The following is a 575,177-nucleotide window of genomic DNA, read 5'->3' on the forward strand; positions in this document are numbered from 1 at the left end:
GCTGCCTGCCCAAGATCCCATCCGTTGGATTAGACTCTACTTAGAAAGCAAGAAATTGTCAGGTAACCTATTTTTTGTTGTTGTTCAATTTCAGAATATGAGGAATTTGGCTTCTCTGAGTGTTTCTCGCCTCCTCCCTGAGAAACAGATGAGGCTGTTGAGGAGGAGGAGGAGGAGGGAAGGACTCCAGTCATATGCCAGGCTTGTTGGGGGGCCAAGAGGTCCTTCTGTAGGAGCCTGGGTACACGTGAAGGATGGAGCCTCTTATCCTTCCCCCTCTAACTCCATCCAGTCCCCTGGGAGGACCTGTTAAAATCCTGAAAAGGGAAATTCATTTCATGGACCTTACCCTGAGGTTCATGGCTTTGGGTTTTAATCAAAGTGTGGATATGAAATTGTTTTATCATTCAAGCCTGTTGACTGAATGTCGATGGAGAGCAGCTCCAACCAGAAAGGGACAGGTGTGTCTTCTGGGGTTCCATCTAACTCCTCGGGGTGCTTCAAACGGAAACAGCAACACAGGTAGAAATTAGCCAGAGAGGTCTGCAAGTCTCTCCCTGAGACAGGGTCTTTGCTGCGCACCCTGGGACCCAGGGCTCGTGGAGATCTGCAAAGGACCTCAGAGGGTCATCTTGTCCAGACTCCTTCCTTCAGAGAGGAGGACGCGGGCCCTGGGGCTGAAGTGACTTTGCCCAAGGTCGCAGAAAGCAAGTGTCAGAAGCAGGATTTGTAAAGATGATTTTATGCGGTTCTCTGTCTGCAGAAGGGGAAACAAATTAAGTGCAAGTGGGGTGGTTTCAGAGGCCAAAGCATTCTGGGAATCATGCCCCTGGCCTTTGGACTCCACCACAGAAGGATCCTGGTGCCTGGAGAGCACATGCTCTCTCCATCCCAAAACCTGCAGCTTTCACAGGGGTAACCTGGGAAGACGGGAGGGGGAGAGATGCGGGCAGAGCCCTTGAATGGGTTACCAAGGAACCTGTGTGCAGAGGGAAACTGACTTCTGCATCCCTAAGGACCAATTTCTTCCAGCCCTGGCGAGTGTGGAGAGCCTCTCTCTAACTCCCAAATGTCAGGGCAGCTGCAGCTCAGCATTCTAACTGAGGGCCGTGAGGAGGGCTAGCAGAAATGCAAAGCCAGCCACTTCACTACAGCCGGTGAGGCAGGGGGCGGGCATCCCGGGGTGCATGAGCGTGCCTGGTGGAGTCCCCCACAAGCTCCCTCCTAGATGCAGGTGTCAGCGGAGCGGCACAGCCCAGCTCTGGCATCAGCTTGTTGGTGGACAAAGGCATTTTGCACATGTGTATATATTTTTATTTACAGCCATGGGAAGCTGCAGGGGATCTCCTTCCAGGTTTATTTTGCTAGAAACCACTAGGGTCTGTGTTGATCATAGTGTCAGGCTGGGCCTTTGGGTACAATAAAAGTAGGGAGCTAGAATTTTTGCAGGTACCCTGCCCTCCATAAGAATTTCTCTTTCCTTTTCTCTTCTTTCTTTCCTACTGTTCCTTCCATTCTTTTTTCCCCCTCGATGCCTCTCTGCTGAATTCTGCACTGACATCAGCACTTCCAAAAACAACAAAGGAAAGTAGGTCGCTGGCAGGTCCCCCTTCATCTCAGCACTGTCCCTGACGCGTAGCAGAAGAGTCTAAGTCAGGGGTGCTGCCCTTCTGGAGGGGAGCAGACATCCTTGGCATTTTGTGCCAGGGAGCATGGCATTGACAAAAACCCGATTTTTAGGGATAGTATGTGTGTGCATGTGCATACATGTGCACCCTCAATACTGATGAGTTTGTCCAAGTGAAATTCTAGGAATTCTGTGCCCATGTGGATATGGCAAGGAAGCTACTGTGGTTCCTGGTGCCATGATGCAGAGTCTGTAGACATACTAGCACCCCCTTGCATGTACATTTCTATGGACATGTGTGTTCATGGACACACACACATACACACACATACACACACATCTGCCTCCAACATGCTGAACCACAGAACACCAGCACTAGATCCGGCAGATCTTTTTGGCATGCACACTTTCCCACTTCCCCTTCCCCCCTTTTTGTTGCAGAGGATGCATAGACACTAAAGTCCCTGCACTTAAACACACACGGGCACATGTACACGTTCCCTCTGCGCACTCTGCCAGGGCATCTCCCAGTTCTACTTGAAAGATTACCCAACACGCTAATTGGGACTCCTGCTATGATTAAAAAGAAATTTCAGATTAGAGCCGCCATGCTGTACAGCTCGGGAAGAAAATAGCTCTTTATAAGCACAGTGGGGATGGGCTTTAGTCGATTTTTTTTTCAACTTTGAAGAAACCAGCTCTTGCTGCAGTTTTTTGCCCACAAGGAGTCAAGTACAGACAATCCCTGATAGCTGTCCGAACCATAAAGAGGGGGATGCTTACAGGGAGCTAAAATTATCACTCCTCCCCCCCTTTCTTTTTAATACGATCATCATAATGGTTTACCTCTGCAGAGCTCAGACCCAGTCTGAATCAGTACCTACAACTTCCTGACCTCTGAGATGCCACCATCCAGCTTGGGCTGGCCATTGATGGGAAGGGGTGGCTGAGGGGTTTTAAGGCAGTGCTAGCCTCAGGAAGACTATCCCCCAAGATGATTTGGGGATGTGAGTAATGAGGCTCAGGCTGTGATTGTTAAGAGTCCGACATTGACATTGTGGCTTTTGAGAATGATTTCCTTGCAAAACTAAGATCGTAAGGCCGATGCTACTGTATTTCAGCATAATGGGTTTCCCTTGTAATACTGCTTATTTTAATGTATGTGTTACAAACGCTATTGGGAAAGGGGGCCATGATTCCATTTCACCAAAAAAACGTAAAGAATTCGTGCATACAGTAAGGAGTTGGGGGAGCCCTATTTCTCAATTACCATCTTCCTTCCTAGTGGCTCCACTTTTAAAGAAGTTACATCTGTTTTAAGGAAGCAGGAGAAAAATCTATTTCCCCCCTCCCCCAATTCCCCTCGCTCCTCCCAAAAAAATCCTTAAAGCCTAAGTGAGACTTGTAAAATCTTTGCTGTTTAACTGAAACCCTCCTGAAAGGGAATAATGTGACTTTACGTAAATAAAGACTTCTTAATATCAGCTTCGTTAAAAGACATAAGAAAAGCACATCAGTGTTTGCTGTTGGAAAAGGATAATCGTCTTTAAGGGTAATTGTCTAATTATTGCAGATAATTGTCTGCAAATAATGGAGAGGCAAAGTAAGAGAAAGAAGTGTAAAAAAGCTTTGGTTTTGCCTTTCTTTGTATCAGGCTCTGGCAGTATGGTGCAGTAGACAGAGCTGGAGCCTGGAAGACCCTACCTACCCTTGGTCAGCTGCAAAACTAAGGCACTATCCTGCTCTAGGGTGGGGAGTCTTCTCACCTGGAGTTCACTACATTAACGAAATCACAGATCCAGTCTTCTCTTCATTTTACTCCCAAAGCTTAGCGCGGTGCCTAGCATACAATAAGCGCTTAATACATAGTCTTTTTGTGTCTCAGACCTCTTTGCAGTCTGGCGAAGTCTATGAGCCCTTTCTCAGAATAATATTTGTAAATAATTGAAGGAAATGCTAAATTTCAATTAGAAGTTAGTGAAAATAAAGATGCCATTTCTTTTCTCATCCAAGTTCATGATCAACTGGGGTCCATGCCCCCTAAAGTAAGAATTTCTGTCTTAATAAATGCTCATTGATGGATTGAAAGGTCTGGGACTATTCCCCTGAGATCAATCAATTCCATCTACCTACTTGTAAAATGTTGGAGCTTGGAGGAGGCCAGGAGTGTCTGAGCCAGAGGGTCTATGACTTGAATTAGAGGACTTCCAAGCTACCACTTCATAGAGCCCAATTGGCTTTTGTTTAGAATGAAGATGAGGTGGAGAGATTTGGTTGATAATTATGTCCATGTCTCTCCCTAGTTTTCAGGGAAGATGAAGAAGTAGCATGATTGGTGAGTCATTGCTTTCTCCTCTAATCTCTAAGGACACACATGCTCCCAAGGCCATTTTGTGTGTTGGTGTGCATGCTGCTCATGGCATCCCCATTTGTTAAATTGTGTACAAAGTTTCTTCCAGGCTCTCCTTGGTTGGACTGATGGAAAAGTATAGTTCAAGCCCTTTCAGTGGGAGAGACTGAGGGTGGCCAAGGTTTTTTTCCATGGTGCTATTCTCAGAATTTTTACTTGACTTGGAGTTCTTAGAAATGAGGGTCCTGCTGAGTTACCCAGGATGCTAGAGTAAACCACCCTCTTCAGCTTGTCTGTTCTGTGCTTTGTTGTTCCTGGGGAGAAGAGCTAGAAAACTGGACTATTAGGAGAGGCAATGATCCCATGGTTTACTGGTTTGTCAAGGATGTTTGTATACATTGGCTTTGAGGTTGAGGCCTGGCCTCTCTCTACTACTGGAGAAATCGCCACCACTTAAAGGCTCTTTGAGCATCCCATTTCAGCTCTCCTTGGTAACAACATGGTTTCGTGGGAAATGCACTGGGTTTAGATTCCACAAAGGTAGGATTTGAATCTATAACCTTGGACAAGTCATTTCATCTCTTTTGGGCCTTGGCTCATTTGAGAAAATGAGAGATTGGGACTCAATGACCCCCACGGTACCTCCTATCTCTACATCCTATGTCCAGTTGGGAGAGAGCAAGAAAACTTTCTGTGGTATAGCTTTGTGGGGCCTCGGCCTCTAGAGTGGAGACTGATCAAGCTTTTGAGGGAGAAGAACAGTAACGTGACCCAACTGTATAATCACTCACATCTGCACATCGCTTAGACCTTTCAGCATCAGAGCTGGAAGGGACCTTGCAGACCATCTCTTCCAACCCTCACCCCCCGAAGGGGACACCCTGGTCCTTTGTTGGGCAGCCCAATGTAAGCCAATTTATCCTTGGAGCTGTTGCAACAGTTAAGTAGTTAGGTTAAGTGTTATAATGTCCATTTACAGATGAGGAAACAGGCTTAGCGATGGAATGACCTGCACCACATCATGTAGAGGTGGGGCTGGAATCCAGGGCTTCTATTTCCAAGAGAAGTGCTTTTCTCCCCCCCAAACTAGAGCATGGGTCCTTAGGGCCGCTAGGTGATACAGTGGATGGAGTGTCAGGCTTGGAGTTAGGAAGACCTGAATTCAAATCCGGCCTCAGATACTGAGCAAACCCTGCCTCAGTTTCCTCATCTGTTAAATGAGCTGAAGAAGGAAATGGCAAACTACTCTAGTATCTTTGCCAAGAAAACTCCAAACGGAGTCACAGAGAGTCGGACACAACTTTAAAACAATAAAAATGGGCTCTTAACCTTTTTAGTGTGATGGGCCACTTTGGCAATCTGATGAAGATTCTTCTTTCTATGAGTCTTTACTTGGAACAATGTTTTTAAATGCATAGAATGACAAATTATATTGAAGAAGAATTATCAAAATATATTTTTTTAAAGTGAGTTCATCAGCACCAGATTAATATTGCCTGTAAACAAGATCAATTTGCCTCTAAAGAATGGGGCAGTAATTCTGGAATTTCTAGGAGTGGAGGGAGATGGGGAAAGGAAAGAGCTGGGGCGGGGTGGCGACTTCCAATGACTACATTTTTTTACCTTAGTCACATGGATGAAGTTGGCAGTTGGCACCTTGGGCTGATGAGGACCCAAAGTTACCATGGCCGCATCAGGATCATATGTTTGATGTCCCATTACTCACGGGAGTCTTTGGGTAGTTCCGTGACTCTGGGCACATTGCTGTCTTCAACCCCTGTGGGATACTGGGGGCCATGAAGTGGCCAGTATTAGGCAGAAGTCTTGTCTCATACTGACTGGAGCAAGGACTAGGAAATTAGGCCAGCAAGAGAAGGGAGGCCAAGGGTGGAGATTCTCTAGGGGAGGTGTCCAGGAGGCCCTGGGGAGGTTCTGACTGGCATGCTGTCTGGCCTGATAAATCTTCTGGCCAGGGAGTGAGACATTGAAGTCACAGGAGCGATTACAGCTGAAGCCTCACACGTTGTCCCTGAGGGACTCCCGAAAGTCGATTTGCAGGCGAGGTGTTATGGTGAAAGAGGCCAGGGGAAGGAGGCCGGCAGGGAGCCACAGAATTCCTGAGAAAAGTGGTCACTTTGGACTCATAGGCTTGGGGGTCTGAGGGAGAGGAAATGTGGAAGCCTTATTGCCAAGAGCCCTGCTAAGTCTTCCACTTGGACCAGACATCTGTCTGTCTGCTTTCCTGTCATCTGAATTGTGTATGAGCTGGCCAGGTGGGGATGGCCCCCTCTCCTCATATACTCTAGTGAAATCAGAGGCCAGCACACCAAGAAGGCCTGCCTCTGGAAAGGGGCTTAGACTCTGGGACTGAGAACAGTCTGTACCTTAGACTTGCAAAGTGTGAGACTCTCACCGGGAGAGCTTTAAATACCACAGATGAAGCAGCGAGAAAGGAGACACTCCAGGCAGCAGAGGTGAGGGTCAGGGTCCCCAGAGCCTTGGAGGCTCAGGTGCTTGGCTAAAGAATAAAAACACCTTGGAGACCTCTGTGACCCTGAGCACTGGGGGAGAATGTCAATGGAGTAGGCCTGGGAGAGAGATGGCAGACCAGCTAGGTTTGGGTGGAATTAATGGCTTTTGGAGACCCTGGCCACAGGGCACAGTCTCCGTCCCAGGCTTCCTTTATTCCAGGATTAGGATAAATTCCCTTCAGGGCCAGTGCATAGAAGGTAGCTGCCGGTACTGAGGCCCAGGGATGAGGTGCAAGAGGGAAGGATGGATAAAATGGTGCTTCCCCCACTACCACCCCCCTCCTCCCGTTCCGACTGCCCTTGTAACCAGCAGGAAGGTCATTAGGAGTGGGAGGTGGGACCCCAAGGGCCTCTATCCAGGGCCGCAGACTCTCCTCTGGAAAGGCACCTTTGCTCTGTCTGGAGATCAAGACACATCTTTGTTGAACACACACACACACACACACACACATACACACACACAGTGTCACAATCCACTCAGGGGTGCTCAGAGAATGATTGGCAGACATGTTGCCTCGGTGACTTTTATATATGTGTTGTGTGATGGGTGAGGATGAGGACTTCTCTCTCTCTGTCTCTCTCTCTCTCTCTGTCTCCCCCCATCACTCTCTCTTTTCCTCCCTCTCTGTCTCTGTCTCTTTCTATCTTCCTGTCCCCTTGTGTCTCTCTTTGTCCCTTTACCTCACTTTCTGTATCTCTGGCTCTCTCTGTCTCCCTCCTCTCTTCTGTCTCTTTTTATCTATTCCTCTCTGTCTATCACCTTTGTTGTCTGAAGTGTCTGTTTCTTTACTCTGTATGTATTTGTAGGTACCTATTTATTTCCATCTTGTCTCCTCCATGAGAATATAAGCTTCTTGAGAACAGACACTATTTTTGCCTGCCTTTGTATCCCTTATATCTTTAGCAGCATACCTAATAGCATTTAATAAATGCTTCTTGACTGACTGTGTACATCTCTGCCTGTTCAATTGTTTGTGTCTCTTTTTTATACCACCAAAAGCCTGGTTTGGTGATTACCACCTGGAATTTTTCTAGCATCTACCTGACTCTAGTACAGTGATGCTTTATGTGGGGTCCAGACACCTCTGAGAGGCCTGCAGGTAAATTTTAAAGGGTCCATGAAATTGGTATATAGGAAAAAAAATACACCTTCATTTCAATGTAATTAATTTCCTTTGTAACTCTATGTATTGTTGTGAATGCATTTAAAAACATGGAGAGTCCATAGTCTTCACCAGACTGTGTGCTCAAGGGATCCATGACCCAAAAACAGTTAAACATCCTCAGCTTTAGTTAAGGAGGCTCTGTGTGTGTGTGTGTATGTGTGTGTGTGTGTGTGTTGCCACATCTCTTTGAAAGGGAAAGCTAACTTCCTTTTGCACATCTCCCCTCCCTCTAACACACACATACATACATATACACATGCGCATACACATACACACCAATATATACGTACATGTGCACACATATGTACATACATGCACATACATACATACACACACGAACATGCACACACACATCCTCTAATACTGGAGAGGTGACCCAGGGCTGTCTCTAGATGACTCTTGTACCTGTGCTATATGGGCATTCACATTTTCTTCTTCCTTAGCATCTGCCTCATGGGAAAAGACACTTACAGAGATTGAAGAGTTTAATATATCTCCCTCTCCCTCTCCCTTTACTGAGCTCTGAGAGGGCGGAAGCTGCAGCTGCAGCTGCCAAGGCCTGTGGCGTGCCTCTGGAGGGGGGGATGAGGGGGCACTGATTTCAGAGGTGCCACTCTCCAGTGGCACCTTGCAGAAGCCCCTTGGAATATGTGCCCATCTCCCTAAAATGAGATCGGAGGATGGCTCTGTCCTGCCTGCTTTTTTTTATTTTTAGATCTAATGAGGAGCAAACACTGGCCACATGGCTGAAAACTGGGCCTCCATAGGTGTCGGGGGAATGGGGGAGGTGGGGATTTATTTTCTTTGAAGGTAAGAGGCTTTTTAACCAGCAAAGTTGAATGCCTCTCAGATTCTCTACTGTTCGGGAACAAGGGCCCTCCTAATCTTAAACCCCTCACTCCTGCAGATCCTCCCCTGACCGGGTTGGCTTCCTGGCTGTGGTACATGCACTTCCTTTCCCTTCTCCACTCTGCTGTAAGAGGTGCCCCTGGGGCATCCTTGTCCCCCTTCACCAGGCGGCCTTTCTGGGAACATTAACTTCCCTTATTTCGCCAGAGTCAGGCAAGGACTCTGGGAGAGCAGGTGGGCACTGGGCTGCATCGATGATTTCTTCTGGGCTGTGCTATCGCAAGCAATAACTCTAGACGGATGGTGGCTTAGATTTGCTGTGAGTTATTTAACCAACAATAGATGTTCATGTATATATTTTTTAGAACTTGTATTTATTAACAACCTGGAAAGGAGGAGGATGGGAAGATTTATACAGAAGGAGTAGGGAGTTAAAAGGAACAATTAGAGGAGCAAAAAGAGATATTGAGCAAGGAATTGCAGAGGATATTTTAACACACAATCAAAGGTTCTTGAGATATTCTCTGAGCAGACAGAAGGTAAAAGGGAAAATTGGCCCATTACGAACTGATGGGAGGGAATTGGTGACATGGGATAGAGTAATGGCTGATTGGTTAAACAGCTATTTAGAGGCTGACTTTTCAAAGAGAAGGAAGATGGGGCTGGAGCTGGGGTTGGGGAAGAGCCAGACAGGGAGGAGAGAAACATAGGGAACAACCGGGTCCACTTCAGCCCAGAACCCACACTTACGGAAGACAGAGACAATCTCCTTGGTTCCAAATTTTGCTGTACCCTGAGGAGTGAGGAAAAGGGGAATGGGAGCCCTGTCATTTTCGTGCTAATGGTCCATGGGTGCACATACCTGGTCAGGGCTCTGTCTTTTCAGATTGGCATCCACTTTTTTTTTCTCAGTGTTAGTTCCTCATTAGGCTGAAGCAATAAAAAGCAGGTCAGAGACTGTCCTTCATTCTCATTTTAGAGAGATGGGCATATATTCCATGGGACTACCACAAGGTATTGTCTTCCATCACCACTGGAGAGCTGTGCACCTCTGAAATCAATGGCTCCCCCACATGGAGACCTCCGCCCCTCTCCAGAGGCACCCCACAGGCCTTGGCAGCTGCAGCTGCAGCTTCTGCCCTCTCAGAGACCCAGTAAAGAGAGGGAGAGAAGACTTTTAAACACAGATTCTTAGCCTTGTGTTTGTGTTATGGACTCCTTCTGGAATAATGTTTTTAAATATATAGAATACAATGAATGGGATTACAAAGGAAACCCATTGTATCAAAATATAGTTAACAAAAAAAAATTTTTTAACAAGTTCATGCACCTACTTCATAAGGTAATTTTGGTGAATGTCAATAATATATGTAAAGTATTTTGCAAATCTCAAAACACTGTAGAAATGCTATGTATGATTATTAGTATCAGAGTCAGGATTGGAACTCACATCTTCCTGACTCCGGATCCAGCGTGCTATTCACTCTCCCAACACTGCCTCTGGTATGACCAGCCCCCACTTGAACAAGCCTCTTCTCGACAATGTCTCCAAAACATGACTAATGAAATTTATTTGGCACATGCATATGTATTTGTAATGGCTCTTATTTTCTTGCCTTCTCAGAGAATTTGAACTGAAAATTAAATTACAAAAAAAACCAAGTTGGTGGACCCCAGGTTTAAGAACTCCTACTTTGGAGATTCTTAACTATGGCCTCACTGTGTCTGGTGGTAGGCTGAGAGGAAACAGCCACTTAACATAGATGAGCCAGCCTAGCATTCAATACTCCACAATGTTGCCAAAAGCTACCTTCCCAACCAGAGCTCCACTAGGTCTAGTATGTTCACCCTTTTTTTCTAGCCAGGCATATCTGTTCCCTGTTCCCTACCCTGAGCACACATGTTCCTCTCTCTTCATCTTCTTACATCTTTTCTCTTGCCTGGAACACAACCTTCAGCTTCCAACTCATGCCTCGCCTTCTTCTCAAACCCTGCGTTGGCCACCCAACCCCGACTGTGTTCACCCTCCTGAATACCTGGTTTGGTCCTTGTCAAGGCAATCTTGTATTATTACACATTTATTCAGGTCTTGTCTCCCCACCCAGACTGCAGGTCCCCCGTATCTTGTGCTCTTGAATCTCCCATAAAGTAATACTACCTTGCACTCAGCTCAGTGGAAGATACCCAAGTCACCTCATTGGCCAGTGGCAGTATTAGAGTGCTTTGCTCCTCCATGGTAAACAGCCTGGGGCAGAAGAGTAATCTAGGGGATTACTAGGAAAGGTGATGAGTTCTCTTTTAATCCCATTCTTGAGATCGGGAAGTCCCCCAGAGCTGGGGGTTGGAGGGTTGGCAGATGGGTGTCTTTGATGGGCAGGGAGAAGCTGGTACAGATAGAGAAGCAAAGTGAGGCAGAGAGTCGTTAGCAAACACATCCTCTACTTTGAGAAGCAGCAGGTGTCTGGGAATGGGCCTCCGGCCCGGATGGATTTCTGGGGAACAGTCCCAATTTGTTGGCACAGATGGAAGGCTCTGCCTAAACAGAAGATGGAAGTTTGATAGTGAAATGTTGGCAAGTACCAGAGGAGGGGGAGGGGGTAGCATGTGTGCTACTGGGCCAGCATATGGAAACTTGGTGAGGGGAGTCCTACATCTCAGGGCAAGGCACCCAGGTGGAAATAGGCCATGGTGGAGAGCAGGCAGACAGAGTTGGAGGGCTGCCTAAAAGAAGGAGGGCCATGCCACTCCTGACCCATGACTTTTTCGTACAGTCTGCTGAGAGAAGTGGGGTGTTGGGGGAAAGGGGGAAAAGAGGGAAAGATTCAGATAATAGAAGAGAATTTCCAGGGGAACGAGATGGAGGCTGGAACACCACAGCCAGGGTCTTTCATGATGGAGTGCCCAGGAGGATAAAGGCAGTCTCGAGGGTTCCAGAGAACTCAGACCGACAGAGGTACCCCAAGCTTATAGCCTATGAGTCCTGCCCCCTCCCCAGCAGCAAAGAAAAGGCCAGGATGAAGAGCAGAGCGGGCAGCAGCCTGGAGGAAGAATCCTCAAGTCTAGTGGGCAAAGGGGCCCTCACTTATCAACCAATTTGTCATCCTCCTTTGGGTTTGTTGGCAGCAGCGTCCTCTTACTGCTCAGAATGTAAGTTGTTGACTGACAAGTGATGTAATACACAGAGGAGTTGACTTTACTTCCTCTACCTCTTAGAGGAAAAGCTACTAAAAATATAACTCGAGTTCTGGGCCCCACTGCCTCTCCTCTAATAACATTCGGCCGCGAGAGTCTGCTGTGCCTGATGGAGCTGGGTCATTTATAAAACATTAGCATCCCTTGTACTGACATTTCACTTTTCATATTACAGGACTTACCAGGTCTTTTAAAAAAAATTAATAAAGTGCTTATAGCCTTCATTTTCCCACCGAGGGCTTTGATGTCCAAAGTTAGAAATGAAATAAGGAACGTAACAATATCCTCTGGTTGTAAGGGATGGCCAGACTGTTGCGTTGCCACCAATTAGAACAGGGGGACCCCTGGGGGGAGTGATTAAAGACTGTAGATTATTTGTCCTGGCTTCTTTGGGTCTTTGGAAGTCTCAAGTCTTATAACCAGAATTTGGCTGTCCAGATCTGAGACAGACTATTCCTTCCCTGCTTTTTGGGCATCTGTTCCTTTCTCTTAAGCCTTAAGAGTTGGGAGCACCTATCCATGCAACTGAGCTCCCTTGTCCTACCACCCCATTCGAGAAGATCCCTCCCTTCCTCCAGTTCCCCACACTCCTGGGCTTTCCTGTGGCGAGGCATGGCATTTCTAGGTCCCTAAAAGAGCCCCCTCTACCCCAGGACATGGCTCTCCCCTTCCAACCATGGAGACCCCCCTGGAGAGGATAAGCCTGAGTTACAATGCCAGTTGGTCCCAGGACTTCTGGGAACAGGCCAGAGGAACCAGGACCAGCCTGTTCAGCAGAGGGACAGCAGAAGCAGTGCCGACCCAGCTCAGGCAGCAAGTGGGGAGTGAATCATGTTCTGTGCGAGGGAAGATCTGGAGAACGAGTGGTTTTTCTGTCTTTTTTTTCTCCCCCCCTTCCTTCTCTTGTCATCCCTATGAGTCAACGTGCCCTGCTCCACACGTCTCCAATTCATCAGCAAACGTGCCATTTTCTCAGTGCTGTGCCCAGGTTCTGCAGGCCCCACACAAGCCCAGAGATCTGTCACTCCTTCAGGAATGTTGGGTTAGGAAATGAAAAACAGAGCTTTCTTGTCCAAGATAATTTTTTTTATTGTTTTTCTCTCCCTAATTGGATTCAGTGTTTCTTTCATCTTACAACCTCTCCGATGGGGAAATTTGTGTTTGCTGTTTGTGCAAAATGCAGAAAAAATATCAGCAACCTTCATGTTTTGGGGGGGGGGTAGGGTGAGGTGGGGTTGTGCTAAGGTTGGGGGGGGGGTGCTTCCAGCCAGTGTTGGGATCAAGGATAGGAATGGACTCTCATCCTACCTTCGATTTCCTTCCCCATCTTAATTCCTCTTAACAGCGACAGGTTTTTTCCATTTGGTATTTCTGATCTTAAAACCACCTTAGTGTGTTAATCAGGAGACATAGCTTTCAAGCAATGTAGTAAAGGCCCCCTCTTCTTGGGCTGTGTCCTGCAGGGACCCCTTGAATCTAGGTTAGTATCTGAGGTCCTTCTTACTGCTAATTCCTTCCCTCCAAGGAGGGAAGGTACTGGCCACTTACACTCACACTGTATGTATGGTTATTTGCCTGCTCTCCTCATTAGAATTGAGGGCAGGGACTGGCTTTGCCTTTCTTTGTACCCCAGCACTTAACACAGTAATGCTTGATGGTGATGTGTCCAATGTCCCTTAGGACACTGATGGTTTTCCTGCCCTCCTGCATAGTCCCCTTCTCTACCAGGGTTTTCTTGTGTTAAGGAAAGTCATCAATTGGGTTGGATTCGGTTGGGTTGGGTTTAACAACTGGGTATGAACCTCTTTGCTTCTGTCCTTTTGCCCCCCTCATAGGTGAATTCTAGGCTAACTACGCTGTCCACACCTGTTGGACTAACACTGTTTAAAACGGCTTCACTCTTCAGTTTATAAATAAAACGACCCTCTTCCTTTCCCCATTCTCACTCTGTTCATTCCCCAGGGGCCTGGTTCATTAGGAAGCCCACAAGCTGTTGGGTTTTCTTTCCCCTCCTTGGGCACAGAAGCTGCTCCAGGAGGTGTGAGGGGGTGTTGGGGGGAGGGGAGGTAGATGGGAATTCATTGCATATAAAAAGCGCTCTAAGCCACTAAGAACATTGGTCCCCTGAAGTGACTCTTGCCACCTTCTGGTTCCTCCACGATCACCCCCTAACCTTGGACTGGATCAGGGTCAGGTTTTGTAAGTATGGCTACCAAGTTTTTCTAGACCAAAAAAAAATTATTGAGATTTTCCCCCACTAAAAATTCACCAATACAATCCTTAGTTTCAGCAGGTATCATTTCCATATAGTTTATAAACATGATATAAGATGTACAGTTTGATAACTGAAGGGGGAAGACCTGTGCATTTATATATATATAGAAAGAGAGAGAATATATATATATAAGTGAACAGTTAGGAAACCCCACCTTCTGCAAGGGCCTCCTTTCTCCCAGGGAAGTCCTAAATTCCAGCCTCTCACAACCTCTCCTTTGGTAGTTGGCCCCCCAGGAGCCCAGCAATCAAGTGCTAATAGGCCAGCGTTGCCTGAGACACAGGAATGTGAGAGGCCTGAACTCCATGGGGCCCAAGGAGGAGGGGGAGGGTGGTCCCAGGATTGTACACGTGAGGGTCGTCCTCTGTGTGGACAGGCTCAGGACTTTCCCTTAGAGCCTTCTTGCTCCATCCCAGAAGCGTGGGGTCTTTCAAACCCCCTTAAAATTAACAGGATTTTGTAGGGAACACAGCTCCTGTCTGTGTGTTTGTCCAGTTGTTGCTAATGAAGGATTAGCTTGTGTCTTTTTTAAAATTTTTTTTAATCTCTTCCCTTGAGTTGGCAGTTTCAGTGGATGCTCAGACAGGGCCATTTGTGACAGCTGGGTTGGTAATGCCTCTAATCCCCTTCCACTGTGGGTGCTGTACAGTTTGGGCTTGATAATCCACCCGGCCATGGACAGAGACTGGCCAAAGCCTCCGCCATCCTTTCCCTGAAACTGGCAAATCCTCCATGTAGAAAAAAAGAAAAAAGAAATTCTGTCCCTTTGTAGATAGGTGGCAGTGCCCTGTGCCAACTGCCCTCCCAAGCTATCAGCGGAGGGTAACTGCCAGCACCAGGATCCACGCCAGGAGGGAGGCCCTGAGAGCGCTGCCCCTGGAGGCCTGCTGCACCCCGCTGGGTGAAAGGATGGGGGTCCTCCGGGCGCATTTACCTTTCTTTTTGGGGCGTGCTGTGGGCATCATGTCAAAGCTGAACTTGTGGTGGTAGTCGGGCACATAGTCCTGGACCTCATGGCCATTTTTCCGGGCCCCACCAGCCCCTGGTTTGGAGATCTGGTTCCGATTTCTGTAGTTGGTACAGTTCTTTCCGGACTTCTTGGAGCCCAGGCGGGAGCCAGGCTGGTGGCCATGTAAGCTGTGCTGGGACCCCTTGTCCTTGGGGCTACCATGGGGAGGGTGATGCTCCTTTCGAGCTGCCCGATCAGTGGTGGCGAGGGTGTGGGATTTGAGCTGGTGCAGAGACTCAGCTCCTGTACAGTTCCTGAATTCCTGGGCCTGGAGCAGCTTCAGATCTCGGCCCTGCATCGTCTCAGGGGTAGCACAGAGCACGCTGGAGCTGGACCCCCGAAACCTCCGCAGCCATTCCCACAGCGACCGGGCCCGGCAGCCACAGTCCCAGGGGTTGCCGTTGAGCCGGAGAAACTCCAGGGCCCCTAGGTAGGTGAGACAGTCCCCCTGAAGTTCAGAGAGGCTGTTGTTGAAAAGGAAAAGGGTGGTGAGTCTCTGGAGATCATGGAAGGCCCGGTGCTGCACCAGCTGCAGTTGGTTCTCATGGAGGAGCAGGCGGTCCAGATTGACCAGGCCCCGGAAGGTGTTCTGGTTGAGTTTCCAGAGTTTATTGCCATGGAGGAACAAGTGACTGAGGTTGACAAGGTCCACAAAAGTGTCATCCTGGAGAAACTCGATGTGATTGTCCTGCAGGTAGAGATACTGGAGGTTGTGGAGGCCACTGAAGATGCCTGCAGGCAGGGAGCTGAGCCCACACTTGTACAGGTAGAGGGCATGGAGTTTGACCAGGCCCTGGAAGGTCTCCGGGGCCAAGGTCCGAAGGTGGCGGTTGTCCCCCAGGTCCAGCTCCTCCAAGTGCACAAAGCCTTTGAAAGTGTCAGGGTCGATGGAGGTGATATTATTGGAATAGATCCAGAGGGTGACCATGGAAGGGCTGAAGTGCCCTGGGAGAAGGAAGCCAATCTGGTTATTCTGCAGGAAGACCCGCTCGCTGTCCTCGGGAATGCCCTCAGGGATGGCGGCAAAGTTATGCGCCTGGCAGCTGACAGTCATGGGCGCTGGGTAGCACACACAGTCCACAGGGCAACAGATGCCCACCTGGAGCTCCAGACCACAAAGTACCAGGAACAAGTTCACATAGTGACCTGTGCAGAGAGAGGAGAGCTAGGTCAGGGGGCTCCGGAGAGGGCAGGGGCGGGAGGAGGGGAGGCAGAGGTGCATTTAGGGTTAGGGGTAGTGTCTGGGGCACTTAAGGTTAGCATTAGAGTCCAAGGCATTTAGGGTTAGGGTTAGAGGCCCAATCATCCTTTCCTGAGAACCTTCACCTTTGTCTTCCACCCCAGCATTGACTCAATTACTTAGTGCACACCTGCCCGCGTTCAGGTCCATGGGTCCATTCTTCCTTTGCCTTCATTCCCAGAGCCCCTGAATGGGGTACAGGGTGGCATCAGAGATTTGAGCTAGAAGGGAACTTGGAGGTCTGATAGGTTGGACTGAGTGAGAGAGAATGAAGATATGGCCTTCCAAAGGGTGACCGTGGGCCAGCCATATGCCCACCCACCTCAAGGTGAAATGGGGAAAGCATGGGGGAAGGCTCTTGTGTTAAAGGCTCTTCAGCCTTTAGCCTTGTGGTAGGAGTCCCAGGGCTGTAGAATCTAAGAGGCAGAAGGAAGCTTGGTAATGGAATCCAAACATCCCTTAGCTGCTGGGGTGGTGAGGGGCACCAACTCTGAAGAGCCTAGGGTAGAGAATTTATCCTTTAATTATTCCCCTCTTCCTCTACCCCCACTCCCCACCCAAGGTCTCTGCATGGGGTCCCCTTTGTGACTGGGAAGAAGCGGGTCACACATAGTCTCAACCACTCTAGAGTGAGGTGATAAATAGACCAAGGCCCTTGGAGCTGAAGCTGCTGGTCCAGATGACTCCTAAGACTGGCAGGAAGTCCTCTTCCCCCACAGCTGACTCTCAGGCCCAAGGGCTCACCCTTGGCCACAAATATCTTGAGGGAAGAATGTCAAAGGACCAGAAAATATCGCAGGGGGAGGACCTTTCCTGGAACACCAGCCCCAGAAGATTAACTGCAGACGTGCAGGGGCACTTCTCGCTAGCAGGGATGGATGGTGGCTGACCCTCAGAAACAGCTGCTATCTCTCTGCTTCCCTGACTCCCCATCCTCCCCCAGTCCACTTTCCCCTCCTCATCCTAGCCTCTGTTTTCCTTTCCTGCATTCACCCCATGCTCCCTGACCCTCACTATCCCCACCCCACGCTCCATTTCCCCTGATGCTCAGCCTCCTTGCTGGCCCTGGCTGTGGTGAGCACTTGCCCTGGTCCAGAGCACTTCCTCTGTAGCTCTTTCTCTAATTGGGCATTAATTAGGCATTCGTTAATGGATCCTTAAAATAATTTATTTTCGGATGTGTCCAGTCTGTGGTCTGATAATAGCCCTACACCCATGATTAGACCAGCCTCATTACAAATGTTCATCATTACCTGCTACTTTCCAGGGTGGATCAGCCTTTATTGTAAGTGGAGATCTCCTCCCATTGCATTATTAATGAAGGAGGGCTCTTTCTCCTCACAGAATTTCCTTGTTAGGCAGCATTAGGGGGAAGGGGCGCATTTCAGAACCTTTGTCTCACCCTCCTCCACCCCCCACTCCAGCACAAATAATAACAGCAGATCACACTTAGATGGCTGGTCTGAGGGGACAAAAGCCTTTCTGTCAGCAGCCTGGGGAGCCAGCAAAGACAGTCTATCTATCTCGATTTCATAGATGAGGAAACTGATGAGAAACCCCCAGGGTTTATTTAGTCTTTGTAGCTGGCTGTGTCAGAACCTAACTTCTCCCTGACTAATTCCAACGTATCTGTTTACCGCTCATCTTGACTTAGCATGAGACAAATACCATGATTGGAATTTTGGTCCAGACCTGACATTTCATCAGTGTAGATGAAATTCCAGTATGGAAACCCTCTCCACCAATGCAGATTGGCAACCAAGCCATCTGTAACTTCATTATTCTATAGAGTTGGCTGGTACACCAAGAGGTTCTTTAGACTGTCCATGGACACCCATGCCAGCCCCTACTCCAAATGAACTGGTCATTCTCCCTCTATAGAACTGTACCATTGCCTGCCACACACTCCCTCCCTCCCCAATCACCATCTTTTGAGGTCCCTGAGCCTCCCTCAAGTCTCAACTCAAATTCTGCCCCCTAAAGGGTGGAGATTCCCCACCCTTCATGCTAATTAGTGTTCTCCCTTTGAAACTGCTTTATTTGTATCTGCTTTGTGTCTTTTTGTATCTGGGGGGTGAAGAGCTGGGCTTGGAGCCAGAAAGAACTTTGTTCAAGTCCAGGGTCAGATACATACTGACTGTGAAACCTGGGCCTCTCATAGTCCTTAGAGTAGGTGCTGACCTCTATTGGTGAAGGGAGTTTCCTCACTTGGGAGGTCTCTCCACTGGGGAACAGGTCTATCCCTTTATGTGTATGTGGTCCTTTTTGTCTGTCTCTCCAGTGCCTCCCACGCTTCTGGCAATTCTTTGGTGCCTAATAAATGTTGAATGAATGAATGAGTGAATGACTGCCTGGAGCACAGGTCTTCCCAATTCCAGATCTAGCTCCTCTGTACCCACCCCACAATGCCTCTCTCCAAGGTTTATGACATTTAAAATATGTGCATTTATAGAAGGAGATGGGAAGGAATCTCACCGAAACAGGGAACTCCCACTTCCAGTGAGAGTCAGCGCCTTCTCTGAGGCAAGCTAAGCAGTATGCTCAGGCTAGCACAGCGGGTTCAGATGGGAATAGGACCAGAGCACAGGTCTCCCTGGTTGGGGGAATGGGGCCTTTAAAGAAAGTCGCCATTAATGGGGTCTCTGCTTGTCTTCCCTCCATCGCTCCTTCTATCCTTCCATCCATTCCTTCTTCCTGCCCTTCTTTCTTCCTTCCCTCCCTCCCTCCTTCCCTCCCTCCCTTCTTCCCTCCCTCCCTCCTTCCTTCTTTCCCTCCCTTCTTCCCTCCCTCCCTCCTTCCTTCTTTCCCTCCCTCCCTCTTTCCCTCCCTTCTTCCCTCTCTCTTTCCCTCCCTCCTTCCCTCCCTTCATCCTTCCCTCCCTTGGCCGGCCTCCCTCCGCTGCGGGCCTCTCTGCTCCCGCTGCCGCCCCCCTCGTTTGCGGCCAGCATGCTCGTCAATAAGTGACAGCTCCCAGCTGTTGGGAGTTATGGGCTGCCGGAGAGTGACAGCTGCTTCCCGTCCCCCTCCCCCCACCCGCCTTCCCCCGCTCCAGCCACAGAACGTTTCCAGCCCATAAAAATCATCGCAGATCATTGGCTTTGTGCATAATCGGGTTAGAGCGGCCGGCTCGCAGCTTTGGGAAGCTCCAGACCCCCCGAGCCACCTGGGTCTGTCTGTGGGCCCTCGGGCTGGGAAAGAGGTAGGGGGAGGAAAGAGATCGAGTTGGGGAGGTGGGGACCCGGCAGGGCTACTCGGGCCCTCCCCCTCAATCCCTTTGGAACGAGGAGGGGCCTTGGCGATCACTTTATTCAACCCCCTCATTTTACAGCTAAGGAAACCGAGGCCCAGGGAGGGCCAGCCATTTACCCAAGCTCACACAGCCACTTAATAACAGAGACCGATTGGCACACACACACACACAGAGCTTGGCAAATCACAAAGCAGAGTCAGAATTGGAATCCATATCGCTTGACACCAAATCCGATGTTCCTGTCTCCTGGGACGCAGCTGAAAGTGAGTTTCAAGGTCATCTATTCCAAGCTCTGAATAAACTTCAATCCTCTTTACAAGATCTCCCCACGACTTGTCCCCCATGGCCTTTGCTTGGAGACCTCCAGTAATAGACAGTTAATTACACCTTGAGGCAGTCTATCCACTCTGGGACAACTCTGCCAATGAGGAAGCATTTACTGAGCTCAAGCCTCCTTCACAGCAAGCACAGTCAAATCAACCCAGCGAGTATCATGCCAGCGCCTCCGGTAGGGAGAGCACGGAGCTAGGCACGGAGGGGGGGAGGAGAGAAAAGATTAGATAAGATCTCTCTCTCCTCCGGTTCATAGTCTAATAAGCTCGGAAACTATTAGGGCTGGAAAGATCTTTGGAGATGGTCAAGCCCTTCGCTGCATAAAAGCCCCCTCTCCCCCCATCTGCCTTTGGATGAGGTGGGTCAACCCGCTTCCTTCTGGCCCCATCATCACCCCGTAACTTTCTGAACTAAACTGCGTCGCCTTCTCTAGTTTAGTTTCCCCGATTAGAATTCAAACTCCGAGAAGTCAAGGGTTGACTTCGATTTTATATTGAAATGCCCTGTGCTTAATAGAGGCTTGGTGCATGTGAACACGATACCTGCTTTTTCATTCGTTAGTCCATCTGTCCAATGAAACTTCCTTTTACAGAACAATCCATCAATTAACAAACACTTATTGCGTGTTTACTCCGTAGTGGACGCGGTTAGTACCGAGGACAAAGAAAAGCCCCAAAAGTCCCTGTCCTAGATGGGGAAGCTGGACAGAGCAGTAGGAGTTCAAATCTGGCCTCGGACACTTACTAGCTGTGTGACCTTGGGTAAGTCACTTAACCCTGTTTGCCTCAGTTTCCTCATCTGTCAAATAAGCTGGAGGAAAAAAATGGTAAAATATCCAGTATCCTTGCCAAGAAAATCCCAGATGTGAACAATGAATACTTTTCTAAAATGCTTTCCAAGCCTTAGAGTTTAGAAACTTTTTTTAAGGCTACTAACCTCCTGAAATGGATGGTGATAATCACTCCCATTTTGCAAATGAGGGAACTGAGACTCAGTTGAATGATCAGCCCAGGGTCAGCCAGAGAGTCATCTGGGGCCATGTTCATTTGTAGCTTCCAATCCAGGATAATTCCCTAGGGTCTGAGGTTCACCTTTCCTTTATTTATCCAAACCTACAGCCCTAAAGGCTGATTTGACTGGTCACTCATCTGTTCAAGCAGCATCAATGGTTCCCAGTTGCCTTTAAAGAATAGGATACAAATGCCTGTGCCTGGCATTTAAAGCCTTTCACAAGTTGGCTCCAAGCATCTTTCCAAGAGAATTTACATATTACTTTTCCTCCTACACTTAGTCTTTCAGCCAAATGGGCCTACCTACTGTTCCCTGTACAGAATAGTCCTTCTCTGGTCTCAGTGTCTTTGCACAGGCTGGGGCCCCAAGTCTGGTCATTTCTCCCTCTTCCAACCTCCAGCCCCATTTAGGCTCAACTCAAGGGCTACTTCTTCCAAGAAGTCATTCCTGATTCCCCCAGTTGAATGTCTCTCCCCAAATCTGTGTTTCTCTTATATAAATTGTGAATTTACCCATGAATATGTTGAATCACATCTATGGTAGGAACGTCTTCCAGGGAAGGTCTCTGCCATTTAGGTTGGGTAAGGGTTTATTTATTTTTTTCCCCCTAAAAGGCAGGAAAGCCTAATCTAAGACTTGATTGGTGCTGGTGCTAAGTCTCAAGCTGCTGACTCAACATCCCAGTATCCCTAAGGACTTAAAAGGCCAGCCCCAGAGAAGAATCAGGACTCCTTTAGACTTTGGAGGCTCTGATATCTTTTGTTAACTGTTAAGGGGGCTACAAGTATCTTATTTCATTCCAGTCTTCAACCTCGATTACAAGATTGGTCTGAGTCCAGGGATACTGATAATAATCACAACATCTAGCATTGATGCAGCACTTTGGCAAAGTGCCATACAGCTGTAACAACTCTGGAAGAGAGGTGCTATTATTATCCCCATTTTATGGATGAGGAAACTGGGGCAAATAGAGGTTAAGTGACTTGACCAGGGTCACACAGTTCGGGAGTGTCTGAGGTAGGATTTGAACTCAGGTCTTCCTGACTCCAGATCAGTAACAGGCACACAGGAATCATTTATTGAATCAACAGTGATTTGGAATCAGGAAGACCCAGGCCCCATCCTGCCTCTTATATTTGACTTTGCTTTTTGAGTTTCAGTTTCCTCTGAATACTTCTCAAAACAGATGTCACAGTATGAGTGGGATGTGGTCTGCCCCTCTCATTCTACAGCGAAGGAATCCGTGGTCTAGGAAAGTGATGATGAGTAGCCAAGCTGAGATTTGAACCCAGGTCCTCAGACTCCAGATTCCAGGCCTCATTACACTACATGAAACAGTATCTAATAAGGTAAAGCTCCAGTGAGATGATATCAAGAGCTCGGTAGACTTTGCAGCTCTCTGTAAACTCCAATTATTAGGAACCGTCAGCACTCACACTCTGTGGGCACAGCCTCTCTCCCAGAGCCTAGGGTCATCTCCAGCCCTGTGGCTGGGGAAGTGTCTCTCTCTCTCTCTCATCTCTGTCTCTCCTTTTCTTCTCTCTGTCTTGTCTCTTTACCTCTCTCTTCTCTTTTCTCTTTCTTTTCTCTCTCTCTGTCTCTTCTCTCTGTCTGTCTTTTTGTGTCTCTCCTCTGTCTTTCTCTTTTTGTCTTCTTCTCTGTCTCTTTTTGTCTCCTCTCTCTGTCTCTCTCTTCTTTCTCTCTGTCTCTGTGTCTTTTGTCTCTGTGTCACACACACACACACACACACACACACACACACACACACACTCCTTTATCTCCTGTCCTGGACACCAAGCTCATATCATCTATATCACCCATCCCTCTGTCCTCAGAATGCACAGATGGGATGGTATTTAACACAGGCCTTGAAGAATACAATGAATGGGAAGACGGGGGATGTCCTAGGTGGAGGGAAGGGCAGGAAGAAAGGACCAAGGAAATGAGGAGAATGGCAAAGAGTTTTGTCTTATCAGGGAAAATATGGAGGAGATTCCTGTGTGATGCAGGGGATTAGACGAGATGGCCTCTAAGGTCCATCATGACCCATTTTCTGGGATTCTGTAGCTTTGTCAGCTCCCAAATTGAGGATCATGAACGCAGCTCGGAGGCCATCTGGTGCACCCCCCCCATTATACAGGGGAAGAAATTAGGTTTATAGAGGTGATGACCCTTGCCCAGGGTCAGGGAGGTAAGTGGAAGAACCCAGGTTCAAACCCAGATGCTCTGGTTCCAAAGGCACTGTGCCAAGTTGTTTCCCATTGTGGATAACCACTCCTCATTGGTTGAAATCGGGGATATCAATCCCACCCTGACCTGACTCTCCTTCAACAAGACACATGGCCAGAGGGGATTGTGGGATCCTGAATTAAGAGCAAGAAGGATCCTGAGAGATGGAGTATATTTTACAGAAGGAAACTGAGACCCAGAGCGAGCCCCAAGTGACTTGTCCACGGGCAGGAAATCGCATATCTTCTGACCCCCAGTCCAACTGGATTTGTTTCCAGAGGGGTTGAGCTACCCTGGGCCAGCACCAGGAACCACAGGCACTTTAAAGTACATATTTTGTCTGCATCTTTCAACAGAAATATGTGGGCTGCAGTGGACAGAAACCTGAATTTGGAGTCAGAGGAGAAAGGTTCGAATTCCCATTGTCTCTTACCCACAAGTGACCTTGGAGAAACTCTTTCTGCATTTGAAGCTCCAGTTTCCTCATCCGTAAAATGAAGGGGTTGGACCACAAGGCCTCTGAGGTCTCGGCCAGCTTTAAATCCTATGATAAACAGAGGAGCTGTGGCGGTGTTGACCTGTCTGATTAGCGTGCAAACATTTTACCTGCTTTAAATCACTAACCTTGGAGAGGAGAGCTTACATGCTTCCCCTCCACTGCCCAAAGCAAAGAGTCCTCCCTCCCCCAGCATGTCCCACGTGGGCCTCCTCTCCTTGTTGCCCCCTTTGAATGAAGGGTATCCCTCCCACCCCTCTTGAGAACTTGCCCACCTATTTCTTACCTCCTCCTGCCCTGATCTCTGGGGGGTTCCTGCCCAAATGCCCCCTGCTCACCAAGATGGTGAGCTTATCTTAGACACTCCTTGTACCAAGATGGAGAGATAGACAGATGGACAGACAGAAAGATAGACAGACAGCTAGCTAGCTAGATGGACAGATAGACAGATAGCTAGATAGAGAGATAGATGGACAGACAGACATATAGATAGATGAATGAACAAATAAACAGATAGACAACTAGAAAGATAGACAGCTAGATAGAAGATAGATCTAGAGATAGAAATATATAGATATAGATATGGATAGTTAGAGAGAGATGGAGATGGATCTATATCCTAATGGGCAAAGGTGACAAGGAATCCTTGGACTTATCTGTGCATTGGAACAAGTGCCTTCAGGAGACAATTTGTTGCTCAGTTGTTTTTCAGTCATGTCCTACTCTCTATAACCCTATTTGGGGTTTTCTGCAAATAGGGTTAAGTGCCTTGCCCAGGGTCACACAGCTAGTTAAGTGTCTGGGGCCAGATTTGAACTTAGGTCTTCCTGCCTCTAGGCCTGATACTCTAGCTACTCCTCTACCAAGCTGAACCCAGAAGGCTTGGGTTCAAATTCTGCCCTCTTCCTCCCCTGTGTGACCTTGGACAACTTGCTCTATTTTCTTGGGGCCAAATTTCTACAATCTGTAAAATGAGGGGCTGGGATGGATAGTCTCAGAGGCCCCTTTTACCCCCAAATCTATGACCCTTCATCATTGTGGATAAAATAGAAAGATGTTGGCTACAATTGGGCAGGTTCAGGATTGGTTGAGTGCCTTGATCCAAAGAGTAGTTAATAATGTTTCAAAATCAGCTTGGAGGGAGGTTATTTAGGGGAGTGCCCCAGATATCTACCCCCCATCCCATCCTGTTCTATTCAAACTTCTTTTGTTAAGGGCATAGATGGGAGCATAGAAAGGGATGGGGCTAGAAGGGTACTGACCAATGGTAATGTCTCAGTCCCGGGAGTGTGCCCAATAGCTTCTGCTTCCTTCCACACCTAGTTGGGAGTTTAATAGCAATAAATGTAAAGCCCCTCACTTAGGTTCAAGAAATAAGCATCAAGTGAAGGTAGAGGAAACACAGAGAGACACCAACTCATGGGAAGATCTAGGTATGAGCAGAAGGTGAGTCCACCATGACTCCATAGCATAGATGGTGGGTCTAATTATGCTGTATTATGGCATCTGCTAATGCCATATAGGACTAACATTAAAAAGACATGATGCCCACTGTACCAGACCCAGGTGAGACTAAGTCTAGATACTGTGCTCAGTTCTAAACACTCTATTTTAGAAAAGAATTTGAAAACTGGAGCAAATCCAGAGAAAGGCAAACAGAATGATGAGCCCTGGGATTCGTTCTTAAGAGAATTGGTTGAAGGCTCTAGGAATGTTTAGCCTGGGTAATGATTTTCCAGGATTTGAAGGTCTGTGAGATGGAAGAGGGATTAGCTTTGTTCTGCTTGGCCCCAAAAGGCAGAACTGGCCACATGGGGTGCTGATTATGGAGACACACAGATTTTGGCTCCATATAAGGAAACCAATTGGAGCTATATCCAAAAGTTGAGGGCAGCATGGGGAGGTCTCACACTTGGATTCAGGGTTGTCATGGGGTAGGGGGGAGTTCTTGGTGAGGTATAGATTGTCTGGACAAGGTGGCCTCTGAGATGTGTGTGTGTGTGTGTGTGCGCATGCACGCGTGCGCATGTGCACATGCATTCACAGCCTATTGGAATCCCCTTTCATGGAGTACATCTTGTCCTCTTCCTCTAGTGACCAAAGACATACATCTGAGTCAAGGTCATGGCTGTAGTCTATGGACCAGGTAACTGATCAAAGCTCACTGGCCTGAAATAAAATTAGGTATGTGGTCTGGGTCGCTCTAGCACCAAGCTGATTTCATACTCTTGTATCAATCACCAGGACAGATGTCTGTCTGCCCACTCACTCCTGGGGTCAGCAGGGACACTGAGTTCCCTGTCCATCCCCTTCAGCTTTCTCTACTCACATCCATCTTTCCCCAAAGATTTCTGCCTGCCCTCCCTTTAGACCCCTTTTTCATCCTGCAAAATGAACATGATGAGGGGAGGACTGGGCACAGGATTTAAAGCTGGAAGAGTGAGATGATTCTGTCATGTTACAGAGGCAGAAACTGAGGCCCAGAGAGGCCACATGACCTTTTTTAAAAAACCAATTGGGGTTAAGTGACTTGCCAAGGGTCATACAGCCAGTATGAATCAGAGCCAGGATTTGAACCCAGGGCTTCCTGACTTTGAGGCCTGCTTGTTACCTGCTACGGCAAACTGCCTCTCAAGTTCAAATCTGTACAAAGATGGGGCACTGACAAGTGGAGGAACCGCATCGGCCACTCTCCATCCTCGGACCAGAAGGATGTGCTGCCCCTGAAGTAGCTGCTTCAGCCTCAGCCCCTGGGCCTATCCCAGGAAGCATCTTCCCTGACCAAGACATCCCTGCAGTCCTTTAACTAGACTATGGGACCTCAGAGGAAAGAGCAGGTTTGCCTGAAGAAGCTGCCACAGCCACCCTCATCCCCCACCACGCCAACAAACCCCAGACTCTACAAAAGTGGCAAAGGGAAGACAGAAAGATCTGGGTTTGAATCTTGCCTCTGGTGTGTATCATCAATGTGGCCCGACATTGGTGTTAAAGCTCTGTGTGATTTGGTTTCCCCGTCTTGAAAAACCATAGAGCAGGACTAGACAGGTGATTGTCTTGGACTTGGAATCAGGGAGATGTCAGTTTGGGTCCTGACTCTAACATGAGCTGGGCCACCCAGAGCCTCAGTTTCCCCATCTGTACAATGGGCCTCATGTAAAATGTTCTGCAAAGCCTTGAAGGGCGCAGAGATAGGAGCGAAGGCTCCTGTAAGGCTGGGGGACAGACGGGGTGCAGTTCTTTGGGGAAGCCCCTGAAGGAGGAGGAAAGCAGGATTCTTTCTGTTTCCCAGTCTGTTGTCATCTGCCCAGCCCTGGAGGCCCAGGCTTGGCTAGCAAGAAATGAGTAAGTATTTATTTAGCACTTTCTCTGTCTGACACCATGCTAACGTGCTAGCATGCTGGGGATACAGAGAGACAGGGAAATGGCACCCCCCACCCCCTGCAGGTTGGTGCTTTCTTCCTCAGAGGAAAACAAAATGTACATACGATAATAGCAAACGTTTACATAGCACTTTGAGGTTTGCAAAGTATTTTATAATTATTTTCTCTTTTGACCCTCATGGCAACCCGGGGGGGGGTGGCTTCTATGACTATTAGCCCCATTTTCTAGATGGGAAAAAAGAGGTTCAGTAATCTGCCCAGGGTAGAGGCCCCCAAAGCCATCTTGTCCAAACCCCTTATTTCACAGGTGAGGAAACTGAGGCACAGAGTTACCAAGGTAGTAATTGGCAGAGGAAGAATTTGAATCCAGGCTCTTTAACTCAGAATCTAGCACTGCTTCTATCATGCCAAGCTCCCGGAACTCTTCCCTGCAGATCCCCAGTTAACTCTGTCTCCCCAGGAGGCAGCCTCTGCTTTCCTAAAGCCTGAAGCACTTTTGTCATCTCCCCCCCAACCTTTTCATCATTTGAGCCTTCCACATGAAAGGCTTTTAAACAGGGAGTCTTTCATCAACTGGCAGAGAGAGAGAGAGAGAGAGAGAGAGAGAGAGAGAGAGAGAGAGAGAGAGAGAGAGAGAGGCAGGCCCTGCCCCCTCCTCCCCACCCTTAGTAGGGGCAGGGGAGGGGCTTCCCAGTCCCTCTACCTGCCAGGCAGGCCACCCTGGGGCCAACAGGCAGCTCCCCCTGAGTCCTATGTGAGCAGCCTGTGGACAAGGTCAGGTCTGTGACTCCCGGGGCAGGTCCTCATTCTAGCCCTCCGTTCTCCTTTATCTTGCACTGTTCTCTGCACATTTTCTATGTGTGATCCTTGTCTAACCAGAATCAATCAACATGCATTGATTAAAGTGCCTACTGTGTGCTATGCATTGGCGATACAAAGATGGAGTTTACATTCTATCAGGATATACATGTAAACAAAATAAATACAGAGTAAATAAAGGGTAATTTGGTGGAAGGAAATCGGGAAAAGCTCATGCGAGAGGTGGAGATGGAGAGCTTGAGCTCTGAAGGAGGCTGGGAATTCTCAGAGGGGAGATAAGGAAGGAGAGCATTCCTGTCATGAGGCCCAGCCTGTACAAAGACCTGGTGATGGGAAATGGAATATCATGTGTAAGAGACAAGAAGGCCAATCTGATTGGACCACAGGGAGTAATGTGTATTCAATTTAGAAAAGTTTCTGGAACCAGATTGTGACAGGTCTTAAGTGCCAAGTGGAGGAGGCTGGGGCCTGTACTCAATCCTCCTCTTGTGCCTCTGAGTGCCCAGTACAGTGGTGGGGCCAAGGGGAGCCCCAACAAATGACTGATTGACTGACCTTGTGGCCCAGTCAGTCATTAACTTTGAGCCTTCAAGATTCCAAATAAACCCAATTGTCTGCATTTAGCTAATTCACTCTCAGCAGCTGTTCTCTAAAGCTCCCTCCATCTCTGGTATCTCTGGTGTCTTCTATTACCTCTAGGATCCCATCCAAACTCCTGTGTTTGGCATGCAAAGCCCTTGGCAACCTCGATCCAATGTACCTTTGCAGACTTACTACATGTTAGTTCCCTTTCTCTAGACTTTGCTCCAGTCAAACTGTCCTTCTCTTTTTCCTGGAACACAACATTCCATTTCCCATCTCTGCACCTTTGCCCAGGCTGTCCTCCATGCCTAAAATGCCCTCCCTCCTCCCTCTGCCTCATAGAATCCCCGACTTCCTTGGGAGCTCAGCTCCAGTGCCACCTCCCTTTCCGCCCCCGTCCCCCTCAGCTACATTCTGATCTATTTTACAGGTATTTGTTGCTGTGTTTTCCCTATAGAATGTAAGGTACATTTTGTCTCTATCTCCCCAGCACTTAGCACAAGGTCTGGTACATAGCTGCTAATTAATGGATGCTCGATGATTGATTCCCCACCCTCCTACCCACAATCAATCAAAAAGCATTGATTAAGCACCTACTATGTGCTATGCACTTTTGGATACAAAGACACTGACCCTGCCCTTATAGAACTTAGATCTCCAGGGGAAATGCTGGAAGGGAACTTAGAGACCCTCATTTTACAGATGAGTAAACTGAGACCCAGTCAGGGGAAGTAAATTGCCTACAGTCCAGGTCCTCTGGCTGAAAATCTAAGTGTTGGATTTTGGGTTGCTTTTTTTTTTTAAAGCCCCCTTGCTCTAAGTTTCCTCACAATTTCCCACTTGAAAGCAGGAACCAGATATTCTGTGACTGAGGAGGGAGGCCGAGCTTTTGGCAGAGCGGGTGGAAGAAGGTTCCTATTTGCAGATCCCTTCTACTCCTTCTCCTCCCCAAGGCCCCTGGATGTGACTGGTGAGGCAGAGTGACTGAAGGAAGGGGGGAAACTCATGAATTAGGAGAGAAGAGGAAAGAAAAGAGACAAGATTTGGCTGTTGTTTAGTTGTATGTGACTCTTTGTGACCCCATTTGGGGTTTTCTTGGCAAAGATAATAGAGTGGTTGTCATTTCTTTCTCCAGATCATTTTAAGGTTGAGGAAACTGAGGCAAATAGGGTGAAGTGACTTGCCCAGGGTCACACAGCTCGTAAGTATTGGAGGCTGGATTTGAACTTGGGAAGATGGGTTTTCCTGATGTGAGGTAGCTAGGTGGAGGAGTAAATAAAGTGCCAGGGCCCAGACTCATGAAGAGTCCAATACAACTGAACAGATGGGGCCCAAAAGGGAAGAGAAAAGACTGGTAGGATGAGGGGAGTAGAAGGGATTAGGTATGGAAGGGAATGAAGGAGGATGGAGGAGAAACATGAGGGGTGGGTAGGAGGGATAACCATAGAGAAGTAAGTGGAAGATACCAGGGGAACAGAGAGAGGGGAAGAAATAAGGGTCAGAGAAATGAAATAAGGATGGAGGCAGGATGATCACATCCCAGGTAAGACACTCCTGGCTGTGTGACCTTGGGCAAATCAGTGTTCCCCTGCAACTTTTTAAGACTATAAACTACTTTGGGAAATTAAGTTTCATTTACCACCCTAACCTCCCAACATCGGGGCACATCAGGACCCTGCCATATTCTGGCCTTCTCCCCCACTCCTTAAGTTATTTCACTTGGGGGCTTAGCGTATGCCATTGGATCTGCCATCATTCCTGCTGAGCGTCAAGATGAAATCAACGCTGCACCTTGTCAGCCCTCCTCAGCACCCCGCTGTCCCTGGATCCCTTCCTTTCCTCTCCTCCCAGATCCTCTACCATAGAAGGGGTCTCCCCATCATTTCCCATCCAGGTTGCTTTCCTAGACTTCATTATCTCCATAAAGTCATCATTTTGCAAGATGAAATCAACTCAGAAACTCTCACCTCCTCAGACCATCTCCCTCCTCCAGGCTGGAGGACTTCATTATGCCCCTGCTGTGGGCAACAGTCCTCTTTCTCCTTATTTTTAGGTGTTCTCTTTTCTCATTGGATTGTGAGTTCCCTGAAGGTAAAGACTAACTCATGTTTTAGTGCTTACTATGGTGCCTGGTACTTAATTATGAAGTGTAGGCACTTAATAAATGTTCGTGGACTCGGACTCTGCCTAGGGATGTAGTGAGCTCCCCATCACAGCAAGTTTCTAAGCACAGACTGAATGACCACTTGTCAGGTATCTTGACATTCCTTCTTTGGGTATGAGTTGGTCAGGCTGGGCCCTGAGGTCCCTCCTGACTCTGAAATTCTGTGCATTCTGTGGCTAGTCCCTTTCCCTTTGTACCTCCCAGCCCCTGTCCTTCTCAAAGGTCCCTTCCCAGGCTGAGGATCAGTCTAGTTTCCATGGTCACTGCCTTCAATCATGGTATCCTCCAGGCTAATCTGTCTTAGCTCATCCTGTACTATGAACTCTAGTCAACCCAAGGCCCTGAGAACAGGCTGCTAACTCATTCTGGACCCCATGAATCATAGGTCAATCGTCCATCTTGGCCAGAGAAAAATGGAGTCCTCTTCTGCCTGTGGTCAAAGATAAGTGCAGGAAGAATTTTGGCCCTTTACTCTAACACTTGTTTTACAGGAGTGGAAACTGAGACCCAGAGAATGGAACAGAGTTGTGGGTAGTGAGTGACTGAGCTGGCATTGATTCAAAGCTAGGTCTTATTCAAATCCATTGATCTTTGTACTATCAGCGCCTGGGGGACGTAGATGAATCCATATGACCCATCCCCACCAGAGCTGAGACAACTCAGCTGGTGGTGAGTCAGGAATAGTAGCCTCTTTAAACCAGGAGAACAGCCAATTGTCAGTAGCCCCACGCCTTCTGCCAATCTTCACCTTCCTCTGACTCAGTGACTGGAACTTTGCTGATCAGTAGCCTATCGCTGATACCTCCTCATGGGCTCATGCATTACTCACTCCCAGCAGCATCACCACCACCACCCATGTACAGGCCATAGCTGGTACCCACCCCCGGCTCCATCACCATCAACACCATGAGATGCCATCCCCCATCTCGGTCTTTGCACAGGCTGGTCCCTATGCCTACAATCCATGCCCTCCTCATCTCCACCTCTTAGAGTCTCTGCCGCCCTTCAACCAAGCATCACTTCCTATCAGAGCCCTCTCCAGAGGCTCCAAGCCCTAGTCCTATCCAGAGTAGCCACCTCAACCCGTTTCAAGATTTGAAGAATACCTACAAAGTTCAGGCCCTCAAAGACCTTATGTTCAACTGTCCTCCAGTTTGGCAGGTATCAAACAAATTCTGGATTGGTATGTCCAACCCTGTAACCAGGCTTGACCTAAAGTGAGACCAGGAGAACATAGCTTCCTTAAGGATGGGGACTATTTCTGTTCATTTTATTTTTGGCTTAGCTTAGGGCATTTAATAAGTGCCCATTGCACTGAATTCAAACAAAAGACACAGGCCATAAAAAAGATGAATAAATGTACCTTCCTTCTTTACAGAAGTGGAGGGCTATGGGTGAAGAATGTTGCATATGTTGTCAGACTGTTTTCTTTCTTTTTCATGCTTTGCTATAGGCCCAATGGGGAGGGGAGGGAGAAGGGGTGCATTTAGCAATAATAAAAGATAGCCATAAAAAATTGGAAAAGCACAAAGGCAGTCAAGGTGGGGTCAAGGCTGGTGCTGACCTCCTTTCTTTTCTCCCATTACCAGCTGGTTTTTATGCTCTGAGGCCTCTCTCAGCACCCCACCCCCTCAGCTGGGACTGGGTTGACCCACTGGGTTAATGAAGGCTTTTTTTCTAAGCAGATCGATGCTAATAGAATAGATCTCAGTGGTGAGATGCTCTCTGCTAATCGGATCAGGGCCTGTCCAGTGCTCCCCAGCTCTTCACAGAGTGCCTGGCGCCGGGGCCCACTTGATACTTCCTACCTCAACACTCTCCAGTGGCAATGGCCCCGATCCCTCATGATCTCCCCTGCCCTCGATAAAGCCTCCCCAGAAAAGCTTCAGGGCTCTCTAGTTGCTCATTTTGGAGTTGACCCAGCCCCCAGAGCCTGAGAGAGGTCTGTGCAGGTGCAGGAAGGGAACATTTTTCAGCTTTGTCCCTTTGGTTCCCTCTGCCCTCTCCCTACCTGCCTCCAAAGGGAGGCCCTTGAAGTCAGTGTCCTCATTCAGCCTAGTAAGAAGTCAGCCCTGGTGTTACCTAACGAGTCTGGAGACATGGCTTTGCCATAACTTGCTGTGTGACCTTTGGAAAGTAGCTGCTTCTCTCTGGGCCCCAGTGTTATCCTATGTAAACTGTGGGTAGGATCAGCTAATTTATAGGTATCTCCCTGCGTGGATAATTCCATCTTTCTGTTTTGGAGTCAGGAAGACTTTGGTTTGAATCCTGCCTCTGACTTTTATTAGCTGCAAAATCCTACGCAAGGCACCTCTGGGGACTCAGTTTTCTCATCTGTAAAATGGAGACAAAAATACTGGTGGCTCTTGCCTCCCAAGATGATGGGAAGGCCCTAATGAGGTTAAAGTCTGTAAAGAGCTTTGTGAATTTCTAAAGGGCTAACAGAAAAGAGGAAATGTCAGAGGTGGGGAGCTATGGGTGTGTAATGCTGCATACTGTCTGATTTGGTTGGGGTGATGGTGAGTTTTGCTGAACTGAACCACCTTTTCCTTCTCTATCTTTTATTGCTTTTTATTCTTCGTTGTTGTTCAGTAGCCAAAACTTTGAGTTTATCAGCATAGGAGACTCCCTAATAAGGAAATCCCTCTACACGCAAAGGGAAGAGGAAGAGGAAGACACGGTGCTAAATGCTTTACAAAATCCTCACAATAACCTTGGGAGGGAAGTGCTGTCATGATTCTCATTTTACAGCTGAGGAAACAGAGGCTCAGTGACTTGTCCAGGGTCACCCCTCTAGGTTGACTCTGAACTTAGCTCTTCCTGACTGCAGGCCCCGACCATCAGCTGTCACTTTGAGGTAGAACAGGGATTCTTAACGTGGGACCCATGAACTTTTGGAAACACATTTTATTAACTGCACTTCAGCATAATTGCATTCTTTGGTAACTCTATGTATTTTATGCGTTTCAAACCATTCTGAGAAGAGGCCATAGGTCTCAGCAGACTGCCACAGGGGTCCATGACATACAAGCAAAGGTTAAGAACCTGGGTCTCTGAGACGTTAAGTGACTTGTCCAAGGTCTCACAACTAATGGGAACCAGTGGTGGGATTTGAACCCAGTTCTACCTGACTCCCAGGCCTTCCCTGATTTTCTTTTTTCATTCTTTGTTACAAGAGAAGACTCCCTGGGGAGGGGAAGAGGTGGGGATATATTCAGAAATGAAAGTGATGTCAATAAAAATTAAAAATAAAAAAGACTGTGTAATCTAAAAAAACCCACACTTTCAGAGGGCTATAGAAGTGTCAGGAATTATTATTCCTTGGCTGTGGGCAGAGGAGGGGCGAAGAGCTCCTAGGCCTAGTACACACCAAATAAATAATAGAAGGGAGGTTTTATTGGGATGTCTTGCAAATAGACCCAAAATATTCCTGTAATACCATGAAGCTCATTCCATATCTCCGACTCCCCCGCCTGGGCATCCCCTCATGCCTTTTCAGGACCAGTCACCATAGGGAAGCAGGACAAGCATGTGGCTGGGAGAAGGAAAGGGGGGCGTCTCAGCTATCTCAGGAAGCATCTGTCCTTCCTGAAGGCAGCGTGGAACACAGATTGGATCAGTGTGTCCCCTTCCTTATTCATTTCAGGTACCTCCCTCCATCTCTGCCTTAGTCTATTCCTGGCAGGTATGGTTGGGGGAAAAGGGGGGCAGCTCCCCCCTTCTCTGACATTGATTCCTATATCCCAAAATGTCTCCCTGGGCTTGTGCTGCTTCCTGAGGTGGGTGAAGGAGAACCCCTTCTTCTGGGTAAACACATGTATCAGCAGCAGCTGCGATATTTCCAGCATCTGTGATGTCGGTCCCCCTCCTCATCTGCAGCCTTGCTCTGGCTGCTCCTCTGACTCCCTCCCTTTGCCTTCCGACACGCTGAATTATGTATCCACTCCAGGCTCCTCCAGCACTCCCTGAGAACAGCTCTTAGTTGGAAGAGCTGTGGCCTCTTGGTACGATAACCTTTTGGGTCTCATTTAGAGCGTCCCTTGGCCTGTGAAGCACCCCCAACTAGAGACATCTTACTAATTATGCCACTTAAGCTACTGGAGTGGACCCCCATCAGGGCCAATGGAACCCAATGCCCTGGGTCTGTAATGCCCAGTCCAATGGAACCCACCCTTTGCCCTGTAATGCCCCCTTGAAATTTAATAGAATCATAGATCTTGGGCTAAAAGACTCTTTGGAGAATGTCTAGTCTAACCCCCTCTTTTACAGATGAGGAAACTGAGGCCTAGAGAAAGGAAGCAGTTTGACCAAGGTTGAACAGGTTCTAAGTACCCAAGATGGGATTTGAACTCAGACTCCAGAGGGAGTTCTCTTCTGCATTGGAGTGCTACTTCTTTTGTTGGCTTCTGCCCCAGGGTGTGGTGACTGGACTATACTGTCAGGAGTCTGAGACGTCAAGAAGCTGTGGAAAGGGAAGAGGCATGTAGCCTTTTCCCTCCGGATTCCATGATCACCCAGAGACGGGGAAGGACAGGGAGAACCAGGACAAACCAGTTAGTCAGTCTCAGCAGAGTCTGAAAATGACGTGCCCCTAGGCTTTGTCCACAGGAGGCTTTGAGCCTTCCCTGTAACAGTGCTGTGAGTTATTACAAGACAAATATCTATATACCACAGAGAGGGGAATTTTCTGGCATTAAAACTGTTGTTTAATCATTTTTCAGTCTGACTCTTTGTGACCCCATTTGGGTTTTTTGGGGGTTTTTTGGGGCAGAGATACTGGAGCCGTTTGTCATTTCGTTCTCTAGCTCATTTTACAAATGAGGAAACTGAGGTAAACAGGGTGAAGTGACTTGTCCAGAGTTACACAGCTAGAAAGTGTCTGAGGCTGGATTTGAACTCAAGAAAATGAGATGTGCATTATTAATGTCCCTCTCCAAGCATGGCTCTAAAAAGAAAATAGATCCCCTCTCCCACTATCAGACGTTTTCAGTATGATGGTTAGTTTTGTTCAACTTTTCTTTTTCCAATGGGGCAGCAAGGTAGCATAGCGGATAGAAGGCTGGGTCTGGAGCTAGGAAGACCTAAATTCAAATCCAGCCTCAAACACTTAGTAGCTGTGTGAACTTGGACAAGTCACTTAATCCTGTTGCCCTCAGTTTCCTCATCTGTCAAATGAGCTGGAGAAGGAAGTGTCAAGCCATTCCAGTATCTCTGCCAAGAAAACCCCAAATGGGGTCATGAAATGACTAAAGAACAACCCAGGAAGGGGAGGGGAGAGGAATAGGATGTGAAATGTAGCTGATATAAACAGAGAAGATATCTCTGTTTATAAACAATAAAATGTTTTTGTAGTGTCCCTCCCTGCAGCTTCCTGCCTTTTGCACCCTGGGCAGATCAATGCCCCTTTTCCCTACCCCCAATTACACCTCCCCTTCTTCCTTCTCTTTTCTGTATTCACATGGTTACACCCTAGTTCAGGCCCAGGACCACACTATAACCATTGCATCCTATTGCATTTTCCTGCCTCAAGGATCTCCCCAACTCCTATCCATTCTCTGCATGACCACCAAAGCGATTTTCCTAAAGTACAGGTTGTCACACTGTTACTCCCCTATTCAATAAATTTCAATAGCTCCCCACTGTCCTTAGGATCTGATAGAAACCCCTCTGCCCCTCCTTTAAGGCTCCAACTTTGTTAGACTTAACTCTCCTTCCCACATTGAGCCTTCATGATGGTCAGACTCAAGGCTCTGTGTGTCCTGTCCTCACTTCTTTGCACAAGTTTTTTCCAGTGCCAGAATTATTCTCCCCCCCGACTTCAAATACTGCCTTCTTCTACAAGAAGCTTGTTGATTCCCTCCTCCTAGTGTATCTCTATAGTGTATATTGTGTGTTCATATGTGTATGGAAAGAGAGAGAGAGAGAGAGAGAGAGAGAAGAAAAGAAAGGAGAGAGAAAAGGAGAGGAAAGAGAGGAGAGATGAGAAAGAGAATGAGAGAGAGGAGGGAGAGCGTATGTACCATATTCACTAATATGTTATCTCTTCCTACACAATGTAAACTCTTTGAGGGCACAGACTATTTCCTATTTGCTTTTGTGTGGCACGAGCTCCCCCTGGCATACAGCAGATGTTTAATAAATGCTTGTGAGAATTGGTTGGGACCTAGCATTCTTTATCTTTCACCACCCCTAACTCGCTGCTGACTGGCCTCCCCCATTCCTCCCTCTCGGCCTCCTCCAGGGCTCCGAGAGCCCATCGGTGAATCAGATAAAGAAGTCTGGGCTAATGTACCCATGGGAGAGGCCTCCTCAAAGGGACCTGGGCTTTGTGAAAGCAGGCTTTCTGGAGCTAGAGCACTTGTCTTTCCCAGGAGGAATTTGATAGGAAGCAGAATGGTGGTGGGGATGCCTTGGGGACAGGTGGGGTGGGGACTGTCCATCTCTGATAAAAAGCTCCAGGGCACACCCCCCCCCAAAGTGATGGATAGGTCCTGGTGGCATCTGTGAGTAGTCACCAAACTACAGAATGTCAGAGCTGGGGGAAACCTTAGAAAGCATCAAATCATGTGCTCATTTCACAGAGTAGCAAACTGAGACTCAGAAAAGCCAAGAAGAGCTCCAACAAGAACAAAGTCTGCTTTTTTCCTGGGGGCAGGGGGAAGAGGGGGCACTGGGGTTCTGGAGGGGATGGGGAGGCTTACAACACAGGCAGAGTTTTCCATTTTAAGCCCCTGTAGCGAGATGTCCCTTCCCCTAGAGCAACTGTAAATCTCCCGGCTACCCAAGGTTTCTAGGTTGAAATGTAAATGTGGGGTCTTGAAGATATTGAAGTCTTGTCAATGGAAATCCTTGGGGACTGCCCTGGACAGGGCTGGCTGTACCTTTAACAAGAAAATAGATGTATTGTGAATTGTGAATCTCTGAATGGGGATGGTGTAAAAGGAGATGAGACCCAGGAGGAAGGAGGTAGGGAGGGAAGGAGGGAGGGAAGAAGCTTTGACTGGGCCAGGTGGGTGGAAGATGCCCGGAGGTGACTAGTGGAGGATTGAAGAGTACTTTGGCAGAGAGCAAGGGGAGAGGCAGGCTGGGAGAGCAGAAGGAAGAAGATGTAGGCGGCTTGGATCAGAAGAGCTGGTCTGGGGACGTGGAGCTTCTGCAGGATGGAATGGAGGAAGGAGAGAGAATCAGCTGGAGTCTGTGGGCAGAGGCCAGGTGGACCCAGTCCCAGGGAGAGCTGTTCCAACCGGAAAGCTCACACTCCCCAGGAGGTCACTCTGGGCCTCATCTCCTGACTCCATGGTGGCCCTCGCAGGCTCCACAGCTATTCTCCCCCAGTTGCCAGCAGGGTATTCTCCATAAAGCCAAGGTCTGAGCAGGTCACTCCCCTGCTCAAGAAGTTCCACTGGCTCCCTCTTACCTCTAGGATCAAATACAAATGCCTCTGTTTGTCATTTAAAGGCTTTCACCACCTGGCTCTAGCCTGCCTTTCTGGGCTTCTAACACATGGCTTGCCTTCTCCATTGCCACCATCTCACCGAGCTGACCTACTTTCTGTTTCTCACACGCAGTCTCCCATTTCCCACCTCTGGGACTTTCCATGTTCCCTGCAGCTGAACCCGCCTGTATGTATTCTTTCCCCAATTAGAATATGAGCTCCTCTAGAACATGGACTGTCTTGGTTTTCTATTTATAGCCCTAATATTCAGCACAGTCTTTGGCACAGAGTAAGCATTTAATAAATGCTTTGTCCTTCCTTTCTTCCTCTCTCCTTCCCTTCCTTTTTTTCTTCCTTCCTTTTTTTCTTCCTTGTTTCTTATCTTCCTTCCTTTTTTCTTTCCTTCCTTCTTTTGTTTCTTTCTTCCTTCCTTTCTGTGTTCCTTTTCTTCACTTCCTTCCTTCCTTTCTTCTCATGCCTTTGAGCTCTATTCTGTGTTGCTTCAGAGGACAGAATTAGCCAGTGTGGTTGGAATTACAGGAGATATGTGGCTCTGTACAAGGAAGGACCTTCCAGCGGCCAGAGCTGTCCAACAATAGAATGGGCTGACCTCCATAAATAGAAGGACTCTCATGCTATGATCAGAGATCCAGAGTTGACAACACTTGAGACATCAAGTTCTGCCTTTTACATGTGAGGTCAAGAGAGGGGAAATCACTTGCCCAAAGTTACATGGGTAGTGAGTGGCAGAGGCTGGACTGGAACCCAGGACCCCTGACTCCAAATCTCTTCCTACTGAGTCACATGAATTGAACATTGCTAATGGAGTATCCCCTCTGGACTCTCTGCAACACCCATGGAAGACCTAGAAGGGTACATTTTGTGGTTTCTCTTTGTAGAAGGTGTTGCCAGGACGGAAGAATTCATCCCCAGGTGCCTGGTGATGAACCTCTGCAGACTTAGCTAGGCTGGTCCTTGGAGATCAGAAACTGACTGATTGAGGTGTGCCCTTCATAGACCATGGGCTCCAGCAGTCAGGGCTCAAGTCTCATTGACATTTTTCATCTCCCATAACCCCTAGCACAGTATTCTACACATAGCAGGTGCCTACTAGTAAACATTTGTTAACATATACATAATGGAAAGGACAATAACCACTAAAAACCTGAGCATAATTTAATTAAACTAATCAAGATCAATATCAACAATAAATAAGAAAATGCACTATTCTGTTCTTTGCAGAGGTGAGGGACTATGGGTACAAAACGCTATATACATCCTTTCGCAGAGTTGGTGTATTGATCAATTTCACTGACCTGAATGTCCTTTTTTTTCCTTTCTTACTCTTTGATAGAGGGGATGGTTCTCTGGGGAGGGATTGATGGAGACATATTTGTGGAACCATGGGGCAATGGTCCAGAAACAAAAAACTGCAAAATAAAAAGGCAAGACAGTATTCAAACAATGGGGTACAAACAAGATACATACAGAATAAATTGGGGGTAGTTTCAGAGGGAAGGCACTAAGATAAAGTAGGGCTGGGAAGAAAAAGTGGGAAGTTAGCAGAAGCCAGGAGGTGAAGATGAGGAAGAATTTTTCAAACTTGGAGAACAGTCAGTGAAAACACTCAGACTCAGGAGATGGAAAGTGTATCTTTTGACCCAACTACATCATAACTGGGGCAGCTAGATGGTGCTGTAGAGCACAGAGTGTCAAGCCTAGGGTAAGGAACACTCAGTATCTGAGTTCAAATTTGACCTCACTAGCTATGTGACCCTGAACAAGTCACATCACCCTATTTGCCTCAGTTTCCTTATCTGTCAAATGAGCTGGAGAAAGAAATGGCAAACTGCTGCCAAGAAAACCCCAAATGGGGTCACAAAGAGCCGGACAGGACTGAAAAATGACAGATGTCATAATTAGCTCTAGACCCTAAAGAGATCCAAGAAAGAAGGAAAGGACCCATAGGTACATACACATATACATGGATATGTACATGTTTATAAATACCTATATATACATATGTATATGGCACATATATATACATATACATATGTATATACACATACACAAACATACATATTTATGTGGTGGCAAAAAACTGGAAACTAAGGGAACACCCAACTAATGGGAATGGCCAACAAATTATGGTCTATGAATGTAATAGATACTGTTATGTTGTAAGAAAGGATTAAGCGGCTGGTTTCAGAGGAAATTGGGAAGAACTATGTGAAGTTAGCAGAAGCAGAACAATTTATGCAATAATGTCAACACTGTAAAGTCAAACTATTTGGAAAGACTTAAGAACTCTGATCAATGTAACGACCAAGCAGGATTTCAGGAGATTCATGAGGAGACGTGCTACTCACCTCCTCACAGAGAGGTGATCAAGTCAGAACTGCAGAGTGCAGGCATGCAGTTTTTGGACATGGCCAATGCAGGAATTAGTTTTTCTTGACTATCCATATTTGTCACAAGTATTTCATTTTCTTTCATTCTTTCAATCTTTCTTTCTTTCCTTCCTTCCTTCCTTCCTTCGTTCTTCCTTCCTTCCTTCTTTTTTTCTTTCTTCCTCTCTCTCTCTCATTCTCTCTCTCTTTCTCCAATAGTGAATGAGAGAAGAAAAAATAGATTTTTGTATTTTCGTTATAAAAAGAGAATTTTTTAAAAAGAGATTTAGGTGATCTAAAACCAAAAGTCATTGGGGAATGGCTAAATAATTCACGGCCCAGGGTTATAATGACATGCTACAATCCTAGGCAGCTGATGATGAAGCCTCTTGACAGGGAGGTGATGGATTCAAGACGCAAATGAAGAAATATGTTTTTGGATGCAAGGTGGGAATGTGGTTTGCTTGACTATGAATATTTGTTTCAGGGCTTTCTTCTTTTTTTTATTTCTTCTCTTCCTAATGCAGGGAGAGAAGGTGGGACATAGGGATGGGATCAAAGAAAATGAGAAAAAGAAAAGAGGATCTTTGAGCCATCTTTCAAAAAATACTGAGAAGAGAACAGAAAGAAGACCTGAAAGGAGCCCAGATTAGTGGGCCAGCTTTGAAAGTGATGGGGTGAATTTGTCCTATTACCTACTTAAATAAAATAGCAAGTTGTACAGAATGCAGACCTGCGGTTTCATGTACAATCCTATTTTTCTATTCTCTTGTGTACTTGGAAGACCTGAGTTCAAATATTGCCTCAGGCACTTTGCTGTGTGACCCTGGACAAGTCACTTAACTTAGCGTCAGGTTCCTCATCTGTAGAATAAGAATAATGACAACATTTACCTCCCAGGATCGTTGTGAGGATTAAGTGAGGCAACGTATGGTTTGCAAACCTAAAGGCACTATGTTAATGCTAGTTATTATTTTTAACATATGCAAATATCTGTTTTATTTAGTGTTTGTTAAATTGAATCTCCACATGAGGACATTCCTTCTGACAATGCAGGTCAACATTTTCTCTGCAGTTGATAGCCTTAAAGAGAGTTGTCTGCTGTCCAGCATGGAGGTGCTAGGTGACCAGCCCAGGCCAGCTCTTTATCCACCAAATAAACCAAAAAAATATCCATAATAACCACAATGTACATGGAGACACAAACAAAACAAACAAAACTGAATACTGTGAAAGTGTAAGAAAAGAAGTGGAGAAAGCACCAGCTTCCCTTCTTTATCTGGGGGGTGAGGCTGGGGGCTACAGCTTGGAAATATTACATTGGATTTGGCTGGTGCATTGGTAGTTTTATGAAACTGTTTTTTCCTTCTTTTTTTTTATTCTTTGTAATAAGGGATGACTCTCTAGGGGGGTATATCGGGAAATGTAGGTGATGTAAAAACACAAGCTATCAATAAAATTTGTTTCCAAGAAAGAAATATATAACACCCGAGAAAAACAAAAGACATCAATAAAATGCTTAAAAGAGAAATATTTGTTGAATTTAGGATTGTCTCTAAGGGTCTTTCCAATTCGAAACCTATGGGCCACTGATTGGGTGATGCCAGAAGAGGTGGGTCTGAGACCTGACCCCAGAAAGTCCCTCCTCACTCCTTCTGGGAGGGTCAGTTATAGCAGGGGGTCAACTCAGGGACATTGACCAGGAGAACCTTAGGGGCAAAGATCAGGGTCTGTCATAGCATCCATCTCCATTGCATAATTAGTAATAGTAACAATAATAGCTAGCATTTACATAGCACCTACAATGTTCCAGGCAGGCACTGTGCTAAGTGCTTTACAAATATTATCTCCTCTGATCTTCCCAACAATTCGGGGAGGTAGGTGCTACAATTATTTCCATTTTACAGTTGAGCAAACTGAGGCAGACCAGGGTTAAGTGACTTGCCCAGGGTCACATGCCTAGTAAGTGCCTGAAGCTGGATTTTAATTCAGGTCTTCCTGACTCTAGACTGTGGTTACCCACTGTATCACGCAGCTGCTTTTTTTCAGCTCAGCTTTCTCTCTGAGGTGGCAGATTCAATTCACTTCAAAGCAGCAACCATTTATGGAGCACTTACTATGTGGAAGGCATCGTCCTAGGTACTGGGAATATGGAACAGAAGCAAACAGGCCCTGCCTTTCACCTGGTGAGCCACGGTGTGGGTTGGGCACTTGACAGGCAGGTGCAATAGAATTTGAAGAGGAGACTGTCTTTGAAGACCCCACCAACAACCAGGAGGCTGTAAAGAAGAAAGTGGAAAGGAAGCCAGGGATTCTGAGAAGCAGTGGGGAGAAGGGAGCACATTCCATGTCTGAGTGTGAACAGAGAGGACATGGCCTGTAAGAGAAAGCTTAGGTAGGCTTGTCTGGTTGAAACATAGAGTGTGTGAAGCAAAGTAACAGAAAAGAAGTCTGGGGAGACGTCCATTAGACTATGAAAGACCAAGAAGAAAAGCTTCTATTTTTAACTGAGAGGAAATAGGGAGCCATTGAAGATTCTTGAGCAGAGAAGGGGAGCAGAGAAGGGGTATTGTCAGAGCTGTGCTTTAGAAAAATTATTCTGGTGGCTATGTGAAGGATGGGATTGAGAAGAGAGAGCCCAGAAATGAAAAGACTAGTCAGGAACAGTTAGAAAACAATTAGGAAGTAAATGCAATAATCCACATGTCAATGGAGGGGTGAAGGGTTAGGGGCAGGGCCAGGCTGCCTTCTCTTCATGAGATTGGTTATTGTGTTTTGAAAAGTGTTCAGTTTTGCAGCTCTGAACCCTTAGGTGGTGATTCTGATCACATCCTTCCCCAGCTCAAGACTCTTCCATAGCTCCCCATTGCATATAAAATCAAGTCCAGTCTCCTAAGCCTGACATTGAAGATCGTTATACAAACCCTGCATACCTTTTTCCTGGGAGGCTCACCATCACCCCCCACCCCATCCCCATCATCTCAGCCCACTCAAATCCTTCCTGTGCTTCAAGGTCCAACTCAGGTATGTCCTTCCCTACAAAGGCTTCCCTGATCCCCTCCTCTGATCTCTCAGAACACTTTTCCCAGTTTTCTGCATTCACATTCTCACTAGGTAGCAGAATTTTTTGTGTATGTCTCTTATCTGTCCTTCTAGACCTCCAGCTCTATTAGGATAAGCTCCAGGTTTTAATTGTTAGCTATTATTATTAATCATCTGATGGTGATAATAATAATCTTTGAGTAAGAAGTACAAGGTTGGAGAGGCATAGCTAGAAACTATTCATTTGGAAAAGATCTGGGACTGAAAGCTCACTATAAATCAACAGCCTACTGTTGTAGGCAAAATGCCACATTGAGCCACATTTAGGAAAAGGCCGGATGTCCAGGACCCGGGAAATGGTAGTGCCATGTCCTCTGCACGTCTGGAGCATGGCCTTTGGACTCTGTTCCTGCTCACAGCCTAGGATGGACATGAAGTTTGGGGTTCAGATCTGGGTAGTTCACTTTAGGAAGGATGATATTGAGCCAGAGAGGGTCCAGAGAGGCACCAGCATGGACTCTGGAGGCCCTTGGGATCATGCCATAGAAAGATCTTTCATAGGAGAAGATTGAGGGGCACATGGCAGCTGTCTTCAAGTATCTGAGAGGCTGTCAGATGGAAGAGGGATTAGGCTTGTACCACTTGGCTCCAGAGGGTTGAACCAGGAGCAAAAGGCAGAAGTTCTGAAGAAACAGATGTTAGGTCCATGTAAAGAAGAGGTTTAGTGCAGCTAGCTGGCACAGCGGATAGAGTGCCTGGCTTAGAGTCAGAAAGACCTGAGTTCAAATCTAGCCTTAGACACTTACTAGCTGGGTGACCATGGGCAAGTCACTTCACCCTGTTTGCCTCAGTTTCCTCATTTGTAAAATAAGCTGGAGAAGTAGATAGCAAACCACTCCAGTAGCTTTGCCAAGAAAACCCTCCAAAAGGGGTCACATAGAGTTAGACATGACCCCAAACAACTGAAAAACAAGGAAGAGTAGTCTAGTGTGGTGAAAAAGCAATGGATTTGGAGTCAGACAACTTGAGTTCAAATCTCAGCTGGGCCATTTACTAGTTGTGTGACTTTGGGCAATGAAAGAAAAAAAACCGTTTAAGTATTTAGAATGTGCAAAGTGCTACCATAAGCACTTGGGATACAAAGAGTAAAGCAAGACTGTCCCCAGGGAGACAGCACATCTGGTGATGTCATTTAACTTCTCTGGGGTTCTTCTGTATAATGAAGGGATTGAGCCTGATGCCTTCAAGGTCCCTTGTTACTCTAGGTCTATGCTAATCTATGATTAGACCTATCCCAAAATGAAATGAGCAGACTCAGGAAAGAAGGGAGCTATCCATTACTGGACGTCCTCAAGCATTATTAGATAACTAGTTGCTAAGTATGTTGTAACATTTATAATAATTAGCATTTATATAGCATTTTATGGATTGCAAGGTGCTTTCTGTGTATGTTATCTCAGTGAATTCTCACAATAACCCTGGGAGGTAGGTGCTCTTATCATTTTCACCTTATCAATAAGGAAACTGAGGCTGAGAGATGTGACAACTCAGGACCACACACCTAGTGTCTGAGTCAGGATTCACACTCAGGTCTTTCTGACTCCAAATCCTGCACTCACTAACCAGTTGACTCAGGAAATTCTAGTTCAGGCAGCGTTTGGACTAGAGACCTCTTCCAGTAGTGAGATTCATTGATTCCATGAACTGAGTGCAGGTGTCCCCTCCCCCATGCATTAATACACACACATACACACACACACACACACACACACACAAACACACCCCTCACACTGTAGTTGCATCAATATTTTACAGATCTGTTTGGGACCTCTGTCTCTCAACATAGATCAAAACCCATTTACTACTTAGTAGGCAATCTTTGAGAGCAGCAATAGTTAAAAAATTAATCACCCTGAAGAGAAGCCAGTAATGAGCCTCTTGAAACTTAGCCCTGCTGGTTCTCGGACAACAGATGTGATCTGCTGCCAGACCCTTACCTGAAGCTTTTCCAACTTGGTAGAACCTGCCAGGGCTTGCAATCTGAGGCATGGGGGAGGATTTTAGTGGAGGCCAAGGGAGGACTTTCTCCTCAGGGAATACCCAGATCACACTAGAATGAGGGAGATACTAATCAATCACTCAACCAACTAACAAGCATTTATTTGTCAGGTATCTCTGGGTCCTCAGGAACTGTGCTAGATACTGGGGAGACAAAGAAGAAGCAGCCCTTACCCTCAAGGACTTTACCATCTAATGTGTGAGGCATGATAGAAGTATAAAATATATACGGCACAAACATGAAGTGAATTGATACAAGGTTATTTGGGAGAGGGCACTCGGAGTTAGGGAATCATTCAGAGGCTGGTGCCTCCTGAAGGAGAAGAAGAATTCTATGAGTCAGAATTAATGAGGGACAAGCTGGCACAGGGATGGGTGCCATATTCGAGGAACAGAGGGAAGGTCAGTCAGGCTGGACTGCAGAGACATTGGGAAGGGGACTTATGGCTTGCTGTCTTCTGCTCTAGTTGGATCCCAGCTGGTGTAGTGGGCACCACAGTGGATGCCACATTTTAGGAAGATCACTGACAAATAGAAGCATAACTTTATTAAGAATATAGTAGGTACTTAAAAAATGTTGAAATCAAACTAAATGCTATGACTTTTTGCAGTAGCCAAAAACTGGAAACAAAGTTGGTGTCCATTGTGGTACCTGAATGTAATGGAACATGATTGTGTTGCAAGAAATGATGAATGTGAAGGATAGAGAGAAGTCTAAGAAGACTTGTATGAACAGTTGCAGAGTGAAGTAAGCATAGTCCAGAAAACTACATGCAATGACTGTAACAATAGTAATGGAAAGAACAAAATAGAGAAATGGAACACTTTGGCAAATGCAATGACCAAACTTCACCTTGAAGAAGAGTTGACAAAATATACCTCCCTCTTGTCTTTGTATCCACCATCAGATTCAGTAACACGTTGGTTGGTTTTACTGAATTCTTTTTTCTCTTTTTAAATCTTTGTAATAAGGAATGACTAGATGAGTGTGATATGGAGAGGGATGTATTCAGAAGTGAAAGTGATTTAACAACAATAGTATTAATAAAAGTAAATAAGGAAATGTTTGTTGAGTGGATGAATGAATGAGGGTCAAACCTGGGTATTGCTGGATCTTTGGTTTAGAAACCTTGGACAGCTCCCCAGCAGAAATTCTACGAATATTCAAAGCCCTTCCTCCATTCATTACTCCTTAATCTAAAAGTCATCTAGATAATCCACTGCCACAGATATTTTCCAGTGCCCAAAGAGACACAACCACTCAGAGCTTCAGTTTTCTCTTCTATAAAATGGGGGTAACACCTGCTTCATAGGGACATTGTAAGTAAAATGCTTTATAAAAACCTTAAACTAATGAATCAGTAAGCACTTATTAAGCGCCTACTCTACTCTAACTATAGAGGCAGCTGGAATTGGAGACAGGAAGAGATTAGTTCAAACCCTGCCTCAGGCACTTACTAGCTGCATGACTCTGGACAAGTTACTTTACTTTACTTCTACCTGCCTCAGTTTCCCCAACATGAAGATAATAATAACACCTATTTTATGGGCTAGTTGTGAGGATCCAATGAAACAACATAACTGAAGTGCTTTGCACACCTAACTGTATACTAGCTAGATATTATTATGTCCCAGGCACTGTGCTTAATAAATATGAATTATAATCACGTGCTCTTGGTGAAATCCATACTATTGTTTCCTCTACCATTCCAAAACCAATCAGAGAGCTTAGAAAACACAATTTTGTAATTCAAACAAACTGCTGAAAAAAGGGGGCAAGGGACAGTCTAACTTTTGCCTTTGTATCCTCAGGGTTTGGCACAGTGGCTGGTGCATAGCAGGCTCTTAATAAATGTTTTGTTGATTAAGTGATTGGGCCAAGCAAAGGCCTGGGCACAGACAAGTGGTGGCAAGGTGACCTTTGCCTCATTCCCAGCCAGAGCCCTCACTTCAATCCTGACTCCACCGTTGTCTACAGCTGAGCAAGCCATTTAATCTTTCATAGCCTCAATTTCCTTAATCTGTAAAATGTGGGTTATAATTGTACTTATCTCAGGGTTGTTGTGAGGATCAAATGAAACGAGATATGTAAAGGGCTTTACAAAGCTTAAAGCACTCTGTGTGTGTGTGTGTGTGTGTGTGTGTGTGTGTGTGTGTGTGTTATCGTTAGCAGGCTTTCTAGTCCAATCCACTCATTTACAAATGAGGAAACAAATGAGGTCACATAGATACAGCATAAATGCCAGAGCCAGAAAGGGTCAGAGTCAAGATTTGACCCAAGGTCTCCTGACTTTACGTCTGACATTTTCTGCTGCTTCATGAGTTACCTTTCTTTGGGTCAGTAGGAAGCTGGTGGAAGACCATCCTACTCTTGGACCCAAATGTCCACCTCTTTAACATTGAGTAAAACCCCTCCAGTCTACACATTATTCACGCCTCCTTCCTGTTTCCTTCCCCTTCCTGACTCTCATTCAGCTAGTCAACAAGTCCAGTCACTTGTTCCTTCATAATGTGCCTTATATTCATTCTTCCCTCCCCTCCCCTCCCCTCTCCTTGCAGACCTGCTTCCTCACAGCTCCTGCAAAAGCCTCCAAATTACTCTTCCCTCTTCTCAGTCACTTTCCTTCACTCCTAATCCCCAATAACGCACACCTTCGTCAGATTCATCTTTCCTAAACACTAGCATGTCAAACTTCTCCCAACTTGAAAACCTTCTAAAGCTCCTCAGGATGAGATCAGGGACTCCCTAGCTAGCATTTAAGGCCCTCTATAATCTGGCTCCACACTGTCTCTCCAATCTCACAAGATCCTTCACTAGAGGACAAATGGTCCCCAAAGCATGCATATGCAATCCTAGCCGGTGCCTTTGTTCAAATCCTATCCCTTGCCTAAAACAGCCTGCTAGGATCATAGATTAAGATCCAATGAAATAATATATGTAAAGTGTTTTTGCAAACCTCAAATCACCATGTAAATGTTAGCTGTTGTTATTAATATAGATTCAGGACTGGAAGGGACCCCTAGAGGTCATCTAGTCCAATCCTTTCATTTTACAGATGGGGAAACTGACCTCCAGAGAGACGAAGTGACTTTCCCAAGGTCACTCAGTTATCATAGAATCATACACTTTTAGAATTAGAAGGAACCTCAGCAGCCCTCTACTCCAACCTGTCCCCCAAAAAGAATCCCCACTAAACCCCCCATAAATGTATATCCAGCCTCTGTTTTAAAACCTTCAACAAGAGAGAAGCCACTACCAGGACAGCCCTCTATACCTTTGGATAGTTACAAAGTTTACAAAGTTTCTCTTCCCTCCATAACTTCCACCCCTTGTTCCCTGTTCCACTCACGGGGGCCAAGCAGAAGCAAGCTAAACCCTCTTCCATGGGTAAATGGGAATGAGCACAAAGTCAAGGATTCCAACCCAGGTCCTCTGAGACTACAAATCCAGTGCTATTTCTACTCAGTTATGGAATCCATCCACTCATCTAATGAATACTACTCATTCATTCTTTTTTTTTGGATGGGGGAAGAGGCAATGGAGTTAAGTGACTTGCCCAAGGTCTCACAGATGGTAAGTGTCTTAGGTTGGATTTCAGTTCATTCATTCTTAAAGGTCCAGTTTCAACCTCATCTCTTAATAACCTTTGGGGATTAGCCTGTCCTAGGGGCTCCCATGATACTTATCCTCTATACTACTTCTTATTTTGACACTTACCAGCTGAGTGACCCTGATCTAGTCACTTTACCTGTCTAAGATACAGTTTTCTGTAAAATGGAGATAAGAATCCTTGAACTACCTTGGGGTGGGAGGGGTGCTGTGAAGAACGTATTTGCTCTGACAAAACCTTAAGGCCCTATGCAAGATGTGAACTATGTTTAGTATTAGTGCGTTCAGTAGGTTACCATACCTTGTATTGTTATCTTTATGGAATACATACGTATACAGGTATATACTTTATGTATATGTATATATGTACAGGTACATAATACGTTATACATACGTAAGTATGTACAGGAATTTATTTTATGTATATGTACATCACATATGAGTAAATGATCAACCATTCAGAAGGTGAGAAGATGAATGATACGTCACCCTCCCTTCGTAGTCAGTCTTTGGGGTTTATCTCCAGGACAACCATAACATTCCCTTCACCTATGTATATACATATATACGTATATATATGTGTGTGTGTGTATATATACTATATGTACATGTATGTGTGTATACACATACACACATACATACAAATACATATCTACACACACATATTTTTTTATGCCTGTGTAGATTAAAAGTTCCTTGAAGGCAGGGGACTATTTTAATTATCTTTTTGTTTCTCTAGTGCTTAGCACAGTACCTTGCACATAATTGGTATTTACTAAATACCTGTGGAATTGAATGAACACTCCGCAGTTAGGATGTCAATCCTCTTCAGGAGGGTGCATGCCTGCGTACATGCATGTGTGTGTGTGTGTGTGTGTGTGTGTGTGTGTGTGTTGGGGGGGATCCTAGTCTAGCCCTCATCTTCTAATTCCAGATTCATGACTACACTCCTCTCCTCTTGAGGCAGCTAGGTGGGGAAATGGAGAGAAAACTGCAACTCAGGAAGACCGGAGTTCAGCTGCGGTCTCAGACACCTTGGCTTTGATTAATCAGTGCTCCCATCACCTAAGACTTCAGGGCATAGCTCTCCATCTGAGAGGTGGCCCGGTGCAGTTGATAGAAGAATGGACTTGGAATGTACAAGGTCATCTACCTCCCAGGATCATTATGGGGATCAAATCAAATCATGTTTAGAAAGAGACTTACAAACTTTGGAAGCACTATAGAAATGCTAGCTATTATTTTCTCTACATCGCACTTCAAGTTCTAGGGAGTTACCGCAGACACATCAAGGTTATATGACTTGCCCAGGGTCAATTGGGTAGTAAGTTAAAAAAGTAAGATTTGAACTCAGATCCTCTTGACTACATGTTGCCTCCATGCACCATGCAAAAGAGGGAGAATAATTCCCACCATACCTATTTCAAGGATGAATGGAGATGGCACACCCTTTACCATCCAAGACTGTAAGGACTTGTCATCTTCTACTTGAAATTAAACTGTCCTTCTCCCTGATTTTCTCACCCAACATTCCATCTCCTGCCACTGGACTTTTGCCCAGGCTGTTCCCCATGCCTGAAATGCCCTCCCTCCTCATTTCTGTCTCATAGAACCCCTAGCTCACTTCAAAGCTCAACTCAAGTGCCATTTTTTACGTGACTTCTTTCCTGATTCTAGCAACTGGTGCTTCTCCTCCCCCACAATATTTTATATATGCTAATAAGATAGGGCCTAGGCCTGTGGTAGGGAACTACCTGATAAAGAAACTCCCGCTCCCTTCCAATGCAGGTCCCTCCCTTTTTAGATTGTTGCCAGGGGCGCTGAGAGGTTATGAATTACAATAAATGTTCCAGGCTGGGTCTTGAATGGTTTTTCTTATACACATTTTGTCTCCCTGATAGAATGGATATTGAAATTCAAGTCAGAGATTTCCACTTTGTCTTTTTATCCCCTGCCCTTAGCCCAGACCCTGGCATATAGTAGGCACTTAATAAATGTTTGTTGAACCTAATATGGAAATAGGTTGTTCATGATTTCATATATATAATGCACATCATGTTACTTGCCTTCTCTGTGGGCAGGGAAGGGGCTGGAGGGAGGGAGAGAATTTGGAACTTAAAAATTGTTAAAATGAATGTTAAAAATAAGTAAAATTAACAAAATAAAAGCCCCCCAAATGATAGTTGGTTGATTGATTGATTGGCTGACATGATACATAGCCTACAAGAAATTAAAAACTCATCTCTTATGTTCAACTTCAAAGTCTCTCTGAATTTAGCTAAATTGGTCCTCAGATTAACAGACCCCACAGTCCATCACATATACAAGTTATCTCCCTTGATAGAATAGAAGCATCTTGAAGGCAGCATTATTTCAGGGTTTTGTTGTTGTTGTTCTTGTATCAATATCACCTAGCAGAGTGCTTAGCACATAGTAGGTGCTTCATAAATGCTTGGTGATTGAATGATTGATTTAAACCTTTCCAAAATCACAGGACCTTGCTTTCCACTGGCATCGTCTTCCAGAGATGTGGTCAGCCCCATGGCACCGTGAGGACATTCAGGCAGGGAATTGTTATAATTACAATCCCAGCATGCCTTTCCTCCCTCACTTCTCATTTTCTTCTTCTTTTAGCCTTGTTCTTATATTTTCCTTCTCAGCACTTAATGCTCAAGTGGCAGTCAGGGAAACAGAGAAGACAAACCCAGGAGGAAGAGGAAATTCTGTGTAATACCATCTTCCGTATCACAAAAACGTGTCTTAAGTGCCTGCCCCAGGGATTTGCTAAAGTTTGTTCGGCAGAGGTGGGGCTGAAGGTCAGATTAAATTGGACTAGGAGTCACCGGGGGATGCTTGTAAGAAGCTGCTGGATGGAAGAGAGCAGAGCAGGGGGAGCTGAGGCCTAGAGGATAATGTCGGGGCCACTTGGCTGCCGGACTCGGGGACGGGGATGGGCCGAGAATCCCCATGACTGCTGCAGGAACCTGGAAATAAACTCTGTTCCTTTTCCCCCCTTCCCCCCTCCCCAAATAATGACTTGGTATAAAAATGGAGATTGAATAAAATTGTCGGCAGTTTTCAAATTTCAAAACGGCATTAGTCAAAATATATCACATTTCAATGTGCTGATGTGCCACCCGCTCAAAATCTGATCACTTTTCAGCTGGAATTTATTGAAATATGAATCAGCTCAGGAGAAGCTAAGTAAAGAAAAAAAAGGTGCAGAAAATGAACCAGAATGAGAGCACCCCGAAAGCATCCCTGCAAAAATGCTGAAGGCCTGATCACAGGAGGGGTGAGATGGGGAGGATGCTCAAGCCCCTACTTGAGTGCAGGGGATAGAACACTGGGCATGGGGTCAAGAGGACTTGAGTTCAAATCCAGATTCAGTTACTTACTAGCCGTGTGACCCTAGGCAAGTCACTTATCACTTGCTGCCTCAGTTTCCCCATGTGTCAAATAGAGATAATAATAGTACCTACCCCCCAGGGCTGTTGTGAGAATCAAATGAGATAATATTTGTAAAGTGTCCTACAACCTTTAAAATGTTATATTAATACCAGTTATTATTTTCTTTCTTCCTGTGTCACTTAGCCTTTCCAGGCCTCACTTTACTTAACTGTAAAATGACTCAGTGATCTCCAAGGTCCCTTCTAACTTGAAATCTACTCATTTATGTTTGATCGGGCATCCCCAACGCTCATTTTTCCTATGCTTCCCCAACCCCCACCTTGCATCTCTCAGCTTCTTCCTTTTTAAGTTCTTAAAATGGAATTTCCAGTTTGATGAATCCTGCAGAGGCAGTCTAGAGGTTTAACAAACATGATTGACTCAGTATCCACTGAGGGCCTACTGTGTGCAAAATTCCAAACTGGGGTCTCCAGGGCCTGCAAAGCTGAATAAGGCCCACAGGTTGGTAGGGAAGATAGGCCAGGCACACAAGAGAAGGCAAATTGTGAAAAGTGTGTAAGAAGGAGAGATTAAGACTGTGCAAGGTCAACAGGTGAGCTCTCTTCTGGCTGGGGTTATCAGCATAGATTTGTGCTTGGAATCTTGGTAGAGGTCTCCTAGTCCAGCTCTTTGATTTTATAGAGGAGGAACAGAAAAGGGATCTGTCCGAAGCCACACAGGAGTAAGCAGCAGGGTGGGGATTTGAACTCAGGACCCCTGATTCTCTATCCAGTGTTCTTGCTGCTGCATGTCATTTCCTCTCCAGGAATAAGACCAATGGGAGCTGAGGCCCAGAATCCTAGCAATCCCTTACTGTGAGGCCTCGAATATAGAAAGGAGATGAAATCTAAAGTGGGCCCTGAAGGACAAGGAGGATTCCAACCAGTAGAGATGAAGGATGTGAACAAAGATGTCGAATGGGAAGGGACCTTCTAATCCAGTCTTCTCATTTTGCAAATGAGAAAACTGAGGCACAGCGAGGTTCCATCAGTACTAAACAGGAGACATGGGATTTGAACCCGGCTTCTCTAAATGCCAATCCAGGGCACTTTCCACTGCCCTAAATTGTCTTAGTACATGAATAAGCAAAAGCACAGAGGCTAGAAAGCCTGAGATGTGTGCTGAGAACCATCTTGTTCAGTCACTCTCTGTGACCTCACTGGGGGTTTTGGTGGCAAAGATCCTGGAGTGGTTGTCCATTTCCTTTTCCAGCTCATTTGACAGATAAGGAAACTGAGGCAAATGGGGTCACTCAGCTAGTAAGTGTCTGAGACTGGATTTGAACTCAGGAAGACGAGTCTTCTTGACTCCAAGTCTGGGACTCTGCACTATGGTGCCACCTCGCGGACAACATTTGTAGCCCAGTTTAATCAGAACTAGCATTGTGAGATTGGAAGAGCAGTTTAGAACCACATACAGGAGGACGTTGAATGCCAAACTAAGGACTGAATGAAGACTTTGCTGGTGGACAGGAGGGAGCTACTGAAGGTTTTATGAACAGGGCAATGAAATAAGATTAATCTATCTGGCATGGCACTCAGTCACAAGCATTTATTAAGCACTTACTGGGTGTCAGGCAATGTGCTAAGGGCCAGGAGAGCCAAAGAAAAGCAAAAAATGGTCCCTGCCCTCAAGGAGGGGGAAGACAACATGTCATGAATAGGGAGCAACAAAAACCTGGAAATGTAGCAGATGTCCCTGGCCTGGAGAATGGCTATACGAAATGCAATACCTGAATGTAAAGGGATAATCCCCTGCTATCAGAAAAGGTGAGGACATTATTCAGAGCTGTGAGGGGCATCTTGGCATGGTGCCTAGAGAGCTAGACTTCAGAGTAAGGGAGACCAGGCTTGAAGTCTGCTCTGCCACTGAATACCTAGGGGACCCCGCTGAGCCTCAGTTTCCTCATCTGTAAAAAAAGAGGGGAGTACACCAGATGGCATCTAAGGTTCCTTCTAAATCTGTGGAGAGAGCATTGTCTCTGGAGCCAAAGGACCAAGGTTCAAATCCCACCTCTTATGCTTACTGCCTGTTTGATCTTGAGCCAATCACTTGACCTTCACGGGACTCAGTTTCCTCATCCATAAAATGAGGGAATTGTACTAAGTGGCCCCTGAGGTTGCTTCTAGTTGTGATCATACCGCCTCCCCCCTCCAAAAAAAGAAAACAACAAGCCAGAGAGAAGAAGCAAGCAGAAAGACAGGAGATGAAACAGGAAAAGGCCGGGCAGAGGGAACAGAGAGCATCTCGGATGGGGTGAGCAAGGCTGTCAGTTGCAGCAGAAAGGTCACGCTGGATGAGGAGACACAGAGGATAATTGACGGAGTGAGTCCCAAGGGAGGCTGGAGAGGGTAGCATCAAGGTGGAGAGACAAGCCTTAGCAGGGGGGAGAGAGCTACGCCTTCCTCCGAGAAGGGGAGGAGCCGAGGGACAAAGGGAGAAGTCTGGAGCAGGGGAGGGGGGTGACAGGAGACGTCTCATCTTTTCAGCCAAGTAAAAGGTCAGTGAGAGATCAGGGAAGTTTCCTGCCTTTCTCTTGTCTGCTGGGGGTTTCTGATACATAGACTTTGGATCAGGAGGAATCAATCGATCAATTGAACAATCTCCAGGCATTTATTCAGCACCTACTGTGTGCCAGGCATGACAGGCTAGGCACTGGGTTTACAAAAATAAAAGTGAGAGTGCTGGACTTGAAGCACTTTACATTCTAATTGGGGGTGAGGAGGAAGGAGAAGTTAACACTCAATTTGTATATGGCGTGTTCTGATAAAATGTAAGCCATCTGAGGGCAGTCTATACTGGAGTGGGGAACCTGAGGCCACATGTGGGCCTCTAGGTCCTCAAGTGTGGCCCTTTGACTGAATCCAAACATCACACAGGGGAGGGGAACCTGCCTCTGGTCTATACCTTCTACTTCTCTACTACTCTTTCCCCCTTTTGGTCCAACAGAAAAGTCACAGCAGAACCATAAGATCATAGATTCAGAGCTGGGTGGGAGCTTGAGGTGAGGTCAGTTTAGATGTAGATGGCTAAATCTTAGATTTAGGACTCGAGAGATCCTTGATGAACAGAACACAGAGGGCCTGAGTTCATTCAAATCTTGCCCATTATCACTTACTATCTGTGTGACTTTGGGAAAGTCACTGTTTGGACCTCAGTGTCCTCATCTGTAAAATGGAGGACAGGGGAGAATGTCAGCCTAGATAGTCTCTAAGTTCTCATCTAGCTCTAAATCTATTATTCTACATGACCTGGATTCAAATCCTGCCCCTTGTCCCTCACTGCCCTTTGTAACATTGGGCAAGTCATTTAGCCTCTCTAGGCCTCAGTTTCCTCATCTGTAAAATGAAGGGGTTGGACTCATGGCCTCTGACATCCCTTCCAGCTCCATGACTGATTCTTCCTTTCATCTTGTTTGATTTTAATCCCTGCTTAAAGTAGTTATATTGATTTTTTTAATGAAGTGAATAAGCATTAATTTTGTTTTCAGAATTCCAAGCCACCCTCACAGGAGGTTTGCAGATGTAGAGTTGGGATCCGAGATCCCTGCTCCAACCTGAGGATGGCATCCCCCTTCTTGCCCTTCCGCCTTCTACCTCCTATTCATTCCTGCATATGCCTCCCGCTTCCTCTATGGCTTAGGAGCATCTGAGGCCCTGTTTTCTCCCTTTGTTTTTTCCCTAATTAAATCAAATACTCCGGAGCCAGACCTCCTCTGTAGACACAGCAAGCTCTGCCAGGCTCCCCAAGATGAGAGATGCTTGTCCCCAAAGCAACAAGGTAAAAGAAGGCTAAATCCAATTGTCCACCGAGGTTGTCATTAACCTGTCTGTGCACTTCAGGGGCCTTTCTAGCGCTCTCTCTGCTTTGTCAACAGGGATCATGGTTCCTCTCCTAGCCCAGCCACCCTGGTCCAGGGCCAAATGGAACTTGGTATGGGTACGACCCCTTGTCCATCCCTGTCCTCCTAGCTCCTCATTCCCATTCCCTAATTCCCCTCAGTGGAGCCTATTTCTTCTAAAGAAACAGCGTGGCATACTAAATAGAGTACTGTGTCTGGAATGGGAAAGATCTGGGTTCAAGTTCCATTAGCCATGTGACCAAGGGCAATGTTTTTTTTAAAATCAAGGTGATGTGACTTGCCCAAAGTCACATAGCTAATAAGTGTCTGAGGCTGGATTTGAACTCAGGTCCCTGCTGACTTTGTGTGTTCTGTCCACTTTGTCACCTAGCTGTTCCTACCATGGGCAGATAACAGGCATTTATGAACCACTATGTGCCAGGCTCTGTGCTAGGAATACAAAAAAAGGCAGAAATAGTCTCTGGGAGCTTACATTTTAATGAGGGAGAAAAACATACAAGGTGCATAAAAGATATCTACAGAGGAAAGAGAAGGCAACCTCAGAATGGAAGGCCTTGAGGCAAATCACTTAGCCTCCCTGGGCCTCAGTTTCCTCATCTGTAAAATGAGGGAGTAAGATTGGATGGCCTCTAAGATCTCTCTGAGCTCTAAATCTATGAGGCTCTGGGGCTGATAGGATGGCTTCAAGCCTCAGGATTTACTGGGGGAGTAGCGGGGCATCTGCTTTGGTCCCAGAAGATTTCACAGTGGCTTGACCTCCCCTAGATCATCACAGGCCCAGCCACTTGAGGATCCACATGCCCCAGAATCCGGTGAGCGAAAACCAAACAGATGGACTGTGAAATTCTCTCCTGCTCCAAGCTCACTCTCCATGACTCTCCTCTCTATCTCTCATATCAAAGAAGATTTAAAGCTGAAAAAGAAAACAGTATCATAATAACTTCACACTTACTGGGGGGGAATTATCCAGGCACCAGCTGAAACAGTCTCTTTAAATGTGTGTGTGTGTGTGTGCATGTGTGTGTGTGTGTGTGTGTGTGTGAGGGGGAGAGAGAGAGAGAGAGAGAGAGAGAGAGAGAGAGAGAGAGAGAGAGAGAGAGAGAGAGAGAGAGAGAGAGAGAGAGAGAGAGAGAGGCGGTGATTGGGAAGGGATGAGGCAGCTGTGTTTCCCCAGACCTCTGCTCAGGAGGATGCCCCCAAATATTGAATAGTGCACAGATTTGACCTTTGATCCTCTCCTCATGTGGAACAGGAAGCCGGGGCACATGTGATCCTGCCCCCTCATTCAAACCAAATTCTGGATGAATTCTGGTATTTGGGAAGACTGTGCCAAGGAGACCACCCAGCTGGGACCAGGCTTCCAGGTTCTGAGATCCCCCAGGGGCCTGAGCAAGCATTGGAGCAGGGAGTAGTGCATAGGCCCAAAGCTCAGGCAGAGGATCACAGGAATGGAGAAGGGAGTAGGGAGGATTGGAAAGGGAGGGAGGAGGAAGAAAGAAAAGAAACAGAAGAGGAAGGAGCGTATCATGGGCAAGCTACATGCCATCTCAGAGCTACAGAGGGCAGGGACCACAGAAGTCATTAAGTCCAACCCTCTGTTTTAGTTAGAGAAGTTAAAGGACTTATCCAAGATCATTATTAGACTATGGAGCTGGAAAGGACCACAGAGGCTGTTGAGCCCCACTGTCTAACTTTACAGATGGGGAAACTGAGGCCCAGAGAGATTAAGTGACTTAGGATCATAGGATCCTAGACCCAGAGCCAGAAAAGCCCTCAAAGACTACAGAGTCCAACCTCTTCATTTTACACATGCAGAAACTGAGGCCCAAGAGATCAAGTGACTTACAGGATCAGAAATCTAGAGCTGCAAAAGATGTCAGAGGCCACTGAGTACAACTCCCCTATTTTATAGTTGGAAAGCCGAGGCCCAGAGAGGTAATTATTTTGCTTAAGGTCACATTAGTAGTAAATGACAGCCAGGATTTGCATCCAGGCTCTCTGACTCCAAATTGCTTTGTTCTGATCAACACCACAGGCCCCCTGTGAAAACAGCTGCCTACCCCTGACTTTGTATTCCATTGGGAGTGTTTGGTACAGCTTAGTGAGGGGAAAAATAGAAGCAGCTTTGGAGTCAGAGGGCCTGGGGACAGACATCAACTCCCAGAGCCTCAGTTTCCTCAGATTGTAAAATGAGGGAGTTTTTCTAAAAGACCTCTCAGGTCCCTTCCAAGTCTCAATGTATGATTTTATGATCCTAAGCATAGATTATAGAAATACAGTGGGATGACTTCTACTAGACTAGACCCCAGAGAGGTCAAAGAAGAGCCGTATGTACAAAAATAGTTATGGTGGCTTGTTTGTCGGGGCAAAGCTGAGGGGGTGCTGTCCACTGAGGAACAGCCAAACAGATGATGGTATGTGAATGCGACAGAATTCTATTGAACTGCAATAAATGATGAAAGGAATGGAATCAGAGAAATGATGTGGACAAATGACAACACTGCAGAGACAAACAACTTTGAAAGACTTAAAAACTTTGATGATTGCAACGACCAACCATGATCCCAGAGGACCACTGATAAAACATGCTGCTCACCTCACAACAGATGGGAGATGGATTCAGGACTCAGAATGAAACACACTTTTTTGGACAAGCCAATATGGAAATTGGTTTTGTTTAATTCTGTGTACCTGTTCCACGGGTTTTGTTTTTCTTGTCAAATGAAGGTGGAGGATAGAAGGAGAGAAAATAAATAATTGCTAATATAGAAATAGAAGAAAATAGGGGAAAAGGAAATGAGTAGAATGTATGTAAAGGGTTTCTTAAACGTGAAGAGAGGTGGGCAAGAACCACCTCTCTTCCATGTAATCGAGTCCTCCATATAATCAAGAAATGCAGAGGAAGATGCCTTGGGATCAAGTAGAGGTCCAGCCAGGTTCAGAGGGTGGGGGAAAATGAATCAGGAGGTTATAGCAGGATCACTCCAGCGTGAAGGGGGGCAATACCCTTAACTAAACCTGATTCTACCCCTTCTGGCTCCCTCCTTTGAGTTCAAATTCAGCCTCAGACACTTACTAGCTGGATGACCCTAGGCAAGTCACTTAACCTTTGCCTGCCTCAGTGTCCTCAACTGTAAATGGGGATAATAATAGCATCCACTTTACAAAGTAGTTGTAAAGCTCAAATGAGATAATATCTGTAAAGTACTTGGCACACAGTAGGTGCTTGCTGACCACTTATGCCCTTCCTCTTCCTTTCCTTACCGTCAATTCGCTCCATCCCCACTACTATCACCACACCTTATCCATAGGGACCCACTGCTCCCCACTCCTTTCTCTGGGCTGTTTGAGGTATGGAAAGTACCCGTGGCTCCTTTGCTTGATAAATTCACAAGCTGCTTGAAGGCTTAAGGGTAATTTACTAAGAACTAAGGCAAAGGAGACATGGAAAACCACAGAGTATAGCTTTCTCAATTGGTCTGGATGTTAAACACAGTTACTCTAGTACAAGGTGGATTTGGGCTGGCACAGATTCCAGGCCTGGTGGGTGTGAAATTCGTAGCTGCCAGCAGAGAAGATGTGATCAATCCTGCCTGAGGCATTCCCTTACCCCATTTGTTCCCATTTTAATTTTACTCCTCTGTGATCCCACCATCCACCCTTGCCAGTCAGCAGCCCCCTAAGGGTGTGGCTTCTTTCTTTCTGTGTTCTTTCTCTCCATTGTCTCCAGACCTCCCTTAGCCCTGCATGGACCTTTCCTGCCTTCCTTGGTAAACCTGAACCAGAAGTGAAGTCTTTTAAAAAAAAAACTCTTACTAGAAATGTAGGGGGAAGAGGGAATTAAAGTAAATACAACAGACTTACAGAGTACAGAACTCCCTTCACACTGATTTACCCCCTTTCCTACCCTTATGGGAGGGAACTCAGAGTCCACCCCAGTTCTGCTGAGTTACAAAGCATGGGATCTGATCCTAAAACAGCCCTCATTGGCCCTTAGAACAGCTGTCAAGTCTGCCCACTCCCATTCACTGGCATATGGCCTGCCCTCCACTCTGTGCTGTCTTAAGAGCCCAACTGTCAGCTACCAGTCGTCCAGCCTAGTTAGTAGTCAGCTCCCACTTGTGTTTTTCAGTGAAATCTACTGATTTCCATAGGGTCACATGACCTAGAATTGGAAAGGGTCCCAGTGGTCAAATCTAAGCCTCTCACCTTATATAGAAAAGTGAGTCCCAGAGAAGTGAACAAATATCCCAATTAAATCCAGACAGTGAGTGACAGAGCCTAGACGCAAACCCAAGTCCTTGGAACTCAAATTCAATCTTATCTATCACACAGCCTTCCCATTGATTGTACTTGCCATTAGCGCCTGCCCCAAACTTCTGAGGTCCAGACATGGCTTGGTGCAGTGGCCCTAGAGTCAGGAAAACCTGGGTTAGAATCCTATCTCAGACACTTTCTGGTTCTATGACCTTGGGCAGATCATTTAACCTCTCTATGCCTCAGTTTCCTTATTCGTGAAGTGAAAGGTTGGAGTCAACGACTTCTAAGGTCCCTTCCAGTTCTAAAGCCATGATCTTAGAATCTTTTAAAGACTTCTTGCCCCAGACAAAAGATAGTCTTATTACCAAGATTCCAGCTGAAACACTTCACGTTAACAAACTCACTACCCACCCTCCACCCATTCTTTCTCCTTCAGAAAAAGCTGTCTCCTCACAAAGATCCTCTCTCTGACCAAGGAACACACAGTAGGCACTTAATAGATGCTTATTCTCTTCTATCCTTCCTTCTTCCTTTTTCTATAACCAGTTCCCTCCATGCCCACTCTGGGGTTAACAGGTCTAGATAAGTAAGTACATAAAGATAACTACAGGTGGAAGGGGCAGGAAGGAGAAAGGAATAAGCATTTATGAAACACCTACTATGTGTCAAAAACGTGCTAAGTACTTCACAAATGTTATCTCATCTGGTCCTTACAACAACCCTTCAAGATAGGTACTATTATTTTCTCCATTTTACAACTGAGGAAACTGAGGCAAATGGAGATTAAGTGATTTGCCCAGGGTTAAGGTAACTTTAGAGGGAAAAGCTCTAAGGCAATGTTGTGCTGGTAAATGTTTTAACAGCTAGCTGGAGGTGGGGGGAGGGAATATATTCTGGATATACTTTTAATTTTAATTTGCCATGTTAACATTTATTCCATCACCTTCTTAAGTCAAGAAAGTCAACAAAACAATAATTTGCAGAGTTTGCCTATTTCCAAGGTGTAAATGATCAGAATGAAAATTTTACAATCAGCTGTTTAACAATCAGTCAGTTAGAGCTGGCTCCAGCACTCCCCCCTCCCCCAATCTAAGACAGGTCACCTTCCTTCTCTGACCTTTCTCCTCTCTAAAATAAGGGAGTTATTTATGAATGGATGAAAAACCATTTATTAAGTACCATGAGTTAAGGGCTATACAAACCCAAATTCAAGATGGTTCCTACCCTCAAGGAACTCTACTTTAGTACATTCTAGGCAGTGGTGGTAATGGGGTACCTGAGTGTGCAGCCCGGCAGATAGCAAGAAGATGGCAAGGGTGGGGGTGGGGTCAGATGGGTTGGGAAGTGTAGTCTAGGGTCTGAGGCAAGCTAGATATAGTCAGTTGGGCACCACCATGCTAGCTGATTCACTCATCTACCAAGAAGAAAACCTGGCTTTGAGATGTGTAGATAAGGTCAGCCAGGACGTGATCTCAGCAAGGCTCAGCAGGGTGGATGGCAAGGCCACAGCAGGAGAGGACAGACAGATGAGATGTGAAGCATAGAGAAGGTGATTCCTACAATAGAAGTCTTAGTTGCAAAGCCCTCCTTTGCTACGGACTTCTTGTGTGACTTGTTTTCCTTCTCTGGGTCCAGGTTTCCTTATTTCTTTAACTGATTTTCATGTGTCTTGAGCCCTTTCAGCTTCCTGGTTTCCCTCCCCTGAACATCCTTCCTAAAACAGAACCAAACACAATGTTCCAGGGCTGGTCTCGTCAAGACAGAGTACAACAAAACCAGCATCTCCCCAATCCTGAATGTTCGATCTGTCTCCTGTGACAGCCTTCTCCTCAGGGTTTCTTTTTTCCTGAAGAATTAAGTCTCAGCCCATTCAGTGGTGATTTACAGACTGTCCTCCGAGCCTGGAACGCTCTCTCTCTATCTCTCTCTCTCATACCTCACGTCTAGGAAGCCTCTAGGAATCCCTTGCTCCTTTCAAGGCTCAGAGTAGGGGCCCAACCCCCCTCCAGAATTACCTTGTAGATATATATATATATTTTGTGTCTGCTTCTCTGTGTGAATGCTTTCTTCTCCAATAGAATGTGAACTCTTGACGGCTAGCCCGCTTTCATTTCTGTCTTTGCATTTCTAGAGCCTGGCACAGTACCTAGAACACTGGAGGTGATTAATAAATGACTTGTGATTGATTGACTGGTTTCTACCTTCCCAAATTTTATCCTATCATATTCCTACTGAGGAATATACTCCCTTAAACTGAATTAGTCCATGATACACTGGTAACAGGAATACATGCACATTTGGGCCACCATGTACACACACACACACACACACACACACACACATATGCACCAATGCAAATGATAGATAGATGATAGATAGATAGAGATGTATTTTATCATTTGCCTGAAACAGGGTACCAAGTATACCAAAAATAAAAGCCAAGTTCATGCCCCAGGTTGATAAATTTAGCCACTTTTTTGAGTCTGTATTGGGGCAGTGAGGCAGTTCGGTGGATAGAGCACTGGGCCTGGAGTCAGGAAGACTCATCTTCCTGAGTTCAAATCCAGCCTCAGACACATACTAGGTGTATGACCCTGGGCAAGTCACCTAACTCTGTTTGCCTTAGTTTCCTCATCTGTAAAATGAGCTGAAGAAGGAAATGCAAAACCACTCTAGTTTCTCTGTCAAGAAACACTAAATGGGATCACAGAGCTGGACATGATTGAAATGACTGAAGAGCTACAGTTAGAAAATAGCCCTTTCCATTCAGAGACATCACTTTAGGGGATTCCATGTCAGACTCTACCTGGGTACCAGAGGGCTCTCCAGGGAGCCCTTTCCTTCAACTTCTCTACTCATCCTTCCTTCACACTGATCTCCCCCCATTTCCATCCTTATGGGAGGGTACCCAGAGTCTGCTCCAACTCTTGGACCTGCTTCCCCCTTCCCTATGATGGTGGGCCTAGCCCACCCTCCCAAATATAACCACTTCCTTATCGCAAGATGGAGGATCACTAGATCTTACCATTTTCTCTGTCACGGTACCCTCTGTCTCATCAGGCATTGCTTTCTAAACTCCTGATATACCCTAAGGATCTCTAGGTCCCGTGATCTCCTCTGAAGCTATACCCTTAGTGTCACCAGGCCTTTCCATTAGAATGTGAAATTCACAGGAAAAGGGGCTGTCTCATTTTTCCTTTTGTATCCCCAGTACCTAGTACATAGTAAGTGTTTAATAAATGCTTTTTTTTTCAGGTACTATTCCCCACCTTCCCTTACTTCATGTAAAAATTTACTCATATTTACTTATCTGTGTATGAATTGTTTCCACCACCATGATCCCCCAGAAGAATGTAAATTCCTGAAGGCAGGACTCTTTTTTTTATATCCCTAGCCTAATCCCTTGCCTAATGTAGAGTAAGGACATTGTAGCTGTTTACTGGAATGAATGGAGAGATTGGAAAAGACAAATTCTTGGGCTTCTTCTAGTTTCCAAATCCTATGGGTAGAAAGCTTGGAACTTAGCTACGGCTTCATTTTGTAGTATAGGAACCAGTTTTCATGTTCTCATTTCATTATCTCCAGCACCTAATATAGGGCCTTCCACGTAGTAGGTACTTTTTGGATGAATGAATGGTATTTCAGAATCCTACTCCCTTCCTGACATGCAATATGCACTTATACACACTCTGAAAGTTTAAGGTATTATCGCTACCAACTTGGACACCCAGTCAGAAATAGACTCCCCCTTCTGCTCCTGTTTTGCAGCCCCAATTCCCTTTAGGCCTGCCCACTAGGTTCCTCTTTCCTGTTTTAGGAACATCTCCAGCCTTCATCTTCTTTGCAGATAATCTGACATGTCTCTAGTTCAGTGAATGCTGCATCCCACTGTCAACTAAGGGGATCAGCTAGGGCCCACCAGGGAAGGAGGGAGGGAACATTCCCCCCTAATTCCACTCCTCCCTTGCCTTTTGTTTTTAAACAGGCATGAAAACTACACTTGTATAACTCCCAGCAAAAGTAAGAAACGTATTTCCTCCTGGAGCAGGACAGAAATTTTTAGAAAGGAACAAGGAGGGAGGTACAGTCAACACCCTAGGCCACCTCTGCCTAAACTTAGACCAGGCTGACTCTTTCTTCAAGATCCAACTCAGTTTTGTGAAAATGAATGTTAAAAGTTAAATAAAAAATAAACAAATTAAAAAAAAAGTAAAAAAAAAAAAAGATCCAACTCAGGTACCACTTACATGGTACACAACAGTTGCTTAATAAATGCTTGATGACTGGTTGATATCTTGATCGCCCTTCTCAAGTTTCTCAAAGTCTTTTGTCTGAATCTCTCCTTTACCCTTATCACATCCTGCCTTGCACCGTACCTCTGCACACCACCCGCTCTTCATTTAAAAATAACAGTTCATAATAATAGTATTTAGCATCTATGTAGTGCCTTAAGGTTTGCAAAACATTTTACACATATGATCTCATTTGATCCTCACAACTCTGGAAGGCAGGTGCTATTATTATCTCCATTTTACAAATGAGAAAACTGAGGCAAACAAGGTTAAGCTACCTAGATAGTAAGCATCTAAGGCCAGATTTGAACTCAGGAAAGGGAGTCTTCCTGACTCCAGGGCTGCCACCTCTCTGCCCCTTTTCAATATTAAGTATCCAGCATGTGTGAGGTACTGTTCTAGGAGCTGAGATGGCAAAACAAAGATAAGACACAGTCCCTGTCTTCAAGGACCTTAGAATCTTGAAGTCACTAGGACTTGAAATAGGGAAGACCTGAATTTGAATCCTGCCTCAGATCCTTACTAACTGAAGTCACTTAACTTGTCTCAGCCTCAGTTTCCCCATTTGTAAATGGAGATAATAGCACCTACATCCCAAGGTTGTTGTGAGGATCAAACAAAATAACATATATAAAGGGCTTTGCAAACTTTCATACCCTCTATAAATGCTAGTACAGATATTATTATTCAAATCCTGGCTCAGACACTTATTAACTGTGTGACCCCGGGCAAGTCACTTTCAGTCTGTTTCCTCATCTGGAAAATAGAGATCATAATAGCACTTCCTTCCCGCACGAAGCCCAGTGCCCAGCGTATTTGTTGGCATTTAGTCATTCAATCGTGTCTGCCTCTTCATGATGCCGTGGACTGTAATACATCTATGAGATTTTCTTGGCAAAGACACTAGGTGGTTTGCCATTTCTTTCTCCAGTGAACTAAGGCAAACAGAGTTTAGGTGACTTGCCCGGGGTCACACAGGTAGTAAGTGTCTGAGGCTGGATTTTAGCTGAAGTCTTCCCGACTCCAGGCTCACTGCCCTGCACATTATATACTTAGTGGCCTAGACAATAACTCTTATTCATGCATCATTTTAAGGTTTCAAATCTCTCTCCTAGGAACAACCTTATGAAGTTGATTGTGTAAGAATCATCATGCCCATTTTACAGATGAGGAAATTGAGGTCAGATCTGAACCTGGACTTCTTGATTCCAGGTCCGGTGCTCTATCTACTAAGCGTCTAATTGTCACTAGAATACAGTACATGCTTAATAAGTGCTTATCGGCTGACTGACCTACCTCCTAGGGTTGTTGTGAGGATCTAATGAGATAATAAGCTAATGGGAGGCATTATATAAAAAGGTAGGATACACGGTAATAATAATAATAAATAATAGATAGCATTTATATAGTGCTTACTATGTGCCAGGCACCATGCTCAGCACTTTATAAATGTCGTCTTATTTGATCCTCACAACCCCGGGAGATAGATGCTATTATCATCACCTTCATTTTACAGATGAGGAAACTGAGGCAAATAGAAGTTAAGTGATTTGCCCAAGGTCACACAGCTAGTAAGTGCTTGAGGCTGAATTTGAATTCAGGTCTTCCACACTCTAAACGAGGTACTGTATCCACCTAGCCACTCAAATACTGTGTGATGAGGATAAAGGAGAGGTCCCGACAAAGAAGGACTTTGAGAAATCTGAAGAGGGGAAGACCATTTTTAGCCAGTCAGTGGATCAGGAAATCATTCAGTCATTGAGTATTAGCTAAGCACTTATCATGTACCATGAAGGTGGCATCCTACCCAAGTCTGGAAGGAAGAGAAGGATTCCAACAGGAAGTGATGTGGGGGAAGGGAGCACCTCCCAAGCAAACACAAGAAGGCAGCAAAGGCTCCATCAAGATTGGGGAAGAAGCAGGAGGCCGCTTGGCTGGAATGTCATGTGTATGGGGAGGGGAGGAGTGAGGAGGAGCCTAGGGAAGTCAAGAGCCAGGTAATGGAACTCCCTAAATGCCAGACTGCAGACTTAACATATTATCTCATAGACAGTGAGAAACAAGGAAAGGTTTCCAAATGGGAATGACATGGCCAGCCCTGTGCCGTAGGAAGATAAGTTGTGCCTTTATCCGCAGGATGCTCTGGAGAGGGCAGAGTCCAAGAGGGAATTTGTTACATAGTAGCCGGGGCAAGAGGAGCTCGGGACCTGAACTGGGGTGAGGCCCATGTGGATGGGGAAACAAAAGACATTAGGAGTGGGATCTGATTGGATGTGCCAGGTAAAGGAGAGAGAAAAGTCCAAGGGGTTTTAGGCCTGGGTGGGCCACAGGATGATGGCAGCAGCATCAGAAACAGGGAGGTGTTTGGAGGAAAGATGGCATTTCAGGATGTGTTCAGTTCAAGGGCCAATGGGACATACAAATGAAACATTCAGCAGGAATGGCTGAATTGTAGCTCAGGTAGGGGTCTGGACTATAGATGAGATCTGGGAATTGACTGAGGAGTTACTAATAATAGTAACAATTCTAACATTTATATAGCACTCAGTAAGTGTTAAGGCCTTTACAATCATTAATTCATTTTATCCCCAAAACAGCTGTGGAAGGTAGGTGCTATTATTGCCTCCATTTTACAGATGAGGAAACTGAGGCAAACAGAAGTGAGGTAACTTGCTCAGGGTCATATAGCTAATAAGTCTGAGGCTGGATTTGAACTCGTCTTCCTGACTCCAGGCCCAGTGCTCTGATGCCTAAAGGAGAGAGTATAGAGACAGAAGAGGACCGAGTCATGGGGGATGTCCACAAACAGGGAGTGGGAATGTGGAGGAAAAGCACTGGATTTAAAGTGAGAGGACATGGGGTCAAATCTCACTTCGGGGTAAGTTACTCAGCCACTCTGGGCCTCATTTTTCATATCTACAAAACAAAGGACCAGAATTCCCTTTCAGCGCTAAGTCTATGATCTTATTGAGAAAATGACAGGGAAAAGGAATGTTAAACAAATAGGAACCAGGAGTGTCACAAAAACTCAGGGCGGAGGGGAAAGTGAGAGTCAGCAGTGGCCTAGACAGGCTGATATCAAATAGTGTGACCCATTGCTTCCATGGCCCTTTCCCCACCTCTCACCAACTATGCCAAACTCCCCAAAATTTTGTAACCCCATTTCTCCATGACAGAGAATAATACCGTTTCAATAGTAACAATTCCAACCAATAGTAAGAGAAAGTATCATGTTATTAGAGAAAATGGGTTGTATGTTGCTATGAGAGATAGGGCCAGGGACAGATCTCACAGTCAAGGGCAGGATGGTCAGAACTCTTTGTCTACGTATGCCTGGCACCCAGTACAATGCCATGTATATAACAGACACTTAATAAATGCCTGTCAAGAATTCAAGCCCCTTGAGAGCGATGATTGTTTCTGTCTTTGTATACCTGGTGACAAGCACAGTGCCTGACACATAGCAGGTGTTGGATAAATGTTTGTTGACTGATTCAATTGGTTTTAATCAGGTCAGACTGGTTCTGACCAGGAGAGATGAACCATTGAAATGGAAAAGCTGCCTCATCCATTCAGTCTGGGGAATCAAGCTATGCTTAGGAATAGGAACTGGCAAATCAATCAGTCCACCAACATACATTTATTAAGTCCTACTATGTGCTATGAAGATGTAAAGACAAAAGTGAGACAGGTCCCTGCTCTCAAGGAGCTTATGTGGAAGAAAGTACACATAGTATGCACATAGGGTATATACAAGGTAAATACAGAGTAATTTTAGCGGTGATCAGGAAAGGAGGTTCATGTAGATGGCAGTGTTTGGGCTGAGCTCTGAAGAGCTGTATGGAGTCTAAGAAGCAGAGCTTGAGGGAGCACATACCGGACATGAGAAACAGCCTGTACAAAGGCATGGAGATGAGCAATGGATTGTAGTGGGTGAGAGATACAAGGCCATAAATAGTCATTTCTTCATTTGCCCCAGGTTGGTGGTGGCTGGGAATAAGGGGGGATAGGCAGGGGGTAGGAGAGGAGTGGATAGGGAGAAAGCAGTACTAGGAAACCATGAGCTCTCCAGGGTGCTGAAGGGGGTAGGAGATGCCCCCAGATGAAACACTCCTGCAGCTGCCAACTTGGGAAGAAGAAAGTTAAGGAAGAAAGCCCTCCCAGGATGGTACCATCAATGCCCTCTAAATTTCCCATTCTGGGCCAGGGCACCAGCTGTCCCATCCTAGCTACTGCTCTGCAGCTATGATTAGCTGGCATAATTATATATTTTGTTGTTGTTCAGTTGTCTGATTCTTTATGACCCCATTTGGGGTTTTCTTGGCAAAGATACTGGAGTGGTTTGCCATCTCCTCCAGCTCATCTTACAGATGAGGAAACTGAGGCAAACAGGATGAAGTGGCTTGCCCAAGGTCATGCAGCTAGTAAGTGTCTAAGGTCAGATTTGAACTCAGGTCTTCCTGGCTCCAGGCCCAGAGCTTTATCCACTGTGTCACCTGACTGCCTCACATGCTATATATTTAGTGACCTACATAATAACTCTTATTCATGAATCATTTTAAGGTTTTCAAAGTTCTATCCTAGGAACAATCTTATGAGGTAGGTTGTGTAAGAATCATTATCCCCATTTTACAGATGAGGAAACTGAGGCTCAAATGACTTAATCACATATCATGGCCAGGAAGTGTCAGATTCAAGACTCAAGACTGGGTTTTCTGACCTTTCTATTATGCTGTGAACCACTGATCCTTTCTGTTATTTTGGTGACATGTAATTTCCTCATAACTTGTCCCTTCCCTGTTTGTTGGGTTGGGTAGGCACCCATACCCTAAATGTGAAGGAATACCTTGGAAGAGAAAAGTGATGTGGTGTGTTTCCTGAGACAATAATAACATCTATTATTAATAGAGCACTTTAAGGTTTAAAAAGTACTTTGACCCTTTCATTTGGTTCTCACAACAACTCTATGAGGTAGGTGCTATTATTATCCCCATTTTACAGATAAGGAAGCTGAGGTTAAGTGACTTGCCAGGGATCACACAGCTTGAAAGGGTCTGAAGCTGGATTTGAACCTGGGTCTTTCTATACTCCAAGTCCAGTGCTCCATTAACTGTACCTCTCTTATAAAGAGACATGGGGGATGGCAACATTGATTAATCAAAGGCAAAGTTTCCCAAAGTCGAGAAAGAAGTAGGAGAGGGTAACAATTGGGTGGAGAACAGTGTCCGATAAACTCTTCTAGTGCTGGGCAGAGCTCATTGCTGTTAATGGATTTGGTGCTAAAAAGAACCTTAGAGGTCATCTTGTCCAACCCTCTCATTTTACAGATGAAGAAACTGAAATCCTTAAAAATGAAGTGACTTACCCAAGGTCACATGGGTATTAAGTGACAAACCTAAGATCTGAACCCAAGTCCATAGGCAATCCTCTTTCCACCATACTGTGCTGCCCCTCCAGCCCCCACCCCCACCCCCACTGCAGCCAACACTTAATTCCTACCAGTGATACTTGGGTTATGACCAAAGAACACTAATTACTCTTTGTTCCTTCAAGACTCAAGGACTACATGATGGTTTCCCACCCACCCAGCTGGGAAAACTTCTTGCCATGTAGATACTTTGTATGTGCCTGAATATGTATGTGTTTGTCTTCCAATGGAATGGAAGCTCCTTCAGAGCAGGAATTGATTCATTTTTGTCTTTGCATCTCTAGTTAGGACATCTTTTTGTGGTTGAGTCATTTCAGTCATGTCTGACTCTCTGTGACCCCATTTGGGGTTTTCTTGGCAGAGATCCTGGAGTGGTTTGCCATTTCCTTCTCCAATTCATCTTATAGATGAGGAAACTGAGGGAAACAGGGTTGAGTAACTTGCCTAGGGTCACAAGAAAATATTTGAAGCCAGAGTTTAACTCAAGTCCTCCTGATTTTATGCACTGTACCACCTACCTGCCCTATTAGGGCAGCTAGGAGGCACTAAATAAATGCTTGCTGATCTATTGACTGCCAGTCAGCCAAGACTGTTCCTAGGCTCTCCCAACTCCAGTGAATGCTGAGCAAGCTCCCTCAAGACAGAGGTTATTTCTAAGTATATGGTCTTTATCTCCAAAGCCTTGCACATAGCATTTGTGACCTAGACAAGATCTTTAACCAGGGATGGGGAACCTTCAGCCTCGAGGCCACATGTGACCTTCTAGGTCCTTGGACCCAGCCTTTTGACTGAATCCAAGTTTTACAGAACAAATCCTTACATTAAGGGAATTTGTTCTGTGAAGTCTGGATTCAATCAAAGGGCCACACTTAAGGACTTAGAAGGCCACATGTAGCCTTGAGGCCTTAACCATTCAGGGCCCTAGGTAATTCTCTAATGCCATAAGTTACAAAACATTGACCAATTTGAAACAGTCAAATCAAGTAGCCTGTCAACAAGAACTTATTAAGCTCTTCCTGTATGCCAGGCACATAGGCCAAAAAAATCCTTACTCTCAAGGAGCTCGTACTCCTTTGGGGGAGACAACATGACAACAACCATGTCCAAACAAGTAATAGACAGAATAAATTAGAGATAATCACAGGGGAAGGGAGCTACCATTAAAGGGGAGGATAAAAGGAGTTTCCTTCCTGAAGTTCCCTACAGAGATGAAATCATGGGTCTGGGCATTTTTATAAATTGAAAAAAAAAATGTTTGTTGAATTGAATTGAGCCTGCCAATCTAACCTTCGTTAAATGCTGTTTGGTCATGTCTTTTTCCTGCTCCAGACTCTGTAGTGTTTCTTTATTTCCATGGTAATAGAAAATTACCATGATACAATACTTGATATGGTAAACAGCAAGTCCAGACTCCTCTGCTCTGTCTGCCCTGAATAATGGGGTTATCCAGCCTTATTTCCTATTCTTTGCCCACTTGTTGTCCTTGCCAGGAGGCCCCTCCCTCTCTTCTATCTCTGTCCTCCCCTTTCAATGCCCTGTTCTGGTTCCATAAAACTTGCACTGACTACCCCATCTTCCAGCTGCATCACATGATCTGGACCTAACTACACTCAGTTGTTCCATGGCTGGAGAATCTTAAATGTCCAATTAGACTCTAGACTTCCTTAGGACAGGGATCACTTCTGTTTCTTCTTGGCAGCAGAACCTAGCCCTCTGGCATTGCAGAATCACACATTTGGAAGAAACCTCAAGGGATATCAAGATCAGCCTGCACCTCAATAATCAATCAAACATTTTATTAAGTTCTGACAGTGTGCCAAGCATTGTGCTAGGCACTAAAGATACATAGATTAAAAACAACCCCTGCCTTTATTCTATTGAGGGAGTCAATAGGTACCTGAACAGGTATGTAAAATATACTATTTTAAAATATATATTATATATTTTATAAAATATAATACATAATATAGTTTATAAAATATCATACATAATATAGTTTATTAAATATAATATATAAATATATTATAAATAAAATATAATATATCAAATATACTAAGTACATGAAAGGTAACCATAGTTGGAAGCTGGGGGATGGACCAGGGAAGGCTTCCTCCACTATGATATCCCAAAGAATGGCTGTCTGGCTTCTTCTCAAAGACATTAAATTATGGGGAATCCACCACCTCCGCAGGTAGCCTATCCCACTTTGGAATTCCAATAACAATTAGAAGGTTTTCCTTAATATTGAGCAGAAATTGTTCTGTGTCCTGCCTGAGCTGATCTCTGTTCCATAAGATGGCCCTTCATGCATGTGAAGGTAACTGTCATCTTCCCCTGCTACATCTTCTCCTCATTAAACGTCTCCAGGTTCACAGCCTCCTTCCCAGTCTTCTCAACATCCTGATTCACCTTCCTCTGGGAACACTCCATTAAGTTGGTGTCTTTCCTGAAGTTTGGCACTCGGAACAGAACACACCACTCCAGATGTAGTCTGGAGCAGAGCAAAACAGAGTGGGCCATTTCTTCCCTAGTTCTGAACAGGATGTTTTTCTTAATGCACCCTAAAATGCCATAAGCCTTTTCCGCTGCCTGGTCACATTATTGAGATCTAATGAATGTGCCATCAACTAAAACCTCTGTATCATTTTGGCAAAATTCATTTAAACTCAGCAAACACTTATTAGGTTCCAATTCTGTGCCCAGGACTTGGGGAATGAAGACAAAAATTAAGCAGGAGGGCACACAAATGTACCCACAGTATTTTGTGTTTGTATTCTAGGGAAAATAATATAAAGTAATTTCAGGAGAGAGAGGGAATTTAAAATGGAGGAGGATTAAGAAAGACCTCCCAGAGAAGGTGGCCCCTGACCTGGGGTCTTGAAGAAAGCTAACTAAGCATTCTAAGAGGTGGCAATGAGAAGGAGTTGCCTTACAGACATATGAGGGCAGCAAATAAAACATTTTATACTCAGGTCAGTTTGATTGGAACAAAGGGATTGAGTTCACCAGGAACTGGCACATTATGGTGACTTCATAAGTGCCTACTGATTGATTGATTGATCTCTAAAGCCTCTGATAAATAGTAGAGTGGAGCAAAGACTTCCAACTTCGATCGCCTATGACACAAATTGCTGGCTAGCTGATTCTCCTACGTCTTGTATTTAGGCAGTTTGTTTTTTGAACCCGAGCATATGACTTTACAAATGAGATTTAGCCAAATGTTCTTGTTCATCATGAGCTTTTTGTATCCTGACTCTGTTCTCCAACATTGGCCGTATCCCTCATAGCTCTGGGTCATTAAAAAATTAGGTAAGATTTCATCTAGGTCCTTTAAAGAAATTGGTATAGAGCCAAGGACAAATCCCGGAATACTCCACTAGAAATATCCCTCCAAAATGACATTGATCCATTGATCACCACTCTTCAGGCCCAGGCATTCAACCACATCCCGGTAACTAATCCATTTCTCCCATTTTATCTATAATGGTAATCATGACAGACTTTGTCAAATGGCTTTCCTAAGATATAGTATGTTTTTTAATCGTTCCCCTATATTATCTTAGTACTTTTGGTATATATAATAGACCAATTAGCAAAATATGTTTCAAAGAAATCCAGTCTTATTATTGTCAAAGTCTAGTAACTCTGTCCAAATAATAAAAAAATAAAGTTTAGATTTTCCAGCATGATTTGTTCTTGATAAGTCCCATGCTGTCTCTTACGGGTTACTGTTTCTAGATGCTCACAAATGATCTCCTTAAGAATACTTTTGAGACATTCAGTGACAGAAAGGCAGGCCCCATGTACACCCAAATACTTAAAGCAGCATTTTTTTGAAATAGCAAAGAACGGTAGCAAATGCCAACCTATTGGGAATGCCTAAAAAAATTGCTGTATGTGAACATAATGGAATATTACTGTGAATAAGATGAATACAGAGAAGCCAGAGAAGACTTAAATGAACTGATACAAAGAGAAGCAGAGCCAAGAAAATGACAATATCTACCACGATATAAATGGAAAGGACAACAACAAAATAATTAAAATGAGACGCTGCAAAATTATACTGTATAAGCTTAGCCCCAGAGAAGGGATACGAGAAGCTCCCGAAGTGGGGGCCTGTGGGTATGGGATATTGCATATAATTTCAATTTTTTTCAATATTTTGATTTGTCTTGTGGAATTTTTTTCTCCTCTTTTTTATTCTTATAGGGGATGATTCTCTTGGAGGAGTGAGGGACAGAGTAGGAAACATAAGCGATATAAAAGCAAATTATATCAATGCAAAATTTTAAAAATATCTCCTAGAATTTTTTCAATAATTGAAGCCAAGTTCATCAAGCTTGAATTCTCCACCCTCTTTCACTTCTTTTGAAAATCAGGACAATGCTGCTGGTTTTCAGTCATCTGGGGTTTTCTCTCTCAGACCTTCCTCTTATCTATGGTTTTTCAAAGGTCACCCACATCCCTCAGTAATCAATTTTGTCAGTAGCTTGGGAAGTAATCTAGCCAGACTTGGTGACTTCAACTCATCGGGAGGAGTTTGGTGATGTCAGCTCACAGGACCATAGAGTTAGCTCTGGAAGAGTCCCTAGAAATAATAGGATCCAACCCCTTCTTTACAGATGGGGCCTGTGGCTAAACAGTGGCAAAGGCAGGATATGAACCCAGGCCTTCCTGACTACAAATCCAGCACATTATTGACTCAACTATTCTGTTTCCCTTATCTTGATTTTCGACTGCCTGTTAACCAATTCTGCTCAGTTTTTATAGTCTGACAACTAGACTCTTTGGTAAAGAAAACAGAAGCAAAATTCGTATTAAATAGTTTTATCTTCTCTCTCTGTTATCCTTTTCCATTGTCCTATTCACACTGAATATCTGTCCTATCCTTTCTTTGATCGTCCCCTTAACCCCAAGTAACAAAGCTCTTTTGCATCTCCCATTAGCAAACATTGCCAGCCTTGGCTCCTTTAGGACACAGACCTGCATAGGGTATGGTCTGGGCCTTCCAGATCACCTGGCCCATGTTCTAAGTCCACTATGCACACTTCCCATCTCTCTATTGTATTTATTCCTAGAAATCATTTGCCCTCCTTTGACCATCTGTTATCATCTTTCTTTGGACAGTTCCCCACTGTTAACCTTAAAATGCTATATGAGTGTTAGTTATTATTATCATTAAACATGAGAGCTGTTTGAGTTTGTGTGATCGAAATTTGATTCTTGAACATCTCATCTTAGTCCAATTTTTCTTCACTTATTTATCCCACTTATTCTCTCCCCTCTAAGATTACTTTCTAACTACTCTGTTTTTATTGTATATGTAATGGCTTCTGTGTGGTCCCCCCCCCTTTGGGTGGGAGCTCCTTGAAGACAGGGGCTGGTTTTGCTTTCCTTTATTTCTTTTGGAAGCAATCGGGGCAAAGTGACTCACCCAGGGTCACACAGCTGGATATGAACTCAGGTTCTGACTCCAGGGCTGGTGCTCTATCCACTGCACCACCTAGCTGCCCCTACGTTTTTGCATTTTCTTTGCATCCCCAGTGCTCAACTCAATGTCTGGCACAGAATAAGCACTTACTATATACATGCTTGCTGATGGATTGAACTCTTTAAAATGCACTCTCCCAAAATCGAGGGTTTGCCCTGGACCATGCCAGGCTTCCTCCTCCTTATCTATTATTACCATCTCAAAGATGGAGTGTTCATTTCCTCCCAAGGTTCCTATCATTTTTACTTTAGCAACCGATTCTTATTTATTGGTCAGAATTAGGTCCAGGTGAAAGGTTTTCTTTGCTATTTTTTCCACCTTTTAAAGAATGAAATTATCATTAAGGTGAGTCAAGAACTTGACAACCATTCAATGACTACTTGCTAGTCAATTAATATATTTCTCTCTCTGCATATTTACTGTGCTACCATCCTCTTGGTACCAAGACTCACAGACTAAAATATGGAATGAAACCCAAGAATCTGTCCCTGGTCCAGATGGCGTCGGAATGGCTGCTGGACAAGTGAAGCCAACCTTGCGCCAAGAGGACAAGTCAGGAGCCTCATCCTTCAGAGGGTGGAAAGAGATTCGGTTCAGTTTGACAACGGGGTTCTAGGGACATCCCCTTGTTTGTCATGCCCACCAGAGGTAGCTTGTTGTCCTCTATTTCCTTTGGCTTAATCCTTAGGAAGGACCAGGTTTTAGGATAATTGATGTTGGCTGATTTCCCAATGAAAGATTGGAACAAACAAAACCACAAGAGAATACACATCCGTGGCTTTCCTGTCCAGTTCAGCTGAAGCAAATAGCTTTTGAAAGGATGATGACATACATGCTAGTAAACTGACCCCCTTACAACACCTCTCACCTGAGGCAAGTTTATTAGGCTAAAGGGCTACATATCTATCAGCCCAGGTGGAGTTAAGGAATGGGGAAGCAGAGGACTAGCCAGTGGGGCTGTCCCACAGATGGAAAGGGAGGTAGTGTGGGAAGCTGGCTCTGGAGTCAGAGGATGTGAGTTTCAATCCTGCCTCATGATATTTACTAGTAGTGTGACCTTGGGCAAGTGACTCAGGGTGTCAATTTCCTTATCTGTCAAATGAGAACATTGGACTAGCCACACTCTGGGATCTTTTTCAGGTCTATACCATGATCTTATGAAAGCCCCCCCACCCCTCATTTTTATTGGCCGTTTGAGCTCTCCACTTTCCTCCCACATTTAGATTTCTAAGTGATTTCCTTGGCAAAGGAGGAGGGCAATGCCAAAGCAGAATGGACTTCCCACCGTCATTCCTCCCAGGAAGGTCATACTTTCAGAAGCCCAGAGATGAATCACTTAGCTTCCCTAAATAGGCCAAGACCTTGTGTTATCCCCACCTCTCTCCCCAGCATTCCTAATGGCACATCCCTTAAACTAGACCTGAGAATTCTAAGATCAAGGACCAGATGAGTTCTCTAAGAATGTTGAAACAGAGTTCAAAGGTGTTTGGGGCTTCCTGAAAGGGGATCATAGATTTAGAGTTGTAAAGACCTTAGAGTCCTTTTCACATTTTATAGTTGAGGAAACTGAAATCCATAGAGGTGAAGGGACTTGGACAAGGTTATATAGGTAGTAAGAAACAGAGCTGGAATTTGAACCCAGATCCTCTGATTTCCATCAGAACTCTTTCCATTTGGGTATACATTCATTACTTCTTCTATCCTCAGTCCAAAGATCATGGTTCTTAGAGAAACAGAAGTAGGGGGAAGAAGGGGTACCTCTCCCTTGGAGACCTGACTACTTTGCAATTAAGCAGCAACTTGAATTGCAGAAGATACACTTGCCACCAAAGGCAGAAATTACCAGTCTTCTCTCAGTCCTTCTACGGCCCTCACCAATCAATCCATCAATAAGTATTTCCCTAGCATCCTTAGGCCACTTGACTGAGTAGATGGAGCATGAGCCTTGGAGTCAGGAAGACAGGTCCTTCTTCTGGCACATACTGGCTGTTTGATCCTGGGCAAGCCACTTACAGCTCTCCCACACAGCTCCTGAAAACTACATTGTAGAAAAGTCAAATGTAGGCTTTGGTGGAGAGTTTTTCACTGGGAGCTCCCCACTGTAATAAAAATTACAGGTCTAGTGACAAACAGAATGTGATGGGCATTATGGGATATACAGACAAAAACAAACCAGTTCCTGTCCTCAAGGGGCTTAGAGTCTATCAGGGGAAGCTTTATGTACAAATGTAAGTAGATACATATTATAGATAAAGTGGATACAAAGTAGTTTCTTGGGCTAGGCACTAAATAATTGCTGGCAGGATTGGGAAAGGCTTCATGGAAGAGGTGTCTTCTTGCGAAAGTCTAGGAAAAGGAGACAAAAGAAAAAAGCAGAGGGGGAAGAGGCCAGCTGCTAGGCCACTCTCTTTCTAAGAGAAGGGATTAAATTTCAAATCAGCCAAGGTTTCATGCCTCAGGCTTGAAGAAGGGGATGGGTGGGGCTGGACTGGAGCTGGCCTTTCTTCACATCCTCAGTTTAGCTTATTGCTTGGCACATAGTAGGCACTTAGTGAATGCCTGTTGACCCCCTCCCCAACCCACCCCCTGAATTGAAGTTGGGAGTGAGACTGGAGTAGATGGGGGAAGGCAGAAGGACTGGGTGAGGAGAAGAGAGAGGAGCTGGGCAAGGGTACGAAGTAGGGAAGGTGGAGAGATCTGGGATGAGGGTATTACTGGGGTGGGAGAAACTGAGAAAGAGAGAGAGCCTGGGGCTGAGAAAGGGGGCATGGTAGGGTATGAGGTGGAACTGGAGCAGGAGTTGGGGGTTGAGAATGGGGTAGGGGATGGAATTTGGGTGGAAGTGGGGCTGAGAAGGGGGAGGGCTGGGGACTGGGCAGAGGCTGAGAAGGAGGGAGGAGCTGAAGCTAGGGTAGTGGCTGACCTAGGGGAGGAAAGGGAGGGCCGGCCACCCAAAGCCAAGCATGTCTGCTTCTCCCTGCACCCCCACTCCATTTGCCGGCTGATTAAATCTCGAGCTGGTTCTCCTACCATCCTCTCTTGCCAGCATTTCCACCTCGCAGGTGTGCGAAATTTATTTGAGATAAAGAAACCCATTACCGGGAGACAGCAATCTTCAAAGACCACCTCGGAGCCCGGAGAGAAATAAAAACAGTAGCCCGTACAAATGTGCAATTAAGTTCCCAAATACTTGTGGGTCCTGAAAAAAGCCATCCCCGTGGAGAGCGAGTCTTTAAGGCAATTTCCTTGAACTCTATTCAGCTCTCACTCAAAATGCCTTTTAAAAATAACATATGATTTTCCTCCTTCTCCAAAGGCGCCCTTGTTCTTTGCCTTCTAGGTAGGAGTGAGGCAGCCAGCTCTGGAGTAAGAAATGTAGTCACTCATTCTGATAGGCGATGATGGACTGCCGTACCAGGGCGAGAAACAAACACCTCCTTCAAATGAGCCTGATGAGAGCGGGGAGCTTTGCTCCTGAGGGGTGGGGAGCTGTGGGGAGGCTCTGAGCTGGCCCCTGGGGGGCTGCAGGTCTAATGGAGCTCTCCCCTGAGCCAGCAGAGGCCCAAGGGGCTTCTGGGAGGGGGGATGGAGGGCACCGGCTCTGAGGAAGTCATCCTGCCCGAGGACAACCTCTCTGCCAGTCTGCAGAAAGCGGGGACAAGAGGTTTTAAGTCGCAACTTGGAGTTGGGGGGTGGGGAGGGAGGGGGAGGTGGGAGCAGCTGGTATTGAATGTTTGCTCAAGATGCTTGTGAGAACACTAGGTTCCTCTTCCTTAAAGGAGGTTCTGGCTGGAGAACAGAGAGGGAAGAGGCTGGGGTGGGGGGATGGCAAAGCTACTGCTTGCCCAGATGGCTCCCCCTCCCTGAGACCAGATCATGGGCACTGTCTAGGTCACAAACCTCAGCTTCCACTCCTTGACCCCAGCTGCCACCTCTGAGAAAGAGCTCACTTGAATCCACCGGATCCCAAAGAGACCTGTTGTATTCGTCCTTTGTTGCTGAAGAAGACCATGCCATCAGAGAAATGATGACATGACTCACACTTGACTTTGTTTTGAGTGAGGGAGGGCTGTGCAGGTCACCAGCCTCACTTCTCCTCCAGAGCCATCTGAATCCAGTGACCGGATATTCCCCAAGATGACTGGAAATGACCCAGGATGCACTGGGAGACCTTGGCCCCTTTAGGCAAAGGTCTTTGCAAGTACTCACTTAGGCTGAGGTAATGGCCATTCATTGAACAGGCCTCTTTAAGTAGTCGGGGCATGGCCCCTTCAAAGAGGCAACAAAAAGAAAGGCATCAAGCTGGGAGAGAAACAGCAACAGTTACTATTGACAATCACTCTGAAGCCAGGAGCATCCAGAAGAGAGCCTTTAGACTGGGGGCAGGGACTCCATGGTGTCTGAGCTTCAGAGTGCACTAAGTTTAAGGTTCAGGGAAGGGGAGGGGAGGGGAGGGGAGGGGAGGGGGGAAGGGGAGGGAAGGGGAGGGGAGGGGAGGGGAGGGAAGGGAAGGACAGACTCTGAGGTCCTAAGGGGTCACTGAGTCATTTTACAGAGGAGGAAACTGAGGTCCAAGGAGGTGGCCGGGCCAGTGGAAATAATCATTCATTCAACAAGCATTCATTAAGTACCTTTGATGTTCAAGAGCTGAGCTAGGTGCAAGAGATAACCAATAGTGCAAGGTCATTATCACTATTTTGGTGAGGAATGGGGGAGGAGCAGGAGGAGAGTCATGGGCTTTGTAGGCTCTGAGGTCTGCAGCTGGAAAAGACTTAAGAGGCCATGTAACCCTCATATTACAGATAAGGAAACTGAGGCACAGGAGTTTAAGTGACTTGCCCAAGGTCAACTGAAAGGCACAGTGGGAAAAAGTATTGGACCATCAAGAGGACTCAGATTTAAATCTGGCCTCAGTCACTTAATATCTGTGTGACCCTGGACAAGTCACTTAACCTCTATCTGCCTCAGTTTTCTCATTTGTAAATGGAGCTAAATAGTACCTACCTCCTGAGGTTGTTGTGAAGCTCAAATGAGATCATGTTTGGAAAGTAATTTATGAATCTTGTATACATATGCGTGTAAACATGTGTGTATATATGTGTGTATGTGTGTATATATGTGTATGTATCTATGCATGTGTAAATATGTGTGTACATGTATATTTGTCCGTATGTGTGTGCTATGTCATATGTATATAGTTGTAACTGTAAATGATAGAGCAGTGTTTAAACTCTGTCCCTCTGACTCCAGAGCCAGGGCTCTGTCTACTATAACACAGGTTTGACAAGGAAAGAAATTGAGAAGGGCATGCTAGTCAGAAGAATGACATCTGTTAGAGGTAGAAAGCAGCATCGTGGCACAGTGAACCATGGACTGACCTTTGAGCCCAGAAGATTCGGGTCAAACTTCTCCTCAGATTCATACTGGGTGAATTATCCTGGCCAAGTCACTTAACCTCTGGGGATACATTCAATTCCAGAGCAGGGGGTTGGGATCTGCATTGATAGAGGGAGTTTCCTCACCAGGAGTTCCCTCAACAATGAAACCACGGATTTTGTAAAAATAATAATAATAATAATAATTTATATTGGATGTTAAGGTTCAAAAATCATTTTATATGCATTAGCTCATTTGGTCCTCACAATAAATGTGGGGACTTAAGGGCTGTGAGTATTATTATCCCCATTTTACAGGTGAGAAAATTAAGGTTGAGAAAACTCAAGGGACTTCAGGGTCACACAACTAGGAAGTGTCTGAGGGAGGTATTTGAACTCAGATCTTTCAGGTTGTTTTTCTTTTATCCAGTCATTTTTCAGTCACGTCTGACTCTTTGTGACCCCATTTCAGGTTTTCTTGGCAGAGATACTGGAATGGTTTGCCATTTGCTTCTCCAGCTCATTTTACAGATGAGGAAACTGAGGCAAACAGGGTTAAGTGACTAGTCCAAGGTCACACAGCTAGTAAGTATCTGAGGCTGAATTTGAACTCAGGTTCTCCTGACTCCAGGCCCATTGCACTATCCACTGTGATACCTAGTTGCCCTCTTGAGGTATGGCTCACTATTAACCATGTCTCCTCCAGCTGGATTCACACCAATATCCTTTGACCCTAAATCCAGTATTTGGGGAAAGGAGAGCAGAAGTTGGGAGCAAGGCAAAGGTGGTCCTCAAACTGAGTGTCCTGAAGGAACAAAGAGATTCCAAGAGGCAGAAGTAAGGGCATTCTAGGCATGGGACTGTGGAGATGTGAAGGTAAAACATTATGTGTGAAAAATGACTAATGTCCCTATGGAGAGTAAAGCAATAAAGTAGAACAGAACCTGGAAAGGTAGAAAGAAGCCGGGATATGATGAACTTTAAATGCCCAGTAGAGGACTTTGTATTTGATCCCAGAGGTAAGAGGGAGTCACAGGAATTAATGGAGAAGAGTGACATGGTGAGATGGATACTTTAGGAAAATCACTGTGGCAGCTATATAGATGATGGTTAGGAGCAGACTTAGCAGCCTGCAAGACAGAGTGTTCAGCCCAGCTCATGGTGATTAGTGTGGCAGCTAGGTGACTCTGGGCCTAGAGTCAGGAGGATCTGAGTTCAAATCCAGCCTCAGACACTTACTAGCTGTGACCCCGGGCAAGTCACTTCACCCTATTGGCCTCAGTTTCCTCATCTGTAAAATGAACTGGAGAAGCAAATAGCAAACCACTTCTATATCTTTGTCAAGAAAACCCCAAATGGAGTCAGCAAGAACCAGAAACAACTGAATAATAAGGCAATGTGTGATTAGGGAACGTGCCCTGTTGGCGCTGTCTCTGCTTGGCCCAGTGGGAGCTGATTTTCTTCCCTCCAATGTTTCCTCTAGAAGGCCTGAGCAGGGAACTGCGATTGTGATGGAAAGCCTATCTCAGCCCCTGGGGATGGCAGTTCTGCACCAAGAAGGAGCCCCCGCTCCTGTGGGCTTCTCTCTGGGTCCACCATTTTGTCTCCAGTGGAAATCCCCGCCTCCCACAGTGATGGCTTTCCCAAAACTCCCCCAGCTAATGCTTAACGAGCAGGCACAGTCGCCTGGCACAGCTACCAGCCTCTGCCTGGGCACTGGGCACTGGGCACAAACAAATACCTCTTGGGCTCCCTGATTACTCCTGGTGGCTCATACCAAGAGAGGGGGAAGGTTTGTCCAAGCACAGATGGGGGTGGTTCTACAGAATTGAAAATTAAAAAAAAAAATCCTTCCTCCACAACTTTTAAGGCACGTCCTCACAACCGCTGAGAAAGGAAAACACCATCAGATTTTTTTGCATAGGTGTTACAACTTAGTCCCAGTTGCCTGGCAACCATGCAGGTATGTGATAGGGTAAGCGGCATCGCCATCGGGCCAACCAGAGCCAGAGAGGTCTGTTCCAGGTGGGAGACTGATGCTGGGGACCAACCTGGCCTGTCTCCTTCGTCCCTCAGTTCCACCAGCCAGCCCCCCTCCCTCCATCCTCCTTCCTTCCCTAACTGGGGAGAAGTCCTCCTGTGCTTTGCTGTGCTGCTCTATCTAGGTCTTTTTGGCTTCCCACTGAAATGAGCCATGCTGGGCCGAGCTTAATTTCACTATCACACTTTGTCCCCTGCCCCCCTTCCTGCCAACTCGCTATATTTTGACTTGCTGTGAAATCACTGACCAACAATATGTCGGCTGTAGGTCCCTCTCCAATGTCCCCCCCCCTCCGCCCCCCGCCCCGCAACCTTCCAGGCCCATTATCGACTCTGGGGGAAAACCTCCATCACGTGGAATCAGCCTGAGAAGGGTGGCGTTTGGCACTGCCCTCTGGGAAACTGAGGTTCCCTTGCTACCACCAAGATGCTGCCGGAGCCAGGAGTTGTAAATAAACCTCCTTATGTTCCCAGGGAAGGTGCTAATAAGACAGAGCATTCTGAAGAGCGCAGATTTCATCAGCAAACTTGGGTTTCTGGCCTCAGAGGAGAAGTAGCAGGTGTGGTGGGCAGGGCCTAACTCTGTGGCCAGCATTCTTCAGGGCTGAGCATCATTTGGGTACTGGGAAACCAGGCAGGGACAGCCTTTAATCTGATTTCCTGATGTCTTTCTTTGGCACAAGGTCCATTAGAAATGAAGATGAGAATGGGGCACAGGCTCCCACCCTGGTCACCAACCAACAAGAGGGGGGCTCCTTTAGATTAGATCTTGGTGAGCTGGTTTCCTGGGGGGAGTTTGGGGTGGGGTGAATGCTCAGCTGACTCAAAGAGCTTGGTTTACCATGATCACAAGCCGGAATGATTTTATTTCCCCCTTCTCTGCTTCTTTTTTCCTTAGAAGTTTGGTCCCAATCCACCATGTGGTAAGTTCATGGCTTAAACTCCAGGATCCTAGCCAAACTCACTCTTTTCAGATCAGGATCCCAGAAATTAAAAGACTAGGGAGGGAGGGGGAACAATGACAATCTGTCTTTGAGTCCTCAGAGTCCCTAGATCCCCCCTCCCCAAATGCTGCAGGTCCCCAAAGCATGCCTTTCTCTCCCACTAGTGGTGGGCAGGCCAGGAAGAGCTCTGCCAGAGAGGGAAAGTCATTGCTTGCTGTCCTCATTCCTATCTGGCCACACTCACTAAAAGGCAGTGACATTTACAGCAATTCCTACTAAAGCTGGACTGGAGGGGGGCGCGGGACTAGGGGTGTGAGGGAGAGTCTTGGCCAAATTTGAAGGCTTCTGCTTTTAGTCCTGTCTCACTCAGTAGGGTCTCTCCTGTAATGCTGTCTTTGGGGGGCCTCCCTCTGCCTCTCCACCAGAGCCGCCACTCCACTGTAATTCAGACGAGTGTAGGACTGAACTGTCTTTGCCCCTACACCAAGTGGAACAGAAGGGTATTTGAAGGGTGAGCCTCTGGAGGCACAAGGCCATGGGCTTTGGCTGGTTTTCTGGCCCCCTGCCTTAGCCTCCAAAAGGGAAGCTACTCAAGGAGTCCTGATTTGATTTGATTTTTGTGGTCACATAGGACCTCCCTCTGGAGAAAGGGTGGTGGGGATGTGGCTGGCTCTCTCTTGCTGGTTCGTTCATTCATTCATTCATTCATTCATTCATTCATTCATTCATTCTACTTCCCTCACTCTTCACGAGAGGTGTGAAAGTCTCATTCAGGGGAAGTACACAGAGATGGGGAAAAATCTGTGAAGCTCAGGCAAACAGCCATCCAGCCCTTTAGGGAAAGCTTGAGGGAATACGGGACGGAGATGTGCTGGCAGCACACGGACCAGTAAGCTGCCAGTGGCTGGACCTCACATCCAGCTGTTTCCTCTCTTGAAGCCCAGGGCCGGTTGGGGTACACCCATGAATCCATTTTCGCTAAAAACCTGTTAAATAAGCCCAGCTGGATCAGACACGGTTAAAAAAAAAAAAAGATTAATTAGTGGGTCTACTCTGCAATCTGGTTTGCCATTTAAATCCTTATCAAAGGCTTATGGGGATTTCACATTTGAATTGTAGGATTACAAGAGAGGGGGGTGAAGAGGGTTCATCGTCATATCTTTCACAATCCTGGTCTCCTTCCCTGCAACCTGGTCTTTGGAAAACAGTTAAGTAGCATTTATGAAACACCTACTATGTGCCAGGCATCATATTAGGTACTGGAGGATACAAAAACAAAAACTGGAAACCCTATTAGAGAAAAAATTGGGGCCACTGTCAGGATGCTTTCAAACTGGCTCACTCTATCCCTGTTGGGTAATTTTCATCCACTACACCTGTTCAAGGAATATCAAGGCACAAATAAGCCGACTGCCTTCCTGAAAACAAGCCTTTTTTAGATTCCTGAGAATGAATTTCTTCTAGAACTATGCATGTGACATGGGGTGGACTTAGCTAGGGTAGACAGGTTATGGCCTTTCCCTGGCCATGTCTAGTGGCTGGCAGCTGCCAGTGCTCTGAGGGAAGTGGGTTATGCTTAGGTTTTTGCTCAGGTTAAGAAAGAGCGGCATAAGTTGGTTCCTTCCTAGATGGTTGTTGGCACACAATTTCAAGGAAAAAGCACATTTCAAAGCTTTGGATGAATTCTACAAACACCCATTTTAGAAAATTACTCATTCCAAGATGGTGGCACTATATTAAACCAGAACCCAGACTTTTCAAACCAGAAGTGGGATTCAGGTTTAGACCTAGTCAAACCATACTGAACAGAGGAAGTAGGGAACTGGGCAGAGATTTTAGTTCAGGGCTCTCTGTGCCAACTTTACAACACCTTCTAGGGATCTGTCTTATTTTGTATATACCCCTAGAATTTCTTCCCTTTCCCAGGCAGCTAGGTGGTACAGTGGCTAGTGTTGGGTCTGGAGTCAGGAAGAACTCATTCAAATCTAGCCTCAGACACTTGTTGTGTGATTCTGAACAAGTCACTCAACCACTTTCTACCTCAATTTCCTCACCTGTAAAAATAGGGATAATAATAGCACCTAACTCCTAGGGTTGTTGTGAAGATCACATGAGATAATATTTGTAAAGTGTTTTGTAACCCTGAACATGCTATATAAATACTACCTCATTATTATTAATGGGCAGCTATAGGACGCTATAGTGCACAGAGCTCTGGGCTTGGAATTAGGAGCCTTTCTCCTGAGTTCAAATCCAGCCTCACTCAGACACTTACTGTGTGACCCTGGACAAATCACCTCACCCTGTTTACCTCAGTTTCTTCATCTGTCAAATGAGCTGGAGAAGGAAATGGCAAACCCCTCCAGTATCTTTTCCATGGAAACCCCAAGTGAGGTCACAGAGTCAAGCCCAACCAAAATGATTCAACATTATTATTAATAATTATATTGCATACTAATAAATAAATTATTAATATTAATATTGCATGAAACAAACATCTATAGTTCCTGCATACAGAGAGAGATTTTTCTTTCTCATTTTCCCTCTAATTTCTTCACAGAACTGGACGCACCAGGAGCAGAAGCAAAGAGGTGAGAGGAAATGCTTGGAAGGGAAATGGTGGAAAAAGCACGAAGCATTTCATTGAATGGGTGCTTTAAAAAAGACAGACCAGTCTCTGCTTGGAGAGAAGGCCACTGGGGACAGCCAGGAGAGACAGCTCGCTTGGTATCAGACAGCTTAATCCCTCTCTAGGGTGTCTGAGGGTCAATCTTCAGCTGCTGCCTCCATGCTCCTCTGGCTGGCCTCCAGCCCCTAAGACTGCAGTTTCCTTTCTCTCCAGCCTCCCTGGCCTCAGTCTGACTTTTAGGAGAATGGGGAGAGAACCTCAATGGGTCGCCCAGTCCAACTATCTCTACCAATTCCCTTTCTTCATACTTTTCTCCCCCAGGCGCTGAGAGTTCCTACTGAAATCTGGACTTGCAAGAACCTTGCCATGTGGTGCCTGAAGAGAGGTCAAGTAGGGTGGGTCAAGTAGGCAGGATTTCTTTGCAGGAGACTAGCCCCTGCCTAAAAGGAAAACAATGAACAAGCCATTTCACTTCTGCCCCTGCATCCCCAGAACCAATTGGAGAGGCCTCCCAGAAACTTCATATTAAGGAAAATGCCCAGGTCAGCCACGTCTTCATTCCTCTCCTGGCTCCACCTGAGACTTTCTGGACTTTACCCACCATGCCCCAGCAAGCCCTTGAGTGCTCCTCCTCCACCCCAGACATTTTAGCTTCCTTTTGTGTTTTATCTTTAGATAATTAGAACATCTAAATTCTAGACAAAGGCAAGCACTTTCTTTTTACTGGTATTTGGGAAGTGCCTGACACACAGTAAGTGCTTAATAAATGACTATGGACTTGATGTACAATCAGGAAGACTTTTCAAATCCTGCCTCACACACTTACTAGTAGTGTGACCCTGGGCAAGTCACTTCACCCTGTTTGCTTCAGTTTCCTCATTTGTCAAATGAGCTGGAGAAAGAAATGGCCAATCCCTCCAGTATTTTTGCCAAGAAAACCCCAAAGGAGGTCGGGAGTGTCAGACACAACTGAACAGCAACAACTCCAAAAGTTTATTCTGGAACTGGAAGGAAATAAGGGTCAAGAAACCTGGTCAGAAACCTGGAATTGGGGCAGGGATTGCTTCCCATATGGGTCACAGGACAGAGGTAGCCTGGTACAGTGAAAAAAACCCCAACACAAAACAGTGTAAAAATACTGCCTCCTATACTTATTACTACTGTGTGACCTTAGGACAGTCATTTAACTGGTGAGGCCTATTATCATCTCTGCAAAAAGAGAGGATTGGACTAAATGACCTTTAAAATCCCCTTCCCAAGTAGATCTATGATCCTAAGTCACTTAACCTCCCAGGCCTCTTTTTCCTCATCCGTAAAGCTGGGCTGGGTGGGTAATTGATTTAACCATCCTGTGACCCAGTCACTGGCTGGCCTGGATCTTAAGCCCAGATAGACTGAATAGAATGGGACTGCTATTTTCTCTCTGTAACTCTAAGCTGCCAAACAGTTTTCATAGAAAGATATCCTGGCTGGGAATTCTCTCTACTAATGATATCACAGTTCTGGGCCAAAAACAAACAAACATTCCAAGTTGTGGTACGATGCCAGAATTCAGTGGAATACTGTTAAATAGGTAATCTAGTCACCTAAAATAGATGGAGTCCAGAGCTCACTTCTCCCTTTTACCCCAACAGGGTAAAGGGCTGAGGAACTTGTGAGGATTGGTAGATTCTAAACTTCCTGAGGGCAGGAATTGTCAGTTTTCATCTTTGTATCACAAGCACCTTGACTGTAATAACTGAGGCTGAACCTTTGTTGAATGGAGAGAGGGTGGGAGGAGAGAAGGCGGAAAGACCAAAGGGAGAAAGAGAAAACCTAGGAAAATAGGAAGGAAGTGGTAAGAGGAAGAAGGAAAAAGGAAGGGGAAGGAACTAAAAGGAAGAGTTCTTAAATTTGCCCTTCCCACTATCTTAAATTCACAGAAGCAAAGAATATGAGAGCTGGAAGGGCCCTGAGAGCAGGGAATGTCAGAGCTGTGAGGGACCTTAGAACAGGGAATGGCATAGTTGGGAGGGCCCTGAGAACAGGGAGTGTCAGAGCTGGGTGGGGTCTTAGAGCACAGAATGGCTCTGGAGCTGGAGAGGACCTTAAAAGAATGTCATCACTGGGATGTTGAATTCCAACTTGTATCTCTGACATCTAGTCCCATGATCTTCATACTATTAACATGTTCAAAACAAAATTAATTCTCTTTTCCTCTTAAATCCATCCCTCCTCTTAATTTCTCTATTCAAGACATCCTTCTAGTCACTCAGAGGATCACAACCCCAGAGAAATCTGAGACTCTTCCCTCTCCCTCACCTCCCATATTCAGTTTCTAAGGTTTATTGAGTCTCAATATCTCTCATACTAGCAAGGAGATTGTAGCAATATATCACAATATATCTTTTACAATATATCACAATATATACACTATGATTAGGTGGGATTTATACCAAGAATGCAGGGCTGTTTCATTATTAGGAAAACTATCAGTATAATTGTCCACATCAATAACAAAACCAACGAAAATCACAGAAAAAGTTTTTGACAAAATACAGCACTCACTCCTTTTACAAAGAGAGCATAAGAAAAAATGGAGCTTTCCTTCAAAACAAACAGTATCTATCTAAAACCAAGTATTATCTATAATGGGATTAGCTAGACTCCTTTCCCATAAGATCAAGAGTGAAGTAAGAATGCCCATTATCACCACTACTATTCTATAACGTACTAGAAATGCTAGCTATAACAATAAGACAAGAAAAAGAAATTAAAGGAATCAGAATAGACAATGACAAAACAAAACTATCACTCTTTGCAGATGATAGGATGGTATACTTAGAGAATCCTAGAGAATCAACTAAAAAACTAGTCGAAATAATGAACAACTTTAGGAAAGCTGCAGAATAGAAAATAAATCTATGGAAATCATCAGCATTTCTATATATTACCAACAGAGTCCAGCAACACTATATAGAGAAATTCCATTTAAAATAACTGTAGATACCATAAAAAACTTTGGGAATCCACCTGCCAAGACAAACCCAAGAATTATATGAACACAATTATAAAACGCTTTTCATACAAATAAAGTCAGATCTACACAATAGGAAAAATATTAATTGCTGGGCAGGCCAAACCAATGTAGTAAACATGACAATTCTACCTAAATTAATTTACTTTGTGCCATATCAATCAAACTACCAAAGATTATTTTATAGAGCTAAAAAAAAGAACAAAATTCTTCTGGAAGTACAATAAGTCAAGAATATTGAGGGAATTAATGAAAGATAAATGTGAAGGAAGGTGGCCTAATAGTACCAGATCTCAAAGTATATTATAAAGCTATAATCATCAAAACAATCTGGTGCTGTCTAGGAAATAGAGCAGTGGATCAGTAGAATAAATTATGCACACGATACATAGCAGTAAATGACCATAGTTATCTAGTGTTTGATAAACCCAAAGACCCAAGCTTTTGGGATAAGAACTCACTATTTGACAAAAACTGCTGGGAAAATTGGAAAAGAATTTGGCACAAACTAGGTATAGACCACCATCTTACATGGTATACCAAGTTAAGGTCAAAATGGATACATAATTTAGACATAAAGGGTGATACCATAAGTAAATTGGGAGAGCATGAAATAGTTTTTCAGACCTGTCAGATCTATAGATAAGGGAAGAATTTATGACCAAATAAGAAATGTAAAATGGATGATTTTGATGATATTAATTTAAAAGGTCTTGCACAAACAAAACCAATGCAGTCAATATTAAAAGGAAAGCAGAAATTCGGGAAGCATTTTTTTTACCGTGTCTCTGAGAAAGGCTTCGTTTTTCGGATATATAGAGAACTGAGTCAAATTTATAAGACTATAAGTCATCCTCCAAGTGATAAATGCTCAAAGGAGATAACAGGCAGTTTTCAGAAGAAGAAATCAACACTATCTATAGTCATATAAAAGAATGCTCTACATCACTATTAAGTAGGGAAATGCAAATTTAAAAAAACTCAGAGATACCAGTTCATACCTATCAGATTGACTAAATATGACAAAAAAGGAAAGTGATAAATGTTAGAGGGGATAAGGAAAAATTAACACTAATGCATTGTTGGTGGAGTTGTGAATTGATCTGATCAACCTGAAAGCAATTTAGAACTATATTAAAAAAGCTATAAAACCGTGCATACCCATTGCCCCAGTAATAACACTACTAGGTCTGTATCCTAAAGAGAATTTTTAAAAAAGGAAAAAGATCTATCTGTACAAAAATATTTATAGCAGCTTTCTTTGTGGCAGCAAAGAGTTGGAAATTGAGGGGATGCCCATCAATTGGGGAATGACTGAACAAGTTGTGGTATATGAATGTGATGGAATATTATTATGCTATAAGAAATGACAAGCAGGATGTGTTCAGAAAAATCTGAAAAGACTTGTATGACCTGACGTAAAATGAAGTGAGCAGAACCAGCAGAACATTGTACACAGTAACAGCCACATTGTACAATGATCATCTATGAATGACCTAGCTATTCTCAGTAATGTGATGATCCAAGACAGTTCCAAAGGACTCATGATGAAAAATGCTATTCATCTCCAGAGAAAGAACTGATGATGTCTGTATGCAGATTGAAGCATGCTATTTTTCTTGTGTGTGTGGTTTTCTTTAATTGGTCTGTGTTTTCTTTTACAAAATAACTAATATGGAAATATGTTTTGTTTGATTGAACATATATAACCTATATCAAATTGCTCACCCTCTTGGGGTGGGGGGAGAACAATTTGGAACTCAAAATTTTTTTAAAAGAACGTTTAAAATTATTTTTACATGTAATTGGAAAAAATAAAATGCCATTAAAGAAACATGTATCATGCATGGTTTCCTTCTCTCCACTCACATAGTCATCACTCTGGGCAACTGCTTCTTAGTTTTCTATGTCAATAGCTTCCTAACTGGACATCCTACATCCAGTGCCTCTCAATACTGATCCCTCTCCTGCAGAACAGTCAAAGAGTTACTTCTAAAGCACAGCTCTGAGCAGGTCATTCCTCAGCTGAAGAAGCTTTCGTGGTTCCCTACTACCTCTAGGATAAAACTGAAACCTATCAGCTTGGTTTTTAGAGTCCTTCACAACCTATCCATAATCTCGCTGGCTGTCCCCCCTACCTGGCATTTTCTCCCTTTTTATTTCCTTCTCCTGACTCCGTTCAGGTCCCAACTAAAATCCTATCTCCTTCAAGAGTTTTTCTCAGTCCTCCTTAATCTTAATACCTTCTTCTTTATACTGATTATCTCTAAATTATATGTTACATATCTTAACAACAATAATAGTAGTAATAGTTAACGTTTATCTCATGCCTACTATGTTCCAGACACTGTGCTAAGCGCTTTACAAATAGTATCTCATTTGATTGTCACAACAACCCTGGGAAATAGGTGCTATCATTATCTCCATTTTACAATTTAGGAAACTGAGGCAAACAGAGGTCAAATGACTTGACCAGGGTCACATAGCTAGTAAGGGACTGAGGCCAGATTTGAACTCAAGTCTTCCTGCTTCTAGGTCCAAATCTCAATCTACTTCATCCCCTAGCTGCCCAATCCTGCTTGTATGTAATTATTTGCCTGTTGTCTCCCCTATTAGACTGTAAACTCCTTGAGAGCAGGAACCTTTTTTTCCTTTCTTTGCATATTCAGCATGTTGGTGCTTAATAAATGCTTATTTACTTGAATGATTATATAATACTACCCTTCATGTATTCTATATTTCAGCCAAACTAACCTATCTGCTCTTTTCCTGTACAAGGTAACCCATCTCTTACCTCCATACCTTTGCATAGGCTGTTCCCCACACCTGGACTGCTCGCCCTCTTCACTTATATTTCTTGAAACACACAGCTCCCTTCATTTCCTGTGCCACCCTAAAAAAGGCCTTTTCTTATTTTCCCAGTTGTTAGGGCCTCCTTCCCCATTCTGAAAGCACCAAGTCTTTATTTTGTATTTGACTTATCTGTGTACATATTGCTTCCCTCCATTTGCATATGAGCTCCTTGGGCTTAAGGGGATGCTTCATTTTGGGTCTTTGCATTCTCAGCCCCCAGCAGAGTGCTTGGCATTTAATGTTGCTGAGTCAGAGGCAGGTAGAGGGGTATGGTGGGGTAGAAAGTGGGATATGGAAGTCAGGAGGATCTCCGTTCAAGCTGTGACTGTGTGATCCTGGGCATGTCATTTGCTCTAGAATCAGAGGCTTAATCCATGGAAATTCCTTACCCCAACAAAATCACAGATCCAGTGTACAAACAAACAAACAAGCGAGTACTGAATGGCATTGAATTGGATGGGACCCTAGAGTCCAATCCTCAAAAGTGACAAAGAGGAGAAACTGAGGCCTAGAGCAGTCATGCCACTCTAGTCAGCATCAAATCTTCTACCCTCTGAATCTCCTGGTAGGTAGACCCCAGCCCAGAGGCTGTATCTTCTTTGTCACCCTCTCTCCATCCAATGAAGCCCTGGACTTGAATCTTTCCAACCCCTTGACAAGGCCCCTGGGAGCAATCGATGGCCCAATTGGATCACTTTTAGTCCCAATTCAAAGAGTTCTACTGCTCAGCTTTTGCATTCCAGTCGTAAGGGCCCAGATTAATCGTCTTGTGTTGCCTCTGTCACATGCAGGGATATATTTTCTTCTCGGAATTTACAAGTAGTTCCATCTGAGAAGTAAACAACCAGAGATAAAAATTACATTGTCACAGTGCAGGTGTGATAGATGTAAGTACCAAGTCATTCCAGTCGCCGAGGAGGTACTCAGATGACAGAATCCACTAAATGAGACCTGGAGGAGCCCCAGGTAACAGGAATGAGATGCTGATGGGATCAGGTCGGGCTGGGGCTGCAGGAACTCTGCGTTTTACATTTCATCACTCTAAATCACAGGCTTCCTCTGCCTGCCTCCTCCAAGCCAAGGCAAAGCAATGATTGGCAGGGATGCCGTCCTCTACCTCGCCAACTGCTGGGCACCAGAGACTCTGGTTTGCTGGGAGCAATGGAGTAGACCTTTGGCTTTCAGGGACCCCACTGGAAAGATGTCTTAAGATGCCTTTGACCTGGGCTCTGGGAGAAGATAATTCTCCCCACCAAGATGCCCACTGGGATAATTTTATGGGACTCTTCCACCAACTGAGAACCACCAGCCTTGCCGATGGACCAGAGGGAGAAAAGGTAGAGTGTATCAGTGTCAGTAGAAATGAAAACTCTGCTCTTAAGTGTTGGGCAGCTGGTTGTGTGTGTGGGTGCATGTGTCTGTGTGTGCACGTACGTGTGAATGTACACTTTCCATGATTATAGAAATCCCCGAGGTATTCTCATCTACATTTCTGATTTGAGCATAGCTGTTTTTGAAGCTGAGGCCATCATATCAAGAAAGGAGGTATCTGATAGCTCTTTCTCAGAGGGAAAGGGCTGTCCTCCCTTGGAATAAGAAATACCATCTGTAGCTTTGATGTCCCTTGGAAACTTGGTCCAGCATCCTGACCTCCTAGGAAGAGGTTCTGCCTGGAACAGGCCTTAGGGAAGCAAGAGAAGGAATACAGGTGATCCTCAGGCCCTTTTATGGCCCCCTAACCAGAGTTCAGCTGGGTCATAGGCCCTACAACCCAAGGTAGGCCAAAGCAGCTTTGTCCTAACTCCTGTGGAGCTAGGAGCCTGGGATGTGAGGACAGTTGTGGCTCAATTTGCCCTATAGTCCAAAATAGTCAAAGGGTATGATGCATTTCCCTGTTAGGCACAGGTGGTCCCCAAATCTGGAATGCCTTTGCCTTCTCTTTTGTATCTACTGGACTCCCTAACTTCCGTGACTGCTCAGTCCAGGAGACTCAGCCATGGCGGATGCTTGTTAATGGATCCTTGTTTGTTTTGTTTTCTTTGTTTTGACTGGACCTGTGATTCTATCCACATAGGGAGTCTCTGGTGAGGAAATCCCTCTGCTGAGACAGAAGACACCAGCTCAACAATGAGCAAACTTCATCTTATAGGGTTGGCTGGGGTATTGAAAGGTTAAGTGACTCACACAGACAGCTTGTCAGGAGAGAGGCCTAAACCCAGGCCTTTTCTGAGTTTGAGGCCCACTGTTTCCTCATAATAAAAGTTTACTGAATTCACTTCAGTTTGATTCAATTTATCAGCAAAAGAGCATGAGGGAAATAGTGGCTTCTCATGAACCTTAGTGGAGAAGTAGCCATTAGGTTGATCTTTTGAGTGGTAGGAAAAGCAATGAAACATAATGGAAAGGTGTTGGATCTGGAGGCAGCAGGTTACTAGGTTCAAATACTGTCCCCAACATGTATTGGAATCATGGACAAACTCACTTTGGACCTCTGTTTCCTCATCTGTACAATGGGGGTTTCAAATGCCTGCAGTTGTTAACGAAGTTCAAATACATAAAAGGCTTTGAATATCTTAAAGATGTCTTAAGGCATCAGTCAGCCAATAGCATTGTTAGGGAGCTCCATTCTTCATTGACTATGCCTTGGACCTTTAAAGTGAAGGATAACCTGCATCTAACCCAGTGACTCATAAAAATGTGTGGATGGTGACCCAGAAGCCCATCGTTAACCAGGAAGCTCCCTAATTGGCTGAGCATGAGTCTGGGAATTTACAAGAGACCAACGACAGTAGATGACCCTCCTGGACTAATCCCCAATTGGAGACAAAGGAGAGAAGGAAAGGGAGAGTTGGGGGAAAGACCAGAGAGTTCATGTACTGGGGAAGGAGTTCAGGAGCCAATGCCTTAGGGAGCAAAGATGGCAGACGGCCAGCAGGGCTAGGTCAGGAGTTTGATCCATGGCAGTATTTTCATAGACTATTTCTGGTGACCTTAATTTTGTATATCCTCCTAAACTGACATGCCATTTTGTCTTATTTCAAGCCCTTACCCCCTTCTGTTATTGCTGTAATAATCCCCTATCTTTCCCCTTCCTCTCCAAGTCAATTTTCACCAGCTACCAAATAAGTCTTAGAATCAGGGTTGTAGAACAGGAAAGGACCTCCCAGGCCAGCTAATCCAATCCTTTCATTTTATAGATGAGGAAACTGAGGTCTAGGGAGGCAGAGAGATTCACAGAATCACAGCCCTAGTACTCAAAGGGACTTAGGAGGCCATTGAGTCCAATCCAAATAATTTTACAGATGAGGAAAATGGAGGCACAGAGAGGTTAAATTCAATCAACAAACACTTACTGAATACATACTATGTGCCAGGCAAAAGTGCTGGAGCTACATAAAAAGGCAAAAACACAGTCCAAGCTGATGTTCTCATGGGGAGATAATGGACAAACAGTTACGTATATACAAAATGAATTCAGTAGGGATGGGAGGTCATCTCAGAAGGAAGGCACTGGGGGCTAGGGGCAGCCCATTCATTCTGAGTCAGGTAGGCTCAGAGAGCTCTCCTCTCTCTTTGTCTCTCTCTCTGTCTGTCTCTCTGTTTCTCTCTCTGTCTCTGTCTCTCAATTTGGAAAGCTCTAACTGGTGCCCATAAGCGATACCTTCTCTAACCAATTCTCTGCATATCTGCCTGCAGTAGAGTTAGAATGGGCCCTCCCTCATCCACAAAGAGGAGGCTGGTGACTCACTGTCAGCATGATCATACAATTGTCAGATGAGAAGCACACATTGAAACAGGGCTTCCTGGTTACCAAGCATTGTCTCCTTCAGCCCGGGGAGGGAGGGTGAGTGGAGGGGGGAAGGTGGTATCCAGGGAAGGTGAGGGTTGTCATCCTCCTTTGGGGAGGAGGAAACTAGGATTCAGAGGAGTGACTTGGCTGAGGCCCTGCAACAAATATGTAAAAGGGTCAATATTAAACAAGGGTCTCCCAACTCTTCCCATTATGTCATACTGATCTGAGGCCCTCCCTAGTTCCCCCTCCCCTCCACTACACTGGACTTATGCACTCTGTGTCTCCCTTTGCCTCTGTCTTTGTCTCTCTCTATCTCTGAATCTCTGCCTCTGTCTGTCTGTCTTTCTTTCTCTCTCTCCTGCCTCTGTCCGTCTCTGTCTCTTTTTGTTTCTCTATCTCTGAATCTATCTGTCTGCCTCTCCCTTCCCCACACACACACTTTCCCTCCTGTACCCAATGACACAGACCAGTCTCACTTCCCTTGTGCCACAAGGATGGCTTCCACGTGGCTGACCAGTGGATCCTAGGTCTCCAAACAGAGTTTGCTTACGATAACAATCATTCCCATTTCAACAGAACTTTTGGAAGGCTCATATTTTGCATGACTTATATGTATTGTATAACATGAGACCCAGGCACCAGAACTACTATGGGCTTCCATCCTCCAGTAGCTCTCTCCTCTCAGATCCACCAGAAGATTATCTGTTTTCTTACAGTGTAATCTAAAGAACCCTGAGGCCTTGCCATCGGTCCTGCTGCAGCATCCTAAGGAGCACTGGGTCTTTCCATCTGCCCAGCTGCCAAATGGTCTCTATGTATTATCTCCCCCAATCAGAAATGTGAGTTCTTTGAGAGCAGGGACTGTTTGTCTTTTCTATCTGTATTCCCATTATTTAGCTTAGGACAAGGATTTAATAAAGGCTTTTTCATTCCATTCTCTTGATAGAATAAACGTTTTAAAGGTAGCGACTGTTTGACTTTGTATCTCCAGTACCCTGCCTATAGTAGGTACTTTAAAAATGCTTGTTCATTGTTTATCACGCACTTTCCTTGCAATGATTCACCCCCTATGTTGTTGCCACTTTATAGATGAGGCTATTGAGACTCAGAGAAATGTTGTAACTCCTATAGGGTCAAACAGTTCATGACCAGCAGACTCAAGATTCCAATTCAGGCCTATTGACTCTCAAGCTCCCATAAAATGTCTCCTTGGAATTAAGAAATTGGCTTATGTAGGAATTAAACATTTGTGCCTTGGCCAATGAGAACCATCCTCCAACCAACTTGTTTTGATGATTCCTGTCTCTTCTCTATGATGAGGCATCCCTTTTCTCCTCCTTAGATTGGAGTTATTTATGTATTATGTAAAAATGTTGGCTTAAAAAAAACAAACCAAAGGCCTTCATTTAGGTTCCAAAAAAATCAATCTGTAAGGCACAGGAAGGAAGCAGTCAAAAGAACGCTGGGTATAGAATCAGAGGATTTGGATTGGCATTCTGGCTGTGCCTAATCTGTTTTCCCTAACCCTTCTGGGCTTTGGTTCCCTCATCTGTAAAATGAGGAGATTGGACTAGAATTGGTCCTTCTGGTTCTGGACTCATGATTCTACCCATACTTACTGCCTTGGTCAAACCCTTCTGGGCCTCATTTTCTCCAAAAAGAGTTGGATTGGGGGATGGGGGAGTTGGATTGTAGATGATCTTGACAATCCCTTCTAGTTCTAGATGGATGATTACTTGATCCTATAAGGATGGAGGATGTGTCTCACCAGCAGATAATCAGAGATCTCAGAGTTCAAAGGGAGGGCAGTGGCCATCCAACCAAGCTTACTGACCTCCAGAAAGGGGGAACTTACTACTTCCTCTAGCATCAAGAGCTCTCATTGTTAGGAATTTTTTTTTATTGACATCAAGCTGGAATTCTAACTCCTTGCAGCTTGTACCAATTAGGCTCAGTTTTACCCTCGGGGGCTAAGGAGAACAGGTCTAATCCCTCTTCCAATGACAGCCCTTGAAAAATTTAAACCCAACTACCACCCCCCTCCCCCTTCCCCAAGTCCTCTCTTCTCCAGTATAAACATCCTCTGGGTTCTTCCACTGTTCCTCAAACAGGGTAGTTTTAATCCCCATCACCCCCCACTTTCTTCCTGTGGACACTGGAGCTTATCAGTGTCTCTGGTAACACATGCTGCCCAGAAATGTACATGATGCTCCAGATGGGATCTGTCCAAGGTTGAGTACAAAGGGCCCACTATCTCCTCAACCCTGAGCACCATCCCTCTCCTAAGAAAGCCTAAAATTATAAGAGCCTATTTTGCTGTCATATCACACGGTTAACTCCTATTAAGCAGCCTGCTAAACCCTCCAGATCCTTGACCCAGAAATGCATATAAAATTTCCAGGCAGCCTTGGAGAGGGGGAAGTGTCCTGGATATGGTGTCAGAGGGCCCAGATTCAAATTCCAACTCAGGTACTTCCTTTTACCTCTCAGGGAGGCTTTGTAAAATGAGAGGAAGGACTGTGGTCACCAAGGCCCGTTCTGGCTTCTAAAATTCTATGATCCCAGTTCTGAAGCTTACTCCTTTTGGGACTATTGGCTGGGCTGATCGCTTCACCTCTCTACCTTGCCTGATTTTCTTGTTCTCTGAGAGGATGTGGCCTCCCAGGTTTCCTATAGGGCTACATCCCATACCATCCCTTCCAGTCAGGCCATGTTGCCATGTGTTCCACTGTTGCTTGCTTCTCTACACCTGGAGCAGCACCATGGACAGAAGACATCCCAATCATGCTCCATACAAGATAATTCATCCACAAAGTTTTGGAATGCCTGCCTTGGGGTGAGTTGTTTTGATTGGTGAGTAAGTGAAAGCTTACTTAGAGCATTCCATCTTTTTTTTTTTCTTTTTTTTTTTTTATTAAATTTTTAATTTTGGGTTACAAATTTTCTCCCCTTTTTCCCCCTCCCCCCCCCCCGACCCAAGTTTTCTAATTGCCCCTGTGACCTATCTGCTCTCTCCTCTATCCTCCCTCCCTGCCCTTGTCTCCGTCTTCTCTTTTGTCCTGTAGGGCTGGATAGCTTTCTTGACCCCTTAACCTGTGTTTCTTGTTACCCAGTGGTAAGAACATTACATTTGGTCCTAACACTTTGAGTTCCAACTTCTTTAGCTCCCTCCCTCTCTACCCCTTCCCCTTGGAAGACAGGCAGTCCAATATAGGCCATATCTGTTTAGTTTTGCATATGATTTCCATACTAGTTGTGTTGTATAAGACTAACTATATTTCCCTCCATCCTGTCCTGTCCCCCATTACTTCTATTTTCTTATGGTCCTTTCCCTCCCCGTGAGTGTCGACCTCGTATTGCATTCTCCTCCCCATGCCCTCCCCTCTATCCTCCCCCCCTTCCTGCTTGTGCCCCTGTCCCCCACTCTCCTGTATTATGAGATAGGTTTTCCTATCAGAATGAGTGTGCATTATATTCTTTCCTTTAGTGGAATGTGATGAGAGTAGATCTCATGTTTTTCTCTTGCCTCCCCTCTTTATCCCACCACTAATAAGTCTTTTGCTTGCCTCTTTTATGAGAGATAATTTGCCCCATATAACTTCTCCCTTTCTCCTCCCAATATTTCTCTCTCACTGCTTGATTTCATTTTTTTTTTTTAGTATATGATCCCATCCTCTTCAATTTACTCTGTGCACTCTGTCTCTATGTATGTGTACGTGTGTGCATGTGTGTGTGTGTGTACTCCCACCCAGTGCTCAGATACTGAAATGTTTCAAGAGTTATAAATATTGTCTTTCCATGTAGGAATGTAAACAGTTCAACTTTAGTAAGTCCCTTATGACTTCTCTTTGCTGTTCACCTTTTCATGGTTCTCTTCATTCTTGTGTTAGAAAGTCAAATTTTCTTTCCAGCTCTGGTCTTTTCATCAGGAAAATTTGAAAGTCTTCTATTTCATTGAAGGACCATTTTTTCTCCTGAAGTATTATACTCAGTTTTGCTGGGTAGGTGATTCTTGGCTTCAGTCCTAGTTCCTTTGACCTCCGGAATATCCTATTCCATTCCCTTCTATCCCTCAATGTAGAAGGTGCCAGATCCTGTACTATCCTGATTGTATTTCCACAATACTTGAATTGTTTCTTTCTAGCTGCTTGCAATATCTTCTCCTTCACCTGGGAACTCTGGAATTTGGCCACAATGCTCCTAGGAGTTTCTCTTTTTGGATCTCTAGAGCATTCCATCTTGCCAGATTACTCAGACCCAGGTCACCTGTCCCTCTAGTCATCTTACTATTCATTACCCTTTCCCCTCTTTCCCGTTATGCTCTGGACACAGTGATCAGATCAACACTACCACTGCTTTTGGAAAGGGCATGTCAATCACTGACCACCATTCTTGGGTCCTCTAGACCAAAACTCCCTTCCTTGGACACCATTCCCCTATAAGTATTGTCTCCTCCTAAGATCAACATCCAGAAAAATGGAGGCTGGGAGAGAGCATATCTGCTCACATTCTATGTTGGTTCTACCACATCTAAAGCGTTGGGATCAATTTTTGCAGACACAGATTTCAGGAGGGAAACTGACAAATTAGGGTGCATCCAGGATGGTTAAGGATCTGGAAACCCTGTCATCTGGGGATCTAGCAAAGAACCAGGAGTGGGAAAATAAGATCTGATATTCATCCAACAGGTTTTAAGATTTTAAAGCTAAGATTCATGCCCTTTTTTGTGTTTCAAGACCTTTTAGAAACTGTCTGGTGAAGGCTGTGGACCCCTCCTCAAAAAAGCATCTTAATTGAAGGAATCGTTATTCCAGTTAGAGTGAGGGAAAATAAGATGAGATTTTTTTTTTTTCAAGTACATAGACTTCCTGAAATCTATTTAAGACCCCTTGTCTTAAAGAGTTTCTTTATTTCATGTGAGGATCAGGGTAAGCCTGGGAGAGAAGTCCTGTAGGACTTCATTTTAGGGATAGTCTTTCATTTTAGGGATAAGGGTAAAAGCTGAAGTAACTCACCCAGGGTCACACAACTAATTGAGCAGGGGAGGCAAGATTTGAACCCAGACCTCTCCTGGCTCTAGGTCCAACATTCTTCCCATTATACCCAGGTATAATAGGCAGCTAGGTGGCACAATGCACAGGAAGGCACTGGAGTCAGGAAGACTTGAGTTAAAATCCGGCCTCTGACACTTACCAGCTGTGTGACCCTGGGCAAGTCACTTAATCTGTCTGATTCAGTTTCCTCAACTGTAAAATGGGGATAATAATAATAGCAACTACCTCTCAAGGTTGCTGTGAATATTAAATGAGATAATATTTTTGTAAAGCACTTTGCAAAGCTTGAGGTACTATGTAAATGTTAGCTGTTATCAGGATTATTATTATTAAATATTATACCTCCAAGGAAAAACAGGATGGTAAACAGGAAATCATCTGAAGGGCACTTTGTCCAGCCCTCCTCTGTACCCCATCACATTCTGTCTTGTCTAGTATTTAGGTGTTTCCATGCTGTGTCTTCTATTATCCTGTGAACTCCTTGAGAGGAAGGCGCTGTGTCATTTTTCATCCTTATATCCCCAGGGCCTAGCACAGAGTCTCAAATGGAGTTGATGCTTTATAAATGCTTGCTGATTTTTTTCAAGTGGAGAATAAAGATGTCGATTTTTAAGTAATGATCAGAAAATAGCACTGGGTCACTTGAGGGCCTTCAACCTGAGGCAGAGTGGGAGCAGTCCAGAAACGATGGGAAGCTTGGGAGAGAGGGAAGCCCAGGTTGAGGAAAGGAAGAAAATGGGGTAGGGGGAGAAACAGACTGATTGACCAGCAAAGAAGGGTTCTGACAGATGCCACCTACCAGGGCTAGAAAGCAAACAGACCAGAGCATAGAACTCGAGATTGTTGTTGTTTAGTCATGTGGTTCTTCTTGACCCCATTGGGGTTTTCTTAGCAAAGATACTGGAATGGTTTGCCATTTCCTTCTCCAATTCATTTTTACAAATGAGGAAGCTGAGACACACAGGGTTAAGTGACTTACCCAGGATCACACAGCTGGTAAGTTTCTAAGGTCAGATTTGAACTCAGGGTCTTCCTGACTTCAGGCCTGGTGCTCTATTCAGAGCACCAGCTAGCTGCCTCTAGGAATCAGAGGACCTGGGTTCAGATTCTGCCTTCAATACTATCTGTGTGATCTTGGGCAAAGCACTTAGTCTTCTCATCTGTAAAATGAGGGAGGGGTTTACCTCTGCATCTATAATCCCACAAACCATCTCTGAGTCTCAGTTTCCTCATATGTAAAATAAGGGAGTTTGGCTCAATGACATTTGAAGCCCCTTCTGGCTCTAGATCTATGATCTATGAATCTCCCTGGCCTCAGTTTCCTCATCAGTAAAATGAGGGGGCTGACTAGATGGCCTGTGAGGTCTCTTCCAGCTCAGGGTCTGTTTTCCTCTGATATTACTGTTGTGATAAAAAAAATAGTTGTCATTTCTATGGGCTTTGCAAAACCCAATATGCATATCATCACATTTGGGCCTTAACACGCTGAGAAGTAGGAATGTGTCATATTACTGTCCCCATTTTATAGATGAGTAAACTGAGCCTAAAAGAGATGAAGTGATTTGCCTATTGTGACTAGTAAGTGTCAGAGGCACTATTTTACATGATTCCTACTGACTTTAGTGCCTGCGTCTCAAAAATTATCTTACCTTTATTTCTTATATATGTAGAACATATTCTCCTGCTGCATTTTTGTCTTTGTACCCTCTGTATGACCTTGCGAAATCAATCAATCAAAGTGCATTTATTAAGTACTTACTGTGTGCCAGGCTCAGGGTAAAACAAAGATGCAACCAAAAGCATCTGCCCTCAAGGAGCTTATATTCTATTGAGGGAAACAATATATACATTTATGTATATGCATCATTTATATGAAATCAACAAAAGGAAATTTTGGGAGAGAGGGCATGAGTAGCTTGGGAGATCATGTAGAAAGTAGTCCTTGAGCTGAGTATTTAAGGAAACAAGACAGGCCCTGTAACATTTCTGGGCCTCAATTTCCCTGTCTGTAAAATGAGGGGATTGAATTAGGGAACCCCCTAAGATCCTTTCTAGCTGTTAACTTTTGACCTTGAGGTTCAAATCCTGCCTCAACTACTTATCTGTTATTTTCAGCAAGTCAGTTTTTCCTTCTAGGTCTCAGTTTCCTCATCTGTAAAATGGGAATAATAGCACATACTTCCTAAGGTTGTTGTGAGATAAAATGAGATCATACATTAGTAAAGTATTTTGCTAACTTCAAAGTGTGAAATGCTAGTTATTAATATTACTTGTTATTACAACTACTATTGATGATGATATGAGGGAGTTATATGAGACAGATCAAGGCATTAATCTTTTCGGTGCCAGTCAGTCTGATGAAGTCTATGAACCCTTCTCAGAACAATGTTATTAAAACATAAAATAAAAGACATAGGGTTACAGAGGAAACTAGATATACTGAAGCAGAGTTATTCATTTTTTTGAAAGTTCATGGCCATAATTTAAGAACTCTTGGACTAACTGATCCCTAAGGCACCTCCTTGCTGTAAATTCTAAGAACCTCCAACTGGGATAACCCCCGGGAGCAACCTGGGGTGTGGGATCTACATTAGGGAGATGGGCAAATTCCTTTGCCTCATTTGCCAGGCTGGCCTCAAAATGCTTTTTGGCTGTTTCTGAAGGTCAGTTTCACCTTCAAGAGAGAGAGAGAGATGTTTGGGGTCAGATTAGGACAAAGAGTTGCCACCATTGATGAGGAAGCATGTTTGATGGGCTTGGGTTTCAAGCAAGGAAAGCATCCTTGGACTAAGCAAGTGGAGAAACTGAATGGGAGGGGAGAACACTCATTTGGATGGATACCTTCTGGTCTGTTTACTCAAAATAAAAAGTCAGTTTTCTTACTTAAAAGTCACACCTCGTCTATCTCATTCCCAAATTCTCTCACCATCTGTAGAAAGCGTAGGGTTTGTACCACGTCTCATAATATCTGCTTGACTATAGCCCCAGCCAAAGATAGGGTGCTGAGAGAAGAGAGAACAATGGGGGGAGGACAAAAAACACAAAACTTGTACTCATAGGAGACAGCATAGTCTGCCTTTGGGTGGTGATGGTAAGAAAGGGCCAAAAGAAATGAAGAATTTCCAGAGGTATAAGAAGACATCTAAACTGATGCAGAGCAAAGAGGTAGAACCAAGAGACAGTATATACAAATGCTACAATCTTATAAATTAAGACAACCAGAAAAAAGTGGAGCATTAAGGTCCAATGCAATGATCAAGATTGGTTTCAGATGCCTGAGAAAAGACACTTCCTTTTGTTGATAGGTATTGCCTAAGGGTACCAAATGTTAGACATGCTTTGTCGGTTATAGACAGCTATCACTCACAATTGATGTATGGGAGGGTTATGTTTAACTTTGTTATTATTAGATGGGAAGAAAAAATGGGGAAGCAGGATATTGACATTCAAACAATAAATGATTATATTGTTTGAAACTAATTAATCAAATAGTTCTAAAAGAGAGATGGGAGAACTCCTGGGATGTTAGTCCATTCCCATCTCTAGCGACCTTCTAGTCTGAATGTAGAAGTCAAGGAATAATGGTCTATTCCTGGAAGGCTAGTGTCTCTGGGTTCTCTTCCTTCAAGGACTCTTCTTGCTACCCTACCCAATATAAGCAACCTCTCATCAAGTACTTTCAATTCTAAATCCATAACTCTACCATCCATTCATCCATCCACCCACCCACCCATCCATCCATCCATTCATTCCTCTTCTCTCCATACTATAATAGCTTCCTGATTGGTGCCTTCTGCTTCCATTTTCTTCTTTCTCCAATCCATTCTCCAAACAGTTACCAAAATAACCTTCCTAAGTCTGATCGTGTTGCTCCCTTGACCAAAAACCTTCCTTAGTATTTATTGTCTCTCGGAGAAAAGACAAAATCCCCAGCTTGTCATTTAAAAGTTTCCAAAATCCATCCCTAATCTACCTTTCTAACATCATTTTGCATTATTCCCCTTCACACAATCTAAATTCTAGCCAAACTGTAGTACTAACTGTTGACCTCTTGCCTCTAAGTATTTGGGCAGGCTGACTTATCCCCATGGCTGGAATGGTCTTGCTCCTTCCTCATTTCTGCCCCTATAGACTCCTTGTCTTCCTGATTCAAGGTTCAGCAAGGTACATTAGTTCTGTAAAGCTTTCTGAATTTTCCTAATCTCTTTCTGAAATTTCCTAATCTGTAAAGATGTTATTACCTTCATCTTTCTCCAATCTCCATGTATTCACTTTAAAAGTATCTCCCTTCACAACCCTCTTCCATGATAGAATGTTAAGTTCCTTGAGGACAGGGACTAATCTGTTTTTGTCTTAGTATTCTCAATGCTTATTTAGCATAGTGCCTAGCACAGAGGATCATAGCTCTAGAGCTTGATGGGACCCAGTCCAACCTCATTATTTTACAGATAAGGATACTGGGGCCCAAGGAAGTTATTTGACTTGCCCTAGGTCACATAAGCAGTAAGCTTCAGAAGTGGGATACGAACTCAGAGTCCTTAGACTCCAAAATCAATGCCCTTTCCCCTATACAACATGATCTCCCATATAGTAGGTGCCTAATACATGTTTGCTGAATTGAACTGAACTCTGATGGCTCAAATATCACCAGTCTTAGTTGGGTTTGTGGGAGAGCCATGGAGTAAACTATCAGTGGCCTAGAAGAATCCTGCCCCCACTCTAACACCACCTTGCTACCCCTTGGTAGGACAGAAAAATGCTCTTTCAAGGACCAGTGTCTCTGATGTGTGTGACTATTTCCCACAGGTTCAGAAAGCCTAGACTTAGGTTTTGAGGTTGCCAAGGACATTGGCCCTACAACCCAAGGTCCAGGGATCATTGATCCAGAGCTGAAAGGGACCTTTGAGATCCTCTAGTCAAATTCCCTCTATTACAGGTGAAGAACTGTAAAAGTTATATGACTTGCCCAGGGTTATAGAGCTAGTGGGTGTCAGAGGTGGGATACAAAGGACTTTTCTTACCCAGGGGTCCAGCACTCTGCCTATTTTCCTGAGCTACCTTTCATTTTGTCAAGCTGTCTCTTGAAACATGCTGGAGGGAAGGCACATGAGCCTGGATGCCAAGCAGACTCCATCAGCAGTCCCAAATGCTCAGTGGGCAGGGAAAGGCTATTTACTGAACACAGTTTCTGTGGTCAGCAGGTCCTGTAGGAAGTGTCTCTACAGAGTGAGCCTCCTCTGACCTGGGTGCCTTAACTCCTCCCAGGCCCAATCTGGAAACAAACTGACTTTTCCTTTGATGTGTAGAATATAAGTTTTGTGAGGGTTGGGACTGTTTTGTTTTTACCATTGTATAGCCCATAACAGACATCTAATCAGGCTTGTTGAACTGAATGCACTCAAGCTGAATTCCTGCTAGCTGACAGGATCCTAGTATTCCAGATTTAGAGCTTAAAAGGACCTCAACCCTTTCATTTTACAGAGGAGGAAACTGAGGCACAGGAAAGTTAGGTTACTGGACCAAAGTCAAATAGCTAGTAAGCCTCAGAGGTAGGATCCACTTGCAAATTGACATGGGGGAGTCTAGCCCTGATGAGCCTGCAACTAGACCTACAATTGTTTAAAGAGAAAACAATTGCCATCATTAGCAGGGGACCAACTGCACAATTGGCCAAAACCTTCTGCCCATTGAGCAAACCACAGCATGCTAACTGTCCATTCTTCAAGAAGCCGAAAAAAGACACATGAATCCAAATTTCAGAACATTTCCCACTGAGAGGCAACATTCCCATTCAGTGAAAACATTTGCTGGATCAGCTATCCCACTTAAAGGAACCTGTACCCCATTAAATTTGTGGCATTCAAGCTGGAAGAAACCCAGGGAAGAATTCTGAGAGGCCTCAGCCAGTGCCTGAGCACTGATCTTAGCCCAGGCTAACTGGCACAAAGCCAAACATATTGGGACTGGAGGAGAAAGGGGAGGAAGCAAATAGAAGAAAGGAAGGGAAAGAAAAAGTGGGAAGGAGGAAAAGGAAAAAAGAAGGGAAGGAAAAAGAAGAGAAAGAGGAGGAAGGGAAAAGGAGAAAAAGGAGGAAGAGGAAGAAGAGAAGAAAGAGGAAGAAGAGGAGAAAAGAAGGGAAGGAAAAAAGAGGAGAGGAGGAAGGAAAAGAGGGGGAAAGGAGGAAGAGAAGATTAAGAAGAAGAGAAAGAAGAACAGGAAGGTGAGGAGGAAGAGAAGGAGGAGAGAAAGATTAAGAGGAAGGGGAGGAGGAAGAGGAAGGGGAGGAGAAGGAAGAGGAGGGGAGAGCTAGGATCCCCTTGGTACTCTCCATGGCTGGCATCTGCCTTCACCTTGCTCTCTTTCCTCAGGCTGCCTTTCCACCAGCAAAGGTTCTGTCCATTTTCACTGAATGTGTCTTGAAGGCTGGGTTGCTGCTGTGTTCCTTGCTGGAGTCGAAGTTTTCTTTTTTATTGTTGCCAGTGTCTGAAATGGTCTGGAAATTGGTTTAAAAAAAAAAAGGACACCAGACACCAAGCGATAGCTCAAAAATCCTGGTGTGGATCGGGGCCAGGCAGCTCCGGTGTCCTGATCCCCGACTCCCTGTGGGCAAAGAGCTCAGTCCCTTTCTCTGGGTGACTCACTGAATCACTGAGCCCCTCTCATTGCCTGAGGACCCCCTATTTCCCTCTGGAACATAAGCCCCAAAGCAGGCATGCCACTGGCTGAGCCCTTCTGGAAGCATCTCCCTCCTCCTCGTCTTCCTTTTCCTTCTCAGGACTGGAGCCTGGACTGCTTTGCCTTATCAGCCTTGCTTTTCACAAGCACTTAAATTCATGAGAAAAGGAAAAAGTGAAATCAGATAGAAATGCAGGTCTGTTTGCTGTTTTCTCCAATGAAATGGTTCTGGGTAAACAGCAGACGCCTTTGATGAAATCCCAGCAGGCTTAAACAATAAAGCTGGTTACAAACTCAATCTGGTGGAGATATCAGATCTGAAATTGTTTCAAAAAACATGTCAACATTTTCTAATGCTCCTGTAAAACTTCTTGGGCTGCCAGCCATGGGGCCAGGGCCAGGCTATGGGCTCCTGGCCTGTCCCAGGCATCTTGGGGGACTCCTCTGCCATACATATCAGAACCCTGCCTCTCTGCTTCTCTCTGGTAGGGGCATCCTGACAGTCACAGAGCCCAGGGTGGGGCTGTAGGCTCCCAACCATCCCAAGATACCCAAGATCTCCATGGACATCATTGGATCTTTGAGTCAGAAGGTCCTCAAAGGTCACTTAGTTCAACCCTCTAACTTTATAGATAAGGAAACTGAGGTCCAAGATTGAAGGTCATATAGGCAAAGAATAGATTTGAACCCAGATCCTCCAGTTCTCAAGCCAGTGCTCCTCCCATTGGCTACATTGCCTCCCAACCTCTGGAACCCAGAGCCAGGTAGTCTTTCTGAAATGAGGCCCCGGGCTGGGTGGCAGCTTCCTAGACCATCGTGACCTTTTCTGACACAGATCCTAGGGCCTTGGCCTTTCAGCTGGAGAAGTGAAGAAAAGATTCACGGCCACCACCAACTGACATTGGCCAGTCCTTCCAAAACAATGGAATCAATCCTTGAAAGCCAGGGAGTAAAGGCTATATACTCTGCAGAAAGACAGTCCCAGCAGCCCCAGGGCCTTTGCCCTCCAGTTCCAAGGGACTCCCAACTCCCCAGTAAACAACCACATGTCCATGGCCCACATCCATCCAACCCCAGAGCCCTGGATCTCAGATCCCCCAACCCCTCCCCATCTTGGATGGAGCCAGTATGGGTGGGCAGGATCTCAAGGGGCCTAACTAGCTCCCAGAAGCAGCTTGGTTGCTGCAGGGCGGGGATGTGCTGCAGCTTGGAGGAAATGGCCACTGGAGGCCCAACTGGCTACAAATGCACAGTCACACCAAAGAGATGCTTCGATGCTTGTTCCCCTCCCTCTCTTCCCACTCTCCCCGCCCCCCTTTTCTCCTGGGACCACAGCTCACGTGTTCTCTCAGAGCAGAGAGGAGGAGAGAGAGAACAGCGCAGGGGGCTGGGCAGGGCCCTGACTGGAGCACTCTCTCCGTCTGTCTTCCCTCTCTTTTCTCTCTCCCTGTCTCTCTCTCTCTGTCTCTCCTCTCAGTCTCTCTCTATTTGTCTCTCTCTCCTGTCTCTCCTCTCTCTCCGTCTCTTTCTATTTGTCTCTCTCTCCTCTCTGTCTCTCCTCTCTCTGTCTCTCTCTGTCTCTTTTTGTCTCTCTATTTGTCTCTCTCTCCTCTCTGTCTCTCTCTCTCTCTGCCTGTCTCTCCCTTGCCCTCCCCTCCCCCTCCCTCTCATCTTTGTTGATTTTTTTCCTGTCTGTGTCTCTCTCTATCTCATGCTAGGCTCTCTGGCTAAACGGGGCGAAAATGATGGCCAGTGCAAACAGGGCCTCAGAGTGCTCTATGGGCTGCCACCAAAGGTCTAGTCTTCTCACCCCAAGACACAGCAGTGGACCCAATTCAGTCCCTTCTATGCAACCAGGCCAGTTGTTGAGTGGGGGGGGGGGGGGGGAGTACCCCCCTGCTCCATAATCTTTCTCCAAAGGTCGTCAAGATACTCTTCAAGGGTCTTCTGCTTGGTAACTGCCCATTTCCAGTAAGAGAGCCTGTCAGAGGGGAACTGGAGTCAGAGAAGCTAGGGAGGGGCACAGGGCCATGGGGAGGAGATGGGGAAGGAAACAGAAGTCAGGCACTGGAGGGACGGCCTGGGAAAGGCAGAGAGAGGAAAATGGAACATACCTCCCCCCCCCCAAAAAAGAGGGCATGGAGCAGGAGGGCAAGGCCCAGGCAGGCCGGACCCCTCGGCTAAGCGGCTTTTATCGATTCTTCCGGCTGCCCATGGCCCCTTCCTCCCGAGGAGCTCGCGCTGTTGGCTCAGGAGCCAGACGGCCCGGGAGAGGGGGGCAGGGCGGGGGAGAGCGGGCTCCTTGGCTCCCTGGACCCGATTAAATATTTATCATGTTTTGTTTTGCGTCCTTTCTCTCCTTTGGCCTGTAGTATTGATCAGGGAGCTTTGAGCAGAAGCCGGGGCAAGTTCCCACTTGGGACTGAGAGGGGAGGAGAGGAGGATTGTGAGCCCCTGGGGTTGGGGTGGGCAGAGAGGCGGGGAGGGGCTCCGAACTAGGCACCCCGAAAGGGTAGCCGCCTGCAGATGGAAGGCCTGTTGAAGCTAGCCTCTCGGGATGCTTGGACCCAGCCACCTCCCCCCCACGCCCCCCTCCCCCCCACCCCTCTCGTGGAGCCCTTCCGCACCGCTGAGAGACCCTGGGTTAGTCCCCTGCTCCCTCGGAGGGGACAGCTTCTTAACTCTGGCCACACTGGCACTACGACTATGGCCTTCGCCCCAGGCCCGGCCCCAGGGTTAGCGCAAAGGGTCCCGCGTCCTAGAGGGCCAGTTCGCCTCCTAGGGTGCCCTATAGAGCTAATGGGCTTCGGGAAGGGAGCCACCGCCCCTCTCCCGCCAACCTCCCAGCCGGCCTCCCGGCCTCCCCACGGCGCTCACCGGCCAGGATGAGCTGACTGAGCCCTCCCAGAGAGGTGGCCCTCCTTCCTCCCACCGCCGAAGGATCACCCCAAGCCCAACCCCTGGCAGGTGCCCTCCTCCCCTGGACCCATCGTGGGCCGCGCCTGGTGCCCGCACGGCTGCCCAGAGCGCACACACTAGCGCACGGACACACGCACGCAGCAGAGGCCGTTTGCAGGCGCTGGGGAAGGGAGGGCTGTAGGTAGCTAGCAGCAGTCCTGCTCCTATTTAAAGAGGCTTTGCTGGAAAAGCAACAAAAGCGGGAGCCAGCTAAAAATAGCCTCCTCCCTCCCCCTCGCTTCTTCTGCCCTCCGGCCTTCGGCGCTGCTCTTCTCCTGCCTCGGGCCCTGAGCCGCCTCTGGGCAGGGGGCTGGGCTGCCAGTGCGCCCTCCGCGCCCCGCTGCGCCGGTGGGCCGACCTCTCGCGTGCTGGTGGGCTTCGGGCCCGGCTGGTCTGCTAGGATACCCCCGTGTTAGGGGTGGGGGTAGGGGCGTAGAGGCAGCAGAGAGAGGCTGGAGCAAAGCTACGGGTAGGAGCCAGGCCCAGGGTGGCCTGCAGCCAGGTCAGGGTATCCGAAGGGTCTGGGCAGGGAGCTCAGCCTTGGCCAGATCTGCTGCTTAAGCCAAGCTGCTTAGAAACAGCCCAGGAGGCTCGTGCCCAGTTTCCGTAGGCAGCAGCCCGCAAGCCCGTGGCCCCCCACCTCTCCCCCAAAGATAATCCTGGGGGTAGATCAAGAGAGGCAGGAGAAAGCCAGGGAAGGTGAAGCTTAGAGCACCAGGCCTCCGGGAGCCCATCTAGGACTGACCGAAGCAGTTAGTGGAAATGGACTGGGAATCAGGACTCCTGGGTTCTCCTCTTGGACCTGTCAAATCTGGGTAAATCACTTACTCATCCCTGCCTCCTATGTTAAATCCTGCTGCGCTCAGCTGCGTGACCCATGTGCCAGTCAAAGATCTCCGGGTTCTTATCTCTTAAATGGGGGAGGGGCTGTGAGAATTCGCAGGCTGCCTCCTCTCCCAGGCTTGTGGTATATAAATACGGACCGCTCGACCTTCCCAGGGGCAATATTGCCTGGATCTGAACTCTCAGAATCATACACTTGGATCTGGAAGGACCCTCAGAGACCGCTGGTCCAACGCCTTCCTTGATGAAGTCGGGAAGATGCCTTCAAATCCTCGCTCTGACATTTACTAGCTATGAGACTGAGGGCGATTTCCTTAACCCCCCTCAGCCTGAGACATCTCCTTAGGCCTATAAATTGAAGATAGGCTGTGAAATCGCGTTACTGTTTCTAAGAGACTATCCCTACTCGCAGTCCTTTGGCCACTGGTGGAGGAAGGGAAGGGAAAGTGATGATAACTCACATTAGTAGGGTGCTTTCCTGAGCTTAGTCCTAGAATTACAGAAAACTGAGGCAGAGATACAAGCTCAGACTGCCCTACCATGGACCTAGCGTTCTTGTCACTGCATTAGCTGAATTCTTCTTAAGGTTTAGGGGGGCCTGGGCACCTACAGCCCATTCTTTGGGAGAATCCCCTCCAGCAGCTAATTGGTCAGGGGGGCTCTGTGCAGGGAAGGGGCTGAGTGGAGCTTTGTGTCTGAGGAAGCTTTGTGTTCAAGGAAGCAGCCTTGAACAGGCTCCTAGCATCCTGGCACTAAAGGGGGCTGGTGGCAAAGGGCCCCAGAAGAGACATCTCTTCCCTCCCCTTGGGCTGTCCTATCCTCCCCTCCCTGCCCCCTCAAACGCCTTGGCCTCAGCCTCTCTCACTAGCTACATTTCCCTCAGGTTCCTGACGGTCCCAAGGGGCCCCTCCCTAGACCTGAGAGAAGATCATTGGGTGGGGGACAGCCTCATTCTGCTGGAGGCGGGGGGATGCTCAGGAAGACCTACTTTCACGGCTTTAATCCTTTTTTGCTTAAAGGATTTTTTTTTTGCTCAGTGAAGATGAGGTCTGATCAGAGGAGAGACGCAGGGAGCTGACAAGCTGCGGAGGATTGGGGGGGAAGGGAGAAAGAAATACATATTTATTACCCTCAATTATTAAAAAATAGATAGCACCAGATCTTAGGTCCTGGCAGAGACATGAGCCATTTGTGTGAGGACTATTTTGTTGGTTTTTCCCCCCTTAATTCCATTGAAATTATAATGCACCCAGCTTGTTAGCAAAAACACCCCCAATAAATTCCTAGGGGAAGACAAGGCTGCATCAGTAGCAGAGCTGAGTGAGGCAGCAAGTAGGGACCCTCTCCAAAGGTCAACTAACTGGGAACCTGATAGGAGGGGGTAGATGAGCTGGACCTAGCCTGCGATGCTCCAGACCCAGAATGCAGAGGGAGGGCAGCAGCCACCAGAGGAGGGGCAAAAGGGTTGGGCTGGACACAAGCCCAGGGAGACCAGTACAGCCACAGCTTTGGTGTTGTCATTCCTCTGCTGCAAAGACCCTGCCCTCTGGCATGTTCTTCGGTCTATTTCTTTATCACACCCTCACTGTTCTCTTGGGTCAAAACCTCAGCCAATAGCAGGCTGTCCCCACGTGTTGCTGCTCCTTTCAAGGAAGCCTAAAAGGAGAAAACAATTCCAGCATGCTCCTCAGATTGAAAGCCAGAGTGGCAGATGGGGGCAAAGGGGCCTCAGCTGCCCCTGGGACTGCACCAATGGGCCCTTCTGTATAGGGAGGATCATCCTTCCCGTTTCCTCCTCCTGGGGTTGCAGTTACAGAATACATCATAAGTAAGGTTAATAGAAGCTTGTGGTCAGGTTGCAGATGGACTGAGCTGGGCTTAAATAATCGCTAAAAGGGCACGAGGCCTCCAACACTGATTCTAGTGGGAGGATCGAGGAGGAAAGAGCTCAGAATGGCCCTCCCCTCTCCTTCTGTCAGGATCCTGAGCCTGGGAGGAGCCCAGCAGAAGCTTGTAAGCATCGGGAGGAAGGGGGTCAAGAGAAAAGGCAGGACAGAAAAGAGGAAAGGGGGGCCCAATTAAAGAGAAAATAGTTCTCTATGGGTGAAACCCAAGCAATGACTGGGATTTCATTTCTTTAGAGCCCACAGGGGCCTCCTAGGTCACGTAGACCAATCTCCCTCATTTTACAGGGGCAGCCGGATGGCTCAGTAGATAGATAGAAAGACCTGAGTTCAAATCTGACCTCCAACACTTACTACCAATGTGACCCTGGGGAAATCACTTAACTTCTGTTTGTCTAGGAGCCAGCTAGTGGTTCAAAGGATAAAAGATAAAAGTTAAGACCTGAAGTTCAAATTCTATCTCAGCTAAACACTAGCTGTGTGACCTTGGGGAAGTCACTTTACATCTGTTTGCTTTAGTCCACTAGAGAAGGAAATGGCAAATCACTCGAGTATCCTTGCCAAAGACATCTCACATACAATTTGGTTCCTGGAGTCACAAAGAGTTGGACACAACTCAACCACCACCACCACCTCATTTTACAAATGAGGAAACTGAGGTTGATGACGGGAAATAATTTGTCTGGAGTCACGTGAGTATTGTGTTCTCTCTCTATGGAATTTAAGCTCTTTGAGGAAAGACTTTCTGTATTCCTAGCCCTACCACCTAGGAGAGTGTTTGGAACATAGAAGATCTTTAATAAATATTTCTTGACTGATTTATGCAGAATTAGAACTTCTGTCTTCAGAGCAAGTATCCTACCTGCTTTACTACAGGGGCTTCTAATCCTAAATGATTAGTGTGTAAAGTCAGAGACTTAAGAAATCATTTAGTCCAGACTCCTTATTTTACAGAGGGGGAAGCTGAGGCTCGGAAGGGGAGGACCATAGAGCAAGTTAGTGAGGGGTAGTAGCCAGACCAGTGTACTTTGTACCACGACAACTACTCTGGGGGTTGGAGAGGGGCACAAGGTCCTATAAGCAAGGACCAGAGGCCCTGGGAATTGCTCAGACAGAACTGAAGCAAGTTCCCTGTCTTGCCTTGTTTCACTAAGTAGTTTTGTTTCCTAATCCCATAGGCCATCAGCAGCTAGCTGGTGTTCAGTGGATAGTGTTTCACCTGGAAGCAGTAAGATCTGAGTTTGAATCTTCTTCTTAGAGACTCACTTGACTATTTACCTCTCTTAGCCTCAGTTTTCTTATTTGTAAAATGGGGATAACCTATCTCCTGGGGTTATTGTGACATTCAAATGAAAAAAAATTCATAAAGCAAATTTTAAAGGGCTGTATAAATGCTAGCTGGTAGTTAGGAAAATTGAAATCCCTCTGGCTGGGGGGAGGGGGGAAGGGGTGGGACCAAGGTTCTCATCTTCTTTTCTTGAGAGCTATACTCCCTGTGGGAGACAGGGCAAGGAGTAGGTCCAAGGTGCATTACATTGGGGTGGGGTGGAGACTAGATCAACTGTTAAGAAAGGAGATGGTGGGAGTGGAGAGAATGGGTTTTCTAAGGAGTCAGAAACCAACAGATTTCTCCTTCAGTCAATCTATCAGCAAGCCTATGTAAATAAATCACCTACTATGAGCTAAGCCCTAGGGGTACAATAAAGAATGAAATAATCTGAATGCACAGTGGGCTCATATTCTAATTGGGGAGACAACAAGATTAAGGAAAAATAGATACAGCATATGTATCATATCATATATATAATATGATATGATATACGATGTGATGTGATGTGATGCGATAGTTATACACACAAAAAGAAGTTCATTGGGAGGGAGGGCATTAGTAACTGAGGGATCCAGAAGGATTTCATGCAGAAGATGGTAACTGAGATATGTCTTAAAGGAAGAGAGGAAACCTACGGGGAAGAAGTAACAAGAAAGTGGTAGCCTTTAGACAGGAGTGGAGTTGGGGGTGTACTTGTAAATGTTTAACAATCTGCTCTCTGAGAAAAAAAATGTTCACATTAAGTTAAAATTTCATTATTAAGATTTTCTCCATCATTCTCTTAATGTGAGATAATTGACAAAACAAGAAATCAAGCTCTGAGCTATAGCTTTTGTGGGTGTCTGAGGTGGAAAGGCTCATGCTGAAAATTTAACAATTGGCTCACCAGTAAGAGCTGCTGCTCCAGCAAACCCTGTTTAGTGTACCTAATCACCTGTGTGTACATCTTATGCCTCAAGGTTTATGGGGGTAGAAGCGTAAAGAGGGGGCCGATGAATACACTTGGAGACCACAGACCAAAGAACAAACTCCAAGTCTTTGTTAGGGGGAGGGGAGAAGAGACACCCCGATACTGCTCAAGGAAGCTAAGAGTTACCAGGGACAAATCCAGGTGGGCAGGGAGCAGTGGATGCTAATCCAAGTCCCCTGATCTCTATCAACCACAGTTCCCAGATGTGGATGCAAATTCTAGTACTAACTGAGTGACCTTGGGCAAATCACTTATCGGAGACAGATCTCAGTTTCTTCAGCTGTTAAAATGGTGATGATAGTACTTCCCCTCCCCTCCAGGCAGTATGGTGTAGGGGATAGAGTGCTAGAATTGGCCTCGAGAAGACTAATTCAAATCCTGCTCAAAAAGCTTTACTAGCAGTGTACCCTTGGGTAAGTCACTTAATGTAAGTCTTAGTCTCCTTGTCTGTAAAATGGGAATTATAGTACCTGACCTCACAGGGCTATTTTGAAGATCAGATGAGCTAATGTACGCCAAGAGCTTCATAATTCCTAAAGGGCTACACAAATATTGGTTATTATTATAGACATTCCTCCTCCCCCATCTCCCTGAAAAGAGAGGGGGGAAGGGTGAGTGGATTCAGGGTTGGCAAAGGGCCAAACCTCACTGAATGCAGATGCCCCAGGTAAAGAGATAAATCGTTAGAGTGGATGGTCAGGAAATGAACTAAAAACTTAGCTTCTCAATGACTTTGAGAGTTCAAAAGTCAGCAACCAATTAGGGAATGCATGGTCAAGGATCAGTCAACAAGCATTGAATGAATAAATGAATGGAACATTTATTAAGCACCTACTATGTGCCTGGCAGTGCTGGTAGGGACTGTTCAATCAAACAATAAGCATCTATTAAGTTCCTACTACATACCAGACACTATGCAAGGCACTGGTACTAGGGTTACACAGACAAAAAAAGTGCCTTCTGGGAACTGACATGGGCAAGTGGTGACAATATATACATGTATAAATAAATACAAAATATGTAATAGTAAATACAAAGTAATGGAGGAGTATATTAGTAGCTGAAAGTATTAGGAAAGACTTCATATAGAAGGTGGCCCTTGAAGTGAATTAAGAAAGTGAGGGATTCAAGGAGTGGAAGATAAGGAGGGAAGAGCATTCCAGGCATGAGGTACAACCTATGCAAAGGTAGGGAGGTAGGATATTGAATATGATACACCAAGAACAAGAAGAAACCCAGTTTGGATGGAAGATAGAGTGATTAGCTGGAGTCTGCTTTCGAAGAGCTTTGAATGTCAGGCAGAAGTTTGTATTTGACTCTAGAGGCAAGAGGTGGCAGCCCTGCATGAACTTTGGGTCCTCGGTGTGGACCCACAGAGAGATTTGGGGAAGAGGATGCGTTCTAACTCTCCCTAAGTGAGGGGCTTCCTGGATTTCAGCAAGGAATCGTGCTAGATCTAGAACCAGCAGATACCAATGGGGTCTTCTAGACCAGGCTCCCCTCATTTTACAGGAATCTAGAGAGGTTAAGAGACTTGCCCAAGGCCACACAGACAGCAGCAGCATCAACAGAGCAGGGTTTCCATCTCAGGTCCCCACTTCCAAAACCAGCCAATTTCTACTGACGTCACTGGACAAAGGCCCTGGAGAGGAAAGTCTGTCCTAATCTCCGTATACATACACATACCCCCACACACGTCTTTCTTCAGTGGAATAAAAGTTCCCTGAGGGCAGGACTATTATTTATTTTTTTGGTTTTTGTTTTTAATTTTAGCCTTTGTATTCCAGTGCTTTGCACATGTGGGGAGTGTTGGGGGGATACTTTGATTTTGTTAGTATAGACAGAAGTAAGGAAATTCTGACCCACAGCAACTTAGCCCGAGGCACTGAGAAACTAAATGACCCTGACAGTCACACAGACAATATGGGTCAGAAATTAGACTTTAACTTTTCCTTACTCCAAGACTGACAAACTCTCTATCAACCATATCATGCTCCCTCCTACTACTTCATAGACAGATTTGGTGCTCGCTAACTGCTTACTGTTGAATTGGATGCTATCCCTTCTCAGATTGGTGAATGTCTTCCTGGAACTACCATTTCAGGAAAGGCTCAGGCCATCCATGCCCTTCTCTCTCCTGGTTCCTGACTCCCTGGTTATACTCCTGACTCCCTGGACTTTTCGTCTTATTCTCCCCCCTCTTCCAGATTTTAGGAGGAGAAGTAAACAAGCATTTAGTAATCGCATACTATATACATTGCCAAGCACCATGCTAAGCACTTTCACAAATATGATCTTCACAACTGCCCTGGGAGGTAGGTGGTATTATTATCACCCACATTTTACATATGAGGAAACATGAGCAAACAGAGATTAAGTGACTTGCCCAAGGTCACACAACTAGTCTAGAAATGGATTTGAACTCTGGTTTTTCGGACCCCAAGCTCAGCCACCTGGCTGCCTTTTATGTGCTTCATTGCAATGAAAGCTCTTTGAAGGGACTCCCTACCTTCTCCATTGCATTAAATTCTTAGGGCTTAGCACTTTGCCTGGCACATGGTAAAGGCTTACTAAATACTTTGTCTCTCTATCTAGGTGTGTGTTTACCCTTCATTGATGAAGAAGATCATGCCATCAGAGAAATGATGACATGACTTGCACTTGACTTTGTTTTGAGTGAGGGAGGGCTGTGCAGGTCACCAGCCTCACTTCTCCTCCACAACCATCTGAATCCAGTGACCAGATATTCATCAGGATGACTGGAGATGACCCAGGATGAGGCAATTGGGGTTAAGTGACTTGCCCAAAGTCACACAGCTAGTGAGTGTCAAGTGTCTGAGGTGAAATTTGAACTCAGGTCCTCCTGACTCCTGCAATGGTACTCTAGTAGACAAGTTAGAGAAATGTGACCCAAAAATGAATTGATGACAATCAGAAAGGAAGTCTCTAGTCTGGAGACTTGTCCTTGGCCCTGTTATAGTCAACATTTATATCAGTGACTTGGATGTACTCATCAAATACACAAATGACAAAAGTGTAGGAAGGAGAGCCAACAAATTGGGTGACAGAATCAGGATCCAAAAAGTCCTTGACAGGTAGAATGATGGACCAATCAAATAAGATGGAGTGGTTTATTTTCAGCCTAGGTGGCAGAGGAGGTACCATATTTGGACCCTGACCTCTCAGTTCCTACTGGGCTTTCCAGATTATCAGAAACGATCCACAGGAAGATGAAGTTAGGAAGAAACGAAGCAAATCCATACCAAAGGAGCCATGATCTTGAAAGAACAGGGGGTCGTCTTGGGGGAGGGAGAGCATGGGGAAAAGGGAAATGAAGCTAGAATGGGAGAAAAAAATCAAATGATATCATTACCCAAAAGAAGACCATTGAGAGAACATCAATAACTCTGCCCATATATATGCCAACTTTCTCATCTTTATAAAATCTTTATGAGAATGATCTACGTGCAAACTACAAAAAAATGGCATGTACTATCAGTTGCAATCACGCTATTAGATGGTTTCATTGTGTGTAAATGTTTTTAGGCAATGTACTTTGTAAGGAGGGGGTTGTGTATTTGTTGGGAAGTGTCTGTTGCGTCAAACCCAGAAAATATTGACAAATCATAAAGTAAGAAAGAAAAATGTTAGCTGGCAGGGAAGGAGGAGGAGACAGACAGACAGAGAGTGAGTGAGGGGAAAGAATGAGGGCAAGAGAAAGGGGAAGAGATACTGAGAGAGGGGAGAGAGAGACAGAGATAGAGATAGAGAGAGACACACACACAGAGACAGAGACAGAGAAAAACAGGGACAAAGAGACAGAGACAAGAGAGAGGGAGAAGCAGACAGAGGGAGAAAGAGAGGGAACTGGGGAAAGAGGGAGGAAGAGAGACAGATTGAGTTGGCTGGTTGCCTGTTGTCTTTCCTGCTCCAAGACAACAAAAATGACATTACTATGTTGAGGTCAAGGTACAGTGTGTCTGACTATACTGATCAGACCAACATAAGTTTAGAAGGCTCTACCACAGGTAGGGTAGAAATAGTCCATATGAACATTTGGAGTGGAAATGTCTCTAAATGTGCACATATACATTGAAGTTATCTTGTCTCAATCAAAAATAATTTATTATTCCTTATTATTTATCTTGAGTGATGTTATATGATATAAATATTATTTTTATTTACCATGAATGAAAACATAAGGTGGGAACAGGTGGGTCTCTGCAAAAAATCCTTTAGAGTAGAATACGTTCTTAGTGTTGTACAATTAACCAATGGTGCAGAGAATAAAAGATGCCACCATTTTATTGTTTGTCAATCACCAAAAAACCTTTGACTCAGTAGGGTAAAAGGTCGCCTTGTAGGCTCTCCTTCCATAAATATTCTCCTGTGCACATGTTAAAATCATCCAGGATTCTTTCATGAATTTGATCATGGAAATAACCATTCAAATAATCCTCCAATTATCATAGGCAGAGAACAAAGAATTGCATGCTTGCCAGAGTTGCTGAGGATGTCTTGTGCAAGGTCTCAGTAGAATCAGGATTCCCTACAGATAGTGAGGTGCTTTTGTTTGTAGAAGGCATTGTACTGATTTCAACAAGCTAGAAAACATTAAAGTCTCCCTCAATGAGGTCCATTATTATTCAAGAGATTGGCTTTCACAATCTACGTGGGAAAAACTAAATGGATGAAAAATATTTCTTGTCCAGACATACAGGTTGGTGGCCAGTCCAAGTCAATCAGTCAGCAAATATTTATTGTGAAATTACAATATGCCACATACTATGCTAAGACCTCAGGATAGAAAAAAGGCAAAAACATAGTCCCTGCCTGCAAGGAGCTCTCATTCTAAATGAAGAGACATCATGCAACTAACAGTACATACAATATATATACAGAGTAAATGGAAGGCAATTTCTGAGTGAAGGGATTGAGCAGGTGGTAACGGCTGCAAAAGGTAGGAATTGGACTGAATCCTGAAGGAAGCCAGAGATGCTGGAAGGTGGGAGACAGTCGGTACAAAGGTACATGGCTGAGAAATGGAGTTTGTATGTAAGCAAGAGTAAACAGGCTTGCATAACTGGATGGTGGAATTTGCAGAGGGGAATAACACGTAGGAAGAAAGGAAAAGTAGGAAAGTGCCAGGGTTAGATGCCAAACAGGATTTCATATTTGATGCTGGAGGCAATAGAAAGCATGTGGAATTTCTTAGGGGAAAGGTGGGGGAGGAGGAAGAGGGTGACATGGTCAAATCTTCATTTTAGGCCAATGACTTTGACAGCTGTGTGAAGGATGGCTTGGAATGGGGAGAGACTTGAGGCAGGAAGGCCAATTATTGTTATAGTCCAGACAGGAAGAAGTAATGAGCCCTTAGATAAGGGTGGTTGGTATCTATTAGTGGAGAGAAGGGGGCATATACAAGAGATAATTGCGAGGGGGGAAATGACAAGATTTGGCAACAGATTGAATCTGTGGGATGAATGAGAGTGAGGAATGGAGGATGACACTAAAGTTTTTAACCTGGGTGAATAGGAGGATGGTGGTACCCTAAAGAGTAACAGACAAATTTGGGAGGAAAGACAATGAGATCTGTTTTGGAAATGTTGAATTTTAAGATGGTAATTAATGATGCAGACCTGGGACTCGGGAGAGAGACTGAATATATAGACACTGTCCAATGAATTAGTACATACATGGGGAAAGATACTAGAGTTGGATGACCATGAGATGAATGGGAGGAGGAGAGGACAGAGGGCCTTTGGGAAATTGTACAGAGCTTTCAAATCACCTCAAACTACTCCCGAGTGCAAAGCCTCATCTCTGTAACATAAGTGTTTTCCTGGTAATGCTGCAGATTGCAATTCTTGGAAAACCCAAACCTTGGAGAAACCAGTTACCAGTGATCTCACCCTCTATTGTATAGTTGATTTTTTTCCATTCCATAATACAAGGCAAGGGAAACATGGCTAAATAATGGTTCTTGTTCAAGGGAACTTGAGGTTGGTGATGATGGCAGGCTTAACGTGGAGTCCTGGTGTGATTTGGTGAGAATGGTAGCCAGGAAGGTTCATGTGATCTGAAGACATACTTAGAGAAGGAATGAGGTCCAGAATGAGGAACAGGACAGTTCCACCATGTTCTATCCTCGTCAGTACGGGGAACACCGACAGACTGGAGTGTGTCTGGAGGCAGGGTACTAGTATGGCTTTGGGATTCCAAACTGTACCATGTGAGGGTCAGTCAATGAAAATGGCGGAATGTTTTGTGGGAAAGAGACGACTTTTTAAAAATTAATTAATTTTATTTATTTTCAGTGTTCTACAATCAGTACCATATAACTTAGATTATTATTTTCCCCTCCCTCCCTCCTCCCTCCCAGAAATGGTATACACTTTTGTATAGGTTCTACACATACATTCCTATTAAATATATTTTCACTATAGTCATGTTGTGTTGAAGAATTAAAATGAGTGGAAGAAATCATGTAACAAACCAAAACATAATACACACACACACACACACAAACACACAAACATGATCTGCCACAATCTGCAATTGAATTCCATAGTTCTTTCTCTAGATGTGGAAGGCATTTTGCCTTAGAGGACCACTGGGAATTTTTTTTAAGTCCTTGCATTGCAATGAAGTTCCAAGTCTACCAGAAAAAACTCTCGCACACTGTGGTCGTTGCTGTGCACAAAGTTCTCCTGGTTCTGCTCCTTTCGCTCAGCATCAGGTCATATAAGTCAGAAAGAGAAGACTTGGGTGGAGACGGGGAACACAATAGCTTTCTTTGAGCATTAGGAGTATTGGTCTAAGCATTACTACGCTTGTTTGGGTTAATCCTGGGGGAGAGAACTAGGATTAATCAACCAATTTATGAGCATTTATTAAGTGCTTTCAGTGTTCCAGGCATTGTGTTAAGTGACGAAGATGGCAAGACAAAAATGAGACAATTCCTGCCTTCAGGAGGTTGCAAGGAGACAACATGTGAGCATATGTTATAGTCTGTCCTTTGTTTTCGAAGAAAACCGACAGACATCGTGATTTGAGTGATGTCTTGATCACGAATTAGATTTAAGGGAGGCAGAGTTACAGAGTCATCAGCCTCACTTTGTCTTTGGGAGACATCCAAGTCCAATGGCAACACAGAAGTCAAAATGACTGGCTACACACCCCCTGACTCACTGACTGGTTTGAGGCCTGTCTGTTATCCTTAACTCATCTGCCAAGGCGGTTTTACCAGGGTGTGGCCGCTGCTCATACTACAACTTCTTGGAGTCACAGGTGAGAGTTGGGTGACAGGTGGATGTCAAAGACAGATGAGCAGCTTCCTGAGGGAAGCCCTCACTCCAAAGATGCTAGTCCTCCCTGAACACCCCATATACAGCCACAGTTAGGTAGCACAGTGGATAGAGTCAGGCTTGGAGTCAGTAAGACCTGAGTTCAAATGTAACCTCAGATACTTACTAGCTATGTAACCCTGGGCAAGTCATTTATCATTGTTTGCCTCAGTTTCCTCATCTGTCAAATGAGCTGGAGAAGGAAATGGCCAACTGCTCCAGTATCTTTGCCAAGAAAATTCCAAATGGGGTCAGGAAGAGTCAGACATGACTGAAAAGGACTAACAACAATTGTAAACAGATAAGTAGATACAGAATAAACACAGTGTTATTTCAGAGGGGGAGGCACCAACAGCTGGAGAAAATCAGCTTCTTCAGGAGGCGGCATTGGAGCAGAACTCTGAAGAGATCAGGATTCTAAGAGGGGTGAGGAAGAGTGGCATTCCCGGCATAGGGGATAGCCTATGCAAAGTCATGGAGACTAGACATTGAGTATCACATATGAAAAATAACAAGTTTGGCCAGTAAAACGCATGTATAATAAATCTGGGAAGGTAAGTTGGATCTAGGTTATGAAGGGCTAACAAGAAACAGATTCACCTGAATGTAAGGAAAAACTTCTTAAAATTAAAGTATTTCCCTAAGAGGAATGATTTACCTTGGAAAGCAGCAAGTTAAATGGGGATTCTCAAGGGGAAAACGGATGACCATTTGAGAAGGTTCTTGATCAGGTTTAGGTTGGACTAGGCAGTCTCTGAGGTTCTGATCTAACAATCTCTGAGTTAGTGCCAGCCTCAGTTGGCTCAGAACATCCCTATCCCAGAATGCATTGTGATACAGTATAATGAACCAGGAACTCAGGCATCCTGAATTTGGATCCCTGACCCTTCCCCTCTCTAGGCCTCAGGTTGACCCTTTGTTCAATGAAGGGGCTAGACTAGATCATCACTTACAGCACTGACATTCTTTTGGGGAGGGGGAAGGAAGGTGAGGTATGGTGTGGTAATTAGGAAATACCAGCAACAGAAGAAAGTCTCAATGCAACATTTTCCACAAGATCCACCTGGATGGGATCTAGAATTATTAGGAATATGATGGAAGCAGGAGAGCCTGTGAAAATACCTGGAAGGCTTCTCTGTCTCTGCAGCCTCATGTAAGGCCAGGGCTTGATCTGCCTTCTTAGCTCCTGGATGTCTCCAGAGGAATATCCCATAGCACAGTGGTCCAAAGTAATAATTCACATGTATCATCAGTGCTGTGACGTTGGCAAAGCCCTTTCCTCAAAACAGCCTGATGTGAGCTACCTGTGATGGGGATCATCCTCCCATTTTACAGATGAGGAAACCAAAGTGTGACTCAGATGGTTTGTCCAAAGTCGCCCAAGGAGTGGAGAGAATGTGCTGGATTGCGAAAAGGAGGACCATGATTTGATTCTCAGATTTGTCTGGAGAAATCACCCATCACTTCTCTCGGTCTCAGTTTCCTCATTTGTAAAATATAGGGGCTGGACCAGAAGGCTGCCTCTAAATTGATGGTCCTCTATGGCCCCTGCAAGAAGTTTCTCTCCTGCTGTTCAGGGATTCAGGTGAACCACAGGATTAGGTAACTATCTAATTCCCTCTAAGGGAAGACAGGCAGCAGTTCAAAGCAACTGGTCAGGAAGAAAAGACAGGAGAATCTTGCCCATGCCAGGTTCTGCCTGAGCTCAGCATCACCCTGAAGTTTATCTCCTAGTGTTAGGTTGGGCCTTGTTGAAAAATTCCAGTTCTCCACAGCCTAAAATGTCTAGAAGGAGGTTTTCGTTGGCCGTGGAATCAATAGTGTGAATTCTGTTCCATAAAATTCTGCCAAGTAAAACACTAAGCTCCTTCTGAATGAGGCCACCGCTTCTATTCCCAGCCCAGAACCTGCCCTGCTGGACTCTCCAGCACAAAATGGAACGTGGCCGCCATTTTTGGCATCCTAGGTCAGCACACCTGCTCTTGGCCATATGCTCACAGCACATGAGATGGGCCTTGCAGAGAGGGGTCTTACACGGAGAGATGGGGAGCATACCTCATGCCAACGTCATCCTTGACTAAAGAATAACAGCTCTGTTCTATCTACCCTGTTTTAGGAACAGCTAGCTGGTACAGTAGATAGAGTGCTGGGCTTGGAATCAGGAACAGTCATCTTTCTGAGTTCAAATCCAGTCTCAGATACTTACTAGCTGCATGACCCTGGGCAAGTCCCTTAACTCCACTTGCCTCGGGTCCTCGTCTGTAAAATGAGACAGAGAAGGAAATGGCAAAACATTCAATATCTTTGCCAAGAAAACCCCATATGGGGTCCCCAAGAGTCAGACACAGCTAAACAACAAAACCCTATTTTGAGGGACTAAGGACCCATCCACACTACAAGTATAGAGTCCTAAAAAGCTCCAGAGCTGAGATTTGAATCCAGGTTCCTCCCTGTGGCACCCCCGCTCCCTCCCCCTGCCTCTAGTCTTAGAAGCTGACTTCCTCCTCCCAATACATACTGCTGCTCCCTCATTAGGAGACACTTAGGTATAAAAATATTACTGGGCTGTTTCTTGACCAACCATCTCAACAAAGTGGGCTGGCGGCTGGGCTGGGCTGGGCTGTTAGGAGGGTGGGGTGGTTCTGTGAAACTAGGGAAACACCTGAGAGTTCTTCACTGGCAGTTCATCTTCACAGATGAGATACAGCAATTTGAATTCCGATTGAATGCAGAGCACCCTACCAGCTGGAGGAGTCAGGTGATTGATTCTTAGGTTATCATAACTATCCTAGACTGTTAATATCCATGTCATGGGGTCTCAGATTTAGAGCATGAAGGGTCTTTAGAGGTCTTCCAGTCCAACCTCACACCACCCCTATTTTACAGATGAGGAAACTGAAGCCTAGAGAGGTAAGTGACTTGTCTAAGGTCACACTAAGGATAGCTGCAAAATCTGGGACTAGAATCTGTGGTCTTGGACAGGTCTACTCTGTCACAGACTAGATGACCTCCAAGGACTTTACAGCTCTAAAGCTGGGGTCAGATCAGAGGAGTCACTATGGTCTTAGAGCCCAGTTTTCTCCTGCATGCTACTCCCCTGTTCCCTACTCCCTGCAGAAGGCAAATGAACTTGAGGATTCTAGAGAGTCTCCTCACATTCTGGTAAGGTGGCCCTTCTGCTCTGGGACCCCAAGCCAGGACAGTGATGGCAGAGCTGCTGCTCCCCAGTCTGGTTGGTAGCATCTCCCAGGGGTCAGACAAAAAGCAGGAAGGCAACACAAATGGGCATGTGGATTTAGGGCCCATCTCAAATTGAGGTAAGAAGTAAAACTGGCCTCCCAATCCAAAAAGCGGAGTTACCTCTCCCTGCCCAGGCTTCTGACACATCTGCCACCCAATTACCTGACTGAGCTCTCCGACCCCCGAAGCCACCCTCCCCCCACCCAGGGGGAGCCCAGCTCAACCTTCAGCCTTCCCAGCCTCGTCCTCACTCCTCTGCATGGACTGCACAGACGAGCCCATGAATAGAACATTAAAAGCAAAACCTTATAAAAGAAAAGACAGCTTCCTAGTAGAACTGAGCCCAGGAAATGTCAAATGCAGAGCAAGGCTTCCCGCCTGGTCCACTTCTCGCTAATGGAAGCCCCTCAGCTCCTCATCCCCTCATCATCCAATATCCCTATGAATAAATGATGGTCAGAAGACTGCCAATTTTCCCCCCAAGGGCCCCATGAATCTCTCTTTCTTCATAAGTGTAGGTAAGGGCCCTCTCACAATGGTGCTGAGATCGAGACAGAGGCATTGCAAGAGACCAAGAGATCTGTTGCAATGATTTTGGTGAGAAAGAAGCTTTTACTCCACAATTCCAAGAAGGGGGCTGGTGTAATCCTCATCCTTGTCCATGTTCCCAGGAGACTTCTACCGAAAGTCTGGGTTGTGGGTTCCCAAGTTGGTTGTCATCCATTCTGCTAGGGTGGGTCAGAGCTGAGTTGGTTTGTCCTATATACCCCCATGCTATGAGTCTCAACAACCCACCCACTGTATGGGCAATGCATGCCCCCACACCCAAAAGCTTTTCTTGAGACACGTGGCGTGGATCGCACCAAGGTACCCACTCCCTGTGCCCACTCACAGCGTGTCTCACTAGCACACCCACGGCAAAAACATCTCACCTCGTGCCAATGGGCTCCTGGTGCGTAGGGGGCTGCTCATGCCAACACAGGGGCAGCCCTGTGTGCCCACAGGGCATGGATGACCAGCGTACCCCTGTAATCCCCCTCTCCGGTAGGCCTACGCTGGCATGCCAGGTGGTTTTCTGTCTTCATGCACTCACATCATCTTGTGCCAACTCACTTGCTCTGCCAGCATAAGAGACTCTACAGCTACTTTCCCAAATAAGCTTAGCAGGCAGGGGCTCTTTGTCGTTTATTATCCAAACCACTCAGAGTGATTAGACAGTAATCACAGGTTCATCCCCAGCCAAATTTTATCTGTTATATCAGAAACATTTTAACCTAAACAAGAGACAAAGAAACTTCTTCTGAGGCAAAAATTGCATTTCCCATATGGTTCTATCTTTTCCCTCGACTTCCTGGGACATACCTTACTTTCTTTTTTCTTTCTGTGTGACCCTGGATGAGTCACTTAACCTCTGTTTGCCTCATTTTTCTCAACTTTAAAATGGGGGTATATAATAGCAGGGTATGATAATCAAATGAGATAATATTTATAATTTTTAAATAATTTAACAGGTAGCTGACACATAGTAGGTGCTATATAAATGCTTTCCCCTTCCCCTCTCCACTACCTCTCCCAAAAAATAAAACTGGTCCATCACAATGCAACGATTTAACAAGCATTTATTACACATTTGCTAGATCTATCAGGATGAGTTTACAAAGACTGAGATCTGACAGGCCCTGCTTTCAAAGAGTTTAGATTCTGATGGGGAGGAAATATCATGTACCTTTGTACATGATAGTGCAAAAGACATAAGAGAAATCTAAAGTCATCATAAAGTGGAATTAAGAGCACAGGGAATCAGGGAAGGTCTTATGTAGGAGGCAACCTCAGAGCCAAGCATTGAAGGCCCTAAGAAAGAGGCAGATGGAGAAGACTCCAGGCATGAGGTGACCAAGGGCCCTCCCAAGTCATCCAACTGATTACTTGAGGAACATCTTACAACCACTCCTGTGGACAGCGCACTGAGCTGGAGGGCTATTCAAAGTTTAGATAGGACATCATGGAGTTTATAGTCTAAAGCACGAACTGCTGGAATTCTAAAAGAGAACCACATTTTGGAAGGCAAGTCTGAGGTCAGGTCTCTCCTGGCTTCAGAAATCTACCAGGCTGGAGCACAGTTGGGCTCTCCTAGAGCTGGAAAATACATTGCAGTGTGGTCTGTAATTAGTTTATATGGGGGATGGGAGTGGTAGAATGAGAGACCCCAGAAGCAGAGCTAGAAGAGGTCACAGATCATCTCAGAGAACTGTCTTATTCTATAGAGGAGGAGAGCCAAGCCTAGAAAAGAAAAGGTTTGCCTAAGGTCCTATGAGAAGTTTCCAAGGTAAGATCTGAATTCAGCTCCTCTGACCCAGGAGCACTAGTGCTCTTTCTGCTGAGTTCTGAATCCCATCTGGGCCAGGCTGGTGACCTTGAGCTGGTGACCCCACATAAACTGTTCGGGCATCCAAGGGTAAAGGGCACTGACTCCTGTCTCCAAAGTTTCCATCCTATCATTAAAAGCCTGGAAGCCATTAGAGAAAGCTGAGAGCCCCCCAAGACGATGAGGAATGATACAGAGGTAGAGGTTCGGGAGAGGGGAATGAGAAAGACAAGGCTTCCTCTCTGCCCCTGGCACAAGCAAGCGCAAAGCCCAGCACAGGTAGGTCATTGGCCTCTGGGCAGCCAAGTGCTCATTAGCAGAAAATCCACTTTAGTCAAGGACAGGAGAGTAAACTAACGTAGCGTCTCTGCCCTTTGAGGCCTCGGAGATTAGTGTTCCTGCAGGAGACAGCCCGGCAGAGGCCTCTCTGCCTCTCCAAAACCACAGCAGACCAATACAAAGAGGAGAAGGCAGAGGGGCCTGGGGGAGGGAGTGGGGGCCCAGAGACAAAGAAGGCCTGAAAGATGGTAGCAGACACCAGGACAGTCTTTACTGGTAGTGGTAACTGCCCTTGAGTAGCACAGGGGAAGGAAATCAAGCACTCAGCACCTGGTCCCACATGGTGGGCACTATACAAGTTCTTATGGAAGGAAGGACAGTGGGGAAGGGAAAGGAAGGAAGGAAAAAGGGAAGGAAGGAAGGAAGGAAGGAGGGAGGGGGGAGGAAGGGATGGAGGGAGGGGGAGGAAGGGAGGGAGGGAGGAAGGGAGGAAGGAAGGAAAAGAGGGAAGAGGAAAAGGAGGAAGAAAGGGAAGGGGAAGGAAGGAAGGAGGGAGGGAGGAAAGGAGGGAAAGGAGAGAGGAAAGGAGGGAAGATACAAACAATTCAGGACTCATTACTGTCAAATGTCATCTTAACAAGACAGATTGGCAGGAGGGGAGAGGTAGATGCAGGGAAACATCACCAGCTCTCAGCAATCAAGCGGACAATGGTTTTGCTCCTCCTACCCTGTCTTGATTGCTGAATTATCCTCAATCATTCTTTCCTGGGGAATCTATCTCCTTTAGAGAACAGGGAATGCCCAGACTGAGGTTCAGAGATGTCGATGGGACACATGGATCTGTGCCTGAGTTAAGATGGAGAACAGTGACCTGGTCATGGTTGCCATGGAGGTTCCAGTCAGAGCTGCTGCCCAATCTTCCTCTGTGACTGTCTCCCTCAGTGGAGTAGAACACACGCTTGTCATCCCCCTGGGATGTCTGAGCCTAAAGTTTCCCAGAGTCACCCTACAGTGTCCCCAGGGTAGTTGGGACTCAAGGCTGGTCATACCTGGGCCACCCTGAGCACTGCCCATCTGCATTTTGCTTCTGGAAACCTCCTTTCAAACTGGTGCCTTGCCCTGGCAGGAGAAGCCACCGTGAGAGCAGACCGATTTGCCTTTTTCTTCCTTCTTCCCCTACTCCTCAGGGGAGCCCTTGGCATGGCACTGTGTGGCCCACCTGCTCCCTCCCCCTCTGTCTCCCGACACCTTCTTAGGCCATGTGAGTCCCTCATTTCCCTGTAGAGCAATCCAGCTCCTCCTTAGGAAATGCATGTTTCTGGCTCTTCCACATCAAGGCCTGTCCTGGAATCTCAACAGTCTGTCTCCTCTCTCTACTTTAACCTTAACTAGGACCTGGGGGGATGGACACTGATCCTGACAACCCGAATGCCTTCTCATTCCTTCCTCCTTTCTGCCTTCATCAAGGAAGCTTCCACCTTCATCTACAACTATCTCATGGCAAGTGATTTCTCTGGTCTTGACTGGCCCCCACAAGCCCCTCCATCTTGAGTCTCAGGGCCCACTACCTGCTACCAGATGACCAGAGTTCACCTCTCAGCATCTCTAGATCAGGATCTAAGAGCTCCAGGCCCTCTTCATCCCTGGTTACCCTTTCCCTATCCTATGGCAAAAGCCAGAGCTGGACAGTGAGATCATTCCCTGAAGCCACTGCAAGCATCTCTTGGCAATCCTTTGAATTTTCCTTTCATTTCTGTCTTATTTTGCTCTCTCACTCTGGCTGGATGGCCAGGGTTCTTTGCTTGGTGAAATCCGATCTGGGCTGGTATGTAAAATCTGAGACCAACACTTGTACTATGTCACAGGAACATGGTGCCAGAGGGCTTGTCCTCCCACACGGGCTAGGTCTTGGCCTTCTTCAGCATTTCCAAGATTTGGGGTATCAGAGCACAGGGTGCCCTCTTGATTAGGGCAGACCACAGACCCTCAGCACTTGCTAGATGGTCTTTGTGACTTAGAAAACAAAGTCAGGCCCTGGTCTTCAGCTTTCTGGTCACAAGCTTCACAAGGTTAGTTCTTGGATAAGGCATCACTGGGTACATCCTTGAAGTCTTTCCAAGACTGCCAGACCTCAGGCATCCCCCATCAAACCACCTGAAAATCCAGCCTCTGGGAAATGGCCCTGTGTGAGCAGAAGCATAAGATTTTTTCAGAGACCAGAAGCAATGTGGTATGATGGAGAGTTGCTGGGCCTGGAGCCAGGAAAACCTGAGTGAGGCAGCTGAGTGGTGCAATGAATAGAGAGATTGGACTTATGGAAGAACTGAGTTCAAATCCTCCTTCAGACACTTCCTATTGCTGCCACCCTAGGTAAGTCACTTACCCTTTCTCAACCTCAGTTTCCTCAACTGTAAAATGGGGATAATAAAAGAATCTACCTCCCAGGGCTGATGTGAGAACCAAATGAAATGACATTTATAAAGTGCTTTGCAAACCTTAAAATGCTATAAAGATGTTAGCTACCATACTTTACTGCCTTTCACTTTGTGTGAAAGAGTACAAATCACTCAAAATCTCTGAGCCTCAGTTTCTCTCTTTATATAATAAGGGGGGTTGGCCAGATGGCCTCTGAGGTCCCCTCCAAATCTAGAACTATGCTCCTATGATCCAAGGTCACTTCATCTCCCTGGGCCCCAGTTCCCTCATCTAGTCATGGTCTCCAAGGTCTCTTTCAATTCTAAAGCATCTTTATATGCTATGTATCCATACAGATGTGTGTGTGAGCGTACTAATGCATGCATGCGCTTGCACACACACACATATCACACACACACACACACACACACACACACACACACACACACACACACACACACCCCACAAGGGGAACATTTCCCTACAAGCCTTCACAATCATACTTTCTTTTATTCAAGCCACTGGAGAGAACATTCACGCAACATATGCTTCCCCCTTTCCAGCACCCCTTTTTCTTCCTCTCTCTGGCAGAATTTTCAGCTCCCTGTCTCCAATTCCGTTTCTTTGTTATTCTTATGGAACACAGCACTGCAGAGACCCCACAATGACCCAGAACACAGCACTCAGGCTGAGGGCTGTAGGCCCTTCCAGGAGCAGCCAGCACTCCATTACTGAAGGATTCCTGGGCTGGGGAAAGGGATTGCATTAAGCCCTTTCCTCCAAATGAAATTGGGCTGAAAATTTTCAGGTGCTCAGTCCCTGCAAGGAAGCCAGCTGATTCCCTGGAGAATCTTCCTCTCTCTGCCCTCAGAAGAATGCTCAGCTCTATAGCTACGGCCTTATGTGCCCAGTATCCCTGCACCAAATAGAAAAGCTCTTTAGAGACTCATGGCAGCTCCCTTCTCAGCCTCCTCCCTTCTCTCTCTGGGTTAAGTTTTTCATTTTGAAGGGTGCTCAGTCATGGTCAACCCAAGGAGAGGCCAGGCTGGCTCTCGGCACCAATAGGTGCTTAAATGATGCCCTATCAGTAGTGCATGCTCCCCTTTGGTCTGCCTAGAGAAGCCTTGGAAACTCAGGCTCCACCAACTGTTTGATGCTCCCCAAGCTCACTGGCTCCTTCATACTCAAAGGATGAGGGTCCAATTGTGCCACCATGTTAGACCATCTGGCTGTGGAAACCAAGGCATCTTGCAGGATGGCAGGCCTTAATCTAGCTGCTCACTGAATTATTCAGATGGCATTAACTTATAAATGAGTGTGTTTGACTGATTTTGTGGTTGGTGGACAGATAAATCCTAATGAAAGACAGCTACAAGATTTTAAATTATTAATTAGGCTACCACTTAACAAAGCCTATTTGGCACTCTATTTCCTTGCTTAACATGACAAAAAACTTTAGGGAAAGGCTCTAAATGAGCCTAGAGGCTGTTGATTTGCATTCTATTTTTCAGAGCTCTAAAAATGAAATCCATAGGTCCCAATTTTAAACAGGCTGCCTTCAGTGGCACCCAACCCTGTACCATCCTATCCTTCCTTCCTGAAGGATGCTGGGTGACTTTTCTGTCTTTACCTCTCCTTTCTCATCTCTGACCAGATCATTGCTTTTTATATCCCCAGCACTGCCAGGCTAAGCCAGGGGATGGAAACCAGGGCATTGTCAGCAGCTCTAACCAGGGCTGGGCTGCTGGACTGCTTCTGCCTTTTCTGACGGTGGGAGCAGTTTGGAGGCCTGGTCTATGTGAGGCAGGGGGAATCTATCTTTCCCTCGACTGGAAATGCTAAACCCCTGGCACCACAGGCTTGTTTGGACTATTAAGCTGAGCTTGAGTGAAGTGGAGATCAAAGAGATAAAGCTGAAACCCAAGGTTCCCTCCCCACCCCATCCGCAGCCACCATCCCCAAATAACTAATGCCCTTCCACTTTCCTCAGGTTTAAAGCAGGTCAGTACCCAGTCAGAGCAAGCTTCCTCAGTGGGACCCCTTCCATTATGGGAAAGGCTTTGAATTCTCCACTAAGTTTCATGGCTGTCTACACTGCCTTCCCTGCCTCCCATGCTCCCCAAATTCTTCTCTATCACATTCTGTCAAATCCCAGCCTTGGATAGGCTAATAATAATGGCATCTCCCATTGGTACAGTGTTCTGTGGTTACAAGGAAAGGCAGTGCAGTATAATGAATAGGCATGTGCTAGACTCAGAAATATCTAGGCTGGAATCCTGCTCTGATACTGACTAATTGGCTGACCATGGGCAAAACACTTGATCTCTTCAGGCCTAGGGCAAAATTCTTTTTTTTTTTTTTTTAAGCCTTTTATTAGAAACTCAACATCAGTGGCTAAGTCTAGTTTTAAATTCACTAATTTCAATGCATGAAGGATCAGGCCTTTCACAAAGGCTACATTGCTATGGTGAATTGATAGCTGCAGGCTTTTGCAGGCATGAAAACATGCAAGCACTCATGGGTTTCTGACACATACTGACTAGATGTTCTTGGGCAAATCATTTCCAACTTTCAGTGTGCCCTAGGCAACTAAATCTCTTACCCATTTAGTATCCTCTCTACTGACAGTTCCCTTACACAGATGAAATGACAAATCCTGACACCCCCCCAAAACAACAACATTATAAAGAAGTTGGGTCTCTGGAGAGTCCCCACAATCTAAATCATAAGCTCTTTATATTTGGCTGCTAAGAATTTTGGATTCATTCTCAAATTTGACAGAACCACCCTGTGACTTAAGTGAATATCATTATTCCCATTTTATGGATGAGGAAACTGAGGCTGATTGGTAAAGCTATCTTCCTAATATGAGGTCACATGACTAGTAGGTAGAAGAAGCCAGGAGTAAAAAAAAAAAAAAAAAAGAAGAAGAAGCCAGGAGTTAACCTAATTCTTCTCACTCCAAGCCTGTGATGCTTTCCATAATACCAGTTTTTGCTTTCTGGAGATCTGATATAGCCAACCTGTTAAGAATCAGTTAAGTTATAGAGTGCCTGGCACTGTCAATCAGTATCCATTCAGGTCTTTTTGGCTTGGTCTCTGCTAAAACATCCACCTACATCAGGAAGCAGGACATTCTCCCTTTATTTTGACCCTCAGTTCCAGGTTTCCATAGTTTTGGGGGGGAAGGGGTGAAGCCAGAAGGCACCCAGGTGATCTGGACTAGATTTTGCAGAAGGACCAAGTCCTCTAAGTAAAAGATGGAGAGAGAAATGCTGGCAAAAAGGACACTTCCTTTCAAGACAATATACCTCCTGTGGAATCAAGGAATGCCACCTAATTCATGGGCTTTTCTATTTTCAGAGTGAAAAGAGAGATAACCTTGGCATCAGAAAGCCTGAGTTCAAGTCCCAAATGCTATGACTGTGCTCATATGACTTGCCTTTTCTGAGTCTCAGGTTCCTCATTTGTAAAATGGGGATATTCATACTGAGACTACCCACCTTCCGCAGTTGTTAAGAAAATGCCATTTGTATGCCTCGAAGTGACATATAACACAAATTTATTAATAAATCACAACATTATTATCAATAGTCCCATGAGGAAGCCAAGATGGCCCTGGGGGCCCATACTCCAAATCAAGCTATGCAAAGAAGGAAAATAGGCGTCCCAAGCACACGTAACAGCCCAACCTTTAGCAACCGGTTCTTAAGAGATGTAGGTGCATCCCTCCCCAAGGACAGGCTCCCAGAAGGGACTGGTTCCCAGTCAGGAGTCAGGCTTCTATCTTGCCTGGAGACGAGAGGTAAGAGAAAAATGCAATACAAAGGAGAGCATGATTTATCTTTATGCACCTAAGCCATATAAATATAGCATGTGGGCTGTTTTCAATGGTTCATTTTTAACTGTGAGCTGTCAAAAGACCCATAACTGAAAAAGAAGTGATATCTGTCAGTTCATCTCTGCTACTGCTGCTGCCAGAAACCTACAGACCTAGACATGGAAGACTCTGGAAGTCTCTTTGCCTGCTGCAGACTTCTGGGTCATGAGGCTGTCATTCTGCATAATCTGTGAGAATGTCTGAAATCAAAGGACCTGGGGCCAAGGTTCTGGTTCTACTACTTGCTAACAGTCTGACCTTAAGACAAATCACTCAGCCTCTCAGGGACTCAGTTTCCTCATCTGCAAAATGGGGTCCCACTACCTCACAGGACTGGATAGAAGTTACAAAGTAAACCTCAAAGGGCTGCATAGATTCCAGTCGTGGTTAGCCTGAAACATTCTGTTTCAACACCAGATCTGAGAGCCACGACTAGCCATCCTCATAGAATGGAGGGAACAGAAAGGATTTTTGGGACAAGGGGACACAGCCTGGTCCAGGGAGCTGAGACTATTCAAACCACAGAGCTTAATCAGTATCTCCTGGGCTTTTAATCACTGACCCACGTGGAGAATAATAGCAGGCATCTAGAAAAAGTGACAGAGAAGTTTGGTTCCCATTCTGGAGAACCAAGATAATTCCATTGAACCCCCTAGTGGCCCAGAGACAGGCAAAGACCACATCACCAAGAAAAGCCTTCAAGTTCCCCAAACTGACCTTGACCTTTTTTCTTTTCCCACATGCCCCGCTCCCCCTTTAATAGGATCACCCCCCCCCCCCAAACCTGCTCCTATCCCTGCATCCCAGGGCCTCTTCCCCCAACCGCAGTTCTCGTTCCTGATCCTGCTGTGAGGTCACAAGCCTATGCTTACGACATCACAGTCTGTTGCCATGGAAACAAGGGCGGATTAAGGCAGGATCCTGCGAGCTCAGGGATCAGGCCCCTCTCTCGCTACCTGAGCCTCCCTACTCAGCCTTTGTCCCAGAGGACCCGGGATGGATTTGGCGGGCGCCTGGGCCTGCCGGCTTGCTGGAGGGGGTGGGGGAGGGGGGTGCAGGGATGATACTGAGAACAGAGGAGCCGAAGATGGCTCGGAGGTGGTCCCAACAGAGCTCATCAGCACCCCGAGACCCGGGAAGGGGCGGCATGGATTGCTACTCCATGCGGCGGGTGGCCGGTCTCCGGTTCGGGAGGCGCTGTCTCTCCTTCCCGGGGCCCGGGGGACAGCGCCCCGCTCCCGTGTGACGGCCGCCCAGGAGCGCCAGAGCCACGTGGGGGCGCGGTGGGACTTCCCCAGAAGCGGCGCCAACTTTGCCGCGCCTCTCCGGGCTCCTGAACCGGGCTGCCGGGAGCCAGGGAAGCGGCCCGGGGCTCCGGCCGCCTCCTGCAGGCGTGAGACCTACGGGCCAGCCTGGCCAGCTCCCGCCCATTTTCCCCAGCCAGCTCCCGCGCTCTCAGTTGCAACAGCCGCCACACCCCAGCCCTTCCCTGGCCTCGAGTCGGGGCACACACCCTCAGCTCGGTTCTGCCGGGCTGCAGCAAAGTTTGAGGGGCAAGAGGGACGACGTAGCCACCACCCTTTCACCCCCTAGCTTGGGTCCGATTCTACTGGCTTCCCCCCGAGAATAAAGTAGAATGGGGATTGGGAGAGAGGCCAAAGACCCGGCAAACGGCGCGGGGGCGGGGGCAGAGGCAGGGGTGGGTGGGCCCGGCAGACTCCGGAAAGACAAGTCAGAGGCTCGGCTTGGAGCAGCAGCAGCTGCTGCACCTGAGCCAGGGTCCGACCAGAGCCGCCTGGGGTAAGCGGCTGCGGCTCCCAGAGCTGGAAAACCCAGTCTACAAGGGCAGAACTTTGCGGGAATGAAAAGCTCCTCCGCTCCTACCCAAATGACTCTGGCTCCTGCCCCACTTCGGGCAGCCAGCCCTCAGGAACCCACTGACTCCACGATCAGTCGCTCAGAGGACCAGCCTCCCTGGGCACGGGCCCTGGCTAGCCCTGGGGTTATTCTCCCCGTAAGTTTCAGCCGCAGCCAGTACCAGCGCCTCCTACATTCCTACTACCTCGACCTACCCGCGGTCCCCTCAAGTCCCTCGCTGGTGTCCGCCGGCAGCAAGCCTATTCCTGCGCGACGGCGGCGGCGGCTGCGGAGGCAGCCGCGGCGCCCAACTTCCCCTGCGGCTCCAACTCACCTTTCGCGAGCATCTTGGCCGCGGGGCCGCCGCTCTGTCAGAGGCCGGAGATGGGGCGGTCCCACGCGGGGTCCAGCTTCAAATCCCTGGGTGCGAGCTGCCGCTAATCCGAGGGCGCGGAGCTGGGGGCGCCCCGGCGACCTGCTCCTGCCCAGCGCCCCGGCTCCGCAGGGGCATCCTGAGTCCCAGCCCCGCGCCGCCGCCGCCGCTTCTGCTGCCGAGGGGATAGCCGCCCCGCGGCCAAGTGCTGCGGCAGCGCGGCACTGCCCTGCCCTGCCCTGCCCTGCCCCGGCCCGGAGGAGGGGCGGCCGCTCGCGCTCGGCCCAGGTGGGTCCACTGGAGGTGCCCGGGGCTGGGCTGGGAGCTGCTCCCGCCCAGGAACCGGCGGCGGCGAAGGCGTTCTCACTCTCTCGCTTCTCCCGCGCCTCTGCCGGCTGGAGCACTTTGGCGGTGGTTTTGAGGGGAGAAGCCGCCCCCCGGCCGGTGGGCCACGGCCCCCTCCCTCCTCGCCCCCTCGGGCTGCTGCTGCAAATGGGCACTTGCCCCGGAGCGCGCTGCTCGCAGGAAAGCGCCTGCCGAGCGTTTGCAGGACACCGAGGAGCCGCGGAACCGGGCGCCTCCCTTCCTCCCCCCGCCTCCCCCACCTCTCCTTCGCTCCCCTCCCTTTTCTCCCTCTCTTTTCTCCCTCCCTCCCCGCCTTCTCTCCGCTCCCCGCCCCCGCTCACGGAGCGCCTCCCATACAAAATTTATGAAAGTGCGCTCTGCTCGCGGTGCCCAAGCGCCGTCCTATTCCCTGGGCAGCTGCGCTCAGCCGCTCGGCGCCTCCCAAGGTGTTTCTACCTCACCCGCCCCGATAGCCAAGCCGTACGCCGGGGGTTTGGGGCCACCTTCGCAGCTCACCCCCTCGTGCCCTCCCTCCAGCAGCCTTGACCCTGACTCTGCCCCCTCCCTGCCCTGGCCCCTCTCTGACCCTTCGCCCCTCCTCCCCAGGGACTTCAAAGGCGGTAGGATTGCACAGCCTCTCCGAGCGGGCCCCTCGGTTTTGGAGGTCACGGGGAGAAAGGAGCTGGAAACCGCGAATGGCACATTCCGCAGGCAGTGGGGGATGGGGGAGGTGGGGGGAGGAGAACCCAACCCCTCCTTTGCCCCCCACCCAATCCAAAGCCTCTACAAGTCCAGATCTCCTAGCCTCCAGGAAGCCCAGCCTTGGAGCTAACCCGCCGGGGTCCCTACTTCCTCTACTCCCCCTTTCTCTTCATTCCCGGGAGATAGGGGGAGAATTATCTCAGACGTGGTCTCTTATGTGGACGTCAGCAGGTGCATGGCTTTTCCAGGACCACTATTATCTTCTCCTCTTACACGCACATTGACACACTTAAGCGTCAGTCTGGAGAGTCTCCTAAATGGACGAAGTGGTTGATATCGTGCGGGCAAAAGGAACCTATGCAGTCCAGTGGAGGCATTTGGGGAGACCCCAGCTCAGACCTCCGCGAAGGTCCTGGGGAGGAGAGTGTGAAGAGAGACCACCGGTTGGAACCCAGCCCACCAGTCCCATTTAAGCCCGGTAAAGGGCGTTCCTTTCTGGGGCTGGGTGCGGTGATAAGACCACTCGGCTGTTACATTGGCACTTGGGGACTCGTGTACGAAGCGCAAGGCTTTCTCCCTAAAACCTAGAGAAGGGAATGGAGAGAGGCACAGAAGGGCTGTGGGCTGAGGAAAGCGGGCGAATGCTGGGATGTATGGTGAAGCCCGTGGGAGAAGGACCCTGTGAGTCCTCAGAGTCAGGTTCTGTTCCAGCCTCCACATGTGTGACCTTGGCCAAGTCATTTGTCCCCTCTCCCAACCCATTAACCCCCTTCAGTGCAAAATGAGGGGATGGTATTCGATGACCTATAAACTCTCTTCCAGCTCTGAGTCTGCGGTTCTAGAGTGTCGGGCTGGGAAGCTCTTCCCCTTCCACTGGAGCTTGGGCAGGGATAGAGAGAGAGATAAGAACTATAGCACCGGGAGAGGCGGGGCGGGGACTGACGACTGAGGGACTTTCAAAAGGTGCCCGGTGTGGAAACTATATTCTAGGCGGATTTATTCTAGCACTGTGCCTCAGCCCCTCTCCAACCTATTCCCTACTAAGTTCTGGTTTCTGACCCGTCCTCTGCGGTGGAATGAAAAGAGGAATTTTAGAGGTAAGGAAAGCCCACCCCCAAGTTGCAACCCAGTGGGACACTGGGCCTCCTCAACTCCCGATTCAGTAACACAGGCCGGTCCAGGAGAGGAAAGGAGGGGACACTAGAAGCAATTGTTCGGGCTCTCTCTGGGTCAGTTCAGAGCCGGCCTGGTTTGGACAGCTCTCTACATACTTCCTGCAGCTATAGGAGGGGGTGCGGTCAGTGGGTACACAAACCTCCTTGGCAATGGTAGCTGCTGGGTCCTCACTGACTTCTGTTGGAGAGCGTGGGGGACGAGTTATTTTGGTCCCCACGCGGGCTGGGAGCGGCTGTGGAGTCCGGGTCCGGGCAGCGACGCCGGTGGCGAGGAGGCGGGAGTTGTGGTGTAAGATGGGGGAGAGCTAGTTGAGCCTTCCCTGAGGTACTGCAATTACTCAGGCCAGTGAGTAATTCGGCCCAAAAAGCCCCCGCGAGGAGATGGGATGAGTGTATGGAGAGGAGTGGGGCGATAAGTGTGATCTGCTGGTGGTGGAACCGGGGCGTCCGGAGGGTGAAGAGGCACCCTGTAGGCTCCAGCTGAGAAAGATTCTGGGGACCCCATCACTGCTTCTCGACCTGAACTGAGACCAACCGATTTCCAACTCGCTCGGGTTCAGGGATCGTCAGAGTTCTCAGGTGCTTCTGACTAGATGTAGAGATTAGTAAGGAGGAGTAAGGACTGGTAAAGCTGTCCAGGAGTCCGAACTTCATTCCTGCTTGGCCTTGGGCCAGCGGCTCTGAGGCCACTGGGTCACTCTTTGGAAATAGGGAAAGTGGGTGGGTGGGAGATGCGAAAAGAGGAATTTCACAAAGGGATCCAATTCCCAGGCCAGAATCAGCCCCTTTAGGATGCCTTAGCGTCTGCATCCGATGCCAGGGACAGGACCAGAGACAAATTCCCACCTGGACTTTGGACTATGGCCAGGGCCCTCATGATGGTATCTACCCTGAGGAGCCTGGGCTTTGCATGTGAGGGCCTTCGGAGTTAGGGGAGGGGGAAGATATGAAGACGCACAGAGCAGGTCCTGATTAAAAGAAAGAGGGAAGGACAAAGGTTTAGGCTCTTGCCCCGAGGTAGGAAGGCTTTATGCCATCTATGATTGTGCAGAGAACCTGGTTAGAGAGAAGCCTAATCTGACTCAAAAAGAGAGGATCACAGGTGAGAGGATCACATTAGTGGGAGTGAGAGATAACCAGCAGACAAGACAGCCCCTGTATTTTCACTGGAATCCCTACAATAACAGGAAATCTAGAGGGAGAGAACAGCAAGGCAGTGGATTGAGTAATGATTATTGGTTCAAAGGAAGCCTCAGTTCAAATCCTGCTTGCCACACTCACCAGTTGTGTGACCTGAGGCCAGTGTGATTTAACATTCCTGAGCCTCCATTGAAAAATGGAATACCACCCTGTAATGCTTACTTCCCAGGGTGGTTGTGATGGGCCACTTGTGCTAACCCCTTCCCCAAACCACATCAGTTTTGAGGACCTACAGATGGGGTCTGGGAGCGCTTTGCCCATCCCTCTATCTCCTTGGTATCTATCTGGTACATTGTCTAAGTCTATGTTGTTCCACTCCCGTTGCCCAATTAAAAGGCAAGATTCCCTTTTTGCTTTCTATCCCCAGCACAGAGCTGGGCACTCAGTAAGCGGTTGAGAACACACAGGAGGAGTGAGAGTGGTTGGCCCTGTTGGAGGGAGTCGCTGATATCACAGCAGATTCAGCAAAGGGTGACTGAGCTCGGCTGGGCCCAGGAGGGCTGGGCTACTTCAGCCCAGTTCCCACCCTGCGGCTAGCTTGATCCTAAGTCCTTCCAAGCCTGTGCTTTCTGTTGCTGCCTCCCCGGCAGGGCCTAGACCCAGTCACTTGTTTTCCCTTCTCCCTTCCCTTCTCTTAATTAGGGGTTTCTAAGCAGTGAGGGCCTCCGGGGGAGCCTGAGGCCGCTTGGCTTCGGGGAGTTCCGCTTAAAGGGCCAGAGGCCTGGCTTAGTTTAGGGAGGGGGAGGAGCCGGGGGAGGCCTGATTTGGAGGTTGTTAGAACAAAGCAGCCCAGAAAGCTAGGGCATCTAAACCAGGAGGTTTTCTACTGCAGCCTGTTCTGGGAGCAGCACCCAAGGGACTGGGTTGGCCGGGGCTCTCTGGTTCTCCAGACAGACCTAGCCTTTCATGGTGCTGTGCCCCAGCTTCATACCAGACCAGTCACAAAATAGCTTGGCCAGAGCAAGAGAAACGCTGGCTGGCTCCGACCCCAGCCGCAGCGCCCTGAATTCAAACCTTGGGCAGCTCCTGGACACCGAAAACCGTATAGTCCCTCAATCCAGGAAGGTAGCCTTGGATTCGGGTCTACAGGTCATTTATCTGAAGAATGTAGAGGTTCCTGCAGAGGTGGTCTTCAGGGTCCCCGTGAATCGGGGATGGGTGTGTGGAAAGCCCCCCTCCTTTGACCGGGCTTTCCTGACTGACCTGCAAGCAGGGTGTGCTGAGCTACGCTAGCGTGACCCTCCGGGGCTAGAGCGGCCCCAAGGTGCTGACCTCGGTCTAGCTAATCTAGCTGACAGTGACCACCGCGTGTGGAACCCTGTGCGGGCCCAAGGGGGGCACCAGCTCGTTCAGGAGCAGATCCTGCCCACCGGGAGCTAACAGTCCTCTGGGAGGGAGAAGGGGGACGTGGGAGGGGAAGTCCTCCGCGGGGAGGGCAAGGAAAGACCCCCCTGCCCCCTTCGCTTCCTCCGCCCTCTGGACTTCTGCTCGTAGGAGAAGGAGCCCTGGCTGGGTCAAGCGCTAAGGGTCTCGGGTCGGGCGCGGCGGTTTGGGGGCAAGACACGCCCCCCATGTTTCCATTCCCCGCCCTCCCTATCCCCGCCCCGCCCTCTCCCAGGAGCTGCTCGGCTATCCATTGGCGATGCCTGCGGGCTCGGCCGCTCGGGTTCGTCCAGCGCTGCCTTTCGGGTCCCCACGTGAGAGAGCTGACGATGGCTGCCTTGGCAGAGCCGGAGGCCCGCGGCCCGGGAGGTCGGGGCGGCCCCGGCAAAGGTAGGTGCGGCGGCTTCGCTCCGGGCCCGGCCCGGCCTCCCTCCTGCGGCGGTGGTCCTCCTCCTTCCCTCATCTCCCTCTCCGTACCCGGGCCGCCCGCCAGATGCTCCGGTCCCACTGCGTTTGTCCTCCTGGGGTGGGCGGAGCAGACGCTAGCCTCGGGTGGGAGGCGCCCGCAGGCCAGAGCAGGAGACGCGGAGGGGCTCGAACCCGGGTCCCGAGACCCTTTGGTGCCTGCGAAGTCTCCGGCAAGTCACGGCACTTCCAGGGCCTCATTTTCCTCATCTATAAAATAGAGCCTGGGGTCAGAAAGACCCGAGTTCAAATCCCACCTCAAACGCTTAGCATCTGGGCAAGTCACCTGCCTCAGTTTCCCTAGCTGTAAAATAGGTCTCGTAATAGCGCCCAGCTCCCTGGGCTGTACTGAGCATCAAACGAGACATGGAATGTGCTTATCTTGCCTTTCCCATAAAACGACTCGTATTTTTGAGCTCCCTTTCAGACCCTGTGAAAGCCCAAAGATGGAGCGGTGGGGGAGAGGAAATCATCATCCCCAGGTGCCCCCCTGCCCGACAAAACCCCAAATCCTCGAGGAGACCACTGTGGGGGTCCAGACCTTGGACCTCAGCCCCATCGCTCATTCCTCCTGGCCCTGGAGCCCTTGAGGTCTCCCAACTAGAAGTCCCAGGGCTTTGGGACCCCTGGTGCGTCCTCTCAGCTGCTGTCACTGGGGACAGGGAGTCAGCTCTGACCACACACACACACACACACACACACACACACACACACACACACACGAGGATCCAGGTGGAATGAGAGAGCTACTTCTTACCACAAGAACACTTGGAGACAGGCATCATGGCTATAATGGAAGCAGAGTCAGGAAGCCCCGGGTTCAAATCTTGTCTCTTGGCTCCGTTGGTTTCAGACTCACTATGTTGTGTGCCCTGACTCGGGACACATGGGGGGAGGGGCTTCCCAGGGGGGAGAGCAGAGTGACCCCAGGAAGAACCCCGAGGGTCCTCAGCCCTTTGGGACTCCATGTGTACCCGTCTGTTCTGGCAGAAAACCAGAGGTGGGGCATTAATTCCTGAAACCCAGTTTCTAATGAAGGAACATTTTAGGCTTCATCTCCAGGCCAGTCATTGAGACAGTTATAGAGGAGGAGGGGAGAGTATGACTTCTCTCTAGAATTTTCCCTGTATAAATGTCCAATTATAATATATCTGCCTATTGTATCACCAGATAAAGCTGGCCTCTGGCTTGCAGAAACAGTCTGACTATATAACCTGTCCAGGATTCCTGCCACACCCAAGGGTTTGGGGGTGGGGTGGGTTATTATCACTTTCTGTGGTGGATGTGGAGGCTTGGTGTTTGTGTGTGTGGCCCTGGTCTAATCAGCCTTTTGGAGCCTCAGTTTAAGTCATGTCTGACTGGATTTGGAGTTTTCTTGGTCCAGATACAGATACAGGAGTGATTTTAGCTATTTCCTTCTCCAGCTTATTTGACCGGTAAGAAAACTGAGGCAAACAGGGTGAAGTGACTTGCCCAGGGTCACACTGCTAGTAAGTGTCTGAGGCCAGGTTTATACTTGGATCCTCCTGACTCCAGGCCCAGTGCTCAATCCACTGTGCCAGCTAGCTGCCCCCTTCTCATTTTACAGTGGTGATTCACTCCTGGTATCCCCGTATTTTCCCCAGGTAAGTGCTGTGTATGCCTATTAGCACTATACTAAGGGGATTTATCTTTGTAAGGGTCAGGCTGCTTCTCTGTGCCAGGCTACTTGGCATCACAGAATTTGGGGCTTGTCAGGGATCTCAGAAGCCATGGAGTCCAGCTCCCCAAATCCTATCAGGAGTACACTTGGGGAGGACTCTAATCAGTCCATATTTTGCTTCTCCGTCTGAAATTTGCCTCTTTGAAACTTCCACCCATTAGTGGGTCCAAGCCTGGCTTCTAGGGCCGGGCAGAACAGTCTGATTGCTCTTGAAGGGGACAATCCTTTAGGCACTCTGTCTCCCCTCCCTTTTTCAAGTGTTCTTCAGGCTGAACATTCCCCCATTAGTTGATCCGTTTATCATCTTAGTCCCCCGTTCTGGACACCTCACTTTATCTTGTCAGTGTCTTCCCCCAATTGAAAGTAGTTCTCTCTGCCACTGAGGTCCCTGGGGGACCAGCCTGCCCTCCCATTTATTACACTCATTTGTTCCTAGTCACCAAGTGATATGGGAGTTAATTCTGTAGATTTCCTTCAGGCTTTCCTATTGGTTTTGTAGGAGACTGGAGGCAGAAGGGTTTCTTTTCTCCCAGGGCTGGCTTTGGGCAGCCTTTTGGGTTCCCCAGGTATGTAGAGAGAGGCTGCTAGGAAGATGTTCTCCGGGAGTGTTTGGGCCGGGGCACCAGTGAGGACAGGCCTGGCGGGATTGAGGGAAAATTCACTATCGGATGTGTACCAGCAGGTCGAGGGCCCCCCCGAGGTCGTCTGGCCAATCAAATCCCCACTGAGATCTTGGGGGACCCACAGCTGCAGGAAGCCATCCAGGTCCTGCCCTCAAACTACAACTTTGAGATCCCCAAAACCATCTGGAGAATTCGACAAGCCCAGGCCAAAAAAGGTAAGCAGTTGATAGAGGGAAGGGTTGGTAGGGCAGGCTCACCTGTCCTCTCTTGGGCATCTGTCAGGGCCAGACCTGTGCTGTAGGTCTGGCATCAGAGCAGTGGTAATGGTGAGATGTGGCTGTGGGTCCTATTATACCTGATTCCCCATCTCCCAACTCTGTCCACAGTTGCCCTGCAGATGCCAGAAGGCCTTCTCATGTTTGCTTGTACCATTGTTGACATTCTGGAAAGGTGAGGCATTGACTGGCCATGGAGTGGCTCCAGTGGGTTTGGGGCAGCCACAGGGTGGCCATGGTGCCTTGGAGCTTGGGGTAGAAGGTTAATAGACAAATGTGCGCTGAGTTGATTCAAGGATTAGGGTTAAAGCTCTGAGGGGGTCTTTTCCCCCAAAGCACAACAAGGTTGCAGCCTTGGAGGCCCGTATATTTGGGTAGTTGGCCTGTGTTTAGAAAGGTTTCTCTTCCCTCCTCCCCCCACACCCCGTATGATTCCTCAGTACAATTAGCCACAGCTGGGGGGCCTTGTGTGCTGAGCTGTCTGGAACATACCACCAGAACAGTGAGGGGGAAGGTGGAAGGGCGGTGGGGGGAGGGGGCAGGTCACCTTGTGATGGGAACCTCCCACTCCCCTGCTGCTGCCCCCCTCCCCAACTCCCCCATCCTGCTGCCACTGATCTGCTTCTCCAGTCTCTCCCCCACCCCCCTTGGGGATGCTCTCTGGGGCTCGGGCCAATTTGCATACATTTTAATCTATAAAAAATTAAGTGCTACGGCTGACTCAGATGCCCAGCCTGCATTTTAAGGAGGTGAATAATATGCTGCTGTGCTGGGCCTGATTTGGGGTGCTGAGGGGAGCAGGGTGGGTAACTTGTAAGATCTCAGGCTCTCACTGGACTAGTCAGCCCGACTCTTGACTCTTGTCCAGGCTGAGGACTGGGGTGGGGGGCTTGATGGATTTTTGGCAGGGTTTTTCTGGCTCCCACCCTACTCTGGTGGTGATTCAGGCCTGGCAGTGACTGTGGAAGTAGGGGTGGGGATGGGATGGTATGTCTCCACTCCTCTCCCTTACCCTTAGTGATTCAGGCCTGGCACTGGTGCCCACAGCATTGTGCCACCCAGATCCCACTCTCTTTGGATCGTGAGGCCTGCCATGTATTGGGAGTGAGTGGCACAGATCCTTCTCCCACAGCAGGAGCTCTGAGGGGGATGGGTCTGATTGGTTGGCAGAAGTTGCATGTGAAGGGGTCTACATCTACATGAGGGGACACACGTGCTGGGCAGTTTCTTCCTCTGTGAATTTAATCTCTCGACATATAGGATTTCCTTTCTTTGCTTGTGTTCTTATCCATACATGCAGGCCCTTGGATAGTTCTGTAACATACCTATGAGTGTGTGTTTGTGAGTGTGAGATTATTTGAATTGACCTGTGTTTGTGCCTTGTGTATCAGAATGTGGTAATGGGGATATGCAGCTGTGGACAATCCTCTTTTGCTTGGGCATGTGTGGGGTTGGGAGGGGGTGGAGAATAGGACACTGGGAACCATCCTCAAGTCATAGCAGTGCCAAGATGGAGGGTAATAGCCGCTGGGCCTAGCTCATTGTGGCAGGGGAGCTTCCCTGGTAGGGGGAAGGGGACAGAGAAGGGGTACAGGGTCCAGGATGGCAGACGGCATCTCCTTTCTCCTCCCTCCTCCCCCCGCTGTGGCAGGTTCACAGAGGCGGAGGCCATGGTGATGGGGGATGTGACCTATGGTGCCTGCTGCGTGGATGACTTCACTGCACGAGCCCTTGGAGCCGACTTCTTAGTGCACTACGGCCACAGCTGCCTGGGTACTGGGATCCCACAAGGGGCAAGAAGGGGGCTGGTGGCATCTTCTGCCCTCCTCTGCAACCTCATTCATTTGCTTTTTCCCCAGATTTTAGTCTCTTAGTCTCTTTTTATTGCTGGGAAGATCAAGGCCTCCCCCATCCCCAGGTAGAACCATCCTTTGGATTTGGTTGCCATAGAAACAGCTGCTGTCCCAGATGTGGGTGTTCTAAGTCTTGACTGAAGCAGCAAGGGTCCTAAATGGGTGTTGGAAGAGCCAGGTTGAAGAGGGGCTCCTGTGTCCACTCCTTGCTCACTATCCTTTTGGCTTCTGGGCCTGATTCTGTAACCATGAGCCAAGCCCTCTGGGGTCCGTCCCAGACCACAGGGAGAGTGTGTCTACATACTGACAACTTTTCTTCTGCCCCCAGTGCCCATCAACGTATCGGCCCAGGGTCTTCGGATGCTCTATGTTTTCGTAGATATCCGGATAGACACTGCCCACTTACTGGATTCAGTTCGACTCACCTTCCCCCCAGCGACTTCCTTGGCGCTGGTCAGCACCATCCAGTTTGTATCTACTTTACAGGTGAGTGGAGGTGTGTCAGAGAAACCTTCCTGCCTCCCAGCTGAGCCCTCCCTCCCATTATCTTTTCTTTCATTGTCCTCACCACAGATAGCTGCCCAAGAACTGAGAACAGAATACAAAATTTGTGTGCCCCAGTGCAAGCCACTGTCCCCCGGAGAGATCCTGGGCTGCACATCCCCTCGGCTCTCAGAGGACGTGGAAGCCATTGTGTGAGTTCTGGGGGCCAGAGGAACCTCTAGACACTGTACTGTAACATGGGAGGGTGAAGGGTTCCTAGATTCTACCAGGTCTAGTGGCCTCAGTTTATAGGAGACTGAAGTCACACTGTAGCTTCTCTGAGGTGCATAGGAATTGGGTGGTGTGGGAGCAGGGGCAGGGAAGGGGTGGGATCGAAGTGCTGGGGTGGTAATTGGAGAAGACTAATGGCCAGGCCCATGCTGCAGCCCCATTAATTTAGCATCAAGACAGCTAATGAGCAGGAGCACACCATCTCCTGCTGCCTAATTATTTTAGGTAATGGAAATGCTTAATGTTGTGTGAATGCAGACTGCCTTGGAGGAAGCTGCTTCCCCTGCCCTGGGCCAGCCTGGAGCTGCTGCCTGGGCCTGGGTCCTGGTCCTCAAGGGGAAGCTGTTTCCACCCCAAGATCTCTGCCCCATACCAGGTAGAGGACATCCAGTTCTACTGACAGGCCCCATCTCATCCTTCCCGCCCTGCCCCACCCCCACCTCCCCTCTGGCAGCCATTTCTCTGACGCCTGTGGTCAGTGGATATCTCTTCCCCGATAAGTACCTGCACTTAGGGGCCTCTGAGCCTAGCTGGGGGAGGGGGAGAGGCAGCTGCTCATTAAAATTGAATCGGTCCCCTAGGGTGTGCAGGGAGGGGCTGTTCAGGAGATGGAGCTCTCTCCCACACCTTGGTCCTTTTAAAGGAGATGAGGGAAGGCAGTGGGAGCACTGGACAGGAAGGGGCTTGGGGGCAGCCCTTCACAAAGACGGGAATCACAGGCAATGCATTAGTCTGCCCACGAGGTCCTTTCTCCCCAGGATACATCTCATCCTTGTTTCCCAGCATCAGGAATTGGGAGGGGGTGTTGCCCCAATCCTCATCTGGGGTTAGGCGCAGAGAGCATACTAAGTGTTCTGCCCCTCACAGGTATCTGGGTGATGGCCGTTTCCATCTTGAGTCTATCATGATTGCCAACCCTGGTGTTTCTGCGTACAGGTACTGGGATGATCAGGTTTAACAGCCTTTGGGAGCTGTTTTGCTTCTGCTCTGGCTCTATTTTAACCTTGGTAGAAATTCTGCTTCACCCACTTTGAGGACTGGGTGAGTCCCATAGCATGGTTGGAGGAAGATGAACCAGCTTTCTGAGCAGCTGGGAATGGCACTGATGTGCTGGGCTACCCTCCCCGTAGGCAGTGACTTTCTCTGCTGCTCTTTCTCCCTAGCCCTCCCCCTCTTGCCTGCTTTACCCCTGGGACGGTTATCTTTTCTTCTCTTCTCAATTAGCCTTCAACAGCAGAGGCAGGTGGTAGATGGAGCTTGTGTAAGCCATGTGACCTGAAGGGTGGGGGTGGGGAGCCTTCTGTCTGGGCACAGCCTAGTGGGCACGGAGGGTAGAAAACAGTGCAAGCAGCCTGCTCTTTTCCGCAGATATGACCCATACAGTAAGGTCTTGTCCAGGGAGCACTATGGCCATGAGCAAATGCAGGCTGCCCGCCAGGAAGCCATCTCTGCTGCCCGTTCTGCCCGTTCCTGGGGCCTCATCCTGGGCACCTTGGGCCGCCAGGGGAGCCCCAAGATCCTCGAGGTGAGATGGTGGTCTGTGGGAGTTAGACAAGGTCCAGTGTGATTTCTGGTCCTTCTGGGGCTGTGCTAGGGTGTGATCTGTATTATGTGCCTGGTTGGCAAGCAGGTGAATGGGCACTGCAGCAGTAGAGGAGACCCTCAAAGCCCCTCAGCTAGCTCTGTCTGCATGGGGGATGGGGTGGCATCTGGGCTCCAGTTCTGGCTCATCATTGTGCCTTCCACAGCATCTGGAATCCCGGCTCTGCCACTTGGGGCTCTCATTCTTCAGACTGCTGCTCTCAGAGATCTTCCCCAGCAAGCTCAGCCTATTCCCAGAAGTGGATGTGTGAGTCCTGGCATGCCCCTCCCCCACCAGTTACAGTAGCTTGGCACTGACAAGTGCCCAAACCACTATCCCACCCCTTCAGCCCCTCAGCACCACTCAACACTGCGGTGGTCATCCCATAGCGACATTTACTAATCCCAGAGTGGGTTATCAGGCCTTGATCGCAGGAGGGCCTGACAGAGCAGGCTGGACATCAGTCCTACCCGCAGGAACTTACAGATTTGGCTGGGGGTCCGCAGAGTTGCAGCAGAGATTACAAGCTTGACTGAAACCAGTTTTAGGGGGATAGAGGGGAAAATTGTGAACCAGGTGAGGGGTCTCAGCCTCTAGTCTCGAGGAGTCTATGACGGGATCATCTATCTGGCAACTAGAAGCCACCCAACCTCATCTAGCCCAACGTTCCTATTTTAGGGATGGAGAAACAAGCCTGGGACAGACCTTGGCTGAGGTCCTGGGGCTGGGGGTGATGTAAGCGGAATCTGGGCTGGCTTTGGGTGGAGGAGGGGCGCAGTGCTCTCCTGATCCTGTAACAGTGTCTCTGCCTCAGGTGGGTACAGGTGGCCTGTCCGCGCCTCTCCATTGATTGGGGCACAGCCTTTCCCAGACCGCTGCTGACCCCTTACGAGGTAACTTGGGGGGGCCCCCCCAAAGGTACATCTGGGGAAGGGTCCAAGATTCACACCAGAGCGGGGCTTAGAGTCCTCTGGTCCAAACCCTCCTTTTACAGATGAGGAAATTGAGGCCTGGTATGGTTCAGTAACGATGCCCCAGCCCCAGGAGCAGTTCTGGTGCTTTGGGGGCTGACCTCGCCCTGAGGGCAGGGAAGGGGGCGGGCTCCTTGAGTGGGCATGGGAGGTGGAGGGGCGCCTGCCCTAAGGCACCGTTCTCCCCCTCAGGCAGCCGTGGCCCTGAGGGACGTCTCCTGGCAGCAGCCGTATCCCATGGACTTCTATGCTAGCAACTCCTTGGGGCCGTGGGCTGTGAACCACGCGAGCCACGGGAAGGGCCAGCGGCGCGTGGGCGAGCAGGTGGGGCGGCCGGGGGCGTGCATCGCTTGCGCGAGGGAGGAGGTGGGGGGGGGAAATTCTGGAGCCGCGCAGGCGCTGTCGTTCTCTCTCGTCTGATCGCTGCGAGCCGACGCTGCCGCCCAGTGGCCGTAGAGGGGAAGAGCTCCTCCCACCTCGGGAGGGCGGGGCGAACTCCCGTGCAGCCTCCCTAACTAGGCCTCTTGCTCCGCCAGGTGAAGGGGCCCGTGGCTACCGGGTCGACCGTCAGTTGCAGTGACTGCACCTGCCTCCAGGAGGCAGCGCCTTCGCCCGCGCCCTGAACGAGTGTCCTTTGGCCGGAGGCCCGTTTCTTGGCTTCCGTGGCGACTCCTCCCCTTTCCTCCCAACCCGTCTACGCAAACGTCACTTCAACTGGCTACGCCCCTTGGGTTCAGCCCGCCCCCGGTCGCTTCCGGTTCCGTTCACAGCCCAGCGGTTTCCGGTCGTCGGGACTGGGGGTCGCCATGTCTGAGCCACGACCTTTGCTGCGAATTCTGTGCCTGGCCGGCTTTAGACAGAGCGAGCACGGCTTCCGCGAGAAAACTGGGTCTCTGAGGAAGGCGCTGCGGGGCCGCGCTGAGCTCCTGTACCTCGGCGGCCCGCACCCCGTCCCAGAGCCCGCCCCCGAGGCTGGTGAGTGGCCCCGCCCACCCGCTCGCGAGGCCCCCTGGGGTGCGCGGCCCCGCCCCTCGTTCCCCCACCCCGTTGGGCGGGAGGTCCCGGCTCCGTGGTCCTCCCAGCAGGCGCTCACATAGCGCCGCAACCGCTCCTTTTACCTGTCCCCCCCCAGTCTGCGTCGGGCTCACCCCGTTGTACCGCTGCGCTCCCACAGGGCCGCGTTCCCCGGAGGAGGAACCTCGAGGCTGGTGGTTCTCCAAGCCAGAGGCGGCCGCCTTCTCCGCCCTCGAGGAGCCGGCCGAGTGCCGAGGCCTGGAGGAAGCCTTGGGTGCCGTGGGGCAGGCCCTGGCCAAGCACGGCCCCGTGGACGGACTCCTGGGTTTCAGCCAAGGGGCAGCAATGGTGGCCTTGGTGTGTGCCCTGGCCCAGGCCGGCGACCCCCGCTTCCCCCTCCCCAGATTTGTCATTTTGGTTTCCGGCTTTCGCCCCCGAGGACCCGAACTCCCCCTGCTCTCCCCGCAGGCACCGCTGCGGTTGCCTTCCCTGCACGTGCTGGGGGAGACCGACAGGCTCATCCCCCCCCGGGAGAGCCTGGACCTGGCCGGCTGCTTCGCCGGCGCCGTCACCCTCTGCCACCCGGGGGGCCACTTCGTCCCGGCCGCTGCCCCCCAGCGCCCAGCGTATCTCAAGTTCCTGGACCAGTTTACCAAATGAGCTTGCGGGGTTCCCTTGGGCCTCTCCGGCCCCCAGCAGACCGCTGGGTATGTTTGAAGCTCTAGGCCAGTCATGCGAATGCGGCAACCTCGGCACGGTGCAGGCCCTGCCTTCATCGATCAGCTAAGAGAGTCTGCTCCCCTTGGGCTCCGACTGCTCGTCTTCCAGAGAGGAACGGGGCTGTGAATTCGGCCGTGCGATAGAGGAGGGTTCAACTGAGAACGCGCTGGACAGGTTTTCCCCTGCGGTCTGTTTCTGCAACATGAAGTGGGCCGATTGACCTGTAGGGAACTTACGGCAGGTGCATTGGGCTAAAGTGAGCAGGAAAGGGGCCGACTCACAGAAATGCTAGTACTGTAATGGTCACCCAATAAAGCACATGTATTGATGTTTGATATGCCTTTTTCCCTGGTACACTCATAAACCAGTTACATGGTGAGAGCTCTGGCCTGCCTAAACACCAAACTAAACAGCGTGGACTGAGCACTAAGACTTCTGGAACTCTGACGCACTTGACTCTTGACCATCCTTCTGTACCATTCCTTCTCAGTCTGGTTTACTGGATCATTAGCTGTGTCCTTCCTTCTATGTGCTGGTGTATCACGGGGCTTTCTACTCTACCCTGCAAGTGATGTCTTCGTTAACGATTAACATCTGTATTAAATAAAACTCCTGGACCTGTCTAGTCTTGTCTTTGCCAAACTACCTGTTGAATATTCTCGACTGGATGTTCAAAACCAGGACTCATTTTTACCTCCAAACCCTTCTCTCTTCCTAACTTTCCTGTTTCTGTTGATGATGTCACTGTCTCTCAAGGCCCCTACGTTGGCAATCTTCCATCTCATGCCCAGATCTCTCCATTCACCAAACATGCTACAGATGCCCTGTCTCTTGCCTGGATTACTGTAGGAGCCTGAATGGGTGCCCTGCCTCTGTTTTCTCCCTTCTATACTTCCTCCACACAGTTATCAGTGATATTTTTAAAGCCCAGGTTGGTCATGTTCTACGTTCAGAGCAGCTCCAGTGAGCCTTTATTAGACTATAAGAATAAAATACAAACTTGTTTGGCATAGAAAGCCCTTCATAATCTGGCTTCCAGCCTGTCTTTCCTGGTCTGTTACTGTACAATTCTTTTTTTTTTTCTCGCATACTATGTTCCAACCAAATCAACAGCCATTTCCCCCCCCCCCCATACATTTTCTATCCCTGTGTCTTTGTGTAGCATGTCCTCTGTGCCTGGATGCAATCCTAATGTCTCTGCCTTGCTGATCCTAGACCTTCCTCTAAAACTTATGTCAAGTGCCATCTCCTATGTGAAGTCAGTCTTGATTCCCTGCCCCCCTCCCCTTCCCTGCTGCTAGTGTATCTCTTTCCTGGAAATGATTTTATATTTATGTGCAGGTTGTTTCACCCTAATAGAATGGAAGCTATTTGTGTATCTCCAGTTCTCATCTCATAGTAGGTGTTTGATAAATACTTTTTGAATGGATGAGTGTAAATGTGATGCCCTGGGTAGTCACTGACTGAAGGCATCAGCCATGTGCCCCCAGGACAAGTATACAAAACATACATACAAACACCCCCAAGTTTCTTGTTTGAATTTTCCATTTTTGGCCTCCTGAAGGCGCTCTATCCATGGATGAACAGGAAAAGAATTTCTTGCCCAGCCAGCCATAGGTACTGCCTAACTGCTGGATTTAAGTCCAGTCAGCTCTCCTTACAATGTACATACCGCTTACCCCCTTCCACTTACTGTGCTCTGAAATTCACCCTGCTTAGAGCTTCTTCTCAGAGTTTCCTTTGTAGCTTTTTCTGGCCCTTATGCCTCCAAAGATGGACTTGGGCCTTCAGCAATGCCACCCTGGGGCTCTGGAGATCCTCAGTCGGATGCCCAGGAAAGAGTAAGGTGAATATCCACTTCTAGTAGAATTGAGTCACAGAACGGCTTCTGGAATCTTTTGTGTAGCAGCTGGAGCTTACCCTCGGGAAGCAGTTAGGGGCTTCCCAGTCACTATTCTTGAGATGTCCCTGCCCCCATACCTCTTCCCTCCTTCCTCCTATTCCCTCCCCCACTGCCCTCCACCTTATAACAACTTGGGTCACTACCCTCTTGTTCCATTGATTGCTTGGCCCTAGCCATACCACCATGTGATACTGTCTTTCCAGACCGAGGCCAGGGACCACCTGTATCACCACTAAGCCGCAGACTGTGACCTCTGTGTACATACTCCTTTCATTCTGGGTTATGGCCCCACCTCCTAAGGAATTACAGTATTTTATTTCAGGGACCAAGGCCTGAGGTTCTGTGTTCCCTCAGCCTGCCTGATGAAGGCAGCAATTTAATCATTCCTGGCAGAGTGGTAAGAATGGGGACAAGGGAGATTTGCTCAGACTTTAACCGTCTGACAATCCATTCTGATGATACTATCTTGCCTCACACTCCGTGTTGACCTCCAACTGCCCTTCAGATATCACCAATTATATGTCCAATAGACATTTCAAACTGCACATCCAAAACAGAACTCATTGTCTCAAACTCTCCCCTCCTCCTAGTACCTTCCTTCTATTATTGTAGAGGGCAACACCATCCTCCCAGTCCCTCTGGCTAATAACCTGGGAGTCATCTAGCATTCTTTACTATCTTTCAACTCCCATGTCCTTTGCAACATCTCTCAAATATGCCCCTTTCCTCTCCTCTGTCACTGTCACCCCTTGGTTCAAGCCCTCATCACCTCATCCCTGGATTATTTCTATAGCCTGTTCTGGGATCCTCCTGCCTCAAGTCTCTCCCCACTCCCCACTCCTCACTCCAATCTAGTCACCAACATGATTTCCCTAAAGCACTGGGCTTACTGTCATTCCCTTAATATTAAGTCCAGTGGCTTTCTAGGGCCTCAGAATCAAGTACAAAATGCTTTTTGGCCTTTGAAGTCCTTCATAACCTCGATGCCTTCCCCCTAAACCTTCCCAGTTTTCTTTACACCTTACTCCCCCCACCAGATATTCTTTGATCCATTGACGCTGACTTTTTGGCTGTACTATGAATAAGACACTCCATTCTTTTTGCTGGGCATTTTCTCATGCCTGGAGTTCTCTTTCTCCTCTGCTCCATCTACTGACCTCTCTGGCTCCCTTTAAGTCCCAATTAAAATCCCATTTTCTACAGAAAGCCTTCCCCAATCCCTCTTAATTTCAGTGTCTTCCCTTAATTTTCCTATTTATTCTGTGTGTAGTTTGCATTGTATATACTTGTTTGCATGTTAGTCTTCCGTTAGATTGTAAATTCCTTGAAGGCAAGGACTGCCTTTTGCCTGTTTTTGTATCCCCAGCATTTAGCATAGTGCCTGGCACTTTATAAATGTTTATGGATCGGAATCTTCACTGAACTTTCCACCTCATGACAATCTGGTGCTGAACTTCATATAAAAGATAGCCCCACTTGGTAAGGAGGAAAACACAGTCTGGAGCCTTTCAGAAGATTTAAAAAATTATTGGCAGGGAACCATGACCTAGGGGTATACTCCATGGATGAAGATTGTTGATTTGAATCCCTTTCCTTTCTCTGGCCATTGGTCTTAGATCTGAGTACACATCTGAGTAATATAGTAAGTCTGTGGCAAAAAGATGAGGACAGTGAAATGGGAGAAAAGATCCAAAGCAGTCTGTTTTAGAAAGGTGAAGCATATTCAAGCTTCATTCATAGCTTCAAACTTATCAGTAGCCCCTCTCGTGTTCATCACTATCTCCTTGAGATGTTCTCATTTGTTGTCTTTCTCAGCCCTTTTCTAACCCTTTTGCTTTGGTCCCACTATGGGATTTTGAGTTGTCTTTCCCTTTCCCTCTCCACCAAACACACCACTGTCTCTACACCTTCCCTCCTCCCCCCCAATCTCCAAACCCCAGGCACTGGAGTGCTGGCAGCTGTGTGCACAGTCTTGAGCTCCAAGCCTCATTCTGACTTTGAAGAATCTGTGTCAATGTGGGGAGGTGAATATTTTGGGGAAAATGAAGAAGGGGTGAGATTTCCCACCTCCATTTCCTGATCCTGAAATAAATGCATGTAGTGTGAATGAAAGATGAGGTTTTGATTGTACTTTGGATAGTGGGGAGGGGAGAAGGGGAACCAACCAATCAAAACACTATTAAACTATTAACTCCAGACATGATGGTGATGATGATGATGGGCAGAGTAGAATGATTCTTAAAATAATAAAGGACCAACGCTTTCATTTTTCAGATGAGGAAACTGAGGCCCAGAAGTGACCTGAATTGTTCAGTATCACAGCTAGATTTGTGTCAGAGATGGGAGTAGAACTCAGGTCCTGACTCCTAATCCAGAGTTTCTCCTGTTCTATGCTGTCTTGTAAGGAAACCCAAGGAAACTGCCTCATCGTTTGCCTCAGAACTTTAAGCTCTCCTGTTTACTCACTTGTATGTGGTTCCTGAATGAGTTACTTGTCCTCTGGACCTTGACTTCCTTCCTCATTTGTGAAAATAAAGGATGAGACGAAAAATCTTTCCCCCATCTAAAATCCTGTGGTTCTGTGATCTCATCCCCTGCCAAGTGTGTACCACCTTTTTCCACTAAAGACAAAACTTTCTCTTTCTGCTTGATTCCTGGTCTTTCTTTCCTACATTCTTTCTCCACAGACTGATTCCCTATTTCCACAGACCTACAAAGCATCCACCTCACAGAACCAAACTCTCCAATTGTCTGTGGTACACTCTTTGAATGAAAAGAACTAGGCTTAGGAAGGAAGCAGAAAACATGGGTTCTAATCCCAACTCTGACAAGAATTAGGGAAGTCACTTCTACAAGATAGTCTCATTTTCCTTATCAATGAGGGAGAAGTTGAACTAATTATCTCAGATCTCTCCTAGCCCTACTACCATCATAGATGCTTCAGGCCCCAAGACTTTTTCCCTGGATAGAATTGAAGAGTAAAGCAAAATTCACCCTCCCTATAGAGATGGAACAGGGAAATGTGAACCCATGAGCCTAGGGACTTGTATCTAGAGGCTACTTGTACCTAGTACTACATCAGATAATGCAGATGCTTACCCATCTGCAAAGTGGGCCCCTATAAATGGCTACCTATAGTTTGGGTAGTGGGTCTCCAGAAAGCCCACCTGCCTGGAAATATCTGCCACACTATGTTCAAAATTCACTAAGACTTTCTGAAGACATGCACATAGAACTGCCTTACCTGACTGAACTCAGGTATCCTAGGAGAACATGATTTCTCTGATTTACCATTGCCACACTAAGTGGTACTGAGCAGAAAGTGTTAGTGGAGGGGAGTAGGGACTATGTCTAGAATGAGTTGCATTAAGCCATTCCTATTTTCTCCCTCTGTTCTGTATCTGTCTGCTGCCCGCAGCATGCTTATTTTCACCAGTGTCTCTTTTTATTTTCGTGGGGAAGAGACCCTGGAAGAATTTTATTCTCAAACTCATCCCTGGAAGATCTAACTCCGGGCCTTCAGGCTGCAGGTGCCAAAGATGTCCGACACTGTCATCCCGTCATAAAGAGGCTGAACACAAGATTTTCCATCAAGTGACCATTTTCTCATTTTGGGTCGGGAGGGCTTTCAAGAGAAAAGGGGATGGAATGGGTATGAGAAGGCTGTGAGTAGCTGCTAGGGGGTGAAAGATAGCAACAGGGAAGGACATTTACCTGAGAGAAGAGGCAATAGAGACAGACTCATGGCGACAGATAGACGTGGATACAGACAGACTCACTGTGACAAATGGCCGTGATCTTCAGTAGCTGTTGTCTGGGGCGGCTCTCCTTTTTGGAGGGGGGGAGGGCGGCGGTGGGATGGCCCCTCAGGCTGTGTTTAGCTGTAGACTCGTATCCCCTAGCCCCAGATAGTGCCAGTGGGTTGGAGGAGGACAGAAGGCTTTGCCTCCATAGATGCCTGGTTCCTGCCTCTCTCCCAGTAGAAGGGTGAGGATGGGAGGCCGGGAGCTGCTGACCCCGCCCCCTCAGACTGTGCCCCGCCTACAATCCCACCTCCCTCCCCCAGCCTTCAGACGGGGCGGGCGAATAAGCGCACGCGCTAGAGGAGGGGTGGGGGGAAGGAACGGCCGCGTGGGCGTGCTGCGGGGCGACCATGGCTGTAGACTGTTACCCCCGGTTCCCACAGTAACAATCGAAAGCCACGGTTGCCCTGGAGACGCGGGGGCGGGGTGGGGTGGGGAGCGCGAGTGACGGCATCTCCGTAGCTTCCTGACGTCAGAGCCTGCGGCTGGGGCTAAAGCTAGGTCGTGGGGGGCCAGGCGGGGGGGGCGGGAAAGAGGGAAAGAGCGCAGTTCCGGGGGAGGCCACTCAGGCGGAGCAGTCCCGGGCCCCAGAAGGGCTTGGCCAGGGTACTACGTGCTTAAAGTCGTAGATGTCTAGCCCCGCCTCCCCCGTGAAATTCTCCATGCAGGGGTCCTGTAGTCCCCGACGTCCCGGGCGGCAGCCTGGGACTGGAATGCGGCATTTTCCCGCAGGGTCTGCATTTACCCCCACGATCTGCGAGCCTGCACTGAAGCCTTGGCTCGGGGTTAAGTCACAGCCGTGACACCCTGGGGTGCAGGAGGCAGAAGAGGCTCGGACTGGTTACAGGAGAATCAGACTGCTGGGATCAGAACCACGGACAGCTCCAAAGACGGGCCTTCGGGCAGGAGGACTGCCCAGAGCCCCCCAACCCCAGCCCCCTGGGGGAGGCAGAGCTTTTCCATTCCCTGGCCCCCACCCCACCCCTTGGGACTCGTCTGCATTGTCGGACCTGGGGTCTTGGGCATCGTCGGGGGCTACGTTCAGGGACACCGTAGGGGGTAAAATTTGCAGCAAGGGGTTGGCGAGAGAATCCAGAAGATGTTCTGGGGCAGAGATGTTGAAGGGGGCGGCGGGAGTCTGCGGGCCTTCCAGGAGTGTCCGGGCGTCCAGAGGCGGGGGCCAGGCGTCGGTGGCCGTGACTGGAGACTGTTACTGAGGGTGGCCCGGGCAGTAAGCAGTCTAGAGCCAAGGTGCCGGCGCGCTGCCCGGGCCGGACCTGAATGAATCATCCTCCTGCCGCCTCTGCAGCGGCTCTGGATAGGGACTGAGGCAAGCGGCTGGAACCTGAGCTTCCAGGAGAGACAGACGCACCCCAGTATTAAAGGCTGCCCCCCTCTTCCTACCCCCACCAAAGTGCCAAAGCATGGGGGCTCAGCACGCGGCCCCTGACGTCAGAACCAGTGTGACGTGGGAGGCTGCAGCGGGTGAGGGGAAAAGGAGGGGGCAGTTCCGGTTGCTGAGGGGGGAAGGGGTCTGAGAGAGGAGATGTGGAGTGGGGGAAGGATTGGAGGCGGGATTCTGAGCAGAGCTCCGGCTGAAACTCAGCCTTTCTTGCTCCTGGTGCTGAGAGGACAGCTCCGAGTCTCGGGATCTCTCAGCAGGGGAGGGGCTGGGAGGTAGTTGATAGTGGAGGGAGGGGAATGTTTGTAAGAGTGAAGGTTTGGAACGGGGATCTGGACAGGTTGAAGGAGATGGACTGGATCTCCGGGAGATGAGAGAAATGCGAGGAAGGGGTTCCTGGAAAGACTCGAAGTCCAGCGAAGCCAGAGAAAACGGAGTGACTCTACTGGGGGCAGGGCGGCCGTGGGAAGCACGTCCTTCCCTCTCCCGCACCCCCACCCCCAGCTCTGGCCACCGAGGCTGAGTCACCAAGCCACCGCCGCTGCAGAGAGGGGGCGGGGGTGCGTGGAGCTACCGAATTGAGGGGCAGAAGTCCAGGGGGATGGGGCCCTCGGGGGAAGGCGAGGTAGGCATGTGGAGCCGGACTGGGGGAAGGGAAGTGGAAAGGGGGCGGATTCCCGTCTCCCCCTCCCCCCTCCCTGCCTGGGATGGCGCAGGAACCAGAGGAACCAACAGGGCCAGCTCTTGGCGTCTGGCTTTTCCATTCTCCCTCTGGGACAGAAGCCGGAGGCGGGTGGAGGGACCTAGACGGTGTGATTTTGCTGCAGCCTTGTCCCAGAGCCGTGGAAGTGGATGGATGGGTGCAACTCAGGACGGGGGGAGGGGAGAGAGGGGGAGGTTGTGGGGGGGGGGGGGGAAGAGAGAGAGAGAGAGAGAGAGAGAGAGCGAGCTATGTGGTTTCCACCTACCCAACCCACCTAGGGGCTCCCCAGGTGGAGAGAGCTCTGACACGGCCACAGCAAAGCCCTCCACACTTCCTGGGGTCCAAGGGATCCTCCGGAGGCCGAGTTGGGGCCATCTCCAACAGAGAGGGAGGGACAGGGCAGCAAGGAAGCAGCACGTGCCGAGCGGGCCCCCTAGTGCTCCCTGGACGCCCTCTGGTCTCCCCGCACTCCCTGTCACCTCTCAGTTCCTCTCCCGCCTAAACTCACCTTCACCTCTCACCCCTCCCGGGTCCCTCTTACCTGGTAAAGGCAGCCGGACAGACGGTCGGCTGGACGGCTGGATGCGTGGTGCCCCAGCCCCTCCGCTCAGCTCCCGCAGCCGTCGCCACCGCTCCGCAGCTTTTATAGCTGGGATAGTACTCCGGCCGGCTCCTCATTCATGCGGCCGCGGCTCCTACACACTGACGTAGCTCCGACGTCAGCAGGGAATTTAGGAAACGGGAAGAGGGGCTATTTATAGCGGCGGCGGCCAAGGGAGGGGGAGCCGGGGAGGAAGGGGCAAATATGTAGTGTGCCTTTGGGGGGCCGGGGGAGGGGGGCAACTGTTTCAGAAAGGGGTCATCACTAGTAGTTCAGAAACCTGGAGCAGGAAGATGTTAAATTCCCTGGCAGCTCCAAGGTGCAGTGTGTGTGTGTGCGTGTGTGTGTGTGTGTGTGTGGTCCCTTCTGGAGCGAACCAATAGAAAATAGGATGAATGGGGGTGGGGTTGGGGGTTTGAGGAGGAACAGGGGACCATAGCTTTTCACACTTCTATTCATTCACACTTGGGGCCCTTCCTTATGGGCCCAGAGGAGATCGTCTCTCCACTCTAGTAGTATTCTACACCTGCGCTGCCTTGGGTTGGGGAGACAACTGTGCCTGGTGGTCTATAATCAGCGAAAACATTTAAGTCATCTGAAGGGAAATATCCAAGCAGATCGAGGTTCCAGTCCTGGTTTGATTCAGCTATGGTATGGCCGAAAGCATTGGATCTGGAATCAGATACAGAGACTTGGGTTCGAGTTTGTCTCTGGCCCTTAGTAGCAGGGTGAACTCAGACAAATCATATGACCTCTCTCAGTCTCAGTTTCCTTATCTGTAAAATGGTGGGATAATTCCTGTACTGCCTGACCACTTCAGAGGCCTTTTGAGAAGTTCAGTGAGAGTATATATAGGAAATAATTTGTAAAGAGCAAATCATGCCAGCTAGCACTATTATCAACTGTAATAATCTCTGCCTAGGCAGAGAAGAAAGCTCCTCTCTGTTGCCCCTTGCCAATTCTTAGCTCCTAAGCTTGGGGAATCAGGTGATGGTTTCTTCATAGGTCAGAGAGAAAGAGCTCCCTCCGCTTGGGTTCCTCCAACACACTGTCACTCTCCGGGTTTCGGAGACCACGGAGACACTCTGTGACGTCACAGAGCCCGCCACTGTAGCGTCATAACCACCTTCTCGACTACGTCAGCAACGTCATAACCTAGGGGGTGCCGCAGGAACGGGAAGCAGAGAGGGAAGGAAGACAGAAGGAAAAGGGAAAGAAGGAAAGAAAGGAGAGGAGAAAAGATGGAGGAAGAAAGAGAAAGGGAAGGAGGGAAAAGATGACTATCTTCAGGGAGGCGAGGGGAGCAAGCGTATAGATGCAACAACTTGTGCTGCACCTGGTTGGAGGAACCTGGGAGGTCGAACGGAGAGCCTGAACAATCTGAGAGGGTCTTTTGGATGAAGCAGACAGGCGTAGGAGGAATGGAGAGCAGGAAGTAAATGGGAGGGGAAGCTCCATCAGCCCGGGAGGTGGTGGCCAATCATGAGGAAAAGCTCAGTCTGGGAGACGTAGGGCGGTCATGGGGGCAGTGGAAACAGTGTCAGATCTAGACATGTTATCCTTATCCTACCTCAGTTTCTTTGTCAGTAAAAATGAGGGCGGGGGTGTTGCACTAGAAATCCCAAGATTCCTCCTAGCTCTAAATCCAATGATCCCTGACCCTGAGAAAGGTCTATCCTGGTGTCAGTAGAAAGAAGGGAGAAGGAGGGAAGTTTGGAGCAGGGGTCTAAACAGGTGAAGACTTTTCATTGGTATTGAAAATTGCTGACTATGGAACAGAGCAACAGACACTGTGACTTTCAGTGAGTCTCATTTCACTTCTTGAAGCATCGGATTCCTCATGGGGTCTGGAGGAGTTGGTTAGAAGGCTTTGGAGGCCTCCATCAGCACTAGCTCTATAAACTAGATAGGGTCTGTAATTCCCTTCCTCACTAACAGAGAAATGGAGGGATCAAGAGAAGGAGGAATGGAGGGGGAATGGGTTCTTAGAAAGGTGGACTTTTGAATGCTCTTGGATAGAAATGAGGGGGATTTTGGTGAGTAGTCATTAAAAAAAGGACGATCATAAACATGCATATGGCCTGGAAGGAGAGCATCCTCATGGGGATGTGGGAGCTGGGGGAGGAAGCCCTGTCCCTCTTTGGCTGAGCCACTAGCTAGGTAGAGTCAGGAGAAAGAAGACTTTAAAGTGAGGCCTGGGGTGGGTGGGGTGAAGGGTGAAAGGTAGATGATGCAAAGGATTGTGGGTGAGGTGTAGGACCAGCACCTTGTTCTTTGCCATTCATTGCCTAGGAGTGTAAGAGATTCATGCAAATGCAGACATCTGTGCTCATCCAATGGTGGGGGAGGCATGGTAAAGGTAAGGCAAGGAGGAGAATGTTCTTTAAGCCTGTGCCTATTTCTCATCTAGTTAGGGAAGTTTCATGGGTGAAATGGAGCCATTGCAATGGATGAGATTAGTTCAGACTAGAAGAAAAAAGATTCTGTAAGAGAAATAGGAAGGGGAGGAGGACGAAGAGAGATGGGTTGAAAATGACCTTTTTTATTGAGGGCAGAGCTATGGGTCTGGTTTCTTGGCCAGATTGGTTAATGTGGTCATCTCAGAGGGAGAGTCAGAATTAGGAGGGGCAGATAGGAATGGAAAGGGATAATGACCACATGAAGAAAACAGGTGTGGGGGAAGGGTGATGGTTCCGACTTGGGCAAGAAGGTTGATGGAGCAAGCAGGCCTGGCTGAAAAGGGATTCCTCTGCAAGGAGCATAATCTTTCTCTGCTTTGCACCCCATCCCCTCAAATGAAAGAGAAACTTGAAAGAGCAGAGATGATGCCCTCCTGGAGAGGGAAAAGGGAGAGAATCAAGTAGGGAATTGATCAAAGCATGGAAGTGGGGTGGAAGGCAAAGGAGGTCTTAAAGAGAAATGGTAGATGTTAGAGAATTAGGAGATATTGGGAAGGATAGAGCCCGGGAATTGGGGAGAGGAGAGAGAGCAGTATTAAATGCTGCTTGGAATATTAAGAAGGCCCTAAGAAGTCCTGGATCCATAAGACTAGAATCTTGGGGGGGGGATTTGGGGAGTAAGGGGAGAGGCAGAGATTAAGGGCTTGTGGAATGAAGAGAGGTAAGTAGAGAGGGGAATAGGGAAAAACAGAGAGGATCAGAGGAAATGGATGTAGGATGAGGGATAGGGACAATGAATGAGGATGGAAACACTGGAAGGCAGGAAAATGGAAATAAGGCAGAGGGAAATGCAGATAGTGAACCAGAAAAAGGATGGAGACAGGAAAGAAGGGGATGGAGAGAAGTAAAAGAGTAGATGGTAGTTGAAGAAGGGCGTAGAGGATGAGGACTTGGATTTGGATAGAGTAAGATCAAAAGATAGGAAAAAAGGTGGATGGAGATAGGATGGAGAAAGGGTAAAGATGATGGAGATAGCCATGAAAGGGATGCTGGATTTAAAGAAGAGATGGAGACAGGGACTAGGGAGATAGAGAAGAGAGGCATGGAGATCCAGGAGAGAAGTGGAGACTGGGAAGGAGTGATAAGAAGAGCCTGGGAAGAGAGGGGTGGAGAGACGGGGTAGAGATGTAGGAAAGACAAGGCATGGAGATGGGACAGTGGAGACAAAAATTTGGGACCCCAAAGCCCAGACCTTGAATGGGGATAGTGGTACTCTTCCTAATCCAGACGGGCGTCTCAAACGGGGAGATTGGTCTGAGCAACAAGGGGGCGGGATGGGGAGTTGTCAAAAACCAGCCCGGAGGTGAATCCGCAGAGAACTGGAAGCACCTCTGGAGGGCGCCGAAGACCTTGGTGTCTGCTCTAGGGGCACTAAAGGCGGTAGCACTTGGAACTTAGAAAATTAACGGGGGATAAAAAAGTTCCGGGCCTCCGGGTGGACCAGGGTTCCTTGAAGACAGCTCTTGCTGTTAGGTAGTCCCTCCACAGCACTGAGACCCTCCAGGCTCTGGGCTTGGGGAAAAGCTCAGGGCAGAGTGAGAACCAGTCACCTGGTTGGAAGGGATCCAGAGAAGAGCCCTGAGGCTCTGTCCGGTGCCCGAGCACCAGAGGTTCCAGGGGAACTTGTCTCCACGCCCGAGGACTAACTTCATGATACCCGCCTATGCCCACCGCAGGGTGACTCAGCTCCGACCTCCCAGTGGGGCCACCAGCTGAGGACAGAACTGGAGGCGGGAGAACACGAAGGGCGCCCCGCCTCCTGTCCACCGCAGCCCCCGGCCCGGTTGCCAGGTTCCCTAAGGCCTTGGAGGAAAGAGATCTGTACAAACCTCATCGGTTACTATGGCAACGTTTCGCACCGCCGCCATCATCTCCGCCCCCCACAACCCTCTCCACTGTAAGGGAGGAGAAGATGGGGGACGGTGGAGCCGATCAGAGGCTTTGGACGCCGAATGCCCAACATGGGGACCCCGCTACCCCAACATATAGGCGAAGTGAGAGGGGGCACAGTTCCCCCCTCTCCGCAGTAATGGGTAGTATAATGCAGCTTCTTCTGTTGTGATGAGCAGGAGGGTTAGGCTAGGGGTGACTGGGCTGTCTAGAAGGGGCACACGGAGATTTTAGGGCTGGGCTCTCTGTCTACGTGTAAAAGACCCTTGTATACCCTGGGCTGCTTGCTGCTCCAAAGTACCCTCGCCTCGCCTCCACAGGAGGCATGATCGTTCTTGGCACAGTCGTCTTCCAGCTGGGGAATCCAGGGCTGTTGCAGGAGGAAAGGGGAGGAGACTGTCCCAAAGGAGTCAAGCGCACCTTGGGGAGGAGAGTATCTCCCTTGTAAAGCGCAGGTTTGAAGCGTGTCTGTCCACACACACAACACACACACACACACACACACACATACACACACACCACATACCCTGCGCCTGGACCCTTAGTGTAAACATTGTCCATTCCCCACCTCTCCCCCAACAAGCCACTCCACCTAAGGGACATCAGTAGAGGCTCAGTCTGTTGCCTGGTCTCTGAGACGTAGTATCTCTAGCACCCGTTGAAGTTGTGAGATGAGTAGGGAGGAGGAAGAGGAGGATGAGTATGAGGCGACGGCGGCAGCGAGTGCGCGTGAGAAGCATTGTGCGGGCGTGAGGGAGCGTCCAGTCTGTAGGAAAGCCTGGGTGCCGGGTGCTCAGACGTGCGTACGCGGATCCCCGAGGTGGGGGCTATTGCACATTCCACACAGTGTGATGGTCTTTGTGTATTCGACTGCAGAGTAGAATTGAATGAAATACAAAAAGTTTCCAGAGCCAGCAAAACCCTCAAACCTCGTTTAGGCCAATTTCCACATTTTACAGAGGAGTAAACTAGGGCCAAGAGAAGAGGAAGTGACTTGACCGAGGTCACAAAATTAGTTGCGGATCGTTCAGTTTGAAGCCAGATCCTCAATCTCTTTGGCAATGTCCACAGTCCTGGACACGCTTTGATTGGGGGTCTCTTTTAGACTCACCTCCCCAATCCTGCCTGAGACACCCCCTTGGGAACTGAGGCTAGGGTGTGTCAGTGTGTGTGTGCGCGTGTGTGTGTGTAAGGGCGCGTGTGCGAGGGTAGGGATGGGGCGCATCCCAACTTTCCCCCATCCCTGACTCCTCACGCTACGCGGGGCCTGGGGCGGCATCTGTCCCGCGAGGCGGGGTCGGTGGGGGTGGAGCCCTCCAGAGACACAGCTGCGAGAGGCGTGGGGAAACGAGGGGGCGCACCTGCGCGCCCCAGGGCCCAGGTGCGCGGGGCCTCCCGGCTCCGAGGTTGCAGTGCTCGCTCGAGGCCGCCAGGTGGCGCCATCCCCCAGGAGCCCAGACTGGCCCGGGCCACTCCAGATAAGAGTGTGCGGAGCAGGCGGCGGGGCTGAGACGCGGCCGGGACGCGGGGAGGACGGACGGGCGGGAGGACGTACCGGCCGGGGGACCGGCGGACGGAGCGGAGCGCGGCCACCTCTCCACCTGGATCAGCCGGCAGCCGGGCTCGGGGCTTCCGACATGCCCCCCAGGTGGGTCCCGGGGCCAGGCGCCGAGATGGGACTGCAGGCTCGGGGTCGGGGCTGGAGACGGGGCTGGGAGCCCGGGGCCGGGGCTGGGAGCCCGGGGCCAGGGCTGCCTCGTTCCGCGGCGCTGCCTCGGGGTTCCGGGGGGAGCGCGGCGCATCCTCTCCCGGGCCGCCCGCCGCGCCGAGTTCACCAGGGGGTCAGCGGCTCGGGGCCCGGGCTCTGCCCGCACATGGGCGGGGGGGGGGGGCGGGCGGAGCTGGCAGCGGGCCGCTGGCCTGGCACGGCCCGGCGCCTGGCAGAGGGGCGGCCGGAGGGAGGGCGGGGCGGCCCGGAGCGAGCGATCGAGGAGCGAGCGCGGAGTCCGGCCGGCCGGCCGGCGGGAGCGGGGGCCGCAGGTAACGGGCCGAGGCGGCTCGGGGAAGGCGGCGCCGCCAGTGGAGTCGGGGACGGGACGGGACGGGCTGGAACCCGGGGCTGGGCGAGGGATGCGAAGGGCCGAGGCGCGCCGGGAGGGGCCCGCTAGCCTGACTCCGGCTCCCGGCCCATCCCAAGTTGAGAAACTTTTCCCAAGTTCTTGTCCCTGGGCAGGCTGGCCGGGCGGAGCAGCCCAGGGGCTCCGGAGCGAGCTCGGGGGCCTCCCGGGACGGAGCGGGCCGGCCGGCGGGCGGGGCGCCGAGGCGATCCGCGCGGGGTCAGGGCCGCTGGGTCCGCGCCGTGCCCGGGGCGCTGCCCCCTCCCTCCCCCGGGAGCTGCGTGGCTCCCCCCTCCCCCCCACCTGCTTCCTGCTGCAGCCTCCTGCCCCGATATAACGCCCTCCCCGCAGGCGGCCCGGGCCCTTCGCGCTCTGCCGGTGGCAGCGGCAGCCGCTCCCCTTCGGCCCCGGCCCTGGCAGCGGTAGCTGCTTCCCTCTCGGCCCGGGTCCCGGTCCGGCCCGGCCCGGCCCGGCGTGGAGGAGCCTCTAACAGCCTCGGCCCGAGCCTGGCCCCCGACCCACTGGCTGCCGCCGAAGCCGATGCCGATGCCGATGCCTATGCCGATGCCACCACCCACAGCATTTCCCCACTAACCCGCTAACTTTTCCCAAACCCGGACTTTTGCGAAATTACGAATTTCATCTCGATCGGCTAATTTTGCCCCCAATGAGACACTCCCCTCTGGACTGAATGACTTTTTCTGAAGCGGATATTTCCCTGAAATCGGGTAACTCCTTCCGAAGCGGAAATTATCCCCTCTTAAGTGGATTTATTTTTGGAAACTCCCCGTTTGCCATCCCTGCCCGGCCCCCGACTTCTGTAGTGGGGCCTTGGCCTTAGGCACTCAGTCCCTTTCTCCACTGGACTCTTCTACCAAGAAGACTGCCCCAGGGAGTGGGGACGAGCTCATTCCCTGCTTCTCTGGTCCCCTCCCTCCTGCTGGGGTCTAGGTCATGCTGTCTCTCGGGCTCAGGTGACCCAGGTCATCAGATGGGGGCCAAGCAGGGCAACTCCCGTGTCCCCCGTCTGAGGCAGGCGGTGTAGAAGGGGGGGCGCTCACTCAAGCTACGCGAGCGGAGTGGGGTGGAGAGAGACCCCTTAAGCATCCGCTCTGACCTTGTCTGTGCTTGTGTGTGTGTGTGTGTGTGTGTGTGCGTATGTTGTGTCGTGTCCTGTCGTGTCGCGTGTGTCCCCACAGGTGGGAGCACAGGGCAGATGATGCTGGACGCAATGGAGGCGCCGGGACACTCCAGACAGCTGCTGCTGCAGCTCAACAGCCAACGCACCAAAGGGTTCCTTTGCGACGTGATCATCGTGGTGCAGAACGCGCTCTTCAGGGCTCACAAGAACGTGCTGGCGGCCAGCAGCGCCTACCTCAAGTCCCTGGTGGTCCACGACAACTTGCTCAACCTGGACCATGACATGGTCAGCCCCGCTGTCTTTCGCTTAGTCTTGGACTTCATCTATACCGGCCGCCTGGCCGACGGCGCGGATGGAGCGGCGGCGGCGGCGGCGCCTGGGGCCGAGCCCAGTCTGGGAGCAGTACTGGCCGCCGCCAGCTACCTGCAGATCCCAGACCTCGTATCCCTGTGCAAAAAGCGGCTCAAACGACACGGCAAGTACTGTCACCTGCGCGGGGGCGGCGGCAGCGGCGGCTACGCGCCCTACGTGAGGCCTGGCCGGGGCCTGCGTGCCACTACGCCAGTCATCCAGGCCTGCTACCCGGGTGGCGCGCCTTCTGGACCTCCGGCGCCGCAGGCCTCGGCCGCGGAGCTGCCTCCAGGAGCCGAGGCGCCTGTCAATACCCACTGTGCTGAGCTCTACGCCTCGGGCCCTGCGCCCCCTCAGCCGCCGCCGCCACCGCCGCCGCCGCCGTCGCTCTGCGCCCCAGAGCGCCGCTGCTCCCCTCTCTGCGGCCTAGACCTGTCCAAGAAGAGCCCCCCGGGTCCAGCGGCTGCCCCCGAGCGGCCGCACCCCGGGGAGCGAGAGCGTGAGCGCGAGGCACCTTCGCGCCACGACAGCAGCCCACCTGGGGCAGTCTACAAGGAGCCGCCGCTCTCGTTGCCCCTGCCTTTGCCGCTGCCGCTGCCCCTGCCCTTCCAGAAGATGGAGGAGGCCGGGCCGCCTCTCGACCCCTTCCGGCCGGGTGGCAGTCCCGGGCCTGAGCCCCCGGGCCGACCCGATGGGCCTGCGCTGATCTACCGCTGGATGAAGGCCGAGCCCGGCCTGGGCAGCTACGGCGATGAGCTCGTGCGAGACCGCGGCTCCCCCGGCGGGGCTGAAGAACCCGCAGACGAGGGGGACTCGCCTGGGGGCCCTCCGTTGCCCCTGCCGCCGCCCCGTTACCCGGGGGTGGGCCTGGACGGAGCCGGGCCCGACGCGGACGACTACAAGAGCAGCAGCGAGGAAACAGGCAGCAGCGAGGAGCCGAGCCCGGGCGGGGGCCACCTCGCCAGCTACCACTGCCCTCATCTGACCTACGGGGAGCCCGAGAGTTTCGGCGACAACCGCTACGTGTGCATCCCGTGCGACAAGGGCTTCCCCAGCTCCGAGCAGCTCAATGCGCACGTCGAGGCGCACGTGGAGGAGGAGGCGCTCTACGGGAGGGCGGAGGCGGCCGAAGCGGCTGCCGTGGGCGCGGCGGGCCTGGGTCCCCCCTTCGGCGGCGGCGGCGGGGACAAGGGGGCCGGGGGCCCGGGGGGCCTGGGCGAGCTGCTGAGGCCCTACCGCTGCGCTTCGTGCGACAAGAGCTACAAGGACCCGGCCACCCTTCGGCAGCACGAGAAGACGCACTGGCTGACGCGGCCCTACCCCTGCACCATCTGCGGCAAGAAGTTCACGCAGCGCGGGACCATGACCCGCCACATGCGCAGCCACCTGGGCCTCAAGCCCTTCGCCTGCGACGCGTGCGGCATGCGCTTCACGCGCCAGTACCGGCTCACGGAGCACATGCGCATCCACTCGGGGGAGAAGCCTTACGAGTGCCAGGTGTGCGGGGGCAAGTTCGCGCAGCAACGCAACCTCATCAGCCACATGAAGATGCACGCCGTGGGCGCGGGCGGCGGGCCGGCCGGGCCGCTGGCGGGCCCCGACGGGAAAGCCAAGCTCGACTTCCCCGAGGGCGTGTTCGCTGTGGCCCGGCTCACGGCGGAGCAGCTGGGCCTCAAACAACAAGACAAGGCGGCGGCGGCGGCCGAGCTGCTGGCCCAGACCACGCACTTCCTGCACGACCCCAAAGCGGCGCTCGAGAGCCTCTACCCGCTGGCCAAGTTCACGGCCGAGCAGCTGGGGCTGAGCCCGGACAAGGCGGCCGAGGTGCTGAGCCAGAGCGCGCACCTAGCGGGGGGACCCGACGGCCGGACCATTGACCGCTTCTCCCCTACTTAGAAATCCCTTCACCCCAGCCCCGAGCGGGGACTGCACCGCATCCCCCCTCGCCGGGTGGGGTGGGAAACGGGGGCGATGGAGGGAAGTTCCCGCCCCGGGAGGGACAGCGGCAACGGCAACGAGCAACCGAGGCGGCCCCCACCCCACGCTAACCCCCGCCCCTCCCCGGCCGGCCCCGAGGCCACACCGGGCGGAACCGCTTTGTGCCTTGGCCCGGGCAGGGGGGGAGGCCCGGGAATGGAGTGGGGGGTGGGGGGTGGGGGTGGGAAAGGGAGATTTCTATTTTTGATAATAGCTTCAACCAAAGGAGACCCCGACCCTGCCCCGCCCCCCACGCCGCGGTCTCAGCCGCGCCTTTTCCTGTGGTTCCTCGGCCCCGTCTTCCCGCTCCCGTTCCCGGGAGCTGACCGGCCCCCCCGAGCTGCTACAGCCGCTGCGCTGGGGTTCACTGTGGGGGTGCTCCCCGCCCTACCTCCGGCCACTGCGTCTGCACCCGTTCTCACTGTGAATCAATCGGCGCCAGGGCCAGGGCAAATCGGGGGGCGGGGGGAGGACTGAGCCGGCCCGGGGGTGCCCCCGCCCCTGCCCTGGGACCGATAATGTGAAGTTCCTCATTTTGCACAAGTGGCACCAGCCCCCGGGGCCCACTTCGCTTTCCGACCGCAGCCCCTGTGAGGCGAGATGGGAGGGAGGAGCCCCCAGACCCCGTCTCCCAAGTCCTTTCACCTGCAGGCCCTTTCCCCTTGGGGCCCGGGGCGATATTTATTGCATGCGTCCCGGGCTGCCCCTCTCCCAGTCTAGGCAAGGCTGGGCCCAAACGGCCGCCTCCTAGCGCCCCTCTCCCCATCTCTCGAGTTTGTATATTTCTTACCGTGTACACAGGCTCTACCCGAGCCGTTTCCATTTTCTATACTCGAACCAACAGCAATAAAGCAGTAACCGACGCTTGGCCACTTTCTCCGGGGGAGAGGTTGGGAGGGGTATCAGGGACGGGGCAGTTAGATCAGAGGTGGGGAACTGCTCTAGGTGACCTAAGCCTAAATCCGCCAAAAACACAAGCCTTCCTCCCCCAGTCCTGTGGGAAACATCAGACCGGGACGCAGGTATGTTTTATAACTAAAAATTTATTAAGAAAACAACAAAACCGGCTGGAAAGGGGAGGGCCTGTTTCTCCTTCCAGGCCTCTGCTTCGGCCCCAGGGCGTGGGAGCGGGGTTCCCAGATACCCAAATACAGCCCCACAACCCCCTCCCCTGCCTATGAATCCAGGGGGCACTTGCCCTGTTTGAAGCAGCGCCCTTGTCTGCTGGAAGATGAACTAAGCCGACAGTTTCTGTCCCTCCCCCCACCCACCACAGTGGGTTCCCTGCGTCCCTCCTGTCCTCCCCAACCCAGGGGTCTTGGCGGTGCCTGTAGAGTTTGCCTCCAGGAAGAATAAAGGAACTGCCGAAGGCTAGGCCTTCACCGCCCCCAATAAGGACCAATCCTACTTAAAAATGACCACACTTTCCCCAAGGCCCCTTAGTCATCCCTCTTTCCTTGCCCTGAGACAAAGCTGACCCTTCCCAAGTGAGGCTTCTGCCTGGGTGACATGTCCAGGCTTGGGCAGGCATCCTCTCCTGATACCCGGGCAAGCAGGACAGAAACTTGGGAGTAGAGGACAAAATGGTTTTATGTCTGTTTCATTGCCAAGGTAGGAAGTCTTCAGTACGGTGTGAGAAGATAGGAAAAGTGAAGCAAGAGGGAAACAAAGGCAAATGAGGGAGAAGGGGAGGGAGGAAAGGGAACAGGATCCTGCACCTAGGACAACCAGAGTAAGGAGGAGAAGAGGGGGACAGGGCCAGGGCTTGGATGCCATCTTCCCCGGGACACTGGTATCAAGGAGCCCGAGGTGGTAACCTGACCTTCCTTCCAGTCTAGACTCCATCCCCTCCTCCCCAGAGGAGGACAAGCAGAAAGCAAAGTCTGACCAGCACGTGGGAAACAAGCCAGGGCAAGGACAACCACGTTGCTGGTAGGACGAGGCGTCCAAAACACAGCTCAGGTCAGAAAAGCCAAGGCCCAGAGGAGGTGGAGGGACTCTGCACTTTCTCATCATGGCACAGACAGAAAAGAGGAGCTTGGGGAAATTCCAAGGAACCAGACTAACTGGCCCTCCATCCCCATTCACCTGCATCCAACTTAAACCCTTAACAACCTGGCACACCTCAGCACCCACGTTCCTGCAGGGGTGAGGCTCTTCCCCTGCCTGCAATGGCTCAGGGTGGAGGAGGGAGAGAGGAGGAAAGGGAGAAGGCCTAAGACCAGGGGCAGGGCCCACTCAGTGACACCAGCCAGCCTCCCTGCTAAATCTCTGCTGCCTGAGGAGGGTCCTGGCTCCCCCACAGCACGGCCACGGTGGTGGGTTGGAAGAGGATGGTTTATTGTCTGAGTGGGGTGGGTGGCGAGGGCGCTTGGGCTCCTCCCACGCCACGCGTGGTGCTTGTAGGCCTCACGAGAACGGTTCCATCGGGGCAGTGCCCGGCATGGCCTTCTCACCCCACCTGTGCCCACTTGAGGAAGGCAGAGATGTCCCGGACTGGCACGTTTCTTGTCAGTGCCTTCACCCGAAGGTTTCTGTCATCTGTCAGCAGCACCACCTCTCGGAGAAGCCGGATCGGCTCATCTGTGACCACAAGAAAGAGAGAGGAACAGTAAGGGGGGTGCTCCCCAAGTGCCTGAGGCCACACCTTTGGAGAGTCCAGAGCTGACGGTCTCTGTAGCTTTGTCTATTTGCCTTAGATCAAAGGATTCTTCACTTGGGGTCTGTGAACTTGTTTTAAAAAATATTTTGATAAGTGTATTTCAATAGAATTAGTTTCCTTTGTAATCCAGTGTATTTTACACATCTAAAAACTGTTCTGAAAAGAAGACATTACCACAAAGGGGTCTAGACACATAAAAGGCTAAGAAACCCTGTTCTAGATTCTAGGGGGCAGAAGTAGAGGGAGGATTCCTTGGTGCTTTCTGACATAAAGTCAGTGTTGGGGAATCGAGGGCTCTTCTCTCGTAGATGCACCATCGAGCCAAGTCAGAGAATGGGGCCTCTTCTGCACCCTGAGGGGGCCAGGATGGAGCCAGCTGCCCTTGAACTGGTAGCACAATGACTCCTGAGTGCCACTCTTTCTCCTCTCCCATCCTTTAGATGCCTTCTCTTAGTCCCTTGAAGAACCATCTCCATGGCCAAATGCCTATTTCCAAGTGCCCCAGCATGCTCTGTTCTGGGCCGGTGGCACAGACTGGAGAGGAATGGGGGACTGCAAACATCCATGTCTGGCTGGCCAAATTCCTCCCTGATGAGGATGAGGAGGATGTCTCGATGTGTATGATAGCCTTGGAAAGGGTGGACCATGGATGTAATGAGGGAGGCAAGAAAGAGGGGCAAAGAGATGCCCTCAGAGGCCATTTCATGGTCCAGATTTGGATCCCTTGGAGGGGTGGGGGGTGGGGATGGTGGCTGGGAGCCTGGGCCTGAAGCTCCATACAACCCCATCCCTGCCTGGCCTGGGACTCAAACTGGGAGAGTCCCAGGCCCCAGGTCAGCCAGCCCAGGCCCGGTGTTGCTGGCAGGGGTCCTAAGGGGTTTCTGCGGATACTTTGAGACATTTTTAACAATAAACATCCTCTGTTTTGACACTGGTAACCGAACTTTGTTAGAAACCAGAGACTGTCATCTTGTCAGGCCCCATCCGCCATAATCCACATGATTTTAAAATTCAACATCGTTTACACATAAACATTTGGTGACGGTTTCTCTGTGAATCTGACAAGTTAATCTGCTAAGAATTCACACTGACAAATAGGGTTTGATTACTCCAGCAGCTGCTGATGTAACTGCAATAGAGGCGGTCCCAAGGGTGGCAGTTTGAGTCCTGTGGCAGCCTCCTGGGAAGGGGAGCCAAAAGGTGGGGGAGCAGGGTTCATCGAGGCTGAAGAAATAGGATTCCCTGGCTTTAGCACCATTTGCTGATCTTCTCCCCAACACCACAAGGGTCCCACCTGTGCAGGGCTCTACTGGGGCAAACACCTTGGGGGCAGTGACCTTCAGCCTTAGTTAGCTCAGAGCTCTCTCTCCCAGTACTGCAGTGCATGTCTCTAGCACAGAAGGCCATGGCCAAAATGGTCTGCACACCAACAAAGGCTGGGAAACCTCTGGATCTGGAGCCAGCCAGTGGGAAGAAATGAGAGCTGGGGGTGGGAGCCAGCCCTGCTCTGAAGTGAGGCCTCCAGGATAGATGGGCAAGGAGAGGGACAGAGGGGCAGTGCTGTCCTGAAAGTCAGTGCTATGAAAATAAACACAGAGAATGAAAGAGACAAAAAGACAAAGAGACTCGACATATATGGAGATGGGAACTCGGTGAGAACTACTAGCTCTGGAGTTTTTAGAGCAATGATGAATTCTGCAGATGATACTAAGCTAGGAAGTACTGGGAACTCCCATTAAATAGAAGAAATGACACACAGGGACCAGGGCAGGCCAGAAACGTGGGCTGAAAACACCAAGATGAAAGTCATCTCAGGAGGAGAGAATTCTCTGGAACCTCAGTGATTCAGTGGGCTGGGACAAGTGGGGAAAGTACTGAAGGTTTTCAGAGGCTCTGGGGAGAGAAATCACAGGTCGTCAGTATTATTCTAGACTGTCACTGAATAGGTCTGTCCGATTCCTTTGACACTGGCCATGTTTTCAGATGCTGAAGAAAATGTGATAAAAATCCATGCTGCCCTCCAGACTACAGACCCCAAGGCTCTCTTGGACAGCACCCTCATGCTTGATACCTGGTAAGAATTCAGACATGAACTAAAGGAACTGGAGAGAGATGGAATTGGAGAATCTGAAAATGGCTTTTCTAAGAAAGGGGATTTGAATATAGCTTGCTTCATTCCCAAGGGCTTATGGGTTTTTGGTCTAGATAACCAGGACTGTCAGGAATGAGATTATATAAAGAGAAATGTATGTTACCTGTTATAAATCAGGTACCATATTCTTGTTAGGGAGAATGGCCTATGGTGCCAAAGAGGAAGCTGAGATCGGTGGGACTAGGGCTATGGTGGAGGGCCATGCTGTAGGCTATAGGTGTCTAGGCTTATGAGGTAGCTGGTTCAGAACTCTCTAGGCAGGCGCCAGTCTTCTTGGGGATGAAGAGAGCAGGGCAAATGTGGACAAAGAGGCTGCTTTTCAGAGGGGCCCATGCGTAAACCACCCACATTCCTGCTGGTATTCTCCAGACAGCACCCACCAGTAGAGAATGGACCCCAGGGAGGGGAGGGAAGGCCCAAGGCAGTGGTACCTTTGTTGGGAGGCATGAAGTCCTTGGCCTTGTCTTTGCAGTAGTGAAGGCAGCAAGAGAGGATCAGGTCATCATTATTTCCCTGGAGAAGGAGAGTGTGCAACATGTCAGAAAGTGGCCCTGAAACCTTTTGGGAAAGGATGTGCATTGAAAATGGAGAAGGTCAAATGCTGTTTGGTCTATGTGTGTCTTGATAATCTACACATTCACGCCAATAGTGCCACTTCCTTTGACATTGACTCAGTCCCTCACATAGGCTACACTGGCCTGGCATTAGGACTACGGTGCCCAAGGGGAGCAAGCATACTTATATATTGCCTGTCCTGAAGGCTAGCTGCCACCATTGGTGCTCCTCTGCCTTCTGGTGTATGACTGAGTCTACCTCCCCAGATAAGCTGTCTTCTTACCTGCTGGCCAGTGATATCCTCACTTCGAAAGGCAATGGATTCAAGTTCATTGCCACGGCTGGTCAGGGCCCGTAAGCAAGAGTCCCGGCTCTCAAACCGCCTCTCCAGGAACTCAATGGACTTCCGGGCCTTCTCCTGCACCACTCGAGCATAGCCCCCGGCCCGATGGTCTGTCTCCTGCCCCTTGGCCAGGCCATCTAACTCGTTAATCACTGATGAAGGGAGACCCAGAGAATGAAGGTTAGCATTCACACTGAGGTCTTTCTGGCAGTGCAGGTGGGGCAGGTGGGGTCACTTGTCTAAGGTCCATTCCAACTTCAGGGTCATCTATTTAAGTCACAGCTTACTCACAGGATTCCTAACCTTCTGTGTCAACTCCCTCCCAAGGCCACAGGACCCATCCACCTGGTGCTGAGCATCATGGCACATACTGGAAAGGAAAGAGGGCAAGCCAAGGGCTGGCTCTGCCTTCTTTCTAGGGGCAGTGGAGACCCAGCATTAGTGCAATACTCAGGTTCTTTGCAATGAGAAGCTCCAAGCCTGCTGCCTCTCCTTCCTGACTGCCCCTTGGCACTCCCTCTCTCCCACCTTGAAGTCGTAAAAGGATTTCCTGGGGCTGGTGGAGGAACCACCACCTGGCTTCGGGGAGAACATGGCCAAATGGTGTGCCTTTCCCCAGAGGGGGAGGGCAGGGAGAGTTTGTGTGTGGGGCGGGGGGTAGGAAGATATGGGGGAGGGGATGAGAATAAGGGGAGATTCTTCTTTCTCTACCTTGGGGACAGATGGAGCAGAAGCCTGAGTGGGGGTTCTGGGAGCTGTGGAGGCCAAGATTTTAGATGTGCCCACTGGCAGAGTGGGTGAGGCCACTGACCAAATAGAGGGGGAGAGCACTGCTTCAAATGCTTTAGCAGAGTAATTTAGCAGGGCCCTGTCCTTTTCCAACATCCACTGCCTCAGTAAGCCCCTGTCACCTCTGACACAGCAAGAACATGTGTGTGTGTAAGTGTGTGTGTGTGTGTGTGTGTGTGAGACATAGCTCCATTTCTGGTGAAGATTCTTTCCAAGATTCCAGCCAAAAGCCTGAGATCAAGTGGGAAATATGCGCTCCTTGGGGGCTTGGGGAGAGTTTGGGGTCTGAGGCCTCTCCTAAGCATAGTGATTCACAGCCTGGGGAGCCGGCATGAGCAGGCTGTTCCATGGTAAGCCTGGCATTCACTGTCTGGGTATTCAGAGGAGCTGACCCCCCACCCCCCACGTGTAAGCATTTGTGTGCAGACACACACACACACACACACACACACACACACACACACACACACACACACATACACACACCCCCAAGGCTCAGCTGGGATTCTGGTGGGGGGCAGGAGGGGGAGGGGGAGTGGTGCAGCAGCCAGAGGAACATCAAACAGGAAAAGCTGGTATCCCATCCCCAAATCCGCTTTCCTGCTCCAAACCAAACAGGCTTCAAAGGGAAGCTTGTTTGTGCTTCTGCACCAGGCAGGACTTCTCAATGCTGAGGTCAGGCTGGAGGAGAAGGAGCGGGTTAAAGGCCAAGAGAAAGAGGCCCAATGGAAAGCTGCAGACCTCACCCCTTGCTGCCCGGATGGAAGAGGAGCCAGTCCCTGGAGGGCTGAGAGAGGCTGCTAGGACTGCAGCATGCTATGGCTACCAGCCTCCTCCACAAATTCAGATCTTTTTCTCATACAATTAATCCAAACTTTCTTGTCTATACACTCTTGGTTTCCCCAGTGAAGACTAATCTTAGGGAAGGGCTGGTCCTCGGTTCTGAATTGCCACTGAGAACTAAGGTTGGTTTTCTAAAACATGACCAAGGCAATGTCAGCTGTATCTGGGCTCAACAAGCTCATCCCTTTCTGGTTCCCAGCTGGCCCACCTCCACCCTGCCATCTCATGGATCTCCTGGACTGCACAGGGTGGGCCAGGCGAGGCAGAATATGGCCCCGAGGCTTCTCCACATCCCAGGCACAGAAAGAGGGTGAGCTGGTACCTGTCAGGTGATGTGCTTTTGGGGACATGAGTGGCTGTGTTCAGGGTGTGCCAGAGCCTGATCAAGTGCCGTCTGCCTTCTCCTACACAGATGCTTGTAGAGTTTCCATTTGGGCCCCTGCTAGCTATTTCTGCCTTCTACCTTTCTGGCTGGGCTGCAGGGGCATGCTGGAGACCCCACCAGGGCCATAATGCTTACGTGGTGATCAACGACAATGGTGTGTTTCCTGTAACAATCTAGGGACTGATCACCTCTCTGGGGTTAGTTATCCCCCCAGCCCAGGGCAAAGAAGCAGTTCTCTGGAGCGTCTTGGAAGGGGCCGCAGAGGTGGAGTGCTGGGCACATTGCTCCCACACTCCCTGCTGCCCTAGGAATAGGACTTCTCAGCAACTGACCCCTGGCCAACGTGACAGAGACATTCTGAAGACCCTGCTCTGTGGACTAGTCATCAACTACCCAGTGATGGAGTCTGATGGACACTGACCAGAAACTTGGGGATGAGTGCTGAGGTGCCAGGACACAGGGCAGACTAGATCCCTCAAAACAGAAGCTCAAAGTGTCTCTGTCTCCAGTGAAGCCTCAGCTAAGCCCTTATTCCAAGAACTGGGATGAAGTGAGGTGCCAAGACGCTGACCCCAACCCACACTAGCACCAGGTCAGTGCCCAAGGTTGCTACTGGAGGGCCTCCTTAGTCCAGGCTTATGGTGACACTGGCCAACCAACAGAATCATTGTGAAAAGCTATAAGACAATCAGCCCAAAGGCATCTAACCACTTCAAACCCTCCCAGTCTTTCTGCCAGACCACCCAGCAGCACTGCCGTTATCTCTGCCAGGCCTGAGTGTTTACCAATAACGGGAACCAGCTTTGCCTTTTTACTGTGAGCTTTATAAGGATAAAAACAAGGGCTGGGCTCGGGCGGGCCCTTGTGGCTGAGATGCAGGAGTCCATTTACTCAGCAGCCAAAGCCACGGATCAGCCATAATCATTTTCCCTTGCCCTATTCCTTCCTAGGTTCTCTCTGAATCTGCCTCACATGAGTGAACTGGCTCTGCCCACCTGGTCCACCATCACAGGAGTGTGAGGTCTAAGAAGCACTCAAGCCTGAGTGAAGGCGGGGGGTGGGGGGAAGGTAATGGCCCGGTTGCCTCTCCAGCATGACTCACCGATGAGGGGCACCACAAGGATGTACTTCCTGCTCTCCAACAGCCGTACCAGGCTGGCCAGGTGGTCAATGAAGCCGTTGGTGTCCGGTACGAGGAATAGGGGTCTGATCTCTAGCTCCATCTGCCTCATCTGGGTCTGGTCCTCCAGGACAGCCTACAAGACACAGACAGGCTGATGGGTGAGTGAGAAAGGGTCAACTAGATGTGGCAGCATCCAGCCCTGTGGAACCAGAGGAAAAGGGAGCCCTAAGCAGCTCAAGGTCAACTCTGAGAGCAGGGCTCAGGACAGTGAGGAATGCTGGGCTTCTGGGGGCCATATTCCCTGAGGCTCAAGACAGTGTAAAGACTGAATGGCCACTGAATGGTGAACTATATAGGAAGCCAAAAGATCTCATGGTCATTGGATAAACGTGCTGTGGGGCTTTTGAAATCACTGGAGATACTCAGTCTGTCCAAACTCTTACAGACTTGGCCAGGGGAGTCCAGACTGTTATAATAAATCAAAACCAAGATCAAGTTTGTCTGACAACAACTCAATACCATGGGCATGAAGACCCAGCTCCCCTGCCTAGATATAATGTCCTTGGAATTCTGCTAAATGAGGTGTCATAGGAAGAGACAGTTGGGGGGCCCTGGACCTAAGGCTCCCTGGGTGACCCTGGATCTCACTGGCTCTTCCTGATTCTCTCTGTGGCTCCTAGTTTTCACCACCACCCCCCAAACTTGGTGGCTGTGGAACCCTAGCATTCTGTATCTGTTTGGCTTTTTAATAAGAGTGAGCTTTAATATTCCAAGTGCTTTGGAGTTTTCTCTCTTCCCAAGGCTGGGTTCGACCACTGTACCTACGTGTGCTCCCTTGGTGACCCTCTTTGAATGGGAGTTTCACTAAGGGCAATGACATGGTCCGGCTACAGCAAGGCCTCCATATTGCCAGGGTTCAGTGCTGCTCAGGATATGGTGGGTGTGGTACAGATCCCAGGGCAGGTGCACTGAGAAGGGCCAGGTCCTGTGGTGCCGAGCCTCAGCCACCAACAGAAATGAGAAGCACAGCTCCAGTTTCCCGGGCAATGACACTAAAACTGAAAGCCCAGGGTTTCTAAAGGAGGGAGAAGGTGGCCTCTCCGTGACCTCGGGGAGACCTCTCTTTCTGAGTAAGAAAATGCTGTCACTGTGACCCCAAATGGCTACAGCCTGCCTCGAAGCTCTGTTGCAGGCTGCCATCCATGGCCGTCCCCCCTCCCCTGGAGCATGCCCACTTGAAGGGCCAACTCTTTTCAAATAACTGAGAGCGTGAGAATAAACCATTGAGGTCACTCCCTTTCCCAGGTACCACAACCCCACAGCTCTGATAACCTCTTCCTGTCCTGTCTGCTCCACCCAAACACGGCATCCGCTGGGCTCTTCATCTTCTCCCTCCTCTTTCTTCCCTTCCCTAGGTCTTCTTGCTCCTCCCTACCTGGAGCACTCCCCATTCTGGCCTCTGTTTGAGGAGCCAGAGAAAGCTCAGAGACATGGGGGCATTTGTGGAAGCAGAAAAGGGGAGGGAGACATCTACTCATTTGTCACCATACCAGTTTCGTTCACCCTCCCAAAGACAATAGCACTACTGGTCCTTCTTTGCCTCCACAGGGAGACTGAGTATTGATGCCATCTTTGTCTTGCTTGGTCTGGACATCTCCAAGGTCCTCTTCTACCTTCTGGGCCTAACATGTGACAGGATGTTACCAGAGATGCCAGATTCCCAAGGAATCTGCTACAAAAGGGAAGAGGCAAGGAAGGTTTTCCCAAATGGGAACTCTGAGGGTGGGATGGGAAGAGGAAAGGTACACAGGAGAGCCAAGTTAGAACGGTCTACACTCTCTGAGTTTTGGCTCAGGGCCAGTGAAAAATCTGGAGGATGAAAGTTTTACAATCTTTGGGGCCAGTGGTGGCAACAATCCTCCTAGTTTCCAGGGGTGATGAGACATCAAGCCGTGGCCCCTTCATCTGGTAACAGGGCCTCCTGTAGCGAACTTCCCCTAACCCAGCTCTGCCCAGTGAGTCACCAAAAAACTGTTTCCTGTTCCCCCCATGCCCTCTCTTAGTGTCAGAAAGGTTCACTCTTCCCTGGGTACTGGCAGAGTCTCCAGGGATGGCCTGGTCTAGGTCACCAGCCTGCTATGGCTTCTTTGACTGGAGCAGTACAGAAAGTTGAGCACTCTGAGTGTCCCTCTCAAGGCTTTCCCCATCTGTGGATGTGTCTGCAGTAGAGAGAGAGAGAGTGTGTGTGTGTGTGTGTGTGTGTGTGTGTGTGTGTGTCTGTGTGTGTGTGTGTGTATCTGTGTCTGTGTGTGTGTATGTGTGTGTGTGTGTGTGTGTGGCGCATTTGCCCTCCCAAACTTTTCCAGATTTTACCCGTCAGATTCCTGGCAGCCAAGCATGGCGCCTGTGCCGGCCGTCACGTCCCATTCTGATCCCTCGGCCGCACGGTGAGAGAAGGACACAGGATGCGCAGGGAGTGTAAAAAAGTGAGGTCGGTGGGGATAGTGCCAAGTCCTTGCTCCCAGCCTGGGGATGCTGGGGGAGTAGGGGGAGCGCACTGCAGTGAAGTTCAGAGGCCGGTAGCAGGATTTCTTTTTGTTTGTTATGAATAAAAAGCCGCAGGAGTCTCTGGCTGAAGGGTTGTTAGGGGTGAGGGGTTGGTGATTCATACAAATTCTGCCTGACCCCCAGCCAAATGTGATGCCCCAGAAGGGGAATGTTACCCTGCCGAGGCTCCTGTTGGCTCAGACCAGGTAAAAGGCAAGAGAGGGGACCAAGTATCCCATCCCTGCCCTTCCGGGAGAGCAGGCTAGACAACAGGGATGGACATCACTCTGCCATGGAGGTAGATAAAGACAAAGGTAAAGGAAATAGTCCAATTTTCCTGCTCTTGAAAAATGTGAAATTCTGACCATGCAGCTTCTCAAGGGCACTGACCCACTCATCCTTTAGCTGGGAGGAGGCAAATGTGTTGTGTGCTCCTGGGAAAGCCCCCCCTTCATGTCCTCCTCCTATAAAGTGAGGGAGCTTCGACATCTGATGTTAGTAAGTGGGCGTGGCCCAGCCAGCCAATGGAGGTGTGAAGGAGCTAAGTAAAGACTGGATGGCACAGGCGGGCAGAGCTTGCCCTGCTCCCTGCTCCTTGGTTTCTCTTGACCGACGAGTTACTACCATTCATCCCCTCCTGCCCTACAGGTCCTCTGATTAGGCAGATATCATCATCTCCACTTTACCCATGACCCAGAAATAAAAAAGCCTTGCTCAGAGGGACACTACGCCTTGAGGCAGGTGTGGAAGCACCAGGGTTGGAGGCCAGTTTTGTGGGCTTTGGCTGTTGCTGCTGACTCCTCCCAAGCTCCCCTCAATTCAAGAGGTGCCTGATGCTCTTGTGGACAAGAGGCCCTTGAAGGGGGAGCTGCTCCTTCTCCCAGAGCGCCTTGGGGGCCCGAACCCTCTGTTGACCAGTTGTTGCATGGGCTCAGCCTGTCTCCCCAAACCGAATGGCAGCCCCTCAAAGCCAGAGAACACACTATCTCCTTATCTGGTCTAGATCAGGGCCAGGCACAGGACAAGTGCTACAGAAATACCTTTGGCTTGATTGAGAAAGGGAAGTGGTGCAGAGGAAGCCAGAGGACTGGCTTTCCAATCTATTGGTGTGCCTTCAGCCCCTCCTTCTGGGCCTCAGTTTCCTCCTCTCTGTAAAGAGGCACTTTGATGGGGGCAGGAGGATCGGAACAAACACATGACCTGGGAGGGCGGCTCCTCTGGCTACCCCTTCCTGCCCCAGCGTGAACGTGTTCCTCAGCTGGTAGCACGCTGGCCCTCCCGCCAGGCAGGAGCCAGGCCTGGGTGTCTGCCTTCCGCCGCGGGCAAGCCGAGTGGCTCTCATACAGGTGTAGGGGGTCATGCACACACCCATTGTTCAGCCCCCCACACTCCCCAGCTATATTTAGATTCCCGACTCCTTGGGCTGCCACAAAGGAGCGGCTGCATGTCCAGGAGGCGGGCGGGCTGGGACAGGGGAGGAGAGCTATTTTCAGAGCACATGTCATAGCTGGCTGGCCAGCGGGGCCGCTGCTGTAATGCTGAGCAGAACAATAGCTGTGGTCAGAGGAAGAGACTGTTGTGCTTCAGGTGGGATGTTTGCGACTGCTCAGGAAGCCTGGCCGCTCCCAGCTGGTGGCAGCCCAAAGCACAGAGGAGCCTCCTGGGGTCAGGGCAGCGGTGCCAGCAAAGGGCGAAGGGCCAAGAAGCCACACCTTGGGGAGGATGTCCAGCGGGGGACTGGGTGAGAATGTGACATCCCAGATGTGCTCAACTCCCAGCACGAGGCAGGGCTGCCTGGAGAGTTCTCAGAAAAAGGGGGAAAGTGGGCAACGGAGGCTCGAGGGTCAGGGAGGGCCAAGGAAACCAAGGCCAGTTCAAAACAAAAAAGTCAGGGCTGGGGGCAGGGGGGTGGGGGTGAAGCAGTGCTTGGCTGCCTTAAGCATGAAGGGTCTTGATGAAGCTTCAGCTCCAGCTGCACAGACCCAGGGAATGGCTCACACCCCTGCTCTGACCTCCATTCGGCCCCACTCTACAGCCCCTCGGCAGCTCCGGAAGGAGGGAGGAGTCCGCTGTGGAGAGAGCCCAGATCCTCCCCTCCTTCTTCCACCCCCGGCCCAGGGGTCCAGGCCCACAAGTGAGGCGAGGGGGGGTGTTGCGGCCCGAGAATCTCCCACGGAGGCGGGGAAGGGACAGCTTTGGAACCCCATCTTTCCATCCCTTTCTCCAAACATGTGTGGCTCCTGTTTTGCTGAGAGCTGGGGACTCGACTTACACCTCTCAGTTAACACCCCTTGGAGGCTGGTGGAGCCCAGAGCAGTTTAATTTATGGCCCATCTCCCTGACCTCAATGCACTCGATGCTCCTTTCTTCCTTATTGTATTAGCAACCCAGGTACTGCCGACAATCAACGGCTCCTCTAGCTGGGAGCCTCTCCCCCACTCCCAGGACAATTTATACCTTTTCCTGGGGATTTTTTTTTTAAATTAAACAAAAAGAGGAAAAATAAGAAAAGGTTAACGTGGGTTTGGAGAGACGAAGCCCAGTGGTTCTGGGCAGGAAGCCAAAGGCCCGAGGGTACACACATGTGTGCGTTCTCCCAGAAGGGCCTTCACCGGCCCTGTTTTACAGCCACCTCGGCACAGACTGCAGGGTTCACGCATATGGCCAGACAGATGTGTCTGGCTTACGTTCAAGGCTGGAAAATGAAGAATTATGGAAGTGAAGGGCCCTGGGCATTAAAGGGGGAAGAGGGGGGTGTTGGGGGGGAATTTTTCCTCTGCTGAGAAATCCTCCTGTGGCTGTGAGGCCGGAGGAAGGAGGCTGACAGGAGGCAGGGCAGCCAGTCATGGCAAATGTGGGGCCTTCTCTTAAAGGGGCCAGTCAGGGTGCTCACAGGGCTTCCCCAGCAATCCAAGCTTGATTCTCAGGACTCAGGAGAGTGTCCTGAGGCTGGGTCTGAAGAGACTCCCTTGTAGACACTGGGTCACAAGGGATGATGGCAGCCCTGTGGGGAATGCCTAGTGTTCCCTGGGCCAGCCAACTGAAAACAGTTTTCTACCACGCCCAGAGATAAGGAACCACAAAGATGATGAAAAGAAGTTATAGGAAGAGGGAAATCTCCCCAAGACCTGAGAGGAGACGTAGGCTCTTCAGGCACATGAAGACTGGTTAGACAGGGTGGGTCTTTTTCTTCACTAAGGGTAAGTTTAAAATGGAGCAGGAGGGGCTGGAGACAAAGGAGTGAAGGGTGTGATATGCTGGGGACAAGTGATGGCAGTGTGTGAAAACAACTTTTTTGAAGGACTTTGTAGGAAGGCCTGGAGCACAGCTTCTGAGTCTGATTCCAAAACTTGTTTTTGACTTAAAAAAAATGTTGGTAACCGCATTTTAACATCATTGGTTTCTCTTGTAATCTATATACTCTGATGTATTCAAAACATGATTCTATCAAAAGGGTCCAGGACAGAAAAGGTTAAAACCCTCAGGTTCAGAGAGAGATTCTCCAGAATTCCCTTCCTATTAGAAGGGCACTAACTCTGGTGATGGAACTTCTCCACTTGCTCCTTGGAGCACCCGATCCCCAAAGGCCAGCCAGGAAGGATGTGCCCAGCCTGGGAAGCCCTGGCATGGCGGGTCACCACTGGCCTGCCTGTGAACCACGCCCCAGGGACCCGCCCTCCCCAACACACCTGGATCTTTTCTTGACGCCGTTGCTGCTCCGCAATCTTTCTGGCCAGGGCCAGCTTCCTGGCTCGAAGTTCTCTGATGTCAGACTCGCCCCCACTGCCTTCAGCCTCAGAATCTTCCTCAAAATCTTCAATGACCACATCATCCTCCTTCAGGCAGCAGAAGTATGCCCAGAAAAAAAGGCAGGAGAAAAGAGTGTTAGGCCTGAGCCTGCACTTGAGGCAATACCATCCACTCACTCCCCAGGCCTGGAGAAAGACTGCTTTGTGATCAGGCAGAAGGGAAGCTGGGGCCGGGCGGTGATGGGGAGGGAATGTGTGCCCAGCCCCAGATGGCATATTCCTAACAGTTCTTGCACATTCACAGTTAATCATCTTTCTAAGCATCCTCATGTGCTCCAAGTCAGGCCAACTACTTTCCTTCTGAAATTACTACAAGAAAAAACAATGGGGAAAACTGAAGTGCTCAAAGTGAAACCTAACTCCCATTCAGCATACGTGACAGGAACCCAACCTGAGTGACAGCTGAAGTTGGGCCCATAATCTCTCCTGGGCCAGGGAGTACTGGAATAGACGCTGTGGCCCAGGAGAGCCCACCACAGCCCCTTCTCAGGGCGAGAGCCTGGTTCCCCTCTTCCAGCAATGCTCTCCACTGGCAGGTCCCCTGAAGCCAGGGCCAAGGGCATCCAGCTTGCTGCCCGTCTGATAGGTTGTTACCTCCCCTACCGCAGCCTCTGCACTCAAAGGCCACTCTCCGGGTGGTCCCAGATTCTGCTCTTCTCTCTTTCTGGCCCTGGTCAGCAGAGAAAATGCAGCTGCCCAACGGAGCTTGGGAAAGCTTCCTTGGAGGGACAGGGTTAGCAGGGGTAGATGGGAAGGGCTTAGGGAGGGAAGGAGGGAGGGTGTGGGCTTCAGCCTCTGCTCCAAGACACTGCCTCCGATGCTTCCCACTAGAGGTTCCAACAAGAGAAGCACCAGGCTGGACTCTGTCTAGGGGCAGGAGCCTGGTGAAAGAGAAACCAAGATCCCCTTGGTGTTACAATGACTAAGTCAAGCACCTAAGGTCAGAGCTAGTCAATCCTTCCAATGTTGGTTGAGTAGGGTTCAAGAACCCTTCCCAGGCAACGTCCAGCCTCTCCTGTGCCCTTTGACTGCTTGCTAAGATGAGATTCTGATAAGGTTTGCTGGCTTGGCTCTGAAGATGAGAAAGTCGGGTCTTACAAGCAGGACTTTGAAAAATGAGAGCCAGAGAACTCTACTAGTACTCTGGGGGAGCTGGGAAGCTAGATTGTCTTCTGCATGTGAATAGGAGCCCTCAAGCACTAAGCACCCTGCCCTCCCTCATGCCAACAATATGGACAAGACTCAGAGATCAGGAGATCTCAGGTCACAATCTGGAGGAGAGAGGAGATTCCAGACTGGGGATGTACCTGAAACTAACTCTGGTCGAGGGGCCTGGAGTGTCATACACAAACCTAGATCTAATCTGCCAATGATTCTTGTTATCCTGTCCTGGGGTTCCTTTCCCTACCCTTCGTTCCTCACACAGGCTCAGGTTGAGCACAGGAAAAAGGAAGACTTCATGTGAAAACCGTTCCCTCCTTGCAGAGCTCACGAACACTTGGGAGACCAGTGCCTACATGTTCTGCAATCACCAAGACCAGGTTAGAGTTAGTTACTGAGCCTCACTTGCTCAGCTCTCCTAGCAGATGAGGAAGTGCTAGGTTATGAAATGACACAGGCTTGACTAGGAAGGGTTTCCCAGGAGCCATTCACAGAAGGGAAGCCAGGAGGCTCGTGGGAAAGGGAAGAAGTAGGCAGCCTCATGTGGGTTATGACCTTTGCTTGAGATGGGGAGACTGTAGGGCATGGTGCGGTGACAAGAGTGTGCCACCTCAGAAGAGGGGAGGCCACTCACTGAAAAGAATTAGAAGCCATAGTGCTTACTGGTAACCTCAGTTCCTGGAGTCTCAGTTTCTTCATCTCTAAAAATGGGCAAGAGACCCCAGATCTGGAGCGAGAAGGGGCTCTGGGAGGTCCTGAAGTGAGGAGCAGAGAGACCCAAGTGATAAGGGTACAAAGGATTGAATCAGGCCTCTGACTGCCAGGTCAGTGCTCTCAACTGCCTGCTCGTATGGAAGCAAAGGATGTGATCCGGGGAAGTGCTCCCTGCAGACCCACAGCCATTTGTGAGATGTGCCTCGACCCCAACAAGGAACCCTGGGTCCAAGGGTCTTGGCTATTCTCCCTTGCTCCTTTGTCACAAATGGCCCTGGCTCACAATTCCCAGTTGACACGGGTTTCACTCCCTTCATGTTCCCTGCCCTACAGACCCTGGCCACTATCACAGGCCAAACAGCTGCTGGCTGGAGGGCGTCTGGCTCTGGCTCCCCAAAATCATCCACCTCTTTCCTCACAAGCATCCTCATGTCTTTAATTTTAGAGAATGAGACTCAACATGCAGGCAAGAAGGCCAAAAGTCCTCTGAATGCAGACCCCTCCAGGCACACAGTGGGCAGTGATGCTACCACACCCACAAGTAAGAAGCCTGGCAGCAGGATTCATATCCTTACACTGACCCCCACTACGTATGTACATGGTAGGCAATGTCACTTTACATGTGTATGGGCAAACATGATCTCACACGCACATGCCCATGCCCAGGGCAAGGCATCTCCCAGCAGGAATGTTTCGCATGTACACAGACATACAGTGTCTGTCTGTCTCACTCCATCTCACTCTGTCTCTTTCTATCTCTGTCTCTGAGGACCTGGAGTGAAATAAGGGCTACAGGAACAACCAAGGGCAAACAAACAAGAGGAGAATTCCTTAATCACATCAGGATGTTCAGGGAGGGAGGGAGGGCAGATGAGGTGGGGGAAGGGGAAGGAGGGGGCCAGCAGTGTGAGCTCTTCCTGTCCATGAGCTGGAGTTCAGGAGTGTGTAGCCTTGAGCTCCATGCCTATAAACTTGATCCTCACCCTGAACCCTGACACCCTCTCACCGTAGTCCCTTCCCTAAGCCTGCAGAGCTGTGCATTATTAAACCTTTTCCCCTTTTCCCTTTCAATACAGTATTAAAAAGCAGCATCTGGCACTCTTGGAGAGACCAAGGCATCGAGCAAGAGGGCCCGGCAGGCGCACCAGCAGAGTACACTCATGAGAAGTTGGCTGTGGGAGAGTCACCCATAGCTCAGAGAGGGAGCTGAGGCCTGGGGCAGAGGCTGGTCCCCAGGGAGCTCTTCCCTTGGCCATGGCCCACGCTTCCTGCACAGTACCTGATCTTCCAGTTGTTTTCCCTCTTGGCTTCCCATTTCCTTTCCCATGGTGTCTGGGACGGGCGCCACTGACACATATTTTCCACCCTTGAATGCCAGCAGAGGCTCTTCTTGTCCACAAAGGGCTTCCAGGAAATACTTCAGCACTGTGACCCTCTTGCAGTCGGCTGCAATAACCTACAGTGAAGGGGAGAGAAAGAAAAAAGCATTTGCTGAAAGAGAAGATGGGGAGGGGCTGGTTGTTGGCCAAGGAACTCATGAGAAACATGTCAAAGTGACTGAGTTAGGGAGGCTGTTGGGTGCATGTGCCCTGGGGACAAGGCCCGGGAGAGTCCTCACACTCTGAGAAATGGCCAATCTTCCTCTTCAGTGAGGAGGCCTTGGGCAAATCATCTTTACTGTTTCCTTGAGTCTTCTAACTTTTTAAAATCACATCTGAGGAAAAGGGAGTATGTTGGGAAACCATATGTAGGGGCGGGGGGAAGAAGGCATGAATAGGAACCCAAGCAGCCCTAACCCCTTGTTATAGGGGAGGGCAATGACATCATCAGTCTCAATGGAGGACCTCTTCTTGCCTCCCTTTCCTCCCCAATGACCTTTACTTTCCCCCTCTTGGCTGCAAATCACAGTGAACTCCTCTGGACGAGCTCAGGTAGGCAGACCCTGGGGTGACTGACCCAGCTTCTCAGGAGCTCACACTACCCCTCTCCCACGTGACTAGATCTGAACACAACCGAGTCCTTCAGGGAAGCTGGGGCTGATTTAGTTTAAATGAAATTCAATATCTCCAGTAATCATCACATTTATGAGACTTTCAGATGGAATTTCCATAGGCAGAATCTGGAATCCTTCCCCATTATGCCTACACATAAACACATACAAACACACCTTAACTTCCAAACTCATCTTTTTTCGGGGGAGGGGGGCACATATATCTCTTCTCTGGCCTTTGGCGACCTCATCTTCTTGCTGTCACACATGGAATCCTACACTCATCAATGGGGAGGGGAAATGCGCCATTCCCCCTGGAATAGTCATTTCCTGAACTCCCTCCCCATCTCTCCCTCCCTTTTCTGAATGCCCACAAACCTGACATGACCATCTCAAACATTTAACACAAGGTCACACAACCAGTGCTGGGTGAGGATTAGCTTTCTCCTGCTTCACTGTGTTGGATATTCAGCTCCAAAAAACAGACATCTGGCTCATTTGGAGAGGGACCGTGCTGGACATCCTATCAGTCAGCCGGTCAACAAGTATTTATTAAGAGCCTGCTACGTGTGAGGCACTGTGCTAAATGCTGAGTATACAAAGAAGAGGAAGAAAGAAAGAAATAAAAGGAAGAAGGAAAGAAAGAGAAGAGGAAGAGAGGGGAAAAGGAGGAAGGAAAGAAGGAAGAAAAAGAGGAAGAGATGGGAAAAGAGGGAGGAAAAAAGGAAGAGAGGAAGGAAGGATGGAAGAAATGAGGAAAGAAAGAGAAAGAAGAGAGAGGGAGGGAGGAATGGAAAAAGAAAGAAGAAAGCCCCCTGCTCTCAAGGAGCTCCCAGTGTCATGGGGGAGTCAACATGCAGACAACTACATATGAAGAAGATGTGCCCAGGATAGGCTGGGGGTCATCTCAGAGGGAAGATTAAGGAGGACTGACTGGGAAAGCTTCTTGTAGAAGGTGGGGTTTTGGCTGAGAAGTGAAGAAGGACAGGGAAGCTGGAAGGTGGAGATGAGGCATGAAGGGCAGCCAGAGAAAATGCTCCAAGTAGGAAGATGGGGTGTGGTGTCTGAGGAACACCAAGGAGGACAGTGGGATTGGGTCACAGAGTACGTGGAGGGGAGTGAGGGAGAAAAAAACTGATCAGAAAGGTAGAAAGGGGACAAGGGATGAAGGTGTGTGCGAGTGTGTCTGTGTGTGTCTGTGTGTGTGTGATGCATCAGTCACACCTGGGCTTTAGGAAGATCAGTTTGACAGCTGAGCAAAGGAAGGACTGGACTGGGAAGAGACTTCAGGTGATGAGGGCCTGCCCTAAGGTGGCTACAGTGTCAGAGGAGAGAAGGACGCTTCTATGAGAGATGTTACAATGGTAGAAATGATAGTACTTAACCAGTGATTGAATATGGGACTTAAGACGAACAGTCAGGTTGGGAACCTAGGCGACTGGGAGGATTCTGGTACTCTTAATAACAATGGGGAAGTGAGGAAGAGGGAAGGACATGTTGCACTGAAGATGTCTACAAAACCTTCAGTCTGAGGTGTTTACAAGGCAGTGGGAGGTTGGGAGAGAGGGTAGGGCTGGACAAAGAGATCTGAGCCATCTACAGAGAGATGCTCCCCTGGAACCATGGGAGCTGATGAGCTCACCAAGTCACAAGAATCTAGATGGAGAAGAGAAGAAGGCCCAGGACAGAGCCCTGGGGGATGCCTAGGGGGCAGTGGTGAGACAGGCAGGAGGAGAACCAGGAGACAGCAGTGTCAGAATTGGGATAAATCATGCAGAAATGACCTGTGCTCTTGAGGAGCTTATAATCCAACTCATACAACATGGAATGAGGCATAAATGAAGTAAAATACCCGCATTTAAAAAGTAGCCAATCACATCACATTTTAGCAGAGGGAGGTGTACTTAGTGTCTTTGTTGTTCTTACGGAAGGAAGGGGAGCTATTCTGAGCACAGGGCTTGGCTGTTCTTGTCTCTGTATTCACAGGACCTGCCAGAACTACCTGGCACAAGAATGAAGGCAAGGATGATGCAAGCCCTTATTAAGCACTTACTGTGTGCAGAGCTGGCGATATGAACAGAAAAGGCAGTTTGTGCCCCCAGGAGCTCAAGGGAAGAAAGGAGACAAGGAAGGTGACAGTTCCATGTCAGACAGATAGGTGCCCAGAAAAATGCTGTGGTCCGGCAGCTTTTTCTTTCATATCATTTCTACTGATAAAGCACATTAGTTTCTGATGCTGAATCATGTGACCGTGGTTTGGCACACAGTAGGAGCCTCACAAATTCCTGTGATTGACAGTGGATGGATTTCTTCTGAATGAAGAAGACCTGGAAGCTGTGCCTGTCAACACGGGCCTGGGTTACTCCCCCTCAACCTCTCCGGTCCACCTTCCTCCCTCGAAGGTCCCAGCCCTTGGGCGAGCCCTTAGGGCCCACCGTGCTGCAGATCAGGGCCAGGCGAGGTGGGTCCTGCCGCATGTACCCAGGCGTGTGACCAGGCGTGTGACGAGGAGGCCAGAAATACAGAAGCAGAGGCTCTGAGCCCTCAAGCCCAGAGCTGAAATGAGTAATCGCCTGGCAGCGGCACGCACGGTGGCCTCCCTGCACCCCCGGCCGCTCACTCGCAGAGGAAGCTTCTGCGTTTCCCCAAGATTGCCAGTTTCCTCTCTGTGGTCTAATTTTAACCACCTTGTCGTTACAGTGTGTGTCAGCTGCCTGACCCCATCATGACCTCTGACCTTCTGCCCTTGCTCCTGCGAGGAGGAGGAGAAGGATTATGTAATGGGTCATCAAGGGCAGCCTCGGCAGGCAGGGGCCACAGGGGTCCTCGTCAGGGACACCTGGCTCTACTCTACAGAGCTCCTGGGGGTCCACACCTGCAGGTGGGCATCAGCCTTAGAGCCGGGCTGGGGAGGGAAGTTCCCTTCTCTGATGTCATGATGCCAGTAGGCCAACATCAATGGGAGCAAGTCTTCTCTCCTCCAGGGGGTCTCCCAGTTTCCATCGAACTGTAGAGGATCTGATTTGTGAGGGGCTCCAGGAAGAAAGGGCCATGCCCAGTTGCGGGGGAGGGAGGAGAGCAGCTGTCTGCCTGGCCCAGACAACAGCCAAGGATGCTTGTGGACAGAGAGGAAAACCGGGGTTCTAGTGTGGCCACAATCCATACTGGTTGTGATTCTGACCCCCGGCAATTCTGTGAAACTGGTCTGTATTTAACAAGGGAGTTTTCTCACCAAAGAAAGGTGCCCCTATCCTCCTCTCTCATCCAGCCTGGAAGCACTGAGAAAGGGTCAGAAGGGAGAGTGAGGAGTCAGAGGAGACCTAGGTTTGACCCTTAGCTGGAATACTCAGGAGTTATGTGACCATGAACAGGTCACAATTTTCTTAAACCTTGGTTTCCTCATCTATAAAATGGTTCTCCCCCCGACCTGGGAGTACTTCTTGCATTTCCTATCTTCCAGGGCTGCTGCTCAGGAAGCACTTTGCCAGTCTTACAGCATTTATGGAATAATCCCTTTGCTGGCAGATGACCTAACTTGCCTTGAGAATCAGGCTACCTGGACAAGGCCCAGCAGGAGCAGGAACTTGAGCTCCTCATCCTAAGGGAGTCCATGGATGCTGGGATGTCTGGGGACAGGTCATCAATGAGTAAAACCACAGCGGTCTCAGAGAGAACAGTTTCACCAGCAGGACAGTGAGGATGCCCTTCAGAGCACATGCACAAAAAAGCAAATTCCTGGAGATTCCCCATTAGGACAGGAAAGACTTCCTGGCAGAGGAGGGGTTAAAGTCAGCCTGCCTGCTGGGGAGGAAGGAGTCCAGATGAAGCCTATGACATAATCCCCACAATCACTCTGTTCATGAGCACATTTTTCCATCCTCTATCAATGAAAAACAGAGAGATCTGCAACTGGTATGCACAGCGAAGGCGCAGGCAGCTCCAGCTCCAGGACATGGAACCTACGAGGCAGGGACTCCTGGGTCTGGGCTCACAGCCTGAGCAGAGGCTTTTGTAGCTAGGGGAGGGACAAAGGCTGGCAGGGCTGAGACAGTGCTTCCTGTGTGCAGGAATCTAAAGGGAAAATCCATATGGTCCTTACTGACCCAAAGGGGCACTTGTGGGGCACTGTATAGCTGGAGAAATGATATATATAATGGCATATAAATGATCTCACTGCAACTTTACAGCACCCCTCTGAGGAGGGGATCTTGGGTGTTAGACCCATTTTACAGTTGGGTAAACTGAGGTGCCAGAGAGGAAGTTATCAGTGCCTCACAGTTGTACAACTAGTATCAGGCAGGATAGAGCCACAGATATTCCTGACTCCAAACCTACCCTTCAAGTCATGTTGCTAGGGTGCTTTTCCCACAAAGTACATGAATTTTGTGCCAGCTATTTCTGCCACCATGGAGTTATCTTCATTTACTTTGGGGTTTGGTTCTGTGTCCTGGAGGGTTCCATTTGCTGTAAAATAGATTTCTGTATAAGGAGGGGCACTACCTTAGAAAAGGCCAGGCAGGGCAAGGTCCCACTACGTGCATGTAGGTGAGCAGTTGTTTCATGGATTCAATCAATGAAACACTTGGCTATCCAGCCCTGGGTTAGGTGGCAAACCTGACTCAGTACACACACACACAGACACTCAGTACACACACTCAGTACACACACACAGACACACTCAGTACACACACAGTACACACACTCAGTACACACACACAGACACACTCAGTACACACACTCAGTACACACACACACGCACATGCACACAGACACAGTACACACTCAGTACACACACACAGACACACTCAGTACACACACACACACGCACACACACGCACGCACACACACACCCGGGCAGAGGAATGGAGCTGGAGGTTGCTCACTATAGGTGAGCGTGAGGGGACTCTGCCCAACAGGACAGACTGCATCGGCTCCTGTGGGGAATGGGGCGTGGGGAAGACATGAGAGAATTCTCATCTGTCAGATGAAGCGCAGGGATCATAGAGGCCAAGCAGATGTTCTGAAGGGTCTGCTAGGGATACCTTGGGATAAACTTCCATGAGCTTTTCAGTGCTCCCCCTGGGATGCTCAGGCCCAGTGAGGGCTCTGCAGAAGGGCGGCTGTTGGTGAACTGAGGAGCCGGCCTGCTGGGTGTCCAGCACGACTCAACAACAGAAAAGTTGCTACGTGGCTGCCCCTCCTCTCTGCGTCAGGGCTCTGGAACAGAGAGGGTACCAACAGTGCCCCCTCCTGAAGATCCTGCTCCCACCCAAAGCGGATCTTCTAGTCTTTGCTGAGAGGAATAGCGGGGGTGGGGGCCGAGGCAGTACAACACAGAGGAGTTCAGAGAAAGAGAATTCCCATTTCCCTGCAGACAACGCCTGGGGCAGCAAGTTCAGGCCATCAGAGGAAGTGAAACTTTGGTCTGTGGGACTCTCTTTATCAGCCAGACCAGGCACACACGCAAGCAGCCAATCAGAAAGAAAAACTGAAAGTGAGATGTGGTGAGGCGAGACAATGGCCCGCCCCCAGCCAGGCTGCTTTCCTCCGAGGGATCAGTGATGTGAAGTCTTCCCAAAGGAAGAATCAAGGGCTGGAATGCAGAGAGGCATGGATGAACCAAAGGGAACAGACCTGAGGCCAAGCTAGAGGAAAGAGGAGAGCAGGCAGGTCAGTTTACTCAGTTTTTGAGAAGGATGTGAAAGGAGGAATAAACACTGTCCTTGGAAATCAGTGGCTATCCACAGGTACTTGTGTACTTAGCAGTACTCAGGCGGTGCAGAGGCAACTGGTGAAACAGTAGAGAGAACTGGACTTGCAGTCAGGAAGACCCCAGTTCAAATCCAGCCTCAGATACTAGCTGGGGAATCCTAAGCAAGTTACATAACCTCTGCTTGCCTCAGTTTCCTCAACTGCAAAATGAGGATAATAGCAGAACTACCCTCTAGGGCTGTTGGGAAGATCAAATGAGACAATTATGTGTAGAGAGTGCTGAGCACAGGGCCTGCACACAGGGGGCACTACATAAATGCTCCTTCTCTCAAGTAACACCACAGGCTCCATTAGGGACAGAGGGGAGGTCCACGCTGCCAGTGCCTTCCATGCCTGGGAGAGAGTCCACGGCATCAAAACCTCCTATCCCAGAAGCCCTGGGGCTTGGCCCTTCCATGAAGTGGCCCCTTTCCGCTGAGCTGGCTGACCTCTCTGGTAACTAGGCAACAATTCCAGTTTTGTGCCACGCTGCTCTGCTCCACAACCTGTTCTTGTGGAAGTGACAGAGCCAGAGAGGGAAAGGAAGCCCCAGCGGGCACTGGAACTGCAGGGGGTCCCACATTTAAGCAGGTCCTTTCGGTCAGCACTGAAAGGGTCAACCTTGATTTTGCTCCTCTGGCTAAGGGGAAAGTCGCAGTGATTTTCCCCCACAAACAGCAGAGTTTACAGGTCGCCATTCTTGTTTCTTGTTCTAAGTAGAGCCAATTATTCTCACATTTGTTGAAACCTTCAATCAAAATTTACTGCTTGTTAATTTTACAGAATATCCTCAGAGCAAATAAGAGGAAAGTGAAGTCTTGTTGTAGCTCTTAAGCAGCCTCAGACCAGCTGACAGCCCCCAAGCCAAGGCTGGTAAAACATGGGCCGCCTGGCCTGGCTTCTAAAGCACCAATTAGCAATGGGTTAATTATCATCTTTAACCAGCCAAGCCCACAGCACTGGTTCAGCTTAATGTGTTTTCTTACACTAGGAGCCATGCATTTCTAAGGCTCACACTTTGCAGATGAGAGCAGAAGGCGCCGCCCTGTGCTGGTCATGGGTGGGTCGGCTGGAACAAGAGGCTGCCAATGAAATGTTAGACTCCAAAAGTCAGGGAATCCTCTGGGGTTGGGAGGATGAAGGAAATGGGTTACTCCTCTGTGTGGATCCGCATTCCAGGGGAAGAGGCTTCCCAACAAGGAGCAGACAGCTGGGGGCAGAAGCAATGTGAGGTCACTGCGCTGGTGGAAGCCCTGGCTAAAGGTGGGAGATGGAACCTGCCAAAGGGGCATCCTTGGGTCTGATCTGAAACAGAACAAAACTTGGGTAGAACTAAGCCTGGGGGGGAGCTGGGAGGAGAGCTAAGTACCAAAAACAGACCAGACAGAACAAGAAGAGCAAAGTGAATAAAAGGGGACGTTCCCAGCACCAGGGACGCACCCTCAACATTTCCAGGGCCAGCGTCCACCAGGCAAGCTTAGGGAGACGCACCCTGTTTCAGCGATCCCTTGACTGTGATCAGCAGCTGAGCACAGGCTGTCCTAGGCCAATCCTATTCCCCTAAAGGATCAGCCACTCCCAGCTACCACACTCAACACTCCAAGATATGTGGCAGTTGCTCTAGCCTGGAATAGCCAATCGGGGCAGAGAAATCTTAACTTTAAATCGTGCATGGAGCAGTCAGGCGTCTGTATGCTCTCAGGCTCAACGGATGTGTTCTTCTCTGGGGAAATCAGTATGGGACTCAAGCCCCCACTCCTGGGATGCGTTTTTGGAGCTGCCATTGCATGCTCTTTTCCTCCATCATAAACTCTTTCATCTGTCTCCTTTCCACCAAGAAGGCAGGAGAAAAGGGAGAGAGTTGGGTGGGCCAAGGTTCAATTTCAATGGAGACTCACAGGAGATTACTTACAAAAGGCACCTGCATTTGGTTACCAGGAAAGAATCCACAGTTAAGACTGGATTCAAAGCAAATGAGAGGGAATGCATTCCAGTCAGGGCTCAGGCGGTAACGTGGAGTGGGGCTGGGGTGCCAGAGAGGCCATGGTCCTGCCTCCCTCACAGCCCTCAGCTCCAGAGCTCCTCCAACTACTGTTGCATGGCCAGCCAGAGAGGTAGGAAGGCATGGCATTGGCTTAGAGCCTAGGGCTGTGGGGGAGAGGAGGCACTGAGTTGCTCATCTGGCTGCCACAGCTGCTGAAGCATTCATTTCAGCCTCTGATGCTCAAGGCATACTGCTAAGCAGGCATCACAGACAGTGAGTTCAAGGCCCTTTGCCAGCTCTCCCCAAGTCTTGGTCTCGAAAAAGATAACCATTCTGAGCTCCATTAATTCTCCTCCTGCAAAGTGACGGATACACATCCTGGAGTGTTTCAGGCAAGTTTTGTAGGACATTACCTGCACAATGGAGTTGCTATTGAAAATCGAGACAGAAATGAAATCCTTTGCCTCAATATCACCACCTCTCTGGTTCCTTAAAAATGGGGAAACTGTGCCAAATGTATCCTCAAAAAAGAATCTGTAATATATTGTCACCAAGGATGAGCAAATCTCTAACACTGAATTTTCCACCCACCTGAAATTTCTGGTCTTGAAAATTCTAAATAAAGCCAGACAGGAGACTGGTGCCTCCCAGGGCAGTGGTTGTGGGTTTTAGCTTGGCTCCCCTCATTTGCCCACAAATGGAAAGCAGGTCTCTTGGAAAGCTGTGAGCTCTCTCAGGCTCCGTCACTAAGGTGCCCTCCCAGCAGCTGGCATACTGTCGACGATAGGCTGCACACAGCTTGGGCTATAGGCCAATAATGCTGCCCCTACAGAGCTGTAAATGTTGCTACCCACACTGGCAGGAAAGCTGTGCTCTGAAGCCCTGGGAGGGGCACCCAGCTGGCACTGCCCTCACAAAACATTCAGGTTTAGCTTGACTGAGCTGGTCTGAAACCTGGGACACAGAAGCAAGGTTTCTCACTAACTAAACCAGCAGGGGAGGCTACAAGCTCAGCCCCTGGGGATAAACACCCTAAGTCTGCCTTAATCTGCAGACTCCCACACAGAGGCTCACTGTTTACTACCATCCTGCTAGCAGGTGCCAGGAGTGGAGCACAGAATCTCAGAGGCTCTAATCATTTCAAGTCATGATGCCCTCTGTCCTCCAGAGATCCTAAGCTTATGGTCCAGGTTTTTTTTTTAAATGAATACTGTCCTAGTTGTGGTCATTTGGTGTGAGACCTTTCTCCCTGGCACATTCCTATTTGTATTGTGGACCATAAACATAGAGAGAATCCCAGGGATGGAGGACATGGGGAGAGAGTTCAACAAGGGCAGTTTTTCTAGGGGTTCCTCAGCAGATCCCAAGACACTTACCTCCACAGCAGACTCGAAAACCTCCAGGAGTTATGGATAGGTAAGCTATGCCTTCTGTAGAGCCCCATACCAGACTCGAGGGGCATGGTACTGGGGAGGGCCACATCAGAGAACGGCCTTGTTCCCATTGCACAGACAAACTAAAGCAAGGACCTTGTCCATAAATACCGTCTGGACCAAATCACTGTACTGCTCGGAGCAAACACAGTTGTCCACTGGCTAGTGGGTAAACTCTATCCACCACCGCTCCTTAGAGGAGACCCTCGTTCCCTGCTCCTCTCCAGCAAATGTGGCAGCCGCACAGGCACACAGCGTCATTGATGCATACTTGCTCATTTCTACTTCTGGGCCACCTAGAGGAGGGGTCTTAACTTTCAGTCAGCGAATGTAACAATATTGGTTTTTTCCCCAATAACTATTTCAATATAACTGGGTTCCTTTCTAATGCTAATAATAAACCTTATTCTGAGCAGGTGTCAGTATATCCCTGGGCCCCTTCATCATGACTGCTTGCTAGCAGAGGGGGTCAACCAAAGAGGAGATGACCCCCTTACTTGAGAGGGACTCTCCTGATCAATTGCTCTATGTTCACCAACTCCTTTAAACCTTGCTCAAAGTGGTGGACTTGGGAGGTGGAAACTGATTTTTCTGGACGTGGTCAAAGCAGCAATTTGTTTTACTAGAGTTTTTGTTTGTGCTGGCTCACCTGGGCTGGGCTACCTCTTTTGAACAGCCTGACATGGCAGACATCTAGAAGGCATGTACTTCTTTCCCTGTAACAATCACCATGTTTCTGGTCCAAAGCTCAAGCAGGGTCCGGTGTCAGACCATGTTCCCCACAGTGGGTGTCAGACTTAGTGAGGTTAATAGGAACTTCAAGCACATACTACCACTCCTAGCAGTCTGTTGCAGGAGGGAGAGAAGGTGGTTTTTCATTAATTGAAAAAAATAAAATTTTAAAAATCAAATAAATCTTGGCCAAGAACTGTCTCTTACAGGAGGCCTTCCTTATTTAATCTTGACCTGCTTTAATTATTTTGCACCTTCCTTTCATTTTTAGTGATGTTGCTGGCTCTCTAGTAACCTGCTCTGAACTCACATGGCCTATATTGTTATACAAATGGATCAAAGACAAGATGATGTAGGTGGTTCCAGGGCCATGGATTGGGTCTTATCTAAAATTGCTCTCACTCAAATCTATTAACAGTGCTCAGTACAGAGTAGGCACTTGATAAATATTTGCTGAATGTTAATGAAAGGATTTGGAATTATGCAAAGAAAGTGACTGAGAAGCCTGTACTCCTTAGGATGGAGATTCTACTAAAGGAAGTCGGAAACAAAACCAGCCCAGCAGCTCCCAAGTGTTGTAGCAGTGAACAGGAAACATAGTTTCCACAAACTCATTGGGGAAGGGTTCAACAAACCTGCAGTATGGGAGTGTGATGGATATGACAAGTGTGATGCACTTTAGAAAAAGGAGGGCTGAGGGAGAGCAGGCCAATAATACACACAGTCATCACAACCGTGACAAAATAATAGCAATAATAACAATAAACGGATGTGGCCCCGCTACTGCTTGGCAAAGGTAGGGAATGATGGATGTGAGACTGCATGTAATGGCACACTATGTATATGGGTGTACATGTGTATATTTGTACACACTCCACCACACCCCCACATACATATGCATGGATAAATGTATGTGTGTGTACATGATAGTGTTAAATTTTTCTTTGTACTTTTATTATTCTTGATTAATTTTTGATAACTAATTTGCATTTGTTTATTCATTTGTACTTAAAAACAGCGCTTTAATGAGTATTTACTTTGGTGGCCTCCACCTTCTCAAGGGCAGGAACCATATTTTTAGAATTACTTTTGCTATGTCTTCACATCATCCACTATCAGGCACTGTATACAGCGAGCGCTTTAAAAATGTGGCTGGCTGGCCATAAAAAGTATTTAGTTACAGGGCCTCGATGTTAAAGGTCATGACCATAACAAAATGAAGAGAAGCAAAACAGGTGCCCTACGTCCCAAACAGGTCAGTGATTAAACATGTATATCAGAACATTTATAGAGGTGCTTTTTAGGGGAGCAAAGAAATAGAAACAAAGCAGACACCTATCACCTGGGGAGCAGCTGAACCAACTGCGGTACCACGAGTGTGACGGAATATGTCTTTCCTGTAAGAAGTAACGAGTATGATCAATATAAAAAAGCATGGGATGGTGTCTATGAACTGATACGACGTAAAGTAAGCAGAATCCAGAAAACAATACACAAAATAACAACAGCATTGTAAACAGAAAAGCAACAGTAACAAAACACCTGAAACGGGATGCTCTGAGATAATGCCGCGGCTTTAGCCCAGAGCAGCGAGAGAAGCACGCTTTAAAGAGATGGGGACTACTGCTGTGGAACATTACATCACAATACTGAACGGGGTCTTCTTAAACATCTTGATCCTCTTCTAAGTTCTTTGTTATGAGGGGACAGCTCATGGCTTTCTTGGAGAGGAAGGGAGGGGGAATGCGTTGGGAAATTTAGGTGATATAAAAACAAAAGGTATCAATAGAAAGTTTTGGGTTTTTTTTGAAAGAAAAGTATCTACCACTCTTTTTGAAGGTTGTTGCTCTCAGCTTTGCATTCTGCTCTGCTCTGCCCCAAATGCCCAGCACTTCAGTCCAGGTAACAGTGGGTGCTCTCCTTTGGCTAACCACCATATTTGTGGCTTACGAGCCTATCTCTGGACACACCTGAAACTCTCCTCAGAAAAAACTTTCTCTGGGCAGTTACCCAGAGGGAATACCTAAGTACTTCCCATGAACTGCTGGTGGAAAAGGGAAGAAGACCGTGTACTTCAAAGCATCAAAGATACATAGGATCAAAGATGAGAAAAACTATCCAGGAGGAGAGAAAGCAAAACTGTGTCTCCACAGGGCACAAATGTCCTGGGCTCAAGGTGGCCATGTTATGCTGAATCATGAAGGACTTAAGATCCCTAAAATCATGACTTCTATCACCAATGACTCAACGTTAACAAAAAGATGTCCCCTTGTAAAATACCAACTAGAGTACATACTGTTTTGTCTTTCTGAAAGTTTTGAGCCTGGGAAAGGGGTGCTTTCAACTTTGACTCATTCACTCATAAAGCTTTACCTACAAGATCAGCCAATATTACTGGGGAAAGCTGCTAGCCCTGGCTGGTCATACTTTCTGGGCCTTCTAAGTACCTCACCATTACTGACCAACTGCTGATCAGATCTGTGTTTCATAACAGACTCTGGGCAGCCATTTTGGAAGCAAGAGAGGGAACAAAGCATCGACACTTGGCTAGATGCTGGAGCAAGTCCCTCCAGAAGAAACAGGGCCAGGAGTTAGTCAGCCCTGTCATTTTTTGTTGGTTGAAGATTTAGCATTTGATCTAGTGAGGGGCTGGGAGACAATCCCTGATGGAAAAATACAGTATAGGTTCTCTTCACATGATAATACACTCAGGATAACTTGGAGGGTTTTATGGAATCATTAGCACAGAGCTCCCCATCTGGCCACAGAAGCAGGAGACAGAAGCAGTGGACCAGGTTATACAGCTCCAGAGAGGAAAATTTTTGATGGTGTCCAAACTGAGTTTTTGGCTTTCCGAGCGGCTTGGAAAGACTCGTCCTGATGTTTTAATCACCTGTTTAGTGTTCTGAAGAATCTTGTCGGCTTCCCTGCCCAGCTTGTTTCCAGCAAATAGAAGGGATTGAAGAGCAGAGTTGCTGGCTCTGGTTCCTACCTTGTTGCTAGGATAGATTTGTTTCTTTTTTGTTGCCAGGTCATCAATTCCAGCCCATCTCTATCCTGCCTCCAGGCCAATGCATGGTTATAAGCCATGCCTATCACTTGGGTCCCAGGGATCAGAAGCCAAAGTGGGCATTACAGATCTGGAAGAGCTGGAGATGAAGACTTTTGGACAACAGTGACAAGATACTGTGTACACCTTTTTGCCTGCTGAAGTCATAAATTCTTGTAATCTTATTTCTGGCTAATTGCCTTAGGCAACAGGAACCACAAAATAAGTAGGGGAGGACGACTTCTGGGCAATGTAGCCCAGGTAGTTTGAAGCGGCAAAGGGGTACCAATGAGGCCAATCTGCTAGTTATACTTCAAGTGCATGCACGTGCGCGCGCGCACACACGTGCACACACATATAGTCAAACATACTGGCATATACTAGCTATATCCAAAAAACACTGTCTCCTTTTTCATTCACTTCAGGTTACATGTTGTGAATGTTGGTGTGTGTTGTCTCTCTGGATTTCCTGTTCTGAGGAGGTCCAAGGGAAGTCAGCCTCTCCTTAAGATGCAGCCCACCTGGGCTACATTACCCAGACGTTGTCCTTCCCTACTTATTTTGTGGTTCCTGTCATCTAAGGCAATCATCTAAGACTACAAGAATTTATGACCTCAGCAGTCAAAAGTGTGTACACAGTATCTTGTCACTGTTGTCCAAAAGTCTTCCATCTTTAGCTCTTTCAGACCAGTAGTGCCCACTTTGGCTTCTGATCCCTGACTATTCCCACTCTGGATGCTGATAAGAAGAGTAATGGACATTTATAGGGTACTCTAAGGTTTACAGAGTTTTTCTTGGAATAACCCTATAACATCATGGGATCCAATATTTAGAGGTGAAAGGTACCTCCAACCCCTTCATTTTAAAATGGTTCTCATTTTTATTGATTTCACTATCTTCATTTCAAAATAACATTCCTCCCACACCTAGCGAACCTTCTCTTTTAATGAAGATTGAAAAGGTGAAATAGTTCAGCAAAACTAACCCTGTCTGTGTCTGACGGTCCAGGTAATATTCTACACTGAGCTCGGATCTGAAATGGTGAGAGGTGCGTTTTCATGCCCTTTCTCTGGGGAGAGTTTGGTTATTATAATTATACAGTATTTAGTTCTGGTTTTGTTTGTTTGTTACTTGTATGCTGTTCTGATCTTGCTCACTTTACTCTGTGAACTGTTCACACTTCTCTCGTGGTGGCAATTCAAATATAATGATGTGTTTAACCATTCCCTAATCACTGGGCATTCACCTCGTTCCCAGGCCTTTGCTCCCACAAAATGTTAACAGCAGCACCTTCTGTGTTAGCAAAGAGACCCCCTCAGATGGGGCCCATGGAGGTAAAAGACTTGCTCAGAATTCTCTAGGTGGATAAGTAGTAGAAGGAGAATTCAAACCCAGGTCCTCTAATCCCAAATCCTGCCTTTATCACCCCCCCTCATTTTACAAAGAGGGCACTACTATTCTTTCTTAAGGCAGCTGGCTCACTAGCACAAAAAAAAATCCATAAGGGTGAGTAAAGGAATTGTTCCAGGCTGGTATTTCTCTACCAAAAAATACCCAGAAAACACAACCTCTTAAAAAATGCAAGAAAACCCACTACAGAGGCTTAAGATAGTAGCAAACAGCTGGGCAGCATCCTCTTCTACAAAAACTCTGGTCAGTCTTCACTTTTTGTCCCTTATTTGAGACAGTATGGCTGTCTAGAAAGGGCTGCACTGTAAATAGGGTAAGATAGGACCCCAAGAAACCAGGATACTTCTGGAGGAAAGAACTCCCCTTCTTGGTCCTTTCTTATTTGAGGACATTATCCCATGCCTCCTTTTTTAGCAGCCATCCTTGTCTGGCTAAGAGTGGACTCCCCTTTCATTGGTCTGGCACTCTTCACGTGGCAGATATTAGAGTTCAAATAAATAAGAGTGGGGTCAGTGCTCTTTGGTGGAGGAAGGGAGTCCCCCAAAGGAGCTCTGTTTACTAAGGGAAAGGGACTCATTCCTCTAGTAGCAGGTGGGCCAGATTTACTTCCCTTCCACCATGATCTGAGAGACTGAGAGGGAGTAAACAGCAGGGAGACAGATCAATGAGCTGGAAGATGCACAGACTTGCTGCTACTTTCCAGTTGCAAAGATACAACTCCCAGGTCTGAAGGCACAATTAGCCCCTCTGCGTAGTTACCTGATTGGAAAAGGAAAAAGAGCCCATAGGGCCCAAATGGAATAAGGAGAAAGACAGGCGCTCACAGACCTGTTGGACAAGGTTGGGAGGCACAGACAACAATGTCCTGAGGCTGATGACGGGGGAGACAGGAAACTTTACATGGCCCTGCTGACAGGAAAGAAAGAGTGAGTCTCTGGGCTCTCTCTCATCTGCAGGATTTATAACAGGGGCCTGAAGTTCACCCCCTTCCCAGGGATGTGCTGACAGCTGGGAATGCTGTCCTTCAGGTCAGGTAGGGTTGAGGCCTTGGCCTTTCCAGGAGTTCAGAAAGAGGTTTGGTAAGAATTCGAACCAACATCCAGAGCACAGATGGGACTGCCATCTTCTGTTGGATCTCCAGGCTGTAAAGAGAGGGGGATGAATGCCAACTGCAATGTGCTCTGTCTTCTGTGGGAAGGTAACAGACTCCAGGTTCTGACTTGTAAATTGGAGTGAGAGCTATTTGCTAGCTGCTGAAGGATGACTGCGTTCATGACATATTCTAACTCCCAACCAGCAGGACTTTCTGCTCAGCCTATGGCCTCTGAGGGATCTGCTAACAAAAGTTTTCTGGGGCCTCAGAAAGACAGGCAGTTTTGGAGACAGTTCTTCTGTTGGTGGGTCTTAACTTCTATAGAACAAGACATCTATAAGGTCATTCAATTTGGAAATGGAATTGAGGGTGCGGACACGGAGAAAATAAAGGAAGCAACCAATGCAGGGAGCAAAGAGAAGGGAGGCAGATGGCATGAGACAACAGAGTGGCTGCCACGCCTCAAAGCAGTGAGCCTGGTGTCAGGAAAGGCAGGGATGACCAAAACGACAGTGGGTTTTTTTCTCCCCATTTAATAGTATTTTATTTTTTCCAATTACAAGGGAGAGCATTTCTTAACAGAGTATTGACTTTGTGTGCTCCTGAAGGGGCCACCCATGCCCTGTTTGAAGAAGCATGAGGGATGTCACATCTGGAAGCATAGGAGGTCTCTGAATAGCCAGCTAACCCATTTTCTTGCTAGGCTTGAAACCAAGTAACAAGCAAAAATTTAAGAAGAAATTTTCCTTTTCTTAGGATCAGGAAGATGACATGAAAGAACACTCATGGACAAGAGAAAACAAGGAAACTTTCTGATTATTCATCAGAAACCTAAGGAAGAAAATTCCTTGCTGGATTTTGCAGCTAAGCTTCAAGTGCCCAGTCTAGGTAAAGAAAATGACCATGCATGACATCTCAAGGGCACAATCTGGGGGGGAGGGGGGCAGCTGGTAATTCTGGCATGACTGCGTCAGAGCTGATGGTGTCCTCCTGTCTGATCCATTTCCTATCACCAATAGAGCAAGGCAGGACTGCATGTCTGATCATAATGCGTTCTGCACAACCTCATGAAAGGATGAGAAAAGAGATGTGAAAGCTGCTCTAAAAACACATTTCCAGTCCTTGGGGATCACTGAACTCACCAGGGCAGAGAGATACTTGAAGAGAGTAACCAAGACACTTGTACATTGGTGCCTGACTGAAGCAGTGCCCACTCTGCAGCACAAATACACTGTGCTTGAAGGCATAGGCCAGTGTGCACCAGGGACGTCTGCCCACGGTGAAGGAGTTCTCACTGTGGCTGATAAAGTTCTAGATGGGATCTTGATTCCCGTACAGAACAGAAAAGCAAGCCAAGGAGGATGGCATGCCCTGCGGGAGACCCACAGGGTTTGGTGCCAAGATGACAACCCACCAAATGTGGCTACTGCCAAGCTTTCACAACCTGACTCTAAGGATTACATTTATTTTTAAAGCTGGATTAGTCCTTTCTGGTGTTTCTGTTTTTGTTTTTTTTTTAGCATCAGTCATGTCTCAATGCACCCTCTCTCTTACTCCCATCAAACAAAGCAGAACAGTTAAGCAAAACTGAGTGATAAAAGATAAAACAGAAAGAAAAACCCTTTTTGCCTTCAAGGAGCTCCCATTCTCCTGAGGGCTGCTGGGTGAAGGAATAAACAACATGGAAATGAACAAGTCTACATATATGATCCAAGGGTTGGGGAACCTGCACCCTTTTGACTGAATCCAAACTTCAAAGAACAAAATACAGTATTTACGGCCACACTTGAAGACCTAGAGGGCCACATGTGGCCTTGAGGTTGCAGGTTCCCGAGCCCTAAGCTGGGAAGAGAAGAGGGCCGAGGACAGAGCCCTGGGGGACACCCAGGATTATCAAGGGGGTTGGAGATGGCAGTCCAACAAAGACAACGAGAAGCAGCGGTCACATAGGTAGGAAGAGAACCAGGAGAGAGCAGTGTCACAAAAACCTATGGAGAACAGAGTAACAAAAAAAGGGTGCTCATCCAACATACATATAGTGTCAATGGCTGCAGGGAAGTCAAGAAGGATGAGGAGGGAGAAAAGACCATTCAATCGGCAATCAGGAGATCATTAGTAACTTTGGAGACAATAGTTTCATTTTAATGATGAGTTTGGAAGCTAGACTAGACTGAAAAGATTTAAAAGGAGTGAGAGGAGAGGAAGTGGAGGCACATATTGTAGACAGTCTTCTGAAGGAGTTCAACCATAAAAGGGAGGAGAGATGTAGGAGATAAAGGGATATAGTAATCTTTAAACTAGAGTATTTTTATCGTGTTAATTAAGAGAAAATTCCACTTCTATGTGGACCCATATGCTGTGGCATAAACTGTTTTATGAATTCTAAAGCATTTTTGCTTTCTCCAAGTCTCTGTCTCCTTAACTGGGGACACAACTAGTTAGCAAGCTAGAACAGAAAGTCAGATATTTAACATGTGTCAGGGTTGATCTCAAAGTCTGAACTTCTATCTAATGGATCTTCCAGCGGAATGAGATACAATAGCTTCCTCCTCTGGAAGTTTCCCCAGAGTAGCTCTGTAAGTCTCAAAGGGGTGGTGCTCCGACCAGAGAGAGGATTCATAACACAAAACTGTGTTCTTTCCAAGGTAGGGTTCTGGAGGGACAAACAAAGACCTGGGAAGCCTTCTCCTTTACAGATGGACAATGTGAGGGAGAAAAGAAGACCAGAGTGACACCGTTCTGGCTGAACCTGGTAGAGCTGCTGTGGAAGGAGAGGCCTGTAAGAGTTTACACAGCTTATGCGTCCTTCTATGCAGTTTCTGGAAAGTTTCCATCACAGATGAGAGTTTTATGTTGAATTGTAGGTTTGACCACAAATATTTAAACTTCCCTGGACCACAAATGCAGTATCTTCTCTGTGGCTTAGTTGGCAATGGGTACATATTTACAAATCTCTATACGTCTTGTCTGTCATTTAAATCTCTTCCAGGGTTGCCAAACCCTTCAAAGCAGACTGAGCCCTGGAGCTGAGTTGGGATTCCCTCCCTCACCCCATTATTAGTTTGGATGGCCCTGAGGCCTAGTGGGGGATAGAAGAGTCTTACTAGGCTAATTTGGGTTCTTCATGATCCTACTCTTTATTGAGTTTTCCTGTCAAAAAATGCAGTGGAGAGTCTACTCCAAGTTCTATAGACCTTTCTCCTAAGTTCATATTCAACACTTGGAGAAAAGACTTGATAATTTTCTGTCTCCTTTTGTCAAGAAACTTGAAAGTCCTATTAGTACAGTTGATTTCAGCTCCTTTAAACAAATCTAGAGTTAGGAAGCTCCAACATGGTTAAGTTGCCACAGATTCTAGCATGGCTGCTCTTTTTGCTAAGGTGCCAGACAGTGCTGGAATCGCCCAAAACAAAGGAAACAAACATGCCCTGCCACTGTCCACTGCCTTGGCACCAGGGAGTTTGGGTTTCTCCCTGTGTTCCCCAGGTTCTATCCAAACCCTGAAGTGAAAATGTTAATGACCTTCATCCAAGGTCCAACCACAAAATCCAGACATAAAACTGCTCCCGAGTAACTACATAATGTGGATAAACTCAATCATAAAAAGGGGACAATTCCACTTCCCTTCCCATGAAGAAGTCATGGATACCACCACAAAATGTACACTGACATATGCTCAAAGCTGAGGAAGGCCTGGCAGGTTACTGAGCACAGAGTGAAGAGGGCCCCAAGGCCACACAGATGAAAAGGGAGTCCTGGAGATCGGAGCTGGGCTGGGGGTGTGCCACCCACCAGTTTCTTAGGACAATACCAAGACTAACAAAAAAGCAACAGGACCGACTTTTTTCAACAAACATACTAGAACTTACACATTCACATGAATATTGTCCTCCTTCTTAGTCCCTTAGGGATGAAGACACTGGTCTCAGACTCTGTCTTTTAAAGCTGCCCAAGGAACGTAACTACACAAGAAAATCAACTTATTTTCGTGCTTTAAAAAAATGATCAAAAAAAAAATGATCAAACAGTGCTATTGAGCATCAATATTCACCTTCAATTGACTTTTGGCTGTTTTCAAAAATCAGATCCAACCTCAATGAATGAAAAATGGGCATTGCTGAAGCTATTTCAAAGATGGGTAGACTAAGGAAATCAAAGACAGAAAAAAGGACCCAGTATGTAACAAAATATTCATACTGCTACTCTTTGTGATAGCAAAAAATTGAAAACAAGAGTTTCCATTCCAGAATGGGGAATGCCTGGGGGGAAAAAGCCATTATGGCATATATTAATAACTTTAAAGTTTGCAAAGTGTTTCATATATTATCTCATTTGAGTCTGAAGGGTGTTATTATAATCCCCTCATTTTACAGATGAGGAAACTGAGGCATAAAAGGGTGATGTGCCCAGAGTCATACAACTAGGAAATTCATTAGGCAAGATTTGAACATAGGTCTTCCTGGCTCCAAGACCAACCCTGCACTCCCTAGCTGCCTCAATGTGAATGTGATCTGTAAGAATACAGTATAAAATATCACAGTATAAAATATACAGTATAAAATATAAAAAAAAAATAAGAATACAGATAAAATATCAAAATAAAATAAGAATACAGTATAAAATAAATAAAATAAAAAATATAAAATAAAAAATACAATATAAAATATTTAAAAATAAAATGCAATAAAAAAAGAGCAAATATAAGGAATTTGAGAGACATGGGAAAACTGTATGAACTAGCATAAGATGAAGCAAGCAGGACCAAAGTACAGCCTACGACTGTAAGACTATAAACAAAAATTATTACTCAAAGCAAGCCGAGCTGTGAGTACATGAGTATATGTGAAACCAAGGATGACGCCAGAGAGCAGACAGGGGCCTTGTCCTGGCAGAGGGGCAGACGACTCAGATGGTGGAGCCAGGTACTATTAGCGGGTGATTTGTTACAGGAGAGAGTTCAATCTTAAGGAAGGGTCTTTCCCCTTAAAAGTCAATAAGCATTTATTAAGGACATAGCATGGGCCTGACCTTGGGCTAAATGCTGGCACTACAAAGAAAAGCAAAAGACAGTCCTCGCCCTCAGAAGCGCTCCCATCTGAACGGAGTCAACATGTTAACAAATATGGACAAACAATATCCACATCTACATATCCCCATCTCTATGAGAAAAGGTACATTATCAATAGAGGGAAGGTACTAGAATTAAGAGGGGTTGGGAAAGGATTACTCTGGAAGGGCCTTGAAGGAAACCAGAGAATCTGGGAGGTGGATGGAGATGAGGAGGGAGAGCATTTTGGTTCTGGGGGACTGCCAGTGAAAATGCCAGGAGCGTATGTCTACAGAACACTTTTTTAAGGTTTGTAAGGCAACTCAGAAAAGAGAAACTAGAAATGTATGGTACAGGTGGCATCCCTGGAGTCACAGCCTCCCAAGGTGACCACTCTGAAGAGGACAACTCTCATTGGCGTACATAAATTCTGGCATATTTGAACCCACCAATGACAATGACTGTAGAGCTCATTTTAATGGTAAGGAGGCAGAATCCCCTACAGGAAAGCACAGTCACCCCAGAACTCCTGGTACGAAGCAACCCAGCACTTGTGACACAGGACTCTCTCTTACTAGTAGTGAGACTCCATTTAGGAAATATTTTTTTAAAATGTCTTTACCCCCTGGATGCTGCAGGCCTGAACCCTGATGATAGGGACCTCCCTAGACTCAGGCTACGACGAGTATTAACCAACCCTTAAGTCTGTGCTTAGACATACGCTGCCCATCCCTGACAGCCCCCTAAACCCAGCAGTTTGGGCCTGGATGTTAGCCCCACAAACTGGTTTAAAACCTCAAGAAATTAGTAGCTCTTACCACTGGGATCAGTCAGAGCAGCTGAAACACTTCCCTATAAACAATAAATGTTTATCTGGGCAGATAACCTGGAGGATAGCTGTGTCCCAGGCTGATGCAATCTGAAACCTCACAACAGGAGGCAGAGGGCAGAGGGGCTCTAGGGCCTTGGCCATGAGGGTAGGTGGGCAGAGAGAGGAGGTGGTCTTGGCTCTTAGCTCAGCAGAGTCAGCAGGAAGCCACAGTCTCTCCAAGGGCCAGTTCTTTGACTCCTGGGGGGCTGCCAAGTTCCCTTAAACAGAGAGGGTGCGGATGAAGAAGGCAATTCGACTCCCACTAAACAATGCCACCACACTAGGGCTGGCTGTCATGCCACAGCCCTGAAGGTATGAGCAGGGCTGGCAAACTTGGCTGCCACAGGAACCGCACTCTGAGGGTTTCCCCAGGGCTCGGGTGGGAGGCTCCTCTCTGGCTCAGGCCACACACACAGAGGCTCAGCTATCACCTTGGTCAGTGGCAAACACACCAAGGGGAGTGTGAGGAGGGACAGACTTAGGGCTGGATGGCTTGCCACAGCTAAATGCTGCCACTTGGGGGACTTTGGCTGTCATTTCCGAGGGCCTTACAGTTCAAAACCTGTGGTTGCCAAGAAGTAAGTCATTAGCAGGGGCACAAGGAGCTGCGAAAGTGTGGGGGGGGGGGGGGGTGGGGGGGGAGAGGAGGGGAGAGAAGGGCGGAGGGAGGTGGGAGGGTGCCTTTGTGTGACTATCCCAGCCCTGATTCACTCTATTAGCAAAACAGTTTTGCTGCAACTTCCAACTGTACCATACCATCCCTCTGGCTGGGAAGGGAAAGCTGTCATCTTGGTGCTGGCTCATCCTCCCTGTACACACACATTCATACCCCCCAACACCCACATATACCCCTTCCCCCAATGCTCCCTTGCTGCCTTTAAGGGGCAGGGGTCAGGGAGAGAAAAGGGCAACCCAGAACTGAAGCCCACTTTTCAGCCATGTCCCCCTTCTGGGAGTCTAGCAACAAGGTCTCAACTACGACCAGGTACCTAAGTTAAGTCCAAGAGAACAATAGGGGAATGAACCTCAGATGGGGCCCCAGAGGAGCAGGGGGTGGGGCAGGGAGGGTACTGATCCATTCTTTTGACTTCATTCACACTTACAGCTGTTCTGTAGACATTTCCTGAAAACACAGTAGGAAGAGAGTGGTATTCACTCACACCCCACCCTGCATGGAACTGTGTCCCAGCAATATAACTATGTGCTTTAAACTGAGAAGCAGCCAGCTCCTTGCCTTTGGCAGCTCTGAAGGCCAGACATTACCAGCACTGCTGTGAACAGAGCAGGGCTCCACCCAAACAAGGCTCCACAGACTGAAACCCAAGAGGAGCATCACTCCAACACAACGGCCCCAGGGGAAAGGCTAGAGGAGAGGCTGGACAGGGTAGTGGACATACTTTTGATTCTTGACAATGGAACACCCAAGTGGTGGTGTGGAGAGGTGTCCTGCCAACACAGATGGTGAATGACCCTTTTGGCAGAGTGCTGCTGGATCAACTCCAGGGTCGGAAAATCCCAAACCTCAGGTCACTGTTGAAAAGGGTACCCCCAGTATCCTCTGCACCTGGGGGACAGGCAGGGTGTGTAGAGCCATATTAAGGAAAGGCCTCTTGGTGAACTGGCCTTTCATGGCTAGCCAAACTCTGGATATGAGGAAGTACCAGTCATCCTCCAATGTATCAGCAATGCAGCCATGTGCATAATGGAAATAGGTGGCCAAGGACTTATTCACTTATTTCTTGTAAGAAAGACATCTGGGGGTTCCATTGGGTAGGGAATGGCAGCAGGATGATGTCCAAGTCCACAAGGCTGTGGCTCCTCTTTCTTCAAGTCCCTGAGATTCTCTCTCCTGCTCAGTGAAGGGTGTTAACACCTAGTACACCAAGGCTCTCTATGATTGACTAAGCTTTCCAGATCATTCTGAAGATCTCCTTAGGGAGTCCTAAGGGAAGAAGTTGGGAGGACCGTCCAGGGATGACATACAGGGCTATGAGGACAAAAGTTTGTTCTCTTTCATGTATCTTACCATCCCTGTGGAACTGATTGTAGGACGTGGGAAACGCTGGCCCAGGACCACGCAGCGTGCCGTGCCCACATCAGAGAAGGTGCTGTGCTCTGTGAGCAAAGCAGAACTGAAACAGCTCAAATGAAACGCGGGATGTACAAATTTAGAGAATCCACCCCAAATGTTCACACGGACCTGTGGCAGAGTATTCTGAGCTCGTGTTGGTCTGATCAGCCAGTCAGACACAATGAAACTTGACTCTAGCACAGTGATGTCATTTTGATCTTCTTAGAGAATGAAAGACAAGCAGCAACCATCCCTATTCATGAGGGAGGCTGGAAAGGGGACAGAAGGTGGACACACATTTTCTGTGATCTTTTGATTGTTTGGTTTTTTTCCATTAAACTTGTTGCCACTAATATTGGAAGTCCTCTTGGACCCCAGACTCTCTGGGTTGTTTGGAAAATAGAATCAAGGGAGCTCAGTACTCACTGTAACCTAGAAGAGTTTTTGTTCCCATGAAAACAAGCTTTAGATTGACAAACACAGTCTAAGGGCTTTAAAATAATCATCATCTTCAGATAGAGAGGGGATTTTTTTTTTAAAGCACTTACCCCATTTTGGGCAACATGACCTCTGTTTCCATGGAAACAGGAATAGAAACAGTGGCCAGGAGCAGAGTCGGCCTCCTGCTGATTTCAGTGAAGGCAATAATAGGTTCTCTTTGGCTCTGGGAAAAACCAAACATTTCCAAACGGGGGTAGAAGACTGAGAAGGTTTTTACACTTTAAGAGTCTGAGGTTGCTACAAGAGAGAGAGACCCTTGACTAATGGGGATCACAGTTTTAAAGCTGCAGGGGTTCTTAAGAGATCATTTAATCCAACCTCTTTTTGAACAGATGATGAAACAGACCCAAAGAGATTAAGTGACTTGCCCAAGGCCACACAATGGCCAAGTCAAGATGGCTGAACCTGGTGGTCTTCCTAGCAGTCAGGCCCTACCACTGGGAGGCTCTTTGCTACTGCTACTCATCTACAGTGAAGTCTGTAATGGATGGATGACACAACGGAGCAGACCCACATCTACAAGAAGGCTCCAGACCGACCAAAGGAACAATGAACGTTAAAGCATTTCTTAAGCTCTTACTCCACAATAAGCATTTTAGTGAAGGCTGGGAATACAAACAGGAAAAGGAGATGGTCCTGCTCTCTACACGTTCACATTCTAATGGGAGGATGCAGGCAGAGAGAGGGGAGAGACGCAGGGCATCATGTAAGAGAAAGACAAGAAACCCCTTCTAAGGGGGTTGTGTTACCTGCCAGATAGATGGGATGGGCAGGCCCTACTGTTGCTGTCACTGTAGCCATTCCTCTCCTCTCCACTGCCATATTTTTGGTCTCCATTTGAAAAATCCTATTGAAATACTGCCTCGACATGCCAATAATTCTGATAAGGTTTCCTAGGGATGGAGGCCTCAGCTGCCTGGCCCTTATAACTCAGGCACAAGAGATCCCCACCTTTGCCCAACTTCATGTTTCTGTTAATGGCCTCACCATTTTTCAAATCACTCAGTCCTGAAATTTTGAAATCAATGTTTGAATCTTCCCCTCTTTTATCTTCTAAATCCAAGGTAGTCACCAAGTCCTTTGTGATGCATTTTTTCCATTCTTATTACCTGTACCCTATGGACTTCAGCTGGACACAGCTGAACAACAAGATGACTATCGTAGGACAGACTCTACCTTCTTAAACAAAGCAGCCTTTTAGTTGGTCTGATTCCAGAATATGTCTTCTATATCACTGTCAGGTTAATCTTTCTAAACCAGCTTCATCAGGTGACACTCTTGTTCAAAATTCTTCAATAACTTCCTCCTTACTACAGGATAAAGTCCAAACTTTGTGGTCTGCACTGTTCTCTGTACAATCTAGGCCCATCCTCTTTATTCAACTTTCTTTTGGTTCCTTTTCATTTTTCAGTGAGTAAGAATTATTTTCTCTCCCTCCCACCTACTCTCACTGGGGAAAAAGAAAACCTTTGTAACAAACATGCAGAGCTAAGCACAACAAATTCCCACACCGACTGTATCCTAAACTATGTCTCCTCCTTGAAGCTAAGGCCACTGTCTCTCTGTCAGGAGGTGGGCAGTATCCACCAGCCCTGGGGTGCCATTATCATATACCTAGCTTTCTTTACAACACCATTCTACTGCCCATCCTGCCCCCTCCTCCAGCTGGACAGTCCCTGTGCTAAGGATGCTACACTAAGTCTCCACTTCACTCCAAGCTTCTGGTAGTACAATGGGATAGGGCACTGGTTCTGGAATCAGGAAGACCTGAGATCAAAACCAGCCTCAGCTGTGTGACCCAGGGCAAGTCACTTCACTGCTACCTGCTTCAAGTTTCCTCAAGTATAAAATGCGAATAACAAGAGCACCTAACATACAGGGTTGTTGTGAGGATCACACGAGATAATAATGGAAAAAGCACTGAATGTAATGCCTGGTACATAGTAAGGACTTAATTAATGTTTGTTTCCTTCTCATCCCCTTCAGCACACTTGGAATGACCTTTTTTTCATACAAACAGGAAATTTTACCATTAGAAGAGACCTTGGTATCCACCTCATCCAACCTATGTTGTGCTCCCCAAAAGAATCCCTGCTCAGCAAGGCTCTGTCTGAAGACCTCCAATGAGGGGAAACTCCTAGGCTCCTAGGGCAGCCTCTTATGCTGTGGATGGCCCTGCTAGCAAGGCTTTGCTGACATCAAGCGTCCATTTCCGAGTCAGAGTTATGGCTCTCCCAGACCCCACCAGAGCTCTCTGTCTGCCAGTTCCTTTAGCAGATGCTCCCACTTTGGGGACTGAGGCCCTTCCCCCTCCTTTTAGCATTCCCCAGATTACTGAGGTCTGTAAAGACAAGAAGAGCTCCCAAACTGGATGTGATCTGGGTAAGGCAGAAGGCAGAGGAACCATGACTCCTTTATTCCTATGGGAGAATCCTCTCTTAATGAAGTGCAATCTCATCTTGGATTCTTCATTTGCCTTACACTGTGCTTGCTAAATACAGTGCCTCTGAATTTTTTTCAGACAATTCTTGTCTAATCCTGCCACACCATCTTTTTCTTGTGTTTTTTTTTTTTTAACATACAATATTCCACATTTTCTTGCATTAACTTTTATCCATAGATTCAGTCTGTTCTGTGAACTGGTTGCACAAGGCCAAGAACAGATCCCTGTATCACCACATTGGAGACTGCCTTCCAAGTTGTCCCCAAGCCGTTAATGAGCTAGATGTGCCTGGGCAATAATTTTGATATCACCTGGCCCTCATCACTCCTTTTCATGTTTTTCTGTGCCTAATCAAACCTCCCTCTATCCTCCATGGTCCAACTTAAATCTCATCTCTTCCATAGCCCTCCTACTACCATGTCTGTGCTCAGTGACAGTTTCTCCTTGTAAGCTCCATCATGTTTAACCAGGCCACTCAGTCTAGCACTTAGTACATCTTGCCTTGTACCACCTGCTTCAGAGTTTTGTATTCTGTCTTCTGAACTAGATTGGAAGGTGCTGGCGGGAGGCCGAACCTCTTGAATCACTGTGTGGGACTATGCTTGCTGAGTCTGAATGAATGCAAAGCTTATAGATGTAGCAGCAGCAAAACATTAAATCAAGACATGGTTGAATAATAAAGCACACCCATCAAACTCTGTCTCAGGTCAATGGCATGGGGATGGAGGCTAAATGTAGCAGGAAAACTGGGTAGTGATTGGGGAAGTTGTCCAAGGAGGTTGCCATCAAGAACAACAGGACTTTAGAGCTGAAGGAGCTGCAGAGCTCACCTAACCTGAACTCCTCATCAGACAAATGGGAAAGTCAAGCCACTCTCCTTTTCTAAAACAATAGGCGTAACAAGACCTATCACAACAGCTTCCACAGCTGCCTGTCAAGATATTTATTTAACTGGACAGTTACTCAGGATGAGAGCAAAATATTTTATCATTATTTTTCTGCTTTATAAATGGTAGAAAATGGAACACATCGATGTGGGTTCTAGGCATGAGCTGTAGAGTGAGGAATCCCCCAAGTGGTCTTGTCCACTCTCAAGGGAACTTGGACAGCACACAAGGCTTCCGGAACCCTCTACTAGTGGGCCCTGCCCGAGGTGGTGCTGGAAAGAGACATCTAGCTCACCTTTTGACCCTTAGTCCCCTAGTTGAGGGTGGGGGGCAGAACCAGCATCTCTGGGAAGGGAGAAGGGCAGAAACTACTCTCCTGGTGCTAGGTGTTCCCTTAGTAAGGGCAGCTGGCCACAAAGCAGGAGCCCATGATGCCAAAATCTAGCAGGGATAGATTTACACAGTTCCAGGAATTGAGGTCAGGTAGGCTCAAACTCCAGTTTTGATGAGATTATAGGATCACAGGATTCAGAGCTAGAAGGGACTGAAATCTAATCCAATCTCCTCATTTTACAGATGAGGAAACTGAGGCCCAAAGATGTTAAGTGACTTGCCCAAGATGACCATGGGTAGAGAAGCTGAGCTGCTGAAAGATGAGGTTTGCTTTTATCAGGCCCGACTAGAGTGAAACACCAAGGCAAAAAGAAGGGAGGAAAGGGTAGAGAGGGCATAAATATTACTCAAAGAAATTTTTTTCCTACAACAAGAAATAAAAAATACTGAAACTTTGGGCTCCTTGTTGACACCTAATTAATTATCAGGCAGAATGTATTCACACGAGTTGAAGCATGGGTTTCAAAAGATTAACTTTCCAAAATCTCCTTACATAGGAGACAGACTGGGAAAGGGAAAGATAAAGAAAGAGGGACTCAGGTCTGTGAATGACCCCACGAAAAGGTTGTTTCTGGGTGGGTTCCTTTTGCACGTCTCTGAACAGTTCTCCCCAGTTTCTTACAACACCGTCACTTCTGGGGAGCTATTCTTTTCATTACACAGGTAACTATTTCTTCTTTTAAAAAATGGGGGATTTTGTGGGGGGATATCTTTTCTCTTTACATCACACGCACTTCCCAAAAATCCACCCTTACTCCCCACCTCCACCTCCTACAGTCATCCCTTAGAATAATTTTAAAAGGGGGAAAACATTCAGCAAAAATCAACATCATCAACCAAGTCCAACCTTCTGAACCCAGAGTACCTCAAACAAAGAAGGAAAAGAGGTGTCTTCCCTTCTCTCTTCTTTGGGGCCAAATCTGGTCATTATCACTTTAGAGAATTTAGCTTTCCTTGCTTTGTTGAACTTGTTCTTTCCACCTACACAGCTGGAGTCACCAGGTTCATTGTATTCCTGCATTTGTTATTTTCTTTTCTGTGTTTACTGGGTGATACTTATTTCACTTCATAACAAGTTACCCCAGGATTTGCTCATTCACCATGGCCATCATTTCTTACAGCACAGTGATGTTTCACTGCATCCGTGTACCCCAACTGACTTGGTTAGCCATTCCTCAATTGATAAGACATTTATTTTGTTTCAAGGTTTTTGCTATTACAAAAAGTACTATCATCAGTCTCTAGGTCAGAAAGTATGGATATTTTATTGACTTTCTTAGCATAATTCCATGTCATTCTTCAAAATGGGTGAAGCACTCCACAGCTTCACTAGTGTATGTTTGCCTTTCCTTCTATTCCCATCTTTTGTTATCTCTGACAATTTGCTAGGGTGTAATATGAAACTCCAGAGTTATTCTGATTTACATTTCTCTAATGACTAGTGATTTGGAAAACTCTTCTATGAAAATACTCTATAATTCTTCTTTTGATACTTTTTTGTTCAAAATCTCCGATTACTTACCATTAGGGAATGGTCTTTGGTCTTATCTATTAGTTCTCTATATTATCTTAGACATCAGACCCTTATTAGAGATATTTGATATAAAGATTTCCCCACCAGTTGATTATTTTCTTTCTCACTCTACATCTAGGTCCCCTTTGGTGTGAATAAGTAATTCATCTGCATTAATGTAATTTGCATTACATTATTTCCATTGGGCTGGAACCAACTGCATAATTTCCATTATTATAACTTCAAATAGTGTGAATTCAAATACAAGTACTTACTTTATAGGATTCGTTATTCATACTAATCGAGACCTAACTGCAACTGTGCTTACGGAAAAGCTTTTCAATTTCATCTATTTTCTTTTATGAGTGTATCTCTCCCTTGTTTGGATACAACATTTAACTTTCAGATACTGAGTTTCTATTTTGAGCCTAATGTAGTATATGGTCTAAGATGCTGATCTAAATCCTAAAAAAAGTCCTGAGATAATGGGGGTATGGAGAAAGATGAAGGCTAATAAAACGATTAAAAAAAGAGAGAATGTAAGATAAGATATATTTTGAAGGTAGAAAATTTTTTTAGTGAGAGGAATCAAAATGTGTATTCTACTTCGATGATACAATTCCCTGTTAAACACATTAATTTAATTCTCTTTGGCAGGTCTGATCCAGTCTTCTACTCTGCAATTCCCTGCTTTTCATTTCAATCGATCCCCAATTTGACATCTACTGCATAAGCTAAAATATCAACTCAACTGAAATTCTCACTCACCACCCCAATCCCTAAAATCTCATCAAATTTCTTGTCATCACCAAGAGGGCAGGTTCTGTTCTCAATTCCTCATACTCATGTAAGTTTCCCCAGTTCTACCCAACACCTCTGCTCAACTAATTCATTTTTTAGCTCTTTTCTAACCTCTTATGCCATGCCAGTTAGTTGGCAGTCCTCATCTACCAACTACAGCATCTGCCTTTGGTTACTTCTAGCTAGAGGAAAAGACACAAACAACTCACAATTTACATGGCACAGAAGGCCCTAGGCACACACATTTTCCCTCATTCCACTCCACAAATCTCTGGATCCAACTGGAGTCCTTCAGGCCAAGTCCGCACCTCTTTATGCTTTGAATAGCAGCATTGTCCTCAGGCAAATCAGAGTCACTGAGTCAGAGATGACAGCAGGTAAAACGACTAGTCAGTCCTCTTTCTAGTTTAGTGATCTGGTGGAGTCAGCGGTTTACCCATCTCTTTCCCTGCTAAGTCTATGCTGAAGATAAAAGCCTAGCACTTTTGTGCAGGTAAAAATAATCAATCTCAGAAGGAAATGAAGAGCTTATTCTACTTGAGTTGAACTGAAGTACAGAAATAGGAAAGGAGAGGGCCATTGAAGAGAACTGGCCTGAAGAATGATCCTTGACCAAGAAAACAACTGGTACAATAACTGAAAAGTCTACAGATTAGGTATGCAGAGGACAGGTATGTGAATAAAGATTCATCTACTCAGGGCACTTGTCTTTCCTCCAGGTTGAGAGAAGTAGCAGCGAAGGAACCTTGGGTTCCAGTGAAGAGGTCAGAGTGCCCTCCTGACAGCTTAGACCATTTCCATGGAGGACAGAGTGGCACTTAGTCTATTAGCCTGCTGCAAATTCCTGGACAAACCCAAGAGCTGTCAGCAGGTTCTACCTGGGTCTGCCTAGGTCTTTACTTCCTTCAGAGTTGTGGTTACAGCAATCACAGGAATAGCCCCTGGAAATAAAAGTATCGGAAATAGTGATTTGACTCAACACTGGTTTTTTGGTTTGTTTTAGCCCAAGGACCTAAATTTGTAGCCAGAATGAACTCTATGCCCGCCATGACTCCTACCTGGGCTTCCAACTTCTGTTCTAACCCTCATTATACCCTCTGACTCCTACTCAGGAGCTAGTATACAAAGTCTGATGTAATTTCTTTGGAAGCACCTTGCTGTGAACTGGAGAAATAACAGAACATTATCATCCTTGCTGTATTGGAGGCATACGGCCTTGATTTTTCTCACATAGAAATCTGCTTTCTGGTTAAAACTGCCAGGCTTTTTTAGGGGAGAAGAGAAGCCAGGGGTAATGACAAAAGCCCCTTGTTATCGAACAAGAGTGGTTTAGTGCATCACACAGGAGCACTCTGGGTCATAATTCTTGCTGTGGTCTCACTCTCTGTGGCACTTCAAAACACATATTTGAGCCAGAGCAAATGGAGAACTTTCCCTATTTCTAACTGCCTCTGGGGCAGAACTACACCTAAGTCATGCTGTTTGGAGGAGCTAAATTGGCTTTTACTTAGAGTCAGTAAACATTTATTAAGCATACACAAGACTGTAACAGGTACCTGGGAGCATGAATTAGAGAAAAGCCTCAAGGACACTAAGAGAAAATTTTCAAGGTACAGGATTTATATTATTATTTTGGAGGCAATTGAGCTTAAGTGACTTACCCAGGGTCACAAAGCCAGTGTCTGAGGTCAAATTTGAGCTCAGGTCTTCCTGACTCCAGGCCCAGAGCTCTATCCATTGCCTCACCTAGCTGTTCCTCATAACATTATTGAAAGGGGTAAAGACAAGGATTAGGAACATGACACAGAAGAACTAGGTAAGAATTTCCAGTCCTTTACAGGAATTGCTGTACCACTATGGTGATAATATGTTTAGAAGATGCTTGGATAGGAATTCAAGAAATGAAAGAAAAACATGGATTAAAGGTAGGTAAGGGATAGGCTAGTTAAAAAGACACACTGGAAGCTTCAAACCACTTGAATCTAGAGTCAAGGGAAATACAAACTAGAAATCAAACACACTCAACACCCCAGGATCCTGTCCCATCTACAGGAAGTTTACACTCAACAACTAAATAGACATTTAAAAAAATCTCAAGTTTGTTGGTTCTGAGTTGCCTTTGAAAGGCAGCAACATCCAGTGGACGCGGTCTTTAAAGTAAGGTGACTGTGCCCAGTTTGACTGAATGGAAGCCAAGCACGCTGTCTATGCCCCATCTAGTCCAGCCCACAGAGGGCATGGGAACAAAATGTTTTCCAGTTTCATGAAGAGTTGAGATGATTTACCACCTCTACCTTCATAGAAGTCACAGCCTGAACTGAGCCCTGGAAGTGTCTGATCTGGATCATCAGACTTGGAGAGGGTCTGTGGACTAAGGGGGAACTGAAGGACAAGATCAGAAACTGACAAGCAAGTCTGGTAAGGGTCTCTGGCATTCTCTTCTCCTCTCCTCCCTCCCTGTCCATTTCAGTCAAATATTCACATTCACAGAGTCACATATTTTTTAAATTTGATATAATTATCTCCTAGAAATTACTGTATGTAGCCTCTTGGGATCTAAAGCAATTAAGTGAAGATAAATTTCTTTCATGGAGCAAGCTGTCAAAGGATGAAGCAATTTCATTCCCCATTTGAAGTAGAGGCTTTGGGTCATGCATGGTTTATTTGAAACAATGCCATCACCTAAAGCTGCTGATCTTATCGCTCCCTCTGTCTCTCCATTTCAAACTGCTGGAGATGTGTAGCGTGGCACTGCCTGAAGTTATGACATCTGGCCCAGAGCCAGCAACACAAACAAGCCAGCTCCTCTCCTCAGTTTCAAGTATAAGAGGCCAAAAACACATTCACATTTTTAAAAAGGGGAAACAAAGGTGAAGCTGGTAAGCCCTAAAAGGCGAGGTTTCCTAGATGTGGAGTGTGGCCACAGAGGCCCAACAGCCCAATCATGGGAAGGCAGAGCAAGAGCCTGTGGCGTGAGGGGCAGGCCAGGGAGCTTGCCCCAGTCCTCCCCTCTGGGCAACAGCCAAGTCAAGCTTACAGCGTCCCGGGGAAGCCCTCAGGAGAGAATGTGGAGCAATGGGATGAAGAGGAAGGGGACCAGGACTGGGGTTGAATCTTGTCCTCAATTAGTTCTGTGAATTTTGGAGAAGTCTTCTAACTCTTCTGGCCCTGGGTGGATAACACGCTGGTTCTCTCTTTTTCTATCTCTAAAACTCTGTCTTTAACTTATTACTCTTGAGGTAAGGAGTCCTGTGTCCTAAAGAATCAGAGGGGCTTTATCTGCATCCGAGGCTCTTGAACCAGACCCCAAGTAGAGGTAAGGCTAGTGAGAATAGAGCACAGGAAGGAGACAAGCAGGGCAAGAGGATCTTTACGGGTCTCTGGAGATTAACTCCCTTATCGTAACCAAAGCCACAGAGCTCAGAAAGTAAAGAGAAAGCTGTGTGATTCCTTCAGCCAGAAAGCCTGACTTTCCAGGTCAAGCACCTTGTGACCAATTCTGTCCATGATGACAGTACACATGTGTTGGGAGCACTCAGGGGACATCACAGACAGGCTTCTGCTGCAGCCCCATAAACAAAATCTACAGCCTTCACTTGGAAGAGAATGACTCCTGCCAATCCGCAACCACTCCCCTCGCCCGCTCCCCTTCTCTTCCCCCTCCCCCGGAAATGCACGGCCCATAGGTCAGGACCAGCAGCCATGGGAAGGAAAAGCCATCCCTGCCAGCCCATCTGGATCTCAGTCATGGGACAGGTCCAATAACTGGAAAGCTCCAGGAGCACAATCCGAGGAAAGGCCCCAGATACTGCTCTCTGCCTGCCCCAGCAGTCACCTAATTCTTCCTCCACTTAATGACATGGATGATGCCTACATCCTCTACATGAACTACAGGCCCTTATTCTCAAGTTTCTTTTCCTTTGCTCTAGAAAGGGGACTGAACTGAAAGCTAAAAAAAAAAATAAATCTCAGATCAATGTGCTGTTTATGGCAGTGAATGGTACCAGAGAACAGCCCTGTGGGTAAGTTGGGCACCTCACCTCAGGTACTTCCGAAGAGCCTGTAAACATGTGGTGCCGTGCTGACCCACAGCTGACCTCTGGGAACATTTTGGCACAAGACAGGTTATTACAGCAGGAGTACTCTGGGGGGACAAGGCAAATCCCACTGTGTGGCCTTTTTACCTGTCTTTTTATTCCATGCAGGCTGCTGAAGAGGCTGGACTCTAGGACCAGCCAGCTTTCTGGAGGTCACAGGAGATGGTGCCAGTACTGGGAACACAGAGGTGTCTGAGAAGGGAGTCCCTTCCACTCCCTCCATCTTGGTCCTCTTGCTCTCATTGAAGGAGAAAGCCTCCTCTGGAAGGAAAATCTGTTGGCATCTTTAGATGCTCCCTATAAATTTCAGGAGCATTTTCTGGAATAGCTGCATCAATGGCCCAACCTAATGAAAACATCATCTTACATTATATACACAGCTCTTAGACTTAAAGCTCGGTCACCTACATTTCACATATAGTAGTAGTTTATGGTCAAGGGATTCTCTGAATTGTGGAGACCATAACTTCTCAGACTCCTGGATCTGCAAGGGACTCTCGAGACCACCTAGTCCAGGTCCTTCATTTTACAGATGAGGAAACTGAGGCCTAGACATTTTTTTATGTGACTTTCTCAAACCCTGGTCCACATTCAGCCTCCTTCCCCCTGACAGGCAATCACACCTCAACATGTGGGCAAACTAAGTCTGAGAGAGGTGATGTGACTTGTCAGGAGTCTCCTAGTCAAGTAAGAGGAGAGCTGGGATTAGGGTCCAAGATGACAGACAGATGAGCAGAGCTTGAGATATTCAATTTCAAGACAATTTCAGATACAACCAGCTGCTAGATGCTGACCACAGGAAGCCTACAGGTAGGAGGCCATCAGCATCCAGGGCACTGGAGGAATAAAGCCAGAGCAGCAGCAAAAAAGCTCAGCACAACACAGCACCCTCCTCTGCCATTCTGGGGGTGAGCATTTTAACATTCATTTGATTTCTGCAAATCATACACAAATGTCAGACAGGCTCAGTCTTGAAAATGTCTTAATTAAGTATGCCTCAGAGAATAACCCTTTCGTTAGATAAGAACATTCAGTCGTACCCCCTTTTCCCGTTCTCTGATTTCTTGAGCTATTTGGCATAGGGGCTTCTGCAGTCAGCTGGGTTTGATGCCATTAAGGAAAAGACAAAAAGGGCCATCCCTTGGCCCTGGCTCAGCACACACGGAGTCTGAGCAGCCAGTAAGAAGCCACCTCATGAACAGCTGCACTGTCATTCCAGCCAGCACTAAGTCAGAAAAGTCAAGGAGATGAGGGTGCTGAGGGGCCTGGTTCACAGGGTAAGGGGATTTCCCTCGGTTTTGTCTTCAGGGGGTTCAGACTTTGATAGTCAGGATGACAAGAGGTTCCTGTATTAGTCAGTTGGCAGGATGTGCCCTCTAGGATACAGAGTTGACAGGAAAGGATTCCTAGCCCTGAGTGGCTGAAGTTTGCCCTTGGTCACACATTGAGTCAGTGGCAAAGCAAACTTCAGAAGACTAACAGTGCAGTTCATTTAGTTCTACCTATGGAACCTCTCTACGGGGAAATTTATCTAGTGTTCAAGAGTCACAGGAGACCTCTAATGTAAGGTTATAAGATAACACCATATCACATCATTTGGCATCTGACAAAGAAGGACAGCCAGGAATTCTTGGTGCCAGGAATCTCTAGGTTATGCTCATCCAGCCAAGAGACTCCAGGGTTTCCTTCCTGGCTGGTGGGAGTTGATCTCTAATCACTGAATCAATAAGGTACTACAGGACTGAGAGCAAGAAGGGTCTTTCAGAGACCATAACCAAGTTCAATCCCCTATTGTATACAGGAGGAAACTCAGACCTCAAGAGGGCAAGTAACCCAGTCACAAAGTCACCAAGGGAGTAAGAAGCAGAGAACTGGGATCCTCCAGTCTATGGAGAAACATTACAGTGGTGACTGGTCAGAACCAACACATCAGATGTATGGCCCCAAATATATCAGAGACATCCTTGGCAGCAATTCAAAATGCCCTGAGCCACTGGCTACCTAAGATCACGGGGTTAAGCAGTGGAAGGGACCTTGGAATTCTCCCAGTCCAATCCATTTATTTTAGTGATGAGGAAAGGAAGGCATAGAAAAGTTAAGTGGCTTGTCTCAGGTCAGTGAGGCTATAAAAAGCAGAGCCAAGGTTCGAACCCAATATTTCCCTTCACAAATCCAGTATTCTTTTGTCTCTGCCCCATGGAGACACTCTACAGTGGCCGTCTCTCTGCCCAGGGGCAGACAAGGGCAATGTGAGAGGGGCCACTTGACAATATGAGGCTGATTGCACAAGTCACATAGGAAAACCAGTCTCCTTAGAATACTTTGTAGTCACACCTCATGTTGGGAAATGCCTTTACCATCACCCCCAAACCCAGACCTCACTGGAGAATAGGGAGAGGATTTTTTTTTAATATCCTCAACCCAGCTGTGTGTGACACTTCCTTCCACCTCTACCTGTACATCTGTTTCCTACAGAGCTCCTGCTGCCTCCAGTGAGATGCATGAGGCTTCTGTAAGTGCTGGGGAACAAGACAGAACAGAAACGCTTCACACCTGGCTCCCAAATTACAGGAACGCTGGCTGAGGGCCAACGAAAGCTGGCACCGCACCAGCTGAAATGGACATCAATTACAGAGCTTGTCATTTTCCAAGACTGCAGGGTTTTCTCTTCGCTGAGATCTGTGTTGCTCCTCAAAGTGGCCATGGCACCACTGCTAGAGTTTTCCAGATGGGATCATTTCCCCCAGATTCCACACTTGCAGATTTATTGCAGAACTTTTCTTTAACCCCCCTCCTTCTGTTTTTAAGGACTGAACTATTATTCCATGTCACAGCTTTATCTTCCATTGGATTTATTTGCTCTTGGTAAAGTGAGAATTTCGGTCTGAGTTAGCTGTACCTTTATGAACAACAAAAAAAGGAACTTTAACGCCCAAGATGTGGTTTTATTTCATTAAGGCCATTGAAAAAAACTGGTATGAAGTAGAAGGTCAGAAAGTCCTTTCTAAACATATCACAACCTTACTGGGGTCAGAGGTCTGAGTCCTGGATCTCCCTGCATAAGTCAAGAGAGATGGAGAGATCTCCAGATCTCTTTCAGAAAGGAAGAAAGACTTCCTTTCGTCATAAGCAAACAAGTACCAGTGATGCCAGAGAAACTTTGCTGTGTCTAGAAAAGCAATGACAAAAAACTCAAGAAAAATAAATTTCAAATACGCTCAGTAGTTTAAAAATGACAAGGCTCCACATATTACTTTTTTTAAAACCAATTTCCCAATGGGGCAGGATACATTTTCCTCTCCAGGCCTTAACCAGGCCACCTTGAGGAAGGAATTCTATACAACACAAAAAAGGCCATTTAATAAATAAATATTACACACACATTTTAATTCATGTCCTGAGAGCCAAACATTTTTGAATTCCATTGCCGGGGGCCTGGGGGTGGAGCCTCTGGCTGCCAAGCTGCTTCTCATGCCAGGGGCCCTGTGTGACAGGGCTCTTGCTGGGCCCTGCCAATGCTTGTTTGGAGAGCAACTCAGCCAGAGATGAAAAGAACTCTTCAAAGAGGGTAACTTCTTGGCCTCTACTACTTTGGGGGTTTGGATTGATTACTTTTCAAATCCTTTTTGCATGTGGATTAAAGTTAAGGTAGGAAGCCTCTCTTGTCTCCCTAGGCATCCCACTGGAGAACCAGGCTCTGGGAGTTCTCAGGGAGGGCAAAAGTCAGAATGCCTACAAAAGGGGGAACAGAATGCATAGGGTAAATTGCTAAGGGAAAGAGGAGGGAAAACAGTTCAAACAGCTCCATGTGCACTATTTCTTTTTCCATTTACTCCCCCCAAAATAATTTTTATACAAAAAGAAAGAAAAAGATGAACAACTTTGACCAGAGTGAACCCCAATTTTTCTGCTAACTCAGCTCAAAACCTCCTGCCTGAAGTCCACTAAGACTACCCAAGTCGACTAGTTCTCAGCATTTCCGCATGCTGCTCCTTGCTCTAAAGGGTGGATTGCTTAGGGGTTATTGTCTGCAGTATAGCAGCCCTGGAGGGAGAGCTCGGGAATCAGGAGAAAGGAGCTCAGAGCAGTCACTGTAACACAGCTTCCGTGAAGCAGGATCAAGAACAGAGCTAACCTGCCACCCAAGACATCCAACCGAGACTTAGGCCTGAGGTCTGAGCTGAGGAAAAGGAGACTCTAAGCACAGGAGATACAAAGAATGGCCAAAAACGATGGTCTCTGACTTCAAGGAGCTCCCACTCAAAAATGAACGACGAGGTCCATACAAGAGAAACGCAGGGGAGATGGGAGGCTGTGGAAGCCGGGCAATGGGAAAGGCCTTGTGCAAAAGGTGGGATTGTGGCAGCCCTCGGCCCCACCACAGCCACATACTGAGCTCCTGAAGTCATTATGATAACGGGCACTTTTAAGCACTGCTCCTTACAATAATTCAGTAACCTTCAAAAACCCTCACTTCTTGAAAGAAAAAGTGAGCCTCTTTACAATTAGGCCAAGTGAAGTTTCCCCTTTTCCCCCAGTTAGGGAAGTGGTCCAGGGGATGGCCTGGGGGCAGGCCGAGGAGGGGTGACCTCAGCATATGTTAGATCTAGAACTTGGTAAGTTGTCAAGGCAACAAACATTTATTAAGTGCTGACTATGTGTGAGGCACTGTGCTAGCAGCCAGCTTAGCAGAATGAACAAATTCCCTCTCCCACTTCAGGTTTACATACAAACATCTCAAATCTATAGCAAAGTCCTCCTGGAAACATCACTGGGGTGCACCAATGCCTTCTTATAAGGAAGTTCCCAAAGGATTTAAAAGGAAAAATAGGCTGGCACCAAAGCACCCCTATGAAAACCTGCACCTTCCAAGGGGCAGATGCATGCACATGGATGTATATAGAGAAAGGGTCTTTTCATTTAAATGGAGGAAGCTGTGGTGTCCAGCCCTATAAGCAAAAGTATTAATCATCCACCGTCTGGTTTCAATCCACTCGATCCTGACCCTGCATCGGAATGGATGGTTATCAGGGGAAGGAGCATTTCTCCTCCATCTTATTCACCAGCCAAAAACCTGAAAATGTGAAAACCACATTGGTGCAGTGCCTTTTCAGGGACCCAGAGAATACTCAGCTATTACCTTGACTCTGGCTGTTGGTCGTTTCTAAAAAAGATGAACAAATATAAATTTCAGAGGGTTGAGGGGAAAGAAAGAGGCTCAGGTTCCAGGGGCCTCTGAGATGACGTGACACTGCACTGCAGGAGAGGAACCCCAACAGCCCCAACAAGCAGAAGCCAACAGACATGAGCTGGTCAGCTACGAGCTGGGGAACCCAAGTAGAATTCTCCCAGAACAGTGAGAGATGAAACGACAAGCTGAACGGAGCACTGAGTTTTTGTTTCCAGCCTCTACACTCCCGGTTTGTGCTGTGTTAGCAAGAAAAGGAGAGGCTTAAGCGTCCTTATGTGTCCAAACACGTCGCTCCCAAAGGCTAGACTAGAAACCCTTTTCCCTCCTCCCTCTCTGTTCCAAGTTTCAAAAGTCATTCTGTTGACTTGGGAGCCTTCATAGCTACTAGTCACCACCCTTACAATTTGACTCCATACTGAGCATGGGGCCACCCGTGACACAAAAACTCTGGCAAGGGCAGCAGAAACCACAATACGCCTGAGACTCCCAGGAGAACAATGACTAGTGCTGGTGGGGAACAGACTGACAGACAGAGCAGACAGACCATAAGCAGGCCTAGTTCTGTTTTCAGAAAGACACAAATGTTTTCCATTAGAAGCTTCCCTGCCCCACAAACACTCACATATAGAGCCATGAAATCCATACACTTCACTTTTGCTTCGCTGGTGCCCGGACCCAACTACAGGCAATGGGAATGGACAGATGCCAGTGGGACAAAAGAATCAGAAGCCCACTTATCACTTAAATGACTTTCTGAGGAGAACAGAGTTGATTCAGGGGAATCTGATTTTCTTGAAGAGAAGACTGTCAGTTTCAGCGTGGTGCTGCTCGGGCTGCTGTCTGTGCTCTTAGCCAGCAGTTCTCCACAGCTCTTCAGGCTGACAGCAACTGATCCCCACAACCATCTTAGTTACTATTAAATGTAAACACATAAGAAAACTAAAAAACAAAAAAAACCCCAAACAAACAAAAACCCAACCCAAACACACGGAAACAAAAGCACACATTAATAAGTTTGCCAATTAGGACCCAGGGCTCAGGGAATGCAGATTGATCACTGGACACACATGGGTGCAACTTCTTTGCAAAAACAAAACAAAACAAAGCACTGGATGAAAAAACCCCTAAAGTGCCCCCCCCCCATCTTGGGAGAGGAACCTGCCCCTCTGAGAGTTGCCAGGCCATGAATGACTAGGTCTGGACACTGTCTTTCTCCATTGGAGAACAAAAACGCAAAGGAAAAAAGAAAGAAAAAGAAGAGAGAGGAGTATAGTGAAGAAGCAAAATGAGTTCTAAAGACACTCCTGAAAGAAAAAGCAAAATCCCTGTACCGGCTGCTCTGGAGCTCCCTCATTGTGCAAGACCTGATACCCCATGAGCCCAACATGGAAGGCTTAGGCTGAGGCGCTGAGTTGCCCAACCTCTCCTCATTGCACAACTCCATCCTGTAGCAAAGTTTTCTGCTGTACATATGCAAACCACGTTTTTCACTGTATTACCACTCTGGAATTAAGAGGTTGTTTTGCATGTGTTTTGGGGGAAAACACCAAAACACTCACCAGGATCTTCTGCCTGGTCAGCATTTGCTATCAGTGAAGTTTGAATGACTACGTCTGGGCAGCTCAGAATTAGTGGGACAGAGACAGTTAAAACTGATTCCTAGGCAGATCAACGTCTATATTCTCTTACACCAATCATAATGACATAGGACATCACACAAACTCTCCATGACAAGTCACCTTTGTGCTACAATCCAGCCCATACAATTTTCATTCCAAATGTTGCCTTTTGGGAACAAATCTGAGGGCTCTATAATTTTGGGACCATTCTGTGAGGAGGAGGGCGTTGGGGAAGAAGGGATCATGCCCCAGACTATGGGACCCTTCCCACCTTTTTCATAATCGAGTGAAATAGGGTTAAAACAAGCATCATAGGCACTCCAGGGCAAGTGTGAAAAGAGCAGAAAGTATGGTGATGTGGGGGTGGGATTAGATTCTATGTGACCCTTCTGAGGTTCACATTTTCACCCAAGGATCTTCTTTTTCCCAAAGGACTTCCTTTCAAAACACACCCCTTAAGTCCAAGGCAAGCAATCTTCATCATTTCATCTCAGAGGTAACTTTGCCCTGACCATCTTCATTCTGGGCACACTGAGATGAGGTACCTAAGTTCTCATTAAGCTTCACAAAAGAGTATGCCCTAGAAACTATGTTATTGAAGAAAAGATAGTAGAGAGAGCTTTCAGATGAAGCATTCAGGAGTCTTTGAACCTAGAATATTCTGGGATCTAGAGAACAATATTAAATAACTCAGAGAAAGGGGGAGCAGGTAATTAAATCTAGACATGTTTCCCTTAAGCACAATCTCTCATTTCCTGTTTTGTTCTTCCATCCCTTCTCATTTTTTAAAATGAAAGGTTCTTAACTTAAACAATAAATAAGACGAGCACGTTCACATACCAAACAGAACAGAAGAACGGGTTGATTACATATGCAGCTGCACATTGGTACTACCTATAAATTGCTTCTCTAAGTACACAACAAATGCAACATGTTCTTTTCCAAGCTCTCTGACTTGTCTCTTTCCTCTGGACTTTCCTCTGTCTGCTTCTCTCCAGTTTGAAAATTCATCCCTTCTTTCCTCAATTGAAAAGAAAGTGTTTGTATCAAATATGACCAGTTAAGCAAAGGCTACTGCTGAAAGTACGTCTCCTTCTGCACCCTGAAGGAAGGAAGAAGCAGGTGTTTTGCCATGGGTCCTCTGGAGTAGTGGTTGGTTATTCAATTGATGAGAATTCTTAAATGATTTTTCTTTATAATGTTGATAATGTCGAAGTTATTCTCAAAGTTCTGTTCATTTCATTCTGTATCAGTTCATTTAAGTCCTACAAGTTTGCTGACACAATACTTTTCATCATCTCAAGGTGGACTAATATTTCATTACAGACATATGCCAAAATTTGTTCATCCATTCTCCAACTGATGAACATCTTAGTTTCCAGTTACTTGCCATTACAAAAAGAGCTGCCATATTTTTGTTCATGTGGAACCTTTACCTCTATCTTTCATTTTTTGGGGGTCTAGGTCTAGTAGTAGAACTAAAAGATCAAAGCATATGCATTATTCAATGTTTTAGTAAAATTCCAAAATATTTTTCATAATGGCTAGACCAATTTGCAACTCCACCAACATTGTATTTAGTGTGCCTGTTTTTCCTCAGACCCTTCAACAATTGTCATGTTTCTTTTTAGTCGTATTAGCCAATCTGATGGGCAAAAGGTAAAATCTCAGGGTTTCTTTAGTTTGTGTTCTCTAATAATTAGCGATTTGGAACATTTTTCATATAACTAGTGATAGCTTGGATTTCTTCCCTTGAGAACGTCAATATCTTTTGCCCATTTATCAATGGGGGATGGGTTTTCATTCACATCTCTGAATCAGTTCCTTAAATATGCTGAATGTCAGACCTTTATCAGTAAAACTTGCTACAATGACTTCCTCCCTCAATTATGACATTTCCTCTTTAATTAGGAGTTTTATTTTTTAATTTAATGAACATGAAAAAGACCATTTCCATATTTTTAGAACAGAAAAAATGATTCCATGCAAAAATTTAAATCTCTATTACACATAGCTTGCTTTTTAAAAATGTAAATAAATTCAATATGTTACTTTCAAAGCTTTCCTGTTGGGTCTGTTTCCCTTTGAACTTCCTTCAGGTCTCGGGTGCATTTTAAACAATGTTTCTATGACTTCCTTTCCTTTTTCTTTTCCTTTCCCTTCTTTCTTATCATGTTCTCATCTTCCCTCACAAGCTCTCCTCTTCTCTAACCCCAATAAAGAAATATATTTCTTGTAAAATTTAAGATTACTGAAACAAAATAAATGCAGATATATGCCATGTCAAAAAATATATGTCAAATTCTTCCCCTGAGTTCATCACACCTCTGTTGGGAGGTAGAAAGTATACTTCTTTATCAGTCCATTGGAGTTTAATTTTAACTAATTTTGTTGTGCAAAAGTTTTTAAATTTTCTGCTTATTTTACTTTCTATAGTCCTAGCTATCCCTTTTTCTGTCATGAACTCTTCCATTACCCACACCTGTGATAAGTATGCCCCTCTTTGTCCCTTTAATTTGTCCATGTATCTAAGTCATGCATTCATTTGGAACTTATCTGGTATAGAGTGTATGATGTTGTTCTAACCCTAATTTCTGCCAGACTGTTTTCCAGCTTTACCAGAAGTTCTTGTAAAAAAGTGAGGCCCTGCCCCAGTTGTTGGGGTCTTTGAGTTTACTGAATATTATGCTCATATGTTTGTTTGCTTCTGTATAGTATGGATTTGGTTTGTTCCGTTGATCAACTGCTCTACGTTTAACCACCACTAAATAGTTTTGACAATTACTGCTTTGTAGTTTAGTCTGAGATTTGGAATTACTGGGCCAACTTCCATTCCACTTTTTTTCCCACAATTTTCTTTGACATTTTTGATCTTTAGTTCTTCTAGATGAATTCTGTTATAATTTTTTTATAATTCTATAAAATACTCTTTTGGTAGTTTGATTAGCATGGCACTAAATTAAGTGAATTATCTTAGATAGTACTGTCATTTTTCTTAAAGTGGACCGACCCAATCATGAGCAATTAATGTCTAATTATTCATATTTGTCTTTATTTCTGTATCAAGAGTTGCACAGATATAGCAATATAGTTCCTGTAAGTGCCTTAGTAGATAGACTCTCAAATTCTCATTTCTTGTTCATTCTTAGGTAAGTATTCTCAGAGATCTACGTTCCAGAACAAGGGTCCCAAGTTCCTAGTGAGAAACCAAGATTTCCATGAAAACTAAGTAAATATTAAAGATTACAGAAGAATTGGGAAACTCTGCTCAGTAGGTAGCACAGTTAAATGTAAGTGTGATTTATAAAGTCCCTGACAAGTGGGAGGTGGAGACTTTGAGAGGGGAAATTAAAAGAGACATTGTCAGAGAGACCTGATGTCATGCATTCAGTCTGAATAAATCTCAGACTCTCCGCTAAGAACAATGACAACAACATCTCTCACTGACTCTCAGGTACGGGAGACAGAACATGGGCTTTGGAGTCCCAGGATCAGAGTTCAAATCCCATCTCTGATGCTCACCCCCACGTGACCTTTCACAAATCATTTAACTTCCCTGGGCCTCACTGTGCTCATCTGAAAAATGAGAGGATTGTACCATATGGCCTCTATGGTCACTGTTTGCTCTAAGTCTACTATCCTATGATCAATTCAGCTGAAAAGATCTGTCTTAAGCAAAGAGATAAGAGAAATTCTAAAAAAAAAAAAAATAGCTTACCCTCTGGAAGGAGTAAAAGAAACAGAAGAGCTTTCACCATTTTTTAAAGTATATACATTAAAAATGTTTATTAAACAAGAGATTGTAATTTTTGAGGAGTGGGAGTGGTAGAAGATAGCAAGGTGAGGGAATGAGGGAAATGTGGCAATTGAAAACACCACAGCCCTGGAGAAGGCTTTCCAAAGGATATGGTTTCTCTCATAATCTTTTAAAACGGTTCAGAGTTACATTGTCCCTTACCTCTTTAAGGTGGATAGGATTTAACCATAATGGTGTCATGAGTTCAAAGATTCACCAGGAGAAACAAAAAGGGAAAAGGAGATAACTCTATTCTGCACACTGAGCTTGGAACAGGTTTCCTTGTATCTCCATGGGCTAAAAACAAACAACGCAGAAAAAAACTGACCAAATGCAAGGGAGGAAGAGGCCTGAAGAAGAGTCACTGGTAGCTAAGCAGTACAGTAGGAAATATGCCCATAGTGGCTACCAAACAAAGCAGAAACACCATTTTTTCTTGCTTTAGAAAACATTTTCCATTCATTCTAATATCATCAGTTAGAAGCAGTCATATCCACTGATATCAAGAAAAAACTGAAAAGCCAATAGCCTTAGTAATCTCTGACTTCCTCTTTCCCTTACTATAACAAATAACCATGTCCTATGCCAATGGTTCCTTTCCAATGTTTCTCAGTCTTGTTAATAGTAGAGAGAATGGGGTATTACAAGGCCCAGAAGTAGAAGAGAGGGCAGGCACACACCTTATTCATGCAGGGGCTGAAGTGGAAGGTATCCCATGTTGACTACATTCATTCTTCTACCATGTTATTTATGGGAGACAAGTCATGTGCACAGGGTTGGTCCATCATGGATAAGAGCAGTGAGCAAAACAGAGCAGGAATAAGAATGGTTTGGGCAGCTGGCTGAGCCTAGGTGCTAGGTGCTGTCCTTGGCACTTGGGCAGTCAGGACCTGGGTCTTTATCCCCTTGTTTCTTGATCATCTTAAATTGGGATATTTACAGGCATCTATGCTGGTCTGCAGTCAAACTCTATGTTACTCCGCATCTCAAACACACCGAACTCCAGAAATTGGAGAGTAAGTAAGGAAAAAACAGTGTTCCAAAATCATCTGAGAACTATGTGAATTGTACATTGACAGAAACCACTGGAACAAATAACAAGGTCTTCTCTTCTCCTCCATTTCTCTAAAACCATACCACAGTCCCTTATCCCCTTTATTCTACAATAAGGGCAATAACCTTCTGTCTTTTACTCATTCTGTACTTCACTGTCAAACTCACTTTTCTCAAATACTGCCTTCATTCACAAACTACAAACCAGAGAATGCCTGAGGTACACAGGCCTTTAGAGATCATCTTCTTCAACCCCCTCCTCTCACTGATGAGAAATCATCCCTAAAAGGGAAGTGACTGATTTAAGATCTTAAAGAGAATCACAGCAATGTGGCTTGAACCCAGTCTAGTCTCCTGACTCCTGGCTAGTACTCTTTTCACTAAAGGCACTGTTTCCTCTGTCACTTTCCTGCTCAAAATCCTTAACAATACCCTACTGCCCAAGAATAAAAGCTCCTCAAGACTAGTCTTCACAGCTCTTCAGAGTATCGCCTAAAATGACCTTTCCAACATTATCTTTTATTAACCCTAACATTCACCCTTTGCTCCCCCCAGGCTGGTCTACTCATCTCACAAACACATCTTGTGGATTACCCACCTCTGTGCCTTTGTTTATGTTGTAGCCTGAACACAGGATGCCCTTTCTCTTTGCCCATCCAATGAGGCCCAGCCCATGCCTATGAGGTCTTTGTCTACTCTTAACTCTGGGAAATCTCTGCTTATTCTGAACATCTCCTATTTGCAGACATAATCATGTACTGTTTCATGCTATTTAGCTTTCCATGGGTTTCCTGCTTGTCTCCCTAGAATGTTCTTTGAGGACAGGGATCACATTTCCTAAATCTTTGTTACTTTCATAGTGCTCTGAATACAGCAAATGCTCCTTCTCTAAGTATTTACTCTATGAACGAATATAACAAGATTAGAAGCAAAGCAAGTCATCCAAGCACCTAAGTCCTGGGCATCTGTGCAGAAAGATTGGATAGCACTGACCAAGGTATTTCCCATTTTGCATCACCGTAAGCTAAAATCTAAAAATCTGGACCCTTCTCCTTCTCTGCTTCTCTTCTTAAATTTCAAATTCAAAGAGCAAAAGTTGTTGAAGACTAAATGAGCATGCCACTTTTCTCAGTAAAATGCTCACACCAACATTTGTAGTCAGGAAGTTAAGGTGACTGGGGAACCCTGTCTCACGACCCTTTTTCTAGGACTATCAGGAGTGTGTTGGTTGGTTCCTCCCATCCTAGGATGCTTCAGTTCCTTAGGCCTAGGAAGGGCCAGCAAACTGGCACGCAAAGGACCTTGAGGTTGGAGTCTATGAAATCTGTAATTACAATCACCAAAGAAACCAACAACCATTCAGGTGATCAAAAAAGATCAAGTGAATCATTTCAACGATATGGAACAGGCAGAGACAGGTGGGAAATCAATGTAAATACATAAGGCTAAGATCTCTTCCCCTATGAATAACAGTCAAAGTATATGAACAAAGAGTTCTCAAAGGCAGAAGAAGAAACTTTGGGCAACTAGATGAAATATGGTTTCAAATCTCTATAATATGAGAAACGGATTCAAACCAACTCTTCAGCTCTGACCTCACATAAAGCAAACTGGCAAAGAGACAAAGGATGGGAACATTTAATGTCTTGGTGCTTAAAAAAGACAGGTACAACAATATACTACGTAGGGAACCTGTGAATTGGTCTAACAGTTCTAACAAGTAACTTGGAATGATGCTTACAAAGTAACCACAATGCCCATACCCTTTAAATCAGAAATCCTGCTGCCACGCCCATATTCCAAGGAGGTTAAAGATGGAAAGGCCTGTATACAACCAAATATCCATAGTGGTATGTTTTGTGCTAAAAAGAACCTGGAGGAGGTAGAGGCAGGATAGCAGAGCAGCAGGAAGCAGTGCAACCTAAGTCCTCCCCGTCCAGTACCTCCAAATGTAATGTACCTAGAAAATGTACCAGGCTAAATCCTGATAGGAGAATCCAAGGCAAAATCCCAATGAGGTGTTTTTCTAGCCCCAGGTTAGCACCAGGAGAGAAGTCTTTGGACCACGGAGATAAGGTCTGGTCAGGAGCACATGGAAGAGCACCACAGGGTAGGAAAGGCTGTGCATTAGGGCAGGAGATGGGCCCAGACCCACAAGGGGAATATTTGTCAAGTGGCGTTCTGTGTTGCTCATGATTTGGTCCCAGGACCCAGGTTCAGGATACACCAAGGAGGAGACTTGGGGTAAGGAGCAGGGGAAGACCCCAAGCAATAGACGAAGAGAGGAATAAGTTCAGGCAAAAGCAGCAGTGGTGTGGTTTGGAACCAGAAGTGGACCAGGGTCATAGTTCAAGCTTCTGGCCTCATCTGAAGCCTTTAGAGGAATAACCAGGGCAGGATCCTGGAGCCTGTGATTCTATCACTCTGAATCAGCACAGCTTTCCACTTAGTTGAGAGTGATGAGTCCAGCAGCATCTAATATTGATCAGACCTAAACCCAGGTTAGGAACTTGCAGAATTCAGACTAGGGGACCCTGGACCAGAGCATTTGGGGAGCACTGGAAGCTTGCATCTTCCCAACCTGAGCTGTCCCTCATGGCCCAGAAGAAGAAAGCCATAAGACCAGTCCAGGCTTCCCTCCAGAAGTGCAACCAGAGTCAGGAGAAGACTGGAAGGACAAACAAGCAAAAAAAAAGAACTTCATCATAAAAAGTTAAAATGATGACCAGAATGCCCAGGAGAAGACCAGGTCTACAGAACATCTACAGGCAAAGCTTCAAAGGAAAACACAACTTGGGCACAAGCTCAACAGAATTCTTGGGAGAATTAGAGCAAGAGGCTTAAAAAAGGAAGTTTTAAATCTCTTTCTAAATTAAATGAGAGTGCTAGACGAAAGAAACTGGAAAAAATGAGATCTATGGAAGAAAGAATTGGAAACTGAATTAACATCTTGGTGCAAGAGGTACAAAACTTTGCCCAAGCAACAAATTCCCTGAAGATTAGAAATACACCAAAGTCACTGACTTCATGAAACTGTATGAAATATTAAAACAAAGTCAAAAGACTGAAAAAAATAGAAGAAATGTAAGGTATCTTATAGCAAAAAATGAAGGAGAAAAAAAAATTTAAGAATCATCCGACTACCTGAACCTATGATGAAAAAAGAGCTTAGATAATAATCTGTTTCAAGAAAGCTGTCCATACCTCTTAGATAAGAGGGCAAAATAGAAACAGAATTCCCCAGTCACCTCCTGAAAGAAATTCCAAGATGAAAATTCCCAGGAAAATAATAACCTAAATCCAGACCATTTAGGTCAAAGGAAAAATTCTGTAAGCAGTCAGAAAGAAAGAATTAAAGCACTGAGGAACCAGAGTCAGGATCATATGTGATTTAGCAGCTACCACCATCAAGGAGTGGAGAATTTCAAATATGATATTCCAGAAGACAAAGGATATGGGCTAATAGTCATGAATAACTTACTCAGCAAAACTGAGTATAATACTACAGGTGAAAAAATGGAATGAAATAGACTGGATAAAAGAGAGGACTTCCAAGTATTTCTGATGAAAAGTTCAGCAATGCATAAACATTTTGAAGTTAAAACACAGAAGTCAAGAGAAACATAAAAAGGTAAACATGATCAAGCAATCATAAAGGACTACACAAGGATAAACTGTTAACATCCTTATATAGGGAAATGATACACATACCCTCTCACAATTCTATCATCATCAGGGGTCATAGACGTAGTGGTTATGTTGTTATTATCTTAAGAAAGAGAAAGGAAAAAGAATAAAACAGAAGGGCAGGGAAAGGAAGCTTAAGGAAAACTGTCTCCTAATCAGGCTGAGTCGACATTTATACAAACAAGGAAGTGGGGAACGGTTGCTACTTGATACTCATTCTCATCTGAAATGTTTGGAGAATGAAAGAATACTCTCTCTGTCTCTGTCTCTCTCTCACACACACACAGATATATGGGTACAGAAATACATTTTAATCACTAGAGATGAGAAAAAGGCAATTTGAAAGAGGGCAAACTAAGGGAAGGATTAGTCCTAAGCAAAACAAACTTTAAGGGTTAAACTAAGGGTGTATAAAAATATTTATAACTTTTTCTGAGGGGAGAATGAAGGGAAATTGGAAGGGGTATCCATCAACTGGAAAATGGCTGAACAAATTATGATCTATGAATCTGATGAAATCCTATCATGCTGTCTGTCTGTGTTTGTCCTTCGTTTTCGAAGAAGACCATGACATCAGAGAAATGATGACATGATGTGCACTTGACTTTGTTTTGAATGGGGGAGGGCTGTGCAAGGTCACCAGCTTCACTTTCCCCTCCTGAGCCATTTGGATCCAGTGACCAGATATTCATCAAGATGACTGGAGAAGAAATGATGAAGGGGATGGTTTTAGGAAGACCTTGGAAGACTTCTGTGAACTGATGCAAAACAAAGTGCAGAAAAATTTATACAATGACAAGAATATGGTAAAGAGAAACAGCTGTGAAAGAGCCAGGATTTCTCCAACTCCCAACTCATAATGACCAACCACAATTCCAGAGCACCCATGATGAAACACACTAGCTACCTCTTAATAACGAGGTGAAGGATTAAGAGCAAAGAGTGAGACAGATTTTTTTTTTGGACATGGAAAACATGAAAATTAGTTTTGATTATACATGTTTGTAACAGTTTTGGTTGTCTTTCATTCTCAATTAGGGCAGGATGGTGAAAAGGTAGATTTCTGAGGACTGAAAAAATAAAATATAATTTGAAAAAGAAAGTAAAGGAAATTCTTCGTTAACTAAAGAACTGGAAACAAAGCTGTTGCTCACTGATTGAGGAAAGACTAAACAAACTGTGGCACATGAATGTAATAGTACCATGCCATTGAAAAAGGATGAATATGAACAAGTCAGAAAAGCATTGGAATGCTTCTATGAACTGATAACAAAGTAAAGCAAGCAGAACTAGGAAAACTATCTATCTATACATGTACATAGATGTGTGTGTGTATGTGCGCACACACATATATGACAATAATGTGTATGGAAAGAATAAAACAAAACTGAATAGTACAATTCTAATGACCAAGCTTGTCCCTAGAGAAGAACAGAGAAAAGACACTTCCCTATCCTCTTTTTGGAGGTGGGGGATTAGCACATACTATCAGACGTGATCATAGGACCTGGGTTAAAATCATGCCTCCAATGCTTCCTACTTAGTAGGTCATTTAACCTCTCTGGGTCTTGGTTTCCTCACTTGTAAAATAAGGGGCTCTCCTCCAGCCCTAAAGCTGTAATTCTATGATTAAGGTGTTGGGTAGTTCTGTGGAAATACTTCTTTTCCTCCCTCTTCTCACAGATTTGCTTCAGGGTCTCCATCTTTAGGTTCCCTTGTGTGCATGTGCTTGTGTGTGTGTGCACACACTTGGGTTTTAAAAAATATGTATGTATGCATGCATGCATGCATGTGTTGGTACAAAGGTGTTCTCCCACTCTCATCTTTATGCCCCAATTCTGTGTTTTTGGCCTTCAAAGGGGAGTTATATGCACTTTCTTGGTCTTGTACTCTATCTTCCTTCTCTGTACCCTTTGAATTCCAGAAGTATTCAGAACCAAGGCTAAGAGTAGGAACTCAGCTATGACCCTTGATTGGCACTGAAGCTGGGAAGGCTGTTGAAGAGACATATGTTCAGTTTGTGTGAAGGGGAAAGCTGTGGTTGGTTAGTTTTTCCAACCCCTAGCTCAGAAACACAACGACCACAATGACCAATGCCTCAAAAGCATTTTCTTCCACAGTTAAGGTCACTTCCTGATCGAGGAAGGGCAATGCAGGTTTTCACTGACCCAGGTGATGACTGTGTTATTTTTATTCTGATTCAACCTCTTCTCTAAACTTTGTACATACAGAGTTAGTCAAATACCCTCTCTCTTCTCATAATAAAGTCCTTCACACCATCTATTCCCTGATACACCAGGGAGAGAAAGCAGAAGGCAGGTTATATTACCTTGAAGAGGAACTCCAACCTAGGTTTCTTCTCTTGTAAGGCACAAGGTAAATTTCCCCAATTCCATTTCCCACCAGTAGACTACATTTTGCTTGTCTCATCTTTAACTGGATGGAGGCCAATACATTCACATCTGGGGCCCTTAAACCTGACACTCAACATGATTCTGGACGGCCAAATGACTATCCATTAACTTTCTATGTCCCACTTTCCATTACACCAATACCCTTCCACTCGAAGTTTCTTTAATTTGGGGTTCTCATCATTGAATACTGGATTAAAGACCCCCTGGGATGCAGCTTTGGAGTCTGGAATTTTGGTTTTTGTCTCTCTTGTTTGTTCCCTTGCCTTCACTGTACATTTTTCTAAAGTGCCTTGCCTGTAGCCACAACACATCCAGAGTTCTGCCCCACCACATCAGGAATTTCTGAAGTACAGAAAGTATTCTCCTAAGAAATCACTTACAGGTTCCTGCTAAAAGGTCTCTCCCCCACGGGACACACTGTTGACAAATTTGCAAAACTTGCAACTCATATAGGAAACCCAGGCCCCACAGAGGAGAATTCTTTATTCCCAGGGGGCAAGAAATCAGAATGCCTCTTCTCAAGACTATTAACTTATGTGGGGAACAGGAAGTTAGAAGCACTGCCCCACTCTCCACCTGGCCAAGGACGCCCCTGATGAACCAAGGCCACAAGTCCCACAGTCCCTACCGTGTCAACAGGGAATGGGGTTTGTTTTTCTATAAACAGACAGACAGAAAAAAATTCAGGTTAAAATGTAATTCTTAAAGGAAGGAAAATAGAAACCAGGCAGTGGGGAATGCTTCATATTCCTAAAAGCCTTTTGTAAGTTAACACATGGTGTCTGCTTCTCTCTAGTCACCTATTTATCACTCTCCTCTTTAGAGAAGGGAAGAAAGCCCTGGCTCCTTTCCGAGGGCCGAGTTTTGTGGCTAGGAGGAGGGAGGAGGAGGAGGGAGGAGGGTGCTTTAAGCATGATGCAAACCATTTGGAGCTGAGTGAGACCATTGCCAACACAAGCTGCACTATTTAAACAAGTGAGGAAATGATCGTATATACAACATGCCAGCGAGCACACACACACACCAAAGGAAGTCGAGAGGGTTTTTTTCATGACACAGAGCTGGATGTCAGCGGCTAAAAGGTCGATATTTTCCCTTAACACCCTTCTCAATGACTTAATCATGTTCCGTTTGCACAGAAAACTTCCCAAGAATAAAAAAAGTCTGGAGAATTAAGGGGAGGGGTGGGAGTGGGGGGGATGTTTGGCCTCGTGCTGACCTTGTCCGAGGTTTTCTCCACGTAGCAGGGGTCTTGGGGGGCAGCCAGCAGGGGGACGAAGCCCGAGAGCAGCCGATCCTCTTCCAGGATAAGAAGGGTGAGGTCATCGTCCGGGTCCTTGTACAATGGTACCTCTGATTGATTCACTGCTGTCAATATGTTACAGAAATCAGCTAGTGTTGCCCACACGTCTATGGCGACCCTGTGAAAAAGAGGGGAAAAGGAATGAGTGGCTCTGAGGTGGGATGAACTGCAGCATTCTTTGCACCCACAACTAGGGAGGGGACTTCTGCAAATCTCTGTTAGCATGGGCATCTGCCAGGAAACCTTGCAAGGCAAGCCAGGATCCCAAGCTGAGCCTACGGCTGCAATCTGGGGGTATTTTCATGTACTCAAAGCTAAAATTGGTTAAGGGCCTTTAAAATCCCCACCAGAAAGGAAAAGGAATTCAGAAGATCAGCTGTCTCATGTAGGCCCTGTCGCCTCTGCAGACAGTGCGCCTGGGACACTCACTCAGACACTCGAGACACACAGTGCCTGAGGCAGCTCCCACAATTCCTCAGCTCTGGCCCAGCCAAGTGCATGCCACATGGACACGTCACCATGGCGCCTGCCTTACTCCCCCCCCCCCCCCCCCACGACAGACATGGAGGACTCAGACACAGAATGTAAAGAGTCACACGAGTCCTTTACCCCCTGTATTTCTGCAAGCTCTTCCCTCTTTCCAAGCTATGGAAATGCCCAGCAAGATCACCCCTAGAACAGATCTCTGTTCCAAAACAAGGTTTTTTACATATTTTCAGAAAAAAAACCTTACATCAATGTCAGAGTGTCCCACTCCCTTGACGTGGTTAGGGGGCACCACAGTGCACAAAGCAGTGAGCTTAGAGTCAGAAAGACCCAAGTTCAAATATGGCCTTAGATACTTCCTAGCAATGTAACCCTGACCAAGTCACTGAAACTCTGTTTGCCTCAGTTTCTTCAACTGTTAAATGGAGATAATAACCACTTCCCATGGTTTTTGTGAGGATCAAATGAGATAATTAATATTTGTAAAAAGCATTTAGCACAGTGTGCCTGGCACATAGTAGGTGCTTCATAAATGCTTGTGTCCCTCCTTAACCAATGTTAGGTCTGTCACTATCACTTTGGCAAATCATAACACCTCTGAGATCCTTAGTTTCTTAAATGGCTGGTCTATCTAACTACACAACTAAATAGGGTCTTTGAAGGATTAAATGAGGTAATGTATCCAGCATCTAGAATGCTATAAAATCTTATAGCAAATGTTAAATCTTATCCTCAATATCATCCTTATGATCAGACACTGGCTGGGCCTAAAGAAGAATCCTGTGAATCATCTGGCCATTCCCAGTTCAAGCAACAGTGATGAGGGGAGGGTTCACCTTCACCCATCAAATTCTTTTGTGATTCAGTCTGTTATGTCCTATGCTTCTGAGGTCATCTCCAGTCCTCCTGATCTCTATCTAGCCACTGGACCCAGATGGCTCCAGAGGAGAGAGTGCGGCTGGTGACTCTGCACAGCCCTGCCTCACTTCAATCCAATTCACTTGCACACCATGACATCCCTTTCGTGATGTCACAGTCATCTCCAAGAAAGAAGAACAAACAGCAGCAGCCTGTGCTAGAGTCTACTGCCTAGATGTTAGCCTGCCTTGCTTGCCCCAGACGTGACTCTAAAAGCCAAACTAAGGTTGGCAGCAGACTGAGACATAGTGAGAGACTCAGATCTCCTTGGGATAACCAGGACTGCTGAGAGCAGATCCTCTGTCCCTGGAACGCTGCTCCCATAAAGGAGAATGCCATCATCCAAGATTTCAGAGCTCAGCCCGAGAAGAGAGCCACCAGCACAAGCTACAATCTGAAATTTCCCTGAGGAAGCTGTATTCAGAGCCCTCCCCCACCCTCCTTCGCTTGGTGTGGGGGCCTCAGACCTGAGCAGCACCACGAAAGGGACAAGCTGCAAGCCTGCACACCATGCTGGGCAGGATCCGAGAAGAGAGGGTGTGGAGGGGGGGAATCAAGGAGAGTGGGTGTGGAATATCCCGAGTGGCTCCAGGTGGACAAGACCAATGCTAGTTTATTTACTGGAATAACTGTACTAGGAAAATGCAGTGAAATGAAACATCTTGTTTTCAAGAGTGTCCTGGGAGCCAAGCCGGACACGGCCCCATTAATCACACAATGGCCCCTGATGTGCGCGCGCATGCACACACACACACACACACACACACACACACACACACACACACACGCCTCTCTACTGTGCATGGGCAAATACACACGCAAGAGAAGAGACACAGGGAGAGGCAAACAGCTTGCTAAAGTTTCTCTCTGAAGACACCAACAAAACTCATTCACAACGCTCCATCTTTTGGCTCAGCTGGGTCGGGCTGTCAGAAATGTTTAAATATGGAAAAAAATAAACAGTTGCAACACGTTTCTGTGCAGAGATCTGTCCGAGCTCCTTTGTGATGTAATGGGAAACACGGCGTTTGGGCTACCAGCTGTAGAATAAACAGAGCTTTGAGGGTTAAAAGGAACTGAACTTTCCACGACCCCTATCTGCAGAGAAGAAAATAATAAGAGGAATGATGCACTGGGCCACAGCTCTGATAGTTTATCCTGTGGTCCTGGCTGCAGAGACAAGCACCGGATGTGATAGGGCTGATCAGAGCTGCCTCTGAGGTTAGCACTGCCCATGGGAGTCACTCAGGGACGCAGAAGGCTCCTCCACTCCCCCTTCCTCTCCAGTACCCCACCGAGCACTTGAGCCCACTGCCCAAGACCAGAAACACAACCTTGGTAAGCCCTGGTCAAAAGACTCTGTTTAGGTGCAGAGCGGCCATTTGGAAAATAAACAAACAGGAAAGATGAGGGAAGAAAGAAGGTGAAAAGTCTTCCAGTTGAACTCCAGGCCTTGGGGTTACAGCTGGGTGTGTACAGGATAGGGCTGCATTAGTCAGGCATACTGGGAGATGGATGTAGGGCATGAAGCATCCCCAGCCAGAAGGAGGCAACAGAGAATCACCACCAGGAGCTGGCCTGGTGGGAGGCCCACATTCCCCTCTCATGCTCTAAGCCCCACCATCTTAGACCCAAGATGCAGAAATCTGTGGTACCATCTGGTTCTCATTACTATGTTCTCCTGCCCAGGGCTCAGATAAACCAAAACGGACTCCTCCCAGGGATTACTGGCCCCTGCCTGGGATCCATGCCCATGCCTGACTTTCACCCATTACCACCCACCCCATGCAAAACCTTAAAGCTCACTCCTAGGATGTCATTGTGAGATGAGAGTCCAGTACGAGCAGAACATGACAAGTCAAGGGCTGTCACTCCAAGGCAAAAAGGCTGACAGACTAAAGGTTTCTCCAGACAGAAGCCAGTGGAGGAGGCCCTTCTCTGACGTCCACTGGTGGCTTTCCTTTGGCATCTCTCTTGCTCTCACTCCTTTCTCTTGGACCCAAGCACATCACACTCGGAAGCCTTCAGCACCTCTCATCAGCACTAATGCAACAGTCCAAGCAGTCCCCTTGCTTCTGGTCTCTCACTCATTCCCCTTCCACAGAGCTCCCAACATGACATGCCAAGAGTTCAGGGGTCAGTCACCATGTCCCTCCCCTCCTCAGAGGTCCCCTCTCTCTACCAGGACACCCTTCACAACCTAGTGCCAGCCTCTAGGATTATTTCATTGTATTCTTCATCCTCTTCAGTCCAGACAAAGTGGGCCACTTGCTGCTCCTCTACCATGATCGAAGGCCATCTATGTTCCATGTCTCAAATTCTTTCCTTCCTCACTAACTTTTAGATGGAAGCTCTGCCTTCCCTCAGAACTCTGCCCAAGTCCCACCTGCTCCTGAGCCCTGAGAAATGATTCCGTACCTGCTTTGCAGCTGTCATTTCCTCTCTGCATGATGATTCTCCATTTCACTCCCCACTCCCACCTCGCCGTATCTAAGGCACTATTGCTATCTGCCTCCCCGGAGCAACATGCCAACATCTGGTACGCACTGACTGAATACTTTTGTATTTCCTGAATGAATTCTCCAGTTCAGATCCTAACTATTCTTATTGGCACCACAGGTGCCAATCTGCATGGGTTGAAGAGTCCAACAGCACTTGGTTATTTTCAGGAAGTGGATCTGAAAATGAGGAGGGAAGCACTTTGGAGAGAAAGGCGAGATACCTCTAAGAAGACTCAAGCCTAAGACGAACCCTGGGGTCCAGACACTACCACCCCACTTCTCACTGGCCATGTTTTGGAATTGGGACCATCAGCTCTTTGTAAAGCAGTTTCTTCTCTGTTAAAAGAGAGAAGGTCTCAGCTTATCCCTCTTAGCATGACATTTACAAAGTGGCTCCTAAGTCTACAGGGCTCAAAAATAAACCTGAAAAGTTCTAGGTTACAACTTCTGGACCCTGGAAATCACTCATTCTCCCAGAAATCCTCCTGATTTTCTCAATTAACTCCAGTTCCAATGGACCCCTGTAGGGTAGCTATGGGCTGCAAGAAGTCCCCCTATCTTTGCTCTGGTCCCAAAGGGAAATTCCTAAGGAGATCCTAGGAGATTTGCAGTCACTCTGAGGTCTGCAGTGGCACAAAAAGAAGTCACTCAATACCAAATTACTCAGGCAGCCAGGGTAACCCATGGGCAGCTCTCTCAGCAGGTACAGAATTCCCACCAGACTACTCATTTCTGTATCATCTTCTGTATTGTCGTGAAACCTACACAAACAGATAAGAGGGGCTCAAAACCCAAGAGAGATGAAGTTACAAACAATGGGAGCGGCACCTCGGGGCCATGTCTCTAAAGGCAATGAAGGTAGATTTGTCTTACTATAGTTGGGTGCTTAGGAAGGGAAGAGAGATATATAAGAGCCAGATGGATTCATGAAACTCAGATCCTGGTGGGATCATTTTATTTTTAAAGAGCTACTGGACTGGGCACATGAATTTAGAAGGAGGTCTTTAGTGGAGTGCCACAGGGCTCTCTCCTTGGCCTTGCTGTGTTTAACTTTTAGTTAGATGAAAAGACAGATGTCATACTTATGAAATTTGCTGATGATATGAAGCTAGACAATACAGATGACAGAACTGGGATCCAAAAAGACTAAATAGACTAATAGACTAAAAAGATGGATTGGATCTGAGAAGATGGAATTTAACAGACAGAAATGTAACAAACTATGCTTGGATTCAGAACTTAACCAGCTGAAAGGGGTACAGCTAGGCAGTATTTTGCATCAAAAAGCCCTGGAAGTTCTAGGGGCCACAAGCAAACTCAACACGAATCACATGGCAAACAAAAAACTGAATGTAAAATTAGGCTGCATCACTGTGTGCAGGACAAGGAAGACCAAAGGGCCAACGTCCCCTGTTCTGGCCAGACCACACTGAAATAGAGAGCTTACTTTTGGGTGCTAGACTGTAGAAAGGATGACCAACATGAGGGCATTCAGAGAAGACAGAGCCAGAGGGTGGAATGGCCAAAACTACACCATCAGAAGGAAACTATGACATTTGGTACAGAGGAGAAAAAGACTTTAGGGGAAACAGGATGTCTCTCTTTAGGTGGAGGCAGGGTAAGATGTGCCATCCAACACCAGGAAGAAGAACTGGGGTGATGGGCGTAAGGTGAAGGGACAGATTTCAACTCAGCTATTGAGGTCGTCACAAAGAATAATGGACTCCTCCTCTGAGACCTTTTGGAGTCCTGGATACCCATAAGTGGGAGCAGAACTCCCAGGACACTGTGCAGGTTAGGGGTTCCAGAGCAGGCCCCACCCCAGTCCCATGTTTGGGGTGTTGTGTTATTAGGAATGAGTTCTTGTTCAGATAGAAAATGTAATGGATGACCACTGATATCGCTGTTAACTCTAAGTTGATGATTTTAAGCAGCCCACCCGTGGGGCAGACACCACATAGCAAGACAGTAGGCTCCTCCCTGGAGTCAGAACACCAGGGCCCAGCTCAGGAGGGAGAGGCCAAGGGTTGGGAGCTGCTAGCATACATGCAGAACCAGGGCTTGATCACCTCCCCACAGACACACATTCACTTACTCCACCAGGACAGGAAAAAAATAAGAGTTAATTTACTTTTTATTGCCTCAGAATTCCAGGGTTTAATGTAGCTGTCAGTTTGAGTGCAGAGCAGCTGCTGGCCGATACAATGCAGCCCAGCCCAGCCCAGGTGATTGGGGAAACACATTTCACACAAATGGACCAACATACACTCTTGGCTTGTTGTTTGGGGGATATTGACTCAGGGATCAGATTAACCCTTCGGGCTGAGGTTAGTTCTGCAAACAGTAATCAGAAAAGCAGTTTTAGTCAAAGGCACTGAGAGGCCTTGGACTCTGAGATGTTTTTATACTGGGGAGGGCATTTCTAACCTAAGTCATCCTGTAAAAAATGCTTTGTAATAATAAGGTGTGAGGCTTATTGTTGTGATAATAACAATTACCTTCTTGACTTGAACAGAGAGAGAAAGCTCTGCCAGTTTTGTAGGTGAGAGGTCAGGCAGGACCTGACCCAAGGCCCCACCTTGGACAGAGCATTCCATGGGGGTAGGGAATGCTCAAAGGAATCTCTGCCCATCTTTCTGGTAAGCCCGAGATAGTGCTGAGCACTCACACACACCACCATTCTGACTGGTTATTAATGTCAAGCACAATGACCCCATGTTACAAGCCTGCAGGGGCCTGTGGAGGTGGCCATTTCCTGTGTAATACCAGCTTGTTTAAACACTAACATTCAAACTCCACAGCTGCAGAACAAACCCGGAAAGAGCTGAGTGAGAAGAAGCCCTGCATTGTGTTTCAGAGCCATAGAAGATCAGAGAAGTAATACAGATGGGAAACGAGTTGGGTCTTTTGGTTCCTGGGGTGAGGAGAGCTGGAAATATGGCTGAGCCAGCACAGGACCCAGGCAGAGAAACCTGGAAAGAGAAAAAAAGAAAACCTCATAGGCTAAAGGCATGGAGGGGAGAAGCACAAGGTCCTAGGTACAGAACCAACTGAAATCCTTGCAAGTGAAACCCTCCAAAAGGCTTCCTAAGAGTCAGGCTGCAGAAGGAACAACAGGTCTGCAGGTATAGCGAGGACAGAATGAAGTACAGAGTTTGGAAGGAGAATCAGAAGTGCCTCAGAATGGAAAGAAGTTATAGCTCCCAGGTCTATCCCCCAAGAGCCTGTGGTCAGGAGGGCTCCCTATACTTATCTGTGCTGGCATCTGTCTTTCAAGGTTTCAGAAGTAGAGAAAGCACATCAGTCAGGTGCCCCAATGATGTGAAAAGGAAACACTACTCCCTGAGTTAAGTGAAAGAGAGGGCAGACAGGCTAACACCCTTCTGGGTCAAGAGTTTGGTCCTTTGCGATTTTTTTTTAATGTAAGAAATTAGTAGTCCATTTCCACTTATAAAAACCTATCAACTTGGGACTTGATAAGGACTCTGGCAAACTGCCAACATAAAACCAACATTGCCCAACAGTGGGCAACTCCCCCAAAATGGGCAATAGCCAACCTGCATTGCTCTAAAAATATAGCTTTTGCCAGCTATATAGTGTTGGGGTCTGAGTAACTCCCATGGCCTTGACCCCAGTCACAAAACCATGGCTTCTGGAATTTCACAGGCACCAGAGCCCCTTGTTTCTGAGGTCTCTAAATCCACAAGTGAGGGAATCACTGGGCTCCAGCCTCCTTGAGCCACGACTCTCTTTAGTCTCTGTCACATCCCTCTAGTGTGCTAAACCCATCAGTAAGAACTGAGTGTTTGGGGAAAAAAGCTGTGCCTGCGACCTCAATGTCTCTAAGGCAGGAATAGAGCCTGGGGCCACCCCCAGTAGGTACTCTCATGGCTCTTACCTTCTCCAGCTTTCAGTGACTGTAATCACTCTAACAAATCTCCATGGTTAAGCACATGTTGGACCCAAATAGACTGAGCCTGGAGTTGGGAAGTCCACCCTTCCTCTGGGGTCATCTATACCCTGCTGGGGTCAGACTGAAGACAGAGGCCAATGCCCCCTCCTCTCACAAGAAATTCTGGGGGAGAATTGGGAGAATGAGGAGGAGTTTCCTCCCAAGTCCCCTTACTTAGCACTCTGAGGAAGAGGAACCCCTGGTGCCAGGCTGCTCTACTGACGCCCCAACTCGGAGCCAAGGAGACTGGGTGGGGAGCCAGGGCAGCAAAGGGGCTTCCCACAGTCACCAAGACTTCCTTGAGGGAAGTGCTGATGGGTGGTTACTTGATGACCTCCCCAAACGCCTTCTCAGACCCTAGCATCCTTGACTGGTCTCTCTTGGGGAAGAGCTGCCCTTATGTGTGTGCATACACATATCTGTGTGCACTCTTATACAGGTATGTGTGATATATACCTCAGTTAAGTGATCTCAGTCTCAGTTGGCTGTCTTGGTAAGCAGGCACACTCTCCATGACTTGTGGTCCCAGGAAGTCACTGTGCCAAGGCAATGAACTTGACACCTGATTTCCTAGGAGCAGGGGCTCCCTCCCTAAATCCTCCACCCCCTCCCAACATTCTCTCTACCCTGGCCTAGCATGATAGTCTCCTAGCTCCTGGCCTCCTCATACACCATCTCCCAGAATGCTCTGCAACTTTATCTGCAAGCCATGGAAAAGCAGCAAGGCCAGAAATTTTTTTTTTTTAAATTTAAGGGGACTTGAATCCAACAGTGTGATAAATGTATCTGAGTTACAATTAGGAAGATATATAGCATCAGAACGCGAAGGTCTGGGCAGCCTGGTGAAACGCGGGCTCTCCAGAGCCCCAGCTATGTTTCCCATTATGTAACCCTGGTCATGGGCAGACAGCCAGACTCCAAATGAAAAAGAGACTCTGGCTTGGCACCGGTTCTATTTTCCTATCCTCATTCGGGGTCAGCGCAGTGTCATACAGCTGCAGAGAAAGCTCTGGGGATTAAACCTGGGAAAGACTCCAAGACCAGGACCTGGGTTCAAGTACCAGCTGAAAGCAATAAACCAACTGCCACAGCTGGGCTGAGTTTGGACATTCTCAAAGTCCCCTGACTCTCTCACTTACTGAGAACCAGAGATCAAGAAGGAGGAGGATCTGGCCGTACTCAAGGCCACAGAGGGAGGTAGGCTGTCCCACTGGTCTGACTTCTTCTGAGGTTCTGAGATGGAACGGGTCCCCTGCCTTATACTCTGCTCTGCCATTACTCAGGGCTGCCTCTCACCACTTTCCATTTGCTCACTTGGCAAAGTAGAAGTGCCAGCCTTTTCTTCCTACCATAAGACCTGGCAGGGAGGAACAGAGGAAGAAGTTTGGACTTCAGAAAGTGGAATACCCCTCCAGTCTGTGAGGCTGCTGCTCTAAAATATCTGAAGGTCTTCATACTGAAGAACAAAGTTTCCATGGGCTGCAATAACCCTCTACAAAGGATTAGGAATAGACTCTAATCTCTAAATCTTTAGGACACCATGTTGCTAACAATTCCCTGAAAGGACTCGGCAACATGGGAGTTAGCATCTCCAGCAGGGGAAGTGAGAGGAGGCATGTCATCTCTACAGGGGCTGTTAAAAAAGTCCCTAAGGTTCTGTCTACTGATCCTCAAGTGGCTAAATTACAACTGTGTCTCAGTAGGTCAAAAGGCATGAACCAGCTAGGTGTTATCAGAGTTGGTGAGGTCCTATCCAGGACTAGCAGGCATGACCTGATGGAATATGAAGTGATCAAGGAGGAATCTAAAGAGGTGAATGGGATCAAATATGCAATTTCTCTGGAAAGTAAAAACAAAAATTGAGGTGATGTTCTTGTTATCTGATGTCTACTGAAGATGAGATAGTGAGACCCAAATACAGAAAAGGAAGAAAATGGGATGCAGGAAAAAGTGCATCATTGAAGGATATGTTACGAGGGACAAGAAGCCATAATTCAGGATACTGCAGGGACAGGAGAAAGGCACTATGTCCCAACAAGGCAGGTCAACAAAGATGCAAAGAAAATAACAAAGATATGTAAAAGAAAGATGACGAGAGAAGGTCATTTCCTGTTACCATGAGAATGCCAAGAGAGTTGAAAACTAGGGAGTCAAGACTTTGGGTTTGCTACCTAAAGAGATGTGTGGGTGATGCTGCAACCAGGTTTGTTGGGTAGAAGTGGTGTGAGACCTTTAGCATCCTTCAAATAAAATGCCTGTTGTATGCAACAGGCAGCTCCCTGGAAGTCCTGGGATAGGGAAACAGAACTGCTTTGGAGTTCCTCACTCCTTGTTTGGGTAGGGATGGGCCACAACTCGGGGTGGGGATAAGCTAAGTTGGATGACTGGGACCATCCAACCTGAGTCCATTCTGTTGGATTCCAAGCACCCTAGGGGCCAAGGCCCAGGGTAGATGAAGCTGCTTAGCTTTACCCTGATCTGGTGCCCCTGCATCTCTGCCAGCTGGACTTACTAACAGGGAAGAGGCAGAAAGATGTTTTAAGTACAAAGACGGACTTGAGTTTCCCACAACCCAGTGACCTCTCCCTAGCCTGGTCTGCCCATAGGAGAGAGATGGGATGCCCAGGGTTACAGGGGCTTGTCTCTTGGGCAACATGGGTCCAAGCAGCTGCCTGATCAGATCTGCTCTCCCAGTGGGGGAAAGAAAAAGACCCAAGAGGGCTGGGAAGACTCAGCCAGAGAGCTGAGCCCCGCCCCACTTCAGTTCTCAGCGGCCCAGGAAGCCAGCAGGGCAGGGGATGGCTATGGCCAGGACCACGTGCCTGGCTGCAGTTTGAGCCATTGCCCAAAGATGGGCAGCAGCTCACACAAGCCGGCAGTGGGCCATGGACTGCAGCATCCAAACAGAAAACAGACTCTGCACCCCGAGCAAATGAGGCCCAGCATTTCCTGTGTGAGCTTTCCATTTCCTCAGCCAAACAAAAGCCAACTAGAGGGAGGGAAGAGGGAGGCAGGCAGGCAGTAAAAGAGGAGAGGAACAGGCCTGACGGCCCTAGGCCCAGGAGGACAGTGCTTATAGGCCTGACCTCCTGGCAGCCCAGGAGAGGCTACAGGCCCCAGAGGGGAGGGAAGGAAAACAGCGCATGCTCCGCACCAGCTTCAGACACTTGGAGATCTTGGCCCTTCCTCATCCTTTTCTTTCCAAAACTAAGCAAATTGCCTAGTCCGCATTATAGATCAACGGCCTGAAAAGTCTGAGACAAAAAGCATTAACCCTTTGGGGAGTGCCGCTGGGAACAAGCTGCTCCCCAGCCAGAGCTGTCAGCTCCTTTGTTGTAGTCCCAGCCGCCCAGCTCAAGCCTGAGCCCTGGCACACCAAGCCTGAGCCTGGAACACATTCTGGCAGTTGATGGAGAGCTTTCAGGAGGGATGCTGAGGGCTGCTCACCGCTGTGGCCACCACCCACACAGACATGAAATTTGGGGGGAAATGAAGCCTATTGTTGCAGAAGGGGGCATGGCTCAAGTGAGGAGCACGGGTATGAAGGGCAGGGCTCAGGGAGCAGTTTCAGGCCAGGAATTCCATACAGACACATCAGGTATGCTGGGCAGGAATGTCTATGGAAGAGTTTCTTGATGTGGGTCCTCCACAAGCCTGTGAGAAAATGGCCAGCACCAGAGCTCTAGCCAGAATCAGAGAGCCCAAAAGAATAGCCCTGAGCAGCCACCGAAGTCCTTGTGCAGCCCGCAAAGGAGATGATAGCTGATAAGTGTCACCCTAGATGGGCCCAAGCATCCACCCTGTCTCCAGAAAAAGTCAGGGGCATCACCACAAGAGAGCACAGCTCAGAAGGGAAAGTGAGATGGGCAGAGTGGGTACAGTACTGAAGTGGAGACCCAACCAAAACCAGGAAAACAACAGAGCATTAAGGGCAAGGTAAGACCAAGCCCAAAGGGAGGGAGCAGAGAGAGCAGGGAAATCAGGCAAAGGGAGGGGGCAGAGGTACTCACTGTGTGGGCAGATCGAGGGATGTGGGTGGGGGGTTCCAAGTATTCGGATAACCAAGCATCCAGTCTGACCACACTTTCACGCTGGGCAGGAGCTCTTTCAGGTCTGGGAGGAAGGCTGATACCTTGATATCATCCTGGTCTTCCTCGTCCTCATAGGAGGACAGGTGAGCTGCAGAGGCAAAGGGTGAGAGCTTGGCCTATGTTGCTGTGGCCCCAGGTGGGGCTTGGGCCGCTGGGACGGCAGCAAGTTCTTAGGGGAGGGAGACCGAGTCCACAGGGCAGCTGGGCCCGCAGGCGATGGAAACCACCAGCACCTAAGAGGATTCTGAAAAGCAGGACAGAGAGAGAACCAGTGCACCAGATGCCCCCCACCCCCATTTCTGAGAGCTCTCCCTGCCTCCTTTGTGGCCGAGGATAGCGTGGCTAGGCATCTGGTGCAAATCATCTGCTCCCCTCGAGCATGTAGAAAATGGTGGCATTTGGAAAGTTGACCTAGAAGGACACTACTTACCAACTTGGTCCAGGATGGAAGTAAATAAATTACCTCCAGTCATCCTTTAAATACACCTGCAGCAGCCAGTAAGGAAGGCCTAGTGTTGTCCTAGGTTCAACTTAAAAGGACAAGGAATTCTCCCCCTCCCCAGAGCTAGATGTACCTAGAGCCTTGCCCGGTGAATCCAAGACTCCTGGGCCAAGGCACCTATAGCACTGACAATGGACTGAACAAGAAGTCAGAGCCTGGGAGGTTATTTTCAATCCCTAAAGCGAATAAATGAACATATGGAAAGCAATATCAATTGTGGGCAAAAAAGAAACATATTTCAGCATTCAAAGAATTCTAGGTTCCCTGCTTAGCATCAAAAGCCCAAACTCTAATTCCTAAAGGGTTGAAAAAGGAAGGAGACAGTAGCTTACAGAAAAGGGGATCTGTAGAGGGGACAAAACTGGCAAAAGTCACAGGATGAGGAAAAAAGGTAGATGGAGAAATCTATGAGGAGGAAATAAATACTAAGACAAAAGGGAAGGGGGGGTCTGATGCCTGTCTGGGCAAAGGCTTGGGCAACCAGAAATCCCCCTAGTTAGAGAGCCCTTCATCTGTATACCTTTAGCAGATTCCTTTAGCAAGTAGGTGCAGCGCCGCACTAGCAGGGAGAACATGGCCAGCCCCAAAGCTGTCGCTTGTTCCTGGATCACCGAGCGGCATTCCTCTGAGAAACAATCTAAGGAAAGACAAGTGACACACCATGAGCACCTCTGCTCCTGCTGCTCCACCATCTCCACACAAGGCCAATCAGGCCACGCCATTTCACCAAGCTAAGGAGGGACATGAAGCCTGTGGATTTGCACTCAGCTGGTCTCACTGGGGCTGGGCCTGTCACATCCCCAGACTGGCTCCTACCACTGAAAGGCTGTAGCAACAAGCAGTCAAGGAGCATAGAATCAGTTTCTTTCCTGGGTCACCAGACACTTCTTGTCTTAGCCTTCCTTCTCTCACTATCCTTTCATTAGGGAGTGCTGCCCCTCAAGACACAGATGACAGATCCTCATGGTAACTTGGGTTCTTTCATTCCTTCTCCTAAGACCAAACATGTAAACCTGGCTTCTGATTAGAAGCCCCTCTTCTGTTTTCCACTCTAAGTACAGGCCAGTGAAAGGAGGCAGACCTCTCTGACAGCTAGAGTTATTTTGTTGGGGGTTGGGGGGGAGGTATTTCACCCTGAAACATTTACAAATACCTCCACTTCCAACTCTCTTTAGATCCCTTTGTGTTCCTGGGGAATGGTGATTAACAAAGAGTCCTCAACCTTCATCTTTCAGGAAGGGGCCATACAGTACATATAGAAATGAGCTGGGGTGGGGGAGAGGGGGGCGGCATGCCATTCCTGCAGTTGGCAGCAGCTGACCCAACTCTTATCAGCTATGGAAGAGAATTTTAAATCTCCTAAGTATTCAAAGGAAAATTAAGCCGCATATTGCCTGCCTATTCAAACTTCATCCCTGCTGGCATTTCAACCTAAACAGCCAAGGGGAGGCACCTTTTGTCAACACACAGCAGCTCGTCTATGGAGCTTAAATGAAGCAGTTATTCAAGGAGAAGCCGCACATCCAGTTATTCCTAGCAAGGCCCTCCTCTATCTCCGCCCTATGGAAGCAGATCTGATCTGAGCAGCCCCAGCCAAGTCACTTGTGAGGGCTCTGGGAGTGGTAGGGAGCAGGCTGAAGGAGAGGTAAGGGGAAGGACTTCTGGAGACCCACTGACAGGGAGCTCTTGGGAAATGGAAAGCTCTCAGGAGATGGAGAAAGGGGAGGAGGGCTCTGTGAACTAAGACAACAGGGAAAGGAATAACTCCTGCTAGGCCTTAATGGGAGGGGCTTTGGGAGCTCAGCTGCACATCACTGGGCCTGTACAGTCTAGACTCCCACTTTCTTCACCAAACTAGCCTAGAAGGCTAGCCAGCCTTGGGAAATACCAAGGAAGAAATACCAAGATAGCCTAAGGAAGAGAGCAGGGTGAGGATGACAGAGTCCCTGAAGGGGCAGTGGTCTTTGTTTCCGGAAAGAAGGAAGCACAGAGCTCTTGCTTAGCTAATGCCCAATAGTCAGTTTTCCAGTATGAGCAGAGCTCTCCTGAGGCCAAAGTTGGGACATAACCACTGTAGCTACCCAAATATTCCAGGTCAGAAAATACAGCCCATCCTGGCTGCTGACTGAAGGAGGATTCAATTCTGAGGCTGTGTGTCCTTCATCCTTTTCCTCCCACTTCTCTGTTCATAAAACCTATTGCCTAAGTCCTCCAAGACTAACTACACCTGAACCTCACAATGGTCACGCTTCCAGATGCCATAAGTGGGCAAATCCAAAGTGGCAAACATCCGAGGTGCTGGGGACGTCCTGCATCCCATCTTGCCTTTGAGGTTTGTTGATTCTGGTGAAAATCTCCGAAGGAGTGAGTCCAGAGGCTCAAAGATAAATCCCTAGCTTCCATTTCTCCCAGATTTTGGACAGAAAGCCAGAAAGTGCTGGGTCTTACACTGTGGTCTCTGAAAGGTTTTCAGCCATGCAATCTGATCACATTCATTTGGCTGCACTGAGTGTCTCTTGCAGCAGAAAGTCTTTCCCTCCTCAGGCAGACCCAACTTCCCTGATAATTCTGTGGTTTCAACAGCTGTTTATGGAGAAGAAATGGCATCATTCCTTTGTTACACCTTTGCACCCAGAAATCTGCCCCTACGGATGCCCATTGATTTCAATACTTCTCCAGTGGTTGCCCAACTCAGATGGAATGTGTAAGTACTAGATGAGGTAGGTAGTGAGAAAGTGTCTAGTATTGGTATGACAGCTTGGTCTACTCACAGGTCTCAGCTCATCAGCTTCCTTCTGTCTCTCCCCACCTTCTCCTCTCCAAAGGAAGGTAAATTTGGATGCCCAGAGGACCCCCAGTTAACTTGGGGTTTATGGATCATTTTTCTTTCTTCCTTCCTTTCTTTCTCTCTCTTTTTCTTTCTTTCCTTCCTTCCTTTCTTGTCTTTCCCAAAACCTTAAACCCAGTGCCCTCTGAAGCCCATACTTTGCACAACAATAGGTCCCTGCCCAAGCTCCACATAATGTTTCTTTTCAGGACCCTCCTGGCTTCAAGAGTGATTGTCAATACTAACTGCTGCTCTTTCCCTCCCAGCTTGATTTACTTATTCTTTTCTTTTGCTCATTAAACCCATTGCATCCTGGGCCTTCTCCAGTCACCCTGATGAATATCTGGTCACTGGACTTGGATGGCTCAGGAGGGGAAAGTAAAGCTGGTGACCTGCACAGCCCTCCCTCATTCAAAGCAAAGACAAGCACATGTCATATCATCATTTCTCTGATGGTATAGTCTTCTTCGGCAACGAAGGACGAACACAGACAGAGAGATTATTGGTATGATCAGAAGAGGTCATTAGTCCTATACTGTCCCTAACAAAACCTTAATCCCCTGTTAGTAAGGATTCTTCCACCTTTCCACTATGCCACAGAGACATAATGTTTTTGTTGTTTGGTCATTTCAATTGTGCCTGACTCTACGTGACTGCATTTGGCATTTCCATGGCAAAGATACTGGAGTGGTTTACCATTTCCTTCTCCAGCTCATTTTACAGATGAAGAAACTGAGACAAACAGGGTTAAGTGACTTGCCCAGGGCCATATATCTAGTAAGTAATCTGAGGCTATATTTGAAATCAGGTCTTTCTGACCCCAGGTCCAGTGCTCTATCCACTGTGCCACCTAGATGCTCCAACAGAGATACAATATTGATATCCAAAAACCAGTTGTGGCGGGGTGGGGAGGAATCTCATGAATGAAGGACAGGGAACAAGATGGATGGAAACACTGCAAAAGCAATCCCAGGGGAAAAGGCCTGCTTCTGTCCTCCACCCCTTCCTGTGGGTTGCCACATTGCCAAAGAGCAGCCTTTGGCCAAAGGCTACCATCCAGCTAGCCTTTCTCAGATAGGCCATGAGGCCTGAAGGAGAGAAACAAATTCAGACAAAACAGACAAAAGTTGGAAGCGGGGTCTATGTCCTCTGAGACTACCTTTCCCCTTCAATTCCCTCTCACCAATAAGGCATACGATGTTCAGACTAGCTGGGCATGTAGCACTCCATCCGAGTGAATGTAAAAAGGAAGAAGGAGCCCTGGCTTCAGGGGCAGCTGAAGCTCAGAGGACCACAGTGCAGTTCCTAGTGCAGACCCTTTCATCTACTGGGGTGAGGAAATGTGGTGGCAATGGGAGCTTACTTGTCACCAGGCCCATTTCTGTTTCATGACAAATGGCAGCTCTGGGCCTGGAAGCCAGACTCAACAAATTCCTACTTTAAGCTGATGCTGTGGCTCAAAGCAGGAGAATGAATAGGGGTTGTCACCACTTGATAGCAAAAGGGCAATGATGGGACTCACAGTTTCCCATAATGGCAGCCACTTCACTTAGGCCTTATTTACTTAGCCTTTGTCAAGGAGAAATGGGGAGAAGTAGAAAGAGAGCAATTCTGCCTTGGGCCCAAGGATGGTTTAACATGCTTTATGTCTATTGAGCCCTTGGTAGCAGCTCATTCCCCTCTTCTTGTGTCTGGGCCCTTCCAGGTACTTAGAGAGGGGTACTAAAGCCCCTGGAGTCTCTCTGCTTTGTGCCTGGTACACATCAGAGAACTCCATTTGGATCTAAGTCAGGAGGACCATATGACTCGCTAAGAATACGGTTTCTAGTCCTGGCTTTTCCCTTAATTGGATAAGTGACCTAGAGTGCCTTCTCTTCAGAATGGATGCCAGCATGAATGAATGGATGGATGAATGAATTAAAGACATTTACTAAGCACTTACTATGAGCAAAGTACTATGCAAGTGCTGGGGACACAAATGGAAAAGCAAGATGGTCCCTGCATCCCCAGGGGAAGACAATTCACAAAGAAGGCTTCAGTTACCTGACCAATCAGTTAGTACTTATGATATGCATACTAGGTACCAGGCATTGCGATAAGGTGCTGAGGATGCAAAGAATGAAATAATCCTGAGGGGATGAAGGGGTGAGGCCTAAGAATATCTTGGATAAGTTCCAAGAAAACAAACACAAATAAATACAGAGCAGATTGAGCGAGAAGGGGATGAGGAAAGGTTTCAGATGCTAAAACTTCATCCTGACAGAAGAGAGGAGAAGGAGGTTTTGCAGAGTGCTTTCCAGGCACGGTGAAGGAGAAGATAAGGGATGAGGTGTCAGGTGTAAGGAACAGAAAGAAGGCTAGTGTGGCTGCATCACACAGTGCAAAGAACTCATGTACTGACATGCTGGTGAGAGAGAGCTGTGAAGGGCTTGCTCCTTCCCAACATTACAGAAATCTCGACAATTCAACCAAGAAGACAACCAAAACCGGGTATGTTACTATATTATTAATCACTCTGCAGCAGGCTGGGGGCAGGAGCTACAGAAAGCTCCGTCCCAAAGGAATTCATTTTAGCAGCCACCTATGCAAACAGAGCCTTATTCTCAGGTCCTTGGAAGGTATGAGGGATGTGACATCAAACTGAAGAAAACTTACTTAGTCTATCTTCATGACTGAATCAGAACTGGACTGGCCTCCAGGGAAAGGGGGCCTCCTGCAGAGGGTAGGAGGGTGAGGCACTGTTTGCCTTGGTATTTGCCTGAGTTCCTTTGGCATTATTTCAGGTAGCAGCAGCCAGACTCAGAGCTGAGGAACTCATTAACACTGCTAAGTGGCCTTTCCCCTTATTTCCAGAGTTGGAGGGGATGGACTTGGCTAACTAGAAGGGACGGAAACACTCCCTTCCTAGAAGGAAGTCACCTGAGATATCAGCTCAGTTCTGCTTCTTCCCACACGCTCTGAGAAGCGCAGGTGATCACCACTCCAGGGCTCGCTAGAACCGACATGTTACCTGCAAAGAGGATGAATATCTCACTCCTGTGTAACAGGAGACTCGTTTTTCTGAGAACACTATATTCATGGAAAACATAAACCAACTGTCGTCAAAGTTGTATGAAATCAGGAAATGGAGGGGCCGGGAGAAGGCCGCCATGTGGCCGGATGTTATGTATTTCTAATTAGTGCTATACATCTTTCAACAGTGAGTGTCCTTCTGCTGGGAAACACAGCACACTGCCCTTGTTATTGTAACTGTCAGAGAAGTGCTTAAACAGATAATCTCCAGGAAAAGTGATAAACACATCCCCTCTCCCACCAGTGTGTGCACAACAGTGCTGCCAAAGCCAAGCTGGGCCTGACAGTTCCAGGCTGGCAAGACCTCCTCTACAGGAAACAGGAAGAGGGGAATTGAGCAGGGCCAGTAAGAATCCCATCCTGGGGGCAGGAGCACAGCCAGGCCTCTCCAGCCTCTCCTAGGAAAGGGACAATGGTTTACAGCAGGGGCAGGCCTGGATCGGGGTACCGGGAACAGTCAGGAAGGCCTGGTTTCAAGACTCACTTCTGACATACTGGGCAACTCAGGCACATCCTTAAATGTCCCAGCACTCTCCAGCTCCTTGGAGGAGCAATGACAGAGGGAGCTGCTTTACCAGAAGCTCCCTAAACCAACGAAATTACAGGGCCAGACTACTTTTGGTTGGGTTTAAAATTCCAACACCAACAAGCAATCGAACAATCCTCCTTCCACCTTCCTGTGCTGCAGCACTAGCTTCCTCACTGGGGACCGAGATACAGGTAAATGAAAGACTGGCCCATATCAGACAACGAAAGGATGAAAAGCAACTCTGAGCCCAACAGAAATGATCTGAGCATGGGATGAAGGGAAGGCTGCTTTGTTAACAACTGGAGAAAAATGCAGACAACAGAACTTAGTCACTGAGTCCCTCACCTCCCAAAGGGAGGGGAGAGTGGCCAGTTACCCTCAAACTAACACCACCTGGAGGTGATTTACTAGCTCTTATCTCTCAGACACAAGAGTGCTTTCCTTATGAGTCAGCCACCAGTCAGACAAAGGGCTGGCAGAGCTGCTGAGCAACCCACCCAAACCTCCCTGGCTACAGGAAGTGGGCAAGGAGAGACTCATCCAGCTGCTGCCCAATCCCCAGGGCTCCCTGAGACAGCAGCTGGCTGAAGGAGATGAAGAAGGAGGCAACAGCAGAAGCAGTGGCTGCACAAAAACCAGAAAGGAACCAAAACTCAGGGCAAAAGCAGAGCTGTCACCCACAGACACACACACACATACCCTTCACACACACACACGCACACATACTCACACACTGCACATACATCGCATGCACACACACACACATCCATCTCACTGTTAAACCAGGTACCACTAGAGTATAGCTGGGCAAAGCCTCAATGCAGAATATACCTCAAGGGCATCTTTTGATGGGAAAGGCCACCAGTGGAACTTCTGGATGACATCCCTGCAGGAGCAATGCAGCACTGAGGGAGGTATGTGAGAAGAGTCTCCAGAATTAGAGAATTCTGACCTTCTCTAGCCTAGGCCTCTTTTAACAAGCCACAGACATGGTGAAGAGTAGGGCACATTTCCCACTCCAAGTCACAGAGAAGAATCTGGCCTCTTTCCCTACTACAATATATCCTGTGTACCTGATTATGTGCGCGACACCACGAGCAATTAAGCCAATAGGTAACATACACAAACAATTCTAATATATGGTAGACTGTGACAAGTAATATAAAAAATTACACAGTGCTATGGGAGTTCATAAAAAGGGGAAATGCTCTCTAGCTGTGGGGGCTCAGCAAGGTTTCAGGAAAGCAGCAGCCTTTGAGTTGGCCTGGGAGGATTCCACAGTCATGTCCAGAATGAGAATGAACCTGGTTTTTAAAGAAACCAGAGATCCCAAGGACCACAGGATAAAAGATAGAGCTCAGGAGACTTAGAAAGCATCTAATCTGACTCTCTCATCTTACAGAGAAGGGAAATGAGGTCCAGAGGTGCCAGGTCACAAAGAGAGCAGCACTGGATTTGAACTCAGGGACTGCACTGCTTCCATGACACCAGGCTGAATGAGAAGGGAAGGAGTAAAGGGAAGCCATTTAAGGTGAAGGGCATGGCATGGGCCAAGGCAAGGAGGCAGGAAGGTGTGGAGTCTGGCGGGCAATGGATGGGGCTGGGGAGCCAGGTCAGAGCCAGATGACTTCAGAGCATCCCTCACCCTCCTGAGGAGAGCAGGGGCACACACACGGCCACATCCAGTGGCCTGCCTGAGCCCTCCTCCTTGGCCTGACAGAGTGTGTTGGTCCCTCTCTCCTCCTCCTTTGCTGAATCCTCATCCAGGTCACATAAACAGGACTCTGGGTTGTGCCCTCTTCTCCCCCCACACTATTTCACTTGGGGATCAGTCCCCATGGATTTAATCACTATCCCTACACAGATGATTCTCAGATATACCAATCCTGCCCTAAAGTTTTCCACTGACCTGCAGTATCCCATCTCTAATGAGATATCCTGTAAACATCTTAAACTCAACATGTCCAAAGCAGAACTCATCATCTTCCACTTTACTTCCCCCCCCCAAAAAAACTTCCCTAATACTGCTGAGGGCAACACCATCCTCCCAGTCACTTACGCTCCAAAGCTAGGTACCATTCACCTTATAGCCTAGCTAATGCCAAAGGCTTCTGACATTAAACTTGAACATGCTCCCTTCTCTCCTCTGATACTGCCACTACTCTGGTGCTGGCTCCTCATGCCTTAAGTCTCTCCTCAGTCTCTCCAGTCTATCCACCACTCAGCTTTCAAAGCGATCTTTGTAAAGCGAAGGTCTGACTATGTCACCCCTCATCCCCTACTCAGGGAATCCCTGTCACTCCAAGATAAAATATAAAATTCCCCATTTGGCATTCACAATATTCCCCCCCCCCATATTTCCAGTATTTTTATGGCTTACAACCCTCCTACATACTCTGCAAACCAGTAACACTGGACTCTCTGGTATTCCTCATATAAGATAATCCTTTTTCCCAACTCTCTGCATTGTCACTGGCTGTCCCTAATGTCTTCCCCTTCTCCCCATCCTGGCTTTCTTCAATGTTCAGTTAAAATCTAGTCTTCTACTAGAAACTTTTCCCAATCCCCCTTCAGTAAGTGCCTTCCATCTGTTGATTATATTCAATTTTTCCTGACTATATCTTGCTTGTACATAGTTGTCTGTATGGTTTTCTCCCCTCATTATACTGTGAGTTCCTTGAAAGCAGGGACTATGTTTTACCTTTTGTTGAATTCCCAGTGCTTAGCATAGTGCCTGGTACACAGCAGGCACTTAATAAATATTTAATGATGGAGACAGTCTCTCTCTCTCTCTCTCTCTCTCTCTCTCCCCCCCCCTTCTCCTCTCCCTCTCTGTCTGTTTGTCTCTCTCTCTCCTTCTCTCTCCCTCTCTCTGTCTCTCTCCTCTCTCTGTCTCTCCCCCCCTTCTCCTCTCTCTCTGTCTCTCTCCTCTCTCTGTCTTTCTCTCCTTCTCTGTCTCTCTCTCTCCTTCTCTCTCCCTCTCTCTGTCTCTCTCCTCTCTCTGTCTCTTTCCCCCCTTCTCCTCTCTCTCTGTCTGTCTGTCTCTCTCCTTCTCTCTCCCTCCCTGTCTCTCTCCTCTGTCTTTCTCTCCTTCTCTGTCTCTGTCTCTCTCTCTGTCTCTCCCCCCCTTCTCTTCTCTCTGTCTCTCTGTCTGTCCATCTCTCTCTCTCCTTCTCTCTCCCTCTCTCTGTCTCTCTCCTCTGTCTTTCCTTCTCTGTCTCTGTCTCTGTCTCTCTCTCTTTCTCTCTTCCCCCTCCCCACCTCACACACACACCCCACCACCATCACATATGTCTTAAAAAGATAGGGTTCTATTTCAGGAAGCAGCCTGGGATTGTTTAAAGTGCTGTTCAACTTCCCAAAAGTAATCTTGCCTGCCAGAAATCCTCTGATTCAAATCTGAGCCCAGCTTATTATCCAACTACAATATATGTCCATTAAGATTTCTGCATATACACGCTGAAGTGCTCTCTTCCTCCTGAAATTACTCTGTGCAAAATTGATACTTATTGATAGATACATATTATACCCATTCCTCTTGTAGAACATAATAAGCTCAATGTAGGCAGGGGCTGTTTTTCATCTTTGTCACTGTCTCTCAAGCACCAAATACCATACCTGGCACACTTAAAGCATGCTGGAAATAAGATGCCAGGTTTTTGTGGTGAAGCAGTGCAAGAGAGAAGTGAAACAAAGAGGAAGACATCAGGGAGGCAAGTTAGAAGGCCACTGTGACTCTCCAGGCAAAAGGTCAAGAAGTCCTGGACTATGGTCATAGCAGTGGAAAGAGAAAGAGAGGACAGATGTGAGAGTCATTGTGGAGGGACAAATACCAAGTTCTGGCAAATGACTGCAATATGGGGAAGGGGAAAATACTTCTGGCACTGACTGGTACTCCCAAAGGGCTCCCGAAGACACTGACGTGGAGGGGAACCAAAAGCACAGTGGAGTGAGGGCCAGGAAGGGGGCAGGGAAATAGGGAGAGGGCCCACCTGGAGGGAGGTACGCACCAAGAGCATCTACAGACTCCTTCTGACTGAAGCTCTGGGATGGGGCCCTGTCTTTCCTGAACAAAGGCACTCCCGGAGGTCAGCAATGCTTGAGGAAGACCTTGCCTGAGGAGGCCTGGGAAGTCTGAAGTGGCTCTCCCTGTGGAAGCCATTAGATATTCAACACTTCATTTGTTTCCAATCCTTGTGTGAGTGCAGCTCCGGGCTGCAGGGTGAGAGGCTCTTCTCTGACGTAATCAGGAAGCAGCTGCAAAATTAAGGAATCCCTCATGACATCATAAAAAGGGTTGATGGTTTACTGGGGAAAGTATAAAAATTAATTACATATTCCCAAATGATTCCTTCCCCCTAAACCTGCATATACCCCTCCTAGCCCCCCCAAAACATCCAGGAGCCACCTCACCATAGATTCACTCCATGAGAGAAATCGTGGCCAAAGAAGACAGATTCCTCGCATCCGCCTGTTGCCAGCTCTGTTCATCTGACACTTACCATGCTAACTTATACATAAAAACAGATAACTGACAAGTCCGTGTGCCACGTCTTCAATGAGACTGAAAGTTTTTGGAGGCCAGGGACGAAGTCATGCCCTTCAGCATCTGTACCATGCTTGTTTAGCATGATTCAGAGCAATGCACATGAAGTACCCATGTATGGACAGAACACCGTGCTAAGGGTAAAGAACAGAGGAAGATTAAATAAAATGGATCTCAGCCGTCAAGGAGATCATGGCCTAGCAGAGATGTGATGCCTGCCAACAAACCCCAACTGCATGAAGGAAGTATGGACCAAGGACTGTGTGAAGGAAGATGCAACCCACAAACTTTCCTTGAGCTCCCTTCCTCCAGTGAGAAAACATTTCCATTTCTATCTCCCAGAGCACCTTTTGGGGATAACTCTCTAAAACACTTACCCAACATTGATTATTACGGCTTTATATCTGGGGATCTTATTCCCCATCAGACTAGAGAGCTTGTAGAAGATGGGGCCAAAGTCTAGCATTTTCTCTTCCGCAGCATGATACCCTTATTCATGGTATATGCTCACACATCCCCAGACTGAAAGAATACTTTAAAGGAATATAGAGTTGTAACTTTAAAGTATTAGCTTTAAAGCTAATCCAAATGTGGTAAGATGGCCCTAGATGCCTCTCTCTCCCTAGGGCTAGGTTTATCATGCCTACCATTCATATAGTACAATAGGGAGAGCTGTACCATGCCTTCAGGGTGGAGAAAGAAATAGGTGGGGAGTTACCAACTCCACTTGGGCAGGATGGATGGCACTCCAGAACCTAAAGGACAAGCACTTTTCCACACTTAGTGGGGGAAAAGCAAAACCATTTCTAACTAATCACTTCATTTTTTTTTCAGGAAATATCTGTAGAGGGAATGGCAATATTTGGAAAATGTTATTTCCACAAATTTCCTGAAAACATGCATCATTCAAAACCCAGACTCCAGCCACTTCCACCTTGACTTTCTCTGAGCTGGGCCTCTGGATTCCCTCTGCTTGATGTTCTTGTCAAAGCATCTCCTGCTTGATTCCCCTGCTGTCTAACACATCCCCCCATCCTGGGCAGAGACACTACCAGAGACCCTGTCAGATAGGGCATGAGCTAAAGAAGGGGGCCCAAAACAGAGCGATCTCTCTCTCTCTCTCTCTCTCTCTCTCTCTCTCTCTCTCTCTCTCTCTCTCTCTCTCTCTCCCTCCCTTCCTCCCTCCCTTTCTCCCTCCCTCTCTCTCTCCCTCTCCCTCTCCCTCTCCCTGTGTCATCTCATCATCTTATTCTGGGAGGAATAAAGTGAACATTCTGGGTTTGTGGGATTGAATTTGACCTGCAGATTATGCTGCCAAGCTATGGGACTTTACCCCAAAACTGCTTACTCGAGTTCTTGAGAAACTTGGCTTCCTCCCAAAATTGGCATGTAGGAGAGGGTGACTATCAGGAGACCTTGAGAGACTGTCAGATCCTCAATCACACCAAGCTGGGCAAGTCCCTAGTCAAAGTCTATGCTGAAGCCAGAACATCCATGAGATGTTCTTTACAGTGGGAGAGGTGGTATGATCCCAGCAGCCACCAATGAGTAAAAACTGTGATAATACAGATAAATAAAATATAGTCCTGTCCCTTCTCATATAGACAGGCAAAGATTAAGTAGCCAATGCAAACAGCCTGAAATCTGCTGGTGCAAAACGTCAGGAATACTTTAGTCCTGCAGTAAAAGTAAATGAGAGATTTGATTTGGTTGTTGTCCTTCATCTTCGAAGAGGAGCAAAATGACATCACCATGATAAAGTGAAGTTTCAGTGTGTCTAGCTGTGGTTGATCAGAACAATATGAGCTTGGAATGCTCTACCACAGGTTGGGCACAGATAATATGTGTGAATATTTGGGGTAGATACTCCAAATTTGCGCATGATACATTTACTTTGTGCTGTCTCAATTCTACTTTGCTCACAGAGCACAGCACCATGCTGAGTGGTCCTGTGCCAGTGTCTCCCATGTAGCAAGTCAATTCCAAAGTTCTTGAGAGTATGCTTGTATCATTTCTTCTGGCAAACCATGTGATCACTTGCGAGTTCTCCATAAAATAGTCTTTTTGGTAAGCGTATGTTTTGCATTTGAACAACGTGGCCAGTCCATTGGAGTTGTCCTCTCTGAAGCATGGTTTGAATGCTTGGCAGTTCAGCTTCAGCAAGGACTTCAGTGTCTGATACCTTATCCTGCCAGGTGATCCTCAGAATCTTGCTTCAGACAGTTCAAATGGAAGCGATTCAGTTTCCTGGCATGGTGCTGATACACTATGTTTCACAGGCATATAACAATGAGGTCAGGACAATGGCTCTGTAGACCTTCAGTTTGGTAGTCAGTCTAATACCTCTTCTCTCCCAAACTTTTCTTTGGAGCCTCCCAAACACTGAGCTAGCTCTGGCAATGCATGCATCAACCTCATTGTCAATTTGTCCATCCCTGGCAAGTACCCTACCAAAGTAAGTGAACTTATCCTCAGCATTCAAAACTTCTCCATTTGTTGTAATCAATGCTTCCAAGTATGGAGAGTGTGGTGGTGGCTGATGGAGCACCTATTTTCTTGGTTTTAATGATTAGGTCAAAATTAGCACAGGCAGTAGAGAATCGATCCATGCTTTGTTGCATCTCAACTTCGAAGGCTGTGCTGAATGCACAATCACCTGCAAACAGAAAATCATGTACCAACACTCCCTCCACTTTGGTCTTGGCTTGTAGCCTTTTCAAACTGAAGAACTTACCATCAGTACAGTAGTTGACCTTGATGCCATGTTCATCTTCACTGAAAGCTTTTGATAACATAGCTAAAAACATCATGCTAAAAAGTATGGGAGCAAGCACACTGCCCTATTTCACTCTACTGGTGACTAGGAAGGCAAAAGAGTATTGTCCATTATCCAGAACCTGGGCAAACATGCCATCATAAAACTGACGTACAATACTGATGAACTTCTCCAGGCAACCAAATTTTGACATAATTTTCCATAAGCCCTCATGACTAACCATGTCAAAGGCCTTGGTCAGATCTACAAACATTGTGTACAGACCTCTGTTCTGCTCCTGGCATTTCTCCTGGAGTTGTCAGGTAGCAAACACCATATTGACTGTTCCTCGGCCCTCTCTGAAGCCACACTGGCTTTCAGGTATATGACCATCTTCTAGGTGAAGGATCAGCCTATTAAGGAGGACTCTAGCAAGAATTCTGCCAGCAATGACTAAGAGAGAGATCCCCCTGTGATTGTCACAGGACAATCTATTCCCTTTACTTTTATAGAGATGGACAATGGAGGCATCCTTGAACTCCTGGGGGATAAAATAAATTTCAGTCAGTTTTTGTATGAGCAATGGTCCCCCTACCTTGTAAATCTCAGCTGGAACAGAATCAGCACCAGGCGCTTTGCCACATAAAAGGAGCCTAATGACCTCCAAAACCTCTTCTGGAAGTTCAGCTAAGAAGGTACCTGTGGTAAACAGTCAATGGTCTCAGCATTGATTGATGATGATGATCTGTTGAGAGCACTATGGAAGTGTTCAGTCCATCTCTCTAGGATCATGTCTTTATCACTAATCTATGTGGCTCCATCAGCACTGAGTAGTTGTGATGCACCATAGGTTTTTGTTTCATAAATAGCTTTCAGGGAATCATAAAATCACTTTTGATGGTTACTATCAGCATAAAACTGAATTTCATCTGCCTTCTTACTGAGGCAGGAATCTTGCACCTCTCTAAGCTTTGCTTGTACTTTACTTTTGATGGAATTAAATGCTGTCTTGGATTGGATGAATTGTTTTGCTGGTAAATCTTGTGGAGTTCTCGTTTTTCATTTAGCAGCTTCTGAATGTCCCCATCATTTTCATCAAACCAGTCTTGGTGTTTGCAAGTGTTCTGACCCAGATGAGCAAAAGCAGTCCTGTACACTAAATCTCTGAAAGCTGCCCACTCCTTTTCTACTCCACTGTTGCCAACTATGTATTGGCTCAACTTTCCCTCCAAGTTAGCAACAAACTGTTCACTCTCAGATTTGCTGACATTAATTCTTTTGGTAGTCATTTTGCCTTGGCAGTGGCACTTTTGATGAATGCAAATATTTACCTTGGAAAGGATAAGTCTATGATCAGTCCAGCACTCTGCAACCACACATTGCCTTTGTCACTCTCACATCTTGTCTGTCTCTTCTTACAATCACATAGTCTATTAGATGCCAATGTTTGCTGTGAGGGTGCATCCATGAAATTTTATTGCATTTAGGGAAACAGAAAACAGTGTTGGTGATAAGAAGGTCATGCAATGCACAAGTCTTAGCAGTAAATGAGCATTGCTTTTATTGTTTCCAACTCCATTCTTCACTAGGACTCCATGCCAAGTCTGGTAGTCTGAGCCTACTCTAGCATTAAAGTCACCCAGAATTAAAAGCTTGTCCTCTTTTGGCACACTGATAATAAGGGTCTCTAGATCTTCATATAATTTTTCTTTGACCTCATCAGGGTTCGTTATGGTGGGGGCATAGACACTGATGATGGTGGCATGACGTTTTCCTGCAAGTGTCAAACGCATTATCATGAGCCTGTCATTCACTTCTTTTGGCAGGCATATCAGCTTGCTGACTAGATTAGTTTTGATTGCAAAAACCATGCCAGCTTCATGGCACTCCCCTTCACTGTGCCCACTTCAGAAAAATGTGTATCCAGCTCCAACTTCAGTAAGCTGGCCTTCATTTGCCAACCTTGTTTCACTCAGGGCTGCTATTTGGATGTGATACCTGTTGAGTTCTCTTGCAACAAGGGCAGTTCCTCTTTCAGGTCTACTGCATTTTGTGTTGTCTATAAGTACGTACACATTTCATGTGCCGATAGTGAGTGAAATCATTTCTGCAGATGTTTTTGTACATTTTTTTGTGTTTTGGCCACATAGTGGGATTCCCCACCTGCTGCAGTAATCAAGCCAGGGTTGGGTAAGCAGACGATGTTTAGGGCACCTTTTCTAGGCCCATTCCTCATACCAGGAGGTTAGTAGTATGATCCTTAAAAGGCTTCTCAGTCCCACTGCTGCTTCCAGTGAGAAACGACCCTGTGGCCTGGGCCACCTGTGTGCAGGGTTGTGACTACATCTCCCGGTGTATCCTCACCTGCCACTTCATCACTTGCCTGTTGCCACAGGACCTTGAGGCATAATAGTAAAATGGTATGGGTGATGTTTTTTGATTTGTGCGTAAATTGAATTTAAGTGAGGCACAGTTGCATGAAGTTGTCAGTCTCACTCTCTCCTCCAGAGTCATCATAGTTCAGTGGCAGGACAGATTCAAGCCAGGCTGGCAATGGCTCAGGATGCAGTCAATGACCTTGGTGTCATCAGTGTTTAACCAAGTTCTAAGCACTCCACACCACCTGCTTCAGCTACCTTCATGGCCATTGGAACAAACTGCTCTCATTTGCTCATAGGGTATGTTCAGGGAAGACCTGTACCTTTGGTGTGATGGCTGCCAAGCCTTTCCTGGGGCTCTTTCCACCTTTAGTGTTCACTCGTTCCACCTAACTCTCCCCTGTGGCTCCAAGAGCAGCATGTTCAGTGGCCAGTTTTGGCAGATGGGCCAAACCAGGTTGAGGGTAATCAAAGAGTCTCAAATCCATTGAGTTAGGGGAATGTCTACCCCAACCATGTGAAGATTTCCTCTAGCAGAATGGGTGGATGAGAAATGAGAGATAATGCCTATTCAGATTCAGAAAAGACTTTGATATGGCAGGTACTACTGAGCAAAGAAGCACTGGGCTTCCAACTCAACAAATTAATTTTCTTTTTATGGCTTCCTGAAAAATCATGAAGCAGGTCTACTAGAGTTTTGCAAACTAAATGCAGAGAATTATACAAATCCCAAGTAGCTGAGCATAAACCATAACTGGTCAAAAAAGGAGGCAGAGACCTCCTAGACTCAAGTTATAAGAACCCATATTCAGGAAGTTTCCAGAATACAAAGGAAATGAGTGGTGCTAGAGAACAAGTCTGATTAAGAATGAAAAATCATGCTGATGCAAAACCCAAGTTTACATCAAGTATCTAGATCTGGTCAACCAATATATTGTTTTGAAGCTCTACCAGCAGCTTAGTCTAAAGTAGTTCTTAACTGTTTTACAGATGCAATCGATGCCAAAACTAGACTGAATAATCACATTGCCTTTCCTCTACCTAAACCACTTCTGATATATGGTGCTATCTGGAAAGGAAAATGAAGAATATGATGCCTTAAAACTAGCTAATTGAGTTTGGTAGGAGCTGGCCGACACTTTCAAAAGAATACTCTACTTTTTCTTTAACCTATTCCCTCAACACTTAAAAATATCAGCACCCTGGTTAAGTTGCATCATCACACTGATGGCCTATTTGCAGGTCTTATATTAGGTGATCCTGAAAGATAACAAACAGGCAACTTCTAGATTAGACAGCAATGTTAAATGTGGTTCTGATACTTAGAGATAATTCAGATAACGAAAGCTGCATACTAATATTCCTAATGAATATCAATACAAAAATATTGAATAAAACATTGGTAAAGTGGTCATAGGAACATATTAAAAAAATAATATATTATGACTAGATTGGACTTATTGCAGCAATACAGAATTGATTCAACATTATGCCAACTGCCAACATAATAAATCATGCTAAAGGCAAAAAAAATTTAAAAATCAAATGACTGTATCAAGAGATGTAAAAAATATAATACCATCATGCTAAAAAGATTAAAAAACACAGGACTTAATGAATCTTTTCTTAACATGAAAATATTCAGTGTAAAATTTTTATTTCCTTAAAACCAAGAACTAGTATTATCTGTAATGGAGAAATTCTAAAGATATTTCCAAAATAATGAGGGATAAAGCAAGAATATCTACTGTCACTATTGTTTCTATATGGGTCTAGATATGCCACCCATATAATAAGACAAGGAAAAGAAATGAGATAATAAGTATAGGCCAAGAGGAAATAGAATTATTAGCAGATAGCATGATGGTTCACTTAGAGTGCCAGAGTCAACTAAAAAATTAATAACTTCAGTAGAATAACAGGATATGAAGCAAATACACAAAAAATCATCAGCTTTTGCTTACCAAGAAAACCCAACAAGATGAGATTTTTAAAAAAAAGAATCACATTTAAAATAATTATATAATATACAAAATATCTGGGAATCCAGTTACCAAGACACATGTAGGAATTATAAGAATACAACTACAAAACGTTATAGAAATCAACAAACCTAAAAACTGGAGAGATATTAACTGCTTTGGGTTTGGGCTTTGCCAACATAACAAACACAACAATTAAACACTAAATTATTTTACAAATTCCATGCCATACTAATCAGCATACCAAAAAGTTACATTATAGAAACAGAAAAAAATAATAACAAAATTGATCTGGAGGAACCCAAAGTCAAGAATATCACAGAGAAATAATGAAAAAAGTGAAGAGGAAGGCGTCCAGCAGTAACAGATCCCAAAACTATATTCCTGCAAAGCAGTAATCATCAAAATTATTTTATGTTAGTTTAAAAAAATAGAAAAATGTATCAGGAGAATAGGTTGGGCATAGAAGCACAACGTTCTACAGACCTAAGAACACCACCAAGTAGAGTAAGGACTTACCACTCAACTTTTGGAAAGGCTGGAAAGCATTCTAGTTGAAACGGAGTTTCACCATATACTATTTTAAGTACCAAAAGAATATGGGAACTAGACATAAAAGGTCATATCAAAAGCAAATTTGAAGAAAAAAGTGATACTTTTATCAACTAGGATAGAGGAAGAATTCTTAATGAAACAAGAGACAGAGAAGATCACAGGAGATAAAATGTTTAAGTTTCTGCACAAACAAAATCAGTGCAGTTAGAATTACAAGAAGAACTGTTAACAGTGAAAACTTTTTGCCACAAATTTTCTTTGATAAAAGAACTAGTATCAAGATTTAAAAGGAATACATAAAATACATAAAAATGAGAGCTATTCCTAAATGGATAATCAAAGGATGAAAGGATAGTTCTCAAAAGAAGAAAGGCAACCATATAAAATAATAACAACAACCATATAAAATGCTCCAAATCACTAATGATAAGAGACATGAAGATCAGAACAATTCTGAGATTCTACCTCATATCTAATACATTGGTAAAGATGACCCCCAAAAGGAAATGACAAATGTTAAGAGCGGCTCTGAGGGGAGAGGCACACTAGTGCACCGTTGGAAGAGCTCTGAAGCAAGTCCAGCCATTCTAAAAACCAATTTGGAAATAAACTCTAAAAGTCACACTAACTTGTGCATACCCTTTAAACCAAAGACAGTACCACTAGGCTTATGCTGCAAAGAAACCAAAGAGGTAAAGGACACTCCCCACCACCACCCACTGCCCCCATCAACAAAATATTTATAGTATTACTTTTTCTTGCAGCAAAGAAATGGAAATTCACTACCAGTGATTCCCCAATTGATAAATGGTCAAAGGATGTGAACAGGCAGTTTTCAGAGGAAGAAATTAAAGATATCTATAGTCATATGAAAAAATGCTCTAAATCACTGTTGATTAGGGAGATGCAAATCAAAACAACTCTGAGGTACCACATCACACCTATCAGATTACCTAACATGGCAAAACAGGAAAATGATAAATGTTGGAGAAGATGTGGGAGAGTTGAAACACTAATTCATTGTTGGTGGAGCTGTGAGCTGATCCAGCCATTCTGGAGAGCAATTTGGAACTATGCCCAAAGGGCTTCAAAAATGTGCATACCCTTTGACCCAGCAAAACCACTTCTATGGCTATATCCTGAAGAGATCATAAAAATGGGAGAAGGACCCACATGTACAAAAATATTTATAGAAGCTTTTTTTGTGGTAGCCAAGAATTGGAAATTGAGGGGATGCCCATCAACTGGGGAATGGCTGAACAAGTTATGGTATATGAATGTAATAGAATACTACTGTGCTATAAGAAATGATGAACAGGCAGACTTCAGAAAAACCTGAAAAGACTTATATGAACTGATGCTGAGTGAAGTGAGCAGAACCAGGAGAACACTATATACAGTAACAGCCACAGCGTATGAGGACTGATAATGATGGACTTACCCTTTCTCAGCAATGCAAGGACCTAAAACATTTCCAAAGGACTCATGATGCCATCCACAGATGCCAACCATATCCAGAGAAAGGGAGTTGGAGAGCAGAATGAAGCAGACTCTTTTCTCTTTCGTTGTGTTTTGTTTTTCTCATGGTTTCTCCCATTCGCTATAATTCTATGCAACATGACTAATTGTGAAAATGTGTTTAATGGGAATGTATGTGCAGAGCCCATATAAAATTACATGCCGTCTTGGGGAGGGAGAGGGAGAAAATTTAAAACTTATGGAAGTGAATGCTGAAAACTGAAAACAAATAAATTAATAAATTTGAGGGGGGAAAAAGAAATGGAAATTCAAGAAGGGGGTCACATCAATTGCAGAATGACTGAATAAATTTATAGTATATGAATGTAATGGATATTATTGTGCCATCAAAAATAACAAAACAGACAGATTCAGATAAACCTGGGGAGGCTTGCATGAATTAAAGGAGACAGAAGTGATTTGGACAAGAAGAACAATGTGTGCAATGACTATAACATTATGAAGGAAGATAATTGTGAATCACCTATGATTAATACAATGACCAGTTATAATTCTGGAAGACTGAGAAAACCTCATGTTTTCTACCTCTTGACAAAGAGGGAGATAGACAAAAGGTACAAATGTGACGTATATAGCTACAGCCAATGTGTGAATTCATTTTTCATGATTATATTTATTCAGTAGAAAGAAGGGTTTTTTTTTTCTTTTTGTTTTGCATGTATTGGGGAGGGGAGGGAATAAGCAGAGTTGTCTATACACAAAAAAAGCTATAAATATGGGGGAGAAAAACCAAACTGCACATAATAGAAGCTTACAGTTACACAAACAGCCCTCTTCCCCCCTTTTCTGTATATTAAAATGGTCTGGTTTGTTAACATTTATCAATTATCAAAAAGAAATTTTTTAAGAGATAGAAAAGAACTGGAAAGTGTGTTATTTGTAGAATAAGTATTCAATTCAACAAAACCCAACCATATCCAAATATGTCTTTTCCCTCAAGAGCCATCTCTTGTAATGAAAAAAGTAAAAAGAAAAAAAGCAGTTCAGTCATCAACTGAGTCTGGCAGTGTATGAAATAGTCCACAGCCCAAATCCCCCACTTCCGCAAATAAGGGAGGGAACTGACTTTTCTCCTTTCTGCTATGGGGTCAAATCTGATCATTATAATGACAGCATTGAGTTTTGTCAACAAACCTTCATTAAGTTATGCATTAGGGACCAGGCTAGGCACTGGAGAGAGACAGAAAATGAACACACCACCAAAGAGCTGACGTTCCCTTTTACAGAATGAGCACTGCACTGGCTATTTACAAATAACTGAGGGCTCAAAAGAAAAGTCAGGGAGCAGGAGCAGAAGGAAATGAAGTTAAGGGGGTAGCAATCACAAAGCAATATTGAGTAAATGCTTATGGAAATGAATTAAACACTTCCAAAATTATAATAAATATAAGTCCATAGGACCAAGAAATTTTATGTGCATACATTTTCAAACCAGTATCTAGTGGGATTTCATTTAAGAAAAACTCACTTTTCAAAATCTTAATGGGAAATGACACCTAATCTGAACCTTACCCATCACTAGTCTAACCTCTCACCATGAAGTGGGAGGCTAGGGAGTAGTCATCCAGCTTCCACTTAAAGACCTTAAGGGATAGGTGCTTGTGAGTCCATGAAGTATCCTATTCCATATTTCAAACAGTTCTAATTATTGAGAAATTTTTCTTTATAATGAAATGAAATCAGATTCCATGACCAAATACTGACCTACAAAGAAGAGTGGCAGACGGGGGCACAGGGTTGCTCCTTCCTCTAACAGACAAGGTGCCAGAGGGCCAGGAGAGAAGGCTGCAAGGAGCAGACCTAAGCATGCAATGTGGACAGCCTTCCAGACTTGCTACTTGGCAGGAATCCTTAATTTTATATTCTTGCTCATTCACTGTTTAAAGACTAGAATAAATGTTACCCTCTCTTGGTTAATGTTCCTTTCCTCTCTCTTCCTACTACTTCTCAATATGGCTCATAGGGACTATCACAGTAGCCTCTTAGCAGGTCTTCCTCTACCTCCTCCAATATCTCCTCAGGACTACTACCAGACTGATCTTTCTTCCAGATAAATCTAATTTCAAAAACTGTTAGTGGCCCACCAAAATACAAAGTCCTCCCTGCCTGTCACTTAAGACCTCTGCAATCCTGGGTTGCCCTCCAAGATCAACGAATACACATAGAAAAGAAAGCCAAAAGGCCATCTACTCCAATTTACATCAGACCAAGAATGGCCTCTCTCAGACCCTGGGCATGCGATCCTCCCCAGCTTCAACCAAATTCAATGCCTCAGTCTCTCAGTAACTTCTGCTACTGCCCCTGGCTCAGCCCTCTGGGGCCAGAAGAGCAAGCTTCATTTCTTTGTCATATGATGGCCCCTCCAAACACTCTCATGGTCCCATGCCAAATTTGTTTCTGAGCAAATTCCACTTTGGACCTAACACCCCCTCCCCCAGGAGAATGTAAATTTCTTGAGGGCAGAGACACTTTCTTGGTTATACTTGTATCCCTAGCAAACAGCACAATAAGGTACATAGTGTAGGTCCTCATAAATAACAATAAATGTATTCCAGACATTTCAATGACATCTTGGGGAAATGAGACAAAGCTACAGGGCTCCAGTGACTCCCAACTGCCTCAAAATCAAATGGCATTTTAACACTTCACAACTTGGCTCAGGCCTCTTGTTCCAGACTCCCCTTTACCTGGCCCACCTGCTACCATGTTTCCCACTGTAGTTCATTTCCAATAGGTCTCAGGGGCTTTGAACTGGCTGTGCTCCTTCCCTGTAACGAGCTCTCAACTTACCTCTGCCCCTTAAAGAGTCCCCAGTTTCCTCCAAAGTTCAGCCCAAATGTCATAGATTTAAGCCTTTTCTGATACCTGCCTCACAAAATTGTAAACATTGTACGCACATGTTGTCTCCTTCTTCAACTGGAAGCTCAAGGAGGGCAGGGAGCACTTAATTTAGGTCCTTGCATGCCCACCACCTGACATGGAGCCTGGCCTGAAGGAGGGATCAACAAGGACTTGCTGATTCCTTATTTACTGCACATTTAACAAGTATTCCATTTACATCTTCATCTAAGTATTTTAGAAAGATGTGGAATAGTACAGGGAAAGGGAAGAACTCTTCCTCCCCTCTAGGTCACCAACAGTGAGATGGATTTAGTCAACCAGGTTGGAATCTACTTCAATGTATGCATCTTTCCATATTGTGTGACGCAAAACAGACAAATTAGGGACAGAGTACTCTACAAAAAAGGTTTTTTCTTTCCCCTTTGTAAAATTAATCAACCCGAGTTTGATAAATCCAAAGATCCAAGCTTTTGGGATAAGAATTATTTGGCAAAATACTTTGGCAAAAACTAGGTTTAGACCAATATCTCATACCATACACCAAGATACGGTCAAAATGGATACTTTGGGATTTAGATATAAAGGGTAACATCATAAGCAAAATATGGGAGCATGGAAAATTTTACCTGTCAGATCTATGGAAAAGGAAAGAATTCATGACCAAATAAAGAGATAGAAAAGAATGCAGGATGCAAATTGGATACTTTTTATTACATTAGATTAAAAAAGCTTTTTTGTACAAACAAAATCAATACATCCAAGATTAGAAGAAAAGCAGGAAACTGGCAGAAAAATTTTTACAAGTTTCTCTGACAAAGGCCTCAATATCAAATACATAGAGAACTGAGTCAAATTTATAAGAACACAAGCCATTCTCCAATTGATAAATGATTAAAGGATATAAACAGGTGGTTTTCAGAAGAAATCAAAGCTATCAATAGTCATATGAAGAAAAGTTTTAAATCACTAGTGATTATAGAAATGAAAATTAAAACAACTTTGAGTGATCACCTCATGCCTATCAGATCAGCTAATATGACAGAAAAGAAAAATGAGAAATGTTGGAGGGGATGTGAAAAAATTGGGACACTAATTCACTATTGGTGGAGTTGTGAACTGATTCAATCATTCTGAAGAATGATTTGGAACTATCCCCAAAGGACTATAAAACTGAGCAAACCCTTTGACCCAGCAATGCCACTACTAGGTCTGTGTCCCAAAGAGATGAAAGAAAACAGAAAAGGACCTATATACACAAAAATATTTATAGCAGCTCTTTTTTGTGGTGCAAAAGAATTGGAACCTGAGGGGATATCCTTCAATTGGGGACTAGCTGAACGAGTTATAGCTTATGATTGTGATGGAACATTATTGTGCTATAAAAAATGATGAGCATGAGACTTTCAGAAAACCCTGGGAGGGCTTCTATGAAGTCATTCAATATGAAGAACATTGTACTGTGCGATGACCAACTGTGGATGACTTAGTCATTCGGATCAATACAATTCCAACTCCAGAGAGAGACCTGATGAAGAATGAGTGCAAACTGAAGCATAATTTTTCACTTTCTTTTTCTTTTCCTTTTGCAACATGGCTTATATGGAAATACGTTTTTCATGATTTCACATGTATAATTGATTTCACATTCTTGTCTTTGCAATGGGTGAGAGGAGGGAGGGAGGGAATTTGAAACTCAATTTTTTAAAAGAATGTTAAAATATATGATAAATTTTTAAAAATAAGAATCGACCAGAGATTTCCTTTAGCACTGGGAGGACTAGACACATCAACTAATGCAAAAGTATTGTAATTTCATTTTGAAATAACTACTTTCATCCCACTATTTCTGCTTCCTTTGTCTTATGGATAAAATAGAACGCAGTGTGCATCAAGGAATGTAGTTCAGTAAGTGCTTAGAGATAATTTTCAATTCTAGTCTTTCTAGTATATAATATATATATATATATATATATATATATATATATATATATATATATATATATATATATATATATATAACACTTTAGATGCAATCTGACAACAAAATTCAATTTGGAGGCACAATATGATTCAAATTCGATTCAATTCATTTAATTCAGTAGCACTCTCCCCGTGCTAGATACTACACTAGGCACTGGGGACATAGAGACATAAACAAGAATAACCCTGACTTCGAGCAGCTTGAACTCACTGTGGGTGGCAGGAGCAGTCACATAGTAACTGGGGTGGGGAGCGAACACCAACAACTTGAAGAAACAGTCAAGGTTTCTTGCAGGAAGAAGGACCAAAGTGGTCTTGAAGGGAATTCAAGAGTGGAAGAGGATGAGGGGACGAAGGAAAGGGTGAGGAGTAGTCAGCCTGAACAAATACGCCAGAGATTCAGGTTTTGGTTGAGGTGAAGTGCAATGGATAGCAGTAGACAGCCACAAGGGCGGGTGCTCCAGCACAGCAACAGTTCTCAGGAAGCACCAACATTGACAAGGGCCAAACCTCCATATGAAACATGCTGGCACAGCCGCAAGCAAACCGAATGCCTACCTCAAGTCTCAGCAGCATCATGACAGGCCCCCACCTCTGTCTCCACATCAGAACTAAGCCCTTCCCATAACCACGCTCTGCTTTGTAAAAATCACGTCAATCATCGATCCTTTCCCATCCAGTCGTGAGGATGAGTAAAGAAAACTTGGACCAATACTCAAGTACTGTGGTCCATAGCAGCCACAAGGATCATTACTTTCTCTAGACAGGGATCAGAAAATTATTTAGAACCTAAAATTTTTTTTTACTTGTATGAAACAATGAAAAGTATGTTCATCTTTTATCACTATCCTAGTGATGAGGATGGCTTACATAAATAATTCATTTCTTACTTATTTTTTAAAGATAGGCTGAAGCCAGGTCGTAAAAGTCTTTAAATGCCAAAGGCACTTGTACTTTAACGTAGCAGCAAAAAGGAGCAGATGAAGCTTTCAGAAAAGTGTTAGTGTTAAGGTCTCCCCCAGCAAACTGGTAAAAAATGTTAAAGAGTCAATGCTGGGGGAGCAGCAAGGTGACACAGTAGATACAGCACTGGCCCTAGACTCAGGAGGACCTGAGTTCAAATCCAGCCTCAGACACTTATTAGCTGTATGACCCTGAGCAAGTCACTTAACCCCAATTGCTCCCCACTCCCTGCCCCAAAAAAGTCAACGTTGGATCTTCTGTGAAAAGAAAGGCACACTAATAACACAATTGTTGGAATTGTCAATTGGTACAACCACTCTAGAAATTAATGTGAACTGATATTTAAAACAATACTAAAATGTCTATCCCGCATGACCCAGAGATTCCCTTGTTAGGTACATAACCCAGAGGTCAAAGGGAGAAAGGGAATGGTCCTATGGATAACAAAACATGTACAGCAGATCATTTTGTGATAGGAAAGGACTAAAGGCCAAGTAGATGCTGTCTATAAGAACCTATCAGAATATTACTGGGCTGGAATAAATGATGAATGTGAAAAATTCAGAGAAACATGATTATTTGTAATGCCTCATTTTAAGATTTATTGAGGCCTTTGGTTTCTCATACTCTTGCAGTTTCTTGATAGATCACCTCCTGCCACTGAAACTTTCTCTTGTACCAAGAGAAAATTAAGCCAAACTGACCAACCAAACGACACCACCAGGCCACATGCTCAACCCTCTGTTTTCAACGTCTCTGAGAAGAAGGTATACATCCTTTTCTGTTCTCCAGAGCAGCGGATCATTGCAGTCAATTGGAATGTGAGAGACATTCAGGGTTTTCAGTTAGTATGTGCCACTGTTCACTGGGCTTTGTTCACTTCTTTCTTGTGTCAGGACACACAAATCTTCCCATATTTTTCAGCTCCTCAAATTCATTGTTTCTTAGTACAAATGAATTATTTTATTCAAGTTGGTGAAGATATTAGTTAAAAGAAATCACAATGGTAACATGGCACTTCCATTTCCATGCCTTTGTTCACCCAATGGCCCAGGATCCTAGGACCTTGAGGACCATCTTGTCCAATTGCCTCATTTTACAGATAAGAAACTAAGGCCCAAAGAGAGCCAATGACTTGTCCAAGGTCACACAAACAGTGCCAGAGGCACAATGGACCTCAGTTCTTCTGACTCCAAATGCACTGTTCTCTTCCACTGTATGCAGATGCCTCCTCCTCTGATTCCTCTTTGTTTATCTACCTAAAACCTGCCCTTCTTTCAGAGTCAAGCACAAGTCTCACTTCTGCAAAACCTTTCCTGATCATTTGGCCTTTAGTCACTGCTTCATCATCTGAACTTAGGGAATGCTTGCTTAGATACAATACATGTATTTGGTCTGTCAGTCACTATGCACTAAGTGCTAGGAATATAAGGAAAGGCAGAGATAATCCTTGCTTTTAAGGAACTCACACACAATCTCATGAGGGAGACAATTTGCAAACAACTACATACAAACACAAGGCCTACATGATAAACTGGAGATAATCAACAGAGAAAAGGCACTAGAACTGTTAGGAATTAGGAAAGCCAGGAAACCAAGAGGCCGGGATGAGAATTCCAGGCACAGGAGACAGTCAGTGAAAATGCAGTCAGGGAGAGGAGAGAGATGTAAGAAAATTGGTGAGGCAGGTATTAAAAGGGCTTTGAATGCTAGACCAGAGGATCTTATGGTGAATCCTGGAGGTAAGAGAGTCATGGGGGTTAACTGAACAGTGGAGGTAATTAATATGGACAATATGTACTTTAGGAACATCATTTTGATGGCTGAACAGAGGATGGTTTAAAGTGGGAAGGGACGTGAGGCCTGGAGACCCAGCAGCAGGCTACTGCAATCATCTAGGTATGAGGTGACAAGAGTTGGCACTAGGATGGCTGCAGAGAAGAAGGCATCTGAGAGACATTACAAAGGTGACATCGATAGGCTGGATGTGGGCGGGGGGAGAGTCAAGGGTGACACCCCTAGGTTGCAAGCCTGTACCTTTGGCACCTTAGAACATGTTTCTTGGTATTGTTATTGATACCTTCAAGGATATATCCCATCTCTCCAAGTCTTAATTATAAACCCATGAAGGGCAGCAGACCTTCTCTAACTTTTTGCTTCTCCAGCAAACTCAGTAAATGGCTGTTGATAATCAGTTGGGCGCAGTGCCCAGAACACTGTTGCACACAAGATGGCCATCCTGGTACTCGGCAAGTTCTGACTGTTGTTGGTGGCAAGAGAGCCTGGAGATTGTCTTTGCACCCAAAGAAGCTAAAAATGGTGCTGTCACATAAACCAAAGTCAACATAAAGTTTAGCTGCAGAAGGAACCTACTGGTAAATAGCTTCAAAAGAGTTCTCAGGGATTCTATAGGGGAAAAGGAGGGGGAAGAGGGGGTAATTTCTGTATCAAATGGAAACCCCAATCAAATTCCTAGATCATTAAAGAGACCTAATTCCAACACACTTTTCCATCAGACCACAAAGCAAGCCTGGTGTCATTTAGAGGCAGTAACATGCCACTGATACTGCACATTCTTAACAAAAGCAGACACATGGCTATGAATAGAAGCCTTCTTGCCAGAGCACCTCAAGATAAGTCACAAATCACACAAAAACAGGAATCATTTGACTCCATCCCTTTGAGAGAACAAGAAGGAATTTACCTGCCTCTCCATGTGTCTAACAGAAGGAATCATGATGACTCATGGTAAGTCCTCTTTTCCCCCTGGGTGCAGCTGGGATATTCCCAGAGCTCCTATTACAATTCCTCCTGTCCCATCTGTAGAGAAAGGCCAAGGTAGAGGGTGTCACAGGCTCTCCAAGAGCCAGTGCTGCTAAATTTCCCGCAGCAATTAAAAAACCTGTTGTAGTTCCAAAATCGAGCATAGGTTTCAACTCTGACCATCATCTCTGAGTCTCAGTTACTATACAGGAGAATAAAATATTTTTTCATAAATTTAACGCCAGCATGTCTGCGTTTGGAAACTTTGAAAATACATGTTGTACGGTTTACTGCCCTGGAAAAGGTGCCAACAGAGTTTCAAAGGAAGGGAAGTGTCTAACTGTTTCCTTTCAAATGCGTTTTCCAATGGGATCCATTCGAGAAAAAGGCTGGAACTAACTAAAACATTATTAAAAAACTGTTATGAAAAGAGACAGAGAGATGGAAAAAGACTGAACCAAAAAGGGGGCCAATACCCAGCACAGAGTAAGACAGACAAGCAGAGAGAAAGAGGATGTGAGCAGAAAGCCAGGCTGGGTTGAAGGACGGACAAGATGGCGCTTCATCTGGCAGTTGCCATTCGTGGTTTCATTCTGTTGCTGATCAATTGATCAGGACTGTAGTGCTGCTGGGCCAGTGGCACAAGGCAGACCACAGAGTTGGCTGCAAGCTCAGTTCTTGCGAACTGCTGACCTTAAGTTTTCAAACCAAAACTATTCTTTGGGAAATAGTTATACCAGGTTTCAGCCCAGCCAGCCAAGCAAAAACAAGGACTATTAACCTGGAATAACACTCTAGTTAGTTCTACCAAGCACTGATCCACTTCAGGGATCAATTGGAACTATTAACCCAAAATCACACTCTCTCTGACTACTCTGGATTCTGACTAAACCAAGAGTCACCCACAGCAGTGACCAGGGGCAGGAACTAGGGTAGAAGGGTGTGGGAGTGGGGGAGGTAGGTGTTACCAAGACCTTCTACTGGTTTTGACTGTTCTTTTCTCCATTAGATTTAATACTGTGCAGGCCAGTGAATAGAGCACTGGACTTGGAATCAGGAAGACTCATCTTCACGAGTTCAAATCTGGCCTCAAACACTTACTAGCTGTGTGATCCTGGGCAAGTCACTTAATCCTGTTTGCCTCAGTTTCCTCATCCATCAGATGTGCTGGAAAAAGAAATGGCAAACCATTCCAGTATCTTTGCCAAGAAAATCCCATACAGGGGTCACAGAGAGTTGGGCATAACTAAAATAACACAAATATAACAGCAAGGCCAATTTTGCTAAGAGTTGCCCATGCAACATTTTAGGGTAACCTATGCCCACAGCACCTGGGGGCAGTTTGGTTGCTAGATACAGAATTATCAAGTGGCAGAGAGGATTTGTGAATGCTGTTTCTAATTTCTAGTAGTACAATTTCACATACACTACTGTCCTGGTTTTGCCTGGAGAGCTGACACTGTCAGAGAGACAAGCCCTTTCCTGGCTAGAAACAAAGCACATCAAGGCATGGCCTTTCTTTTTGAGGTCCTCCAAAATCAAATGAAGTCACAGGAAAAACAAAACAACCAAACAAGACTGAGCCCAAAGTCAGGATTCTGGAGAAAGTGGCAGGCCACTTGACTTGAGAGGGGGAGAGGGCTGATTCCCTGGGTAGGCAGGCAGTTTCAGGAGGCTCCCAACAGCCATGTGGAGGGCATGCAGAGCTTGGTGCGAGTGTGCTGAGTTCCAGGCCATCATTCTTGAGGGCGTAAGAACCAGGGCTGGAGCACACATGTTGAGGGATGAGGGGAAAAAATAAACAGAGAGACAAAAGAATGAAGATGCACTGCCAATTTCAATTGTGCAGCTTTTATTTTTAAATGCTTATCGAGCTGAGAGAGAGCAGAGTTCTTGGAAAACAAGGTTTCCTTTCTTCCTGTGCCAGCGTAGAGCACCCTCAAGGACGGGCACCACACAGGCTGTAACAACAATGAGGAACGAGGTCCTGTGTCCGCCCACAAGGGTAGCCGGTCGCTGGTCCCATGCTGTTCTGATTTCAGCCCAGCCAAGGCCTAGAAATAACAGCCCCACTGCCTCTGGTAAAAACTGTTCTTTTTAAAAATTTTATTAATCTCCAAACTGGCTGTGTTAGAATTATAGCCAATTACCCACCAACACTCTTCACTAATAAAATAAATTTTTACAAGACCTAATTACTGCTTTCGCTGAACTACCCTACTTGGGGCTTAGATACAGGAAGCTAAGGGCTCAGAGTGGGGGCGGAGATGGCTCTAGAGCAGCCTCCAGGGAAGGGTCCACAAACAAGACCCAAGGGCAAGGCTGCAGAGCCAGTGCCTCTGCCTAGAAAAAATGACAAAGGGTACCAACACTGATCCTGGGCTCACCAACAACACCTGACTCGACTGAGTAGCACCATGACCATCCTTGACTGCATGGAACTTGGGAAGCTTATCACAAGTTACTTGGGTCTGTGCTGCCCACACCCTGGCCTAGCAAAAAAAGGGAACTGCTGTCCAAGACAGATGGATCCTGCCTGGCCTCTCAGCAGAGCCTGGAGACTCCAAGAGGCAAGGAAACAAACAGCCCCCTCCTCTCCCTCCAACGAAAGCGGGGCAGGGGGGCCAGGAGGGAGGAGAAATAGCAGATAGTTGCGCAAGAGCAAAGCATCAATAACGTGAGGCAGACAGCAGGGACCTCTGGGCTGTGCCCTCCACCTCATCCCAGAACGTTGACTGTGGAGCTGGGAATGTTACTCACTGCTCTGGGCGGGCCCCCCCACCCCGGGTGGTACTGCTCATCACCCCTGGGCACGCACTCACAGTCAACTCTGGCCTACTCTTTTAAAAGGGAAGACATCACTAGAGGAAGGTCGCAGATGGAAAACCACAAACAAGTCCAAAGCTCAGTCAACAACAGCAGCTTCCTCTCAGCAAATCCTAAGTTTTTATTCCCCAATACACAAAAAATCACCAGCTCCAAAGGATTTTCCTTCTAGAGAAACCTGATAAGAAAGTCATGTTCTGTAGGAGGTGAGCTAACCCTGTGGCCAGACGCTTCCCACAGGGACAAAGCCCTGGAGTCTGGCACTCCCCAGAGGTGAGGAAGGGGGCTGAAAAGTGGTGGCTGCTATCTGCACACCACATGTTTAACCCTAACTAAAGAGCTGGGGAACGCCCTGAGCAGCAAAAACATGGCAGCGGATGCCGTGGTACCAAAGCCACAGCCTCGTGGGTCTCTAGAGCCTCTCGCTTCTAAGTTGCCAGCCAGGGAGCTAACACGAGCTTTGAATAAAATGCAGTTCTGGTAGAGTAATTAATTTTTTTCTTAACTAGGATTACATTAATTTTCAAGGACTAATGGAGGCCAGCTGTGAGGGAAAGAATGGCTGCCGATGCACAAAGGCACTTGTGCGGGCTTGTACAACATTATAAACACACACACACACACACACACACGGACCTATAAAAAGGATCCACTACAACAGGATATTTTTAGTCTCTACAGTGTTATGTGGCACTAAAAATACAGCCCAGCCCGGCTGATCCAGCATGGTAGGACTACTCTCTCTCTGTCCCTTCAAAACAGTTTAAAACATTTATTTTTGTTTCCTTTTGCAATGGTCAGAGTGGAGGGAGAAAATAGCAACTCATTGATAAGAGGAAACGAGAGAGACATGAAAAATTGAAAACTACCTAAAAACTCATGGAGAGGTTTATTTTATTAGTTCTTAATAAATATCTTGCAGATTTCCTCAGGAAATACACCAGATCACATGTAAAATAGTTTGATACTGATGTCAACTGCGTCAACATATGAAGTCTATTAGGGTGAAGCCGCAGCAGGGTGATCGGCGTGCTGAAAAACTCCCCAGTGCTGGGGGGGACGGGGGGAATCTCACGGCCTTCCAAATTCTTCGAGAGGTAAAAAAGTCAGCCAAGACGCAGAGAGAGAGAGAAAGAGAGAAAAAAAAGATCCCACATCCTGCTTTGGGCTGCCAGCAATGTGAAGTGCCCAGAGATTAATTCTCTGTCTGGCCTGGAAATGTGACTTTAGAGCCCGGGGAGGGGGCGCGGAGGAGAGAGGAAAGAGCAGGGCAGGCTCGAGGGGCTGGCGGCGGGCCACCAGCCCCCTCCCAGGCCATGTTTCAACGCAGACAGAAGTAAACCCCAACAGACAGCCGCTCCACGGCCTGCCAGGGCCTCGCACCAGCTGCAGCGCGTCTCCTGCTCCCCTCTGCTTAGCCCCCACTGCAGATGTTCCCCACGGCATCACTTCCGCTTTCCTCTCTTTTAAAGAAATAGCACACACATGTGGAGGCAGTTTCCACCCCCACCCCCCCAGGACCCTCTCTGCCTTATGGGGCCCTCAATGGGGTCATAGCTCCTGCATTCAGTGCCACAGTGACCATGTGAGTTGTCCCAAACTTCCCTGGAAGGAAGCTCCCATACCAGGGATATTAGTTAACAAATAGGAGTGTCTATAAAAACTTGGCTTTCTGTTCTCCTCAGAGAGAAACCCCAAAAGTTTGGAACTAAGAATCACACAGGAAGTGTCCAAGGGAAAAATTATGTTGGAGATTTCAAATGCCTTTTAAAAAGCATTTTGATATAGCACTGGTATTTCAACAGAATTCTACTGACTTTAACCATATTGTAACCTTAGGTAATAGTAATCGTAATAACATTTTTTTTTGGAAAAATCTCCCAACCCATGAAAATATTTACCAATCTGAAAAATTTACTAAAATCATCAAAATGTTTACCAAGCTGAAAAAACAGCTAAGAAACCCTAAACATATAATGCTAAGAGAGGGAGAACATGTTTGATATTTTAATAAATATTCTTAAGTTTCAACCTCTTTTTGCCCTAGTGTCATTTTATTAAACCTTGGTCAGGTTTGAAAGGATTAAAAAATGTATATTTACTAAAACCACTTCTGTGCCCAGTATTGTTCTGCTGGAGACACCCTGTACAGAGCACTGATAGTCTAGTTGAGGTGATCAATATACACATGACATTTCTTTTCCAGACTAACTGAACCTGGCCTGTGTTGCTGAACTATCAGACAAGCAGTTTTCTTGGGAAATAAAAGGGGTGGAGTGCCCTTTCAGACAAAAAGAGCACCCTGCTCAAATTTGAGTCCATAATGTGAGGGAATAAGTAACCTCCTCCTAGAAGAAAGGAAGGGCAGTCCAGTCCAGTCCCTGTGGTAAAGTGGAAGAAAGATCTTGTCCTAAGAGATGACTTCCAATGGATTAGAGAGGTTACGGTCTGACTTTTCATGTCGGGAAGGATAAAGCTCATTCCACTCCCTCCTTATACTTGGGCTCATTCCCTAAAACTATTAGGTAAAGAGACAGCTGCTGTACTCTAGATCATAACTGGAGTTTGGGAAGGTCCAATGTACAAGTACACTGTATACTCAACAGAAATGCTACTGAGGACACACCCTCCACATATTTCCTTAGGACACACATTCTCACTAGTAAAAGTAAGTAAAAGCCACAGTGGTAAGTAGGAGACTTCTACTTCCAAGCACTCAAAACTAGGTCCACCCTCAGATGATCCCATGGACTTCCTCTGAAGGAGCTGTTATCTCTGCCTCCACAATAAATGCAGCAGGTCTTCTATCAGTTAACAAAGACATCCAATTATGACAACATAAAATTCATGGCAGTAAAGAAAAGTGACAGCCAAGACCCCAGCTCATGAGCTTTCCAAGAGACAAAACCTTCGCTCACATATGCACTCATGCTAATGCCCCTTGATCATGGGAGCCTGAGATCGGAGGGTTTTGATCCTGGCTACAAGGAACAGTTTCGTCCTGACCAACAGTGACTTACAGAAGGTGTGAGAGACGAAGGACAGCCCAACATTGCTCACAGTCAAGTACAAAAACAGATCTGTTGGGGGCATTTCACACTGATGCAAAATAAGATATGCCCTACAGCACAACGAAGACACTCAGAGTGGGCCCCACACTCACTCACTACACTAAGAGTTAAACGTTTTTTTCAAAGAACATGAAGATGACAAGGTTACCTTAATAGAGAACAAAGGAGAAGAGAGGGTGGAAAAAGAGGGGCTCTTTTGAGGAATGAAGAAAGGACACCTAAGACAAAAGCAATAGAGATTTAGGAGAGCAGAAGAGACTAAGTCTTCTCTTTGTTACAGGCAACTAAATCTAAGACAACAGGTTGGAGAAGAGTAGACAATCTGCCCTGGCAGAGATTCTTCACCAAGCATTTCGAACACCAAAGAAATAACAGTTCAGGAACTTCACTCCTTCCCATATCTCCCCCAAAAAGATTAAATGGTTCACTATACAGATTATTATGCAAAACTTTCAAGTGTTTTTTTTTTTGCATAGCAAGGTAACAAAGCTAACTGAATTCCATTATAACAACTAAATACCATGATGCAACTATATTTGAATTGACTTTTTTAAACAAAATATTCATTTTTAAAACTGTATTTTAGAACAGATAAAATAAAAAAATATTTCTAGAGCAATTTTATCCATGAATGTTCCCGAAAGACATGTAATTGATGGATGTCCCCAATTTTTCTTTTCACCATTTGTTACTCAAACTTCCCCAAAGCCACAGAGTCAGCATTCACCCTGAAGGCCACCTGCCTAGAGGTGATCTGATTCTCTCCATAGTGCACAGAAGGAATCCCATCTCCCACCCCCACCCCTCAAGAGGAATATTTTGGCTGACTGTGGACAAAGAAGGATTTTTCTTCCAACACAGAACCTTGGAGAATGTATAATAAATCTTGCTGAACTAATCCGAACTTGGGTTCTCAGGGCTGGAGGAAATTATATCTTAAAATTATCAAACATTTCTCTCCCATTCACTGCCCTGAAATGAGATCCGGACATTACTTTGTCTCTGGAAGGAGCTAGCAACAGAGAGGCTATACAAAATGGGCAGGATGATGTGACTGATTTGCCTCACAGAAGCCTCTACTAGGTTTGGCCCATCACCATTCCACAATGATGTAACCTGTCCTGGTGACACCAGCTGGAGCCTTAAGCCCTAAGCATGCACTGCAGACCTCCTTCTCCCCTTTGCCTACTGATCCCTGCTTCAGAAGCCAAAGTGTGAACAGCACGTGTCTGGATTTCAGAAACCTGCCCGGCAGTTGGAAATTCCCTGTAGCATGTCAAATGCGGCATCTGCTGCTGGCACTTAGGGTGAGAGATAATCACATGGGCATTTTCTGGATACAAGTAATAAGATGAGAGCAAAAACCCAAGAAAGTAACTCTGTTTACAGTAAATAAACCCCAAATATGTGACAATCTGCCATCTAAACAGGAAACTGAGGAAGGTAAACAAATCACATTGTGCTCTAAGCATTGTTAACCTCAGGAACAAGAACACAGAGCGGCGTCCCAATAGCCAAAGGTAACTTACCTGCCTTATTAGAGCCATACCCTAAACAAGGTTAGCTTCTTCTTCAGACTCCTAATGATTGCTTTCCTTTATTTAGGCCAGACAACTGAGTCCTATCACCTTCAACCTTTCTCCCCTTCCCCACCCGATTAATTTTTCTTAGCAAGCTCTTGAAAAGTGGAGCACCTCTTTGGGAAATTTACAAATAGAAATCAATTACATCAATGATTGTTGCCCAAGCCTGAATGAGAGACTCTCCAAACACAAAACTGTGGGGGCATGTGGCCCCCATTTTTTTTTCCCATTCCCAAGTCAAGAGCATACTTCATTTTAGGAAGCAAGACTTGCCTCCTTTCTCCCAGAACAAACCCTGAAGAGAATGCCCGTTTGCCAGCGTTTCACACAGGGCTCCAAGCAGAGTGCCAGGAATCCTGATTACCTTCACTTTACATCAATCTCTCTAGTTGCTTTCTTCTCCAGGCCCCAACTCAGACTCAAGAGATGAGCCAGTCTAATAGCAGATAGTTAAAGATTTAAAAATCCAAATCCCTTCTGTTTCCAGTGGTCCAAATTATTGAACCCAAAGATATGTTTCTGTCTTTTAGAATGGACAGAGATGGAAGGGTCTCAATCCTCTGAAGGCTTCAAGACAACATTCCATATCCAAAGTGCAGCTTTGAATACATGCTAGACAAAGAGTTAATACATCTGAAGGAGTAGGAGGAAAGGAGCGTAAACAATGGTGGGCATGCTGGGGGGTGGAGATGGGAGTAGAGGTAGAAAGTATCTTCTAAATAATCTCAGAATATTCCTAGGATAATCATTTCACAAGTCTCCAGACCGAGGTGGCAGCATTTCCAGCTATTCCTTCTGTTTCCACAAGACTGTATCTTTCTCTTTTGTTCAGGACCTGGCAGAAGCCTAATCCGAAGTCTCTGCCTGGTCGGCCCTACACAGAGAACATGGGGCAGGGGGCAAAGAACCCTGCTGTCATCTTCACTTCCCAGAAACTGCTGCCCAGGCCTGAAAACCCTGCTGAGAAGTAGCAGAAAAATCAGAGTTTCCTTATTGACACTGACCAGGCAGAACTGAGGAGGCATTTGAAAAATCTTCATTCTGATTCAAGGGCAGCTGTGTATATCCCCATTGCCTCATGGTAGAGGGTCAGAAATCACTCCGTTCAGCTAACATGACAACAGGTTGAATTCTGTTGGGCAAACAGAATCTCTTGGTTTATTAGCTGGGCACAGCAATGGCTCTTCTTCACTTTCCCATGCCCAGCCCATAGAACAAATTGTTTTATTCCTACAGGTAAAGATCCCTGAAACTCTAAGCTCTGGGGGATCAGGAGATCCCCTTTTATACTTACTTTTCCACAGTCAAGCTGTCAGAGACTGCCATGGTGAGATGTAGTCATCAGACTATTAACCATTATGGTTTACCCTTAGCATACAAAATAAAGTGTAAAGATGAAACTCCTTTGGGTCTGACATCCAATGACCTCTAAACCCGTTTTCCACACAAGCTTCCTGGATAAGGCTAGCTCTTCAGCAAGAGACTCCAAGGGCAGCCAGTATACAGTATTACAGCCACAGAGAGAGCCAGCAGAGTGGACTATCTGCTGGATTCTAGATGGGGATCCTTGAGATCAAGGGGCTGATACTGCCACAGAGAGATATGGGAAGGAGGGGAGACAGGGCACTGAAGTTTTCCCAGGCTTACCCTTGTGAAAGGTGGATTTCCTGTATAAGTGGTCACATATGCTCAGGTTTAGGAACCTCATACATTATATTGTAGGAAGAGAATGAAGACACTTTCACCCCAAAGTGACAGTGCTTCCTCTGAGGATCTCTAAGAGGGCACTAGGTCCTTGTCTGATGACTGCAATGACCTAGAGTTTGCTCTCATATTAGTGGCATGAGGCAAAAAGTTAAAGTTTCTTCTTGTTCACATGTCAAGACTCCACCCTAAGCAACCAGGCCTCTAGCTCTTTTCCTCTCATATGGGCAACTAGGGTCCTCCCCAGCACTCAAGAAACACGTGTAGCATTCCTCTTCTGCCCCTGCCAAGAGGGAGCTTCTGAAACACTTGGAAAAAAGTCCCTAGGGGTCCTATCTGGGTCCTAATCCCCAAATGCTGCAGCCAGGAGTACAGGAACATCTTGGGTGCCCTCTGCTGCCACCCAGGATCTTCGGGCAAGGGCTGAAATTCAGGGCTGCTCTGGCTGGTAGCTGGTAGGGAAGGAGAGACATGGGGAGGGGGTCAGAACCCAGAGAAGGGAAGTTATTCTGGTGGTGGCCTATGAATAACATCCAGTGATTTATAGGAAGTATAATCCAATAATACAGTAAAATAAAACAGTGTGCGCCTGAGATGGTTTTGATTCCAGGAATTATAAAACAAATTATTTTTTTTAAGGCGAAAGAAAAAAATACCCCAGCAAGGCCAGATTGGAGTAAATTGGGCACAGATGGCAATGCAGGGGGGCTTCAGAGATGCCCTCCCACAAATGCTGCTTCAATTACTTCTCTTCAAGAAACCAGTTTTATTTCCTTAAATTATAGAATTTTTTTTAAAAATTAAAATTCTTAGAGAGCTTGTGGTTCAGATCAACAGGTCGGACTCCACCATGAGATGGCCACTGAAGGGTCCAATGGAACTGTGTGGGGAAGGACCATCTTCTTCCCTCTGGGCCGCCTCAAGCTCGGAGGTCTCTAATCATGACATCACTTTGGAAACCACCTTCCCCAGGAAGCCACCACTGGGCACTGCGGAGCCTGGAACGCCAATCGCAGCAAGGAGCATCCCCCTTTTGCCTTCCTTCTCCTGGGAGGTTCCCCCAGCCCAGTCCCAGACTCCTATCTCTGCTACCTCCAAGCAGAAGATCAAGATTCTATTTCCAGAAGACTCCAACCTAATCTGGAATTTTCAGTTGAATCCACAAGAAAATAGGAAGAACATCACACAAAAACCCAGAAATGATCATTTCATTGTAGGAAAGAAATGGTGAAAATCCACCTCACAAAAGGCAGACCAATAACCCACCAGACAGGAAGTCCACACTTACAGTACCTAGAACAAGTCACGTCCCTAAGGAGGACAGAGGTAGAAGGGAAGGCTGCCCTCCCATCCTGCTTTCTTCACCCTCTGTCCCCATTTTCAGGAATACCTCTCCTTCTGCTGCCCTAGCTTGAATAGCGAGGAAAGCATCTGATGGACTTACATATACAAAGATATCAGTGACTGAATGTATTTTCCCTCCCCAAATAATATGAATTTCAAAAGAGTAGATGGTAGGGAAGAAGAAAAACTTATAAGGAAAAGAAATGAATTCCTAAAGGTAGAATTTCAGGCATCATCAGTTAATGTGCTGTCCCTACACAGGAACTTCTCCTGCCCCTTCCCCTTTTAGCAGCTGCCTCCACCTTCCTATCGATAAGGTCATGTCTGAATGGGCCTGAGCTGCTGCCAGGGCCACACAAAGCTCCTCACTTCTCCAGGGAACGTCCTCCTTTTTCAGAGCTAAGCATGGAATGCTCCTTCCCCAAGGGGATGAGGAGCCAATCCACATAAACATTCTCGCAGAAAGACAATCCAAAAAGGAACAGAGAGCACAGAGGCCAAACAAGCAGAGATCAGGGACACCTGGGAGCCAAGAGGCTGCCATCCTGTGTGCTTTCTGGCTAGCCACGTCGCTGCTGTGACGGAACTGTGACAAGCTGGGCAGTAAGGATGCCTTGAGAAGGGCGACTCATCACTTCCTTACTCATAAAAATGTGATTCAGAATGCTGCTGATTAATGATGGAGATCAGCCGTCTTCTTTCTCCAAATCCCCTCCTCTCCACGCCCACCACACAGATGCTACTCAACCACAACGCCCCCTCTTGCCACTGTCCGTGCAAGCACAACACAGGGGCTCAGAGCAGATGACTCATGGGCTGGGAAATGGAAAAGTGTATCTTCCCACCGACTGACCCTGCCGAGTCCTCCCCTCAGCCCTCTGCTGATGGCAGCCCACACAGCAGGGCCTGGACCAGCCTCAGCTGCACACCGGGGAGCTGGCAGAGGCACGTCCATCACTGCGGATGTGCAGATTCTAGCCTTTGGCCTTTGCTGCACTGCCCTAAATCATACAGATGCCTGTCTGTGCTCCTCTTTGCTACAGCTGGCAAAAGGGGTAACCTTAAAACCAGGGTGAAAGGGTCAAATGTGGCCTTTTCTGGTCGCTTCCTGGCAGGAGCCCATGGCCATGAGCAATGCCTGCCCCCAAACGGAGGAACCACGTCCTCCTCCTACTCCACCTTACTTTCCTTTTGTTTCTTTCTTATTTAACAGTGGTTGTAGGAAAGTAGTCCTGATGCCCTGTCTGAGTCTGAAGGATTCTTTCCCTCAGAGCACGAGCTAGGCTAGACAACAGCAGCTTCATAGGCAAGGACTTAGTTTCCTTCAAACCTACATTTATAAAAGCCTCAAGTCCCATGTCCTTGGGAGTAAGCACATCCCTAGGAAGGTGGCAGCAGCTATGAATGCCAGCTATTACATAGTGAAGAACTACAAAAAAGCCAAGGGGACATGAGAAATAGCAGCTCCTCAGTTTCCTTAATCCAAGCACACTAACAGTTTGAAGTGAAGGAATCAGGAATCAGTCTTCGCCCCGCCCCCAGTCCCGGGTCCCTCCTCCTTCAACTCTACAACATCTCCAAGGCAATACTTTGCAAACTTCATTTCCTCTTTCCTGGAAACCACTGCAACCCTCCAGCCCTCCATGTTTCCTCAGCCCTGCTTAAAACAAACAGCCAACTCAGGAATAATTAGCCAGGTTCAAGAAGTCACCAAAGCCAATGGTTCTAGCCTTCTGCTGGGAATTCTAAGTGCTCTAGCAGGCAGAAATGAGATGGAGAAATCACCCCAAGGACTCTGCTCTGATCGAAAACCCAGGCAGCCTGGCTGAGGACACTGCTGAACCCCCTGAGGATGCCAGCTTCAGTGGAAAGTATGGCATATGCACTGATCAAAGAGTAAAGGCCCCCACCACAGACAGATGGAGACAGAAGTCCCTGATAACAAACAGGAATAGAAATGACTCCTTCAGGGAGGCAGAAAGCACTGAGGAAAGGTGCAACAAGAGCCCCAGTGACACCCTGTCCAGAAACACCAGTCACACTGGACACCTGAGTCTCCATGGGGCAATTCTCACTTCTAGGCACATCAGATAATCACCTTCCCAACCCTTGGCCCCAACACACACCGAGCTCCTGGGCAATTGGGATGAGATTTCCTGCTCAGGCACACAAGGCAACAACCTCCCCACATTGCACATTTCCACCAAAGTCAAGCACACCATATGTACCTATGTGTTGGGGGGCAGGGGAGATTATGGAAGCATGCTCTGGTGATGACAGTGCTTGAGCATAAGCAACCCTGTCTGCCAGGGCTGGGCTGAGGGAGGGCCCCTGGAGCTCACAGTGCTCCAAATCGGCATCCTCCAATAAGCTACAGGCTTAGACTCCAGGCCTGATGGTTTTTTACTTCCAGGTTTTGAATCACCAATGCTCATCAATCGTGTGTCTCCACCCCCTGGCAGAATCCCATAGGGGATATCCCATAGGGAGCTGGACTTTTCCATACTGAACAAACAAGGTACATGAGGCCAGAAAACAGCTAGTCCCAATCACTGCCAAATATATGGTCTCTGCAATGAAGCATCTCAGCAATGACCTCTCCCAGGGGAGGGTTCTGGGACTAAAGCCGACAAGAGTCCTCGCTGCTGCCTTCAGCAAAGCCAGATGTGCAACAGCATTTGGGGTTTGCAAAGGAGGCTCTATGCCCATGGCTGCTTCCACTCATCCCACCCAAGGAAACTCTGGAAAATCTTAAGCAAAGTGCTGCATAATAAAAGGTGGAGATGTGGGAAGTGTGTGTGTGTGTGCGCGCACGCACATGTGCATACACATGTGTGAACACGCAAAACATGGGAGTCTGTACGTGTGTGACATGGATGGTGAGACAAATGAAGGGGTGGCTGTGTGTGTGTGTGCACGTGACCAAGGATGAGGGTGGGCAAGGTTCAGTGACACCTGAGGTTAAGCACCATCTGTCTGGGTGTAGAAAGAAGAAGCTCCTTACCTTTGAGCTGGGAATTGTGCACAGCAAACATGTTGATGGTCATGAGCTGTAGCATGCGGGTGCTTCCAATGGGAGAGGGACTGTGCTGCAGTAAAACTTGGAACTCCCTCAGGACCTTCTCAGCCACGGCAGGGAACGTCTCCATCCTGCACACACAGAAAGCCAGTGAGGGAAGGTAGTGCCAGGACATGACGGGAGCCACAGGCTCTCCCAGAAGTAACAGCCGACTCAGCTTGCAAAAGCTGCCTTCTTTGTTTTGCAAATCTATTCCTACTCTGTGGTTATGGATAAGAGTTTCCCTGCTCCGTAAACCCATTCTTCACCACAGCACTGTGTGGGAAATTATATAGGAAAAGCTTCTGAGAAGAATGTAAATGGCCTTAACATAGCACTTCATTGAGAGGGACCAAGTACAGGCAAGCCGAAGGCAGCTGAACTCACTGCCCAACCCGTGCCCCAAAGATCATTGTGTGAGAGGGTTCTGGGTCTCCAGCATCTCAAGTTAAGGAGAAAAGCATGAACCGTCCAAGGATCCCCTATGGGAGTAACTCAGTTCTTGGTTAAAGTGTTAATAGACCAAAGCTTAATAACTAAATTATATTCCAATCTATGACAGTAACTAGATATAAGCTGGTGTCAAAGTAGCAGTTTATCCCTGGGGCACACAAACCATTTTAATAAGTGGGGAACAAACTTGCAACAAATTCCTGGGTTGCACTTGCAACCTCACCCTCTCTGGGATGGACAGTTCTGCCTACAAAAAGACTTCTGAAGTCTTCAGAAGCAACTTCAGGAAACCTGGTGCAGTTCAGCTGTTTTTCCTAAGAAAAACATGCATGCTCCACCTAAGGGCCCCAAATGACATCAGTTTCTGAAAGGACCTCAACAGCCAAAGACCCCCGGCTTACTTCTCTCCTCCCTGTGTTGCTGCCCTCCTCCCCGACACCCACTGCTGCTCCAGCCAGGGCTCCATGTTTTGAGTCCAGTGGAAATACAATGCCCTGGCCAAGTGCCACTCCCAACACAGGCAGGGCCAGTAATGGAAGGAGGCAGATATCCAGCCAGTGACCCAGGGCTCCTAAACAGAGGTCATTCAACCCACTGCCTGCCAAGTGTGGCCACTAGATTCCAAACAGTGGTGGATGCCTGAAGCTCCTTTGGCAAGGGGAACAAACCACAGATGAAGCCCTCAGCATATGAGGCGTGTTCAGACTTAGTTGCCTGAGAGAGAAACCAGGCACAGGGGCCTCAGGGCCACGATGAATGGCAGAGGTCAGCAAATGTACCCTTTATCTCCCTCCCCCCTCCAACTAAACAAACAAAGTGCTTGTGGTACACGGGAGATGCAGACTGGATTAGTGACTAGCTTCTGGGAAGCCACAAGGAAGGGTATCCTTCTCAAAAGATACACAACAGTTTCAAGGCCTGAAGTTAAGAAACTGGCTTCACTAGCAGCTCAGACCTTCTGCTGTGAGTTGTCAGGCCTCCCCAGAACCATAACACAACATGGACATTTTAAAAATCCTTGGCTCCTTCTTCAACCAACCAACTTCGTTTTTCCCTCTTATAAAGAATGCAGAGGATGCCACTGCTGACCTGATGGTCATGCCACAGCTATGGGTAAGTTACAGTTTACATTCCATCTCCTCTGCTGGACTGTTTTCATTTACATTGGCATGAAACATACCATACAGGTATTTTTTCCCATGTGTCATTTCATGTGCCCAATTTAGAAAAAAAAAATTGGTTTGCTCTAAGAGTTAAACTCTTTGTAGGTTTGTAATGGCCAAGAGTGATATGTTTGGACCTGGCTTGGATCCATTTTCCCCCAAGGGCTGTAACAAAGGTTTCATTTTAAATCCTGACACTGTGCAGCACTCTCCCTGGTCAGAAGTGGGGAGGGGGATCAGCACTTCTCATTACAAGAACAGCAGAGTTCACTCTTCTTGAAAAGCAGCCACATTGGGTGAGTTTCAGAGCCATGTGTCTCCGTGTTGAAAGGCAGGAGAGAGCCAGCAGAGAACGACATGACACAAGTGTCACGTGGGATGGTTTGACTTCGAAGCTGTGTCTGAGGAAGGCTCTTCTTTGGAGTGGGAATTGTAATCGATCCATCAACGTTCCTCAAGTCAGGCTGAAGTTCCAAACAAGCACCAGGCCAAAGGGCCACATTTTCTTTTAATGTTCAAAAAAAGTCCTCCCACTTCACTACCCCTGCATCCCTTGTCAACTGAACACCATTAAAACAAAAGAAAAGTAAATATGCATATTTGAGATCTGAGGAGAAAGGAGATTTATCTTTGCTCAATCAATTTGGTTGTATTTGGCCACTGCAAACTGGGGCATTGATAAATCAATGGGTTAGGTGATGGGAGAGCTGGACTTGTTACTGACTTAGTGTGCCTGAGCCTGGATAAATCCCAGCCAGTAATCACCCTGTTATAACCCAATAATCCCTCACCCAGCCCATTTCATAAGACATGTCAGTTCTGCCACTACAACCAGATAATGTATATGAGAGGGAACAGCCTTTGGAAATCAAGCATAACATCTTTAGGTATCAATTCCTGGGTCCATACAGATCTGAGGCAGTCACCCCAAGGTAACATGGCCTATTAATCACAGCAGCCACAGGGGAGAGAGACAACACTTGTTACCACAATTCCACCGATCTTTGAGTCATCCATCCATCAGCTACAGCATTGTCTAGAGCTAAGCTCACTTCTGCACTGAGCTAGGTCAGCTGCCTTTCTCATTTTCTCCTCCCAAGTCTCAGAGAGGGCAGAGGTATCCTCGGGCACCTCAAAAAAGATGGCCACTTTCAGGACAAGCATTTCACTGATATAAATGACTTTCTTGAGAAATGACCTTGGGATATGTTCGATCTCATTTGCATAGAAATTTCAAGAGACCAATCAATCACAGAAATAACACCAGGACTGCACCCTGGTGTGACTCAGACAGTGACTAACGGGGGAGGCCCTACCCTTCACTAGGCTCTCCTGATAAAAAAGAATCAGGCTTCCTAACTTTTATTACCTTTGTAATTTTTTTTGGTTTCTTTAAGTGAAAAGACCCACAAAAAATTTTCAGGAAGAAGAGGAAAAGAAAAGCTCCATTACTTTGCAGCTTCATCTTAAGCTTTCATTCTGGACCCATCCACCAGATTCTAAGGCTGAGAAGGTAACTTGTCTTGGACAGTCAGGAAATTTTTTATTTGAGTTAGTTTGGAATCTCATTGTTATTACAAAGAAGAAACTTGCAGGTGAGGATCTCGCACGTTGACTCAGAGAGAACTCAAAAAGCTGCTTCCAGGCTTTCCTGGAAGGCAGGCAAGAAAGTGATGGGGCTTGGGCTGCTCCTCATTCCAACCTCCTAACTCTCAATTTGTCTCCAACACCTCCCACATTTCACATCTTCTCAGTAATTAGGCAAGAGTCCAGGATATTTTGTGCTCTCTTCTCTCCCCCTTTACTCCACCCCTTTCCTTCCTTCTCTGTCTCTCCTCCCCTCTTTCCCTTCCTTTTCTCTCTCCCCCATTCCTCTCTCCTCTCTCTTCGTCCCCTCTTCCCTTCACTCACATACTGCCGTACCTGTTTTCAAACTAAAAATGTTTTGCTTTTTCTGCTTTTCAGTCGTTGGCATTTACACAGTACTTTATAATTTGCAAAGCATTTTACATTTGAATCTGACAGGACACAAGGCAGGTAGGACGTGCAAATATCATGTCCATTATACTGAAGACAAAACAGAAGCTCAGAGAAGTGCAATGACTTGTTCAGGGTCAAACAACTGCCAGGCCAGTCGAAGTGCTTTTTCCAGTACTGTGAGGCATGCACTTTAAGACAAACCCTGAAGAGAATTCACAATTCACTTCCAGCTCTGAGAAAAACAACACGTCTCCTCCTGCCTGCTGTCTCTCTGAGAGGCTCTGATGCTGACCCCCTGGGGCTCTCCCTCCTCTCTCCCACTGGGACAGAGGGTCTTCTGCTCTCCCTTTGCCCCAGCTGCATCTGCTCTATTCAGCAACGGAAAGAACTCGGAGAAGTCATGTGGACCACAAGGAAACCATCTCAGACAAATGGAAAAAAAATGTTATTTTCTTTTGAAAATTTTCCAGAAGATGATTCCATAACATCATCTCTCTCTGAAATTATTCCTCAAATCAACCCAAAGATCTCTCAAGTGATGGTTTTCTGTCCATTTTTCTTATTTTCATCTTAGTGCAAATGAAGACTACTTGGCTACCCTTCTCATGTCTAAACAGCCTTCTCACTAGAACAACCCAGTATCCCCTTTCTTCTTCCTCATAGATCTAATTTTCCAAACTTTTAATCACTGTTGTAGGTTTCTCCTGATTTCCCCCAGCGGTACCGAGAAGTGGATAAATAAATATGAAAGGTCTGAGCAATGGTAACCAGCACGCATGACCATAAACAAGGTCAGACCCAGTATCCTCTCTGGCCCTGTTTGTAATCCTCAGATTGAAAAGATGCATGATTTCATTCAGTCGGGGTCACAATCAGTGTCCACCTTAGGGGATAATCTTCACAAAGGGCCAAATTCATTCCTCTGATGCCTAATGTTCTGGCAGTGAGCCTTCTCCAAACTTGGCCAGGCGGGTCTTCAGATGGCAGGCACCCAGTCCAATGCTGGACTAAATGTTCTTTTCATCTTGGGAGGAAGTGAAGATTTGTACTCTTGGGACACAGTCTTTGAGAATTACCTAGGCTCCAGGGCCTCCATGACACACAGAGGTGCTGAGGCAGGATGTGTGTCTCAGAGGTTTAAAAAATAATGCCTGGGGAGATAGGACAGGAGAATGGGAGTGTGACTGGCAGATCAGATGCACAGAGAGAAAAGGGAGAAAAAGAAAGAAATCAGAGAAGGGAGGTGGCAGTGGAAGTGGGGTGCCACTTGCTACCCCTGTCCAGAACATGCTGCTGAGACATCCTGGCATCAGGCCTCCCTTATTAGCAATCACTCAACATCGCTCAATGCACAGCTTGGGGACCATGAGGAGAGCCTAGAATCTCCTTGGTTTTGCTTGCATAATACTTTACTATTTTGGACTGAAAAGGTTTATTTTTCCTCCAAGGATGAACTTACTCTGCCTTCACTGTACTGATCAACATTTGCTATTAATGCTGCCCACAATCATTTCAAATCCTACACGATCCTTTTTAACCTGGATCATGGATCACATATATTTTATGTTTGATTCTGAACTCAAATACCAAGAAAAGGGCATTTCCATACAAGGAACAGAACCCAAAAGAGGATCTATAGGAGAGATTGCTTCACCACTTCACATTGATGCCTTCTTAAAAAAGTACATAATAAACCTGAATGTTACCTTCACAAACTGTTGACTTTGTCTGGGCTTCCTACTGGTCTAATAGGTACTTTTTAAGGGGGAATGGCATGGCCCTAGAGCAAGGGTTCTTAACCTGGGTTTGTGAACTTTAAAAAAAAATATTTTGATAATTATATTTAAATAAATTGGTTTCCTCTGCAATCCTATATACTTTATTTTATGTTTTTAAAAACATTCTGAAAAATGGTCTACCATGACACAAAAAACGGTTAAAAAAAACCCTAGCCTAGAGGTAAGAGCCCAGCAAGAGGACTCAAGATGCAGGTTCTTGTCCCAGTTCTGTTGCCCCATTTGCTATGTGATACCAGTAAGTCACTTCCCCTCCCTAGGTCTCAGTTTCCTCAGGAATAAAATGATGAGGTTGAACTTGATCAGGAATTGTTAACCTTAACCAGGTAGATGTCTCTGGACCTTGAGGGGCCCATGAATTGAAAGGGAAAAAAATTCCATCTTTTGTTCCCCTCATTTTGGTTTCCTTGATAATCTCTGATTCTGAGAAGAGGCCCAAAGACTCCCTCAGACTTCTGCCAGGGGGTCCAGGGTATATAAGGGGGCAAGACCCCTGGCCTCAAGGATCTCTACAGGGTTTTCCAGGTCTAACGATCTATAACATCTAGCAGGTGAGGGCCACTGCCAGCCAGGCCTAGTCTGGTACATGTTATCTGTCCACAGAAGCACTCTTCTACCCTGCCACCCACGATCATTAGCTCAAGGCCCAAAACAAATATCTAAGAACAGCTTCTAGGGAAGCATCAGGAGCTCACTACCAAGAATCCAAAGGGAATACGTTAACATGAAGTATTCTTTTGCTTGGTGCTCCCATAATCCACCAAAGTAAGCAGATTGTCTTCTAGGTTTATATGGAAATGGAACCAAGACATGGGCCAAGAGTTTCCAAGCACTTCTACACCTCTCTTCCATTGGCATAGTGACATCTCATCCAAGGGACCTCATGTCAGGACATTAACCCCATAGGACAGGACAGGTCCAGGCTAAAGGAGAAAAAGAGGTCAGGAAGTCTAATAAGCTTTGGGGGCAGGGCAAGACCTTTCAAATCCTTGAAACAATAGTTATATCATATGCGGCTGTTGTTGTATATGGAACATCTAGGTAGCACAATGGATAGAGCATCAGGGCTGGAGTCAGGAAGACCTGAGTTCAAATCTGGTCTCAGATGTTCACTAGTTGTCTGACCCAGGGCAAGTAACTTAACTTCTATTTGCCTCAATTTCCTCATCCGTAAAATGGGGATCATAAGGGTTATTGTGGGGATCAAACAAGACAATCATTATAAAGCACTATGCGCAGTGCCTGACACATAGCAAATGCTATCTAAATGTTAGCTACTATTACTCCTACTAAGAGAGCATTTGGAGAATCATTAAAGTATTAAGCCTGAGCTATGCCAGGAGGGCCGAAGGACACAGTGACAGCAACTGAGGCATGTGGACTCAGAAATTAATCACAAGCAAATATACACAAGTGAAAAACCTGTGTTTTCAATGATGTGAGACTCCATCAATGCAAACCACATTCTCTCTTATGATTTGATCAATGATTAATTATGAGTTACTGTGGTTCAAAAATTCCCCACTGGATGGCCCAGTCTCTAGAGATAAGCCACTCTAACTAAATTTAGTGAGACTGGTCTTCATGAACTACCATTTGTCACTGGAGCCATACTTAAGGCCCTTCCATTGGGTAGGATCTGCCAAAACCTGTGTTCCATTAGCATAGTTTCTGAAAACCCAGAGTCACCTTTATGCCAGAAGAAGCTATCAGGATAGTATTTAAGTGGAGCATACAGATACATATCTGTGCATTCACACACACATACACACACACTCTGCCTTCCCAAAGCAGGCTAGCTGGGGCACTAGCCTTCTTTCCGTTTGGCAGGTGAGAACTCCCAGAGCTAAGTCTCAACTCTAGAGCTTGTACCAGAGTCCCTGGAGCTTGGAATTCGGTTTCACCTTCTTTCTACTGCACTGTGCATCCTTTCACCAACTCTGAAAAACCTAGAACCTCCGGGAAGCCTTTCTTCCTGGCAGCACAGACCACCATCCTGCCCTGCCCTCAGCCCTTGTCTCCAAAACCCATTCAGTTCCTAAGGAGTGCTTTGGACTAACATAAGTTGGACCAACTTCTCAATAAGTTATCAGCAGACTATAACAACAACAAAAAGAGCTGTTGTTTTCATGGCACTTTAAGGTTTACAATTATTATCTCACTTGATCCTCACAGCTGGGAGATCAGTGCCATCACTGTTCCCATTTTATAGGGAGAGATAAAGTGACTTGCCTAGAGTCACACAGCTGGGAAGTGTCTGAGCCTGGATCTGAATACAGGTCTTCTTGACTCCAGGCTCGTGCTCTATCTACTACTTTCTACTACATGCTAGGGGTACAAAGAAAAAGTGAATAGGGTCTGTGTCCTTCCAGTCTAATGGAATAAAGAGGAGGTGCCTAAATGGTATACAGAAGATACATGGAGAGTAGATACAAAGTAATCTTAAAAGGGAATCTATAGCTCTTCGGTGTGACTTTGCAATGACTCATTTGTAAAACTAGGAAATCTGCTCTTCCAAAGCAGTGATCAAAAGACAAGATGAAGTGAATTCGAGGCAGCAAACATTTACTTGGCACCTACTACAGGCAGGCATGGTGGAATGGTGGAGGTGACAGGAGAGGGGGATTGGGGCCCAAGGCTGTTCATTTCCATGCATGTCAATTCACGGTGGACTGGGAAACCACTAAGACAGAGTTGCTATATTTACTGGTGGTGCAGAAAACTGACCAAAGGGTGAAGGGGCATGGGTCAGAGGGACATGGAGGAAAGGAAATGTCAATGTTCTCTTTGAGAGAAAACCAGGGGACAGTTTTCTCCCCAAGGAGGACCCCTGGCAACAGCAGCCAGGGACTCAGCACGAAAGCCCGAGGGTTCTCACTAGAGCCCCAGCACGTGCACATAATGAACAGGAAGACAGAGGAGAGAGAAGAGGGACAGAGGGCGAAGCAGGAGCAGGAGGTGGGAAGAGGTCAGGGAGGAAAGACAGCCAGCCTATGGGAGAGCACAGCTGAGAAAGGAAGAGGAGGGAAAGTAGGAAAAAGAAAGAGAAGGGGAGAGGGTGGAAGGAGAAGAGAGCACAGTAAGACTTCCCTCACTGTAGCAGCCCAGCAGGAAAGAGACTGAAAGGAAGGAGAAACAGAAGGTGGGGGCCGCTAAGAATTCACACCCTGTGCCCTCAGTTACAAACACAGTCTAGTTGCTAACAATATTAAATTCCAAAAAGACTTGTAATGTAGGAAAATAAAATAAACATCCTGCACACTTACCCAATCCGGGTAAACAGCTTCCCATGGGCATGGAGAAAACTGAGGATGAACCTTTTGTTCAGCTGCATGGGAAAAAGAGAGAGGAGAAAACAATTAAATTCTCCCCAGTTTCCTGTTACTGAACAGAGTCCCAAGTGACACAATAACCTGGCCAGGGTGTGAGGGGTGGGCACTAGGGATGGGAACCAAATGGACATGCCCAGACTCTCACACAGATCCAAGGCACATGCCCAACAGCTGCAGCTCTGAGGAGCCAAAGGGGACATCGGGCTTTGCGAGACGACAGCACCCTCTCCTGGCAGCCATCCCCATGTGCAGGAACCAAAACATGGGCTTAAGGCATGAAATGAAATCGCACAGAAAAGTGCCAAAGAGAAAGGGCCTGAACTGTACAAAGAGGAACAAGAAGTGTTCAGGGACTTTTCAGCCTCACCAACAATAAAGGAAACATTGCCATTTGGGGAGTCCTAGCCTCAAAGGGCACACGACTTCTGAGACACTTTCTATTCCTTCTAAAAAAGCAAGAGCATGCTGTTTCAAGTAATGATGATCATTTCCATTTATGTGCTGTCTTAAAGGTTTACAAAGTACTTTCCACAAACCCTCTCCTCTGAGTCTTCCAATTCTGAAGTGGTTTCCAAGCTGTCACAGTCCCCATTTTACAGATGAGAAAACTCAAGAGAGAGGAGGGGTGCATTTTCTATGAGGAGAGACAGGAGAATCGGACAAATATTGACTGATTCAATAAGAGGCTGGTCAGGGGACACAATCCACTGAAAGTCTAATACATATTCCATTAGCAGGAGAAAGATGCTGATGCAGCAGACAAGTGACAGTCGAGGACATGGGGCTATGGACACTGGTGGACTATACACAATATACCCTCCCTATTACAATGTGGGTTTGTTTATTATGCTCCCAAGAGATCCTTGCCTCAGGAATGGGCACGGGATCTGCTACCTAGACTCAGTCTCATCACCAAGACAGAAGAGAATCCAGGACAGTCGAAGTATCCTGCCCCTCAAACATCTGCAATCTTACAATCTGTCACTCTAAGCAGCGATGAAGCTAGCTCCAGAGGACCTCATACAGGTGGTTGATGCTGATGCTGACAGCTGGGGCCTAGACCAAGCTGCCCTGGAGCCAGACAGAACCTGTGGAAGAGAAATCCTTCAGAAGCACACAACCATGGCCTTATTTCTGAGGGCTTTTAGGACAGACTAAACCTGCTAAAATTATTCCCCCATCAACACAACTTGAGTTCCTCCGTTCTTCAGTTATGACTACTGAACAACTGAGATCACATTAAGGTGGAGAAATTTCACTCCCATGAAGTTTTTCTATTTCTCACAGCTAACATGAATTCTAATAGGTTACTAGAGCAGGATCCTAAGGATTACAGCATTCGAGACAGAGCAGGAGGAGTTATCAAAGCCTGAGTCTAAATCCTGTCTCAGACACCAGTTGTAAGATCATGGGCAAACAACCTAAGTCTCAGTTTGTGTATCTGTAAAATGGGTATAATATCTGTAGTAATCACCTGAAATGATACTGTCTCTAATATGCTTTGCAAATGTTAAAGCATTCTTTCTTATCATCTCCATCATTTCACTGGAACACAATGAACCTGTTTCCCTATCCAATAAAGACTTGAGTTTTATTTTGCTTTCCTTATCATGTGTGGTCTACAGAGAAGAACACAGGGACAGGAAACAGGTTCAAATTCCAATTCTTCCAATAATTAGCCATGTAAGTTGGAGCAGCATATCACCAAACCATTTTCTCAGTTTTATCATCCATAAACTGGGAATAATATAGCTAGCTTTCCCTACATCAAAGGGTTCTAAGGACAAAAAGAGCCTCTGTTAGGAAGCAGGCCCGTGGTGTGAGAGCAGAGGGGGGGGTTCTATCTCCCCGGGTAGGTGCCCGCAGAGGGAATGTGACGCGCGGGGGGGGAAGAAGGAATTCACAAATAAAGTCTTAGGTACTTTTCTGGGGTCCACACATCTGATCTCATTGGTCTGGCAAGCACCCAGTGAGAAAACTCTCTCTACCAATATCAGTCGGCAGCTATTGTGCCACTCAATCTTAAGAGTGTTCCATAGGGAAGTGAAGGGTTAAGTGGCTTGGTCATAAAACCAGTGTCAGAGGGGGACTTGACTCAGAGGCCTGCTCTCCGCCCACCACATATTATCTTTCCCTTCACTATGCTATGGGTACAATTCCTTACACCCAGCCAAAGCAATCCTGAAGCAAAGCAGTATGGGAAAGGGGAAAGAGCAGGTTTTGGAAACAGAGTACCAAGGTTTGATTCTAGCTCTGCTTCTCATTACCTGGGTGACTGACCTAAAGCACATCATTTTCCTTCCTAGGCCTTAGTTTCCTATCTAGAAAAAGAGAGAGTCGGACAAGATTTGCATTGAGGTCTCTCCTAACCCTAGAGCTAAGACCTGTGAATTTTCATCATAACTTTAAGTTATTATGGAAGCTCACAATTTAAAAAAGGAAGTGTGAAGTAAATCCTCTGGTAACAATCAGCCACTCTTTCATTGATCTTTCCGTTACCTGACCTGTCATGTAGATTTTCTTTAATGTGTGGAGCACATACTGGCAATCAAAACCCAGGGCCTCCAACTTGCTGGGCACCAGGCTGCCCAGTGTTCTCTGCCTCCAGGGCACTAGCCTCAGGCACTTCTGAGAGCCCCCAAGCTGTGTCAAAACTCCATTTCACAAACTGAGTCAAGGGTCGCACAGTTCATTTATTTCAAAGACAGACTATTTACTCAATCTCCTCATCTGTGTGAAGTTATAGTAGGCAAGATATGGAAACTAAACCTGGCAGACAGGTTCCTCAACCTAGAATCCCCAGCAAGTCATCTTCTCCGAGGGCCTGGGGGCAGTGAAAGTGCTGGACCCTTTGTGTAGCTCACTTTCAGTTGGGAAAGGAAGAGGAAGAGGAGGAGGAATCTAAAATCCGCTAGGAAAGAGAAAAAGGAGCCCTGGCATAAAACAACCAGCATTTAATAGTTCTTTTGCAAATACCAATTTTTATATGGCTCCTCCCATCATTCAAGAAAAAGTTCACAGACTGGTTGGTGACTCTGACGAAGGCTAATGAACTGGAGGACCTGCAGTCACAATCAGCTCCAACTGCTCTGCTTTGCTTAGCCCGACCCAAGGAGACTAATAACCTGTCAACTTCCATTTTTCCACAAGAATTGCTCAGGGTGAAATGACAGAGCAATGACTTGTAATGAAGCCTGGGCTCCAATGGAGATGGCCCAAGTCACCCATTAAACCCCCCCCCCCAGTCCTCCTTCCCCCCATGAAGCCATGGCAGCTGCAAGCCTTGTATGAAATCTCGATTTACTTCCTCTGACTTTATCACCTCTGCCACTTAGATTTCTGACTAGAAAGAAATTGGGCTAAATGTCACATCAGCAGCCAGGGTGGATCTTGGGGGAAGATACTTGTGCCTCACAGACTAAGGGCTTCCTGGTGTAAACCCATCTGTGTGTAAAGAGAGAGAACAAATTCATAAAGTATTCCATTCATCGCAGAAAAAAGGGTAATATAGTGGAAAGAACTGGACTGAATGTCAGGAGACGCTGGATCTGCTGCTGAATGACCAGACAGTCACCGTCACCTGATTTGGAAGCAGAAGCTATCCCAGAGACCACCTCAGAGACATGTGCCAGGCAACGAGGCCTCTCTAAGCTCTCTCCCAGCTCAGTCATATGTGTGTTCACTGTCTACGATGGACAGAGTACTGTGCTCTAAAGGCCTCTCCTTCAAGGTCTCTAGTTCAGGTCCCAAAGGGGCCACAGCAGTGTGCTCCCAAAGCCCTGTGATGGGTGGCCTCAGGACAGGTCCTCTGCAGAACCACCACCTGTTCCACACAAGAAGGCGTCAGGGACCAAGGGCAGCCTCTAGCTCTGAAAGCTGAACAAGCTCAGCGCTTGAAGGTAAACAGCCAGAGTTCAACCAGAGGGCAGCCCTGCCTGCTCTGACTGGGCTGCTCTCTGAATGACTCTCACTTCTGACTCACATCACCACCCAAACCCTGGGAACTCAGCTGCCCATCTGCCCGATATTGATGTTACTCAGAGCTTCTGGGGCAGATGGGTCTTCAGGATCCCAGGAGGAGAAGGCTGAAGAGGATACCCTGCACACAGCCTGGTTCCTCGCTCAGATGGGCGCTCGCAAGGCTGTCTTTTGTGCATGAATACAGCATCAAAGCCACCTGAACTGCCTTCCTCTCTAGCCTACTACCTACATCCTTCTGTATATGTTTCCTATTTGGGGGCCTGGTCAGGAAGAACCCTTCACAAACAATTCTCCTAACTCATCCCCTTCACTCTTGGTCCAAGGAAAGGCTGGGAGGAAGGGAGAGGGGCAAGGAAGGGAGGAAACAAGCATTTATTAAGTGCCTCCTGCCATGTGCCAGGAGCCATGCTAAGCACTTAACAATATTATCTCAACAATCCTGGGAGATTATCATAAGAACCATTTTACAACTGAGGAAACTGAGACAAAGGTTAGGTGACTGCCTAAGGTTACACAGTTAAAAAGTGTCTGAGGCTGTATTTGAACTCAATTCACTCATGTGACCCCTAGATGCCACTATGATGGAGGAGGTAGTCTGCCATGCTAGGAGTTTCCAACAAAAGTAGTAAGTCTTAGACCAGAAAATTGGCTGTGGAGTTCTCAAGAACAAAGGGGCTGGCATTGCAGCCCCCCTCTATCAGAGCCCAAACACAAGCCATGCCAGGAAGAACAAGGACAAGTGAGCCAAGCGGAATGTGAAATCAGACAAACCTGCAGCTTTCTTTCTCTGGGGACACAGGGTGTCCAGCTGAGCTTCTAATCTACATGGAAGCACCAGACTGCTCCCAAATGCAGAGCCACCACAGGGGTACTGGCTGGGACCAGATCCCCCACACCATCATGTATTAGAGGTATCAAATAAGATGATACATGTAAAGTATTTGGCAAACCTTGAAGTACTAGATAAAAGTTAGCTATTACCATCCCAGGTGGTTTCAAAGAGCATCTGGGACACTTGACAACTCAAGATTCCTGCCCTAAATCTAAGACAAAGGCTTAAACCCGTTTTTTTGGATGCTGCTGAGGGAAAGTCCAAGGACACTTTGCTTTTCCAGCAGAACAAGAAAGGGAAGTCCTGGAGAACTCCAAGTGACCTGATTATAAATGACAGCTCAGCAGTCAGTCACTGAGCAGTGACCAGCGGAAGCCAAGTCAGAAAGGCCACGCTGACTCACACAGGTGGTCCCAGTCTAGGGACACCCTCAGCTGGTCTCGCTCAAGCCAACAGAACCTAACCAATGCAGAACTGATCCCACACTTGGTCCAGTGCCAACCAGGAAGGGAGAAAAGACCAAAAATGAGTATGTCAAGGTTCCTGCCAGGGATTATGCTGTCCATCAGCATCTCTCAAGAGACACTCAGCAAACAGTGGAGTAAAGGAAAGGCTTCAGAAGGTGAGGGACAATGGATGCATCAACACAGATAGCCTCTCCAAAAAGGGAGTGGCATCGAAGAACTTTGTGGACATGGCCTGCTGAAGACTCCTCCCATTTCCACTATGCCTTGAGCCATAGAACACCTCACAGTAGCATCACCAGTATGTAGGGAGAGGTCTGGCACCCCTGACGGACGAGCCTCTGCTTAAACAAGGCACCAAATAAGGGAAAGATTCTAGTTCATCAACTTGTAGGAACACTGTTTCACGTTAAAAATGGTGACTTCAGGGTTGGAAGAAAACCTCTGTGTCTGTTCTTCATCAGGAGAGGCAGAGGCTGCCTGTGGGGCAGCGACAGCAGAGGCTGAATGGGCCTCTACAACCAAACAAGCGTTCATACAACTGGTGGGTGTGCCCTGGACAGCCAGAGGGGTCCAGCAAAAATCACAGGGTGTCTCCAACCTGAGGACAGGCATCAGATTCTTTGTTTTTATGTTTTGTAAACAGCTGTTGGCTCAGACTTAACAACCTTGGAGTTCTGTGGAAGCCACAGCCACTCAAGGGTGGGACTTGGGCACTGTGGTGACTAAAGACATGAACTGATTCCTTCGGCTCTTTGCCAGACCTTTTTCTTCTGTGGTAGCTGAAGTACAGGATTACAAAATGTAACAAGCACATTCAAATTATCTTGCTTCTTACCTTAGGCTGCTATTTGCATCTTTCCCTACCTCATCCTGATTCAAGTGTTCATCCCCTGATCATCTGAGCCCCCCTTAGATCCTCTCTCAGCAAGGCAAACGAGGCTCTTTTGCGCATTTTCTTTTTGCTTTTCTGTTGACCTTTTGTTTTTATATCACCTTCATTTCCAAATATATCCCTTTAACTTATGATAAGGAACAAAAAGGGAAGAAAAAAATGTAGTTCAGTAAAACTAACCAAGACATCAACTGAATCTGAAGGGGTATTCAATGCTGTACACCTATAGTCCCCCTCCTCCGCAAAAGAGTGAAGGAGGTGTGTTTTTTCCATCTCTTTTTCAGGATGAAGCCTGATCACTATAATTACATATAAGTAAACAAATATCTTAAAAGGATAAGGATAAAGAAAGTACAAGAAATGCTATCTTCTCATATTCCGCCATTGGCTCAGGATGGGATGGGATGAGCAAAAAACTACCAGTGAAAGACAAAAAAGGAAGAGGAAGAAACAGAAATCCACTCAAGAGAAACTGTCTCTTCACTGGCTTTTTCCTAAAAAAAAAAAAAAAAAAAAAAAATTTATTAGGTACCACTTTCACACTTATGGTACGAAATTAACAGCATCTAAAGCCCTTGGCAGTCCCTTCGTGTGAAGGATTAATAGGCAGTGAAATGATATCTGTTGCCCATCCTCATTCTGTAGATGAACACTTGGAAAGGGTGAGGAACACTTGTCTAAGGGAATAATTTGGAAATCAAGGCATATGATGCATGAGTCCTGAGCCTCTTGATTCCTGCTTAAAACTCCAAATGACAGCATTTCAAGGGGACCATAGTAGTTATCACATACAACCACTAGTGTTTAACCTAATCTTTTGAAATTTTTTCACTTAAAAATATTTTAACAGCTAAAAAAATTTCTTTTTTTTTTTTATTTTGTAATGTTTAACAATCACTGCCATACAATTGTGATTTTATCCCCCCCACCTACCCCCCACTCCCCCCCTCCCTCCCCACGACTGCATACAATTCTGTATAGATTCTACATATACTTTCCTATTGAGTATATTTTCACTATAGTCATGCTATGTAGTCAGACTAAGATAAATGAAAGAAATCGTATAACAAATCAGAACATGATACACAAACACATACACATACACAAACATGATCTGCTACCAGCTATAAAAATTTCAAAGGCTGTCCCATACAGTTCATGTTGGAAAATCTGCCAAAGAAACTCCTCAGTAGAGACATCATCTTACCATAGCTTGCTTCATAAATAAATTTCTAGTTGGTCAGAGAATTGTGGTACCAGTTAAGTTTCTAAGAGCAGAAATTCCATTAGCTAGGCCAACGTAACAGCATCTTTGCCAAGGAAATAAATGCCCCAGAAAAAAAATACAAAGGAGCAGAGAGTGTCATCCCTCAATCGTTCAGCTCTCTCTCTCTCAAAACATACATTTTAAAAATTCTTCATTACCACAGTGAAAATCCTACTGTATGTGAAAGGCGAGGGCCCAGTTTGCTGCCAAAGAGCACTGCATGGGACAAAACATACTCTGGAGAAAACTGGGCTTGGCCCCAAAGGGCTTCTTCATACACTAAGGAAAGAAATGGCCTTGGAGTGACTCAAAATTTATAAAAGGAAAAAGCTCATTATGGGAAAGTGTAAGGGATTCACTTTGGGTCCCTGATCCCTTTGTGCATGCAGCCAGGTCAGGAGAGAGCCAAGCATGTCCTCGGCAGGGCAGCTTCAGTTGCAATGACCTCAGCATTAGCTAGGAGAAGTCCAACTCCCTCTGGAGGGACTTCTTGACACTGCCTATCTCTAAATAGGTGAAGAGGATTTTCAAGAGAGAAAACTGTGGTCTCTTCCTTTAGAACACAAAAAAACAATATGGGCATATAATTATGCAATCTGGAATTATTCCCCAAAATGAAACTGTGCATACCCTTCAACCCAGTGATACCAATACTGGGTCTATATCCCAAAGAAATCAAAACAAGGAAAAGGACCCGCATGAACAAAAATATTTACAGCAGCTCTTTTTCGTAGTGGCAAAGAACCGAAAACTGAGGGAATGCCAATCAACTGGGCAATGGTTGAACAAGTTGTGGTAAATGACTGGGAAGGAATGCTACTGTGCTACAAGAAATGAAGAGAGGGTCAATTGCAACAAAAAACCTGGGAAAACTTCTATGAATTAATGCAGTGGGAAGTGGGAAGAGCCAGGAGAACAATTTACACCAAAACATTATTGGAAAGACAAACAACTTTGAAAGACTTTAAAATTCTGATCAATGCAATGACCAACTAAGATTTCAGAGGCCTTGTGATGAAACATGCTGCCTACCTCCTAACAGAGAGGAAACGGATTGAGTACAGACTGAGACATAGTTTGAAAGGACAAGACTAAGTGGGCTTGAACATGACTATATTGTGTTTTTAGCAGCAGCTGAATAGGCTCTTTTTCTTTCTTTCTCAAAGCAGAGGGGATAGGGAAAAAAGATGGACCTTCATTGATTGAAAAAATCAAGATGTAATTAAAAATAATGACAAAAATAGAAGCTGATACAAACAGGACTACAACAAAGTCTCCTTGGTTTTCCCGCGGACTTCATTTTTAACACATTAATGATGTTATTGTGAAATGATATTCACTGTATCAAGCTTAGAGGGTATGCCAGTATGTGGAGAAAGAAGACGAATTAAACCCAGGAAACAACTGTGTCTCATGCTCGTTGCATCTTCTCCCTTCTTCCATGTTCTAGCTTAAGATCACCACATCCTTCGCAGTGAAGAGTAGAAACCCTCATCTTATGGAACAGACGGTTCCTCTAGTGAAGGCCCTGAAGCCTTTAAAATCACAGTGGCCATTCCATGCAGAGTTCCCTGTCCAGAATGTTTCTTCCTTCCTCTTCCCTCGGCGCTCCCCACAACAAGGAGGGAGGGAGGAGCCTTCTCCTGGCTCTTTTAAAGTCACAGCCTTCAGTTGTGGCTCTTTTTGTTCGCATTGTAGTCATCACGGTGGTGTCTTCTGTGGTTCTGCTCACACTCTGCATCAGTTTATGTCTTCCCATGCTTCTCTGTATTCACCACAGTCTTACATCACTTCTTACAGTATAATAATATTCCACTATGTTCATGTACCAAAATTTTTTTAGCTATTTTCCAATCAGTGGGCATTTTTTCTTGTTTCCTGGTCTTTGGGAGCTCTCTGGGAGAGGAGGAAGTGGAAAATATAGGTGAAATAGGAAAGGGTCCTACCAAACTATTTCTATGCAAATATGGTCTTGATACTTAAACAAGAGAGAGTCAAAACAGAGAAAAAGTGCTGTAGACCAATATCTCTAATGAATATTGATGCAAACATTAAATAAAATATTAGCAAGAAAAATACATCAGCCTATCACAAAAGATTATATACTGCCCCTCTCCCTATACTAGGTGCAATTCAACCTAAGTTCCAACAAGATGTCACTCTTATTATTTACTTTCTAGTCTGTAACAGAACAGGGCATAGATGTAGGTAAGAAGAAATTTGTAAAGTCCTCCGTCATGCACAATCCACTTGGCTCCAACTCAGCAGCCAACTGCTTCCTACTTTAACTGGGAAAGTTTTGACGTTAAGGGTCATTCTCATTCTTCTTCCTGGCAGCAAAGTGAGGAAAAACTGTACCTGGCTACCATGTGTCTGTGAGCACATGGAGCTTGTTTCTTTTGTGTTTATCCTTCCCTGATCTTAGGTGAGTACTTCTAAGAGGGCAGCATCAAAGGTCCCACTGGCAACTGCCATCTGTAGTGATTGTTAATGACAGAGGACTACAGCAGAGGGATATAGAAAGACAGTTGGTCAGTCACCTGAGGCAACTTCAAGGAGGATGGCCTGTGAAGATGGAAGGGCCATGTCCAGACTCTAGAAAGGCCAAAAGAAAGTTACACCTAAGGGGAACAGCATGAGACTTCCAGGAAAGGAGACAGAGCTTCCCCGATCCAGCGGGTACTTCTTAGTCCCCTGTTCCCTACATGCATGCTTAACTAGCTACCTTCATGATCTAAGTCTGAGGCACCTGCTGGGTCACCCACTGGGATGGGGTTGTTTGTGTAACAAACGTCTTTACTCCTCCACCTGAGTAACTGTTCTCTGCCAGAAGCTAAGACAATACAAAGATTCCACGACATAAGAGTGCTAGACTTGGAACCCAAGGACTCCAGTTTCAGTCCTGATTACCAAAGTGCCTCTAACAAAGTCATTTCCCACTGTGGGGCCTTTGCTCCTCTGTAAAATGGGTTTGGCCTCAATTGCCTCTGAGGTCTCCTCGCCTCACTTCTCATTCCAAGGTGTGACACCTTATGGAGGTGACACTGAATAAGAGGAGGTATGGGTAAAAGTCATTTGGGATGAGTGAGTTTTTCAGTGACATGCAACTTTAGTTATGTGGAAAGGGAATTTTTTTTAAGGATCCAAGACATTCAGAATTCTGTCCGAAAATCCAAGAATCACAGCACAAATGGGGCCTTCTCATTCTTTCCAGTGGCTTCTAGGCTGCTCCTAAAGATGGAGTTTCAGCCAAGTACTCCTGGAAAGGACAAACGCTAATCTTTCACCCTTGTCTCTTCAGGGCACCTCATACCCATTCCCTACTCCTGCCACCTGAAAGCTCTTTAAAACTGCTACTGTTGTATTTTCTAGAATGTCTGAACTAAACCAAAGTCTGGAAATTCTGACTGGTATCTGGGCCCTCACTTTCCGGGTGGTAACCAAAGGTCACATGGGGTGGAAAGCAGTCTGTGGGTAACACAGCATACACACACACGCACGCGAACAGGATATGTTGGTAATCGGGTTTCCTGAGACTTGGTGAGTTGTGACTGTTCTCAGAAGCGCCCTGGGGAAGACCGAAGTTAAGACGACAAGCTTCGTCTGGGAAATACTGGATCTGAAGAACACTTCCTTTTTGAGGGCAAGCCACTGGCTCAGGCAGGATGGAAAAGAGCTCTTTCCCCCTCCCTTACAGGTTTGCTTTTCTAACAAACACAAATAAAAAAGCAACAGAGGATTTTCAGAGAGTGGGAGCCAGCGTTTGTAGTGTGGCTCATGTCACGTCTCAGGCCAAAGAGGCTAAAAATGTGGTTTGGGTGTTTAACCCGATTCAACTGCACCCTGGCACTCTTCTCCACCCCCAACCCCTCAAAGTTTTCTCTGTTTGAAGAAACCAACCTCACAACTCGAAACGAAAGGGCTGGAGTAAAAATAAAGTCCCAAGGTGGTTTGGTGACCGAGGTCACAGAGAGGGTAGTAAGTTTGCAGGCTGGGCTGATGTACTTCCTCTGAGACACACTGCCAACTATGAAAGGCAGACAAAAGAAAAATGCTGGCCACGGGCAAGAGCCGTTCAGTACAGCAAACCCATCTACACCTCCTGAAAACCTGCTCCCCACGTATACTAACAACACACCCCCAAAAAAGAGGATAAAGAAAACCTACACCTGTTCTTGACCTTCTCTAATGAGTCATTTAAGGCATACAGTGTCCCCAAGGCTTATGGAGACTGGAATCTATCAATAACCACCTCCTAACAGAGGGGAAAAAAAGACTTTGAGGCACAATCTTGTACCCACTGCCCCACGAGCACTTCCAGAGGGTCTGAGGGTACGACATAGGACACAGTCTCCAGCTTAGGGTATCAATGTAAAGGGTTTTTCATAGGTTACCACAGTGTCCCACTCTTCACCCTAAGAACTGAGCTCTCCTGCTCAACAAGCTTCTAAGATAAGGTACCAAATCCTCTGAGATCCCAAGCCCTTCACCCAGACTGGTCACCCACTACTGTCTCCCTCACTCTGCAGCCCAGCCGGTCAGTGAACACTCTGTCTATTATCTCCTTATGATATCCATCTAGAGTCTGTAGGCCTCATTACGAACTGCTGCCCCTACCTCTTAAGAACTCCCAATTCCCGCTAGGGTCATTTCAAGTGCCACCTTGTTCATGAGGCTTTTCCTGGTGGTTCTGGTTGCCAGAACCTTCTTTCCATCAAAATGATTCTTTATTTACTTTGTCTATATTTGTAGTCTTAGCTGTGCACATGCTATTTCCTTTCAAGAAGGCTAGAAGCTCTCTGAAGGCAGGAGCTGTTTTATTTTTTTGTCCCTGTATCCCCAGTTCGGAGCACAGAGCCTAGGCACATAGTAGGTGCTCAATAAATACCACTCTTTGCTAAAACAACTTGGCGGGGGGGGGGGGGGGGGGGGGGGACAGGGGAGGCCGGGCCGGAATTAATTCATAAAGCAATCAGACTAGAGGAGCAAGGGATTTCTAGCAGGGCAATTCAATCAGTGGAACAAATGAAATCAATGCTACTTCTTCATAGAAGAAAGGAGGCTTAGATCAAGCTTCTTAAATTTTTTCTACTTGAGACCCCTTCAGTGTTTCTTAAACTGGGGGTCATGTTGGAGAGCACCAGTGGGGATTCCCTAAGATGACCAACCAGAAGTTCTCCAGCTGAAAGCATGACAGGAACAACCCTCAGCTCTCCTCGCCCCCTCTTGCCACTGGAGGCCAGTTTGCCAGCCCAAGGAAGAATGCCCAAGGGCCTCAGCAGGGGTTGGACATGTGACAGCTCATGTAAGAGAGAACACACTCAAGCAGCTGTGCCTGCCCTGCTACATGCCCTCAGCCTGCATTTCCTCTGGGTGCCCAGTGCCTGCCACAAAAGGTAGCTTTCTTTCTTCAGCAGAATAACAAGAGCTCAAATGCACAAACCAAAATTTCAAAGTACTACAGGGTGGCTCAAAAGAGGGTGCCACCTGATGAGTGTTGTAAGAGAAAAAAACCTCAGACAAGTTCAGCTCATGCCCATGTCTGCAGGCAGCCTGCTCTGCCCTGGCTTTGCTTGTTTGCCATCACCCACTTCATCGGACACAGGATCATTTCTGAGAAGGCTCTCCTCTCTAGGAATTCTCATGGACTCTATCCTGGCCAAATCATGGCCCTCCCCTGGGCCTCATGAACCTCCCCTGAAGGATGAATGGGTCAAGCTACACGGTTTCCAGGGTCTCTCTCAGTTCTCAATCTAAGCCAAGAGTTCTTAGCCTGAAGTCTGTAACCTTTTGAGTACTGAATTTCTTATATATTTAAAAACACAATTCTGAGAAGGAGGTCATCAGCTTCCTCAGATGCTCTAAAGGCAGATCCCTACCTTAAGCATGCAGCAAGTACAGCATTGCTGAGCCAAGGAAGATGAGTCTACGGCCCTCAATTTTCTCTGATTACAATAAAATCCCAAGGTAAAACTCCCCAGGAATATTCTGGGTATGCCAGCATACTCTTTTGGTGGTAAGGAAGGGCCAGGGGCAACATTGTGAAAGGATGGCAGTAACAGTGAGCTGCAAATCTCCCAAGGCAGTGCTCCCGCTCTGCCACATCTTTAAGGTAAAGAGTAAGGAAGCAGGAAGAGAGAGGGGCCATTTCGTGAGAGAGTGTGAGGCTCGCTCCTCAGCCAGCTGGTTTCTGTGGCATTCAGGCTCAGATAGAGTCCACCTAGCTAGGTTCCCAGTTCACACGCTGGAGCAGTGTAACTTCTCACTTTTCCCCAAGCTTTGCTGCAACAGGATGTGTGTGGGAGCCTGGGTAGGGGCTGGCTGCCTCTGTGCATGGGTCTTCTGAATTCCCAGCAACACAGCTTAATCTGGAAACAGACTAGGCTCCCACAAATTCCCCTCTTGTTCTTACAAGATGCTTGAGGGAGCAGGGAGACAAGGAACCAGTTCTACTGGTGCCAGGGCACACAGCTGGCTCTCTCCTAGCCAACTTTCTAGCAACTGACATTTTGCTAGAACTTCATAAAATGCTTCTCCCTAAAATAGTGGCAGGTGCATCAGCATTACCTTAAGCTGCTCAGAAATGTTAAACATCTCTCAGTAATTGAGATTGCTTTCACTCAGTACAAAAGTCTTAAAATGTCACTCACTGACCATAGCTCATTTTTCCTACAGAGACAAGAAATCTAAACAAGGAGACTCGGGGACTTGTGAAAACTTTATAGGAATCCTACAGACCTCAAGAAACTTGACACAAGTTAGAGGAGATACCAGTGCCCAAAAGAGTGCTGCTGATTTAAACTCAAATCACCTTGCTCCTGGACCAGTTCTCTTTTTGGCTTTCTGAGGAGATAAAAGACATGGGCATTTACAAATAAAACCAATTTTGTCCACAGGATCCCATCTAAGATGCTGTCACACACGGTCACTTATTTCCCCCAGAAAAAAAAATCAAATTACTTCCTTGGAACCCCCACAAAATACTTGGATTGACCCTCATTCAGAATGTCACCTCATATACCTTTCAAGACTTAGCTCCTTCACCCACATGTACAAAAATACTTATTAGCAACTCTTTTTGTGGTGGCCAAGAACTGGAAACTGAGGTGATGTCCATCAATTGGGGAATGGCCGAACAAGTTGTGGTATATGAATGTAATGGAATACGACTGTGCTATAAGAAATGATGAGCAGGCACACTTCAGAAAAACCTGGAAAGATTTGAATGAACTGATGCTAAGTGAAGTAAGCAGAACCAGGACAATACCGTACACAGTAACAGCCACACTGCTCTATGACTGACTCTGACAGACTTAGCTCTTTTCGGCAATGCAAGGAGCTAAGACAACTCCAAACGACTCATAACAGAAAATGCTATCCACATTCAGACAAATACGGAGTCTGAATGCAGATCAAAGCACATTATTTTGCTCTCTTTTTTTGTTTTGTTTTTTAATTTCTCATGGTTCCTCCCATTTGTTCTAATTCTTCTATACAACATGACTAATGTGGAAAAAAGAAAAGACTTAGGCCTTCAAAATAATGGCCAGACCCCCTGCACATCTCAGCTTTCCAACCTGGAAACTTCATTCTTTAGTGTCTTGAAAAAAGGGAGCAAGGCATCATCCTAGTTAGTATAGGAATAAACAGGAAGGTCATGATAATTGCATTGAACAAACAGTTATAACAGCACTTTTCTAATCAGATTCTGGTTTGTGCAATCCTAAGCAGGGGATTTCCCCAGATTTTCCTGGGTAACTAGCCCTTAGATATTTCTAATAATAAGACTATACTTTACTTGCTTCCCCTCACTACCTTCTTCTAGTAAACCAAGCACAAAGAAGCCCTGTAACCAGGAAAGTTGGGCTCTTGAACGAGCAAGGTAATGCCTAGCATGACTGTTCTCAAACACTGTCCGTTTAATATAACTTCAACAGGAGTAAGAATCAATGGGTCACCTCTCCTACTAATTCTCAAACAATCACAGCCAAAATAAAAAAAAGTAAAATCTCACCAGGATGACTAGAAATGATGGTACAAGTTTTAGCTAACCAAACAAAGCAACAATGGAACATGCCATTTAAATGATTTCTTCAATCCTGTTACAAAAATTTATCATCATAAGATAAATATTAATACCACAAGAGACCAGCAGGGGGATCCCCAGCAGCTGGTGAACTAGAGAAAGCCCCTGCACAGAACTGAACAGGGAACAGTAAAGTATTCTTGTGAAATACCACACAACTTTCTGATCCACACACTTTTTAAAAAGGTTGTATTAAGTGCCAGATCTGAGCAAGTTCTGAAAATTTTAGATGACCTTACCAAACCCTCCTGGTGTGGCAAGACTGTGAAACTGAAAGGAATATTACATGGATAGTGACACAGAGAGGAAATGAGGCCATGAGCTAGCTGAGGGATCTGGCAAGTTCAAAGGCCGAGAATGTTCGATCCAGGTGGGGAAGACCACATGAGAGCCACGAGGAGCTGCAGCAGGGTACAGGGGTAGGACACCACGTTGACAATCCCCACACTGACAACCCCCACACCTGTCTAAGTGCATCTTAGATGTAAGGTTCCATGACAAGTGCTGGAGAAGAAGACACAAACAAAACAATCTCATCCTTCAAGGAGCTAAAATTCTAACGAGGGATTATAAAATAAAGACACAAAGGGCTTTGTCCAATCACTTAGCCTCCCTGAGATTCAGGCTCCTCCACTGTAAAACTGAGAGGACTGGGTTAAATGGACCTTGCAGCTCTAGGCCTATAATTCTAAGTGAGCATGGCAGCAGGAAAATTAAAGTGAAAGAACAGCTGGGGTGGGGAGGCAAGTCCTCAGAGATGGCATTTATGCTGGGCACTGAAGGCACTGGGCACTGAGAGGCAAAGATGTGAGTGGACATCTCTGGACCAGGGAAGACTTGTATGTGAGTATATGAGGCAGCAGAGGACACATGGCACTTGGGATGCCTGGAACTGTTTGTCTGAAATAGGAAATGTACAGACAAATGAGCGAGAGTCTCACCTGCTGAGGGCTGACTGCGTATGATCCTCTAGACAACAAGGATCCTATGATGTCTGAGTGGGAGATGACATGCTAAGCCCTATGCCTTTGGAAGGTTATCCTGGCAACTTGAGGGAGGACAGATTGGTGGGGAGAATAATTAGCAGCTTATGACAGCAACCAAGGTAAAAGGCAACAAGGTCCTCAACAAGGAGACTAAGTTGTTGTTTGCCCTTTGTTTCCAAAGAGGACCAATGAAGTCCAGGTGATGTCTTGACTTGAGTAAAGTGCACTACAGTGAGGCAGAGCAGCACAGAATCGTCAGTCTCACTTTCTCTTCCAGAGTCATCAAAGTTCAGGGACCAAACAAAGTCAGAACTGGTAATGGCCCAGGATGCAGTGGATGACCTTGATGTCTTCTATGCCTGACCAAGTTCTAAGCACTTCACAGCATCTGCTTCAGTTGCCTTCATGGCTGTTGGAACAAATTGTTCTCATCCACCCATTCTGCCAGGGGAAGTCTTCACAAGCTCGGAGTAGACATTCCCCTAACTCACTGAAGGGTTTGAGGCCTGTCAATTACCCTCAACCTGGTTTAGCCCATCTGCCAAGATGGATTATCTGACCACTGCACAGGCTACAGTTTCTTGGAGTCATAGGTGAGCATTCCGTGAGAAGAAGACACCAAAGGTGGACAAGTAGCTGAGCAAGCCCTCACACCTAAAGGGCTGGTCCTTCTGAACAAAGGAGGTTGTATAGGTAGGCCCAACAAGATCTGACAACTGATGGGATGTGGGCAATAAGGAATGAGGAAGAAGAATGATTCTTTGGTTGTGAATGTAAGAGACTGCACTTAACAGAAACAGGGAAGTTTGGTATATAAGAAAGAAGCTGAGGGGGAAATATTAGGACAAAGAACATATAAGTTAAGAAAAAATATAAAAGCATTTGCTTTGAGATATTCAACATGTGAAAGACCATCAACAAATTTTTGCTAAGTTTCTACTTTGTGTCAGGCCCCATGCTAAACACTTTACAATTATCTGATTTGATACTCCCAACAACCCTGAGAGATAGGTGCTATTATTATTCCCATTTTATAGATAAGGAAACTGAAGCAACTGAACCCAGGTTCAGTGACTTGCCCAGGGTCACAAGGTAAGTGTCTGAGGCCAGATTTGAACTCACAAAGATAAGTCTTTCTGACTGCAGGTCGAGTGGCACTCTAGCTAATCTGATCACCAACTATAAGATTATTGAGAGAAAAAAAGATTAGAGGGTTCAGGAAAGGGCCTAGGGGCACAATCACAGGTGGTAGAAAAGAAATGGAAAATCACAAGCCACATGCGGGGAAAGATGATCAGACAAGTAGGATAAGAACCAGAAATACCATGAAAATCCAAGGGAACAGTAAGAGTCCAGGAGAAGAACATGGTTACCAGCAGCAGGCGGGACTGAAGTCAAGGAGGATGAGAGTGGAGAAAAGGCCAAAATTAGCAATTAAGAGATCATTGCTATAATTGCAAATTGCTTTCTGAAATGCCTGGACAATTCACAGCTCCGTCAACAAGGCATTACAAGTCGTCTGCCTTCCCTAAGTCCAACATCTGGACAAAAGGCAGCTATCTGGATTTGCGTTTCTCCTCTCAGTGAGGAGAATAATGATCTAGCAAAGTACCGGGATGTGGAAGGGTTAGCAGCAATGGTAAAGACAAAGAGTATATTGAGAAGTAAGACATAAGGACAAAGAATAGGAGACTATGGTTATAGAAAGGAATTTCAGAGTTTCTGATAATGAAAGAGGAATACCTCTTGGTGAAATCAAGAACAAGAGTATAAGCGTCCCTGGGTGTAGCTGTGGTGGAGTAGCTCATGGAGGCTGAAATGTTAGCTATGGTATTATGAAGTGCAAAATGGATAATTTTGGTTATATTAAACTGAAAAGTTTTTGCACAACCAAACCCAGGGCAACCAAGATTAGGATGGAAGCAGAAAACTGGGAAAGAATTTTTCCAACTAGTGTCTGTGATAAAGGCCTCATTTCTAAAATATATAGAGAACTGAAATCAAATGCATGAGAATACAAGTCATTCCCCAATCGATAAATGGTCAAAGGATATGAACAGGCAGTTTTCAGAGGAAGAAATTAAAGATATCTATAGTCATATGAAAAAATGCTCTAAATCACTACTGATTAGAGAGATGCAAATCAAAACAACTCTGAGGTACCACATCACACCTATCAGATTGGCTTAACATGACAAAACAGGAAGATGATAAATGTTGGAGAGGATGTGGGAGAGTTGGAACACTAATTCACTGTTGGTAGAGCTGTGAGCTGATTCAACCATTCTGGAGAGCAATGTGGAACTATGCCCAAAGGGCTACAAAAATGTGCATACCCTTTGACCCAGCAATATCACTTCTGGGACTGTATCCCCAAGAGATCATAAAAATAGGAAAGGGTCCCACATGTACAAAAACATTTACAGCAGCTCTCTTGGGGGTGGCCAAAAACTGGAAATCAAGGGGATGCCCATCAATTGGGGAATGACTGAATAAATTGTGGTATATGAACGTAATGGAATACTACTGTGCTATAAGAAATGATGAACAGGAAGACTTCAGAGAGGCCTGGAAAGACTTATAGGATCAGATGCTGAGTGGAAGGAGCAGAACCAGGAGAACTTTGTACACAGCAACAACCACAGCCTGTGAAGAATTTTTCTGAATTTTGGAACTTCATTGCAATATAAGGACTTAAAAAATTCCCAAAGGTCTCTTAAGGCAAAATGCCTTCCACATCCAGAGAAAGAACTATGGAACTGGACTGCAGAATATAGCAGATCATTTTCTTTTTTATTACATTTTGATTTGTTTTATGGTTTCTCCCATTCATTTTAATTCTTCTATGCAACATGACTATAGTGAAAATGTATTTAATAGGAATGTATGTGTAGAACCTATATAAAATTGTATGCCGTCCCAGGGAGGGAGGGGGGAGGTAGGGGCAAGCAGGGGGAGAGAGGGAAAAAACATCTAAGTTATATGATAGTGACTATAGAACACTGAAAATAAATTAAATTAAATTAAAAAAAAGAAACGTTAGTTATGATGGCAGAAATGGCAATGGGGAATGAGAGAAATTCCAACTCTCGTTCAGGGACCAGTGAATCAGAACAAGGAGAAAAGGTATACCCAATAACACAAATGATAGCCAGGAATACAATGGCATCCCCGAGTTACAAAAGCTCATCTCCTAGTCACAGTGTTATATACAAAATACGTAGAAATAAAAAACCATCCCAGATTCAGGGGGACATGAGAGGAATAACTCAAAAACAAGAGTGTGTCAGTACAAGAGTGTTAGCTAATAACTAGAAGCCAGACATCCAAGAACAGCTTGTACCCTCTTTTCTGACTCATTCATTTCCCCAGTAAATGAAATATATGTGTAAAATGCCATCTGAAAAACAGGTTAGTAAAGAAATTCACATCATTTTTGGAACCAGGCAACACTTCCGCCCTTCTTTCTATGTCACAGTGACCTCCAAAGCCAGTTTATTGATCAAATGGCTCCAAGTAGCAATCCATATGTCAACTCTGTCTTCCTCACTACCTGTCCCTTTTACTGGTCCCTTTTACCACCTCTACTGAATCTGAAAGAGGGGTTGAAGCAGCCAAGAGAATCTGGACTAAGAAAATCGTCTGGAGGCACTATGGTGCCACTTGCTTGGAGCTGAGTTTTTGAGGACTCAGGACACTTGGAGGCTGCCAATCCCCTCCCAGGCAGGCAGAAATGCACAAACCTCTCTCTAAACTAAAAATCAAGATCCCACAAGGCAAACAAATTAATTTTTTTTTTTTTACTAATCATTGCCAATAACACCGGAAGCAGTTTCCCAGCTGTTTCCCAACATGTCTATGCCTTTGCTACACATCTTGCCAAAGCCCACAAGTAGCCATGCTCTCCTACCAGTCCAAGGAGAAGCTGCTCTTGAACATAAACCAGAGAATCAAAGGAATTAGGGTAACTGTATCTAGAAAGACACATCCTCTCTGGCAAGATAAAGGCTGAAAGGAGATAAACAGTTATGTCATAAATAAGTAATTGCTATGGACATGCCCATAAGTAGGGGGAACACTTTGAACGATACCATTAAAGCAAAAAAGGTCTTCATACAGAGTGTATCAAACTTGCGGAATTTGATATGCCAAGACATAGTACAAGCTAAAAAGAGCAAAAGCTTCAAAAGAAGTTTAAATAAATGTATAAAAACATAAGATCAACTATCATAGTTTGAGGGCAAATAGTCTCCCAGATTGATAAGTAAGTTGCATGTGCTTCTCTAACATGCCCCTGAGAGTCACCGTCAGAGACAGACATGCCATACTGGCAATGGATCTAATATGACACAACAATTTATCTGTCCTTATTCAAATAAATTTAAGAGTTGTCAGAAGAGAACAAGCGTTTAGCAGAACAAGATTCTCGCATAAGGAAAGGCTTCAAATAGAGCCCCCCCCCAAATAGATAGCCTGCTATCTGAAGTCTGATCTAGCTAACTATGGAGAGGCTCTTCCCCAACAGGCTAGCCACTAGGTGATCCAAATGTTGGCCACAGCGACTAACGAAACAAAAACTATATAAATACAAAAAGGCCTTCAAGGAATCACACAATTTTCAATCTAGGAATATTAATTTAACTGTTGGTCCTCTAAATGTGAAATGTTTTCCCAGTGACCAAACAGGTGATATATAACTGCAAGGACTAGAGCACACCAACACTGACATTCTTCACCACAAACATTCTAAGCCCCATTAGAAGGGCAAAGATGGTAAGACAGAAACAGGGGTGGGATTAGAGGAAGGAAGGGACTCTAATATACTATTATGGGAACTATGAAGTGATCCAACGATTACAGAAAACAAATAAAGTGAAAAAAATAACTAAGCTTTTCATACCTTTTGTCCTAGCAAGCTCAATACTACAAGATGTGTCTCCTAAGTCTATTAAATACAGAAGAGTACCTACCAAACCACACGTATCAGTACTTTGGGGAATGATAACCAACTGGAAGCAAAGTGGCCAGCTGTCAGTGAGGCTAAACAAAGTATGATCTTACAAGAGAAATGAATACCAACTGCAATGCAAAAAACAACAAAAAAGAGAGAAATTCAGAGAAGCCAGGGATGACTCATATGTACTACTGCAGAGCAAAGAAAGCAAAATCAGGAGAATATACAAAATGACTACAACAAAGTAAATGAATAAGCAAACAGAACCTGACAGGCGACCAAATGCTGGTTAATTGTAAATCACAATCTTAGTCACATGGAAAAGAAAATGAACCACACTTCCCTCCTCCCTATGGAGACACGGATGACTACTGAGTGTAGAAAGTTTTCAGGAATGACTGCTGTACCAATTGGATTTGGCTCAACTATTTCTTTGTTAAAAACGAAGACGTTTAACTATAGAAAGGTTTGTTTTTTTCCCTCTAAATCACTGTTACGTCAAAACAGAAAAGGCAACGATAAATCCTTAAAAATAAAAAAATGCGCAAAACTAGGCATTACAAGGAAATTAAAGCTAAATGAAACTGTGATTTATATCCTTCTTTGGTAGACATGGTTTTATCATGTGTTCCAAGATAACTGCAATTTGTACCCACAAGACAGTGGGGGGTAACGGAAAGACTCCTACTATACTGGAAGTCGCTGGATTCAAGTTCTAATCGCAACTTTGCAGCTTTCTACCTATATGACATTGAATAAGTCAGTCAGTTAATAAATAAGCATTTGTTAAGGATCTGGATCTACTATATGCAAGACCATGTGCCAAGCACACATTTAGGGTTCAAAGAAGGCAAGAGTCCCTGGGAAGAAAAATATGCCAAGAGCTATGTACAAACAAGATGTATATGGGATGAAGAGGAGATAACCAACAGGGAAGGCATCAGCATGAAGTCACTTAACTTTGCTGGGTCTTAATTTTCCTGGCACACAGTAAGAGCTTCCTAAATGCTTACTTACTGATTGCTCTGTAAAATACTGGCATTAGACTGGATGATTTCTAAGGTCCCTTTCAACTTTAGATCTATGAGCCCATGATCCTACTAACATTTGTTGCTGAAGATAAATATGGCCATTCTATAAAGAAATGGACAAGATTTTCTAAACCAAGTTAATGCATACCTTGATACTCAATGCAAAAGCAGACACTGGGGAAAATGACAAAATAAATGCAGGGAAATAAGATTCAGGTTTAAAATATAAAAGAGAACAAAGTCCTATATATCATTCAGACATCTCAGACCTATTATGATTTATCATGACTGTCTTCAAAGAAAAAGCAAGACTGCAAGGCATGAGAAACAATAAACACCCCCACAAAAAAGTTAACTGTATCAACAACAAACGACTGGTTACTGATGGGTAACAGTGTCTAAAAGAGCTATTGGTGTGTGGTTAGATAATTGAGTAGTAAAGGCAAAGCTTAAATCAGTATCAGGTTAGAAGTAAGGATAAAGATAAGGAATAGATAAAGTATACCATTATAATACTTTCAAGTACAAAAGTGACAAAAATTGAGATAGAAAAATGTCAAGTAACTGAACTTGATCATTACCATTTACCATAAAAGATGAACCAGTGTTTAACAATCACCACAAGGAAGTAATCAAGAGAGCTTAGAAATAGCCTAGGTGGGCAAATGTCCGATTTCTTTGTCAAGTGGAGAAATATGGCAGGCAGTTAAAAGCAACACCTGTTCATAGAGTGTAAAATACTATGGTAAAATATAGGAACATCACATCATAAAATAAAGAAGCATAGTGAAGAAGAAAACGAATTTGCACAAAGTTTGACACGAGACTCAATTAAGTCAAATCAACCCCAAGATACAACTAAGAGAAGGAGAAGAAATGGATGAGATGCTGAGGAGATCTAGTTTTGCAATCACTGACAATGGGATCACTGCACACTTCCATACTCAATATGTTGCACAGTAAAGTAGAAATGATCCTGAAGAAGATAAGAGACAGTGTGATACAGTAAAAGAAAGCACATTGGACCTGAAGGCAGAGGGCCCAGCTCTCTAGCTAACTCTCTTAGAGGCCTTGGACATATCACTTAAGACTCTTCAGGTCCTTTAGTACCCTCACCTGTCAAATCAAGATCTGGGCTGGATGAGGTGCTTCTTGCACTCAATCTATGAGCCTAAAAGGAAGTCAGAAAAAGTAGCCAGATCAAGCCAGTGTGCTTTAAAGCAGCTAAGCTAAAAATGCAGAAAAGTATTTACACTTTTTTAATGTATAAAATGCATTTTTTAAAATACATATAAGTAGCTAAACTGACCCCTTCTGGATCACTTGCCATGGCACAGGGGCAACTTGCATAGCTCAAAGAAACTATGAGCTATGTTGTAACAAGGTTACCCAAGACGGAGACATTCTGACAAAAAGTGATTCACTGAAGAAGGAAATAGTAAACCACTCCAGAATCTTTGCCAAGAAAACCCCACAGACAGTATTAATTAAAATAATAAGAGAGGAGCCCCTCAATATGCTATTGAGGAAGAGCGGAGGATAACTGTAAGTTATCCAGTGCTAATGAGGTGGCTGGTCAAAAGTTAGAAAAAGCAGCTCAGTTGGGGATGCATTTGGTGATTAAAGGAAAGTCTGATGCTGTAAAGTTCAACACTGCATAATTACCTGGAACGTAAGAGCTATAAACCAAGGTGAGCTGGCTACAGTCAACCAGGAGATGGAAAGATAAACATCACATCTTGGTGTCAGTGAACTCAAATGAATGGGAAGGTGTGAACTTAATTCAGGTGATTACTATCTAGCACTGTGGCAAGAATCCCTTTAAAAAAAATGGAGTAGCCCTCCTAGTCAAGAAGAGGGTGGGAAAAGCACTGTATGATCTCAAAAATGACAGAAGATTATGGCAACTAGTCCCGTCACTTCCTGGCAAACGGAAGGAGAAAAAATGGAAGCCATGTCCGATTTTATACTCTTGGGCTCAAAGAACACTGCAGACAGTGACTGCAGCCTTGAAATTAGGAGACTCTTGCTCCTTGAAAGGACAGCTATGGAAAATCTGAACAACATACTAAAAAGCAGAGACATTCCCTTGCCAACAAAGGTCCGTACAGTCAGACCTATGGTTTTTCCAGTAGCAACATATGGCTGTGAGGATTATAAAGAAAGCTGAGCACCACAGAATCAATGCTTTCAAACTGCAGTGCTGGAAAAGACTACTCAGAGCCCCTTGGACAGCTAAGATGTCAAATCAGTCAATACTTAAATTAATTCAGACTCTTCACTGGAAGGTCAAATACTGAAGTTCAAGCTTAAATACTTTGGCCACATAATGAGAAGATGGGACTTATTGAAAGAAAGCCTGATGTTAGGAGAGACTGATGAAGGCAAGAGGAGAAGGGGACATCAGAGGATGAGATGAATAGATAGTGTCATGGAAGCAAGGAACGTGAGTGTGGATAGACTTCAGGGACAGTAGAGGACAGAAGGGGCTGGCATGCTACAGTCCATGGGGTTACGAAGCATTGGACACAAGTGAAAAACAAAACCGCCACCACCAGCTAAACCAAACACAGAGAGGATTTCTATGCTGGATAGAACACAAATTTTTTCTTGCTTCTTAAAATACGTGTCTGCTTTATTGATGTCTTTCTTATTATGGCATCATCATTTCTGAATGCACCTTCCCCCTAGGCCCTTCTTCCCCTTCCTTGTAATAAAAAAACTGATCCAAGGACCAATTCATAATCCCCCACCTCCCTACCAAGAGGAGAGAGGTATGTTTGATTGTTTGTTCTCTGAGCTGTAATGTTATTTTGAGTCTCCCTACCCAAGATACCTCACAGACAGAAAGATACCCCAAAAACAGGGTGTAGAGGGAGAATCAGGCATGACATTATTACTAAAAAATAGTAATAAACATCAGGAATTATTTTAAAAAATGGTGATTAGAGCATGTCAGTTATTTTTTTAAAAGAAAATAGAGAGAACGATGGCCATCAATCCCTATACCTACTCACTCAACTTGACAAAATCTTTAAGAATTATCTTTACACTTACTGTGGATATTCTTAACGAAACTATGAAAGGGGAAAAGGCAAGATTTCAAAAACAGCTGGACTGAAAAGTGTAAAGATATGAGTGTGTTTTGTTTACTGATCACCAAAAATATGAGTTGGTAAAACAAAACAGTGCTTTACAGGTTCTCCTGCAACAGTCTCTTATGCATATTAAGAAAATATAAGGTTCCTTAATTAATGAAAGCAGAGGTAACTTCGTTCAATGAGTTCTTAATTATGAATACTGAGCTAAGTATAAAACAGGGTGACGTCCACAAAAGGTTTTTTGCTAATGCCACAGAAGAGGGCATCTAGCAAAATGAAATGGAAAGTTCCTGTAAGTGATAGTCTTCCACCAGATGCTTCTATATGTATAGGACACAGTACTGACTGCACTAAGCTCCAGACTTTATCAGTCTCCTTAACAAGATTCAAAGCCACCCAAAAGGGAATAGCTAGACTCCAATATATCCCAAAGGGAAAATGACCCTTACCAGAAAAAAACCAAATGGATGAAAACTGCACATTGGCCAGAGCAGTTGCTATTGCAGACCGTCCACTTGCACCTCACCCCGACCCAGTAAGCTCATCACTACACAGAACCTGGACAAGCTCTGTACAGACAAGCTGAGTGAAGATGGAGGAGTCAGTGGGTTCCATTGCATTTGAGAGGTTGTGCTGTGCTTTCAACAATTCCATGCTACTCCCTAATCCAAAAAGCATAATCTTTTATTGATTATCTTGAAATCTTGACAGCAATAATAGTATCCCTGGGGTGTTGTATAATTTCAAATCATGGAAAACCATAATCTCCAAAAAATTAAAACTGTGAGTGACTTTACGCACATATAAGAGATGCACTGACAAGTGGACTAAGGACAAGAATACAGGAAATGTACACTAGGAAATGGGGTGGGTCAGTCCTACCGCACAGATGGATGGAGGCCCAAGTGGGGCACTACCAATGGCATACTAGCAGATCCTCTCTAGAGAATTTATGGATGAGCCTGGACTAGAATCACACATAATGAGGTATCACATTATGATGTGCACTGATAAATGTTGCCTTCATGAATGAATTCACACAACTACTGAAATATATTCCAACAGACTGCCAATGAAAAGTTTATGAACAAGAAGGCACAACGGCAAATGTACCAAAGCACTGTGTAGCCACATCAACCCCACTGGGCACATAACAAGTTTAAAGGTTCACCTGGTAGTGATGATTATTTTCAAAATCATACAGAGAACTAGCTACTGAAGACCAAAAAGGAAACTGGAAAAGGAATATAAAGTTAAAGTGAAGTATCCAAACCAAAAAAGTCCCATCAAGAGGTTGAGCTACAAGGAAGGACACTTCTGTTTTGGCAATTATTTCCAGGAAGTGAGAGATCTAACCTTATGAATGATATTTCTTCTGACCTCCAAGACAATCAAATCTCCAGCCCCCAAAACATGGGAGGAAATCTCAGAGACCAAAGGTAAGTCAGCTTAGCTCTCTTTCTGAGGTCTACCAGCAACTGCTCTAGTTTCAGTCGTATTGAGGAGAAAACTTAAGGTAACAAGATTAAGGATTGGAATATGTAAACCTACAACAGACCAGGCTAATCTACAGCATCAAAAATATCTCTTCTCATGGTCCGGACATCCAAATAAAAAGAATGTGGATCAGCCTCTTTCTGAGGTCTCACAGTGCCACCAAGTGGTGGGGTGGGGGGGCACAGTTGTAAGAAAGGAAGTGAGAGCAGAGAAAAGCGCAAAAGACCATGGAGTCCTCCACTTCCTCATGCTGTGTAGAAAATGCAGCTACAACGAGCACACAACAGATCAAAGAAGCCGCCTTTGGGCTACTGAGGCCATCACCGGTACTCACATCGCTGGGGCTTAAGCTGCTAAGGCTGTTCTCCTGCTCAGAGTCCTTCCCCGACTCAGTGCCCTGGGAAGAGCGGGAGTGGGTGGGGTGGATCCAAATCTCCAAGCGGGTCGTGTCATCACTGATGTGCCGGAAGGTTGACCTCCTGCCTTTCCTCCATGGGTTAGGGCTTTGCTCCTGCTCTTCATGCTGCTTTTTCTCCATCTGCTCTGCCTGCATGCACACACATACACACACTCAGACTCTGATAGGGCCCGGATAAGAGAGGGAGTAAGAAAGGTAAGGCATCCCCTACTGGCAAAATGGCTTGGCCCCTTCAAAGCTATTAATTCTCTAGATCGGGCTATTGTGGCAGACAGGGCCCAATGCCGACAGGGTTCTACTTGGGCATCTGCACCCACTCACCTTTCTCTTGGTCTCTTCAAACAAGCTCATGAGGCTCTCCTTTGCTGTAAGGATAGGGTTGCTGGCGGCTAAACTGCGCATGTAATAGTACACAGCATCAAGCTTCCTCCTCTGTCAAAACAAAGCAGACATTCTCAGGTCCCTGCTAAGGCCCAGCCTGAGGCAGTATGGCCCAGAGAGCCCTGTCAGCTTTCCTACCCATCCTAAAATTCTCAAAAGGGAAAAAATCAGACTATGCTACAACAAAAATGGCCATATTCACAATCCCACAAGAATTACAGGAGAAAAAGACAGGGAGAGGAGCATAAGCAGCCTCAGATTTTCTTGGTGTTCTGAACAAGCCCCACCCACTCCTACCTGTGGCCTCAGTAGCCATGTAGACTACCATATCCTCATTTTCACTATCCAACACTATCCATTCTTCAAACCTCAACTTTTCTAAATTCCTCCATGAAGTCTCCTGTCCATGTCGATTTCACCCTCCTCTAAAACCGCAAAACTCTGTGGTCCTTATGACTCATTTTACTTAGATCAATGCGTCATATTATTAGTTAAATAATTCCAATGTGCATATGTGTTTCATATTACCAACTAGATTGTAAATTGACTGAGGGCAGGGACTGTATATTTCTATGTTTACTATGTGCAAGGCACTGTTCTAAGTGCTAGAGGTACAGAGAAAGGCAAACACAATCCCTGCCTTCAAGGAACGACAACATGTAAAGAACTAGGGACACAAGACATTCACAGAGTAGAAGGCAGCACTAGTAGCTCAAGGCCTGGGAGCTTGGGAGCTGACCTAAGTGTGAAGAAAGCCAGGTCAATTCAGGGGTTGAGATGAGGAGTCAGGTGTTCCAGAGAGGGGAGACAGCCAGTGCAAGGGCATGGAGGTGGAGATGGAGCTCTGTGTTCAAAGAACTGCAAGGAGGCCAGCACAATTGACTGGGAGAACGTGTGGAGGGAATCAAGACTAAGAAGCCCAAAGGAAGGAAGGGGCCAAGTTATGAAGTTAAAAAAAGGAGTTTTTCTTTGCTCCTGAGAAGACTTACATGAACTAAAGCAGAAAAGAGTGAGAATAGAAGAATGAACACAATAACAAGGACAATGTGAAGAGAAAACAACCTTGAAAGCCTTACAAACTCTGATCAACACATGACCAACTGGCCAAAGGCCTCCGGACGGAGAGACCATTTTTGGACATGGCCAATGTGATATTTTGTTTTGCTTAGCTTCACATTTGTGAGAAGGGTCTTATTTTTCTTTTTTGTTTCAGGGTAGGAAGTGAGAGGAGAGAAAAATAAAAGAAAATAAAAAGGAAAGCAAAAAAAACAAACAAAAAAAAGTCATCTTGTCAGTTGAGCATAGGATGAACTGGAGTGGGGACAGAACTGAAGCAGGAAGACCAGTGAGATGGCATGAGGTGATGAGGTCCTGAACTAGGCTGTGGCTACCTGAATGGAAAGAAGGGGCCTTATACAGGAGATGTTGAGAAAGTAAAAAGAACAAGATTTGGCAACTGAATGGATACGCGGCGCAAGCGAAAGTGAGGACTTGAAGACAGCAGCCAGTCAATGTCAGCAGGGACTGGGAGGATGATGTAGCCCTCCATGGTCATAGAGAAGTACCATAGAGGGCAGAGTTTTGAGGCAAAGGCACTGAGTTCTGTTTTGGGACATGCTGAGTTTCAGATGACTACAGGACATACAGTTGAAGATGTCCAGGAGGCAGACAGTGATACTAGACTACAGCTCTGGAAAGAGACTTATGACTAGATATAGAAATTTTGGAATCATCCCTAATAGAAACCATGGGAACTGATGCAATCACCAAGCGAGACAGTATAGAACAAAAGGGGAGGGGGGAGAAGTGCCACCAGGGGCTACTCTGTATTCCCCATAGGACCTATAAAGCCTACAGTGATGTTAGACACATGATAACAATATGTTCTCAAAAATATTTGATTAGGAAAGAAAATGAATGACATGAGGTAAAACAAAATAAGAAAAGGAAACTCAACTGGTTCAGTAATAACCCATGGCTTCATGAAAGCAAGATACATTTATTTCAAAGTATTAGATTTCTTTTTGAGAGAGAAATAAAAGGTTACACTCACACAAAGAGAAGGAGAATGAAAAAAAGGAGGAAAGTGGACAAGAAAGAAACACAGCCATGGGCAGGCAGAAAGAAAAGCTGGATCAATACAGATAAACAGAGGAAGAGAAAAGAAATTTAGAACTCAGATGGGACTGTGTTTGTGCTATTGTGAAATACACTACTAAGTTACTGTAGCTGCAACCTCCTTTTGGCTGGGCAGGGAATTTTAGGGTCATTACTGCCAGTGAGTTGGTTAAAAAATCACCATTCTACAAAAGAAAACTTACAAGGAAGCCAAGAAAAGATGGACAGCTGGAAACACAACGTGTAGTGTTTATTATGTAGGCTTTCTTGAAATGCAAATTTATTGTTGCATATTTTGAATCCTCTCTTACATTCTGCTGTGTACATGGCATTGTTTTCTTTTTCTCTTCTTATTTTACATTTAAGCTTTAGAAAATAAAAGAAAAAAAAAATCACCCTCCTAGTTTCTTCACTTACTCTTATCCTTAATGCTTCAGATGCTCCCTCTAACCCGAATGCCACAGCAGTTTCAGGAGAGGAGGCACAAGGGAGGTAGAAAGGTGGATATTGCCAGCACTGCCCCAGCCAGGTAGTGAGCCCAGTGGGCATCCCAAGCTAGAACTAATATTCTCAACTTCCACTGTTACTCGCATGATGAGCCAGGATGAGGATGCCCTTTCCCCACACACAGGTGTGCTTACCGTATACACAGCCAACAACGCCAGCTGATTATAAGGTCGGCCGTTCTTGGGAGCAATGTGCTGAGCCTTCAGGTACCAGCTAAAAGGCAAAGAGGACAAGATCCCACATCAGCTCAAGATGAGCTGTCTCCTAGCCTGTAGCTGCTCTCTCCCCACCCAACCAAGCCAGGAGCCCACACTGTGGCACTGAAGGCCAAAGAAGGGGGAGCAGAGCCTCCCCACGAGTCTGAGGAACAGCCCAAGTGGGACACAGTACAGGCTGCTGTCCAGTTCTCATATTAGGTCTAGACTTGAAGAACAAAGAGGAACAAGTACCTTCGTGCTTTCCCATAGTTTGTTGTGTCATTGGCTTGCTCCCGGTACCTGGAAATGTCTCCTTGACAAATCATACACCGCTGGGCACTGATTAATGCATACTTCACCTTCAAGTAAACAGTCAGCAAACATTTGGAGAAAATATATGAATTATAAGAGTAGCAGCAAAAGAAAGTTCTGAACAAAGTACCTGAGAACCCTGGACAACCCAGGTAGCAATGAGGCCACTTCACTTGTATGGAAACAACACCCAATTTATAAGTAAATCTGGAGGAAAAAAATGATTGAGGAAGAAGCAAGAAAATGGGATGTCTTATTCAAGGAAACTTTGGACAAAGGCCTCTAAAAGAAACTTCAACAGAGCCAGCCAGCTTGTGGTGACATTCCCCCACTTTTACAGGGGATGAGACTAGAACCCCCTCGAACAACGCCGACCAGCACCTATTCTGCCATTTACAGTCCTAGAGACTGAGGCAGAGGAGAGGAAGGAACAAAAGAGGCATGTATTAAGTGCCTCTCATGTGCCAGACACTATCTAGAGCACTTTACAAATACTATCTCAACTGATCTTCACTACAACCTTTCGAGGCAAGTGCTACTATCACTCCCATTTAAGAGATAAGAAACCTGAGGCAGACAAAGATTAAATGACTTTCCTGATTCTTCCTGACCCCAGGCCCAGTGCTCCATCCACTACTCCACCAGAACTCTCCAGGAGCAAAGTGACTTGCTGAGGATCACAAAGGCCAGTCTGTTTCCAAAGCAGGACTCAAACCCAGGTCTTCTCTGCTGTGGGACCAGCTCCCTAACCACTGCCCCACACTGCCTCTCTTTTCTATAACCTACACAATTCCAAACTGTGTCCTTTACTCCTTTCTTACCACAGTGATAATCTTTCCCTCCCCTATCACCACATCAGGCCTCCCTGGCTCAAGGAAAGCCATGAGAAGCATCCACTCTCTCAAATGTCAAAACGGCAAGTAATTAAAGCAATATGGAAACTGTCCAGAGTCTGCAGGAAAGAATGACAGCATTCCCCCCGAGGAGGAGAGCCATCTTACCATTTTCCTTAATGGTTTGCTGCGAATGGCCAGACCATCCATGTAGTCCTCTAGTTTAAACTGATATGTAACCTGCAGTTTCTGAAGCAGATTATCAAAGAAGCCAGTGCCCTGCGGAGAGAAGACACATGCAGAAGCTGTGACTGGACAGGAAAACACCTTAAGCTCCACACTCCCCACTAAAGACCACAGAGAGAAACTAAGGTAAGAGATGCAAAATTCTGTGACTCTGCAGTATTTCAAGAGTGTCAGCCAGAAGACTAAGACTGCCACCCACTGTAAGCTTCATCATTATGATAAAGATGCAGTGAAGAATTAGGGAAGGAGGAGGTCCCCAGTCAGGCCATTACAAAGCAACCTTTCATACTCAACATGCACAGTAAATGTGCCTCAAGCAGAACCTCAGCAACAACAAACAGCAACAGTGCAAAATCAGTCCCCTCTAAGCCTAGGGAAAGAGTCCCACTGTGTGATTCCATCTGGGGGCTTCCCTCTCGAGGCAGAGGGCTCACCTCATCCAAGAGCTCCAGCAGCCTGTTCCGAATCTGTTCTGGGTTCTCAGCGTGTGGATCCTTAAGCAGCTGCCTGAACTTCTCAATGACCTGGTAGAAAGCGCTCTTCCACAGGATCTGGTCCACATTCTGGTGATCAGAGAACTCGATATCCAGCAGGAGGCAGCGCTCATAAAGCTGCACCAGCTCCCCTCTAAAATGGGACATGTCAGATGGCGAGTTCACAAGCAGCCACTGACAGGGGCTTGGCCTTTCTGCTAATTAGCAAGCTCCCACCCAGGGACCTCAGCACCCAGCAAAGGCAAGACTGCTGAGGCAGGGAATTTTCAGAGGACTTAGTGGCTGATATGAGATCCCCTTCCCTCCTCCATTTCAGGAGGCCACTCACTCAAAGGTACATTTTTTTTCTTGAAGAGGGGCAGGAGGGAGGGGGAATGTGGCCATTTCTTTTTTTCAGACTGCACACATTCTCTGCTCCATTGTCTGCCGCTCCCAGCTGGCTGTGCTCCTGCCCACCTGCAAGCCCTCCCCTCCACGTACCTGAGCTGGGCCATCTTCTCCAAGCCCTCGGGGCTGATCCGGTCCCTGGAGAGCAGATTACTGAGCTGAAGTTCCTGGTTGTCAGCTACTCGAAGAAGCCGATGGAGCTCCTGCTGCTGCAGGTCCCTCACCTGCTGCTCCATCTCTTCTGGACTCAAGGAGCTGGCAGGAAGAGGGCCACACACATACTGCCCAGATGGAGCAGGGTAGCCAGGGTAGTAAGCCCCGGGATACACCCCATTTGTATGGCCCAAGGGATACTGCAATGGGCCATAGCCTGTGTAAGGATACTGAGGTCCAGGGCCTGGTGCCCGGGGATAATAGTAAGGGTTGTCAGAATTCTGAAACTTATAGTAAGATGACTGGGCTTGGCGTGAGTCCCCCCAAGAAGTAGGGCTGACTTCATCATCAGTATCCAAGAAGTGAAGCTGAGGGGTCTGGCTCTTCAGAGCAGGTTTCTGGTCGGGATTGTTTGGGTCCCACAGTCGCCGGGAAGTGCCTCCCCGGCCCCTATTCCGAGATCCCTTACCACCAGCTCCAAAGAGAAGCTTTGATCCCGAAAGTGCAGATTCTGGAGATCCTGTTGTATTAACAGAGAGGGCTGTGTGAGCAGGCAAGACCAGAATGCCCCGACCACGGCCCCGCAGTTCCTGGTTTGGGGTTTTAGACTCTTGCTTTTCAGGGGCCTTGCCCAGGCTGCCTGAGCCCTTGTCAGCCTTCAATCTATCCACCTCTTCCTTGGTCAGTCTCGCCACAGACACATCCTTGTTCATGATCTCTGAGTCAAAAGTGACTCGAAGGCCACCTCTGTTCTCCTTCCCTTCACTTTTCCGCTCACCCTCCCCATGGCAAGACCAGCTTCTGTCCAAAGGCTTCCTCCTCTCTGAGCTCCTTCGGGGTCCCAGGAGGTCTAGCTCGTCAGTTCTGTCTTCATCAAGGGAGTCAGTTGAAGACATGGACACCTGCTTCTTCAGACGAGGCCTCTCTTTAGGCCGATCCTGACGCCGGCGCCGACCTCCCTCACTGAGTCCAATCCCCTCAGTGCTGTTGTTGCTCCCAGCCGAGCTGGTGCTACAAGTGCGATAGCGATTTCTCCGCTTGTCTGAACGTGAGTAACGCTTTGCAGAGCCAGGTTTGCCCTGGAGTGCGTCGTCATTGACTTTCCTTGCCCCATCTCCCCTTTCAGTTTTTTTGCCCTTGTCTCCCTTGATGGCTTTTTGGCTCTTCTCTGCCTCATCTCTGCAGGGCTTGACCTTGACACCATCTTTCCCAGGGCCCTTTTCAGGCTCATCATCTTCAACTCTGAGCTGCTCTACCTGACTGAGAACCTCGTTCTCTTCTACTCGGCCAGCCAGATCTTTGGCAATAGTTTGTAAGCGTCTTCCAGGTTGATAGATCTGTAAATCAGGTTTCTTTGTTCTCTTAATAATTCTGAGAGACCGATCATCTTGTCCTGAGGCTTTAGGACAAGATTCCTGTCCCTGGGAGGGTTCTTTCCTTTCTGTGTCTGCAGGGCCATTTTGCTGTTGGCTGTCCACCCCCTTGCAGAGATCTCGAATGGTCTGGGTTCCATTTTCCAAAGCAGAGGTATCTCTGTCATTGGCAGTTTCCTCCCTGGATTCCTCAGTCCCTGAAGGCTCCTTGATTTTGGGTTTGTTCCTCAGTCGGGAAAGACCAGGCTTATAGATTTCCAGATCTGGGCGCCTATTATCTTTACGCTGTCTGGGCTCCTTCAACTCCTTCATGTTTTCTGTGGGGGGAGGGGAAAGAGGAGGGGAGAGAAAGAGAGAAAGAGTGTGTGTGTGTGTGTGTGTGTGTGTGTGTCACTGTGATTATGTAACAGAAAAGCAGGGCAAGATTACACACCCAAATGCTCATATTGGCAAGCAGGGAAGGAAAGGTCTCCAGAGGCCCCTGGAGCAGAAGGTGTTTTGAAATGGAAACAAAACAAGAGCTAAAATTTTGGGTTTACGTATGAGCTCAGCATCTGGCAAGGAAAAGAATCTGTGTTGGGGCTACCTATACTAAGAGTAGGAAAAAGAGAAAAGTCTGTCCTCTGGAACTACGAGAACTCTCCTTCAGCTCTCCTGGACATCCAACCAACCAAAAGCTCTCTGATCCTTCCCTTTACCAGTATTCTCTATCTACAGAACCCCTTGAGTCATCTCACATCATTCTCCCTTTGCCTCCTGAGTGTGGTTAAACACCACAAGTATTGTGGGATGGGTGATTTTTACTAAAAAATATTTTGTAAGAGAAGAGGGATATGCACATAGCAATCCAAAGGCCACAATCTCCTCTAGGGACTCAATTCCTGATCCCACAGTCTCTAAACCTGCAGACCAATGGCATAGCTATAGTAATTCCCTCCTTGAGGGAAAAAATGGAGGGTACCAAGCACACACCCCCAGTTGGAGAAAACAGGAAGCAGTTTCTCTCACATTCTTCAACTCCACTCATGCTCACCAACTCCCTGACAGCAGCCAGCAAAGCCATTCCAAGGAAATAGTGCTCAGGCCCCCATCATTAGAACACTGAGACCAGCTGCTGCCACGACGATGGAATGTGAGAAGGAAAAGGTTCTGCAAAGGACCTTTCCCTGGAAGATGATAGAAGGATTGTGACATGCTCTCTAAGCACCGAACTGGCATGTGCAAAAGAAAAAGAAAATGGGGACTAATTCAGACATGGGGGAGCCATAACTCTTGAGATCATCTTTCAGGTGCCACCCACTCACTATCCTATCTACATAGCAAGTCAGTTAGCCTTTGAAAGTTCTGTTTTCCCTCTCTGTGAAAAGGGAATGTTACTACCTGCAATGATTAACCATGTTTATAGAAAATGTGGTATGAAGGTGTGTTAATATAGCACTCAGAAGAAAAGTGCTATGAAAATGGCCAGTATTGTCCTATGAACACTTAACCCTGACAGCTCTGGAATGGTAACAGCTCCAAAGTTAGCTTCTATCTTCAGTCCAACTATTGACCACTGATTACTCAGTCAAACAATAACAAAACTAAAAAAAGTCATTTTTGCTGCCAAAAGACATTAGAATAAAAAGAATTAGAGAATAGGGCTGCTGCAACAAATACTGAAGGCCATTAAATCAATTTCTAGGCAGACCCCTACAGTTCACCCCAAAAAGACTGTTTCTGCTATTCAGACTGCAAAGCAGAGCTGTAGACAAGGCAGTGAGCCACAAAACCCAGTCTCACAGTCCTTTTTTTTCACTCCATATCTCTTTGTTGCTCCAAGTCCCTGGCCCTTCTTCAAGCCATGCCCTCCATGAGCTCTCTATCACTTTGGGTACCACTGAGCAGCCCCTCCTCCATGGCTCTCTCTTCCCTGGGCTTTCATAATACTGTCCTCTCCCATATCTCCTCTTCCATGTCTGATTACTCCTTCAGAGTCCCCTCTGTTGGATCACTGTTCACACACCATTACCTCTGTCCTTTTCCTCCTCCACTCTCTTTTACCTCCTTTCATAGGCTTCCACAAGTTCAAGAATCAGTCTACATACCCATGTGCTCAAGTCCCGCACCATCAACTGTCTACTAGATAACCTGACCTGGATGTCCCACAGTTACCTCAAACACAGCACGAGGACACCGCCACCCAGTCAGTCACGTTTACAACTTAAGAAATATTCTCAGCTCTTCCTTCTCCCTCCCAAGTGTTACTAATGCTGCCTCACTATCTCCCAGCTCTGCTCAGAACTACCTCCTGGTTCAGGCCCTCATCTTGTCTCTCCTGGACTACTGCAACAGCCTTCTGGCTGTTTTGCTTCTGGTCTCTCTCTTCTCCTTTCAACCTCCGCAAAGCTGCCAAAGTAAAACCCAAGAAGCACAGATCTGACCATATCCCCCATCCCCTCCAGAAACTTCAGTGACTCCCAATGATCTCTGGGAAAAGGGAGACACTCCTCAGATCATCATTGAAAGCCCCACACAACCTGGCTCCAGTCCTCCACTCTCCTCCCCTCCTGGCACTTTCCATTCTAAATAGACACTTCCAACTTCCAGCTCCTTGGCCTGTCCAGGACTCCCTAGCTTCCTTCCAGGTGTCACTGCCCTTATGCCTGACTGTCAGTGCTCTTTCCCTCCTATTATCTTGTTTTGACTCCTCTGCTTACATATTCTGTTTCCTAATAAAACACTACCAGTCTCTGGAAAGCAGGGATCATAGTCTCCGTGTCTAGAATGACACTGCCCTGTACATAACACATACTTAATAAGTGCTAGTTCAACTGAACCCAACTGAAAAGGCCCACAGGTCATCTCCTATGTGGCCCCCAGCCCCTGGGAAGCACTGCTCCTGGGCCCCTAGGCACCGAAGTGGCAGGTGGGCTGGCCCAGCTTCCTACACCATTCAGGAAAGGTGTGGCATGTGCTCCTGGAGACTCAGAGGGCAAAAGCTTTACTTGGGGCAAGCCCATCTGAGGACCCATTTGCTCTCTGTAAAAAAACTAAAGAAGTGAGGAGGCAGTCACAGGTTGATTCTTGTCTCTCTAATTTCACTGATTTTTTTCCTTTCAGAGCAGAAGAGATGCCAGGAAGATGGGACCAGAGGGGGTGGGATGTAGGGAGAAGAGAAGGTAGGGCCTGGGGTGGGGAGGAAAAGAAGGTAGGAGGAAGAGAAGATGTAGGAGCTGGGGGAGGAGAAAAGGTGAGGGGGAAAGAAAAGGTATTGGAAGAGGGGAAGAGGTAGGACCTGGGAGGGAAGAAGAGGTGGGAAGAGGGAGAACATGGAAGGGGAGGAGGTAGAAGAGGGAGAGAAAAGATCTGGGGAAGGGGGGAAGAGGTAGGAGGTGAGGTGGGGAAGAAGTAGGACCTGGGAAGGGGAGGTAGGAGGAGGGCCAGGGAGTGGGGGGGAAGGTAGGAGGGGGCCAGGAGGTCGGACCTGAAAAGGGGGGAAGGTAGGAAGAGGACTGGAGGTAGGACCTGGGGGGAGGAGAGACGACAGGCGCGGGAGGAAGAGGGGGCGGGTCCTGGGAGGGGCGGGGCGGGGCAGGGGAGGAGGCTCCCGGGCTGGCCTCGGTCCTCCCCCGGGGGGGGGAGGGGGCGGAAGGCCGGAGGAGCGGGCGGGGCAGGCGGGCAGCTCCAAACCGGCGGCTCGAGCCCCCGCCCCTCTTGGTCCCGGCCCCGGCGCCGCCGCCGGCCGCTCCGGAGGGCGCCGGGGGCGGGGGCTCGCTGGGCCGGCCCAGCCCCGGAGCGGGGCGGGGCGGCGCGGCTCACCTCGGGCGCCAGCCTGGGGGGCCAGGGTGGCCAGGATCCCCCGCAGCTCGGCCGCCGAGACCCGGACGCGCTCCAGCCCCTCCGCCATCTTCGCTGCTGCTCCTGCTCCTCCTGCTCCGGCTCCGCCGCCGCCGCCGCCGCCGCGCGCAGCCAGGAAACCACGACGGGCGGGCGGGCGGACGGGCGGGCGGCGCGCGCTGCCCCCTCCCTCGCCCCGCCCCGCCCCGCCCCGACCGACCGAGCGACCCACACACCGCTACAGACACACACACAGGCCCCCACTGACGGACTGACACACGCACGCACGCGCGCGCGCACGCGCACACACCCATCCTCCGCCTCCTCCTCCCGTCCCGGACGGCGGTACGGTGGCCCGCGAGGGAGGGAAGGCTTGGAGCAGCTCGAGCGAGCTGCGAAGGAGGCGGAGAGGCGCATGCGCGAGCGGCCCGAAGCTGAGTCTCCTCCGCTGCCTGCAGAACCGTCCTGCGGGCTCGCGTACTCCGAGTGCGGGCCGAGCAGCCTTGGGTCCGGGGCTGAATCCTCGGCCGCCTCAGGTGAGGTGGAGCGCGTGCTCCTTCATCTTTATCTGAGGAATGGGGGTTAGGAAGGGGGGGTCACGGGGTAGGCGGGAACGAAGTTCAAGGCCAGCCCTTCTGCCGGGGCCAACCCCCCTCCCTCCGCCCTCGCGTCCCCCGCAATGGCGCACAGGTGACCCTGATTCCTGCGGGGTGGCCCCCGCTGTGCACCCAAGTGCTCGAATGGGAGAGGCAGCGACACCCCCTCGCCCCCTGTCCTGCCGCCCGTGCCCGACGCAGGATCCGCGCCCTCTCCAGGGGGCCTGCCTTACTAGGATCCCTCCCTCTTCAGGGGGCTGCTACTATGTAACCTCCTGCCGTAGCAGCGATGCTTTATATCCATCCTCGGCAGGGGGCCACTTGACGCATCTGATCAGTGAGAATTGAGAGTGGTTTGAGCCGTCTACGCCAGGCACCTTCCGATGGTGAACAGGGATGAAAGAAGAGACCTGTAAGACTCCCCGGAACTTCCCATTGAATGGGGACAGGCAGTATACAAATAAACCTGGGGGCTGCAAGATGTTGTACTGTAATTTTCCTTGGACAAGTCATTTTACCCGGAGAGACTCAAGTTTCCTCGTCTAAAATTATGAGATAGGATTAGATGGCCTCTGAATTCCCTTTCAGCTTTAACTTTGTGACTTTGTAAGAAGTGAGAAATGTTATAGAAATGTGAGTTATAATAGAAGAGAGAGAAGGGAGTTGGTGACTGGTAAATTTTTTTTAAAAAGCAGTTCTGACATCACAAAGATCATCTTGAGGACTTCTCATAATCATTTCTCTAGCCCATGCCCCTGATCCAGGATTTCTCCTAGAAATGTCTGAATCTGGTTCCTCTTTAGGTAACTTAAAAAAAAAATAATGTCGGGGAGGAGGGAATAGCCCTCAGGTCATATTTTATCAGACTATTAAGACATCAACATACAGTGTTATATTTAATTCTGCTCTTATGGAAAGACCCCTTTGGCATCTAGTAGTCTCATATTCCCCAGCCTTCCCAGTTCATCGTGACTCACACTATCAGTGAAAGGAAAAGTCTAGTTTGCTCCTTCAGGACCCTGCTCTTTTCTTTCTTGGTTGCTATAAGGATGAATAGCCATCTTTCCATAGAACCCAGTCCATCCTGGCTATGTGTCCAGCTCTTGGTGATTATAGGATCATAGATTCAGGGTGGGAAAGAACTCTAGAAGCCAGTGATTCCAGGATCCTGCTGTAAGGATTGGTGCCTCTTCCTTCTCCCTCACCTCCAATGCCTGGAAGGGTGGTCTCTGTTCTGAATGCCCCTTGTCTACTTTAAACAACCCAGTCCAGGGCTAGTGCAAGTGTGTGATGGCTGAGTGTAAGGATGAGGAGAACAGCCAGGTTGAACAACGGCAAAAACAAATAAAAACCCCAGAGACTGGCTGCAGAGTTTGTAATGGGTTATCCAAGATAAAAAGAATTTCATACCCTATATCCCTGACTCTCAGGGTCTTCTTCTGGAGGGAGGGGAAGCAGGAAGTCTGTATCTTTGTTTTTCTTGGAGATCAGGGAACATTTCCATAAGTCACTGGTTAGTGCCCATGCCAGGTCAAACCCACCACCACAGAATTTGCTTGGCTCTAAAGCAGTGAATCCCAGTCTTTTCAAGTAGGAAGATGAATCCTTTATATAAAGTCCAAAAAAAAAATCCTGCTGGTATCCCTTGATTGAGAAAAAGATATCATTTTTACATTTTATTTAGTGTTTAGTTTTAGTTTATTTTAGTTTATTTGTTTTACCTCAATTGTGCCATTTGATTTTCACAAAAACTTGGGCAGTATTATCATTTCCTACATTTTACAAATGAGGAAATGGGCCCAGGCAGGGGAACTACCTTGTTCTGAGGTCATACACATAAGAATACAGGAACATAGATCTAGAGCTGGGAGAGACCTTTCGCCATGTATGTAGTCCAGTTCCCTTATTTCTGCAGATGAAGAAACTGAGGCAGTATCAGTATTTGAACTGATGACCCATGACTCAAAGGACAGTACTCTTTCCACTGCACCACACTGCCTGTTGGTGTGCTTAATTGAAATAACAGAGGTAAAGAGCTTTATGTGTCAGGTATTATCATCATCATCATTAATTAGAGGCAGTTATCATCACTATCATTAGTTATTAGTTAGAGGCAGTTAGGTGGTCAGAGTGCCAAGCCAGAGTCAGGAAGACCTGAATTCAAATCCTCTGTAAGAAAACTTACTAGCTGTATGACCCTGGGCAAGTCACGTGAGCTCTTCCTCTGTTTCCTTAGTTGTAAAGTGGAAACAATAATAGCACCTATCTCCCAAGGTTATTTGGATGGTCAAATGAGATAAAGTGCCTGGCACAGTTCTGGCATATAGTAGGCATCATATAAATGTTAGCTGTTATTGCTACATTACGACAGTGTAGCTCCCAGAGGAATGCCTTAGCTTTGTTCCACATCTGAATCTCTTCTCAATGAAGATTTAACTCTGGCACAGCCTGGCTTTGCTTTCTGCCTAGACATGTGTTCTCACTACTGCATCTCCTTGGCTGATGTTAAAAAAGCTCATTCATACATTGAGGACCTCGTCCACATCACCCCCATCCTCACAAGTTCCATTTTGAATCAGTTGGCCGGCCGGAAACTTTTCTTCAAATGTGAACTTTTCCAGAAGACTGGGTCCTTTAAGGTAAGGCTGAGGCTTCAGAGACCCACCTTGGATTGGATCCTGGTACTCTTCTATCACGGGAGCCAGGTAGACCACATAGATCTACAGAGACCAACTCTGGTCATGGGGTCCTTAATGGTGATGCCAGAATGATGGCACTATGGAGCTTCCAGAAGATTGAATCTCAGCTCATTCCTAGTTAAAGACTTGAAATATTTGGGAAGGAAAAGGGAGTATCTGCTGAGATACAGTGTGGTATATGATTTAGACATCCAAGGGAGCATAGAGATCCTCTAGACCAGTCATACCAAACTCAAATAGAAATGACTCCCTTGAATTAGAAAGCCACAAATTTATGTTATCTGTGCTGAATTATATTTTTATTTTAATCTGGTTCTGCATCAGTCCAGGGAGTTTGACATCTCTGCTCTAGTCCCCTTATTTTACAGGTAAGGAAACTGAGGCCCAGAGAGAGAGAACAGAGATTTAGAGCTGGAAGGGAATTTAGATACCATTTAGTCCAGTTCACTTCATTTTACAGGTGAGGAAATTGAGGCAGAGAAAGGTGACTTATCCAAGGTCACACAGGTAATAAGCAGCAGAAGCAGGAATCAAACCCTTCGAACTCTTAGCTGCAGTATTCTTTCCATTCTACCACTGATGTACCAGAAGTGGAAAAGAAATAACCCCAGAAGTGTATGACTGGAAGTAGAGCTGACCCAAGGGACAGTGTGCCACAGTGAGCAGGGCACTGCTTTGGGGTCAGGAAGACCTTGGTCCAAATGCTTCCTGTTTTAGACACTCAATAGCTAAATGATCCTGGAGAAATTGCTTCTTTGTGCCTCAATTTCCTCACCTGTAAAATGAAGGAAATTAGTCCAAGTGGCTCCTAACATTTCTTCTAGCTTTAAGTCTCTGCTCTCCCTCTCTGAGCCTCAATTTTCCCAGGGTTTGATGTGGTATCCTCTAAGGTCCCTTTCAGCTCTAAATCTCTGATCTTCTGACCGCTAATTGTGTAGTACGAGGAAGGAGTAAACAGATGGACAGCCTAGGTGTTTAGTTGGTAATGAGTGACAATGCTGAAGGACCCAAGAGGAACCTCCTGCAGGGTGTGTTAATAGAAAGAACCTGGGTTCAAACCCCAGCAGTAACACTAACTATGGTCTCATCATATATACTTTCTGGGACTCAGTTTCCTTATCTATAAAGTGGGGATAATAGTACCAGTGGTATATGGCCATGAATATGAAAAACATTATAGATGGGTCAGCCTGATGGAAATGCCAAGCTAATGGCTTGTGGGTTTGAATACAGAGGTCCAACAAACCCTGTGAAGGGTCCGTCAGCAGAGCCAGAGTGCTCAGAACTGACTGTGGCCAAAGTAGCTAACAACAAAGAAAAGGAACAGTCCCTGCTCTCCACAAGATTACATACTACAAGGGTGGGCAACATCAGTAAATTAATCAACAAGCATTTATTAAGCACTTACTGTGTTCTAGGCACTGGGAATCCAAAGACAAAAACAATGGAACAGTGCCTGATGTCAAGGAGTTTTCCTTGTGTCAGGGTGGGTGATATCAATCTATTGACAAGCATTTATTAATCACCTATTGTGTACCAGTCACAGTGCTAGGCACTGAGGATACAAGAAAGAAACGATCCTTCCCATCCAGGAGTTTCCTCTTTCTAATGAGGGAGACAAGTCCATAAATCAGTTGGTAATTACATGAAAAAGTCTTACGTGTTAGAGGGAAGCAGGGAGCAAACAGCAGCTCCATCAGCAGAGGGAGCATTTCACTACAGGCCATGGATTGGAGGCCCCAGCAGTCCCACCCATCACCCTGGAATTTAGGGCAGTGCAACCTGGGAAGCAGCCCAGAATGCAAAGCAGCAGTGAGGACCACTGAGACCCAGAGCCTCCTTCCCCACCCAGAAAGAGGCTTGCATCGCTCTTGGGGCCTGGCTAGGGGGAAAACTACCATCACAGCTAGGATTTTCCCACAGGACAGAAGCCCTGTGACCCCGGACTTCCAGTTTTATCACTTTCTAGATGAAAGCCGCCTTAACTGGCCTGGCGCGCAGGCATCTGTGAAAGCCACACAAACAAAAAAAGAAAACTGAAGCCAAGAATCAAGGCCTGATGGTCAGAAGATGATAGGTTTAGGGTAGGAAGGGATCTCAGAGGACACTGCATATATCTCCCTCTCCCATTTTCCATGTGAAGAAACTTGAGGCCCAGAGAGGTCCAACAACTTGTCCAGGCTCACAGAGCCAGGATGCGTCAGAGATGGAAGTTGAACAAAGGCCTTCTACAGCCAGGTCTCTGCCCACTGGGCCATACTACTTCTGAGAAGTTCTTTAAGATCCCCTTAGTGAAGTTCTAGGTTCAAATCCTGCCTCAATCCCATACTGACTATGTCTGGGCTTCAGTTTCCTTATCTGTAAAGCAAAGGAATCGGACTAATTCTTGAATCAGATCAGGGTCCTGCCTGGATCTAGACTTACTAAGTAGCCTTATTTTTGCCATTGGTAACAAGTTATCTTAGGCAAGTCACCTTCTCTGGGTGTGTATCCTCCTCCCTAAAACAGTCAGCCAGAGAGTCTCTGATGTCCCTTCCAGCCCTATACCTAAGACAAGTTCCATCTATCGTGCATGCTGGCTCTGTGACGAGTCTCTATCGCCTCCTCAGTATGATCCTGAGACTTGACTAGGTTCTAATGTCGTTTGCGTGGGCGGCTTTTTGTTCAGACGTGACACATACTTTTTTCTGCCTGTAGATCCGGGGGGCCCTCAATGCCATCCGGAGTTTGACTTCCAGCACTCCAGACGGGAAGAAACCCAAAGCTGTGGTCACTCACAGCAGTGGGAACCATGGCCAGGCGCTCAGTTACGCCGCTAGACTGGAAGGTATGAGGGTGGACCACTGCCATGTAAGCACTTGGAAAGAGGGCTGGGAAAGGGGTGAGGCCTGGCTTGAGATCATGACTCAACCCTCAGTTTGCTCATCTCTAATACAGAGAGGATCCTCATACCATCCTCCCCTCTCCCATCCGCACTCTGGAGCATTGTAAGAGAAGCATTTTTAAACTTTGTAGTGCCATTGATATTTCAAATGAGGTGATGAAAATCCTCAGAACAGGGTCCTCACTTCCCCACCCCCAGTGCATAGCCTGAGTTTTTTGAGATCAAGGATTCATTTTTTTTATCTTTGCATCTATGGCACCTAGCACAATGCCTGGATACAGTAAGCACTTAATAACCCCATATCCAGTGCTTCACTTGGATTCAGTGAGGCTTCCTGCTTCTCTCATTGACTCCTGCCTGTGTGACACTGGGTAAGTCACACAACCTTTCTAAGCCTCAGTTTCTTTCCAGAACACATAACTCCCAGGGGCTACTGATTCTCCAAAGAGTTGATGTCTAGGTCACATGTTCTGCCAAATCTGAAGCCCAATAGGCAAGTATCCCATGGTCCCAGACAAAGAGGGATGGTAATTAATCAGGACCCCAAATCTCATCCTGTGTAAGCTGTGAACAGCTTAAAATCTAAAAGGGGTTTGGCCCAGGGTTCTTCATCTTTCTCACATCCTGAACCCCTTTGGTAGTCAGACTATGGACCCCTTCTCAGAAGCATGCTTTTTAAATGCACAAAATATACAGGATACCAAGGAGACTCTCCAATGATGTTAAAAGTTCTCAAAATAATTTAAAAAGTTTCCAGACCTGATTAAGAACCTCTGCTGTAGCCCCACTCCCTCATTCTATAATCAAGTGTAGCAGGGTTGAAGAACCCAAATGGAAGACCAGGTTGGAACCCAGGCCTCCTAAGTCACAGTTCTCCCACATTATGCTGCTGGTTCCAAAAATATGGATGTTTTGTTCCTCAGGAATTCCTGCCTATATTGCAGTTCCAAGAACAGCCCCTTCCTGTAAGAAATCAGCAATCCAGGGCTATGGAGCAACCATTGTAGACTGTGAACCCAGTGATGAGGTAAAGGGGCCAACTCTTTCATGCAGCCAATGCCAGTGATTTTTGTGGTGGGGTTTTTTTTGGCCATTACCAACAAATTGAGGGTTGCTTTTATGGTCCCTCCCTTTAGTCAAGAACAGCTGTGGCAGCAAGAATTGTGAAGCAAACTGAAGGGACGATGGTACACCCCAACCAGTCCCCAGCTGTGATGGCAGGCCATGGCACCATTGCTCTAGAAGTCCTGGAGCAGGTGAGGCAGCCTTGGGATCCCCGTGGGGCTTTTCCTGAGTAAGCTGGCACCTGAGGTTTGTGCTCAGCCTGAAGTTCACTCATTGCAAACACAGGTTTTCTTATGTAACTACTATATTTAGTCTAGCCATGTATACTTTGTATTTTTACTCCACAGGTTCCCACAGTGGATGCCTTGGTGGTACCTATAGGGGGTGGAGGGATGATCTCAGGAATAGCCATTACAGTCAAGGTAAGATCCTTCATCTAGTCAAGGAAATAAAAATTACAAGTCTGAGATACCTCTTTTTATCCCCATATTCAATCAAAGTCTGTGAAAAGACAGGCAATCTTTTACTATTTCACATTTTCTTTTTCTATTGTGGACTGTTGGGATTTTTAGATTTCTTTTTCCGTCACCCACATTTCCCAACATTTTCCTCTTTGCTGAAAGCCATCCCTTATGTCAAATAAAAACATGGACTGAGAATAAGAGCTACAAAACTGCTCATTACCCTCCAACCTGGTGATTCTGCTGCCAGGACCACACATCCCAGGGGAAATAAACCCCTCTACAGAAAAATTCTGACCCTTATGCATAACAGCTGAAGCACTTGTGGTATGCAAAGGCAAAACACTTCCCCCTATCACAAGACACAAAATACACAAATCAAGAAATGATGCAGAGTAAGTCACACAAAGCCCAAAAGTCTATTTAAAAGAAGAACCTAGCAGAGAAAATTCAGTCCCACTAGGGGGCACTGAACAAACTACTTTGAGTTTTGAAGTTTTATTAAAGGTGACCCACTAAGCCTTTTTTTCAGCCCTAGACAGCCTTTCCTTAAACTCCTACTTCAGGTACTGAGTAGCTCAGCTTACAAGATGAGACCTGCATGTAGCTCCATCCCTTGGCCCCTTCCTGCCACATCCAATTTCCTCCTGAGACAGCATGACCACACCTGGGAAAGGCAACTACTGCTTGTTGGTAGTGAGCCCTGAGCTCTGTGCAGGCAGTTGATCACAGACTTGAAGGTGAGCCGCCTGGTAGGTTCACTTTTACACTCCATGCCCTGCTTCAGATGACAGAGCAGACGCTAAGGAGCATTGTGCTTTATTGTCACATCCATGCTTTGGAGGACCCTTGGGGTAAACAGTGACTGCTGCCATCCTTGTCCTGCTGCCACACCCTGTGTCAGACACCCAGTGCTCTCCTGACAGGCTCTGAGACCAGAGGTAAAAGTGTATGCTGCCGAGCCCTGTAACGCAGATGACTGCTTCCAGTCCAAGGTTAAAGGGGAACTGACCCCTAACCCTTCTCCACCAGTCACCATAGCAGATGGGCTTAAATCAAGCATTGGCCCCTACACTTGGCCTGTTATAAGGGACCTAGTGGATGAAGTCTTCACTGTCACAGAGGATGAAATTAAGGTGAGAGACCTCAAAAACTGAAGGGGGAAGGGGAGATGCTAAGGACCTGGGCTCTTCATGATCTCATGTGAATCACTTCCTTCCCTGGGCCTCAGCTGTTCCCCTCTGTAAAATGACCAATGCGGCTCCTGAGGGCCTGGAGGAGTGCTGGGGACCACCCTACCACTCTACTGTAGGTAGAGCTGTCTGGTGCCCAGTGCATGAAGCACAGACACAACAGGGACATGATACTACCTCTGAGCTGTAGGGCAGAAGTTATAGAACAGAAAGCAGTGAGGAAATGGTTCTAGGCTGGGTCAGGCAGTGCCTTCACCCTCTTGCCAGTCCCTTGCTTGACACAGGCTTTCTCTTCTGACCTGCAGCATGCCACCCAGCTGGTGTGGGAGAGGATGAAGCTTCTCATCGAGCCCTCGGCTGCAGTGGGAGTAGCTGCTGTGCTGGGTAAGCGGTTCCAGACGGAGATACCTGCCACCCAAGATGTCTGTGTGGTTCTCAGCGGGGGGAATGTGGACTTGACCTCGCTCAGATGGCTGAAGCAACCAGAGTGCAAGGAGGCTCAGCATCCTCTGAACTGAGATGCCTGTGCTTTTACCCTGCCCATCCTCCAGGAGCCCCAGGAAAGGAGAGAGCTCAGCCCAAGCACCAGGGCCACACTTAGCAAAGGGAAGAGTATCCACTCCCAAACAGCTCACACCCTTCAGGTGGCCCTTATTCCATGTCCTCTTCTAGCTCTGGGGAGATTTCATCTTTTGACCAGGGCAGGGGCTCTGGCACATAGGGATCATAAGTCCATTTGGGGAAAACACGTTTGTACAGATTCATCAATACGGTGTCCTGAGATTTCAGCTGTCCATCAAATGTGCACTTCATGTGCCCATGAGTACCTAGGAAGCAAAGATCAAGCTCAGGCAAGACAAGTCACTTTACCACACGGGGAGAAAGGAAGGCAGGTGTATTCCAAGGTCCCTCCAGCCCTGCGCTCTTTACAATGCTACAGAACTTCCACAATCAGGAGAGCCCAGGGAGTTCTGTCTCACCAAGCACCTCCCAAGATCACACCCAGTTAAGTCTAACCCTAAGCGGACAGCAGGAACTGCCCTGTTACATGCAAAGTGGCAGGAATTGTCACTCCCAGGGACCAACCCCTCTTACCAAGTGCCTCCTTGATGTGTCCTCGGCGACCCCATTTGGTTCTCAATTCCACTGGTTTAAACCACAATACATCCTCTAAGATTAAAAAAATAATTGATGCAGAAGCATGTTAGTGAGCGTCAACTCTAATGGGCCAGGCTCACAATTAGAGAACACAGGCTCTTTTGGGGTAGGGGGAATCTCTGGCACCTGGGAGAACTGTGAAGGAAACGAGGAATTTTAAGCAGCAGTAAGAAGTACACACAGAAAAATAGGAATAAATGAATGGGCTAGGAAAACATGAATGGCAACCAGATCAGAGAACACACAGGAGACTCCAGTGAAATGGCTTTGGAGGCAAAGGCAAAAGGAACTCTGACTGGGAACTAGAACACAAAGGTCATTCCCACATGCCCAAAACTTAGTATTAGAAGAGACCACAAATATCCTCCAGTTCACCCACTTATTTTAGAGTTCAGGAAACAAAGGCCCAGCAAGGGTCAGAAGGTTACCTCTCGGGCAGGTAAAGGTGAGGACTTCTAAACCTTAGAGTTCTCATGAGGCCCCCCAGGGAACAGCAGGGAATTGAGGTGTGAGACCAGGCTATCTCCTGCATTTTCGCCTCTTCCCGTGGGATACTTGCTGGGAGAGAGCATCGAGATTGGCCCTGGAGATTGGCCCGGGGTCTGAGCACACCTATTGTTGTCTAACAGGCACGGTATTCAGGTGCAAACTATGCGGCAGGAGAGCTTAAGTAGGGTCAGGAAAGCCTGAAGGCGCTCTTAGCGCTGAGGGGCCCTTAGAGGACAGAAGGCCCCTCTTCCCTCTCTTCCCTCTCTTCTTTCTTCCCTTTCCCACTTCTGCTTCCATTCTCTTACTGTAAGATCTTTGCCTCCTTGGGAGATTCCTCTCTCCTAAGGAAGAATTCACCCTACACATGTAACCAAGACCCTGAATAAAGCCTAACCCTTGTTCGACTCTAGAAAGTCTCTTCTCTCATACGTTTATCCAGTTTGGCCAGCAGAAGACCTGCAATAGGTAAGGTAAGACTCGGGTAGCCCTTAGGCCTCTAGGCCTGACACGAACCTACCTGTTGGTGAGATTTTACAAATGGGTCCTTTGAGTCATCATCAGTGACACCCACCAAATTAAACCTCAGGTAGCCTTTGGGTACCAGATTCTCCCCCTTCCTTTCCCCTCCCACGTACCTCTGTTAAAGAACATGTAACGGACTACTGCCATTTTGGTTAAGATCTTGAAAGGGTGCCCACTCAGCACAAGTCTTTTGATGATCATCCTGTCTGGATCCACGGACAGGAGGGACCCTGTGGCAATGAGGCTGTGCTTGCCTAATGGGATTGGGGGACAACAAAATCATTTCAGGAGTCAACATGAGTTCAGTAATCCACGGAGAGCAAAAAAGGCAGCTGACATGGCAAGGATTCCCATCTCCACCCAACCAGTCCATTTCAGAACATAATCCCTTTCCAAAGACCCAAAAGGAATGAGGCCAGCCTGGGGGCCTCTCTCACCTCTTGTAATCCCCATGTTCAGACACCTTGGGCAGTTCTGATCACCCCCAGATAGTGTAGATGTGGAGAGGCTGAGATAACCAGGTCTCTGGCCTTTTCTTCTCTATATCTCATGCATTGGAGCTCCCTTCCCCTTGCATGCCCTCCACTTTCTAGCTTACCATCCGGCTTCTGTTTGAAGAGCAGCACCGAGGCTGGAGGGAAGGTGATTGGGGCATAAACTGTCACCACCAAGGCCACATCAGGACGAAGGAACCTCTCAGCCTTGTGCTTATCCGCTAACACAGAAAAAAAAAAAAGTTAAGTAGCATCTGGGGCTCAGGAAAATGTGAGCTTGTACTCTGAAAGCAACAGGCCCAAGGAACAGGGAGGATGGCAGTGGTTCATTCAGAGCCTCCAAAAGCCTGTGCTCCCCTGTGCTCTGTGCAGGCAGCCTCCCCTAAACAAACTCCACAGGCCCAGAGGAAGAAGCTCAAGGTGTCCTGAAGACCAAGAGGCCATTTTTCTGACCACAACCAGCTCAGCCCTGTCACCTTGCCCCAGGCCTGCACATATCACCTCTACCTTTGCAACTGTTTCCAAATGACATTCAGAAGTCTAGAGGGGCAAAGAAATAACTCATCTCCAGTCTCTTGTTCCCAGACCCTATTACCAGTAAGAGAAGCAAGTATGGCAGAATGCTGGCTCCATGGAATTGTGGGACTGTGGAAGACCAGGTCAGGAAGAGCTGGGTTCTTATCCCTTCAGACACTTACTCTGTTACCCTTAGAAAGTCACTAACCCCCAAAGCCTCAGGCCCCACTTCTGTGAAACAGAGATGATAACAACAGTCACAGACATTTCACGAGATTGTTGTAAAGAGCCAATGAAAGCCCAGAGTGGGTGAGGGCACGTGTCTAGACAAGGACCATCCACACTATCTACACACCACTCCCACCATGCACCCGTCTTGGAGAAGCTTCAGGGCATAAAAGTGATACATCACAAAGATGTCTCAGTCAGGTTCAGACATTTCAGCCAATATCATAAGCTCCTCCCCCTCCTCTCTCCTCCTTGGTGCTTCTGTCAATATGCTGTTATTCTTTAGGGCTGCCAAGGCCCCAGAAATGGCCCAGCACCAGTCACCCCTGCAGCAGCAGCAGACCTGCAGTATGCTGAGAGTACAGCGGTGAGGCCCGGAAGCGCCGGAAGCCACAATGGAAGATCATCTCCTCTTTGGATTTCACAGGCTCCAGGTTACCAGGGTGTCGCCTCACCACCATATTCAGCACTGACATCTGCACGATTAGGAAGGAAGATGTCAAGGGCTTCTAACATGCAGGAAATGAGCCAATGAATGCTGCAGAGAATTTTATATCTGTTCTTAAGGCCTACCCACCCTCAAAGAGGAGCCAACAACACACGCCCCACAAGAGTACCCAGGCAGAATGCCCCCCTTCACAACCAGTGGCCAAGAACATCCTCCCAAGTGATCTGGTGGAATGGACACAACCTCCCCCTCACAGTGGGGGCCATAATCACTCCCCAGGGGCATTAGGGGACTGGGGTCACTGCTGCCTCTCTCCGTGCTGCTGCTAACAGGCCAGACAGAAAGGGCTGTCATCCTGGCACATGCCTTTTAAAAATCTCTCATGACGGAGAAGTACAAACCCAGAGACTAACCTCAGAGCAAGAAGCCTCAGAGTCACAGAGAATATGCATCACTGAGATGCTTCAGACAGGTTCAGACATTCTAGCTCAAACCATCACTGGCTTCTCCATGTTCTGTAGCCTTGAGCTCAGGGAACTGAGGCAGTCAACAGTTTCAAGCCCTAAGGACAATCTATTCACAACCCTAGAAAAGGAGCCCAAGGTTCCTAGCAGAAGGCTGGACACAGAACAGAACCTCCTTCACCTTCCCAGGACACTTACCTTCTGTTCATGTGGTAGCAAGGAAAACATGACCAGAGGTGCCCCCTGCCTGAAGCTCTCACCCACTAAGGCAGGAACTCCACAGACATGCAGGGTCACATACCAGCCAACCTGCCAAAAAGAACCAACGAAAGCCCAGAGTGGGTGGGGGCACGTGTCTAGACAAGGACCATCCACACTATCTACCCACCACTCCCACCATGCACCCATCTTGGAGAAGCTTCAGGGCATAAAAGTGATACATCACAAAGATGTCTCAGTCAGGTTCAGACATTTCAGCCAACATCATAAGCTCCTCCCCTTCCTCTCTCCTCATTGGTGCTTCTGCAGGCCTAAGTGAGAGCTACTCCTTCTAAAGAAGCTTGGGCAAGGATAGTTAGGGGAAAGCTGAGATGGGTGTGGGCAGCTAGGGGGCGCCAGCATGCACAGAGTGCCCAGGAAGACCTCAGGCACTTACTAGCTGGGTGACCCTGGGCAAATCACTTCACCCTGTTTGCATCAGTTTCTCATCTATAAAAACGAGCTGGAGAGGGAAATGGCAAAGCACTCCAGTATCTTTACCAAGAAAGTCCAAATGGGTTCACAGAATTAGATATGAGGGAACAGCAATAAGGAGACAGGTACCTCTGCCCCTTCAGACTCCTCTTCCTTGGTCTCCTTAAAGATCCGTTTCCTGGTTCTGGAAAAGTCCTGAAACTGAAAGATCCGAGCATAATCCTGAGGCAAATTTTCCTTGGGATCCCATGGGGATGTACGGAAACTCTTGAGACCTCTGTATTTCTGAAATCTGGACACAGGGACATGAACAAGATGATCCACCTTGGCCAAAGAAGGAAAACCCACTAAAAATGAACTCTTCACCATTTCCCAAGATGGTTCAAAGGAAGAGCTTGGACCAAGCCCAGCCTCCTCAAATTCCCAACCAAACAAGCCTGGCCACAGGCTGCCCCTCCCCCCAACTCAGACCAGGGTCAGCCAGCCAAGAAGGTGCCTCATTAAAATAGCTTCTTACAATGATAAATCCAAAAATCTTCACCCTGATGACTGAGAAATCCCCTGACCTCAGGGAGCAGAGAGCATGCCTCTAATGGAGATCATCTCAGCATGGAAAGTCCTCAAATTAAGGGAGATGGGGAAAGGCTTCTCAGCAAAAAGGACATGCCTGTTCATACTTCAGCGATCCTGCTATTCGCACTCTCTGAGCTGCCTGGTTTCTTGTTCCATAAAGCCAGGCCCCAGTTTCCTTCCAAGCCCCAACTTTTCCATGAAGCTTTTATCCCAACCCACAACCTTTTCCTTTGCAGAATTCACTACAAGAGGAGCAGACTTGTCCTTAAGCCTCAGAGAGGATGATGAAGGAAAACAGTAATTATGGGTGTGAAAAGGCGAGCAGAAGCTTGACCATCCTCCTGATCTACAGCATCCTAAAGTAAAAGTAATCACCACCTTGGTTAGGAGGGAGTCCTCCAAGTGAGGCATAGAGCTTCTAATGAAGATTCTTTATTCAGACAGGGTTTAGAGTAGATGCCCTTCCCCTGGGTCTTACCAGCTCCAAGCTCAGAGGGCCAGAAGGCCCCACAAGGCTAGCTAGTCCAGTTGGAGGTCAATAAGGAGGGAAGTCTCAGAGGTCACATGGAGAACTAGGATGAAATGCTGCACCCAGGCAGCAACAGCCAGGAGGTGTCAGGGGCAGAACTTGAACCGAGGTCTTCTTGCCATGCCAACTCTTAAGTCCTGCCAGTCTACCATGCTGCCACTGGTAAACAAGAGCCAACTGACCTGATTCTCGCCGCTATGTCCCTGGGGGTGTCTACTTCATCTGGAAACATCTCATCCAGCCTTTCCTGCTTATATTTCTCCAGCATTTGCTCCTCAGCCTCTTCGTCAATCTTCTCATCATACTGATCATCCCGAACAGATTCCCCCAAGGTCATGGTCTCACATTCTTCTTCACTTTCCTCAGCCTGAAAAAAAAGGAAGTTTCACCATGGTCAAATGACCTGACTTCTTTGGGCCTGGACCAACTCATCTGTAAAAGGGGGTAAGAGGGAAGGACAGAGACAGCCCTGATCCCCTCACTCCCACACTTATACGACTCTGAGCAAATGGCACAACCTCTACAGGTTTGAACAACAGGTAACACTCAAACACCCTCTGTGGCAGAAGGCAGGAACTTGCAGCAGCAGGTCTAGTCCCTGTACCCCCTCCTAGGACTTGGTTGGGGTTCAGATGAGATCGCATACGTACATGATGCGTTTTAAGGATTATGAAAGGCTAGGTAAATGCCAATTCTCTTCCAGTACGCCAAGAATGTTTTCATCCTCATGGGTCTTTCCAGAGATGGAGAGCACGGTATGTTCCCATGAGGAGTCTTTTCCCACTTCCATGGCGGTACGTGGGCCACAGCCCTTAAACAAGCCAGCCAGGCCATCATGGGGCCCCTTGTCTACTTTAGTGGACATCAGATCTCCGGGCGTGGCTACAGCCTTGATCTCAGTAATGAAAGCTGCAGTTCCACAGCTGCCCTCGGCCTTGCTCACCCCAGAATCTTCCTCCTCCATGAAATCCTCAGTCTCCTCCTCCCCGCTGTCCTCGTCCTCCTCCTCACCACTGCTGCCAGCTTCCTCATCCACAATCCATTCAGCCTGGTAACTGGATGTTCCTTTGGGGACTTTCTTCACCACTCTGGTTCTTTGCTTTAAGAAGTCTGTCAAATACAATCAGAGTCAGGGACAATGTTGGCCATGCATTTCTGTTACAAGCATTTTGTTTTTCTTATATGGGAGAGGGTTGACAGGGGAGAGAAAATAAATGGTTGTTAATCAAAAAATAAAATTTAAAAAAAAAGCCAAAAAAAAGTCTAGCCAAGTACTACTACTCACGTGCAGCCCAAAGGAAGGGCTAGCCTTGTCTACCCTAAGGAAGTCTATGGAGACGGAATGAAGTCTACCTCCAAAGAAAACTCAGTCACTGGCCTCATTTCCAAGTAACACCAACAGGTACCAAACCAGATTACAACCTCCTGCCTTGGAAGTCCCCTCTCCTGATTCCATGCTTGCACTCAGATCCAAGCAGACTGAATAACACAGATCAAAGCCATGCTCCATTGTTCAGGAGGTGCGTGCATTTCCCCCACAACCAAGCCTGGCTGCCCATCCTATTGGACCTTCACTGGAGGAGGGGCCCCAGGAAACCCAGGATCCCAGTGAACAGGAATGAAAGGACCAAAAGGGGGACCAACCCTTTGCCTCGTTCAACTCCTCCTCAGTGGGCCAGGTTTGTTCCCCCTCCATGGGGTCTGGAACCACTTCTGACTGGAGAGATTCCTGTCGAGCAGGGTCTGCTTTCACTAGGACCTTCAGATCTTCTTCCATCTCAACTGCACCATCAGCATCAGCAACATCAATCTGAGAGGGAAGCAAGCCACAGGTCACTCAGTCAGGTGTTTTCTTACTAAGAGCACAACATGGATGCTATGTACCCCCCATTCCCCCAACTACACATCAGAAGCAGGCTGCTCTGCTCCCCAGCCCCATCCCACTAAGGCTGGCATCCTCCACACTGATTCTGTCTGCCATCTGCTCTCACACTAAAAGCCCACAGTTGATGGCCTGGTAGCAGACTGGACCACCTAGCCCAGTAATAATGACATTCACTTCCCAGGGTCATTACAAAGTAAATAACATATACAAAGTACTTTGCAAGCCTTCAGGGGCCACCTAAATGTTGACTTATTCTACAGGTTCATTTCACAATAGGATTAAGTTTCACCTTGAGCTAAAATTCACCCTTACTAAGGGTGGTTAAGGCTACATTCTTCTAATCGACACCTTCTTTACTAGGGCCAGAGAGAGGTACATGGTTGGTTAACACAACTCAGCTCATTTTAAGGCAGAAACAAAAAAGACCCCCTCCTTTCCTATGCTCGAATCTATCCTACATGTGGCTGCCACACTTTGTTAAAAGTCATTTTTTACTCATGACCCCATGTGAGGTTTTCTTAGCAAAAATATCAGAGAGATTTTTGCCATTTCCTTTTCCAGATCATTTTACAGATGAGGAAACTGAGGCAACTAGGTTTAAGTGACTTGTCCAAGGTCATACAGCCATTAAGTGACTGAGGCTGGATTTGAACTCAAGTTGAGGCTTCCCAACTTCAAGCAGGGTGCTCTGTGCACTATAGTGTCACTTAGCTGCCACAGCGATCTTCCCTAAATGCTGCTTTTCTGCGATAGAGGATTCCAAGAACCTGCTGGTAAATTTTCAATGGCTATTTCCTAAGTAGTCAGGTCTGCCTATTTTCCACCCTCCTCAGCAACCTCCATCACTCTCCAAGACATCCCCCCCACCTCTAGTAGGGCCAATGTCTTTGCTAGCATATGACTATGTGCTGCTCCTCCTTGCACCTGTCCCTTTATCCATTTTATTCCCCTCACCTGGAGAGTTCTTCCCCTTGAGGGAAGGTCTCCCACCTCCCTGGCCTTAGTACAGCCCCAAATCATATTCACCTGCCTGACTCATGCTGAATAGTGATCTGCTAAAGCCTGGAGATTTTTTCAGACCAGCTGTTACCTAACCATGTCTCTCCCACTGATGATTTCATCTCTCAAACCATGACTTAGATAAAGCACAGAGGCATCCCTAGTCTATTTTCAGATGGAACGTAATGGACTAAAAGCATCGATTAAGCACTTACTACGTGCCAATACAGATCTACAGAGTTAGCCATAACTATCATTCTCTTTCCAGTAACAATTAACAAAAAAGAAAAATTTTTAATCAAAAAACAAAAACGAGCTGCCAGCTTCCTTGGAAACCAGCCGATCATCAGCAAGTACAGCCCAGTGATACCACACACCTGCATCACCATGTCCAGGCCTTTGCTGGCCTTGATCACCCTGGGATTTAGAGGAAAAGGGTCTGGGGGTGCGTCAATCTGCTTGATCTGGAAATCACCATGCCCAACGATATGCAGGAGCCGGTTTACGTTGAGAGTCTGCCCACGAACATAGCCTGAAACTTTTAAGGTGCCCACCAAGCTGCTCTCTTGGCTGGGCACAAAGTCAGCAGCATGGGCAAACAAGTAGGAACGCCGGTCTCGGAAGGCCAGATGCCGCTGCTTCTGGTTAGCCAGATGTCGCAGAAGCAGCACTGCATCCTGCTGGGTATCCAACTGGAGCAGTTTGTCTCCTGGAAATCGCTTATCTAAGGCCTTGCTCAGCTTCTTCTTGGCATCTGCTTGTTTCTTTGGGAGAAGGCCCCCAACCCCCTGGAGGGCTAGAGCTGGGCACAAAAACAGACAAGTAGTTATGAGCCATGAAAGCCCACTGCAATTAATGAACCGTTCACTCTGCACTAAACACAGAGCACCAAACCCAGCATAGAGGTGGCAGACAAGGGACGGAGGATAAACCCACAAACTAAGACACTCAATCAGTACTATGTGGGTAACTTGGCCCCTAAGAAGAGGATCCTACCGCTCTCCTAGAGATGGCTGATAATCATAATTCACTTACAATATGTAGGAAGCCCCTGAGCAAAGAGGCAAGAGAGGCAGTAATCGCCTGTGCTGTCCCAGCCCTCCACTGGATCCAGAACAAACAGGATGGTATCAGCCACTTTGGCAAGGTCCAACAGAGTGTGCAGATCGCCTGGATTCACAAGGCATCAACAAGACATCACAAACACTCAGAAAACACTAAGAACACTGGCCAACTAACTATGACAGGGACAGTCCAAGTCAAGCTCAGCCCAACGCTGCTCCTCCCTTGGCCTTTCACCCACCTGGTTTTGCAGATGTAAAGAACCATCGATGCTTCAGCTGAGGACAGAGCAGCATGAAGCTTGGCATTCCAGCTTGCTCCCCCACAGGCACAACCTTCTTGTCTGTGTTCTGGAGCAGCTGCAAAGCCTCACCCAGGGAAACCCTCTCATGCAGGGGCACCAGCAGCACCTGATGAGGTGGTCCATCCTTGCTGCCCAGTTGCCTCTTTTCTGCCAAAACCTGAGGACAGAGAAGAGAGGCGGGTGAGCACTTCACAGGCAGGTCCACCTGCCCTATTTCCCTCATTCTCATACTCAGTATTCCATTCAAATGATCTCTCTACCTTGAGGACCACAGAATTGAGAAACTATCTAACCCAACCTCCAGTCTTAAGGAAACAAAGTCTTATTGAGGGAGGGAGCTTGTTCCGGGTCACAGCAAGGCCAGGATGAAATTGCTGGTTCTCCAACTCTTACATGCAACAACATTATTTGGGGGTACCACACTGTCTCTAAAGGCATCCTGCACCCTGGACCAGGATGCTCTATCTACAGCGAGCGATGGGGCCAGGAGAAGAATGCTGACCAGACCTCTAACTCAAGGCAGGGCCTCCTCATCAACCACTATGGGGCATCTTTGTGTCGGACGCTGGGGGAGAGGCCAGAGACACGAGGACAAAAGTGGACTGTCCCTGTCTGCCAGGAGTTTTTGTTCTCCGTGAGATTTACAGCACGGAGTCAGCACCAGGGAACTAAGGGGGGTGGTCCGGGAAAGGCAGCAGGGGAGAGGAAGCAGTGCCGGGAGGCGAGGGCGGTTCTGAGCAGGGAGTTTCGTGATGACTTATTTCTTGGGAAGATTACTTCGAAAACAGCGTGGAGGAAAGACAGAGAAAGGAGAGGCTCCACAGGGAAAGGTCCAGTAGGATATGGCAGTAACTTAGACAGGAGGGCGGCCTGAACCCACGCGACGGCCACGTGAGAGGGGAGGAAACTGGAGTTTCGGCTAAACTTCGGGAGATGCCGCGGAAGGGAAGGGGGCCGCTGGGGTTGGGGGCAGGCGTTCAGCCCCCACCCCCCGCCTCACCGCCTCCTTCTTCTGCTTCCGGAGCTGGCTGGCCCGGTGCCTCTGGTCCACTCGGCTCAGCTCCTTCCTCCTCCTCTTGCTCAGGGCCTTCACGGCCACGCGACCTGGAAGGCGGCCCCGGGAGGGCAGAGAGCCGACCGTGAGTCCGGGGCCCTGCGGCAGCCGAGGCGGCCGACTACGGCGGAGGCCAGGGCGGAGAAAGGCCTCCTGCGCCCGCAAGGACGGAGAAAGGGCTGAGCTGAGCCCTCCTTCCGCCCGCTCCCGTGACCCCCTCACCTTTGCCGTCCCGCTGCGCCGAACCCCGACCCCGGTGGCGCCCGCTCTTGTGGGCCTTATTCTGCTGTTTGAGCGGGCCGGCGCGATGAACCGCCATATTGCTCCCCACGTGCGTGAACCTACGACTTCCGGTGCTAAGCCCAGGGGTTCCGGTTCCGCCAGCACAGAGGCCTGAGTGGGTGGGGGCTCTGCCAGGGGGCGGAGTTTCGGTGGAGGGGCGGGGCTTTCCCCAGTTTCAAGAGTAGATCACTCCTCAGCCAATGGGAGTATTTGAGACCTACAGCCTATCGCGCTCTAACCTTCCCCCACGTGGTCACCTGCGGACTTGGGGGCTTTAATTGCAAGTTCGGTCAGGCTTCCCCAGAACCCTCCCTCGGCCTCGGAGTTTGCTTCTTGTCTCCTGGTTTACGAGAATACCCTGCTTTAGTTGCGGGGGATGGGAGGGCAGGTTGGCTATTTGCTTGTGACTATGGAGACCCCACCCCCAGGCCCTTCCGAGCTTCTGGCACACAAGGACGGAGCCTCCACTGCTCTGCGTCTGGTCCTGCAGCCCAGAGCTGCTCGTGACTTCTCCAATTCACATCAACCGTTTTTTTCCTTCCTTCCTTTCAGGGCCCTAGTGTCCTTTTCCTTTCTGCAGAACTCCCCGGGGAACTAAAGGATTTGGAATTGGAAGGGCCCTGGGAGGTAATCTCATCACCATTATCATCAAAAATTTATGAGGCGCCCACTGTGTGCCAGGCGCCGTGCTCCGCCCTGAATGCCACAGACAGACAAAAGAACAACCCACCCAATTTTCTAGGTCTCCCAAGTCACTTAACAGAAAAGAAAATGGGCTCAGAGAGGGGAGATGCCTCTCAGCCTAAGTCTTCTCTCCTAACTTCTGGAATTGGGACTAAGCGAATGTTTCAGGCTTAAAGCAAGTCCCTTCACCTCTGCACACACACACACACACACACACACACACACACACACACACACACACACACACACACACACACACACACACACACACACACACACACACACACACACACACACACACACACACACACACACACATCATCCTGTGACTGTCTCTGGCCAAACTAAGCCTAACTCGACTCCAAGACCCAGAGTTTGCAACCCTGCCATCGCTCCCCACACCCCAGCTGCTGCGGATTGTAAACAGGGGGTACCCGCCCTGGAACGAATCCGGAGGCAGAGTCGAGTCAAGCAATATCAATTTATTAAGCATCTTTTACGCACGAGGCACTGTGCTGAGCACGGGGGGTGGGGGTGGGGATTTAAAGAAAAGCAAAAAAAAAAAATAGCCATTGCTCTCCACGAGTTCACTACATGCAAACAATTTGGTACACAAAGATATAGCCAGATATACGTTGGACTTCATCTCTGAGAGAAGGTAGAGGAGCGGAAAGAGCGAGTGAGCGAGAGAGCGAGCAATTCATGTTTATTTCATCACCCAGATTCCCAGCCTCCAGCCTGGGGTGCTTCTCCATCCCTTCGGAAACCCTGCTGGCCTAAGGTTCGCCCAAGTCCCGAGCTGGGGCGGAGGATAGCTCCTTGCAAGCCCTGAAGGACTAATATTACTGCTCTAGACCCTGCCACAGTTACGGGGTTCTCAATCCACGGGGCTCGCCTTGTAGACGCTCCCCTCCAGTTGCCTATGCCCTCGAACTGATCTCTCTGCTCGGCAAGAGAAGCCGTTATACTTGGGTGGCATCCACCTTTTGGGGCCCTCTACTTTTCAGTCGGGTAAAGAGTCTCCCTCCTCTCCCCAAGCCTCCCACTTCCCCACCCAGGGGAATCCTGTTGCATTGTCCCCTCCTTTCTCCCACCATTCCCGGGTCAAAGGAGGTGGATGGGTGGGGGGCCCTCGCAGTGCTCCAGACGCACGCCCTCGGGACTAGGGGTGCGGGGGTGGGCGGGGGGAGTTCGTTGCCATGGCGGCGGCTGCTGGATGGCACGCGGCTCCCAGGCCAGCCCTCCTCGCTTCCCCCGCCCCAGGTAGACGCTGCCTCCCCCTCCCGCCTCCCCAAGCTCCCCCGGCTGTGGGAAGGGGCCGGGCCAGCCTCCTGACGTCTGTCTGTGCCGGGCTCGGAAGATGGCTGCGGAGGGGAACGGCGGGCAGCGGCGGCTGCAGGGTGCCGTGAGCGCGGCGGCAGCGGCGGGCCGGGGCTCCGCCTTGCCGGCGGGCAGCTGAACCGCGGAGAACCGGACCAGGAGCGGGGCCAGTGGCAGCAGCCGGGGCTAGTCGGCGCGGGGCTCCGCTCCCCTGGGCACAATGAGCCGCACCGAGGACGCAATCAAAGAGAAATTACTGTGGAACGTCAAAAAGGAGGTGAGGTTCGCGCCGGGAATGCAAGGAGCCCGGTCCTAGTGGGTGCACCCCAACAAGCCCCAGCATGGTCGGGAGATAGGACTCCAAAAGGTCCAGCCTCGGCGTGGCCCAGTGCTTTAAGGTCCCCTTCTTGCTTTGGAAGGACCCTCTCTGATTTGGGAAGACCCTGTACGAGGGGGAGAGTCTCATCCAGCGTTCCCCGGTGCTTGTTTTCTCCGCGGTCCCTGCAGCTCCCCACCCTATGACGGCAGCAGCAGTTCGGGAGCGGGGAGGGGGGCCAGGGGGGAGAGGTAGTTCCTGTGGAAGAGATTGAAGGAGGGGGATAAGGTTCATTCATTTGAAACCCCGCAGGAGGGAAACGGGGGGGCGGGGCGCGGTTTCTGAATGGATTCCCTTGGGAGCCGGGGCAATTCAGGGCACCCACCCCCAGCTCTGGGGCTCGAGGGTCGTTGAAGTTGGAAGCTTAGCTTCCCGGCTCCCGGGACCTGGGACTTTGCTGCAGAAGGGTTTTCCGCACCCAGACTGTTTCTCCCTCCTCCCACCCCCATAAGCCAAACCACTATCGGGTTCTTGCCTGAGAAACACCCGTGCGATCTTCTACATTTTCAGCCTGTGGGAACCCTTGACTTTCCAAATAGGGATGCCCCCTTCCCCAGTTTCCTTGTACCTTGCCACTCTGGCCTCTTCTATTCCCTGTTGCTTTCAGATGCCATTTCCCCCTTCCATCAGTGTGATTCCCTCCCTTGTTATGGTCTTAGCTGCCCTGCCATGTTCTCTGCCCTTTATGGGGTTCATCTCTGAAAATGTCCAATCGACCCAAGCATTTATTATTATACTCAAGCCAACCAAGCCCCTTTCTCTGCATCCTGATCTTGGGGCCCTGTCTTCCAACCATAGACATCCCAATATCCACACACCCCAACCCTACTTCTGAGCTATTTGAGAGCAAATGTCCCTAGGGAAAAGAGAACCCCTCCCCTCAGAGCCTAGAGGGAAAGGGGGAATTCTTTACTTGGGGCATGCTGGGCTGTGTGGTAGACCAAGGCTTAGATGGTCTCTTAGACCCTGTAAAAGGCTAAATGGAAGTCTGGCAGGATCCAAGAGGCTGGTGTGGTGACCAATTTCAGGACCCAGGGTAGGCTGGTTTCAGGGGTCTTTGGGGGCAGGGATACTGCTTCTTAGCAAAGAATCCTCTTTTCCTTCCTTCAGGAAGGACTGCACTAACCCACTCTTAAACCCAAGGTTGACTGCCTTTCCTTTGTATATCCATTCTCTTACTCCTTTCCACAAAGGTAGGGATGAAGCTTCTGAAATTTGAAGGATGCCTCCTAATTCAACCAGCCAGTCAACAAGTATTTATTAAGGGTTTCCTATGCACCAGACACTCTACTGAGCTCTGTAAGGTACAAAGAAAGGCAAAGACAGTTCTTGCCCTGGAATATTGAACATCCTAATCTCCCCTGTTAGTAGTGAGATTCCTGAATGCACCTGAATGAACATAGCCAGGAAGACATTAAACACACCAGATCCCCAGACAGGCAGACTGATGACCAACTGAATCTTACCCAGGGGAAATAAATAAAACCAGCTCACAAGTAGAAAACAGACTCTGTTCTCAGGGGAGATGGGCCGGATGATGTGGGAAGCAGGACACACTGATAAAAAAGCAAACTAGGACAAAGAGCCTAGCCTAACCGGGTTATATTTGGACAATGCTGAAAATTGGTGAGGTTTGTCAGGTGAGGGGGAGGCCAGGAATCTGAAGATGTCGAGCCAGGCCATCATAGGATCATAGATTTAGAGCTGGAAGTGAACTGAGGGGTCAACCACCTCAACTTTACAGATCAGGAAGCTGAGGCCCAGAAAGGTTAATGACATGCCTGAGGTCACAGCTATTTAATGACAAAGTTGGTTTTTTAACTCAGGTCTTCTTGACTTCCAGTCCAGCACTCTTTCTTTCCACTGTTTCCTTAATGAATGAGACCTAATCAAAATGAGTGGTTTCCAAACAGGAGTAAGGAGGCATGCCTGTAATTTACAAGCCCCAGGAATCAGCAAGGCTTCTCACATTCCCTGGATTAACCCTGAAGTTATTCACATCTCCACCTGTAGGACTTTAGAAGTAATTGATTCTGGGGCAGCTAGGTGGCCAGATAGCTAAAGCACCAGGAGTCAAGAGGACCTGAGTTCAAATTTGACCTCAAACACTTGACACTTTAGTAGCTGTGTGACCCTAGGCAAGTCACTTAACCCTGATTGCCTCAGGAGGAAAAAAAATGAATTGGTTCTGGGAAACTTTACCTTGCTTCTCACTAAGTGGAGCCCCAAGCTAAAAAAAGTCCTCTTGCAGGCAGGACCAGACTTTCTTTAATGTGGAATAATAAATAGGCACCACCATCCCCCCACCCTACCAAAATGGATAGTATCACTCCTGCTGATCTATAACCCTGTCTCCCAGTTAAAATTCAAGCACTCTTAGGAACCAGCTAGAATGTAGGCATTGTTCTTTTTCTAATCTCTGCATGCCCAGTGCTTGACACATAGTGGGCACTTAATAATGCTTGGTGACTGGGCCATTGATAGCTTAGTAAACTAAAAGCATGATCCTCGAAGAAATAAAAGCCCCCTCCCCAGATCCAGGGGAGCCCTGAGTCTGGGAGAGCCAATTGATGGAAGAAGGTAGGCCACAAAAAGTAGCCCTCATATCTGGGTGGATGCCAAGATACCAGGGGTGGAGGTTTTCTACCTGCAAGTAGGCTGGGGTTCTCAAGTCTATAGGAAGCATCTGAGAGGACTCAAGAGTGAACAACCCCTGACCTTGTTGTGAATGCATTACCTTGTGCTAAGTCAGTCTGACCTTCTTAAGGGATAGATTATCTACTGGGGAGACCTCATCCCACCAAGCCTGGGGACCCCACCTCCAGAACCCTTTGTGGCCCAGACACTTCCAGACTAACACCAGCAGGCAGGCATAGTTGCCTCCACTGGACATTAGATTCAGCCTGTCTGGGCCATCAGTTTCACCAACTGCTTCTCTGAGGCTTAGTATACTGAGGGAAATTTGAGGATCATTTCAGGTCTGCCATTTGCCCATTGGAAGATTCCATCAGTGACAAGGAGCCAGGCCCTCTTCCTTGGGACCCCTGGCTAAGAAAGAGTGACAGAGGGATTCCTTTGTTCCTAGGTAAAGCAGATCATGGAGGAAGCCGTCACCAGGAAATTTGTGCATGAAGACAGCAGCCATATCATTGCTCTGTGTGGTGAGTGACAGGGGCTGGTTATGGGAGACAGCAGACCTTTGTGGGCAAGTGGGATGACTCACTGTTTTATCTGTACCCCAGAACCATAGGCGTCATAGGTGCTTAACAAATGCTCATTGATTAGGTGAATGAGTAACTAGTTCAGGGTCAGAGGCCAGATTTGAACCCATGATTGCTCCCCAGGGCTTTCTTTAGGTATCTTTCAGCTTGTTTTTGCTTCAGCAGTGGGTGATTACTTTTTGTGATGCTGTTTCATTCTTTAATTCATTCCCTCATCCCCCACCATTTTTAGTGAATACACACACTTATTAGAGGCTAGGATAGAGACCAAAAGCCTCCTGGGATCAGATGGGTAAAGTCTGAGGTAAACCCAGAGCCTTCCTGCCTCTGTAGCCCTCAAAACTGAAACCTCTAAGCTGAGTTCACTTTCGATTTCCAGGAAATTTGTTCTTCTCAAATCCTTGGGAACAAGGATCAGGAAGCTAGTAAATACATGGTCTTTGGCTGATGGCTGAATGGCCTGGCCCCCATCTTTTGGAGGAAAATTTTTTCCTAGGCTGATCATACAGAGTAGGGCTGATCACAAGGCAAATGTTTGCTGGGGCAAAAATTACATCAGCCCTGATTCAATTGACTTGGAAATATATTAAGCTGACCCCTTTCATGGTTAGTTGCTTCTGCTTGCATTGTGCCTAACACAGTGATTCATACATAGTATGTTTTGGATTTTGGACCAGGTCTGTGACTTCATTGACATAGGAAACTCGCAGGTGAGGAAATTCCCTCTAGATCTGCAGGTGAGCACCTGTTCTTCAGTATAGCATCAGCCTGAGTCACTGATAGGTTCTGTGGCTTGTCCAGATTCACCCCCTTGAAACCCAATCTTTCTAACTCCAATGCCAGCTCTCTCTTTATGACCACAGCTTTTCCTCTCAAACATAATATTCCTTTAATATGTGTGAGTGTGTCTCAGATTGAGGAAATGGAGCCTTGGGCAAGAAAGCAATCAGCCCTAATCTAATCCTCCTGAGAGCTTCTCTTGTCTTGATTTACCTTGCTTGACTTTGACTCCCATTTTATAGATGAGGAAACTGAGACCCAGACTGCCTAAGTGACTTGCCCAAGACGGTAATAAAGGTCAAAAGTGGGATTTAACTCAATTTCCAGTGCTTTTTTCAGAAGTAAAATGCAATTTCCAGAAAAGTGTAGAATTTTCCTATTATAGAACAAAGCAATTTTAACCTGAAAATATCGGTGTGGACCTAGAGGCTGCCATTCCCATCTACCAATTACTGCTTAGCCTGAGGAGAAAACCCACTATCCACTTCCACCTGCCACTCACCTCTGCTCTTTGGCCTTCTTCTCATTTAGGTTTTGCTCCCAGACTAGTCCCCACTTTCTGTGCCTCCAAGTAGGCCTTGAAGCATATATCTGTCCATCCCACTTGCAAGGCTTCACCCCCTCCATTCCCCCCTGCCTTACCCAAAAAATATTTACTGGATTTTAGAGCTGAAAAAGGTCTTAGAAAACATCTTCCTGAACACCCTCATTTGATAGAGGAGGATCTTTGAGGCCCTGAGAGGGAAATGAATCACTCAACTTCACAAAGTCAGGATTTGAACCCAGATCTTTGGATTCCAGTGCCGCTGCTGTTTTTTCCTCACATTAGATTTGCAACACTGCCCACACACCACATTGTATCATACTGTGCCAGCCACAATCATATACCATTCCTGAACTGGGCCTCCATACCCTGATTCTGCACTCAATGATCTTCTGCCTCTGGGAATCCTTCAAGGCTCAGCCTGTGAACCACTTCCTCCAAGAAGCCTTTGCAGATTCCTCCCTTGATCCCCCAGTTTTGGGGGCTTTCTCCTTTCTCAAATGATCATTCGTGTACTTGATTTTGGAGAAGACAGGTGAGAGATGGCACAGTACAGGGGAGAGGGGGCTGATCTCGGAGTTGGGAAGAACTAGGTTGATATTCTACCTATTCATGTGTGACCCTGGGCAAATCACTACCCCTCCCGCTGCCCCGGACAACTGTTCAAGCCTTCAAGTTGCAGAGAAAGTGATGAGCTACATTAATAGAGGGACTTCCTCACTTCTATGCAGTCAGATATCGGATCCTTTTACTGGTTGGTGCCTCCCTCTCCAGCTGAAAGTATGTTCCCTGAAGGCAAAAGCCGCTGCTTGTTTTCTTTGCAGGCAGCATAGGGGTTAGAATTCTGAACCTAGAATCTAGAAAACTTGAGTTAAAATCTTATCTCAGACACTTCCCTATATAAGATATCCTGGGTAAGTCATTCCCTTTCTGTCTCTCTCTCTCTGTCTCTGTCTGTCTCTGTGTCTCTGTGTCTCTTTCTTTCTGTGTTTGTCTGTTTGTCTCTCCGTGTCTATCTGTCTCTCTTTGGCTCTTTTTGTCCATCTCTCTGTCTCTGTCTCTCTCTGTCTGTCTGTCTGTCTCTCTCTCTGCCTTAATTGTTCATCTGCAAAATAAGTACAGCCCTTCTGTCCTGGGGTTGTTGTGAGGAACAAACAAGATAGCATATACACTTGGCAAATTTTACAAAACACTCTTAGAAATGATGTTGTTATTATTTTAAATGCTTCTTGGATTGGATCAAAATCTTAAGGGAAAGGTTATTTTCTTTATATACGCTACCACCTAGGTCCAGGGTTGTGACTGTTCTGAGCTGTCATAGATTGGGGAATTATGGAGTCAGAGAGCCTGGCTTCAGATGCTGCCCCTGATACTGATTACTGATGTGACTTGAGGAACGTAAATCACAGCCTTTCTGGACCTCAGTTTCCTCAGTTATAAAGATGAAGGGGCTGAACTAGATGTCCTCTGAAGATCATTCCAGGTCTAATTCTGTAATCCTATGTGATCCCTTGTAATTGCTCATAGCCATATATTTTCTGTTCCTAGTTCTTGCCCCTCATGGATACATGAATGGGCAGTCAGGGAAAGGTACACGTAGGTCAAGGGGAAGAAGGCACACGTGCGTTATAAGATAGGAGAGAGGAGTTGGCAGAGGCTGGCAAGCTAAGCAGGAGAGGAGTAGAGGTGAAGTCTTCACAGTCAGGCCAGTCAAGCAGCCCTCCCCACTTTCCCCCCATCCTCATCTCATTTTTGAACCATCCAGCGAGACTCCCCAGAGTAATGGCTGAGTCTGGTTATTTCTAATAGTCGCTAATGTAGACCACACTTCAGCTGTGCCAACAGTGGGGTGAGCAAGGAGAGCTATTGACCTGAAGTGTGTTCTCAGCCTCCCTTGTACTGATAACAATGCTGCTATTATTATATTTACTTCACATTTGTCTTGTGCTTTTGGTTACATTTGAAGAGCTTCCCCCCTCCTCATCCTCAGAAGGGCAGGGCATCTTCCTCATTATACAGATAAGGTAATGGAGGACAACAGAGCATGGGACTTACCCAAGGTCAGGGGGGCAGTCAGTGATGGAGCAGCATCTCCTGAGTTACCCCTTCCGTTACATCAGTCAGACTCACTCAAAATAACTGAATTTGTTTGCCTTTTCCCAACCCAAGCTCAGAAAATCTGGAACAAAGATTCCAGTCTCCTGGTTCTTGGGTCCAGAATGGAGATAAGAAGTACCAGACTGCTTAAGGTATCTAGGGGTAGCTTTGATCAGAGCACCAGTGGAAGGTTGCTAAGAATCACAGTAACAAGAGGTAATCCAGAGCTGTTACTCTGCCAAGCAAGGCTTCTAGATCAGACATAAAGGGAATAGTCTTCTAAGTCTATTGTCCCATCCACTAGGGTATGCTTGCCAATTGCCAAGAGGCAAGGCAGCCACATCTTCTTGATGGGACTGTTGTCCCTGTCCTTCCAGAAATTCTCCATGGGAGGTCCACCCAGTATGCTGGGGACTTCCTGCTGCCCTCCCTCACCAAATCAGCTACTAATCCAGTACCAAAGATAAGCCCCTCCTGGGAACTCACATACCCAACCACCCTACTTGCGGACAAAATAGTACCATTAGGGGACTGTTATCTGTTATCTTCCCTCAGAGTTCCTACAATCCTGAGCTATAGGCTGCCTAAGTCACTGCTTCCCTGGCTTCTGCTCTCCACTCCCTCAGAGTCCTTCATGTCATCTCCATCCCTGCCATGTTCCCTTCCCCCTCCTTCCTTATTTGTACCCTCTAGAAGCCCCCTCCTAGTTAACGAGCTCATAGACCTGTACTCTTTTCCCAGATGTTATTTTGCACACATCTTGTATTTCATTTTCTATGAACATATTGTTGAAAGTAAGCTCTTTGAGGGCAGGGACTAATTTTTTTTTTTTTGTCTCTCTATTCCCAGTGCCTAGTGCACATATTAAATGTGCAAGAACGTTTGGATTGGATCCATCTAGGGAGGCATGGATAGACAGCCGTTGTGCAGATAAAGATCTGGGATGTTCATAAGCTTCAAGCTCAGTATGAGTCAATAGGGTGACCTTGGGCTCTATTAAGAGGGGCAGAGCTTCCAGGAGTAGGAAAGTGACAGTTCCACCATCCTCGGCCCCAGGCAGCACACCTCTGGAATATTGTGTTTGGTTTGGGTCAGTGAGTTCCGTTCAAGAATGATGTTGATAAACTGAGGAATGTATGGATAAGGGCAACCAAGATGGTGGGTGTCCTTGAGTGCATATTATAGGAAGAGCTATTGAAAGAGAAGATCCAGGAGGAACATAATCACTGTCTCCAGTATGTGAAGGGCTGTCATGTGGAGAAGCAATTAAACAGCAGGAAGAATGGGTAGAAACTGCAAAGTGACCGACTTAGGCTTGTATCAGGGAAAACTTCCTAATAAGTAGGGCTTATTAGGAATAGTGGAATAGGCCACCTTGAAAGGTGGTAAGATCCCCGTCCCCTCCAGAGGTCTTTGCTTAAGCAAAGACCAGGCAACTACTTGGTGGATATATTGGAGTGGGCACACTTCTGAGGCAGGGGCTGGATTAGATGACCACTGAGGGTCCCTCCCAGCTCTCCTCTACTGTGATTCTTTGGGAGTAACAGTGCTCTTCTTTGTGGGTCGTTAATTTATCACCTCTCCCACCCAATGAGAAAATATCTGTTATCACCATTCTGCTGCTGGTGGACTCAGTGATGGAGGTGATGATCATCATCTGAGGACCAAACTGGCTAAGTTTTCAGAAGGGAGGTCCTACAAGTGGGTAGGATGGTGGGTTTGGAGTTGGGAGGATGAGTTCAAATTCTATCTCAGATGCTTACCACTTGTATGCCCTGGGCAAATCACTTAACTGCCCTCAGCCTCTGTTTCTTCATCTGTAAAATGAGAGAGTTGTACTCAGTGGCCTCTGGGATCCCTTCTAGCTCCAAATTTGTGATCTGTTGAGTCTGATAGGCTCATCACCAAGTTGGTCCCAATGCTGCCCAAAGACCGTCTCCTATGCAATTAAATCTGCATAGTGGGGGACAAAATGATCAGTCCTTGAAGTAGAATTATAATGGTTGGTTGGTTATTGTCCTTCACTCTTGAAGAGGACCAAATGGACATCATTATGTTAGAGTTAGTTACAGTGAGTCTGACTGTGGCTGATCAGACCAATATGAGCTCAGAATGCTCTATCATAGGTCGGGCACGAATAGTCCTTGGGAACATTTGGGGTAGATACTCTAAATTTGTGCATCCTGTGTTTCCTTTGAGCTGTTTCAATTCTGCTTTGCTCATAGAGCACAGCACCTTCTCTGATGTGGGCACACCATGCTGGGCGGTTCTGTGCCACAATCAATTCCAAAGTTCTTAAGAGAGACCTTGAGAGTGTCCTTGTATCATTTCTTCTGACCACCATATGAACACTTGTCCTGTGTGACTTCTCTATAAAATAGTCTTTTTGGCAAGTATACATTTGGCTTTAGAGCATTGTGGCCAGCCCATTGGAGTTGCGCTCTCTGAAGCAGAGTTTGAATGCCTGGCAGTTTAGTTCAAGAAAGGACCTTAGTGTCTGGTATCTTATTCTGCCAAGTGATCTTCAGAATATTCCTAAGACAATTCAAATGGAAGTGATTCAGTTTCCTGGCATGGCGCTGGTAGACTGTCCAGGTTTCACAGGCATACAACAATGAGGTCAGCACAATTGTTCTGTAGACCTTCAGTTTGGTAGTCAGTCTAATACCTCTTCTCTCCCACACTTTCTTTTGAAATCTCTAAAACACTGAGCTAGCTCTGGCAATGCGGGCATCAACCTCATCATGTATGTGTACATTCCTGTAAAGTATACTGCCAAGGTAAGTGAACTTATCCACAGCAAAGCTTCTCCATTTGCTGTAACCCATAGTTCCATGTATGGGTGGTGTGGTGCTGCCTGGTGGAGCACCTATGTTTTCTTGGTGTTGATTATTAGGCCAAAATTAGTACCGGCAGCAGAGAATTCATCCATACATTGTTACATTTCAGCTTCAGAGGCTGCATTGAGTGCACAATCATCTGCAAACAGATTGTGCATCAATACTCCCTCTATTTTGGTCTTGGCTTGTAGCCTTTTCAAATTCCAAGAACCATAATAATGCTGCAGGTGGATTTGTGATCTTATCGAGGTGTGTATTCTCTCCAGAATTGCAAATTGCAGCCCACCCTGGTTGACTCTTGTGCATATCCCATAACTGAGAGACTACCCAACATGAGGATTTCCTGATTCCATCCTCTAGATATCAAGCAATCCAGCTGATTATCCTCCACTCCCACTACATGGCCAGCCCATTTCCCTCCCCCTTCCCCTCCAGTCATACTTTTTTAATGACACCCTCTACAGCACTCCTCTGTCCCACTTCCTTGTTTGTAACACTTCCCCCATGCATCTGATCCTAAAGGGCTAAGTCAGCTAAAAAACAAGGGCTAAAATTAATCAAGGCTAAGCAGCTGGATTCCTGGGGCAAAGATTTATACCAGTTGAAGCCAGGTGGATTTCAGAAGCCAAGGTCAGTTAGGGCTCTCTGTAGTTGGGCATGAGGCCTGGGTGCCTAGCAGTTTAGAGGAGGCTTCCAAGTGGAGCCAGGGAATCTGTGTACATTCTGTAAGCTGCTATACTGTGGGTGTGTTCAGTCTTGTTGCTCTGGAACCTGTCTGTCCGGTTGGAGAAGGTGGCCAGGTTCTTGCTCAGAGATAGTTTGTTTGAAGAAGGAGGCTTTGTTTGCCAGCGGAAGAAGGGATGGTGGTGTAGGAAGGAGTGTGTGTGCGCGCATGTGTGCGTGTGTGTGTGTACACACGTGCACATGCACTCATGTGCTGCTCATGGTACTACCACTAGGGATGTTCACCTTCCTAACTGGGACAACCCAGAGGGATCTTCTGCCTCACTATCCCCAAACTGGATGCAAGACTATCTCCTTTCTTGCCTTTTAGGAATTAATTCCATGAGGTCAGGGTTCCAGGCTCAAATTATCAAGAGTTAAAATTCCATTGCTCACAAACATATATACCAACAATCAACCAACATTTATTAAATGCTTACTGTGTGCCAAGCTCTAAAGCTAACACATGGAACTCCAAAAACCAATGAGGCATCATTGGAGAAGACAAAAGCTTCCCCAAAAACTATTCTGCCTTCTCCATGGTGCTCAGGGAGCCCCTTCACTGGAAGGGTTCAGACTTGCTAAATTTTTTTTTGCTAAAATTTATTTTTTAAATTTTTGCTAAAATTTAACCTTGAGTGAGTGGACTGTGAGAGGAAGCTGAGAGACCTGCAGAGAAACCCCAGACACTTGGTGATGCCCAGCCTTCAGACTCCAGCAACCCTTCTTCCCAGAGTGGCTTCCTGGGTGCAGAGACAAAGCACCCAGATTCAGATCCAGACTTTGCTACTAGACTACCTGTGTGACATTGGACAAGTCACTTCTCTCTGATCCTCAGTTTCCTCATCTGTAAAGTGAGGATGTTGGACCAGATGTTTTTTAAAGATCCCTTCTAGTTCTAAGTCTTTATTTGACAGAGCTGCTCAGTTCCCCCTCCATAGGCCATCCCAGTGCCCCTCCCGTGATCACAGGATGTGTTAAGATTAGAACTGCTCCCAGGCTGGAGTTATGCCCCTCCTCCACAGGAGTGGGAGGTAGGGGTCCTCCCAGGCTCTAAGTCGGAACAGCAGCAGGGTCTCATGATTCAGCTCCCTGTTGCTAAGCAGCTTTCATTAACAGGGAAGGTCTGCAGAGAGCAGCTCTGGGGAATGGGAAGGAGATGCTAATAAATGAAAAAGAGAAGAAGGTACTAGGGAAGGTTTGCATCCCACCTTGGGTAATTGTGCTGAGAAGCCAAAGTCACTGCCTCATGTTTGAAGACTCGGGCTCCTGGATGTTTTTAGTCTTTCTCTCTTTTCTGTACAAGAATTCCTTCTCATGTTGAAGTTTCCTCCTTTTCGGCCACCCTTTCTCCCTTCCCTCCTCGATGAATTAAACATTTTCAGGATGTCTCATGAATCTCACTCCTCAAAATCCCAGAATGCCAGAGCCAGAAGGGACCTATGCAGTCATACTTAGTCCGGTCCATACCTAAAAAACAACCCTCACTACACTGTCCCCAACATGTAGCCATCTGACCTCTGCTTGAAGACCCTTCATGAAGAACCCTCTGTCTATCAAGGCAGCCCATCCTCCTGGCTCTAATGACCCAGAAGTTCCACTTACTGGCTTCCAGTTCCATTCTCTGGCATCTAGGAAGGTCAAGTGTAATTCTTCCTTTCGTATAACAGCCTTAAAAATACTGGAAGATAACTATCATGTTCTTCTCCACCCCCACCCCACCCCCACTTTGAGCTCTCCTCCAAGCTAATCATCTGTAGTTCACTCAACAATTCTCGTATGGCAAAGACTCAAGGCCCTTTACCATTATCAGATTGAGATGATCAAGATGGGATGGAGGCTGCCAAAGACTATTCTTATCCTGGCTCCTCACCAAGCCATGCTATTCTATTTTCTAAAAATTCCGTTTATTCATTTTAGTTTTCAACAGTCACTTCTATGAGATTTTGAGTTCTAAATTTTCTTCTCCCACTCCCCCCTCCCCAAGATGGCATGCAGTCTGATATAGGCTATACCTGTACAATCATATTAAACACATTCCCACGTTATTCATGTGGTAAAGAAGAATTAGAACAAAAGGGAAAACCCATGAGAAAGAAGAAACAAAAAAAGAGAAAATAGTATGCTTTGATCTGCATTCAAATTCTATGGTTCTTTCTCTGGATATGGATGGCATTTTCCATCTTGAGTCTTTTGCAGTTGTCTTAGATCCTTGCATTGCTGAGAAGAGTTAAATCTATCAAAGTCATCATCACACAATGTTGCTGTTACTGTGCTGCTTTGTACTGTGTATAATGTTCTCCTGGTTTTGCTCTCTTCACTCAGAATCAGTTCATGTAAATCCAGGCTTTTCTGAAGTCCACCTGCTTATCATTTCTTATGGAACAATAGTATTCATTCCATTCATATACCACAACTTGTTCAGCCATTCCCTCATTGATGGGCATCCCTTCAGTTTCTCAATTTCCAATTCTTGGCCACCACAAAAAGAGCTGCTATAAATATTTTTGTACATGTGCAAGCTATGTTATTCTTAAAGGACTTATTCTCAGGCCCCTTGCCCCTTAAATAATAGGGCTTATTTGGTAATCTCAGAGCACTCTAGTAGCCAGGGCCAGTGAAGATGGGAGGCTCCTTTCCTGTTCCTCCTCAAACAGTTACTGGCATCTAGAGCATAGGCTCTGGCATCTTAAAAAAATTCTAGTCTAGACTAGATGAACTCTAAATCCCATATAGCTCTAAGTTTAAAATGAACCTAGAAAGAGAATTCTTCCTCTCCATAAAATCATATGGCCCAATCATAGGCTTCCAGATCTAGAGTAGGAAGAGACATTCGAGACCATCTAATCCAACCCCTTTGTTTTACAGATGAGCAAACTGAGGTCTAGGAAGTTTGTGACCTGCCCTAGGTCCCACAAATAATAAATCTCAAAATCAGATTTTAACCCAGATTTCTTTCTGTCTCTCTACTCTTCCATCTTGGCTCTGTCCCTTAACTCAGATTTTTTTTGACTCTAGAACCAGCGCCCTTTCCACTATACTATATGAGGGTGACAGTCTCCAGGCCCCCTGATTGCATGACATCAGTACAATTAGCTCTGCTAGTAATTTGCACTTTGTCCCCCAACACCTAGCGCAATACTTAGTAGGCTCTTAGTAGGTGTTTAATGATGGTTGTTCAATCAATACATGGACAGATAGATGGATGGATGGATGAGTTAATGAGAGATTAGGGTATTCCAGCAAAGAATGTCCCACTTCCCTGGCTGCCCAAAAACTAGCACCCTGGACAGCTCCCAGTCATCTAAGTGGCAGTTAGAGAAAAGGAAGCAGCAGCTAGTCAGCCTGGCAGTCCCTCCCCAGCCTTTCTGGGGGCGGGCTGCTGGAGACACGATTACCTCATCATGCAGGAAGTTTCAGACACAAATTTGTGGGAAGAAGGGTTGGGGGTGGGAGAAGGGGAATGATGCTGCTGTTGACCTTCATCTTTCATCAGGCTTCATAAAAACTGGACAGCCAAAGATTTATGATCCCCTGAAAGCTCAGACTCCCTTTCAACTCCTCACCTGCCACATTTCAGCCTTTTCTCTCCCCAAGAAGGTCATGATATTCTTCTACTAGCCCAGTGACCAACATGCTGGCAAAAGGAAGAAGGTCAACTCACTGCTCAAGGGAGTGGGGTGGGATGTTAGGCAATGAAGTAATCCTGCATCATTATATATCTATCTCATATGTGTGTGTGTATATATATATATATACATATATATTATATGGAAGGAGAGAGAGAATGTGTCTTATGAGAATTCACATGGCATAGTGGAGTGGCATAAGGAAGACTTGGATTCAGATTCTACCTCCAATTAATATTAGATGTGTGGCCATGGACAAATCACTTAACTTCTCAATACCCTAGATAATTCTCTATTTCTCATTTTGTTGCTAGATCTGTGTTGGAAGAGAGAGTTCTTATATCACAAGTTTCCTATACCAATGAAAGCATAGATGTTAGACAAAGGAGACCAATTAAAAAACAAATAGAAATTTCAATGTACCTCCTACAGCCTGCATATTACTACTTTCATCTGATTTCTGGCAAGTCACCCTCCTTCCTTGGGCTTCCATTTCCTCATCTATAATCTGAGGGGATTGACCAACGTAGTACCATGATACTTTCCAACTCCAAATCTTTAACCCCATCGTAACAGCATCCTCCCATTACCTTTTAGTGCCTTTTCCCGTTCAACCAAACCTTCCCAATAGCTGGCCTTTCTTTCGAGTCTCTGAAATTCTTCCATCTCCCTTTTTTTGTCTTTGCTAAGAAAAAATTATGTTGGATAGTTTTTGCCTAAAATCACTTTCATTTCAGAATATATTCCTTCCACTATCCAGAGAGCTATCCTTTGTAACAAAGAATAAAGATAATGAGAGGGAAAAGGCCAGTTGAGCAGATTTCATCCATTAATCAATAAATATCTGTTTAATTGAACCACAGGGACTTCAGGACCCACCTAGAGCAACTCAGGATTTCACAAGAATCCTTTCTACTATATCCTAGTCATCCAGCCTCTGCTTGGAACCCTCTAGTGAGGCCAGGAACTACTGCTACCTTCCCATGAAGTCCACTCCATTCTTTGATAAGGTCAATGGTTAGGAACAACAACCCTAACTCTGGCTCTTGGCAACTTATATGCATTACCCTTGGTTCTATCATGGTTTTATATTGTCCCTTTGGGGCAAGAGGCTACAAAAGATCCCGATTGACTGGCTTGATAAGCATGCTAAATCTTTGGATTAACTCTTACCTATGGACCACAGAAGCCTATCTATTCCTGGAAGGAGATCCCAGAGATCTTCTAGCCTAACCTTTCTCCTTTTACAGATGAGCTCCTCAGGTGAAGAAGGTCAGAGAGGTGAAGTCCAAGGTCAGCCAGATAATAAGGGCCAGCCCTTAGATTAGAATCCAAGACCTTTCTGATTCCTAATCTGGCAGGCTTGCACATTGCCTCCTAGTCAACTTTCAAGTGATTTTTTTAACCTAATGGTGGAATTATATATGTATATGGAATCACAAAATGATTATAAAATCATAAAATGTTAGAGCTGGAAGCACAGACCTTCTGGTCCAACTATCTCAGTTTACAAGTTAGGACACTCAGGTCCAGAGACAGAAAGTAGCCTGTCATCCAGTAAATTAGCAAAAGAGCCAGGAATAAACTATCTCCTGTGTCCAGGGCCCTTTTCCATTGTTCCATGTTGATGTTCCATACTTAACTCTTTATTTTATTTTTGTTTCTGTGTAATGATATTGTCTGTCCATCCTCTCTGTCTGTTCAGTCCCATTAATATTTAGGGTATGTAAGCTCTCAGGCGGCAAGTCTATATATGTGTCACTAGTTCAGTAGAAATATTAATGCCTCTGAATTCAGAGGAACCAGGTTTTCTGGTTTTAGCCCATGTGTTACCTTGGATAAGTCATTTCACCTTCCAAAGCCTGTTTCTTCATCTGTAAAAAATATATATAATAATGATAGACTTAGGACTGATAAAAAGGGCTCTAACATCCCTTGTGAATTATAAATTTATGATCTAATAACCCATTGCTAAGACAATGAAGGGGAGAGGGAGTCAGAAAGGGGTCAGAACAAGAGGTAATGACTTAAAGCTATATCCTAACTAGGAGAATCCACCTAGGTAGTAGTGGTTAGATACTGGAAGTACAATTAGGAAAACCCTGGAAGTAGGATCAGGTTCAAATCCTAAACCTCATTTTTACCAGCTATGTGACTCTGAGACTCCATTCTTCATCTGTAAAATGGGATGATAATACCTATAGTTATAACTCCTTGGGGCTAGGAGGCTCAAAGGAGATATTGTCTATAAAGTCCTTTGTAGCATATAAATGTCCATTGGTATTGGTGGTGATAAGTGAAAGGAGCTGGAGCCTTGAGATCAGGGGCCATTTCACTTTTGTCTTTGTGCCTCTAGGGCCTGGCAAGTGGTATTAACTCTATTGAGCCCATGGGTCTCGGTGAGATGAGTGACCCATCCAGATTAGATCTAAGGACTGTCCAGTTAGAAGGAGATGATGTTTAAAATGAGAATGAATGCCACAATTTAGTGTGAGATGACAGATCAGAGATTCTTAACCTGGGGCCTATGAACCTGGTTTTTAAAAAATATTTTGATAATTGTATTTTTATAGAATTTATGTCCTTTGCAATCCTATTTTATTTTATGTAATTAAAAATGTGATTCTAAGAAAAAGTCCATAGGCTTTATCAGATACTGTCACAGGGGTCCAGGACACACACAAAAGTAAAGAGCATCTATGCTCTAGACCCTTTCCACTGCTGACCTGGAGAGGCCACTATCTATGACTTCCTGTGGGTGAGTTATTGCCTGTCTTTGAGCTACAGTTTACACAGCTATAAAATGAAAAGGTTGGACAAGATGAATAGTAAGTCCCTTTATAGTGTCACCCGTGTGACATCGGGTAAGTTCCCCCTCTTAGCTCTACACCCTAAGATCAACCCCTGGTAATAGGTGAGGACAGGTGGGCTTAGCTATGGCCAGTCAGGGTTCTGTAGCTAGGTCTGGTTGGTCTAAGTGTCCCATTGACCAGCTATCTTTAGTGGCCCTCTGCCTGGGCTGGAGCTGCTTTTGCCCAAGCCAGAGGAAAGGAATATTGGGGAAGAGTTTGGGGAAGAGTTTGGGGAAGGAGAAGGCAAAGGTGAGCAAATGAAGTCTGCATAGCTTGGGGGGTTTGGGACCTGCATTCTGAAAAGTTAAGGAAACTGATTCCTCATGGAGAGATCAGTAGCTCACGCTACAGAATTCTGGTCTCATGATACCCACACAGAGCTGGCCAAAGAACCAAGTAAAAAATCAATTTACCAAGCAATCTATGTGAAGCTCGGAGCTCTGTGCTTCCATGGTCTGGAGTGATCATCTTAGCATGCTGGGAAGCGTTCTCATTTCCTGCCCTGCCCCCACCTGCCCAGGAGGTAGATAAAAGCCTGTTGATATATGGATCAAGACAAGGGAACTCGACTGTCTCCTGATTCTGTACTGCATCCTTGAGAAATGCTGTGCATCTGGGGAGTTGGGGGGAGCAGGGGGAGACAAGAAAGGAAGTAAATTGTGTATCATGGATTTCATTTCCCCATCCCAGTTCCCACAATTTGGGGAGGAATTGGTCTCCTGTCCCAAGCTAAGCCTAGCTAGGTTGTTTCCTGGCTTCTGGGATAAGCCAGCAGGGATAAATTCCCCCAAAAGCTGGAGCAGAAAGCCTGCTTCCCTGCTGGGAGCCAGCAGGGAGCACGCACCTCAGTTACCATAGAGATGCTCATTCTGCGTGGAGGCAGCCCTGCTCTGTGCTCCCAACACAGAAATAACCAGCAGGACAACAGAGGAGGGCAGTGGGAGGGAGGGAAGGAATAAGGGAGACCCTTCCTGCTTTGTTCCATCCTTGGCCACATCTAGAACAAGACCCTTACCACCTCCTTTGCAGTTCTCCCCCTAGCTAACAGAGCAGAGATGTCTACACTCTCCCAGGAGTGGAGTCCAAAGCCCTGACTGGGTCACCAGAGGTCATTCCTTCCCTCTTCCAGTCAAGAAAGGCAGACAAGATCTTGCCTGAGTGATCTCCAGAAATTTACCCTGCTCCCTTAATCTTTCCTTTCCAACATTTTTTCATTCTAATGGTCCAGAGCAAATTCCTCCTATGGTGCCAGAGATGTAGACTTCGTAGCTCTACCTCATTTAAATCTAATTCATGAGAAAGAATGACATCAGTCTCCTTCAAAAACATACGTGAACAACAACAACATAGAACCTGGGTTCAAATCCCACTTCTGAGGCATTTACTACCTGTGAGACTCTGGGCAAGTCACTTAACCCTTCGATGCCTCAGTTTCTTCACTTATAAAATGAGAGGGGCTGGACTGGATGGCCTTTAAAAGTCCCTTCTAGCTCTAGCTCTTTGAATCTGTAATCTTTTTTCTTCCCCAATGGGTCTCCCCTTGGTAATTCAGATTGAGAGGGATGTTCCAGGGATCTCGCCTATGAGATGAGACTCAGTCTTCTCTCTCCTGTTTCACCATGGTGCCCCTGAGTGTTCTGCTACAGAGTGGGTGTTAGAAGAATCCAGGTTAGCTCTGATGGGGATCCTAGGGCTCACTGTCCTCCTCCCCAGTGCTAATCTCTGTTAGCCTTCAGCTCTCTTTACTTGACACATGATCCTTTTGGCTCCAGTTAAGAGACAAACAGTAGGGAGTTAGAATAGGGAGTCTTGGCTCTGCAGCAACTCAGTACTGACTCTGGATCACTGGCTGGTGGGTCTCTGCCCCCATACCTGAGGAGTGCTAGATGCAATGGCAGGTGGTGCCATCTCTGTGGGCTGGAACACTTACGGAGCCAGCAGTCTCCTCTGTCCCTCCCCACCCCTCAGCAAGCTAGAGTGGAGAGTCATATGCCTGGCGCTGGCTAGCCAGCTGAAAGTCTGTATAGCAACAGCAGCCCCGTTTCCCCAGGGGGCTCAGGTGGGAGGGGCAGATGTCTGGAGGTAGCAAAGGGTAGGCTTGTAGCATAGGCAGCAGGGATGGTGGCAGGAGCAAAAGAGGGCCACACGCCCATTCTTCTTACCCACAGCCTACTAGCCCAGAGCTTGAGTACTGACTGCCATCTAGATACCATAAGAGACCAGAGTCTCTGTGCCTCATTCCTCAGTTTTCCTAGACTGGGATACCCCAAGATAGGGTCCTTATATACCAAGATAAGATTGGGGTACCCTGGTTCTACCTCAACCCCCAATTTTTTTACAATCTTGTTTTCATTGATATCTTGTATGTGTATATCAACTTGATTTATAAATATATCCCTCTCCACCCTCCTCACCAGTGAGCTTTATAACAAAGATTAACAAAGAAGAACCATTCAGTAAACCCAACCAAATATTGGATAGTATATGCAACATTCCCACCCATAGTATCCAATCTCTCCAAAAAGAGGAAGGAGGCCTGTACCCCAGCTTCTACTCCAAAGCTGGTCCCATGGTGAGAGAGGAGTCCACAGTGCTGCCTTGGGACTGCTAATAAATGTCCCAGGGGGCTTGGGACATCTGAATTCAGGACCCTGGAATCTGGAATTTAAGGGGAGATAGGCAAGGATCAAGAAGAGCCAAGTATGTGTCATGTATTCTTTCATGAATCCCATATTATACTGCCCCCCTAGCCCAAGTCAGCCTTCTTCCTAGATCTGAGGGTGTATGGGCATTGGGACTCCCATCCCTCATTGTCTCCTGAAATTGAGCTGGATGATAGCTTATGCTGGAGAACTGAGCCAAGGCTACCTCAGCAGGTCTGGTCTGCTACAGAACTGGTAAGAGCAGGGTTCAGCATCAAGCTGCGTCAGAGGGGACAAAGGCAGGGTGAGTTCTCCCCACTCCCATCATTAGATTCAGAGTTTTATAGGTGCAGTCATGTATGCATTTTACAGATAAGGAAACTGAGGCACAGAGAGGTTTCAGTGACTCATATAGCTAGTAAATTCCTGAGGAAGGTTAGAACTGATTTCTTCACAAACTTTGACCCTGTCCTTCTACTCTAAATCAGATTACAGGATGACAACCTTCAAAACTTTCCTAGAAATTAGGATTATTGGTATGTAAATGAAATGTACCCAGTCTGTTTGGCCCACATGACTAACCTAGCAACCTAGCAGAGCTAGGAGATGCTAAAGTCAGGTAGCACTGCCCTCCCCTCTGAAAACTTAGCTAGATCCCAAGAAGATGAAACCTTCCAGTTTATATAATGCCACTTCTCCAGTTGGGCAACCAGTGACCTGACTTTACAGACTTCTCCAGCCTCTGGTGGTTAGCCAGCAGCCCCAGCACACACTCAGTGGGTGCCTACTGTAGGATGTGCTGGATGTAGAAAGGCCACAGGGTAGCCCAAGAGCTCTGAATATACTTGGGACAAGCACGCAAAAGGCTAGTAAGAGTACAAGGTAACATGAGAGGCAGCCTTGGAGTCAGGAAGACCTAGGTCCAAGTTGAGCATGTCATATGACCATGTATGACCCTGGACCAGTCCCTTGACCTCTTAGTGCCCCAAACAGCTGCTGACTGGAAATTGAAGAGCAGAGGGTATTATTAACAGAGGGAGTTTTATCATGGAAAGTTGCCTTTACCAAAAATATTGTAGATCTGTCTCCCTTTCCCTCCCCTCGCCTCCCCCCCAAAAAAAGTCCAGAGTATAGGCAGGGAACAGGGATTAAGCATTTATAAAGAACCTACTCTGTGCCAGCCCCTGCTTTACAAATATCTTATCTGATCCCGATCCTCACAACAATCCTGCAAGGTAGGTTCTATTATGATCCCCATTTTATATTTGAGGAAGCTAAATGATTTGCCCAGCTACCTCAAAGGTAGCAGGCACCAAAATTCAAATCTCAGCTTTGCTACTTAACTGCATTCCAGACCTTTCACAACCAAGTATTGTCTTAACTCTGTTATGTATCAAGAGCAGCTAAGTGGCGCCATAGTGCACAAAGCACCTGGCCTGGAGTCAGGAAGACTCATCTCCCTGAGTTCAAATGTAGCCTCAGACACTTACTAGCTGGGCGACCCTGGGCAAGTCACTTCACCCTGCTTGCCTCAGTTTCCTCATCTGTAAAATGAACTGGAGAAGAAAATGACAAACCATTCCAGTATCTCTGCCAAGAAAACCTCAAATGGGATCACAAAAAATCAGACTGAACAACTTACCAATAACAACTGTGTATCAGGCACTGTGCTAGGTACCTGGGATGCAAATACTAAAATGATCCCTACTTGTCTTGAATGTACATTCTCTTTGGGTCTCAGGTTCACCTTCTCTAAATGTAGAGCACCAGACCAGTAGGTCTATGCCAGCTCTGAATCAATGACCCAGGTGAAGGGTTTTGGACAGAAAGATTACACTCCACATTCATGAAGGACAGATCTCATTTGCTTTATAATTTGAATTAGTGCAGACAATGCTTGAGGTCACTAAGGGCTGGAGTAGTCAAGGAAGACTTCCCAGAGGAGGTGGGGTTTGAGCCCCCCACCAAAATAATGGACTGTAGTCAAGGAGAGAGAAGCAGACATTCTGAGCAAGGGGAACAGCTTGAGCAAATGTGTGGAGGTGGGAATTCAAGTAGCATGCTTGGGGGGCAATGAGTAAGAATCCACTGTAAGATTCATAAAGTGCCTGCCTCATCACAATCCTGTCGGATAGGTAGTGCAAATGTTTGTCATCCTCATCATAAGATGAGGCTCAGGGAGTGACTTGGTTTATCCAAGGCTACACAGCTACAATGTATCACAACTAGTGCTTAAATGCAGTAATCCCAGTAAGGAGTCAGTCTCTTGTCTCTGAATCCCTTACTTAGTCAATAAACATTTGTTAAGCACTGTAAGAAACATAATTAAGTAATTTAGCACTGTCAGGTTACTGTTTCTACTGTGCTTCCATTGTCTTGCAAGAGGAGGGTAAGTCACGAGATCATAGGTTAGAACTAGAAAGCACTGCACAGAGTTTTTTGAGAAATTACAAGTTTATACCCATGAATCACTCTAGAATATGAAAGATGTCTTGTTCTCATTCTCTCCTTCTCCCTCCCTCTCTCTCTCTCCCTCCCTCTCTCTTTCTCTCTCTCTCTCTCTCTTTCCCTCTCCCTCTCTCTCCCCCTCCCTCCCTCCCCCTCTCCCCCTCCCCTCCTCCCTCCCCTCTCTCTCTTCCTCTCCCTCTCTTCACACACCCCTCCCTCTTCCTCTTTTGTGTCATGAGCCCAGTGGTATGCTGGTAATGTTTAACAAGCAGCTCTCCAGAAAAAAATGCATATGACACTTTTAAGTTTTATTATTAACATTTCCTCCATTGCTTTCTTGAGTCTAAAGCAACAATCAATATAACAGCAAATCAAGCCCTAAGAGGGGAAAGATAAATAGATAAATAACAGAAGATAAAATTTAAAAATCAGCCAAGCAGCAAACTGAAGTTGGGTGACATTTGAGTGAGTTCACAGAGCTCTTAGTCCAATGAGAAGGGGTTACGGAGGGAAATAGAAAATGAAATGAGAGGTCAGGGGCCAGAGGGTGGGCGCTGGATACCAAGCTAAGAAGTCTGGGCTTTGTCTCTTGGTCAGGTTTGGAGCAGGGACATGATTAATCTGGCAGCACTGTCTGGATTGGATTATAAGGGGAGAGACTGGAGGTAGAAAAACAAGTCCAGAAGAGAGAGACAGAGATGAGAGTCATTACCAGGTCATGTTCTCCATTCCTATTGCATCAGCCTAACCCCTTTGGGCCCCTCTAACGACCAATAATGATGTTGATTCTAATTAGGCAGTTAGTGTACACTTTGCCCCAAATGACAGGAGCAGGGGACCTGGCATCAGTGTCAGCTCCTCCCAACTCTGGTATAACCAAAGAAGGGGAGGGGAAAGAAGGGACTTCACCCCAGGATTTGCTGCAAGGATACTAGAAGGAATCTCAGACAGGTAGAGCTGCTCTAAAAGGGCAACAGAAACAGCTCATATGCAAAGAAGCCCAGACCATAGCATCCCTTTCATGACCCCAGAGATGTGAGGAAGCTCCATGCTAGGGAAGCACCCAGGAGTTTTTACTCTCTAAACCTCAGTTTATCCATCTGTGAAATGGGGTTTATAATGCTGATAGTGTCCATCTTCAAGTGCTGGAGACAGGGTGATATATCATAAGACTTAGATCTGGGAAGGGACTTGGAGATCATCTAGCTCAACTTCCATGGTCTTACAGGTTGTTAATGGCAAAGTTGTGATTTGAACCTAGATCCTAGATCATATATATGATTCTAGATCTAGAGCTAGGAGGAAGCTCAGAGGCTGTCTAATCCAACCTCCTCATTTTACAGAGGAGGAAACTGAGACCCAAGGAGTAATCAAGTGACTTGCCCAGGGTCATACTTGAAATAAGTGGCAGCTCTGCCTCCAATCCCAGGTCTTATTCCACCAAGATCATACAAGATGGTGGATATAAGATGCAGTCATAGACTATTGTTTTCTTAATCAGCGTTGTCATAGTGATGGAGGAAGATAGAGAATAATAGACATGGGTTTAGGAAGAACTCCCACTTTGCCACCATCTTCCTAAAGGACATGTGGCTGGTGGTGGAGAAAGGGGGAAATTGTGGTTCTAGCCTTGAAGACAATTGCTTCTCAGCTTGGAAACAATTGATCAGGCATAGGCCTGGCTCCTTCAGAGAATAATGGCTTCCCCCTCAATCCCTGCATAATGGGTGGGGCTCAGTGGGCCACTGATGAAGCCAGGCCACTTGGTTCTCCATTTTTCCAGCCCTGCCTTTCTAGCCATTTGTCTGCACCCTGGGGAAGGTGGGGAGACTAATGAGTCATTATCTTGTCAATTAGTCACATCCCTGTGTTTGTTGCAAATTGGTGCCACCTGCCTTGGCTCTGGCAGCCAAGGACAGTATTCAGCACTGCCCCCTTCATCCACTGCTCCAGGTCTGGGGAGCGGCTGTGGGAAGCCAGTGTTAGCTCAAGCTATGCTGGACAGAGACTCAGAGAAGGGCTTTCATTGAGTCTGAGCTACCCAGACCTCCAGCCCCATCACAGGGGCTTCATGGCAGTGGATCAGTACAGCTGGGGGAAGACAAAACCCTCCTTGGTTCAGATCCTTCCTCTGTCACTTACTTTCTTGTGTGTCCCTGGGAAAGCCACTTAGTTCTTGTTTCTGCTTCTATAAAATGAAGTGTTTGGATTAGATGACCTCATGTCCCTTCACACACTAAATCTATGATTCCCTTTATTACTTGTGTGACCTTAGGCAAGTCACTCGAGCTCTTCGTGCCTCAATTTCCTCATCTGTAGAATGATAGAGTTGAACTAGTGGTCTCTTCCATCTCTAAAGCTATGGCTCTCTTTCTCCCTAATACTTGCTCATGTATACATATTTGTAAGGCACACGTACAAATACAGTAAAAATACAGAGAGACCAATGGATACCTATGTGTGTATAAACACAAATCTTCATAGACAGAATAAAACCCCACAATCACATACAGATGAATCCCAAGGCAGGCACAGAGTTGTCCGGGTCCTAATGCTAGCCAGCCATGGGACCTCACCCATGTCACTCACCTGATTTGAACTCCTTTGTAAAAGGAGGTGGTTGGACTTAAGCTCCAACCTTTTGGATCTAACAATCTATGAGTCTTTGACCCCATGAATGTGGATAAAATCCCAGTCCTTCCACTACCTGGCCCTTAGCCTGTCCACCATTTCTTTGAAGCTGTGGTAAGCTATGTCTAGAGGGAGAGATTCAGTCTTTCCCCTAAATCATCCCTTTAAAAACAGCCCCAGAGGGCTTGGAAACCTCCTTTTGCTCCCTGCTGCTGTTCATCAATAATGGAAGAGCTGTTGTCAGTCCTCATAACCGCAGCATCAGCTCCATCAATATTGGATGGCTCCTCCAGAGCCTGGTTCCTTAGCAACCCCAGTATCCACGGCCCCTGGGAGCCTGACTGGCTTCTGCTGCTCCCTGTGCCCTTGGTCCTGACACTGCCCATCATATTGCCCCTCCCTGGGGGATGCAGATAGACAGAGGAGACGGATCTGCTCTGCACATGCACTCCCTGCCCCCACGTCCCCAAATGCCAGCTGAATATACTGGTGGGAGGAAGGTGAAGGAGGTGGAGGGGGCCCACCCTACCACAGGGCATGAGCAGAAATGGAACGATTTGGTCCCATAAGCAGAGAGAGGAGGGCAGGGCCCCAAACAAACGCATTTCTGCCAGGCTCTTTCTTTCCTGAGCTGTGAGAAGACAACAGACTGCGTAGGGCATATGTCCAAGAGTGAGATACCCATGGTACAGTGGAAAGCATGCTGAATTTGGTATCAGAGGACTGGGTTCAAATACTACCTCTTCCACTTGCTACCTACATGACCTGGGCAAATTGTTTTACCTTTCTGGGACTCAGTTTCCTGATCTATAATAAAGGTTGGAATGAATGGCTTCCAGATTCCATTCCAGCTCTGAATCCATTTATCCTGATGCCCAAGACCAATAGGAGCTACCTGAAAATGGACTGGGGGTTGGTTCATGGACTTTCCACTGGAATTCTACAAACAGGCCCATGACCTAGAAGATGGATGGGGCAAAATGGACTAGTCTGGGATGATGTCAAGAGCATTTTGGGTCAGATCAGTTGTGGGTTGGACAACTTGACCCTGAGATCCCTTCCAAGTGTGAGATTCTGTGAAAACACCCCTCCCTGCCTCTTAAAATTTTTTTTCAATTAACCAGCACTTATTTTCATACCTTTCCACCTTCCTCATGGAAAAAAAATGAAAAAACAAAAAACAAAATAAAGCCCTTGTAATGAATATGCATGAAAACAAATTCCCACATTTGCTATGTCCAAAATACTATGTGATATTCTGCATCTTGAGCCAATCACCTCTTAAAAGGTGAGTGACATGTCTCATGGTAAGTCCTGTGGAATCATGGTTGATCATTTCATTGATTAGAATTCTTAAGGCTTTCTTAGTTATTCATTCTTACAATGTTGTTATTATTGTGTAAGTGTTATCACATTAATATGCTACAATTTGTCCAGCCATTCATTCCCCTTTCCCCACTGGATGGGCATCCCCTCCTTCTGTCCCCTAGGATAGGTCTGGTGGAAGTCCTTGGTCCTTAGAAGAAGGGAAGAAAAATCCTGAGTGCGTCTTTCAGTCAGTCAGTCAAAAAGTATTTATTAAGTATCTGCTTTTTGCCAGGCACTGTGTTAAGTACTAGGATACAAAGAAAGGCAAAAGATAGTCCCTTTTCTTAAGGAAATCACAGTCTAATGGGGAAAAAAACATGAAAACAACTATGTAGAAACAAGATATGTACAGGATAAACAGGAGATAATCAACAAAGGGAAGGCACTCGCATTAAGAGGGATTAGGAAAGGCTTCTTGTAGAAAGGGAGATTTTAGCTGGAACTTGAAAGAAACCAAGAAGTAGAATGAGGATGGAAAGGATTACACTGATTGAATTCCAGTATAGTCAGGGAAAGCGCATGGATGGCAACAGCTAGGAGGTGGAGTGGATAGAACACTGGCTCCAAAGTTAGGAGAACCTGAGTTAAAATCCATCTCCAGATACTTACTAGCTATGTGATCCTAGGAAAGTTAGTTAACTCTGATTGCCTCCAAAAAACAAGTTCATGGAGTCTAGAGATGGTTGTACAGAATAGCAAGGAGGCCAGTGTCACTGGATCAAAGAGTTCGCAATGGAGCAGAAGATTATATTGCATATGAAAACTGGAAAGGTAGAAATGGCCCAGGTTATGAAGGCTTTGAATGCCAAACAAAGGGTTTTATATTTGATCCTGGAAATGATAGGGAGCCACTATGGTTTATCAAATAGGAGGGTGATTTGGTCAGACCTATGCTGTAGGAAAATTAATTTGATAATTGAGTAGATGATGGAATGGGATGGAGAAAGACTTGAGGAAAGGAGATCAACCAAGGGCTGTTGTAGTAGTATAGGTGTAAGGGGAAGAGAGACTTTACCAGCATGACAGCAGTGTCAAAGGAGAGAAGGGTGCCTATACTAGAGATGGTATGAAGCTAAAGCACTTGGCAATAGATTGGATGGGTGGGTGTGCATGCGTGCATGCGTGCGTGTGTGTGTGTGTGTGTGTATGTGTGGGAGAGAGAGAGAATGAATGTGTATGTGTGTGCGTGTCAAGGAGTCAAGAATGATGCCCAGCCTGCAAGCTTGAGTAACTACAGAGATGGTGGTGACCTCAAGACTAATAGGGAAGTTTAGAAGGGGGAAAAGTTTGGGAAGAAGAGGAAACAATGAGTTCAATTCTGAACATGTTGACTTATAAGACATCCAGTTTGAGATATCCAATAGGCAACTGAAGATGCAAGTCTGTAGTCACAGAAGTTAGGACTAAATAAGAATCATTAGTGTAGAGATGATCATTGAATCTATGGGAGCTGATGAGATCAGGTAAAGTAGTGTAGAGGGAGAAGAAAAGAAAGCCCATGATAGAGTCCTGTGGGATACCCAAGGTTAGAAGATATCACCTGGGTAAAAATCTAACAAAGGAGACAGAAGGAACAATCTGGTAGGTAGGAGAGCTAGGAGAGAGTGGTATCCCCAAAACCTAGAGAGAAGATGGTACCAAGGAGGAGAGTGATCAACAGTGTCAAAGGCTGTGGAGAGGTCAAGAAGGATGAAAATTGAAAGAAACCCATTGGATTTGGCAACTAAGAGATCATTGATAATTTCATAGAGCAGTTTCATTTGAATGAATGAATGAATTTGAATGAAGCCAGAATGCAGAGTTAAAGGAAACAAAGTGAGAGCATTGATTCTCGGTAATTTTCCGAGAGTTTAGCCACAAAAAGGAGAGCTATAAGATGATAGCCAGTGGGGAGGAACATGTTGAGTGAGGGTTTTTTGAGGATGGGGGAGACATGGGCATATCTGAGGCAGTATGGAGCAGCCAGTAGACAGGGAGTAACTGAAGCTAAGTGGGAATGGGAATGATTGAAGGGTCAGTCTGGTGGAGAAGTCTGGTGGGATGGGATCATTTATGCATGTAGAGGGGCTTGAGGTGGCAAGAAGGGCTGCCTCTTCATATGAAACAGGGGGTTCTAAGAAGGCATTTGAGTAATGTGAGATGAGGAGGAGTTTTTTGGTCCCATCCCCCTCTTCCTCAGGTGTGGTAGAGACCTGCCTACTGCATCAGCTGAGGCGTCGGGCTGCAGGTTTCCTGCGCAGTGACAAGATGGCTGCCCTCTTCACCAAGGTGGGGAAGACCTGTGTGGTAGCTGGAGAGGTCTGCCGAAAGGTCCAGGAGCTGCAGCAGCAGGTGGAGACCAAGTGAGTCCCAGGCCAACCCCCATGCCCCTCCCTTCAGCTTTCACTTCCACCTCCCTTCTAGGAAGGCAGCTGGTCCCACCTGTCATCTGCCATTGCCCAGGTGGCTGTAAGGAAGCTGTCCTTATTGTCACTCATTACTTCACTGGGACTGCCAGGGACAGAGACAAGGATATGGGATTTGGAGCCTAGATTCATGTCCCAGCTCTGCCACTTCTACCCGGGGGACCAGAACCAAGTCACTTGGAAATTGGACTCATTGACTTCTAAGATCCTTACGGGCTCTAAATCTAAGATCTCGTCAGCTTCTAATCCTTTACCAGCCTTGACCACTGCAAAGTCCACTCTCTTGGTCATGTCCTCTCACACAGCCCAGACAATGGGACAAGTCTATGGCCGCTGTTCCCGAGAGCCCCCTCCCAAACTTGCTCTTGTCCCTGAGTGGCCCCATTTCCCTCCACTCAGGAAGTCAGCAGGAAGCAACCAGGAGGCCCTTCGGAGACAGGGCTCAACTGGAGGGAAGCCCCCAACCCTCAGCCCCCAGGCTCTGAGGCACATTTGGGTGCGAACTGCCCTCATTGAGAAGGTGCTAGACAGAGTTGTGCAATATATTGTGGAGAACTGCAGGTGAGTGCTGCCCCCCCATGCCGCTCTCTCCTTCTCTGTTCCTGTGACCTGAAACTTTCATCCATAAACATTGTTTTACATTTATTTACATTCACTTTTTTTTACATTTATTCTCTAATCGATCAAAGTTATCATCCTTCTCTTTTCTCTTTCTTTTCTTCCTCATCTACCTTCTCCTCCTCTTCTACCTTCTCTTTCTTCTCTCTTCCCCCTCTCTTTCTCATCTACCTTCTTGTCTTCCTCTTCTACCTCCTCCTCCTCCTGCTCTCTCTTCTCCCCATGTACTGATAACAATGGATGCTGGGCCTGGGTCCATTTAGATCTGGGCTCTCCTGGTTCCCTTCAGATTCAATAATCCCTCCAACCATAGCTGTTAATCAAATGACAACCTAAGAGGACTTAGGATTTTTAGGTGCATATGTACTGTGCACTTTCTGTCTCACTTTTTTGGTGTGCTTTTTATATCCCTTCTCTTAAAGACAGCTGGGTGAAGCAAGGGATAGACTATTGGCTATGGAGTCAGGAAGACTTGTGGGTCAAACCCTGCCTCAGATACTTATTGGCTATGTGACCTTGAGCAAGTCACTGCCCTTTCAGAACCTCATTTTCTCCTCTGTAAAATGAAGATAATAACACATACTTCACAGGGTTGTTGTGAGCATCAGATGAGATACCATCTTAAAATGTAATATAAAAGTTAGTTGGTGTTATGATCACGATCATGATTGAAAGCCAGTTTTTTAGTGTGAATAGACAACCAGCAGCCATGGAATCAAGAAAACCTGGGTTCGAGTCCTGCCTCTGACAGCTTCATTTTTGATCTTATGGCCCCAACATTTTTGTTGTTCATGTTTCAGTTGTGTCTGACTCTTCATGATCTCATTTGTTGTTTTCTTGGCAGAGGTACTGGAACAATTCACCATTTCCTTCTCCAGCTCATTTTACAGATGAGGAAACTGAGGCAAGCAGAGTTAAGTGACTTGCCCAGGATCACACAGCCACTAAGTGTCTGAGGCTGGATTTGAACTCAGGGAGATGAGCCTTCCTGACTCCAGAGCCAGTGCTCTATGCACTGTAGCACTGCCTAGTTGCCCACAGCATAGCCTCCTAAATGGCCCTGCCTGCAATGCCTACTGGTTGTATGATGCTGGGGCAAGTGCCCCAACCAATTCTCTACTACTGCTCTGCACTGGTGTGGAGGAAGTTTCCTCCGCAGGAATTTAAGGTTAAAACAAACAAACAAACAAAAAAACTCCTTTTCAGCCTCACAAAGAGCCTGTGCAATTGTATTCTGGGTGTTACAATCCCTATTTTACAGATGCAGAAACTGAGGCTCAGGGAAACCAAACCCCTTGCCTGCTAAAATGCTCCTTGAGGGCAGGGCATGTCTCATTTCTGGTTTTTTATCCCTAGCACAGTGCCTGGTACACACGTAGCGGGCACTTTAAAATGCTTGTTCATCAACTGTATGTCACCCCAGGGTAGCCTCTTAATAGATGCCTGTTGATTGACCGATTGCCCCTGGTCACCAGCTGGGATGTGTCAGAGGTGACTTCTTGACCCCTGTCTCTCCCACTCTCCATTATTCCATGTTGTCCCCCTCTGCTCCACTTTCCCATCTCCCTCCTTAATACACTTGCCTCCTTGGAGACCGTAAGCAGGTCCTGTGCTCACTGCCCTGTGCAGAGGTCCTGTTCTCACTCAGGCCCTCTCTTCTGAACAGCAAATACTATGAGAAGGAAGCGCTGCTGGCAGACCCTGTGTTTGGCCCCATCCTTGCCTCTCTCTTAGGTGAGTGGGGAGTGGGCAGGGCTGTGCTGCCAGGGCCTCCCCGGTGACAGGGAGGGATTTGCTTCCCCTGCCCCTGTTCCAAGGGATTGTCTTCAGGATCCCACCTGTCCCTGTCCCCACAGTGGGTCCCTGTGCTCTGGAGTACACCAAGCTGAAGACGGCAGACCACTACTGGACAGACCCTTCCGCTGACGAGCTGGTCCAAAGGCACCGCATCCGCGGCCCTCACGGCCGCCAGGACTCACCCTCCAAACGTCCAGCCCTGGGAGTAGGTTTCCTCTCTTCTCCCATCCCACGTCCCTCTCCCCTTCCACCACCTGGCCAAAGGCCTCTAGAGAGGAGGAAGGATCTCTGTCTGCAGGTGGGGCTCTTCCCACAGGGTACTGCCCCCCCACTCTAGGGTTGGGTTGGAGGCCCAAGTCATGTCTGAGCCAGAGCATAGATTGTCCAAGAGCTGGGGGAGGGGGAGCCTCGGAGGACATAAGACTCCAGTGTGCCAGCCAAGGAGGGACAAAGGGAAGTCTCCAGGGCTGCTGCCATCCCTCCCTGGATGCCCAGGCCAGGAGGCTTCAGGGACCAGAGCCTGAATGTCTAGCAGAGTATCTCTCTGCAGGTCCGAAAGCGGCATTCTAGTGGGAGTGCCTCTGAAGACCGATTTGCAGCCTCAGCTCGTGAATATGTGGAGTCCCTTCATCAGAATTCTCGAACGCACCTGCTCTATGGCAAAAACAATGTGCTAGTACAGCCGGTGAGAGCCCAGACCCTGGCTGCCCACAGCAGGGGGGTAGAGGGGATGGGAGATGGGGGGGTGGTGGCTATCATCCTGATTGGAGCTCCCTTGGAAAGATCCTGAGCTCTCAAGGCCCTGATGCCTCGTTTATGGAGAAGGGATGTGTCAGGGACCTGAAAAGCCTTGGCCACAACCTTGGATGGCCTTGTATCCAGAGAGAGTCACTGCTGCTGCTGGAGGTCCCTTCTGGTGGAATCCTTGGCCAAAGCCCAGACCCTAGACAGGCCTGGGCAGGTGGCTGGGGCTCTGGAGATCACCCTGGGTGTGGTCCTGTGTGCTCTTCTCTGCTCCTAGATCCTGCTCCCCAGGGACCCTAGAATCAAGAATCATCCTTTTTATTTTTGCAAAATGTTGTTTTTATTGATGCTTTTTGCTCTCACATCCCTTTCATTTCCAAATATATTCCTCTCTTGTCTGATGGACCATCCCTTATAATACAAATTTAAAAAGAGACAAGAGCAGTTCAACAAAAAAAGGACATTTGAACATATCTGATACTATATGCAATATTTCCCACCCATAGTCCCCTGCATCTTCCATCTCTGCAATGAAGAGGTATAGTTTATTAACTCTTCTCTGGGCAAAGAATAGTCATTAAAATTTCCCCAAGGCATCCCTTCCTAGGAGACTCAAGCAATAATGAGTGGGGAGAAAGGAGAGACTTCTCAGATCTGGAACTGGAAGAACCTTAGAGGTCGTCTGGTCCATCCTTTCATTTTACAGAGGAGGAGATTGAGGACCAGAGAGGCTAAGTACTTGTCCAAGGTCATCATATAGGAAGCAAGTGTCAGAGTGAGGATTTGAACTCAGGTCCTGTGCCTCCAAAATTGACACTTTTCCATTACAACTCTAGAGAGCCCTGGGAAACCATCTGCTCTAGCTAATTAAGAGTCAGGCTGCCCAGGGTAGGAGTGAATGCCAGCTGGCAGGCTAAACAGCTGGCATGTTGATATTGGATGGCATGAGAAGTCAGGCAGGCAGGAGGAAACGGAGCTGGTGTTTCCTCCAAGTTTCCTGAAGCAGAGATCTTGGATTCTTCACCCTCTTCTTCCTCCAGCCCAAGATGCTGTGATTCATCCTGCCCAGTGGGTCCATTGGCTGACTTGGCCTCTGCTTGCCAGTATGAACATGAGGGAGAACGGGGAGGACAATGTGCTGAGTGGGTGATACCAGGCTAGTCATAGCTGAAGGATCCCACATCCCAGCAGTCCTCCTGTGATAGGAGAGGAGACAACCAGACCCATGCAGTCCAAGTCTCTCTGCCCTGGAGTACTGACTTACTGCCTGGCTCAATGATTTTGAATCTGTTCCCCACTCCCAAGTGTTGCTCCCAATACCAAAAACAGTGTTGCATTTAGAGTCAGAAGAACTGAGTTCAAATCCCCACTCCAATACTTGCCGTGTGACTATGTGGAAATTATATCTCTGAGCCTCAGTTTTGTAGGGTCTGAGTCATAGGACCATGGATGGAAGGGACCTTAGAGGGCATCTAGTCTAACTGCCTCTTTTTATAGATGAAGAGTGACACTATTTGCCCTATTCAAGAGAAACTGCTTGGCATAATGGTGGTGGCTTTAGAGTCAGAAAGACCTAGGTGCGTATCCCACCCTGAGTACATGCTTGCTGTGTGACTGGACAGTCAACCTCTTGAGTCTCAGTTTCCTCATCTGCAAAATAGGGATAATACAATAAAATTGAAATAATAATAACAACCACCTCACAGGGCTGTGGAGATCGAATATGCATATAAAAGACTTTGCTATACAAATATGTTATTGTTATTACCTGCTTGCTGGGTTGTTGTAAGGAAAGCACTTTGTAAACTGTAATTTCATATGCAAATGTGCCTTCTCTTGGTTCTTACAATGTTTTATTTCTCATTTTTTAAAAAAACTTTTCTTTGTCCAGGGTAGGTGACCTTTTAAAGTTTTGTGTTGTAATTTCATATATATATATATATATATATATATGTATATAACACATCACTTTCAATTGCAAATATATCTCTTCTCCCCTATGAACCAACCATCTCTTGAAACAGAGAATTTTTAAAAGGAAAAGGAAAAAAGCAGTTTGGCAAAACCAATATATCAACCGAGTCTGACAGTACAAGCAATATTTTCTATTTGTGGTCCCTCACCTCTGCAAAGAAGAGAGGTATGTGTTTCCTAACTTTTCCAGGGCTGAGTTTCTCAGTCACAATTACCCAGCATTCAATTATATTTTTTTGGTTTTTCCATTTAAATTGTTCTAGCTACCTTATCTGTTCTACTTATTCTGCTTGCTTCACTTTGCTTCAGTTAATAGAAGTCTTCCCATGCTTCTCTGAATTCTTTAGTTATCTTTTTAATGGCTCAATAATATTCCATTACAGCAGTAGGTTGTAGAGGAAAGAGGCAGAGAACTAGGATTGAAATCTCAGCCCAGACACTTTTTTTTTTTTTAACTTTGAACAACTCACTTAACCTCTCTGGGCGTCGTTTTCTCCAACTGCAAAATGGGAGAGTTGGACTTGGTAACCTCAAAATTTCCTTCCAGTCTTTTGATCTATGGTCCTATGTACCCCCATGTGTTGAACATTTGCCTAGTCAATGGGCATCTACTTTGTTTCCAGTTCTTTGTTGCCACAAAATTGTGGCTATGAATATTTTGGTACATATGGGACTTTGTTCTCCTCAGGACACATGCCTTATAGTGAGACCTCAAGGTTGAATATTTTAGTGTGAATATTTTACTGATTTTTTAGTATCACTTTTTCTCTTTTTTGTAAGATCCTAAAAATAAGAGCGCTCTCTCTCTCTCTCTCTCTCTCTCTCTCTCTCTCTCTCTCTCTCTCTCTCTCTCTCTCTCTCACACACACACACACACACACACACACACACACACACAGCAGATGATCTTGTCTCCTATTTAACTGAGAAAATTAAGGCCATCTGATATGAACTCCCTCAGCTCTCCTCCTCTTAGCCTCTCTGTGTCCTTACACAACTTCTCCTCCCTTCTGTCTTAGATAATAATAGCTAACATTTATATAATGTTTACTATATTCTAGGCATTGTATTAAGTGCTTTACAATCATTATCTCATTTGAGCTTCACAACCCTGGGAGGTAGGAGCTATTATTATCTGCCTTTTTGCCGATGAAGAAACTAAGGCAAACAGAGGTTAAGTGACCTGCCCAGGGTCACACAGCTAGTGTCTGAAGTCACATTTGAACTCAGAGCTTCCTAACTCCAGACCCTGTGCTCTCTAGCCATTGTACATCATAGCTGCCTATGATGGAATAATCCCTATCCTCACCAAGACTTTCCTTTTTACCTCTACCCTTGCTATTTTTTTTTCCAGTGGAAAGGATGCTAGATCAGTCAATAAGTATTTATTAAGTACCTACTATGTGCCAATTACATAGTGCTGTGGTTACAAAACAAGAAGCAAAAACAAAAAACAAAACAAAAACCAGTTCTTGCCCTCAAGGAATTCAAAATCTAATGGCAGAGACAATAAGCAAACAATTATGTACAAGTATTATGTATGTGTGCGTATATATGTGTATATATGTACACACACACATGTAAAATAATTAAGAGAGGAAAGACATTAGAATTAAGAGAGGTTGGAAAAGGCTCTGATTTTAGTTGGGACCTAAAGGAAGCCAGGGCAGCCAGTAGGTGGCGATAAGCAGGTATGGGAGACAGAGAAAATGCCTGGAACTGAGAGATGGAGGGTCTTGTTTATGGAGCTACCAGAAAGCCTGTGTCACTAAGTCAAAGAGTATGTGGAGGGGAGTAAGATGTAAGAAGACTGGGAAGGTAGGAGATGGCTAGGCTATGAAGGGCCTTGAATGCCAGAGACTTCTATATTTGATCCTGGGTGCACAGGAAGTCAATGAAATTTATTGTGTAACAGGGTGACATGGTCAGACTTTTAGAAAATAGTGTTATTGGCTGAATAAAGCAATTACAGTGGGGAGAGACTTGAGGCAGGTAGACCTACCAGCAGACTACTGCAGTAATTCAGGTGTGAGGTGATAAGAGCCTGCACTGGAGGGGTGGCAGTGTCAGAGGAGAGAAAGTCAACAGACTTTAGCAACAGATTGAATGGGACAGTGAAAGATTGTGAGCACTTGAGGGTGACTCCTAGGTTGAGAGCCTGAGGGACTGGGCCCTCAACAGTAACAGGGAAATTGGCAGAGATGGAAAAGATAACAAGTTCAGTTTTGGACGTGTTCAGTATAATAAGATGTCTACCAGACATCCAGTTTGTGATGTCTGAAAGGCAGTTGGTCATGGGAGACTGGAGGTCAGCAGGATGGGTAGATTTGAGAATTATCAGCATGGAGGAGATAATTAAATCCATGGGAGCTAATGAATTTACCAAGCCAAATAGAATAGAGGAAGAAGAGGAAAAGACCCAGGACAGAATCCTGAGAAACTGATAAAGGGGAGGGGAGGGGTCTGATAGGTAGGAGAAGAACCAGGAGTGAGTGATGTCCTAGAAACCTAGAGAAAAGAGTATTAAAGAGAAGAAGGTAATCAATCATGTGAAAGCTGCAGAGAGGTCAAGGAGACTGAGAAAAGGCCTTGGATTTGGCTATTTAGAGACCAATGGTAAGTTTGGAGAGAGATGTTGCACTTGAATGATGAGATCAAAATTTGGATGGAAGAGGTTGGAAGAGGAGAGGAAATAGAGGCAACTATTGCCTTTGTAAGGAGTTTATATACACAAAGGGCAAAAGAGGGATAAGATAATAGTGTGAATGGAAGGATCAAATGAGGAGTTTTTTCTGAAAGATAAGAGACATGGGCATGTTTGTCAGAAGTGGGGGAGCCAATAGGCAGAGAGATTGATGATATGTGAGATATTTGAAGAGTTTCTAGCTCCACATCCAGGCTCTGCTACTTCATTACCTGTGAGACCTTGGACAAGTCACTTGACTTGCACTCAGATTCCTTATTTATAAAATGAGGATATTGGACTATGTAACTATATAACTTCTAAGGTCGCTAGATGACCTCCATGACCCTATCCTCTCCTATCTCCTCTCCATCAATCACTATATCTTGCTCTCATTCTCTGCCTCTGACCCAAGACCCAACCATTCTCTTTGCCTTGATTTTTCCCTCCATTTCTACTCACTTCTTTTCCACCCATTTAGTTCTCAGTCTCTTCCAATCTGACTTCTGTGCTTAGCCCTTGACAAGAGCATCTCTATGGTACAAAGCCACTAACACCTCCGAATCAATGCCAAACCCAGTGACCTTATTTCTGTCCTCATCATCCTTGAAATTCCAGCAGTATTTGACACTGTAGACCATCCCTTCCCTTTTTGATACTCAGGTCTTACTCCTTCCTTGGGCTCTCTACTCTCCATAGAAGGAAGATATGGAAGCTGTCCCTGGCTATCTGTCCTTGCACCAGTCTGCAGAGAGCTTGACCCTGAAGTGGACCCCCAACCAGCTCATGAACGGAACTCTGGGAGACTCGGAGCTAGAGAAGAGGTAGGGACTCTAGCCCAGCTACTGTTTGGAGGGAGATAGGGCCCAGGGAAAAGTGTTTTGTGCTCTCCAGGGTCCTGATTGCCAGGGGTGGGGGGTTGAGAGATTTCCACAATACCTGGTGGCCAGGGCTACTAGACCTAGGATTTGGAGGCATTGACAATAGCAGCAGCACATGGCTGGTTACACTCACCTCTTGGCCTTTGGTGCTAAGCAGGTATCAAGATGGAAGGACAAAGTGGGCAGGACTAGAGGAGACCCTCAGAGACAATAACTCTCAGCTTGTTTCCTTGCAGCGTGTACTGGGACTATGCGCTGATTGTCCCCCTCAGCCAGATTGTCTGCATCCACTGCCACCAGCAGCGTAAGCCACATCCCTCCCCCCTGCCCCTAGGCACAGGAGCAAAGAAAGGGAGACCAACTTCACAGATCCAACTGCTTTCCAACACCATCCTCAGATCTCTTTGCCCCTCCCTCTGGGCCTTCAGTTATTAGGTCAGGAGTAGTGGCAGCTGGGAGCTGGCAACTTCCAGGGTCAGTTCTTCAACTTACCTCTAGATTTTGTCTTCAAGCTTGGTCCCCAGGCCCTGGGAACATAGCCCAGCTGAGCTGAAGAGCCAACTATTCAGCTCAGAAGGCAGAGTCCTTCCTTGGATTCTCCTAGGCCTTCACCCACTGTCCTTCCATTCTTGCAGAGAATGGTGGAACGCTAGTGCTGGTGAGCCAAGATGGCATCCAGAGGCCTCCTTTGCACTTCCCCCAGGGAGGCCACCTCCTGTCCTTCCTGTCCTGCCTGGAGAATGGGCTCCTGCCCCGGGGACAGCTAGAGCCACCACTTTGGTCCCAGCAGGGAAAGGTATCTCATTGGAACCTGGGTGGGCACAGGAGGGGGGAAAGGAGAAGAGATCTATGTGGTTGATGGATTCCCTTTTCACCCCTGCCAAATTTCCTCCCTTCCTCCCTCCTTCACTGAATTCAGGCCAAGGATGCTGTGGGAGAGGGATGGGTCCATCCTGGCACCCCAAAGAGGAGGCCCAGGGACCGTTCAAGGGCAGGGGCCACTGACCACCTGCACTGCTCTCCTGCCACAGGGGAAGGTCTTCCCCAGATTGCGAAAGCGGAACAGCACCATGCGCTCTGTGGATCTGGAGGAGACAGTGATGGATGAAGGGCGGGCCACAGACTATGTGTTCCGGATCATCTACCCAGGCCACAGGCATGAGCACAGTAAGTGCCCCCCCCCCACTCATGTCGGGGAGGAGGAGCCAGGCCCAGGGCTTGTCTGGCGAGGATGTGGGCAGGAGGGAGGGTGCTGAGGGTTGTTTGCTTAGACCTGCTCAAAGCCAGATGGACGGGTTCCATGGACAGCTTTCTGCCCCCACTGGTGCTTTGTGTCTGTCTTCCTCTTCCACTTGACCATTTCTGTTCTACCTTCTGTGCTTCAGGTTGCTTTTTTTAGAACACAGGCACCACCTCCAACCAGACAGGCTCAGAGGTTCATGGGTTTAGAAATGAGAGAGACCTCATGGATCATTGAAGTCCCTCATTTTTATACAAGGGGAAACTGAGGCTCAGAGAAGGGGAGAGTGACTTCACTAAGGCCATACAGTTAATATGCAGGAGGACCAGAATGTTGCCAGGTCCTTCAATCCAGATTCAAAATTCAAGCTGCCCCTCCCCTCTGCATGTGAGAAAAATCAGACCCTGCAGCAGGGCCGGAAGGGGAGGCTGAGAATGTAGAATTGCTCATTCATTCCAATTCCCAGTCTCCTTCAGACCCTGACTGTGTGTGCCCATCTTTGGTGGTTCTGGCCCTCTGCATACCTCTGTGGGCCAGGGTCTGCCTTTCTCTCCCTTGCTCTGTGGTGACTCAGTTGCCGGTGAGAGCCTCTCTGATACAATGGACAGGGACCAGGTGAACTTGCCCTTTTGCTGGGCTGGAGGGATGAAAGCAAGAAGAAGGAAGTTGCCACAAGGATCTAAATCTGGAGAACTACCTTACCCCCAGTCCCTGCACACGGGGGATTATGGATATATGGGGACCCTTGGGGAGCCTAGTCAGAGAGAGGCTCCAGTGATTTGAATATTCAGTTGCTGGTTCTGGTGCTCCTGATCTGAGCAGATCTGTTTTCTCATCCAGATCCACCAACCTTGCAGAGAAGAACCTAGAATTTACCATCCCAGATCATTTGTTACTTGCCAGCCCAGCCCATTCCTTTCTAGGGTCCCTTAGACTATACTGTGCAAAGGGAAGAAGCCAGACAGCAAATCAGACTCCCAGTAGCTCACAATTCTAGGGGCTTTCAAGGTTTACAGAGGCCTCTCCATCCCCCTCCCCTAATAGCTACCTTTCAAGGCAAGTAGTAGTGAAAATTATGGTTAGCTTTTACATAATGCTTTAAGGTTTGCAAAGCATTTTAAAACTGGTATCTCAACTGATCCATTATTATCCCCAATTTACAACTGAGGAAACTGAAGCTGGGAAAGGTTAAGTGATCGGCCCAAGCTTATATATGAACTAATGAGTATCTGAGACAGGATTTGAACTCAGATTTTCCTGATGCCAAATCCAGCACTCTTGCTGCACTAGAACAAATAGCATTGTCCCCATTTTACAGAAGAGGAAACTGAGGCTTAGAGAGGTTGCCCAGGGTCACCCAGCTAGTGATTGTTGGCAGAATCTAAAGCCAGATTAACTGACCCCCATCAAACCTGCTTTTCAAGATGCCATGCTGCTTAACCTCTAGGTAGGAGGAAGGGTAGCCCAGGGTGCAACATGAGAAGGTGAGATCCTCTTCAGAAAGTGTATTTTGCTTGCAGGTCTGGAATTTAAACCTGAGCAATAGAGGCAGTGTATAAATTCTCCAGGTGTCTTTGCTCCCCCTCTTCTCTGTCTTCTAGTTGTATCCTAGAGCTTGGACCAGGAGCCCAAGATGCACCTCGGGGGCAGCCCTGATATAACATCTGAATGGTTAGCTAAAGTGGCTGGCAGGGATCTGAACCCTATTGTATTTGTCTGCAGATTTCAGTCCTCTGGGCATTCTTTGCCCAGTGCAATCCAACCAGTCCAGAGTTGGTGGTATGATCAGTGTTCTATCTCCCAACTATCCTTCTAGCATGTAGCTATATGTCTAGACTGCCCAGAGCAGCGCTGGCCTGCCCCTATGGCATCCCCAGCTCCAGTTTTGCACTGGAGAGAGTCAAGACATTGACTCTCTCTTGCACTGTCCCTGGATGGGGAGGGTCTCCCCATTAAAGCTGGGCTGAAACTCCCATGCCTCCTCTCCACCAAAAATAATTCAGTGAGTGAACTCCCTCACATCTCCTCCTCCTCCCCCTCAGTGGGGGTGTAGGAGAACACCATTCCCTGGAGCCCCTCCCTGCCAGGCCCTCACAAGCCTCTCTCACTATTCTCTTTGAGCAGTCACTATTAACTACCACCACTTAGCTGCCAGCCGCGCGGCCTCGGTGGACGATGATGAGGAAGAGGAGGATAGACTACACGCGATGCTGTCAATGATCTGCTCGCGGAACCTCACAGCTCCCAATCTGATGAAAGGTTTTTATCCCGCGTCCCTCCCTGACCCCCCCCCTCATGACCTAATTCTCCCCCTCCACCGGGTTCACTGGCTATGCATAGGGACTCATGCAACAGTGTTGGCATTACTGGACTCCCTGAGAGTCAGGCAGAGAGAGGCCATGAGACAGAAACATGATAATAAGGAAGGGTAGATGGGTCCAGCAAGAAGAGAGAAGACAGGAAGAGGGATGGAGGGATGATAGCATTGAGTGGGCAGCTCCCTGTCACCCAGCCAGAAGGGACTGTGCCTAGAGCTGGGAGGAAGATAAGCCTAGTGGGAGGGGGGGGCAGTGGTAGGAGGGATCAGAAATCTAGAACCAGAAGCCACCTCAGAGGCCATCTCATCTCAGAGAAGGAAATTGGGTCCCCAAGAAGGGAAAGGGCATGGCTACTTGATCATTTGGGCAGGGACAAAATTTGCATTCAAATCTCAGAACTTCAAACTCAGCCCTCTGTCCATCACATTTTGGGAAGCCCATGTAGATTTCCAGTCCATTCCTTTGTCTGGGACCAAGATGATGGCTGCTTCCATTTAGTCCTTTCCTTCCATTTCCCCTCATCCAGCCCATTATTTCTCTGACCTTTTACCTGGTCAGTAATGGGGGAAGTCACCTTGTCCAAGGGTCTCATTTGACAGAGGAGGAAACTGAGGCCCACAGAGGTGGAAGTGATTTGCCCAAGACCACATAGGTGAGATCATAGGATTATATATTTAAAGCTAGAAGAGACAAACAAGTATTATCCAGTCCCATTGCCTCATTTTACAGATAAGGAGGATACATGGCCTACAAGATAATAGCTTTCAAGCTGGAAGGGACCTCAAAGGTCATATAGGTCAATAACTAGATAGTAACTGGGGAAGGATCCTCCTAGGGTAGGTCCCTAACCATCAGGCAGGCAGACATGTCTGACAGTGGGAGAGATGGCACAGCAGGAAGCAGTGCTCTGGCTTAGCTTCTCTTTGTTTTCCTTTGTGTTCCTCCCTCCTCTCCCCCAATACACACATATGCACATGCAACACATATGTGTACATGCACACATACTTCCACACACACATATATACGCACACATGTGCACATGCACACACTTTGAAACCACTGAGCTTCTGTCATTGTGGATTTCAGACTTTCACCAGAGGCTTGGGAATCCCTAGCTCATTGGCTCTGAGTTAACCCATCAGTTAATAAGCATTTATTATGCACCTGCTGTGTGAGGCAGCATGACATAAGGAATAGAGAACTGGCCTTAAAGCCAAGAAGACCTGGGTTCAGTCCTGCTTCTGACATGGACTTAGCTGTGTGACCCTAGGCTAATCACTTAACCTTGAAGACTATAAGATTCTGAGACTCTCTCTTGCAACAGAGGAGGCTATCTGCATTGGTAGAGGATGTATCTCCCCGGGAGAGCTCCAGGCTAATGAAAACATAGATTAGGTTTAATAAAAGTGTTGAACTATGCTGGATGCTGGGGATAGAGAGACAAAAATGAAGCCTCCCTGCCCTCAGGGAGCTTATGTTTTATTGGGGAGAAAACATGTACATATGGAAAGAATGTATGTGTAATATACAATATTCATTGTATATTAATGTACTACAATAATGTAACATACAATATATAATATTGTAATATATGATGTACGTTGTATATAATGATATAATAAACACAATAATGTAAGTATACAATATACATTGTATATTAGTGTAATACAAGAAATACAGTAATGTAACATTCAATATATGTAACACTGTAATATACAATGTATGTTGTATATAATATGATACAAGAAATATAATAATGTAATGCATTATATTGGATATACAATGTATATTGTGTATTAGTGTAAGAAATATAATCATGTAACATACAATATACGTAATCTGCAAAGTGCATACAAGATAATTGGGGGACACTAGAAGCTGGGAGGGCAGGAGAGGGTTTGTGTAAGAGATGGCACTTGAACTGAATCGTGGGGGATTCTAGAGTAGGAGGTAAGGAGGAAGGAAGGAAGGAAGGATTTATTAGACATATTCTATGTACCAGGCAATGTGTACGTGCTTTACAAATATCTACAATGCCCTGGCAGTCAGGAGTTATTATTATCTTCATTTTACAGTCAAAGAAACTGAGGCAGAAAGAGGTTAAATGACTCGGCCAGGACCACATAGCTAATAAGTGCTTGAAGCTAGATTTGAACTTGGGCCTTCCTGACTTCCTATATGCACTATGCCACATGGCAAAGGTGGTGATGACAGCTAGAGAGCATAGGATCATAGATTTAGAGTTGAAAGGGACCTTGGGTAGACACTGACTAGCCCACCCTCTTCATTTTACAATTGAGGAAACTGAGGCTCAGAGAGTTCAAGCTATTTGCCCGGTGTCCTACGGGTAGTAAACATCAGAACTGGAATTAGAACACAGGTCCTCTGACTCTCAGGTAGTACTCTTCTGGCTGTGCCACACTTTCCCTTGGATGGGCCTGACTTCCTTTCCCTCCATTCCCAGGGCTCAGTCTGCCTTGGTAGCTCAGTAGAGGGTCTCTAAAAATGGGCCTTTTCTTCTCTAAACCCCACCCCTAACTGGTCCTTTCCCATTTTCTACCCAGGGGGTCTAAGCCTTAATTCCTTCGGTGGAGGCCAAGCCTCAGGGTTATGTAGGCCCTACTCCCAAGGACCTGACCTGTGACTTAGGTCTTGCCACACCTCACCTATCTTCCCATCTTTTCTATTTGTCTCATTTTTTTTTTAGGCTAGACTTGTTCTTTCACTGGTGTTAGCAAATCCCCAAGTGAGGAAATTCCTTTTACCAATGCTGATCCTGATCCTTCTCTGCCTTTGGCAGTGGCCTGGAGACTCTGTGAGAGGAGTGACTTGCCCAGGGTCACACAGCCAATATGTGTCAGACGTGGAACTTAAAGGATCAGAGGTCAGAAGATAGCAACTCTACCAGTCTGAGGGTTGGCAGAAAGGGCCAGTAAGAGGCAGCTAGGTTGTGCAGTGGATAAAACTCAAATTTGGCTCCAGACACCCACTAACTGTATGTACTTGGGCAAGTCACTTTAACCACTGTTTGCCTCAGTTTTCTCATCTGTAAAATGGGGATAATAATAGCACCTACCTCCCAGGGTTGTTGTGGGGATCAAATGAGATAACTGTAAAGCGCTTAGCACAGTGCCTGGCACATAGTAGGTACTATCTAAAGGGTAGCTATTATTAAAGGAATTGGGCTGTGCTTTCATGGGTATAGGGGACTCCTAGATAAGGAAACTCCCTCCCATCACACTGCTTCTCCCTGACTCTTCTAATAGGAACCAAAAGAAGTGGGAAAGCAGTACTGGGGGGGCCAGCAGAGTTCCATTTCTGATGTTAATTACCCTATTTATTAGCAGTTCTGCAAAGTGGTTTTGCAAAGGCTCCTGCCTGGACATCATTCCCCATGTCCTTGGGCAAATCACTTAGCTCTCTGGGCCTCAGTTTCCTCATTTGTACAATGGGGAGGTTGGACTTGCTCTACTAAGGTCCAGCTTCAGAGCTAATATCTGTGACTAATTTCCACTTCCAATCCATCCTGGCTGTGTGCTCCTGGGCCAATCATTCCGTCTCTCAATGTTGTAGGCAGCCCTCTAAGCTGCTCAGCTGCAGAGAAGATGTGATCCATGTAGGGAGAGAGAGAGAGATCAGAGGTCCCGTCCCCATCTCTAGCTCCTCATTGCCCATCCAGCCTGGTTTCTTTCAGGCCCTGGGCCTGTGGGCTGGTGCTTGTTTTCGGAAGCCAGGCTAGTATCTCCTTACCCCCCAAGGCTGGCTGGTCCTGAAGGTAGGAGAAGGCTGAGAGATGGAGTGAGTTTCAGGTGCAAGGTTAGTGGGTTTTTTGTTTTACTTACTCTAAGATCCACAGGGATCAATTCTGTGGTCAGAGCTAGCAGAAGTATGGTGGGTCCTGATTAAGAGGCTACAGGGCTTTACAAAGAGCTTAGAAGAGGCGCCTCCTCAGGAGGAGAAAGAACAGTAAGGCTAGAGATGGAGGCAAGGATCCCTGCAGATCCCCCGCTGGAAGGAGCTTTCAAAAGGTCTGCTCCCTCACCTGGCTTGGAATCCATCCTTTGAGTTGGGAGCTCTGGAGCCTGTCTGTTCCCAGGCCAAGAGAGAAGGCAGACCTCTCACTAAACTTAGGGACTGTGTATGGGGGCAGGTTTGTCCTTTATACCTACAAAGACACACATATACCATACATTCCACACCCCTTACCCCCAGCTCCTTGGGAATGGGTAGCTGGCAGCTGAGCTAGGCCAGAAGTAGGAGGGAGTTGAGAGGATTAGCACAAGAGAGCGAGGGGTGGGCTTCCCATGTTCCCAGGGGGCTTCCATTCTTCTTGTCCACAATGACAACACTGTTGTGTCCCGTTTGCTAGCCTTTGCTTCTGAGTTCTGCAACATGCTTGACTTTTGGTGCATGAGGATAAAGTGGCGGGTGTCCAGAGCTCCCTTGTCCCTCCCCTCACCCCCAGCCCTTTCCTCTCCTTCTCCCCTTCCACCTAACAACCCCTGAGAGCAGACTTGCTGTTCACACTAATTCTAGGCCAGACCAGGTGCCTTTCATTCGGAGTCCTGGGGGCTGTGGGGTTCAACCATCCCAACTTTTCCTCATCCTTGGAGGAGGAAGCCAAATCTAACAAAGCAAACTCCCTGCCCCTGAGATGGCCCCGAGAGTCTAGTCCCTCTTGAGCTTGAGCTATGTATAGTAGGTTGATTCCGAAAATAGAACAAGATGGGACATTCACTTGCTGGCTTGCTCAGCTCCTTCCTGGAGAGTTAAGGTGAAGAGCATTTTTCCATGAGACTTTTGTTGGATGGGCCCTACTGCCTGGGCATGTCTTGGTTTGGCATCCATCTTACTCTCCTTCTCCGATCCTACCCGACTTGCCCTGCCTATGACCCTGCTTCCTGCTATCTCACTGGCTGGCTGGTTAGCCAGGGCTCTCTTCCTACCTGTCGAGGGTCTGCTTCCTGCTTCAGAGTGCATGAACTGGACTCAGCCCTTCCTCACTCTCCCCCCTTGCCATCCCGACCTCTCTTTTGGGGGTACAGCTTGCACCCCTCCAGCCCCCCCCCCTCCACCTGATCCAGAGCCGCAGCTCATCCTCACCAAGTCTGTTCCCTTAATTTGCCTCCTGATGGAGCTGAAGAGCCAGCTTTTTCTGGAGATCCTGGCTGCGCAAAGATCAGGAGCCCAGACAGAGGGGTACGGTGCCAGTGGGGCCAGGAGGCATCTTTGCCATCTCAGCCCCTCCAAGCCTCAAACTGCCCAAAGCACAGAGAGATCAGATATCAGGGACTAAGCTATCACATGCTCACTCTGTCCCTGTTATCCTGAGTGACACATTAGATAATTGGGTAATTAGTAACCATAGTGTTAGGAACAATAGCAGGAGTTAGCGTTTATATAGCGCTTTAAGGCTTGCCTTACAAAGCGCTATACATGTTATCTCACTGGATCCTCTCACCAACCCTGTGTAGTGGGTGCTGTGATTATCCCCACTTTACAGATGTAGAAACTGAGGCTGAGATTTGCCTAGCATTCCATAGCTAATAAGTACCCGTTTCTCTAATTCCATGCCCAGCACTCTAGCCACTGTCTGGAATCAGAATTGACAGCATCATGGGGGTCAGCTAGTGCCACCCAGAATACCCAAGATTGTCCCCTCTATGGCATCCTTGACACAAGATGCTCCAGCCTTCACTTGAACTCATCCAGGGATGGGGAGGACCCACTCTGTAGAGGCGAGGCCACTCACAGCCATTGATGAGGCCATCTCTTCCAGTAGTGCCCCATCACACAAGTCTTTCTTCTCTCTTCCCCTCTCCTCCTCCCTTTTCTTCACCCTTCTTCCCATTATCTTCCCTCTTACTCCCTTTCTTCTCTTGCTATTGGGCCTATAAGTGGTGCTCCTTCCCTCCCCCACTACCATCATTATCCCTGCTTAGCTTAGAAGGAATGCTTTAAGGGTGAATTGTAACCCAAGCACTGTTTCTGGAGGGGAGACATATCTGCCTAAGTCTGCTCTCTTATTAATCAATCAATAAACATTTATTAAGCATTTACTGTGTGCCAAGCATATAGTAAGTTCTGGGGATACAAAAGTCAAAGATAATCCCTGCCCTCAAGGAGCTTAAAATCTAATGGGAGAGATGACACTCAAATAAATGCGTAAAAAGCAAGCTATATAAAGGATAAATAAGAAATAATTAACACAGTGAAGGCATTGAAATTAAGAGGGGTTGAAGAAGGATTCCTGCAGGCAGTAGGATTTTATTTGGGACCTAAAGGAAGTCAGGGAGATTGGTAGTCAGAGCAGAGGATGGAGAGCATTCCAGGCATGGGGAGGGGCAGAGACAAAGCCTGTAGCTGAGAGATAGAGGGGCTTGTTTGTGAAACAACCAGGGGGCCCTTGTCACCAGGATAACAAATATATGTAGGGAGTAAGGTGGAAGAAGATTGGCAAGGTTGGAGTGGGCTAAGTTATGAAGATCTTAGAATGCCAAATGGAGCATTTTGCATTTGATTCCGGAGGCAATAGGCAATAGTTTATTGACTAGGAAGGGGTCACTATGGTAGAACCTTTGCTTTAGTGACTGAATGGAGAATGGACTGCAGTGGGACAAGACTTGAGGCAGGCAGACCCACCAGCAGCTGGGGAGTAGCTATGTTGGGGTGGCAGAATGGTGGGCCCTTCTAGTGATCTCAAGAGGGCTTTGCCCATCTGGAGGCTTCCAGATTAAAAAGGGCAATAAAACAGTTAACAAATATTACTCAGTATTTGCTATGTGCTAGGCACTGTGCTAATAATAGCTAAAGATACAAAATCAGAAATGATACAGTCCCTGCCCTCAGAGGCCTTACATTCTAAGGAAGGATCTACAGAATGTTTAGGGGAGGGGATGGGAACTGGACCTATGATTGGCATAGGGAATTCCCAGAAGAGAAAACTCCTTCAATCAATGCAGGTTGGCATCCTCTCTGTAATGTCTAAGAGAGATGCCTGGAGCACTGAGAGGTGAAGAAGTGACTTGCCCAGAGTCACACAGTCCCCTGAGAGATGGGTCTTGAACTCATCCTCCTGGCTCTGAGGCCAGCTCTTATCCACTAAACCTTGCTCAATGCCTAAAAATAAGACATGTATCCAAAGTGAATATGACAGAGCTTTGGGAGGGAGGGCCCTGGCTGCTGGGGGGATCAGGAGAAGCTTTGTGTACAAGGTGGCCAGCATTTATAGAGTGCCTACTGTTTACCAGGCACTATGCTAAGTGCTTTATAAATCCTATCTCATTGGATCCTCACAGCAATCCTGGAAGGCAGGTACTATTATTATCTTCATTTTGTAGCTGAGGAAACTGAGGCAGAGGTTATGGGACTTTCCTGAAGTCTTGAAGCTAATCTGAGGTTGACTATGAATACTTCCTGACTTCAGGCCCAGCACTCTATCCACCTACCTGCCTCTGCTAACCAGATGATGGCCCAAAGGCAGCCCCCAAACCTGAATAGAGTGTACTGGCCTCTCCTTTCTATTCTGACTGGAGAGAACCAACCCCATGACCTTGGAAATTCCTCCAAAAGAGACACGGCCTTGACTTCTGGGACTGGGTTAGGGGTTGGTGAAAAGAGCCTTCCTTCCTTCTTTAGAACTAGTTATATTAGCAATCCCTTCATCATGGCAGGTAACCACATGAGCGCCAATGACAGGTGAGGGTCAGGGAAGAGACCTTGTCCTGTTGAATGTTAGGAAAACAAGAGCCCTCCAGTTTCCTCCTTTCTTCCATTCTAGTCCAGGAGTTTTAATTTTTAGATCGAACCCATGATTTCATTCCCAATGGGAACCTCCTTTTACCAATGCAGATAATCTCTTAATTTTTAGTCACTGAGAGTTGGCTGGGGGCACAGAGAAAGTAAGTGACTTGTACAGGGTCACCTGGCAAGTTAGTGTGTCTCTGAGGCAAGACTTGAACCCAGGTCTTCCTGATTCAAAGGCTGGCTCTCTCTCCACAGCTTCCTCTCATAGATTAAGAGACATAAGCACATCATCCTCCAGTGGCCAGGCCACCAGGTGGTCTTTGTAGGGTCCAACTATTCCGTCTTTACTCCTCCCCCACTCTCAGAGAGTGAAACCCAAAGAGATAGGTGGATACTTTTCTGTCCTTTCCTCCCTCTCTCTGCCTTCCCCTCCCCCTCCCTCTCCTTCTCCCTCTCTCTCTCTCTCTCTCTCTCTCTCTGTCTCTCTCTCTCTCCCCCCCTCCCCCTCTCCCCCAGAGTATTTATCCTATAAAAAGAGCACAAGCAAACATGCACTTGGCAAAAGAGGAGAGCCTCTGTCTTCACCTTTCCTACCTCTGGGCCTCTAGCCAGAGACTCCCCCTTTCCCTCCCCCGAGGCCTCCAGTCTTCTGCCAAGAGGTGAATCTGAGCTGCAGCTCCCGGCAGCAAGGCCTGGCACAGCCCTATTTATATGGGCACCATGGGAGGGATGCTGTGCTCACAGCCCTGACCATCACTCATTTCCTTTTCCTAGATTCTGGGGACATGATTGAAATGCAAGGCTTTGGGCCAAGCCCACCAGCCTGGCAGTTTGAGCCTCCAATTGGACGCAGCTCCTGTCTCTCCTGCTCTATCAGAGGTTCACCCTATAACCCACCCAACTACTGCAACTGTGTGCAGGACAGGTGAGTGGGACCTCAGCTGGGGGACTGAGAAAAGCATGAGCTTATTGGGGTGGGGGTGGTGGGGAACCAAGGAATGTCTAATCCTCACCTAGATGTCCTTCCATCTGTGTGTGTCCTTAAATGGCTCTCTGTGAATTTGTGTGTGCCTCTGACCAGCTGAGGGTACGTGCCCATTTCTGTTTCACTGTCTTTGTGCTTCTCGCAATGTGACCAGTCAGTGAATGTGTGATGAGCACCTGCTATGTACAAAGCGTGAGGTAAGACATACCTGGCATTGTGCTTCTCACAGGCTCTTTGAAAGCTTGCACCTTGCACGTAGGACGTTAATAAACATTTGTGGAATTGAATGTTCTCTTTTTGAAATTTCATAATCTTCATTATAAACCAAATAACATCAACAAAGACAAATGTTAAAAGCCATAAATGCCAAAATATTAACAATTTTAAAATGCGTATATTAACTTTAACCAAATAACAAAAAATGCATTGTTTGCTTCAGAGTCCTTTCTGATCTCCTTTTCTCCTGTGGGTTTGTCTATATTTTTGATGCAACTTTATTTTCCCAATCTGAGAAGTATACAGAGAATAATTATAACTATAAACCAGCACAAGACTGCTTGCTAGGAATCTGGAAGTGGATTTGGGTTGTCAGTTAGGTTTATTTGTTTTTGGAATACAAAACATCCAAATCACTTTTGGTAGGTAGGATAGGTTAGAGGATCACACAATCACAAAATCTCTGCATTGGAAGAGTTTTCTGGTCTAATCGATACTTGAACAAGATTTCCCTCTACAACATCCTGGCAAAGGGTCATGCATAGTGTTTGCTTAAAATGTTCCAATGAGGAGGAACCCCATTATTTTCTGAGGCAATCCATTCTACTCTGGGATAGCTCTAATTGTTAGGAAATTCTCTCGGGAGCTAAGCCAATTTCACTCACCCGGGAACCAGACAGCTATCTGACTTATGGTTAGAAAGTCCTTGTAATTACTATTTAACTCAATATGGGAATCCTGTGCTCCTTGGGCAGTACATTTCTAAGGACCATGCCACCCCCCAAAAACATGGCAGCTGTGTTGGATATACCAGATATCCTATTTAGTCTCAAGATCCTTTTCACAAGGCTACCCAAAAGAATTTAAACCCAAACAAAAGCTAAGGTAAGGAGGCAAAATTCCCCACTCTCCTAGTTCTCATCTTGGTTTTATTATTATATCTGTCTGCAGAAAAAAAAAATGTTGGTTTTTGCCTTCTGTTCTGGCCAAGCAAGAAGCAGCATAGGGTAATGGATAGAGAAATGGCCTCCCAGTCAAGAACATGAAGGTTCAAGTCTCATCTCTGGTAATTGTCTAAGACTAGAAAATGAAGAGGTTTGCATTAGTGTAGGAAGTTTCTTCTTTCTGTTCCGAGCCTTGCCAGAAACTCCTATTGTGCTGAAATCCCAGGTGCCATTAAAAAAAATTGACTAGGCTGATGTCAAACTTCAATTTACCTTTACCACTTCTACCCATTGCCCCTCTGGGACCAAGCTTCACAGTCTACTCCCTTTGTTTTGCAACACCCTTCTAATATCTGAAGACAGTTATCCTCTTCCCCCTAAGTTTCTTCTTGTCCAAGTAAAATCTTTTTCATTTTTTATCATAGCTTAAGAACCGAAGAGACTTTTAGATCTGTTTATTTTACAGATAGGGAAACTGAGTCCCACAGAAATTTAAAAAACTTGCCTAAAATCAAGTAGGGAGTAAGTAGCAGAAACAAATCAAACCTGATTCCTCTGCCTCTAAATTCAGTACTTTTTCTTCTACAGCATTATTGTACCCATTTTATAGGTGGAGAAACCAAGGCTTAAAAAAAATGGTGACTTGCTTGAGGTCATCACCTCCCTAAGTTAGCCAGGAGAATTCCTAAGCTCTGACCCAATCCTCTTTACCCCTACAACACCCCACCAGTGTCTCTGTGTCTGTCTCCATGTTTACTTCCTTGTGGGTGTGAATGTGTCTGTGTATGATTCTAGTCTCTGTTTGTGTTTTTCTGGACCTCTGCTGCTAAATGTCCCACCGTATTTGGCCAGGAGACATAAGGTATGGCTGTCATACCCAGAAGATCTTGAAGTAGTGTATGGGCATAGTCATGGCTTGAGTGCTCTTGTCTAGATCTCTATAAATCTTAGCCCTCTCTATGTTGACCCTTGGGGTTATTGACCAGAATCCCCTTCCTGCTGTCTGAAGCTCCCGAATCCTGAATCTAAGTTAAAGGCTAAGGGCCTCAGAGGGAATAGTGTTTATAGTACAGTGCCTAGCATATATAGTACCTGCTTAATAGATCCCTACTGATTGATGGTCCACTCATTGTCAAGGCTGCCCTCCACTGGTGACCAGGTCATGAGGATTAGATTGGGAAAGATGAAGCATGGTTTTCTTACCTGTCCTGCATATTTCCCAGTTTTATTTATGAGAGGCAGGTGAACCATCTCTGCCTCAAATATTGGGAAAAGACAGACTATAAGAGCAAGAGGCTCAAGAGAGTTAGAAAAGGATTCTGGGAGGTCTCTTACCCTCATTTAGCACCAGGGGAGTAAGACCACACTCCTGGAAGCCCTTAAAGCCAGTCCTCCTTCTCAGGGACCTCACAAGATGAGTAGCAGGAGAATGTATCTTGATTTCCCAGAGTCGACCTTCCAGGACTAAAAGTGACCTTAGAGATCCAGTCCCACCCCTCACCTTTTACAGAGAAACAAACTGAGGCCCAGGGAAGTGACTGGCCCAAAGTCACCCAATAAGAAGGAGAGGGAACAGGTAGGAGAGGCTGAGGGAAGTGTGCTGCCCAGGGTGACTGAGCAAACCTTGACCCCGACCAGACAGATTTCAGGTGGTGCTCCCCCAGTTGCAGGACGCAGGACTTGAACCCAAGCCTCCTGACTACAAGGTCTAGTGTCCTTTCCATGGCTCCACAATCTTTCCCTGAGGTTTGCATGGGAGTTAGGAGGGGGGAGTGGTTTCCCAACTGTAGCAACTGGTCTCAGGGCCTTGCCCTGACTATTTCCACTGAGTTGTGGCTCTCTCTTCCCCAGAATGCCCCTGAGATTGCTGTGTGAGAACATGAAGAGACAGATCATGTCTAGGGCTTTCTATGGATGTGAGTGAGATGGGAGGGGTGAGGGGGTGAGGAGTGAGGGGAGGCTGCCCTGGGGAATACTGTCTCCCACTCCTCGGCTGTGGAGCCACCTACTGGGAGGTGTCAATTTTAAGTCTCCTCCCTCTCCTCCCCACCAGGGCTGGCATACTGCCGACACCTGTCCACTGTCAGGACCCACCTGTCAGCCTTGGTACATCATAATATCATCCCACCTGACCGGCCTCAGGGAGCTTCAGGAGGGCTCACCAAGGATGTGTGGAGCAAATACCAGAAAGATAAGAAGGTTTGGGAAGGGTTCTGGGTGGTGGGGGGCAGGGAGGAGACACAAAGGGTTAGTGGGTAGTGCCCAGGAGGTGAGGGTAAGAGAACAGCTTGCTTGGAGGCAAGCTGCCCAGTCTGGGAAGAATGGCCAAGATAGAATGGGGAGACTGAAGCATGAAAAGTAATCCCAAATCACTTGACCATCAACTGGCCTTGGACAATAATGATAGAATAGAGAGAGCCTCCTCCATCTCTAGCCCAGTAGACCTCTGAAGTAGGCACTCTATTTTTAGCCCCATTCTACAGTTTAGGAAACCAAGGCACACAGATAAATTGTCCACAAACATAACTAGGACATGCAGGAACCAGGCTTTGAATGCCAGTCTTCTGAGAAGTCCAGTGGTCTGGCTGTGCCACCTTTCCTAGGAGACATGGCCTTAACTCTGATCCCAGTTCTGCCACTCACTCTCTGTGTGACCTTAGACAAGTTGTTTCTTTCCCCCTGGCCTGTAGTTTCTTCTTCTGCCAAATAATAGGATTTGATGAGATGATCCAAGGGCCTTTCCACTTCTCAGATCTGTTAAAAGAGCTTTTGGCTCCAGTAGTTAGGCCTTAGCTGTGCAGATGCTGGAACCTCCTGGGCCTGGGTGGGTGAGGTGTGTGTTGCCTTGCCCTGCCCACTCATCAGGTAGGTGGAACTTGCTGGCTGGGTTCCATCCCAAAGGAGAAATCTGAGGTTCAGTGGAGTCTCTTTCTTTCCCCCTCATCCTCTCTCCTCTCCATTCCTCTCCCAACCTCTTCTTTCTTCCCCTCCTCTCCCCTTTTCTCTCCTCTTCTACTCTCTCCTCCTCTATTCTCTCCTCCCTCCCCTTTCTTCTCCTTTTCTTTCTTTGCGTTCCCCCTCATATTCCTCCCTTCTTTCTCTTCTCTCCTTTTTTTCTCTTCTCCTTTCCTTTTCCTCTTCCCTCCCTTCCTCTCCCTTCCCTGACACTCAGAACTACAAGGAGCTGGAGCTTCTGAGGAGAGTGTACTATGGGGGTGTGGAACATGAGATCCGAAAGGATGTCTGGCCCTTCCTGCTTGGACACTACAAGTTTGGCATGAGCAAGAAGGAGATGGAACAGGTGAAAAAATATGGCTTCCAGGGCAATGAGGCAGGAAAGGATCCCCAATCAGGCAAGGTTTGGGGGTCCCAGTTTTCCAGATGATGTCAGCCTCCCAGAAATGGTGGCTTCAGAACCAACTCTGTCAAAGTAAAAGAAATGGAGGACTAGGGCTCAACCCCAGGGCTGCTTCCATCTGGGTGACCTTGGTGCTAGTCCCTCAACCAGCTTGAAACCTTTAGTCTATGCTGAGGCTGCTCCAGTCCTACCTTTTTCCTAGACTCTCAGACCTGGGGAGTTGATCATCCTGGGGCGGGGGGTAGGGTTGGGTATGGACCTGGTACCCAGGTGAGTGGGAACAGCTGATTCCAGGGAAAGGGGCTTTGTGCCAACTCCTCATCACAACACTGGGAATTCCCCAAGTCCAGGTGGATGAAGCTGTAGCATCCCGATACCAGCGGGTACTGGCAGAGTGGAAGGCCTGTGAGGTGGTGGTCCGGCAGCGGGAGCGGGAAGCTCATCCAGCCACACTCACCAAGTTCTCCTCGGGCAGCAGCATTGACAGCCATGTCCAGCGCCTCATCCACAGAGACTCCACCATCAGCAATGATGTGAGTCCTGGGAGTGGCGGGAAAGAGGTGACTGGGGCCAGGGAGCTGGAGGATGGGGAGGATTGAGCCAGGGGCTTGATGGGGGCTTGTGCCAACTCTGTACTTCTGGAAGAGGCCTAGCTTCCCATTTCTGGTCTTTAGATCCTGATAATGATAAGGATGATCAGGCAATTATTTTATGCATTCGTTATATGCCAAGCACTGAGCTAAGTGCCTTAGATGTAAAGACAAGAAAGCAAGACCTTCACTACCCTCAAGGAGCTTATATTCTCATGGGGAAAGACAACACATAAAGGAGCTAGAAGCTGTGGGAGGGTACCTGGGAGTTGGAATAGTTTGGAAATGTCCAGGAAATTACTTAGAGATCTGGCTGTGGTCAACAGGAGGTAACAGCTCACTTATCAAACTTTTTTTTTTTAATATTTTAAATATGTTCCCCAATTACATGTAAAAACAATTCTTAATGTTCACTTTTTGAAATTTTGAGTCTTTAAGTCTTTCCAGTTTTTCTGAAGCCCTCCTGTTCATCATTTCTTGTAGCACAATAGTCTTCCATCACAATCACATACCCCAGCTTGTTCAGCCATTCCCCAATTGATGGGCATTCCTTCAGTTCTCAATTTTTTGCCACTATAAATATTTGAGTACATACAGATCTTTTTCCTTTTTAAAAAAAATTCTTTGGGTTGCATACTTAGTGGTGGTATTGCTGAGACAAAAAGTGCGCACAATTTTATTATCCTTTTAGCACTGTTCCAAATTGTTCTCCAGAATGGTTGGATCAGTTCACAACTCCACCAACAGTACATTAGTGTTGTGGTTTTCCCACCTCCCTTCCAACATCTATAATTTTCCTTTTCTGTCATATTAGCTAATCTGATAGGTATGAAGTGGTACCACAATGTTGTTTTAATTTGCATTTCTTCAGTCAATAGTGATTTAGAACATTTTTCTCATATGACTATAGATAGCTTTGATTTCTTCTTCTATGGCTTGTGTTCTTATAAATTTTACTCAGTTCTCTAAACATTTAAGAATTGAAACTTTTATCAGAGAAACTTGCTGTTCCCATTTATGATTACTGTGTATTTCCCTGCATACCTTTTTCCTCCTGTTTATCTTTCTCCCTCCTCAAAATTGTTTTGCTTCTGACCACTGCCTCCCCCGACCTGCCCAGCCTTCTATCATCCCCACCCTTTTTCTTATCCTCTTCCCCTTCTATTTCCCTGTAGGGTAAGATAGATTTTTATACCCAGCTGAGTGTGTATGTTATTCACTCTTTGAGCCAATTCTGATGAGTGGAAGGTTTGAACATTGCCTACGACTCCCCTATCTTCCCCTTCACTGTAAAAGCTCTTCCATGCATCTTTTATGTGAAATGATTTAACCTTCTACCTCTCTCTTCCCCTTTCTCCCAGTCCATCCCTCTTTCTTGCCCCATAATTTTATTTTTTAAAGAAATCATCCCACCAGCTGTGAGCTGATCCAGCCATTCTGGAAAGCAATTTGGAACTATGCCCAAAGGGCTACAAATATGTGCATACCCTCTGACCCAGCAATATCGCTTCTGGGACTCTGTCCCAAAGAGATCATAAAAATGGGAAAGAGTCCCACATGTACAAAAATATTTATAGCAGCTCTCTTTGTGGTGGCCAAAAACTGGAAATCAAGGGGATGCCCATCAATTGGGGAATGGCTGAACAAGTTGTGGTATATGAATGTAATGGAATACTATTGTGCTATGAGAAACACTGAGCAGGAAGACTTCAGAGAAGCCTGGAAAGAGTTACATGAACTGATGCTGAATGAAAGAAGCAGAACCAAGAGAACTTTGTACACAGCAATAACCACAGTGTGCGAGGAATTTTTCTGATGGACTTATTTTTTCATTGCAATGCATGAACTTAAAAAATTTCCATTGGACTCTTGAGGCAAAACTCCTTCCACATCCAGAGAAAAAATTATGGAATTGGATTGCAGATAGAAACAGACCATTTTCTTTTGTATTATGTTTTGTTTTGTTTTATGGTTTCTCCCATTCATTTTAATTCTTCTATGCAACATGTATTTAATAGGAATGTACATGTAGAACCTATATAAGATTGTACACTGTCTCAGGGAGGGAGTGAGGAGGAAGGAGGGAATCAGGGGGAGGGAGGGGAAAAATATCTAAGATATATAGAAATGATTGTCGAACACCAAAAACAAATAAAATAATTTAATTTAAAAAAAAAAAGAAATCATCCAACCATAGTCAATTTACACTCATGCCCTCTGCCTATGTAGAAGAAATCTTTCTAACTGCTCTAATACTGTTAAAGCTCATAGGAATTACAAGTATCATCTTTGCATTTAGAAATGTAAACAGTTTAATCTTATTGAATCCTTTCTGATTTCTCTTTCCTGTTTACCTTTTTCTACTTCTCTTGAGTCTTATATTTGAATGTCAAATTTTCTATTCTGCCCTGGTCTTTTCATCAAGAATGCTTGAAAATCCTCTATTTCATTAGATAACTGGCTTTTCCCTGAAGGATTTTACAGTTGTCCCTTCCACATCATGAGGGTTAGGGGTGCAGCACCTACTCAATCTGGAAAATCCGCATAGATTTTTTTCGCTCTCCCTTTGCACCAAAGAAGAAGTCCAAATTTTTTCTTTTTCGTTTATGGGGTGTTTACAGTACTGTATTGTAAAATTTGGGTTAAATATTTAGTTATAGGCTCTGTGTTGCCTGTAGTCCTTTGCATGTTATCTATGGTTTCTGCAAAACTCCCAAAGAATTCCCATTTAATTTTTTATGGAATACATAGAAACCATGATGAGGAAAGTAATGATGTAGAAGGGATTACTGTACTCAGTTTTGCTGGGTAGGTGATTCTAGATTGTAATCCTAGTTCCTTTGCCCTTTGGAATATCATTTTCCATAGCCTCTGATGCTTTAATGTAGAAGCTGTTAAATCCTATGTAATCCTTACTATGGCTCCATGATATTTGAATGTTTCTTTCTGGCTGCTTGTAATATTTTCTTCTTGACCTGAGAACTCTGAAATTTAGCTATAATATTCCTGGGAGTTTTCATTTTGGGATCTCTTTCAAGAGATGTTTGGGAGATTCTTTCTATTCATTTCTATTACCCTCTGGTTTTAGGATATTAGGACAGTTTTTCTTGACAGTTTCTTGAAACATGCTATCTAGGTTCTTTTTTCAATCATAGCCTTCTAATAATTATCTCTCCTGGATCTTATTTTCTGGGTTAGTTGTTTATCCAATGAGAAAGTTCACATTTTCTCCTACTTTTTCATTCTTTTGATTTTTGTTTGTTTGTTTCTTGATATCTCATGGAGTTAGCTTCCATTAGATTCCACTTGCCCAATTCTAATTTTAAGGAATTATTTTCTTCAGTGAATCTTTGTACCTCCTTTTCCATTTGGTCAATTCTACTTTTTTAAGAAGTTGCTTTCTTCAGTGAATTTTTGTACATTTTTCCATTTCTTTTTTTCTTTACAAAGTTATTGACACTTTTTCATGATTTTCTTGCACCATTCTCATTTCCCCCCAATTTTTCCTCTACCTCTTTTATTCTGTTTTTAAAATACTTTTTGAGCTCTTCCAGGAATTCTTTTGAGACCTGAGACCAATTCACATTTGTCTTTACGGCTTTGGATGTAACTGTTTTGTCTTTGTTGTCTTTTTCTGAATTTGAATTTTGATCTTCCCTGTCACCATAATGATTTTCTACAGTCAGGTTCTTTTTTTGTTGTTGCTTGCTCATTTTGCCCCCACCTATTTTTTTTTTTTACTTTTAACTTTATGTTAAAGTTTGACTCTGCTCCATACCACTGTCCCAAATTCCAAGGCCCTGTAAGTTTTCAGTTCTTCCAAGGTGGCATGATCTAAGGAGAGGTGTGGTCACTGCTCTTTTGGCCTGTATTCTGGTCTGTGAGTGACTACAAGCATTCTCTTCCACAGTTCCATAGTTCCCTGAAATTGTGACCATGGTCCCCACTCCTGTGAGCCCCAAGCTCTAGTGTGCTGGTGCTCTTTCTTGCCCTAAGACTGCAATCCAGAACCACATATGGGCAATCCAACAGAGTCCATCTGCAGTGCTAGCAAAGGGTCCCTTGTAATCTCCTTCTGATGACTTGTCCAGCCCCCTTACTGTCTGTGGGCTGAGAACTCCAGAAGCTGCTGTTGCTGATTCTGTTGCCCCCATGGCCTGCTGCTGACTTACCTGGAGGTTGCCTCTATTAGATTGCATTTTATTCTCACTCCAATGACACAGATCTTTCTTCCTAACATTCTGAGTTGTCTTGGGCTAGAAAATTGTTTTACCCCATCCTTGGGTTAATATTGCTGCTCCAGAATTCATTTTGAGGTGTTACTTTAAAGTTGTTTGGAGGGGAATTTGGGAGAACTCAGTAGACTGTTTGCTTTTATTCCACCATCATGGCTCCATCCTCTTCACTTATCAGAACTTCTGATTTTTCTTCAGGAAATTCTTTGTTAATCTCTTCAGAGGTTATACCTGATGGTATTATAGTATGGAGGGAGTGTTGGACTTAGTTCAAATCCTTTCTAAGACACTCTCTAGCTCTGTGACCCTGTGCAAGTCACTTAGCCACTATATCAGCATGAGTTCTTTTATCTGTAAAGTGAGGATAACCTCCCTCCCAGGGTTATGAGGATTGAATGGAATCATGTATGAAAAGAACTTTAGAAATGTGTGCTTTTGAGTGATATATTGGAGATCTAAACCAAAGTGCTTTGAGAAGTTTGAGGAGGGATTATCATTAAGGAAGGCTTCCTGGAAGAGGGGACATTTGGGCTAGGTTTTGAATGATGGGTAAGAGTTTGACAAGCAAAGAGACGAAGGAAGCACATGCCCAACATAGGAAGCAGCCTGAGCAGAGATCATGGTGAGGAGACAGAGGAGTCTCAGTGTGACCATTTAGAGAGGAGAGTAACATGAGAAAAGGCTGAAAAGTGAAGGTGCTTCCAGCTAGTGGAGGGCTTCGAATGCCAAAGCAAAGACATACACATTTTGTTTTAAAGGCCTTAGGAATGCGTGGAAGCTCTTTGAAGCCAAGGAGTAACTTGGCCAGACCTATGCAGGAGGCAGCTTACTAGCAATGATTCTGGAGGCTGAGTGAGAGGAGGGATAATGGGGGTGGGGAGATCTCTCAGGAAGCTCTTTGAACAGTGTGGGCAGGTGCTAATAAGGGACTGTATCAGAGTGGTCACCATGGGGACAGAGAGAAAGGGACAGATGCTTGTGATAGTGCAGGAGCAACAGAGTGTTATCAAATAACTATGGGAAAAGTAAGAGAAACCAAAGCCAAAATACACAGAGCTTCAAAGATATCAAGTGTGAGTAAGGCATAAGTGAAGGAAAGTCCTAGAAAATTAGTCAACAAGTACTGATTAAGGCAGTCATGGTGCTAAGTGCTGAGGATAGAGAGACAAAAGTGAAACAGTCCCTGCCCTCAAGGAGGCTATAATCTAAAGGGACAAACAAGAAAGAAAGGAAGGAAGGAAGATAAAGGGAGGGAGAGGAGAGAGGAAGAATGAAAGAAGGAAAGAAGGGAGGAAAGAGGAAGAGAAGGAAGGAAGAAGGAGAAAGGAGAAGAAGAAGAAGAAAGAAAGGTAGAAAGGAAAGAAGGAAGGTTTATGCAGCACCTAGTAAGTGTCAAGCACTGTGCTAAGTAAACCATTTATAATTACTATCTTATTTGAGATAATAGGACTACTACATATGAGGAGATAGTACATATATGTATATAACTACATATATAATATACAATTACCTTGTATTTGCTCTTTGTAAGTGTATATTTTAAATAATAAAGCTCAGCTCAAGTAACACAGCCTAGATGAAACCTTTCTGGATTCCTCAGTTAGCAGTTAGTGCCTATATGTGTGTACTATATATGTCCATGTATGTACCTGTTTCTATTTCTTGACTTTTAACTTTGTTGAAATTAAATATATACACACATGTACATATGTGTACAAATACATATATGTATACTATATATAGTATAACTATATAGTTAGTATACATAAACATACAAGTAAATATAAGATAATTTTTAAAAATATTTTTGTGGAGCAGGCACTAATTAGCAGCTGAAGAAATCTGCCTCATCTAGGCAGCATCCCCTGAACCTGACTTTGAAGAGAGACAGAGATTCTAAGAGACAGACGTGATGAGGGTTGGCATTTCAGGCATGTGGGGGTGTACAAAGGTACAGAGGTAGGAGATGAAGTGTTTTGTGTGAGCAAAAATAAAAGCTCTTTAAAAACTCTCTTTCCACTGTATTTTGGCTGTTAAAAAGTCCTAACTAAAGGGGAAAGGACCCTGCAGGCTTGATGGCTTTGGGCTTGGATGCAGCTCTTGGGAAGGCAGGGTCTTTCTGACTCCTTCAGCCAGCTAGGCAGGATGTCTCACTCGTTAAATGAGGTAGCAGTTATGCCATGAAACAGTAGGTTTGAACTCTGGCTTTGTAGATATCATCTTGAATAAGTCACTTATCTTGGCCTCAGTTTCTTTGCTTGCAATATGAAGGGCTTGATCTGGATAATTTCTAAGCTCCTCTCCAGCTTTGAGGCTCTCTCTGTCCCTTTTCATAAAGTAAGGGAAACTTGAGTTCAAATCTGGCCTTGGACCCTTACTAGCTGTGTGACCCTGGACATGTCACTTAACTACTATCTGGCTCAATTTGCTCAGTTGTAAAATGGGGACCATAATGGTGCCTACCTCCCAGGGTTGTTACAAGGAACAAATTAGATATTATTTTTAAAGTGATCAACCTAGTACCTTGCATATAATAGGTACTTAATAAATGCATTTTGGAACGTATTGAATCTCCAATTTGTAAATGAGGCTTCAGTGACTGAATTTAATCTAAAATAATAAACTGGAATCATAATCTGGTTTGAAATCCTGCCTCTGACTCCTTAGATAGGTCTCTTTACCTCCTGGAGCCTCAATTTTCTCATCTGTAAAATGAGAATTAAATAACACCTGGGCTCCTTTCCAGCTCTCACATGACATGCTCTGATACTTTGGTGTAATCAGACACCGTGATGTAGAAATACATTGTATCTTCCTGTAGCTTCCCTGGCCTCATCCTTTCTCCCATCTATTCCTCACTTGAGCAACGGTTACAAATTAACCACTTCTATCTATACACAATAGATGTCTTTAGTAACCACTTCAGCAGGCTTTCTGGTCCTTCCAGACCTGCTTCTTAAAAGGCTCATGCCCTTTTTCTTCTGAATTATGAAAACATAGTTGTGCTCAAAAACATCGAAAGTGGTTTTATTTAAATCCATTTAAACAATCTTATTCACATAGTAGTACACAGGCAAAGTGTTGGTCACTGATCAATTTTGATCAGATCAGTCAGTCAAAAAATGTTTATTTATTTAAATTTTTTTATTATTTTATTTAAATATCTACTATGTGCCAGGCATTGTGCTAAGCTCTGGGGATACAAATATAAACAAGAAAGACAAATTCCTGATTTCATGGAGTTTACAGTCTGATGGAAGAAGACAATACACAAAAGGAAACTGATGAGGTCAATGAGAATACTGACAGACGACCACTCTTCAGAACAACTGAGTATTTATTTTTAGTATTTCATTTTCTCCCCCAATTACATATTAAAGCAATTGTTTTAACATTTGGATTTTTTTTTAAGGTGTGCGTTCCAATTCTATCCCTCCTTTCCCCTCCCCCTTCCTTGAGACAATAAACAACCCAGTGTAGGTTATACATGTAAAATATTTCTTTATTAGTCATTTTGTACAAGAAGACTCAAAGGAAAGAAAGGAAAGAAGCAAGCAGCAAGGAAGGAAGGAAGGAAGATAACATGGCTCAGTCTGTATTCAGACGATAGCAATTTTTTCTCTGGAGGTGGATAATATGTTTCTTTATGAGTCCTTTGGGATTGTCTTGGATCATTGCATTGCTGAAAATAGCAAAGTTCTTCGTCATACGATATTGCTGTTACTGTGTACAATGTTCTTCTGGTTCTTTGCATCAGTTTCATGTAAGTCTTTCCAGGTTTTTCTGAAATCATCCTGCTATCCTTTCTTACAGTACCGTAATATTCCATCACAATCATATACCACAGCTTGTTTAGCCATTCCCCAATTGATGGGCATCCCTTCAATTTCCAATTCTTACCCACCACAAAAAGAATTGTTATTAATATTTTATACATACAGGTCCTTCCCTACCCCCTCCTTTTTGAGGTCTTTGGGATATAGACTTAGCAGTGGTATTGCTGAATCTAAGGGTATGCACAGTTTTATAGCTCTTTGGGCATAGTTCCAAATCATTCTGTAGAATGGTTGGGTCCGGCTCAGTATTTATTAAGGGCACATAAATTAATTCTGACTCTGGATCATGTGTCACTAATGGTGACTCTCATCTTTGATTTCATCAGTTTAATAACAGAGGATGCCTTTATAAAAATGATTTTTTAAATTTATATCATTCCTTTTTTAAAAAAAAAATTGAGTTCCACATTCTCTTTCTGCCTCCAGGTCTTCCCCAGCCCATTGAGAAAGCACGTAATATGTTATCAATTATACATGTGAAATCATGCAAAACATATTTCCATAATCAGAATGTCGACCCAAAAGTAAGAAAAATAAAGAATAAAAATAGGCTTCAATTTGCACTTAGGGTTTGTCAGTTCTTTCTTTGGAGGTGGATAGCATTTTTTGGTGCTGGATCACTATTTTGATCCTAGTAGCTAAGTTTTTCATGGTTGATCTTACAATATTGTTCCTCCCATACACAAGGATCCCTGGTTCTGCCCACTTTCATATTTCATGAGTTCATATGTTTTCTGAAATGATCCCCCTCATTATTTTTTATAGCACAATAGTATTCCATCACATTCATATACCATCACTTGTTCAGCCATTCCCTGATTGATGGGCATCCCCTCAATTTCCAATTCTTTTTTCTTTGTATTTTTTTTATTAATTTATTTGTTTTTAGTTTTCAAGCAATCACTTCCATATGTTTTAAATTTTCTCCCCCTCCTTCCCTACTCCCTCCTCAAAATGGCATGCAGTCTTATATGGGTATTACACATACATTCTTATTAAACACGTTTTCACATTAGTCATGTTGCATAGAAGAATTAAAATGAATGGGAGAAATCATGATAAAAACCAAAACACAACATAACAAAAGAGAAAAGAATCTGCTTCATTCTGTGTTCTGATTCCACAGTTCTTTCTCTGGATGTGGATGGCTTTTTGCATCAAGATTCCCTTGAAAATGTTTTAGGTCCTTGCTTCACTGTGCAGGGTTAAGTCTATAGAAACAGTCCTTGCACACTGTGGCTGTTAATGTACATAATGTTCTCCTGGTTCCTCTCGTTTCACTCAGTTCATTTAAGTCCTTCAAGGTCTTTCTGAAATTCACCTGTTTGTCATTTCTTATAGTATTGCATTACATTCATATACTACAACTTGTTTAGCCATTCCCCAATTGATTTTCCTTTGATTTCCAGTTTTTGGCCACCACAAAAAGAGCTGCCATGAATATTTTCATACATGTGGGTCCTTTTTTCTTTTATCTCTTTGGGATACAAACCTAGTACTCATATTGCTGGGTCAAAGGGTATACACAGTTTTATAGCCCTTTGGACATAATTCCAAATTGCTCTCCAGAATGGTTGGACCAATTCACAACTCCACCAACAGTGCACCAGTGTCCTTATTTTCCCACATCTCCTTCAGCACTTATCATTTTCCCTTTCTGGCATATTAGCCAACCTAGAAGTAGTGGGGTGGTACCTCATAGTTGTTTAATTTTCATTTTTAGTCAATAATGATTTAGAGCACTTTTTTATATGACTACAGATAGTTATGAGTTCTTCTTCTGAAAACTGTCTGTTCATATCCTTTGACCATTAATCAGTTGGGGAAAAGAGGATACCTTCTCCCAGAACCATGTAGACATAAACATTGTTCCAAGGTTGTCCATAAGACCAAAGATTTCAAGTGGTCAGGTCCCCCTACATCTATAAACAGAAGCATCTGGTGATTTCTTCACATCCTCTAGAACAGAGGTTCCTAATAGATTTCAGGGAGTCTGTGGACTTAGCTTTTTATTTTCACTTTGAATTGAAACTTAGCATTTTCTTCAATGTTTTAAAAACTTGATTCTGAGGAAGAGGTTTGTTACATCGCAAAAGAAGTTGAGTCTCTTTGAATCAACTCCCAAGGGCACCTCTACACGCCAGCCCAGGCAGCACTGCTCTTCTTTGGGCGAGGATTGGTCCCGTTGATTCAGATACTTCTAGGCAAGGACTCTACCATACATCTGGCTAGCCAACCTTAAAGTTAGTAGGAGGAGCCTAGATGCTTCAATCCTGTTTCCAGCATCCTAAGGTTAAAACTTCTAGAGTATTCCTGGGGAAGGATGGAATGGGACCAGGGCCAAGGGAAGACCTTTTATATTCAAATGTTTGTTAATTGCATTTTCCCTTTAAGTGCTCTGCCAGAGTCTGGGTCAGTGACTTTGAGCCAGCCTCTGTGTGAGCAACATCACAACCTATGCTAGAGAATTGGGAAGCAGGAAGGCTGGGTATTGGTTCTTTTTTGTCCACAGTGAGCAAGGAGCTGCATTTAGTGAATGTCTTTCCAGAGGTGGACTAGGGAAAGGCAGGCTATTGTTGAAGAGTGATTCTAGAGCTAATGGACGAATGTAGAGCTCTGAGAGAGGAAAGGGTGCCCAATTTGCTGTTAAAGAACCTGGGTTTGATCCTTAACTCTACCACTTAGCACTTAGCCATTTAACCTCCAAAGACCTCAGTTTCCTCCTCAGTTAAATGAGTGGTTTAGATTAGTTGACATAACCAGAAATTATAAGCATTTATAACATGGTCACCATTGCTCTCCTTCCATGCTAGGTGTTCATCTCCGTGGACGAGATGGATCCCCCCGATATGGGACCAAAGTGCCCTGAAGATTCTGTGGTTGACCCAGCACCACCAGCAGGGACACCAGGCACAGCAATAGTGGAGCAGCAGCAATCTGTGGAATTCGACTCACCAGACTCAGGACTGCCATCTTCTCGCAACTACTCAGTGGCTTCCGGAGTCCAGTCCAGCATCGATGATGGACAGAGTGTGGGCTTTGAGGAAGAAGACCAAGGAGAGGAAGAAGAGCTGGACCAATCTGCTTCTGGGCCCCGTGCCTCCCTCTATGAGCCCCCAGACCCTATCCAGGAGGATACCCCACAGTCCAGCGAGCTGGGAGCAGGGGAAGAACTGGCTGCTGTCTGTGCTGCTGCCTACACTGTACGTGGTCATCCCCTTCCTACCCACCCCAAACCTTGTCCTTGAGTCTCAATGACCCAGATACTCTCCCCACTGACTAAGAATCCCAGGGCAACTTTACTGATAGTTCTAGGCTCCTAGAGAGACCTCCCATGGTCATCTGCTTCATCCCTCTGCCTCTGGGTGTGAGGAGGCCCATGGACCCTGGCAAGATGCGTACTGATTTTCTTCTCTGCACATATCCAGAGCATAAGTCCCTTTGGTTAAGTCTCTCCTTCCCATCCCTGTCCTCTAGGGAACTTGCCTGGGGTTGGAGGGGGGCAATAATAAAGGAGAACTTCACTGAGAGGGAAGGGCCAGTAATAAAGCCCAACACTGATGGATACTGGGGTCCTCCCTCAGATAGAGTTACTGGACACTGTGGCCTTGAACCTCCACCGGATCGACAAGGACGTGCAACGGTGTGACCGAAACTACTGGTATTTCACACCCACCAACTTGGAGAAGCTTCGAAACATCATGTGCAGGTGCTGGCAGCTGGGGGGAGTCTCAGAGGAGGTCCTCAAGGGGGGAAGGGAGAGTGCCAGGTCCATGGGTTTGGAGCTTCTGTAGTGGAACCTGGGAAGACTTGGAAAGTCCTAGAGATCATAGGAGACATCTTGTCCAACCCCCTTATTTTACAGTTGAGGAAACTGAGACCTAGAGAGAGTAAATGACGTCACATGAGTAGTAAGTGGCAAGCCTGGGATTTGAGATATTATCTAGTCTAATTACCTCATTTAACAAATGAGGAAACTGAGGCCCTAGAAGTTTAAGTGACAAGCCCAAGGCCACACAGCAAGTTAGTGAGAAAGCTGGGACCAGAACTCAGGTCTTCTGCCTCCTAGGTCAGCACTCTCTTCCCAGATGGTTTCCTGCTCTGATAGGTTTGAGGGTGAAAAGGAGGGATCCTGGGGGGGCAGAAGAGGGATGACAAGTCCCTAAATCTCTTCATTCTGTCATGCCCTCTAAGGTTCTGGCTCAGCAGGCTGCCCTGAGTATCTAGAGATAGGAGGACTTGTGGCTTGTGGCAGAGGCCCTCACAGGGAGGCTTCAGCCAACCTGCCAGGGACTAAGTGCTCCCTGGTTTTCAGAAAGGGAGACTCAGGGGTGGGGGGCCTTCACTCAGTCCTTCACCGATCAGCTTCCCAACTCTAAAGCGCCCAGGATCTCCTCTCCCACCCCATTCCCTTCAGTAGCCACAGCTGACCTAGATTAGCTAGACTCCCACTGTACACCAGCAACAGGACCTTAAGGCACAGAATAGCAGAGAAGGTGGTTATTTCTTCCCTGGGTAGTGATGATAATGGCTTTTTCTTCTCTTTCTCCTCCTCCTTGTCCTTCTAAATCTCTAGCACAATTTTTGGCACATAGTAGATGCTTAATAAATGTATATTTGTTGAGTTGATTGGGAAACAGAGTGGGCCTGAACCTGGGGGTCAGTCTTCTTGACTAATTCTGCTTTCCTGGGCCTCACAGCTATGTATGGGAGCATCTGGATGTGGGCTATGTGCAGGGCATGTGTGACCTGCTGGCACCTCTCATGGTCATCCTCGACAATGGTGAGGGCTCCTGGGAGCCCAGGAGAAGTGGGAAGAAGGGTGGTGACTGGGACTTGATACTCAAGGGTCCTGGGTGGTAATGGCAGGGTTGGGCAGGGTAGGGGGTAGGGTTGTTGTCCTTTTATTGGCCACTGAAGCCAGAGAAGATGCAAAGTTGGTTCCAGGACAGCTAGGATTCAACTCTTTGGGTCTCAGTTTCTTGTTCTTTGAAGTGTGAATCTAGTCCCTACCTTGTTCCAGCTTCCTGAGGTTTGGGTGGGGGAGATGATGTTTTGGGCTCAGAGGCCTCAGAACATGCTGGGAGATGGCCAAGGGAGTAATGCCTTCCCCTTACTGGAGGCCCCAACACCCACTCTCCCATCAGATCAGCTGGCTTATAGCTGCTTCAGTCAACTCATGAAGAGGATGAGCCAAAATTTCCCCAATGGAGGGGCCATGGACACACACTTTGCCAACATGCGCTCACTCATTCAGGTAGGTACCTGCCACCCCACTTGCCTGAAGTCCTCACTTGGAGCTGTCATAGCCTATATCTCTAGCCAGAGCTCATGAATCTTTAGAGTGGCAGAGTGTTGAGGGGCCTTAGGGATCATCTAATTCAACCTTTTCATGTTCTCAGAAGGAAACTGGGGGAAAGGGGCTCATTATGAGATCACACAGCTCAGAATAGAGCCCAGGGCTCTGGACTTCCCAATTTAGTTCTCCGTGGTCATCGCTACTAAATAATGTGCTCCCCTCTCTTTTATAAATATAATAGCTGCCCTAGTTCCTAGGAAGTTGCTTTGCATGCTGTAGGTAATTAATAAATGCCCATTTTATTGATATATTTTGATTTTTATACCACATTCACATCTCAATAATGCCCCTCAGCACCCTCCTTTATAAAAGAAAAAGATAATAATTGTTATTTTATAATTTATCATTTAATGAAGTGGAACTGGGAAGGATAGCTTACTGGATAATAGAATCAGATAAAAAAACTTAATGTGTGTGCATTAGGCTGAATAACTTAAATAAGAAATAATAAGATTAAATTTATGGGGATAAATGTAAAGGGTGAAACTTGGATTCAAAAAATTAACTTCACAAATATAGGGTGGGAGAGGCAAACTTAGACAGCAGATGTTCTGAAAAAGATCTAGGGGTTTTAGTGGACTGCAAGATCAAGGTGAGTGAGTGGTGTGATAGGGCAGGGGAAAAGCCACAGTGATCTCCCCTGAGATAGCCTCCATGAATGAGATGGTCAGTGTCTTCCTGTGGTTAGACCACACCTGGAACACTGGATTAAATTCATACCTCTATGTTTTAAGAAGACATTAATGAACTGGAGAATGTCCAGAAGAAGCTGGTGAGGTCAGGAGCATGAAGGACCTCCCAAGTCCATGTCATCTGAGGATGGTTTGAAGTGATTGAGAAAGAAAAGACTCAGAGTGGAGAGAGAAAAACAGAGACAAAGGGAGAGAATATAGAAAGAATGTATATGTGTGTGTGTGTATATATATATATGTGTGTATATATATATATACATATATATATATATATATACACACATATATATATATTAGACAGAGAGATAGAGACATAGGCTGTCATCAAGTATCTGAAGAATCCTTGGGAAGGGGAAGGCTTGGTTTTGTCTTGTTGGGTCCAAGAAGGTAGACCCAGGAGGAATAGGTGGGACAGAAGGTGCAGAGGTCAATCTAGGCTTGAGATGGGAAAAACCTTGGGCTCCCTAACATGGGCTGGACCACTTTCAGAGGCAGTGGGTTCCCTGTCCTTGTCCATCTTGAGCAGAGGCTGGCGACCGCTTGTGAGAATTCCTTTCAGGTCTGGGCTGTTCTAGATGGCTGCTGAGGTTGCTTCCAGCTCTAAAATGCTGATTTGGGGCTTCTCTAGTTCACTTTAATGTTGAAAGGATCTGCATTTCATCCCTTCACTCAGGGATTGTATTTGTATGTTCGGGGGTGGCAGTTGGGAGGTGTGATATCACACCAGTAGGGTGGGATTGCATTTCCAAACACCTGCCCAGAGAGAGACAAAACAGGGAAAGACAGAGAGAGCTAAAAACAGTAGAGACACAGGTACACTGCCGAGAATGTCACATGAATATAGATGAAGACCCCAGGCAGACATCGAGGTCAGACACACAGGCTTTGAAGTGGTGTCTGAGTGGCTTTGGGTGCATGTCTCCAAGTGTGTGCATTCTCTTGTGACCACCTTTTCCTCCCTTTCTCCCTCCATCTGTTTTCCCTTCTCTCCATCTTCTCCCTCTTCACTTCTCCCTCCTTCCATCTATTCTCCTTCATCTACCTCTCCCTCCCCCATCCCTCTTTGACCCAACTGTCTCTCCCTCCCATCTATTTCTCCTCTTTCATTTCCCCCCTCTCCATTTCTCCCCTCCTCCATCTATCCTTCTTCCATCCTTCCCTCTCTCCCTTAATTTATCCTCTTTCCATCCCTCTCTCCATGTATACTCTTTCCATCCATCTCTCCCTCCTCCATCCCTCTTCTCCTAACTCTTTCTCTCTTCCATCTATTTCTCCTCCTTCCATCCACATCTCCCTTCCCGTTTCTCCCTTCCTCTTCCTCCTCCTCTTATCTTTTTCCCTTCCCTTCCTCCTCTTTCAGATCTTAGATTCAGAACTCTTTGAATTAATGCACCAGAATGGAGACTACACTCACTTCTACTTCTGCTATCGATGGTTCCTGCTCGATTTCAAGAGAGGTAAGAGAGGGAGAAACATGGGAGTGGAGAAGAGAAGTGAAAGAGAGAGACAGAGACAGAGAAGGAGGGAGAGAGAGAGAAAGACAGAAACAGACACAGTGACAGAAAGATGGGTGAAAGAGAAGAAAGACAAAGACAGGAAGTATTGCACAATTCTCTCTCCTTGGGATATCTTACTGGGGATGATGGACTGATCAGGGGTGGAGTTAGATGGGGTACAGAAAACAGTTTGAAAGGGAAGACATTAGGAAACTCACTATTCTCATAGGACAAATACAAGAAGCTCATCCTTGGGTCTCAGCTTAGGCCTAGGTCACATTTGTGCTGAGCCAAGGATGGCAGCATAGTGTTGGAAAGCAGGGATCCAGAGATCACATTTTTAGCATTTAAAGTTACAAGGAAATAAAGAGAGTGTTTAGTCCTGCCCCCTCATTTAAAAAAATAGAATTTTGTCAATATCTTTTGTTTTTAAATTACTCACTTTTCAGTTTTTCAGTATTTCCCTCTCGCTTCTGAGATAGACATCTTTTATAACAATGAATTAAAAAAGAAAAAAACAGTTCAACAAAACTAAGCAATACATCAACAAAGGCTGACATTTTAGTGTTCCATATCCGTAGTCTCCCACCTTTTACTTTATTTGCCAGAAGTACTGCTCAAAATATTTTTGTGTACATGGGTCAGTTCCTCTCATTTTATTTGTTTGTTAGTTTGTGAGTCCATCCATTCATTCATTTTTTGTTTGAGACTGAGGATGGAAATGCAATGGCTATTCACAGCATGATCCCAATGCTGATGGGCAGCATTAACCTCTGTTTTTCCAATCTGGGCTGGTTCACTTTTCCTTAAGCAGCCTGGTATCCTTCCACCCTGCCCCTACCCTTACCTTTCCAAGCCTTGCCCCAGGGCTCACCAAAAGAGTGTCCCACTTAATACAGACACTAAACCAACTTTCGCCCTTCTGCTGCTCAGAATTCACCAACCTCAGCCTCTCTGTCAGCAGCAGGGATTACAGGTGTGGACCCCCATACCCAGCTAGCTCCTCTCATTTAACAGATGAAGAAATTGGGGAGAAGTGGCAGAGTCAGAATTAAAACCCAGGATCTCTGTTCCCAAAGCTAGTGCTCTTTCCCTGATACCATCGGGCCAGAACTTTGACTTCTTTGGGATTGAGCTTCCAAGAAATTCAGGGCCTCCCCCTACCTTGAGTACCAACGAGCCCTATTTGCCCAGCAGATCTTGTAAGGATGGATGGGGTTGCCCATTTGATGGTGGCCTTGGACATGAGCACAGAATTTTCTTCACTGGCTAGTGGGCTTCTGTGTAGGGTCCTAGTACCTTGGAGACATCTCTCAGTCTCAGGGATGTATAACACCCTACCCTGCTCCCCCAACCCTCCAATACAGAGCTGCTCTACGAAGATGTCTTTGCTGTGTGGGAGGTTATCTGGGCTGCCAGACACATCTCTTCTGAGCACTTTGTCCTGTTCATTGCCTTGGCCCTGGTCGAAGGATATCGGGAGATCATCTGCGATAACAACATGGACTTCACAGACATCATCAAGTTTTTCAATGGTATGAACCTGAGGAGGGATGGTGGGGACCACCAAACCCCAACAGCCAGTGTGTTTTGTGGGTGGTGGCAGCAGGGGCTCTATGTCTTTAGAGGTCACTGTATTTTAGGATTGCAGGACTCAGGGGTACAGGGGCCCTCTGTGGCCTCATTTTCCAGATGAGGAATCTGAGGCCCAAAGAGGTTAAATAACTCACCAAGTCCTACAGGTAGTAAGTGGCAGAGCTGGGATTTGAACCCAGGTCTTTTGACTCCAGATCCAGCTGGTCCCAGCTCTAAATCTCTCCAACACCTCCCTCCCTGGCCCCAAGCTGGCCCCAAGCAGGGAGGCTTCCTGGGAATTCAAATTCAATGTCATGTTCTTCTAGACAGGGCAGATAGTATCCAGGCTTCCTGGGGCCCTGGCAGCCTGGCTGACCTGAGGAGGAACCAAAGCAGGAGAGCATTGCATCTGCTGCAGATTTCCTAAGCCTACTTTCTACTTACCCCCACACCTGTGGCATGTACTCTTTGCAGAGCGAGCAGAACATCATGATGCCCAGGAGATCCTGAGGATAGCCAGGGACCTGGTCCACAAAGTGCAGACGCTGATTGAGAACAAGTGAAGCTGACAGTGGCTTTGGTGAGAGAAGGTGGAAGAAGAGGCAGCAGTGGCCACCCAGGCCCCCCAGAATCCAGAGAGCCCCGGGCCCCTGCACAGGGCAAGCGGAGAGGGTGGCCCTGTCGGGACTCTGAGCATCCTTCCCCACCCCACCAACCCAAACCCCAAACCATGCTCCTGAGGCATCTTCTATGTAATGTAGACAAAAGTAATTCAGAGATCGAGAGACTCCAGGCCTTCCCATGGGTTGGGCCAAGGCTAGCCTATGGGACCTACCTTGGGATGGAGAGAGATGACTGGGAGGTATAGATCACTCTCCTGCTCTTGGCTAGGGGCAGCCCACATGGACCCCTGAAGCCTCAGGCCTATGACAGACACTCTGTGGGGCAACTACCTCCCTTTTCACCTCCACCCCAGCCCCAGGAAATCCCTTTCAGGGTCACCTAAGGAATAGACAGAGGCCCCAGGCAAGACCGCTAGAGGGGGATCCTTTGTAAGAGGTGTCTTGCCCTTAGGAGTCTAGCTCATGGAAAGGGATAGACACCCATGGCTCTCCAAGGGCCTAGAATCTGGCCTGAGATGCCCCTCCTAGATAAAGAGAAGAGATATTCAGGCCAGATTCAAGAATTACTCTCAAGGTTGCAGGGGACAGCACCCTACCTAATGCCCTCTGGTCCCTGTCTCTTCAAAGAACTGAGGAGAGGGTTGGGTGGCTCAGCAGCTGCCTTACTAGGCACGCTCACACTTCCCCACCTTCTGGAGGCCAGACTTATGCCCTGCTATACAAAAAGCATGGATGTTGGACCAAGGCTCTTGAGAACTAAGGATGGGAGAAATTCTGCAGCAACCTTCATGGGTGTCTCCTGTATTTCTGTGCCCATGTCCAAGTTCTCTGGTGGGACCCAAGAGACTAATTCGGGGGTATTTGGTAGGGAAGGAGGGGAGGAATGGGCAGGGAACAACCTGGCGCTGTCCTGAGGTCCCTAGCCCCTCCAACATTACTGCCTGCTTTTATAATCCCCTCACCAACACCCCACCGGCTCCAAGCACCAGCCCCTATGCACACATATACAAGTGTACCTCTTTTGTGTGTTCAGCTGTCCATGGTCCTGAAAAAAATACGTAAAGCAAATCTTCTTGAAGGCTCTAAGGAGACCTTGTTTCTTAAAGGCTCCTAGTGCAAATCCTTTTATTAAGAGCAAACGCTTGAACCCCAGCTTGCTTGTAAATTTTGATTTCTGTATGTCAGATTTGCTGAAAGCAGCACTTGCACGTATGGAGGAGGCACAAGAGGTGAGAGCTCACGCCTCTCAGGGACCCTCCCCCTGGAGCGCCAAAGAAGCCCAGGCTGTTGTCCCAGTGCCTAAAGGTGCCTCCTTGCTCCCCTTGAACCCCACTCCAGAATGTCCCCATGGAGTCATACCAGGATGCTGGATCCTTCTACCTGACCTCACTGCTCTCCCTTGACCATGCTGCTGCTTGGCCAAGGCATAGGGGAAGGGGGAGGTAGGGAGACAAAGAAGCTCAGGGGTATGACTGGCTCACCCCTAGGGTGGGGCAATGGGAGGGGGAATAAAGGAGATTGCCTCTCCATACCAGGGCCTTTCTAAGCCTCTGACTGACTAGCTGAGACCAGAGCCCACAGCTGGGCACCCTTGGAGTCCTCTGTATTCTCAAGTGCCAACACTGCCCTAGGCTTGGAGGGGACCTTGACCTTGGCCCCCAACACAGCCGACTCTGTAGAATGTAGAGACCCATGAACAGGGCTCCTAGGGGTTCCCTCCCTCAGGATGCCACCTCAGATCAAGTATCTCTTAGTTCTGGGGATGGGATGGGGGCTAGGCTCCCCCTGCCTCCAATGGTAGTCTCCCCTGGAGGAAGTCCAGGAAGGGCCCACCCCCCTCAGGACCTGCCTGCCCTTAGCATGCTTACTCTTACCCTGCACCCAGTTTCCTCCTCCATTTTCCGCCCATCTGCAGGAGCCAGGTCCTGTTAGGTGGGAGGGGCATAGTGAGGGTGCATTTGCCATTTGGAGCCTTGTGAAGTTCCTCTGTGGGCCTGCTGTGTCATTTACTAGAAAAAAATGGGAAAATACCCCTTTCTTAGGAGAAGAATGCTGTCCCAGGCCTGACCCTCCTCGTCTGCCCCCAGACTCTGCACTGCCTGTTTGGGGACCTGTCTGTCCCATCATCCCCTTGTGTGCTGTGGGCCCCACAGCTCATGCTGTATGCGTGTGCAGTGCATCCATGATGCTGCATGTGCTGCCATGTTCCTGCCTTAGTGACCCTGGTGTTTGTGAGGAGCGGGAAGGTTGGTTGGTTGGTAGGTTGGTAGGTTGGTTGGTTGGTTGGTTTCCTTCTTTTTCCTGGCTCAGATATTCTAAAGCTGTCCATTGTAACAAAACCAATAAACAGAGTTTGGTGACAGCTGGTGAATCTGAGGGCTCCCAGTGCTTGATAGATTGGGAAGTGGCATGAGGTAGGGATGGGAGTGGAGGGACTGGCTAGGAAATTGAACAAAGCCCAAGGGAGGGAGCTGGGGTATCCTCGGCTTGAGGAAGTGTATCAGTCTTTCATGAGGGTGATTTCTAGTCATAAGACATGAAGAGGCAAAGCCATGAAGAGTGTTGAACTTGGCATCACTGGACTTGTCCACTGGTTTCCTGTGTGGCCTTGGGCAAGTCACAGCCTCTCTGGACTTCCCTTTAAATCCTTTCCAGTTTGAGATCTCAGAAGCATCTGCTGGAGAACCCAGAAACACATCCCCAAAATTGGCTCCAGGCTTACCCTTCATGTCATGCTGGAACAGGGGAGGTGGGCACCTGAGTTAAGCTACACTCTCCCAACCTGGCACAAATCTGGATGCTCCCACCCATGCTCATCCCATGGTATTCAGGTGAGCCTGCTCTGGAGAAAGGAGACAGAGCTACTGACTTGACTACGTTTTGGAGCTGTCATCCAGGTGTCTCCTCTCCCTCCAGCTGGCAGACCAACCATCAGTGCTATCTTGGCACTCAGAAATAAGTTTTCAATCCCAGTAGAGAGCTGGATTTGTCGGATGGCAGGCCCTCCCTCATTTCAGGCAGAGTCCATAGCCCCAGGAAAGCAGGCTAGGAGGGAAGAGCTTTGTGCCAAGGAATTAACCCCATGACACACACTTCAAAGCTCCTAGTGACAAGAAGGGGTGAACTGGGAGGAGGACAAGGAGACCAGGGGAATGAGAAGCCCATCACAGTCTGCAGCCTGGGCAGAGGAATGAGTCTGTATGGTCACTGTCCACCTCTATCTCCTTAATCCCAGAATCTGAATTAGCTGTCCCTAAGCATCAGAACAACGCTTTCCTTATTCCCATGCCTTGCACATTTTGAATTTTAGACTATACCTGGGATTTCAGGAACTCCCAGTGTAAAAACTCTCTACCAATGCAGATCGGTACGTGCCTTGCAACTAATAATCTTAGTTGCCTGGAGCATTGAGAGGTTGAGTGATTTGCCATCTAACCTCAATGCCACACTGCTATCTACACAGTAAGTACTTAATAGATGCTTAAGCAATTGGAGAAGTTGTAACCCCAGTAGTGAACTTTACTGCTGTCCTGTAAGAAATAAGCTATGGAACCCCCAAAAGTTCACCAGTAAGCTTCAAACTTTGTCATATACCACTTCCTACTTCACTTTACCTTGAGAATTCCTTCCCTCTACTTCTCCAGCCCCTCTGGGTCATAATTTCCTGAATTTTAGAGGAGAGTCCAAATGTTTGTTTCAGGAATATATCAGATCTCTGAATGGTGGAGGGAAGAGGGGAGGGGGGAAGAACAATTTGTAATGGATGGCTATAACACTTCCTGTGTGGCCTATTATAAGGCTCAAATAAAATGAGAAAGATGATAAATATAGAAGAATGAGAGGAAGAAAGAGAGAAGGAGAGAGAAAGACGAAAGGAAGGAAGGAAAGAAGGAAGAAAGGGAAGGAGGGAGGAAAGAAAAAAGAAAGGAACGAAGGGAAGAAGGGAAGGAAGAAGGAAGAAAAAGAAAGAGGAGGGGATAGGAAGGAAGGAAGAAAGAAAAAGAATAAAATCTTTTGAAGACATCAGGATCACAAAAAATCATAGGGCTATAAGGGACCTCAGAAGCCATCTTGTCCAACCCTCATTTTTGCAGAAGAGGAAACTAAGGTGGAGAGGAGATGACTTGCCTAAAAGTATATACATAGTAAGTGATCAAGGCAGGATTTGAACCCAGCTCTTCTGTGTCCAAAGTTAGGGCTCTTTCTAATGTACCAAAATGCCTTTCCTCAAAGAGCACAACGGTTATGGCTCTTGTCCCTTCTTCCCTCTGCTATCCATATTTTTCAGTATAATGATTGGACTTTATGGGGGAGGAATGAAGATTTTTGGGCAAAGTGAGGTTTTTTTGGTCCCAACACCATGGCTACACTCAGTACAGCCATAACCAGGGTAGGCAGGCAAGAGTTTTTCCCCAGGTGCTGAAATTTGATGGGTGCTGACAGACTCTTGCAATTCTTTAGTAACATAGAAATCATGACTCATAGTTAGCAAAAGTAATTAGGTAAGCTAGTAAACTACCAGCTGGTCCCCCAGTCAGCACCTTAGTTCCCCCTGCTCAAGGTGACCTCTGCAAGTACCTGGGGGCATGTATAGTGGTGTTGCTACTTGCCACAGGTACAGGGAGTACTACTTATGACTAGCATCCAAACCAGAAATTTACCCTGAGTTCCTCTACTGTTATTTTTTCTGACAACTGGCCCACACCCGGGTTAAAAGTATTTTGGGCCTTCCCAGGTCCTCAGTACGTTATCAACAACCTTTGACTTCCACCATCATCAAAAGGGTAGAGAAATGTCCCTCAGAACATCTATCCCCAGCCACCTTCCAGGGCTCTGTGTTTCCCTGTCTATTAAATTAGGGAACTGAGCTAGAAGACCCTTAAAATCTTCCAGTTCTGACTTTCTAGGCCCCTTCCCTAGGACAGCTGATCAAAAAAGGATTCTTACTCTACTTGGGATGCCTTCTTTAAAGGTATTGATCGATTGGTCCAGTCTCAAGGGCCTGTGAAGTGGCTTTGTAGTTCTAAAAACTGTCGATAGGGGGAACCAGTGTCTCATAAATGAGTATAACACTTGGTGTCCAGATGTGAGATGGAGGACCAAATCTTTTGGTATTGTTTTACCTTTCGGTTTTGGTTTTTGTTTCTCAGAGGGGTGAGGAGGGATGTGGCGGTAAGAATAGGGATGAGAGAGCAGAGCAAAGTCTGGCCAGTGCCCCCCGATGGCCCATCTGTCTCTCCATCAGCATAAAGATAATGGCCCAATCTGTCTGGGAGACCAGAATTCAGTTCAGGGTGGCATCCAACCAGAAAGTCCCCTCCCTTGTGATACCCAATTCATTCATATTTCCTTCGACATCTTCCCCACCCCTAAGGCTGAGATTCAAGCCACAGACTCACCACCCTTCTCAATCCTCTGAGTCAGCTGGTTTATGGTTGAACTGTGGGGAATTGGCTGGGAGAGGCTGAAAGTGACCCACATATACAACCAGGTCTCAAATCATCCTGGTCCCACAGCTGCAGAAATGCCACAAAAGTCCCTACTCCCTACTCCTGGGTTCAGAGAACTAGGATTCAGTTCAGAGAACTGCAGAAAACCTAGGATACTTTCTCCAAGAGTCTCCCGCTGACCACTGTGGGAAATAAAATAGCTAATTCATAATTTTCACTTGGGAGAGGCTGAGAGGAATGACTCACTCACCTGGGTGCAGCCCAGAGGGAGGAAGTCTGCCCTGAGATACCAGGAGTGTTCTAGGCCCTTGAAGAGGGAAACATGTTCCAGGTTGAGGCCACCTGCCCCTTGGGTAGGTGGGGATAGTGCTCTATGGTGCCCTCTAAATTTACTACCCTAGGACAAAGCTCTGTGGTCTGCCCTAGTTACACCCCTGAAGGCAGATGGTGAGCTGAGCATATTCTCTTTTCACTATAAATAACCCTGACAGAATTGACATTATTTTCCCACCCCAGCCCCACAGACTTAGAAGCAATGCAGAATATTTGAGACTTAAGGCTTCCATCAGATTCATCTTCTCCCTTCCTTTTCCCTTCCTCAAACTCAAGGGTACCTTTTAACCACTCCATGGGTAGAGCAGTGTCTGGGCCAATTCTCAATATGCCTCGCCTACAACTATCAAACCAGAGCTGTGTGTTTGGTTGAGGAAGTCTTAAGTCTCTTTACCAAAGAAAGAGAATTTCAACCGACTTCTTGATTCTAGTTCTGGCCCAGCTGCTGCCAGAACCTTGGACAGGTCTACCTACCTTTAGGATCCTAGTTTCCTCTTCTATCAGAGAGAACACCTGCTGGTCCGCTTAAAAGGGTGGTAGAAAGATCACACAACACAATATCAAGTCACATTTTTGCTTCCTGGAAGCCAGGAAGGCTTGATTTCCAGTCCTTCCTCTGGCACATGCTAATTGAATTAACCTGGGCAAGTCACTTAACCTGATACTGGCAACCAGGACTCTTACAGTGCAGGACTGGTGCCAAACTACATTGGGAAAGTTCCCCAAACTACACTTGGGATTTCCCTATACCATCGAAGTCCCAGATCCGGTTCCCAACCCTGTCCCTTAAGTTTGCAAAGCTTTTCTCATGACACCAAGATAGGATGTTGGAATCAGGAAACCTGGGTTCCATTCCAGTTACCACTATTTACTGGGTTTGAAACACCCCAGCCGGTCACCTAAACTTCCACTTCATGAGGATAATGGGTAGAACGTGCCTTTGAAAAATCCTAAAACAATGTAGATGTAGAAACGAGAGACAGCTGTGGCTGGGAGATGGGGAAGACAGTGAACCATAAATTTAGAGCTGATTATCTAAGTCAAGGGAGTTAGGTGGCACAGTGCTAGAAAGAATGCCATGCCCAGAGTCAAGCTCTGAGTTCAAATTCAGGCTCATACATTTAATAGCTGTGTGACCCTGGGCAAGTCACTTCATCCTGTTTGGTCCAGTTTCCTCATCTGTAAAATGAACCGGAGAAGGTGATGGCAAACCACTCCAGTATCTTTGCCAAGAAAACCTCAGATGGGGTTACAGAGTCAGACATGGCTGAAATGAGTGAACCACAATCTAGGCCAATCTTTGTTTTACAGATGAGGAAACCAAGGACCGGCAAAGTAGTGATTTGCCCAAAGTCATACAGAAAGTAGATGACAATGAGGATTCCAACCCAGGTTCTGCGTGCTCAGATCCAGCACTTTGCTGTACCACATGGCCAGCCTTAAGAACCCTGAAAGCAATTTCTAGCTGGTCCCTGATCAGGCTGTGATCTGAAAAGTGAACAAGGGAAGGAGTTCACTCCCCTTCTGCTTCCCTATTTCTGTCTCTGGGTGTCTGGTCCCTCACCCCCACAACCAATAAAACAACAGGGTGTCTTCGAGCCCCCGACTCATGGTTCAGTGCAGGTTTATTTGTTTCAATGTTTTATTCCAGGCAAGTGCTTTTACATGGAGAGTATTCATGTCCCGATACCTAAAGTCTTAGAGCATGAACAGCCACTAGAATACAGCTCAATAGTAAAAATACAATATGTACAAAATTAGGGTTTTTGTAGGGTTTTTTTTGATTTTTTTTTTTCACACAGCAGATGTATCCAAACACATAAAAATCTCTACAGTCCGGGGTCTTGAGGGTTCAGATTTCCGGAAACAGAGACACAGTGACTGAGTCCTCACTGTAAACAAGGGCCTCCTCTTTGGGGAGGGGGGCGCACCCTGAGGAGGGATGGGGGCTCATCCTGGAGAGGGCAGGGCCTAAGTGTGGCCCCAAAGCACCCCACTGTGCTCACCCTGCCCACGGGCCCCTCCTCCCTGGCCCCCTGAGGACCCGAGCCCATCGAGGTAAAGACTCCCAGCCAGTGAGTCACTTAGAGAACATAAAAAAATCAACATGAGAGGTAAGATGTGTGAGTGTCTGTGGGTGTCTGTGTGGGTGTGTATGTGTGTGTGTGTCCCAAGTTAGAAGGTCTGAGGAGAGAGGCAGGACTCGGTATCCCGAGGGCGGGGAGGGCCAGGGCTAGCCCTGGTCCTGGTGGCTGCTGAAGGAGACACTCCACAAGAATGAGGCTGGGGAATAGGGGGACAGCAGCCCCCCAACGTTACAGCATCACAGCGTTCACCAGAAAACAGAACACAACGGTAACAACACCCACCGGAGCCACTCTAGACACAGTTAGCACGACACAGACCCCGCCCACCCCAGGTGCCTTGGGGGTTGGATGAGGTATCTGGGCACAAGCCCCAGAGAGTGGGGGGAGGCACAATTTAGGTTCCATCCTTGTCTGGCCATGAGCACTACATGGCTGAAAGAGGGGGAAGGGAGGGAGGAGAGGAGAGGTGGGGATGCCCAGTCTCCTCATCCATCCTGCCTCCATACCCACCCACTCTGCTCTGCCCCCAAGGGCCTAATGCCTACAAGGCTGTTCCACAGAGGACACAGTGGAGCTAATGAGTCCGAAGATGCTGACAGGAGGCCATGGGGTGGAGGTTGCAGCTGGAAGGAGGGAAACTAGCATGAGTCATGGGTGCTGTCACCCTCTAGGCCAGGGACTGAATGGAACAGACTGCTTGTACATTCCCCAAATGACAAATACACCAAGCAGAGGAAGGAACCCTAATGACTAAAATCTCCCAGTCCACAAAGAGAACGGAGTGAGGGTTTGGAGGCAGTTAGGATTTCCTTCTGGACAGAATCCACTTTGGGGCCTTTGAGGTGTTCACATAATCCCAAACCACCATACCTAGGGAATCCAGCTTCCAGAACAGCACCACAGACTTAAGACGCAGGAGACTGGAAGTTCAAGGGGCCCCAAGGCCTCCCTACAGTGCTTTCTCCCCCAGGGCACACTCAACTTAAATCAGCAACCCTCCTGGGCAGCCCAGGCGCCTGACTATCCTTAGGATACCTTGCCAAACAGCCCCCATGAAGGCAACGAGTATACGTATCTATATATATATATGAATATATATGTGCCTAAATGGGTATCTGAGTGTACATGTATGCGCATGTGTTTTACACAAGGTCACTTGTAATAACTATATGAAGAGAAGAGAAACCAAAGCTGTCCCCGAAGGTAGACTCACTAACAGGGGGGGCTGGGGGAAGCCCCATTCCCAGACCTCGCTCCTCAGGAGCTGGGGTTGGAGGGACAGGGCAGAGGTCTGGGCAGTCTCTTTCCCCTTCTTTCCCCTCTGGAGGAATGCCTGAGAGCCATCCTCAGGGAAAAACTGAGGCAGCAGGATGCTAAGGTGACTGTTCCCCAGGCTCAGTCCAAAGCATCAAAAGTAAACCAGAGAAGTGAAAGAAACAGTGGTGCAAGAAGGTACAGGGGGACCGGCTGCAGTTACTGCCTATTTCTTAATGTCCAAAAGGCCAGTTCCTGCTGTGATCCCCAGATCCCCCTATGCAGGAGCTGCGGGGGAGGGGTCATCATTGCAGCCTCATCCCCCATCCTGGTCATAACCATCTGACCACAGGGTCCCCTGAACTCAGCCCAGAGAAGAACCTAGGCCCCTAGAACACAAGTTACAAGCCCTTCCTCAAGTTCAATGCATGGGGGGGGTGGGGGTGGGGGGGTGGCGCACCAAGAAACACACACGCATACCTGCACACGAACATATGCACACAGACTGAGCATGCACAGATACACACATGCACACGTCCACCAGTTACAACTCCACATGTCTGAGCAAAGGGAAGGAGAGGGGATTCAGAAGGTTTGAAGCCTCTCTACTCCCAGCTGGGGATCCAGACCCTTGGGCCTCTACCCTCCAGGGCTCTGCCTCTCCTCCCTATCCCTGAAAGGATCCACCTAGGGGAAAGGGCCCAGAGAAGAGCAGAGAAGGGAAGGATCCAGGTCCAGGGACAAGCTAGCAAGCCCTACCTCTGCATCTTCATCCAGACGGGCTAGGGAGGCCTGGATCCATAGGGACCAGGTGGGGCCCAGATCAGTCTGGTGTTCAAAGGTCAAGCAGTCACTGTATCTTCCTCAAAAGCAGACGTCAGGGGTTTGGGGGCAAGGTGGAGGAGAGAAGATCACGGCACAAACCCCCACGGGAATCTCACTGATTTCTCTTTCATTTGGTTTATTATTAGTAGAGAATTGTCTTAAATAGTTTCTACTGTAACAAATCACAGTGACCTCAGATGGATCAATCAGACTGTAGTGTGGGCTGAGGGAAAGGGTGTTGGGGTTGCCCCACATATCAGGGTCCCTATTTAATCCCCCCCCCCCAGCTCCTTCGGACCTCTGGCCCACTGAACTGTCTGCTTCCCATCACCTGTGTTTGAAGCAGCCCCCACCCCCAGGTCTCCACATAATGGTTGTCTGGACAGAATGACCTCAACATCACAGCCCCCAGCTCGGCCTGGGGAGAGAACCCCTGGTGTGGGCGGGGGGGGGGGGCCCCCAGAGCTCAGCCACCTACAGACAAATAGCAGCATCAGCAGCACATGAGGGGGGTGGGAAGGAGGGAGGGACAAGGGACAAACCCAAGAACATCACATCTACAGCTCACTGATTACACAGGAAGGGAAGGCGAGGCGGGACAGAACGGGACAAGAACGGAAATCGAGGCAGCCACCACAGCCACGGGACCACGCTCACCAAAGGTTCTCTTGGGTTTTTTGTCAAGTCCAAGTGCAGCAGGGCTAGTCCTTCTCCCCTTGCCCTCCTGGCCCAGCTCAGAGTGGGGAGGGAGTCAGCATCCCCATCTCTTCTCCTCTCCCTCTGGGCTCAGGTTCTGCACCCTGCCCGTCCCCTGAGGGCAAAGGAGGGGGCTGGACTGGAATGTGTGGAGCTGCTTGGTGGGAAGGGGTATCAGGGACCTCCAAGTGATACCCCACTTCAGGCCAGCTTCAGGGTGCTGACAGGGAAGGATGGCATGGTGACCATGGTCACTGGGTTTAGGACCGTCTGGCCCACCAGCTGGGGGTGATGGACCACCTGGGCACCCACAGCTGGCTTGGCCATGACTGTGGCCGGTGGCCCCAGCCCACCCGTGCCATTGACTTGCTGGTGGGAAAGGGTGTGGGCGATGTGGCTCACGGCCACCGGCTGTGGATACAGGGGCAGCTGGGAGCCCAGGTGGGCCACGTGGTTGAGGGCTGCAGGGTGGACAGTAATGTGGCCAATGGGGGGTGTGGCAGGTGCCAGCTGCACAGGGCTGGGGGCTGAAGGGGCAATGTGGGCGATGTGCTTGCCCCCAGGGCCCTGAAGCACATGGTTCACAGTCTGGATGACTGAGGCATGGGTGGTGGCCGTGTGAGCGATGACCGTCGAGCCCCCTCCCGCCGTGGCCACGAGGTGGGCGGGGGCTGACACCAGGGTCTGGGCGGCAGCTGCTGGAGGATGGGGTTTCTGCTGCAGAGCCGAAGGGTGGGAGTGAGGGGCTGGGACAGCGGAGGCCGTGCCAGGAGGCAGGGGAGCTGGCTTCAGGAGCTCAGGCTGTGGCCGCTGGTTCAGCTTGGGCAGCCCCATGCCCGACCGATCATCCTCCATGTCTTCATCCACGTTGTCCTCACCTTCTGTTGGGTGGGCAGATCAGAAAAAGGAGAGAGAAGGGAACAGGGTCAGGGAGCAGGAAGACAGCTGGGGTGGCCCTGCAGGGAGCCAGGGCGAGGGTAGGCTGGGAGTGGGGATGGGCAAAGGCAGGGTTACCTGATGCGGTGGAGGTAGAGGCCTGGTCATCCTCCGGCTGCCCCGCCTGCCGCAGCACCCGCTCCATCTCGAGTGCATCCATCCACTGGCTCAGCTCTCGCTTCAGCTCCGTCAGCTGCTGCTGCGTAGCTATCTTCTCCCGGGCCAGCCTCTCCATCTCGTGCTCATACTCCTTCTCCTTCCGTTTCAGTGTCTGCAGGACAAGGAGATGGGGACACGTGGAAAAGCTGTGCTCAGCACCTGGGCCTGTGTGGCCCCCACCTCTCCCGGTCACCCTGCCAAGGGTCCATCCCCTCATCCCCAACAGTAGGTAAGATAACAAAGGTGGTGAAGAGACCGGAAGCTGCTAAGGAGGCAGCTGGGAAGGGGTCACCCACTTCTTCTATTCCAAGCACAAAACCTGAGTACTAGACTTTAGGAGTCCCACTGTGAGCCCGTGGCTCCAAGTGTCCTTGGACTCAGCCCCCTTGGGACCAGGTCTAGGATTTGTGTGGATGGGAGCTGTTTCTTTGGCTTTCTCATGAAGGCAATGAATGCGTATCCATGGCCCCAACTCCACAGGGGTGAGGGGGGGCCTGATGCTCCCTTCTCCTGTCCCCCTCCCTATTTCAGTGCAATCTCCCCAAGATTCAAGCACCACCTTTTCTCTGGTTTTTTACATCTGAAGTCTACAATTTACATTCTCACCCTTACAAAGCCCTACAGCTACCATTTTACCTCCCCCACCCCTAATTCCAGCTTTTCTAATGCCTTCAACCCCTGATTCTTCACTTTTCCTCTACCCTAAGGCAACCTCAAGTCTGCAAATATTTGTTAAGCATTTACAATGTGCTTGGACTCTCGGGCTACTGAAACAACAAGACTGAACGTGTCCCTGCCCTCAAGGAGCTTCTTTCTTACTTCTCCACTGTTCATTGCAGTTGACCCACACTGGGACTTCTCAATCAGTCCATTTCCCTGCCTTTTATCTCTCTACCAACTACCCCAGCCAGGTCACAGAAGGGTCATCAGAACAGACCCCCAGAGCATCTGGCATCCTTCCTAGGCCCAGTATGGCACTGACTCTTCACTGACTTTCATTTCTCCTCTGGGGCATTCCCACCACATACTTTCTTCCCCCTTTCTCAGATTTCTCTGCCTCCCTGCCTTCGCTCTTCCTTATGTTCAGTTTCTTGCCTTGATGTAAGTCAGTACCACTTCCTCCACGAAGGCTTCCCTGATATACTTCCTCACCCCTGCTGGAAAGCATCTTTCTTTCTCCAAACTTAAATCACATTTTATGTCTCTGTTTTAGGCAGAATTTGTGTAGAAGTGTTATCTCCCCCCTCTGCCCCTGCCTCACACAGTGCCTTGGGCACAGCGTTTTAGTTCTTAACTGGCCACTTTCTGCCTTTCATGTCCTGTCCCCTTTCACCATGCCCACTTATCTAGGGCTGGGAAAAGAGCCCATAATCTCATTTTTCTGTTTCTGCTCCCAGGTTGGGTACAGAGCCCTTATGTACCCACACCGCTGTCACAGCAGAGGCCTGGCAGTCCCACTGCTTCTCCTCTAGCTCAGAATGCCCATTTTAGATCTTCTCTCCCCTCAAGCCTCCCACCCCACTGCCCGATTCTATATGAAGCCAGTTACCTCGCCACCTACCTTAATGCCAAGCTCCTCTCAGAACCTGTCCTCTTTGTGGGCAGGAATTCTTTTCCATTTCCCCATTCCCTGTCATCCCTTCGCTTGAGCATCTCCAATCTCTTTCCCCACCAGCTTCCTGCCCTTTGAACATGCATAGGTATTTTCCTATCACAAACCCTTCTCCTCCACATTGCCCTAGCCACACTTCTACAAGTGGGGAGTCTATTCCTGTGCCAACCACTTCTTCCCCTCTCCACTCTCTACTTCATACTTTGACTTCCATCTGGAGAGACTCTCCTGGGTGTCACCAAGGACAGCGTTCTGGCTGCATCCAAAGGCCTTCTCTGAGTGTGTATTCTCCCTGACCCCTAGAGGTAGGGCATCTAAGCTGAGAGACTACATCCTTCTCCTCATGTGGTTCTGGGCCCATTACACAGTCTGGAGACCCCTCTGCTCCTTCTGTCCCCTTTGCAGGGTCCTCCTGCTCACTTTGCCTCTTAACTGAGAATTTTCTTCAAGGCTGAATCCTTGGGCCTACACTTTTCTCTCTCTCTCCAAATGCACCCTTAAAGAACTCCTTTATTCTTCTAGAATCAACTCTAGGTGACCTCCCTATGTTTATCTTCGGTCATTTTTATTTGGAGGCTGCACCAACCATTCAAACAGGACATACCTAAAACTGGACATACCATCTCGCTCTCAGACTTGCTTTTCTTTCTAACTTCCCTATTTCTTCTAAAGATCCCACAAAACTCCCAGTTATCTAGGCTTAGTGTCTTTCTTTCTTCCCCTACCTTCTATAATCAGTCAGGAAAGCTTGTTAATTATGCCTTTAAAATATCTTTTAAAGAATGCAAACAGCCTTTCTCCCAAATGGCGCCAAAGGTGAAGAAGGAAGCCGTTGTCCCCCCCAAGACAGAAGGCAAGTCCAAAGCCTTGAAGGCCAAGAAGGCAGTGTTGAAGGGTGTCCATAGCCACAAAAAGAAGAAGATCTGAACATCCCCCACCTTCTGGTGACCCAAGACACCAAGACTAAGAAGGCAGCCCAAATACCCTCAGAAAGGTGCCCCTTGGAGAAACAAGCTTGATCACTATGCCATCATTAAGTTTCCCTTGACCACTGAGTCTGCTGTGAAGAAGACTGACGACAACAACACCCTGGTTTTCATTGTGGACATCAAGGCCAACAAGCATCGGATCAAGCAGGCAGTAAAGGAGCTGTATGACACTGATGTGGCCAAGGTCAACACACTGATCCAACCTGATGGAGAGAAGAAAGCTTACGTCTGGACTGCTCCAGACTATCATGCTTTGGATGTTGCCAACAAAATTGGAATCATCTAAACTGTGTCCAGCTGTCTCACTGCACCTACAATAAAGTTTTCCCCGCCAAAAAAAAAAAAAAAGAATGCAAACAGAATGAATAAAACAAAACTGAATGTTGTGTAATTATAGTCACCAAGCTTGGCCCCAGAAGAGAGTTGAGAAAATGGACCTCCCTTCCTTTCACTGCACAGGTGGGAGGCTTAAGACTATCAGACACCGTCATGTGGTGGCTAGTTTTGCGGAACTTTTTCTTCATCCTTGTTGCACGAGATAAGGCTAGCTGGATGGGGGAGGGGTGGTGGTGTGTGCGAATACCCTCAGAAATCAATGTATGAAACCATCTTAAAAAAAGAATCCTCTCTTCTGGTTCTCTGGATGGTCCTTTCCACTTCCACTGCCACCCCCCTAATTCAAAGAAAGATTCTTATCCTTTCACATCTGGACTACTGTCACAAATAGCCTAATCTGCCAGTCTCACATTTCCAGAGAACATGGCGGAGGAAAAGGAACCTACGGCTAAGCCTCTGTTCCAATGTTTTTGAGTCGAGTGACTTTGAGGGAGCCAGGTCATCCCTCCCAACCACAGCTTCCTCATCTAGAGTTCAAGTTCAATGCTTCCAACAACTACCAATGCAAAACATGACCGCTGCACGCCTCCACACGCAGTTTCACAAACTGCTATGGTCAAAAACAATTCATTCCCACCTGGTGGCCAACAGCCTGGTGAGCCCCCTTTCCAAACTTAGCCAGGCTGGCCCTGATGTCAAGCCTTATTCAAATTCTTGCCATCTTGCTAAGGTTTCATTGGCACAGTTCCTGAGGAATCATTCTCACAGACCTATCTCCATCGCATGAGAAAATATCAGAGGAGGGCTTACATGCAGGTCTCATTTCAACTGAATTGGATTTCCATTTCCATACACTTTACACCCAGGTGTACAAAAAACACTGGGATTTATTCTGAGGCAAGAGGAGTTAAGTGACTTGCTAGTGACAAATATCTGAGGCCAGATTTGAACTCAGGTCCTCCTGACTTCAGGGCCAGTGCTGTATCCACTGTACCACCTAGCTGCCTCAGGTGAGAGCTATTCTTGCTTCCCTCGGACATGCCCACCCTGATGTGCTTTGGGCTTCCCCCACAGGAATGCCACCGGGAGCAATAATCACTCTGCTGGGTCCTTCCAAGCTGGAAAGACTTCAGGCCAAGCTCAGACAGTGCTTCTAATATCTTTGCACCAATGGAGCTGAGTTCAGAGACGTTCACCACGAGGCTGCGCACCTCTGCTTAGAAACAAGATAGGCCAAAACTGAACGCACCATCTTGCTGGTTGGCTCTTTCCCCTAATTTTCTTATTCCTCCTAATGAGCCCAATAAGTTATTTTTTAAATCACAGCAACCCTTGAATACCATCTGCTGAATACCAGAGGGGGAGGACCCACTTTAAGGAAATCACAGGGTCTTCAATGACCTCTGATGGCCTGCAGACAGCATCAAGTACACAAGGTTCTCACCCCCTCCCCAACCTGAGCCTCCACTACTCAATCCCATCTACTCACTCCTGCTGCCCCTACTCCAGCAGAGCTGATCCCCATTTGACTTCAACCTGGACGCTCTCTCCTTCCTCTCCATCTGTTCCAGCCTCACCCATTTCAAAGACCCAACTGAAGTCTCATTTTCTCTATGAAACTTTCCTCAAGCACTGTAATCTATGCCAATGTCATCTCTGAACTGTGACAGCCCAGATGTCACGTTAAGAAAAATTAATTCTCACCTTTCTATAGTATGTGACAGTTTGCAAAGCAATTTTCTTGTAAGCCTTTTGTGGAATAGGTAGGATATCATAATTCCCAATTTACATGGACAAAAAAGTATTATGCTAATATCAATTGTAGTTATAACTGGAAATAAGGAGTGTGTAAATATGTTTTGCCTTATTTCATACATATAATTAGTATTTTTTTTCCTGCCTTTTCAATGGGTAGAGGAGGGAAGGAGATAATTCAGAATTTTTTTTAAAAAACATTGTTACTACTACTACTTTTTAAAAAAATTATTCTTTTATTTGTTTTCAGTGTTCTACAATCACTTCCATATAGCTTAGATTTTTTCCCTCCCTCTCCCCTTTCCCCTACCTCCCCACTCCGTCCTTGAGACAGCATACAGTTTTATACAAGTTCTACCTACACATTCCTATCAAATACATTTTCACCTTTGTCATGCTGCATGGAAGAATTAAGATGAATGGGAGAAATCGTAAAATACTACTACTACTTTTATCACCACCATTATTACTACTGTGGTACCACCAAGCCTTCTTTCTTTCTAGACTTCTCTCTTAACCTCCTTCTTCTATATACAGTTTTCATCCTATCTTAGAGGAAGTTGCTCTAGCCTTGAATATAAAAAGTCTCTAATAAATGTATTCCCACTAATGTCTTGACGACTGAGGCCAGCATACTATGCTCTTCTTAACTCTCTACTTAGATTTCACTAAGGTCCTGGACCAAAAAATAATTCTCAAAAAATGAAATATTAGAAAATGATGATGGGTTGGTAGAGAAAGAATTTGAATGGGGAATAGACCTTTCTTCTCAAATTATGTCATAAATAAGGCCATCTCCAGTCATCCTGATGAATACCTGGTCATTGGACCCAGATGGCTCAGGAGGAGAAAGTGAGGCTGGTGACCTGCACAGCCCTCCCTCCCTCAGATCAAAGTCAAGTGCAGTCATGTCATCATTTCTCTGATGTCACGGTCTTTTTGGAAAATGAAGGACGAACACAACAACATGGACAAAAACTCCAGGTCAGAAAAAGTAAATGACTTGCCTCGAAGTCTCAAGGATCAGGCTCCTGGCTCCCACTCCAGAATTGGGAGTGGCCTTGGGTCCCACAGTCATCCAACCCTCTTATTTTGCAGATGAAGAAACTGAGGCCCAGGTGGGGCCTTGAGCCAGTTCAGACTTCCAGGTTCTTTCTACTACACCATGCTGTCTTTCTGTGCCTCTCAACACTTGGTCAGACTTTCTTATACAATTACTTTTCAACCTTCATATGTATCCTCTTACTTCCCAAGCATGACATAGGGAATGAGGGTTTGTATTTATTTTGTATCCACTGTCATACACAAAGACCATAGAGAAGAATGGGAAGTCTGGGATCATTCAGCTAGTGAGTGTCTGAAGTGGGGCAGAAGTCAGCTGCCCAGATAGAAATCAAGATAATTAGCAAGGCAGTACTCACAGAGTCTACCACAAGGGGCATGAAAACGGAACAAAAAGGAACGTGGTGACATTTCAACGGCCCAGGTTGGTCCAGGAAGAGAGAAGACAAAGCAAACGTTCCACCCTTCTTAGCAGAAATAGGGGACTCTGAGTGTGGAAGGTTCTGAATCCTGTCAGATGCAACCCACACATAGGCTGGTTTTGCTTAACTTTTCCTTTTTTTAGTCTTTTCAACAAGGAAAGGTTGACCTCGTCCACTACAAATTTGGGTTAGCTTATTTCAAGTGGGCCCTCACCAAAATGAAGCAATCTCTTACCTCTTGGCTAACTGACCACAATACTGACCATATTCTAAACCTCTTGTCACACTGCAGCAGCAATGTGAGAGCGGATGGGGCCCAGAATGTGGAGTCAGGGAGAAAGCCACCTCAGACATTTGCTGGCTGTGTGACCTCGTGCAATTCATGGGACCTCCTTTTCCCTCAGGGTCCTTATTTGTAAAATGAGACAGGGTTAGACTGGATGGTTAAGGTCTCTTCTCCTCAATCTGTAACCCAACTCAAGCCTCCAAAGGACTCCCCCCAACTAGCCGAGGATCTAAGAAAAATCCAGGTCATCTCATAGTTCTCCCCCTTCACTCTAGTTTCTTTATATGTGTGTTGTTACCACCCCATCCCATCTTTTCCAACAGAGGGTACCTACCTCTCTAAGTCTTCAATCTAGTCCTATCCACTGGTTCCTTCTCTGCTGTCTACACAATCAAGTCTCCCCATCCTTAGAAAACCCTCAGCAGATGCTACCATGTCTATACACGACTATCTTGCCTCTTTTCTCCGAGCACTCCACAGACACAATCTTCTGTCTCTCATTTGGGTGTTGTGGTCCCGGCTGCTCTGAAGGTTTACAACCCTCCCCCGCCTGCCCGTGCTTTGGAAATATAAACTCTTCATAAGGGATTGTTCATTCATTTACTTCAGCCTTTTAGAATACCCGATTTTCTTCCAGCCTCATCTCAAAAGTTCCTACCTTCTTGTGAGCTCCAAGCCTTCACCTCAAGTCTACTTTGTACACATTTTATACATGTGTACATGTTGCTTCTTCCCTTAGAATGAGATTGAAGGCTTCTGGGCACACCAAAGAGAGCTTGGAGTATTATAACCTGAGTTAAAATCCAGCCTTTGTTGTTCACTACCTGTCTGGCCTTGGGTAAGTCACCTCCTCTAAAATGAGGGCCTTGGAGCAGATGACCTCCAGCTCTGAATCTAGGGTCCAATGCTTCACTGGTACTCATCAATCTACCATTGGCCTGCCCCCTTTTCATTACAACGGCTCTTAAATCTTTTCTATGCACTTGTCTTCCTAGGGAGCAATACAGGCTGGTAGTCAGAGATCTCAGAGGCTCAGGAGAAACAGCTAGTTTTCAAAGAAGGGACACTGTGCCTGAGAGAGCACTAGGCCAGGGGCTAGAAGACCCGAGTGCAAATCCAATCTCAGAGGCTTACTTGCTGTATGACTCTGTTCAGGCCACTTAAATTCTTTCTGTCCGCCTCAGTTTCTTCATCTGTAAAGTGGGGTAAAAATAGCACCCACCCTCTTCCTGGCTGCGCGGATTAAATTATCTTCGGGATTGCTTCCCAATCCTTAAAGCCGTAAGTGCTACTAGCTATTATTACACTGGGACCAGGTTGGAGGTTACTGGGAAGACCATACTTCTACACTTTGCTCAGGGTTTCAACTTCGATGAGAGTCCTGCCCAGAGTCCGCTGGGAGACCAGGCAAGGAAAGCCCCGCCCCTCCCCCACTCCGGCCGATCCAGCAGGATGGACTCTAGGCCTCCGTTCCTTCCCCATTTGTGATGAGCGATCGTTTCATTTGGTTTCAAGCCTGTGAAGCCTGGGAGGCGCCTGACTTAATAAAATGTTCGTAGTCTAATGACGCCGTGCCTGGGCAGTGCGACTGTCAGCGGGTCAAGCCAGGCCTGGCCTCCGTCCCCTGACCTCCAACTCAACTCTCTTTTCCACACCGCCGCGGGCTGGGCTGGACCTCCAAGAGCGGCGCTCTCAGCCCCCCTCCTCCGTCATGGTCAATTTCAATCACGTTTCCCCACCTTAGGCGCCCCCTCCCCCCGCGCCGCTCCGCCCCACCCCCGCCTGGACGCATCCAGCCGCCCCTCCCCCGGCCAGCGCACGAGCACGCGCGCTCCCACGCGGAGCCCAGCTCTGCTGCGTCACGTCACGGCGGCGAGCCCATTTGCTGCACCCCCCAGCCCCCTCCGCGCCCAAGCCCGGCTCATTCCCACCGAGCCAATCAACGACCTCGGCTCCGCCCCCTGCCCGAGCCGGGAAGCGGCTTGGACTCGAGCCAGCCCGCCGGCCGTCCCTTCCCCCACCCGGCTGGGAGACGGTGGGGGGAGGGGGAAAGGAGCATCCTCCGGGCCACAGCGCTTTAAAGAATTTAAAAAACCCAACCCGCCCCAATGACATAAGAGCAGCGACCCCGCGGCCGGAAGCAGCCGTTAAACCTAACGGCTATCCTGGGGTGGAGCCCCCGCCGAGGACCCCCCCCAGCCCCGCGCCCACGGGATACAGGCAGAAGAATGACGTCAGGCCCTGGCCCTCTCCCCGCGGTCTGACGAGCGGAGCCCCGACAATGACCCCTCCCCCCGGGCCCCCAGCCTAAGCCACTTCGGGGCAGGCTCCGCCCCCACCGGGAGGGCGGGGAGGGAGACCCGGGCTCCTCCCAAGCCAGGCCGGCTCCTCGACTGCGCAGCTGCGCCGTGGGCGCGCGCCTCCCGCTTCCCTCCCCACTCCTCGCCTTCGCTCCGGCAGCGCGTGCACACCTGCGGGACCCCGACGGTTTCCAGGGAGACGGAAACTCGCGGCTGCCATGGCAACCGTCTCATCTGGCGGGCCTGGCCGCTCGAACGCCCCCGCCCCCACCCCACTGCGGAGGAGACGCGGCGCGCGGGCGGGGCGAGAGGGGTTCCTCTCGGGCGGAAGGAGTTATTTTTAAAGGGCGGAAGAGTGACAGACACCGCAGCCGAGGCGGGGAGGCCCGCACCGGGAGCAGGACACGAGTGGAAATCGCGGCTCAGACCAACGCTTGCCCCCCCCCCCCCCCCCCCCGGGGACCCAAGTTCCTCATCCCGGGGAGGACGGGGCTGTTCCACAATCATGGCTTTGGAGCCGAGTGGACCTACCCCAGAGGCCAGAGGCCAGGATGAGGAAACTGGGGCCCAGCGGGGTGAAGCTCACCCATCCAGCTGCTTCATATCGTTCACTGGGATTCGAACCCAGGGCGCCCCTACCTCCAAATCCAAATCCAGCCACTAAAGCGCTTAACAAAGTTACATCCGACTCTATTACTCCATCCCAGCTACTCCCTTCTCACCCCCCCCCCCCACCCCGCGCAGTCCTACAGCCACAGCACTCAGACCGGGCTCCCGACGCAATCAGGGTGGATTCCTGCAGTGTGACCTTAATCCCCTGGGTGCAAGATTAGGAAAGGGGCAGAGCCTTCAGAGAAACCTACATACAAATTTTTTCATGGCAGAAATCGGACTGCTCCATTCACCCCCCCAAACCCAGTACGCCTGCTTCATTTAAGCCAGTGAAATCTGCCACTGACCCCCCCCCCCCAAATCTTGGGTCAAAGAAGTCCAGCTTGGAAAAACGGGCATTGCAGGGGGGAGGGGGGGTTCTTAGCCTTAATATGAGGTAGAAGACAGAGTGTGTGGCCTATTTAAACTCTGAATCTGGTCCAACAGAGTTAACTCTCATTTTATATAGTACTTTCAGATCTGAAAATAGAAGTGTTTTCCTCCCAACAACCCTCTCAAGCAAGGAGAGTCATTGATTTTGAGCTGGAAAGCACCTCAGCATCTTGTCCAAGCTGTTCATTTTATAGACGCAAGGAAGGGCCCGGAGGTTGTGACTTGCCAATGTCACCCAAGTAATAAACAGTAGCACCGCAACCCAATTAAGCACAGAGACCTGGGGCTCTGCCAGGTAAAGGGCCTCACACCAAACAGCTGGCAAATGTGCCGACCTCAAATCCGGGGTTCTTTCCTCCCCGAAAACCTGTCAGGCATTTCCCAGCCTCCGCCCCACCTTCCTACCCATCCGATTCCCTCTGCAATTAAGAGGGTGCCCCCACTTCCGGGGGATGTGCAAGTGCTGCCCCTGTAGCCTTCTCCGTCCTCCCCAGCCTGGTCTCGCCCTCCCTTCCCCCAGCCCCGGCGGCTGCGGCTGCAGCTGCACACGCAGCGCTCCGCTAGCTGGCCGCTCCAGGCCCCTCCCCCTCCCTTCTCCTCCCTTCCCCCGGCAGGGAGGGAGCCCCGCTGACGTCAGCGCCAGCCCGGGCCATGTGCTCACTGCCCGCGTGGAGGAGGGAGGGGGAGCTCGAGCAGGCGCTGGAGCCGGAGCCCAGGGGGAGGGAGAGGAAGCCGCTCCGGCGGCCTGGCCGCTGCGCTGCCTTCACCTAGGCCCCGATTCCCTCCTCCCCTCCCCCTCGGAGCCTCCAACAGCGAGATCTGCACACCCAGCCCCACACTAGGCCACACGGCGGCCACCGAGGGGCACCGGGCAGCGTAAATCCGCCCCCTTTAGGCCCTGTCTCCCCAAAGTCCGCCATACCTGAATGTATCTCAGGGCGCTGCGGAGGACACTAAGGTTGGACGTCTTCTTATCATCCACGTTGGGGATGTTCCTTTTCAGAGTCTCAAAGCATTCCTTCAGATGGGCTCGCCTAGGAAAAGGGGATGGGGATCGGGAGGAAGAGGATGCAGTCGGTCAGCCGCCTGGGCTGTCAAACCATAGATTTGGGGAGTAGGGAAAATGGGGAAAAGGGCAAAAGCTTGGCTCTGGAAGCCAGGGGAAGGGCAGTAGGCGGGGAGGGGGGGGGTCCCGGGACATGGGGCCAGGGGACCAGATACACACACACACACACACACCTGTTCTTCTCCAATTTGTTGTGGACTTCCCTGGTCCCGATCCTGCAACCCAAAGAGACAGTGGGGTGAAAGAACAGGCCTAGTCCCATTCTCCAAATGTGAGAAGCGGTCTGTCCTCGGAAGGGCAGAAGGTACTGGGAATAATCATCTCTGATGATTCCTCTTCACACTCCGCCTTCCAAATGGACCGCCAGATGTGCCCAAACCTTACATCTTCATGCTTTCCCAGATCGGTGTCTCCTGGCCTAAGGAGGCATGCACTCCCTCTGGGCTCTCTGAACCCTTAGCTCTCCTCAGGTGTCCAGCCTACAAGACACCTTCTCATCCCCCAACCCCACCGATACCCCTTCAGTCATCTGTCTTCAGGGTACTTTGTACTGACTTCTCTGTGTACATTCTATTCTGTCCAATTAAGACTCGAAATTCATAGAGGGCAGAAATTGGGTTTGGTTTTTTATCTTTGAATACTCAACCTTTATTAAGCTTACTGTTTGCTTAATTACAATGGGTAACTGATAGTGGAGGTTATAGGCAGTCATCCCTTTTTGGGAGGGTGAAAATAAGAATCCTGATGGAGAAGACGTTTGGAGAGAGGGGGTACTCCCTTCACCCACATGGCTGCCCCCTCAGGGTGGGGGATGTGTGCAGAGGTCCTCTTGCCCACCCTGGGGCCACATGCCACCATCTCACTCACCCCCCAGGTCGCTTCTTCTGCTCACTGGGCTTCACCTCCTCAGCTGGTGCCAACTTTAGAGCTGCCAGTGCTGCTGGTGGAGGTGGTTGTGGAGCTGGCAGCTGGGGCTGAATGGGCTGTTGGACCACATGGTGCTGAGCAATGGTCAGGATGGGTGTGGGGAAGGGCTGCAGGGGTTTGGGACTGCCTGTGGGTGCGACGGTGCCTTTTGAGTCCGGCAAGAGTGGGGTGGCAGTGGCTGGTGGCCTGGGGAGTTGGGGGAGGGGGTCCTTGATACTGAGTCCGGGTGCACTGACCAAGGCTGGCTGGCGTGGGGCAAGGGTTAGCGGCTGGGCAGGGGGCAGTGGGAGGGGAGGTGGGGGTGGCATCGGCTGTGGGGAACCTGTTACCATAGGGATAGGGATGACAGTCACTGGAGTGGCCAGAGGGGGTGGAGGTGCAGGGGGTGGAGCTGGAGGGGACAAGGGAAGTGGGGGGGCCTCAATCCGGGGTTCTTCAGGTGGCAGCATATGATTAACTCTCGTGGCGCTGGCCTTCTGCTCCTGCTCCCGCTCCAGCCGATGTTTTTCATGTTCTTCTGTATGGGTTAGAAAGAACAAAGACCAGGCGAACTCAGTCGGGGGCCAGGATGCCAGGCCCAAGGCAAGGCATGGCCCATCCTCCTCAGGAGCTGGGGAATGGGGCTGTGAAAGCAAAAGGTGCAGCTTGGGAGGCATAGGAGGAGAGGAGAGGAGAGAGGGAATTAAGCATTTATTAAACACTTAATATACATGCCAGGAACTGCAGTAAGCACTTTGCAAATCTTAGCTCATTTAATCCTCACAACAATCCTGGGAAGAAACTGAGGCAAAGGCTAAGTGACTTCCCCAGGGGCCACTCAGCTAATAAAGTGGGATCTGAACTGAGGTCTTCCTGGTTCTACTGTTGTATCCACTGTGCCATCCACTTGTCCTAATAGCTCAGCTTTCTGCAATGGCTAACAAAACTCTTTCTTCCCAACAACACAAGGCTTCTCAGCTTCATCTCACAGATTACAAAACTGAGGTTTAGACTGGTTAAATGACAGGCCCAGGTCTTCTCCATGTTACCAGGCTTATGGAGAAGCAGAGGAAGTAAGATGGGAAGGGACCTTTGAGGTCACACAAGGCCAGTTCCCTCCCTCATTTTACAAATGGGGAAAATGAAGCAAAAATACAGAAGTGACCTGATTCTGCTCAGGCAGCGCCTCCTCTTCCAGGAAGCCTTCCTCCATCCTCCTCATCCCCTTACTGTGGCTTCTTCTTATATTTACTCTCTCTATACTTCTATTGCTGGGCTGCCTCCAGTCTCTTCCCCCAAAGAATGCTTAGGGATTGAATAATCAGACCTCTGGTTTTCTACAGTCTAGTGCCCTTTCCATCAGGCTGAAATGCTCTCTACAAAGTTATCAGAACATTAATAACATTTATTGAGCATTTCATGATTCGCCCCTAAAGGATTTCCACATCCATCATCTCATCTGATTCTCTGATCAAACAAGACAATGTCTGGAACCGGTGTTGCAAAGCTAACAAAAAGGAGCTGTTCTCACAACTCTTCAAGGGTGATTGGGGAAGCATTTTACAGAGGAAGTGACTTGCTCAGGGTCACACTGCCAGGAAGTAAGCGGCTAAGGCAGGGGTGTGAAGTCAAGTCTTCTGCCTCCTAAGGCTGGAGCTCTTGGCCCCATGATCAGATCTCAAAGAGGAAGTAAGGAATGAATCCTCTGCTCTCTCAAGGTCCAGCAGTTCGTCCTCTGCCCCAAAGGCTGGGGAGGCCTCCAATGGCTCCTAGCGGTGATTGGAAAGAATCATGGGATCTGGAGCACTTGGTTGTTTTTTTATTTTTGTTTTTTCCTCCTTTGGAAGTACAGGTCCAGGAAAGGGAGAGAATATACCAGGTTGACTTAGCCATGCAGGTTGGAGGAAGGAGGGCAGGACTGGGCAGTAAACCCAGGCCCCTTCACCCTACTAAGGGCAGCACTGGTGCAGAAAACGGCGCAAGGCTGTCCTAGAGACCTCTCCCAAACCCCTGCCCTGTGTGCCTTGGGAAGTGAGAGAGGAGACTTGGGGGATGCTCCTTAGTTACTGACGCTGCCCTGGGATCCCCTGGCTCCTCCTACCTGGAGGGCCATTTCATCTTTCTACCTCTCCTCTGGCTCTGGGCCAGATCACCAGGTCACCCTGGCCTGAGTACCCTGGAAACCCAGGGCTGGGGGCAGTGATAGGGAATAGGAGGAGCTGACTAACCCAGCAGGTCATTTGCATGTGTTCAGAGACACACCTCAAACATGCCACCTCAGGGAGGCAGGCTCAGAGGCGGAGCTGAGAAACATGACCCTGAGAGGGGGCAGACTGCTCTGGCCAGAGGGGCCCCAGAGAAGCAGGGGCTTGGCCAATCAGAGAACCCAGTCTTCCAGGAACCATCCTCCCCTTCTTCTGGGGGAGGGGAAAAGGTTCATAACTGGGAGGTGCTCAGACAGGCAGGGTATAGCTCTTTGATATTTGTATGTATTTGTGTGTGTGTGTGTGTGTGTGTGTGTGTCTGTGTGTGTGTGTTCCACACTTGCCCCTTCCAAAGAGCTGCTCTTGGCAACCATGTTGGGGGTGGGGGAAGAGAAGGAAAGCAGGAAGGGAAAGGAGGAAGGAGAGAAAGCTGGGTCTTCGGGGTAACCAGACACACATCCTATATTCTACCCTCTGCCTCAGTTTCCTGCTTCCTCAAAACAATTTACATGAAAGGGGCCCTTTTGAAATTCTCATCAACCAACTTGGCCTCACTCGGTCTCTTACTCTTTGTTCAAGAAAAAGGACCTGACATTTCCAGTCCTGGACCAGGAGAAGCGGTAGGGTTTTTAAAAGGCCCCAGTGTTCCCCAATCTGCCCCCTTCATTTTCCCTTAGCTCAGTCCCACCTCCTCCCCTGGTCCTCAAAAATGACGATTCAAAGAGGCTAAAGACTTGCCTCAAAGATCTTGACCAACACTAGCTATGGCAAAATAGGAATGAGCCATGACACTCAGCACCCTCTAAATGATTCTTCCTAGCCTTAATGAATCAGTTGACAAGCACCTACTAAGTGCTTCCTATGTGCCAGGCCTTGTGCTGAGTGTTGAGATCACACAGATCAAAAGATAGTCCCTGTCCTCAAAGGGCTCAGGTCAGAAAGAGGAGACGCCATGCAAACAACTCAGCACATACCAGATATGTAAATGTCAGGGCATCGATGCCACTGTTAGCCCAACCTTCAATGCTCCATACAGTTATCCCCACCTCTCCCCCCCCCCCAGCTCATAAACTTCTCTCATTCCTTCCTCTGCCCCCTGGAAAGTCAGGATCACAGTAAGGCCAAGCAGTCCTTGAACAGACAGCTACACACAGAGGTATTGTCACACACACACACACACACGCACGCACATACACACTCCCATATTTGTATACATGAATACATGTATGAGGGACTACAAAAACACCCTCCTGGTTCTCACACAGACAAGCAAGTATGGGCAAGGGGACGGACAAGGACACGGGGACACAAACACACACACACACACACACACTCTCTCTCTCTCTCTCTCTCTCTCTGTCTTTACCCCTATATACAGGCCCTTCCTTCTCTGGCTCCTGATTGCCTATGGCTGCCTGTCCAGTCCATGGTCCTGAAGGATGGTGTTGGGGCAGGGGGATCTGAGTCACTAGGACTTCACAAGAGCTTGGGAGGGGCTCCCCTTAGTTCAACTAATCCAAGCTCCTTCTTTTACAAAAGAGGACACTGTACCCCAGAGATGATAAGTGATTTCCCCAGGGCTACACAGCCAATAAGTATCGGAGGTGAGTCTCCAAAAGTCCAGATTCCATAGTCCTGTGAGCCATGGCAGAATGAGAAGAAGGATCACGGTATCTGGTTCTCCAGGGAGGGCACTGCTGGAGGGTCATGCTTTGGCAGAGGTTCAGGTGGATGACCTCCTCACACTGAAATTTTAAGATCAGTGAGGCAATCTGGTATAACAGAGGGCAGCTGGTCCAACATGGAAATCAAGAAGACTTGAGTTCAGATTCTACCTTAGCCCTGGGCCTAGAGTAACCTCACCTGGCCCAGGCAGTCTCCTCATCTATAAAAGGAGAGATAAGAATTGCACCAACCACCCAGGGCTGTTGGGAGGACACAGTAAGATAATATACAGAGAGTACTTTGCAAACTAAAGATCTAGATCCATGCAAGCAGTGTGAATGTCTCCGGAATACGCAGTAGCCATCTTGGCCCAATGCTGGCCTCTACATGGTTAATGGTTTTTTACAGGGGTAGGAACCTGTGACCTTTTGACTGAGTGCAAGTTTTACAGAACAAATCCTTTTATTGAGGGGATTTGTTCTGTAAGGTTTGGACTCAAAGGGCTGCACCTGAGGACCTAAAGGGTCACATATGGCCTTGAGGCATCAGATGGCAGGAGAGGTTGTGTTTCATACTTTTCTAACCTTCCAGGTATGTCTTAGCCCTTCCATTGCATGCTTCATGAGAGGTGACAATGTGTCTTAATTAAACTGTGCCTCACCCAGGATCTGAACACATTAGGTACTTAATACATACCGAATTAACCCTCTTCTTCCTCTTTCTATGTATTCCTGCTCTACCCCCATAGTTCTGTCCAACCAGGTACAGAGGTCAGTTTTTAATCTACCCCCACAAATGAAGGCCCAGAGGCCTATGGAGGGGCTCTGTCTACGCACCTCAGAGAACAACCAAATACATCAGAGACCTTGGCTGGAGGTTGGTGAGCTCCTAGCACCCCAGGGGGTCAAAGAAGAACCCAATTGTTTTCTCCAGGTACAGATGCTTGGGCTGGAGTACTGGGGAAACCAGTGAGGTCCCTTTGGGAGCTGGAAAGGCAGTTTATGTAAAAGAACAAGACTGAAGAGGATGACTGTCCAGCCTGACTTCTAACAATCCTGGGGTCCAGATGACAGCCTACTGCTCCTTCCTCTGCCCTACCCCAAGTGGGGAGACACAGAATGTTAAGACGCAGAGGAAAAGATGGCTTGACTTCTGGTGTCCCTGGGGTTAGCTGAGACACCCAAACAGACAGAGGTTTCCTTTAGGAGACTAGGTATCTCTCAACTGACCCTACAGAAACTTTTCTTCTCCACTGTCTTCTAGGGTGGGGAATTCTAGTGAGCCACTGTAAACAGGCAGATGTGAACCTGACCCTTGATATGGACTCAGGGTTCCCCCACCCCCTGCTGTCCACACCTTCCCAGGAGCCTTTAGTTCCCCATAATCCTTCTGGACATCTACAGGACTCTCTTCAAGAATTCTGCTTGCCACTGTTCCTCTATCTGTGAGGAGTACAGGTGTGGAGAGGATTGAGAAAGCACTTTGGAGGAGATGGGAAAAGGAAAGAATGAATCCCAGATCTGCCTCTCTCTCTGGCTCCTCTTTTAAGCTACATCGGAGCGTGAGGGTCCTCAGGAAATTCCAGAGACCACAGACATCTATTCTACAGAAATATAGAAAGGGTGGGGAGAAGTGGGAAGGGGAGAACCAGCTGGGCCAAGCCCCTTCCCAAACCACCCAGGGAAACAGTGATTCCGCCAGTACTAGCCGAATGCCCCATGCCCAGCCGGGACCTGGCTGACGAACTGGGGGGAAGAGTAGGGTTGCTTTCGTACAGCACAGCAGGGAGGGCAGGAGGGAGGCCCCAACTCAACTGCTCCCAGCATTCTCTCCAGACACTAGATCACGGACCCTGGAAATCCTCACACAGTGCACGACTTCTGACCTTGAGAGACCGGCCGCTGTGGCCGGGCAGGCAATTGGCCAGCACCCTGTGCCCGCCCAGGAGAGGTTCTCACCCAGTTCTGAGGTTCCTGAACGCACATGGACGCGCGCACACAGAGGCGCGCGTGCACACGCGCGCGCGCGCATACACACACACACACACACACACACACACACACACACACACACACACACACACACACACACACACACACACACACACACACACACACAGAGTCTCTGCAGGCGAGGCCTCGCACATACACGCGCACACACAACACTCGTACAACCTCCAGCATGACTCATCACTGAAGCAACAATAGACGCCGAGGGAAAGGAAGGGAGCGCTGGAGTGCAAGATTTCTTTTCTTTTCTTTTTTTTTTTTTTGCAGGAGAGGGGGAGGGGAGAAACTCGAGGTGGGGGGCGGGGAGATCGAACCCAAATCCTGCACGCACGCATTTCCAAAGCAGGATGGAAGCTGAAGAATGAATGTCCTTCTGCCCGGAAAGGAGAGACTCGGCCAGGGAAACAAACCTTTCCCACTCCTTCTCAACAGGGAGTCTAAGGGCCGGGGACGAGTCTGGGGCCTAGGATCTGGGCGACAGAACGTTAAATGGGTCCCTCTTTTTCCAGTGCCAAGGAGATGCTCCACCCCCATTGCCCCCCCCCCCCACCCGGGCAGGGGGAGGGAAGAGAGATGACTGATGAGAACAGATACGGATCTCCCTGAATCCTGGGGCTAACTTCAATCACCCCCCCCAAGATAAATGCAGGAAATATGGGAGGGGGAAGGCACGGAAGGGTCAGGCCACTTCCCTCCTCCACCCTCTCCTAGGGAGCCGCCCCTGCCCGGTCGTCCCGGGCAGGGCCCCCTCGGGAGCCCCGCCTCTTGGCCCGCCCCTCCTCCCTGCTCCGGGAACCCAGGTCTGCAGGGAGGTAGCAGCGGCCCAGTCCCCAGCGGGAGTGTCCCCGGTGCACGTGTTCGGGGGCGGAGCGCGGCCACGTCACCAGCCCCAAGTAACCAACAAGCTGGGAACAGACACACGCAACATTCCAGGCGAGAGCCAGTTTTGGGATGCGCGGACCCCCTACATTCCACCCGGTCGGGGAGGGGGCCGCGGCCGCGGGGAGGGGACGGGGGTGTGTGGGGGAAGGGGCCTGCCCACCCCCCCCAGACCCTCCGGAGCCCCGGATCCCCAAAGTCCACCCCAGCCCAGCTCGGGGGGCGGGGTCAGGCGGGGCCGGCCCAGGATCATATGACAAGCGATGTCATTTCATTCTGCAAAGGCCGCCCCCGCCCCCAGCCGCGCGCAGCCCAGCCGGGGGCCCCCACGGCCTGGAAAGCAGGGGAGCCTCCCGGCGTAGAGTAATCCCTACCCCCATCCGTGTACTCTACACACGCACACCCGTGTACGCGCACCTCCTCGCACCCCCTGACGATCACACCACACGCCCGGACGCGAGCGCCGGGCATGCACGCCCTGCTCCATCCCCTGAGCCGACCCCCACAGCCTCCAAGCGTGCCCGGTGACAGTCGGAGGCGCCTCGCCGTCAGCCCGCCAAGCCCCCTCGTCCTCAGCCCCCGGCCCCGCGAGGGGCGCCCCGAGGGGTGGGGGCTGCGGGGAGAAGCGGCGGGCGGAGCTGGGGCCCCCGGCGGAATGCTAATGACTCCCGGGGCTGGCACCGCGGGCGCGCAGCGCGGCCTCGCCCCCGCCCCCCAGCCCCGGTCTGGGTCCCCACCTCGCGCCCCCGGGGCCCAGCCCGGCCCGCTCACCACGTGCTCTCTGTTGTTGCTGCGCTTGCCATTCCAGGAAGCGGGCCGCCTCCAGAAGCGTCTCAATGCTCATCGCTCGGGCGGCGGGGGCGCGCCGCAGGGCAGGCGGGCGGGCGGGCCTCGGGGGGCTGCGGCCGGGCAGGCGGGCGGGCCTCGGGGCACTCCGCCGGGAGATCGCGGGAAAGATGCTCCCCAAGAGCGGCCCCCAAAAATGGGAGTTGCAAAAAAATAAAAATGCAAAAAATGCTTGGGTGCAGCCCCGGAACCCCCCCGAGGCGGCGCCACCTCCCTCCCGCCCCTCCCGCCCGCCCCTCCCGCCCGGTGCCTCCCGCCCCGCGGCCCCCGCGAGTCCCGCCGACAAGAAAGGGCTTTGCAACAAGATGGCGAGGAGGCACCGACACACAACAAGGGGAAGCAGCCGCGCTGCCCCCGGCCGCCGCCCCCGCTACTACACCGGGGCCGCCGCCAAAGCCCGGACCGGAGCCCCGCCCGCCCAGGCTCTGGAGCGGCGCCTCGCGGTGGGCGGAGCCCCGCGGGGCAAACCCCGCCCACGGACGGACGGGCGGTCGCGTGAACACGTGGCCGGGGGCGGGGCTGCAAGAGGCTAGGGCGGCCCCGGCACCCACGCTCCACTTCCGCCTCACAGCACAGTCCCGCTCCGTCCGACCCCGCACGCACCTCGGGGCCTAGGACCAGGATAGGCGGCGATCTGCGACAGTGTCCACTCCGGATCCCGCCCAGTCTAGGAAGGCAAGGGTCTGACGCTTACACTAGCGTCATAAGGGCTCCATTAAGGTGGGAGAGGCACAGAATAGAAAGGAAACCTTCGGTCCCTCAGTCCTAGGGAAGCCGGATCCCCCCAACCTGCTCCACTCCCCTAGTCCCCCGAGTCTTTTGCAATTCCCGCGGTGCCCCGCCCCTGGGCGGGGCGGCAAGAGGAAGCTCGGGGAGAGGGGGCGGGGAAGAATGGAGCGGCGATCCGCTCCCGGGTTTTGCAGCCGATCCTCCCCCCGCAGTGCGTTCGCATTTCATTAGTATACGTCACCGGGCCGCGGGCCAATGGGCGGGCAGGACAACACGGCATGGAGCTGCTCCACATGGACACCCCGCACCGTCGGCTGCCCGTTTAAAGGGCCAGTGCCCACCGGGGTAAATGAGCTCCCGTCTGGGGGCCGTAGGGACGAAGAGAGGTAACCCGGACAGCCGGGCTCTCACTTTGTGGCTGGCATTCTGCCATTCCCTCGAGGAAGTGAAGACTCCCCCCATCTCCACCTCCCGCCTTAAGCCTCATTCTTTCCCCGCCATCACAGTCCAAGGAATCCCCAAGTGTTCCCTTGGCCCACGTGCGTCTGGCTCGGTAGGGGTTCCCGATGACCCCAGCCGGAGGCCGCGGTCGACTTGGGACAGGCGAACAAGGGAAGGGGAAGGGGAGAATCCCAGGCCCGGGGTGTGGGCGGGGGCGTGGCCAGCCTCAGGAACAACAACGTGGAGGGCGGAAGCCCTGCCCCCCGGGCCACTCGGGCCACTCGCGGCGGCCGCGGGGTGGGGCGCGCAGGGCCGAAGGCCCGGCTTCTCTACTAACCCCGCCTTAAGCGCCCGCCCAGGCTCCGGGCGCCCCAAGTGACCCTCCTCTGCCCCGCCCGCGGAGAGGCCCGGGAGCCCTCAAGCGGGGATCTAGGCCCTCCAGGGACTCACTCGTCTCCCTCTGTGGTGGTTGAACGAAGGATCTGGCTCAGGCTCCGTCTGGGGGCCCCAGGTTTGGGGGCTGTCTCCTGCTGTCTGCCAGAATAATAAATGGCATTCTTTCCGTGCAGCCAGATCTGTGCCTCGAGTCCCTCGTCTGCTTTCGAGTAGCTGACGTCGAGTCACTTAAAACATCGAAAAGGGGGCAACGACAGCCCTCCAAAGGACCTCCGGGAGTAGTGGCCTGGCAGTTACCGGAGTGGGCTGCAACGCGAGCTCTACTACCTTCACCACGCAGCTGGTTCAAGCACTCTGAGCCTCAGTTTCCTCATTTATTAAAAGGAAAGGCTGATCTGAGACCTCACTGCACCCTATCCCCTTCTATCTTGTCCAGCGGAGGTCCTTTCTAGACATTGAATGGGCAAAATGAGACGCCAAGCTGGTTCAGGGCCCGACACCAAATTCCATCCCCTTCTGCCCACCACTGAATCTGGGTATCAGGAACAGTTCCTAGTCTAGGAAAGTACAGGGAAAATGCAGAACGTGGGACGTCCAAAAGAAATCAGGCAACATTTTCCCGGTGGAAGTTACAAGCAGTCTCCCGCTGCTTTGGCTACAGCTGGAGCGAAGGCCTTGGTGGATGGGGCAGATCGTTTGATTTAGAATCACAAAACCCCAGGGTCTTCTACCCACTTTTGGTTTCTTCTCCCTTACATGGTCAGCTCCTTGAGGCCAGGGGCTGTTTTGCCTTGCCTTGTATCCTCAGGAACACACGTGCAGGTCATACCCACTTAATGACTTACTGGACAAGTCACTTCTCCCTGCACCCATTCCCTCTTTCGTAAAATGTAATTCTTGTCAAACTCCTCATTTTTCTCAAGTGAGGAAACCAGCCCACAGAGGTGAAGGTCCAGTGACCCAGTCAGTGGCAGAACCAGTTGGTTTGCCCAGCTACCTTGACTACAAATGAAATGTACTTCTGGTGTCACCAGACTGTCTAAACTATAATCATCACAGCAGTTTTATCGTTAAGATTTGCAAATTACTTTCCTTACATTGAACCTGTGAGGTTGTCAATGCAAGTATTTCTCATTTACAAACGGGCAAACTGAGGTTCATGGTCAGTTATCTTTAAAGCTTATGTCAAACTTTGAGTTTCTTTCCACACCCTATTGTCTCATCACTGCAGCTACAGGACTCAGAGAAACTAAACAGGAATATCTCAGTGTTTGGCTGGTCCTTCTTTTATGGCAGGGTCTCTGTCCCTGGGAGGGTCACCCAATGTCACCAACACCTTTCTGGCTTAAATTAGGCCTGTGTGCAGTTTCCCTGGGGAGCAGGACCTGGCATATCCCAACACCTCAGAGGAAATGGAATGACCCTGGACACCAAGGCTGTGGGCAGGAAGGGGAGAGGGGGAGAAAAAGAAATCAAGTCCCAGTTCAAAATAGAACACTCTACAGTAGTGCCTGAAGCCATGCTCTACTTGGGACCATCTCTGCTGCACTCAATCTAGTGTTCAAATGGAGTGAAACTATTCTAAGCAAGAACTGTGCTTCAGGTCCTTGGTTTCTGCATGGGAAATGCTCCAAGGGGCACAAGGACACATGTACATGGGTACCTAAGAGCTCTCCTCACCCCAATGGGGAGAGCAGCTCATAAATACCTTCCAGGTTGATGATCCCACACAGTAACAACACATTCACAGGACTTTCCTTCTGGGAGTTCCCCCCACTTTACTGGATGAAACTGAAGCTCTGGGTCACTAAGTGGTTTTCACGATCACACAGCTCATGTTCTGGTTCCAGAACTTCTCAGAGATCCCACCAAAAACAAAGTAGGATTCTAAGCCAGTCTCAGAAGTTGGGTCAAAAGAGGATTTGGTCCTGGCTTCTCTCTTGTCCCCAGTAACCCATCTGCTTCTGGGCTTAAAAGAGACGATTGCTATTTAAAACAAACAGCCTTACTGGATTCACATGATCGTCTGTTTATTTGGGTCATATGGGGACAATACGCCTGGCAACATTAGGCAAGAGAGTTTAGTAATGAGGCTTCAGATCTGCTGCTGGCCTGCAAAAAGCCACTAGGCATCTAAGGGTCTATACTCCTTCTGAAAAAATAACCCCACCCCCCCACCCCCAGGGGCAGCATCTCTGTTCTCACTCTGGAGCAGAGGGGCAAGAGGGCAGGGTCAGCAGGCCAGTGTGTTTACCCGGTCCAATGCAGTTACTGGAATGAGAAGAGGAAGAGGTGGATCTGACATTTCAGCAGAAAACTGAAGGGACATCCATGCATTTCCTGTGTGGGACCTGCCCCTGGTTCTGCTACATCAGTGAAGGCAGAGGTCTCCTTGTATGGCTGGGCTGCTTAGGCCAAAGTTCCATATTACAAACTCAGACTTGCATCCTGCTAGAGTCACTCGCTAAGGTTCCTTGCCAAGATGACCTCTCACAACTTTAGGCCCTTTCCTGTACCACCCCCTAAAGCCACAGCCATACTTGTCTGTCTTGTCTGAAGGTTTCTCTGGGCTAATGAGGCTACTCTTGGAAGCCAGCTTCCCCAACACTGGTTGAGAAGCAGAAAGAAACAGGTGATTCTGTTTGACTTGCAGCTCCTGCCTATTCCCTACTGGCTGAGCCTAAGTAGCCAATATCATGTAACAGGCTCCTCGGTGGAGGGTCCAGTACATCATTCCACCCTCTAAACTCAACTCAGCCAGAAGACAATTTTACTTTCCAATTTCCCATCTCCTCTTATTGATGCTCCCTCTTCAATGAATGTTGGAAGTGGAAAGGATGATCTAAGGCTAACCACCTAGTTTCATATGAGGAAACTGAAGTCCAGGAAAGTTCAATGACTTTCTCTGGAGCTGGTCAATGACAACAGGTGAACTAGAACCCAACTCCCATGAACCCAGCATGTGCAGAGACATAGCTATGTGAATGAAGCCCACAGATGACAAAAAGCAGTGAATAGAGTTGACCCCAACCCTCAGTACAATAATAAGGAAGAATCATTTGTTGTGCTAAGTAATACCCAACTAAGGTGAACACCTGATAGAGAAGGCAAGGAAGTGGCTTCGGGTTTGGGATCCAGGGGCCATCCAGGCCTGGAGTAGATGAAAAGACTATGCCACCTGAACCTTGGTGGGTGGTTCTTTTCCACAGCATTTCCAGAAGTACCTCCAGTTCTAGAAATGACTAGGTGATGGGCAATTCCTGGAGAGATTTCTACCAAGGCAACTACCCTGGTTCCAAATGCTGAGTAACATGCAAAGAAACTCAGGTCAAAGGTACAGAGTAGGGAGGGGCCAGACACTGAACCTCTCCAAGAAATCCAACCATGAGGCCAACTGGGGCAGTATGTGAAAGTAACTTGAGAATCTGGGGAATGGAGCAGGGATGACTAACAAGGGCTGGGGTCAAAAGGCAAAGGGGAAGATAATGAGTTATTTGAATAGAATTGAGGCAGTCTTGTAGAAGTCAGATCATAGGAACAGGATTAGACAGAAATATGGAAATAAAAATGGAAAAGGAGCATTCCAGTCAGGTGCCAGCTGGGACCTCCAGAGAGGCAAGCAGGACATTGATTACCCCTAAGAAAACACCAGAGCCAGTCTCTCTCCCGTCTTGTCTCTGTCTGAGTTCCCTTTCTGCAGAAGTGACACCACCTCCCAAAATGGAATGGTCTGTTATCTGTGCCAATACCTAATGCTCTCTAGGAAAGGCAACCACATCCCCCAAGAGTCTGAATGCAGCAGAAGCCAAAGGGAATACCACAGCTTACAGGACTGCCAGATCACTGGCAGAACCTACACAGGGACAGGGATAAGGACATAGGCAGGCGAAGGAAAAAGGAATATGAAGCCCAGGGTTCAATCAAGCACTATACATCTGATCACATCACAGAACTCCTTCCTCCAAAGGACCTAGTTATCATAAGAGCAAAATAACTAAGCAAATATTTTGAGGTCTCTTTATTGTCTATGACAGGGTTTCTGTGTGGCCTTTGGCATTGAGCTTCCAGAAATGTTTCTTCTTTCATTCCCAGGTGGTATAGCTTCCACTGAACCAAAAAGTCCAAACCCTTCTAGACTTTGTAACAATCTGTGTCCACAGCTCCCAGTTACCAGGACAAAGGTTTCAGGTGGGAAGCTGTGCAGAGTTTAATTGGTGCTGTTAGCTAGTGACTGATGAGGTAGCTCCCCCGATGATTCCAATGACTTGCTAAAATATGATCTCTCAACCTGAATCCAGTTCTGGCCTTGCTTCTGACAAGATCTCTTGTTCTACTGTCCTCACATTTTCACTAACAATGCAGATTCCCTTGAAGCTTCTGAACCAGCTCCAGAATTTTTCCTCACATCGCACCCATTCCTGTCTATACCATACCACAGCATTCTCCTCCCCTACCATTCTGGAGCAAGGCCTCTTTTCTCCATCTCTGAGCAGTGAGATACAAGACAGAGAGAAGACTTCTAGTGCAAATAACGCTCAACTTGTTTTCATCCTCAGGTTGCAGCTGTACCTTAAACCTGGGCCTAGCACACTCTGGTTAGGTTTCCCCCAGCTGTGGGAAACTCACTTACCAACATTTAAGAAACAGTAGCCTCTGCCTTCCATTCAACAGACACCCTCCACAGCACAATGGTCTGGCCCTCTTAGGGAAGCTAGGCTTTTCTAGAGAGCCTAGCTTCCCACAGCTTATACACCAAAACACTCCTACTCCTGCCAAGACTTGGACTGGAAAACCCTGCTGGCTCCCCAGAAAGGGAAAACAAGAAGATCAGCTCCCCCAAGGTCAGTATAGTGTATGGCAGGCAAAACATTTTCAGGCTCATTAGAAGTACTGTGATCAAATCTTACCAAACTGAAGGACAGAGCTTCATCCTGGAAGTAGCTTCAGGATCCTCCAGTCCTCAGGCAAGCCCCTGCAGAGGCAGTGCACAGACAGGTTGGGAGGTGGTAATCCATACTCTAGAACTGCCACCTTGCTTCCTTTAACTCACACACTGAGATCATAGACCCTTCCAAGACAGAGTCCCCAAGCCTTCTGCCTTCCCCTTGACTTTATAATCCTCTAGCAAGAGACCCAAAGGAAGAGCTCCAATGAGGGGAGGTTGTTAAGATGAGCTGAGAATCCCAACACAGCCAGGCTGACTGGCTCCATGAGGAGCCCTCTCCAGTCAGTGACAGCAGCAAGACCAGTGTCTGCAAATTCCTCAAAGGAATAATCTCAAAAAGCCAACTGGTCCTATTTGTTTTGTAACTGAGATACTTGGTACTGACTGCTAAAAATGAAAATCAAAAATCATGTCCATCATAATCCAATTCCAAATTGCCAAACTGTCCTTAGATAATTAACAGTAATTTCACATTGATCCCAATCCAATATGTACTTTCACAAGACACTTTTACTTTTTATGACCACTAATTATTTGAGCTAAAAATACTATCAGATATAATGATCTGGTAGCAAGAATTAAAAATTATTAGCTATTTCTCTTACTCAAAGAAATTCTACCTCAAGTGTCTAATTATCCAATATTAGTAAGAAGTGATTTCTCTCTTCCTCACTGTCATTAATGTGCCTTCTCCTTGATACAGACCAGGAAGGGATTGGGGCAGTGGGGGGGAGAGGACAGGACACCCCACAGAAGTCTAGCCTCTCCAACAAAATCAGAATTTGAGCTCTGTTTGGGGGTAAAAAGGTAACACCACACATCCAAGATCTCTGATCTTAGAATCCTAGGATTCTCCCTTTAACAAGAGTACCAACTAATGTGATCAGCATCTACTAATAAAGCTCCAGTCACAGAGTCTCGAAACAGTAGTGTTTCTGATTAGACCAAGACATACAAAGAAGCTACAGCTCAGTGGTTGTTATGAGGTAGAGTGCCCTCATCATAGTCAAAACATGCTTCCTCCAAAGTACAAGTGCAAGTCTACTAAATGTAGCATTGGTGGCTCCAATTACCAATTAAATAAATAAATTGCTGTTTTAGTCATTTGGGTGACTCACATCAAAGCATCCCAAGAAGCTCAGCCCTAAGAGTCCTAGAGAACATTGTGAATCAAATTTGAGGAAGCAGAGGTGATGGGCTCTCAGAGAGCTCTCTAGTGCCAAGGAGTGCTTGAAACCAAGGGGGCATTTACTCATAAAGAAATCAAGCCATGGCCCCAGGGAGCAAGCTCCCACCCACTAGTGCCATTAAGTTATTTCTGGGTCTGAAGGCCATTCATGGAATCTAGGATGTGCAAAAGAATTCAGAGGGTGAACAGTTCAGCTCCTACCTGGCCAAGAACCCCTTCTCCAACAAGTGGCCTTCATGGAGCCTTTCTCTCTGGCAGGTAACTTCTTAGCTTAGGAGGCAGCCCTTTCTCTCTGGCAACTCAATTAGCTATTTTATTTACATCATGCTTAAATCTGCACATGCACCTCCTCCCCACAGCTCCTAATTCTGCCCCTGGGGAGAAACACAGCAAGTCAAATGTTCTTCCTCATCACAGCCCATCAAACACCTGAGGACCACTACCATGCTCTCTCCATGGTTCCTCACTACCTTGATTATGCTTGTCCAGATTTTTCCTAAATCATAGGCCCCACAACAAACCATGGACCTTTGACTGCCTCTCTTCTGGCCACCCGAAATCAAGTACAGGAATTATCTTTTAATTAACACTAAGAGGTCAGTTCCAAAAGGCCTAGCAGTCTTTCTCCAATTCAGCCACCTCTTTGCCAAGGTTCACTCCCTTGAAGGGTACTGAAACAAGGTTACAGCTTCCCAGTCCAGCATGTCCATGCTCACAGGAAGTAAAGGTTGAAGAGTTTAAATTCTTGCCTAGTAGGTGAATCCCCAACAACTTCAGTACTTGCTTCCTCCTTTCTCCTAAAGCTAGCCCCCTAAATAAGGCAGAAGCTGAGCTCAGTGCCAGTCTAATGACCACAGAATATGAGCCTGAGGTACTGGTGAAGCCAAGTCAGCACAATGCTCTGACCAGGCACGGCACTGTGCAGACAATGGTCCCTTCACAGCCCAACAGGCCACTCTGGTTTAAACAGTAATATGCAAAGAGTATTAGTGTATTCACAACCAGATCATCTAACTAAAACGATGAAAAAACTGATCAGAGAATGGCCCAAAGAGTTTCTTCCTTGGAGCTCTCCAAATTTCTAGTCAGGTCTGAGACTGTATATTCATTCACTGTGTGGTGACCCCCTCCCTGTTCTAAAAATTTTTTAAAGGCTAATTCATAACAAACACAAAATCAAAAGAACTTCTCGTTATTGATGACAGCAGCGGGGGAGGAAATAGCTTATCTGGAAAGCTGATCTTCATTTTGGAGGCAATTAAAATATAAAGGTTCTTTAAGAAAATACCAACAATAAGGCCCAAATCATTCTTTCCCATAAGAAAGCAAGAGCTTTGGGGAAAAAGGCCACAAATGCCCCCTTGTGGCCACAAGTGGGAATGTCATGTACTTCTTGCGTTAAGAACAGTGCAGGGCCTTGGACAGGAAATGAAGAAGAGGCTGAATGGTTTATTTAGTTGCCTAGAGCCTAGTCTGGACAAACAGTTGGCTTCTGCCTCCCACAGTAACAGTGGTTGATATTTAAAAGCAAGGTCATATTAAAGCATTAGGAATTAAGAGAAGTAGATTTGCATCCTAACCAAATACCCTCAAACAGGAACACACCTCCCATGCTTCACAACATTTGTATTAGGATCAATTCAATCGCCCATGTCAAGGACCAATGGGAAGATTGAGTGACATGTATTCAAGGAGCTCTCACCCCAAGGAAGGGCATGAGAAAGCTCTGGACAAGCTTACATACTGCTGAGAGGACTCAATGAGGTAAATGTGAAATGTGACATCCTAGATCAGGGGAGACAACGAAACCATGACTATATATAGGAGGCCCTATGAAATAAATGAGGAATTTATACACTTGAGCCATGCCAGCTCTTCAACACCAACCACTCTAGAAGCTGAGGAATGTTGGGCTTCAGACTGCCTATGCAAGGGAGCTCCAATACTAGTAGCCCTCAAGTGGGGAGATCTTTCCAAACATTTATGCAAAGTTAGTATGCCAAGGCTCTAGCTGCTTAAGCACTGCCCAAGATGTGCTACCATGGCTGGCTCCTTTATCCAGCACTCTTCTACACAACGTCAAACTCTTTTTAGAACTCCCAATCTATGTTATGCCAAAGACCTGATGGTCACCACAGGCTCGTGGGGTCTGCTCTTGTATCTTCTTTAGGGGAGGTCTCTGACCCACTAAAGTATCAACTACATGTTCTCAGAATTCCTGTATCACAGTAACAAAAACCCCCATTGCTATTAAACCAGGTTATTACACTCACTCTTAGTAACAATGTACACGACTGGATGTTGTTAGTTATGGAACCAACTTCACCTAACGTTAAACATGAACTAAGACCAGAAAGGGTTTTAAGAAAGTGGGCTGAGGATGAAATCTCAATGTCAACAGCATCTTTGAGTTTAGCCAACTTCTTCAAAAGGCCACTAACAGAAATGGCTAAGGGGTCAGCCAAAGATCTAGATTCAACGAGACCAATCAGGCCATGTGACACGTCAGCACTTTCCTCTCTTTCAAATGTAGCCCAGCCTGAGCATATTAGACCTATTCCAAAGATCTTCAAAAGTGTATGTCAGACATAGTAGATGAGTCAGCAGCCTACAAGCAAAGGATCAAGGAATGCCTACTGATACCTTCTCAGTAGACCTAGAGCAATATTTCAATTCTGGCTGTACCCTTGAAGGAGCAAATACACTAAGGGAAGTCACCTGGATGATTAAAACAGAGGGGATATCAATGCCATTTGTTTCTAAACAATTTACATTCAAGTTGGTTTCCAAATCAACATTAGAAGATTTTTCAAAGTCATTCTACTTACATGCACGTAAGGAGCCTGGGCAAGAGACCACCATACCTGGAATCAAACACATCCATCAAAGACAAAAAAAGGGAGAAATACTGAGGTTGAGTCAGACAAGAGCAGAAGAATGGCCCACTTCAAGAGCAAACCTGGTAAACAGTATTCCAGATGGAGGCTGGTGAGATGGGAAAAGGGAGAGAAGCTGGGAAAGTACATGTCTTCCCATAGGGAACAAAGGCAGCGGTGATCGCTCTCCCAGCCAATTACCAAGCACAGGGGAAGCAGCAGCAGGGGCAAAAGAACATGTCTAAGGGAGCCTGCTAAAGACTGCCAGCTGTCTTCACAAAGGCCTGGACCTCGAGACTTAATAGTCAGCCCCATGTGGATTTGATGAGTCTAACCAACCACAAGCTCTGGAACAAAAATCTACTCCTTCAAAGAGAGATATCCAACCCCACCTCCCTCTAGCCCAACTGGAAAATATGTGCTCAAGCAAAAATATTTTTAAAATAACTGATTGTTTTATAAATTTCAATGTTACATGAATGGGGAAAATGCCAGCTTTTCTGGGCCAAAAAGTAGTCCATTCTTTCCCAAGGAGGCATTTAAAATCAAGAAGGGTTTGAATACAGACAAGCTCCAACTTGTTTCCACATGATTTTAAATGGAAGTATAATCCTAGTTTAACTCCTCCAAAATCAAACACCTTCAATGGGAGAGTTTATACACCGTCCCATAGAACCTAGGGCAGCCTACATATCGCCCACAATGACACCAGGCCCCTGGATCGGAAGCCACAGGCTCTGCCACTTACTAGAACATTAGTCGAGTTACTTACCAGCTCCAGCTCTCACTTTCCTCATCTGAGAAACAAAAGAATTTTAACCACAGAACCTCTTAATATCCTTTTCCCTTCTAAAATCCTATCCCCCAGAGGGAGCTGTGGTGTAGCAGACAGAGCACTGGGTCTGGAGTTAGGAAGACTTCAGTCAAACTCCAGCCTCAGAGATTTACTAGTTGTATGACCCTGGTGAAGTCACTTAACCCATCTGCCTCAGTCTCCTCAACTGCAAAATGGGGATCATAATCACCTGCCTCACAGGGTGGGTGGGAGGATCAAATGAGAGAACTGTAAAAAGCACTTGCAAAGTTTCTTGGCACGCGATAAGTGCTCTATAAATACTTGTTCCCTTTCTCCTATAACAAAAACAGCAAACATGGTTTTCTGTTGTCATTATGAACAATTATCGTTAAGGAGTACTGCAAACACAAGGAATTACATTTATACCCTAATGTCAGAAAATGTGGGTTTCAACCCTAGCACTGTTCCTAATTAGCTTCCTGGCCTTGCTACTGGCTTTTTATGTGTACAATGGAGAGTATGAGAAGGGGATGGGGTGGGGTGGGGTCTAAGACTAAGTGCCTCCGAGGTCTCTCCCAGCTCTAACATTCTAGAATAGAAAATCACAAGTACAAGCTTTTAACAACAGAGCCAACAGCTGTAGGTAAGGAACCCCATGTATGCTCCAGGTGGCTTTCCTGTGACCCTACTCCAAAAAATCTCAGTGCTTCTATTTTTTTTTTTACCCTTTCGGAAGGAAGAGGGAGCAATGATAGATTACCCATAGAGCTCTAGACAGATAAAACCTCAGAACTGGAACAACACAGCCTAGTAAATATAGAGCTGGTCTTGGAGAAGGGAAGAACTGTGGCATCCCACATGGTGCTTAAAAACAAAATTCCAGCCTTTCCAACCCTAACAGAACCCAAGCATTCTTACTGGAACACTTGTTTTGAGAAGGTGCTTACACTACAAATCCAAATTCTACTGCTAGTAAGAAAATATAGTGAGGATTAGAGTTGACTCTTTAGATTACAATGTTCAATCATCATCAATTTACCATCAACAAATGACCACTACCTGATTGCTCACAGACTATTTTCACAACAAAGTCCTATTTTCTGACAACTTCAAATCCATCACAGGCAGCCCCTCGAAACAAGAAATAGGATTGACCCTTTAAATTTCTGAATATTCTAAATATATTTGTACATATACATACGTGTGTGTGTGTGTGTGTGTGTGTGTGTGTGTGTGTGTGTGTACATCAAATGAATCTTGGTTGAAATTCGAAAAAAATTCTAAAATTGTGTGGAATTAATGCTGCTAAAAGAACACTGTACACAAGTCAGAGGAAAGGGTGTACCAGGCTCAGAGCAGAAAATACTGCTTTCCTCTCAGGCTCTGAAGCAAGAGCATCAAAGACATAAGTCACAACTCTCTTCCTCACTCATTAAGCACATGCCTCCTGCCTTGGTGTTTCTCAACACCAAGAAAACCCAAGGTGAGGCATATCTTCCTGGGAATGAATCTGAAGCTCTTTGCTCCTGGGCTCTATCTAGCCCTAACTCACTGTCAGACCCCTAAGGTTAGGTTCCTGTGTGAAGATACAGGGTGGGGCAAGGGACTTGGGTAAAAGTCAGTCAGAAGAGAACATGAGTAAGCAAATCCAGTCTTAGATGCTGAGTCTTTTGGGTGGAGGTAATGAACCCTACTTGCCTCTCCAAAGCAGTACCCTCCAGAGAAAGCCTGAGAGACTGAGACATCCCTGCAGGCCAAGGTACCATCTCAGCCAAAATGAACCTGATGCCTGTCCCAAACCTCAGATGCTACACAAACAATCTGCTGGCCTTGGAGAGCCAATTCAACATGAAGCTAGCCAGGTTGAAATCCATCCACAGTCCCAGCCTCCTGGTAGTTTTTTATTGTTACTAACATCCAGCACATTTCCTCTGGTGTCACTTCACAGCGATTCCCTGCATCTAAAACAAACAAAAAAATCCAGCCCAGGGTTGACTTACTGAAATTGTCTTTTAAAAAAGCAAACAAACAAAAAAAAAACATCCGTGCTAGTGTCACTGACTTTTTTCCCCCTGAATTGCTAAGAAGTTCTAAAAGGCAAGCTGCCCTACACTGGACTGAGCCAGCTATGCCAGGAATTTGTGGCTAACTAGCAACAAGCCTGAAAATCTGGTTGCGTAAATACGTACAAAGTTGGTTCATTAAGTCCCTGTTCTGGCCCTCAACCCAATGCATCTCTACCACTGTGTCGTCATTTGCCTCCTTCTTGACATTTATTAAACACTTAAACAGATAATGTCCAGAAGGCCCTTGAGAATTTTTCTCTCTTTCAGCCACTGTATTGGCAGCTTCTTCAGGAGCATCAAGCTCCTCAGTGGCACAAAAAGAGCTCCTGACACTTTCTAAAACCTCTGTCCTTCCCCTTTTCTCAGTCCCTTCCTCCTGCATTGGTTCTTGGCTATTGTCTGGATGGGGACTTTCAGACACAGCTGTTTCAGCTCCACACATGGCAGGCCTGGGTGGAGAGCTCTCATCAGGGCACTTGGCCAAATCGGGGTTATTTTCAATCTCTTTGGACAGAGGTTTCTCCTCTTCCATAGCTTGAATGAAGTCTTCAGAGGCTCGAGGAACTTCTCTCAGTTGCCTCACTCTGTCTCTTTTCTTTCTCCTTAAATGAACCCAAGAGTTTTCTATGGCTGTTAGGAACAGACTAACTTCCTCTTTTCCACAGGGAACTCGTTTATGCTGGACCTATTTGGAGGAAAAGATAAAATTTCATAGACATCAACTTCTGTATCCCCTCTTGATGCCCCCAAAATAGATAGGGAGAAACATCTTCATCCCCTAAATCAGGTACCTTCAGATCAGTGAGGATTTTTTCAAGCCATGTTGTAATAACTGCTATACCTTCTACAGTCTCCGAACCCACAGCAGAAGCTTTGAGGGATAACTCTTTCATTGTGGCTGCTAATACTACAAATGTAATGGGCTTCCTAGGCTTTTCTAGTTTTCTTCTCTTAGATGGAGGTGACTGAAAGAAAAAGAAGAGGGGTGGGATGGAATTAGTAGATAGAAATTATCCAAAATAACCATTCATCCATCCATCCATACACACACACACACACACACACACACACACACACACACATACACACAAACACACACACGCAAGATATTTCACTAACACCTTAGTTGACAGAAAATAATTCAGTAACAAATAGGTAATTCCCTTATCTGCTGTGGCCAAACTAGGCTCATATCATTCCATTCAATTGGGTACATTTGAATACAAGCATCTGTTAAAGATATATGCCATACAATGACATTTCTACACCAAGAGTTGGAGATAAGAAAAATAAATAGTCCTTGCTCCTTAAGGAGTTGTGGAGAGAGACTATGTACAGAGAAGGCAATATAAAATATATAATAAGCCATTCCAAGAGTGAAAAAAGGAACAGCACCAATGATTGGAAGGAAAGGGGGAGAAGAAAGGTCTCATGCAAGAGACAGGACTTCATTTCAGGAAACAACAAGAGCCCTGGGGACACAATGTGTTCTAAAGGAACTGTATGCGCCCTGATCATCAATTTCTAACATGTGTTTCAACGTCAGCAGAAGCTTAGAATGAGCCAGAGATTTCCAGGGTTTGTCTTTCATTACCAATGAGAGCCGCAAGTACGGTATGTTGAATCTGGCTAGCTAATGAGCTAGTATCATCCTTAATGGAACCAATGGATTCTTCATCTCTCAAAATTTCCATGAAAATGCTGACCTTGGAAGCTGGTTTTACCCAAATTAAGCCTGTAAGCCTGTCTGTCATCCCTTTCTTTCCTCTACCTCAAACATGGAATCTAAATCTTTCCTGGCCATATCCACTAGAGGGACTCAAACTCCACATTCAAGTTCAATTACGTCACCATATTTTTTTGCTCTTAAAAATGAAAGCATCTCCCTAGATTGGTCTTATCCAGACACAATGTTTTCAAAATACATTTTATGACTATTTAGTTCCTTCTTCCCCCCAAAAGACATCTTACTATAGTCAGAAGTGATCAGAGCCTTAAAATTCGAACAATATAGAGACGAAGATAACAATGAGGACATTGGAGACAAAGCCCAGAAGGTCAAACAGTTTTGAAACGCTTCTATTCCGAAAGGAACTAATGCTATTTTCAGACAATCCTAGACCCATATTTCACAAAGGAGGAAATGGAACAAAAAGGCTCAATGACTTGTTAAAGGTTCCAGGGCTGTTACCAGCAGCACCACTTTTACTAGACCAGAATTGTTTAAGGTAGAAAACTGAAATTACATGAAAGAACCTACAATCCCGCAGGCAAAGATAACAGGAACCTACTCTGAGGTTGCAAGTTTCTTCCTCTAATACAGACACATGGGGAAAGCCATGATATTTCTAAACTAAGGACTTTTCAATGTAGCAATTTCCAACACCTCTTAAAGGCTTATCTTTAAGTTAATAAGCAGATTAAACAAAAGATCATAACATTAAGAAATGTTTTAAAACAACAACTACAACAGGATTTGATTGAATTTACCTGAAAGGGATGGAAACAGAGGAAACAAGCCAATCAGAAGCCCTGTGAGGAAATAACCAAGAGTGGATTCTGGGCTGTGCCCAAGCCTGGTATTCTCAGACAACAAGATCAGACAGATTCAGGTTTGACGTTGAGAGAGTAGTGTTGTAATGACTTAATAACATAGCAAAGGTAAAAGTAACCATTCATCAGAGTACCCGCAACTTTCAAGTATCTCCTGGCCAAGAATATAAAAATCCAAGTATTAAACTAGTTACATTGTATCTGAAGCAGTAAAAAGTAGGTAACAGAATCAAGTTCCAGGTGTTAACTTTCAACATCAGAGACAGAATGTGTGTGTATGCACACATGCCCATGCGTGCCCTATGCCCTGTGACACAACAAAGATCCTACTGGAAAGGCCATTCCTGGGATTCATCTGGGCTCTTTCGAGCTCCTGACCAAAGTACGGCTAAACATGGAGATGAAAGAAAGCAGCAGCACAGCTTCCTAGAAAGATAGGTCCTGACCCATCTGATGAACAGTTTCTACCTGAGTGACTTTTCCAGTGAGGATTTCCCACAGGATGCTAATTTGGTCTTCCTCTGTTGTTACCTGCTTTTCAAAAAGCCTAAGGGAGGTCAGATTCAACAAGACAGAAACATTAAATGGATGATGTAGGTTTAAATAACACAATTTCCCTGTCCCAAATGGGGCTCCATATTCCAATCTTAACTATACAAAGTTCTGCCCTAGGATATTATCTCATCAGAAATGTCAGATTTGCTGCTTATTCACTAAAAAGAAAAAAGATATTTTAAATTGAGTTGTACACTCCTCCTGAAGCTAGACGACAGGCTGACAATTTCATTCTTTTATAAATTTCCAAGCAAAATTTTCATATAAATTAATGGTAATAAACTTCAGTATTGTTCAGAACAATACTTCTCCCTCCAATCTGATGTGGACTCTGACATACTGAAAATCCTTATTTTACTCACGAGGGTCACATTAAAATGCAGTAAATAGCAAGGGCAGGTCTTAAGAAATAACCACTTAAGAGCAAGGAATAGTTTATTTGTGAGATTTATGGAGAATGGAGGAATTTATAATCAAAAAAGAGAGAGAGAACACTATGAAATGCAAAATGAATAACTTTGATTACATTAAATCAAAATGTTTTTGCACAAATAAAGCCAATGCAACCAACTCTAGGAGATAAGCAGAAAACTGGGAAAGAATTTTTACGAGTTCTGTGATAAAGGTCTCATTTCTAAAATATACAGAGAACTGAGTCAAATTTACAAGAATACAAGTCATTCCCCAATTGTTAAATGTCAAAGGATATAAACAGGCAGTTTTCAGAGGAAGAAATTAAAGCTACCTATAGTCATATGACAAATGCTCTACATCACTATTGATTAGAGAGATGCAAATCAAAACAGCTCTGAGGTACCTATCAGACTGGCTAATATGACAAAACAGGAAATTATAAATGTTGGAATAAATGTGGGAAAACTGGAACACTAATACATTGTTAGTGGAGTTATGAACTGATCCAACCATTCTGGAGAGCAATTTGGAATTATGCCCCCCAAAAATGTGCATACCCTTTGTACATACCCATCAATACCACTTCTAGGATTGTATCCCAATCCCGGTATCTACAAGAAATCATAAAAATGGGAAAAGGACCCACATGTACAAAAATCTTTATAGCAGCTCTCTTTGTGGTGGCCAAGAACTGGAAATTGAGGGGATGCTCATCAATTGGGGAATGGCTGAACAAGTTGTGGTATATGAATGCAATGGAATACATAAAAATATAAAATATGAAAAACGATGAACAGGAAGACTTCAGAGAGGCCTGAAGGACTTAAATGAACTGATGTTGAATGAAAAGAACAGAACCAGGAGAACATTATTCACAGTAACAGCCACAGTGCTTGAGGACTGATTTTGATAGACTTAGCCATTCATAGTACTGCAAGGACCTAAAACATTCCCAAAGGACTCTTGATGCAAAATGCCATCCACATCCAGAGAAAGAACTATGAAGTCATAACGCAGAATGAAGCAGACTATTTTCTCTTTTGTTTTTCTCATGGTTTCTCCCATTTGTTATAATTCTTCCATGCAACATGATTAATGTGAAAATGTGTTTAATAGAATTCTATGTGTAGAGTCCATGCTGTCTTGGGGAGGAAGAGAAAAGGGAGGGGGAGAAAATTTAAAACTTATGGAAGTGAATGTTGAAAACTGAAAACAAATAAATTAATAAAGTTGGAAAACAAAAAAGAAATCACCACTTAAATTTATTCACCAAGATCCTTTATATTAGTACACTTTCACGCCTCCTCACAAGTGTCCAATGTATGGTAAATCTTGTGGATAGCTTTGTCTCCCCCACACCAGCAATTAAAATTTAACTTATTTTTGCTAACATTAAAATCTAAAGTCATCACTATACAGACCTATTTCAAGTCCTCCAACAGCAACAACCTAGTTTACCAGGCAAGCTGTACTTAAATAATTCAACATTTTAAAGTCCAAAAATCAATGTTTTGCAGCTGGTTAATCCAGCTTAATGCAAAGGACTGATAGCAGATTAGAAGGCCCCTTCCCCATACTACTGTACAGCTGAAATTCTAGAATGAAATCAATCCCCTGGGTCATTTGCCCTCCAAAAAGGATGCCTGTTTCTATCAAAACTGTAAGGATTTAATGGTTTATACAATAATTTTATTTACTATTTGGTGACATTGTTCAGAACACAGAAGAAATGGGGGAAGAGGTGTTACAATAAGTTAAAATAATTAATATATTTGCTTAAATAATTTAAGGCCTACAAATTTTAACTTTTAAGATTTAAGAGTTCTAAGATTCCTTATACTTCCACTTTTGCCATCACTTACAGATTTAACAAAATCTATGAATGAGGTCTAACTGAGATGCCCATAGCTAAGAGACTATGACATATGGCCCTGAACTGTTTTTTATAATTCACAGCAACTCTCAAGAAAATCAGGAGAAAATTAAGTGCTCTGATTTTAAAAAGAGGAAGAGAGAAGCAGTGGGGAGAAAAGGAACGACAGAGAAGGATAGGGAGAATAGAAAGAAGAAGAAGAGAAAAAAGGAGGGGAATAGGAAAGAGATGGAGGTAAGGCAGAGAAGGTTACTTGAGAAAATTCCTGAGAATGAAGACTCTCTGCACCCAGGTTCTGGCAGAAGCAAGAGACTGGCCCAGAAGAAGGACAACTGAGGTGAGGAGGGAAGCATCAGATAGGTAGCAAAGAGCCCTGCACCTCAATGCCTCTGAAGCTGTTACAGAGGTAAGAACAGAAAAATTCACGTTGGCAACATGGCATTTTCTCTGTCACTCTTTACAGAAACTGAATTTGGATGCTCTTCCTTGGGAGGACAAAGGACCAGGGTCAACACAGCACTTTAGGGATACAAAGACTGGAATTTCTGGGTGGACAGAGCTGGTACATTTTATTGAAAAATCCTACTTGATTCATTCAAATCTTACTGAGTGCCTACTATGTGCATATGCATCTAGTAAGATCTAATGTAAGAACTTAACTTAAATATTTGAATGAACAAATAAGCCCTCAAAGAAATCCGAGTCAGTACCCTTAGAGCAGCCAAGCGGGAAGGTAAAGTGTATACTGATTGACAAAAGCTACCTGACTTTTTTTCTTTAAAAGAAAAGAAACATGTCAGAATTTCTATAACCCAATGCGCATTGGCCCCTTCAAGCTATCCCTTAGTTCAAGTCTGAACCAACTGAAATAGTATTACTGAGTCACAGGAGGAATTAACCTTAATGTTTTATGGCCACACCTTCCTTTTAAGAATATAACCCAGTTTCTCCACTCGAGTCCAAATCTCCATCATGGAACAGAGGTGGATCAGGGTTCTCTTCAAATACAGGTGAAAAGTCTTGGAGCACAGTCCTGGAAGCAGACTGTCATCTGAGAACCAGGAGAAATTAGCCAGCAGGAACAGGATTTGTTTTTAACACACTATAACTAATGGTGCTACATACTCACTAAGGCAAGAAGGGATAGTGATCACTATCAGTGGAAGGAAAACCCTCAAAGATAAAAGTTGCAGCTCTTTTTCAGCTAGGGTGTGACTATGACCCAGCTTGGTTATTTACCTTTTTCACCAAACATGCCTCTGAATGATTTAGGGGCTGCCGTAAAACCCACCTTCAAAGACTTAAAATTTGTCCTCATGAGATTATATTCTGAAGGGATTCCCAGAAAGAAATTCCAAAGCAGCTCTGAGAAAAAGGAAAACATTTTAAAGGATCACAGACACTGTGATGTGTTTTTGGTCTGAAGTCAGAGAAAAATTAAATTCAATGTCCAAATTTAAATATGAATTCTTCTGAGATGCCTGGGAAGTATCTGATGTATAGTAGGCATTTAATACATCCTTCTGACCTGCTCTGCTCGTTTTTACTTTTCATTGTCTTGTTTACATTAATATGGGGAACAAAATTAAACATAATTTTTTTTTTTATGTGGGCAGGGGAAAAATCCTTTACATAAAAAACCCACCACCCTTGGCTGCAGAAGGTCAGGAGTATTAAAAACTCAGTCTCGTGTCACTGTCCAGCTGAAACAAGGCAGGATGTTTAAGGGGGTGTAATTTGTGATTTTCAGTGTGCCTCATTTTTTTGTGCTTCAGGGCAGCAATCCAAATCCATACAAGTATCTGCCAGAGCTCTGGAAGAAAGGAGACAACAGACCCAAAAGAAACAAAAAGGCTTGGCCTCTACTCTCCCTTTTCCTTGTATTGAGATTTCAATGGATTATATGGCAACCATACCAACACATATGTCTGGCCTCCTACATTGTTATGAAATCAAAGGAAGGGGTAAGTAAGAAGCGAGACCAGAAACATGCTGAGCCTTCCCCACTCCCATCATGCCACCCTGTCTGCAACACTTCCTCCTCTCCGGTTATCACTTATATTCCACCCATTCTTGATCTCGGGTACCTCTAACCCAGACTGGTTTTTCCCTTTTCTAAAGAGTATCACTCATGCGGGCAGTTACTCGCATACTATTTTCTGCAAAAACCGAATACATACTTGGCTTTTCTCTCTACCAAAATTATGAAAAAAACTACTTGAGAAACGAGGACAAAGCCCTATACATTTCTTTTCTGTTCCCTATAATTCTAGGAACATAACAAATACGTGCTGAATTTGACAGAAAGTTGACAGAAAGTAAGGTCTTCACTCAACAGCTCCCCTGGTCAACATATCCAGAGACAGGACAATTGGCAGGGCCAATGACCCGCGGATCATATCTCCTCTTGGGTAATTTTTAACTTAGTGCCTTATGTGACACTACAGAAATGAAAAATTCAGTTTGGTCAACTAGTTACTATTCTGATTATATATCATGCATATAACTTTTTTTTTTTAATATTAAACTGAAACACTGTCAGTCTTTAGGATAATTCTTGAGTGGTTTCTCAAAGATCGCCCCTACATGACAAGATCGCTGTACCTGGGTACTGCTGCTTATGGCTCTATGAAAGATCAGATTCACCAACTATTTTAGTTAGTCACATTCAAAGAAACCTTCTGCGCTTGGATCTCCAAGAAAGCTAAACCACAAACTGGCTGATGATGAGAGAACAATCGAAGAATGGGGGAGGGTTCGACAACTGACTGTGTAAGACGATTTAGATGACAAAGCATATCCTTTTTAAAGAATGCCACTTAAGTGTGCTGCACATGTCACTCACAGGCTTTGAGAACTTGGTGACACAAATACAGGATCGCTAAATGATCCTGCTCTGAAGGTTGGGTCACTTCCCCTGCCTGAACCAGTAAATTCATCCTCTGTAAAACAACAGGGTTGGACTCAGTGACCTTCAAGGGTGCTCCTGGCTTTAAAGCTAGGTCCCTTTTACGCCTTTTCCCTCAAAAGCTAGGATTTTTCAACCTGAATCTGCAAGTGGCTCATGATCTTTGTAAACTTATAGTATAGACCAAAAAAGCTTCTAATTTCTCCAAGATCTCAAGGAAAGTGGGTGGCATCAGTGTCCTAAGGGTTTTAACCCCATTCCTTCATTCCAGGTGCTCTCCCTAGTTGAGAACAATGATGTTCCACTCTCTCACTCTTCAAGGAGAGCTGTTCTAAAGCCACCTTAACCCTAACAAATAACTTCTATCCTGTTTCTCAAACCAACCTCATGGCAAAGTTTATCAACCTCCCTTGACAGGAGAGCCTTGGGCTTAAAGGAAGAATCCTAAAGATGTCTCTTTGAGACCCAACATGAGACATACTTTAAAAAAAAATCCTTCAAGCAAATCAGACTATACATAACTCACTAGCTAGACTGGGGGTGGGGGTGGGGGGCGGGCAAAGAGAGGATTCCTTAAACTCTAAGTGTCAAGCTTCCCAAAAGGGCAGAAATGCGGTAATGTCTCCTTGGGGTAACACAGAAAAGGGATGGGCCAAAGAAGAAACATTAAGCTTCTTGTTAGAATTCTGAAAAGAACAGTTACTAAAATATGTTCCCTCATCAGAAATGATTCTGCAAAAATTCTATCAACATCAGGAACCGTCTTTTTGTTGCTAAGATAAATCCAGACAACGGGATCCTACAGGCTTAGCAAAGGCACTTGACTTGGCAGTAAAAATTCAATTTTTCTTAACGTTCAGCATCAACAGAAATGAGTCAGTAGGCCTGGGATAAGGGAAAACAGAAGTTGCCGTAGAAACTTGCATGCTTACACTAAAATGGTTAGGATGAAAAAAAAGTAAAGCAAGAAGTAGGCCAATATTTCTGCTTAAGTGACTCTCTCTGGGCTTCTTCCCCCAGTGCCTGCCAGACTCGGGGCTAAGTGAGGTGACAATCCAACCACAACCAAACCCTGAACCATAAACTGGGGGTGGGTATGTTTGGGCAAAACTACACACACTGCCCCCCCCCAGTGTGCCAGTTCTAAGAAACTGTTGCTGGGTTACTACAAATCAGAAACTGCCACTTTTCCTGGAGCAGGTTAAGCGCATCTAATGAAACACTTGGGAATGTGGTATTAACTGGGAGGGAGGTGGAGGGGTTGACAAGTGCTCTGCCATAGGAAAAATTTGAAACCTTTAGCAATTGGCATTCCTTCATTGTGAGAAACTGAACAGGCTTTCAAAGGCAGGGCAGCAGGCTGGCTGCCGCTTCTGAAGGATCAGCTGCAGATACGGAAACAGGGCCCTTTTGTTCCTGAGACCTCACCAATTTTTCAAGACACACATGCACGCATGCACAGACATCCACAGACAGACACACAACAGAGACCAGGAGGACTCTGGTCTCTGAGCTAGCATGGGCTTTGCCAGAGCTAATTATCAGTTTTTCTAGCTGGGGTGCCAATGGATATAGGAAGCAGGTGCTGTTTGCCTCTACTGCAGCTGTTGGGTCTGCCTAGGAAGAAAGCAGTGCATTAAAAAGACCTTTAACCATTGTGTGTGTGTGTGTGTGGGGGGGGGGGGGGTTGTCTTTTTTTTTTTTTGGTGAGAGGGAAGGAGGTCAGACCTCCTACATGACCTCTCAGTCCTTTCCTTTTTTAGACTGTTTTTTTCTGGGGGTGTGTGTGTGTGTGCAATTAGGGTTAAGTGACTTGCCCAGGGTCATACAGTTAAAAAGAGGTCATATTTGAACTCAAATCCTCCCAGACTTCAGGGCACTTGCTCTATCAACTGCACCACCTAGCCACTCTGCTAGGGACAAGTTTTATGTGCCCTCCATTTCAAAAGGAAGGTTCTTAGAAGTCTTAGTCTGGTCTCAGATAGAACTGCCCTTCACAGCTGCTGGCAGAAGGAGGGAGGCATCAACCACAGTCACCTTTCCAATCAATTAATTCTCTATATAAATCATCGAGAACAATCACCTAGAGTACATTCGGGCAACCTTCCAACACCTTCAAAGGTCTGCCAAAAGTTGTCAAAACAGAAGAAGGAAACTTTTCTTCAATTAATCCCCACTCCCCCCCTCCCCTTGCACGCCTTCTCCCACCCTGCCAAGCAGCCCTACAAGGGAGAAAGAAGTCTGGGAGTCCCTCGAAGTACGCCACTCAGGCTGTCAGTTTAGCCATTCAGAAAACACCACAGTAATGGCTGCCAGCTACTCCACTGCCATCTGTACATGCAGCAGCATACACTGACAGACTTGGATCCAAGAGGCTCTCCAACATAGACAACACCCCCGTGAACTGGCTTTGGACAAAAATAAGAAGTTAGGAAGTCTCCAGCAGCCTGAAGGGCATGGGTACTACTGTCCTCCAAGTAGCAGCCTTACATGAATCATCATGCATGGAGGAAGCACTCACAAAAGATCACCTGAATAAACACGTGAATGTAGAAGTGTGCTGAGGGAGGCAATGAACTGCTTAATTAGCAGCAAGCATGGCACACTGGAAAGAGAACAGGACATAAGCATGGAGGAACTAGTTTCAAATCCCACCTCACTCTCTAGATGACCTTAGCTAAGTCAATTCTCTGGGCCTCAGTTTCCTTGTCTCTATACAATAAAAAGGCCTGGGCTACCTAAGCTATTAAGAGTCCTTTCTAATCTGAATCTATGATCCAATAGACCAAGTAGTTTTGATTAACAATGTGATATACAGGAGGGAAAAAAAGAAAACTAACTGCTGTCACCTTATACCTTTGCTTGTTGCCACTGCAACTGCTCAGATCATCTGGGACCACCACCCTGTATTCTACCTCTCTGGCCCTCAGTGTACCCAGCTTCAAAAAGAACTTGATGACTCCTTCTGTGCTCCATCCCCATGTGGTTAAGAGTTAAGGTGAAGGCTATTCACTAAGTGACAGAAAAAAGTCTACAAACTGAAATTTGGGGAACATATTTTCAAATTTTTATGGGTTGCATCCTTCCTACCCTCTAAGAGTTCAAGCTTAAGGTTAGGGATCTTCCAGAAGCCCCTCAGCTTCTCAAGTTCACAAATGCCTTAGAAGAGAAGGAAAGGAAGGAAAAGAAGGAAAGGTAAAAGGGAACACTTGTTAAAGGAGTCTTACAGATCTACAATTTTAACAGGGTAAATGCTTGCTTTTAAAAGCTATCTTGACTAGTTTCTAAGTTACCTTGGCCTTCACTGCACAAATCTGGGGAGGAAGGTGGGGTCAAAGGGCAATACAGCCTCAGACTCCAGTATTTCAATTGTGAGCCACAGTGAAGAGGCCAGCAGGCAAGTGAGCACATCTCAGAAACTCCTGGAATGTAGCAGGACCATGCTCTGACTACTACACCTCAGGTCAAAGAAGCAGGAGCCAGGGGTCAGTACTTACAGGCACCGTCACATCATCATAAAAGCTCCACGCCAAAGCCCATCTCATTGTGCGCCCCTGACAGAATTCAGTGTGGGTGACTTTGGGGACCTGTGAGAAAGACATCAAATATCATCGAATGACAATGAAGCAAACCATCCAAAACAGTGTTGTCATCAACAGTGTCAATCAATCAATGATTATGAACCAATACAGAATTTAAAATGGGGCTTTGAGGGCAGGGACCTTCCCTGATGAAGCCAACTAGGAGGCACTGATGCTTTAGCATCCAAACACAGCTCATGAGCAAGGAATGTGGAAAGTAGTCCTCATAAAATGGGAGCTTAGACAGAAGTACAGCGCTGGTGAGAAGCAGGAGGAAGGGCAGCAAATCTAGCAGGCAGCTTTCCAGCCCCACAAACTGCTGCTACCTTCACTGGCACTGTGACCACCAGTCCAAGATGGAAAGAGCATTTCTTACTCTCATAGTTTACTGACTGGCCCAGGCAGAAGCCAGACAGGTTTTCCAACTCAAGCTTTCTTCCAGTTTATCACAGAAGGTTCCCCAACACAGTAAGCTGAGTCAACTCTCCCAAATCCATAGCATCTTCTCAAATATGTGAAATGATACATGGAGCCACAAAACTTACCAACTTACTGTTCAGAATTCTCCCTTTGGGTTCTTAAACCTCTACTATGTTCTGTCCAGTGAAGGGACTTATAATTGCTTTCTTTTCAAGACTTTTTTCATATCTCAATATATTTGAATCACCCCCTCCCTTGGCCTATTGTTCCCCTCTCTACCAATCCCCTTTTTAATTGCCTGCTGAGATTTTCCAGCTCGTTATGTAAGGCTGCCTCAACCCCAGGAAAGCCAGACGGCTCCTGTTCCACTCCAAGTGTGCCTTTACTTCCTGATCCTCAGGGGCTCCTTACAGGCTGATGACCACTGGCTCATTCATACCCCCTGCCCATGCTTGGGGCCCACAGCATCTTTGTTTCCCTTGTTGCTGAAACAGACTAGGACTTACCCCTTGTATCCGAAGCTCCTCCTTCAATGGAGCCAGACTACATTTCTTTCCAAGCATGCAGCTGTACCATCTAGGAAAAAAAATCAGGTAATTTTAAACCATTTTCCCACTCTAAGAATAAATACCTCCTCTTCCCCCTGCAACTCAATGAAAGCAAATGGGAAAACTACAAAGAATAGTGAAAGAAACATTAGTGACAATATCCAGATTCACATTTAGTAATGCCTCTAGAAATGATCAAAAACAAGCCCAACAAACGAGGCAAAAAAGGGCTTGGACCAAGAGCTTCCTGGAAAGATACACCAGGAGTGGTCCAGATTCAATTTAGGAAAAAAGGAAAGCAGAGTAACCATTTTGACATTATCCTTTACAACAATGGCTGCCTCAAAATTCAAAGCTTTGTACTGTATTTGGGGCTAGGGAGAGTCTCAAAGAGCCAGTCCCAGGCTCAGCAGACTACAGTACATAAATACTGCAGTATATAATGTACATACTTATTAATATGTTTGTTCTGCTACATGGGCCACTTCTTTCCCTCAGGAGGAGAAAAAGTATGCCAATGAACAACAACAAAGACTTGAAGACCCCAAGCACAATAGTATAAAAGGACTCAGACATTTGCAAAGAGATTCCAAACCTATCAATCTGTAATAAGGGAAAAGACGGAAACATAGACTATTTTTCATTAAATGCAATTTTCCCTTAAAGCTTTAAACTGGTGGCAAGCACAGCACTCTATGTGGATCACTAGAGACATAAAAGTCATTTCGTGCCTTGTGAGAGTCTCTGCAGACAAGGAGCTCAGCTACTTGTGCTCCTCCCTCCATCAATACTACAATAGAAACGCCAGCCATTTGTTAAACTTTATTCAGAAAGGAATAACTGAAAGAAATAGGGCTATAACATTATCTCACATGTCCTTTTTGTAAAGAAATATATAAGCTGAAAAGCCATTCACCCGCTTCCCTCCTCTCCCCTCTCCTTTAGGACAAAGTTTGTTAAACAACACCTTCCTCCCATCAATAATACAAAGATAATCATCCCATTCCTAGTATAAAAGCACCTCTGTTACCCTGTTCTACTTGTAAAGAAATTCATATTATTTTGTTTATAAGTTTAAAACATGAAGAAATAGGGTATTGCCCCTTTAATAAAGTAAAAGGCAAGGTGGAAAACTTTGGAATGAAGAACTTGAGTAAATCAAATGGAGAAACAATTAAGAACTGTCCTACATATTAGCAGGAAGATGTTCAAGGCACCTCAGTTAAACCTTTTTTTTAAAATAACCACTGTTAATGATGGCACAGAGGCACAAGCTGAGAGACTTGGAGCTCGTTAGAAACTCAGAGGTCATCTGGGAGAAGCCCGAAGGAAACCAGAAGAATGCCTTCCATTCTTCCTTTGACAACAACGGCTGCCAACAAAATCAAAAGCTCAAAAGCACCAGTTTTCTAGTGCTCTTGGGGGAGGGCAAGAGACAAAGTGACCTGCCCAGAGTTACGCAGGTAATTATGACAGTGAGGACTGGAACTCAAGTCTCCTGCCTCCCAAGTTAGTCCAGGAAGGAGCAGAAGAAAGCTGACTGTGTGTGTGTGTCTAAGAAAGACAAATGATTAGAACAGCTCATGAGCAAAGGACAATTGTCTAGTACTTCAAAGACTGTATCTTTTTAACAAACCTTTTCCTAAATGGGGAAGGGAGAGGAGGGAAGTGAGTGGACAACTTTTCAGCTTATATATTTCTTTACAAAAAGGACATGTGAGATAATGTTATAGCCCTATTTCTTTCAGTTATTCCTTTCTGAATAAAGTTTAACAAATGGCTGGTATTTATACAGTGCTTTAAGGTTTGCAATTTCATTTGATCCTCATTAACCCTCTGAAGCAGGTGTCATTACTTTGCATTTTGCAGCTGCTAATACAGAGGGTGCAGGATCAAAGAACCAGTAAATATCTGAGGCAGGATCTGAACTCAAGCCTTCCTGTTTCAGGCCCAGTGCTCCTGGCCAGTGTGCTACCTCATCTACACAAGGATACAGAATGAGGGCCTAAAAACACAGAGCACATCCACATCTTGTCCAATTTCAGTAACAGGCCAGCCAAACGATTCATTAACACGTGAGGCAGTCTTTTCTACCATTTAGACCACTTTCAACTTTCCCTGAATGCGAGCATGAGGAATAATACCACAGCAGATCTCCTTGACCTGATCTCACATACATTCTACATGGTGAATGGATGGCTGAAGGGTCACAGAGTCCAAAGTAATGAGGTCCATCCTAACGAAGCCATACTTTCTTTCTGGTAATCTGCTGTTATTTCATAGCTATGTTGTAGACATCCGGCTGTTAAAATCCTTGCCCTGTGCACAGGGCAGGTTTACAAAAACATTCTTTGACTGACTCCAACCATCACAACCACTGATGTGTGGGGCTGGGCTACATGAAGGGTCTAAGGTTCCTTTCAACACTGATGTCTAGGAAGCAAAAGGTCAAAGGAATCAAAAGCAGCAGCTTTATACATCTGTGCAATTCTAATTCCACAAAGAAACAACACATCCCTGAATATATTCCGTAAATAGGAGTAACTTACTGAAAGCCTATCAATGTCACTGAAAGACTATATTAAGAATCTGTGTCATTAGAAGGTAAAAAGGTGACTGGGAAAAGAGATCTTTACATCAAGTTTCTTGAAAAGTGTCTCATTTCCAAGATACATAACAAACTAAATCAAGTTCATAACAGCAGTCATTCGCCAACTGATAAATGCTTAAAGGGTATAAACAAGTGATTTTCAAAGGAAGAAATCCAAGCTCTCAACAATCATATGAAAAAATGTTCTAAATCACTAATAATGAGCAAAATGAAAATTAAAGTTACTTTGAGCTTCCACTTTGAGCTCACACCCATCATACTGGCAAAGTTGGTAAAAAAGGAAAATGACAGTCACTGGAAGGGCTGTGAGAAAACCAGCCCACTACTACTGTCGGTGGAACTGAGAACTGACACAACCAAAGCCCAAAAAGTTACTCAAGTGTGTGTACCCTTAGACCCAGCAACACCACTTGGGCCTATGGCCCTAAAGAAATCAAAGAAAAAGGCAAGGGTGCACATGGACAAACATATATACATATATATGGCTCTTTTTTGTGGAGGCATACAACCGGAAACAAAGGAGGTGCCCATCAACTGGGGAACTGAACATGCTCTGGCCTATGAATACTTCTATGTCACAAGAAAAGATGAAAAAGATGGTTTCAGAAAAACCTGGGAAGATCTGTATGAACTGGAAGAGTGAAGACAGCAGAACAAGTGGAACAATTAACAAATAACATCGTAATGACCACTTTGAAAGATTTAAGAATGTTGACCAACATACTAACCAACCATGACTGATCATGAAGCCTGCTGCCTGAGCTTGTGATGGGACTCACAGTGCACAAGGTAACATTTTTTTTTTTTTGACCATGGTCAATTCACTCTTGGGCAATGATGAGTGACAAAGAGTTCTGCTTCCTACCACTTCTGGGAAGGGGGGGCAGATAGGGGAAAGAAAAATGAATCAATAGCATGAGCTGGGATGATCAGAAATCTGATTTTCTTCTCTCACCCAAATCATCTTCTCCCAACCTTCCCTATTATTATCAGGGGAACCACTATCTTCCAGTCACCCAGACATTCTTGACAATGTCCCAGAAACCCCAGTCTACTTAGTGACTTCACACACTAGAAGTACCCTCCATCGCTGCAACCTTTCTTTCTCTAATTGGCCAGTTACTCCCAGAATCTTAAGGAGAAAGCCCAAGTCAGCCATGACTTCATGAACTCCTGCCTCTCACCAGATTTCTCTACAATGCCCTCTATTCTGGGTAACTCCTTCCCCCCCAACCCTCCACCACCACCCTTTCAACTTCCTCTTACATGTTGTCTTCCCCTATTAGAAGGTAAGGACTGTCTTTGTGTTCCCTGGGCTTAGCACAGTGACCATAAGCTCGCTGATGGCCAGACCGGCCTTAAATCCTCATCCTTCATCTTGCATATCCCTCTACATCTCCAGCCTCCATCCCCCTCTCTCTACTCACACAGCTTCCACCCTAGCTCAGATCCTCTTCAGTTCTCTCAGTCTACACTCGTATAATAGGCCTTCCTACCTCAAGCATCTCCCTTTCCCAATCTATCTTCCACACACTGGACAGTGACTTTCCTAAAGCAGAGGTCTCATCAGTCTCCCCTTTCTAACCCAGCCCCTCAATAAAATTCAGCAGTTCCCATTGGCTCTAGGAGCAGATGCTATTTCAAATTTATCTTATCCTTTTTAATCTCTTTCTTTTTTATTTCTCTCTCTAATATCTAGCACATATAATTGACAAATAAGTAAATACACATATTCTGGATGCTCAATGAACCACCATATTCTGACCTCATTTGTCTTCTTCTTTCAAATGCATCCTCCACACAACTGTCACAGTGATTTTCCTAAAGCACAGGTCTGAACAAGTCACCCCTTAATCAAGTTCACTGGCTCTTCATCCCCTGTGGGATTAAATATAATGAGAACCAAACTGTTTGACATTTAACCTGAATGCTTCCTACCTTTCCAGTCTTATATATATATATATGGTCAAGTCACTAGTCTACTTTTTACTCCTCTATCTTCTGAATCGGCGCATCCTTCACCTCTACCTCTCAGATATACGGCTTCCTTCAAGACTTCGTGAAAGATTTCAGGAAAGCCTCTTCCTCCCCCCCACTCCCCCAAAAAACTATTAGTATTTTTTCCTCTAAAGATTCCTTCTTTTTATTTATATGTACAAGCATATACATATATACATGTATACATATATAGACAGCTTTCTTTCACTTTCCTTTTTCTTTCTTTTATCTCCACAGTGGGAATCACACCCTTACCTGCCAGTGGTTGGCCCAAAGGGAATGTAAATTTTAATCTCGGAAACTTTTTTTGTTTTGTTTTTCCTCTTAAAAACCAGTCTTAACCCCAAAACAGCCCAAGTCCTACTTGGTGATAGTCTGGGCCCTGACAAGCCCAAAACAAATGAAAATAACAACTGTCTCTATTTCGGTCAGAAACCCTGAGGGTCTTCCCCTTCCAGATTTTTTTTAATGTTTATTTACTTTTAGTTTTCAACATTCATATACACAAAATTTTTGAGTTCCAAAGTTTCACCCCATCTCTTCACTCCCCCACCCCAAAACACCGTGCATTCTGATTATTCCTTCCCCCAATCTGCCCTCTCTTCTATCACACTCCATCCTTCCCTTATCCCCATCTTCTCTCTTTTCTCGTAGGGCAAGATAGATTTCTATACCTCATTACTGATATTTCTTATTTCCCAGTTACACACAATAACAATTCTCAACATTTGTTCCTAATACTTTGAATGCCAACTTCTCTCCTTTCCTCCCTCCCCACCCATCCCCACTGACAAGGTCAGTAATTCAGTACAGGCTATTTATGTGTAGTTTTGCAAAAGGCTTCCATAATAATTATGTTGCATAAGACTTAACTATATTTCCCTCTATCCTGTCCTGCCCCCAATTTATTCTATTCTCTCTTTAGACCTTGTCCCTCCCCAAAAGTGCTTACTTTTAATTGCTCCCTCCTTCCATTTGCCCTCCCTTCTGTCATCTCCCCTACCCCCGTTTTGCCTTTCTGCCCTACTTTCCTGTAGAGTAATATAGATTTTCATACCAAATTGAGTGTACCTGGTGCGATTCCTGTCCACCTTCCAGGCTGTCTTGGGCTAGAAATCTCTTTCACTCTGTTGTTTTATGGCTTCTGCTGCTCTAGAATTTGTTTAGGTCATTTTTTAACAGGTATTTTATGGGCTATGGGGGGAAAGCTACACTAGGTGCATCTTTCTACTCCACCATCTTGTCTCCACCCCAATTTTTTTTTTAAAGAGGTCATTCTTTGTCTCATTTTTTTTTAAAGCCTAATTATTGAATGGTCGCAACCTCAGTCAAACTGAGACCCAGTCATTAAAGACCTTGATAGGGCTGTTGCATCCAGTCGTCCTGAACCATATCTGGTCACTGGAGCCAGAAGGCTCTAAAGGAAAAAAATGAGGCTGGTGACTTTGCACAGCTGTCTCACTTAAATCCAATTCACTTGCATGTGATGGCATCACCTCCCTAATGTCATGGTCCTCTTTTAAGAATGAAGGACAAAGAGCAGCAAGCAAGCAGCAATATGTACGTACATATGGATACAAGAGCTAACATTTGCACCAGACACTAGGCGAAGCACTTTACAATGATTATCTCATTTGTTCCTCACAATAACCCTTAGAGGTAGGGATTATTTTCACCCCAATTTTACTGATAAGGAAACTGACACCAAGTGACTTGCCCAGGGTCACATGGCTAGTAAGGGTCAAACCTGAAGAAAGGACTCACTCTCTCCAGTGTGCCACCTAGCTGTCCCAACGTGTACATGTTGTCTCCCTTATTAGAACAAAACCTCCTTGAAGGTCGAGACCATTTTTGCCTTTAATTTGTAGCCCGAGCATTTAACATAGTTCCTAGCATTCAATAAATGTTGATAGACTGATTGATTTGGTTCAGCGCAAGAGCACTAAAAAACGCTGCTGGAGTTCAATTAAACAAGGTCTTCTAGAGTATCAGGCACACAGACAGGAGCATTTGCCAAGTAAAGGTGTGTATTTTACTCCCTAAGGTCATAGTTCTAGAGCTGGAAGGCCTTTGGAGCAGAATATATATGCTTCAGCTGATGTAAGAAAAGCAGGGGTAGCAATCCTAATCTCAGACAAAGCAAAAGCAGAAATAGATCTAAGCAAAAGAGAAAAGGAAGGAAACTATATCCTGCTAAAAGGCACCACAGACAATGAAGCAATATCATTACTAAAAATGTATGCTCCAAGTGGTATAGCATCCAAATTCTTGGAGGAGAGGTTAGGGGAGTTGAAAGAAGAAACAAGACAGCAGAATTATACTAGTGGAGGGCCTCAACCTCCCCCTCTCTGAACTTGATAAATCTAACCTCAAAATAAACAAGAAAGAGGTTAAGGAGGTAAATAAAACTCCGGATAAGGTAGATATGATAGATCTCTGGAGAAAATTGAATGGGAATAGAAAGGAATATACCTTTTTCTCAGCAGTACATGGCATATATATAAAAACTGACCATGTACTAGGGCATAAAAACCTCACAATCCAGTGCAGAAAGACAGAGACAGTCAATGCATCCTTCTCAGACCATAATGCAATAAAAATTAGATGTAATAAAAGATGATGGAAAGATAAACCAAAAATCAATTGGAAAACTAAATAATCTAATCCTAAAGAAGAAGTGGGCTAAAGAAGAAATCATAGAAACAATCAACAATTTCATTCAAGAGAATGACAATAATGAGACAACCTACCAAATCTTATGGGATACTGCAAAAGCAGTTCTTAGGGGAAGTTTTATATCTTCGAATGCCTACATAAATAAAATAGAGAAAGAGGTGATCAATCACTTGGGCATGCAGCTAAAAAATCTTGGAAAAGAACAAATTGAAAATCCCCAAGTAAATACCAAATTAGAAATACTGAAAAGCAAAGGAGAGATTAATAAAAGTGAAATTAAGAAAACTACTGAATTAATAAATAAAACCAATAATTAGTTTTATGAAAAAACTAATAAAATTGATAAACCTTTGGTCAATTTGATTAAAAAAAAGAAAGAAGAAAATCAAATTACTAACATCAAAAATGAAAGGGGTGAACTCACGTCCAATGAGGAAATTAGAGCTGGAAGGCTTTAGAGGCCACCTAGCACCGCCCTCTTACTTTGCCAATGAGGAAACTAAAACCCACAGAAGTGAATTTCTTTGTCCAATGCCACTCAGGCAGTAAGGGGCACAACCAGGATCTGATCAGAGGGAAAGACGACCCAAAAACAGTTATCTGTAAAAAAGGATCTCTAAGGAAGATGAACGCCACTGCCCTGATTGTAACTGAAAGGTTCCAATAGGACCCTCAGGAACCAATCTGTCCACAGTGTCAGACAGGTTGTGTTTGATTAAGGATTGGCTCCAGCTCAGAAGAGAGGCCTCTCAGTCTCTCTGCATAACAGAGTGTGTTTCATCTCAGTCCTTCCCCAAGGCTGGAAGGATGAAGTCTACTCCTCTATAGCCAGAACTAGACAACTAAAGCTGTAAAATGTTTATAGTTAAGTACTTAGGTTAACCAAAGTGCATGAGCCCTGAATTACTTCTCCAATATACTGGGGAAACATCCAAGTTCCTTTGCGAGGTTTAGCTCATTTCTGAGCCCAATGATGAGACTGCCTATCATTTCTCTGACCATCAGTTTATGGATGTGGATGATCATGCTACTGCCCCCACTATACCACTGGGAGGTTAGCATTTTGTAAACCTTCAAATACTATATCTAAGTGCTTCTGCACTTATAAAATACTTCTCATACAGCATCTAATTTGACTCACATTACAACTGCTCTGTAAGATACTAAGCTATCTACAACTGTTAGAAATAAGGCAACTGAGATTCAAAAAGAAAAGCAGTTTTCATACCAGTCCTTTAAAAATCAAGGATTTTGAAGATGGCAGAGTAGAAAGAGCACATACTCTAGCTCTTCCCCCACAGCCCATAAAATACCGGTAAAAAATGACTCTCAACAAATTCTAGAGCAGCAGAAGCCACAGAACAGAATGAAAGAGATTTCCAGCCAAAGGTAACCTGGAAGGCTGATAGGAAAAGTCTATTGCACAGGGTGCAGAGTGGAGTGGAGCCCAGCCTTGGCTGCGCGGCACCGGGAGGAACAGGACCAGAATAGGCCGCTAGGGCAGAAGCCCCAGCAGGGAGGGTCTCAGATCCCTCAACCCACAAGTGCCAAAGAAAGCTTCAAAGGTCAGTGAGAGGGCTTTCTCAAATCGGCGAGAGGGGAGCAGGGTCCCCCCCAGCACTGGCCCCAGGTGGTGGCAGTGGTAGCAGCAGCATCCATCTGTGAAGTACTCAGCCTAAAGCCCTTGTGGGAATTAAGCAGCTGATCTGAACCTCAGCCCTGAGCACGGTCCTGGGGTGAGGAAGAGGGAGGAGCACTAGGACCCTCCTCTTGACAAAGGATTTAGAAGCCAAGTAACTGGCTGGAAAAATGCCCAAAAAAGGGGAAAAAAATAAGACCATAGAAGGTTACTTTCTTGGTGAATAGGAATTTCCTTCCATCCTTTCAGATGAGGAAGAACAATGCATTTATTGTCAAAGGAAGTCAAGGTTTCTGCATCCAGTACCTCCAAAATGAATATGCATGGGCTCAAGAAAATGTAAGAGCTTGAAAAGCGAATCAGCAGCTTGCTAAAACAGACCCAAAAAATGCTGAAGAAAGTAACACCTTTAAAAATAGACTAACTCAATTGGAAAAAAAGGTCCAGAAAGCCAATGAGGAGAAGAAGGCTTTAAAAAGCAGAATTAGCCAAATGGAAAAGGAGGTTCAAAAGTTCACTGAAGAACACAGTTCTTTAAAATTTAGAATGGAGCAGATGGAAGCTAATGACTTTATGATAAACCAAGAAATTACAAAATAAAACCAAAAGAATGAAAAAATAGAAGATAATGTGAAAGATTTCACTGGAAAAACAACTGACCTGGAAAATGCATCCAGGAGAGACAATTTAAAAATTATGGGACTACTTGAAAGCCATGATCAAAAAAAAGAGCCTAGACATTATCTTTCATGAAATTATCAAGGAAAACTACCCTGATATTCTAGAACCAGAGAGCAAAATAAATATTGAAAGAATCCACTGACTATCTCCCGAAAGAGACCCGAAAAGAGAAACTGCTAGGAATATTGTGGCCAAATTTCAGAGTTCTCAGGTCAAGGAAAAAATATTGCAAGCAGCTAGAAAGAAACAATTTGAGTATTGTGGAAATACAATCAGGATAACACAGGATCTGGCAGCTTCTACCATTAAGGGATCAAAGGGCTTGGAACAGGATATTCCAGAAGTCAAAGGAACTGGGTTAAAACCAAGAATCACCTACGCAGCAAAACTGAATATAATACTTCAAGGGAAAAAATGGTCTTTCAATGATATAGAGGACTTTCAAGCATTCTTGATGAAAGGACCAGAACTGAAGAGAAAGTCTGACTTTCAAACACAAGAATCAAGAGAAGAATGAAAAGGTAAACAGGAAAGAGAAATCATAAAGGCCTTTCTAAAGCTGAACTGTTTACATTCCTACATGGAAAGATAATATTTGTAACTCTTGAGACTTTTCTCAGTATTTGGGTAGGTGGAGGGATTACACACACACACACACACACACACACACACACACACACACACACACACACACAGAGCACAGGCTGAGTTGAATCAGAACGGACTGATAGCTATAAAAAATAAAATTAAGGGGTGAGAGAGGAATATATTGGGAAGAGAATGGGAGAAATGGAATGAGGCAAATTATCACTCATAAAAGAGATAAGAAAAATCTTTTTCAATGGAGGAGAAAAGGGAGGTGAGAGGGGAAAAGTGAAGCTTACTCTCTTCACATATGGCTTGAGGAGGGAATAACAAGCTAAATAAATTTGGTAAGAAAATCTATCTTACACTACAGGAAAGTAGGGGAGGAGGGGACAAGTGGGGTGAGGGGGATGATAGAAGGGAAGGCAAATGGGAGGAGGCAGTAATTAGAAGTAAACATTTTTGAGAAGGACAAGGTCAAATGAAAGAATAGAATAAGGGGGGGAAAGGGTAGGATGGAGTGCAATATAGTTAATCTTACACAACATGACTATTATGGAAGTCTTTTGCAAAATGATACATATATAGCCTGTATTGAATTGCTTGCCTTCTCAGTGGAGATGGTTGGGGAGGGAGGAAGGGAGAGAAGTTGGAATTTAAAGTATTAGAAACGAATGTTGAGAATTGTTATTGCGTATAACTGGGAAATAAGAAATACTGGTAATGGGGTATAGAAATCTATCTTGCCCTACAAGAAAATAGAGGAGATGGGGATAAGGGAAGGATGGGGTGCGATAGAAGGGAGGGCACATTGAGGGAAGGGATAATCAGAATGCAAGGTGTTCTGGGAGGGAAGAGGTGGAAAAAAATTAGAACTCAAAATTTTGTGGAAAAAATGTCATAATCTAAAAATAATTTAAAAAAACAAACAAACAAAGGTTTTCCTGATGAGTCCCCTAGCACTTCCCTGAGATAAAAGGGCTTTGGAACCATGTGGGGTCTGAAGCTGCTGCTGCTTGGGCTCCCTTACTCCCCACTATTATACACATCTATCTTTAACTTCCCCTTTTTTTCTTCCTCTGATTTTACCATTTTCCTTTTTCCTCCCTCTATTTTAGGCCCACCAAAGTCCCTTTTCTTTGAGTTTCCAGGAGAAACTTAGGTAAAGAGATCACTGACCTCTGCTTGTGCATACAAAGATGAAGATACTGAAAATCCAGCTGCCAGCTTCACAAACTTAAGTGTGTCCGACAACTTCTCATATACCAGATTTCATATGATTCACTCTGAAAAACTTTAAAGATGCTATCAGGTTCAGAATCACAACGAAATATCTATTCTTACTTTTCATTCAGTCTCTGTGCTATCTATCCTTCAGCTGTTCAGAGAGCTGTATCAGTATTTTTAAGGTTTGCATTTATTCCTTGAAAAAAAAAGTGATGATTCTAAAGCTGAAACGAGGCTTGAATGGGTGGTAGTGTGGGAACAGCCTTTACAGGACCAGGGCCTACACAATCAGAGTAGGCTGAGAGCTGTGGGATGAGGCTCTGGTTGTTTGGAGAGCAGTCATGTAAGCTGCAGCTTTGCGGGGAAATCAATGCTGTCTTAGATTCATGTGAGGATCTGAACATCTAGAATCTTTAGAAGTCCCTAACAAGAGAGCAGAAATAGAAACAAGGTCTCAGCTGACCTGGTTTCACAGTGTTTCAAAGGCCCTTACTGTTTCTGTCCTCCTTCTACCTGGTTCTCCCCAACGTTAGAACATCACTTATTGTTCTTCTTGCTTCAATAACCCCAATCTACCTGTGAATAATCTTCTCTTCTACCATCAAAGCCATTTTATGTGAAAGACTTACTATGATGTTAAATGAGGATTTCAATGAAATTCATATTAAAGAAATTAATGAGATTGTGTGTTGATTCTAGGATAGAATCTAATCTTGCTGAACAGAAATAACTTTAAATAAACTTGAAACTTGGTGCTACCCACTAATTCAAAAACAGCTCAACCAAATGTAATGTATGAATGTAATGGAATACGAAGAACTCAGAGAAGTAAGGAAAGACTTTCGTGAGCTGACAGGCAATAAAATATGACAACGGAAATGGAAAGAAAAGAAAACTGAATGCTGTGGAATTATAATAAGCCAAGCTTTGTCCTCAACAATCAGGGCCATGTCCCTCCTTCCCTTCCTCAAAGAGGTGGTGTTATGGCATAGGCCTTGGACCCAACAGGCTGACTGATGTCCAAGGCAGGTGGCAGGCAGTCTGGTTCATTTTTCTTTTCCTCCTTTTTTCCTTTTTCTTTCAAAATCTTTGTCACAAGGACAAACTCAATGGACAGGGTAAGAGCTCCATACATAGAAATGAATGTGATGGAAACAAAGGGTGTCACTACGTTTTAAAAGAAAATGGGAAAAGTCTCCCTCCCTCACCTTTACAGTCATACCATGGTGCTGGGAGCCCTGCACTGTCTGTCACTTCAACTACATGTGGCAGGGCGAGAATCCAAGCAAAGCAAAGAGTTCTTTGTGAATATCTTCTCACTGCCTAATGACAGGTGTGCTGTCTGCAATAATTAGCTTAGACAAAGGGATCTCCTTAACCCTCCTATGAAATTGGTGAGGGATCTCTGTTTCCCTTCATTAAGTTCTTGACAGCTCAATGTCCTCACATCTGTCACTGTTTGTGAGTTTGATTCCAAGAACACAAATTGCTTCAAGAACTGGGCAACAAATCTATTTTGGCTTGTGGGGAAGAGATGAATCCATCTGTTTACTAATCAAAAACCTTATTTTAATCAGTTTGGATCCATAACAGCTCAATGCTGCTGTCAGTAGCCCCATCGTGGGACATTTTCCTCTATGGGGACATGCAAGATCAGTGGCTAAAGGCAAGTACCCCTAGGAGCAGCAGTCTCATCAGACATTTCTATTTTTCATTTGTTATTATTTTTCAGTCCATCATCGGAGAGAAAGAAATGGAAACTGGATTTGGTCTCCTCTCCTACTTACCTCAGTCGTTTCTTCAGCTGCAAACTGTCATGGATGATTCTTTTCACAAACTCTAATTCCCCTCCTTCTGCCATGATTTCAGTGATACCCCCAGTGTTTACAGAACTTGGGGGAGGCCTACGAGGATTTCGAGAGTTTACTCCCTAGAGAAAAAAAAAAGATATTTCAGACTCCTAAAATAGGTACTTGGGAATATTCTTGCTCCAAAGTTCCCCCTCCATTAGCAAGCTTTCTAAATTCTTACGCTAAACTCATTAGCCTTTTTCAACACAGGCTCAAAGCTCTAAGGAATCCTGAGGGTCATGTAGGTAAACCCCTCACTTTAGAGATAGAGAAACCATCTCTAAAGAACAAGAGGTAGGAAATGATTTGCACACAGTTACACAGGTATTATATGACAGAGCCAGGTTTTAAATTCAAATTCCTTAGCTTTACATCCCAGAATTTTTTTTTTTAATATAACAGTGGAAGCATGGAAAAAATGATGAATTTGGAAGTATCTACCTCAAGAAGCAGTATGTTTTAGGGGGCTGCCTAGGAATCAGAGTTCACGTTCTGATTCTGGCACACAAAAGCTGCATAACCACAGGCAAGCCACTTTAACTTCTCAGGACAGCCACTCTCTGTAACAATTACAGATTACACTGGCTCTGGCAGAAGGAACTTCCATACTGGAAGATCCACAGACAGATGGAATCAAGGTGTGGACAGAAAAAGTCCATGTGTGTAAATAGATACACATATACAAACAGATATACATAAATCAACCTGATAAAATGGTTAATGACCCTCTAATTCATTCATTCATCCATTTAATAAATATTTTACTGAGCACTTACTTTGTTCAAGGCCCTGTGGCAGGGATTTAAGGATATAAAGACAAGGCAGTAAGTTAAATGCATCTGAGTTAACTCCTCTATTTTTAACCCAAATCATTTAACTTTACTTACTACTTCTTTGCTTATGCCTTTTACTAGGCATTAACTCAGTGAGCAAAGAAATAAATACAGTTATACTCTATCACATGGTTAGACAAACCACTCCTTTTGATTGTATCATAAAAACTTAATAACAAACCCAGCAATCATCAATTAATTCAACAAGGATTTATTTAAGAACATGTGTTAGGATAGACACAATCTATTAATCTACAATCTAATACTAACTCAGTCCTCACAGGTTTCAGTAGATTCACAACTATATTTCGAGAAAATATCACTATAGTATACTTTAATGCTTCTAAAATGTAAAACTATCCATGATATATTTTCCTGAAAAGAGGAATCACTTTATTCTAGATAAGGCATGGTTAAGTCAATTTTTGGTAAAAAGTATTCTCTAAATGGGCTAAAAATCAACTATTTAAAGAAACATTTCAGTGAATCTTTTTGAAAGTAACCACTCTAATAGTCATTTGGATTTTTATAAATAAAACCTCATTAATTCAGACTAACTATGGTATGCTGGTGTGAATGACAGATTTTTTTTAAAGATTGCATTTTTCTTTTCTAAACATATAGAGCAAATCACCCTATCATGACAACTAACAAGTTGCAAGAGATCGATAAGCATGATTTGCAAGTACGATATTCTTTGCTTCTAAATTATACATTTAAGGTAGAATTTGATCTCACAAATAATTTAAGGACCATCTTTACCTCCTTCCACCCGATCATACTCGTTATAGTTACTACTTCAGAATGACAATAATAACAATAACAGCTAGCATTTGAATAGTGTCCAATATGTGTCACTCTGCAAAGCACTTTACAAATCTCATTTTATTTAGAATCTGGTAAGCAACTGAATCAATGAACTTTAACAGTATTTGAGGTTTTTTTGTGTCCCTTCTTACTGTTCATCCTTCAAAGCTGATTTGCCTGGAAAAGTGCTTTAGAGGGGAAAAAAGACTAAATTAGCAATGTCCCCAACTGTGATAAATCCAACAGGTGATGGTGAGGAGAGCTGCTTCTCTGCTCCACTGCCTACTACACACACACACACACACACACACACACACACACACACACACACACGCACACACACTGTTTTCAACAAGAGTATGAAACAGTACATATTGAGAGTTAACCTCTATTTCTGCACTCTTTCACTCAATAAGCAGAAATATATTTTGAGTTGTCATTAAAAGTCTTGCTACGGCACTCTTTCAGCTCTGCAACAAGACTAGGAAAAAAACCCCAAACCCAGAGAAGCTCTGGGGTCCCCTCCCCACTAGGCAGCCCCCAGCCCTATTTCCAGTAGTATAGCTCATCTATCAGAGTGCACAAGCCACTGTCTACCCAACAGTCAACCTTGGGAAAGTGTTGTACTATTCAATGTTTCACAATGAAATGCAGCACCTGATGCACCCACTTTCTCAACAAACAATGCTCTCACTGCTAACCCACCCAGTCAAATATGGCAAATCCAGACAAACATTCAGTTTCTCTAGAGCAGCAGATACTCTACCTTGGCTTCCAACTGGTTGGCAAAAAAGGGAGGGTTGCACATGCAAAAATCATAAATGATCTCAGATTCCTCTTTAAGAGCATCCATTAGGAGTGTCTTCTGTGGTACTTTAACCACTGGCAGAAAAAGCAGGATGTTTAAGATATGGAGCAACAATTAACTCACTACTGATTCATTAACATGCTTAATGTCTCCGCTTATCATATGTTTAACACTACAAAAAAAGTACCCTCAGTTTATACAAAAGAGACTTTAGGTCCCTGGAACAAAAGGAAAAGAATATTAACAGCCTTTAAAACATACAACAGGCAGGAGGAAAAATACACCTCAGTCATCTCTAGGGGTTTATGCTTCAAATCTAACCCCGGTTCATGAACTCTGTAGCTGCTCAATCAATGGTCACTGGAGCTCAAAAAGAGGGCCGGTTCAAACTCCTTCACACACCCCCTAGCCCTCACTAGGTGGCCAAAGAGCAGGGTGGCTACAACCTGGGAAGAGGAGTCACTCAGGCCTGCACCTTGGCAAAAGCCAAACATTGTCATCAACCTCTGAACACAATAAAAGGTGCGCACGAGGTGCACTGAATGATAATTTTTTTAAAAAAGGATATTTGTTCTGTGGAGTATACCTTTTATGAGATCAGATAAATTATTCTGTTCCACATTTTTCTTAGCATAATTAAAGCACATATCATCCACTTCTGTTGCAAGGAAATACCAGCCATTGAGAGTTGCTCCAAGTAAAGGATAGATGCAAGATGCTCCTGTACCTACCAAAATAAAAATTCAATACACATATAACACACACACGCACGCATGCACACATGCACACGCACGCACACACACCCATTGGAGAAAACAATTATTCTCTTCTTTGAACTTCTAAAGTACTTACACAAGTCAACATTTAATAATAAAATACTAAAATATGCTTTGTATTATTCTTCAGTGATCTGCAGACATTAATTTTATATCCATAGCAAAACTGTATGCATGTCCAGATGGCAACAGCCCAGTCTTCTAATTTATGACTCTCTCAAAGTTCAGGGTATATAGCAGGCATTCCATAAATAAGCTGGTGGCTGACTGGAAAAGCTCAAAACTCAAAAAGGTTAAGTTGATTTACACAATACCTACACTTTCACACATTACCTTGTTTCCATGAAGGAGATCAATGATAGAGGATTTGCCAAAATACCACAGTGGTCAAATACCACAAACCAGATGAACATAAATTTCACTCCTCAAATAAAACCAAATATCTTCCAAGGTATATGTTTTTTTAGTGAAATGAGGAACATCTAATTCCTCAGTCTACTTACTAGATGTCTGAAGAAAACTAAGTCATCTATAAAAATAAAAGAAAATCTTTCTAGTGGCTGCTAGACTCCAAAAATCTAAAATCATTTAGAATTAAAAAAGTTAAAATCTTTGGATCAGAAAAATCAATCTAGGCCAAACGTATCAAATGTCTAGATAACTAGCAGTCACTAATTCCGATCCCTTCAGAGGAGCAATGAGGCATAATGGTTTATATAAGGGTTCTTTTGTACTTTAGTTCTCACAAAGAAAAAAACCAAAAGGCTAAGGAATCAACTACAAAAATGGCCTTAAGTGTGTATCTTTCTAGTAATATATCCTACCCATTAAAAAAACCAAACATAGGAGCTTCTGCAATAGTAAATACAAATATAAAGACAAACATATTAGATATCCTGAATCTTAATGTTAGAACTTTACATTCTAATCCTTCCCAGAAAACTGAAATGAATTATGGAAGGGACAAATGGAGGGAACAAAAGGGAAAGAGAAGGAACAATAAACTGCAAGTTTATACCTGCAGAATAGCAACCTCTGCTTGATGAGTGTGGGTAAACAGGTAACAAATACTAAAAGTCTACATTTCCTCTCTTAATAATTACATTCATTTTTTCCCTTCAAAGATTATAGGACCGTAATTAGACCAAATTCAATTCCAGCAAAGTGGCTCCCTTCCATATCATCTTTACCTTGTCCCCCATAACCCATTTTATAGAAATAGCTAAAAAACATGCCTGCAAGCATTCCCTCATGATGTCCTTTAGGGTCTGAGGTAAGATTAAAATCAAACCCAGGGGCCAAGATCTTCAAGTTTACTGCAAATTTAGGAAGTCAGCTATCATGATAAATGTGGCACAGTCACTTGGCTTAATGTAACCCTAATTCAAAGCTAACAAGATAAGAACCACTTGCCCTTCAGAGATTGATTTCCAATGGTAATTCTATATTTGAATACAGAATTTTTAAGGTTCTTTAAATCAACCTTTCCTATAAAGGACCAGAACAAGTTAAAGGAGAAAAAGGAAAATTAGTGGAATAAGCTAGAGATGACAAATGGACAATATATTTACCCTGTCTTTATCTCCCTCTACTACTTCCTCCTGAAACTAATTCACCCTGAAAGTCTTCTGAAATGTAAATGTTAATAAAATGCTCTTAAAGCAATTAAGCAAAGCTCATTTTATGTACAATAATTCCACTAGTTCTACTTTAATTTAAGCATTCCATACAAATGATCATCCAAAGAGTCCTGAAAGGTTACTTTACAGACCCAGGTGAAATTTTAGTAAATGCACATCTAGCTAAAATTCCAACTGGACTTCTTTCAGTGAATCTAAATCTCAAGAACATAAAAGATAATAAATGTTTAAACCAATAAGGAAAATGAGAAAGTAGAGAAAGCACCAAATTTCTCATCTTCATTAGAAAGGCTTCTGTTCTAGAATCTCACGTGGTTATTCAAGTGAAGACAATGGCAAGAAAAGCCCAACTGTCACCGACTGGAAATCTCAATGGTCAATTTCTTTAACTAACACTGAGCACAGTAGCTGGTAAAGAAACACTGTATGAAAACTCCAAGCAAGAACCAAAGAGAAGAGGTGATACCGATGTCAATCCCCCGTCGGAGGGCACTCCTGGCTGGGTCCCAAGGGCCAATCAGATCTTCCACCCAGTGGATGTAGTTAAGTCGCAGGGGCACTGTAGGAATGAGCCTTTCCAATGGGATATCAATGGAAAGCCCAAAGTCCTCCTTCAAGAGAGTGCAAGTCAAAGCTCGGACAGCTTCAGGGTCCTTGAAGTTAAGACTGGGGGGAGAGACGCAGAAAAATGGAATTCAGTCAAGTTCGCTATACACACCACTTATCACCAAAGCCCTTGGAATTTTCCTTACAGATGTCTGACTACATCAGGTCTGCGCACCCTGTGGCCCAAGACTTATGGCCCTCAGGCCACTTGCAACATGCCAAAAGATTTCGGGTGGCCCTCGAAAGATGTAGAAGAAAACATCCTTTGTATGGAAAGGAAATTCTTTGGCACACTGCTGCTTAGGTCCACTGCAGTGGGTTGTGCAGGCCTGGTCTAAATCATGCCCCACGGCACTTAGCACCCTAACAAATTTAAAAGGTACTTATTCAAAAATTACTTATCTCCTATTCCCCCAAAATGAAATTAGGATTGATTTTTTTTAAGTTTCTATATGGCAGCATGAACTTTCCCCAAGTGATATTAGATTTCCTTCAAAGTTAAATGTGATAAAAGTCACATTTGCTGAAACCTTAGTTTCCTCCTCACTAAAATTAGGGTAGTAAACTAGATGATCACTAAAGTTCCTCTAATGCTTGTAGGGTCTTCTAATTTCATAATAACAACTTCACATAAAACATGCATACAGACATGTATACTAATTTCATAAGAACAGTGACCTAAAAATAGATGTTTCTGAAAACGGACAGGTAGAAAATAAAAAATGGTAAATGATAATAAAACAAGATTTCAACGATCATTTCAGTAACATCCTTTCACTCTCCTGATGTCTGATGGCATCTAAAAAAAGCAACCCTACTGTGCATAAACAGGGGCAGCCAGGTGATAACACCGGATTGAGCACTAGACTTAGAGTCAGGAAGACCTGAGTTCAAATCTAGCCTCATACACTTAATAGCTGTGTGACTCTGGGCAAGTCACTTAACCCCTATTTGCTTTAGTTGCTCATTTGTTAAATGGGGGCACACTGGAGAAGGACATGGCAAACCGCTCCAGAATCTTTACCAAGAAAACCCCATGGACAAAAGTCTACAGGGTCAAGCAGAGTCAGAACAATGGAAGAACTGAACACAACTGTGCATAAGTGGTGGTACACTGTAAGCGTTAGAGTCAAAGATGACTGTGTACTGAATTAAAAGTGCCACAGTTAAAAGTAACAAAGAGTTTTAATACAGTCAAATATAACCACAATCTCCCCATACAAGTCCTGTTCTCTCACACCTACACATTTTACCTCATGAACAGACATAAAATGCTTCCCTCCCTTTAAAGCCCAACACAAGCTAGACTTCCTCCATCAAGGTTTCCTCACCAGTCCCCCGCAACAGCTGAGTTAGACCTAACAGACTAATCACATAATACTGTGCATTATGATTGTATTGGCACACCAGGTATCTCCCCCACTGTCTATTCTCCATGTAGTGGGAATATTTAAGTATCCTGAATGATGATTATGTTAATATGTTTGAAATGAGAGAAAGGTGAATAAGACTATGAATCTGTATGACGCTTACATACAGACTACAAAAATAAATTTTGAATCTCCTTCTTATGAGGCATTAAAGTGAATGACAACATCCAGAGTGCTGGTTTTGAAGCAACTAACACTGTGGAGAAGGAAGGAGGGGGAAGTAGTGCCAAAACAGTCGAGGAAAGTTTTCAAAGATCCTAAAAAAAGCAACTCTACTGTGCATAAACAGGGGCAGCCAGGTGGCAGCCCCAAAAAACCAATGCCAAAAGAGGCCCTGGCTTCGTTTCTAAGGGATAACTAAGGACATTCAGGATGGTCACAATTACTGAAGAAAGCAGTTACTGTTAAGATACTAGGGCCATCAATACAAAAGTGGTCAAAAGATGTAAGAATTGCAAACTATTAACAACTATATGAAAGAATGCTCCAAATCACTAATAAAAGAAATGCACATCAAAATAACACTGTGGTTTTAGACCTCACTCATACTCTGCAAAACTAGCAAAGATGAAAAGAGTCAACACTGGAAGAACTGTGGTACAATAGGAACTAGCACATTGTTGGTGGAGCTGTGAATCAGTAAAAACCAATTTGGAAAATCACTTAGAATTATGCAAATAAAATGATTAAAATGTCCATATTCTTTGACCCATAGTCTTATACTCCAAGGAGGTCACGGATAAGTCCTCATATACACCAAAACATTTATAGCAGCATCTTTGGTAACAGCAAAGAATTAGAAACAAAGCAGCCACTCACTGATAAGGATGGGCTAAACAAACTGTGGCACAAGAATGTGAAGGAATATGACTAATATGTAAGAAATAACAAATGTGATGAATATAGAGAAACATGCAAAAGATCTACATGAACTGACCAGAGGGGAAGAAGTAGAGCCAAGAATACAAAAAACACAAAGGGATGACTACTATTTAAACCTAAAAAAATCATTAAAAGGTCAAAAGCAAATGTTATAAAATTATAAAGAATAAGAAAGTCTCAAAGGGAGAAAGTCAAGAAGACACTTCCCCATCTACCCCACTGCGTTATAAGGCAAGAGTGGAGACTCACAAGGGTTGCACATGGTTTCAGACCTTTTTTGAGGCACTGATCAGTTATACTGATTTTTTCCTTTTTCTTTTTTTGTCTTTAAAAAAAAATACTATTTGTTTTATAGAATGGATCTCCGAGAAAGGGAGGGATATTGAAGGAAACTATGATGATAATATATCAATGAAACATTTTTAAGATGAGGAAAAAAGATTCTAGGAAGTGCATATACTAGGGAGAAGTGAAGAGAAGAGATAGAAAACAAAACCAAAGAAATCACAGACTAATGAAACCTATTATAAAACTATCCAAAATCATCCAGCTGTTCCTGTGGAGGTATCTCATCTATGCCTGCTTCTTATGATATTGTGGGCAGATTAAAAAGTCAAAAAGAAAAAAAATTAAAGTCATCATCTTCCCCTGGGAAGGCACACAGTCAAATGTAGTTATTGTTGTGTTCATCCTTCGTTGCCATCAGAAAATAATGACATGACTTTGTTTTGAGTGAGGGAGGGCTGTGCAGGTCACCAGTCTCACTTCTCTAGTCAAATGTAGTCAAATCTACTTAAAAGAGTAACTAAGATCCTTCTAGCAATCAGAGGATCCAGATATTCAAAGATTTTGCCATTGGGAGAAAGGATGAAGTCTTTGGGCTCCCACATCACTTAAATACACTATAAGCATCTCAAGTAAGATTTCATAGCTACAGTAAGAGAACAAGAGGCCAAAACTTTGTTTAACCTGAGTTAAAAGTAGAAAATTCCCAAGGAGAGTGAGGTAAATGATACTGATGATGCTTGGGTGCATGGACTTGGACCCCAATTCTAAAATCACATTTCTCCTGAGCTTCAAAACACTGTCCCAAGTAGCTTCTCCCCAGCCCAAGGACACAGCCTGCCCCGTCAACAACCATTACCTCCCTTCCTGGTACAGTAGCCAGTCGTACCTATAGTACTTATTAGTCTGAACCAGCTGTGAACTGGCTGAACAGGCTGTGTACTGGGTCATTATCACATTTACTACTCACTGACCAATCATATGTATCCTAGACTTAGACAAACATATACTCCCTTACATTTATCTTCTCTAACAAGACACTGATGAGAGCAGCCTGATATTCCTTAGTCAGCCCTGACCATTAGTTGATTTAGTAATGTTTCAGGCATAAAACATACCTCCATGTAGCCCTCCCTTGGGCTATTTCCCTATGAACTCTGGGTAAAATACCTTTGAAGTAAAAGTGTATGCTCCTTTAAGAATTGACCACTCCTGGGAAAAGGGGGAGGTGAGAAGGAAAAAGTGAAGTTTACTCTCATCACATCTGGCTTAAGGAGGGAATAACATGCACACTCAATTTGGTATGAAAATCTATCTTACACTACAGGAAAGTAGGGGAAGAAGGGGAGAAGTGGGGTGAGGGGGATGATAGAAGGGAGGGCAAATGAGAGGAGGGGGATAATTAGAAGTAAACACTTTTGGGGAGGGATAAGGTCAAAAGAGAATAGAATAAATGGGGGAGCAGGATAGGATGGAGGGAAATATAGTTAGTCTTTCACAACATGACTATTATGGAAGTCTTCAGCAAAACTACACATATATGGCCTATATTGAATTGCTTGCCTTCTCAGTGGGGATGGGTGGGGAGGAAGGAAGGGAGAGAAGTTGGAACTCAAAGTTTTAGGAACGATTGTTGAGAATTGTTTTTGCATGTAACTAGGAAATCAGAAATACAGGTAATGGGGTATAGAAATCTATCTTGCCCTATAAGACAAGAGAGAAGATGGGGATAAGGGAAGAGAGGGATGTGATAGAAAGGAGGGCAGACTGGGGGAAGGGGTAATCAGAATGCAAGCTGTTTTGGGGTAGGGAGAGGAGAGACATGGGGAGAAAATTTGAAACTCAAAATCTTGGTGGAAATGAATGTTGAAAACCAAAAATAAATAAATAAATTGGAGAAAAAGAAAAAAAAAACTGATCACTCCTTAACCACTCTCTAATCCCACCCTGAATCACTTAGTTAGAATATTTGGCACATGCTTTACTACAGAATATCCTATATAAACTTTACCTTTACCCCACTAAGGTTGCAGGTTCCCTAAGAACTCTTGCCCGTAATAAATCTTTACCTCGACCTCAAGAATATTTGAGTCCTCAAATTCATTCCAGGTGACCTGCTCCTGGTACTACTACAGTCTTTGTGGGGGTCTCACCCCCCCCAACCCTCATCAATACAGCAATAAAAAGTTATGAAACCTACAGAAATATAACGTTAATTTTCCATGAAAAAGAGTCTACTCTGTGAGATCAGCTGAGTAGCTTAATGAGATGGGCCAATGACATTTTCTGCAGTCAAAGGGCTTCAGGGGCATGTGCTTATATATAGAAAGAAAGACCTATAGGGTTAACCTACTAGGTACACCAGCATGCAAGAACACTAAAAGAAATGTGCTTCATTTGGTCTACAGTGGCACCCCAATCTATTACTCTACCTCATTATCTCCTACAATAAGCAAATAAAAAGAAAATCCAAATAAAAAGTCAATTATTGTTCAAGGATTAAAGATGTCAGATTTAGAATTTTTAAAAATTCTTTATCTTCTACAAAAGAATTTATATCACTTTAACTGGTCATAAATAGAACAAATGGCCTAACACATGGTTCTTCTAAGGAGAAATACAAAGAACCACAAAACTGCCCATCTCATGACTCTCTCCCACCTCAAAGTTAACAAGGGGTTAACATTTCTGAAGTGGAACTCTTTGGGGAATACTTTTCAGAGGCACAGTATAGTCCAAATAAAAGAAGTACAACACATTTTTTCAAATACCTACCCTACCCATCTACTGAGGCTTGAGACAAAAGAAAAAGGATGAATATGAACTTGATGAAAGCAGGTGCTCCTCAACAACTCTCTGAGGAAAAAAAAGACTTTAAAATCTCAGCATCTTTCTATACCTCAACACCCACACAGCTCAATCAAGCAAGTGATTAAGTGAGTCATGGTACAAGAGTGCAAAGCAAAATTATGTTCAATTTCTAAGATAATGCAGAAGGATAACTAAAATGATCACTTTCTTAAATTGAGACATTCCAAGGACCCCCTCCCCCAAATCTTCATGAACTGGCAAGGTAAAAATCAAATGGACCTTCCTTGGCCACATTAAACATCAGTCCAGATTGGATTAGGTTTCTTTGGACCGGTTTTTAATTCATTACCAACGATAAAGGGAGAAAAATTATTACCCTCTTCTTTCTATTTTAACCATTCAATTACAGATAGCTCTGTCTACAGGCTACGAACTCAGTCTTCTCCCTTATTCAGCTATCACTTCATCACCAGAAGAGTCTCAACTCAAGGTCACAAATGATTACATGTGACCCTATAATGCTTGAAAATGTGAAGTCTTCCTCTAAATGGCTTTTCTAGGAAAGATGAAACACCTCATGTACCCAGGGGAAAATAATGAACTAAACTGAACCAGTTTATTTTTAAACCAGTAATTAAGGCACATTTATTTACAAGATAGGTTGGCCTTCCCCAACACCGCCCCCCTTACTCTACCCCACTGCAGCCCTGCTCCTCAGAGTAAAGAATACTCAGATATCCAAAGGTCTTTCTTTAGTCGAGCTCAGTACAGATGGCTCTACATTCAAGAATAGTTGTGCTTGGGAGGGGAGGGAGCTGGGAAGAACAGAAATAAGCACAGACTATGCCAGAAAACAGATTTGTAAATGCCAGTGTGGATCAGCTGGCCTCCTATGGCAAGAAGCAGCCGGCCAGATAACTGCTGAAGTGAACGAAGCCTGGCAATGCTTCTGAGAGTGACAGCAGTCACCTGAAGATAACCCTGCAGCACTTAAACATTAATTACCCTGTTTCATGAGACATGTGGGTCGACACTAACAGCAATGTGATTAAGGCTTCCCTAGTTCTTCAACTCCAAACCACTGTTTATACAGAGATCATTCTTACTATTCAGGAAAAGCCTACATAGAGATACATTCACCCTGGATTGTTTGGCAACACTGCACACTATTTATTAGCAAGAAATACACTCTAAATACCACAAAGTACAAAGCACTTAGCAGAGGCTGGTGCTAACCACTAAGTCTGATCTCTCACAATTATCCCAATAACTGAAGACAAGCAAGTAAAAATAAACAAAGCACCAATCCCTTGGCTTCAATTCCAAAATGTTCATCATTTTCCTCTTCCAAGAAAATGAGCATGATAGTGTAATATTTAAAATTTGTCTTTCTGTGGGACAAATTCCAGCCTTCTAACAGCACTAGTAGAATATGAAGTGTTTTCATGAAATGAAGCCCCCAAACAACCCAACTGCCTACACGCAGGACTTCCATTATCTTTGTATAGATGCCTTTTGTTACAGCACGTTCATATCTTTCTTCCCTCAGCAAAACCAAATATCCCCCCAACCATATTTAACAATATTCCATCCCCATAGTCCCTCACTTCTGCAATGAAAATATATTTTCTCAACTTTTCTTTGGGACTAAGCCTGGTAATTATGATAGGTCATATTTGGATCTGAAGACATTATTTATCATATATTAAAATAACAGAAGGAACTAAAGTTAACTGGAATTAAATCTCTACTACTTATTTGTCACAAAGTAACTTACTGTCAATAGAATTTCTCGCGTCAGTATTTCCTTAAGAGGACTTGCATGTACATGCCCCAAAGTAGAAATATGAGAAGACACTCACCCCACTCCTTTGTAAAGGTGAGAGGTCCACAGGTATGGAATACTGCATATATTCAGATTTTTAAAAATATATTGGTCTAATTTGCTGATTCTTTTTTCTTCTTCCTCTTTTCTTTTAAAAAAATATTCTTTGTGATAAGGGATGGCTTGATTGGAGTAGGGAAGGGAAGGGACAGAGAAGAAAATTTAGATGAAATAAAAACAAAAGATTTCATTTTAAAAAATTAAGGACTTGCTTTAGTAAATATATACAATATTACCAGTAGGGAGGTGCCTTTGAGCAATGTGCATTTCTGTTATCCAAGGAAGATACGATAATTACTATAATACTATGGAAACAGTACACTAAATCATAAGCCAAGGTCACTCTCAGATCCCTGTCCCCATCCAGTCCTCATCCCATCCTGTCCCTCCCCCCCCCACCTCCACTGGCCCCAGGCACTGGCTTCATTTCATTAGATGATCGATAAGAAGCTAAAAATGGTAGGTGTCAAACTGCATTCAACAACCCTTGGAGGCACTAACAAAAGCTTCAGAGGAGGGGTCAGTAGGCAATACCCTCCTATCTTTCCTACAGTTTTCCCTCCCCGTACCAGGTGAATGGTAGGAGATGCCTCCATGAGTCACAATTCCTTCCTGAGTTACTGTCAACAAGCTCACAGACTCAAACATGTAAGTGCTACAGTAAGACACAATTGTAACTCACTACTTCCCAGATCTCTATACACAGAGCAAATGAAGAGCTTTTAGATCTATACTACCCAGTCAGCATCATTTTAAAAATTTTTTTCTTTCTTTTTTTCTTTGCCCATGCTCCCCACCTTCCTCCCCAAAGAATGAACCTCCCATCTCTTTTAGAGGACTAGTGGCTTGTCTAATATGAATTTTTCTGCTTTTATTAGCTGGGTTTACCATGAAACATTTATTCTGATACATGTGAAACAGCTAAACCAAGGAAAATGTTCTGACAAACTGGGCTAAAAAATGTAAACCCCTTGATTGCTGGCATTACAATCCCAACACTTAACACAGTGCCCTGCACATATGAGATACTTGATAAATGTTTACTGAGATAAACTCTGAAATGAACACTAGAGCAATGCAGAGAATTACAAATACCCAAAAAGCAAAGTGATTACGCAGCCAGTCTGTCTCCACAAAATGAATGGGACCACAGAGAATGGGTAGGTTTAATGTACTAGGAAATTTTAGGCTTGACAAGAGGAAAAACTTTCCTGGCCATGAAGGATGCTAGGGGAACTCCCTGACTTACCCTGCCCCCCCACCCCAACACTTAATAAAGAATATGTGGCAAGAATTGATTCCACTGTCATGTCTTTCTTGTGAAATCACAGTTCACAGTTTTTTTCTTTAAATGTTGATTCTGAGGCATTTGAGCAGTGGGTACCATGAGGAGACAGACTCACACCTGAAGTAAAAAAGGTCACAAGAGATGGGTTCGGACCTCAGGATTCTATATATGATAGGTGCACATAAGGCTGCCACCTTTGTACTGGGAGGTTCAGTTAATCTAGGATACCTCAACCAAAATGATAGCACGTTCTCTGGATGAGCTCTATATCTAAGCTGTCCAGCACCATTCAGAGCTCCACAGGGCTGCCCTTGCCCCTATGTCCCTTCCTCCCCTTTCCAGACACACACAGCTTGCCTGAGGCCCACAGACCTGAGTTTAATATGTCAACATTCTCTTCTCCACTATTCAATCCACAGGAAGCACACATCTGTGCAACAAATTTAAATTTGTGCCTGTGTGTGTGTGTTTATAAAACAAGGCTTCTACAAAATCACCATGAGCAAAGTGTTGGTTGAATTCTCCTCCCCCCACAATGGGGGCCTGGGTCACAATGAAGTGTCCAGTCCATCTTCCTATCCCTCCTTGAAAGCAAGGTCATGAATTTGTACAGTGGGGGCAGGCAATACAGCATTTGTGGAATGGCTGGCTGAGGACAGTAGATGCCATTTTGGCTCAGCGATTACCACATGCAACTTGTCTCAGGACAGAACTTGTGACCTTAGCTTCTTGAGATTGTTTAGCCCCAAAAGTTGCGAAACATGTTCAGAAAGGTTAAAGAGGGAAACTCCTGCAACTAAAAAGCATAAGATATTTTTTACTTATTTCCAGTCTTCCTACCATGCAGGTCTGGTGGTATCAATCACTTCAGCCCCCTCACCATCTAGAATGGCCAGATTCTCATTTTTTACTCACCCTTTGGTCCCACAAGCTGCTCCAGGCATCCCTGCACCTCTTTTTACACATACCTGAAAGTTTCCTATGTCTTTCCAGATGCATAAAGAATCTCTCATATTTATGCAGATCACCTGAGCTAATTCAGATGGCACACACCACAGAACATAGTGCTGGGGAATGCTTGTAGTTTATTTAAAGAAACAAAACACCAAGTTCTCTCAAAAAAAAGTAGTTTTACAGACAGTTCCTTCTGAAACTCCAATATTATGGAGCTTTTGTGTTTCAGTTGGCTATTCATTCAAAGGTTAAAAAAGCATCTTCAATAGATTCAAAAAATATTTCCTATACTTACTATGTGCAAAGCCCTGAGCTGAGGACTACAGGGCTTAGAACAATGACTAAGAAACAGGTATCTTCCCTCAAAAAGCTATCTGGTAGTAAAATCAGACAAGTGCCTAAATAAACGTGACACAGAACAGAACCTAAGTGTGAGGAGAGAGGCATGATGAGAAAGTGCTACGATGGGGCAGGAGCAAGCACACCCAGTTTAGGGACAGAAGAGAAATCAGGAAAGGTTTCATCAAACTTCGAACAGCTGAGATGGGCCTTTTAGGAAAGGGAGGCTTTCAAAAGGCAGAGATGGTCATGGAGAGGTTTAAATAGAATAGGAATAAGAAGTGGAAAAGCACCAAGTGTGTTTGGGGAACAGTGAATAAGATGATTTTAGAGGAGGAGAGGGACACAGACAAGTAGAGATAAGGCTAGAGAGGAATACTAGGACATGGAAATTCTTAAATGCCAGTTTCAGTCTCATTCAGTAAGCATTCAGCAAACAATTAAAAAATTTTTGAGCTGGGATGTGACAGAAAGAAAGCTTTCTTTTAGGAAGATTAATTCGTTATATTGAACAGATGACAGGAGACTCTAACAGATGAATTAGGAGATTGGTCCCCAAAACCCAGGTGTAAAGGGCCCCAGTCATGAACTCAGATATAGCAGGGGAACAGAAAAAGTAGAGACAGGATGAATGCAAAGTGAAAATCTGCAAGACTTGGCAACTGATGAAATGTGGAAGGTAAAAGGAAAAGAAATCAAAACTGTTTCTAGAGCCTTGGACTTAGATGATAAAGGATGGTGATTCCATGAACACAGATAAATGCAGCTGAAGCAGTTTGGGTTTTTTGTCTAGGATTACATCAAGGAAAGAAGGAATGAATTCTCTATGTTTCTCTCAACTGCTCAATATGCAGCAGCTACCTTTAAACCTGAAGGTAACGAATAAAGCTGAAACCTCAGTCCATCAAGGAATCAGCTATGTTGGCAAAGCAGGTCGGAGAAGGAATATAAAAAGTCCCTAAACAATCAACGATTCACACCAGATGTCTCTGCTGCCCTTTCATATTCCCAGAGAGCCTGGGAAAAGGAGCATTCCAGAAGAAAAAGGCTGGAAGTGAATGAGGGTAAAAAATGTTCAAAACGCGTTATTTTTCTTGTAGTTTAAAGTAATGCATCCTAATAGTAAAGGTTTTAATTGTGCGGCTTATTCTAAGACTTACAGTCTCATTTTCTCGATCTGAAATTAAACAGCTGAAAAATCCAGAAATGTTCATTTGCTTTTTTTCTTTCAGTCTTGGAATAACCATCGATTGCTTTGATCTAGATACATCTGTAAGGTGAAAGTATTTCTTACCACCCTACTAACATTAGAATTCCTTACACAGAAGCAAAATACATTAGACTGTCAAAGGAAGAACACCTCTGATCTAGAGATGCAGAAAACTGGCCAATCTGGGCAATCTTCTAAACTACCGAACATCAAAGCACGGGCACAGGCAGGAGCTCTCAGGCCTTTCTCCATCATAGGAGAAGTCAGACCACATTCAAGTTTATCCAAGTTTACTTATGGCCACAAGTGAGGTATCTACAATTTAAAAAGTATACATATTATCCTTACTGTCCCCCAACACATCTCAAAAGTCATTCTGCCTTTACAAAGGTAAAAGAGACAATTTGCAAAGTCAAAGAAATGGCCAGAAAAAAAACCGCCCAAGGACTTGAACTGAATTGGGATCCAAATCATTTACTACACCAAGAAAAAAAAATTGGAAGAGAACTAGATCAGGTACTTTTCATAGCTATGTCTAGGCGGATAGTTCTTAATCAAACAAGAGTTAAAGGCAAACACAGAAGCTATAATAATTTCAATTGTAAGAGGTTGAAAAGCAATTGCAAAAACAAAATCAATGAATTCAGGATAAGGGAAGTTGATAATTAAGGAATAAAAATCGTTTGCATTTAATGCCTTAGATAAGGGCCTGATATTAAAGATATAAGAAATTAACAAAACTATATTGGAATAAGAATCATTCCCCAAAGGACAGTGGTTAAAGCAAACAACAATTTTCAAAAGAAGAACTACAAACTACTAACAACCATATGAAAGATTGCTCCAAATCACAAACAAGAGAAATATAAACCAAAACAACCCTGAGTTCTACTTCACACCCAGAAAAGTGTCAAGGACAATAAAAGGTGGAAATAAACACTGCAGTGATTGAGGAAAAATAGGTAAACTAAAATACTCTTGATTGAGCTAAGAATTAGTACAACCATTTCAGAAAATAATTTAGAATTAGGCTCAAATAGTGACTAAAATGTTTATTCCCTTTGAATATATGTTATACATGTGTATTTCTATAGACGCATGCCCACACACATGCACACACACACACACACACACTTTCTTTCTCTCTCTCTCTCTCTCTCTTTCCCCATGGGAATTTAAAAAAAAAAGGTTCCACTTACAAAGTATTCATAAAAACATCTTTTGCAGTAGCAAAAAACTGGACACAAAGTAGGGGTGCACCAACCGGGGAATGGTCAAACAAAGCAGTAAGTGAATATAAAGGAACAGAAGTCTCAAAATTCAAAGAAGCATAGGAAATCTTATATGAACTGATTCAGGGTTCAAGAAGCAGAACAAGGAAAAACAATAAAACTGTGACAACCACGCAAATGGAAAAAAACAACCACTAAAGCCTTGAATGCTAGATTACTATGATAGCCAAGCTAATGCCTCGGCACAGGGCTTTGAGCACCCTCAGTCTCAGTGGACATTATTACTTTTACTCAACTACTCTTTTCCTTTTTCCTTTTTGTCTTTACCTTGTTACAAAGGACTGCTCAATGGCAGAGGAGGGTGAGGAACATATTTGGAAATAAAGGTGACATAAAAACAAAAGCTGCCCATAACATTTTTGCAAATAATGAAAACAAGATGAATTGGGGGTAGTTTGTCCCAGGACCAGAGCAGGAGCAAGGGCTGGGAAGAGGCTGGGACAATATTAGAGATGAACCACTGATCTTAACACCACCTCCCAGGCACTCCCCACCCTCCCTCCCCAGCCATTCTCAGTCCCTTTTCCTTCTGGCTAAAGTTCCACCCATGTACTCCAACCAACACTGGTGTCTTTGCTTCAGCCCTCACCATCACCACAGCAGACTCTGTCAGCTCACATTAACCCCTCTGACCTCTCCATCAAAACTGGAAAAGCTCACAATAGTCATCCTCATCCTACTACAGAAATAAAGCTACTTATCAAGATGCTACAGTAGTCACCCCAGTCTCTACACTAATATGAACAATAGCCACGAGCAGCTGAGGACACAAGGGAACAATCACAGAGAATGAAGCAGATCGTGTATGGCTGATGGACTCTATCTCACACTTCACAGAAGCCACACAGTCTGAGCTACTCAAATTCAAAGGACTCAAACGTGGACTGACTTTGTGGTCTCTACATGTAGCAGGGAGGAAACAAAGTCAGGGAAAATAAAAAAGTCCCTTTATCTATCTGCCAGTGCTTCTGTGGGCTAGCCAAGAGCAAATGCTGTCACAATGGATGGTACACTGAAGAATACTGGACAAGTATCCTTCTCGTACAACATTCATGCTGCTGATTAAGTCTGGGGATGTCAGAAGTTGTTTCATTTTTGTCTTTGTATTCCAAGCTTCTAGGCCAGTACCTGGCACAAAAGACCAAGTTCATAGCTGGCATGGATCACTTCTGCACCTTCTTTCTAGTCAATAAAGAGAATGCCAAAATATTGGCTATGGTAGGAATGACAAATACATACCCTCAGGTCTCAAGGGTGAGCAGGCAAGAATCAAGTTGAGTAGTATGTTTCCTACCAAAAGTAAATTGGGAATACTACCTTCACATGAGGTGGCTAATGAACTGCCATTCTGGAGGTAGTGTGCGCATGTGTTGGTGCCAAGTTCTAATTGTAGCTTCAATTCAAACAGGATAAATGGCCAACATCTCTAGACCTCAGTTTTCAACTCACAATAGCTGTTATCAGTCACTTCAGTGAGTATTTTCAGCACAAGCCAGAGGGCTGACTTGGAGGATCTCCCCTACAGTCCCAGGCTCACCCCCATGGACAGTCACCTCATCAACTCAGTACCTAGACCTCAGTGCCCCAACTTGTTTGCCTATATCCATTCTCCTCCAGCTAAGAAGAGAATGGTTTCATCACTACTAACCTGCCATGGATGCTTAGCTTGGGCCTGAACAATCACTAGTCCACCTGCTGCTGACTCTTTGGAAATGTGTGGGTGGTCATGTCTCATAGCACCATATGCCAGACTCCCTTCCTTCTCATGCCTTAGTCTTTCCCCTCACCCCCTCTTCTCTTCTATTCAGAGTCTCAGAACCCTGATTTGGAAAGTTGAAATAATATCTTAACGTCATAAAGGCAGGAGTCAGAATAGTGCTCTAAAGACTTGACTGCCCCTGAGGCAATCAACCAATCAGTCAATCGGTATTTATAAAGAGCCTTCTATGTGCACTGCTAGGTACCAGGAAAACACAGAAGAAAGCAATAACTACACTCAAGGACATTCTATTCTAAGTACTTAATAAACATTTGAACTCAGCCAAATGAAACAATCTCCCAAGAATTGTGGGTATATGATTTGGTGCTGGCCTTGAACCTAGGTGAATTTAAGAAAAACAAATGGTGTAGGTTTTTCTGAAAGAAAAAACTAGGATATAAATGGGATTTCCCTCCATTCTCCTTCTCTCAAGACCTAGAAAAGAAAGGTGAAGATGGCCAAAGGAAAAAAAAAGCTGACATCTGTAGTATGTTTTAAGATTTACAAAATACTTTCCATTCATTGTCGAGTCTGCTTTTCACAAGAAAGTAAGACAGTTCCCCATTTTTAGCGGTGGGTGAGCCTGAGACCCAGAGGATTAAGTGATCTGCCACAGACACATGATGTCCAAGACAGGACTCTGACCCATTTCTCTCCTGACCACAAAGTAAACGCTCCTCACTAAGCTTTGCTGTCTCTCAGGGTGGCCTGGAAACTTTGTTCTTGGTGTTGTCCACCTAAAGACCCACCCACTGCTCTAGAAAGACCATGAACATTTTACACATTTGGGTTTTCTGGACACTTGAGATGGAGAGGTAATAAAGCCATATCCTCTTCCTATTCCTCAATTCCCCAATCTTGAAGGAATCCAAGGAAATTTAGGAAATCCCTAGTTTTTCCTTTACCAGTCCCTTGGAGGAAAAAAAATAATGGTCATCATCCTGAGAAAGGGCCAATTTAGCTCCCAGACTTCCCAGCATCCCATAATATGAAGGGAGAGGGAAGGACAAGCAGGCTGGGAAGTTGCATTCATAGATGTAACCCCCACCCCCAAACAACAGAACCACACCTCTCCTACAGCAGCAGCCGCTGACACCATGATTCCACCTGCACGAGTGAAAGCTTCACATTTCTAATCATTTTGCAGCTACCAGGGACAAAAACAGTAGTTCCTGATGTTCCTATTTAGCTTACAGATAAAGAGAAAGGAGTAAGATCCTCTTGTACAATGTCTGCTACCATAAGACAGGATGTTCTAAAACACACGTTTTCAGCTTCAGCCAACCTCTTCTCCCTTCCTCCCCAAATTACTACATGTTCCCAGTCACACACATAATGGCCTTGGTACATACCAATGTCTCCTCATCTCCATAATGTATATCATATTTGAATAATGTGTGACCAAGATCCTACATGAATCAAATACTCTTTGATGAACTGTTGACTTACCTCACTCTTCCAGTCAGATTTATCTGGACATGCTGTTTAAAATCTGGGTACTTGGATGCTAGATATGCAAAATCAGGAGGCCTATCCTTGTACCTGTTTCTTGCATGCATTGATTTATTCAAAGCCATCCTAAAAGAATAAAATAGTAACATTTAGTACAGAACAGAAAACATAAGTGATTACAATAGTTAATATTTAATCCTATTATGTCTTTGTCAATCAAATAAAAAACTAAAAATCAAATTTTAAAACAGAAAGGCATCATCTTTTTAAAAAGGGACAGCTACCTTTTTTGGAGTGTCAACTTATGTGATAAGATTCAGTATCATGTGTATTCCTAAGTGTTATGATGGGGTTCGGGTCATCTTCCTGGAATCAACTGACATGGCAGAGAACAAGTGATTCATTGTCTTGAGCAAATAATTCCCAACTCTGATTTCGCTATACCTCAGGATGTCTCCAATTATCTCAAGGGATTGAAAAAATCTATATTAAGACAAAATTAAAATTCTTGAATTTATTTCAAATAGGTGAAAAAACATACAATCTAGAAACTCTCAGGAGGAAGTCATAAAAACCATAAACATAGTCAAGTCAAAATTCCAAAAAGTTTTCTGTGAATCACTCACTAATCTAAGCTCTAGGTAGAAGTGGATCCAAACATTCATTGCTCCAGCCTCTATTCCAAGACTAGGGTTGGTCTAGGGTATTTTAAGGGCTCCCTTCCAAAAAATTAGAGAGAAGGGAAGAGAATAACCATTTATTAACTGCCTATTATATGTCAGGCAATGTGCTTTATAAATATTTGTAAATAGAAATAATTATCTATAATACAATATGTTATAAATATTATCTCACTGGATTCTCAAAATAATCCTGGGAGACAGATTCTATCATTATTTTCATTTTACAATTGAGGAAAATGAGGCAAAGGTTAAATAACTTGCTCATTAAGTGTCTTGGGGCCAGATTCAAACTAAAAAACTAAAGGTTTCCCCTCAAATTTTTCCTTTTCAGGTTTTCATATCTCCATCTGGGGTTAAGAAAGTTGTACAAGATACTCCCTGCCTCAAAGGGATTATAACCTTCTTGAGGAAAATCTAATTACTAATAACAAGGTAAATATGTTCAGCTACTGATGTCAGCTAGTATTCATTTTCAAGACGGTTTCTCCTCCACTTTACATCACTTTAGTCTTTCAGCTATCTGCAATAGTTCAGGTCCTTACAGATGTGGAGTTAAAATGACTTTTGTAAATGCAGCATTTTTTTTTCATTGAAAACTGAAAGTGTTCTTGATCAGGAAAGGGTCAACAGATAAAGCACTCAGAAGCTACACATGGTTCCTCTACAATCACTGCATGATTTCACCTCAGCCTTTTTTGGGGAATGGGTGTTTTCCCTCTCTGCTGACTTGGGACCTAAAAACTGTGCCCTAGGAGACTGCTCCCTCTTTTTCAATTTCAGTCATCCCTTCCCTCTCAAAGAGAGCTGGATAATTCCTGGCCCCTGGTCCCAAAGCTGCTCTCCTTAGTTCCAACCCCTGACAGGAAGGTTAGGTTACCGCCAACAGTCTCTGATGGAAAGGGTCACTAAGAGCAGGAATGTCAAGCTCCAAGAGAAATGGGGACTACTAATCTGTAAGCAAACATCCCTGAAGGCCACATATTGACTCAGTTTTTAAATGAAGTATTATCTATATACTTCCTAACTACATTTTCATTTAACTTGTTTAAATTGGGGGATGGGGAGGGGAAGAGGAGTAGAGTAGAGCACATGACAAAGAAAAAGAAAGATGGAAAAACAAAGAAAAGAAGACAGAAACACAAAATTCAACCCAGAAAAGATGGTGTATAAATCCATTAACTATGGAGACTGCTTGCTAGGAAGACTTCTGTTAAGTAGACCATGCAACTGGTTACATGCGAGACATTGAATAAAATTAATCTAAGTCAAAAAAGGAAGGATTTTTTTAAAAACGGAAGAAAGACACATAATACTAATGACTACTAAAGCAAATAACACTTGTATACCAAACCCTGGAGAGGCAGGGATCCCAGATAAGGGATATTATAGTCAGACTTCAAAGGCATCTAGCGCTAACAGGGATTTAACATCATACAGTCATCAAGTCGTTTATGTAAGTGGCCAGTTAGTAATGCAAAAAGCACAAAGGATGTTCCTTGTGGCTTTGCAGGCTAAGATTCTACTACTACAAATAGCTCTAATTTCATCCATGTGGTTATTCTTTTCACTTATGCTTACTGCAACCTCTCAGTTAGCTGGAAGATAGCCTTCATGGGTTTCATGCAAAGAAAAACATTTCTCACCCTGCAACTGGGCAAGTCCTTAGAGGAGTCTGTCTCCTGGACCATCTTACCAAGCTTCTGCCTGGGTTTAAGCTCTATCAACACAGCCTTCAAGAGCCCAGGGCAAGTTCCACACCACAATAAGGGCATAGAACACAAAGTTAGTAGAGGGAAGATTGTCACACACAGCTCCAGTGGTCAATAAGAGCAACCACTATTAATCTTGGTACACCCTTCCTAGGCTGATGCTGGTGCTAAAGAGGCCTAAAAGGGCTCAAAAAAAGGCCAAGAGACTGCCTTCACTTTGATTTCTACCAGCTGAGAACAGGCACCACCACTCTACCTGCTGACATCCATCCCATCTTTTTAAGGCCAGACCAAATGTGATCTTCCCCAGAAAATCTTCCCAATCTCCTCAACTCAGAGATGGATGTCCTTTTAAGCCCACATCTCAAGAAAAAAATGGCATGTGCATTGTTCTCCTTATACCAATTATGAGTGTGTACTGAGGGGCAGTTTGGTGGCTAAAGCTGGCCTCAGGTCCAGAGTCTGACTCTCATCTAGCTGTGAGACCCTAGACAAATCACTTAACCTACCAATATTTGTGGTCTGGGTTCTTACACTTTTTGGTCTCAGGATCCCTTTGCACTTAAAAATTACTTTTGTTGACACTATCTATAGCTACTAGTATACTAAAATACTAAAATTAAAATGCCTTAACATTATCATGAAAATTGTTTTAATCTCATCTCTTTAACCTCCGAAAGGGTCTCAAGGAACCCTAAGGATCCCTGGACTCTGTTTTAATGAGGACAGTTGCTCCAGGAAATTTTCTAACACCATGAATGCAGAGATGTTGATCTGAATTAGTAGTTCCCTCATCAGAAGTTCCTTAAAGCAACGACATCACAGCGATCATGTCATAATCACATATTTCTCAATGTCTACAAGGTCGGCACATAGCAAGCACTTGAAAAATGCTTGTTGGGCTATTAAAAGAACTACAGACATCAGCCAAAAAAATCCACTTACAATAAAGTAGGTGATACCTATATCAGCTATCTTAAAATTGACAATTGGCTCCTGCTCCCCTCTTCCCCCCACTTTCCAAGAGAACTTTTTTTTTTAGGTTAGTTTTACAGCAAACATTTTCTTCTGCATTTATACATACTGTCTTCAAATTCTATTGGCACTTTTCACTTCAATGTCAATTCTGAAATGAAGACCAAAATAAAAAAAGCTCATTTAATCATTTTCTGGAAAGCAACGCCTTATGTCATCGTCTTACAAAGTAACAAGTCTGTCAATTGTACGCTTTCAAAAAAGCTTTCTTGACAACAACCCGCAGAATTAACATGGCTCACCAAAGTGATTCATCTAAGTCTAAATACACCTTTTTTTGGAGAAATTAGTCATTTACAGATTCTGTCCACAGACACTAAATATACAGTTTCAGTTACAGTGAGACACAGACCACCAGAAAAGGAGGAAAACAAAAATAAAGGGGCAAATCTCGAAATCGCTTAAGAACTGGACGAAACCTTCGCACCCTCGTGGTTGAAACCCCTCATTTTCTGGGTGAGGAAACTGAGGCCCAAAAAGACAAAGGGCTTGCCCAAAGGCAATCAGCACCTTGGATGCCAGGTTTTCTAACCCTCTAACCAAGTGCTTTTCGTTATCTCAAGACACTCAAAATCATGTTTAAAGTGAACAAGTTCAAGTATTTTAAAATTTTAACGGAAATATTTTTTGTCTCACCTTAACTCCTTAACCCACACACGCTTTTCCGTTATAAATCCCACATTAAAAAGGTGAAATAAAAGGAATTCGGCAAAACCAACACACACTATGTGTCCGGTAGTTAATAAAATGTTGGAACTCAGGATTTGGGTCCCCAGTGAGAGTCGGAGCCAGAAGGCGCCTTCGAGGTCTCGGTTCAACGTGCTCGTTCGAGACCCGGGGAACGGAGAGCTCGGGTAACTAGCCCAAGGTCACCCGTGGAAGCCGGGCATGGGGCAGGATTTGAATCCAGGTCCTCGGCCGGCGTTGCCTCTCCCTCCGGCCCCAGCCGTCAGCCTCGCCTTCTCCCTCACCCGTCATCTCTGACAGCTCCAGGGGCAGACCCTCGCCACCCCACCCCGGGCTCCGCGCCCCGCTCTGGGGCCCGTCCGGCCGCCGCGGTCCCCCGGCCCGGCCTCTGCCCCGCCGCCCTGCAGGCCCCTGAGGGGTCGCTCCAGCAGCCTCGGCTGCGGGACGGCGCTCGGCCCGCTCATCCCCGGGCTCCCGCGGTAACCTACCCCGGCCACTGGCTCCAAGACGCCGCCGCCGCCTCTTCGGGCGCTCGCCACCCCTAGTAACGAACGCAGACGCGACGCGACCAGCGCGCCGCCATCTTGTGCCGCGGGCTAAGTGGTCACGCCGCTCTCGCGAGACTTGGTGGCCCCCACCCGGAGGGCACAGAGGCAGATCTCGCGAGAGCTAAGACCCAGTTCCCGGGAACCCGGGAATCAGCGAGGGGGAAAAAAAGCAGTTCCCGCAGGGACCCGCTAAGGGGCGCCAGAGAGGAAGCACGTGGAGGGCCAGGAAAGCCGGACCGGGCTGCCACGTGCGATTGTGTGTGTGGTTAACACCTAGACTTGGATTAGCAGGCTTCGCTGGCCCTGGGAGCTGGAGGCAGGCGGTGAAATGGAATTGGGTTCAATCAGGAAGCATTTATTAAGCACCTGTTCTGGGCTCACCTCCTGTGCCCAGCCCCTGCGCTGGCATCTAGGGATGCCAAGGCAAAAGGAAGCTCCTCTTCCTCTCAAGGATCTTGCGTCCAATTGGGGGAGACAGATCTGGGGGCGGGACCAGACCTGTGACTTCACAGGTCCTGCACCACCTACTTGTCCATCTGACGCTCAGTAGGCACCTCATGGATGCCCACTTGATTGGCTTGGACCCATGTAAACTGATGACCCTTTTGCGGGCTTCTATTAGGCTGGTAGTGTTGGACCTCGATTTAGGAAGACCTGAATTCAAATCCAGCTTGAACATTGCTACCTGTGCAACCCTGAGCAAGTCATCGAGCCTCTTGTTTCCTTATCTGTAAAATGGGAATTGTCATATCACCTATTTCCCAGGATGTTTGGGAGGATAAAATGAGATGTTTGTGAAGCGCTGTAGAAAAGTCAAAATATTATATGGATTATTATTAATTACCAGACTGAAAATGACTGGCTGACAATATGGGAGTCATTTTAAATCAGCTTTTTACATGTAGTCCTTCACTAACTTAGGAAAGTAAAACTCAAAATCAATACCCAATCGGAAGAAATAATAAACATAAGAAGATATGCACCACAATCGAGGCAACTCCAACATGATCTAGTCATTGACCTGAAAAATTAAGAAATGAATAAAAGAGCAGACTTTGATGTAGAGCATTTCTTAAATATGAAAATCAGTCACCATGACAAAGAAACCAAAGAAACAGGAACAGCCTCAGGTGATGTCCTTCCCAGATGGAGAAAGAGATGGCAGCCAAAATCAACACCAGTTTAGAATATAAATTAATTTGTAATTAGAAAGGTGGTGAAAGATTAAGAACAATTTCACCTCATAAAATAATGAAAAACAGTAGAGGGGAAAAACAAGCTTGCAGAATATTTGTTCAGAAACTCAGCTAATGCAGGTCATTCTTTCCCTCCCCATCTCTGCCCCGACTTCCCTGTTTCCTTCAAGTCCCAGTAAAAATCTTGCCTTCCACGGGGGAGCCTCTGAATTCTACCTCTCTTAATGTTAGTGTATATTGATTTCCAGTTCATTCTGTAGGTAGCTTGTTTGTAGTTACTTACATGTTGTCTCCCCGTTAGACTGGGAGCTTTTTGAGAGCAATACATGTCTTTTACTTTTCTTTGTTTCCCCAGTGCTCAGCCTTTGTACCCCAGCACAGTGCCTAGCACACAATAGCATTTAATAAAGGGTTATTGACTAAGAGCATTTGAGAATGAAACTGGAAAGATGAAAACTATCCATAAAAATTTTTATAAACTCTTCATACTTAATAGAGGAACTCTAACATTAAAAGTCCTGGTGGACTGCACAAGGATGTAGAAATGGTGTGAAAAGAAGCAAAGCACACACAGATGGAGAAGGTCTACGCTGGAGTTAAAGTATCCGGAATAGGGGAAGATTAAACTTGAAATAAATCACAAATTTCTTTAACAAAAAAAAGGTACAAAGAAAATATCAATAATTATAAAACCACACACCTATTCTCCCAATATTGAACCTTTATAATAATATACATACATGGAGAACATCCTTGATGAAGGACTCAGAAGGGAATAAACAGTTTTTCTCATATTGTATATTTTATAGTTGAACCATCATCTCCGCATAGTCACAAAGTTGTCAGTCAATAAACACGTATTAAATATTAATTATAAATTTAAGTATTTATTTATTAAAATTGATTGAAAATTCAAAATCATGCAAGATTTCTTGACAGATGCAACAGAGATGACTTTGTATGACTACCTAATAATGATTCCTATCCAGCAAGGCATAAACCAGGTAGATGTATGCTTGCCAAAGATGTTTGCCACTACCTTTGAGAGTGTCCGGCACAGAGTCTAAATGAAAGAAGGATTTCCTATAGATCAAGGATTCTTCACCTATTTTGTGTTATGATCTCCTTTGGCAGTCTGATGAAGCCTATGAGTACCTGTTTTTAAATAAATAAATTAAAATACTAAGGATTACATAGGAAACCAATGATATTGAAAGGGTTCACAATATATGTATACAGATATATGTATATATATATATATATATAATTCTGCATATATGTGTGTACGTATGTGTATTTATGTATGTGTGTATATGTACGTACACACACACACACATATATGTATGTATATGGACCAGAGATTAAGAACCTTTGCTGTAGATAATGAAATTCTACAGATGTTCCTGCTTATGAATAACATTGTACTAATTATATCAAACCCTGAAACACTGAAGAGCTTCCTAAATGAGATCCATGAAAATTTACAAGAGTTCATTCTAACTATCCACACAGAAAAACCAAGTGGATTGAGAATGTCTATGATATGATATGATATGATATGATATGATATGATATGATATGATATGATATGATATGCAGCTGGATAGGCAACTTATACAACTGGCCCTTCAATACATATGCCTTGGACAGATAGTGTGGGTAGTCCATGAACTCGACTTTTAATGAGCCCAAAGTTTCTCAATGAAACACACATCTCTCTTTTTTTTTTTTTAACACTGACAAGGCTGTGAGTAATAAAATACCACGATTTCTAAAGAATGAAATCTAAAGGTCATACAAAGGGAAATAAAAAGGCATGAGTAGATGTATGTCACAGTCATCAACCTCTCCCTTACCTTTCTTTTACATTTGCATTTTATTTTTATTCTTAGTTCTCCATTCTCTGCCTCTCTCCACCTTCTCCCTCACCCATTGAGAGGACAAGAACTATGATGCCAATTATACCTATGCAGTCATGCAAAACATATTTCCACAGTAGCCATGTTTTTTAAAAAAAAGCAAGAAAAATAGAGGAAAAAAGGATGCTTCAACCTACATTCTGAGTCCATCAGTTCATCTTGAGATGAATATATATAGCATTTTATATCATGACTCCTTTAAAATTGTGATGGATCATTGTACTAAAGGTCTCCTTTTTCAGAGAGAGAACAAGGCAGTCAACTGTGTCTCATTCTTACCTAATGAATGGAAGGTCCAAACAGTAGGAATCCCTCTCACTGATTAGCGGAACCAGAGTCTAAAGTTTTCAGAACTAGCCTAGGGAATCTCACCTACCTCTTCCTGCCTGAGAGAGAAATTCAAATAACTGACCTGTCAGGTTTTCACAAAGCACTGGGAACAAAGTGGCTGTCAATTGGGTAAAGGCTGAAAAAATTAGGGTACATACACGAATGTAATGGAACAGTATTTTTGCCATTAGAATTGATGAAAGAGGGGGGAATCAGAAAAACTTGGAAAGATTTGTGTGAACTGATGAAGACTGAAATGAGCAGAACCAGGAGAAAAATCTATACAATTATTAAAATATTGTATAAGAGGTGGAGTTGGTCACTGATTTCCACCACTCTCCCTAAAATATAGTCATAGACAAAGTATTAATGTGTTAACAAAGTGTGAATTCCTTGTTATTCCTTTATAAATATGAAAGTTTTTCTTTGACTGAGCTGGAAGGGCAATGCCATTGCTAGTTTGGAAATGACCATATCCCTGGAGACCCTCAAATAGCCAAGCCTAAAATCAGTAGACACACTTCCACTTTAGTTCATGGAGGCTACACCAAGCTTAGCCTTGTGAAGGAGGCCCTTATGGAGGGATCCTTCTCTCCTAGAACTACTCCACCAGTTGGAGACATTGCATCCATTAAAAAACAGAAATACATACTTTCAAGACAGACACAGAGACAAAAAAAATATGGACAGTAGCTTCAAGGAGCAAGAGCTCAGCAAGCAAAAAAGAAAGCTGACTACGTACTCAGGGTTGAACTGCAGAGAGAAGCAGATCCAGAAAGTCCAGCCAAGCTAATAAAGACTCTGTGCCTGGCAGGGAGTTTCTGAGGACTACATGAGGAAAGAATGGATATCCAGGCTCTGAAATCTGGGCCAGAGGCATGAGGTAAATGGGCCAGATGCCTTTCCTTCATATATTCCTCACTATCATTGTACTCTAATTTTGTAACCACTCTTTCCACAGATGCTGGGTGTATTTGTACAAGAATATCCTAGATCCACAGGGTAGAATATTTCATAGCTCCTGTTCTTACTATGCTATCTAAGTAAATATCTTTTTCTTTAAGGTAATTGTGTGTACTAGCTGACTAGTATGGAAAGGAAACTGAAGGGGCCTATGATGCTATAGCTTTGGAAATGGAGGCCCCCCAGGGTGCCCTTAGCACCTGGGAGTAGCTGCTGCCATCTGAAGGTGCCAACCCTCAAGTTGAAGTACAAGTTGGAGAAGTAGGCTTCTTAGGGGGTTCCTGCCATAATTCTATCAGTTGTTGTTGTCTAGTCATTTCAGTCATGTCTGACTCTCCAGGACCCCATTTGGGGTTGTGTTGGCAAAGACACCGAAGTAGCTTGCCATTTTCTTCTCAGCTCTATTTATAAATAAGTAAACTGAGGCAAACAGGGTTTAGTGACTTGCCCAGGGTCACACAGCTAGGAAGTGTCTGAGGCTAGATCTGAACTCAGGTCTTCCTGACTCCAGGCTCAGCACTCTATGTATGCACTGCGCCACCTAACTGCTACAATTATAAAGGAAAACAAATTGGAAAGTGTTAAGAACTCTGACGAATGCAATGACTAATCATGAAATTAAAAGACTATTGATGAAGCATATTTCTCACCTCTTGGCTAAGGCTTGATGGACTATAAGTGTTGAATGAGACACATTTTCAGACATAAGGATTGCATGAAATTGTTTTGATTGACTTTACTCATTTGCTACAAGGGAGGGAAGAGTTGTGAAGGAAATAAAGGTAGTAAGAGAATTGCCAAAATAAAATAAGAAAAGAGGGCTAATGAAACATTTTAAAATACGCTGAAGAGAGCAAAAGGAGATGCAGAAGAGGGACACACACAAGAAGAGCAGTGTGGTAAACTGTGAATATTTTTATATATTTTTAAAAAATACCAGGGCTGTGCATGAGAAGCACATTTTCACATACAATCCTCTTTCCTGTTCTTCTTTGTATATGGAAACATTCGTGTTTATTGATGTTTATCAAGTTAAGAATTAAAATAATAAAATTTGGAAAATGATTAACAAACCCTCCCTAAAGGTTAAAAAAGTCCCACCTGGGTCCTGGGGTACAGCTCCCCTTACTATTTGGTAGAGTATTAACAATCCACTGCCCTATGGCTAATGAACTCTCTCTGTGATTCAGAGTCAAAGACTGCTTAGGCAAACATTCCTTTCCCCTTAAGACTTCCTGCTCCCTCATTCCTGCCAATCAAGTAAAGGAGGAGAGTCTAGGGGATGATGTTGGCAAGATAATATCTGAAAATAGCTCAACACACCATACCAAGCACAGAGTAGGCACTTTAAAAAACCCAAAGAACTCTTATTCCCTCCCTTTTCCCCTGTCCATCTAATCTCCACCCATATCCACTTTCTCTGGTGCCTTCTGGAACTGTATTCTCTTGCTACAAACTTCCCTTGAAATCTGATCTCTTCCTCTCACACTCTTTTCATCTTCTTGTAATCACAGAAACTTGGCTTCCCCAAAGACACCTAAATATCTTGTTCCCCCTTTCCAGTACTGGATGTACCTTTTCTGTACCTTGCCCCACACTTCTTTCCTCATCCCATCACCAACACATAATGCACAGGGGCAGTCAACACCTTCTTTGCTCCTCATTGTCAACCATGTAGCCTCACCCAGGAGAGAGGCAGCAAGGAGGCCAAGTAGACAGAACACTAACAAACGGGCTCAGATCAAATCTGGCCTCAGACCCTACCTATGTGACTGGGCAAGTCACTTAACTTTTGTCTACCTCAGTCCCTAACCATTATCTGTAATATGGGATAATAACAGCACCTACTTTCCCAGGATTGCTATCAGGTAATATCCGAATATCTGAAGAATGCTTTGGAAATCTTGAAGCGCTATATAATGATAACTATTAAATATTCATAAGCTTGGCAGGCCATCCTTGGTACCCACCCTAAGTTCACTATCTGGTTCACAGTCTTTCTCTCCATTTCAACCTCTGCCTTAAATTTGGGAACTTCAATACACTAGCTGATATTGCTTCTGACACTTACTTCCCAATGCATCAGCTTGTTAAACTCCCAAGATCAGGCTCTTTACTTTGCTTCAGCCCTAAACAGGAATGGTCAAACTCAATTCCCAGCATCACCCATAAGTCTTCTATTTCTTTAATCGAGAACTCTGGATACCCCATCTGACCATTACTTCCTATCCTCACTTGTTTCCCTGTGCCCACCCTCTTCTATATCTCTTCTCCATCTTCAGTGTCTCTTTTAATGACTCCCCTCTATTACTGCTTTCACAATCTGTTCTGGCTTTATTTTTCATCCTGTACGATCAGATCAACTTTACTCTGTATTCTATCTTCGAATTGCTTTCTCTGTTCTAACCATGGTTTTTCACTTCCCAGCCCCCAGCCTTGGGTTGCCCCCACCATCTGCCTTCTCTCCTTCCAAACATCTGCTGCTAAACACTCACCAACACTCATGTGAAGAAGTCGAAATACAATGATTCACTAAAAGAAAGGAAAATTGTTATCTAAATTCATTTGGGTCCTTCATGGGGTCTGATAATTTGATGTTCTTTCCCGATGGATTTCTTACCCTGTTCCCCACAGCATTTGTTCTGATTTTTCTCTTCTATCCTCAAACCCCCTACACCACCTCCTCTTTTCTCCCTTTCAGCAAGGAACTTGGCTTTAAAAGAAAGTTGGGGCCATTCAGTATGAGCTCCTTTCCCTCCAAATCTACATCTCAAATCTTGCCAGAATCATCCTATTCTCTCCTCCTTTGCTTCAGGCTTGGAGGAAGAGATAGCCTTACCAAGACCAACTCCTCTCTTCATGCCTCCTATTTTCTCTAGTCATTTGTCCCTCAACTGTCCCTTTTGTCACATTTTCAGCTTTTCTTAGACCATTTTCTTCCTTCCCAGCTGCATACAAATGTGTCTAGATCACAGCTATTCTTTAAAAAAAAATCTTCTCTTGACCCTTTCATCCTTCAAGTTATTGTTCTATCTCTTCCTTTTTTTTTTCAAATTTCCTAATTTTTTTTCAAATTAACAAGCAGTTGGCCTCTCTTTTCGTACCTCTCCTCTCCCAAAACTGAGAAAAGAAAAAGAAAAACAAAGCATACCCAAGCAAAATACAATCCCACATTGACAATGTCCCAAAGTGTGTGTCTCACTTTGCACATCTAGTCCATCATCCCTGTCAGAAAGTGGTCAGTATTCGAAATCATTGATCCTCTGGACTTATGGTTGATCACTGTATTAATCAGAGTTCTTAAATTTTTCAAAATTGTTTGTTTTCACCATGTTGTTCTTCGTGGTACAGATGGTTCTCCTAGTTCTTTACAGAGCAAAGTGAGGTTTAAGTGACATCTGGTCACCCCCACCCCACTTATTGACTACTACTTGTCACCCTCTCCCCCAACAGACCTGTGAAAAGATTGTACAAAATTTCCAAAGAGACAGGAAGAAGAATTTTAACTACAACTAAAGTCAAAGGGGCAGTTAGGTGGCACAGTGGCTTGTGATAAGTGTGGAGTCAGGAAGATCTAAGCTCAAATCTGACCTCAGACACTTCCTAGATATGTGACCCTGAGCAAGTCATTGAACCCAGTTTGCCTCAGTTTCCTCATCCATCAAATGAGCTGGAGAAGGAAATGGCAAACCACTCCAGTATCTTTGCCAAGGAAAATCTCAACGGGGTTGCAAAGAGTTGGACATGCCCGAACAACAGATAATCTCCTGCCTTATATATTTAAGCCAGTAAGCATTTATTAAACACTTACTAAATGTTCCAGGCTGTGTGCCAAGCATTGAGGATATAAATAAGCAGTAGACAGAAAACCCAAAACAGAGTGGATGGAAAGTAGCCTTAGAAGGGAAGACTTTAGCAGCCCTGGGCACCAGGAAAGGGTGCCTTCATGAGGTGGCATTAGAGATATTGTAAAGCAAACCAGGCTTATGCACTGTTGAAGTATTGCTACATATGCCCCCATGAAAAAGCTGGGATAGCCTCCCCTGAACTCAGTCTATTCTGCCAAATTTGGGTCAAGATCCTTACCAGCCTTGAGGCAGGGGCACGGGGAGGTGAAGGAGGTCAGGGGTGGCTAAGATAGGGTAGGAGGAATGGGCTGCCCCTTTCTTCCCTGCTCGGTCCAATCCTGCCCTGATAGTTCAAGTTCCCCTCCCCCCAGCCCCTTTTCTCCCACTAAAATCCTGGTACAAAGTTTTTCAAATCTGATTCTACTCCAACAGTCCTGCTGAGATGAGGAGGGTGGAAATGGGGGAGTGGGGGTAGGGGAGGAGATTCAATGCTTCCTGAGAACTTAGGTCACATGAAAAAAAAAAGAAATGCCTCCCTGGCTTAGTCAATGGAGCCAGCCTAGGGTTCTGCTTAGAGCAGGGGCTCCAAGGACCAAAAAATTTCCCTCTGGTCTTTAGTCTCCAGAGGGTTTAGGAGACAAGTCACCTTTTTCTGGTACCGATATTTTTATTTTTAATACCCTATTTCTCCCTCCCTCACATTGTTAGAATTGGGATCTCCTCTCCATCTCCCCCAAGAAACCTACTAAGAGGTGTTTTCCTTCCTTCATTCTCCTGAGACACTGGGCCCCAGAGCCCTTCATTCGGAGACAGCAAAGGAGAGGTTCATCTTGTGCTTTTAGGAGTCAGATGACTTGGATTCCAGGTTGGATGCTGATATAGACTAGCTGATGTCACCTTGACCACTCAGGGTTCCAATTTCCTAATCTAGAAAATGCTGATTTGTGGAGAGCATTAAATGCTCTTTCCATATAGGCATAGATATGGATAGATGTTTAGAGCATGGGATTTAAAATTTCTTTATTCAACCACAAACATTTTAATAAATTAGTAGGCCATTGTGAACTGGGTTTTTTTTTGTTGTTGTTATTGTTGGTCTTTGTTTTAAGAGATGTTTTTCTGGGTGTGGAGTAGGAAGGGATTCCATGATACGAAACCAAAGTGATGTAAAAATAAGAGATAACCAATTTTTTTTTTTAAAGTAGATTGCTAGTGTTCTGGAAAAAGCACTGGACTTGGAGTCAGATGGCATGTGTTAGAATTCTCATCACTTTATTTATTTGTGTGACCTTGGGTAAATCACTGAAACCAAAGTAAAACTCCAAATAGGAAGCAGGGACTTTGTTGTGGTGGTGCAGACTAGAGCTTAGAGGGCAGGACATGGGGTGGAGATTTGGAGCCAGGAAGACCTGGGTTCAGATTCTGCCTCTGACCCTTATTGCCTGCATGACTTTGAGCAAGTCCCTTAACCTCTCTGGGCCTCAATTTCTTCATCTTTAAAAGGAAGGGGTTGGTTTAGATGGCTTTTAATGGTCTCTTTTAGCTGGAAATCTTGGGGTTGTTGAGGCAGCTAGGTAGTACGGTGGATGCAGAGCCAGGCCTGGAGTCAGAAAGACATCTTCCTGAGTTCAAATCTGGCCTCTGACACTTACTGGCTGTGTGACCTTGAGCAAGTCTCTTAACCCTGTTTGCCTCAGTTTCCTCATCTGCAAAATGAGCTGGAGGAGGAAATGGCCAACCACTCTGATATCTTTACCAAGAAAACCTCAAATAGGGTCACAAGGAGACTGAAATGACTGACCAACAGCTACAACTGGGAAGGTCAGAACATTGTGGCTGGGATAGGAGAGGAGAGTAAAGGGACAAGGAGCTTGTTCCCTCTTCCCCACCCTTACTTGTGGTCAGGTTGTTCCCCCTAGATTCACCTGCCTCCTCCCATCACCTTCCCCTTCCCCCCCTTCCCCTGGCCCCCACAGAGGCCACAAACTGGACCCTCTAGGGGATTGTGGTGCCAATCAAACTGCTGAGATTTCTATCTCTGATCTCCACTGAAGTTTCGGGATGCCAGGCTTCCTCCTCCGGAAAACGCCGGGGTTGGATCCAGCTGCCTTGGCTTCTAACTGAAAGGCCTCTGATGCCCATGATGTGGGAGGCACTGCGTCAGCGGCAACGGTGGGAAACTGCAGAATATTGAATACATGTCCGGAATTCGTGACGTGTTGGACTAGGAAGTGAAGCTCGTCCACTGCAGTCCAAAGCCTAGCCTCCCCCTCTCCCCAAGCTGCCCCCCTCCTCCTAGCCCTTGCCCTCTGGGTCCTCCCCAAGCCCGTGCCCCTGCTTGCCAGGGTCCTGTCCCGTAGGCGTGCCCGCCGCAGCCGCCGCAGCCATCCCAGCTCCAGGCATGCAGGAAGGAGGGGTTGGCTCTAAGGGGACAGCCTCCCCCTCCCAGTAGGCCCACCGAGAAGCCCCAGCTGCCCGGGCACACAGATTAGCCTCGGAGACGACCCACCAAAACCCAGGAGATCTGGAACTCGGCCGAGCTGGGCCGGAGGCTGGGGAGAAAAGGCCAGCCGAGACCTACGCGGCGGGGAAACGGGGATGGCAGCCCGAGATGGGGGGTAAGAGGGCGAGGGCAGGCTTGGGTCTCAGGGCTGGACTCTGCCCTAGGCCAGGGTAGGGATGTGGGCTTCCCGTGAGGCCACGTGGGCGCTGGACAGAACCACCGCCCTCCCCCACTGCGGGCAGGAGCCCTCTTTTTACGGGAGCCCAAGCCCACTTAAGGAGGCTGGAGACGAGGGACCGGGAAGGAGAGAACCGGAGTTAAACCACCCCCCCCTGCACACCCCCCCACACCCCCAACGCGGTGGGTTGGAACCCTCGGACTGCCCACATTCCGCAGAGGATGAACACCCGCAGGGAAGGCTGGGCGGGGACTGGCAGAGGGCTGCAGAGGGGCGGGCCGGGTGATGCAAGAGCTGCGGCTGTCTCAGCTGGCCCGGACTGAGCTCCTAGTAAGGACCCGGGGGGAGCAGGGACCTAGGGAAGGGAAGAGGACGGGGGGAGGACTAGGAGCCTGCAGAGGAAGGAGGACGGGGGAGGAGCCAGAGGAACCGAGACTAGAAGAGCTACATGTAGCCTTTCACCCATTGTTAGACCGGGGCGTGCACAGTCTCCACCTCAAGCCTTTTTCTCCAGCGGGATTGAGATGGAGAAGGCGAGGGTATTGAGGGAAAGCTCTCTGGATCTGGCAGTAGGGTACTGATTGATTCTCCAATCTCAGATTCAAAGTTGGAAGGAACCTCAGAGGCCCAGCTTTTCCCTGTGACCTTGGGAAAGTCACATTCCTTCTCTGGGCCTGATTTCTCATTAAGAATAGTAATGTATAAGGACATCTCTAGACATTTTCTTGTTTACAACAAACCTGTGAGGTGATTGCTGCAGGTTCTCTGCTTCTCATCTGCCAGAGGAGGACACAGGCTCATTTAGACAGAGCTTTCAGAGGAAAAGCAGCCGGCCTTCTCTCTAGTAGGCCCCCCATATGGGGATCCATAACAGCCAAGGCCCTTGGTCCCTGATTCAGGCTTAACCTCATATCTTACCTTTGTCTAGCACCAAGCCCCTTGTTACATACCCTGCTTCCTTTAATCCCACAGAAATATAGGTAATATAAGGGTTATTAACCACACTGTATCTCGAGAGGATTGAAGTCCAGAGAGTTTGGGATCATACATTAAGGAGATTTGAAACAAGAACTTAGGTTTTCTAACCTGGAGTAGAAATGCTCTTTTTTTTTTTTTTTTACACTCAGAATTATAGATTTAGAGCTGGAAAAGGTTAACTCCCTCATTTTACAAATGAAAAAAACCTGAGACCTATGAGGTAAAGTGACTTATCTAAAACCACATTACTGTCACCTAGTGACAGGTGGGATTTTGATTCCAGAACCTCTGACTCCAAATACAAAGGTTTTTCCATGAGGACCTAGTCCACTCTGATGAGTGAACTCTGGATCAATGAATGTCCCAGAGGGTAGAACCAGGAGCAATGGGTTGAAGCCAGTAACAGGATTCTTTTTGATTGTGTGTAACCTTCCTGACAGAGCTCCCCAAAATGAAATGAGCTGCCACGAGATGCCCCAGGATTCACCATTGTTGTTGTTCAGTCACAGCTGACTCTTTGTGACCGCGGTATGCCAGGCCCTTCTATCATCCACTGTCACCCAAAGTCTGTCCAAGCTCATGTTCGTTGTTTTCATGACACTATCCATCTCATCCTCTACCAACCCCTTTTCCTTTTGCCTTCAATCTTTCCCAATATTAGGGTCTTTTCCAATGAGCCCTGTCTTCTTGTTAGGTAGCCAAAATATTTAAGTTTCAGCTTTAGTATTTGACCTTCCAGTGAATAGCCTGAATTAATTACTTTAAGTGTTAACTGTTTTGATCTCCTTGCTGTTCAGGGACTCTCAAAAGTCTTCTCCGGTACCACAATTCAAAAACATTAATTCTGCAGTGCTCAGCTTTCTTATAGTACAACTCTTACAGGTAGACATTGCTATTGGAAAACTGTAGCTTTGACTATACAGACTTTTGTCAGCAAGGTGGTGTCTCTGCTTTTTAGTATGCTGTCCAAATCTGCTATAGCTTTCCTTCCAAGGAACAAGCATCAATTTCATGGTTGCACTTGCTATCTGCAGTGATCTTTGAGCCCAAGAACATAAAATCTGATACCGCTTCCATTTCTTTTCCCTCTATTTGCCTGGAAGTGATGGGACCAGTTGCCAAGATCTTAGTTTTTTTGATGATAAGTTTTAAGCCAGTTTTTACATTCTCCTCTTTTACATTTAGTAAGAGACTTCTTAATTCCTCTTCACTTTCTCCACTCAGCATGGTACTATCTGCATATCTGAGATTGTTATATTTCTCCTGGCAGTCTTTATTTAGGCTGGCATTTTGCATGATATACTTGCATAGAAGTTAGATAAATAAGGTCACAATATACAGCCACCTTGAACTCCTTTTCCAATTTTAACCCTATCACTTGTTATATGTTCGATTCTAACTACTGCTTCTTGGCTCACCTACAGGTTCCTCAGGAGACAAGGAAGATGATCTGGTACTCCCATCTCTTTAAGGACTTGTCACCTTTTGTTGTGATCCACACAGTCAAAGGCTATAGTGTAGTCAATGAAGCAGAAGTAGGTGTTTTTCTGCAACTCCTTTGCTTTATCCATAATTCAGCAAATCTTGGCAATTTGGTCTTTAGTTCCTCTGCTTCTTCAAAAACAAGCTTATTCTTCTGCTAATTCTTGGCTCACATATTGCTGAAGCCTAGCCTGCAGAATCTTAAGCATAACTTGCTGCCATGTGAAATGAATGCATTTGTACAGCAACTTGAACATTCTTTGGCATTGCCTTCTTTTAGGATTGGGATGATCTTTTCCAATCCAGTGGCCACTGTTGATTTGCTGGCATATTGAGCACAGCACTTTAACAGCAACATCTTTAGGATTTTAAATAGCTCAGCTGAAATTTCATCACTTCCACTAGTCTTATTGTTAGCAATGCTTCTTCTTCTTTTTTTTTTTTTTAAAAAATACTGATTTGTAGCATTTGTTTAATTTTCTTTTTTAAAAAATTTAATTAATTTATTTGTTTTCAATTTTCAACAGTCACTTCAATAAGTCTTACCTCCCCCCCCCCTCTCCTTCCCCAAGATGGCATGCAATCTTATATGGGTTCTACACATATATTCTCATTAAACACATTTTCACTTTAGTCATGTTAGCAGTGTTTCATAAGGCCCACTTGATTTCATCCTTCAAGATGTCTGGCTCTAGATCGGTAACTGCACCATTGTGGTTATCAGAGACATTGAGTTCTTTCTTGTATAATTCCTCTGAGTATTCTTGTCACCTTTTCTTAATTCTGTTTCTCTTAAGTCTCAACCATTTTTGTGTTTTATCATACCTATTTTTGCATGAAACATTCCCTTGATATCTCTAATTTTCTTGAAGAGACCTCTTATCTTTCCAATTCTCTTGTTTTCTTCTATTTCTTTGTATTGCTCATTTAAGAAAATCTTCTTATCTCTCCTTGCCCTTCTCAGGAATTCTACATTCTTTTCCTTTCTTATTTACCTTTCCTTCTTTCCTCAGCTATTTGTAAAACTTCATCAGATAACCTTTTGGCTTCCTCCCTCTTCTTTTTCTTTGGGATGTTTTTTGGTTTTTTTTTGTTCCCCTCAGTAGAGTTTTGTGAACCTATGTCCACAGTTCTTCAGGCCCTCTATGTATCAGATCCAATCTCTTAAATCTGTTCATCACTTCTGCTTCATGTTCATAAGGAATGTTATTTAGGTCATACCTATATGGTCTGATGACATTCCCTAAGTCTGAATTTTGCAATTAGAAACTCATGATCTGAGCAACAGTCAGCTGCAGGTCTTGTTTTAACTGACTGTATAGAACTTCTCAACCTTTGGCTGCAAAGCCTATAATCAATCTGCCTTCTCTATTGACCATCTGGTGATGTCCGTTGTAGAATCACTTTATGGACTGTTGAAAAAGAGTGTTTGCTGTGACAAGTGAGTTATTTTGATAAAACCCTCTTAGTCTCTGCCCAGCTTCTTTTTTTTCCAAGGCCAAATTTGTTTGTTATTCTAATTATCTTTTGATTAGATGTCTTCAAGATATCAGATATCATCATTAATACCTTCAAGCAAACCCCACCCTGCATGGTGATACATGGTGACACATGGTGACATGACTGTCAGGGATTTACTGAAGTCAGCTGGGACCAGCTCCCTAGAGTTGATTATTAAATTTTTTATGTGAGTTCTTGATAGCTTGGAAAATTGGCAAAGGGTCCAAATCTGGACTTGATTTATTGTTTTGTTGATTGTCTAGAGTTAAGAGAGTGAAGGAGAACATGTTAACAATGCCAATTAAACTTAACTGTGTCCTATATACATTCCTCCACCCCACAAGGTGGTTGTTAAACATTTACTTTCCACCCATTAATTGTTGAAGGAATTTTTAGTCAAAATAATGATAAAATTAAATGGTCTCTGAACTACCTTCCAGATGACCCCCAGTTTTGAATTCTCAGTCATGCTGTGTTAAACTATCTTTGAAACCAGAGAAGCTGGGGGATAAGGAGGAAAAGAGAGCAGTCAATTAACCACTATTTATTAAGGACCTACTGTGTGTCAGGTTCTGTGCTAGGTGCTGAGGACACAAGTACAAAGAAACACTTTGTATTTTCAAGAAGCTTGCATTCCAATGGGGGAATAACAGGAAAAATGGGGCTCAGGGGTGGGTATTGTAACATGCTTAGCCCCAAGTCCCTCAAGATCCTGACAGGACTCATCATTGATTGCCCTATGGAGAGGGAGCTTTAGGGGTGAGTTTCTTCTTAGCTAGTGAGAATAATGTCCAACAGTCCTCAAGGAAAACCCTTCCTTTACCACTGCCTTACCTCTCTGAGGTGGCCTGCAACTCATAACTACTAAGCTTGTCCTCAAATAGGAAATATGAGAAGATACTGCTCTCCCTTCTTTTTTCTAAGTGGAGAGGTGGAACATTGTATATAAAGTCAGACCTTTTCACATGTTGGTTAGCTTTCCTGGACTGGTTTCCCCCACTCTTTTTTATTCTTTGTTATAAGGGAAGGCTCTTTGGGAGAGGAAGAGGAGTCTAGGAGGGAATACATTGGGAATTTCAGGGAAGGAAAGGGAGGAGGGATACATTGGTAAATGTAGGTGATGTAGTAAGAACAAAAGATGTCAATGAAGCTGTTTTTAAGTTCCCATCAACAAAGACTTAAATCAAAAAGGTGTGCAGAAAGAATTCCCAGAATAAGGAGTTGGAATTAGAAAATCTGAAATCAAATGTAGCCTTGGTATGACCTAGGGTAAGTGACATAACCTCTCTGTGTGTCACCCTTCTCTCCATAAAGTGAGGCACTTGACCTAGATTACTTCTAAGAGCCTGCCAAATTCTTTGACTCACTCTTCTCCATCACCAACAGCCTATGGACCTTGAGCAAGTTATTCCCCTTGTCCATGCCTCAATTTCCTCTTCAGTCAAGTGAGGGGGTTGGCACATCTCCACAGGGGCATTAAAGACACCAAAAATAATCATCTCAGCACATTTTGTGTTAACAAAGTACTAGAAGCCAAGTCGATGCCTAGCTATTGGGCTATGGCTGATCAAATTGTACTACAGGAACATAATGGAATTTTACTGCACCATAAGAAACTATAAATATGGAGAATTCATTGATGCATGGGAAGGCTTATTTGAACTGACCATCCCCCTCACCATCCCTGTACCTTTCCAAACCAAAACACCCCTCGATGACCAACATTCCTCCATGTCTAGTATCTACCTAAAGAAATGTAAACTCTTTGAGGCCAGGAATTGCCTTGCTTTTGTACTGTATCTGTGCCCCCGCTTTTGGCAAGTGGAAAGTGCTTCCTGAATGTTTTTTGTTTCATTCATTCATCTAATGCAGAGGGAGCTAATCCAGAAAAACAATTTGTACAATGACTGCAGGCAACAATAGAAATGGAAAAACAAATTCCCAAGATGCTGTCTAATTATAGTAACCAAATTTGACTCTGAAGAATGTTGAGAAAATGTACCCTCTTCCCTTCTTCAGAGGTTGAGGACTATGGGGATGGAACATTCTGTATACCATTAGACATAGTTGATGAATTGTTTGTTTTTGTGGAACTTCATCCCCCTCCTCTCTCTTTTGCCTTTCTTTTTTGTTACAGTACCTCTCTGCATACTATAGAATATGCAGAAGCACTCATAAGTAAACTTGAAATAACATAGCCATAAAAATGAGGCTTTTTTGAAAAAAGAAATAAAAGGGTTGGACTGTCTTGACTTGGGGTCCTTGAAGTTGTTTCTAAAATATTTTGATAAATATTTCACTATAACTGGTTTCCTTGTAATTTTATTGATTTTATTTTATACATTTGAAACATGATTATGAGAAGGGATCTGCAGACTTCAGCAGCCTGATGCCCAAAGTGGCCATGGGGCACAAAAGGTTAAGGAACTCTTGGATTAAATGATCTCTTAAATTATCTTCTATTCTAAAGCCTATGTCCCTTTTTTTAAGGAGCCAATCTGCAGCTTGAGGCAAAAGTCCAAGCTGTGGAATCACTGAATCATTTCTATTCAAATATCATTTTCCTTGTGCTGCAGATCTCTGCATTGAAGAGAACTCTGGAATTTTACAACTAGTTAGTCACAGAGCCAGGACTAGAGTCCCTCCAGTTTAAGGCTTTTTCCACGCTCACTCATACCATGAAGCTCTACCTCACTCAGATCCAATTCAGGAGCAAGTCAAAACTTCACCCTAGTGATGTCATCGGTCCTCTTCAGGAACAGAGAACGAACAACAACGTCCTGACTGCAGGTGAGAGGTAGAGTTTACATGAAATAAAAATAGAGACTCCCTTAGCCTGTGCAGGGAAACTCTTTCAAAGACTTCAGATGAGAACTTGAGTTTGCTTTTTAACAGATTGGAAAGTTGGGGGGATAGTTCACTAAAGGTGTGGCTGCATTCTTTGCAATAGGAAAACAGTGGTAGGATAGGGGCTTTTATGGGAATAAGGATATGATTAGACAAATATATGATAGGGAAAAAAATCTGGAGATCAATTATGACATTAAAAAAATGATGAAACAAACCTTCCATCTCTTTGCAAAGAGGTATTGGACCAGAGCTGGAATTCTTTCCTAACCTTTTTTTGTGTCTTGGCAGTCTGGTGGGACCTATGGATCCCTTCTTAGAATAATGTTTTAAATGAATAACATAAAATATGCAGGATTGCAATGGCAACCAATTATATCCAAATAGCAGTTATTAAAATGTTTATGAAAAAGTTCCTATTTGCTCCCTTTTTATTTTTTCTTTCTCATGGTTCTTCCCATTGGTTCTAATTCTTCTTTATGACATGACAAATGTGAAAATATATCTAATATCAATGTATATGTAGAATCTATATCAGATTGCATGTCATCTTGAGGTGAGGGAGAGAAAAAATATGGAACTTAAAATTTTATGAAAGTGAATGTTGAAAACTAAAACTAAATTAATTAATTTTTTTAAAAAAGCTCATGGATCCCAGGTTCAGAAAACCTCCCCCCATTAGAAGTATAGAATGAGACATGCATTCTCCAATTTGACCATTTTGCTTGAATCCACATTTTGTTTCAGGGGAAGGGCTTCTACTTGTCAAGGTGGGGGGTGGGCATCAGTATATAGTGACAAGAAGAAAGAATATCATTATAATTGTTTTTAAAAATACATATTAAAAAGATGTATAAAGGGAACAGAAATAGAGCAATTTACCACTTTATTATACTTAACATATATTTCTTTTAACAATTATGTAACATAAGTCCATAGTTTTCTTGTACAATCCTCTCTATTGTTTAATTTTATTGAAATGTTTGCATTTGTTAATGACTGTTAACTTTACAATAAAACACGTTTTTTAAAAAGTCAATCCATTCTTGTGCCTACAGCAAGAAAAACTGGATAGTTACCTTCCCTGGTCCCATCTAACCATAAAATGTAACGAAAAATAAGGAAAGAGTCCCTAACTCCTTTGGTGGATTCTCTGTGGCAGATTTAAAGGAGGACAAGCAAGAGTTCCCCAGGATTGACATGCATGGATAGATTTCGGTTGACATCATCAGAGGGAAAATCCATATCAAGCAGATAGTGGCTCACTAGGATAGAGGAGAGGGGAGTGGCACTGTCTGGAAGGAGTCAAGATGTAGAAGGGAAAACTTCTGGGAACAGATTTTTTAAAATGAATTATAGTAAACAGCTTAAGGACTTTCCTTGTAAGCCCATGGGATAGGAAGTGCTAGTGTTGTTTTCCATAGCCATGGGTACTGAAGACCCAGAAGTGAAAGTTCTTACCCTCAGAGTCCTTGGCACTGTCAAATAGACCAACCTTAGAAACCCACAGATGTATGGATTTATCAGTGAAAATGAAATTCAAAGAGAAGCAGTAACATCTTCTTTTCTGCTGCACCCTAACAATACTGGACTTTTTCATCTGATTTGCAGCTGAAATCTTCCACATCCATTGTCTCCCCCATTAGAATGTGAACTCCTTGCGTGCAAAGTCTCTCGATTTTCTCTATGTATCCCTAGCACTTAGCATAGAGCTATGCACAAGTAAATGCTCCATTCATTCATTATTCCTGTCTGAGAGTAGGAAACAGACTTAGGGAATTGCTGTGACTGGCTTAGGGGCACATAGCTGATAAATATTGAATTAATAAATATTGAACTAATAAGGAGAAAACATGACTATGGAGGTCTTAGCCTAGGGCCTAGGGAAAGCTTCACACATATTTTTGTGGTGGTTCTGTTGTGTCCAACTTTTTGTTACCCTACTTGGGGTTTTCTTGGCAGAGATTCTGGAATGGTTGGTCATTTCCTTCTCCAGCTCATTTTACATTTGAGGAACGAAGGCAAAGGGTTAAGTAATTTGCCCACTGTCACATAGCTAGGAAGTATCTGAAGCTGGATTTGAACTCAGGTCTTCCTGACTCTGGGGCCTGGCACCACCTAACTGCCCCCTATGCATATTATCTTCTACAAAAGAGGCATAATTACGGGGAGTCCTTGAGCTCCCTAAACAATCCGAGAACATAATTGGGTATGAGCCATTGTTAGTCTGTTCAAATTAAAGAATTTCCTTGTACAACCTGATGAGATTATAGGGCAATTTAAATGGAGGTGACAGACAGGACCCAGAGCATTCCTAATGACTGTTAGCTGAAGCTGTCATGCCCCTTTTAGCCTGTAAAGGCAAGTTGGAGTCACTTTGCTGTGTGCTTTTAGCTCTTGAAGACTTGCTTTTTATCTTTTCCTTTGTGATTCTTCCAGAGTGCAGCAAGGTGGGAAATTTTTTCACACACAGTGAGGAGCTATAAAGGTGACTTGCTGCAGAAGCACATGGCCAAATGACATGTGTGTTCACACACATAGCCTAAGAGAGGAATTCAAAGACAATGCTTCCCAAACTCTAGCCTTCTATATAAAGGGGGTGGAGGATGGAGTTGGGTATTCTAAATTCTCTGGATAACATGATACTGAGCCCAGTCTTGTAGCAGAAAAGTGGGGAGGCTATCTAGGACTTCACCAGCATTAGAAATTAACTCATGGGGTAATACAAGTTTGAAAGTTCAAGGTGCTAGATTGTCTAGAGAGAAAGTTTCCTGACACATCCTATGCCTTGGAAAAAGATGACAAAACATATGGTACCTGCTCAGCATCCTGCTTGGAGCACAAATCCCAGACAAGAGTTTCTGCTTTTTCTAAAACTGCATTATCAATAACCTAGCCAAGAATTTTTGCTGAGCTAGAACCTAGAGGCTGTAGAGACTACAGTCAAGCATCATTCAGAGAGAAACATCCTGTAGCAACCAGGAGAATAGCATTTGGCAGAGACTAGAAACCAAATCAGTAGGAACAGCCCAAAGATATTAGAGGCCCTGAATCTCTGCAGCAACAGAGGCATGAGTCACCCCTCCTCACAATGCTGTGATCACATGTGATCCCTAGGTGCTTCTCTACACATGTACCCTGAACATAAATGTTTTCCACATATATGCCTTTTGATTTATGACTCCTTTGCATGTACACTCTCCAGACTAATGCTGAGTATATTTGTGACCAGTTCACAGCTCCACCAACAAGGCACTGGGGTGCCCATTTTCTTGAAGCGCCTCCAAAATTTGCATTTTCCTCTTTTGCCACTTTTGCCAGTCTGATGAGCATGAGGAACTGGAATCCTTTGTGAAGAACTTCTCTTCCCACCCCCAACAATTCCTTTAGTTAATATCTCTATTACCTTTTTATTTGACTTTTATCTAGGAAAAAACTGTATCTAAAAGTGATTCAGAAGAGGGTATGGAAACAAGGAAGATGTTTTTTGTTATTTCCTTTTTACAGTTGCCATGCCTGTTTTTCAAAATAACAAACTATAATAGCAATTTAAATTTCACACACAATTAGCTTTTTATTGATTGACTTTCTTCTAACTTTATGAGAATTACATTCATTCAAATAAATGAATAAGCACCAAACACACAGAATGAGCAAAATTATGAGCAAGAAAAGAAAAATGGAATCACAAACTACTAGAAAAAAATCAATCCTAAGACAGAGAGAACAAAACCAAACAATATAAAACGTGTTTGTAAATAATTACACATGAAAAAATTCTCTTCTGCTCTTTTCAGATTGATGAAAGAAATAAAGACCTTGGACATGAATTCCATTTTTGAAAAATGTTGTGTGTATGTATATTTTTTTGTTCGACTTTTCAAAATCTCTCTCTAACCCAGAACTCTTCCTTGTAAACAAAAGAAAACTACTTGACCAAAACAAATCATCCCAGCAACCTCATCTGATACCTTTGCAACATTCTTCACCCATGATCCATCAATTCTTTGCTGAGAGATATGATGCATATTTCATTACCAGTTGTCTAGAACCAAGATTGATCATCGTCTTTAGTGTTGTTTTTATTTGCATTATCTTGGTCATTGTGTATAATGTTCTCTGTATTCTGTCTATTTTATTTTGCATCACTTCATTAAATCTTTCTATCTTATTCTTTATTTCTCACTTTAATAATTTTTACAACAAAACAATCTCCCATTGCATTAATTTACTATAATATGTTCAACATTTTAAAAATTCTTTCCAAAATTTATTATTTATTTTGAACATTCATGTTTAAAAATGTTTGTGTTCTGAATTCTCTCCCTCCCTCTTACTCTCTCCTACCCATTGTGGAGGTAATATTGATTATACATGTGAAATCATGCAAAACATACTTCCATATTATCCATTTTGCAAAATCAAGCAGGAAAAATCAAGAATGTTTAAAAAATTATGCTTCAATCTACCTTCAGACTTCATCAGTTCTTTCTGTGGAGGTGGATACCATTTTTCATCATGAGGTCTTTGGAATTGTCTTGGATCATTATATTGATCACAGTAGCTAAGTCATTCACAGTTGATCATCATACAATTTTGGTGTTTCTGTGTACAGTGTTCTCACTTCACTTTGCATCATTTCATGTAAGTCTTACCAGTTTTTTCTGAAGCCATTCTGCTTGTCATTTCTTTTTTATTATTTGTTATTTTATTTTCCTCAGTTACATATAAAAACAATTTTCAATGTTCATTTTTAAAATTGAGTTCCAATTTTTGAGTCTCTCCCACACCTCTCATTGAAAAGACAAGCAATTCGATATAGGTTGTACATGTGTAGTCATGAAAAACATTTTTCCATATTAGTCATGTTGTAAAAGAAAACATAGACCAAAATAAAAACCCAAGAAAAATAAATAAAATGAAAAAAGTATGCTTTGATTTGCATTCAGACTCCATCAGTTCTTTCTCTGGAGATGGATAGCATTTTTCATCATGAGTCCTTTGGAATTGTCTTAAATCATTGCATTATTACTGAGAAAAGCTAAGTCATTTACAGGTGAACATTGTACAATGTTGCTGTTAGCTATCTACAATGTTCTCTTGGTTCTACTCATTTCACTTTGCATCAGTTCACGTAAGTCCAGGTTTTTCTGAGAGTGTCAAACTCATCATTTCTTATAGCACAATAGTGCATCACCATCCCATGCCACAACTTGTTTAATCATTCCTCAATTGAGGGAATCCCTTTAATTTCCAATTCTTTGCCACCAAAAAAGGACTGTTATAAATATTTTTGTACAAATAGGTCCTTTTCCTTAGATATCTTTGGGATACAGACATAGTAGTGCTCTTGCTGGATCAAAGGGTGTGCAAGTTTGAGTGCCTTTTGGGAATAGTTCCAAATTGCTCTCCAGAATGTTTAGATCAATTCACAACTCTACTAAAAATGTATCAGTGTCTGGATAGTCCCACATCCCTTCCAATATTTGTCACTTTCCTTTTCCGTCACATTAGCTAATCTAATAGGTATAGGGTGGTAGCTCAGAGTTGTTTTAATTTGCTTTTCTCTAATCAATAGTGATTTAGAGCATTTTTTCATATGACTATAACTAGCTTCTATTTCTATTTCTGAAAACATCTTGTTCATATCCTTTGATCATTTATCAATTTGGGAATGACTTGTTTTCTTATACATTTGGCTCAGTTTTCTATATATTTGAGAAATGAGGCCTATATCAGAGAAATTTGCTATAAAAATTTTCCCCCAAGCTTCCCACTTTCCTCCTAATCTTTGCTGCATTGTTTTTTTAAACTTTTTAGTTTAATGTAATCAAAATCATCCATTTTACATTGTGATTCCCCTCTAGCTCTTGTTTGCTCACAAAATTTTCATTTATCCATTGATCTTATCAGTAAAATTTTCCATGCTCCCCTAATTTGCTTATGTTATCACCCTTTATGTCTAAATTATGTACCCATTTTGACCTTATCTTGGTATACACCCACACCCACGCACATATAGTATGAGATGTTGGCCTATACCTAGTTTCTGTCAAAATGCTTTCTAGCTTTTCCAGTAATTTTTGTCAAATAGTGAGTTCATGTGCCCAAAACTTGGGTCTTTGGGTTTATCAAACACTAGATTACTATGGTCTTTTACTCCTGTGTTTTGTTATGATCTAATCTATTCCACTGGTCTACCATTCTATTTCTTAGCCAGTACCAGATTATTTTGATATTTACCACTTTGTCATATAGTTTGAAATCTGGTACTACTAGGCCACCTTCCTTCACCATGTTCAGTTTATTGTTACCCCAAACAGTACTGTTATTTTTGTATGTATTCAGCCTTTCTCTCTTAAGGGCTGGGTCAAGGGGTATGAAGAGTTAGTAACTCTCAACACATAACTCATGCTTCATATCCAATTCAGCCATCCACCCAGGCTATTTTATCATCTGTCCTGTCAGTCCCCCTGTCCTTATTCTTCCCTCCAGGGCAAGAACCCTGAGTACCAAGATCTATATCCATATTCCCTGGGGAAATTAATCTACTCAGCCTTAGAACCATCTTAATTGAAGGAAAATTTGCTCCTACTATATCTACTCAGTCCCACACCTGACTACCACTCCCTCTATCCTTTTGCTCTGGGACATACTAACAATATTTTTGGAAACAGTTTGTCAATTGACTGCCCAGTGGATCAATTCACTGTCCTGATAAGTCCCAAGATACCCCCTTCTGAAGCCATCATTCCCCTATAGGTATTACTTAACCCTATTATAAGTTTTTTGAGGACAGGGGTTATATAATTTTTAATATATATATTATATATACATACTCTCTCTTTCTCTCTCTATATATATACTCTCTCTCTATCTACCATGTGTTTTATATATATATATAAAACCAGTGTGAGGAACATATCAGACATTAAATAGATGCTTTTTCATTAATTCTGTTGTAATTCTAAATTGTTTTCCAGAATGATTGGACCAATCCACCACTTGACCAACCATATGTTAGTATCTGTGACTTCCCACAAACCTTTTAAAATTGATAAATGCTATTTTTGTCATCATTTTGTGTATTAATGCTAATAGAGTAACACCAACATCATCCATTATGTTTATGTGTTTGTTTGCTATTCAACATTATCTTCTTTTATCTTGTCATATTTAGTTTGTATGTTGTTCTTTTGGTTTTCCTTTCTTCACTCTGCATGATTTTCTACTAAGTTTTCCATATTTTTGCATTCAACATAATTCATCATTCCTGATACTATAGGATGTTAATTTGACTTAATCCCACTTTACGTTAAGTTGCTATCCAGTTTTCCAAATAGGTTTCAATATTTTTGAATGTTTTAAATTTTGTTGATGGTTATTTAGTTTAGAAGGCAAAAATAAAAATTCCCCTTGTCATTTGGAACTTTGGAATAGTTTGGATAGGAACATCTATTTAAAATATTTTTCTTACATTTTTCTGGATCAATGTTGTCTCTAGGAGATTACAATTCACTTTGATAATGATCTGGGAATCCAGTGTAATTTGCTGGCTGAATTATTCAGGATTTTTTCAGGTTGATATTTATAAGAAGAAGATTTGCCATCTGACAGGTTTTGTGCTTCCAATGTATATGTAAAGGCCTGCTACCCAGGGAGCAAGGACATCATTTTTCTACCAAGAGGCCCCAATTCTTCACTCACACAGACCGGGTTTAAGTTCTGAGGAGATTAGCCTATAAAGAAATGAGGCTCTCTAGGTTCCTCCCCAGGGCTCTGGAAACAATCTTCTAAAATTTAGGTTTGGCTACTGTCTGAAGTCTACCTAAAAGGAATCAAAAATTTCTATTATAGAAATGAACAAAGTGGACCAGTTATGGGACAGCTATTTATGTCTTCAACCACAGAAGCAACATCTAAACCTCAAAAGACTCATAACCATACACTTATTAATACTTACAAATGATATAATGATCTATCATTTTAATTATATTCTCACAGAAGACTAATACTTAAAACATAAAAGTATGATATGCTTTATGGGACTGATCAGGTATTTCACTTTTACCTGTACTTTGCACTGTGTGAGAAACACACTTAAGGTACATAACTTTTAGCTAGCCAAGGCATGATTTCGGTTCATCCTTCTGGCAATTAGTCATTTTCTCTACGAAGCTGCTTCTGAGATCACCTCCTGCTAGGCAACCATAACTGGTCCTGAGGAGCTCCTGACTTCTCAAGTTTTTGAGGTTGCCATCAAGGCTAGGATTTCTGGATCTCTATTTGGTTACCTATGCTCAGGGAAAGAAATACAAAACACAAGAGGGAACTAGGGCATTGAGTTTCTGTCTTAGACACACCTAGACAAGAACATGTTCTCTCTACCATGTGTGAGTAGCTACTATAGATGCTGGAAGAGAGAGAATATCTCACCTCCCTTCTCTGCAGCAACAGGAAATCCAAAGGAGAGCTATTGCTGTCCAAAAGGAGTAAGAGGGAAAAAAAAGAACAGATGTTTCTTCTTTTAAAGTCTGCAGAGTGGGTAGCTCTTCTATTTACTTTCTAATTATCTTCAACATAGTCCACCCCCAACACTAGGATGGGAGAAAATACAAAAGGACTAAAGAGTAGCCTCTGGGTGTATTTCTCTTTCATCATAGACCCCATCCGAAGGGTTGCTCATCAATTAGTTCTCCTGTATCTGACTTGTCCTTCCACCTCCTTTGTTGGATCTTTCTCCAGATCACACCCTCTAACTATAGATGTCCCTCAGTGTTTTTTTTTCCCCCAGGATCCTCTTCTCTTCTACCTCTCTATGATTTCACTTGGTAATCTTATCACCTCCCAAGAATTTAATTACCATGTCTATGTTGATGATTCTCAGATCTACATATCCTGCCCTGATCTCCAATCTCACATCTCTAACTGTTTTTCAGACATCTCAAGCTCAACAAGTCTAAAACAGGACTCATTTATACCAAGCCCTGCCCAACTCCTACCCTCTTTATTACTGTAGAGAGGGCAGTATCTTCTTGACAGTCTCTCAGACTCCAAACCTAGGAGTCATCCTGGACTCTTCACTTATCTCTCACACTCCATATCGAATCTGTCACCAAGGCCTGTTGATTTCACCTTTGTGACATCTCCCAAATGTGCCCCCTTCTCTCCTTTGACATTATCACTCCTCTAATGCAAAGTCTCATTACCTCACACCTGTATTATGTCAATAACCCACTGGTGGGTCTGCCTGCCTCAGTCATCCATCATATACTCCATTTCATCATCCTTTTAGCCATTAAAGTAATTTTCCTAAAGCACAACTCTGACTATGTCACCCTCCTATTCAATAAACTTCCTTATTTTGCATCTAGGATCAAATATAAAATGCTCTGTTTGGCATTCAACATTCTTTATAAAAGCCCTCTCCTCCCTTTCCAATCTTCTTCTAGCTTATCCCTTGATATCTACTCTTCCATCCAGTGACACTGGCTTGCTGACTGTTCCATGAACAAGACCCTCCATCTCTCAGCTCCAGGCATTTTCCCTGACTGTTACCTCATGCCTGGAAAGCTCTCCTTCCTCGGCTCTGACTACTGAACTTCCTGGCTTCCTTTAAGTCCCATGTAAAATCCCATCTTCTGCAGAAAGCCTTCCCCAAACCCTCTTAATTCCAGTGTCATCCCTCCTTTAATTATTTCCTGTTTATCCTATTGTGATGAGGCCCCACATGTAGTGAGGCATTGTCATGTGTGATGAGGGCCATGCCCCTCACATGAAGCATTGGGATGTCATTGTGTGGCCCAAAAAGAGGCAGAATAGCTTCTTCTTTCCCTGCCCTTCTCCAAGGGAGACTTTAATTACCACCAGCAGGGGAAGTAGGAAGCTGGGACCTGAGGTCATTGTGTTGTCCTCAGAGAGAGGGGGTACCAAGTTAGGATCACATCTATCTGCTCCCTTAAATATTATCAGTCTACTCTAGGGAATACAATCAAGTTCAAGCAAACTTCTGATCCCTGTTTCATTGTTGAGAGAACTCAGGACCCCAAGATTTATGCCCAAGACTAATGTACACCCTTTCCCACCAAATATCAGTTCCACAATGGACACAGAGCACTTAGCCAAGAAGCCCATTTATCTGATTCAACAGCAAAACAAAAATCAGAGAAAGTACACAGGAGAGTATATGAATCTATTCCAGAAAATACAGAGGGAAGGAGCTCTCCCACTGGGAGCAAGGTATACAGCTCAACTAAGGGAGAGAGTCCTAGGTCTCATCCATGGGGAAGTTCTCGAGAGTCTGTAGCATAGAAAACTGGGGACATGATAGAGACTGCCAGCTCTTCTCCTGTCATTCCAGAATCTTTTCCTTCAGTCACCTGAAGAGGGGTTGACCTCTCCCATCTTCTCTCTCAAAGCTGGAAGGCAGAAGAGCCTGGAGCAATTAGAGGGTCTGAAGCAGCTCCAAGTTTGAAGAAGACTGAAGAGATCTTTGTCTCTTCTCTCTCTCTCTCTCTCTCTCTCTCTCTCTCTCTCTCTCTCTCTCTCTCTCTCTCTCTCTCTCTGTCTATACATATTTATAGGTAATTTCTTATTTATCTTGTATATAGTGTGCTTTGTATATATTTGTTTGCATGTTGTCTGTCCAATTATATCACAAGCCCTATTAGGGCAGCAGCTGTCTTTTGCCTCTTTTTATATCCTTAGCACTTAGCACAATGACAGGCACACAGTAGATGCTTTAAAAATATTTGTTGATTGATGGAAGATGGTCCTTGATGTTCTAGCCTATAAGTTGGGCCGACAAAGGACCCTAAGATTTAGGGAGTCACCTCAGAGATCACCTAACTTGACTCCCTTCATTTTACAAATGAAGAATTCAAAATCTAGAAAGGGGGCATAATTAGCTCAAATTGATACGAGTAGCAGAGCAGAAATGAGAATGCTGATCTTAAATATATTTACAGGTGTACATTTTATCTTTCCTAATAGAATATATGTACCTTGAGAGCAGGGATCATTTTTTATCTTTGTATTCCTAGAGCCTGGGATGTATATTTACTAGCCACTACAATTTAACAAACATTTATTAAGCTCCTACTGTGTACCAGGCACCTTGTAGATTGATTGGCTCCAAATCCAGGACTCTTTCCACTGTCTCATACAGCTCTCCTAGCAATACGTTATCTCCCGTATGTGCACCACCCCCACTCTTGTGCTGGGCTCTTTGTCATTTTATAGAATTAGTCACAGAGATAGCTCCCAGCTTGATAGAACTTCCAGGTTTACAAAGGGCTTTACAGACATCATGTCATTCTGACCCATGGGGCCCATTGTTCTTCCTGAGATTGGCTGGGTGTCTTCACTGTGGAAGAACATCCTGATGCCTGGGTCCTGGCAGCCCAGAGAAGATGAGCATTTTTGCCTTGGTGTTCACGGGCTGCTGGCTCCAGATTGGTCAGCATTGTACGCACACAACTGAAATGCATTTTCCGGTTCATTCTCTCTTCCCTGCTGCTTTCCAGCGGAAGCTGGTGACCCGGATCATTTCTGAACCTTACACTCAATGGGACTCATCTCTAATTCGTAGGGTGAGGACAGGAGATGCTGAGGTTTAGTCTTAAAAAATTTATACAGGGCAATCTGATGCTACCTAGAAGAAGTTTCAAAAATGATCATTTCATTTAGCCCAATAAGTCCATTGTCGGGAAGACTTCCTGAAAATATTATTTAAAAAAAAAACCCAAATGAGCTATCTATTCCAAGAGTTTCATAGCAGCAACATTGTATGTAATCACATACAAAATAACAAATAAACAAAAATTCTGCCCTAAACTGAGAGAAACCCAACAACAGGGACACTGTGAAATAGATTATGGTATGTTAATAGAATCCTTAAATACTTAAATTCTCTGTGATCTCACTGATTTGTATCTTTTCTCCAATGAGGCAGGTTTTAGCCTCTCCCTGCCTACCTACACTGTGGGACTATTGTCTAGTCCTCCTATGAAATGGCCACAGGGAGTGTCTTCATTGTGCTGGAAGGTTTTCTTGTTTTCTTTTTGCTATCTCAATAATATAGATGGAACACATAGGCTGCCTATAGGTCACCTCTCACCTCACCATGTGACTATCCCATGTCCTTTTTTTTTGGCATGTAATGACATCTTTTTCTATTCCATTAATGAAATCAAATCCTGTGATATAATTAAGATCAACTGGTTTGAGGAATATAAAGGAATCTGGAAAAAATTTTAAAAAAATTATTGATATCTTTTCTGTTTATATATTATTTTATTTTTACTTTTCAACCCCAAACCAAGCTGTCTCTTGTAACAAAGAAAAGAAGAAGAAAGAGGAGAAAAAAGCAATTCAATAAAGTTAACATACCAAGCATGTCTGGCAGTACAGGAAGAATTCCATACCCATAGTCTCTTACCTCCGTCAAGAAAAATTTGTTCTTGTTCAGTCGTATCTGAACCCTTTTGGGGTTTTTCTTGGCAAAGATGCTGGAGTGGTATGTCATTTCCTTCTCCGGCTCATTTGACAGATGTGGAAACTGAGGCAAACAGAGTTAAGTGACTTGCCCATGGTCACTCAGCTAGTAAGTGTCTGAGTCTGAATTCTGATCTCCAGAACATGAGTTTTCCTGATTCCAGGCCCAGCTATCTACAGGCCAGCTGGTATCTCACTCAAAATGAGAATGCTATAGGACCAGGGTCTCACATCACATCCTGGGCCATCTCCAGCAGTCCTGATGATATCAGGCCACTGGATCCAGATGGCTGAGGAGAAGAAAGTGAGGTTGCTGAACTTGCATAGCCCTCCCTCATTCAAATCAAAGTCAGCTGTAAGTCATGTCATCATCTTGATGTCATGGTCCTCCTCAGGAACGAAGGACAAACACAACAACAGGCCAGTTAGGCAGTGTAGCAGATAGAGTGCCAGGGCCTGTGGGGATAGATGGCTCCCAACGTGTCCCTTGATCTCCAGAGACAGTTAGGAGCAGATTTCTCTAGTCAGATCAGTGAGAGCATTCTATCCTTTCTCGAACTGAGGTTTTTATCTTGCTCCCGAGTCAAAGAACCTGTTGACTTCTGTGTCTCTTATTGTTGACACACTTTCCTAATAACTTCCTTATCTCTGTATCACTATTTTTCTGTTTGTGCTGATAAATATGTTTCCTTGCTACCTGTGATGGTCCTTTGTATAGCAAGTTTTTGGTAGGAGGGCGCTAAGTTAACTGAGAGTTATCTGTTACCTTGCCTTTAGGAGTAACCAGAAAAAGTGTCTTTTATCCCCAACTCCTAAGGGAACATCATAGCCCTAGATCTCCAATAGCTGGTGTGTAATAGATGGATATGATTCTATCGCAATACTCCTTTTGGAGATAGGAAGGAGCAAGAGTAAGGATCCAGACACAGTCCTGTTCTACCCAAAGGTGGACATTGCAGTCTCCCTTCGATACGTGGAACTCTTCCAATTCTTCCAACTTTTCTCTCTCTTAGAGATATTCCTACATTTTGCTTTCCTTGTTTTCTCACTATTGGGGGGAGAAGGGGTGAAGAGAAAAGAGGGATGGAGAGAATTTGGAAGTGAAAACAAAATAAAATTGAATTTAAAAATCAAGCTATTAAAACAGAAAAAAACAAAGAAATAAACTATATCCCTACAACATGGGTTCCATCTTACACACATTACAGATATATTTTTTGGTGTCCTTATTGTCTCCTTCCACCCCCAACAGAATTTAAGTTTGCTTTTATCTTTTTCTCTCTGCACCTAGTGTAATATCTGGCACATAACAGATGCCTAATAAATGCCATTGAATTCACTGAATTTCAAGACCCTGTGTTAGGTTCTGAGGTTACAAGGCCTGCTCCTGCCTGCCTGGAATGCTCTACCTCTTCCCTCATCTCTGCTTTCTGGCTTTCCTCATCTTCTTGCAAGTCCCACCTCCTCCAGGAAGCCTTCCCAATCCTCCTTAATGCTAGTTAGTTAATACTAGACTCTACTGATCATCTCCAGTTTGTCTTTTCAGTTGTGTTTGACTTTTTGTGACCCCATTTGGGACTCTCTTTGTATATAGTTCTTTATAAATTGCTTCTTGAGAGCAAAGACTGCTGGATTTTTGTCTGGGGGTTGGGTTTTTTTTTAAACTTTACTTTTAACCCCTAGCACATAGTAGACACTTAAAAGATGTTTATTGACTAATCAAAACAAGATGGTGTGTGTGTGTGTGTGTGTGTGTGTGTGTGTGTACATATGTACATAGAAGAGTAAATACAAAATGAAAAAGTAATTACAAAATACATAACATGCCAAGTATTTTCCAGAGGGAATGGCAAAAGTAACAAAGGGAATTAGGATAGGACTCATGAGGGATGTGGAAGTTGAGCTGAGCTTTCAAGGAAGTTAGGAGTTGTTTATGGTAGAGGTGAGGAAGGAGGGCATTCCAGGTATGAGGTACAGCCTGGGCAAAGGCAAGAAGATGGGAGATGGAATATTGTGTGTAAGGAGTGTATGAAGGAGATTAATAGGCAGCAAGTCTGGAAAGGTGGACTGGAGCCAGATGGTAAGGACTTTACAACTCAAACAGGAGAATCTGTTATTTTATCCTAGAAGGAAGAAGGAGCTGCTAAAGGATTTCCTGCTCAGGAGGAGTCTGATTAGAACTGTGCTTTTGGCATACCGATTTGGCAGGTGTGTAGGAAAAGCTAGGTGGCACCATAGTGCACAGAGCACCCAGCCTGGAGTCAGGAAGACTCATTTTCCTGAGTTTAATTATGACTTCAGACACTTGCTAGGGGTGGGAACCTGGGCAAGTCACTTAATCCTATTTGTCTCAGTCATCTCATCTCAAATGAGCTAGAGAAAGAAATGGCAAATGGCTCCAGCATTTTTGCCAAGAAAACCCTAAATGGGGTCACAAATAGTAAGATGCGACTGAAGAACAACTGGAAGAGAAAAGACAGGCAAGGGTTTGAAACAGAGATAAGGAGGTTGATTGGGAGGCTTTTGCAGTAATTCTGGTGGAACACGATGAAAGCTTGAATTAAGGTAGAGGCTGTATGAGAGGAAAGAAGAGAATGAATGGAGTAGACGTTGTGGGGTTGAAGCAATAAGACTTGGCAACCAACTGAATATGGGGGTTGAGAGGAAGAGAGGACAGCTGATGGCTCTGGGTGCTCAGAAGGCTGGAGTTGCCATCCACGGAAATGAGGAAGTCTGTATGGCTTTGGGGGAAAATGTGAATTTCATTTTATGTATGGAGCTTTAGATGTATCCTTGATATCCAAGTAAAGGTGTTCAGAAAGCATTTGGTCATATGGTACTAGAAGTCAGGAAAGGGATTTGGGCCCAGATTAGGAATCAATGGCATCTGCATAGAGGTGATAGTTAAACCTATGGGAGCTGATGAGATTACTAAGAGAGAGATGGCCGAAGACAGAGCCTTGGCAAATGCCTCTGCTGAGGGGGCAGGGTGATGAGGTGGAAGGATTATATATATTATATATTATCAATACTAAATGACCAGCAAAGGAGATTGAAAAGGAGAATTCAGACAGGAAGGAGCAAAACCAAGAGAGAATGCTGTTCACAGAAGCAAAGGAAAGAGAGGTTCCAACTTCGAAGGAGGGTTCTCAGCTTAAAAAACTGCAGAGAAGGGGTAGCTCTGTGGCACAGGGGATGGAGCACCCACCCTGGAGTTCAAATTTGGCCTCAGAGGTTTACAAGTTGTGTTACCCTGAGCAAGTCACTTAACTCTGATTGCCTCAAAAAAAAGTTTTGTTTTTGTTAAAGAGATTGGAAAAGAAAAAAAAACTGCACAGAAAACAAATATAATAAAACTGAGGGGAAAAAGTCATTAGATTTGGCAGTTAAGAGATGGTTGATAGCCTTGGAGTTATCTACAAGGAACTTACCCAGATTTATAAGGGTAAAAGCCATTTTCCAGTGGGTAAGTAGTTAAAGGATAGGAATAGGCAGCTTCTAAATGAAGACATACAATAAAAGCTGTAGTAAAACTCAGGTAAATCTATTAAAGCGAAGTGCAGAAGAGGGTCAAGTAACAAAGAGTCTGATTTTATCACTACGTTGTTAAGATGAAACCACTTAGAGAGATAACATTACATAGAAGTTCCAGCGTTGATTCTGGAGTCAGGAAGACGTGAGTTCGATTCCTGATTCTGACGCATGCTAACTGCGTGACCATAAGCTAGCTTCACCTGCTTGTCTCAGTTTCCCCATCTGTAAGATGGAGATCATGCCAGCACCTTCTTCCCAGGGTTGTTATGAAGATACTAAAAGCATCATCTAGATGATGGCTATCATTGGTGTTGTTCTATCAGCTTTCTGAACTTTAGCTTTCTTATGTGAAACACATGGTGAAAAACACCTGGCATGCTCATCTCAGCAGTGCTATGAAGCTCAAATGAAATAATGCATATAAGGAAAAGCATCTTACAAATCTCAGTTATTATTGGTTCAATAGCATCAATATTAAATAATAAGCCTGAGATTATATTCCGATGATTCCTATAATTTTTGGGGGGAGATGCTTGTTTTAATTTTTTTTATTTTCTTTTAATAAAATCATAGATCTAGAAATGGCAGGGCAGCTAGGTGGTACAGTGGATAGAGCACCTCCCCTGGAGTCAGGGAGACCTGAGTTTAAATTTGACTGCAGACACATAGTTGCTGGGTGACCTTGGGCGTGCTTAAAAAATAAAATTAAAATTAGAAAGGACCCCCATTCCTCAAAGCTATCCCCACCTTTGTTTCCAGAATAACTCAGACAGGAATCAATACCTAGAGAACAGCAGGGGCTGGTGGGTGTTGGATCTCTTACTGATAAACAAGAAGGCCTGGGAGGCAAGGGCCGGGAGGGCAATAGGAAGGTCCCCTAGCATAGGAGCAAGGAAGATAAGAGAGGTGGAAAGTGAGAGACAGAAAACAAAGCTCCTTCCCACTGATTCTTACCTTTAAAGTTTATCTGAAGTGCAATAGCTTACTGTTCCTACCCCTGTCCCTTGCTGGGCACTGGGAACTAGGAAGGAGAAATGCCCACCTTAACAAAACCATCTGAGTCTCTTTCAATTTACCTCTATCAATATTCCTAACCCCAACTCTCAGGAAGGATGGAAGCAAAAAGGAAAAAATCACTTACTATGTGCGAAGCGCTTTACAAATGTTATCTTATTTTACCATCACAACAACCCTGGGAGGTAGGTGTAGTATTATCCCTATTTAACAAGCGAGGAACTGAGGCAGACTGAGGTTATGTGACTTGCCTAGAGTCACACAGCTAGTGCACATCATAAGGTTAGATTTGAACTCAGGTCTTTCTGCTTTCAGGCTCAACACTCTATCTACTATATTACCGATCAGGGACTTGAGTCATTCTTCTCTTTGGTAGTTTCTGAGATAGAACCTAGATACAGATCATCTGGCTAGCTCATAATTTTCTTTGGCTGGGATCTGATTGATACCGAGATGGCCCCTATTCCTTTCCATCCAAGGGAAAAAGGGGGAGCCGGTCCTAGCAGAAAGTCCTACTACCAGCTAACCAAGGACAAGACAATTAGCTTCTGGTCCTTGGATTCTTAATTATTTTTGTGTCACAGATCTTTTCAGCGGCCTACGGACTCCTTCTGAGAATGATGTTTTTAAATACATAAAATAAAATGCATGCAATTACAAAGAAAATCAGTTATGTTGAAATACGATTCTTTTTTAAAAAAATACAATTCTTAATATATAATAATAGCTAACATTTCTATAGTACTTGCTATGGGCCAGGCACTACGCTAAGAACCTTACAATTAGTATCTCATTGGATCAGTCCTGGGAAGATTAGTATCATTATTATCGCTTACTTCTAATAATTTACTATTATTATTATCCCCATTTTACAGATGGAAAAACTAAGACTAAATGATTTTCCTAGGATCCCATAGCTAGTAGTATGCATATAAGAATTCGAACTCGGGCCTTTCTGACTACAGGACTGCTCTATCCACAGCGCCACCTAGCTACCCTAGTAATAACGAGATTATGAATCTGGATTAAGAATCTCTTCTAAGAAAAGCCCTATATTGGTGCCTTCTATATCATATATTCCGAGCTGCAAGGAAAGTTAGAATTCATATAGTCCAGCTTCTTGTTTTCCAGATGAGAAAACTGAGAACCAGAGAGCATAAATGACTTGCTCAGTCCAGGGTTACATATATAAAATCAAGGTTCAAATCCAGTTCCCTCAAATTGACTTCTTTTATTTTCCCCCCTACTTAGACTCAATCTGTTTGTCAACTCACCAGGTCCTGGCACTGTCACCCTGAGTCCTGAACTTTCTCCCTTAGCCACGTTTTCAAAGGCAAAGGTTGAGTAAGAGCTGGGAGCTGGGAAGGTCTGTTGTTGCTGCTTCCTCCATCAGTCCAGCAGAGTGGGCTGGAAGTCAGAACTCCTATCCTCCTTTGCTCTTTGGTCAAACCTCTTCTATTTCCCTGGCCTCTGCTTAGCAAGCAATGCAGTGAGGAATCACTCACCTTGAACCATCATGGCTACTCACTCAGAAGAACTCAACGTTTCAGATTTGTAAAGAAATTAGAGATAACTGGTCCAACTCCCCCTATCTATAGATGAGGAAACTAAGGTCTATAGAGAGCAAGTTTCTTCCCCAAGGCAACAAAATTAGTTCATGTCAACATTTGGACTAAAAACTAGGTCTCTCAATGTGTAGTGCCAAGGCTCCCCCAAAGACACCATATTTTAAAATTTTAAAGTAAGTTGTGTTGAAGTCTTTTGTCTTGACAACAGTAATCTCTGGAAAAGGATTCCCCTATCCCCGCCCTTCCCCACCCCACTCCTCCCTACCCCAACAGACCAGATTGATCCTCTCTTGTCACAAAGAAAGCAAGTAAATCCAGACACTTGGTATAGTGACTGAGGTTAACCAAGGCATACGCAATTCTGCCCTAGTATTCCCCCACCCTCTGTAGGTAGGAGGAAAGTATGTTTCAATATCCTTTGCTTCCTGATTGCCCCTCCAACCCTTTTCCATTTCACAGAGAGAAACAGAAGCTCGGAAAGAACACAGATGCCCATCTAACAGCATCAGCAGGCATCAGGGACAAGAAGCAGGGGACGGAGTCTAGGTCTCCTGACTCCTGTTTCACTCTAGTGTTCTGGAAGAGACAGAAGTTGAATCTCTGGGAAAGAAAGGGCAGGAGAAAAATTGATAGAGAAAGGATGTGGTAGGTCAGGGATAGGTTGGTAAATGTTAACAACTGGACTCTCCTAGAAAAATATTTTATATATACGGTTTAAATTCAATCTGCATCATTGCCACTCTCTTAAACCTAATGACAATCAACAAAACAGAGAGATTTGTAGAGATTGTTCATTTTTGAGGTGTAAATACTCATATTGAAAATTTAACGTAGGCTCTCACAATCCAGTCAGGGTTGGCTCCAGCAGACTCCTGTGTTACATACAGGTTGTGTGGCAAGAAGGAGGCTGAGAGCAGTCACTCATAGCTCGTTCTAAGGATCTCCACAATGTGTTGGCTGGCGGAATGATGGATCCCTCATCGGAGGTGTGGAAAGGCTAATGATTCTTACCCTGTGGGTGGGGAAACTGAAGAGAGAGCCCCTTATTTCAGATGACATACTAATAACGACATCATTAGCCACATGGGAAGAGAACAGAACCCAGGCATTCCTTTTCCCACAGTAAAGGCCTACTGAGAAGCACTAGCTTCATACTGTGGCCAAATAATATTAATTACTGCTCACATTTGTAATTTAAGATTTACAAAGCACTTTCCTCACTCATAATCCTCATCGATTCATAGATGAGGAAATTCAAGCCTGGAGAAGCAGAGTGAGTGAATGGAAAAGCTGGGATTTGAACGTTGTCTCTCTGACTCCAAATCCAGCATACTTTCTCCTATGATGTGTTGGCTGTGGGCCTGTTTGCCCATTTGTAAAATTAGAGACTGGGAAGTGAGGTCCCTTACAACTATAAATCTATGTTATTGTCTGATCCTGTGAGCTGGGCAGCCTGCCATCCAAGTTCAGTTACCTCCAGTCTAGGACCTACTAACTAGCTGCATGACAATGGGCAAAGGATCTCAGGGCCTCACTCAATTTCTTCTGTGCAATGAAGGGGTTGGACTGGGTGATCTTTAAATATTTCCTTGAGCTCTACTGTATAGCTCCATCATCCTACCTGAAATTACAACCTGTGCCACTCAGAAAGCCTTAGACAATTAACCAACATTGACAGTGCCCAAGAGCATATCACCTGGTCCTACAGGAGTGGTCATATTTTCTATTCTCCATGAGTTATATTCATAGGGATGGATGCCACACAAAACTCTGAGAATAATAGGTGTGGTGGTGTCTTTCCCTGAAGGAACTCTGAGAGTGCCACCCAGATGACCTCATTCTGTTTCACAGCTTCCCTGAGAGGGAGGCAGGGCCATCCTGGGTAATTGTACCCATTTTATAGGCAAGTAAATCAAAGCCCAGAGAAGTTAGCTAAGGTTGTACAGTGAGTCAGTCAGTTTTGGAATAGAGTCTAGAACCCAGGTATTCTGAATATCAGCTCAAGACTCTGAACCTTTTTGAGCATAAGAATTCTTTTAACCTTAAAAAATTTCACAGGTCCTCACATAATAGTGATGACATTATTAATATCTATTGATTATGAAAATGTAATGTCAATGCTTGGGCATATTTGGATTTGAAGCTCTTTGAAATCACCTATCACATATGTTTCAAAACTCTGTATATCTTAAATAATCAGAGTTTTATAAGTTTTTTTGATGCAAAGAT

The 575,177-nt window shown here is 46.0% G+C and overlaps 10 protein-coding genes, 2 long non-coding RNA genes, 3 other non-coding genes and 1 pseudogene across 29 annotated transcripts; 6 read left to right on the forward strand and 10 right to left on the reverse strand.

Moving 5' to 3' along the window:
• Positions 1–12,494: 12,494 nt before the first annotated feature.
• Positions 12,495–138,541, reverse strand: RTN4RL1 (reticulon 4 receptor like 1). 2 transcript variants are annotated; one of them, XM_072639957.1, is made up of 2 exons: positions 137,925–138,541; positions 12,495–16,145 (listed from the first exon to the last, which is right to left on the reverse strand). In XM_072639957.1, the coding sequence occupies exons 1-2, from the start codon at positions 137,935–137,937 to the stop codon at positions 14,803–14,805; spliced, it is 1,356 nt and encodes a 451-aa protein (XP_072496058.1). In that variant the 5' UTR covers positions 137,938–138,541; the 3' UTR covers positions 12,495–14,802. The 2 variants fall into 2 exon arrangements, with proteins under 2 accessions (XP_072496058.1, XP_072496059.1); XM_072639958.1 differs by lacking the exon at positions 137,925–138,541 and adding an exon at positions 16,370–16,721 and having other exon boundaries at positions 12,496–16,145.
• Positions 138,542–142,941: 4,400 nt separating this feature from the next.
• Positions 142,942–151,682, forward strand: DPH1 (diphthamide biosynthesis 1). Of its 3 annotated transcripts, none has more exons than XM_072639954.1 (12): positions 142,942–143,158; positions 145,615–145,773; positions 145,945–146,008; positions 147,485–147,606; positions 148,015–148,172; positions 148,260–148,381; positions 149,328–149,396; positions 149,829–149,985; positions 150,209–150,309; positions 150,857–150,935; positions 151,206–151,337; positions 151,550–151,682. In XM_072639954.1, exons 1-12 carry the CDS (start codon positions 142,957–142,959, stop codon positions 151,634–151,636), a joined length of 1,452 nt encoding a protein of 483 aa, XP_072496055.1. In that variant the 5' UTR covers positions 142,942–142,956; the 3' UTR covers positions 151,637–151,682. The 3 variants fall into 3 exon arrangements, with proteins under 3 accessions (XP_072496055.1, XP_072496056.1, XP_072496057.1); XM_072639955.1 differs by having other exon boundaries at positions 145,618–145,773; XM_072639956.1 differs by lacking the exon at positions 142,942–143,158 and adding an exon at positions 143,180–144,858.
• A 137-nt stretch (positions 151,683–151,819) lies between these two features.
• OVCA2 (OVCA2 serine hydrolase domain containing) lies at positions 151,820–153,372 on the forward strand. 2 transcript variants are annotated; one of them, XM_072639960.1, is made up of 2 exons: positions 151,820–152,027; positions 152,188–153,372. In XM_072639960.1, the coding sequence occupies exons 1-2, from the start codon at positions 151,820–151,822 to the stop codon at positions 152,685–152,687; spliced, it is 708 nt and encodes a 235-aa protein (XP_072496061.1). In that variant the 3' UTR covers positions 152,688–153,372. The 2 variants fall into 2 exon arrangements, with proteins under 2 accessions (XP_072496061.1, XP_072496060.1); XM_072639959.1 differs by having other exon boundaries at positions 151,820–151,988.
• Positions 153,373–158,073: 4,701 nt separating this feature from the next.
• On the reverse strand, positions 158,074–159,384 carry LOC140525005 (uncharacterized). Its single transcript, XR_011973889.1, has 2 exons — positions 158,365–159,384; positions 158,074–158,275 (listed from the first exon to the last, which is right to left on the reverse strand). It is a non-coding gene; the product is annotated as an uncharacterized lncRNA (long non-coding RNA).
• A 7,618-nt stretch (positions 159,385–167,002) lies between these two features.
• Positions 167,003–171,144, forward strand: HIC1 (HIC ZBTB transcriptional repressor 1). Of its 2 annotated transcripts, none has more exons than XM_072639967.1 (2): positions 167,003–167,156; positions 168,825–171,144. In XM_072639967.1, the coding sequence occupies exon 2, from the start codon at positions 168,842–168,844 to the stop codon at positions 171,011–171,013; it is 2,172 nt and encodes a 723-aa protein (XP_072496068.1). In that variant the 5' UTR covers positions 167,003–167,156; positions 168,825–168,841; the 3' UTR covers positions 171,014–171,144. The 2 variants fall into 2 exon arrangements, with proteins under 2 accessions (XP_072496068.1, XP_072496067.1); XM_072639966.1 differs by lacking the exon at positions 167,003–167,156 and adding an exon at positions 168,193–168,353.
• Positions 171,145–172,119: 975 nt separating this feature from the next.
• Positions 172,120–345,313, reverse strand: SMG6 (SMG6 nonsense mediated mRNA decay factor). Of its 3 annotated transcripts, none has more exons than XM_072639963.1 (19): positions 345,111–345,313; positions 339,877–341,626; positions 339,337–339,529; positions 338,825–338,935; positions 337,764–337,870; positions 337,449–337,527; positions 334,630–334,740; positions 334,225–334,437; positions 306,731–306,792; positions 298,019–298,164; positions 256,277–256,393; positions 255,174–255,342; positions 243,223–243,424; positions 189,457–189,633; positions 186,183–186,329; positions 179,926–180,079; positions 176,747–176,958; positions 176,340–176,421; positions 172,120–173,677 (listed from the first exon to the last, which is right to left on the reverse strand). In XM_072639963.1, exons 1-19 carry the CDS (start codon positions 345,196–345,198, stop codon positions 173,547–173,549), a joined length of 4,251 nt encoding a protein of 1,416 aa, XP_072496064.1. In that variant the 5' UTR covers positions 345,199–345,313; the 3' UTR covers positions 172,120–173,546. The 3 variants fall into 3 exon arrangements, with proteins under 3 accessions (XP_072496064.1, XP_072496062.1, XP_072496063.1); XM_072639961.1 differs by lacking the exon at positions 345,111–345,313 and adding an exon at positions 342,282–342,451; XM_072639962.1 differs by lacking the exon at positions 345,111–345,313 and adding an exon at positions 342,318–342,379.
• Positions 345,314–345,348: 35 nt separating this feature from the next.
• On the forward strand, positions 345,349–356,086 carry SRR (serine racemase). 5 transcript variants are annotated; one of them, XM_072639970.1, is made up of 9 exons: positions 345,529–345,664; positions 346,038–346,136; positions 348,194–348,363; positions 351,121–351,250; positions 352,231–352,334; positions 352,444–352,563; positions 352,720–352,794; positions 353,760–353,969; positions 354,332–356,086. In XM_072639970.1, the coding sequence occupies exons 2-9, from the start codon at positions 346,121–346,123 to the stop codon at positions 354,542–354,544; spliced, it is 1,038 nt and encodes a 345-aa protein (XP_072496071.1). In that variant the 5' UTR covers positions 345,529–345,664; positions 346,038–346,120; the 3' UTR covers positions 354,545–356,086. The 5 variants fall into 5 exon arrangements, with proteins under 5 accessions (XP_072496070.1, XP_072496074.1, XP_072496072.1 ...); XM_072639969.1 differs by lacking the exon at positions 346,038–346,136 and having other exon boundaries at positions 345,349–345,664; XM_072639971.1 differs by lacking the exon at positions 346,038–346,136 and having other exon boundaries at positions 345,418–345,664; positions 348,172–348,363.
• TSR1 (TSR1 ribosome maturation factor) lies at positions 353,234–365,800 on the reverse strand. Of its 2 annotated transcripts, XM_072639964.1 has the most exons (15): positions 365,667–365,800; positions 365,391–365,494; positions 364,328–364,547; positions 364,060–364,194; positions 363,402–363,826; positions 361,785–361,950; positions 361,084–361,250; positions 360,323–360,507; positions 359,168–359,330; positions 358,544–358,654; positions 357,777–357,909; positions 356,794–356,910; positions 356,309–356,449; positions 355,122–355,196; positions 353,234–354,853 (listed from the first exon to the last, which is right to left on the reverse strand). In XM_072639964.1, the coding sequence occupies exons 1-15, from the start codon at positions 365,761–365,763 to the stop codon at positions 354,678–354,680; spliced, it is 2,415 nt and encodes an 804-aa protein (XP_072496065.1). In that variant the 5' UTR covers positions 365,764–365,800; the 3' UTR covers positions 353,234–354,677. The 2 variants fall into 2 exon arrangements, with proteins under 2 accessions (XP_072496065.1, XP_072496066.1); XM_072639965.1 differs by lacking the exons at positions 353,234–354,853; positions 355,122–355,196 and having other exon boundaries at positions 356,364–356,449; positions 356,633–356,910.
• Positions 357,580–357,670, reverse strand: LOC140530666 (small nucleolar RNA SNORD91 family). The gene has a single exon (XR_011976094.1). It is a non-coding gene; the product is annotated as a small nucleolar RNA SNORD91 family (small nucleolar RNA).
• LOC140530664 (small nucleolar RNA SNORD91 family) lies at positions 358,298–358,392 on the reverse strand. Its single transcript, XR_011976092.1, has one exon. It is a non-coding gene; the product is annotated as a small nucleolar RNA SNORD91 family (small nucleolar RNA).
• LOC140530665 (small nucleolar RNA SNORD91 family) lies at positions 358,753–358,843 on the reverse strand. The gene has a single exon (XR_011976093.1). It is a non-coding gene; the product is annotated as a small nucleolar RNA SNORD91 family (small nucleolar RNA).
• A 2,024-nt stretch (positions 365,801–367,824) lies between the features above and the next one.
• On the forward strand, positions 367,825–441,348 carry SGSM2 (small G protein signaling modulator 2). Of its 2 annotated transcripts, XM_072639974.1 has the most exons (24): positions 367,825–368,007; positions 371,192–371,267; positions 396,061–396,223; positions 396,686–396,847; positions 398,571–398,638; positions 398,761–398,906; positions 399,252–399,386; positions 404,802–404,926; positions 405,220–405,287; positions 405,619–405,779; positions 406,015–406,150; positions 408,348–408,482; positions 417,062–417,212; positions 420,284–420,348; positions 420,486–420,631; positions 421,605–421,733; positions 422,141–422,323; positions 433,265–433,654; positions 434,036–434,160; positions 435,152–435,234; positions 435,599–435,708; positions 437,863–437,959; positions 439,366–439,533; positions 440,048–441,348. In XM_072639974.1, exons 1-24 carry the CDS (start codon positions 367,951–367,953, stop codon positions 440,134–440,136), a joined length of 3,168 nt encoding a protein of 1,055 aa, XP_072496075.1. In that variant the 5' UTR covers positions 367,825–367,950; the 3' UTR covers positions 440,137–441,348. The 2 variants fall into 2 exon arrangements, with proteins under 2 accessions (XP_072496075.1, XP_072496076.1); XM_072639975.1 differs by lacking the exon at positions 408,348–408,482.
• An 8,916-nt stretch (positions 441,349–450,264) lies between these two features.
• MNT (MAX network transcriptional repressor) lies at positions 450,265–471,456 on the reverse strand. Its single transcript, XM_072639981.1, has 6 exons — positions 471,243–471,456; positions 463,676–464,252; positions 462,982–463,023; positions 462,665–462,776; positions 451,856–452,048; positions 450,265–451,722 (listed from the first exon to the last, which is right to left on the reverse strand). The coding sequence occupies exons 1-6, from the start codon at positions 471,313–471,315 to the stop codon at positions 451,043–451,045; spliced, it is 1,677 nt and encodes a 558-aa protein (XP_072496082.1). The 5' UTR covers positions 471,316–471,456; the 3' UTR covers positions 450,265–451,042.
• On the forward strand, positions 454,353–454,844 carry LOC140525021 (large ribosomal subunit protein uL23-like; annotated as a pseudogene).
• Positions 471,457–484,552: 13,096 nt separating the features above from the next.
• On the reverse strand, positions 484,553–536,730 carry METTL16 (methyltransferase 16, RNA N6-adenosine). Of its 2 annotated transcripts, XM_072639983.1 has the most exons (11): positions 536,534–536,647; positions 532,216–532,414; positions 531,929–532,057; positions 516,205–516,404; positions 513,909–514,049; positions 513,281–513,396; positions 510,812–510,954; positions 497,566–497,635; positions 496,556–496,645; positions 485,547–485,720; positions 484,553–485,440 (listed from the first exon to the last, which is right to left on the reverse strand). In XM_072639983.1, exons 3-11 carry the CDS (start codon positions 532,054–532,056, stop codon positions 484,835–484,837), a joined length of 1,668 nt encoding a protein of 555 aa, XP_072496084.1. In that variant the 5' UTR covers position 532,057; positions 532,216–532,414; positions 536,534–536,647; the 3' UTR covers positions 484,553–484,834. The 2 variants fall into 2 exon arrangements, with proteins under 2 accessions (XP_072496084.1, XP_072496083.1); XM_072639982.1 differs by lacking the exon at positions 532,216–532,414 and having other exon boundaries at positions 536,534–536,730.
• Positions 536,731–546,097: 9,367 nt separating this feature from the next.
• Positions 546,098–547,756, reverse strand: LOC140525013 (uncharacterized). Its single transcript, XR_011973891.1, has 2 exons — positions 547,359–547,756; positions 546,098–547,029 (listed from the first exon to the last, which is right to left on the reverse strand). It is a non-coding gene; the product is annotated as an uncharacterized lncRNA (long non-coding RNA).
• Between the last annotated feature and the right edge of the window lie 27,421 nt (positions 547,757–575,177).

Source organism: Notamacropus eugenii, chromosome 2 (genome assembly GCF_028372415.1).
Source record: "Notamacropus eugenii isolate mMacEug1 chromosome 2, mMacEug1.pri_v2, whole genome shotgun sequence".
Lineage (NCBI taxonomy): Eukaryota > Metazoa > Chordata > Mammalia > Diprotodontia > Macropodidae > Notamacropus > Notamacropus eugenii.

Bases quoted from the DNA above. Each gene is read 5' to 3' on its own strand.
- SMG6 (XM_072639961.1), bottom strand. From the start codon at position 342,372: ATGGCTTTGCTGGCTGCTGTCAGGGAGTTGGTGAGCATGAGTGGAGTT. The intron at 255,343-256,276 runs GTATACAGATGA...TTGCCTCTGCAG, and splicing joins GCTAAAGGAATCTGCTAAAG to CTCACCTGTCCTCCTATGAG. The intron at 186,330-189,456 runs GTACTGTGCAGG...TGCTGCCTGAAG, and splicing joins GAAAACAACTGGAAGATCAG to GAGGATGATGTGGTCATTGA.
- SRR (XM_072639969.1), top strand. From the start codon at position 345,544: ATGCGCGAGCGGCCCGAAGCTGAGTCTCCTCCGCTGCCTGCAGAACCG. The intron at 345,665-348,193 runs GTGAGGTGGAGC...CTTTCTGCCTAG, and splicing joins TGAATCCTCGGCCGCCTCAG to ACATGTGTTCTCACTACTGC. The intron at 352,335-352,443 runs GTAAAGGGGCCA...CCCTCCCTTTAG, and splicing joins ACTGTGAACCCAGTGATGAG to TCAAGAACAGCTGTGGCAGC.
- OVCA2 (XM_072639960.1), top strand. From the start codon at position 151,820: ATGTCTGAGCCACGACCTTTGCTGCGAATTCTGTGCCTGGCCGGCTTT. The intron at 152,028-152,187 runs GTGCGCGGCCCC...GCGCTCCCACAG, and splicing joins CGCTCGCGAGGCCCCCTGGG to GGCCGCGTTCCCCGGAGGAG.
- MNT (XM_072639981.1), bottom strand. From the start codon at position 471,315: ATGAGCATTGAGACGCTTCTGGAGGCGGCCCGCTTCCTGGAATGGCAA. The intron at 463,024-463,675 runs GTGAGTGAGATG...TTTGGGTTGCAG, and splicing joins CAGAAGAAGCGACCTGGGGG to GATCGGGACCAGGGAAGTCC. The intron at 462,777-462,981 runs GTGTGTGTGTGT...CCCTTTTCCTAG, and splicing joins AACAAATTGGAGAAGAACAG to GCGAGCCCATCTGAAGGAAT.
- TSR1 (XM_072639964.1), bottom strand. From the start codon at position 365,763: ATGGCGGTTCATCGCGCCGGCCCGCTCAAACAGCAGAATAAGGCCCAC. The intron at 358,655-359,167 runs GTACCTGTCTCC...TCTTTTTGGCAG, and splicing joins AGGAGTCTGAAGGGGCAGAG to GTTGGCTGGTATGTGACCCT. The intron at 357,910-358,543 runs GTAAGTGTCCTG...CTAATCGTGCAG, and splicing joins TGCTACCACATGAACAGAAG to ATGTCAGTGCTGAATATGGT.
- DPH1 (XM_072639954.1), top strand. From the start codon at position 142,957: ATGTTTCCATTCCCCGCCCTCCCTATCCCCGCCCCGCCCTCTCCCAGG. The intron at 146,009-147,484 runs GTGAGGCATTGA...CCGCTGTGGCAG, and splicing joins ATTGTTGACATTCTGGAAAG to GTTCACAGAGGCGGAGGCCA. The intron at 148,382-149,327 runs GTGAGTTCTGGG...TGCCCCTCACAG, and splicing joins GAGGACGTGGAAGCCATTGT to GTATCTGGGTGATGGCCGTT.
- METTL16 (XM_072639982.1), bottom strand. From the start codon at position 532,056: ATGGCTTTGAATAAATCAATGCATGCAAGAAACAGGTACAAGGATAGG. The intron at 513,397-513,908 runs GTATACTCCACA...TTTTTCTGCCAG, and splicing joins TTTATCTGATCTCATAAAAG to TGGTTAAAGTACCACAGAAG. The intron at 485,441-485,546 runs GTACCTGATTTA...TCCTCCAAATAG, and splicing joins AAATCCTCACTGATCTGAAG to GTCCAGCATAAACGAGTTCC.
- SGSM2 (XM_072639974.1), top strand. From the start codon at position 367,951: ATGAGCCGCACCGAGGACGCAATCAAAGAGAAATTACTGTGGAACGTC. The intron at 371,268-396,060 runs GTGAGTGACAGG...CCTCTTCCTCAG, and splicing joins CCATATCATTGCTCTGTGTG to GTGTGGTAGAGACCTGCCTA. The intron at 435,709-437,862 runs GTAGGTACCTGC...CTCCTCTTTCAG, and splicing joins ACATGCGCTCACTCATTCAG to ATCTTAGATTCAGAACTCTT.
- HIC1 (XM_072639966.1), top strand. From the start codon at position 168,317: ATGACTTTTTCTGAAGCGGATATTTCCCTGAAATCGG. The intron at 168,354-168,824 runs GTAACTCCTTCC...GTGTCCCCACAG, and splicing joins GGATATTTCCCTGAAATCGG to GTGGGAGCACAGGGCAGATG.